Source organism: Bos javanicus, chromosome 7 (assembly GCF_032452875.1).
Source record: "Bos javanicus breed banteng chromosome 7, ARS-OSU_banteng_1.0, whole genome shotgun sequence".
NCBI classification, from domain to species: domain Eukaryota; kingdom Metazoa; phylum Chordata; class Mammalia; order Artiodactyla; family Bovidae; genus Bos; species Bos javanicus.
In genome coordinates, this window is record NC_083874.1 from 81,514,201 (window position 1) to 82,090,916 (window position 576,716).

A 576,716-nucleotide genomic window follows, 5' to 3' on the forward strand; every position below is an offset into this window, starting at 1 on the left:
AAATGCCAGGCTGGATGAAGCTCAAGCTGGAATCAAGATTGCCAGGAGAAATATCAATAACCTCAGATAGGCAGATGACATCACCCTTATGGCAGAAAGTGAAGAGGAACTAAAGAACCTCTTGATGAAAGTGAAAGAGGAGAGTGAAAAAGCTGGCTTAACACCCAACATTCAAAAAACTGAGATCATGGCATCCGGTCCCATCACTTCATAGCAAATAGATGGGGAAACAATGGGTACAGTGAGACACTATTTTCTTGGGCTCCAAATCACTGCAGATGGTGACTACAGCCATGAAATTAAAAGACATTTGCTCCTTGGAAGAGAAGCTATGACAAACCTAGACAGTAAATTAAAAAGCAGACACATCACTTTGCCTACAAAAGTCCATATAGTCAAAGCTATGGGTTTTCCAGTAGTCATATATAGATGTGAGAGTTGGACCATAAAGAAGGCTGAGCACTGAAGAATTGATGTTTTCTAACTTTTATGTTGGAGAAGACTCTTGAGAGTCCCTTGGAGAGAAGGGAGATCAAACCAGTCAATCCTAAAGGAAATCAACCCTGAATATTCAAGCTACAATACTTTGACCACCTGATGCGAAGAATTAACTCATTGTAAAAGACCCTGATGCTGGGAAAGATTGAGGGCAAGAGGAGAAGCCGGTAACAGAGGATGAGATGGTTGGATGGCATCATTGTCTTAATGGACATGAGTTTAACAAACTCTGGGAGACAGTGAAGAACAGGGAATCCTGGCATGCTGCAATTAATGGGGTTGAAAAGAGCTGGACATGACTGAGTGACTGAACAACAACAACTCTCTTATTGACCTTATGATGATCTTTAGTTTTTTGATTCCTTTCTTTTTCCAACTCTGTTGATTCCCTTTCAGTATCTGACTTCTTTACCACCCAGTTCAGATCCCAGGGATCTCACTTTTATCATTCACCTTCTGACAACCTTAATTAACCCTACCCTTTCACTTCTTTCATCACCCTGCAAGCCTGCAATCTGGGCTCATCCACTCATGTATGTTTTATACTTCACCCAAGCAGGATGGATGATACTGGGGGAAAAAAAAATCACAAAATATAGGAACTAGTACCTGCACTAATATAGGAATCTAGGGCTTTCCAGGTGGTGCTACAGGTAAAGAACCCACCTGGCAATGCAGGAGACTCAAGTTCAGCCCCTGGGTAGGGAAGATCCTCTGGAGGAGAGAATGGCAACCCACTCTGGTATTCTTGCCTAGAGAATCCCATGGACAGAGGGTCCTGGAGGGTTATAGGGTCGCAAAGAGTTGGATACGACGGAAGTGACTTACCATGCACAGTCTTAGCTATACTTTCAAATCTTATACATCGTCTCTAAGCTTCTTTTATTTCTTTTAAGGACTATTACAAACTTTTACTTGTTTTTTAAGCCCTTTTCCTTGGTTCCAAAATCCAGCTCTGCTAACTTCCCATTTCACAGAGAAAGAAGACGCTATCAGAAATAAACTTTCCTCAACTTGTCCTCCACAGCACTTTCCTCCCAAATAGAAAAACATCCGTTTCTACTCCTACCACTACATCTCTCTCTCTTTTGCCCTCCTTCCAGTTAATGCAGATTAGTTTTTGGGACTCAACCACTTCTTTTCTCCTCAGGGGCTGTGTTGCCTCAATTATCTCTTTTATTTTTAGTTCTTGGCCTATAGATTGGAACAAGTCATAGCCACTTACAACAAAAATACTTTCCCCTGGCTCTGATCCTCTGCTACCTGCCACTCTATCTTTTTCTTCTCTTCATAGAAAAGCTTGAGGTCTCCACTTCCTTGCTGCTTCCCTTTGTTGTTTTTGTTGGTTTTAAAAGACCCATCTATTTTGTAATTCATCAGAAACTTAGACCAGCACCATAACATCTAAACTGCTTTGCTAAGTGATCAGAGTCTTCTTAATTTCCAAATCTAGTGGTCACCTTTCAGTATTTATCTTCCTTGATTATTTTGCTTCATTTTTGATACAGTTAAGGACTCTCTGGGGAAGCTCTTTTGTTTCTTTTTTTTTATTATTATACTGGTCTTTCCTGTCCCCCTCCGAATTCTTGTAGAATCCTTGTGGGCCCTTCTACCTATTTTAAAAATATTAATGTTCTCTAAAGTTTCACCCTTAGATCTCTTTTCTCACTGTATATACTCTGCCTTGAATAGTGTGCCTTTTTTGACTGTAGCTCGAACTATCACCTATCAGTGCAACACCAATATACAGAGAATGTGTGTTTTTTTTTTTTTTTTTTCTTTTTTTTCTGGTGGGAATTAGGACTTAAAGTCAGCACAAAAGACAAAAATAGAGTTAAAATTACCTTTGAAAAGTCCCCTAAAATACTGTATACATGATTTTAAATGTATATACTATCAATCAAGAAATCCTACACAGCCAGTTTTCCTCTGCTTTTGGAACAGAAGGTTGTTTCTTGAGTTGAGCACCAGATGAAGTCGTTGGCTTGCATTTAAGGGGCCATGTTATAAGAAAAATATGTTTTGTTTTTTTGCCAAGCACATATAGTAGAGTTAATATGTTAAGTAAGTGTAAGAGATAAATTCACTGTATATATTTTCAGCCTGACTTCTTTCACGAGTTCCAGCCTTATATAGCAAACTACCTACTAAATATTACCTTTTTGATATGCCAATCCAGATTCTTTAGTTAGATTTCTGAAAGATGAAGAAATGAGATAACTCACATTCCACTTAGCCAGGATGTTATTATTTGCTGCACTGTGCAGCATGTGAGATCTTAGTTCCCTGACTAGGGGTTGAAACTGTGCCCCCAGCATTGGGAGTGAGGAGTCTTAACCACTGGACCACCAGGGAAGTTCCAGCAAAGGCATTTACTGAAATGATATAGTGATGTGACAAGGGTCTAGCTCACATGTGAAGTGCTTTTATGTCATCTGTGTTGATGTTCTTCTTCCAGGTAGGTGTCCTTCAGCACTGTACAGCTGCCAGAAGCCAATCTGCCTGCTGGAGCCATAGGCAGCCACAGCTTGGTGAAATCTCTAGGTCAAGCACCACACAGGCCAGTAACATCTGGCTGAACAGCTCTATTGAGACTGGTGGAATTCATAAGCATCTATGAAGCCATTTCCATTTCTTTACTGGTCCTTTCAAATGCTGTGTTTCACCCATTGACTGTCACAGCACCGTGAAGACCATCCTCATAAAGCCATCATGCACCCAAATGAAATGTCAGCATTTCCCCATTAACTGGACTGAACATCTATTACAAGCTGTACGTATTAAGAGCCAATTTTAGAGACAAGTCTATATATAGGGCAATAAGCATCACCTCCTCAAAAGAGAACACTCCTACACTGTTGGTAGGAATGTAAATTGGAGCAGCCATTATGGAGAACAGTATGGAGGCTCCTTAAAAAACTAAAAATAGAGTTACCATATGATCCAGCAACCCACTTCTGGGCATATATCCTGAGAAAACTCTAATTTGAAAAGATACATGCACCCTATGTTCATAGCAGCACTGTTTACAGCAGCAAAGACAAGCATGCAGTCATACTAAGTTGCTTCAGTCATGTGTGACTCTTGCGACCCCATGGACTGCAGCCCACAGGACTCCTCTGTCCGTGGGATTCTCCAGGCAAGAAACCTGGAGTGGGTTGCCATGCCCTCCTCCAGGGAATCTTCCCAACTCAGGGACTGAACCCATGTCTCTTATGTCTCCTGCATTGGCAGGCAAGTTCTTTACCACTACTGCCACTTGGGAGGCCCAGCCAAGACTTGGTAGCAACCTAAATGTCCATGGACAGATGAATGAATAAAGAAGATGTGGTGTATAAATACAATGGAATATTCCTCAGCCATAAAAAAAGAATGAAATATTGCCATTTGCAGTAATATGGATGAACATAGAGATTGTCATACTAAGTGAAGTAAGTCAAACGCAAACATCATATATCATTTATATGTGGAATCTAAAAAATGATACAAATGAACTTATTTACAAAACAGAAACAAACTCACAGAAAAAGACTACCACAGAGGACGTAGAAGGAGGAGGGACAATTAAGGAGTTTGGGATTAACAGATACATAGTACTATATGTAAATTAAACAAATACCAAGAATCTACTATATGGGACAAAGCTGGCTTAAAACTCAACATTCAAAAAACAAAGATCATGGCATCCTGTCCCATCACTGCATGGCATATAGATGGGGAAACAGTGGAAACAGTGCAGTAATGTCTCTGCTTTTTAATATGCAGTCTAGGTTGGTCATAGCTTTGCTTCAAAGGAGCAAGCATCTTTTAATTTCATGGCTGCAAGTCACCATCTGCAGTGATTTTGGAGCCCCCCAAAATAAAGTCTCTCACTGTTTTCATTGTTTCCCCATCTATTTGCCATGATGGGACCAGATGCCATGAGCTTAGTTTTCTGAATGTTGAGTTTTAAGCAAACTTTTTCACTCTTATCTTTCACCTTCATCAAGAGGCTCTTTAGTTCTTCTTCACTTTCTGCCATAAGGGTGGTGTAATCTGCATATCTGAGGTTATTGATATTTCTCCCAGCAATCTTGATTCTAGCTTGAGCTTCACTCAGCCTGGCATTTCGCATGATGTACTCTGCATATAAGTTAAATAACCAGGGTGACAATATATAGCCATGACATATTCTTTTGCTGATTTGGAACCAGTCTGTTGTTTCATATACAGTACTAACTGTTGCTTATTGACCTGCATACAGATTTCTCAGGAGGCAGGTCAGGTGGTCTGGTATTCCCATCTCTTGAAGAATTTTCTGCAGCTTCTTGTGATCCACACAGTCAAAGGCTTTGGCATAGTCAATAAAGCAGAAATAGATGTTTTTCTGGAACTCTCTTGCTTTTTCCATGATCCAGCGGATGTTGGCAATCTGATCTCTGGTTCCTCTGCCTTTTCTAAAACCAGCTTATACATCTGGAAGTTCTCTGGTCATGTACTGTTGCTAGCTTGAAGGATTTTGAGCGTGACCTTGCTAGCGTGTGAGATGAGTGCAATTGTGCAGTAGTTTGAAGATTCTTTGGTATTGCCTTTCTTTGTGATTGGAATGAAAACTGAACTTTTGCAGTCCTGTGGCCACTACTGAGTTTTCCAAATTTGCTGGCATATTGAGTGCAGCACTTTCACAGCCTCATCTTTTAGAATTTGAAATAGCTCAGCTGAAATTCCATCACCTCTGCTAGCTTTGTTTATAGTAATGCTTCCTAAGGCTCAGTTGACTTCACACTCTAGGATGTCTGGCTCTAGGTGAGTGATCACACCACTGTGGTTTCCAAGTCATGAAGTACTTTTTTGTACAGTTCTTCTTGTATTCTTGCCACTTGCTTTTAATATCTACTGCTTCTGTTAGGTCCATACAGTTTCTGTTCTTTATCATGCCCATCTTTGCTAGGAGGATTATACCAACTATTTTGAGGAAGGGACAGGTATTTCCAGGAATTGGGCCTTCGCCCAGTTTTTGGTCATTGATCGTCAGCCTTGGAAGTGTCATGGCACTTATGGGTGTGTTATTTAGCTTGTTGATGTGTGTGTTTGTGTGCTCAGTCATGTCTGACTCTTTGAGATCCCATGGACTATAGACCACCAGGCTCCTCTGTCCATGGAATTTTCCAGGCAAGAAATATTGAAGTGAGTTGCCATTTCCTTCTCCAGGGGATCTTTCTGACCAGGGATCACACCTGAGTGTCTTGGGCCTCCTGTATTGAGTCCAGGAAGACTCTTTACCACTTAGGAAGTGTTGATGCATTACAGTGAACATATATATATTCAGATGGTTAGATGGCATCACTGACTCAACGGAAATGAATTTGGGCAAACTCCAGGAGATAGTGGAAGACAGAAGAGCCTGGCGTGCTGCAGTCCCTGGGGTCACAAAGAGTTGGACTCAACTTAGTGATTGAAGAACAACAATATACTGAGGCTCAAGGTCTAATGGAAGTTGACTTGTCCACCATCTTGGATCCATTTGATTATATCAGTTTATGTTGTATCATTGGGCTATGTCATTATTTTAAACTTTGTGCCCTGTCCCCTTCCCTCCTACTTCCGTTTCACTGCCCAGTACTCCACATATTCATCCTGCTCATCTTTGCTTCCTTCCCACAAACTTTGGCAACCACCAATCTTTTTACCTTTCTATAGTTTTGCCAATTATACTTTTTTCCCTTTCACTCTTTTAGGTAATTTCTGTGCACACAGAGCTTCAAGATAAGTTTCTTAACTCTGCCATACAATCAGATTAGCTCCTCTATTTTGTGTAATATATCTTTTCCTAAGGACCTCCTGGAAGGTGGTAGAGGAGATCTGACTCCTACAGGCTGCACCAGAGACAGTTCTACCCCAGTATCCACTTTTCCCTTCTTTCTTTTAGTAAAATCATCTCACATTGTGAAGGTTTTACTGAGCCCTTGGGTACCTAGCTAGAGACTATACTTACTACTTTCCTGGTATCTTAGTGTGGCTCATAGGATATGAACAGAAAGAATATGCACAAAAGAATTCATAGGTTAAAAGAAAACAAATTTCATGCAAAGATGAGCTCGATAAAGGACAGAAATGGTATGGACCTAACAGAAGCAGAAGATATTAAGAAGAGATGGCAAGAATACACAGAAGAACTCTACAAAAAAGATCTTCATGACCCAGATAATCACAATGGTGTGATCACTGACCTAGAGCCAGACATCCTGGAATGTGAAGTCAAGTGGGCCTTAGAAAGCATCACTATGAACAAAGCTAGTGGAGGTGATGGAACTCCAGTTGAGCTATTCCAAATCCTGAAAGATGATGCTGTGAAACTGTTACACTCAATATGCCAGCAAATTGGGAAAACTCAGCAGTGGCCACAGGACTGGAAAAGGTCAGTTTTCATTCCAATCCCAAAGAAAGGCAATGCCAAAGAATGCTCCAACTACCGCACCATTGCACTCATCTCACACGCTAGTAAAGTAATGCTCAAAATTCTCCAAGCCAGGCTTCAGCAATATGTGAACCGTGAACTTCCTGATGTTCAAGCTGGTTTTAGAAAAGGCAGAGGAACCAGAGATCAAATTGCCAACATCCGATGGACCGTAGCAAGAGAGTTCCAGAAAAACATCTATTTCTGCTTTATTGACTATGCCAAAGCCTTTGACTGTGTGGATCACAAGAAGCTGCAGAAAATTCTTCAAGAGATGGGAATACCAGACCACCTGATCTGCCTCTTGAGAAATTTGTATGCAGGTCAGGAAGCAACAGTTAGAACTGGACATGGAACAACAGACTGATTCCAAATAGGAAAAGGAGTTCGTCAAGGCTGTATATTGTCACCCTGGTTATTTAACTTATATGCAGAGTACATTATGAGAAACGCTGGATTGGAAGAAACACAAACTGGAATCAAGATTGCCGGGAGAAATATCAATAACCTCAGATATACAGATGACACCACCCTTATGGCAGAAAGTGAAGAGGAACTCAAAAGCCTCTTGATGAAAGTGAAAGTGGAGAGTGAAAAAGTTGGCTTAAAGCTCAACATTCAGAAAACGAAGATCATGGCATCCAGTCCCACCACTTCATGGAAAATAGATGGGGAAACAGTGTCAGACTTTATTGTTCTGGGCTCCAAAATCACTCCAGATGGTGACTGCAGCCATGAAATTAAAAGACGCTTACTCCTTGGAAGGAAAGTTATGACCAACCTAGATAGCATATTCAAAAGCAGAGACATTACTTTGCCAACAAAGGTTCATCTAGTCAAGGCTATGGTTTTTCCTGTGGTCATGTATGGATGTGAGAGTTGGACTGTGAAGAAGGCTGAGCACTGAAGAATTGATGCTTTTGAACTGTGGTGTTGGAGAAGACTCTTGAGAGTCCCTTGGACTGCAAGGAGATCCAATCAGTCCATTCTGAAGGAGATCAGCCTTGGGATTTCTTTGGAGGGAATGATGCTGAAGCTGAAACTCCAGTACTTTGGCCACCTCATGTGAAGAGTTGACTCATTGGAAAAGACTCTGATGCTGGGAGGGATTGGGGGCAGGAGGAGAAGGGGACGACAGAGGATGAGATGGCTGGATGGCATCACTGACTCGATGGATGTGAGTCTGAGTGAACTCCGGGAGTTGGTGATGGACAGGGAGGCCTGGCGTGCTGCAATTCATGGGGTCGCAAAGAGTGAGACACGACTGAGCGACTGATTTGATCTGATAACCCTATTTTGGATTCTTTTTTTTTTTTTTCCATTTTATGTGTCTCAGCAAAACAAATAAACAAAACAGCAGAAGACTCAATTTCTCTGAGGCTCTATGGGGAACATGGACATTTAAAGTGTAATGAACAAACAGAAGCCTGTGAGGATGAAAAAAAGCATGGTCAGGAAGCTAGAAGGAGAATCAGGGGATTGTGGTCTTATGAAACTAAGGGAAGCAAGACTTTTTTTCCCCCCCCCCAAAGAGGTAACTTTTTAAATTTTTTTTTCACTTTACAATATTGTATTGGTTTTGCCATACATCAACATGCATCTGCCATGGGTATACATGTGTTCCCCATCCTGAAACCCCCTCCCACCTCCCTCCCCATACCATCTCTCTGGGTCATCCCAGTGTGCCAGCCCCAAGCTTCCTGTATCCTGCATCGAACCTGGACTGGAGATTCGTTTCTTATATGATATTATACATGTTTTAATGCCAATCTCCCAAATCATCCCCCCCTTCCCTCTCCCACAGAGTCCAAAAGACTATTCTATACATCTGTGTCTCTTTTGCTGTCTCGCACACAGGGTTGTCGTTACCATCAAAACTTTTTAGGAATGATCAACACATCCAAATGAAACAGACAGATCAACATGTCCAAATAAAACAGACAAATCCAATAAAATAAGGGATGAAAATGATCAATGATTCATAGGTCATTACTTTAAGTCTTGAGTTTATATCTATAAAATGGGTACCTCATGTGGTTATTAAGAGATTTAAACTAAACACAAGCTTCTTGGAACTCCCCTGGTGGTCCAGTGGCTAAGACTCTGCTCTAATGCAAGGGGCCTGGGTTTGTTCTCTGGTCAGGGAATTAGATCCCATATGACACAAATAGAAGACCCCACACACCACAAGCAAGATCGAAGATATCATGTGCCACAACTAAGACCTGGTACAGCCAAATAAATAAATAAAATAAATAAAAATAGAATATTAAAAAAAAGCTACTGGTTTGTGGTAGGTGTCAATAAATTTTATGCTTTCCTTTTGCTCCTTTTGTGATTAATTCATAGTTTTATTCAAATACTAATTACTCGTAAGGAGCCCTGCTGGAGGCTGAGGATGCAGTAATGACAGACTCTGCCCTAAAGTACTCTACAGAGTACAGACTGCCAGTACCATCCTTCGCCATGAGTGATATGAGAGGAAGTACATGGAAGTTACCTGATTTACTTTAGTTTGTTGCTTTTGGTAGGCCAACTATGCATTTTATAGCATCACTTACTCAATGGACATGAGTTTGAGCAAACTCCAAGAGACAGTGAAGGATAGGGAAGCTTGGTGTGTACTACCATTCTTGGGGTCAACAAAGAGTCAGACACCACTTAGCGACTGAACAACAACAAGGTTAATTATAAAACTTAAAACCATCTCAAATTAAAAAAAAATTGTTAATATGACGTGGTGGTGTTGATGCATGAAAAGTGTTTCTAATTAGTGAATACAATGTAAAGGAATGCATTCTCATCTTTGTATTACAGATTTATGTTTTTAAGGTTGCTCTTGACTTTTGAAATGGCACACTCTGTGGAGTATGTCTCTTTCTAAATAAATCCACTTCTTCTCTATCACTATGTTTCTCACTGATTCTTTGTGATGAGACATCAAGAACCTGAGCTTCATTAATTCCCAAAACCAGTAACTGCTTGGATCTGTTCTTTGGGACTCACGGAAGGTCTAGGAGACAAAAGCCTTTTTCTACAAACAATAACTGGGGGAAACGCTTCCTCCGGAAACTCAGGAGCAACTGATTTCCAACAGAGGGAAGGGCAGGGATATGATTCTGGGTCACCAGCCTTATCCCAATGTTACAGTAAAAGTATTCGTCTGGCAAAAAAAAAAAAAAAAAAAAGATTTATGTTTTTAAAATCACTGGGTAAAGTTGGAGACACCCACCAGCTGAAATTCTCTCACTGCCCCATGCTTTTCAAAAAACCAAATGAATAATTTTAATTGGCAGTTATCCAATTAATTTATATCTACAGTTGCTCAAACATGTTAGGACACTCATTTTTACTACTGGTATCTTCTTTAAAATTGAGTTTTAACCTATTTTACACGCAGTTTTTAAGAGTTTTGTCAAACGAAGGTAAAGTTCTATTACCCCTCAAAATTTCCTCAAGCCCCTTTTTAGTCATTCCCTTCCTCTGATTACCACTGATCAGGGTTGTCCCTTTTTGGCTCAGATGATAAGAAGCTGCCTGCAATGTGAGAGACCTGGCTTAGTCCCTGGGCCATGAAGATCTCCTGGAGAAGGGACCGGCTACCCATGCCAGTATTCTTGCCTGGAGAATTCCATGGACAGAGGGGCCTGACGGGCTATAGTCCACGGCACGCAAAGAGTCGACGCGACTGAGCGATACATACACACACACACACACACACACAGTACTTTGAAATAATTGTAAACTCACAGGAAATTGTAAAAATCGTACATAGAGTTCTGAGCATCCAACACCTAACTTTCTCCAGTGGTGACATCTTACATAACTGTGGTACAAGATCAATACCATGTTCTGTCTGTTTGCAGGCAGGTTTTCCTTTCACTTCTTTGCCTGTGTTTACTCATTTCTTTTGACACAAATTTAATTCTGTCGTGTTAAAAGGAGCAGATGCTAGTTTTCCCTCAGATGTCTGCCGTTGCATTTTCAGTATTTCAGTTGGATCACCCCTGTTACTCCCTGCATTTTCTCTAGTCTTTTTTTTATTCCACCACCCCGCGCCCCAATTTAATCCTGCAGCTAGTTTTTTTTCCCCTTGAGCTTTGTGCCAGACGGTACTATGGTCAGTTCTCCAGTCCCTAACTTCTATATCGGTCCGTAAGTTTTAAAGGTGGTCGTGCTAGTGCTTAATTGTGTTCACAGTAGTTTGGCAGTGTGTGTTTTGAGAGCCGACACGGTTCTCCAACCTCTGAGAACACTCTAGGCGCACTGAATGGTTCAGCTCCGTTCTTGCCCTACCTTTCTCCATTGGGCATCCTTTTATTTTCTAGATATTTGGTTGTTTGTAGGAGGAGAGTATGCAGAAATTCTCGAAGTCGCTGACAACCCCTCCCCTTTCTCAATGCGCCTCCTTTGTGCCGCGCTGAGATAACCCACCTCCTTGGGGTTCTCGAGGCCAGAGAGGTGCGGGGCGGAGCCTCGGCAGCGGCCTTTAGAAACCCCAGGGAGGTCACGCCCCGCGGCCCGGTCCAGACGCACGCGGCCCACTACGTCAACCGCCGGCGCGAGCCCGTCCCGGGGAGTGCGGGAGATGCAGTGCGCATGCTCCCTCTGAGTCGCCTCAGGCGACGGCAGCTGAGGGCGGGCTAGGGCTCTTTCAGTTGTGGGCGTCCCTGCTGGTTGGTTCTGCTCCTCTGCCGCAGCCCCTTTTGCCCCCGGGGGCCCAATTCTCTGGTCCTCGCGATCGCTGGCTGGGCGGTGGGGCCCTCACCCCAGCTCCCCTCCCCCAACTCCGTCGCCCCGCCCCCTCTGGGCTGGGCGGCCGGGTCTGGGGCCGAGCGGAGCGGGGTGAGTATTCCCACAGCTTTTGCCGGCAGAGTCTCTTCACCGCTCTCTTGCTCGCCCGGGCGTCACACAACTCCTGAGATAGGGGGGAAGGGAGGGCGAACGTGGGCGGGAAGCTGCCCAGCCCTGAACAAAAGGGCGGGGACGCGGGGCTCCAGCCAGTGAAATGTAGGCCGGGTCGCGGCGTGGGGACGAGCTGCCCCCGGGTCTGGACCGCGCTCCTGGGCCGCTATCGTGACCTTACCCTCTACTTATGTAGTTCCTACCCCGGTTTAAAGCCAGTCCCCATTTAGAATGTCTTTGCCTCCTAATCTTGAAACAAAGGATATTAAGGTACTGGGATTCCATTAGTCAAGTATTATTTAACCTGAAGGAATTATTATTCTTTAAGTAATAGGAATTTTTCTTCCAAGTAACCTGTCTACTCTAAAATGATGACTGGGGGATGGGCGGGATAAAGGAATGTTAGTTACCGGATTTATAGAGCCAAACTTTTACGATAAACATCCTCCAAAAGGCAAAAGGATTGCTACACTGTCTTTTCAAAGTAGAGCCTTGTCTAATAGGCCCACCTGTTAGAGACTCAGTTATCTAGGGAACTATACTTTTGGTTGACATAGTATTGTTTAGGGCCCAGGCTTTGCAGTTACTTTTTTTTTTTTTTTGTCTAATGGAGATGCAAATTACTTCTGACTGGGAGAAAAAAAATTACGCTGAAGGTTATAGTTTTATTGCCCTATTTCCAAGATTTGTAAAAATAATTTTTACCATTCAGCTTGTTACTTCATTATGAATTCAGTAAATCTTTGCCACAGGCTCACTTTGTATGAATCGTGTTTATAACGTTGCAAAAATTATACTTTGACAATGGCCTCACTCTTTAGTAGTAAAAACATACTTTATACTTTAAGGAATTGGAAAGCATAGGCCCTGAATAGTACTCCACCTATCCTTCTCACTTCTGAAGGGTCAAATATGGACAAGAGAGGATCTTTACAAAATGAGCTTTTAAGTTTCTGAGAATGATAAGCAACCCCTTATGAAAAACAAGTAGGTTAAAGTTTATATAAGAAATTTCTTTAAGACTGGGCTTGATTTAATTATTGACATCTTTGAAGCCTAGAGATGTGTTCAGTTCAGTTCAGTTGCTCAGTCGTGTCCGACTCTGCGACCCCATGAACCTCAGCAGCCAGGCCTCCCTGCCCATCACCAACTCCCAGAGTCCATACAAACCCACCTCCATTGAGTCGGTGAGGCCATCCAACCGTCTCATCTTCCGTAGTCCCCTTCTCCTCCTGCCCTCAATCTTTCCCAGCATCCGGGTCTTTTCAAATGAGTCAGCTTTAGAGATGTTTTTAGGGACCCTAGAGGGAGTGTTTGAGACATAAACATTATCTGTGGCTGCTGCTTATGCTAAGTCACTTAAGTCGTGTCCGACTCTGTGCGACCCCATAGATGGCAGCCCACCAGGCTCCCCTGTCCCTGGCATTCTCCAGGCAAGAACACTCAGGGAACCGTAATAAGAACAAAATGCCCTAGAGATTGTTTGGTGATTAACAAGTGTCTTCAGGGGTCATATTTCTGGGTATAAAACAATTGGAAAGTAGGGGATGGAGAATAAATCCTACCTAAAAACATCCAAATTAGGGAGAGGCTGCTGAAATTTATGCGGAACCCGAGGGTCCTCTAATGTAACTGGCACCCTAGGCCTTAAAGTGCTTGATTGTGTAGGTTTACAGGACCCAGAAAGAATAGTTACTAATATGAATTCAGCTTCAAAGTTAGGGTTAGTTCATATCACTGTTGTATAATAGCTTTTGGAAAAAAACTGTAATCATCTCTTTTGAGTTCAAGAATTTATAGTTTCCTTTTGTTTACTGTTTCAAATAGAATCTCTCTATAGAGTTTTAAGTAGATTTAGAAACTGTACCACCCGCCTTCCACATACACATACAAACACCCCAGTATTCCTTAATCTACATTCTCTATTTAGGCTATTTACCTGTCTACTCTGCCTCATTTCAGCCTGTTCCTAGATTCACTGCCTGCCCCCCAACCCCTCATCATCTTCATTTTTTGTAATAGCTCTGCCTTTCAGTATCCTTTTGTAATTCAAGGATTACCTGAAATGTAATTACTCTAGAGCAGAAGCTCTGATTCCACACTGACTGCCTTAGGTCAAATTGCCACATTTAACAACTGGTACCTTGGACAAATTACTTAACCTCTCTATCCCAATTTTTTCATCTATAAAATGGAGAAAATCATAGTAACTACCTCATAGGGTTGCTATGAGGATGTAACAAGCTAATATGGTTTTTAATTCATAGGGTGGCTCAATGGTAAAGAATCCGCCTACAGTGGAGGATCCTTGGGTCAGGAAGATCCCCTGAAGGAAATGGCAGCCCACTCCAGTATGCTTGCTTGGGAAATTCCATGGGCAGAGGAGCCTGGTGGGCTACAGTCTGTGAGATTGCAAAGAGTTAGACACAACTGAGTGACTAAATAACAACAACAAATTGTACATAATAAGAACATACAAAACAAATAGAAATGAGAGTTGTAAAAAAATGACACGTGAATAGAAAGATGAGGTTGGGGTATATTGGGTATGTGCGTGCTCAGTTGTATCTGAATTTTTGTGTCCATGGACTGTACCACTCTAGGCTCCTCTGTCCATAGAATTCTCCCGGCAAGAATACCAGCAGGGGTTGCCATTTCTTCCTCCAGATGGAGTGTATTATACTCAAATATATAGTGGTGGGATATAGACTAAGTTCTGAGCTTCATGATGGTCATTGAAAAGAAAGAAATGTATCACTTGCTGAGGAAAAACACAGCTTCCTTGGATGTATTTAGTGAATGAAATGTATATTGTGATAACAGATACGCATTCAAAAACATACAAAGAAGCCCTAGGGTTAAGTTCATCAGACTTTGTTAAGCCTAACCTGCTTCTCATTTTTTCTCAAAGAGCGCTCAGTTCAGTTCAGTCACTCAGTCATGTCTGATTCTTTGTGACTCCATGAACTGCAGCACGCCATGCTCCTCTGTCCATCACCAACTCCCGGAGCTTACTCAAACTCATGTCCATTGAGTCAGTGATGCCATCCAACCATCTCATCCTCTGTCATCCCCTTCTCCTGTCTTCGGTCTTTCCCAGCATCAGGGTCTCTTCCAATGAGTCTGTTTTTCACATCAGGTGGCCAAAGTATTGGAGTTTCAGCTTCAGCTTCAGTTCTTCCAATGAATATTCAGGACTGATTTCCTTTAGGATGGACTGGTTTGATCTCCTTTGCAGTCCAAGGGACTCTCAAGAGTCTTCTCCAACACCACAGTTCAAAAGCATCAATTCTTCGGTGCTCAGCTTTATGGTCCAACTCACATCCATAACATGACTACTGAAAAAACCATAGCTTTGACTAGATGGACCTTTGTTGGCTCAACCACCATTTTTATGGAACTGTTCTGTACATTGCAGAATGCTTATTATACTTGGTCTTTGAGCACTAAATGGCAATAGCAGACTGCATCTCTGCATGCCCCACCCCACCTCTTTGTTTACAATCCAGTATGATCCTACTCATTTCCAAACAACCCCTTCAAGAGTGGTTCTTCCTGATGTTGGGGGCCATTGGACCTTATTTTCTTACTTTACGCAACCTATGCTTCATCTACTGCCATTTTTTTTTTTTTTAAACTTAGCTCATTCTTTTCAGGTCCTGTCTTGCTGGAGCTATTCCATCTTTTGACATACTTTTGTTTCCACCTGGTAGGCTCTTATTCAAGTTTCAAAATTCAGTTCCAAGTTTTCCAGATTCCCTTTTTCTGGAGTCTTCTCTGATTTTCCCCCCAAAATTCTGATACTTCTTCCTCTGAGGACCTACACACATAAAATCTTGTAGAAATAAGAAGGCATGTTAATCTAGTCTTTAATTAAGACTTTGCAAGAAGAAAATGTCCAACTGCTTTTTATTTTTTTTTGAAAAAGTAATGACACTTGGTAATATATTTTAAAAACACATTGCTCTGTTGTGAATTCAGACTCTAGACCAGTGCTGAGTCTGGAACCTCTGAAACAGTGTTGATCTTTTTGTACCATCTTATTTCTTGAATATCTTTGGCCACGGTCATAAGCTTTTAGTTCCTGGTTCTGGTCTAATTAGCATATGTGCTGACGAGTTAGTGCTCCAAGTCCCACTATTCAAAGGCAGCAAAAGAATTTGAGCTGGTGGATCAGTTCAAATCATCATTGGAGGAATAATTTCTCTCAGATGTATGCAGAGAAGTCTTGTTTTATGTAAAAACGTGATAATCTTATAAAAGTAATGACACCAGTATCAGAAAGGTTAGATGTCATCAAATGTTTGAATGGGAAAAGATCCAATTTATGAATAGGCTTGAGAGTTTAGTTGAAGAAAGGTGCTATTAAGAGGTAGATATGTGAAATAAATTCATTTCAAAGTTTGAATTTTTTTAGTATTTTCACTTAGAATATACAGCATGCTTAACTCTGTTATAAGGTTATGTGTGTGTGTGTGTGTGTGTGTGTGTTAGTTGCTTAGTTGTGTCTAACTCTTTGCAACCCCATAGACTGTAGCCCTACTAGGCTCCTCTGTCAATGGGATTCTCCAGGCAAGAACACTGGAGTGGGTTGCCATTTCCTTCTCTAAAAAGAACTATAGAAAGAAAGTGAAGTCAGTCGTGTCCAACTCTTTGTGACCCCATGGACTGCAGCCTACCAAGCTCCCCCATCCATGGAATTTTCCAGGCAAGAGTACTGGAGTGGATTGCCATTTCCTTCTCCTATAAGATATGAAATTATAAGTCACAAGTCCTCAGCTGTTTAAACATTGCTCTGTCATCTCTGGTGGAAGAAATGGCTGTCGCTGCACTGATTTTTGTTCCTTTGGAGGCAAACTGTTTTTTTTTTTTCTGTCTGCATTTTTGTTTTCCTTTTTGTTCTTTAAATAAACTCCATAGACTACCTCTAGGCATAGGCTTCTTTCTAGAATTTTTCTCAAACATAGTGAATCCACTCAATTTATGGGAGTAAATCTTTTTAATCTTTTACTCAGCTCAGGGAAAAATTTTCAATTGTATGTTTGCTTATGATTTCAGTTCAGAAATGCCAGTTATTTGTAGGTTGGATCTGTGTTCTTTGTCCTTCCTAGCAATCAATGTGCATTGTTTTCTTCTTGGTCCTTTTTTTTCTGTGTTTAGAGATCATCTCATGTGTATATGTTAAAATGTTAATAAGATTTTTTCCCCCCAGCTTCTGTACTTCTTTTTTTTGTCTTTTGTATAGAACTTGTCTCCTATTATATGTTTGAATTCCCTTCCAGTTTTTTCTTCTTCAGTTTCCTTTTTAATCTTAGCTGTTGTTTTCCTTCTCATTTCTTACTTTTCAAAGACTTTTTTTTATTTGCCCTTTTCCTTTTTCAATTGGAGAATGAACTGGCAACCCAGTCTGGTACTCTTGCCTGGAGAATCTCATGGATGGAGAAGCCTGGTAGGCTATATTCCATGGGTCGCAGTGTCAGACGCGACTGAGTGATTTCACTCACTCAGTCACTCACTTTTTCAGTTGGGAAAGTAAAGGGATAATTTCTGAGTTTTCCCTTGTTTCCTAATGTAAGCCCATGATAGGAACAAGCTTTCTTCTGTATGGCGGTGCTCCTTTTTCTTATGGTGCGCAAGCTTCAGCTTGGCCCTGTGCTGTTAGTAAGGTTTTTGGTTTTCTTAGTTTTTACAAAAGAGGGACTTCTGTAGGGATGGTGTTGCTCATTCTTGTCAGACTGAGTAAGCTTCTTGCATCCCCTTCACTACAGTTAGATGCTGGAGGACTCTTCTCAGTATTAGGTTGGAAAGCACGTTGATAGGTACAACCCAATTTATGAAGGATCGATCTTTCTGTACTTAGGAGAGGCCTTTCCTATTATTTAATCTTTCAGGCCTGTGTCTCTAATGAGGGGAATATTTTGGTGTAATTTGAAATGATGTATCGTTTTTGAATGTTTGGGAGGGGAAAGAGTAAGTGGTGTGATACTGTTTTTCTGAGAATTTGTTCTGTTCCCATAACCACCTGTTGCTGACTTTACATAACTGTACGCAGTTCTCTACAGGCTTCACCTTCCATTTCTGACCATGAACATTGTATCATTGAGAGATAATGATCTTGAAAGAGAATTACCAATGGGTATTGGAAGCCAGTAGTGGCATTTGTCAGTTTCTGTGGTGTAAATATTCCTGTTGTGGTTAATTTCAAGTTGTCAACTTGATATCAACTAGCTCCCCGAACTCCTGAAAACTTAACAGCTGATTCTCTGATACAATCCAGCTCCCTCATACCACTGCATAAAATTTCTCTGAAGAAAATGCTCCCTAGGTGCTTGGAATATGAGGGAGATTTGAGGAAAGAAAGCAGTCACATGAATTCTGTCCTCAGCTCCACACTGTGGGGGCACTGCAGGCTCTTTTTTTTCTGAAGGAAATATAGAAGATATTGAAGAGAGAAATATTGAGGAGAGCTAGATGCCTTCTTGAGGTCTTCCCTGTAGCTCAAATGGTAAAGAGTTTGCCTGCAATGCAGGAGACCAGGGTTTGATCCATAGGTTGGGAAGATCCTCTGGAGAAGGGAATGGCAATCCACTCCAGTATTCTTGCCTGGAGAATCCCCTGGACAGAGGAGACTGGTGGGCTACAGTCCGTGGGGTCGCAAAGAGTCGGACACGACTGAGCAACTAACACTAGATGGCTTCTTACCCTCTTCCTAATTGGACCTCTTGATGCAGAGGCCATAGCAAGCATCAGCTACCAATAAAGCTATCCCAAGTCCCTCAATTCCAGTTTAGGTACAGTGCGTTATCCCATTTAAACTTTGATTTGGGATGTGTGTTTCAGTGGGAAGGAGAAGAGGGAGTGCTGAGTTTGCTGGTCAACTGCTGTCAAGCCTGAACTAACTTCTCTTTTTCTGCTTCCTGTGCTTTTTATTGGGCCTCCCTGGTGGCTCAGATGGTAAAGAATCCACCTGTAGTGCAGGAGACCTGGGTTCAATCCCTGGATTGGGAAGATCCCCTGGAGGAGGGCATGGCAACCCATTCCAGTATTCTTGCCTGGAGAATCCCCATAGACAGAGGAGCCTGGCAGGCTGCAGTCCATGGGGTCACGAAGAGTCAGACACAACTGAGCGACTAAGTGTACAACACAGTGCTATTTATTGGATGACTGGGATCATGCCTGCTGTGCCTCGCCCAGGTTGCCACATGCCTTGAAATCCAGGGCCATTAATATCCCTGTTAAAACAATCTGGTGTTCTAGCATGAACCCTCAAAAGTATCCCTAGTGCTAATTACAAATGCTTGTTTTGGGGCCTTCAGAATTGGGTGATGTTTCTTGTCTGGGCCTAGGATTCTACTTCTAAATTTATACCCTGGTGCTTCTTTACTCTCAAAAATTAGAGGGCTACTACCCAAGGACCCTGCTAGGTAAATGATTAACTAATTTAAATTAATTCCAGCCAAATTCATATAAAGATAATAGGTTGAGTTCACTTCCCTAATTGAATTCATTTTTAAGGAAAGAGCCTAAATCTCCAGTTAAAATGTAGAATTGCTGCAGGGAGGGACAAGGACAGAGGAAGTTGCCTACTTTTATTAGTTACAAATGATCTTTAATGTTTCAAAGTATGCATAGTATGTTCTGTGATAATCACATTTTTGTAAATGATCTGAAGTTCTGGGGAAATTTATATTTCTTAAAATGTTTTAGTCTTCTTATGACTCTGATATACACTGATTTATAGATTCATTAAAAGAAATACCTCTGACTCAAAAAACAAAACCCAAAATCCCTAAAACAGAGAATCAGTTACCCACACATTAGATTAAAAAATCTCATTAAAATATGTGGAGAGCCCCATGTGGAGAGAATTGAAAAGAATTGTTTTTAAAATTAAAAAGAGTTATTTGAACAATGATTATATACACAGTGTTAGAATTCATTGGGGTTACTTTTCTGAAAAGATAATATTTAATATCAGCTCTTTGGATGACTCATCGGAAAAGACCCTGATGCTGGGAAAGATTGAAGGCAGGAGGAGAAGGGGCCGACAGAGGATGAGATAGTTGGATGGCATCACCGACTCCATGGACATGAGTTTGAGTAAGCTCTGGGAGTTGGTGATGGACAGGGAGGCCTGGTGTGCTGCAGTCCATGGGGATGGAAAGAGTTGGACACAACTGAGCGACTGAACTGAACTGAACTAAATAGCAGCAGAATAAGCTTCTTCACACTGTCTAGTTTAGGGCTAACACATAGTTTAGAAAGACTGCTTTCACTTGGTGAGGAAAAAAAAATATTCTACCTTTCCAAACTTTAGCCTCTATTTGAACACTTAAAATAAGGTTTTGATTGTTTGAGTTCAAAACAAACAGCTGTTCAGCAAGAGTGAAACTCAAGCAAAATAGATGTACTAACAACTTACACTTTGACACAGAAGAGTTTTGACTTATTTCTAACTTTTCTTTGTAGTAAGAGATGAGAGTTTCATTATTTAGGATAGATGAGAATTGGAATTTGTCTTTTACTGATAGTTCATCTGTATTCTGTTTTTACCTCTGGTCTGAAGATAGCTTAAGTCTGGAAACATAGGCAATTCACATGTCTCGGGTTTTCCATGTGCAAAATAAGGATAATTCTTGCCATTATTGCTTAATAAGTTGCAGTTGTGGTTATTTCTATTTTTGACCATAATTCCTACCTTCTTATAGTTCTATGATTCTAATTTTTGTCCCTACTAGACTGTGAACCTAGTAAAGGACCAGTGTGTTGCAATTTGAAAAGTACATATAAAAATGTTGATTGTATTTTATTTGCGTTTTTAATGAGTTGAAATATTCTTACTTGAGCAAAGAGGTAATAATTACTCAGTGATATTTCATTATACCATATTATGATGATTTGAATTGAGATGGATATCATTTTAATATAATATAGTTCCTAATTTTATAATCAAGCCATAAGTGTTTTTTTTTATTATATGTAACATCCTTGAGCAAAGCCTAGTCCTTAGATAATTTTTAAAAGTATTCAACCAAAAATTAATTAGTGCTTTGATGTTCAGTCATCTTGCTAGTGGCACAGTGCTGTTAATTAGATAAACTATGGCTATTGAGTGAAATTTTATGTTTTGACTCACATTTTGAATAGTTTAGTAAACCTCAAGTAACTGGAGGGCTTAGGGAATGGAGGGTTTTTACTTGGTTCAATTTTGTTATTAAGTAAGGGTTTGTTTGGAATTTATAAAATGTTCCAAAATGTTTTAGTATTCTTTATGAATTAAGTTCAATTTTTCTTTGATTTAGTATCTCTTAGGAGAAGGCAATGGCACCCCACTCCAGTATTCTTGCCTGGAAAATCCCATGGACGGAGGAGCCTGGTAGGCTGCAGTCCCTGGGGTCTTTAAGAGTCGGACACGACTGAGTGACTTCACTTTCACTTTTCACTTTCATGCATTGGAAAGGGAAATGGCAACCCACTCCAGTATTCTTGCCTGGAGAATCCCGGGGACAGGGGAGCCTGGTGGGCTGCCGTCTATGGGGTCGCACAGAGTCAGACACCACTGAATCGACTTAGCAGCAGCAACAGCAGTATATGTCAAGGTCATCATACAGTTGGAAAAATTATTTCTGTAACTGCTTTGTTTTAGTCTTCCTATTCTCATTCTGTATCCTCTCCCTAAGTGATCAGATGTGTTCTGTTATCTATGAAATGTTGATTGAGAATTAATATTCCTAGCTCAGATTTCTATTTCCTCCTGAGTTCCAGACTCAAAATGCCTGCTAGATCTCTTTGCTTGGTACTGCACAGACATTTCAAAATCAACTCAAGGGTGCTACCGTCTCACTTCTCAAACCTGCTTTTCCTCCAGGGATCTGTTTCAGCCCATCAGGTATGTGTGTGCACAGTTGCTCAGTTATGTCTGACTCTGTGCAACTCCACAGACTGTAGCCCACCAGGCTTCTCTGTCCATGGAGTTTTTCAGGCAAGAATACTGGAGTGGGTTGCTATTTCATCCTCCAGGGGATCTTCCTGACCCAGGAATTGAACCTGTGTCTCCTGCATTGGCAGGCAGATTCTTTACCACTGTGCTACCTAGGCAGAGACTACCATTTAAGGCAAAGAGCTAAGACTGTTTCTTGAACCTTTTCTCCCACCAATTGCTTACATACCAAGACCAGCCAAATGTTGTAATGAGTATATTACACTATCAAAATGTCTTTTGAATCTGTCCCTCTTCCACCCTACTGCCAGTCTTTGTTTAATACTATTGTGTCTCTCCTGAATCATTTTGAAAGTGAAAGTGAAGTCCCTTAGTCCTTTCCAACTCTTTGTGACCCCATGGACTATAGCCTACCAGGCTCCTTGGTCCATGGGATTTTCCAGGCAAGAATACTGGAGTCGGTTGCTATTTCCTTCTCCAGGGGATCTTTCTGACCCAGGGATTGAACCCTGGTCTCTCGCATTGTAGGCAGACGCTTTACCATCTGAGCCACCAGGGAAGTCTTGAATCATTTTAAGAACTTTTTAACTGATCTCTGTCCAGTCAGATTAGATCTGTATTCTCCTTTGGAAGCCAAAATGCTTACCTGATCAGTTTACTCCCACTTTCAAAACCTTTTGAGCCCTCAGGCTACAAGGCCCTCTTCATCAGCTGTAGTTTTCTCAGTTCCCTTCCTCTACCTCTAATTCAGTTACACAAGAGTTTTTCAATTACCAGAACTTCTTGGGTTTTTGCACATTCTGTTTCCTTTACCTCCTCCTTTTGCTAAGTTAGCTTCTGTTCTTCCTTTTACAGATTTCTTAGATGTCACTTTCTCAATTTGTATGTGCACTGAAACAGATTGTTAACCAGAATTTTGCATGTAAACTGGAGATCTCACTTATATCCTTGAAACATTTGACTGCCTTCATTGAAGCCCCTGCAGCTTATTGACTCTACTGTACTTTATTCCTGTACTCGGTGCTTTCTCTTCCCAAACCTGTTCTCCCACTGTTCCCCTGTTCCTCTCAGATTTTCCATTGTGACCTCAGGAGCACACATCCACAGTTAAAAAACAAACCAACCAAGAATCAAAAAACCTAAACCCTTCATCCATTATTTCCTTTATTACATTCCTTGGAGTAACGTGTTAAAAAATGTTACCAAGAAAAGGAATTTTGTGGTCAAAAGAGTTGGGAAACCCTGAGTTATTAGTTTCCTCACACAGTGTGCCTTAATCTCCAGGGTGGGAGTGGCACGCGGATATAGTGTTTCTACACGTATCTTATGTGATGTTAACATCTGCGCAGGTTAGTGTTTCCACCAAGTCGTTCTCAAGGAAACTTGATTTATAAACAACAACAAAAAAACTGAAAACCCTCTTTGAATAGAGGCTGTTTTTTCTTCCACCCTGCAGGGCTCAGGATATTGAGATTGCTGGTAACCCCCACTTCTGCAGAGCCAATTTTAGGTTACTTCTTCAGCATCATGGAAATAGTCCTGCTACTTTGAGGCTCATGAAATTCAGCTCTACCAGATACGACAGGGTAGTCTTTTTTTCTCACATGCTGTCTGTAATCCCTGGTAGTGGGTGCCTTGAGCGCCGTCTTGAGAAGGAATCCAAGGCTGTGTTCTTGCTATCGTAAAAAAGGTAGTGGTTTATTAGTGATTATTCTTGATGGTCTTGGCATTGTATTCCATACTTACCACCTCTGTGCTCTACTGTCTTCTACCATTTGCCTGTTGTCATTTCTAATCTCTTAGTTGAACTTCTATATTTTTAAAAGAGCTCTCTGTTCCTGATAGCTCTCATAATAATCCTAAGTAACTTAAGTGTCTGTGTGGAAGACAGCAAACATTATGTCTTACAGTTTTTTAAACTTCCTGAGCTTCAGTGACCTTCGTTTCCAAGCTACTTTATATATTTAACTTTCATGGCCGCAGCCGAGACCTTCTCAAGTCCTAAGTCTCATAGCCTTCCCATTCTTTCATTTCCCTCCTTTCACTGCAGTTGTTCTTCACCATCTTTCATATGTAATAATTCTTGATACTGCCATATTTTCCCAGCCCCTTCTCAGCATCTTTTCTTTTTTTACATAATCTGGACCTTGGAGCTGTTGTTCTCAGTAGCATATTCTGTTCCTTCTTTTACCCTTATCCTTTCACTGACTCAGCCAGCAAAACTCAGCTTTATGTGTAACTGCTGGTTCTGACAAGGGGAACTGAGCTGAGCACTGCTGAAGGCAACCACAATACCTCATAGAATGCTGTACTACAAATTCAGGCTCCCAGCCTGTGCTGGGCCTTCCCTTGTGTCTGCTCGTCTTTAAATGCTGTCCTCTCATCTTCTTCACTAGCAATTCCTAATCTATACTTGCTTCCTCAAACACCTCACTGTCCTCTGCCCCTGTATCTGAAAATCTTGTGATCATCAGACTTTGTCTTCCTTAATATTCATCCTCAAATGCCTTTCCTCCAATTGCAAGGAGTGTCGTGTTACTCATATCCATCCTCCGGTATTGGTGACTATATCTCCTCCCAGCCCCTTTAGGATATTGTTTCATCACTCGCTTTCGCTATTTGGTATTTTCAACTTTTCCCTCTCTCCAACACCCTTTGTTCAGCTTAAACATATATTTTTATCTCCTTTCTTAGGAAAAACAATATCCTCCCTTAAGCCTATGTACTGCTTTGGTTACCATTTGTATCTACTTTCCAATCAAATTTTTTGAAAAGTAGTCTACAAATTTTGTGCTTATTTCTGCACGTGTAGTTTTCTCCTCAGCCCATCACAGCCTGCTTTCTCTACCATTGCTGAAACTGCTCACTAAGGCATCAATGACTGCTTCATTTTCAAGCTCCATACATGTTTTCAGCCCTTTTCTTAATGGTCTCTCTTTTCTTTTGACAGTGTTGGTTCTTTGTTAGTTATTGTCTACTCCCTTGAAACCTTTATTCCCTGGCTCTGTGGCATTGCTCTTCCTGGGATCTCCTAATGCCTCCTTCCTTATTCTCTAGCTCTTGTGTTTATTCTTCTGCCTCTATAGGTCCCTTAAGTGCTGCTGCTCTAAAGGTTTCTTTCTCAACCCACTGCTCTTTTCACTATGCACAGAGGTTCTTAACTTTTTGGTTAAGACTCCTCAAGCAATCTGTTGAAAATTTTAGAATCTTTCCTTTTCAAAATATAGGTAGGAGTATACATACAAAATTTAGTGTAAAATTTCATGATCCACCAGAAGCCATATTAAGAATCTGCCATATGCATTCCAGCTTGCAATATTTACTCTCATGGTTTCATTTGTCTCTTTTAAACAAATGAATTTCAGATCTTTTAAGTTCATCTTGGCCTCTGTCCATAATTGAAGATCCATATTCTTTCTGCGGGGCATCCCCCATGGTAGCTCAGTGGTAGAGAATCCGCCTGCAGTGCAGGAGATATGGAGATGCAGGTTCCATCCCTAGGTCGGGAAGATTCCCTGGAGCAGGGACTGGCAACCCACTCCAGTAATCTTGCCTGGAAAGTCCCACAGACAGAGGAGCCTGGTGGGCTGCAGTCTAATAGGGTCATAAGAGAGTCAGACACGACTCAGGAACTAAAACAACAATTCTTTCTGCTCCCTTCCATTGCCTGGGTTTAGCTTCTCATGACCTTTCATAGACCACTGTAACAGCTTCTAACTCTCCTCCCTGCCCTCAAGCTGTGCCCTTTAGATACATACTCCATGGAATGTGAAAGTGAAAGTCGCTCAGTGGTGTGGGACTTTTTGAGACCCCATGGACTATAGAGTCCATGGAATTCTCTAGGCCAGAGTACTGGAGTGGGTAGCCTTTCCCTTCTCCAGGGGATCTTCCCAACCCAGAGATCGATCCCGGGTCTCCCACATTGCTGGCGAATTCTTTACCAGCTGAGCCACAAGGAAAGCCCAACCACCGATACCGTTCTGACTTTTCAGCTCTAACTTCTGATTCTCTGTTTCCTATGGAAATGGTTCAAACTCTGGCATGGCACACAAGCCTCCTGTCAGAAAGTTCATTACTAGTCTATCTGGTATCTTTGAGGCCCTTCCCATCCATTTCTGCTCCATTAGTGGGTGCAGACAGATTTAACTTGCATAGGATTTGACTATCTGTACCTGCCCTTACTCTCTGCCTATCTCTTTAAAACAAAATATTTTTATTTGTTTATTTGGTTGTGCTGGGTCTTAGTTGTGACACCCAGGATCTTTTTTCAGTTGCAACATGTAGAATCTAGTTTCCTGACCAGGAATCAAACCCAGGCCCCTTGCATTGGGAGTGCAGAGTCTTAGCCATTGGACCACCAGGGAAGTCCCTCTTCGTATATTTACCTTATTATCATGTTGGTGGCATCAAACTTGCAGTTCTTACTTACTTACCTTGGTTCACACCATCCTCCCTGCGTGGACCACTCTTCCAATCCCTGGGATTCACTCACTGACAGTTACCCTGCAAAAACTCCTTCATGTACCTTACAGATTCAACTCCACTCCCACCCCACACTTTCCCACACCTTCCCCTCTTTGTTAGGGACTCTTCTTGTGCCTATCATAATCTGTACATTGCTCCATTGTATACTTTAACTTGAAGTCCTTTTTTCCAGTGCTATCAGAATTGAGAGGTAAGGTCTTAATTGAAAAATTTGATTAAAGCTAGAATTAGAAAAATTATACTTATGTACTTAAAACATTTTATTTTAACTTAAAACATATAAATATATTCATTTGCCAGTTTTCCCATGTATTACCAAGGCATTTTCTTTGAGTATGGGTACTTGATTGGAATTCATTGTTTATTCTTAATTATACTGAATGTGGAATGCATTCTCTAAATTTCTAGTTTGGATTTAAAAGAAAGAACATAAGCCACTTGTGCAACAGTCTGAGTGCAGAATCCTTGGTTTGTATGATTTTTTTTCCCCTGAGTCAGTCTTTTCAGTTGTATTGCCTATAACTAGTTCAGTAGTATATATTTTCATATAAAGACTTGCCTTTATCATCTTTCCAAGTCTTTATAAAGTCTACATCATAGAAATAACAGTTATCTTTTTTTACTTACATTTTACTGATTTGGTTTGTGTTGCATTAAAGTATGTATTTATGATACATGAATGTGGTTTGTGAACTTTACACTCAACTGATAGGAGCAGAGATGCTTCATAATAAGCATGCTGTAGTCAGTGTTTTATAGAGGGAGTAGACATTGTGTCATTTAATCTTGAGTGGTACTTGGTTAAGAAAGTTTCTACTGTAATTATTGTTACTGGTTATCTCCTTCATTGCAAGATAAGTTCTTACAGAGCAAGGATTATATATATTTTCATTTTTGTGTATCCAACCTTTGTCTATGCATGGTGCCTACTACTTAGTAGAAATTCGATATGTATTTATTGGATGAATGAACAAATTCTTATGTAGGTCATAGTAAATTTGAATAATCAGAAAGAACACTGTACTGGGAATCAGCTAGTATAGATTGATCTTTGGCCCTGGAGTCGAACTGGGGTTTGAAGTTTTCTTCATTTGTATCTTTGAGTTTTCCTCATTTATATTCTTGAGATTTCCTGGTGGCTCAGTGGTAAAGAATCTGCCTGCCAATGCAGGAGATGCAGGTTCGATCCCTGGTTCTGGAAGATCCCCTGGAGAAGGAAATGGCAACCCACTCCAGTATTCTTGCCTGGGAAATACCATGGACATGGTACCCTGGTGGGTGACAGTCTGTGTAGTTGCAAAAAAGTTGGATATGACTGACCGACTAAACAACAACTACATTGTTGAACAGATTACTTTCCCTTTTTCTTTTGAGGAATGAGGACAGCAACAGCCATTGGGTTGTGTGAAGATTAAGTGGGAATGTGAAGTGTCCAGCATAAGTACCTGACATAGTAAGCAGTTACCAAGTGCTAAATTGTCTGATGATGCTTATCACTAACAAAGAAAATGTGGGCATTCACTTGGTCCAACTTTTCTCATTAGGAGACTGGAACTATATAATCTGTGAGTTTCCTTTCAGATGTTCTAAAGTTTTCTTTGTATAAACAGTATTTCATGTTTTGGACAGATTTATGTAACAAATATATGGATAATCCTTGATTTGTCACATTTGCTGAATCAATAAAGTAGATAATTAATTAGGTGATCATAACCTTACACCTTGTGAAACAGTTACTTTAGGCTTTGAAACATCATTTGTTAGTGAGTTGAACTTGAATAAAGTGGGAAGAATGGCCCCGCTCCACTAATCACTGTCATGCTGTTTATATAAGAGCTAAGGTGGGAGATAGAGAAGGAAGTCTGAGGAGGTTGTTTGGAAGCATTAACTTAGAAGGGAGATAATATAAACACTTGAAACTAAATTTATGGACAAACTAGACTTTTTGAACCATAGATATGTATTTGTTACAACTCAAAAACTAGGTTTTGAGTTTTCATGTTGATCACATTTTCTTCCTGATTAAAAGATGGGGATAGGGAGAGAAAGATGGAAACAAAACACTTTTTTTTTTTTTTTTTTGGAATGGCTCTGGGGTTATTTTCCAATGTACATGCCAAATTTTGGTTTGTTTAAAGAAATAACATGAATTAGCAGAATTCCTTTCAGTATTCATTCCACAGCTGATGTTAATACTTAGTTTTTATATTTCAGTTCTCGTTTAGTATGGAAGAAAATGAGTTCTTTGGAGAAAAAACCTTCCAGCATTATTGTGCAGAATTCATTAAACATTCACAGAAGATAGGTGATGGTTGGGAATGGAGAGCTTCAAAGGTAAGAATTTTATTTTCTATTTCGATGGAGGTTTTTATTTTTCCCCACTTAAATCCTCAGTAATTGAAAGTAATGTACGAAAGCTAGTTTGATTTAGTAAAAGGCTTAAATTGAAGAATATTTTAAAACAGATGTCTGTTTTATTACTTTAGCTATATATACTCATTATAATTAGGCTAATGAAGTATTATCTAGAAAAGTCCTTAGGTGACCTGCTTTAATTTAATAGATAAGAGTGCTTAGCATATTAATTATCTAAATGTAAACAGATGCTTCTGTGGTGCTTCAAACCATTTGTTTATTCTATTAATTTTCTTAGGAAACTACTTTTGTCCAGAGAGTGAAAAGATAATCCAGACATCAAACCATGGTCAAATAATCACAAATTCTGAATTATGGAGGACTGTCCAGTTCAGTTCAGTCGTTCAGTTGTGTCCGACTCTTTGCCACCCCATGTACTGCAGCACTCCAGGCTTCCCTGTCCATCACCAACTCCCGGAGTTTACTTAAACTCATGTCCATTGAGTCAGTGATGCCATCCAACCATCTCATCCTCTGTCGTCCCCTTCTCCTCCCACTTCAATCTTTCCCAGCATCAGTGAGTCAGTTCTTTGCATCAGGTGGCCAACGTATTGGAGTTTCAGCTTCAGCATCAGTCCTTCCAATGAATATTCAGGACTGATTTCCTTTAGGATTGACTGGTTTGATCTCCTTGCAGTCCAAGAGACTCCCAAGAGTCTTCTCCAACACTACAGTTCAAAAGCATCAGTTCTTTGGCGCTCAGCTTTCTTTATAGTCCAACTCTCACATCCATCCATACATGACCACTGGAAAAACCATAGCTTTGGAGGATTTCTTAATAATATAAACACATGTATCTTTGGGAATTTCTTAATAATGTAAACACATTCCCAAACATTCTTTCTTGTGGTTCTATTTAGTAATAGTAATGTAAAAAGTCTATATACTCATTTATTTCCACACATATATTTAGTAAGATTCTCTGCCTAAAGCTCTTTAAGAGGTCTTTGAAATCCCTTTTTTAGAGAATAAGTAAGTTTTTTCTATTTGATGTTTTATCTGATTTGTGAAAAAGTGGTGAAATCTTGTGTCTCTGTTGATTAGCTCTGTTTCCTATATGAAATCTGAGAAATGTGAACATTTTTGGGCTGATTCTTATGATTCAGAACTAGAGGCCAGGGAAATGCAGGTCTTGATCAGGTTCAGATTGTCACTGGGGAGAGAAGCCATGATTTTTTCTTGGGTGGTATGTCAGCTAAGCTTTGGCAGGGGCTTCATGTCAGGGTTCAAAAGTATAGAGTCAATTTCTTGTGGTAGATTCCAGCCCTATTCTGTAAGTTAATGATGGGACAGTTCATAAACCCTTAAGGTGTCTCTCAGTCTAGGATAATGTGATCTTAATAGTACCTTTTATTATTTTTGGTGCTGAGTATTTTATAATTTTGCTTTCTGTTATGTTTGAATTTCTAATCTTATTTCTTCTATGATTATTATCAACATATAAAGAAACTACTAATTTTTATATATTACTTTTGTAACCATTCATCTTACTAAATTCTCCTAATTTTCATAATTTTTCGGTAATTTCTGTTGTGTATTCTAAGTAGAATAAGGCTATCTACAAATGAGTTTTTTCTTGCCTTCTTTGTAATATTCTCTCTATTATTTTTATGAATTGAGTAGAAAACTGTTAATAGTAATAACAGATCTCTTTGTCTTCTTTGTGATTTTGATGTTAATGCTTCTGATATATAATGGTTAAAATGTTGGTTGTTTATTCATTGGATGAGAATAGATTTCTGACCCATTTTATCCTGTAATTTGTGTGATTATACTTTGGGAAGTTTCCCTTTCACCAGGTTAAAAAAAAAAAAAAGAATTTCTTCTTTTATCTTAAGCTAGAGGCTGAATAATAGATTCCTTACCTTTTCAGGGACCTAGTAGAGTGGGGGAGGGGAAGGTTAGAGAGGAAGTTGGGTGTGTGTGTATGTGTGTGTGTGTGTGTGTGTGTGTGTGTGTGTGTGTGTGTGTTGGGGGGCTTTGGGGAAGATCTCCAGGGGGGAATTATATGTCAGAAGTTTCTTCACTGAATTTGTTGAAAGTAGTGCCATAAGAGCCAGTTTCCAGGATTTGTTTTTATTCTTGGCCTTGCCTCTACTTCAAGGATGGGGATGGCTAAGTCTAGTTTCTTGTTTGCTGCCACTTTCTGCTGAGTTAGAAAAGCTGCCTACCCTTTGGAGTGAGAATTATGCCTCTAATTAAGGACTATTCTCTTTAATGTGGGCATGAGCCTATAGATACTATCAAAAAAACCCTAAAACATTCATCAGAGAAAATCTTTACAGCCTTAGGGTAAGGATTGCAAACTCAAGAGTCTGTGAAGACCTGGTGGGGTAATGTAACTGGGTCAAGCCGCTAGGGACAAGACAATGTGGACTCTGAGTCGGGGCCTATGGCTGACCAGAGTGCTCGGCCTGAGATAGGTTAGAAACATGGGCCCAGGAGCTTACCAGATCTTCCAAGAAAAGTAAAAAAGATTTAGGGTAATATCTAAATTTTTAAATGTTGGCAACTAATTTAAAAAGATACTTTCCAAAGACAGTGAGGACTGAACCCACATGCCATGGCTCTGTGTGTCCAGTGGGTGACTTCTGGAATTGGGTGTCTGCCTGGTGTTGACTGGTTTCTCACCTTGCCTCAATGCATGCTGTTGATCTGAATTAGGATAAAGGACTCCAGGCAAAGAGATCCTTCTCTACTGTATTTTAGAATGTTCGTATTTTTGCTACTTAATTTCTGCAGTCAGTGGCACCCCACTCCAGTACCCTTGCCTGAAGAATCCCATGGACAGAGGAGCCTGGTAGGCTGCAGTCCATGGGGTCGCTAAGAGTCGGACACAGCTGAGCGACTTCACTTTCACTTTTCACTTTCATGCATTGGAGAAGGAAATGGCAACCCACTCCCGTGTTCTTGCCTGGAGAATCCCAGGGGCGGGGGAGCCTGGTGGACTGCCGTCTATGGGGTCGCACAGAGTTGGACACTACTGAAGCGACTTAGCAGCAGCAGCAGCAGCTCTGCCCCTTCTTGCCCCTCATTTTTAAAAAGAACTTTGTTTATCCCTATATAAAGAGACTTCTTTGAAGAGTATGTATACTGTCACTCATATTTTCAGGTTTGTTCATAAACCACTTTGGTACCACCCATTTTATCTTTTGGAGAGGGCGATGGCACCCCACTCCAGTACTCTTGCCTGGAAAATCCCATGAACAGAGGGGCCTGGTGGGCTGCAGTCCATGGGGTCGAGAAGAGTCGGGCACGACTGAACGACTTCACTTTCACTTTTCTCTTTCGTGTATTGGAGAAGGAAATGGCAACCCACTCCAGTGTTCTTGCCTGGAGAATCCCAGGGATAGGGGAGCCTGGTGGGCTGCCGTCTGTGGGGTTGCACAGAGTCGGACACGACTGAAGCGACTTAGCAGCAGCAGCATTTTATCTTTTAATGTTTAGACAATTGGTGTAATTCAACATTTTAGGTAAGGCAAAATATCATTATTTCTGCAGAGTTGATGAGAAAAACAGTGTGAATGAAACATATAAATAATTTAAAATTTTAAAAGAAAGAAACTTAAAATATTCAAAATGTCCTAGTTTTTTATATCTGGAGGTATGCAGATTAAGGAGAGTGCTTCTAAATCAGTATTTTTTGGTGGGGCTTAATTCTTTTGGCATTTGGTCAGGACTGTTTTTGTTTTCCTACTCCTAACATCTCCAAACCCCTCAGGAGGTTGGTACACTCTTCCTAAGAGCCATTGTTTAATGTATCAGATATTAAAGATAGTTATGGTTAAGATTATAGGCTTCAGAGTTAGACCTGAGTACAAATCCTTGCTCTACCATTATTTCCTTTACCATAGTCCTCTACTAGCTGGATTTTAGACGATTTACTTAATGTAGCCAAATTTCATTTTCTTTACCTATAAAATAGGAATAACAATAATACCTAACATGGTTGTTGTTTGGATTAAATGAGATTTGCATTCTAAAAGTTCAGCGTAGTTTCTGGTATGTGGACAGTTATTGTATGATTATCTTTTTTAGGTGGTTGATTGAAATTTTCGGTGTCTTTTGTTAGATAAATAATGCTATGAATAAAATTGTAGTTAGGTTTTCAGAAAATTTTATGAAAGTGTATTAGCACCAAGTATACTGGATTGGTCTGAATGAAATTCTAGTTAGGTTTTCAGAAAACTATATGAAAACTATAAACTGTAGTATTGAAATATTGGGGCTTCCCTGGTAGCTCAGCTGGTAAAGAATCCCCCTGCAATACAGGAGACCCTGGTTTGATTCTTGGGTCAGGAAGATCACCTGGAGAAGGAATAGGCTACCCATTCAGTATTCTTGGGCTTCCCTGGTAGCTCAGCTGGTAAAGAATCCCCCTGCAATACAGGAGACCCTGGTTTGATTCTTGGGTCAGGAAGATCACCTGGAGAAGGAATAGGCTACCCATTCAGTATTCTTGGGCTTCCCTGGTGGCTCAGATGATAAATAATCCACCTGCAGTGCAGGAAACCTGGGTTGGATCCCTGGGTTGGGAAGATTCTCCTGGAGGAGGGCATGGCAACCCACTCCAGTATTCTTGCCTGGAGAATTCCTATGGACAGAGGAGCCAGGAGGGCTATAGTTCATGGGGTTGCAAAGAGTTGGACGCAACTAAGCACAGCACAGCGGACTGATACATTATTCTGAATTTTCTACAATAAGAAAGGAGAGCAGAAGATGGTAAATAGCAATGAATGCAATTGTTTGAAACCCATTAAAGGGTTACCTTGTTTTATTGCACTTTGTAGATATTGTATGTTTTACAAATTGAAGGTTTGTGGCAACCCTGTGTCGAGCAAGTCTATCAGTGCCATTTTTTCAACAGCCTTTGCTCACTTCATGTCTCTATGTCACGTTTCAATAATCTTCACAGTATTTCACATTTTTTCATTATTATTATATTTGTTATGGTGATCTGTGATCAGTGAAGTTTGATTTAGTATTGTGATTATTTTGGAGTGTCACGAACCCTGCCCATTAACAGTGAACTTAATAAATGTGTGTGTCCTAACTGCTCCACTGACTGGCCATTACACTATCTCTGTCCCTCTCCTCAGGCCTCTCTATTCCCTGAGACATTGCAATATTGAAATTAGACCAATTAACAATGTTACAATGGCCTCTAAGTGTTCAAGTGAAAGTAAGCTTTGCCTCACTTTAAATCAGAAACTGGAAATGATTAAGCTTAGTGAAGAAGGCATATCAAAAACTGAGACAGGTCAAAATTTAGGCCTCTTGCACGAAACAGTTAGCCAAATTGTAGATGCAAAGGAGAAGTTCCTGAAGGAAATCAAATGTGCTACTCCAGTGAAGACATGAACAATAAGAAAGTGAAACTGCTTTTCTTTAAGGAGAAAGCTTTAGTGGTTGGGAAGATCAAACTAGCCACAACTTCCCATAAGCTGAAACCTAATCCAGAGCAAGGCTCTAACTCTTCAGTTCTTTGCAGGCCGAGAAAGGTGAGGAAGTTGCAGAGGAAAAGTTTGAAGCTTGACAGAGTTTCACTCATGAGGTTTCAGGAAAGAAACCATTTCCATAACATAAAAGTGCAAGGTGAAACAGCAAGTGTTGATGTAGAAGCTGCAGCAGGTTATCTAGATCTAGCTAAGGTCATTAATGAAGGTGACTACACTAAGCAACAAATTTTCAGTGTTGACAAAACAGTATTCTATTGAAAGAAGATGCCATCTAGGACTTTATAGCTAGAGAGGAGAAGTCAATGCCTGGCTTCAAAGCTTCAGAGAACAGACTGATCAAATCTTTTGTTAGTGGCTAATGCAGCTGATGGGAGAAGGCAATGGCACCCCACTCCTGTACGGTTGCCCGGAAAATCCCATGGATGGAGGAGCCGGGTAGGCTGCAGTCCATGGGGTCACTAAGAATCAGACATGACTGAGCAACTTCACTTTCACTTTCCACTTTCATGCATTAGAGAAGGAAATGGCAACCCACTCCAGTGTTCTTGCCTGGAGAATCCCATGGATGGAGAAGCCTGGTAGGCTGCAGTCCATGGGGTCGCACAGAGTCGGACACAACTGAAATGACTTAGCAGCAGCAGCAGCAGCAATGCAGCTGATGACTTTAAGTTGAAGCCAGTGTTCATTTATCATTCTGCAAATCTTAGGGTCCTTTAGGTTATGCTAAATCTACTCTACCCATTTTCTATAACTGGAGCAAAAAATCCTGGATGACAGCACATCTATTTATAGCATCTCAATATATTAAGCCCACTGTTGAGACATACCATTCAGAAAAAAAGATTCATTCAAAATAGTACTGCTCATTGACTACATACCTAGTTACCCAAGAGCTCTGAGGGAGATGTACAACAAGATTAAAATTGTTTTTATGCTTACTAATACAACATCCATTCTGTGGCCCATGGATCAAGGAGTATTTTCAACTTTCAAGTCTCATTTTGTAAGAAATACATTTCATAAGACTGTAATAGTAACTCCTCAGGTGAATCTGGTCAAAGTCAATTGAAAGCCTTCTGGAAAGGATTTACCATTCTAGATGCCATGAAGAACATTTGTAATTCATTGGGAGAAATCAAAATGTCAACATTAACAGGAATTTGGAAGAAGTTCATTCCAACTCTCATGGATGACTTTGAGGGGTTTAAGACTTCAGTAGAGGAAGTTACTGTAGATATGGTAGAAATAGCAAGAGAACTGGAGTTAGAAATAGAGCCTGAAGATGTGACTCACTTGCTGGAGTCTCATGATAAAACTTGAAAAGATGAGTTGCTTCTTATGGATGAGCAAAGAAAGTGGTTTCTTGAAATAGAATTTATTCGTGGTGAAGATTCTGTGAAGAACTGACAACAAAATATTTAGAATATTATATAAACTTAGTTGATAAAGCAGCAGCAGGGTTTGTGAAGACAGACTCCAATTTATTTATTTATTTTTATTTTTTTGGCCACACTGTGCAGCTTGTAGGATCCTACACTTGGGTCATGAACATGAAAGCATGGAGTCATATCACTGGACCCAGTGATATGACTATCAAACAGCTATCAAATGCTATCAAACAGCACTGCATGCTACTGAGAAATCATTGGTGAAAGAGTCAATTGATGTGGTAGACTTCATTGTTGTCTTATTTTAAGAAACTGCCACAGCCATCCCAACCTTCAGCAACCACCACCATCATGAGTCAGCAGCCATCAACATAAAGGCAAGACACTCCACCAGCAAAATGATTATGACTTGCTGAAGGCTTAGATGATGGTTAGCATTTTTTAGCAATAAAGTATTTTTTGTTTATATATTGTGTTTTTATACTTAATGTTATTGCTCACTTAATAGTCTACAGTATAGTATAAACATAACTTTTATATATACTGGGAGACCAAAAAAAATTTGTTTGACTCACTGTATTGTGATATTTGCTTTTTGTTAGTCTGGAACCCAGCCCTCTATATCTCGAAGGTATTTCTGTGTATATTTAAAAAACCCATGAGCTCATAATGTTAGAGAAGGAAGGGGGATAGAGAGTGGTCGAGAGAGAGAAAGAGAGGGACAAACAGGCAGACAGAGAGGAGCAGAACAGACTCCAAACCTAACTCGTTGGACACCATTGGGAGTATCTAGGGCATCAACTCCTTGGTCTGAAAATTGTTGGTTAAAGGAAAAGAAATAAGCATTTATCCTGCATGTCCTGTATGAACTATATTTCATGGTAACTAAATAGCCTAATTTGAAACGTGAAATTTTTCTGCCCCCCCGCTCCTAGAATTCCAATAAACATAAAAAGGGCAATTGTTGTTCAATCGTTATATCATGTCCAACTGTTTGTGGCCCCAGGGACTGCAGTATTACAGGCTTCCCTGTCCTTCACTATGTCATTGAGTTTGCTCAGATTCATGTCCATTCAGTCAGTGATGCTATCTAATCACCTCATCCTCTGTCACCCACTTCTTCTGCCCTCAATCTTTCCCAGCATCAGGGTCTTTTCCAATGAGTCTGCTCTTCACATCAGGTGGCCAAAGTATTAGAGCCTCAGCTTCACCATCAAGTCCTTCCAATGAATATTCAGGGTTGATTTCCTTTAGGATTGATTGGTTTTACCTCCTTGCAGTCCAAAGGACTCTCAGGAGTCTTCCCCAGCACCATGATTCCAAAGCATCAATTCTTCAGCACTCAGCCTTCTTTATTTTCCAACTCTCACATCCATACATGACTACTGGAAAAACCTTAGTTTTGACTAGATGGACCTTTGTGGGCAAAATGATGCTTCTGCTTTTTAATATGATGTCTAGCTTTTTGTCATAGCTTTCCTTCCAAGGAGCAAGCGTCTTTTAATTTAATGGCTGCAGTCACTATCCACAGTGATTTTGCAGCCCAAGAGAAGAAAATCTGTCACTGCTTCCACTTTTCTTACTTCTATTGGCCATGAAGTGATGGGGCCAGATACCATAATCTTAGTTTTTAGAATATTGAGCTTTAAGCCAGCCTTTTCACTCTCCTCTTTCACTTTCATCAAGAGGCTTTTTAGTTCTTCACTCTGCCATTAGGGTGGTATCATCTGCATATCTAAGATTGTTGATATTTCTCCCAGGAACCTTGATTCCAGCTTGTGATTCATCCAGCCTGGCATTTCACATGATGTACTCTGCATATAAGTTAAATAAGCAGGATGACAATATACAGCCTTGTCATACTTCTTCCCCAATTTTAGAGTCATGTCCAGTTCTAACTGTAACTTCTTTGACCCAAATACAGGTTTCTCAGGAGACAGGCAAGGCAATCTGGTATTCCCATCTTTTTAAGAATTTTCCACAGTTTATTGTGATCCACACAGTCAAAGGCTTTAGCATAGTCTATGAAGCAGAAGTAGTTGTTTTTTTTGAAATTTTCTTGCTTTCTGTTTGACCCAACAAATGTTGGCAACTTGATCTCTGGTTCCTCTGTCTTTTCTAAATCCAGCTTGAACATCTGGAAGTTCTTGGTTCACATACTATTGAACACTAGCTTGAAGGAGTTTGAGCATAACTTTACTAGCATGTGAAATTAGTGCAATTGTACAATAGTTTGAGCATTCTTTGGTGTTGCCCTTCTTTGGGATTGGAATGAAAACTGACTTCAATTAGAAAATCACCACTTTTCAGTCCCTAATGAAAGAAATTAGTCAATAATAATTAGTAGGTGAAAACATTAGATGAAAAGTTAATGTGGAATTTACAAAAGAGGGATTGAGCTATCATTATCTGAACCTAGTAATCGATCTTAGCTTTGCTGAAAATAGGGTGAAAGTGTTAGTTGCTCAGTCATGTCTGACTCTTTGTGACCCCATAGAGTATTGCCCAACAGACTCCTCTGTCCATGGAATTCTCCTGGCAAGAATTAAAGTGGGTTGCCCTTCCCTTCTCCAGGGGATCTTCCCCACCCAGGGATCAAATCTTGGTCTTCTGCATTGCAGGCAGATTCTTTACCATCTGAGTCAATAGGAAAGCCCCCAAATAGGGTATCCAGATATTATGTACTTTCTGAAGTTTTATAACATGTATTACAGACCACAGTCTATGAAATATTCTTGCCACCAAATATGAACCCAAATAGAACCAATCAAGGAAGTCAAGTGATAGAGGACCAAGTTAATTGACACCATGGGAAGCAAATAGAAAAATCTAGAAATCTAAAGGACAACTGACCCAGTTTCCTTATAAAGTTGATGGGAGGGTTAAGAAGTGAGGAGGGGGATTATATTTCTAATTATTTAGAATTAAGAACCAGGTGTTTTGGGGTTTTGTTTTTAAAATATCCTTGAGGCAGCAAGCAGCATGTTGTTCTAGTGAGGAAAACTAGTGTGCAGCTCAGGTCATGTGAGACTTACTATGGGAGGGTGAGGCTGGTTCAGGAAATGGGTCTGTTGACCATAAGCTAGGATGTCTTGACAGTGTCAGCTTGCTATGAAAGTTTCTCAGTCCTTACTTTCCTTTTCTGAATTTATCTTGTTGACCTGTAACAAAGAGTTTGTAGATGGAGAACAGTTTTGGGGCTGGTAAGTTACAATTAGTTCTTGAATTGCCACCCGTTTAGACCACACTTGGAGTAGCACTACTCTAAATTAGTGGAAATTCAGGAACCATGCATTAATGTACTGTGTGAACCTTGTTTTGATCCTGACTCAAACAAAGCAACTGTAAAAGGACTTTTTGGGGGGGACAGTTGGGGATATTTGATTATGACTAAGGTGTAAAATGGTACTGATGAGGTTAGCAAAGAAAAAACACACCAGGGATAGATAAAGCAAATGTGGCAAAATCATGACATGTGTTGAATATGAGTAATGTGTATATAGGTTTGATTTTGGTACTGTTCTCTCTTTTATGTATGTTACATATGTGCTTCCTTTTGATGTCATAACAATTTATTCTTCACCCTAAACTTTATTTGTAATTACAAATGTTCTTACCCTTGTCTTAGATTCAGTACCCTTTTTGGGAATTTGTGTGGTTTAAAACTTCAAAGCAACTTGCTTTCTAAAATTTTTTCTTTTGTTTCGTGTTTTTACTTGCTAGATATGAGTAATTAGTTCTGTGATTCTACTTTTCACAGGTTATTGATAAAATAATTTCCCATAGTTTTTCAACTTACTCTCTCACTTTTGTATAGCAGAAACAGGAAAAGAGACCATTCAGATACTGAAAACAAAATATTCTACTAATCTTGAGATTAGATTTTATACAATTGACACTAGATTACTTTGTATGTTATTTTTAAAGAAGAATTAAAAGCCTTCTGCTCCCTTACCCCCACCCCTGCCCCATTAATCCCTGTCTCTTCAGTTAAATGTACTAGATTTTATCTTGAAATTTCATATCAACACACTAGAAATATTTTGATCATTTCCCTAACAGCTTAGGAGCTGATTATTTAAAGGACTTATTTCCTAATTTATGTAGATGTAGAGTAAAAACTTTAAATTTTACTTTATTCTTAGAAATTTAAAATTAAAATTTTTTTGATTCCTGATTTTTTAATTTCTTTTTAATTCCTTCTTTTCAGTAGTCTTTCTGATTAATTCACATTGATTTTCTTAAAGCCCTTTACCATATCCTAATTACATCAAATTCGTATTTTTAAAATAGATTCTAAAACATTTCCATATTTTACTGTATTCCATCTTTTAACACTGTCTTACTAGAAAATTCACCCCACCCTTCCCATTTATTCTCCTACCCTGCTGAATTTCACACCTTGTTTATTTGCACAGCTACCTTTATACCTTCATTGGCGCTTCAGATGGTAAAGAATCTGCTTACAATGCAGGAGACCTGGGTTCGATCTGAAAGATCCCCTGGAGAAGGGAATGGCTACCCACTCCAGTATTCTTGCCTAGGAAATCCCATGGACAGAGGCTTCTGTAGATCTATAGTCCATGGGGTCACAAAGAGTCAGACATGACTGAGTGACTAACAGTCACCTTTAAGTGAACCTTAAAAGTGAATAAAGTGAAATACAGTGAACCTTTATTTTTAATGTCTTATTATGAAAAATTTTAAATATACAAAAGTAAAGAGGATAGTATAATGAATTCCCACGTACCTGTCACCTTACTTCTATAATGATCAACTCGTAGCCAGGAACATACTCTTAAAGCATATGTGGCATATAGGAAGTGCCATAATATATCTCAATTTAATTAAGTTGGCTTTCTTTTTTCCCTCCCCTAGTTTGTCTTAAAATTATGGATTCTTCAAGTACACTCTAAATTTATTTATCATTAATATTAAATTAATGAATGAACTCAGGAAAAGACTCTAGAGACCTAAAATATTATTTCAAGAAATATTTATTTATTTTAAAAATTATAGGAGAATACCTATACATGACATAAAATATATCATCTTAACCATTTTTAAGTGTATAGCTCAGCAGACCAATGTGCAGTTCACATTGCTGTGCAACCAAGTTACTGAACTCTTTTCATCTTACAGAATCAAAACTCTACACACATTAAACACTAACTACTCATTCCCCCCCACCCTAACCCCTGGCAACCATCCTTCTACTTTCTATGAATTTGACTACTGTAGTTATCTCACATAAGTGGAATCAAACAGTGTTTATCTTTTTGTGACTGTCATTTTGTTTAGCATGAAGTCTTCCAAATTCACCCATTATTTCTACAAATGTTGAGTTGGGATGTTAAGAAGTAGAGGACTAAACAGAGTTGGGGGTGAATTTCTGTTAAATGATGACATTTTGAATTATATGGCCTCATTCTGTTAAGAGATTTCACTTCTTTTATTTTGAAGCACAACATTATTAAGGAGGATTAAATGTATGTCTGATAAGACTAGATTTTCACCAGTCTCAAATTTGCTGATACTGTATAAATCCAACTGGATATTTCTATCAGAAACATAATCAAATTAGAAAGTAAATAGTGGAATTAATGGGGACTTCCCTATGGCTCAGTCGGTAAAGAAATCTGCCTGCAGTGCAGGAGACTACTTGAAATAAAATAAAATAAAATACAGGATACCTGGGTTTGATCCCTGTGTCAGGAAGATCCCTTGGAGAAAGAAATGGCAACCCACTGCAATATTTTTGCCCGGGAAATTCCATGGACAGAGGAGCCTGGTGGGCTGCAATCTCTGGGGTCACAAAGAGTCAGACACAGCTTAGTGACTAAACCAATAGAATTAATATCTTAAATACAGTTATTTTTCCTACCCATTAATTTTTGTGGTTTTTATACATTGAGCTGTTGGAATGAGGATTTTTATTTTAAAGGTGAAATATTAACTATCCCACTTTTTGATCTCTGTGTACGCAATATCCTTAGATTCCTTGCTAAAATTTAGTGACAGTTTTAAAGTTTATGAGAAGAATAGTCATTTGCTACAGGCTTCATAAGTATAATCTTTTTTTATGTGAAGTGAAGTGAAAGTCTCTCAGTTGTGTCTGACTCTTTGCAACCCCATGGACTATACAGTCCATGGAATTCTCTAGGCCAGAATACTGGAGTGGGTAGCCTTTCCTTTTTCCAAGGATCTTCCTAACCCAGGAAACGAACCCAGGTCTCCCACATTGCAGGTGGATTTTTTACCAGCTGAGCCACAGTTTTTTATGTGAGTAACAAATAAATGCATTTGTTGGTTTGAAATACTTAGTTTTGCTTAACTTTTATTTTTCTTCTTTCAGCTTATTAATTTTTTATATATCCCTGTATTAATCCTTTTTAGGGTGGTTGTGAGCCATTATTGCTGTTAGTTTTAGTTTAATGCTGTATTTGCTCAAGTCATCTACTGTGAATTACTGACATATTGTTTCTGGCCCCAAATGTCTCTAGATAAAGATTAGATATATTGCCTTCACATAGTCTTTTGATTAGGCTGAAGTAGAGTTTTTTTTTTTTTTTAGCTTATCTTTGGAGATTAGGAGAAAAATGCACTTGGAACAGCATGCTGTGTTTTTGTAATAAATATTGACTCATAGTCAGTTACACTAGATTTTTCATTCATAATTTATTGTGTGTTATGATATGATCTGTCACTTAAGCATATGCAAATCTTAAGCAATCATTTCAAGAAGAACAGGTTGTATCACTTGTGAATTAAATATTTTTGAACACCATTTTTAAAGCTTGTCAAGAGTATCAGAGAAAGGAAAGCTGTAATACTTTATAAATTTATCAGTTGAATTTAAACAATGATAGTAATTGTGCACATCTAACACTTAAAAGCACATTTTTGGCTAACTGTGATGTTTGGGTTCATTGGGCAGACTGGCAGGGTGTATTTCGAAAAGCCTCCTAGAGAGTTAATATTGGTAAATTTATAAAGCTCAGTATCTGACCCACAGATTCAGATAGAATGGAATGGAGCTATCTCTCAAAGAGGGATCCACTTTAAGCGATGTCAAATAATATATGTATACATACACATGTACACACACATATCCTTTGACATTTATATTCTAAGATACATGTGTGTGTGTGTGTGTGTGTGTGTGTGTGTGTGTGTGTGTATGCTAAGTCTCTCCAGTCATAGCTCACTCTTTGTGACCCTATGGACTCTAGCCCATCAGTCTCCTCCATCCATGGGATTTCCCAGGCAAGAATACTGGAGTGGGTTGTCATTTCCTTCTCCAGGGAATCTTCCCAACCCAGGGATTGAACCCGTGAGTGTCTCCTGCATTGCAGGCAGATTCTTTATTGCTGAGCTACCAGGGAAGCCCCATATATATAATACATATATATAATATAGTTAATAAACTATGCTATGCTATGCTAAGTCACTTCAGTCGTGTCCGACTCTGTGCGACCCCATAGACAGCAGCCCACCAGGCTCCCCCGTCCCTGGGATTCTCCAGGCAAGAACACTGGAGTGGGTTTCCATTTCCTTCTCCAATGCATGAAAGTGAAAAATGAAAGTGAAGTCGCTCAGTTGTGTCTGACTCTTAGCAACCCCATGGATTGCAGCCTAATAGGCTCCTCTGTCCATGGGATTTTCCAAGCAAGAGTACTGGAGTGGGGTGCCATTGCCTTCTCCAAATAAACTATATATATATATATATATATAATTAATAAATTGATATATATATATATCAGAATCTAGTTTATTAACTTATAATGAATAGAATTGTCAAATGAATCAGAATGCTTCTGTCATCACGATTCGTTTTGTTTTGTAGGTGAACAAATCACAATTGCATGAATACAGAATGAGTACAAATTCTCATGTATAGTTGTATGAAACATTTAGTGGCACAATCTAAGAGTGGCATCATACATCTTGCTCTGCAGTAGGAATAATTTTACCATTTGAGGCCAAATTGTTTAAAGTATGTAGGGTAAAAATCTCTTTCTTAAACAGTGTAGTGGGCAACGCCAGTATTTCCTCCACTGATCTTTTTTTTTTTTTTGAGTTTTCATAACTGACCAGTCTCTTTTGGTTGCTGTTTGATTATAGTTAGACTGGGGAGCTGTTCTCTCTCTTTTAGGGTAATTTGCCCATCTGCTCTGATCTCTTATGAGTTAATTTCATGCTTGAACTCAGAAATGCTTATTTCAAAAGCCTTGGACTAGGCCTCCAGTTACAGACAACATTACCCTGATCTTTAATGTTTGGAGAGAGAGAAAAAAAAATCGTAAAAGAATCACATTACTCTAATACAATTGTGGTTGCTTTGCTGAATTTCCTTCACATGTAGGCTTTCATTTTTAGGTTCTCTTAAACATGTGTTACTGTATTTCCCAATTGGGATTTTAATGGTTGCTGTTTTAAATTTAAAATATTGGAGTGAAATTACGTATCTGCAACATTGTCTTTCCTTTTAGAAACAGAATAGATGCTCACTTTAAAGATTGATTCTGCTGGATATATTTTGCAACTAGTTACCTAAATGAACTGTCTTACTACATCTAGTGCTTTTGAAAATAATGATTTGGTGCTTTCCATGTCATCTGACATAGCAAAAATATGGTTTCTTTTCCGATATTTATGGCTTCATTTTGTGACAATTTCCAGAACTAATTGTGTGCTGTAACAGCAATAACATGTATTCTTGCTTTATAGCATCACTTTGTAAGTATATAGCAGTCTTCTTTTCTTCATTTTGTGTCAGGATAACTTGAATAAATGAATAAACTTAGGCACCAAGATAACAATTGACTTGCCCAAGTTTGAGCTACAACTGAAGCAAGAACCCAGGTCTTTGAACACTACAATACCATATTTCATATATAATATTATTTTTCTAAATATTAATAATAGTCTTTATGCAAAGTTTAGTTACATAAGTGATCTCATACATTTTAGACTTCTGTATCCTCAAGCTTAATATAATCAAATTTGAGCTCATATCTTTCAACCTTTTCTCAGTTGAATTCTTTGTTTTAGTAGATGGCTCTACCATCATTCTGGCTCAGGCCATAAAACTGAAGAATTTTACATTCATTGTCTCCTCAATACCTAGACGTTTTGGATCATTATATTCACTTAAAAATCTCTCACATTGACTTACCTCTGCCTCCTCTGTCCTCCTTTTCCATTGCTACTGTTTTGGCTCAGACCGTTGTTTCTGCTTTCTGTCTCTGCTCTTGTACTCTGCCAACCTGACTTCCACCCTGCCAAAGTGATCTGTCTATAAAACACAATTCCAATCCATTACTCCCTGGTTAAAATCCTTAAGTGATGCTTTGTTATTTCAGGATATAGTTCAGGCTCCTTATCTAAGCATATGCAGCTCATGCCCCCAAAAGATATATTCTTTTGAGTCTGGCTTTGTTTGCTCAGCATTCATTTATGCATAGCTTTAGGGTCAGCAAGTGGACAGCAAGTTATGCTGGGACACCTGAGCATGATGGATGGAGTAAGACTTCCACCCTTCCTGAAGGACTGTGTGTGGGATGTGGAACACATTCAAATTTCAGACAGGTTTATACTCTGCCCTGCTTTCTAGTTTCTCCCATGTCCTCTGTTCATGTGAACAACCTCACCATCAGCCCAGGACTTGAAGACAGTGTAGTTTTCTTGAGGTATGTGGGTGGGAGGCAGCCAGGGTTGTTAGCAGAGTTCAAGACCCTCTTGGTCTCTCTTTTCCAGGATCTACCTATTTTACCTTTTGGTTTTGTTGTTGGGAGGCTGCTTGTCCCAACTGGGATGGCTCCCTCAGACTTGCTCCTGAGATTGCTACTTCTGCTGGGGATGCTGCTAGACTGCATATTTTCATCTTTGGCTCCAAAACAATTTGAGTCTTTCCAGCCTTGAAGCTGCCCTAGCTTGCAGTCTAGGGAGACCGCTCGCCCTGACCACTGACCACAGGGGAGGGATAGTAGCAGCCCCAGGCAGGAGTGTCACAGAGTCCCACTGTTCTTACCCTAATTTCAGCAGTGTTTCATGAATAAGTGCTTCTTACTGTGTTTGATTTTGGTTGATTACCAGATTCCTGAAATGGTTACTTTTTAAAAATAATTTTGAACACTTTCAAAGTTGTTTTTTGGAGATTTGGCATCCAGTCTCCTGAGGCCACCGGGTGATTTTAATTTCCATTTTTCTAAAAACTAGTTCATTTGAGCACCTTTTCATGTTTGTTAGTTTACCATACGATCCTTTGTGATTTGTTTGGTTAAGTCTTTTGCCCATAATCACTAAATATTTTTTAGAGATTAAATTTAAGCAGATAGGTAACACTGACCCTAAGTTTGGCTTAGATGCCTTCTTCTTCTCTGTATTTTCATAGAACTGATGCATGGTTTTATATGGTGGTTATCTGTATCTGATTCTCCATGGTAGTTTCAAAGCTCCTTGACTACAGGAATTTTGTTTCTATATCCTTGGTGCTTAGCATAGTAAGCACTCTGTATGCATTTTTAAAGAATTGAATTAAAATCATATAAACTGGAATTCTGCCAGATTTTTTATTCGTGTAAATACATTTCATTATATTTCATTTCACAGTGGGTCATTGACTAGTATTTAAAAACCTATTTGTTTTATAAGAAATTTCATTTAGTAAGTAATATTCCTTATTAGTAGAATGAATCATTGGGTCCAGTGTTATTATGTAATGTCATCAGTGACTTCTAAGTTTATTGCTGCTAAACTCTGGTAAATTGTTTGATCTTTCAGTAGTATTTGACAAGGATTGATCATACTTTTCTCCTTGATATATTCATTTGGTATCCTTAGTCTTTTGATTTACTGCCTAAATTATTCTTCATTCTTTTTTAGTCTCCTTTTCTGTTTTTTCTTTTTTCCACAACCTCATAATGTTAGTGCTTAGGTCCTATTCTCTTGTTTAGCTAATCTCATGACCCTGGAGGTCATCATTTAAATTGTAACAAATGGTAATTACTCCTAAATGTATACCTCTTGTCCAGACTTCTCTCTTGAATTCCAGATTCATAAGGCCAACTTCTTACTTAACGTTTCTACTTTGATGTCTCCACTTAGTCTCAACATGTCCAAAATTAAACTCTAATAAATCTCCTCCCAGACTTTCTCCTTTCAACTGATGGCAATTCCAGTTTTTCAGTTGTTTGAACTACTGGAGATATCCTTCACTTCTGTATTTCTCTCTTATTCCCCATCCTGTTGCCTCCACCTTCTAGGTATTCTGATACCTAGAATCAGACCATTTCTCATTATCTCCCTTACTTCCCAGGTGGCTCGGATGTTAAAGAATCTGCTTGCAGCGCTGGGAGACATGGATTTGATTCCTGGGTCAGGGAGATCCTCTGGAGAAGGGCATGGCTACCCACTCCAGTATTCTTGCTTGGAGAATTACATGGACAGAGGAGCCTGGAGGGCTACAGTCCCTGGGATTGCAAAGAATCAGACATGACTGAATGACTGACACACACACACACCTGCTACTGCTCTGGTGAAGCATCAACTTTTACTAGAATTACGTTCCCAACCACCTAACCATCAGCCTGCTTCCACCCTTGTATTCCTATGGTGTAACCCATTTAAAATGGGAGTCATATTGTATCAGTCACTTCTCAATTCTAAGTGAAAGCCAAAGCATTTACAGTCACCTGTAAACTTTGTGATCTGCTCCCTCTGCACTCTCTTACTTTTCTGACATCACTTCCTACTTCCCTCCTTTCATTCACAACCATCCAGGCAAACTGACTTTCTTGCTGTTCCTCAAACACACCAGACAAACACTACCTCCTGGGCAGGGTTGGGGTTGGGGAGTGGTCTCTGAATTGACTGGGCCTTCTTTTAGAACATTCTTCTTCCAGATATGACTAACTGCTCCCGTTTCTCTGTCCTCCCATCCCATGTGTTCGCTCACATGTCACCTTCTTACTGAGGCTTCCCTGACCACCTTATTCAACATTTCACACTACTTGGTCTCCTTACCTACAGTCTTACTCCTGATTTTCCTTATCCTCCTCTACTCTTTTTCTCGTAATATTAGTCACCTTCTGTAACTTACTTTTTTTTTTTTTTAATACCTTCAGTGAGTTTATTTTTTTAGACTCATTTTCTTTTTTTGAGAAGTATAGAACAAAATACAATTATTAGAGGACAGCTCAGTTCAGTTCAGTTGCTCAGTCGTGTCTGACTCTTTTCAACCCCAGGAACCACAACACGCCTGGCCTGCCTGTCCATCACAAACAGCCAGAGTCCACCCAAACCCATGTCCACTGAATCGGTGATGCCATCCAACCATCTCATCCTCTGTTGTTCCCTTCTCCTCCTTGCCCTCAATCTTTCCCAGCATCAGGGTCTTTTCAAATGAGTCAACTCTTCACATCAGGTGGCCAAAGTATTGCAGTTTCAGCTTCAACATCAGTCCTTCCAATGAACACCCAGGACTCATCTCCTTTAGGATGGACTGATTGGATCTCCTTGCAGTCCAATGGACTCTCAAGAGCCTTCTTCAACACCACAGTTCAAAAGCATCAATTCTCTGGTGCTCAGCTTTCTTTTTAGTCCAACTCTCACATCCATACATGACCACTGGAAAAACCATAGCCTTGACTAGATGGACCTTTATTGACAAAGTAATGTCTCTGCTTTTGAATATGCTATCTAGGTTGGTCATAACTTTCCTTCCAAGGAGTAAGTGTCTTTTAATTTCATGGCCGCAGTCACCATCTGCAGTGATTTTGGAGCCCCAAAAAACAAAGTCAGCCAATGTTTCCACTGTTTCCTCATCTATTCGCCATGAAGTGATGGTACTGGATGCCATGATCTTAGTTTTCTGAATGTTGAGCTTTAAGCCATCTTTTTCACTCTTCATTTTCACTTTCACTTTCATCAAGGTTCTTTAGTTCTTCTAAACTGTCTGCCATTAGAGGACAGCTGCTCTACAATACTGTGTTGGCCTCTGCCACACATCAGCACAAATCAGCTACAGGTATACATATTATGTTTATTGTTTAATGTCTCTTTTCTACTGTTTAATCTATGAGGATAGAGATCTTTGTTTGCTGATATGCCCAAAGCAGCTGGAATATCATTGGGTATAAAGTAGATACACAGACATATTTGTTAAACGAATGATTGAATATCTGACTTTCTGGGAAAAAAATATCTACACTTTGAAGAATTTTATTAGACAAAAAGTTTTATTTGAAAAAATATGAGAAATTTAAAAAAATGCCAATGTTCTTCTTTTATCCCTTAATTGATGAATTAGGATCCATGAAAACACCATAAAATTTACATAAAAAGTTAATAAGTATCATTCAAATAACCTCTTCAGGGCAGTCTTTTTAATAAAACTGGCATTTCTGTATAAATGGAATTTTCTATAATGATATGCAGTATAGTAGAATTTAATGCATACTTTAGATTTTAAAATAACCATGTAACAGTGTGTTGAGTGGGACCTTTTTATCTTGTTCCCGATTTGCAGCTAAGGCCCCAAGCTGAGGACAAAAGACTTTGAATAACTAATTTTCTATATTTGGATAGCTATGAATAATCTACTAGCCACTGGGGCCAGAAACTTGCCTGCAGAGACTGCTCAGAGGAACCATTCCTGAAGAACTGGCATTTTCCACCCTATTCCAATATGAGAATAGAATTCAGCAGAGCAGAAATGCACAGTTTGTAATGAGAAATGATTCCCTCCCTCCCAAATTTCTTTTAGTTCCCCAAAGAACCACTTGTAAAGAGTATGGGGTACTTTCAAGTTGGGAGGGGGGTCATTCATTGTTTGGTTGAACATTTGTTTCTCCATGGACTTGCTGATCTGCCATGTTTTTTTTTTTTTTTTTTTTGCTGGAGCAGGACTAAAGGGAATTGATGGTAGTAGTTGGGGGCAGAGGATACTGTTTAATCTGTTTAATATGGTCACTTCATAGAGTAGCTGTGCTGAACCTAGTTTTTCCTTGTCCTGCTCAGGCCAGGAGGGCGTAGAGGGACCTCAGCAGTGGAAAAGGACAGATAGTTACTGTCTAGATCAGGTAAATGTCCCTGTAGGATCTTCTGAAGAGCCCATTTAATCACTCATGAAGGAGCTAGCAGCTACATGCCTGCCATTTGCAGGAGCAGTGACACCCAGTCATTGTCAGCCAGAGGAGCAACAGCAGACAACAAGGAGAGGACTGTGACTGCATATAGTTGAGTAAGGGGAAGATCTTCTTTCCTACTTCCAGTTTTCAAGCCATGGGCTTCTGGAAGAAGTAGTGAGAGGCAGGTTTCTCTGAGCAGGACAATGCTTCTTTTCTCCATTCTAAGCTGCGGAGACTGTGGGTTGAACTACAGGGAAAAAAGAGCTTCAAATTCATTTTGAGCCTGAAATCTTCAAAGTAGCAAAAATAATACAAGATTGAGTCTTAATTATCTGAAGGTTCAAATTCTAATAACTGAAAGCATCTAAAAAGTATAGAATGGAACCAAATTGTTTTTAAGGATCCCTAGTATATCAGTTGTGGGCTTTCCTGGTGGCTTAGTGGTAAAGAACCCACCTGCCAATGCAGGAGATGCAGGTTCGATCCCTAGTTCTGGAAGATCCCCTGGAGAAGAAATGGCAACCCACTCCAGTATTCTTGCCTGGGAAATCCCATAGACAGGGGAGCCTGGTGGGCTACAGTCCATGGGTCACAAAGAGGTTGGACACAACTTGTTGACTAAACAACAATAGCAACAATATATCACTTAGGTATTACAGCATAATAAATCATTATAAAACTTAGTGGTTTAAAACAACCACCATTTATTATTTCTCAAATATCTACCAGTTGGCCGGACTATTCTGCTGACCTATGGTAGGCTCAGTTGATGTCCACAGGGCTTACTTAGGTATGTACGAGATTGGCCAAAATGTTCCATTGGGTTTTTCCATAACGTCTCATGGAAAAACCCAATGAACTTTTTTTGGCCAACTCAATACAATCCAGCTGAGTATTGGCTTGGAGCTGGCTTGTCTAAGAGGGCCTCACAAAGAAGGGTGATTCAGCCTGGTTCTGTGTTTCAGCAGGTTGGCCTGAACTTGTTCTCATGGCAGTGGTTAGGGTCCAAATGAAGACAGTAGAAACACTCAAGCACTCTTGCAGACCTCCACTTGAGCTTTTCTTGGGTGGAGGTGGGGTCAAGCTCAGAGTCAGTGTGGAAAGGCACTGCTGAAGGACAACGATATAGGGAGGTGTAAAAAATTGGGCTCACTAAGGGTCGCAAAGAGTCGGACATGACTGAGCAACTGAACAACAACAACAAAGACAGTTGATCAGCAGCACTTATCAAGTGAGAAAGAAGATTCCACACAGGAGTGCTAAGAGCAGTTACTGGAAAAAATAAATCCATTTCATACTTTTGCTCTGAGAAGTAGATCCCTTAATCATTGATTATAATTGATTTGAACTACATAGGCTCTTAAGACAGAGACTGTTTCTTCTGTATATTCTTTCTAATGTATGAGTTTACCCCAATCTTTAAATATTTAAAGATTGAGTTTACTCCAGCCTTTAAAGTCATTGTTTAAAGATTCTGATGTTTTAATTTGGGAGGTCACACTGAATTTGAATATATGTAATCTACACAATAGATCGGTAGGTAATATCTAAATTCATATACAGAAAATGTGTGGAATTTGGAGATGAATGGCAGAAGGTATAACAAGGAAAGTTATAAGAGGTTGCCTCTGGGTAGGCTGACCAGAGAATGGGGAGGAATAAAAAGGGGGTTACTGATTTTTGTTATAACTGCTTTTTAGTACAGCTTGACTTTTTAAATTATGTACTAAATTATTTTGATTAAAATGAGTAAAGTTTTTTTTCTAAAGAGAAAAGTCCATTTTCAAAGCACCATCATTGTGCTGTTATTTACATATAATATCTCATTTAATTTAATCCCCACAACATCTGTATGAGTTAGCAGTTATTGTATCTACTTCAGATGAGGCATGGGGGCCTAGAGAAGTTAGTGACTTGTCCAAGGTTACCTGGTCTTTATGTAAAAGGCAGTGTCAGGGTTGGAACCAACGTGTGTCTGCTTCTAAGGACTATGGACTTAACCCTCAGCTTGCAGTTTAATACTGAATTCATCTAACTCAGTTAGAAGCTAAAGTTTAATCTGCTCTATACCAGAGGCCCATGTTATTTTGTAGCTGAGAGAAGAGAACTGGGATATATATATTTTTCTTCCTACTTTGAAATTTTAGTTGCTTCTTAAAAACACCTAGGCTTGATATGGAAAAATAGCAGTTGAGCAAATTCTTCCAGTGAGAATATGATGACTATCTATCATGTCTAAATTTGCTCTGAGGAAAAAGCTTTTATTTAATAATTTCAGTATTAGATGCTTGGATTTTAGATGTTGGATTATAGTAACACCGATGTTTAGATTTTTATTAAAAGGTCTATTTGTAATAAAGAAAAGCATTTATAGTTAGGAGTTTGATTAAGATGAACTGTTTTGTTTTCATGAATTTTTCAAGTTATCAGTATCCAGCTGTATTAGCTTTAGGTGTTAAATTTGGTACAAACTTCATATACTAATTGCCCTTAACAGTTGCTGTAGATATTTACTGCAAAATGTCATTGAAAAGACAGATTTAATGTATTAGTTTAGTATACATGGTGATTTAAAGATTAAAATATGTTAAATAAACTGTGTTAGAAATTATAAATAAACTAAAATGAGTAAAATTATCCTTAAATTGTTAAACAAGTCTTCACATTTAATGTTACATTAATGAGTTTTGTACAGAGACTGTTTAGAATAAAATCTCTTTTTCATCAGATATTGCACATATGCCTTCACTGTTTGCTTTTCTTCAAAGTAAAACTTAATGAAACAGCTAATAAAACCCAATTTTGCTCCTGATTCTCAAAAGAGGCAAGCCCTTGAAGTGCACCCACTGTTTATTCTTTTGCACTGGTTTTTGCTACTTTTCAGCATGTAAATTTTCCTGTAATGGAAAACAGTCAAAGCTATTAAACCGTTTCTTCCAAGTTTTATAAACCCAGTGTTTATTTCTTATTTGTAAAGCAATTGCACAATGGAAACATGCTTTGCACACATACAGAGATGTTTTGTTTGGTCTCAGATCTTCATGTTCACCTCCTGCTGACTTCAGGAGGGTGTAGTGCATGTGCATTTAAATAGATCTTTATTATGTAAATAATCAAGAACCAGAGTATGGGTTTTAACTACCCTAAAAAAATGAGAGGTTTCAAAATGAAAGGCACATGTAAAACACCTAGACTGTGTTACTCTCATAAACCTGAAAGTATATTCGATTAGTGAATGGCTTATGAAAAAAGATCATCTTCTATGGATTAGAAATCTATAGATGGCAGATGTGTATATACCCCAAGTGGCTTTCTCAATAACCATAGCATATGGCATTCTCTATCTTCGTGCATCTTTATGGGGAGGATTGTTTGCCTCTGGTGATAGGATGGAGGTAGATATTTGGGTTGGGATAAGAGAGGCAGTGCTACTCAGTGTGGTCCTATATTGGTACCAATGCAAGAGACAAGTAAAGAAATTGAAAACAAGTACTTAGAAACTTGTGAGTAATTTGACAGAGTAATTTTATATCTGTCAAATATAATTTTAAAAAAAGATACTGATTATGGAAGAGGCTATGCATGAGTGGGGGCAGGGGATTTATAGGAAATCTCTGTACCTTCATTTCAAATTTGCTGTGAACCTAAAAGTACTCTAAAAAATAGTTCTTCTTCTTCTTCTTCTTCTTTTTTTTAGTTGGGGCTCATATTTTGTATGCTTTGGATTTTTCAATTTAATTTTTTTTTCCTGGTAATTCATTTTTAGTGTTTTTCACAAAAGTATGTCTATGACAGATTGGAAATAAAAATCCTGATCTTTCACCACAGATGGTTTGAAAAACATTTGGTCTAAGATGAGATTTTCAAATGTTGATTTATGTCCTTTTGCCCCATTATATAACATTAGATATTAAAATTTGAATAAAAAGTAATTCCCGTACCCTAACAAAACAGCTTGATGACATCAAATGGTTAATGAGCTAAGTGCTGGAAAGTGGAACCTGAAGTGGAAATATCCTTTAAATATTATTTAATTTTGGTTGTACTGGCTCTTTGTTGTTGCATGTGGGCTTTCTATAGTTGTAGTGAGCAGGGGCTGCTCTTTGTTGCGGTATGTGGGCTTCTCATTGAGGTGGCTTCTCTTGTTGAGGAGCACAGGCTCTAGGCACATGGGCTTCAGGAGTTGTGACACACGGGCTCTGTAGTTGTGGCTCGTGAGCCTTAGTTGCTCCACAGCATGTGGAATCTTCATGGGCCAGAGATTGAACCCAAGTCCTCTGCACTGGCAGGAGGATTTTTATCCACTGTACCACCAGGGAAGTCCTGAAGTGGAGCTATTCTGCTTCCTATGAAGAGCAGGTCCTTATGCTCTAGTGACCATTGAGTGAAAGTTGGTGTTGATATTCTCATAAGAAAATCTAATAAGAAAAACCTGACTAGAATCTTGTGTCCAAATGGAAGTAGGGCCTTGCCAAAATATATTTTTAAAGATTAGGGTAGATTTGGACTTCCTTCGTGGTCCAGTGGTTAACACTCTGTGTTTCCATTGTAGGGGTCACAGATTCTTTCTACCCCTGGTTGGGGAACTAAGATGTGTATGCTTTGTTCAGTTCAGTCACTCAGTCGTGTTTGACTCTTTGTGACCCCATGGACTGCAGCATGCCAGGCTTCCCTGTCCATCACCAGCTCCCGGAGCTTGCTCAAACTCATGTCCATCAAGTCGGTGATACCATCCAACCATCTCATCCTCTGTCGTCCCCTTCTCCTCCTGCCTTCAATCTTTCCCAGCATCAGGGTCCTTTCCAAAGAGTCAGTTCTTCACATCAGGTGGCCAAAGTATTGGAGTTTCAGCTTCAGCATCAGTCCTTCCTATGAATACCCAGGACTGATTTCCTTTAGGATTGACTGGTTTGATCTCCTTGCAGTCCAAGGAACTCTCAAGAGTCTTCTCCAATATAACATTTCAAAAGCATCAGTTCTTTAGTGCTCAGCTTTTCTTTATGGTACAACTCGCACATCCATACGTGACTACTGCAAAAACCATAGTTTAGACTAGACGGACCTTTGTTGGCAAAGTAATGTTTCTGCTTTTCAATATGCTGTCTATGTTGGTCATAGCTTTTCTTCTAAGGAGCAAGTGTCTTAATTTCATGGCTGCAGTCACCATTTGCAGAGATTTTGGAGCCCCCCAAAATAAAGTCTCTCACTGTTTCCACTGTTTCCCCATCTATTTGTCATGAAGTGATGGGACTGGATGCCATGATCTTACTTTTCTGAATGTTGAATTTTAAGCCTACTTTTTCACTCTGCTATTTAACTTTTATCAAGAGGCTCTTTAGTTGTTCATTTTCTGCCATAAGGATGGTATCATCTGCTTATCTGAGGTTATTGATATTTTTCTGGCAGTCTTGATTCCAGCTTGTGCTTCATTCAGCCCAGCATTTTGCATGATGTACTCTGTAAATGAGTTAAATAAGCAGGGTGACAATATACAGCCTTGACATACTCCCTTTCCTATTTGGAACCAGTCTGTTGTTCCATGTCCAGTTCTAACAGTTGCTTCTTTCCTGCATACAGATTTCTCAGGAGGCAGATAAAGTGATCTGGTATTCCCATCTCTATAAGAATTTTCCATAGTTTGTTGTGATCCACACAATCAAAGGCTTTGGCGTATTCAGGAAAGCATAAATGGATATTTTTTCTGGAACTCTCTTGCTTTTCTAATGATCCAGCGGATGTTGGCAATTTGATCTCTGGTTCCTCTGCCTATGCTCTGTAGCATGCCCCCCCCCCCCCCCCCCCGCCCCCCGCGCCAGTAATCACAGTAGGTTTTAGGGGGGAAAAAGGAAAGAACAGAGAAAGTTGAGTTATGTACTTTGTGGCAATTTTGATGGATCAGAAACTTTGGACCACCGTAATAGGATATAATGTGGGCCTGGACAACAAAGAAGAGGTAGTAATGGAAGAGCATCAGTTGACAAGTTTCATTTACTTCTCACTTTCACTTAGTGTATCTTAGTGCTACTAAAAATCATTTTGAGGCATGCCTCTTTTTATGCATTTTATTCATCGCTGATACCTGGACAAGCAATCAGAATATAAAGTTTAGATTTATGTTATATAACCTCAAGTCATAAAAATGTTCATAGGTCATAGAAATAGGGGTTTAGAAGGTCATATCATTCACCTTGTTGCAAATGCTGTTTCTGTTAAGATTGCTTATGATGCATTAGTTTTTTGGTAGCCACTCTCTGGGTCCTGGCTTTGAGAATGGGGTGTGCCATAAGGGAGATGTCCTGAGCATAGCATGCAAGAAGCGTAGGTCTCAATCCCTGATGGAGCTGGGATGAGACTTACCCAGAGGACTGTCTAAGAATATGCTGAGTTTGGTAGAGAGATAAACTGATACAGGAGAAAGCTGAAAGTTGACTTACTAGATCAGAGCTTCCTAATTGCCATGCCATGTACATTGCTGTGCCGTGCACAGGTTACGGGTTAATTCAAGATACTATGGTCCTTGTGTTTTGTACACTTGTTCGGAAATTTATAGTAATTAAAATGATATTTGAGTTCCATTTGAATAGTTCCCTATGTAAACTCTATAAATTCAATAATTATTTTGGACCGAAAAGCTTTAGTTGTGGTACTTGTGGCCTGGAAGTTCTCTATAGTATCCACATCACATTATACATACCCTTGACATTAGATCTGGAGTCATTTCAGTATGTCTGATTATAAGCTTGTGATATATTTATTAGTAAGCTTTTAAAAATTCTTAAAATTGTGATAACAAAAGTATATAAAACATAAAATATACCATTTTTAGCATTTACATTAAAATATTTTTAAATTATGGGAAAAAATATTAACCCATTTTTAAGTGGCCCAGAACTGTACAAAAAAGATAATGACCCAAATAATCACAATGGTATGATCACTCACCTAGAGCCTGACATCCTGGAATGCGAAGTCAAGTGGGCCTCAGGAAGTATCACTACAAACAAACCTAGTGGAGGTGATGGAATTCCAGTTGAGCTATTTCAAATCCTAAAAGATGATGCTGTGAAAGTGCTGCACTCAATATGCCAGCAAATTTGGAAAACTCAGCAGTGGCCATAGGACTGTAAAAGGTCAGTTTTTATTCCAATCCCAGGGAAAGGCAATGCCAAAGATGTTTAAACTACTGCACAATTGCACTCATCTCACATGCTGGCAAAGTAATGCTCAAAATTCTCCAAGCCAGGCTTCAGCAATGTGTGAACTGAGAACTTCCAGATGTTCAAGCTGGATTTAGAAAAGGCAGAGGAACCAGAGATCAAAGTGCCAACATCCACTGGATCATCAAAAAACCAAGAGAGTTCCAGAAAAACATCTATTTCTGCTTTGTTGATTATGCCAAAGCCTTTGACTGTGTGGATCACAATAAACTGTGGAAAATTCTGAAAGAGATGGGAATACCAGACCACCTGACCTGCCTCTTGAGAAATCTGTATGGAGGTCAAGAAGCAACAGTTAGAACTGGACGTGGAACAACAGACTGGTTCCAAATAGGAAAAGCAGTATGTCAAGGTTGTATACTGTCACCCTGCTTATTTAACTTATTTGCAGAGTACATCATGTGAAATGCCAGGCTGGATGAAGCACAAGCTGGAATCAAGACTGCCGGGAATAATATCAATACCCTCAGATATGCAGATGACACCACCCCTATGGCAGAAAGCGAAGAAGAACTAAAGAGCCTCTTGATGAAAGTGAAAGAGGAGAGTGTAAAATCTGGCTTAAAACTCAACATTTAAAAAATGAAGGTCATGGCATCCAATCCCATCAGTTCATGGCAAATAGATGAGGAAACAATGGAAACAGTGAGAGACTTTATTTTGGGGGGCTCCAAAATCACTGTAGATGGTGACTGCAGCCATGAAATTAAAAGACAGTTGCTCCTTGGAAGAAAAGCTATGACCAACCTAGATAGCATATTAAAAAGCAAAGACATTAATTTGCTGACAAAGGTCTGTCTAGTCAAAGCTATGGTTTTTCGGGTAGTCATGTATGGATGTGAGAGTTGGACTATAAAGAAAGCTGAGCGCCAAAGAATTGATGCCTTTGAACTGTGGTGTTGGAGAAGACTCTTGAGAGTCTCTTTGACTGCAAGGGGATCCAATCAGTCCATCCTAAAGGAAATCAATCCTGAATATTCATTGGAAGGACTGATGCTAAAGTTGAAACTCCAGTACTTTGGCCACCTGATGTGAAGAAATGACTCATTGGAAAAGGCTCTGATGCTAGGAAGGATTGAAGGCAGGAGAAGAAGGGGACGACAGAGGATGAGATGGTTGGATGGTATCACCGACTTGATGGACATGAGTTTAAGCAAGCTTAGGGAGCTAACGATGGACAGGAAAGCCTGGCGTGCTGCAGTCCATTTGGTCGCAGGGAGTTGGACACCACTGCGCAACTCAACTGAACTCAACTGGAAAGTAGTACATTTTGGTAGTATTCAGTACATTCATATTGTTGAGAGTCATTACTAGTGCCCTTCTCCAGTACTTTTTCATTTTGGTAAACTGAAACTCTTTACTCACAAAATAACTCCTTCCACCCAGGCCCAGTAACCACCATTCTACTTTCTTTTCTATGAACTTGACTGCTACCTCATTTAAGTGGAATCATGTATTTGCCCTTTTACAACTGGTTTATTTTGCTTTAGCATAATGTCCTCAGGGTTCATTCATGTTATAGTATATGTTATAATTTTCTTCCTTCTTAAGGCTGAATAATATTGTAAATATACTATGTTTTATTTATTCATTCATCTTTTGATGGATATTTGCATTGCTTCCATCTTTTAAGATTTTTTTTAATGTATGTAAATATTTTAATTTTAATTTTAATTTAGTTTGGTATTAACGTCATCACCATCATTTTATAATTTTTCTGACTTAGAGCTTATATATGATCATTTTTATTACTTTTATTATCATTTTCTCATACTGTTACTAAATAAAACATTAATTCTGTTGCTTTTTAATTTGCTTACTTACTTTACTTAGTTTTTGCTTTTGGTGTTAATAATTAGCCAAAATCACATTCTTGTTAGAATTTTATAATAATATATGTTTGTTTTTTGAAATTAAAAAAATGTTTTTAAAAATTCAGATAATAATGTAATTTAATTAAGGTGACTCATTGAAAGGCTTTCTAGTTTCAGAAAATAAATTGTCAAAATATTTTAATCATATACAAGTTTATGCATTATATTTATTTTTAAAATATTTCAAAGTTTTAATTTTTTGGAGTGAACAAAAGGCAATGATTATTCATTTGAGTTTACATGAAGTTTGTTTTTAAAACTTTTTAATTAGCATAGATTTCCTATTTCTGTAAGTAGATTTTATGTAGTTGTAAAAGCCTATTGGCCCTATTATTTCTTCTAATATTTATTCATATATTAGTTAATTGTAATATTTTAAGGACTTCTGTGGCTAAGACAGTAAAGAATCTGCCTGCAATGCCGGAGACCTGGGTTGATCTCTGGGTCAGGAAGATCCCCTGGAGAAGGGAATGTCTACACACTGTTGTATTCTTGCCTGGAGAATTCCATGGACAAAGGATCCTGGCAAGCTACAGTCCATGGGATCACGGAGTTGGACACAACTAAGTGACTAACACTCTCACTTTCATAATATTTAAAGAATATTTAAATTTTACAGCTATTATACTTACTTTTCAATGAGTTTCACAAAGAAGTACAGTATCAAAAAAACTTGAAGTCACTGCTGCTGCTAAGTTGCTTCAATTGTGTCTGACTCTGTGGGACCCTATAGACGGAAGCCAACCAGGCTCCCCTGTCCCTGGGATTCTCCAGGCAAGAACACTGGAGTGGGTTGCCATTTCCTTCTCCAATGCATGAAAGTGAAAAGTGAAAGTGAAGTTACTCAGCTGTGTCCGATTCTTAGCGACCCCATGGACTGCAGCCTACCAGGCTCCGCTGTCCATGGGATTTTCCAGGCAAGAGTACTGGAGTGGGGTGCCATTGCCTTCTCCGTGAAGTCACTAATTAGGTAATGAAATGAGAATTATCTCCACCTTTGATGTATGTGCTCTGTAACTTTTTTCCCCTTAGCCTAAATGCCTTTCTGGAAAGAAAAGTTATCAGATGAAGACAAGATATCAAGCAAACTGCACTGACACTTCACCTTTGAAACTCATCCTGTTCAGGGAAAGACGAACTTTTTAAAATTTTGCAAAAGCAATGCAAAAATCAAAGCTATTTTGAGATTGTTTCTAACAATGAACTATTTCAATGTATTTAGGTCAAGGTAAAAATTAAAACAAGACAGTTGAGTGGTCACATCATTAAAAGTTGAAGCCAAGCTGCCTTGTACTAGGATGGAAGCCCTCATTTGACCAGCCAGGCTGGAAACTTTTGCAAATAAAGCAAAAGAGGTAGAGGTAGCACTGTCAGATGATAGTATTTGTAAATGTATTGATGATATGTCATATGGCATAAAGACAAAACTAACCCAGATAATTATTAAGTCAAATGAGCTTTTATTGCAGATTAATGAATCTGCATGTTAGCAACTGCCAAATTCCAGCCCAGTTAGAATTCCTAAAGAGAAATGCTAGGGAGAATATTGGTTCTCTGTAAAGAAGTACCAAAACAAATTACTGAGGATGAAATATTGCAGGTGGTAAATTCATACTTTAAGATATGAAACAAATAAGGTATTATGGAAACATGCTTGAATTTGTATTACTGGTAGAATGACTGCAGCGACAGGAAGCTATAATGGTTGCACATCAAGAGTCATGAAAACACTGAGATTCAAAGAATATGATGTTTTATTCAAAGAGAAAGTCTTTGTGTGAAAGTTTGCCTGTATATGAGCTTCACATAGTGTGATGTATCAAAAGGGAGAATCTAATGTAGCTGAAGCTGCTTCACTCACATCTATTTTTGGCTTCATGTGAAGAAATGGGATTGGAATACGACTTTCCACTGTTTATTACTAAATAAAGGCCAGTAAATGTCCAGTGAAGAGTTTTGTCAAAGTTTATGAACTAGAAGGAAAATTGGAACTTTTTTTGGTAAGCAATTCTTACTTTGAAAATTTGTTGAAAGATAGTTATTTGACTTAGGGAATTCCCTGGTGGTTCAATGATTAGGACTCCTCACTCTCGTAAGCCATGCAGGGTGGCAAAACAAAAAAACAAAAACTTAATTAGCTGAAAGAATGAACCTAATTAGTAGAAAATTACCAGGATCTCATGATAATGTATTCACATGTACTGATAAAGTTTATGGATTCAAGAAAAAATTCGGCCTTGGAAATGAGGAATTAAGAAAGATTCACTTGTAGTATTTAGTCAGCATTGCTAAAGGGTTTCCCTGGTAGCTCAGTCGGTAAGGAATCTGCCTGCAGTGCAGGAGATCTGGGTTTGATCCCTGGGTCGGGAAGATTGCCTGCAGAAGGAAATGGCAGCCTACTCCAGTATTCTTGCCTGGAAAATCCCGTGGACAGAGAAGCTTGGCGGGCTACAGTCCGTGGGGTCGCAAGAGTCAGACACGACTTAGTGACTAAACTACCACCATTTAGTCAGTGTCACAGTTTGAATAGTAAAGAATAATTATTAAGACAAGTAGAGCAACATCTTGTGTACTTAAGGAAAAGCTACTTCATTGGTTAAGGAGTATGATTTCAGTTGTATTTACAATTTATTCGTATTATCATAAGAAATTTTCACATTTCATTTGTTGATGAAAGTAAATGAAGATCTATTTGTTTTACTGGATATTGACACTTTTGAAGTCCAGTTTAGATTTGAATCATCCAAGTTCTGGTTAATGATGAGAAAGGAGTTTCCATCATGTGGAGAAAAGTGATAAATACTCCTTTATATAGAGACAGAAAGTAGATTAGCCTGGTGCTGGGAGTAGGAATAGGAATTGACTATAATAATTATATAGTATGAAGAAAATATGTTTAAGTTTTCTTAACCAGGTTTCATGTAGACACTACTAAATATCCCTCTGTTTATTCATTATACTTTTCAAATATGAATTTTTATGTGTCATGATGTGAAATGGGTTAGGAAGAACTGGACTGAATCACATGACAGGAAGGTTGAGGCAGAAATGTCAACTATGATGGGTTCCAAAGTCAATATCTAAGAGTTATCAGAAAATGGAGTACAAAGCAAGGACTGAGAGAGGGTAAAAGTTCAGGATATATATTTACCAGCTGGGCAAGTGCAGTGTCATGTCTTCTTGATGTGAGGGACAAGGGCCCGCAGTAGTATGGCAGAATGGGTAGGTGGCAGAAGGCTGATGAACCAGACTAAGCTGGGTTAAGCCAAATTGCTATTCAGATAGTTTCTAAATTATGTAGCAGAGTAAAGGCCTGCAAGGAGAAATATGTTATCTTAGCCTCCTCTGACTCACTCATGGGGATTGATCACAGTAAGTTAACACTTTAAGGAGAAGCCTACTTTTTAGAAAAAACACTCATTGACAATTACTTTGTGTTAGATTCTAACTCAGGGTTTTGTTTTTTTTTTTCTAAACTGGTTGGTAATGGTACTCGTTATTATCCCCACTTTATAGATGAAGAAACTGAGGTCATACTTATTCAAGGTAGAACTGGGACATGAACTCAGGTAGTGTGATTTTCAAGTCTGTGTACTTAACTCCGTGCCATACTGTTTCTCAAGTCTGTAGTGATCCTGACTACCCATCTCCTTTTAAACTCCCACCCCTGGTCTCAGGCAGATTGTTCTTATGGCCTGGCCCTTTGCTGTAGAGGATGTGGCCTGAAATGGATGCTATAGTAGGGCCTCCCTGAAGACTGCAATCAGATATTGTTGGGTCCCACTTTGGTTGCTTGTTTGGGGGAAAGCTATAGAATGTAGTCTAATCTTATTATTATCAGAACATTTTACTCTGTACTAGCCCATCATTTATGTAGCTCTGGTGGCCACTAACCAAATGTGGCTATTCAAATTGAAATTCAAATTAAGTAAAGTTAAATAAAATGAAAAACGTGGTTTCCTAGTTGGACTTGCTGCATATCAAGTGGCTACTGCCTACCATTTTGGACGGCACAAAGAACATTATTATCATTGCCACTGGCTTTGTTGGACAATAGCATTCACACTGGTCCCCTCTTCGAGTCTGCTCCCTCAGAAGTGAGAGCTCAGTTCCTGTTGTTTCTAACTCCTCAGGCTGCCTTCCTTCAGTGGCTGACCCCACGAATTCTTTCTTCGTAATATGAAAGATAGTGATACCAGAAAACAATCGATTTTTGTAGTCATTAGTTGGTGGTTCATACAAGATTTACTTTCTTAAAACAGTTCTGCAGTATTATTGACCTTGTTCTTCTTACCTTATCCTGCAAGTATAAGAATTACAAACTGAGTTCTAAGAAATCCCTTCATGACAGCTTGTCACACTTTGGCTCCTATTGAACCTGAAGGCACCTATATCTCTTGTGTTTGCTGTTTAGCAAGAGCTCCTGTACTTGTGTAGCTGGATTTTTGAGCCTAGTTTTAGGATTTTGCTTTTATTCATGCCAAGTATCATCTTATTTTTACCTGACTGAGATTTTTTTTTTTTAATTTAAGTCTTGATTTGATCATCTGATAAGCTGTTATTATTATTATACCTAACTTTGATAAGCATACCTTTGTAGGCTGGCTAAAAAGAAGTCATGTCAAATTAATCTGTGTTGTTTTGAGAAGGTTACCGGATTGGCAGAATGCTATAGAAGGAGTAGAATAATTTAGAATGCTTTCAGGGGTGGGCCATTAGGTGAATAAGGACTGCAGACAACATAATGAATTTGAAAAACCTGAGAATATTTAGTCTGGAGAAAGATAAACTATTTAAGATATTCAAAGAACTGTGTCGAGTGAGCGCTGTCGATCAGAAGGAGAATTTATTGTTATCAGAGGAAGTTTTCAAGGTTAGTTATGAGACGTATAAAGTGTTGTTAGAATGTTCAGGACAACACAAATGCTCCCAAGACCTTGGAGCAGCACTGCATAAGAAGGCGTAACTGCAGGATATTTCCATTCTTGAAACCACAAAAGTGAAGTGAGCCAAAAAACACAGTGGGAATTAAACGAAGTAGGGTTAAGTTTTCATTAAAGGCTGTGCCGTGCATTCACCACTCCTGGTTGCCTTGGCAACCAGGCTCCCTTGCATTCTAATGACATTATAATGAGAAAAAAACACATGCAAATGCAGTAAATAGTAATTAGAAGCAGAGCCATACACGAAGCAGTGAGCTCTACCTTGGGAAGGTCTGAGAAGGAGCTGGTGAAGGGTTTACACTGAAGACAAAGAAGGAGGTGAAGAAAAATGAGTTATGTGCAAGAGTTAAGTTGAGTCTACATGGAATGTGCCTTAGAATTTGTCTCCTGCAAATACCTGTTGTTTCTCCAAGCAGAATTTAGTCAAAGTCAGAAGTCACGCAGTTGTACATCCACATTGTCTAAACCTTTCTACCTGTTGGCGTCATTAAATGGAAAGAGTCTTAGCTGTATTTGCTTTAGACTCGGAGCAACTGTAGCAACCTATGGTTTGGAATACTCTCCCTGCCCACGTGGGGCAGGGCTGGACTGGCCCAGACAAGACAGTAGGGCCACAATATGTAGCCAAGAGTCAGTCTTAGTGAAGAGAGAGTCTTAAGTGTGTATTGCTTCGGATGAGACAAGTAGGATAGTGAGGACTATATCTGGTTAATAGAAGGTGACACATGCTGTCTGTGTCACTGGAAATGTGTCAGGAGACACTAGGTGTCTGCCTCTCTCAGTGTGATAGGTAGGGCTTTAGGTTTGTCTAAATGGGTAGACCCAGACTCTATGAATCTGCTCAATTTCATTCTTTTCCATTTATTTCATTTTATTCAGGCTCTTCTGTCTTTTCTATTTTTATTGCCACATGTCTGTGTATCTTTCTTGGAAATGGCTAGAAAATGTTATATTGCCTGCTTCACATTATCCCAATTCTTTGATTTATCTTTTTGGTGTCAGCTGAATAAAAATGACAGTAAATAGCCTTTGAGATCCATAAATGTTTACTGTTCTTTTTCCTTCTCTAAATTAAAAAAAAGTTTAAAAATTTCACAGGAAATGCACATATACTTTTGTAAAAATCTGCACTAGTATACTATTAAAAATTTAAGTAATATACACACATAATATGTCAAAATGTTTTACGTGCCTTTCAGCTACCTCTTACCTCCCTGCCAACTTTTAGGCCTGAAGTTCTCTTTAGAGAAAACCAGTGTTAACAGTCTGGGGAATAAACTTCAAAATTACTTCCTATGCATTCATATGTATGGTTATTATATATTATAGCATATACTATCAAGACATTAGTCATATCTAACACTTACTGAGTGATTACTATTGCTGGACACTGATCTTTTTTGTATATTTATTTTATCCTTAGAACCACCATTTGAGGGATATTATAAAAGAGAGGAAGGCCAATAAAAGTTAAATTTTTCCACAGTAACAAGCCAAATTTATATCTGCTGCTGCTGCTGCTGCTAAGTCACTTCAGTCGTGTCTGACTCCATGTGACCCCATAGTCGGCAGCCCACTAGGCTTCCCCGTCCCCGGGATTCTCCAGGTAAGAACACTGGAGTGGGTTGCTGTTTCCTTCTCCAGTGCATGAAAGTGAAAAGTGAAAGTGAAGTCGCTCAGTCGTGTCCGACTCTTAGTGACCCCATGGACTGCAGCCCACCAGGCTCCTCAATCCATGGGATTTTCCAGGCAAGAGTACTGGAGTGGGGTGCCATTGCCTTCTCTGATTTATATCTGAGGAAGTCTTATTTGGAACTTAGGCTTTCTGTCATCACACTACCCTGCTTGCTCTGCAGGTAACATATATGTAATATGTTTTCTTTTTCCATATATGTGGAATCAGTCATTCCATATGATTGTTCTTAAAGTTTTTTTTTTTTTTAAACAATATCCAGAGGTCATTCCACATCAATAATTTCCATCTGCCAGGCTTTTTTTTTTTCAGTTGTTATAATTTGTTCTTTTGTTCAGATGCACCATACTTTAAGCTTCCCTCTACCTATGGACATTTAATTTTCTATGGCAAATGATACTTTAATAAATATCCATGCAAAACAATTTTTATGTGTACTTATTCTTATTTGTGTAGAACAGACTTCTTGAACTATTCTTTGGCATTTGAGACGCCGAGCTTGTGGTTTCCTTCTACCTCTCAAGGATTCCTCAGTGGCTTCCTCTGCTGCTTCCTCCTCTTCTCCTAATAGCTCAACTCTGGAGTACCCCAGGACTCAATCTTGGGACTTCTCTTCAACAGTTAGACTCTCTCTTGAGGAGATCTCACCCACCTCCTTAGCTGTAAATACTATATATGTATTGATGATTCTTGAAATTGTATTTTTAGCACCTATCATGTCCCTGAACCTCAAACGTTTATATCCAGCAAACTGACATTCCATTTGAGTGTCTATGAGGCAGCACATTTAACTCATTTTTACTTAACCTTTCCCATCTCCCTCATAACCTACTTCTTCCACATATTTCCCTATCTCAGGAAATATTAGCTTCTAGTTGCTTGGAACAAGAATCTAGAGTCCCCTTTGACATCTCTCTTTCTCTTATAATTCTATTTTTAATCCATTAATAAATCCTATTATCTTCAAAATTTATCCATAATCAACCACTTCTTACCACTTCCACTGTGCCACTGTAGCCCAGGCTGCCAAGGTTTCTCACCTGGCCTCGGTGGTGCTCCTGGTAAAGAGTCCACCTGCCAATGCAAGAGATGTGGGTTCAATCCCCAGGTTGGAAAGATCTCCTGGAGGAGAGCATGGCAACCTACTCCAGCATTCTTGCGTGGAGAATCCCATGGACAGAGGAGCCTGGCAGACTACAGTCCATGGGGCTGCAAAGAGTCAGACATACCTGAGCAACTGAGCATATACACACATTGCAATAGCTTCCTAACTAGTGCCCATTAGGAATCTGGTCTCTAAACAGCAGCTAGAGTGATCTTTTTAAAATGCGAGTAGTATCATATCACTCTGTGGCTCAGAATCTTCCAGTGACTTCCAGCTTTTGTCAGAGTAAAATCTGAGCGTTTGACCATGACTTCCATGGCCTAAATGGTTCCCACCTCTTTCCTCTCTATAGTCTTAAATGCCATCATTCTCCTTTCCATTTTCCCTTCTCCAGTCATATACTATTCCTGCTGTTTTCCACCATGGAGTCTTGGTGCATCTCATTCCCACTGTCTAGTGTGTTCACTAGACCGGGAGTTGAGAGAGAGTGTGAGGTTTCACGGAGAAGGCAATGGCACCCCACTCCAGTAACTCTTGCCTGGAAAATCCCATGGACAGAGGAGCATGGTGGGCTGCAGTCCATGGAGTCACAAAGAGTCAGACATGACTAAGCGACTTCACTTTAACTTTTCACTTTCATGCATTGGAGAAGGAAATGGCAACCCATTTCAGTATTCTTGCCTGGAGAATCCCAGGGATGGCAGAGCCTGATGGGCTGCCGTCTATGGGGTCGCACAGAGTCAGACACGACTGAAGCAACTTAGCAGCAGCAGCAGTGTGTTCATAAAGATAGCTTTATGACTATTCCCTACTTCAAGTCAGATCATCCCTCACCTTATCCGTGAGTCTTCCTATTTGTCCTCCACCCTATGTAAAATAGCATCTTCCTAACCTTGTCACTTCCAAACCCCTTTACTATTATTTATTTATTTTTCTTACATTAAAATCACCTGTTCTACATATTCAGTTGTTACCTTCTCTGACCTGCATCTTTTCCTCTAGAATGCACGCTGCCTGAGGGCAAGAACTTCTGTCTGTTTGGTTCACTGCTGTATTTCAAGGTCCTAGCCCACCACGTTATATGACCTAGGTACTAATATTTATTGAATGAATAAATGAGTAAATGAGAAAACAGACAAAATTTCTCTCCTGACTGGAGCAGTTATTCGTATCAATAAGTATATGCCCACTTTCTCATACTCTCTATGAAATTAGGTATTACTGATCTTTAAAAGTTTTTCAGTCTAAAAGATGAAAAATGATATATTGTTTCAATTTGCATTTTCCTCATTACCTTGGTATTGAACATATTTTTACATGCTTATTGGTCATAGTGCTTCTAGGAATTTCTTGTTTATGCCCTTTGTCTATTTTACTGTAGTTGTTTATCATTGTAATTGTGATTTGTAGGAGTAACTTCTGTATTATGACTATCAATCCTTCATTTCCTATATGTATTGCAAATATTTTTTCCCAGACTGTCACTTCTCTTTTAACTTTGTTAATAGTATCATTTGTCAAACAGGAGTTTTTAATATTTAATAAATCTGCCAGTCTTTTGCTTTATGTTTTCTAGGTTGGTATTTTGTTCAGGAAATCTTTTCTAACTACAAATTAAGAAAATATTCTCTTGTATTTTCCTCTGCTGCTGCTGCTAAGTCGCATCAGTCGTGTCCAACTCTGTACGACCCCATAGACGGCAGCCCACTAGGCTCCTCTGTCCCTGGGATTCTCCAGGCAGGAACGCTGGAGTGGGTTGCCATTTCCTTCTCCAATGCATGAAATTGAAAAGTGAAAGTGAAATCGCTCAGTCGTGCCCGACTTAGTGACCCCATGGACTTCAGCCTACCAGGCTCCTCCGTCCATGGGATTTTCCAGGCAAGAGTACTGGAGTGGAGTGCCATTGCCTTCTCCGATTTTCCTCTAGACCTTTATTATTTTATTTTTTATGTTTAGGGCTTAATCCATCTAGAATTCATTTGGAGACTGTGAGATGTGGTAATATAGTTTATATTATTTAATGGTGAATCAGTTGACTTCATTTCATTATTGACCAAGGCATTCTTCCATCTATGATCTAAATTCTTTTTTTATCATATTTAAATTTCAACATATAATTGTGTCTACTTCTAGACTCCATTCTCTAATCCTAATCTATTTTTCTTCTGCCATAATAACATAGATTTTAATTAGTACTAGTGCTCTTTAGTTGGTTTTGATATCTGAGAATCCTATCATTCATTTATTTAAAAAAATAATTACCCCATAAATTTTCTTTTAAAATTAATTTTAAAATTGCTTTACAGGTTTCATAAGAAAACTTTTTGGGTTTATTTTCATGTCCTCTAATACAGTTGTAGAGTTTTCTTGACATGATGATTTTTTCCTGATATTTTGGTTTGGTATTTTCCTGGATGTTTGACAGTTTGTATTCATATTAGGAATAGTATTTTATTTATCTTTATGATTTTAACTGATTATTGCTACATTTGTAAAGTTACTGATTTTTATATGTTGATTTTTTTTTTCTGGCCACTCTCTGAAACTCTCTTATTTATTTTACTACTTTTTCTGTTGATTCTTTTAGATTATTTAAGCAAACAATGAAATCATTTGCCATTTTAGTCATTTTCTTTAAATGCTTTCTTCAAGCAGCGAGTTGGGAACTTACAGAGCTCACCTTGCCTATTTCCTTTTCCTCAGAGATCACCGTCCTACACTGCCTGTGTCCAATACCTGAAAACCCCAATTTCATATTTATTTGGTTTTGTTTTCTAGTTGCTTAAGAATTCTATCATGGCCAGAAGACCAAAGAAACAGATAAATGCAAAAATTCTTGAAGGATACCAATCTGTCCCCTTATTATATGAAATGAAAACTTAATGAATACAGATTTTAGGTTAAGATTCTGTTAGATACATGATCGTCAGTTCAGCTGGCTCGTTTCTAAATCGAAGACTGGGAACACAGCAGGTAGATAACATGATTAACTCATGGAAATGAGGGAAGGCCCTCTAAGATTTGTAGCATAAGTGTGCGGTGAAGAGGTGAGCTTCTGCTCCTTCTGCTGTTTCATTGTGTCCACCGGGCTTTGACACAGGCCCTGCCTTGATGCAGAGGCAAGCTGCTAGTGTCACACTATGGGAAGCAGGAGTTCTGACGGAAGATACAGAAGGAGAGGGCATCAGTATAAGAGCTTTAAACATGCACAGGCTTGGAATGGAAATGACTGTGAGGGCAGAGGTTGTGACTCATTGTGGGAAATATGTCAGGAAACTTATGTTACATTAATAAAAAAGGATGAGTGAAGAACATCCTGCCTCTTTCCTTCCTCTTCCTTGCTCTTCTCTGCTTACAGTATGAGTTTGCCATGTGTCTAGTGTTGATCCAAGTAGTGGATACTGAATGCCCTTTTTGGCAGGGAGGATGACTCCAGTAAAGTCTTCAGTCTCACATTATCCAGGTCCCATGCGTAAAAACAGTGAGTGTAGTGCAGTGCAGCCTTTTCTAAAAGCTTTCAGTACTTTCGTCCCCATTATTGGTCAGAACCCTTTTGGTTTCCTGCAACAACTGTGAGAATCTGCCTTAGTGTCCTCAGGCTGGAGCAGCTTCTGAGGGTCTGGCCTCCTTCAGCTATTCTGGGCAGGGTGCCTCTGTGCTCGGTGCAGGACCTGTGGGACTGCCATTCTCCCATCTTTTCCTGCTTCTTCACCTGCACTGGTTGAGTAGTGTCCCCCTCCAAGTTCATGTCCACCCAGAACCTGTGAATGTGATTTTATTTGAAAATAGAGTCTTTGCAGATATAATCAAGTTAAGATGAGGCATACTGGATTAGAGTGTGTCCTAAATGTAATCTGACTGATTTCCTTCTAAGAAGAGGGAGATTTGGACACTGAGATACAGACGCATGGTAAAGAAGGCATGTGAATATAGAGGCAAGCAATGGAGTGATGTGTCTACAAGTTGACAGCTACCAATACCTAGGAGGGAGGCAAGGAAAATTTCTCCTTTAGAGCACAAAGGAAGAGCATGGCCCTGCCAAACCTTGATTTTGGATTTCTGGCTTCCAGATCTAGACCTGTAAAAGAATTAATCTTTGTTGTTTTCGGCCACCCATTTTACTATACTTTGTATGCACCCATATCAGGAAGGCCTTGCTCACCTTCCTTTCCTTTTTTCTACCCACACAGCAGAACCCTTCTCCCAGTTAAAACTGCTCAAGCTCAGGTACCCTTTATTTCATGAAAAACTAGGAAAGTTAATAAATTATTTATACAGCTTTGCAAGGACTATGTTTTGAAATGAAAGTGACAATTTGCTACCCTGATAGTTTTCTACTGTCTGACTATCAAATTTCCTTCAATTTATTTCATTAAGTACAAAATCACTTTAATACTCTTAATTTTCTTGAATAAGTCCCTTATAACAGACACTTTTATAAAAAGAAATTATTTAAGATAGAAATAAGATTCAGATTAAATTCAAATTTAGAAATCAGGTTGGAGAAGGTCAGAACTTGGGTTCATCTTTATGTTTTCTTGTCTATGATATTAGAAAAGCAATGATAAACTTTGGGAACATTTCATCTAGAGCAAACAAAATATGGTAAAATCTCTATAAACTTAAGCTGAAAGTAGAAACAAAGAGAGAAAAATGTATTTTTCCTACAGCAGGCTCCCCACATCCTCCCCTCCAGTCAGTTACAGTGTTAATTTTGTTGGCTGTTCCTCAGGCACAAATAGGAATGCTCTTGGAAACAAAACCAGATTGTTTAATATAATAAAAAATAGGAGGGTACATATGAAGGTCCCACATCCATGAACTGAAAATTGAAAACTTTCAACGGGGCAAGTTGAAAAAACCTGAAAAACATTTATTAAAAGTTGAAAGAGAGAAATGAGAATGAAATCCCAGAAAATGCTTAATAGTGAAACTTAACACTGTTAACATTTTTCTCTGTTGAAACTGTTATTAAAGAAAATGGAACGAATGTGACCTAAACTTACTTTTGATGCTTTGGCTCCAAAAAGAGAAGGGATTTAGCATTATTTACACTATAACCATTTTTTAAAAAATTTGTATGAAATAAGCAGGCTGTGTGTATCAACACATAAGCATGTGTGCTCATCTACATCTCCCTCTCCTCAATAAGGTCATCAAATTGGTCCAGTAACTTCCTTTTCTGACCTGACAAATGGATTTTCTTCTGCTCTTTATACCTTGGGATCACTGCCCTTGCTGGGGTTTAACCTGCCTTTGGGGTAGGGGAGAGCAATGTGTTCTGCTGCTGCTACTGCTGCTGCTGCCAAGTTGCTTCAGTTGTGTCCAACTCTTTGTGACCCCATAGACGGCAGCCCACCAGGCTCCTCCGTCCCTGGGACTCTCCAGGCAAGAACACTGGAGTGGGTTGCCATTTCCTTCTCCAACACATGAAAGTGAAAAGTGAAAGTGAAGTCGCTCAGTCGTGTCCGACTCTTAGTGACCCCATGGACTGCAGCCTACCAGGCTCCTCCGTCCATGGGATTTTCCAGGCAAGAGTACTGGAGTAGGGTGCCGTTGCCTTCGAGCAGTGTGTTCTCCTGCTCATCTAAGAAGTTGGTAGGGATTAGAGGTAAAAAGGAGAGTGACGTGGTAGGTCTAAGAGTCCTCCCAGGGAAAGGGAGTAGGACTGATGTGAGAAAGCTAACTTCTTACACAAACAGGCACACTGCTGGGGTTCCCAGCATGTTTTTATTGATGGAATTTAAAAGTGAAGGCCCTAAGTGGTGTAAAACAATGTCCACTTGAGAAGCATAGTGAAGGTATACTATAATTAGGTAGTGACCTAGGAAAAGCACTGGCTTTGTTCTTGTTTAGCAACTAGATGATAAGTTTAGAAAGGAGAGAAAATAAAAGTTAATATTGTATGCAAGAACATTTTATGGTTCTTAGAGTATTATTGACTGCAGAGAGTGGAAGGAAAGCATAGTATTACTTTTTTTTTCTTCATGAAGTGAATTTTTATATTTAATTTAATAACTTTTACAAGGAAAAAAATACATGATCATTATAAAAATTCTAATAATATATAGATATATAAAATACAATTGAAAATATTTCTTTCCACCTCTGACTCAATTCTGTAGTTTGTTTTCTATGTACATGTGGATGTATGCACACTTATAACATATTTACATAAATGGGATCATTGTTTTATAAATTACTTTTTCCACCTAATATTACACAATGGACATCTTTCTTAGTGAGCATATATAGAGTTATCTCATTATTTCTGATAGCTACATAGTATTCCATCATATGGATGATTTAAGTTTGTTTGAAGGATTTCCTATTGGTAAAGAATAACCCCATATTTATTCTCACAGTGATTCCTGTAACCTTTAACAATATACTTCTACTTCCTAATATCTAGTCTCTGGACAAAAATTATTGATTCCTGCTATAATAGATAAGGAATTTAGTGTACTTATACTGTATCCCACATTCCTTTCTATTCCTCCTTATTTTTTAAATTAATTATATTATTATTTTTACATCATCAAGATTTGTAATATTTAGATTCTGTTAAGCCACTATAATTACTCCTCTGTGCTTTGTTTATAGGTTGATTAGAACTTTAAACCTAATTAGAGTCTGTAAATGAGCATGCCAGTATAAACAAGAGTAACTGCTACTAAATATTGTGATAGAAGGCAGCAGTATAACCCTCAGCCACATGGCTGCTTTAGAGACAATATTTCAAGTTAAGATCCCACAGATTCTCTTTAAGTTTCATACCATGACCACACTAAGAAAGCTCTTTTAAACTGGGCAGAGCCAGAAAACTTCCAATCAAGGAACGGTGCTCACCATGTTTTGTGGTTTAATTCCCAGCTATTGAACCAAAGTGTTCAGTAGGCGTTTGCACCTTAGGTTACACAGATAAAGGCAATAATCATTATGGGTCATGTTGTGCAAATGGTGAAGCAAGGGATATTGGCCTCTATTGGATGGGACAACACATCTAGAAGATGGAGTGCTTTCCCAGACGGACAGCCTCTGCTTCCTCATGCATGCCTAGTCATTTCAGTCATGTCCGACTCTGTGTGACCCCATGGACTATAGCCCGCCAGGCTCCTATGTCCATGGGATTCTCCAGGCAAGAATACTGGAGTGGGTTGCTGTTTCCTTCTCCAGGGGATCTTCCCAGCCCAGAGATGGAACCCACGTCTCTTATGTCTCCTGCATTGGCAGGCAGGTTCTTTATCTGCAGTATATCTCTAACTCTTTCCCCAAAAGGTGTTGATGGACTGTTCAGTAATGGCTGTGCCATGTTTAATAAACTCTAAAATACCGCAAGTCCAGGGAAAAGATGTACAGAGGTCTTTTTCAAGGGTGAAATATGTTGTACACTTATTTTAGGATTTTTGTCTTCTTAAGTTTTTGGTTTTTTGAATTTTTGAATTGCTTTGACTGGATCTAGTCACTCTTGATATTGACTCAGAGGTATCAGAGTCATCCATGGTCAACTTTGACACATGTATTGAAAAGGTGTAGCAGTATGGATTAGTAAGACTGGGGCACAAGGAGACATTTTAACATATTCAAAATTGTGTTCTGGAGGATCTTGAAATCCTTATCAGTCACATTTCTTTACCATCTAAGTTTTAGGCTTTAAAAAAATGAACAGATACTAGTTTATTGTCTGAACCACCCAGTGTAAGCTTTGCTTTTCAGCAACAGTTTTCCTTCTTTTTTTTTTGCCATCAAGATTAATTAACTCTGGACAGCTACTGGTTGTATTGGTTTGATCTCTTACAGAAGGAAAGAACAACCTCTTGAGATCTGTGGCCTAGGTTTGCCTGTTCCTCAGGGTTACATTGGCCTTGAAGGTCCTGTTATTTGTTCAGTGCAGGCAGTGACCTAGAAAATTCCTCTAATTCCTCCCCAATGGCATTGCCAGCCCTTCTTGTAGCTGGTCATTCTGGGTAGTTAAATTTGACTTTATGTCCTATATACAATCCTTTATTCCAAAGCAGGGCTGAGGCCCCTAGATAACCACTAATTTTTTAGACAGCAGTTTTCTAGAGTAGATTGTTTAAAGCTTATTAAAATTCAGCTTCAAAAACCCCATAGTTATTTGGGTAGCTAGATTCTGGCAAGCATATCATAGCTCTCTGGGTGGCATAGCTTATGACAGCTTGTAAGAAAGCAGACCCAAACATGTTCTGTTAGGAAATCCTTAGATCTCCATCCAGTAGGCATTTAGTCCAACACTAGAAAACTTGCTCATCTCTCTAGAGTTCTTTAAGGCTTACAGAACATTTTTTCCCGAGAAATTCATGATTGGAATCCAATGCAGCAGTGTGATGGCCTGGAGGTATACCATTAAAAGACAATCAATAGAGTATTTGTTTAACATACAGTGTTTTCCATTTGTATACACAAAAGGGTTTATACACTAAAAATGTAAGTTTCCTTTCTAACCCTCCCACTCTCCTTATCCAGACCTCAGAGGTCACCACTCATACCAGTGTCTTGGGTGTCCTTTCAGATATTTTCAGTGTACACAAGCACATGAATTTATATGGAAACAAATTGTAGCATAATACACATATACCTGCTATTCTGCATATTTTTAACTTAATGATCTATTTTGATTATTATCGCATATGAATACTTACTAAACATACTCACTTTTTTATTACTGCATAGCATTCTATTATTTGGGTATACCATAATTTTTTTTTAATACTGTAATTTATTTAACCAATCCTTACCAATGAGCTTTTAGGTTATTTCCAATATTGTGCTATTAAAACAATATTTTAATATATATCATTGCATGAATTTTACTTCCTACATGTACAACTATTTCTGTATGATAAATTGCTAGAAGTACCATTTCTGAATGGAAAGTAGGTGCATTTTAATTTTGGATACGTATTGCCAACTTGCTCTACAGGGAGGTTATACTAATTTAAACTACCCTGTCCTTGGCAATGTATGAGAGTGCCTGGTTGTTGTATCCACAGTGTATTTCATGCTTTCTGATTTTTGCCGATCTGATAGGTAAAAGATGGTGTCACATAGTTTTACTTTGCATTTTTCTTATTGGTAACATTGAACATATTTTTATATGATTAATATCCATGTATACTTCCTCTTCTAGTGAATTATCTATTTATATTCTTTGCTTGTTTTTCTATTGGGCTATTGGGCTTTTTTTAATGGTTTGTTAGAACTATTAATATATTGAGGAAATTAAAGCTATTTATATGTTGACAAATTAGTCCTTTTCTATTTGAGCTACAAATCTTTTTTTCACATTTTGATATTTGCCTTTTGACTTTAAGAATTTTTCTATGCAGTAGAATTTATTAATATTTTAATCAGTTCAGTCTCTTAGTTATGTCTGACTCTTTGCAACCCCATGAACCGCAACATACCAGGCCTCCCTGTCCATCACCAACTCCCAGAGTTTACCCAACTCATGTCCATTGAGTTGGTGATGCCATTCAACCATCTCATCCTCTGTCGTCCCCTTTTCCTCCTGCCTTCAATCTTTCCCAACAGCAGGGTCTTTTCCAGTGAGTCAGCTCTTCGCATCAGGTGGCCAAAATACTGGAGTTTCAGATTCAACATCAGTCCTTCCAGTGAACACCCAGGACTGATTTCCTTTAGGATGGCCTGGTTGGATCTCCTTGCTGCCCAAGGGACTCTCAAGAGTCTTCTCCAACACCACAGTTCAAAAGCATCAATTCTTCTGAGCTCAGCTTTCTTGATAGTCCAACTCTCACATCCATACATGACTACTGGAAAAACCATAGACTTGACTAGATGGACCTTTGTTGACAAAGTAACTTCTCTGCTTTTTAATATGCTGTCTAGGTTGGTCATAACTTTCCTTCCAAGGAGTAAGCGTCTTTTAATTTCATGGCTGCAGTCACCATCTGCAGTGATTTTGGAGCCCCCAAAAATAAAGCCAGCCACTGTTTCCACTGTTTCTCCATCTATTTGCCATGAAGTGATAGGACCAGATGCCATGATCTTAGTTTTCTGAATGTTGAGCTTTAAGCCAACTTTTTCACTCTCCTCTTTTACTTTCATCAAGAGGCTGTTTAGTTCTTCTTCACTTTCTGCCATAAGGATGGTGTCATCTGCATATGTGAGGTTATTGATATTTCTCCTGGCAATCTTGATTCCAGCTTGTGCTTCTTCCAGTCCAGCATTTCTCATGATGTACTCTGCGTATAAGTTAAATAAGCAGGGTGACAATATACAGCCTTGACGTACTCCTTTTCCTATTTGGAAACAGTCTGTTGTTCCATGTCCTGTTCTAACTGTTGCTTCCTGACCTACATACAGGTTTCTCAAGAGGCAGGTCAGATGGTCTGGTATTCCCATCTCTTGAAGAATTTTCCACAGTTTATTGTGATCCATGCAGTCAAAGGCTTTGGCATAGTCAATAAAGCAGAAATAGATGTTTTTCTGGAAATCTCTAGCTTTTTTGATGATCCAGTGAATGTTGGCAATTTCATTTCTGGTTCTTCTGCCTTTTCTAAAACCAGCTTGACTATCTGAAAGTTCATGGTTCACATATTGCTGAAGCCTGGCATTTTTGAGCATTACTTTACCAGCATGTGAGATGAGTGCAATTGTGTGGTAGTTTGAGCATTCTTTGGCATTGCCTTTCTCTGGGATTGGAATGAAAACTGACCTTTTCCAGTCCTGTCGCCACTGCTGACTTTTCCAAATATGCTGGCTTATTGAGTGCATATTTTATGTTATATCAAAGTTTTTATTTACTTTGTAGATATCTTTTAAGAATTTTTAGGGAATTCCTTGGTGGTCCAGTGGTTAAGACTCTGCGTTTCCACTGCAGGGGGCACAGGTTGGATCCCTGGTCAGGGAAATAAAGTCCTGCAAGCTGTGCAGCCAAAAATAAAAAAATAAAATAATAAGAATAAATAGATGAATGAATAAGAGCTTTTATAGTCTTCCAGTGTTTACATTGAGCACATTTATGGTATTGTTTTTCTCATTTAGATCTTTATTCCTCATTTTGATGTTTCATGTTGATAACATGAGGACTTTCGACTGTGAGCGAGTGTTGTCTTTTTATTAGCAGTGTCTGGGTTACATACAGCACCTGCGTTTCTGGTTAGTTTCTATTCTGTAGTGACAGTGTGGAGCAACCTGCTGTGTGATGGTAGGCAGCAAGGAGTCCTGATAGCAGAAGTGTAGCTGGATATGGGATGGTTTTGAAGTTATAAGATCACCGGCTGTTACAGGTGCCCTTACTACAGGTCAAGGCTGGGCAAGTTGCTGGGTTTGAGACGGCAGTGAAGGCCACTTAAAAAGCAGTCTCAGCACAGTTGAAATGACAAGATGAGCATCCACAGCAGCAAGTTTAGCATATGGAGGGCTCTGAGTGAGCCCTGGAATTACTGAAATTTGGGAGCTGTTTGTGGCCTTTTCTCTTGAGGCAGCTGCAGAGACCATGGTTGGTTCTGTTCTCAGAGTTCATAAGGGGACTCCACTGAAATTAGTGCAGTGGTCCTCTACCCTGGCTTTTCTCTGGAGTCTACTGGGAAGATTATGACTTCACTGGTCTGAGGGGGCACCCTAGTAACAGCATTTGCAGAACTCCTCAGGTGAGTCAGATGTGCAGCTAGCATTGAGAACCACTGTTTAATACAGTTTGCTATCTCTTTGAGGCAGGGATTGCGGTCTTCCTGCCTCAGTGCTTCTGATTGTACATCCAGATCACCTGGGATCCTGTTACATACAGATTTCAATGCAGGAGGTCTGTCGTGGGCTTGGGATTCTGCATGTCTAACAAGCTCCCAGGTGATGCTGTGTTTGTGTCCCAGACTGCACTTGAGTGGCATGAACTATTCCATGTGCAGAACCTGGCTTCCCCCTGCCCATGAGCGTCAATGAGGATCTTTCTGCTCTCATCCCGCTCTCTGGCATAACTTGCTTAGTATAGTAGAAAACTCAGGCCACGAGACCTGCTTTCCACTTCCAGCTCTGCCCCTAATTGGCTGTAGGACAAATCTCTTCAAAGTACTTCAGTCCTTCACCTTCTTATTGCTAAAGCAGGAGGGTGGAACTGGGTGAGGTATAAGGTCCTTTTTGTTCCATCTCGTCCCATGAACGTCCAGGGTGTTTTCATACTCTGTGGGGATAAGGTTTTTATGTGGAAGACCATCCAGATTCTACAGTAAGGACCCCCCTTCCTCTAGCGATAGGGCTTACCTAGGCCTGAGCTTAGGATCATTGGAGAAAGTGAGACTAATCAATGTTAAAAAGTTAAAGAGGTTAATGCTAAATTGTAAGCTATAGTAAGTACAGTAAGACTACAGGGATCCTAGAGAGGAATGCCCATTGGAATTTTCAGGGGGAGGTTTGAGTTCAATTCTGTTTGCCTGGCTTGATGGACTGTAGTGCTAATTTAGAGGGCAGTTCTCATACTTTTACATTTGTTGTTTCTAAAAAAGCATCCTTCAACAGTGAGGAACAAAACATATTTTTATACCTTAAGTTAAAATGATGCGGGAGAAAGGCCTACTTCTGTGAAAGTAAATGTTTGAAATACTGTAAAACTCTCCTTTTTCTATATTTAATTTTTCAAGGCTAATCTTGACTATTAAGAGATTGATATTGAAAAGAAAATCACCATGACCAAATATAGGCTGAGGTAAAAAATAAAAACCCTTTTGCACTTCCCTGTAGACATTAATAAATAGTATCAGAAATTACTTAAAATGGAAATTTAAATTGTTTAAATTATAAGTAACATTGAAAATGACACATCTCTATCCTAACTCATTGGAAAAGATACAAGGTAATTTATTTAGATTTTATAACATAGATGCACAGGAATTTCTGACTCACCTCTTTGATGTCAAAGGAGGTGTATTTTGCATTGTAATTAGAGCTCTACTAAGTTATAGCTTCCCTTAGGAAGAGATTGTATGACCAACACTCAGGTATTAAAAATACAAAATAGAACAGTTACCCTCATTTGATGGATTATATGCAGTACACACAATTTAGATCTAACTTTTCTCTAAACATCCTAAGACTTTTTCCTTCTATTGCCAGATTATTTTAAAATTGCAGACTGTGAGCACTTTTTCTCAGGTATACATACTATTATGGTTTTATTGTATTTGGTAAATCTTATATATAATCAACTATTGATTATCTATCACAATGAATGATAATACAAATACAGTAGAAAAATCTTCTCGTTTTCAACTAATAAACACAATATATGTCATTTTATAAAAAGACTATTTTGGTTGCAAGTGACAGGAAACCCAATTCATATTGGATACAGCCAAGAAGGGACTTTTGGGGGCCTTTGAAAATGAAAATTTGAGGGCAGAGCTAGCTTCAGGTATTGTTGGTGTAAATAGTGTAATCAGAATCTTATGCATCTTGTGGTCTTGTTTCCCTCTGCGTTGGCTTTATCCTCAGGCTCCATTTAATTACATAATGGCTGCCAATACTGCCAAAGTTTTACCTTTCTGGGTCAAATATAGGAGAAAAGAGAATAGATTTCACTGGAAATACAACAATAATTCCAGCTACAAAATGTAGAACCTTAGTGAAATAATAAAAGATAATAGTATTTGATACTTGATAGCTTATTTTACAGGTTCAGTTCAGTTCAGTCGCTCAGTCGTGTCCGACTCTTTGCGACCCCATGAATCGCAGCACGCCAGGCCTCCCTGTCCATCACCAACTCCAGAGTTCACTCAGACTTACGTCCGTCGAGTCAGTGATGCCATCCAGCCATCTCATCCTCTGTCGTCCCCTTCTCCTCCTGCCCCCAATCCCTCCCAGCATCAGAGTCTTTTCCAATGAGTCAGCTCTTCGCATGAGGTGGCCAAAGTACTGGAGTTTCAGCTTTAGCATCATTCCTTCCAAAGAAATCCCAGGGCTGATCTCCTTCAGAATGGACTGGTACAGGTAGAAAGGATATTCAGGACATTTAACCATCAATGATATTGGCATCAACCAGTCTGAATGAGTTGACTGCAGTCAACCAGAACTAGTATTGATCGTGATCAAACAGCAGGTTCCCTGTGTGAATCCAGAGGGATGACAGTCCAATTGACTGAGAGGTATGGATCACAGCCTTGTTGTGGCAGAGGGGCTTGTGTAACTAAATAAAGCTATGAGCCATGCTGTTCAGGGCCACCCAAGATGGACAGGTCATAGTGGAGAGTACTGACAAAACATGGTCCACTGGAGGAAAGAAAGACAGACTCCTCCAGTATACTTGCCTTGAGAACCCCATGAATAGTATGAAAAGGGGAAAAGATATGACACCAAAAGTTGAGCCCCCCTGGTCAGAAGGTGTCCATTATGTTACTGAGGAAGAGCAGAGAAATAGCTCCAGAAAGAAGGAAGAGGCTGGGCAAAAGTGGAAACAACACTCAGTTGTGGATGTGTCTGGTGATGAAAGCAAAGTCCTAATATGTAAAGAACAATATTGGATAGGAACCTGGAATGTTAGGTCCCTAAATCAAAGTAAACTGGATGTGGTCAAGCAGGAGATGGCAAGAGTGAACATTGATGTTTTAGGAATCAGTGAATTAAAATTGATGGGAATAGGCGAATTTAATTCAGATGACCATTATATCTGCTACTGTGGGCAAGAATCCCTTAGAAGAAATTGAGTAGCCCTGATAGCTAACAAAGGTCCGTCTAGTCAAGGCTGTGGTTTTTCCAGTGGTCATGTATGGATGTGAGAGTTGGACTGTGAAGAAAGCTGAGCGCTGAAGAATTGATGCTTTTGAACTATGGTGTTGGAGAAGACTCTTAAGAGTCCCTTGGACTGCAAGGAGATCCAACCAGTCCGTTCTAAAGGAGATCAGTCCTGGGTATTCTTTGGAAGGACTGATGCTAACGCTGAAACTCCAGTACTTTGGCCACCTCATGCAAAGAGTTGATTCATTGGAAAAGACTGATGCTGGGAGGGATTGGGGGCAGGAGGAGAAGGGGATGACAGAGGATGAGATGGCTGGATGGCATCACCGACTCGATGGACATGAGTTTGGGTGAACTCTGGGAGTTGGTGATGGACAGGGAGGCCTGGCGTGCTGCGATTCATGGGTTTGCAAAGAGTCAGACACAACTGAGCGACTGAACTGAACTGAACTGATAGCCAACAAAAGAGTCGAAATTACAATACTTGGGTGCAACCTCAAAACCAAAAGAATGGTCTTGGTTCATTTGCAAAGCAAACCATTCAACATCAGATTAATCCAAGTCTATGCCCACACCACTAATGCTAAAGAAGCTGAAGCTGAATGATTCTGTGAAGACTTATAAGACCTTCTAGAGCTAATACCAAAAAAGAAAAAAAGTCCTTTTTATCATAGGGGATTGAAATGCAAAAGTAGGAAGTCAAGAGATGCCTGGAGTAACAGGCAAGTTTGGTCTTGGAGTACAAACTGAAGCAGGGCAAAGGCTAACAGAGTTTTGTTAGAGAGAGAACACTCTGGTCATAGAAAATACCCTCTTCCAACAACACAAGTGACTCCTCTACACATGGACATCACCAGATGGTCAATACCGAAGTCAGATTGATTGTATTCTTTGTGGCCGAAGATGGAGAAGCTCTGTACAGTTAGCCAAAAAAAAAAAAAAGACCTAGAGCTTACTGTGGCTCAGATCATAGAGATCTTTACCGCAGACTTCAGGCTTAAAGTGAAGAAAGCAGGGACCACTACTAGACCATTCAGGTATGACCTAAATCATACCCCTTATGATTATACAGTGGAGGTGAAGAACAGATTCAAGGGATTAGATCTGATAGACAGAGTGTCTGAATAACTATGGATGGAGGTTGTAACACTGTATAGGAGGCAGTGACCAAAACCATCCCCCAAAAAAGAGATGCAAGAAAGCAAAGTGGTTGTCTGAGGAGGCTTTAAATATAGCTGAGAAACGAAGAGAAGCAAAAAGCAAGGAAGAAAGGGAAAGATATACCAACTGAATGCAGAGTTCCAGAGAATAGCAAGGAGTAATAAGAATGCCTTTTTAAGTGAACAATGAAATGAAATAGTGGAAAACATGGGGAATGGGAAAGACTAGAGATCTCTTCAAGAAAATTGGAGATACAAAGGGAACATTATACAAGGATGGGCATGTAAAGGACAGAAACAACAAGGATCCAACAGAAGCAGAAAAGATTAAGAAGAGATAGCAAGAATACACAGAAGAACTCTACAAAAAGGTCTTAATGACCTGGATAGCCATAATGGTGTGATCACTCACCTAGAGCTAGACATCTTTGCGTGTGAAGTCAAGTGGACCTTAGGAAACATTACTACAAACAAATCTAGTGGAGGTGATCAAATTCCAGCTGAGCTGTTTCAAATTCTAAAAGATGGTGCTGTTAAAGTGCTGCACTCAATATGTCAGCAAATTTGGAAAACTCAGCAGTGGCCACAAGATTGGAAAATGTCAGTTTTCATTCAAGTCCCAAAGAAGGTCAGCACCAAAGAATGTTCAAACGACTGTACAATTGTGCTCATTTCACATACTAGCAAGGTAGTGCTCAAATTATCTTGTGAGTAGATGGTAAAGAATCTGCCTGTAATGCAGGAGAACTGGGTTTGATCCCTGGGTTGAGAAGATCCCCTGGAGAAGGAAATGGTAACCCACTCCAGTATTCTTGCCTGGAGAACTCCATGGACAGACGAGCCTCATGGGCTACAGCCCGTGGGGGCATGACTGAGTGACTTTCACTTCAGTTCAGTGCTCAAACTCCTTCAAGCTAGGCTTCAACAGTATGTGAACTCAGAAATTCCAAATGTACAAGTTGCGTTTTGAAGAGGCAGAGGAACCAGAGATCAAATTGTCAACATTTGTTGGATCATAGAGAAAGCAAGGGAATTCCAGAAAAACACCAACTTCTACTACATTGACAACACTAAAGCCTTTGACTCTGTGGATCACAACAAACTGGAAAATTTTTAAAGAGATGGGAATGCCAGACTACCTTACCTGCCTCCTGAGAAACCTGCATGCAGGTCAAGAAACAACAGTTAGAACTGGCCATGGAACAAAGGACTAGTTCACAGTTGGAAAAGGAGTACGTCAAGGCTGTATATTGTAACCCTGCTTATTAACTTCTATGCAGACTACATCATGTGAAATGTCAGGCTGGATGAATCATAAGCTGGAGTCAAGATTGCCACAAGAAGTATAAGCAACCTCAGATATGCAAATGATACCACTTTAATGGCAGAAAGTGAAGAGGAACTAAAGAGCCTCTTGATGAGGGTAAAAAAGGAGAGTGAAAAGCTGGCTTAAAACTCAACATTCAAAACATTAATATCACGGCATCTGATCCCATCACTTCATTGCAAATAGATTGGGAAAAAGTGGACACAGTGACAAATTTTCTTTTCTTGGGCTCCAGAATCATTGTGGACAGTGACTGCAGCTGTGAAATTAAAAGATGTTTGTTCCTTGGGAGGAAAGCTATGGCAAACCAAGACAACATGTTAAAGAGCAGAGACATCACTTTGCTGACAAAGATTTGTATGATGCAAGCTATGGTTTTTCCAGTAGTCATGTATGGATGTGAGAGTTGGACCATAAACCAGGCTGAACACCAAAGAATGGATGCTTTTGAGTTGTGCTGGAGAAGATTCTCGAGCATCCCTTGGACTGGAAGGAGATCAAACCAGTCAATCCTGAAGGAAATCAACTCTGAATATTCATTGGAAGGTTTGATGTTTAAGCTGGAGCTCCAATACTTTGGCCACCTGATAAGAAGAACTGATTCATTGGAAAAGATTCTGAGGCTGGGAAAGATTAAGGGCAGGAGGAGAAGAGGGTGACAGAGGGTAAGATGATTGGATAGCATCATTGACTCAATGGACTTGAGTTTGAGCAAATTCTGGGAGATAGTGAAAGACAGGGAAGCCTGGCATTTTGCAGTCCATGGGGTTGCTAAGAGTCGGACAGGACTTAGCAACACAACAACAACAACAACAATTATAAAGATGCCATCAGATTTAAGAAAATATCATTTCTGTATTAGTTTCCTAGAGCTTCCATAACAAAGTACCACAAACTTTATGGCTTAAAACACAGAAATTTATTCTGTCAAAGTTCTGAAATTGGAAGTTGAAATTCAAGGTGTCAACAGGGCCATGGTCCCTCTAAGGGCTCTAGAGAAGAACCTTTCCTTGCCTTTTTAGCTTCTGGTTAGTTGATAGAAATCTTGAAATTCTTTGGCTGATAGATGCATCACTCCAGTCTTTGCCTCTTTCTCCCCATGACCTTCTCCCATGTGTCTGTCTCCATAGCCAAATTTCCCTTTTCTCATAAGGACACAAGTTATACTGGATTTAGGGTCTAGTTTATTCTAGTATGATCTCATCTTAACTTGATTACAGCTACATAGACCCTATCTCCAAATAAGGTCACAAACAAGGTTTCTGGTGGATATAAATTTTGGAAGGATAGTGTTCAACCCCAGAGAAGATTAGCGTGGACCCTGTGCAAAGATGACACACATACAGTATTCAACCCAAGATATTACCTAATATCAAACACTCTTACATAGTTGTCATGACACAAATTTGAAAACATATTCAATTTTAAATGGCTCACAACACTATAAAATCTCCTTATTTTATAGTTAAAAACTGGATTTTTGAATCTTAGTAAAAGTATTTAAGAGAATTATGAATTTTTTAGTTTGAATGCTATTCTGTACATATATTTTTTTTACTACATCAGATTAAGTAACCATGTTTTTCTTATTTATAATTATTTTAATTCTGTTGAAATGCGAATGTTAGTGTGACATTTTGGTGGAGAATTAATAATGGTCGTTAATACATGAGTATGTGCATAAGAGTTACTAAATTTTTATGTGTGACTTCACTAAGTTCAAACTAGTTTTGCCTTAAAAAAAATGAAACTGATCACAATTAGATGAACATCAACTATTAGTGATCATAATAGTAAGTGTTATTAGAAAAGATTACTTTTCATTTCAATCCCAAAGAAAGGCAATGCCAAAGAATGTTCAAATTACTGCACAAACAACTGCACTCATCTCACACGCTAGCAAAGCAATGTTCAAAATTCTCCAAACCAGGCTTCAACAGTACGTGAACCGTGAACTTCCGGATGTTCAAGCTGGATTTACAAAAGGCAGAGGAAACAGAGATTAAATCGCCAACATCTGTTGGGTCATCGAAAAAGCAAGAGAGTCCCAGAAAAACATCTGCTTCTTTATTGACTATGCCAAAGCCTTTGATTGTGTGGATCACAACAAACTGTGGAAAATTCTTCAAGAGATGGGAATACCAGACCACCTGACCTGCCTCTTGAGAAATCTGTATGCAGGTCAAGAAGCAACAGTTAGAACCAGACATGGAACAACAGACTGGTTCCAGATTGGGAAAGGAGTATGTCAAGGCTGTATATTGTCACCCTGCTTTATTTAACTTATATGCAGTGTACATCATGAGAAATGCTTGGCTGGATGAAACACAAGCTGGAATCAAGATTGTCAGGAGAAATATCAATAACCTTACACATGCAGATGACACTATCCTCATGGCAGAAAGTGAAGAACTAAAGAGCCTCTTGATGAAAATGAAAGAGGAGAGTGAAACAGTTGGCTTAAAACTCAGTCTTCAAAAAACTAAGATCATGGCATCCAGTCCCATCACTTCATGTTAAATAGATGGGGAAATAATGGAAACAGTGAGAGACTTTATTTTTGGGGCTCCGAAATCACTGCAGATGGTGACTGCAGCCATGAAATTAAAAGAGGCTTGCTCAAGGACGTAGTAATACATCCAGCGAGGAATGTTTCCTGCCATTGCCCTTGGGTGCGGTAGCTATGCATGATATACATCCAGGTAGTTCCCTGATAGTTCAGTGGTTAGGACTCCATGCTCTCAGTGCCGAGGGCCCAGGTGAATTCCCTGGTTGGGGAATTAAGATCCCACAAAAAGCACAACATGGCCATTAAATAAATAAATGTGTATCCACGATCCCCAGGATCCATATTGACAAGGTGATTCTGGTGTCTGAAATTTACTCCAAAAAAAGAAAAAAGAATAAATAAAAGAGGCTTGCTCTTTGGAAGAAAATCTATGACCAACCTAGACAGCATATTAAAAAGCAGAGACATTACTTTGCCAACAAAGGTCCATCTAGTCAAAGCTATAGTTTTTCCAGTGGTCATGTATGGATGTGAGAGTTAGACCATAAGAAAGCTGAGTGCTGAAAAATTGATGCTTTTGAACTGTGGTGTGGGAGAAGACTCTTGAGAGTCCCTTGGACTGCAAGGAGATCAAACCAGTCCATCCTGAAGGAAATCAGTCCTGAATATTCATTGGAAGGACTGAAGCAGAAGCTGAAACTCCAATAGTTTGGCCACCTGATGCGAAGAGCTGACTCATTTGAAAAGACCCTGATGCTGGGAAATATTGAAGGCAGGAGGAGAAGGGGACGACAGAGTATGAGATGGTTGGATGGCATCACTGACTCGATGGACATGAGTTTGAGCAGGCTCCAGGAGTCTGTGATGGACAGTGAAGCCTAGTGTGCTGCAGTCCATAGGGTTTCAAAGAGTCAGACATGACTGAGCGACTGAACTGAACTGAACTGACACTAATGGTAAAGAACCTGGCTGCCAATGTAGGACACTTAAGAGACACAGGTTTGATCCCTGGGTTGGAAAGATCTCCTGGAGGAGGGCATGGCAACCCACTCCAGTATTCTTGCCTGGAGAATCCCATGGTCATAGGAGCCTGGCTGGCTACCATCCATAGGGTCACAAAGAGTTGGACACTACTGAAGTGACTTAGTATGCATTCATTACATAAGAAGCAGGAGAGAAATGCAACTGGTAAAGGGCTCGGATACCTTCCAACATTTGAGAATAGTGGAAATTATCTTCAACTCTTTGAAGAATGGCTCTGAAAACGAGTTTAGACTCCAGAAGGCATAACTAGAACTGGTGAATTAAGGTTCAATGGACACACTTCAGTGCAATATAGAACTAAGGTTTTTCAGTGAACAGTGTGTTGTATACCAGAACGCAGGTGGTAGTTGTGTAAGGGGGTGACATGTGGGTTCCTGGAAGTGCTCCGGAAGGAGGTGAAAGATTACCTCTCCAGGACCTCTTAATGGAGATCTTTCCTTGAGCAATAAATTGAAACAGTGGATCATTTCTAGCTTCAAGATGCAAGTCCTCCTAAAATTTCTATTTCTCTATATTCTATTAAATGAATATCAATATTAATTATATGACAAGACATTTCTATAAAGTTGATATATTTTTAAACAGCTGCCAACCTATGGTGCTCTATGAATTCTATGTTTTGAAGTGCTTGGGGGAAAAAGGTATTTAACCTATGAGAAGAAGAAACATCATTAATAGGTGATAAAAGTAGGGGCTTAAAACTTCTATTTATTGAATACTTACTGTGTGCAGGATGAATTGGATGAATTTATCCATATTATCTCATCTCATTTAATATGCTTAGTTTTTCATTGCTTGGTTTGGAACTTGTGAGACACTAGTTCTTAGAATGATGAATTCTCACAATAATTGGCTTTTTCTTATGTATTCTTTGGTGATGGAACACAGGACTGTTCTGATGGCTACATGTGTAAAACACATTTTCAAGTTAAAAATGGAACTGCAGTGTCACATCAAGGAACATCTGCCCATGTACAGACATTTCTTCCTGTGGAGGTGAGTGATTTAACATATCATGTTCTCCTTTTCAGTCTTTGTAAAGCATAAAGTAAAAGTTTGAATCTGATAAATATATTTAAAAAATTAACTGCCATCAGATCCTGAACCTGTTGTAAGGGGAGAAGTGAATATCATTTCTAAGAGGTATTTTCTTCTCTAATATTGAAATCAGGAACTGTGGTAAAGTTAAGATTCACTCTGGGTCTGTACAGCTTGTCACAAGGCTTCACCCTTTTGGTTTTTCTTAGATCTAAAAACTACAGATGCCTTCCGTTGCTTATTGATTTTTTCCAGTAAAATCCCCTCAGGATAATACCAGGCCTATACCTCAGCCGAGTAATGTATGATGGAGATCTCTTTACCTAGTCTACCTTTAATTCTTCTCCTTTGTCCTTTAAAATATGCTGGATCTGGGTCTCATTCCTTAGGGGACTTTAACCTTGACTTGAAAATCTTGCTAAATTAAAATTTAATAAGCTACTAATAATGGCATAATGGTTTTCTGGGATATTTTCAACTTTCTTTTTATCAAAATGAAAATAGACTTATTGTACTTTATGTTGTTAACAAAATTTTTTATACATCCATTGTAAAATTAAACAATAGAAAAATATATAAAAACTCCCATACATCCTTCAACTGAAGGTAACCACTATGAATATTTTGGTAAGTATCCTTATGCAACGCATATTTCTGTCAGACACACACATACATACTTGTGTTCTGCAATGAACAAGTATGGCATGGAGATCTTCCCATGTCAGTAGATGTAGATATCTGTAGTTAGTTATTTTTTAATGGCTCCACTGCATTTCATCCTATGGATGAACTATAATTATGTGAACCCATATTGAAGTAAAATGCTTGAATTTTAAAATTGAATCAGTGGGGATCTAATTGCTTCAACATGAAGAAAGAAATATAATGCTTAAATTCCAAATTCCAAATATCCTGGTAAAATGGGAAAGGAGACTTTTTTTGGTGACAGTTAAGCCCTAACCCCTTCTGTCTGTGTATTATGCTGGCCTGGAAGTAACTGTTGCCTATATAATTTATTTTTTATTTATTTTTAAAATTAAATTTATTTTTTTTAAAGTACTCCAAGGGATTTTTATATTTGGTTGCACCAGGTCTTAGCTGCAACATGTGGGATCTAGTTCCCTGACCAGGGTTTGAACTCAAGCCCCCTGCATTGGGAGCTCGGAGTTTTAGCCACTGGACCAGCAGGGAATCCCATTGCCTGTATAACTTACTTTGCAATTTATTCTTGAGGATATTGTGTTTGGTAATAAAGTAAGTGCCCCTGATTTATATATAGATTTAAGGTTTTTTGGGGTAATGTTTTTAGTATATTGAGTGCTTAGTCACTCAGTTGTGTCCGACTCTTTGCAGCTCTCTGGACTGTAGTCTTCCAGGCTCCTCCGTCCAAGAGATTTTTCAGGCAAGGGTACTGGAGTGGGTTGCCATTTTTCTCCTCCAGGGGATCTTGAGTAGGTGTTCAAATTTTGATTACTGTTTCATGGTTCGAATAACGAACATCATATATGAAGCCAAGCATGTTAGGAAGCTTTTCAGTTCATTATATATTAACTTCAAAAATGTACATGGAGATGATGATTTAAAAGATAAATTACTAGTTCTTCCCTAACAAGTTGGCAGACATTTGAAAAGCACTAAAAAGTGGTGTTGACAGTGTGAGGAAACTGACACTTTCTGGTTGATGTTTTAACTTCACAAAGTTTAAAGATGTGCACATACTATGAATTATCTATTCCAATTCTAGGAATTTAGCTTCATAAAATATAATTTTTTTCAACATTTCCCAACAAATTTCAAACATATGAAAAAGTAAAAAGAATTTTGCAGTGAACATCCCTGTATTCTTTGCTTGGATTCCAACATTAACATTTTGCTGTGCTTGCTGTATTATATATTTCTCCCTCTATTCATCTATCTTCCTTTTTGGTGCAGTGCTTTTACATCAAAGTATACTGCAGAAAATAATTAGAAATGTACAGAAAATTTTACATGTGTACATTTAAAACTTTTTCAAGTTTTACATGAAAGTATATTCATTCATTGGTCAGTTTTCATTCCAATCCCAAAGAAAGCCAATGCCAAAGAATGCTCAAACTACCGCACAATTATACTCATCTCACACACTAGTAAAGTAATGCTCAAAATTCTCCAAGCCAGGCTTCAGCAATATGTGAACCGTGAACTTCCAGATGTTCAAGCTGGTTTTAGAAAAGGCAGAGGAACCAGAGATCAAATTGCCAACATCTGCTGGATCATGGAAAAAGCAAGAGAGTTCCAGAAAAACATCTATTTCTGCTTTATTGACTATGCCAAAGCCTTTGACTGTGTGCATCACAATAAACTGTGGAAAATTCTGAAAGAGATGGGAATACCAGACCACCTGATCTGCCTCTTTAGAAATTTGTATGCAGGTCAGGAAGCAACAGTTAGAACTGGACATGGAACAACAGACTGGTTCCAAATAGGAAAAGGAGTACGTCAAGGCTGTATATTGTCCCCCTGTTTATTTAACTTATATGCAGAGTACATCATGAGAAATGCTGGGCTGGAAGAAACACAAGCTGGAATCAAGATGGCCAGGAGAAATATCAATAACCTCAGATATGCAGATGACACCACCCTTATGGCAGAAAGTGAAGAGGAACTCAAAAGCCTCTTGATGAAAGTAAAAGAGGAGAGTGAAAAAGTTGGCTTAAAGCTCAACATTCAGAAAACGAAGATCATGGCATCTGGTCCCATCACTTTATGAGAAATAAATGGGGAAACAGGGGAAACAGTGTCAGACTTTATTTTTCTGGGCTGCAAAATCACTGCAGATGGTGACTGCAGCCATGAAATTAAAAGACGCTTACTCCTTGGAAGGAAAGTTATGACCAACCTAGACAGCATATTCAAAAGCAGAGACATTACTTTGCCAACGAAGGTCCGTGTAGTCAAGGCTGTGGTTTTTCCTGTGGTCATGTATGGATGTGAGAGTTGGACTGTGACAAAAGCTGAGTGCCGAAGAATAGATGCTTTTGAACTGTGGTGTTGGAGAAGACTCTTGAGAGTCCCTTGGACTGCAAGGAGATCCACCCAGTCCATTCTGAAGGAGATCAGCCCTGGGTGTTCTTTGGAAGGAATGATGCTAAAGCTGAAACTCCAGTACTTTGGCTACCTCATGCGAAGAGTTGACTCATTGGAAAAGACTCTGATGCTGGGAGGGATTGGGGGCAGGAGGAGAAGGGGACGACAGAGGATGAGATGGCTGGATGGCATCCCTGACTCGATGGATGTGAGTCTGGGTGAACTCCGGGAGTTGGTGATGGACAGGGAGGCCTGGCGTGCTGCAATTCATGGGGTCACCAAGAGTCGGACACGACTGAGTGACTGAACTGAACTGAACTGATATTCATTTTACCATTATTTATAATAGGAAAAAGTAGAAACAATTAAAATATCCAACAGTAGTGGCACCCCACTCCAGTGTTCTTGCCTGGAGAGTCCCAGGGGCGGGGGAGCCTGGCAGGCTGCCGTCTACGGGATTGCACAGAGTCGGACACGACTGAAGCAACTTAGCAGCAGTAGCAGTAGTGGATTAGTTGCTTATGGCACATCTCTGTGATGGACTTTGTGATTCAGTAGGTTTGGATTGGAGCCTGAGAATTTTCAGTTCTAACAAGTTCCCAGGTTATGCTGATGCTGGTGGTACAGGGACCACCACACTCTAATAACTACTGCAGTACTTTATAATGGAACTCTTAGCATATTTTAGATGTACAGCTGAGATGGTTAGTTAATATAATATATGGTAGAGTTGATATTGTAATAATCTTGATGAAATGAAAAATGTCTTAGGTTGAGCCTGAGATGGAGATTCCTGTTGAAGTGACTTATTAAGGATATGTTCTTAGGAGAAAGGGAGTGATGGAAGCAGGAAAGAACAAGGGATAAAAGCTAAGGGAGATTGTGGTCTCACTCGAGATGAGCTTTAGTCTGATCTCCTTAGAACTCTGGAGCGTAGATACCCAAAATTAGTCTCACCTTGTTTCCTTGAGGCTGACCTTTTGTACTCTGTAACACTTATTGATCTGTCAGTCTGTCATTGCCTGATGTAGAGGAAGACATAGCTTCCAAGCAAGATGGTTCCAGTATTACTGAGAAATTCTTCAGGGAAGAGGGCTGCTGTGTGTTGTCAGCCAACAATTACAACAGCTGGGTGCTAATGGGTACGCTGCCCTTAAGGGGACCTGGGCAGGGCAGCAACAGTGTCTACTACCAAAGAGTAACCTAAAAGCAACAAAATGGCATCTGTGAGGAAGTATATGTATAAGGCCTGCATTGACATGACAGCAGTTTGTTTGAGAAAGGACTAATGATTTTAGTTAACCCCAAGCTCAAGGTAAGTGAAAAAAATGCCATGGATGCTAGAGAAACTGACTGGAAACCTAAGACATATTAATGAAAACATGATTGGATCCCAAATATTGTCTGGGGTCCCCTGGAGGGTCCCAGAGACCCTTTTAAGGGGTCCACAAGGTCAAGTATATGTAATAATGTTAAGATATTATTTACATTTTGTACTTTCATTCTCCCCTAGTTTCCCAGAGGCTACCTATGTGTGATTTTGCAACAGAGTGAGTGCAGAAACAGTTATAAAAATCCAGCTATCTTTAATTAAGTTAGACACTAAAAATATTTTCAAAATGTATACTGCTTTTCTTACTAATTTATGTTGTTTTGGAAAACATTTTTTCATAGAAACTTGCTGTTATATTATCACTCATAGAAATTTGCTATTATATTACCATGTATTTTTAAAGTGAACTAATATTTTTTAAATTTCATTTTTAATTTCTAATACAATAAATATCATGCACATAACTCTCTTAAGCAAAAAGTTCATTGGAATCTTCAATGAATTTTTTTTAAATTTTATTTTATTTTTAAACTTTACAATATTGTATTAGTTTTGCCAAATATCGAAATGAATCCACCACAGGTATACCTGTGTTCCCCATCCTGAACCCTCCTCCCTCCTCCCTCCTCATACCCTCCCTCTGGATTGTCCCAGTGCACCAGCCCCAAGCATCCAGTATCGTGCATCGAACCTGGACTGGCGACTCGTTTCATACATGATATTATACATGTTTCAATGCTATTCTCCCAAATCTCCCCACCCTCTCCCTCTCCCATAGAGTCCATAAGACTGATCTATACATCAGTGTCTCTTTTGCTGTCTCGAATTTTAAAAGTGTAAAGGGGTGTTGAGACCAGATAGTTTGAAAATCATTGCTATAGAACAAGGAAATATTACCTTATTATATGTGCAGAACAACATTGATAGAGTACATGATGAACGGATTCATAAATAATAGTTGAAAATTGATCATAAATGGGGTTTATCCATTCAAAGAAGCATGCTGGGGGCCATGGGTAGGCTTGAAAATGTATTATTATGAGGACTATTGGGAGTTCTGGGGATGTTAAATTAGAACTAAAGACCTAGGAAGGTTAATTGTCTTAAGATATCTAGAAAGCTTTCCCGTGGAAGAGAGAGTAGACTCACATTGTTTCTAAGGAGACAGAGTAACTGGAAATTATTCAAGACAGGTCTCTCTACTGTTTAGGTTGCTCACAGTGAAGTTGGTCATCTTGCAAAGCTGTGAGTTCCCTTCCCTTTCTTGGAGATGTTAGCCACAGAGTGGATAACCTTTTCTCCAAAACAGTGGTCACTGACAGAAATGTTTAGATGTTTAAAGCACCAGGATGGTGATGAATGAAGTGGGCTGATGGGATTTGGTGGGACCTGTGGAGAAGTGGAGAGGGAATGGTTCATCCAAAGGGGAGTAGAAATGCTTCTCCAGGTGGATTTTCAAGAGAAGGCAAGATTTGGATTTATGTGTTGATTTAAGTAAAAAAAAAAAAAAAAATCTGTGCAGACTAAATAGACTATGTGTATGGGCTGCAAATGGTCCTTAGGCCACCAGTTTATAACCTGGCCTCTAATATTATAGAAAGGGGTCCCACATTATATAGAAGACTGAGCCAGGGGACTTTGGAATTCTCTTTAGAATTTAGAGCACCATCCATAACTGGGCTTCCCAGGTGGTGCTAGTGGTAAAAAACCTGCCTGTGAATGCAGGAGACGAAAGAGACCTGGGTTTGATCTCTGGTTCAGGAAGATCCCCTGGAGGAGGGCATGCAACCCACTCCAGTAGTCTTGCCTGGAGAATCCCATGGACAGAGGAGGCTGGTGGGCTACCATCCATAGGGTCACAAAAGTGTTGGACATGACTGAAGTGACTTAGCACAGCATATCTGTACATCACATTTCCTATTTAAAGATATTTGAAAGAATGCCTCTACTAATAGTTACTTTTAAAAAGATCTAAAAAAAACTGGCCATGTATGAAGTGGGAAATCAGATCACTTCTTTGTTCCAATCAGAACTGGTAGTCTTGCCTATAGAGGGGTAGCTGGATTCATGATTTTTATGCTCGTGAGTTTATAGCCAATAAACAGGAATTTAAAAATCAAAGAAATATAATGGAATATGTGAGTGAAGTAATTTGTTAAAATCATAATCTATGTCTTGTTTGAATTTTTAAAATGTAATTTAAAATGATAGTTAAAAGAGTGAGATGATATTCAGAAATCTACTAAAAACATTGGGGTTTCTTAGTGTTGGTTTTGGGGACAAGAGTTCTTATATGATTATTCATTAGATAAGACATTTATTGTTGAGAGTAGTTACTGTGATTTGCTTGTGACATTTCTGAGTTTGTGAAGTAACAAACAAGATGTTCTCTTTTCATTACCAGTGACCAAGAGAGATTCATTGCTTTATTTATAAAAGTAAAATAATAGTTTGAGAATGAAAGTGGTAGCAAAGGCTCTATACTCAAGTTAGACAATTTTTTTGAGGAAAATTAGTCACTGTTAACCTTTAAACCTCATGTGAATATTATTGCAAAATAACTACTAAACTTTAAAATTATTTTGTAAGGTTCTAAATTAACTCCCAGTGCTAAAGAATCCACCTGGCTATGCAAAAGACACAAAAGATGCAGGTTCGATTCCTAGGTCCAGAAGATCCCCTGGAGTAGGAAATGGGAACCTGATCCAATATTCTTGCCTAAAAAATTCCATGGACACAGGAGCCCAACAGACTACAGTCCATTGGGCTGCCAACAGTCAGACACGACTGAGTACAGCGCAACAACAGCAAATTAACTCATTGGCCAATATAGACTACAATGGCTGCAATTCTAGAGAATTCTAGCTACAGTGCTACAATTCTAGCTACAATTATGATTCTAGAGAAACAAGGTATAAGTTTTTTTTTTTTAATCATGTTTAACATTAAACCACTCTAAAAGGAAACAATGAGATGAATATTCAACATGGATATTGATTTTTAATGACCAGTAGTAAAAATTACTAATGAATGTTTAGAAGAGGGAAGTGCCTGAAATTTCTTCCTGTAGAAATAGCTTTTGTCTAACATTGGTTTGCATTTTCTTTTTATCTCTACCATCTTCATATATGGAATTCTGAATCATTTTCATAGAATAGAGATAGCCCAGATTTTGCCCTTCAATTAATTCAATTTCAGTTCAGTTCAGTCGCTCATTCGTGTCCAATTCTTTGCCACCCCATGAATCGCAGCACGCCAGGCCTCCCTGTCCATCACCAACTCCCGGAGTTCACTCAGACTCATGTCCATCGAGTCAGTGATGCCATCCAGCCAACTCATCCTCTGTTGTCCCCTTCTTCTCCTGTCACCCATAAATATTTATTTTAGGTTGGTCAGTGATTATTTTTTTATATTATTGAAGTTTGGATTCTTCTGTGTGAAGTTTCATTTCTTCCTTTTGAAGAGGTATCAGAGATGGGTATTGAGCATATTTTATTTATTCATTTACCATCTTCATTACTTTAAAGCCTGCGGTTACACCTTTAGATTACATTTTTAAAAACTATGAAAATGATAGAGTCATAAGAATAGCAATAGTATACTACTGGAAAAGGGATTTTTTGTCCTAGGGCCTTGTAGTCCAGTAACTGGGACTTTTCCTAGTCCAGGGCAGGTAGAATATTATAGAAAATCCTGAACAAAAAAACAGCTTATCACAAATTCCCTGAAGCATAAAGCTGAGAATCAGTAACAGGAAATGATCTCAATTACCAAAAGAACATATTCAGAGAATGATGATCTTCTGATGTAACCAGGTCTTCAAATATACTCATTTGCCCTAAGGATTTTATTAAGTGGCTTCTAGGATGAGTTCTATTTTGTATGTCTGAAATAGACTCATATGTCAGAATATTATGGGTTTTTTATACATATAATGGAATAAATGACAAGCTACAGTTCTCAGTGTTAACAATTTCTCTGTAAAGCAACTGCTATTTTTAGACAGAAGTATAGACATATTAATAAATGTAAATGATGAGTAATAAGCATGTTTACCTCTAGTATCTGAAAATGTAACTATTAAACCAATGCTAACTAACACATCAGAAAATCTATTATACTTAATATGTGTAGATACAAATGAAAGTACCTGTAATAGTCAGTATTGATTTATTGATATAATGAATCTAATGTTGATAGATAAGTGGATTTTTAAAGTAAATAACTATTAATACAGCAAACCTCAATCCCGTAATACCATTTTGTGTTTTTCTTGTGGTATATTATGAAAGTGTTCAAAGGCAAAGTAAATTTTATTTAACTTAGAGTGTAAATATATGCCACGAAGTGGTGTGTTTGAGAGAAGAGTATAGGATATTCTGAAAATCAGTCAGGTCTGATTAGGATTTTCAGTTCTAATAAAACTGTGGACTATTACACTAGATATAGTATTTATTATACAAACTACATTTCTTTAACTATGCTTTGACAGAAACATGTGTTTACTTATTCTTAGAACTCATCAGAAATCACATACAGAGATGTAGCACTAAAACTATTTGAACTACCTAATAAAATATTGGTGGGGGGAGCGGTCTTAAAAGACCTTAGTGTTCAGCTATGAAACCAAGAAGTATTATATGGAAGCAGAAACATGCCCCATACTCTCTCAAATCTTTCTTCTTTAGGCTCTTGGTACCTGAGTAATATCACTTTTCAAAATTCGGAGAAAATATTAGGTTTAGTGAGAACATATAACCTGAAAGGCTTCTTAAGTTTACTCCTACCTTTGAAATTCTCTGTGCTCTATTTGCTGTGGCAGAGCAAAGAGAGAATCTGTTTTTTGAGAGAAATCAAGTTGAATCAATCCAGATAGGTAACTAATTCTCTTTCTATTTTTCAAGCCAGTAGAAAAGCCTTTGCTAAGGCTAAGGCACCTGCCATACCCACTGTATTTTAACTCAGCAGTGAGTTATATCACAAAGCTTTCTTTATGTATAGTTCTAATATTGAAGTGTTTTTTTAAAGTCAAAAGTATGATCATTTCTAGCAGCAGATGTGTACTTGAGAGAATACCGAGCTGATATTTTATGTATGAAAATCCGATTTTCAACGTGAAATGCTTCTGTCCAGTTGTAAAGGTCTAAAAGGAACCAGTTATTTCTGAGGAAGAACACTTAGTGTATTATTTTAATTGCTCTAATTATTTCTCCCATTTACAAAAAAATGAGTTTGAGTTGCTCTCCATGATACAGGTTTAAAAAAGAAACGTAATAGATTAATTGGAGGTTTCAAGCTTTATGAGGATATCTTGATTTTATAATCAAATCTAAAGTAAATGAAGGTGAAACCACTATTTAGTATTTCTTCCTCCTCCTTTTTTTCTTTGTTTTTGGAAATCTGTGGAAACTCCATGTGTGGAGAGGGATCCATTGGAATATTCTATAATGAGATTTGCTCTCACAAAATATTAAATAGAATCTAAAATATTTGAGTCTTCAAAGTTTTTTTAATCAATTATATTTAAAATTCCTTTTATTCCTTAGTTAAATTGTTTGTTTGTTTTTGTTCAATTATTTTTGACTGCACTGCAAGACATGTGAGATCTTGGTTCCCTGACCAGGGATCAAACCTGTGCATCTGCAGTGGAAGCACACAGGCTTAACCACTATGCTGCCAGGAAAGTCCTCCTCAGTTAAATTGAAAAGGTTAATTTAAAAAGTATTTTCTGGAGTGAAAGAAATACCCATCAGAATAATAGTCTATGCAGGACTCAAAAGCAGTCTAAAGAAATTGAATGTTGAAATGGAAATGTGAAATACCGTGGAAGACGGCAATCTTTGGATGTTTGAAAGACTGTTGATTTTATTTTTGTTTTTTAGCTTGAATGAAATTAGCTACTTGGCAGGATTTTTTAAACTGTTAGATAAAGACTATTATATAGAATGTGGTTTTACTACAGAATTATTGCCCAGAACTAGGGACAATTGTATATGTATATTGCTACTTATTTAATTGGACCCATGTAGGTGCCAATATTTTTTCAGCTAGGACCTGAAATGCTCAGTGTTAAAGAGGCCTTATTAAAAATGTGGATGAACTATTTTTACAGAGAGACAAAACATTTTCAAATTGGAATAGTGATTCTGAACCTTGCTACTAGACTCCAAGCATTGTCCCGGTTAGATCACTTTGATTCCACTGTGCCTAGCATATAACTGTCAGACACTAATAGAGCCTATATCTTGATTTTTCTGGATGGAATTATCCAAAATTTCCCCTCTCTCCAGTGTACTATTAAAAGTTAGCAATATTAAAATAAATATTTTGTCATTATCAATTTTTGTCTGTTTATCAAATGGTACTTAGTAAATGAAGTGGCCAGGAATATTTGTTAAAGTTTATCTCTATATGTATGTGCCTAAGGGTGAAAAATAACTTTACCTTAAAATAAGTGGAAATAACCAGGTCTGAAATCTGTTGCTTGTAGAAGCAACACGGTATATTAAGATGAAATTTCAATTGCCATTTATCCCAAAGGGCCAAGAGTGGCATATTTGACAGATCTTTTTCAAGAAAAGTTTGCCAGCCTCCACACTGGTTTTACATACAAGATGATTGGTAGTTTAGTGTTCTTTTTAAAAATAATAAACAAATGAATGTTTCAGGAAACCTCTGATAGACTGAATCAGGTGGAACTGATTTAATGTTATGGATAATTACATAATTAGTGCTGTAAAAAATAAACTATACTATCTGCTTGATGGACTGAAGCTGCTGTGAAGGAGGTATGTAATTATACAATCAGCATCCTCCTCCTATGCTGATTCTAGGTAATCCTTTTTCTTCCTTGTCTGAGAAGGGGCTTCCTGTCTGTGTTTCCTGATGTTAATTTTAAATGAATAGAGCTGAGCATTCTGTAGTTTCCCATCCCTTGATAAGTCTTCCCATGCTCCAGGTCTGTGTGAGACCATCCTCTGAGACCAGTGGCTTTCAGACTTTTGATATAGACTCACAATAAGAAATATATTTTACATCAGGACCCAGTACACACTACACACACATATCTGAAGCCAGGGTTCACAAGAAATAATTCTTATTCTTTTTGATCTACCTACTCTATTAATCTATTTTGCTCTATTTTATTTTTAAAAAAATGCTGGCTGAAGTCCACCAGTTGATTTTGGAATCTCCTAAGAGCTCATGACTCACGTTTAGAAAATATTACTTAAATCCTTGATGATTGCTAATGTCAGTGGAAGGGATTCAGAGAGTACCATAACGTTGCTGCCGTGGGCTTTGGGTAGCAGGTGGTGTGGCATGGTTGAAAGAACAACAGCTTTGGAGTTGGGCAAATTTGGTTTTAAATGCCTGATTTTACTTATTTTAACTGTGTGCTTTGAACATGTGACTAAACCTCTGTGAGCCTCAAATCCCTTATCTGTAAACATGGATTCCAAATATTTGAGAGAGTCAGGAAGTGGGGAATTGGGGTCCATCTATTAACTGATGTCATGGAAGAAGGCATCTGATCATGGCTGAAAAAGTGGTAGGCAATTCATAAAGTTTACATTACTTTCCCCACTCTTTTTCAACATCAAACACCTCACCTGGGAAAGAGCATGGTAAATCCCTGCCTCACAGGGTGCTAGTGAGGATCACGTAGGATAATGGAACCAAAGACTAACTAATGTGAATTTTTATCAGAGCATCCTTAAGGCAGTGTCACTGTTTGAGAATAAATCTATGAGAAAGTAGGATAGAAGAGAGTCCTGTGAAGGTTGAGTGACAACACTGGAAAACAAAACAAGTTCTGAAATTCTGTATTATGATTTAATAGCAAGGATTGTTTCGAGATATAGTGGTATTCAAAACTCAACATTCAAAAACCGATTATCCGGTCCCATCACTTCATGGCAAATAGATGGCGAAACAATGGAAACAGTGACAGACTTTATTTTCTTGGGCTTCAAAATCACTGATGATGGTGACTGCAGCCATGAAATTAAAAGACACTTGCTCCTTGGAAGAAAAACTATTGACAAACCCAGACACCATATTAAAAAGCAGAGACATTACTTGACTGACAAAGGTCTGTCTAGTCAAAGCTATGGTTTTTCCAGTCATGTATGGATGTGAGAGTTGGACCATAAAGAAGGCTGAGCACCAAAGAATTGATGCTTTTAAACTGTGGTGTTGAAGAAGACTCCTGAGAGACCATTGGACTGCAAGGAGATCAAGCCAGTCAATCCTAAAGAAAATCAGTCCTGAACATTCATTGGAAGGACTGATGCTGAGGCTGAAACTCCAATACTTTGGCCATCTGATGCGAAGAGCTGACTCGTTGGACAAGACCCTGATGCTAAGAAAGAGTGAAGGCAGGAGGAGAAGGGGTCGATAGCAGATGAGATGGTTGGATGACATCACTGACTTGATGGACATGATGGGAGCTGGTAATGAACAGGGAAGCCTGGCTTGCTGCTGTCCATGGGGTCGCAAAGAGTCAGACACAACTGAGTGACCAAACTGAACTGATAGTGGTATTGCATGTTGATATTGGAGAGCTGCTACCAAACTGCTAAAGAATTATTTATAGTGCCTATTATAAATTGTATATATAAATCGTTTCACTTTGCATTATATATAGGATTTAAAGAAACTTTAAAATTATTCAGCAAAGGAGTTTGCTTCAGTAAGACCTGGAAAATGAACATAAAAGATAAGTAATTACCTATTGTATAAAATTTCTGTCATGTTCTTTATCTTAACTAAAATACAGTATAATAATTTAATTGTGAGAAAATTGTAGCCTCTGTCTCATGGCTTGAACTCTTGGGAGAATTTTCATTGTACATGTGTCAGTTCAGTTGCTCAGTAGTCTCCAATTCTGCGACCCCATGGACTGCAGCATGCCAGGCTTCCTTATCTATCACCAGCTCCCGGAGCTCGCTGAAACTCATGTCCATCGAGTCAGTGATACTATCTAACCATGTCATCGTCTGTCGTCCCCTTCTCCTCCAGCCTTCAATCCATGTGTATGTTTTTATAAAGGCACCTTCTTTACTTTAAAGGTGTTTTAACTACTTCTAAGTTAGTTCATAACTTTGAAATGCTGTTTCCTCACTAGTTTTCAATGTTTTTCTTGTCTGAAAGAAAACTCCTTGGTTTTGATACTGTCTGTACTACTCTCTTATATCATCTTTTTTCTAGAATTTTACTGATGTTGTGATTATTTAGTGGTAACCTGGGCTTTGTTGGTTGTGAGGAAAGGACATAAATCAGACAAGGCAAGTATAAGGCCTTGGCAGCTACAAAGCATCTTTTCCGTATTTCTTATTCTCCAGGGTTTTCAGTCTCTGGTTGCTCTGAAATGTTTCACTCTCATTTTAGGCCTGTGCTGGTTGATTGCACTTAATTTCTGTGCCATTTCTATGTTTACAGTCCCTTACATCATGTTAGGAAATCACCTCGCACTTAAAGTTCAAATCACACTTACATTCAGGAGAAAAGTCCTGGCTCCTTTAAGACAGAAGTACTTTTTTCTCTGCCAGAAAGCTCATTGTAAAACTGAAAAGCTTAACCAAAAAGGGTTTCAATGTAAATTGAATATTGATGGAGAAGGGTGGTTAATTGGTCTTAGTAACTTGGTTGCTAAGGAAGCATTTTTCTGATTGGGAGGAAACTCTCCTGGGTATTCTACTGCTTCTTGTGGACCTAAAATGCTTTGTTTTATCTCTTACTTTCTGTTTCTGAGTTGGAAGAGGAAAAAGCAGAAAGCTATCATAGGAATGAAAAGCTGTGGGAAGCAGATGGTTGCTCTCTCTTAGCTACAGAAAGAGAGAGCTAAATACTGACTAGCAACAAGCCAATGCCAGCAAGGACTCTTTGTGTAAGGCAGACAGTTGGAAAATACCATGAGGGCAAGATATAAAGAGCTTGCATAAGAGGACATAGGTTAGATTAGGGGTTTTTTAGTGCCTGGAAACATGTAGGTGAAAAAAATTAAAGGATATTTTGAATGGACATCCAATACCCATGTTAAACAGCAGGATGTTTTTTGAATGGCTGAGTTTATTAAGAGGAATTATTTAGTTTGTACTTATTTGCGTTTTGAAGGTTTTGTACCATATCATATATTAAATTTAGTTAATTTTTAGTTATTTTAATAAACAATATTTAGTTACAAACATCTCTATTATTGTATAGTTTATTGCGTAGTAGTACTATAAGTAACCTTGGAGCAAACAAATTACAGATTTTTCATTGAAATTTTTTTTTTCAAAATAAAAATGCCTTTGAACATTGTACATATATGCTAAACTTTAAGAAATACTTTAAATAATTTTGGTTATACTCTAAGTATACTTTAAGTAATTATTTCTACATACTAAATGATGTTACACTAACCTCAGTAAATTAGTGCCTATATTTTTCTTAATTTCATTTTTTTTTTTTAACTCACCGCTTCATTCAGCAGATATTTTAGAGTATCTACTAAGTCTATAGTAGATAGACTTAGGCACTTTGTAAAAGGGTACCAAAAGGAATAAAACTTCTCAGAAGCAGTGACATATGTCTCAGGAGAATTTAGAAAAGAAAATATTTTTTCTGGTATTTTATGGTCTGTTAGCTTTTGTATGTTTTCCCCATTACTAGTATTACATATTATTATTTGTACTAAACATTTTTTATGGTACTTTTAAATTGTAAAATTCTTTTAAATAGCATTATTTGGATCATTTTTGTGGACATATGTAAAGAGAACCAGAGTTTCTTGGCTCCTTCCACAACCCTGAAGTGTTGTAAGAGGATGCATAAGTCCTCCTTGGGAACCTTTCTGGAATTTAACTTTGATTTTCTTGGCCGAGTAGTTCCTGTCCTGTGAGTGTGACTAGAAGATCTTAGAGAAAGGGCAAAATGTGATGATCCTTTTGAGGACCTCTGATTATAATAATATTATCAGAGAAACTAGTTTAACATGGATTACTTAAGTATTAATATAACCAGAGGGCTTACTAAATATGTGGGTGGTCATCAGTGATGAATTTTACACTTAAAGGGCAGACAAGATAATCAAGTAAAAAACACTGATAGACTAATAGAGCAAATTGGACTTCCTCGGTAGTACAGTAATAGAATAACATGAAGAGTAATCTGTGGTCCTCTTTCCTTTTAAATTTGGTTAATTCTGATAGTTAAAAAAATTATATGCTAAGTCTACATTTTCACATTTATCTGCTGCGTAATTTTAATATTGCTTCACAATTCATTGGTTTAGGCTTTTTATAGCCTTTATAAGCTGGATTGTCTTTCACTGATTTAAGATTTAGTAAATGAAAGGGATCATTAAGGATAAAAGAGAGCAGCAAATATGAGTTTCATTGTTAAAAGGTAAATATATATTTTGGATTTTTAAACAGAATGATGAGTAAATGAGAAAATTGGTGTTTGTAATAATAATACTAAGTGACTCTTTGGATGTCACATTTATTTTAACTCAGTATTCATTACTTTAAAATAAGTGTACTGTTTGTTTTTTTATAGCTGTGAAAGATACTGCATTGAGCTGAGATTAAAAAAAAAAATTTTTTTTTAGAACTCAATTGCTTCTATTAAGATGAAACTCAGCTAGTAAACTCATTAAGTAAGGACCTTAGGCAGTTCTCTAGCTGAGACTGAAAGCACAGTACTGCAGACATCTTTGCATCACCGCCATGAATGACCTTGAAGGAAGCTAGCACTTCATAAAGCAAACTCCTCTCTGTGCCACATCGTTCTTATTTGATTGATGCCTTAGAAAAAGCTGTAAGATTTTCTTTCCTTTATAGTGTGGGGCATATATACTCCTTATACTTCATAGATTTTGCACTTGTCTGGAGTATTTCGTTGGCAGGTTCTTATAAGTTCTGATCTTTCACTGACTGCAGTACAAGTAAGCAGTGAAATGTCTCTCTTTTGATCAATTATTACTAGGGAGGAAGGTCTTGGTGCATTGGGATCATGGTTTTTAAGAATGGAAATATACTGACTTTCTAACTTGGGTGTAATACAGCCATTTTTCTTCCATCATAATCTTTCCAAGCATCTCAGTAGGTTGAAGGGTTTAATACTGAGGTTTTATGATTTATATTATTCAAAGAATATAGATTCCTGTCTAGCTACTATTCACTGTGCTTTCTTAAATTGATAGTTCCCCTTCCTTTTAGTTTTTTACTTTAATGTACAATGAAAGTTTTAGTATACATTTTTATCCTCAAAAGAAGAAGGCACCAGAAACCTCAGAAGATTAAAAGATTATATTACTACTTTGGAATTACTTGGTCATAAGAAATTATAAGTAAGGAACATCCAGAAGAACAGTCATCGATTTGTCTGCCCTCACCTTGCTGTAGGAATACCAGGAGGAAACTTTTCAATATTTTGGTTCTGGAAAGTGTATAAAAGCTATGTTAGGGCCCTTGAGGCTGAGTATTTAAGGATTAACACGTGCATTACATTGGGTGGAGGTGGAGCTAATACCAGCTTCAGCCTAGTGTATTGCAGAGACCATTTAGAGCCTTTTCCTCTTTACCAGGGAGCCTGGTCAGCCAGTGACTCCAAACCTCAGTGCCATACTTTTTCTCTCTGAGATCTGAAGCTGGTCCTCCTGATCTACTTCTGTTAACCTGACTGAATTTTGCGCCTTGCTTAGCTTATCTTTCTGAAATACAGTTTAGGGTCACCTAAATACCTATTCTCTTATATCTTCTCATTTGTTGAACACAGAAATAGCTTAGTGAATAGGAACTTAGCCATGCTGAGTTTTTCTTCAGTTACTTGATTAACACCATGTCTCATGGTCAGCTTTATTCTGCAGACCCTCTTGAGAGTCTTTGAACATGCTTAATTTATGCTAAATCCCTTTTATAATATATTTCCTGGCTGATGAACTTATAGATTTTCTTTTAAAAGTACATATGAATGCACTGGGACTAAAATAAATTTTCAGCCTTTTATCCAACTGTTAGTACTTTTTCTTGTTTTTAAAAATTTTTTAAACCAAGCTACTAAAACAGTTAGAAAATATTCACTTTCATGAAACAGAAAACAAATCAAGAAGTTATGGAAGTCTTTAAGCCATTTTGAGTTTATTTTTGTGTATGGTGAGAAGGTGTGTTCTAACTTCATTGATTTACCTACGGCTGTCCAACTTTCCCAGCACAAAAAGATTGGGATACCATAAAACTCCTAGAAGAAATCATAAGCACAACATTCTCTGACATATATCATACCAATGTTTTCTTAGGTCATTCTCCTAAGGCAGTAGAAATAAATACAAAAATAAATAAATGAGACCTAATCAAACTTACAAACTTTTGCAGAGCAAAGAAAACCATAAACAAAATAAAAAGACAACCTGCTGCTAAGTTGCTTCAGTCATGTCCAACTCTGTGCGAGCCCATAGATGGCAGCCCAAAAGGCTCCCCCATCCCTGGGATTCTCCAGGTAAGAACACTGGAGTGGGTTGCCATTTCCTTCTCCAATGCATGAAAGACAACCTACAGAATGGGAAAAAATATTTGTAAACAGTGCAACTGACTTAATTTCCAAACTGGCTTAATTTCAAAAATACAATATGTAAAAAGCTCATACAACTGAACAACAAAAGAAAAAACAAACAACCCAATAGAAAAATGGGCAGAAGACTTAAATAGACATTTCTCCAAAGAAGAAATACAAATTGCCAATAGGCACATGAAAAGATGCTCAACATTTGTAATTATTAGAGAAATGCAGATCAAATCTACAGTGAGGTATGACCTCATACCCATCAGAATTATTGTTCATTTGCCAGGCTTCAGCAATATGTGAACCGTGTACATGTTAAGCTGGTTTTAGAAAAGGCAGAGGAACCAGAGATCAAATTGCCAACATCTGCTGGATCATGGAAAAAGCAAGAGAGTTCCAGAAAAGCATCTATTTCTGCTTTATTGACTATGCCAAAGCCTTTGACTGTGTGGATCACAATAAACTGTGGAAAATTCTGAAAGAGATGGGAATACCAGACCACCTGATCTGCCTCTTGAGAAATTTGTATGCAGGTCAGGAAGCAACAGTTAGAACTGGACGTGGAACAACAGACTGGTTCCAAATAGGAAAAGGAGTACGTCAAGGCTGTATATTGTCACCCTGTTTATTTAACTTATATGCAGAGTACATCATGAGAAATGCTGGAAGAAACACAAGCTGGAATCAAGATTGCCAGGAGAAATATCAATAACCTCAGATATGCAGATGACACCACCCTTATGGCAGAAAGTGAAGAGGAACTAAAAAGCCTCCTGATGAAAGTGAAAGAGGAGAGTGAAAAAGTTGGCTTAAAGCTCAACATTCAGAAAACAAAGATCATGGCATCCGGTCCCATCACTTCATGGGAAATAGATGGGGAAACAGTGGAAAGTGTCAGACTTTATTTTTCTGGGCTCCAAAATCACTGTAGATGGTGATTGCAGCCATGAAATTAAAAGACGCTTACTCCTTGGAAGGAAAGTTATGACCAACCTGGATAGTATATTCAAAAGCAGAGACATTACTTTGCCAACAAAGGTTCGTCTAGTCAAGGCTATGGTTTTTCCTGTGGTCATGTACGGATGTGAGAGTTGGACTGTGAAGAAGGCTGAGCGCCGAAGAATTGATGCTTTTGAACTGTGGTGTTGGAGAAGACTCTTGAGAGTCCCTTGGACTGCAAGGAGATCCAACCAGTCCATTCTGAAGGAGATCAGCCCTGGGATTTCTTTGGAAGGAATGATGCTAAAGCTGAAACTCCAGTACTTTGGCCACCTCATGCAAAGAGTTGACTCATTGGAAAAGACTGATGCTGGGAGGGATTGGGGGCAGGAGGAGAAGGGGACGACAGAGGATGAGATGGCTGGATGGTACACTGACTCGATGGACGTGAGTCTCAGTGAACTCTGGGAGTTGGTGATGGACAGGGAGGCCTGGCGTGCTGCAATTAATGGGGTCGCAAAGAGTTGGACACGACTGAGCGACTGATCTGATCTGATCTGATCTGCTCGATCATTCCAACTTTTTGTGGCCCCATGGACTGCAGCCCTCCAGGCTTTCCTGTCCTTCACCATCTCCAGAGTTTACTCAGACTCATGTCCGTTCAGTCAATGATGCCATCCAAACATCTCATCCTCTCTCATCCCCTTCTCATCCTGCCTTTAATCTTTCCCAGCATCAGGGCCTTTTCTAATGAGTTGGCTCTTTGCATCAGATGGCCAAAGTATTGGAGCTTCAGCTTCAGCTTCAGCATCAGTTCTTCCAGTGAATATTCAGGGTTGATTTTCTTTAGGATTGAAGACTCTCAAGAGTCTTCTTCAACACCACAGTTTGAAAGCATCAATTCTTTGGCACTCAGAATGACCATCATTAAAAACTCTACCAATAACAAATGCTGGAGAGGGTGTGGAGAAAAGGGAGCCCTCCTACACTGCCGGTGGGAAGTTAAGTTGGTGTAGTCACTGTGGAAAACCGTATGTTCCTCAGAAAATTGAAAATAGAATTACCATATGATCCAGCAGTCCCACTCCTGGGCTTATATTGAGATAAAACTAATTCAAAAAGATGTGCACATTTATGTTCATATCACTACTCACAATAGCCAAGACATGGAAGGAATCTAAATGTCCATTGATGAATGGATGAAGATGTGATACATATATACAATGGAATACTACTCAGCTATAAAAAGGAACCAAGTAATGCCATTTGCAGCAACATGGATGTAACTGGAGATTATCATACAAAATGAAGTAAGCCAGAAAGAGACAGACAAATACCATGAGATATCACCTATATGTGGAATCTAAAATAAGACACAAATGAACCTGTTTGTAAAACAGAAACAGGCTCATGGACATAGAGAATGGACTTGTGGGTGCCAAGGGACAGGAGGTTGAAGGAGGGATGGTGTGGTAGGTTGGGGTTAACAGATGTAAGCAGACATATGGAATGCATAAACAATAAAGTTCTACCATATAGCACAGAGAACTATTATTCTCTTCACTATCCTATGATAAAGCATAATGGAAAAGAGTATAAATAAAGGAATATATTTATGTATAACTGAATCACTTTGCTCTACAGCAGAAATGAACACAACATTGTAAATCAACTATACTTTAATTAAAAAGAAAGTTATGGAAGATTGAAGTTTTAGTAAATAGAGATACATTTATAATTTTTCCAGATAGTCACAATAAGGGTTTTTTTAAGCAATTGGTTTTGCAAACTAGGTATATAAACAATTAGGGTAGAAAGTTTAAAATTATTAATGATACATATAGAATATAAGATTGCATTAAGTACTCACTAAAGTTTTAAGAAACTGTTATTCCATTAAGCTAGCAAAAAAATAGTTGCAAAAACTCGGTAAGAAGTTTGAAAGAAGGCTTTTTAAAAAGGTTTTCCTAGTTTGCTCAAAAACTCCATTAAAGAACTATTGTATTTATTTCTAATTATTTTCTATTAGGCCCTCAAATACATTTAAAATGTACTTAAACTATTTAAATTATTTTATTTGTGATTGTTGGTTTATTAAAATATGTGTTTTAGGGTAATAATGGATTAAAATGGTACTATTGAATTGGAATAAAAGTTTAAGACAATAGATGCCAAATAATGTTTATTTAAAAAATTTTTTTTAACTGGGTCAGTGGTAGACCCAGTGCATGATGTTTATTGAGTTATTTGCCAAACAGTCATTTCCCATCAATTCATTTTTCAGTCTTTTTTGAAAAACTACTATGTAGTATTTTTGTACAGAAGAAAAAATAAGACACCTTCACTTTGAAAAATGTTTCAAAGTACATATCTTAATAGACAATTTGAATGGATTCTACAAAGAGAAAATGTTTTCTGTTGTATTATTATTATTAATGATAATTATAATTTATAATAAATGGTGAAATAAAATTAAAAGTGGTAATAGAATTAACAAAAATAAAACCATAAAAAGCAACAACAGTAGACAAAACAGTAATAGCTTTAGGGATATGACTGAAATGAAAAACATAATCTTGTTTTGCTTGTGACTGACTGACTATGTTTTAAGTATGTATTTTGGTTATATAATACTGCCTAAAAATTTACTGCAAAACGTGAGGCTAGAGTCACTTGAAGGCTCAACTGAGCTGAACATCCAAGATAGCTTTTTCACTTATGTGTTTGGCACCTCAGTTGGCATGACTGGAATAGTTAAGGCTGGCAAAGCATCTCTTTTCTTTCTGCATTTCTCTCCATGTTTGGGCTTCCACTAGCATGGCTGTTTCAGAGTAGTTGGACTTCTTAGCTGGTGACCTCCTCTCCTAGAATACATAGTCCAAGAGGCCTGGGCAGCTGAAGGGCCTGGTCTCAAAAACCATGCAGCATCACTTCTTCCACATTCTCTTGCGCAAAACTGAGTCTCAAGGCCAGTTCATAATCAAAGGTAGAAAACCACATACGGGCATATGCACGCTCAGAAGATATGGTTTACTGGGAGCATGAGGGAGGGAGGGAAGGAGGAGGGTTATCTCTAGAGATTAGCTACCACAATGTGAAATATTCATTTATTGGTAGACAATAACCATTTCATCATGTATTTGATAAAATTTGTATCAACATACTTCTGAGACTAAAATTCACATTAATTTTATATATAACACTATTTTATAACCAAAATGTACTTTCACCTAAGGAGTACTAAGAGATTTAGTTGCAATGAGAAAAATAAATCTTTCAGAAATAATTGCCTTAATGCTTTCATTTCAATTTCTGTTGAGTATGTACTGGATACAAGGTATTGCCCAAGTCATTAGGGGGAAGATATAGGAAATTATAAAATATTTTCTTATAAGACCCAGCACTCAAGCAATGTTATGAGACAAGGTTTACACATCAAGAGTCAAGTAGACCTTCATAGCACTGACTGACTTTCATGGAAGGGAAAGATAAACATGTTTTGAAATTATTTAGGAAGCCTTTATAAAAGACATTCATAGGATTTGTATGCTGAAAAATTACAAACCACTGATAAATGAACTCAAAATCTAAATAATGGACAGATATATTGTGTTCACAAATAGGGAGAGTTGACATAGCAATGATATCAGTTCTATCTAAATTGATATGTATATATAATATATATACGATTGAGCAACTGAGCAAGCCACGATTATATATACATACATAATAAGAGTCAGACACAACTTAGCGACTCAGCAACAAATATAACATAGTTCCTCTTAAAATTGCAGCAAGACTTATTGAGATATAGAAAATATTGTCCTAAAAATTGGAGAAGGCTAAGGAACTAGGATAGCTAGAAGCACTTTTAAAAAGAATAGAGACTTCCCTGGGAATCCAGTGGTTAAGATTTTGCCTTCTAATGCAGGACATGCGAGTTCAATCCCTGGTTGGGGAGCTAAGATCCCACATGCCTCACAGCCAAAAAAGACCAAAACATAAAGCAGAAGCAATATTGTAACAAACTCAATAAAGACTTTAAAAATGGTCCACATTATAAAAGTCTTCAAAAAATAGACGAATAAAGTGGGAGGAATTGGTCTACCCGATTTCAAGACTTCTTATGTAGACACAGTAGTCAAGATTATGTGGTATTTATGTGGGACAGACATATTGAACAATGAAATAGAGCAGAGAATCCAGAAATAGGCTCACACAAATGTGTCCAACTCATTTTTGACAAAAGTGCATAAACAATTCAACTGAGGAAGGATAGCCATTTAAATAAATGGTGCTGGGGCAATTTGGACATCCATAGGCATAAAATGAACCCTGACCTAAACCTCATACCTTATACAAAAAGTAACCCCAAGTGGGTCATGGACTTAAAATGTAAAACATTTAAGGCTTTTAGAAAGAAAATAAGATAGAATCTTTGGGATCTAGGATTAGGGAAAGCATTTGACTTGAGACAAAAAGCACAATGAATTAAAAAAAAAGTGATAACTTGGTCTTCCTTGAACTTGAAAACTTCTGCTCTGCAAAAGACCCAGGTAAGAGGATGGAAACAAGAGTCACAGGGTGGAAGAAGATATTTGTAAACTACATATACAACAAAAGGCTACTACTGAGAATGTATAAAGAACCCTCAAAACTTAACAAACATTCCAGTAGAAAATAGGCAAAAGAAATGAAGCGTCACTGAAGAAGATACACAAATGACAAGCACACGAACAGATATTTAAAATTATTAGCTATTACACACCTATCAAAATGGCTAAATACTAGTAATTTAATAATCATTTACAATACCAAATGCTACCGAGTATGCAGAGAAAACAGAATCACTCATATGTTGCTGGTTGGAATGTAAAATGGTATAACTGATCTGGAAAAATTTTGACAGTCTCTTGAAAAAGTTAAACATGCAACTACCATATAACATAACAATTATGCTCCTAGGCATATCCCAGAGAAATGAAAATGTATGCTCATATATAAATGTACACAAATTTTTGATAATAGTTTTATTTGTAATAACCAAAACCTAAAACAAACCAGATGTCCTTTAATGGATGAATGGTTACAATAACTGGTATGTCTATACTCTGGAATACTACTCAGCAATAAAAATCAACAAAGTACTTATACAGCAATCTGGATGAATCCCCAGAGGACTATGATGAGTGAGTAAAGCCAGTTTCAAAGGTTACATAATGTATATTTCCTTTTATAACATTCTTAAAGTGATAAAATTATAAATTGGAGAACAAAAAACATTCTGCCAGAGTTAAGGAAAGGATGGGGTAGGAAGGAGATGACTGTAGCTATAAGAGGGCAATATGAGGGATCTTTGTTATGATAGAAATGCTCTGTATCTTAACTGTATTAATGTCAATATCCTTGTTTTAATTTTGCACAGTAGTTTTGCAAGATGTAACTGTCAGGGGAAATTGGGTAGAGGATATGCCTTCTGTATTATTTCTTATAATACATGCTTATTTTACATGTGTGTTTAGAATTATCTTGAGATTAAAAGTTTAATTAAAAATGATTTTAGATTTCAAAGCCAACATCAGGGGGAATGAAGGTGCTTTTTAATATAATTAGAAAAATCCTACTCCTTCAGTACAGGTGATTGCCATAATCTATTAGAAAAATTCATTGAAAGAACAAATTACACATATATGACAAGCTCTTAAACATCTTGGAGATTTTTGTATATTTTGAAGAGATGACACTTATTGACTGAAGTGAATCTCTAATTGATGTGATTTCAAGCAATAGAAACAAATCAACTGGAGAAATATGGGACCTTTGTTGGAGAGGAGGTAAGGTGTGGGCAAGCTAACTTTTCTAGGGACTCTATTTAGAGATCAGCTTCTTTGCTATTTCTACCTTCTTAATCTTTTTTCTTTCCTCCAATTCTGTTGTTGTTGTTGTTCAGTAGCTAATTCGTGTCTCTTTGCAACCCCATGAACTGAAGCATGCCACGCTTCCCTGTCCTTCACTGTCTCCCAGAGTTTTCTCAAACTCAGGTGCATAGAGTCAGTGATGCCATCCAACTATCTCATCCTGTGTTGTCCCCTTCTCTTGCCCTCAGTCTTTCCCAGCATCTGGGTCTTTTCCAGTGAGTTGGATGTTTGTATCAGGTGGCCAAAATATTGGAGCTCCAGCTTCAGCACCAGTCCTTCCAATGAATATACAAGCTTGATTTCCTTTAGAATTGACTGATTTGATCTCCTTGCTGTTCAAAGGACTCTCAAGTCTTATCCAGCACCAGAGTTTAAAAGCATCAGTTCTTCAGTGCTCAGCTTTCTTTATGGTCCAACTCTCACATCCATACATGACAACTGGAAAAACCATAGCTTTGTTTATATGGACAGTTTTTAGCAAAGTGATGTCTCTTCTTTTTAATACACTGTCTTTTTAATACAATTGTCTTTTAAATATACTTTTTAATGCACATTGTTTAGATTTGTCATAGCTAAGGAGCAAGCATCTTTTAATTTCGTGGCTAAGTCACCATCCACAGTGATTTTGGAGCCCAAGAAAATGAAATCTGATATTGTTTCCACTTTTACCCCATGTATTTGTCATGAAGTGATGGGGCTGGATGCTATGATCTTCATTTTTGAATGCTGATTTTTAAGCCAACTTTTTCACTCTCCTCTTTCACCCTCATCAAAATGCTCTTTAATTCCTCTTCACTTTCTGCCATTAAATGGCATCATCTGCACATCTGAGGTTGTTGATATTTCTCCTGGCAGTCTTGATTCCAGCTTGTGAGTCATCCAGCCCAATATTTCGTATGATGTTCTCTGCATGTAAGTTAAATAAGCAGGGTAACAATATACAGCCTTGACATACTCCTTTCCAATTTTGAACTAGTCTGTTGTTCTATGTCTGGTTGTAACTGTTGCTTCTTGACCGGCATACAGGTTTCTCAGGAGGCAGGTAAGGTGGTCTGGTATTCCCATCTCTTGAAGAATTTTCCAGTTTTTCATGATCCATACAAGGGCTTTAGCCTAGTCAACGACACAAAAGTAGATGTTTTTTGGAATTCCTTGCTTTTTCTGTGATCCAATGGATGTTGGCAATTTGATCTTTGGTTCCTCTGCCTTTTCTAAATCCATGCAAGTTCTTAGGTCACGTACTGCTGAAGCCTGGCTTGAAGGATTTTGAGCATAATCTTGCTAGCATTTGAAATGAGTGCAATTGTATGGTTATTTGAACATTCTCTGGCATTTCTTTTCTTTGGTATTGGAATGAAAACTGACCTTTTCCAGACCTGTGACCACTGCTGAGTTTTCCAAATTTGTTGGCTTATTGATCCAATATTGATCCAATTCAGTGGCTTCCATGAAACTCCCAGGAGACCTGCATATTGACAAAGTCCTAATTGGAATTTAACAGCGTCTGTTTTTTCCCATATTTTTGTAATGTGGAAAAAATAGACTTAAATCTTATCTCATATTTGTAGATTGTAGTGAAGTCTTTTCAAGAAGTATTTTCAGCTGGATTAGAGCTGATTTAAGATCATCTGATTAACACATAGTCAGGGAGATGTAGAAACCATATTACAAGACCAGGGTTAATTAGTACCGGCAAATTCATACTACAATGAATATAATATAAAAAGCTTTCTTAATAATAAGACTATTTCCATGACAAAATGTTGGAAAACATGTTTCTGATTTTCTTGTTGAAAAGTAGAAAAATAATATTTATAATAAAGTATACATATGCATACTTACGGCAACCCACTCTAGTACTCTTGCCTGGAAAATCCCATGGACAGAGGAGCTTGGTGCAGGCTACTGTCTGTGGGGTCACAAAGAGTCGGGCACGACTGAGCAACTTCACTTTCACATACATACTTACAATGAAAATATGAAGTTTTTCTATAAACACTACTAATTTGGCTTAATAGCTTCTGAATTTGAGGGTGGGTTTGAACATTTTTCTTTGGATTTGTCTCATTATGGTGTCCTCAATATTTAATATATAGTAAAAGTAGCATTCAAATCAATGGGAAAGGGGAAATAATTAAAATGTTGTTAGGATAACCAGATATCTATTTGGAAAAGCAAGATTGGATACTATCTTTGTATCGTATGTCAAAACAAATTGAACTGCTAAGTGTACAAATTCAAGTATAAAAACACTTAAGGAAAATATAGGTTTATATTTTTTATAATATGTAGTGGCAAGGGCTTTCTAAACATGACAGTAATAACCAGAAAAGCTTGTTTCTGAAATCTATTTTTCTACAGTAAACCATCCCTAAACTTAATATTTTAAACCAAAAATGATTTATTATTTCTCAAGATTCTGTAGATTGGTTAAGTCATTCTTCCTTGGGTCTCATCTGAACACACTTACAAGGCTTCTTTTATCTGGTGGCTGTGACCACTCCTGCCTGTTTTATCTTATTCAGTTGTCCAGCCCAAGCTTCTTTACATTGTGCCTGGGTCTTGAGAAAGTGAAGTTAGAAACTATGAGGCTTGTGGAGGCCTATACTCTAGAACTCATATTCACTTTTGTCACATTTTCTTGATCAAATCAAATTACAAGGTCAGCCAGATAAAAGAGGTGAATAAATAGACTCCATCTCTTGAGCAGCAATATCACAATGCAAAAAGATGCAGACATTACGAGACTTAATTCATTGGGAACCATTATTTTATCATCTTCCTCAGGATCTCTTGCTGTCTAAACATTCTGCCTGAAAATAGGAACAAAATTGATTTGGATAAAATTTTGAATAAATCTCTTACTCTCATTCAGCTACTTGCTGTCTGAAACTTAAGATCTAAATAGATTTGGATTATGTAGTAACCTTGCTATCTGAATTTGCCAACTATATATGCACTGTCCTAATTCAGATGTGTAATAGCTTTATTACCGGCATTAAGCAGTTTGATGATGATGTGCCTTGGTGTAGTTTTCTTCGTGTTTTGTGTGCTTTGGTTTTATTAAGCTTGAATGTGTGGGTTTGTATAGCTTTATAAAAATTTATATACCACCCCCTCCACCATTCTTCTTATTTGGGGATTCCAATTACATGTATATTAGTCTCCTTGAAGTTTTGCTACAGCTCACCAATGCTCTGGTTATTTTTTTATGTAGTCTTCTTCTGCTTGTTTCATTTTGGATAGATTTGTTGCTTTGTCTTCAAGTTCACGAGTCTTCTGCAATGACTAGTCTTTCTCTAATTCTTTCTTAGATATTGTATTTTCCATCTCTGCAAGTTTGGTTTGGATTATTTTTTTATATATCTTCAGTGTTTCTAGTTAACACGTTCAGTCTTCTAGCTCAGGGGATGACAAATAAGAGCTCATAAATCAAACTTGGCCTAGCAGATTTGTTTTGTAAATAGTTTTATTGGGATACAGCCATGCCTATTTGTTAATTCATTGTTTATGGCTGCTTTTTGCAATGCAATATTTGAGCTGAGTAGTTTTTACAGACTCCATACCTGCAAAGTCTACATTTCCTACTATCAGGTTCCTGAACATATGGAATTTACATTATAATCACTGTTATACTGCATTTATCTACTAATTCTATCACTGATGTGATTTTTGAGTCAGTTTCAATTGACTGATCTTTCCTTTCACTTCAGTTTTGTATTTTTCTGCTTCTTTGCATGCCTGGTACTTTTTGATTAGATGCCAGATATTGGTGAATTGTTGAGAGCTGGATATTTTTGTATTCTTATAAATATTCTTCAACTTTGTCCTGGGATACAGTTTGATTTTCTGAAGGCAGTTTAATCCTTTTCAAGTCTGGCTGTTAAGCTTTGTTAAGTGGGACCAGAGCAGCCTTTTTTGTATAGGGCTAGTTTTACCTCATTACTGAGGCGTAGCTCTTGTGAGGACTTTATCCAGTGCCTCAAGAGTCATGACTAGCAGGAACCCAAATTATTTTGATCTCTGTGCCAGCATCAACCATTATTTCCACCAATCCTTTTGGATGGCTTTTTTCTTGACCTGTGTTGTTCCCTCCTGCACATGACTTAATTCATACTTAACTGAAGATGAGAGCGACTTCTTTTTCTGTATAGCTCTCTCCTCTCTCATTCTTTGCCCTGCAAACTTTTAATGAACTTGGCCTCCCTGTGTTCCCAGGTTTATTTTCTTAATTTGAAATCTTATGGGCTCTGCCTGGGTTATGGCTCCCTGCACTGCGGCCTGAAGATTCTCTCTGGGCAATACGCTGGGGCAGTCTTCGTGCTTGTATGTTTGCTTCATGTATTTCAGGGATCACCGTCTTTTGTTGCCTGATGCCCGGATCTTGACAAGTCATTCTTTCATATATTCTGTTCAAGATTTTAGTTGTTTCAGGTTGCAGGGTAAATCTCATCCCTGTTACTACTTCTTGGCTTAAACGGTCTTCAGAAACCTAATGACTTTAGATGACAAGGGATATTTGTGTTTTACTATTTTAAAAACAAATTGTGGGCTTAAAATATTGTAGAAGACACTGTAAAATAAGTTTAAAGACATGGTGACAAACTGGGAAAAGTATTTTCAGTTAAATTGTGCCGACTAAGGATTAATGGGCTTCCAGGTGGTGCTAGTGGTAAAGAACCCACTTGCCAATGCAGGAGACATAAGACACGTGGGTTCAATCCCTGAGTTGGGAAGATCCCCTCAAGGAGGTCATGGCAACCCGCTCCAGTATTCTTGGCTGGAGAATCCCTTGGACAGAGGAGCCTGGTGGTCTGTGATCCATGCGGTCGCAAAGAGTCGGATACATCTGTAGTAGCGTAGCACACATGCAAGGATTAATAGTACCAGTACATTAATAGATGCCAGTCTCATAAATCAGTAAGGAAAAGATGAACATTCCCAATAGGAAAGGGCTTCCCAGGTGGCTCAGTGGTAAAGAATCCACCTGCCAAAGCAAGAGACACAGGAGACGCGGATTCGAACCCTAGGTCGGAAAGATCCTCTGGAGAAGGAAATGACAACCCTCTCTAGTATTCTTGCCTGGGAATCCCATGGACGGAGGAGCCTGGAGGTCTACAGTTCACTGGATTGCAAAAGAGTTGGACACGACTTAGTGACTAAACACCACCACCACCACAACAACATTTTTGTTTGTGTACTTACTTTGTTAGTGGATAGAAATGAAAATGACCACCAGCAAATGAAAAAATTTCTGTTACAATGCTAATCAAAGAGAAAATAATTGAAATAACAAAGAGATATCATTTTTCACCTATCATATTCTTAAGGAGGAAAATCATGTAAGAAAGAACGTAAATTTTCATAGTTTTCTTGGAATGCAATCTGATAATATGTATGAAAATTTAAAATGCTTACTTGATTTAGTAATTCCAAATCTAAATGATTATCCTAAACTACAAAAAAGATCTTCACGACCAAGATAATCACGATGGTGTGATCACTGACCTAGACCCAGACATCCTGGAATGTGAAGTCAACTGGGCCTTAGAAAGCACCACTACGAACAAAGCTAGTGGAGGTGATGGAATTCCAGTGGAGCTATTTCAAATCCTGGAAGATGATGCTGTGAAAGTGCTGCACTCAATATGCCAGCAAATTTGGAAAACTCAGCAGTGGCCACAGGACTGGAAAAGGTCAATTTTCATTCCAATCCCAAAGAAAGGCAATGCCAAAGAATGCTCAAACTACCACACAATTGCACTCATCTCACATGCTAGTAAAGCAATGCTCCAAATTCTCCAAGCCAGGCTTCAGCAATACGTGAACCAGGAACTTCCAGATGTTCAAGCTGGTTTTACAAAAGGCAGAGGAACCAGAGATCAAATTGCCAACATCCGCTGGATCATGGAAAAAGCAAGAGAGTTCCAGAAAAACATCTATTTCTGCTTTATTGACTATGCCAAAGCCTTTGACTGTGTGGATCACAATAAACTGTGGAAAATTCTGAAAGAGACGGGAATACCAGACTACCTGACCTGCCTCTTGAGAAACCTATATGCAGGTCAGGAAGCAACAGTTAGAACTGGACGTGGAACAACAGACTGGTTCCAAATAGGAAAAGGAGTTCGTCAAGGCTGTATATTGTCACCCTGCTTATTTAACTTATATGCAGAGTACATCATGAGAAATGCTGGAAGAAACACAAGCTGGAATCAAGATTGCTGGGAGAAATATCAATAACCTCAGATATGCAGATGACACCACCCTTATGGCAGAAAGTGAAGAGGAACTCAAAAGCCTCTTGATGAAAGTGAAAGTGGAGAGTGAAAAAGTTGGCTTAAAGCTCAGCATTCAGAAAACTAAGATCGTGGCATCCGGTCCCATCACTTCATGGGAAATAGATGGGGAAACAGTGGAAAGAGTGTCAGACTTTATATTTTGGGCTCCAAAATCATTCCAGATGGTGATTGCAGCCATGAAATTAAAAGACGCTTACTCCTTGGAAGGAAAGTTATGACCAACGTAGATAACATATTCAAAAGCAGAGACATTACTTTGCCAACAAAGGTCCGTCTAGTCAAGGCTATGGTTTTCCCAGTGGTCGTGTATAGATGTGAGAGTTGGACTGTGAAGAAAGCTGAGTGCTGAAGAATTGATGCTTTTGAACTGTGGTGTTGGAGAAGACTCTTGAGAGTCCCTTGGACTACAAGGAAATCAACCAGTCCATCCTAAAGGAGATCAGTCCTGAGTGTTCATTGGAAGGATTGACGCTAAAGCTGAAACTCCAGTACTTTGGCCACCTCATGCGAAGAGTTGACTCACTGGAAAAGACTCTGATGCTGGGAGGGATTGGGGGCAGGAGGAGAAGGGGACAACAGAGGATGAGATGGCTGGATGGCATCACCGACTCAATGGACATGAGTTTGGGTGAACTCTGGGAGTTGGTGATGGACAGAGAGGCCTGGCATGCTGCAATTCATGGGATTGCAAAGAGTCGGACATAACTGAGTGACTGAACTGAACTGAAACAAAATATTTCCACAAGTTTGTAAAAAATAATTATTATAGGATCACTGACAAAATCTAAAAATAAGTTGAATGTCAATTATTAGTCAAATAGTTACTCTTTATAATTATTTATTACTTTTAATTCTACAATAATCATCTTTACTATTTTTTGCAATTATCTCTTAAGTTGTTAAATATATGTATATATACACATTCAGGATATCACTGTTCCTCTATTATAAACAATAATGTAAATATGTTTATTAACACGTAAATATGTCTTCATGTTAAGTGAAAAAGGGCAGTTTATAAACTCGTATTTGTAGATGATATCATGGGAAATATACCTATACAAACACATACATATATATATACACATACAATATTTCTATGGAAGATAGAATTACAGGGAGTTTTTATTTTCTAGTTTTTTGTTATATATTTTAATTTTTAAAAATAATGAGCCTGTGCAGTCAGGGGGGAAAATGCTCTTTCTGTATTTTAAAAAAGGAAGATATAAGAAAGAAAACCATCACAAAGAAGAACCTTAGAAGGTTCCAAGAAACCAGGTTGTAAAATGGAAACAACACTTGTGATTTATCAGTTGGTAGATCTGGGTAGTAGAAAAAGCAAGACCCAAGTCTGAATCCTGGCTCTTTCCTTTATAGGTGGGGTGATCGTGGACAAATTACTAAACATCTTTAATAGTTTTTAAAGTCATTATTTTCTAATGTAATAAATCATATGATTATTATATTTATGTCACAGGTAATAAAATTTATTCAGCAAAGAGTAGTTTATTTAAAAATTTTAATATAAAATAAGGGAATGAGAATAGTTCTTACTGGGCATAAAAATCTACTTGGATGATGGGATGAGTTTATTATTATCATGCTGCAATTAGCAAATACTAATTATCTCTGTATGAGAGCTGCTATCTTTAATTTCAATTAAGTTCAATTTTTGTCTAAAATATGATCTTCAATTAAGAGAATCACAGAGTATTTCATTTCAGTTCATCCTAGCCAGGAGTGGTGTCTATTCTTACAGCTGGTAGTTCCTCTTGTCCTATCTTTCCTCAATGTGCAGGCCCACCATGGCTCCTGCTTCTGGCTGGGGAGGGCTGGCTTTCAGCAGGAGGTGCAAAGACCTCCTTTACTGCTGAAGAAGTGGGCCAGAAGAGCTGGAACTCCATCTCTGAGGCTCTCTTAGCCTTCTCTCTGTCTTCTAATCGCTCCTTCACTCCCACAGATAAGCTGGCTCTGAAGAGCAAGAGGAGCCCTATGTTTCTTAAAACGAGGTGTATCACTTTAGTAGGAAAATGAAGAGACATGAATGATTATGAACTATTTAAATAAAAAACATTTCTTTACCCTTATTCACCATGATGACAGCCCAACTTTAGAGACTTTACAGAGGCAAGAGGTCTATCAACTTCTTTCCTTTCACTTATAGTTTCTTGCTACTGATGTGAAATAAGAATCAGGGTTTATTACCAAAAACATTGCTATTCTTTTAATTGAAAACAGTGGCACATCACCTTTCACATGGATGTGTTTTATAGTCAAATAAAAGCTCATGAAGCCTCAGTTCTACAGTCTGTCTGGGTTTGAAATATTTTTATGCACTGCTGTGTGAAGAGCAGGTGCACTCACACATCTGTTTCTGAGATTTTTCTATTTTATCAGGTGATTTGGGTTTAAAATTTCAACAGATGTCTATTTCAGTCATTTTTGCTCTTAGTGTTCTTCTTGTTTAATTGCTAAGTCATTTCTGACTCTTTGCAGCCCCATGGACTGCAGCACACCAGGCTCCTCTGTCTTCCACTATCTCCTGGAGTTTGTTGAAACTCATGTCCATTGAGTCAGTGATGCCATCCAACCATCTCACCCTCTCTTGCCCACTTCTTTTTCCCTCAATCTTTCCCAGCATCAGGGTCTTTTCCAGTGAGTCAGTTCTTCGCATCAAGTGGCCAAAATATTGGAGCTTCAACTCAGCATCAGTCCTTCATATGAATATTCAGAGTTGATTTCCTTTATGATTGACTTATTCAATCTCTTTGTTGTCCAAAGAACTCTCAAGAGTCTTCTCCAACACCACAGTTCGAAAGCATCAATTCTTTGGTGCTCAGCCTTCTTTACAGTCCAACTCTTACATCCGTACATGACTACTGGAAAAACCACAGCTTTGACTATTTGGACCTTTGTCGGCAAAGTGATGTGTCTGCTTTTTAATGTGGTCTAGGTTTGTCATAGTTTTCTTTCCAAGGAGCAAGTGTCTTTTAATTTCATGACTGCAATCACTATCTGTAGTCATTTTGTTGCCCAGGGAAATAAAATCTGTCACTGCTTCCACTTTTCTCCTTCTATTTATCATGAAGTAATGGGACTGGATGCCATGATCTTTGTTTTTTGAATGCTGAGTTTCAAGCTAGCTTTTTCACTCTCCTCTTTCACTTTCAGCAAGACATTCTTTAGTTCCTCTTTGCTTACTGCCATTAGAGTGGTATCACCTGCATATCTGAGGTTGTTGATATTTCTCTCTTGGCACTCTTGATTTCAGCTTGTGATTCATCCAGCCAGGCATTTCTTATAATGTACTCTGCATATAAATTAAATAAGCAGGGTAACAATATACAATCTTGATGTACTCCCGTCCCAATTTTGAACCAGTCAGTTGTTCCATGTCCAGTTCGAAGTGTTGCGTCTTTACCCTCATACAGGTTTCTCAGGAGCCAGGTAAGATGGTCTGGTACTCCCATCTCTAAGAATTTTCCACAGTTTGTTGTGATCCACACAGTCAAAGGCTTTAGCATAGTCAATGAAATAGAAGTAGATTTTTTTTTTAAATTCCCTTGCTTTCTCCATGATCCAGTGATTATTTGCAATTTGATTTCTTGTTCTTCTGCCTTTTCTAAACCTAGCTTGGAACTTCTCAGTTCATGTACTGATGAAGCCTAGGTTGAAGGATTTTGAGCATCACCTTGCTAGCATGTAAAATGAGTCCAGTTGTACAGTAATTTGAACATTCTTAGGCATTACCCCTCTTTGGGATTGGAATGAAAACTGACCTTTTCCAGTCCTGTGGCCACTGCTGAGTTTTCCAAATTTGCTGACAGATTGAGTGCAGCACTTTTACAGCACTGTCCTTTAGATTTTAAATACCTTAGCTGGAATTCCATCCAAATGCTACCTTTGCTCGTATTAATGCTTCCTAAGGCCCAGTATTAATAGAACAGCTTAAAACTTAGCTCTAACACGTCTAACTTATTTATTTTAGAACAATTTATACCTTGTAACCTATTGAATCTCGCAGATACATTTCTTATGGAGTGGCTTAAACTCAAAGTTAGCTCAAAATGAAACCTTCCTCCTATTAGAATATTGCTTCCTCCTATTAGAATATTAGAATTTTGCAGTCTTTTTCCAGTCTGTGGTATCAACATTGCTTTTCAATTTCTTTGGCTGCCCTCTAACTATTTGGCTTCACCTTCCATTATTGTATTTTCTTGATGAGTGCCTGTGTCAGGTTCTGAGCTGTTTAGGGGAGTCATTCAAAGGTTGTGGTCTAAATATGTTGGTTTATTAGTAAAGTCTTGAGTGCTATCCTAAATATTACAAAGTTTGTTTGCTAGTGTTAGCCTCCTAGTGAGAGGTGTGAGCTAGCCTGGTGACTTAACATATCATCCTAAAGTGAAAGTCTCAGAACACATTATGTAGACTACTGTCCTTTTTTAACAAGAGAAATGACCAGTTAGTAACTCCACATACTTTCTGTACTGTGCTCTGCTACAACCCATTACCCCAGTTTTCTTAATAATGTCGTCTGATCAAATAATACCAATGCCTTCTGTCTTTTAATTACTGTCTTTCATCTTCATATTATTATATATATTTTGCTTAAACTGCTGGGCTATCAAAAGTTAAGGCTAGGCAAAGGTTTGAATACTTTTAATTTAGATTAATTAATCAGTTTTGAGATATAAGAATGAACTACTGCATTAGCCAAAACAGTTTGTTCAGGTGTTTCCATAGTATCTTATTTAAGTCTTTTCTTTAATATTTTAATATCTACTTACAAAGAGATACCTATAAATTACCTACAAAGAAATATCTTCTGAATTACCTTGAGGTTAAGGTAAATTAGATGTATTTACTTAGTAATTGTGTGCTTTTTGAAGCTGTAACATAGTCTGTTTTCAAATTTAATAAAACTAAATCCTCCTCAAAATTATAGTCAGTTAAATCTAAAATATTTTAAATTTGTTATGTGTTTTGTAAAAGAATTTTCAGTCAACTTTGAATTTTTTGTTAAAGAAGGAATTTTCTTTCTTAAGGAAGAATGTTATATAAATATTCAAGTATCAACATTATTGTTATTATGGATGCTAATGACCTTTATTTCTATAAATATTAGCATTAAAATTTAAACACCTTTCTTTTTGCAAACCCAAACATTCCTGAATAAAAGATCAAAGGTCACAGAGCTATGATGATTCAGTACTAAAATATCAAAGTATTTAGAAAGTCTTTTTCACAGTTGCTTAAATTATGGGAAAAGGTTTATCTAAAGGTCTAGGACCATCTTGAATTACCGCATAATATTTGCCCAAGGAAGTCTCAGGAGAACTTACAATAGGTCCATGCCATGAAAGTTTCGAACTGAGCAACAAAATAGCCATGTTTAAACACTGAAGTCAGACTAGAAACATGAATCATTTTCTTCATTTAATTTAAAAAGAAATTTCCAGCCATTTCCAATTATATTAACTACATTTTAATAACTAAAGATGCCAGACTTATAAGGTGCAAAATAATGAGCATATTCTGCAAAAAAATGTAGCAGATTTTTAAAAAATATTATTATCTCTCACATAACCAAAGCAATCTTGTAAAATTCGGGTGTTGTTTACCATGTTCACAGTGATGTGGCTCTAGGAGAGAATTGTTATATGGAGCTGGAGAACTAGAAGAAAGAGAATGGACATCTTAAAACTGGTTTAATAATGTCAACAAAAAACAATAAAGATGCCATATGGAAAAGGATGAATTATTGCTTTAAGGAAGTTTTATTTCTCACTGTGATGTTTAGTCTGGATTTTGCTATAGTCTTGATGGTCTCATTCAACATGGTCAGGAAGGTTATCTTTCAGCCAAGGTTATCAAAAACTAAGGAGAGGCAAAGGTGTTGAATACTTTTAATTTAGATTAATTAATCACTTTTGAGACAGTTAAATATTAAATTTATTTTATATTAAATAGGATACAGTTAAATATTGAATATTAAACAGTTAAATAAGAAGTAAATATTGGGTTGGCCAAAAAAGTTCATTTAAGCTTTTCCACAGCATCACATAAGTCTTTTCTTAAGAGTAGTATTTTAGTATCAAAGGAAATAGAGTATATGGTAATAATAAACTTAATATTTTTAATTGAACTCAGCCTTTTAAAATATTTGCTCCTTAGTTTTAACTAACACTTTGGAAATAAAGGGATCATTGTTTCTTAACTTCTTTGATTTGACCAGAAGACAAAGCTCTTAGCTAATGGGACTAATGAAAAATTTTCAGGTCATTTAGAATTGAATAAGATTTATTGAAACAGTCCTTGTCACTGCAAGAACAATATGAGTTCACAAGTGCTGTATAGATAGTTCTCCTTTAAATGATCCCCAACAAGTCAGCTTGATCAAATTACAGAGACCTTTGTCCATCTTACCCACCACCCATAGACTTGTAGACAACATTGAAGTAAAATAGAAAGATGAACCGTATAAGAGCAATAAAACAGCATTACGTCTTGAATTTAATTTAATTTAGATTTAAGTAGAGACTTAAACTGACATGAACTGTGAACCCAAAAAAAAATACTAGACAAACCATACTAATTTATAGATATTCTTTCTTTCACCAAGAGAGAAAGAAAAAGCTATTAAAATGGTCAAACTGCAACTTCACTGAGATTTGTATTTTCTCACATTACTCATTGGAAAGAAATAAACAAACAAACTAGAACAACTACAAATATTTGTCAGCCAAACCTGAATATACTATTTAATTGGGAAAAAAAGTTTAGCTCCCAAAGAGAAGAATGGGTGCAGTTTGTCCTCTATTTCATGGTAGTTAAATGAATTTAAAAAGTGCATTGATCGATAAAAGTATTTAAAGTTAATTTTAATAAAGTGGCAGTTGTTTATGTATTGAATAATTTCAGTTATCAGATAACTTGTTTAAGGTATATTGGTCTAATTGTTTATTGACAAAGTATTATAATTTACTTTGCATGATTATCTTTTTATATTTAAATACTATTTTTATATATTCTCTTTTCTAAATGGAATCACATTTATATAGAAAACTATTACTTTACAGTGGCTGAACCTACGTCAGGTTAGCAAGGACAATGCAGTCAAACATACAAATGCGTTGTGTGTGTTAGCTTGTGCCTCTTGTTCAGTAAATAGGGATGTAGCTCTTTTAAAGTCAATAACAATAATAATAAACAAGATAATCCCATCAGCACAAGTCAGTCTTACTCTGCATGTAGTAATTTAGCACAGTATTGCACTTAATAAATTATCATTAATCATAAATACATTTTCACATGTGCATATTTAATTTCCTTAGCATTTGCTATCTTGGTTTTTCTGTAGGGCTAAGGTACAAGACACGCATGTCAAATCTGAAAAGCAGCATAATCAGTCTTTTGAAGCCCACTGCAATCAATATCTATGCAAATAGGGTGGTTATGGAATTTACACAGCTTTGTCAATCAATCACTAGTCAAGTCTCCACCCTACATTTAAAATACTAATAGATTTTTTTCTTTTTAAAGAGACAATGAGTTACTTTTTTCTCAGTATTTGTTATATAGGCTAGTGCTATTACTTTGACTGCCTCCTCTCCCCTACCACCTTTTCCCTGCACATTTAACCCACCTGCACATCGAGAGAGACCATGCTGCCAGTCTTGCTAGGTGGAGATGTCGAGATCAGCGGCTTCCTGAGTGCCACCTGTGGGCGTTTTATGGCCCTTTTCTTGGCCCTGAGTTCTTGAAGGAGCACATCTCAGGACTCAGAGCTGACTGGACCCGCATTCCTAGAGTGCTGGCCCTGTGTTGCCTGCCCACTGAGACAGAGGTCTTCAGTGGATCACTAAAGGGCTCTGTCTTTTGCCTTGATCATGTCACATTCTTACCAAGGACACAGAATACTTGCTAAACCAAATAATCAAAATATAGAAGTTAAGAATGAAAATTAACTAGATTGGCTACTAAATTGGGGTTCAAAGTTTATTTCCATTATATAGAATAATGTAATATCTAGATTTTTTTTTTTTGTCTACCTCTAACAACAGTATGAATCTTTAGTTCTGAGGATGACTGAAGAAGCTAATGCATGTCTGTTTTGGAATGGAAGCAAAAGGAAGATAAAAATCCCTCAGTTCTCCACTGGTTAAATCACATCTGCTAGATTGTTGAGTTCTGTTCTAAAAATGTTAAGGACTCTGAAAAGTTTGAAACTGTATAGAAAAGGATAACTCAGATGATGAGAAAGCTGGAAATGGAAGTTGAAAGTAGAGAGGATATAGGTAGAATGTGATGTAGGTAGATTCAATATTGACCTTTAAATATTGAAAATATATCTGCAGACTCTGTATGTGAGTTAGGAATTAAGTTTCTAAGTTATGGGTACCAAGAGTACACGCATAGGGTTATTTTCTTTGTAAATAAAGTCTGGGGACAAAAAGTCCAGGATTAGAGAAGCAGCTCCACAAAGTCATTGAGGACTCTTTAACTATGATATCTTCAATGAATGATTCTCTTTTTAAGATCACTTGATAATAAGTTGCTGGAGGTCCTGCAGTCGCATCCCTATTCTAGATAGCAGGAAGAAGCATAGGTATGGTGTAGGGGAAGGCACATTTTCTCCCAAAAGAAACCTTCCCAGAATTTCCACAAACACTGTCCCTTACATCTTTCTCAGTTCAGTTCAGTTCAGTTCAGTCACTCAGTCGTGTCCAACTCTTTGCTACCCCATGAACCGCAGCATGCCAGGCCTCCCTGTCCATCACCAACTGCTGGAGTCCACCCAAACCCATGTCCATTGGGTCAGTGATGCCATCCAACCATCTCATCCTCTGTCGTCCCCTCCTCCTCCTGCCCTCAATCTTTCCCAGCATCAGGGTCTTTTCAAATGAGTCAGCTCTTCGCATCAGGTGGCCAAAGTATTGGAGTTTCAGCTTCAACATCAGTCCTTCCAATGAACACCCAGGACTGATCTCCTTTAGGATGGACTGGTTGGATCTCCTCGCAGTCCAAGGGGCTCTCAAGAGTCTTCTCCAACACCACAGTTCGAAAGCATCAATTCTTTGGTGCTCAGCTTTCTTTATAGTCCAACTCTCACATCCATACATGACCACTGGAAAAACCATAGCTCTGACTAGACGGACCTTTGTTGGCAAAGTACTCTCTGCTTTTTAATATGCTGTCTTGGTTGGTCATAACTTTTCTTCCAAGGAGCAAGTGTCTTTTAATTTCATGGCTACAGTCACCATCTGCCATGATTTTGGAGCCCAGAAAAAAAATCAGCCATTGTTTCCACTGTTTCCCCATCTATTTGCCATGAAGTGTCCGACTCTGTGCGACCCCATAGACGGCAGCCCACCAGGCTCCCCTGTCCCTGGGATTCTCCAGGCAAGAACACTGGAGTGGGTTGCCATTTCCTCCTCCAGTGCATGAAAGTGAAAAGTCAAAGTGAAGTCGCTCAGTCGTGTCCGACTCCTAGCGACCCCATGGACTGCAGCCTACCAGACTCCTCTGTCCATGGGATTTTCCAGGCAAGAATACTGGAGTGGGATGCCATTGCCTTCTCCCAAGCCTTCTAAAGACCACACTTTATTTTGCTGCAAAAAGGATTAAAGTGGAGGGATTGATTACCTTTGCCTCTTTCCTTGTTTCTTCCCAACTCCTCCCCAAGAAAAAAAGGACAAATCTTCCTACACTTGCTTTTTCTAAAACCTTGCACAAAAAGCTCATCAGGCCTCAGGTTCTTTATCTGCAGATAAGGATAATAATACCTATTATGTAAAGATTATGGCAATTAAGTTCAATAAACATCTGAATTCTTTCTGGGATCTTGGTCTGGTAAAATGTAAAATTATTTCTTTGTAAAGCTTTTAGCACAGTATGTAATAATCAACAATGGTGATTCCCTTTGCATTCTGAAATGATGTCCTCGTATAACAAGGACCCCTATGAGCCTACAATCCCAGCCGTTATTCCATGGCCCTCTCAGTTTAGCTATGCTTGTGGGTTGGGATTCACTCTTAACTAAACCTGCCTGCCCCTTTCTCTTCTTTTTCTATTGCATATGGGCTTGTTACTAGGTCTATTTCTCAGCTTCCCTTCCTTGTCCTGCTTCCCACTTGTCTCCCTTCCCTGCCTTAGAAGAAGACTTATCTTTCTTTTAGAAATCCATGCTATATTACAGTATATATATGTTTACCTAGGTGGTTCAGCTGGTAAAAAGAATCTGCCTGCAATGCGGGAGACCTGGGTTTGATCCCTAGGTTGGGAAGATCCCCTGGAGAAGGGAATGGCTACCCATTCCAGTATTCTTGCCTGGAGAATTCTATGGACAGAGGAACCTGGCAGGCTAGAGTTCATGGGGTTGCAAAGAATCAGACACAGCTGAGTGACTAACATACACGGGTTTCTAGGTGGGTTTGTTTGTTTGATTTTTAAACCTCAGCTCACAAGGCAGTCGCACCTATGTAACCAACACCTGGATAAAGAAGAACAACATTACCAGAACCCCAGAACCCCTTCTAGACACTTCAGTCACTACCTGCTCTCTAATGGTTACAGTAGTCTGACTTCTGATACTTAACATTCATTTTGCCTTTTTCTCTTTCTCTTAATCTCATATAAATATATCATATACCACGTCTTCTTTTGTGTGTGTCTTCTTTTTTGGATATTTTGTTTGTAGAATTCATCCAGATTGTATGTAGTGAGTTGTTTGTTCATTCCGCTCGCTGTGTATGGTTGCACTGTGTAAATTTACCACAGTTGTTTATACATCCTTTAGAATGATGGGGATGTGGGTTCTTTCCATTTTTTGGCTATTATAAAGAGTGCTGCTGTGAATATTCTTATGCATCTCTTTTGATAAGTATCTAGACATATTTCTGTGGGATTATACTTGGGAGTGGATTGGGTGGGCCAGAGGGTATGTATATGTTCATCTTTAGCAGATTATATGAAACAGTCTTCCTAGATAATTTTAATAATTTGTACTTCCACCTGGCTCATAGTTTCAAAAGAGCCTACTCTGTCAACAAGGTGAAGTGAATTTATTCTCTATTGAAATGTTCTCATCTCCTCTCTTCAAAATTAATTATCAATTTTTAGATACTGATAAAATATTTCTATCAGTTTGGGATCAAACTTTCTCAATACAAAACATCAATATAAAAAAATTAAGTACAGGTAATCTGTTTTTCTGTATAACATTCTGTATAATATTCAATATAAATTCATTTGAATTTTCAACCAAACTGATTAGTAAGCTAACTGACTGGATTCTGTTCTAGTTTGGCGGCTATATTGGGATTGTTGTTGTTGTTTAGTCACTAAGTCGTGTCTAACTCTTTGGTGACTTCGTGGGCTGTAGCCTGCCAGTCTCCTCTGCCCATAGGATTTCCCAGGCAAGAATACTGGAGTGGGTTGCCATTTCCTCCTCTAGGGGATCTTCCCCACCCAGGGATAAAACCTCTGTCTCCTGCATTGGCAGGTGAATTGTTTACTACTGAGCCACCAGGGAATTAGCTGAAGGCAATAGAAAAGAGTTACAACAATAGTTTTTTCTAAACACCATTGTCTTATTAAATTAACTTTTAAGCTAGGGGCTGTGAACTTTATTGGAAGAGCTCACAGGATGAATAGCTGACCTTTATGAAGCACTTACTGTGCAAAACAGCTCTCATTTCATCTCATGGTAACCTTCCTAAGTAGGTGTTGTCATCATTCTTTGTTTTTAAAGTGAGGACATTAAGACTCAAACAGACTAAGCAACTTGTCCTGCAGTCCTGAGTCTCTTGGATTCTGTGGTCTTCATTCTTACCCATCACACCATCCTGCCCCAGTCCTGCCACATGGCCAACATGGCTACCAGAGTAATATTTCTAAAACTCAAAGCTGAGCGTGACATCCCCTTGCATAGCAGTTTTGACTTGCTATTAAATTAACTTCTAAGCAACTTTAGAGACCTGCTGATCTTAAAGGAGACAATTTAATCTCATCATTGAAGTTCTATGTGAGATTACATTGAATTATCATAGTTAAGGTCTTTTCGTATTATTCTTATTTTCTTGGGAAAAACATCTGGAATATAAAGTTATCTTCATCTATATGTATTCTTGTTTCAAAATATCTATTGTTTATTGGTTTTATAGATATTTTGAAATGAATGTGACATTCATTGATTTTTGTTGATTTTGTTATAAGTTCATGTTATGTCATAGAGTCTATAATGTCAATGTTTGATGTCACACACTTGCACATAATGACATCAACACAGCTGGAGACTGATAAATGGATTTTCCTGATATTTTCTCTAATGTTCAATAATTTCACTTGGAAATGAAATTTTCTTAAAGAAATGTTCAGAAATTGCTTAGTATTTTACTGCACTGGTATTGGCTAATAGGAATGCAAGAAGTGTAACTTTTATTGGTTACTACTGTTTTCATTTTGCCACAAACCACATCATAAGTTTCTTCTGTTTGTTCATCATGAGTATATATTATATTAAATTAAATGAATCACATATTCTGAATATTTTTCTCCCACACTTCAAAATGTCCTTTTAAAATATTGTCTAACTGCCAGCTAATTTAAAGCTCTAAGAGCTTGTTGTTGTGTCATTTCGGAATAGAGTATTAAATAATTTAAAGTGAAATGAATCACTAAATGCTGAAGAACTGCTGTTAAATCTTTTGTGATATAAGGGTTTCTTTGCTGGAGTCACACATGTAATTGTACATTTCTGTGAAATGCCCTCTGAACATTAGAGGAGATATTCATGAGCTGAAATTCCAAAAACAAATCTAATGATTTGACAGCCCTGCTCAAAAGACAGCCTCTCAGCATCTTAGAGGTTTCAATGTACTGAACGACAGAGTCAGAGGGGGCCTAGGAATATCCTCTGTTCTCTGACCTTCTGCCTCCTCCTGTGTGTCTGGCTGCCATTGTCCTGTGACCCTGACAGGGAGGCACCAGCCCACCAACAGCCTCTCACCTCAGTGATCTCAGTGGTGGGGGCGTGGGGGCGACACTCAGGAATCCCTGCACAAGAATGTCAGTAGAAGCTCACTGTAGTGGCTAACCCTTGTTCTTGTTCTCGTGGCGATTTTTTTTAAGGAAAAATAATTTCCAGGCTCTGCAGAATGGATTTGAAATACTATTTTGATGCTCTCACAGCTGATTTCAACAAAAATTCTTAGTGCCTACATGTTAAGAATGGAATAAATATTTTCATAAATTCTTTGAAAGTAACCATAAGCAGATCCAAACATATTGACTATTTTTCCTATTTGAGTTCTTCTGACTAGACTAGTGCTTTTAAGATTACTGTACTTCATTTTTATGGATAATCAAGAATGTGCATGAAACCTTAATTTCCAGCACAGAAGGATAATTGCTCAGTGATCATTTACTTTCTTTAAAACATAACTGAATATAAACTAAGACAGAAACTAAGAAAAAGCTATTTTTAAACATGGCATTGAAATGGTATATGAAATCAAATGGCATATGAAAAATGCACTCAATCTGGTGTGTGTTTTTTTTTAACCTTACACCTGTACATTAAAGTGGACCTAAGATCTAGTTCACCTATTTAGTCATGGCACCATAGGAAGCACCTTGTTGATCACTGGACGTCCGAACCCTTACTTGAGATGTTGGCAAAGAGCTGATCCAGTTAAGTAGGAGGGCAGGAGGAGAAGGGGTCAACAGAGTATGAGATGGTTGGATGGCAGCACCAACTCAGTGGACATGAGTTTGAGCAAACTCCAGGAGACAGTGAAGGACAGGGAAGCCTGGCGTGCTACAGTCCATGGGTTCACAAAGAGTTAGACACGGATGGGATTGAACACCACCACCTGTTAAGTAACTCAGTAACAGAGGTAGTTCCAGCATTTAAGCCACTTACTCAAATGAACCTACTGCTCTTTCCACTTGCCTGTGGTTTACAGCCCTTTGTTTCAGCAGGAAGGGTGAGATCTCATTTAATGTGTTTTTAGATTAAAGGGATACTATAGTACAGTTAAAAGCATAGAAAACATGAATTTGTTAGCAAGGACACCAGTCTTTAATAGTGACAGCTCTGCTATGCAGGATAATCTTTCTATGGTATCAGGTCATATAACCATTTTTTAAAAAATTTGACTGCCGTAAGTCATACCATAGTTTTTGTACAAATATATGCAAAAGTAACTGAGTTATAGTTTGTAGATAAACATTCCCTGACTCCTACCTGATTTCTTACCGCTCTTTCTATGAGCAAGCTGAAGACCATTTAATGTAAAAAAAAAGGGGGAGGAAAACAGAAAAGTAGTAAAGGGCAATTTGAGCAGGAAAGGCACTGTGGTGTCTGTGGGACCTTCTCCAGCTTTATATGATAGCATACAGTATAGAAAAGGTTCTTTCAGCAAGTGTTTAGGAAAATATGTTCCAAAAGATCTGCATAACATTAGTGTAACCAAGTGTTCCTCTCTGTGGCTTCCTGTTTTGGAATTAAATGCCTTCAGGGTACTCAGAATAACTCTGTTTAGAAACACAAGAAGAATTTAACCTCTTATGTTCCAAATCAGTTTCTAAAAACTACAGATTAATTAGAAAACAAAAAGATCTCATCCTTCTTTGTTTCTCAATAATTTCAGCTCAAATTTCAAGTTTTTTATACATTAATTAGGTGATATATTTAGAAAACATGTGGACTGGAGTTCTTATAGGATTTATTATCACCAAAACTATAAGTTTTGTTTCTTTATAAACAATTTTCATAGACCAAATGTTTTGGAAGATAGGATTATTTCCAAATGAACTCAGTAAAAAATTTCTGCTCTGGTTATTTGCAGGAGGTTCCAACAAGGAGCAGTAAGCTGACTCTGTTTACTTCTTTGTGATGTCAGTGTTCAGCCATTAAGTTGCTGCTGCAAAGCCAGCAGAGGGAGCACCAAACAATATTTTTGTTTAGTTTCAAGCTTAATAGTGTATTTTTAAGTTCTTTTCTCCGTTTTCATTTAAAAATATATCTGCAACTGATCATTTATTGGGTATACACTTTTTACTGTATAGGTATAACTTTCTCTATGCTTCTAATTCTTGTTTGAAATTAAAAGACTTAAAAAAGGCATTATTTATGCAATTCAGCCCTACATGTTGTTCAGTCGCCAAGTCGTGTCTGACTCTTTGCAACCCCATGGACTGCAACACACCAGGCTTCCCTGTCCTTCACTATCTCCTGGAGTTTACTCAAAATCATGTCCATTAAGTTGGTGATGCCATCCAATAATCTCATCTTCTGTCACGCTCTTCTTCTGCCTGCAATCCTTCCCAGCATCAGGTTCTTTTCCATGGAGTCGGCTGTTTGCATCAGGTGGCCAAAGTTTTGGAGCTCAATCCTACATACATCTATTAAATGTCTAATGTGTGTAAGACAAGTCATGAAGAGTCAAAGGTGAATACTCCACAGTCTCTGTCCTTCAGGTACTTATAATCTAGTTGAATAGAGAGAATTATGAAGATCTTCCTGTTTTTAAGGTAGAATATGGGCCACTTATCATGATAAAGAATCATTGGAAATATCATTGAGAGATTGATATTTGAATTGGACCTTGAAGGAGAGGTTTTCTAAAATGGAGATTCTAGATTGGAGAGAAGAGCTGCAATGCAGGATGAATTTGGGAAAAGGAAAGTATAGGGGTGTGGCTTGATAGAAATGGTGAATAGAGGGAATGTACTGGGAAATGAGATCAGAAAGCTAAGGTGGAGTCAGATATGAAGCACCTTGAAATCCATGCTTAGTGGTTTTGGTTTTATTCTTTTGGCACAGGAGAGCAAATTGCAGGCCATTAGAAGGAAACAATTGATGTTTTTCATTCAGGGTAAAAGGTTACCTGGAAAACTGAGAGAATAAAACTGGACCTTTACGTACTTTTGTTCATGAGGTGACTATTCTATAATAGTAATATCTTTTGTTTATATTTTATATATACACATCATGTATGTGTATATACACTTAGGTATATGTGTTTGTATATATATTTTTGCACACATACAATTTATACAATAATACTGTTCCTAAATCATATATGTATTTGTATTTTATATCCTTTAGAAGTATTCAAATTCAATTCAAATACTTTTAAACCTATAAACTTTGTTTACACTGGAGTGGAAGTCACTCAGTTGTGTCTGACTCTTTGTGACCCCCATGGACTGTACAGTCCATGGAATTCTCCAGGCCAGAATACTGGAATAGGTAGCCTTTCCCTTCTCCAGGGGATCTTCCCAACCCAGGGATCAAACCCAGGTCTCCCACGTTGCAGGCGGATTCTTTACCATCTGAGCAACAAGGGAAGCCTTTAGAAGTATCTTGAGATTTAAAGGTTTGTACTAAAAATATATTAGGTAATGTGCACCAGGTCTTATAGCAAATTCAGAGCGAAGCTGGTGTCCAAAAGAATGCCCAGGTTTTCAGTCTCTGTGACCAGAAAGTTGAACAAGCTGCCATTACCCCCACTGGAGATGTAAAGAGTGACAAAGGCTGGAGTGGAGGTGGAGGGTGGGGTTTATTCGGTGCTGTCATATCAGACTGGAAATGCTGGAGGGCATCCATCCTTGTAAAGATGTCTAGCGCATACTTCCAGTTTTAGGTTTGGAGCTCAGAAGAGAAGCCAGAGCTAGAGTTTGGGAGTGAATGAGATAATTCAGGGCAATTAGACTGAGAAGAGGAGAGGAGTGAGAACCAAACCTTAGGGGATGCCTACATGTAGAAGGTAAAGGAAGAAGTGTGGGAAGGAGCCTGTACAGACACTGACAGAGCTGTGAGCAGACAGGAAAATGCCCCACTTGTCACTCAACAATATGTACACTGCTGCTGAGCACAGAGCACTGAAGCCACTGTCCAGAGTGTAGAGGACCTGAGCAGAATCAGCTGCTGCAGGGCACAGTTTAGGATGGGGACTGAAGGGAGGATCATCGGGTTTGTTTATTCAGGAGATTAGACTTCCTGAATAGTTCCTTTAGCTGTGTACTAAAATACAAAGTAGACTTCCACCTCACAGCTCTGTTTATGCAAAGTTAAAAGATCTCTGAGGACTACCACCGGGCTCAAAATTTATGAGCTATAAGTTTGATGTCCAGGTGTGTTGTTTATGGGTCAAACTCTTATAGTTTTCAAAAGAGGTACAATGCCTTTGTAACCTTGATGATTTATCTTTATTTTATGACTACTTTGTATTTGTATTTGATTTTTTTGTAACATAAAAAAAATCACTATTATCGTTGTGTAAGTTCATTAAAATGAAAATACAAAGAAGAAATTTAAAAAATTGTTTCTTAAATAACAACCATAATACATTAAATAACCAGAAATAGAACTTCCTTCTCTTTCTACGTCCTCCTCTCTCCCTTCTTTCTTTTTTTTCTATTGCTTTGTTGATCAGAGTGTGCCTATTATTTTAAATAAAAAGGATTAAATTTACTTTTACTTAAATTTATGAAAAGGAAAAGAAACTTAAGGTACCTAAAACAATTGTAGAGCTTCCAAATAAGAACTTCTTGACTACAGGATGTAGAATAAGTATATATTTTGAAAGATCTGTTTACAGTTAAGAACTGAGATAATGAAAAACATAACAAGGTTAGAGTTACTGTTTTACCATACAATTTTCTCTTGAGACCATATAGATTGTTTTTGAAAGATGCACGTGCATGCTCTACCTTCTTGTCCCATCCTAATTTTTGTTTGTTATATTAGTTGTACTTATTTAAGTTTTATAACATTTACATTGTTATATAAATGTTAAACTAAGGCCTATAATGGTTTAAATCTAGTTGTATATTTAACTGGAGTTTAGTGCTCACCATGATTTTTTTTTTTTTTTTTACCATGGTGTTTGCATCCTTGAATTTTAATTTTAATTCATATTGTAGTTGTTTAGTTTCCACCAATAAGTGGAATTATTTAGATAATTCTGTAGGTGGCTATTTCCTGTTGAGAATGTCTTTTGTTGTATTTATCCTATGTAGATATCTTGGTTAGTCAGGCTGCTCTGGAACATGGTTTCTTCAGAAATCTGCAAACACTGGTCAGTTGTCCTCTGGTGTTGAAAGGTGCCGTGGAAGAATCCAGTGCTTGCTTAATTGATCTCAGTTTCGTGCGTGATTTCCTTTTTTTCTTATATTCTCTTAAAAATTTTTTTGGCATCTTCTATTTAACTTTAATGTTATAGGCATGTGGAAAATGAATTCAATTGAACCCTTATTTCACAGTATGCCCCAAAATAAAATCCCAGGTGGGCTGAATAATTAATTTTTTAAAATAGAACCCATGTAACTAGGAGAGGAAAACACTGGTGACCCTCTAATCTTTCTAAGAATGGCTTCCCAATAAAGAAACATGAAGAAATGATCAATGGGTTTTTCTGAATCAAAAAGAAAAAAAAAGCTTCAGACAACAGTAACCAACAATAATATGTGAATAAAGTTAAAGGAAAAATTGCAACAGGTAAAATATTCACAACAAATGATAGATGATAGATATTTGTTGTATTATATGTTTCACTTATGATAAAACCAGTACTACCAAAAAAAGTGGGTATAAGGCATACAGAGGCATTTCACAAGTGGAAAAATGCAAGAGAGTAGAAGATTCCTATTTACATACTGTAGTCATAAAGGTAAACTTTTAAGAAAGCACAAAGAAATTTCCCTATTTTGAATATAGTATCTCTCATATGTAGTTACTTATGTCAGATTACATATCCTTCATGCTGTGAAATTCCATGTGTCTGAGATGTGTGTTATCTCAGATCTTTGTTATCAGTTTGTTTTATCCTTGATAAATTCAACAACAATGCATAATGCATCCTGCTCTTCATGGTGCATGGCTCAGAATGTACCATTTACTTTGCATGTGAAAGTGAAAGTGTTAGTGGCTCAGTGGTGTCTGACTCTTTGTGACCCCATGGACTGTAGACCACTAGGCTCCTCCGTCCATGGGATTCTCCAGGCAAAATACTGGTGTGGGTAGCCATTCCCTTTTCCATGGGATCCTCCCATCCCAGGGATTGAACCCGGATCTCCTACATTGAAGGCAGATTCTTTACCATCTGAGCCACCAGGGAAGCCCACTTTATATGTATTGGTCCTGAAATAAATATTTAAATATTGAATAACAATTATAATAAATATTTAAAAATCAATGTTTGTTAACTTTTTTAAATAAAATATGAGGAGGTTTTGACTCTTTTGTATAGATATTTTAATATAGTTTCTTGGCAAGATTAACATTTATGGTCATTAAGTCCTATAGAATTTTGACAAATGCATTTTTGTTACTTGAATAGAGAGATTTATTGTTTTATAGGCTTCCCTGATGGCTTAGATGATAAAGCAGCTGCCTGCAATATGGGAAACCTGGGTTCGATCCCTGGGTCGGGAAGATCCTCTGGAGAAGGAAATGGCAACCCATTCCAGTACTCTTGCCTGGAAAATTCCATGGACAGAAGAGCCTGGTAGGCTATAGTCCATGGGGTTGCAAAGAGTTTGTCGGTTAGTTGTATACCTAAATCTCATTTTGCAGAATTCAATTTTTGTTAACTTTAGTGAGTGATGAAGAACAGAATTGTATTTTTGGACCTTGATTCTTATGAGCAGCAAAGAATTTTGTTTACTATATACATGGTTTTTGGACATTAATGTCACAATTATTTAAAGTCCTTTGAAAATGATTTTAATGTGAAACTGTGGCATAAAAATGTACAGTGCATATATGATTAAAGATTAGTGATTATTGATCATTTTTGTTATGTTAAAGAGGGAAACTGAAGGTCTTAAATAAAAGGGCATATTCAAAGTGATAGAATGATTTTAAAGGCTATTTAACAGCAAACTTTTTTGGAGAACCATATTGTGTAAGTGGTTAGTGATATTAAAATTGGTATCAGCTTTGGGATATAAAATGTATTTTTAACTTTTATGCAGATATAGCTATTAAAATGTACATTTCAAGTACATTTCAAGTGTCTTTAAAGTAATTTTGAATGAATTCCATTTGAGAAATGAGGAGTTAGGTTTGTTAGTTATTAATCCAAATATAGTAATAGAGCTTATTTTATTGATCTGTGATTTTAAAAATTAGGAGTGAGAAAAGTCACAGACGTAGTTTGTTGACATATTGCAATCCATATGTGTGCTTTTCTGATAAGGAAGGTATAGCATATACCATCTCTCCAGAACATTTAGCACCAGATTTATGATTTTTCTAATTTGGTTTGTAGCTTGCCAAAGAGCATGTGAGTGCATATTTGATCAGAAGCATATTTTGCCTTGAATCAGATGAAGAATACTTAATGAGTCAATGCCAAGAAGCAATGCAGAGACGATGCAGACTAGCAGACTTAAAAAGCTTTAAAATGCCTTAACATGAAATATAATAGAGATAAAGTAATGTTACATAAAAGTCCAGTTTTTCAGTTTTTCATGCCCAGCCCCTTAATACAATTCTTCACCGTAACTATTGGGAGTGCTATTTTATATTTATTTGATGCATTTGCATTTCCAGTGAGGTGTAGACTTATTTCAAGTGTATTGTTCTCATTCTTTTGAGCACTGAGAAATACAGGAATTGCACCTTTAGGTGCCAATATCTCTGCTCTCTAGCAAGCCTCCCTCTAAGAGTGAGTGCTAGAGATTACCAATTTAAATTAATATTTTTCTTTTTGCTTGTTTGATAGGAAAAAATTATCTTTGTTTTGATTTTTGATTCTTGCCTTATCAGTGAAGTTAGAAAATTTGCTTATTTATTCTGCCATTTATGTTTCTTCCCTTATAAATTGCTTACCCTTGTTCTTTGTCCATTTTTCTATTAAGTACTCAGTTCTTACTGGTTATAAAATTCTTTGTTAAAACCGTTAGCACTTTGATGTGTCTATTACAAATATTTTACCTAGATTTTTTTGGGGGGGTATTTTAACTTTGCAATGGTTTTGGCATATATAATTTAAAAAATGATTACAGTTAAATCTAGTAATCTTTTAGTCTATGATTTCTTTCTTTGTTAAGATTTGAAAGACCTGCACCAACCCTAAATTATATAAAATTTTCTTTCTTTTGAAACTGTGATGTAGGAGGGAATAATCAGACAAAGCCTTCATATTGCTTAGTTTAAATAAGTTATAAAGAGTTACCTTTGTTGGACTGTTTGATTTTTTATCTATAATGACTCATTTACAAATATTCCATATCATTGGTTTTACCTTAGGTCAGGGAGAACCCTTCTGAAGTGAAGTGTCCAGTGTTCTGTGTTCTTACTACTTCTCTACTGTGGAGGGAGTAGAGAAAAGGGAGTGAGGGATTAGACCTTTCCAGTTACACTCTCTTCTCTTCTTCTCTACCTGAAAGACCCTTGTACACACAAAAATTACAGAAATGCACAATTACTTGGTTTCCAGGCTTGTCCACAATAGCAATAATAGTGTTTTTCCTACTGTTATTTATTGTATAAAATTCCAGCCATATTTTGAGTTAATTGGAGTTTTAAGGGTAGCTTGGAACCTGAATAAAAAAATGGTTTCAAGTTCAAAACAAGTTACAAATAAACTTTGAAATCATAGCCCATTTGTCACTCGTGGCCTGCTGGTCAGTCATATCTAAGGACCCTGGACCAGGAGTGGTCTAGTAGGTCTTGGATGACTCTAAAGAGTCTTCAGTGATTCTGCACATTAGATTTATAGTAAGAGTTGTTTCATAAGTTCTGTGAAGTGAGAGGCAGTCTGACTGGTGCAAAGATATGTCTTCTTTGTAGGATCTCGAACAAGAGTACCTAATAGAATTTCCTGCAGTGATGTAAAATATATCCCATATGACGATTTACTTCCTGATCAGAGAAATATTCTGTATCTTTGCCATCCAATATGGTAGCCACTAACCACATATAGCTCTTGAGCAACAGAAGTATGGCTAGTATGACTGAGGAACTGAATTTTTTTTAGTCATTTAATTTAAAGCAATTTAAATAGCCACATGTGGATAATGACTATTATATTAAAAAGCATAGATCTAGAGGTTTATTTTGAGTGGAGTAAAGTCCTCCATTTCACCAAATCATAGAATTAACAAGTCAAGTTAGTGCCTACTAGAGGCTTTCTCTCTTATTATCTGATTTAAAAAAAAAAAAAAAAAGCCATAGAATGTGTAGCTTTTAGTTGGAGTCTGTTTAGAAGAAACCAACTATGAAAAGTTTAAAAGATGGTTTTGAGATAGTCTGGGAAATTTGAACCTGGCTCAGGCATTAGGTTATTTTTATGGAATTAGTAATAACTTTGTTAGGTGTGATAATAGCCATGGGTTATATTATTAAAACCACAAAAGTGAAGTTTCTAGTTGAAATACCATGATACTTAGGGTTTGCTTTAGAGAAAAAAGTATTTGTGGGGAAGTATTTGTGGGGATGAAACAAGATTGGCCAATGTTCATGGATCTTTAACTAGCTAAAGGGCATATGGTGTTCATTATACTGTTTGTATACTTTTGTGTGTGGTGGAATGTTTTCATGATAAACCGTTTTGAATTGGGAGAGCTCCTTGTTTATCATAAGATCAGCCCATTTTCCAAGTTCATTAACTCAGTCATTAAATGGCAAAGTTAGGATTCAGATCTGTCATTTAGCTCTAAAGCTCTGTTCATGTCCTATGATACCATACTGTATCATATTTTGGACACATAGTTCTTTATCCTGCCTGCTCCATGACCCTTGACAAGTTGTCTTGCACATTTCTCTCTCATGTGGATACAGCAAATTTGGTAGCAAAGCTGGTCATATAGGTCAGCAGAGGGTGGAGTCTTCCATGGCAAGTTGGACTGGTTGAAATATTATGAAATCCAGATTTGAGGGCTGAATATAAAAAAGTAGCTTCAGAGGGAAACCAGAAGAGCAATAGCAGTAGTAGATTTGAGAGGATAGGATGAAGCAAGGTCAAAAGAGATGTGTAATAGATAAGATGGAACCAGGTCAAAGGGCTAAGAGCATAATTTGTATAGATAGTAAGGGTAATGACCGCTAATTCTTACTGGGAAACAGCTGCGTGTTTCAAAGGCAGGTTAAGTGACTTGGCATATAGCCAGTTAGACATTGTTCATTGTGAAATGTACTAATATACCTGATAGTCTCTATTTATTTAATCTAAAATAATTAGAATAGAATTTTTACCTGGAAGGTGCTGTTGAGATCATCTAGTTTGATGTATTTATTTCTAAGTGTTACCAAATTTATATTGCATTTCCAAAGAGTAGTTCTCATGGAATTATATGCCATAAAGTTTACAGAATTTCAGTTATGTATGCTCTCAAGATTTTGAGATAAGTAGATAATAATTTTGATTGTTCAAGTAATGTAAATATTTGGTTAAATTGGTTGTTGATTAAAGTAGAGAAGAATATTTTTATTTCTAAAATAAAATTTATTTTATGAAATATAACTAATGAATTGCATTTACACTTACGTTTCTAGTCTCAGGGGTGTTGTTAAGAAAGAATTTCTCACATCAATAATGAACAGCCACATAGTATCAGATCAGATCAGATCAGTTGCTCAGTTGTGACCGACTCTTTGCGACCCCATGAATCGCAGCACGCCAGGCCTCCCTGTCCATCACCAACTCCCGGAGTTCACTGAGACCCACATAGTGAGGCCATCCAGCCATCTCATCCTCCGTCGTCCCCTTCTCCTCCTGCCCCCAATCCCTCCCAGCATCAGAGTCCTTTCCAATGAGTCAACTCTTCGCACAAGGTGGCCAAAGTACTGGAGTTTCAGCTTTAGCATCATTCCTTCCAAAGAAATCCCAGGGCTGATCTCCTTCACAATGGACTGGTTGGATCTCCTTGCAGTCCAAGGGACTCTCAAGAGTCTTCTCCAACACCACAGTTCAAAAGCATCAATTCTTCGGCGCTCAGCCTTCCTCACAGTCCAACTCTCACATCCGTACATGACCACAGGAAAAACCATAGCCTTGACTAGACGAACCTTTGTTGGCAAAGTAATGTCTCTGCTTTTGAATATACTATCTAGGTCGGTCATAACTTTCCTTCCAAGGAGTAAGCGTCTTTTAATTTCATGGCTGCAGTCACCATCTGCAGTGATTTTGCAGCCCAGAAAAATAAAGTCTGACACTGTTTCCACTGTTTCCCCATCTATTTCCCATGAAGTGGTGGGACCGGATGCCACGATCTTAGTTTTCTGAATGTTGAACTTTAAGCCAACTTTTTCACTCTCCACTTTCACTTTCATCAAGAGGCTTTTGAGTTCCTCTTCACTTTCTGCCATGAGGGTGGTGTCATCTGCTTATCTGAGGTTATTGGTATTTCTCCTGGCAATCTTGATTCCAGCTTGTGTTTCTTCCAGTCCAGCATTTCTCATGATGTACTCTGCATATAACTTAAATAAACAGGGTGGCAATATACAGCCTTAACAAACTCCTTTTCCTATTTGGAACCAGTCTGTTGTTCCATGTCCAGTTCTAACTGTTGCTTCCTGACCTGCATACAAATTTCTCAAGAGGCAGATCAGGTGGTCTGGTATTCCCATGTCTTTCAGAATTTTCCACAGTTTATTGTGATGCACACAGTCAAAGGCTTTGGCATAGTCAATAAAGCAGAAATAGATGTTTCTCTGGAACTCTCTTGCTTTTTCCATGATCCAGTGGATGTTGGCAGTTTGATCTCTGGTTCCTCTGCCTTTTCTAAAACCAGCTTGAACATCAGGAAGTTCACGGTTCACATATTGCTAAAGCCTGGCTTGGAGAATTTTGAGCATGACTTTACTAGCGTGTGAGATGAGTGCAATTGTGCGGTAGTTTGAGCATTCTTTGGCATTGCCTTTCTTTGGGATTGGAATGAAAACTGACCTTTTCCAGTCCTGTGGCCACTGCTGAGTTTTCCAAATTTGCTGGCATATTGAGTGCAGCACTTTCACAGCATCATCTTTCAGGATTTGGAATAGCTCCACTGGAATTCCATCACCTCCACTAGCTTTGTTCGTAGTGATGCTTTCTAAGGCCCAGTTGACTTCACATTCCAGGATGTCTGGCTCTAGGTCAGTGATCACACCATCGTGATTATCTGGGTCGTAAAGATCTTTTTTGTACAGTTCTTCTGTGTATTCTTGCCACTTCTTCTTAATATCTTCTGCTTCTTTTAGGTCCATACCATTTCTGTCCTTTATCGAGCTCATCTTTGCATGAAATGTTCCTTTGGTATCTCTGATTTTCTTGAAGAGATCCCTAGTCTTTCCCATTCTGTTGTTTTCCTCTATTTCTTTGCATTGATCCCTGAAGAAGGCTTTCTTATCTCTTCTTGCTATTCTTTGGAACTCTGCATTCAGATGTTTATATCTTTCCTTTTCTCCTTTGCCTTTCGCCTCTCTTCTTTTCACAGCTATTTGTAAGGCCTCCCTAGGCAGCCATTTTGCTTTTTTGCATTTCTTTTCCATGGGGATGGTCTTGATCCCTGTCTCCTGTACAATGTCATAAACCTCATTCCATAGTTCATCAGGCACTCTATCTCTCAGATCTAGGCCCTTAAATCTATTTCTCACTTCCACTGTATAATCATAAAGGATTTGATTTAGGTCATACCTGAATGGTCTCGTGGTTTTCCCTGCTTTCTTCAATTTAAGTCTGAATTTGGCAATAAGGAGTTCATGGTCTGAGCCACAGTCAGCTCCTGGTCTTGTTTTTGCTGACTGTATAGAGCTTCTCCATCTTTGGCTGCAAAGAATATAATCAGTCTGATTTCGGTGTTGACCATCTGGTGATGTCCATGTATAGAGTCTTCTCTTGTGTTGCTGGAAGAGGGTGTTTGTTATGACCAGTGCATTTTCTTGGCAAAACTCTATTAGTCTTTGCCCTGCTTCATTCCATATTCCAAGGCCAAATTTGCCTGTTACTCCAGGTGTTTCTTGACTTCCTACTTTTGCATTCCAGTCCCCTATAATGAAAAGGACATCTGTTTTGGGTGTTAGTTCTAAAAGGTCTTGTAGGTCTTCATAGAACCATTCAACTTCAGCTTCTTCAGCATTACTGGTTGGGGCATAGACTTGGGTTACTGTGATATTGAATGGTTTGCCTTGGAAATGAACAGAGATCTTTCTGTCATTTTTGAGATTGCATCCAAGTACTGCATTTCGGACTCTTTTGTTGACCATGATGGCCACTCCATTTCTTCTGAGGGATTGCTGCCCGCAGTAGTAGGTATAATGGTCATCTGAGTTAAATTCACCCATTCCAGTCCATTTCAGTTCGCTGATTCCTAGAATATTGACATTCACTCTTGCCATCTCTTGTTTGACCACTTCCAATTTGCCTTGATTCATGGACCTGACATTCCAGGTTCCTATGCAATATTGCTCTTTACAGCATCGGACCTTGCTTCTATCACCAGTCACATCCACAATTGGATATTCTTTTTGCTTTGGCTCCATCCCTTCATTCTTTCTGGAGTTATTTCTCCACTGATCTCCAGTAGCATATTGGGCACCTACTGACCTGGGTAGTTTCTCTTTCAGTATCCTATCATTTTGCCTTTTCATACTCTTCATGGGGTTCTCGAGGCAAGAATACAAGAAGTGGTTTGCCATTCCCTTCTCCAGTGGACCACATTCTGTCAGATCTCTCCACCATGACCCGCCCGTCTTGGGTTGCCCCACGGGCATGGCTTAGTTTCATTGAGTTAGACAAGGCTGTGGTCCTAGTGTGATTAGATTGACTAGTTTTCTGTGAGTATGGTTTCAGTGTGTTTGCCCTCTGATGCCCTCTTGCAACACCTACCGTCTTACTTGGGTTTCTCTTACCTTGGGTGTGGGGTATCTCTTCACGGATAGTATACATTTTATATTATTGTAATTATCCATGTTTTATATTTCATGCAGTTCAAACCAACTATTAACGCAGGAATAAATTAGTGAGTGGAATGTTTGTTATACGTTTGCTCACTAGGACATAACTATTTAAAAGCAGAGTAAAACAAGACATTATTGAATAGCATGATACTGACATTGTGATAATTTTATAATTGTATTTACTTGCACTTTTTGTGGACTACTTGAATATTTCTATTTGAGTTCCATTTCTGAATTATTTAGTTAAAGCTAAAAAAAAAAAAAGAAATTGTTTCTCCTCCTGTATCCAAACTATTCTATAGTCGAAAACAACAAGCTCACAAAATCAGTTTCTAAGTTTAATGGCAGATATTAGTATTAATAGGTACTATTAAGACTACTTTAATCATTTGTTTATTCTTTGATTATCTCATCTATTCATTAATTTAGCAAACCTAATATGTGTTCCCATTGAGAATGAAAGTATAAATAAGACACGGCCTCTACCCTTATGCTGCCCATGTTTTAGTTGAATAAATAGACATATAAGTAAATAATTGGGTGTGCTGATTGTTATAATGGAGGCAAATGCAAGGGGTCATGGGAATGTTATGGAGAAAAGGATTAGCTAGGAGATGGGATGGACTTGAGGTACAGACTGTTTTCATGGAAAAGAACCTTGAAGAATAAATTGAGGTTGATTATATTTCTTGTTACATTAATAATGGCCACTGTGAGAATCAGATTTTTAAAGATCAATAGATGTCATCTTTATCCTTTTAGCTTTGAAGATACTTCTGCTTCCATTTTCCCTACTGTTTGCTTCAGATGCTTTTTCCTACTGCAATCTTTGATCTCTGTTGTATCTGATTTTATTCTTTGGATCTTGGTTGACATCTGGTCCATTTTAGATGACTGACCTGGCTTTCAGCATCTACCCTTAGTCTGACCTGGCACGGTCAAACTACTCTGCTTCTGGGTAACTGTTCCTCTCCTTAACCTATTGCAGCTTCACACAAGAGGAGGTTTGTTCATATGATCTGACCAGGCATCTAGAGTCCTGTTCCAGCCAAGCTCCATGTCTTCCTGCCAAGTTTATTTTTCTGATATTGAGTATTAGAAAAGAAAGGTCTGAGAGAACACAAGTGTAATATGGCTCAAGACCAAAGTGCAAGAAGATTGTGAGCGGGATATAATAAGTTTGGAAAGGCAAGTGAAGACTGGACTGTAAGACCCATAAAAACATAAATTTGGGATTTTATTTTTTATGCCAAACGGTACCCATAAATGGTTTTCAGAATTGTGGCACCATCACATCTATACTGTAGAAAGACAATAGTGTCATGACTGGGCCATAAAGAAGAGAGGTTGCAATCAGGGAGACCAGTTAAAGAAAAGAGATGATGAAGCCTTGAACTGAGCAAGACAATAATGATGGAAAAGAAGAAATAAATCAGAAAAATTTCAGATTTGAGACTAATAAGATTTGAGAACTAATTGGAAATTGAGCTTGGAGGGAAAGAAAGATATTCAAGTATTTTCTGAATTTTCTAGTATGTGTGATTAACGGGTTATTTTTCCTTTTCATTATAATTGTAATTAATGTAAAAAGTTAATTGCATCTGTAGCTACTTGTTTAATGGCTGTCTTCTCCATTGCACTGATCTCCATGAGGGCAGGGACTTTGTCTTTCTTGCTTATATCTGTATTCCCTAGCACTAAGCCGTGTCTGGCTGTACTGATATATTCAATAGTGGTTGACCAACTGACTGGTTTCATTTGTTTAATACAGCCTACTGACTACCAGGGACTGTTGAAGATGAATTTTAATACCTTTAACTAAAATATGAAATACATGAGGATGAGCAGTATTAGCGAACACGTAAAAGATTATGTTTTGAACACACTGAATTGCGATGCCATGAACATCTAGTTGAAGATAAGAAACTATCTAAATTTCAAAAGAGCAGTCTTGGTAATAGGCAATTCAGATTCGGGATGGAAGTAAAACCTGAAGCCATGGAATATTTGAAATTAAAATAGAGTAAGAAAAGTGAGGCATAATAATGGCTGAAGACAATTCTGGGGAATAAAAATATTTAAGAGATAAGTAGAGAAAGAAGGGTTAATTATTTAAGGCAACTGAGAAGGATGTCGAATTATAGGAGAAAAATTAGGGAATAGTGTTGTCATCAAAGAGAAATAAGGAAAATCTTTCAAGGAGGAGTATGTCTTGGGACACAGTATTGTGAAATTTGAACCCCTAGGAGAGTTCTTGGAAGTCCGCACTTCCTGAACTAGTGTCTCCTTTTTTTTGTTTGTTTTGTTTTGTGCCTCAGAATTTGTGGCTGAACTCTTTAATTTATGGTCAAATTACTTCAAACTGTGGAAACTTTCTATTACCTTATAATTCCTTCAGTATGAGTATTGTTCAGGCAGTAAAGCCTTAAGATTGTTGCCTATGAACTGCAAGAGGAAAAGACCAAAATTTAGAAAGAAGTTTCTTTTTTTTTAAATTTTATTTTATTTTTAAACTTTACATAATTGTATTAGTTTTGCCAAATATCAAAATGAATCCTCTGCTTTAAATGAAGTGTACGTCCTATACAAATTTTCCCTTCAAAATTTCATGGTCCATTGCTCCTTTCATTTGAATACATTTTACTTTTCAGTTGTGATAATACTTTTAAAGCAATTAAAGACAAATGGATCTCTAGCCATTATAAATGATTCTTAACGCATAAGGATATAATTGTAACATTTGTGAATATACTAGTGTGTGTGGGAGAATGGGAAAGCTGTAATTCTTTAATTTGTATGGCTTTCTGAGTTACTATGAATTTTAAAAAACAATGAAGATCACAATCTTGCTTTTATTCTCCTGATTTTCTTTGGAAAAACAAATTATTTTATCCATAGCCTAGGTTCTTCAACATTCAATCAATCAGAGAGAACTAAAAGACAAGACAATATAAAAACTGTTTTTGGAAATAGAAACACTTGAAGAATTATTTGTCTTCAGAAATCCCCTGCTTATGATATATACGTGTGTGTGCCCACGAAGATCTATTTCATAGCTCTAAATTTATTAATTGTATGGGATGCTACTCATTTAGTGTGACACATTTCTTTGTAAATAGACCCATTAATATTGTACTGTGCTTCCACTAGATGACCAGTAAATTTGGGTTAAAAGATTAATTGTTGACAAGATTTAGAAACTACCTAACATTTCAAAAAATACCTGACTTGTTGCAATTACATACAAAATTGAGAGTGTTTTGGTTCTCTAACAATTGTAGTAATAGAAACTATCCTGGGCATTGGTAGTCAGGTTGGATCCACTGATGTGTTTTGGTCAGGTACTGGAAAGTTCTTTGATAATGTCATAATCTGCCCAAGTGCCATTAGTCCAGCAGGAAGTTTTCAGAGCCTGTGGGATATACATGGGGAAAAAGACACAAAATAAATGGATGGAATACATATTTAGGACTAGTCAGGCAGGCAGGCAGGCAGGGAAAAGCTGTGGAAAGAACATTTGCATTTTTGATTTAGGCAAATCTACCTGGAGTAGTATGAAAGTAACTTAATTAAGGGGAATTACTCTGATCATGTTTTTCTTGGTTTCTTGATATAGAGGTTGATTTTGGTGATTGGTAAAAGAGGTGACAAAAAAGAAAGTTTGAAAGTATTAGTCACTCAGTCATCTCTTTATGACCCCATGGTCTGATAAAAAAGAATTCTCGCATTTACTTCTTCTGTTTGTTTTGTTTTTATTAGCCACATCCATTTCCTCTAACAAATCTCACTGTCTTTGTTGATATCATACTGTTTTCCAGGCAACATTTTAATCTCTCATGACTGAGCGGAAAAGTAAGTACTGGGCCCCAAAGGAATGCTTGTAATGCAGCCAAGATTTAAGACAGGAGGCCTTAAGGTAATTTAGAGGTCAGGTGGCCTGCATCAGGCTAGAGAGTAGATGTGTTTTGTTGTTTAGTCCTTGAGTCTTGTCTGACTCTACTGACCTCATGACTGCAGCTCACTAGGCTCCTCTGGTCCATGGGACTTTCCAGGTAAAAATACTGGAGTGGGTTGCCATTTCCTTCTCCAGGGGATCTCCCTGACCCAGAGGTCAAACCTGTGTCTCTTGCTTGACGGGCAGATTCTTTAACACTGAGCCTCCAGGGAGGATGAGACGGTTCGATAGTATCAGTGACTCAATGGACACGAATTTGAGCAAACTCTGGGAGAGAGTGATGGACAGGGAAGCCTGGTGTACTGCAGTCCATGGGGTTGCAAAACTTTGGGCATGACTTACTGACTGAACAACAATAGCAACAACACTAGGGAAGCCCCCATTAAGTTTAAAGAGTTCTAATGCTTTTGGCTGCACTTAATATTCCAGCAAATTTGGAAAACTCAGCAGTGGCCACAGGACTGGAAAAGGTCAGTTTTCATTCCAATCCCAAAGAAGGGCAATGTCAAAAAGAATGTTCAAATTACTACACAATTGTACTCATTTCACATGCTAGCAATGTAACGCTTAAAATTTTTCAAGCAAGACTTCAATAGTATGTAACCTGAGGACTTCCAGATATTCAAACTGGATTTAGAAAAGACAGAGGAACCAGAGATCAAATTGCCAACATCTGTTGGATCATAGAAAAAGCAAGAGAATTCCAGAAAAATATCAACTTCTGCTTCATCGACTATGCTAAAGCATTTGATTGTGTGGATCACAACAAACTGTGGAAAATTATTAAAGAGATGGAAATACCAGACCACCTGACCTGCCTCCTGAGAAACCTGTATGCAGGTTAAGAAGCAACAATTAGAACTGGACATGGAACAATGGACTGGCTCCAAGTCAGAAAAGGAATATGTCAAGGCTGTATATTGTCATCCTGATTATTTAACTTATATGCAGAATACATCATGAGAAATGCCCGGCTGGATGAAGCACAAGCTGGAATCAAGATTGCCAGGAGAAATATCAATAACCTCAGAGAAGGAGATGATACCACCCTCGTGGCAGAAAGCAAAGAGGAACTAAAGAGCCTCCTGATGAAGGTGAAAGAGGAGAGTGAAAAAGCTGGCTTAAAACTCAGCATTCATAAAATGAAGATCATGGTGTCCAGTCCCATCACTTCATGTCAAATAGATAGGGAAACAAAGGAAACAATGACAGACTTTATTTTCTTGGGCTCCAAAATCACTGCAGATGGCGATTGCAACCATGAAATTAAAAGACTCTTGCTTCTTGAAAGAAAAGCTATGAAAAGCTATGACAAACCTAGACAGTGTATTAAAAAGCAGAGACATTGCTTTGCCAACAAAGGTCCATCTAGTCAAAACTATGGTTTTTCCAGTAATCATGTATGGATGTGAGAGTTAGACCATAAAGAAAGCTGAGTGCTGAAGAATTGATGCTTTTGATCTGTGGTGTTGGAGAAGACTCTTGAGAGTCTCTTGGACTGCAAGGAGATCAAACCAGTCCATCCTAAAGGAAATCAGTTCTGAGTATTCATTGGAAGGACTGATGCTGAGGCTGAAACTGCAATACTTTGACCACTTGATGCTAAGAGCCAACTCTTTGGAAAAGACCCTGATGCTGGGAAATATTGAAGGCAGGAAGAGAAGGGGATGACAGAGGATGAGATGGTTGGATGGCATCACTGACTTAATGGACATGAGTTTGAGCAAGCTCCAGGACTTGGTCAAGGACAGGGAAGCCTAGCTTGCTGCAGTCCATGGTTTCACAAAGAGTCAGACACGACTGAGTGACTGAACAACATTTCTGGCAGGAAGATCCATATTTATTACTGTGAATATATTTGAAATCTTATGAACTTGTACTCTTAAATCTTCAAAATATTTTTTAAATGAGTAAAATGATAAAATTACATTCAACAAGATGGGGTTCAGTAACCCTAACGTGGATCCAGGAGTAAAGGATATGCCATCTTAGAGCCTTTTTCCTTGAGAGGTCACATCACCAGATTTTTTGTTGTTGTTGTTAATTCTTCAACTTGGTGTGAAAAGAATTGTAATTTGAGGGTGTCGTGGAAACTCCTAAGATGGACATACATAGATGTCTGTCGTCCCGTGATCCTGCCACATCCTGTGATCCTGTGATCCTGTCAGCAGGAGCCACTGAGAAGCTGCCATGGGCCGTAAATGCTCTCTCTGGGCATTTCCTAATTTTCTCTTCATACTTAAGCATCAACAGTGTGTGCCTGTTGCAAGGTTGCAGATTAGACTGTATTTCTTTTGGAAGCTGTATATCTTTGCTTTCTTTATGAATATTCCTTTTTACTATTAGAAGTTGGAGGTGGAACCTGTAGAGTCTAATGTAACCCTAAATTACTTTTTAAAACAATAAACGGTTGCTTTAAAATCACAGTATCTACTTTTTGCTTTATTCCTCTTATATCTGTGGATGCTTTTCTAGTATATCCAGAAGATGAAATACTTTTGGCATGTTTGTAGAAAGTATTATCAATTAAATATTATTATTTAAAATTTGAGATTTGTTTTGGTAAGAACAAAATTTGAAGCCATCTACTGAGAATTACAATTAGAGTAGAATATAGGAATTAATAACCTATAATTTAAATATTTTTGTTATTAAAGCCGATTATGTTTTAAAGGGCTTCTTAAACTGATACATTTGAGTTGAACACAATCCTTATTAGTTAAGCTAATTAGTTCAACATCGGGGTTTTCCTTTACTTAAAATATCTGTGAACAGTACAGAAAATGCCTAACACCCTCTTTTGGTCTCAGGTTTGAAAGAATGCATATAAATGAAGAAATAATGCTGAATTATCATCTAAAAATTATCAGTTACTCTATACCCCCAAAAGACCAAACAGATGAAAAAAAATTTAAGCTAACTTGGGCAAAATTCCCAGAGATGCCAACAGATGTATCTTGCTTTACAGTTAGTGTTACAGTGTTATTTGCTCAGTCTTGTCTGATTCTTTGGGTCCCTGTGGACTGTAGCCCGCCAGGCTTCTCAGTCCATGGAATTCTCCAGGCAAGAATACTGGAGTGGGTAGCCATTCCTTTCTCCAGGGGATCTTCCTGACCCAGGGATCGAACCTAGGTCTCCTGCATTGTCAGCAGATTCTTTATTGTCTGATCCACCAGGGAAGCCCTAGCTTAGACAACAATTAAAAAAAAAAAAAAAAAGAAAGCAAATACTAATGACTATATAAATATTATACTTAAGAGAAATTTTGTTTTCTTCTTTGCTTAGGGTAATCTCTTCTGTCTTAAGGATCATATATTTTTATAACCCAGAATTCTTATTAAGAAGTGTAATCACATACACACACACACACACACACAGACATACACACAGAATAAAGCTGTTTAAAAAGTAGCCTGAAAGATCCCAGTTGCCCACTGGATAGCCTCATATTATAGTCTCAGCTCCTAGGTGGTACTGGTTCTACTTTCTTGCCCTGCCACTTCAGCCTAACTTTAAAAACTTTAAATTGCTCTTTCATTTGATAAAATGCAGAGTTTCAGCATTAAACATGATGTTACATGAAGAATTGTTTTACATGCATTTTACTGGGTTGAGAAGACCTCTCTATTTCTGTGTTGGTGAGAGTTTTAATCATCAATGGGTATTGAATTTTGCAAACACTTTTTCTGTATCTATTGAAAAACGGTATGGTTTTTCTCTTTTATTCAGTCATGTGGCAAATTAAATTGATTGATTTTTGAATGTTAAACTAGCTTTGCATTTTTGTGATAAATCCCACTTGGTCATGTCTTAACATTCTTATATATTGTGAGAATCAGTTAGCTCAAATTTTTTAAGGACTTTTGTGTTTATGTTCATGAGCGATATTACTTTATAGTTTTCATGAATTTTCTTTGTCTGGTTTTGCTATCAAGGTAATTCTGTCCTCGTAAAATGAGTAGACAAGTGTTTATATTTTTTGCCTTTTTGTAAAGATTTTGTGTGGAATTGGTATTATTTCTTCCTTAAATGTTTTATAGAGTTTATCAGTGAAGCCATCTGGGCCTGGAGTCTCTTTGTAAGAAGGCTTTACACTGTAGTCAATTTCTTTAAAGATAGAGAGCTATTTAGAGTATTTATTTTTTAGTGAGCTTTAATAACTTGTTATTTCATGGAATTTATCTACTTCTGAATTGTAAAATTTTTGGTGTGCAGTTGTTCAGAACATTTTCTTATTATACTTTTTATGTCCGTAAGATTTTTTAATGATAGTACCTTTTCATTTCTGGCTTTGATGATTTTTGTTCTTTTTTTTTTTTAATTTCACTAGAGGTTCATTAGTTTTTTAAAATCTTTTCAAATAATTGGGGTTTTTTGGCCTGTTTTCACTCTGATTTGTCTGTTTTCTCTTACATTGATTTTGCTCTTATATTTGTTATTTCCTTACTTTTATTTGCTTTGGGTCTCCTTTGCTTTTTTAAAAGTTGAAACTTAGGTCATTAATTCTGAACAGTTCTTTTTTAATATAATCATCTAAAGCTATAGTTTTCCCTCTAAACACTGATTTGGCTGAATCCCACAAATTTTACTTTGTTGTATTTTCATGAAAAATGAAGTATTTTAAAATACAAAAAAATTTGTGAATTTTTAAAATTTGACCTGTGGATTATCCAAAAGTGTGTTGGTTTAATTTCAGAAAATTTAGAGTTTTCCTAAATATCTTATTGGCAGTAGTTTCTAATTTATTCACATTGTGGTTGGAGATACTATGTATGGTTTTAGCCATTTTAAATTTATTGAGATGTGCATAGCCAAGCATATAGCCTATCATGGTAAATGTACCATCTGTTCTTACAAAATTTTGTTTAGTTTTTCTATATGTTGCTAAGAAAGAGTCTCTTTACTATTTGTCTGTTTCTTCTTTTAATTCTGTCAATTTTAGGCTTTCATTTTTAATTAACATTTTTAATCATAAATGTATATGTGCCTAATGACTCTATTTGAAAAATTGAGTCTTTTATTATTACAAAGTATCCCTTTTTATTTTCAGTGATATTCTTTATCTTATAGTTTATTTTCTCTGATAATATCAATAATATATGTACCATGTATCTACTCCAGCCTACATGTTTATTGTTTATATGATCTTTCTTTTTCTACCTGTTTTTCTCTTGTAGACAAAGACTGCTTTTTCTTTTCAAAATCCATTGTGAATATTTCTGCCTTTTAATTGAAGTGCTTAGTATATTAACATTTAATGTAATAATTAATATGATTGATTTAAGTCTGTCACTTTTCCTATTATCTGACTTTTGGCTATTGTTGTTCCTCTTTCCTCTTGTTTGATTTCTTTTGGATGAATTTTTATAGTTTAATTTTAATTTCTCTATTGACTTTTGGGATAAACCTCTTTGCATGGTTTTATGAATGATTATGTATTAAAGTATACATTCATAACTTTTTGTAATGTAGAGTTAATGTTGTGTCTACATAAAATGTAGAAATCTTGCAGATATATATTGATGCATCCATTTATCACATCCCTCACTTTATATTATATTAAGTATATGTTGTATCTAAATACATTGTAAACCTCGCATAATAAAATTATAATTTTTGCTTTAAACTGTCACAGGTATTTTGTAAATATACAGTAAAATTAGTCTTTAATATTTACCCAAATACTTACCATTTCTAGTGCTTTTTATTCATTCCTCAAGATTTGAATTCACTGTTGTATCATTAAAAAAAAACATGTTTATGTGTTTATTTGGCTGTTCTGGGTCTTTGTTGCTGCACATGGGCTCTCTCTAGTTGTGAAAAGTGGGGGCTGCTCTTCATTGCGATGCATCAGCTTCTCATTGTGGTGGCTTCTCTTGTTACATGTGGGTTCTAGGCTCACATGCTTCAGTAGTCATGGCGCACGGGCTCAGTAGTTGTGGCTCACAGATTCTAGAGCACCGGCTCAGCAACTGTGGTGCACCGACTTAGTAACTCTGCGGCATGTGGGATCTTCCTGGACCAAGTATCAAACTGGTGTCCCTTTGCATTGCAAAGTGGATTCTTAACCACTGGACCACCAGGGAAGCCCTATTGTTTCTTTTTAGCTTGAGGAAAGTCCGTCATTTCTGTCATATGATCTGGTGACAATGAATTCCCTTAGTTTTCCTTTATCAGAAAATATCTTTGTTTCACCTGTATTCTTTTTTTAAAAAAATGATGTATTTATTTTTGGCTGCGCTGGGTCTCCACTGTTGTGCACAGGCTTCCTCTAGCTGTGGCAGGCGGGGCCTACTCTTCCTCGCAGTGTGTGGGCTTCTTGTGGTGGTGGTTTCTCTTGTAGCAGAGCGCAGAGCACAGGCTCCAGGGCACATGAGCCTCGGTAGTCGCAGCTCTCAGGCCCTGGAGCTCGGTACTTGTGGCACATGGGCTTAGTTGCCCTGCAGCGTGTGGAATCTTCCTGGACCAGGGATCAAACCCGTTGTCTCCTGTATTGTCAGGCAGACTCTCAACCACTGGATCTCCAGGGAAATCCTTCACCTATATTCTTGAAGGATATTTTCACAAGATGTAGGTTTCTTTAAAGATGTTATTTTACTGCCTACATTGTTTCTGAAAAATAGATAATTCTAATGTTGTTTTCTTGTACGTAATTTGTTGTTTTTCTCTGGCTAGTTTTAATATTTTCTCTTTATTTTTGGCTTTCGTCAGTTGATTGTAATGTGCTTGGGTGTGTGTTTATTTGCATTTATTACATTGTGATTTTCTAAACTTCCTGAACCAGTAAATTTATTTCTTTTACTGAATTTGAGACATTTTCTGTGAGGTTTACTCATTTTTTTCTCTGTTATCTCCAGTTTGCTATTAATCTCATCAATTGAATTTAATCACAAATATATTTATTTATTTATTTTTAGTTCTGTTATTTCTATGTGGTATTTTTTGTTTGGTTGGATTTTTATTTGTTTTTGTTTTTTTGCATTTCCTCTTTCTCTGATGAAATATTCCATCATTTAAACTAATATGAGCATATGTTTCTTTACCTTACTGAGCATCTTATAATGATTTCTTTAAAGTCCTTATTTAATATTGCTGACGTCTAGTTCAACTTGTCTCAGCAGATTGAGTTACACATTCCTCTTCATCCTATGTTGAATAATTCTTGAGTGTATCTTGGATATTTTAACTGTTATGCTTTGAAAGCTCAAGATCTTCTTACATTCTTCCAAAGAGTGTTTTATTTTAGCATTCAATTAACTTGGATTCAAATTGTAAATTATCATGTCTATAGTGGGCAGAGACTGAGATCTTGGTTCAGTTCTTTATACCTTAGCTCCAAGCTGCTTTCAGTTTGTTCCACACATTCATGGTTCAAGAGTCAGTCAGAGACTTAAGCTGAGTTTAAACATAGAATTTCAGGTTCTTTTTCTTTATTTCTCTTCTTTTTGGGTTTCCTCCTCATTCTCCAGCACCTTTGGTTGCTCCAGGCTTTTTCTCCCTGTTTCTCCAGTTAGAAAGGTGATATAACTTTTAGCTGACTGCCCTCCCCAAGTTCCTTTGCTACCACTATTGCCACTGCAGCTGCTTCTAGAAAAAAAAAAAAAAACAGGAAAAAAGAAGTCACTTAGGGAAAGACAGCAAGAAACAAGTCACTTGCTCCAGATGTTGACTCCCCTCCAAAATCTGTCTTCCTTAGTTGGATCTCCAAAACCCTCAAATAGGTTTTCACCCTAGAATGTGTATCTGTTATTTAGAGGAGAATTGGTCTGTTAGGCACTCCTCTTTACTTTTACCACCTGGACATCTTTTATTCTATCAACAAAGTTCTATCAACACAAAAGTCTGAGTCTCTTAGAATATTCAGTTTCTCCTCAACGGACTCATTCCATTTAACTAACATGTAAATTAATAGTTCAGTTGGTAAAGAATACACCTGTAATGCAGGAGACCCCGGTTCGATTCCTGGGTCTGGAAGATGCCCTGGAGAAGGGATAGGCTACCCACTCCAGTATTCTTGGGCTCCCCTTGTGGCTTAGCTGGTAAAGACTCCACCTGCAATGTGGGAGACCTGGGTTCGATCCCTGAGTTGAGAAGATGCCCTGAAGAAGGGAAAGGCTACCCACTCCAGTATTCTGGCCTGGAGAATTCCATGGACTATACTGTCCATGGGGTTGCAAAGAGTCCGACGCGACTTTCACTTCACTAAACCCAATTTTAGATTTGCATATATATATATTTTAAAGCTCTCACTTTCACATTGGTATCCTCTCAAGCTACCTATATGTTATCTTTGTTTTTCTATGTCATTTCTTATAAGGGTTATCTATTTTTCATACTTAGAGTTCCTCACCACAAGTTTATATCTTTCTTTATGGTTTTGCATTTTCTTTTAGTGTACTTTTGATATTTCTCTCTTAAAAGACATCAGTGACAACTCATAAATTCAGAATTCCTCTTCAGTCTATCCTTCATTTTTCTGTAATATCCAAGGCTGTTGACCATAGTCTGCTGGAATCTTTTCCTTCTGTGACTTCCATGTACTTTTCAACTCTTTATTTTTCTTCCTTATCTGTGAAGTTCTCATTGCCAGCTTCTTCCTCCTCTCTCTCTCTCTCTCTGAAATATGGTATTCCTCAAGGTTTTTCCTTGGCCTTCTTTTTCCATTATAAATCTCATCTGCTACTACCGGAGTTATTCCAGTTATTCCTATTATGCTGATGACTCAAATCCAAAGTATATTCAAGCTGTAAAGTTATATACATGGGCAGAATTCTGGCTCTGCATCTTACTAACAGTGATCTTAGGCAAGATGTGTAGCCAAGATCTTTAGGACCTACTTTGTGTAAAATAATAATACCTTATATCATACTCAGTCACTTCAGTTGTGTCTCACTCTGCAATCCCATGGACTGTGGCCCTCCAGTCTCCTCTGTCCATGGGATTCTCCAGGCGAGGATACTGGAGTGGTTGCCATTCCCTCCTCCAGGGGATCTTCCCGGCCCAGGGATCAAACTTGCATCATCTGTGAGTTTCCTGCATTAAAAGCAGATTCTTTACCACTCCGCCATGGGGGAAGCCCTGTAAGTTTCCATATCACACTGGCATGCATAGTTTATAGTATACATATGATTTGGTTAATACTCAAATGTTGGTGCATGTGTGTGTGCTAAGTCTCTTCAGTCATGTCTGACTCTTTGTGACCCTATGCACTGTAGCCCACCAGGCTCCTCCTTCCATGGGATTCTCCAGGCCAAGGATACTGGAGTGGCCTCTAGGGGATCTTCCCAACTCAGGGATGGAACCCACGTCTCTTATGTCTCTTGCATTGGCAAGTGGGTTCTTTACCACCAGGGCCACCTGGGAAGCCCTCAGATGTTAATAACACTTATTAAAGCTATGCATACAATCTTCATCCCTCTTCAGACTTTTGCACTACAAATTCAGTGTATCAATGAAACCAGATATCTTAAATCAGCATCTCCAAAATATCATCTGCTACTGGTGTCCCTTTTACTATTAATGACACCATCATCTTCCCAGTTATTTCGGCACAAAACATTGGTGTCATCTATCAGATGGGCTTGGTTTTGGCCCCTTCCATTCACTAGTAATTTGCCTAGACAAATAAATATTCTCTTCATACACCTCTCTTATTTATTCCCTTTTCCCCAATACTCCTTCTAACCATTTTTTATTTAAAAAAAACCTCTTATGTCTTCAGCATAGGAAATGGCAACCCACTTGAGTATTTTTGCCTTGAAAATTTCCACAGACAGAGAAGCCTGGTGGGTTACAGTACATGGTGTCACAAAGAGTCGGACACAACTGAGAATGCACGCTTATGTCCTCTTTTGTTCATCATATTTTATTTAGGTAAGCTTTTAACTTTCTCATCCAGTCTTCTGTCTTTAATTTTTCATTTATTCTTCAGTTTGTTTCTAGATTATTCTTTTGAAAGCAGAGCTTGAATCATGTTACTCTACCACATGGATAATCATCACCATCATCATCATCCAACATTATTTTCTTATGTTCTAAGCAATATCCTAAATGTTTTATATGATATTTCATTTAGCTCTTCTAACAGCTCTGTAAACCAGATATTAAACTTTTCATCTATTTGAACAAATGAGGAAACTGAACCTTAAGAGAGCTTGATTAACTTGTGATGTCACCCAGCTAATAAATGGTGCAGTCAAGTTCCAAGCCCAGGCAGGGTAACTCCACAAAGTCTGTGCTCTTAATTTGCTAGACTACACTATTTCACAGTTATTTCCTTATGATTACCAGTGCCTATCAAATGGGCTTCCTTGGTGGCTCAGATGGTAAATAATCTGCTTGCAATGTGGGAGACCTGGGTTCGATCTCTGGATCAGAAAGATCCCCTGGAGATTTAGTTTCAGTTCTATACTTCAGTCCTCTGCAATCTGACTTTAGACTTAACAATTCTGTCCTATTTCAGATCTCTTATATAATCTTTCACAACAAACAGGGTGACTTGCTAAACTGGCCATGAACTTCATTTTCTTACGCCTTAGATCTTGCCATGTTTTCTGGCTGTAATAACCCATGCCTCATTTCTACCAGTGGGAATCATTCATTATTCATGCTAAATGACACCTTTTAAACTGAGACTTCCTGCATCCTTTTGGTGTTCAGTTAGGACTGAGGTGTTTGTCTGTAATCCCAGAAATGTTGTGTACTTCTCACACAGGCGTTGCAACAGTTTGCTGTGTGTTATAGTCCCTTGTGGAAGTGACTTGGGGGTTTATCATTCATGTTTTTATTTTTAAATTTAACTTAATTTATTGTTTTAGGTATACTCAGTGTTCAGGTAACATTTATTGAATGAATAAAATTTTGTGACTGTAGACTTCAATAATTTAGGATTATTGGCTTGGATTTCTGAAGTACATGAGCTTGAGAGGCCAAATGTGTTAATTTAATGAGATCACCTTTTTAAAAGGACTGAGACCTTCATCAATATTCATACTTTAAAATATTTGCCTTTGAGTTGGGTTTTGATTTTCATGGGGGCAGTTTTTGAAGGTTTAAAGTTCTAATATTTTAAATGGGGATTTTAAGACTAGTCGCCGTGCTGGGCCATGGAAAAGTGAGGGCTCCAAGCATCGCAGTGAATAAAAATACTCATATAGCTAATGCTAGGAACTATAGCAGCTGTTCCAAAATAAGCCCAGTTCACAGAGACTTGAGCTTATAAATATAACAATTGCAAAATTTCATTGTTAAAGAGATTTGGTCAAACATTAGACTGATGTGGTTAATCATTTAAGATGTTCCATAATAGAGGAATTTTAAGCCAAAATTTAATAAGTTAAATTTAATAATTTAATAACACCTATGTTCTGATGGTGAAAGGAGGCTATTCTTACACAGGGATGGGTTAGACAAAGATTCAGAAGTAACATACACTGATGCGTCCAATGGTGGCTCTAGGACCACCAACCAATGGTGGTTGCAGAGGGGTGGTTTATTCCTTCTGGGTGTGTGTGCTGTGATCCCCTTTTGAATACTGATAATCATCTCTTATTGGATTATTCAGGCAGATCTTAAATATTTCAGCCATGTGCATAGTCTCTGTTTTCTTTCTGCCTCTCTTTCTCTTTCTATATGAAAGTTTTGAGGACTAGATTTTGGCAAAAATATAATTGGTGAATAGATGCATAAAGCTTGTTTGTGTTGTTTTGTTTAGTCTTACTCTAGTTTTCACTTTTAAATTTTATTAGTTTTTTATCATAATTTGTCTTCTCTCTTTTCTCTCTTCATCTCTCACCTTTCCTCTTCGGATTCCTTTTCTCTCTTTTCGCCTTCACCCCATTTTCTTTTTCTCTAATTTTTTAACCTGGTTATTTCTTGGGAATTTATTTAGTGCCTTTTGTTCAAGGAGGTGAACACACATCTATCAATACTATTATTTTATGCTCAAGACAAATCTAATGTTAAACAAAAGTAGAAGGCACCAAAACCTACATTCCTAAAAACCAATATTCCTACAATTTTTGAGCTACAATGAATTTTATAATTCAGATTTGGGAGATTTTAGAAAACTAGCATAATTTTGTAAATGCAAATTCCTTATTATGTTACATTCCCAGTGGTGTCTAAATGAAGTCCATCTCCAATGGCAGATTCTCTGGCTGATCCAGGCGGAGGTGGTTGAGTGCTTTGGTCTGGAGAAGTCTTTTCTGGGCCTTCAGATTTCATCATGTTGGCTATAAGACTGAGTTTGACCCTTTGTTATTTATTGTGTAAATGATTTTCTGTTCACTTTCTTGCAAGTGAATTGCTTGAGTTAAAAGTTGAGATTCGTGACACAAATTTAAATCCATGTTTTTTTTAAAGTGAAATTCATTTATCAAGGAACTGAAATCATTAATTATGTTGTGGCTCCTTATCTTTTTTATGATGCACGTATTGCTGTGGGTGTAGTGCTCTAAAACATCTGCTGAATAGTCCATTATAGTGGCACAAAAATGCTTTTACATGAAGGCAATAAAGTAGCAGATGCTTCTCAATGAAAACTTCCCAATTCATTTAGGAAACAAGTCAGTTCTGGATTTGGATTTTCCTCCCAAGTGTGGCAACTGTGCAGGCAAATGTTTCTAAAGAGGTTAGAACTGACAAATCTAGTCCCTCTGTATAATTTTTTAGGGTGTTGCCAGTTAGTCTAAAGGCCTTATCTAATCGGACTTTAATAAAATTAGCATTTTCCTTAGTATGCAAATAATTATCTACTATTATAAGTAACCAGGAAAATACATTAATTTAGTATTACCAGCTTAAGTTTCTTTTATTTTCTTCTTTGGAAACTTCTTTTGTATCTTGATTTATCATTAACATTCAGTTCAGTCGCTCAGTCATGTCCGACTCTTTCCATGAACCGCAGCACGCCCTCCCTGTCCATCACCAACTCCCGGAGTCCACCCAAACCCATGTCCATCGAGTCAGTGATGCCATCCAACCATCTCATCCTCTGTTGTCCCCTACTCCTCCTGCCCTCAATCTTTCCCAGCATCAGGGTCTTTTCAAATGAGTCAGCTCTTAACATCAGGTGGCCAAAGTATTGGAGTTTCAGCTTCAACATCAGTCCTTCTAATGAACACCCAGGACTGATCTCCTTTAGGATGGACTGGTTGGATCTCCTTGCAGTCCAAGGGACTCTCAAGAGTCTTCTCCAACACCACAGTTTAAAAGCATCAATCTTCTTCACAGTCCAACTCTCACATCCATACATGACCACTGGAAAAACCATAGCCTTGACTAGATGAACCTTTGTTGGCAAAGTAATGTCTCTGCTTTTGAATATGCTGTCTAGGTTGGTCATAACTTTCCTTCCAAGGAGTAAGCGTCTTTTAATTTCATGGTTGCAGTCACCATCTGAGTGATTTTGGAGCCCAGAAAAATAAAGTCTGACACTGTTTCCACTGTTTCCCCATCTATTTGCCATGAAATGATGGGACTGGATGCCATAATCTCAGTTTTCTGAATGTTGAGCTTTAAGCCAACTTTTTCGCTCTCCTCTTTCACTTTCATCAAGAGGCTGTTTAGTTCCTCTTCACTTTCTGCCATAAGGGTTGTGTCATCTGCATATCTGAGGTTACTGATATTTCTCCCAGCAATCTTGATTCTAGCTTGTGCTTCTGAGTGTTGAGTTTTAAGCAAACTTTTTCACTTTCCTCTTATCTGCATATCTTAATGATATTTCTCCCAGAAATCTTGATTCTAGCTTGTGCTTCTTCCAGCCCAACCTTTCTCATGATGTACTCTACATATAACTTAAATAAGCAAGGTGACAATATACAGCCTTGACATACTCCTTTCCCAATTTGGAACCAGACTGTTGTTTCATGTCCAGTTCTAACTGTTGCTTCTTGTGTACATATTTCTCAGCAGGCAGGTCAGGTGGTCTGGTATTCCCATCTCTTTAAGAGTTTTCCACAGTTTGTTGTGATCAACACAGTCAAAGGCTTTTGCATAGTCAATAAAGCAGAAGGCAATGGCACCCCACTCCAGTACTCTTGCCTGGAAAATCCCATGGATGGAGGAGCCTGGTAGGCTGCAGTCCATGGGATCGCTAAGAGTTAGACACAATTGAGCGACTTCACTTTCACTTTTCACTTTCCTGCATTGGAGAAGGAAATGGCAACCCACTCCAGTGTTCTTGCCTGGAGAATCCCAGGGACAAAGGAGCCTAGTAGGAGGCCGTCTATGGGGTCGCACAGAGTCGGACACGACTGAAGCGACTTAGCAACAGCAAAGCAGAAGTTTTTCTGGAACTCTCTTGCTTTTTTGATGATCCAACACATGTTGGCAATTTGATCTCTGGTTCTTCTGTCTTTTCTAAATCCAGCTTTAATATCTGGAATTTCACGGTTCATGTACTACTGAAGCCTGGCTTGGAGAGTTTTGAGCATTAGGTTGCCAGCATGGGAGATGAATGCAAATGTGCAGTAGTTTGAACATTCTTTGGCATTGCCTTTCTTTGGGATTGGAAAGAAAACTGACCTTTTCCAGTCCTGTGGCCACTGCTGAGTTTTCCAAATTTGCTGGCATATTGAGTGTAGCACTTTCACAGCATCATCTTTTAGGATTTGAAATAGCTCAACTGGCATTCCATCACCTCCACTAGCTTTGTTCGTAGTGATGCTCCCTAAGTCCCACTTAACTTCACATTCCAGGATGTCGGGCTTTAGGTGAGTGATCACACCATCGTGATTATCTGGGTCATGAAGATTTTTTTTTTTTTTTATATAGTTCTTCTGTGTATTCTTGCCACTTCTTAATATCTTCAGCTTCTGTTAGGTCCATAGCATTTCTGTCCTTTATTGAGCCTATCTTTGCATGAAATATTCCCTTGGTATCTCTAATTTTCTTGAAGAGATCTCTAGTCTTTCCCATTCTATTGTTTTCCTCTATTTCTTTGCATTGATCACTGAGGAAAGCTTCTTATCTCTCCTTGCTATTCTTTGGAACTCTGCATTCAAATGGGTATATCTTTCCTTTTCTCCTTTACCTTTCACTTCTTTTCTTTTCACAGCTATTTGTAAGGCGTCCTCAGTCATTTTGCCTTTTTACATTTCTTTTTCTTGGGGGTGGTCTTGATCCCTGCTTCCTGTTCAATGTCAGGAACCTCTGTCCATAGATCTCCATCCATCGATCTTCAGGCACTGTGTCTATCAGATCTGATCCCTTGAATCTATTTGTCACTTCTGCTATGTAATCATAAGGGATTTGATTTAGGTCATAGCTGGATGGCATCACTGACTCGATGGACGTGAGTTTGAGTGAACTCCGGGAGTTGGTGACGGACAGGGAGGCCTGGGGTGCTGCAATTCATGGTGTCGCAAAGAGTCAGATATGACTGAGCAACTGAACTGAACTGAACTGAATGATCTAGTAGTTTTCCCTATTTTCTTCAATTTAAGTCTGAATTTGGCAATAAGGAGTTCATGATTGAGTCACAGTCAGCTCCCAGTCTTGTTTTTGCTGACTGTATAGAGCTTCTATTTTTGGCTGCAAAGAATATAATCAGTCTGATTTTGGTATTGACCATCTGGTGATGTCCATGTGTAGAGTCTTCTCTATGTGTAGCGTCTTCTCTATGTGTTGTTGGAGGAGGGTGTTTGCTATGACCAGTGCATTCTCTTGGCAAAACTCTGTTAGCCTTTGACCTGTTTTATTTTGTACTCCAAGCCCAAAATTGCCTGTTATCCATATTTCTCTTGACTTCCTACTTTTGCATTCCTGTCCCCTATAATGAAAAGGACACCTTTTTTGGGTGTTTGTTCTAGAAGGTCTTGTAGCTCTTCATAGAACCATTAAACTTCAGCTTCTTTGGCATTACCTGGTCAGGGCATAGACTTGGATTACTGTGATATTGAATGATTTGCCTTGGAAACAGAGATCATTCTGTCATTTCTGAGATTGCACTGAAGTATTGCCATTTTGAACTCTTTTGTTGACTATGATGGCTACTCCATTTCTTCTAAGGATTCTTGCCTACAGTAGTAGATATAATGGTCATCTGAGTTAAAGTCACCCATTCCAGTTCATTTTAGTTCACTGATTCCTACAATGTTGATGTTCACTCTTGCCATCTCCTGTTTGAGCACTTGCAATTTGCCTTGATTCATGGATCTAACATTCCAGGTTCCTATTCAATATTGCTCTTTACATCATTGGACTTTATTTTCATCATCAATCACATCCACAACTGGGTGTTGTTTTTGCTTTGGCTCCGTCTCTTCATTCTTTCTGGAGTTATTTCTCCACTGATCTCCAGTAGCATATAGGGCACTTCCTGACCTGGACAGTTCATCTTTCAGTGTCCTATCTTTTTGCCTTTTCATGCTGCTCATGGGGTTCTCAAGGCAAGAATACTGAAGTGGTTTGCCATTCCCTTCTCCAGTGGACCATGTTTTCTCAGAACTCTGCCATGACCCATCTGTCTTGGGTGGGCCTACATGCTATGGCTCATAGTTTCATTGAGTTAGACAAGGCTGTGATCCATGTGATGAGTTTTGGTTGGTTTTCTATGATTGTGGTTTTCATTCTGTCTGCCCTCTAAGAGATAAGGATAAGAGGCTTATGAAAGCTTCCTGATGGGAGAGACTGACTGAGGGTTAAACTGGGTCTTGTTCTGATGGGCGGGGCCATGCTCAGTAAATCTTTAATCCAATCTTCTGTTGATGGGTTGGGCTCTGTTCCCTCCCTGTTGTTTGACCTGAGGCCAAACTATGGTGGAGGTAGTGAAGATAATGGTGACCTCCTTTAAAGGGCAGGCACTGCTACACTCAGTGCCCCTGACCCTGCAGCATGCCACCATCCACCCATGCTTAGTAACTGGGAAATGCGTGTCCAGCAGTTGAAAGTCAAACGCAGTTCCTTCCAGGAGCAATTTCTATCACCTCAGAGCTAGACTGTGAGGCTCTGGTGGTGTCCACATGCTGCTTTGAACCATCCTTGTCCTTTGCAGGGCTGGCCTCCTTAGGACAGTAGACAGTCATCCCCTGCTTATGTTCTGAAGGGTATGAGGGAAACCATGGCAGCTGCCCCTCTCCCCCACTGTCTTTTTCTTTGTTCCATCAACTGCATGGTCACTGAGTCATTAAGATTTTTCTGTTCAGGGAAACTTCTTTTCAAAGGCAAAGACTTTTGGTAAGATTAACATGTCCCAGACTGTAACATTTACTGTAGATGAGTTTATCAAGTCCCTTTCCTCTGAAAATCAGAAGGGCTGAATTTGTAAGCCTGTACTGAAAGAGGAAAACAAAGCTATGAAAAGCTTTGTATAGGAGATGCCAAGGATAAGTTTGTCTTCTTTATAATTTTTTACTCATGGTCTGGGTCACCAGCATAGTCTTTAAAGTAGATGCATACTTGCAGGGAGCTTGCAAAATAATCTATTGAGATATGGGAAAAGATAATAGAACTGATTTTACTTTGGTTTATTTTTTTAAATGAAGGTTTACCAATATTTATACATGGACTGCTCGGGCTCTTGTCCATGGGGTCACAAAGAGTCTGACACGACTGAATACACACACACACATGGACTCATGGTAGGTCTTCATGAAGTTCATTTGCCGGAAGACCAGGAGTCCTATGTTACTCAAGGCAGCCAAAAGGGAAGAGAGAGCTGGTTACTAGGAAGAGGCTAACAGTGGTGCTTCACTCCTTCAGGCTTGTGTTATGTATCACAGTTTACTGTGCCTTGGATTTACTGGGATGATCTCATCCAGTTTTAGTTAACACAACTCCTACTTGTCAGACTGGGGGCTTTAACCATCCCTGCAAAGGAACTCTAATAAACAACAGCAAAATGGCACTATGTAAAAATAACAATATACTCAGATCTTTCAAAAAATTGACTCTCCTAATTTGAAATTAAGATTAGTTGAAAGTGAAAGTGAAAGTCACTCAGTCATGTCCAGCTCTTTGAGACCGCATGGACTGTACAGAATTCTCTAGGCCAGAATACTGGAGTGGGTAGCCTTTCCCTTCTCTAGGGGATCTTTCCAACCCAGGGACTGAACCCAGGTCTCCCTCATTGCAGGCAGATTCTTTACCAGCTGAGCCACAAGGGAAGCCCTAAGATAACTTGAGATAGGGTTTATGATTACTTGAGATAGGATTTATGTTTACTTTTATTAATGACCCTCAAGTTGTGTGTATGTTGTCCTTAATGATCATATGATGCTCTCTGTGTTGATCAACAACTCACTGAAAAGCAATCAGAACACGAAGACAAACCTGTTAGAACTAGAGAAAGGGACTGAAACGTGAGTGTCATGATTTACCAAGTGCAGTCAGTAATACACATCTTCCTTGTGGATCTGTGGATCCTTCTCAGCTATTGCAATCATTAAAATCACCTATCAAAAACATGGAGAAAACACATAAGCTGGATCTTTGAAATACCATGTTATAATTAAGGTTCAATATAGAACAAACAAAAAAATCTGTAGCATATTTAGTTAAATTGCTGTCTTCAAAATATTACTGGGAGAAAAAATGTCTGCAACATTAATAAATAAATAGGTTTTTCGGTAACACTTTATTTACTGTGTTGATTTACCCTTTTGTAACCCAGGGCTCTTTTTCTCTGTGCAGCTTAGAGCAAGGTTCTTGATGAAGAGGAAGGAAGTCACCTCTGGTTCTTCAGAGTCAGTTTTGAATTAAGGCTGTACCCCTGTGCTGGAGAGAGAGGCAGGACTACCAGGCAGGCAGCACCTAGGCATTCAGTGACCGGGAGTGTGGTCACTGAGGACTGGGATCAGGGCTGACTGCTCAGCAGCATGGGCTCTGGAGCCAGGAGCCCAGCGAAAGCCTGGCACCTCTGTGCTCATTTGCGTGTGGTTTACACGTGTGACCATTTAGGTGCTAACTTTTTCAATGAGTACTTTAAAATCAACATTTCTGCAACTTTATGCAGCCACAGCCACTGGCCCAGAAAGCTGAGGGCAAAATGGGCAAGCAAAGAGGAGATGCAGGCAGGGGGCCAGTGAAGGTCCTTTGGTGCTCAGAGCAAACAGCAGAGTGGGACACCTACCTCTCTTAGTACCCAGATCATCACCTAGCTAAAAGAATTCCTTGGAATATATTTTTCCTTCACCTTGTCTTATCCATTAAGGTTTTCAATTTTAATGTCTCTTACAAGGTATATAGTATATTACATGAAATACATGTTCATAATTGATCAGAAGGTAAATACAAACATATTAAAGATGAATGCTTAAATTTTTGATACCTGGAGTCAAAATCAAAAAGTTTATAGACCTTTAATTTATAGTACAGAAATGATAACAGATTTTATTCTCTTTGCATTTACTTATTTCATTTAACAAATATTGATTGAATGCCTATTGATTACTATTTGCCAGGTGCTGTTCAGGATGCTTGGGCATACCTGAGTAGATAAGATAGACAAAAGCCCTGTCCTCTCATGTCCTAACGGATTTATGTGTGTGCCATAGCATAGCCTTTCCCTGACCCCAGATCAGATGAGCCCCAAGATACATTCTTATATTCTTCTAGCACTTGCAACACTATAATCAAGTAATTGTTTATGGAGTGATTCAGTTTCCCCTCCCCTCCCTTTAGTAAAAGCTCTTTGAGAGCAGAGACTCTGTCTGTTCTGTTCACCAACAACCCTCCAGTGATGGTACCGTGCCTAGCACTTAGTAGATATTCAGTAAAGTTTAGTGAATGAGTATTTACTTTGTCTGCACACATTGTGTACCTATGTGCACATGTATGTGAGTTTGTTCATGGCAAATAGATGGGCAAACAGTGGAAACAGTGGCTGACTTTATTTTTCTGGGCTCCAAAATCACTGCAGATGGTGACTGCAGCCATGAAATTAAAACATGCTTACTCCTTGGAAGGAAAGTTATACCAACCTAGACAGTATATTAAAAAGCAGAGACATCACTTTGTCAACAAAGGTCTGTCTAGTCAAAGGTGTGGTTTTTCCAGTGGTCATGTATGGATGTGAGAGTTGGACTGTGAAGAAAGTGGAGTGCTGAAGAATTGATGCTTTTGAACTGTGGTATTGGAGAAGACTCTTGAGAGTCCCTTGGACTGCAAGGAGATACAACCAGTCCATCCTAAAGGAGATCAGTCCTGGGTGTTCATTAGAAGGACTGATGTTGAAGCAGAAATTACAATACTTTGGCCACCTGATATGAAGTTCTGACTCATTTAAAAAGACCCTGATGCTGGGAAAGATTGAGGGCAGGAGGAGAAGGGGATGACAAAGGATGAGATGGTTGGATGGTGTCACCGACTCAATGGACATGGGTTTGGGTGGACTCAGGGAGTTGGTGATGGACAGGGAGGCCTGGCATGCTGCAGTTCATGGGGTCGCAAAGAGTCGGACATGACTGAGTGACTGAACTGAACTGAACTGAGAAGGAAAGGATGAGGTGTTCTCAAGCAGAAACTGTCGGTGAGGGCAGGACATGTAGTGACAGAACGAAGTGTGCAAGGAAACTTTTTAGTGTCTGCAAGAAGAGTTTGTTAGGAAGAAGCCTGGGTGATTAGAGATGTTCTAAAATCTGTCTGGGTGGATGATATGGTCATTGAACTAAAAATAAACCTTGGAGAATGAGGATTAGGATGTTAAAAGGGTCAGCCCTACGTAAAACTGGTTTATACCTGAAAGAGCTGAAACAAAAAAGTTTAAAACCACACACACCAAATTTATAGATATGGTAAAATTGTATCTACTCTGCTGCTGCTACTGCTAAGTCACATCTACTCTGCTAAGTTGTGTTAGTCGTGTCTGATTCTGTGCGACCCCATAGACGGCAGCCCACCAGGCTCCCCTGTCCCTGGGATTCTCCAGGCAAGAACACTGGAGTGGGTTGCCATTTCCTTCTCCAATGCATGAAAGTGAAAAGTGAAAGTGAAGTCGCTCAGTCGTGTCCAACTCCTAGCGACCCCATGGACTGCAGCGCACCAGGCTCCTCTGTCCATGGGATTTTCCAGGCAAGAGTACTGGAGTGGGGTGCCGTTGCCTTCTCCCCACATTTACTCTAGGACTCTGCATTTTCTCTAGTAGCACTTACTGTGATGATAATTGTAGTGATTTGTGTGATTATTTGTTTATCATATCTCCTCCCTTTATGGCACAGTGTCTGCTGTTCTTTCCTCTGTTCCCAGATAGGACAGAGTCTAGAACAAGGATTGGCAAACTTGTGGCCAGTTTCCTATTTTTGTATAGCTCATGAGTTAATGGTTTTTGCATTTTTATATGGTTGAAAAAGAACAGTGTTTCATGACACACTAAAATTATATGAAATTTAAATTTTAGTGTCCATAAATAACATTTTTTTGGCACAAAGCCAAAGTCATTGATTTACATATTGTGTGGGTTGCTTTTGTGCTACAGTGGCGTAGTTGAGTGGTTTTGACAGAGACACATGGTTCACAAAGCTTAAAATATTTACTACCTGGCCCTTTAAGAAAATGTTTGCTGACCCTTGATGTAGAATTTAGAAGATACCTCATAACATTTGATGAATGAGTGAATAAGGTAAATCATCACCTACTATGTGTCAGATAGTTTTATAGTTTGTCTTGTTTAATACACTTTAAATAAGAGGAAAGTGCCTTCGTTTAACAAATAAGTAAACTTAGGCTCAGGGGGATTAAGCGGTCTGCTCATCCAGAGAGCGCAGAGTCAAGAACTGAACCCAGATCTAACTCCAAATTCCATGCCCTTTTTTACATTTGACTATACTACACTTCTCTAATATGTAGGTGTTTTTAATCTGTGATTTGAATGTACCCATCCACCCCTGTAGAAAGATGAGGACTTTCACTGTGTTCTCATTGTTGCTTAGATAGTAACTTTAAAGGCAGCCCCACCTCCCCATGTCCCATCTTTGTCCTGGCACAAGCATAGGGTATGCACTCATGGAGTTCTTTAAAGGATTCTCCTAGTAAAAGAACCAACAAAGCAAACAAATAAAGCCTATTCACAGCCATACAATTCTGAGACAGTTTTGAGGAAGGAGAAGGAGCTCAGGCTCTCCTGAAGGTCCTGCAGAGGCATTCTCTGCTCATTCCCAGACACGGTTCTTCTTGTGCACATGCCAAGGCAGCCCCTTCTGAAATTACTAGTGTTTGCCTTTTGGTCTGTTTATCAAGACCTTCTCAGTTTCACTCTTTAGCAATGAAATTACCTCATTTCTGGATTTGAGTATGGACATTTATGCATACGCTGAAGGAATTTGCAGTTTATTTATCAAGATATTTAAAAAATCTCACTTGTTTAAATTAGAGTAGTGCATTCTCTTACCTTAGAAAATGACTTCAGCCTCACTTTAGCCTATCAGATTCAATTATCATCATTCTTTGAAGGCTCGGAATTTATCATCCCCTCAGGAAACCTAATGGCAACCCACTCCAGTATTCTTGCCTGGAGAATCCCATGGACAAAGGAGCCTGGTGGGCTACAGTCCACAGGGTCGCAAAGAGTCAGACACGACTGAGCAACTTCACTCACTCAGGAAACCTAATGTAACATTTTAAGATAGAAAAAAATAGAAAAGCGGTAAGGTTCACCAAATGGATACACAGGTCCTTTAATAAGGTTCTGCTTACTACTTATAAAAATACAATAAAGGAAATTAAGGAAGGCCTTAAGATGGACTTGGTCTATGGACTGTAGCTGGTTTTTGTAAATAAAATTTCACCAGAGTATGGTCACATCTGTTTGCCTGTTGCCAATGGCTGCTTTCATGCTAAAGTGGCAAAGACTTTATGGTCCACAAAGTCTAGAACACTGACTATATGTGCCTGTAAGAAAACTGCAGAGCTCTGGAAATAGGGATATAAGAAAAATTAGAAGGGGACTTCCTTGGTGGTCCAGTGGTTAAGAATCCGCCTTCCCATGCAGGGGACATGGGTTCAATGCCTGGTTGGGAAACTAAGATCCCACATGCCCCACAGAGCAACTAAGCCTGTGTGCCACAACTAGAGAGCCCGCATGCTGCAACAACAACAAAAAGATTCCATATGCTGCAACAAAAGGGTCCATATGCCACAGCTAAGACTCAATGCAGCCAAATAAATAAATGTTACAAAAGAAAACTTAGAAGAACTAGGATCATTTAACTAGGATCAGATAAATCTGAAGACAGTAAATTGGTTCATATTTTTGAGAGGATATTACATAAAAGATGACCACTGTTTCTTTATTTTCTGAAAGGATAAACCCAGTAGAAACTGATTTATCCTGTAGCATAAGGGAGAATTTTGGAGTTCTGGAGTTAAAATCTAGCATGGCTTATATGGCAAGACTTACACATTGGTGGTTACATGTGTGGTCAGACGTTTATTTTTTTTTTTGGCACCTCAAATTTCACTATTAGGAATTCCTTTTGAGGACTTTCCTGGTGGTCCAGTGGCCGAGACTCCTCACTCCCAATGCAGGAGGTCCAGTTTCAATCCCTGGTCAGGGAACTAGATCCCATATGACACTACTAAGTTGGAATGCCACCACTAATGATTCCATATGCCAAAACTAAGACCTGGTACAGCCAAATAAATAAATTAAAAAAAAAATTCCTTTTGATTGGTGTTCAGATCAGATCAGTTGCTCAGTCATGTCCGACTCTTTGCAACCCCATGAATCGCAGGACGCCAGGCCTCCCTGTCCATCACCAACTCCCAGAGTTCACTGAGACTCACGTCCATCGAGTCAGTGATGCCATCCAGCCATCTCATCCTCTGTCGTCCCCTTCTCCTCTTGCCCCCAATCCCTCCCAGCATCAGAGTCTTTTCCAATGAGTCAACTCTTTGCATGAGGTGGCCAAAGTACTGGAGTTTCAGTTTTAGCATCATTCCTTCCAAAGAAATCCCAGGGCTGATCTCCTTTAGAATGGACTGGTTGGATCTCCTCGCAGTCCAAGGAACTCTCAAGAGTCTTCTCCAACACCACAGTTCAAAAGCATCAATTCTTCGGCGCTCAGCCTTCTTCACAGTCCAACTCTCACATCCACACATGACCACAGGAAAAACCATAGCCTTGACTAGACGAACCTTTGTTGGCAAAGTAATGTCTCTGCTTTTGAATATGCTATCTAGGTTGGTCACAACTTTCCTTCCAAGGAGTAAGTGTCTTTTAATTTCATGGCTGCAATCACCATCTGCAGTGATTTTGGAGCCCCCCAAAATAAAGTCTGACACTGTTTCCACTGTTTCCCCATCCACTTCCCATGAAGTGATGGGACCGGATGCCATGACCTTCGTTTTCTGAATGTTGAGCTTTAAGCCAACTTTTTCACTCTCCACTTTCACCTTCATCAAGAGGCTTTTTAATTCCTCTTCACTTTCTGCCATAAGGGCAGTGTTGATTGGTGTTATCAGTTACAAATCCACTGCTGAATGTAATAATTGATAAAGGAGTATCATACTAAACCATCAATGGCCATTGATACTCTAGCAAATCAATCCCATCCCAGTACTACTGAGTTAAAAAGCAGAAGTTTGGGAGTGGAGCCCAAGAGTACAAATTTTAACATCCCCTACCCTCCCACCCCCACCCCAAATCTCATCATCTTTGCAGAGTGAAGGAGCCCTGGGCTTGAAGCCTGGGGGCTTAGGTTTGTGCTCTGGCTAATTTCTTACTTGCTGAGTGACTTTGGACCTTCCTATAGAGCAGAGGAACAAGTGACATAATGTATACAAATGTTCTTAGAAAAACTGTGAACCATTGTAACTGAGGCTGGCATTTCTTAGGTAACATGCAAAGGGTAAGCCTGAATAAAAACACCTTCAGCTGACTCTGAAACTCAGAATACTAGGTAAAAAGTCTTTCTCTCTTCCTTTAACTAGTCATGATCCATAAGGAATTTTTGGTTTTCATATCCCTTAGTCTGCTAATTCTTTTGCATTTAACTGTTCAGAAATCTTAAAAAGTAGAGGAACCTGAGTTTTCCTTTAAAAAGTCCTTCTGAGTCCTTATTTTCTCCTAGGAAAATAATGCATCTTATATATTGTTCTGATGTAAGGACAAATCATCATTGACATACATTAGGTGTCACTAAACATTATTACTGTTCCCTCCTGCCATGGAACCTGTGTTCTCTGGCCAGGAATCTCAGAGACAGCTTCTTCTGCAGTCCACCTTGCACTCAGCCTATTTGCTAGCTACCCAGCTCTGAGTTCAAGCTGTCTTCCTGTCTCCTGCACAGTCTTAAAGGAAGCAGGGCCCTCGAAGCACAACATAACCAGCTGTAAACATCCAGAAAACTGCCAGATGTGCTTTGGCGGATTTCTGTGTCCCCCACCTCCTGTCTTGCCCTTGAGCGTGCCAGGCTGTGTTGGATTTAATCCCACACAGGAGACAGATTCTTTCTCTCAGTGGGAACCCACATTGGCCATGTGGATGCTAATTCGATCCCTTCTGATGGAGCTGGGAGAGCAGAGAATGGCACCTCTTTTTTTTTCCATTTTTTAAAAATCAGGAGTAGTGATAATATTACTGGCAGAGGGGACACCTCACTAAGATACTATCCTTGGGATCAGCTAGGCACCCCGCTTTTTTGTTTCAGTGTCACCCCGGATGCTGTTAGACACTTGTCTGCCTGGTGACGAACTCTCTCTTATGTACTGGATACAACATTTACAGTTGCTAAAAGAATGCCATTGCTTGCAGAGTTCTTGTGACAGTCAGCACTCAAAAGCCACAGAGATCATGAAAAAGTCATTCTAGGAGTACAAATTGTGAAAAAACCACCCCACTTTAAAATAATGAACATGTGAGACAAACAAAAAAAGTGGGGAGGGGGCTACTTGCTCAGAGTCCCGCATAGGTTATTTTTATAGTAATTCATTTAAAATGTTTTAATAATTAAAACTCTTTCTTAAGGAATTTATTTTTCAATGATTGGTCCAAAGGCTTTGCCAGTCTTTATCACTTCTAAAAATATTAAAAGGATGTTGGTTCAGGCAAATCAAGAGAAGTTTGTTACATAGTCCATCTTTCCATTGTGATTAAATGCTTCTATGTCCTCTTGTGGATGCAGCTAAAGACGGTCCTGAGCCAGTCCTGTGCCTTGGTCACTCTTTGGCTTCTTGGCTGTGATTCTGGCCCGTAACTGTTCGGTTTGAATTAAGATCCTGACTGGTGGAAGATAAACAAATAGAATCTCTTTTCCTCAAGGGACATTATGAATAAAGCTCATTACTTATGTTTGCTCAGTAATAGTAATAGAGATTTCTAGTGATAGAAAAAAAGTTTTTCTTTTTTCCTTTGCATTACTTTTCCCTGTAGGCTAAATAAAGATATGGATCTCATTTCCTAAGCCCAGTACTCTATTTGGGTTTGCTTTCAATAAAATATCTATGAAGTGTCTTCAGCATGATCACTATTTAATGAGATTTAGTTGTAAAGCTTAATTCATATCAGATTTTCTAAATGAGAGATCACTGTCAACTTATTGTTAATTGAATTCAATAAAATCAAGGTTTCTATAATTAATGTGAACCACTTAATCTTTTAGCTCCTTGAATGAATATGATTTTCTAAATACAGGTATCTTCTCATTTAATGAAATAGCAACATTGTGAGAAAAATAAATGTACATGTGACTCCTTTTTCTGTTAACTCTTAATATCAAATTAAATATACCCAAATCCTCTTTAAAACATAACAAAAGAAAAGTAAAAAATATTAGCAAACATATTCAAAATGTTAATAGTAATCCGATGGCATCACCGACTCAATGGACATGAGTTTGAGTAAACTCTGGGAGTTGGTGATAGACAGGGAGGCCTGGTGTGCTGCAGTCTATGGGGTCGCAAAGAGTCGGACACGACTGAGTGACTGAACTGAACTGAATCCAATGACATGTAGAACATCAGTCTAAATTGAATATATAACTGTTAAAAAGTGGCATTCTCCAGTACAAAGAGCAGTTATTTCAGGGTCAGTGGATATGGGTCATTGGCCTGCCTCTGCCTCTAATTATCTAGGGACATTGGGTAAACCACCAGTCTTTTGGAGCCTTCTTGTTTGGATCAGCAAGGTGAGTGTTGTGCCAGATGGAATGATTGAAGTTCCTTTCGCTATGATTCTGTACGCTATGATTCTGTGTGTTCTCCGATTCTGTACACTGTAACATAGTAGCACAAACTATTGTTACCTTAAAATGTTTTTTTTTTGAGAATTAAAAATATTCAAAAAAATAGACTAAAAGGGTATAAATAATACCTGTGGACCCATCAATCAACCCCAATAATCATCACTCCATGATCAACCATGCCCCTTCCACATCTACGTCCTCTGACACGCCTCCTGTGTAATTGTAAGGCCAGTTCCAGACATCAGCCTCTCTTTATCAACATAATCCCTCTGCCATCTGTACTGTTAGCTCTGAGGCCTTAGATATTGTATTTTGTCTTTAACGAATCTCAAACTTTCTTGCTATTTTTTTCCTTTTTAGTTTTTCATTGAAATTGTAAGATACAGATTCATAGGCAGGAGTAAGAAATAATCAGAAAGTTCCCATGTACCCTTACCTAGTTTACCCCAGTGGCAACATCTCGCAAAATTGTAGTATAATATCACAATCAGGGTATCAGCATCAATACAATCCGTTGATTTATTCAGACTGTCCCATTTTACTTATGCTGATCTGTATGTGTGGGGGTGGGTGTGTATGGAGGTGTGGTGTGTGTGTTTGGTTGTATACAACTTTATCATGCATGTAGGTTCACCTATCCGTCACCATAATCGATAGAGAACAAGTCCATCATCACAAGGTCGCCTCATGCTGCCCTTTAGTAAACATAGCCACCTCCTTCTGCCCACTCCCCTCAAGACTAATCTGTTCTTTGTTCATTTCTAAAATTTTGTCATTTCAAAAATGTTATATAAATGGAATCATACAGTCTGTAATCTTTTTGGATTGGCTTTTATCACTTCATAATTACTGAGAGATTCACTCAGGTGGTTGTGTGTATCAACAATTTTTTCTTTTCATTGCCGAGCAGTGTAGGATGATATGCCACAATTTGTTTAGCTACGACCTGCTGAGGGACATCTGAACTGTCTCAAGTTTTTGGCTATTCTGAATAGAACTACTATGAATATTCGTGTGCATGTTTTTCATTTCTCTGGGATGAATGCCCAAGAGTGTAATTGGTGGATTGTATGGTAATTAGACGTTTAGTTTTAGAAGAAACTGCCATATGGTTTTCCAGAGAGGCTGTACCATTTTATATACTCCAAGCAGCAATGTATGAATGATCTAGTTTCTCTGCGTCTTCACCAACATTTGAAGATGTCACTGCTTGTTATTTTATCTATTTTGATAGGTGTATAGTGATATCTCACTGTAGTGTTAATTTGTATTTCCCTGATGGGTAATGATATTGAGCATCTTTTTTATGCCTGTTTGCCATTTGTGTATCAGCTTTGGTGATCTTCTGCATTTTTAGTCCTCCATTTACTTCTTTTTCAACTTTAGTGTCCAGGTAAGCTTGCTGGTGAATCACCTACAATATTTGTTATATAGGAGGGAACAGAGTTGCTACAGATGAAGAATTGCTTACCAGGGTTCTCATCTCTGTCTTAGAGTCTCTAGGAATACAAAGATGAATGAGACAAGAACCTTGGTCTTAAAGTTTTAAAACCATCTGGCACTTTGCGAGAGGGAAACAGAAAATATGTAGAAGTCTGATTTCCAAATTGCATGATTTCATGAGATGATATTTGCGTGGGCATCATAAAGGTGACCACGAAGGGATGGAAAGATCCTAGCAGAAACAGGCCAAGAATTCAGTTCATTTCACATGAGTTAAGGATGGGAAAACGTCTTTGCCAATAGATGTGCCCAGAGCAAGGTGCTGGGTGACAGCAGCACTCCCAGTTGGAAGACAGGAATCCAGCCTTCAAGTCCCGCAGGCACTCAGCTGCCAGTGTGAATAGTGGCTGCAGTGAAACTTCTAATTGGCTCTTTAAGAAGCTTTTTCTACCCCCTCTCTCTTATTTCTCCAGCCTCCAAACTGTTCCAGAGAATCTGAATCTATGTCTAATTGATCACCAGCTGCAAGCACCTTGTGTCAACACCAACACATACCTGAGTGCTTAATTTGAGTTTGGATAAAGGACAGTCCTGGAGAAGGCAATGGCAGCCCACTCCAGTACTCTTGCCTGGAAAATTCCATGGATGGAGGAGCCTGGTGGGCTGCAGTCCATGGGGTCTCGAAGAGTCGGACACGACTGAGCGACTTCACTTTCACTTTTCACTTTCATGCATTGGAGAAGGAAATGGCAACCCACTCCAGTGTTCTTGCCTGGAGAATCCCAGGGACGGGGGAGCCTGGTGGGCTGCCATCTATGGGGTTGCACAGAGTCGGATGACTGAAGCGACTTAGCAGCAAAGGACAATCCAGTAAACAAGACTGGGAGCTGACTGTGGCTCAGATCATGAACTCCTTCTTGCCAAATCCAAACTTAAATTGAAGAAAGTAGGGAAAATCAATAGATCATTCAGGTATGACCTAAATCAAATCCCTTATGATTATATAGTGCAAGTGAGAAATAGTTTCAAGGCATTAGATTTGATAGACAGAGTGCTTGAAGAACTATGGATAGAGGTTCATGACATTGTATAGGAGGCAGGGATCAAAACCATCCCCAAGAAAAAGAAATGTAAGAAGGCAAAGTGACTGTCTGAGGAGGCCTTACAAATAGTTGTGAAAAGAAAAGAAGTGAAAGGTAAAGGAGAAAAGGAAAGATATACCCATTTGAATGCAGAGTTCCAAAGAATAGCAAGGAAAGATAAGAAAGCCTTCCTCAGTGATCAATGCAAAGAAATAGAGGAAAACAATAAAATGGGAAAGACTAGAGACCTCTTCAAGAAAATCAGAGGTACCAAGGGAGCATTTCATGCAAAGATGGGCACAATAAAGATCACAAATGGTATGGACCTAACAGAAGCAGAATATATTAAGAAGAGGTGGCAAGAATACACAGAAGAACTGTACAAAAAAGATCTTCACGACCCAGATAACCACGATGGTGTGATCACTCACCTAGAGCCAGACATCTTGGAATGTGAAGTCAAGGGGGCCTTAGGAAGTATCACTACAAACAAAGCTAGTGGAGTTGATGGAATTCCAGTTGAGCTATTTCAAATCCTAAAAGATGATTCTGTGAAAGTGCTGCACTCAATATGCCAGCAAATTTGGAAAACTCAGCAGTGGCCACAGGACTTGAAAAGGTCAGTTTTTATTTCAATCCCAAAGAAAGGCAATGCCAAAGAATGCTCAAACTACCACACAATTGCACTCTTCTCTCACAGCTAGCAAAGTAATGCTCAAAATTCTCCAAGCCAGACTTCAACAGTTCATGAACTGTCAAGTTCCAGATGTTCAAGCTGGATTGAGAAAAGGCAGAGGAACCAGAGATCAAATTGCCAACATTGAATCATTGATAAGGCAAGAAAGTTCCAGAAAAACACCTACTTCTGCTTTATTGACTATGCCAAAGCCTTTGACTGTGTCAATCACAACAAACTGTGGAACATTCTTAAAGAGATGGGAATACCAGAACACCTGACCTGCCTATTGAGAAACCTGTATGCAGGTCAGGAAGCAACAGTTAGAACTGGACATGGAACAACAGACTGGTTCCAAATAGGAAAAGGAGTATGTCAAGGCTGTATATTGTCACCCTGCTTATTTAACTTATATGCAGAGTACATCATGAGAAATGCTGGGCTGGAAGAAGCACAAGCTGGAATCAAGATGGCCGGGAGAATTATCAATAACCTCACATTTACAGATGACACCACCTTTATGGCAGAAACCAAAGAAGAACTAAAGAGCCTCTTGATGAAAGTGAAAGACGAAAGTGAAAAAGTTTGTTTAAAACTCAACATTCAGAAAACTAAGATCATGGCGTCTGGTCCCATCACTTCATGGCACATAGATGGGGAAGCAATGGAAACAGTGACAGACTTTATCTTTTGGGCTCCCAAATCACTGCAGATAGTGACTGCAGCCGTGAAATTAAAAGACGCTTGCTCCTTGGAAGAAAAGTTATGACCAACCTAGACAGCATATTAAAAAGCAGAGACAGTACTTTGCCAACAAATATCCATCTAGTCAAAAGTATGGTTTTTCCAGTAGTCATGTATGGATGTGAGAGTTGGACTATAAAGAAAGCTGAGTACTGAAGAATTAATGCTTTTGAACTGTGGTGTTGGAGAAGACTCTTGAGAGTCCCTTGGAGTGCAAGGAGATCTAACCAGTTCATCCTAAAGGAGATCAGTCCTGGGTGTTCATTGGAAGGACTGATATTGAAGCTGAAACTCCAATACTTTGGCTACCTGATGCAAAGAACTGATTCATTTGAAAAGACCCTGATGCTGGGAAAAATTGAGGGCAGGAGGAAAAGGGGACAACAGAGGATGAGATGGTTGGATGGCATCACCAACTCGATGGAGATGAGTTTGAGTAAACTCCAGGAATTGGTGATGGACAGGGAGGCCTAGCGTGCTGCAGTCTGTGGGGTCGCAGAGTCGGACGTGACTGAATTGAACTGAACTGAACTGAAAGGACAGTCTTTCCAGGAATTTTATCCTCCCTAGCAAGACTGAGTCTCGGTCACTCTATATCTGCAGTTTTATGCAGAAGTCATTAATGACCCAACTCAGTATTTACTTACAAACTGGACAGGGATGGTCTAAGAAGAGAAATAGCTCAATAGAGAAGAATAGAGAATAAAGACACACACACACACACAAATCTAATTTATGATAAAAGTGTGTTAAAATCAATGGGAGGAAGATGGATTATTGGAAATCATCTGGGAAAAATTCTTCACAACATACACAAAAACAAAATTTGCATGGTTTAGTGATCTAAACATGTCAATTTAAAAACACGTGTATGTGAGAGAGAAAGACATAATGAGTGTGTAGAATAAACAAGTTAACATTTGTATAATTTTAAGGATGAGATGGGACATAGCACAAGTCCGTCTAATGAAGACAGATTACTTGGAAGCTGCAAATAGAAAATGTACAGCTTTGACTACATGAAAGTAAATTATAATACATACAAGGAACAAAGTTAAAAGAAAACTGAGTGAAAACGTTTTATACATATACGTATCAGACATATATTTGCACACTTGTGTATTTCTGTAGTGCAGAGATGTATGTATTTCCAGTAATAAGTTATTTCTAATATACAAAGTTTATATAACTCAGTAAGAACAATGGAAATCAAATATCTGAAAAATAGGAAAGGAATAAGAACAGGTACATCACAGAGGAATACAAATTACTCATAAATACATGAGTAGATGTTCACTTTCATTAGTAATCACGAAACTAGAAACTAAAACAAAAAACTGATATTTAAAAATTCATCAAATAAGCAAAAGCCAAAAACAAATAATCTTCAGGATTTATAGGAAATGGGAAAGGACATTCTTTTACATTTTAACTGGGAATATAGATTGATACATCCTTTTTCTGAGGACAAATTGACAGTGTCTTTTGAAATTTAAGATGCATGTACCCTCTCATACATTAATGTTACCTTTAGGAATCTGCACCATAGAAAAATAGAGGCATATAAAAATATATGTGCTAAGAAATTCATTGCAGCATTAGTTGTAGTAGCATAAAATTATAATTGATCTAAAATTTCTAGCAGTGTGGAAATGTTTACAAAAACAAAAAACTATGGTCATATAATGCGATATAAAAGAAGCAGCAAAGTCTACAGCACTGACATGGCAGCATGTGGAGATATGTTCGTGAGTGAATAAAACAAATCAAGGAACATGTATATATATCATGATTTAATTGGGGATGCAAAGGAGGGGTATAGGTGGATGTAGTATGTGTATACGTGTTTGCACATCAAAAAATAAAAACAGTCTGGAAAAATACACAGTGACCTTTTGAAAATAATTACAAATCTGAGATACTAAAGTGCTGGGATGAGGGGAATTTCAATTTTTTGTTAATATACTTGTGCAATATTTGCAGTTATTTTTAACTACAATGATTTTATAATGTTAAGAAAGAATAAAAAAAGAAAGAAAAGAAATTATAAATGCTAAACAACTCAATCTTTGAGCAAAAAGAATGAATTTTGGCTGAAAGAATTGCTTTAAAGGAAGATGTATTTATCTTTGCCTAATGAAATTTAAATAAACAGGAACAACTTCTTTCTTGCTACTGTATTAATTTTCTGTATCTGGAATATTTCAGTGGTTTCTTTTCAGTTATTTAATTCATTGTGTTTAATTGATAGTGTTTACTAGAGTTTAGTGAAAAACTATTTTGTAAATATCTTCAGTTGTGATTTATCTAGTGTAATATCTCCCCCAGTGAATTGACTGTGAGTAGGGAATTAGTAAAGCAGATAAGAGATCTGGAGAGTAGTCTGTGGCTTTACTTATCTCCACAGGAAACCTTATTTCATGTTGATAAAGTTTGAAATCTTTCCTGTTGCTCTTTTCAATTGTTCATTGTTGTTACCATTTTAATGAAAGGTAGAAATGAGTCAAACCAACCTGCTTCTTCTGTTCAACTAAAAATTAATGTCAAAGAAAATTCTTCAGCCCATTAAATAAGTGAATGTGGATGGAATCAGTTTCTGACTCAACATGTCCAATTAATTGCTTCCAAACGTTAAGATACATTCTCAACAAACCCTACACATAATAATAAAAAAAAATCAACATGTAGAGAATGATTAGGTGAGAAGTGAACTAGCTAGAACCATCTTTGCTTACAAAACCCTGTTTATGTTGACATTGATATTTGCCATCTACTCTATTATAAATCAAGATTTATTGTAGAAATGTACCAAAGATGACACAATAATAAAGAAAACAGATTCATTTCAGGTTTTGAAATGTACCTAACAAACTCAACCTCTTGCAAAATAACTTTTTTATTCAAAATGGAACTGGGAATTGTTCAGCACACAATGAATCATCTTTTGGCAAGTACAATAGACTCTTTAGGGACGTTTCACAGTCTCTTGCTCAATTGTTAGGATGTTTTTAGCTTTCACAGGTAGGGAAGAAGGTAGCTTGTATAGCCATCATCTTGTTGCTAAAATTGTACAGTAAAGATTTTTCAGAGTTGCTGTTGCAATAGATCTTTTCACTTTTTTCCCCCCTTCCTGTTTCTTTACTCAGAGCTGCTTTGTCTCTTAAAAACAATCTGGAATTACTTAATGCTAATGTTTTCTGGTTTTACTATTTACCCAGGACTCAAATGTTAAACATTAATGTGGGAAACTCCCTTTTCCTTACCTCATAGACATATATTTATTTAACTGTTATTTTGCATGAAGAAAACCTCAGCTTTCTCTCTGTGTGTGTTAATGTGCTTCTTTTTATTGACAGCCACATTCTGTTTTTGTATTTGCTTTTTTTCAGGAGGCTTTAGATCCCCCCCTGGATGATTTGGAGGTAAACGAGACCACCACGGCAGCCGAAGTGATTAAATATGAGTATCATGTCTTATATTCCTGCAGCTACCAAGTGCCTGTGCTTTACTTTAGGGCAAGCTTTTTAGGTAAGACCATGTTGGAAGCTAAATGTAAATTCATAACATTTACATATAAGGCAGAAAGCAGATTTGGAAAATTATTCTTGAGAGGGGAAAAAAAAAAAAGAGTTAAAAATAAGAAAACTGTGGGTGAGGTAAGGTTTTACCAGTAAATTTTCTCATGCTTTAGAAAGAGTATCAAGACTTTAGAGTGAATGATATCATCCCAGCCTTAAGTCTGATCTGCAGATTCTTGGCCTCCTGCCCAGCGTTGACTAAGCCCCCTGGCCCTTTTTCTTTTCTTTACTTTAAACAAGTAGGAACAACTTAAAGCTACAATGTTTATTTACTTCTAACTTTACAGTGAAAATTTCTTTCAATCTCAAGTGATCCCATTAACTCAAAAGTCCCCATGCCTCCTTCCCCAACACTAATTATTATTTCAGGAATTGTTTATCAATCCATTTAAGCTATGTTTAAAAATAGCACTAACATTTCCTTCAGCCATCTATACATCTCAGTGCCTCAGCTTCCTGCAGTGTTACTCAACTCACACCCCTTGCCAAGAAGGTGGAACACCCTGTCTCCTCTGAGGCCTTGGCTAATAAAGCTTATTTAATCAGCGGCCACATGAAATCCTCACCCTGCAGCACAGCCAGGGCTCCCCGCTTCACGTCCTCTGACTAAACCGGGTCAGCATTTTGAGGCCTCTCCACCCTGGGCTCAGAAGCCAAGAGGAACCACCTCCCCAGCCCACCCCTACCCCATTTCTCTTTTTCTCTCTGGACTTAGCAGCAGCATTTTGCATTTTGAACAGCCTTCTAACCTTTTCTGGATAGCTAAGACATCTGAATTTAGCCAGTGATATTTTATTTTTAATTAAAAAGTAGCTTAAGCTGCTTTGAATGTGTATTTGGTAGATTTAATCACTTGCTGCCTTATATTGTTTAATGGTCTCTAATTTTGCAGTGTTGGCGGTTTAACAAGCACTTAGGATTTAAAACACAAGAACAAATTCTCATAGACTCCCTGGTGAGAAGATTTTAATCTGAGGTGCAGTTCTAAGAACTGACAATTTGGGGTAAATTTTCAACATGGGACATGGGGAATTAAGGACACTGATAGTTTACTAATTCACAAACTCTTGCTGCAGATTAATCCATATGATTATTATAGGCCTTTAAAACACTCACTTTGTTGTGATTCTACTTGATTTGGAGCCCAGAGGTAAAAGGAAGCTTCTTGTCAGTGAGCTGTGTTATACTGAAAAATAGAAGGGGTTACATTTATTTACTGGAGGGGAGAAAAATGTCCTTCTCGGTTTTGGTTTGCAAGGACTCTACCCAGTAGCTTCTGGATTCAAAGCCATGTTGAGGCTGCAGGTAAAGGAAACAGGACACTACTTCTTCAATACTGTACTTTCATGTAATTAGTATTCACCATAAGCAGTTAATCACCAGAGAAGAGCTCCCAGAGACAAAACAAGTTGTTTAGCTTGTCAGCGTTAGGGAATCGGAGGTGTTGAAACATGACTGCTTCTAGCTGGAAGTGGGTCTTGCTGAGGCTGGTGGATGAGCTCATACGTGTGCTTTGCTCTTATGTGCCAACAGCTCCCCTTACAGTACAGCACAGTAATTGTTCCTGCAAGTTCAATTATATTTTAATGAAATTTGTATACTTTCTAAGATCTTTTCTTCATGGTGGTTGTCTGTTTCTTAAAAAAAAACACACAAAATAACTAGCCTTTTTGGATTCTGTTTATATATTTTAAGATGCTCTTTGTTTATGCTTTTATAAAGGAAACCCAAACAAGTCATTTATTTTGTATAGAAGCATTTCTTATTCTCCACCCTCCCCATGCTGTGTTGTATAGCATTAGCATTAGGAATTTTTAAATTCCGGAATCCACTTAGTGGTTTTTCAGGAGCATTGAAATATCAGATTTAATATTTGCAAAGCACACTGAGTGTTTTCTTGTGCAGAAACATGAAAAATGGTTCTTTCCTTTATCAGAGTCTGATTTCTTTTCCTTTCTCTACCTAACTTAACAGGTGTTCTAAAAATGTATCGTCCTTTCCTCTGGAGTCATAATTTTTCCTTTTTTCTCTTCGGTCCATTCCCTGTTCATATGTGGTTACTCTGGCCTTTCATCTGTTAAACAAATCTCGTCAGTGTGGTGAATGAATTCCTAACGTCTTCTTCTTATTCCAGGTCCAGATTTTTCTTTGTCTCATTCTAAGAGAATTCCGACCTAGAAACAGGATGGCTATAAAATTTCTTGCTCAGGGGTCTTTTTTTGTTATTGTTGCTTCAAAAATAGTTCACTCAGCCTTTTTTGACAGGTATTTAGATTTTTTTTTTTTTTGCATTTAAGTCTTAGTAAAAATTAGTTTCTCTGCTTTGCTCTAAATTTTATTCTAGTACCTTTTTTTTTAGGTAAAGCAAGTGGTAAGTAATTCCTATTTAAATTGATATTACCTTTTCTTTTATCAACTAGCTTAGATGTAAGAGGAAATCTTTATTCTGTTTCTTAAAGTACAAATACATTGGACTGTGATCACCTCTTATTCCTTGATATGTCCGTGTCTGCCAGGCCAACTACTGCTTGAGACTCAGCTAACATGCCATTTGTTGTTATCACCCCCGTGTCATATCCTATCACATTATATCATATATCACATGTTGCATGAGATCAGAAAATTATTTGTTTACTTGTTCCCTATAAAATGATAATCTAGAAGGTAGGAGTTTAAGGTAAAAAGAGAGAGAAAGGAAATTAATAGTGAATACTCAGCCTACAGAGTGATAAGCTTTATTCATAGATGTGTGTGGGTGTGTAATACTTATATGACATATATATTCTTTGTCTCACTAATTTTAATACCCATAGTATTAACTGTGGCACAATGACAGCAACTATTTATTGAATGAACCAATGAGATGGAATTTCTAACCATTTCTGCATACAGTCCAAAGATGGAAACCTTGAAACCTTATGATGGTGTCTTATTTGAACTTTTCTGATGAGTTATATGGAAGGGAGTAATGCACTTGTCTCCAGCAAACTCAGAACCCAAGCCATCTCTATATCTTTACTCTTTAGTTTGATGCTTCCTAGAGACTGCAGGAATGGTTTGCTAAGGAAAGTGGAAAGTCCTGAGGACTCAAAGGTGAGCATTTGCACTAGCTGGGGAGCTGTTCTGCTTCTGTAAACACACATTTGCATTGTATCCCTGAAGGCATACAGCCAAGGTGGTGCAGAATTCTGTTTCTGGGCACCTCTCGTTTCTACTACTTGGGCTTATAGGAGCTCAGTTGCTGAGGGTTTAATGAATTAAATTAAGAGAGAAAATGTCCTTCCCAGTGCTCTTTTTTCCCCAGCCACTCTTGCCATTTTAGGTTTGGGAGAGGTGGTGGGGCACGCTTAATACCATTTGCTCTGCAGTAGTGGGTGAGAGGTCATTGCACTTCTCTCAGGCATTGATACTAATAAATAGCCTACCCTAAAATGGTGCTTTATTGACTATGAAGTCCATTCTCACAAAGCACTGATGTCTTCAAGTGGCTGCTTTTTTCCTCCAACTATTTTAAAGCACACTGTGTTAAAGAATTATTTGTATTGTGCAAAAGGCTTCTAAGTACTGTTCATTCCAACACCTTTTTATGTCCCAGTTTTCCCTTTGTGGGGGCTTGGCTTTGGTCAGAAGTTGATGGCAAGTGTTAGAAATGTGTTGTAAATCTTGGGCATATACGTAATAGCTTTGGGCTTCACCAGACTCCTAAGCTTACCTAGTTTTCCCTTTCATTACAACTACAGATTTCTATATTTATTTCAGCTTGAATTCTGATTAATTTCTTCCCTGTCTCTCTTCTTTTCTTTTGTTCTCAATCTCTATTGAGAAGTACACCAAGTGGTTCTTCTCATTTTCAGAATATTTATTTCTTTGGTGCTGACATATGAGTTCTTCTTGGGAACCATTGACATATTTCTTTAGTTAGTTAGAAGGGCAGCTTTGGAATAGGGAAGGAAACATTTCTTCCATTCAGCAACTGAATGTCTGTTCTTTCTCAGGATCCGTTTTATTATTGGTCTAGGGAATAAGAGTAGAGAATTAAAAATGTAACCCTGATATTTCATATAGAAAATTTACCTACTTGTTATATGCCTAAACTATGTTCAAATAGTCAAAGAATAATTCACTCTTAAAAGCAGCGTAACCAAACCAAGATAAAGGCCAGCTCAAAAGAATAAAGAAAAGATTGAAATTAGAGCAGTGTTTACATCATCAGGGAGGAGGAAAAAGAGGTTTGTCCCTGGTGCGGAGCGAGAGGGAGTCTTTGGACTGTGTAGAAGAAAATGACAGGAAAACAGGAAAGATGAGGGTTGGAGGAAGCTGGAGAATAAAAATAAAATATCCATAGCCCTGATCCAACAATTTTCAAGGAAACGCTACAGACTGGCTTTTCTGAAGAGGCTGGGAAAAGTACTAGGGAAAGGGAGGTGGGTGAGTGTCGAGCTGTAGGGCTGGAAGGCATGGCCTGTTTGGGGAATAGTGAGAAGCTGGTTTGAGGAAAATCTCTACTTCAAAGTGTTCAAGATGGTTGGAAAGATATGTTAAGTCACATTATGGAAGAGATGATGGAATGGGTTTGGAGGCTATGAGAAAGAAATGAAGTGAGAAGTGAAATGAGAAGTGAAAGAGATTGAGCAAAAGTGAATGAGATCAAGGGAGGGATTTTTCTAGAACAGAAACTATGACTGAGTAAAACAGAAAGAGAATTAATGAAGGTTGAGAAGAAATTACGAAGAATGAAATTTTGGGAAAAGGAATTTTGACTTTTTAGTGTTGTTGTTGCAAATTTTTTTAAAGAAAAATTTAAATCATCTCTTAGAGAAAATGAACTGGAAAGAACATATTTTCAGGAAAAAAAATTACCCTTCCAGTAGAGTGAGAATTAAGGCTGCTTGTTAAACAGAAAAGATAGGTAGATTAGAGAAATTAAGGCAAAAGTGATTCCAGTTAATCACCATCATGAAAATAGAAAATGACTTGGCAGATTTAGAGTCTTATTTGAATATAGAGAATTTTTAAGAATGTTCATAATTATGCAATGGAACATGACTTTTAGTGCATTAAAAAGAGATTCTAGGGGTAATGTGAAGAGCAAACAATGAAAGTTATTTTTCTTAATTACAAATAAAAATTAATTATTTAACTAATATAAATATATTCAAACTTTTTGAAAAGTTTAAATGACAGAGGGAATTTAATGAGGATTGTTTGTTGAACCAGGTGAATGTTTGAAACATTATGGGGATTTAAGGTATAAACAGGATGCTGGGGTAAAACACATGATGGGGATAGAATCCCACTGAAAAATCAGGTCTGATTTTAAACCATGTTAAAGAAAGGGGAAACAAAACTAGAGGGACACCTAATTTGCTAAAAGGTTTATTCTAACCTATGTTAGTGCAAAGCATCATGTATACAAAGTAACAGATTTTATGTGGATTCAGAGGCCAGGAAGAAGACATGAAAAGGCAGATAAATTTATTTTCTTACCTGTAAAAGGCTATACTAAAGCTTTCCTGAACAAATAAATGTGCTGTGTCCCATAATGTGTTTGTCTACTTACTCTTGATAAGACAAGCCCTGTTTGAAACATCCATTAAAATGTACATGAGTGCCTTCTGTGTGCACAGCATAAAAATTCATTAGCCTATTTTAAAAATATGCTGAGGAAAATGGCTGCCTAACTGGAAACTAGTATACTGATTTTCTCCTCCTTTAAAGTTGTCAAAGTGGAGTTCTTCAAGTGCATATATCAGGTGCTCTGCTGAGAAGGTGGAGACTGTGTTCTCCATGGCAAGGAAATCAAGCTGGATGGGTCGTCAAGGTGCTGCTACTGGTGTTAACTGGTCCATGTTCTGGGGGGTTCTGAGATTTGAGAGAGCCAGGAGTCCAAAATGCTGAGTACTGGTATGCCAGAGCAGGAGGTTAAAATCAAAACCTCAGAACACTTTGGATAGGATTGAAAGTAGAGTGTTTTCTGCTTTAGAACCAGCAGACCTAATGTAGATATGGATCTGGTGATATGGTCTTCAGAGTTCTGATGAGTAGTTATATCTCACAGTGGGTGTCTCGGGTATCTTGTAGACCCAGTGTTGCTTCCCTTGGGACATTTTCTGAAAACAGTGATTCCTCAAGAAAGTCTTGTGTGTACTTCTTCTAGGTTAAGTGTTTAACTTAATTTAAATGAGAGGTTATAACATCATCTGCATTAATGTAAATTCTTTACACAGAATGTGAACAGTTTAAGGTGACCCCAAATTACTCTTCTATTGTGCTGTTGGGCATATTCCTCATAAAAATGGATTGTAACATACATAAACTTTCTCATGTAACTGAAAGATGTCTTACATTCATTTTCCATGTGAAATTACTAGACAAATGTATGACATTTAGAACACGGGCTAAATAATGATAAATATTAAGCAATACTTATATAAATCACTTATCTAGACTATATTAGTAAAGTATACTTAGTTGCAATTAACTGACCCCGACCATGATAAGCAGAAAAAGATTTACTGGAAGGGTAGATCATAGAGTTAACTGAAGGCAAAAGTGACAAGATGAGGGAATGTCTGCCTCTCTTTGGTTTAGTGGTACAGAATGGGATTCTGCCTACTGCTTATTTCGGAATTTATCACCCAAATAGGAACTATGTTTGGATGGTGAAAAATCAAATATCCACTCTATCTTCATCTACTTAATACATAGATTTTATTGTAATAAAATACTAAATATTTTATTGTAATTTTTATTACAATAATTTTATAAGATTTTATTGTAATTTTATAAGATTTTATTATAATAAAATACTAAGTATTTTCTTGATGACTTTTTAATCATCAGTCTTTATTCTTAGTAATAATTGTGGTAAATTGCTCTAGAAATAATGTTGAACATCCATCTGTCCAAGCATTGGAAAATATTTATGCATAAGGCAAGAAAATGTTCCTGGAATGCAGAGATGAATAAAGGAATCAGGGATGATTTATGCCCTCAAGGAGCTTACAGTCTACTGAGAGAAACAAGACAAATTTGAAATTTACTGTAACAAGTAGAATATGTTAACGGCCATAAGAGAGGTAAAAAGAAAATTGTCACCAGGCGTAGAATAGGTTAGTGGTTGAAAGAAGCTAGGTGGGAGGTGGGAGAAATGAGAACATGTTGGTTAAAGGTTACATAACAGATTTTCAGATATAAGATGAATAAGTTCTGGGGATCTAAAAAGCAGAGATATTACTTTGCAAACAAAGGTCCGTCTAGTCAAGGCTATGGTTTTTCCAGTAGTCATGTATGGATGTGAGAGTTGGACTGTGAAGAAAGCTGAGCACCAAAGAATTGATGCTTTTGAACTGATGTGTTGGAGAAGACTCTTAAGAGTCCCTTGAAATTCAAGGAGATCCAACCAGTCTATTCTAAAGGAGATCAGCCCTGGGTGTTCTCTGGAAGGAATGATGCTAAAGCTGAAACTCCAGTACTTTGGCCACTTCATGCGAAGAGTTGACTCATTGGAAAAGACTCTGATGCTGGGAGGGATTGGGGGCAGGAGGAGAAGGGGATGACAGAGGATGAGATGGCTGGATGACATCACCGACTCAATGGACATGAGTTTGGGTGAACTCCGGGAGTTGGTGATGGACAGGGAGGCCTGGCGTGCTACAGTTCATGGGGTCGCAAAGAGTCGGACACGACTGAGCGACTGAATTGAACTGAACTGAATGAGGAGCATGATGACTATAGTTAACAATGCTGCTGCTGCTGCTGCTAAGTCGCTTCAGTCGTGTCTGACTCTGTGCGACCCCATGGACTGCAGCCTACCAGGCTTCTCCGTCCATGGGATTCTCCAGGCAAGAACACTGGAGTGGGTTGCCATTTCCTTCTCCAATGCATGAAAGTGGAAAGTGAAAGTGAAGTCGCTCAGTCGTGTCTGACTCTTAGCGACCCCATGGACTGCAGCCTACCAGGCTCCTCCATCCATGGGATTTTCCGGGCAACAGTACTGGAGTGGGGTGCCATTGCCTTCTCCATAGTTAACAATACTGTATTTTATACTTGAGAATTACTAAGAGTAGATTTGAAATGTTCTAACTACACACATACACACAAATTATAAATATGTGAGAAGATGGATGTGTTAACTAACTTTATTGTGGTAACCATTTTCCAAAATATACATATATCAAGTCATCACATTGCATATCTTAAACTTACACAATGCTAAGTATCCATTATATCCAATAAAGATGGAGAGAAAGTTGCCACCAGGGCTCAGAGGCCAGAGATTATCTTGAGCTGGATGATCAGATGAAGCCCTGGCTGGAGTGATGAGGGAAAGGACAAGCCTGGCATATTAAAAAATCTAGGAAAGGCAAAATTCTAGATAGTCTTAGGTTAAGCAATGCTGGTAGAGACTACTAATGACAACAAAAACAATACCACAGCTAATACGTGTGTACCACTTTATAGTTTACAAAGAGCTCCTGGTACAGGACAAAGTGGAGGGTCTGGAGCTGCTTGGTTCTGATTCCTTGCTCTGCTTCTTACTATGTGATCTTGTGGGAGTTATTGAACTTTTTGTTTCCTTTTTTTCACCATCTAGAAAAATTTGATATAATAATACCTATTTTATAGAGTTTTGAGGTTTGTGAGCTAATATATAAAGTGGGGCTTGGCATGTAGTACCTTTCAGTAATGCCAGCTGAGTTCTGTATCTTGATCTTCACAATAACAGTGTAATATAGGAGCTGCTATTACCCTGATGTGCAGACATGCAAACTGAGTGCTCAGAGAGGTTAGATGGTTTATTTATTCTAGAGTACATATAAAATTATGGAGTTAAGATTCAAACTCTTTAGCTCCCCACTCCCAATTTTACTGCACAAAGCAGCACCAAAATTTAAGTAACATTGAAGAGAAGTTGCCAAAATCTATATTTTTTAAAATTTTCATTCAGATTTCTTGAGACTAATAAAGACTCAGAATGCAAAAAGTAGATGTAGGAATAAATAAAAATTACAGAATTAGCTAGCACAGTAGCTGATAAGAATGTACATGAACAATTAGCACTCATTTCATATCACAGTATAATTTTCTCACTGAAGCAAAAATGAATTTTCTCCTTTGATGGAGCATCATCTCTGCCTTACTGTGGAGAATGACATGAATTTTTATAGCCTTCAAAGCCCTGTTGAAGACAATACATTGAATAATGACAAATTTCATTGTGAAAAATCCACCATTTCCATTTTATTTCTACTGACCACATTCAGAACATTTTTCTTAAATTTACTCTAAATAATTTATACTCTCTCTAATGTTGTTTTTGGAATTATGAAATTTTAGTGAAAGCATGCACCACAGGATAAAGGTGGCTTCAGCATGGTTGTACTGGAGTTGGGTGGTGCTAGTGAACTATCTCATGATGTTATTTGATTCATGAAAATAATAGCCCTGAGAAATGTAATTTAGAAAGCTGTAGATTTTGAGTAATATATAGATTACTTGACATGTAGGTTATTATTCAATTGAGAGATTTTATATGAAAGTATTAAATGCTACTGGCAGTTACTAAAGATTGTACTTTTTAATTATTCTATTTTTCATCCAAAGTCTCTTCCTTTTTTATCATTGACATTTTAGGTTGCTGACAGAATATTCCTTTAGCTCAAATGTGTAATATCATTCTGGATGAGAGAGGCACATAGTAGGCACCCAATAAACACTTGTTAAATAAATGACCTTAATTTACCATGCTCACTTTGTAGGTTGCTGCTGAAATTATTTTGGCTTCTACTTCAATTTTTCAAGTATGCAAGGGATTTTACTGAGCTTCTCAGCTCAGTGTGATTAATGAGATTTCTAAGCATGTTGAAATTGGTGCTATCGAATATCTTGGGTCTGAAACCAAGGAGTTGTTGATTGAGTATGCTTATGTCTCCTCTGACTAAGGCCAGACAGAAAAAATAGGCCCTCTAAACAGGGCTTAAAGTTCTTGATTGAAGATAACTTCAACTGAACATGAAGGCACATAATAATGTGTTTCATGAGTTTAACCAAGTATTTGTTTATGTCCACATTTTAATTTTAAATTAAAGTTTTGGGCCTTCAGTTTTCATAAATAGGCAGATGGATCCAAAATCACAAAGTTATTCATGTTTCTGCCATATTTAAGGTCTATTTTTATGATGTGATTTTAAAAATGTATTTGATTATCTCATTTCAATGATTTTGGTGGGATTTCTGAAGGCTCCATTTTGGTTGTGGGATAATTAGAGCCACAGTCATATTAGAATATATTATTCACATCAGTTGTATATGTCATGGCTTTGAAGATATTGCTAATCAGGTCAAATTTTTATTTTTGAGTAAAAGATCACGAAACTAATTTGTGTATGTCTTTGATCATGAAGGTGTGAGCTATGACTGGGAAAACTGATGATGAAGGCCTAGGGAAAAGAATCCACGTCACACTTGATTAAGTCATTATTGTCATATCTGTGTGTGAGAGACACAGCTATATTATCAGATCTTCTGTAGTGTAAATGGTCAGCAGAAACTGGAAAGATTGACATTCTTGTTAAAGCAGCTTGCACAAGCATTTATTTGATCATCATTGATACATGTACTTTAAAACAATTTTATAAACACATTGGAGAATGCAGTCACATTCATTCACTTAAAAAAACACTATTTCCTTCACAGCAAGCAGGTAGCATTCTTATAACCATATGTAAAGGAGTATGATGCCTCTTTTGATGTTTTGAACTTATTTTTTTATTCCTTGTAATTGTCTATTATTCTAAGTTGACCAGATCATTTTTTTCTCCCAACTCTTTTTATTTCTAATTGGAGAATAATTGCTTTACAGTGTTGTGTTGGTTTGTACTGTATAACCAAATGAATCAGCTCTAAATATACATATATCCCCTCCTGTGGGAAGGAGACGAGATCATTTTTTAATTCCTGTATTTAAGGTGTTAAATTTTCTCTCTAAATTAGGTGTTGCCTGAAAACTTAGGACACCCTCAAATTCTAGCATCAAATCTGGTGAAAATACTCTATAACATTTGTTTTGGGTCTCTCCACAATGTTGCTAGGCTGCTGATTTTTGCCTTTTGCACGAATGTTTCCAGCAGAGTATGCAAGTTTTTGACAGTGGTAATATCCAAACCATTTACCCCATCCTTAGATTGTTGGCTGAAATATTTTGAGAGATAAAATTGAGATCATTACTGATTATCAGAATTTATTTTTCAATTTTAAAATTAAAACAAATTATTATGGGCAAAAAAGAAAGAAAGAAAAACTTTGTACTAGGGTGAAACAAGAAAGGTGTAGTTAGAGGCTGAAAAGTGAGAATCTGTAATGCCTGTGATTGACTTTTTTTTCATGGTTTGCTGCTCCTTACAAGTTATGATCGCTACAGGCAGCTCACAACACATAGCTATTGGCTACTCCCTCACTGTACTCTTCTAAGACTGTCTTATATAATATAATATAGTCAGAGGAGTGACAGCCATCACCATTGTTGTATTCTATTGATTAGAAGCAAGTCACAGGTCCCACCTGCACTCAGGTGGAGTGATTAACAGATTTTAAACCCAGCATTCTTCTGTGGGTCTGCGAAGCCATTCCCTGTTTCAGTGGAAATAAAGTTAAGGAAAGTATTCTCTCATTTATCATTTATTCAGTAAATATAAAGCATTTGCAATTGTGAGTGCGACTTAGAACTGCACAGCAGCACTGTGGTGGTGAAAGGACAAAGGCAGTCTTTACCCTCAGAGACAGCACGGAATAGCAGGAAGAGCACGGAATTGTGAGTCCTGAGTTCCAGCCCCACGGGAGTTATGAACTGGCTCCATAATTTTGGTAGATGTATATTTCCTGAGACCTTATATCTAAAATTAATAATTATACCAGCTGTAACATTTTATTATTCTACAACTGATTCTTTTAACTTTGACATCTGAAAATTATTTTAAAAGTATGTCAGATTTTAATAATTTGATTATTTGGTTTTCTATTTGACACTGACATACCTAAGATGCTGTTTCCCTAGCATCAGTACACACACATACACACACACACACGTGCATATTTTGAAGACGTGTAGGGCTTAAGATGAAAGTTTGGCCCTACTCTGTAAATGTGTTCAGACAACAATATAACACAGATACAGAAGGCAGCTTGTTTTAAACTTGTAGCTAAACATGACATTCAAATGTTAATTGGATGAATAAATCTTGTTCATTTTACAGACATGGAAATGTCAATGGAATAAAACTATTTATCACAAGATAATGGTCTCCTGCCGCCAGATAAATGCCAAGATGAAGATACTTATTGAAAATGTATCAAAATATTCTATTGCTATTTATTGAAAATAAAGGTTGAGGAAAAGTTCAACTTTTCAGGTCAAACATGAGAAATGCTCTGTCTATGGTATTAGTATATTGCTGTATTAAACACAATGTGCATGGTATAGAAACATGAGGAAACTCTTAAGAAATAATGGTCTATAAATGAATCTTTTAGCTCTAAGCTATGAGAATTACTGGAATAGTGCAATGGGGGCTAGGAGGAGATACCTAATATATACTAAATTGTTATGTGCCTGACGCAGTCCTGGTGTGTTCACTGATGTAAGCCATTCACAAGGATAGAATTTGAGAAGGATTAGTATCCTCATTTTCAGGTAAAGTTAAAAGCAAAAGAGTAAATTAAGTATATTTTAATTAGAAAATAACTTGCAGTCACATAGAGAATTAAGTGCCAACACCAGGATTCAAACTCAGCATGGACTTCAGATCTCCTGCTCTTCCCCTACACTCCACATCTGTACTTATGCCTCTAAATCTGAATGCAATACCTTTTGATTCGGAGGGCTTTTGAGTAGATTATTTCTCCAAGTTGTATTGTACCTAATGACCGAATACTTCTTTGGATCTAATAGGCTGATGAGTTTTCTTTAAATGATATTGTCTACTTGCTTAAAGAAAAGAGCATACCCATAAGTCTTGAGGACTCAGTTGACTCTAAATGAGCCAAGTAGCACTAAATTCTGAGGGTTCCCTGGCAGCTCAGATGGTAACGAATTGACCTACAATGCAGGAGACCCGGGTTCAATTCCTGGGTCGGGAAGATCGCCTGGAGAAGAGATGGGTTACCCACTCCAGTATTCTTGGGCTTCCCTGGTGGCTTAGTCTGTAAAGAATCTACCCACATTGTGGGAGACCTGGGTTCGATCCCTGGGTGGGGAAGATCCCCTGGAGGAGGGCATGGCAACCCACTCCAGTGTTCTGGCCTGGAGAATCCTCATGCACAGAGGAGCCTTGTGGGCTGCAGTCCATGGGGTCACAAAGAGTCGGACACGACTGAGCGACTAAGCACAGCACGGCAATAAATTCTAATGTTGAGACCACCTTCTTTTCAGCAGTGTGTGGTTTTATCGTAATTCCTTCTTTCTGCTTTCTTTTCTGAACCTAGATATCTATTTCTCCACTTTACTTGTGTCATACTATTCTTCGTAAAATACATTATTTGGGTGATTATGAATATAGGTGAATAACTGAAGTTGCTTAAACAAAGAAAAGGAGGATTATTGTTCACTAAAGCTTTTACGGATTTCTTCACGGCAAGTCCTTCTCAAGTCCCTCCACCCCGAACAACAGACAGTGGGTGTTAATGTCTCCCTCCTCTGGACTTTCAGAGAACTGCAGTTTTCCTCTGGCTATGACCAGTCTACCAGTCAATACCAAATACTGATTTTAGTATCAATATTTACTGATATATACTTGTCCTAGTTTCCTAGTCGGGAAACACTCCTTACTAGGAGAAATTCTGTGCTTTCCTTCTATTCCTCATGGTACCCAACAGAGTGATTTGAACATTACAGATAGTCAGTCGACAGGAGGGTGAAGGAAGCACGTGGATGGTTTCTGATATAAGGATTAGAGGAAGTATGAAGACTTCAGAGGTATCCACAGTACACCCTTGTGAATATGTGAGTCTGTCTACCTGGTTCTTTACTGATGCTTCTATTTATCAGTTTTCTCTAAAACACATTTGGATCTTATTTATTTTGTCAAATTCCTAGAGGCAATAAGTGAGCAGATAATTTTACTGCTAGATAGAGAGAAGTTTGATTATTTAAATTTCCCTCTGGAAGAAAATAGTAATTCATATAGTACTCTTTTGATATATAAATAGTATGTGTACTAAGTAAAGATTTTTTTTTTTAAGTTATAATATTCTTTCAGTAGTTTTAGATAGACATTAAGCACCACCGTGTCCAATCAATTACTAACTGGCAGTCTTTACTTTCACAGATGGAAGACCTTTAGCTCTGAAGGACATCTGGGAAGGAGTTCATGAGTGCTATAAGATGCGATTGCTGCAGGGACCATGGGACACTATTACTCAACAGGTTAGAGAATGTTTTCATTTTTATATGTGATTCCTTCCCTCTGCACGTTTTTTCTTCTAGTTCTCTCTCTCTTCTTCTTCTTTTTTTTTCCCCCCTATTTCATTCCTCTACTTCCTTACAGATTTCAGTTCAAAGACACTTTCCTTTAAAACATCCTACCAGACCCAGGCTTGGTTTAGCTTCTCTGTATAAGCCCTCATAGCACCCTGTAATTTTCCTTCATAGTACATGTTCAAAATTTAAATTATGTATTTGGATTTTTTTAATTAATTTTTTCCATTATACTGTGTGCACTCTTGTGGGTAGACCTTTTTTTTTTCTCTCCATTGTAAAACCAGCACCAGCACAGTACTTATTATACAGTAGATTTTCAATAAAAATGTATTAAGTGAGAACAGAAACAAAGTTGGCATATACACCAAGAAATGGATGATTTAGTGTGTGTCACCTCTTAATGCTTCAGAGTTTTACTCATAGGTGCATTTGCAGAAAAAAAAATCACTTTTGATGAATAATAGGTTTGCAATAGTCATTTTAAAAAGTTGCAAAAATAGATCTGCAAAAGTAGATATAAAAAGTATATTTGCAAAGTAGAGAAAATTAGTTTGTTAATCATGTAAGTCATTATTACTGCCTTGCTAAAATCAGCAACTAATTATTTTAGAAATTTTCAAAAAATATTCATTACCTTGCAACCAATCATGGTCTCTTTTTTACTTATATCAAAAATCTTATTTTCTCCCAGCCTCTGTTAAGCTTAATCAAAGCTTCCTTTAAAAATGACTTTATCAGCCATTAGAATTTTTATGCCCTCTTATGTGTTTGATCATAATGACAGTTTACCTCCCAATCAACTTAAGAATCCTTAGCATCTCATATGTAGTTCTCTGACAATGATTGCAAATGACCATTTCTTAGGTTTTAATTGAGGGAAAAAACTAGCTTTAAATATATGAGTCACACACCAGCACAACCGCGCGCCCCGCCCCCGCCCCAAATTAATCCTTTTTTTCCGTTCCTACCGTCACCTTCCTGGTTCGCACCCTGTTGCCTCACCTGGAACAACTAGTAAAACCTCCTACTTTTGGTCTTCTGCTCCTTTCCTCCCTGCCCCTTCCCTTTAGTCGTGTTTTCCTAACCATGCAGCACTTATCTTACCCATGTGCAAGCCTGCAGTAGCTGTCCAAGGGGCTATGGTGTGTGGTCTAAATGCCTTGCCTGGGTTCCAGGGCTGCCAATCCCTGGGTCCCACCGGCCCTTTCCAGCTTATCTCCTCCCCCTCCACACTACACAGCCTCAGCTCCTGCCATACATGGCAGTTCACTCCCCGAACCCATCCTGTACAGTGTGTTCTTGGAATTCTTTCCACTCTAATGCTTTCTCTGTTGCCTTTGTTCTATCTCTATATTTCCCCCTCCTTCTTTCACATGTCCCTTTCTCGGAAACCACTTCAGCTTACAAAAATGGTCCCTTTTAAATCCCAGTTCTGTAGACCAGAAATCAGTGGATGCTATGAGAAGGATAATGTAATGAGATATATAAGCAAATCCATCAGAAAGGTTTTTGGCAAGAGCATTTTATTTTATGCAAAGTGTTTTAGACTAACCTTTAAGTATGTCAAGGTGAGTGCTAAGTGATTCAACTTCCACTGTCTTGTCAGTGACCACAAACTGTCCAAAAATATAAACTGTAGAGTCAGAATCCACAGGCCCTAGAAAATGCTTGGTTTTGAGAGTCAAAGAAGACAGCAAAGGATAGAGGAAGGGAGCATCCAAAAATATATATGTATTTAACTGTAGTGCCTTTTTTGTCTGCTTCTTCTCAATTACGTTTTATATTATGCACCTGAGCCCAAATCTTATTTTTTTTCCTTTTTACGTCTCTAGCAGCCCTGTCATTAATCTCAGTGCAAATCAAAGCACAGTTCTGGATGGCCTATGTCAGTTTGGGCTTTAATTTCACATGTCTCTGTTCTGACTTGTGACATAAATAAGATTTTTGAACTTACTCATATTTTCTTAGTTTCCTAATATGATGTTGCTGAGAGATTTTGTTCCACTGATAGGATTCCTAAGTTGCTAACCCAACCACATGACCCAATCTGTATATTGATAGTTTTAAATGGAATTGACTAGTATCTTTTATTAATAGTTTACAGGCATTTAAGCATGATACAGACTGCCTGTTAGCAGACCTTCTTTTTCCTACTTAGCAGACTATGGTAGTAATGATCAGATCTAATCACAATATGAATTACCATCTCAATACCAAGTATGAGGCCCACTTATTGGGAGGGATATTTGATACACCCAAATGGTAATCTAAGTATAACATTTAGGTGTTTCTTTGGAATGTGTCTTATTGGGATTGGTCTTGTGGACAGGTATCCCCACTTTTGATACCGCACTTTATTTAAGCTTTAGAATTGTTCATCACAGTGTAGCTCCAGACACTGAAGACCTAGCAAGGGAAACTCATTTGTTGCCATTGTACTAAGTTGGTATTTGAAACTCATTATGCATATTCACTTTGGAGGTCTTAGTTTTTAATCCCAGTTTAGCTAATGGGTTGCTATTTATGTGCTGCTCTTTGCCTGAGATCTTTGAGAGAGTGTGTCCTCATTTTTGTAAGGCCCCATGTGGAGAAAAAATAGGGTGTCCTCAGTGCCATGAGGGGGAGGGTGTGATACGGCACTGGGGAAGAGTGAGCTGATAGGATATTGGTGGCACCAAATAGTAGACACCATTTTGCAGAATTATACTAAAGAACCATTAGCTTGCAGACTGAACATGGTAATAATATCCTGTCCTCCAAAGTGGCTTAAAAACAAAAGCAGTGTTTGCATAATATAACATGCATTTCACTTCATTTTCAGGCTTGATTGTGCTCATATAGTTTGTTGCTCTTCATCTTCAGTAATCACACTTCTGTTCCCTCAGCATTTGTCTTGATGATAAGGACCTATTCATGTCAGTTATGAACTCTCTCTTTTGAAGACAAGCCACTCATGAATCTCATACATTTGATTATGGTGATTACTTACCTGCTTTTGTCCAACATCACGGACTACCTATTATCTCAACCCTGCAGCCTAATAAAGAATTTCTAGAAGAAAGTGAACAGGTGCCTAGCTTGGATCTGCCTAAATTGGTACAGTGACTGTTACAATAATGATCACTGGAAGATGTGGGCTCTGTGTTTTAGGTAAAGAACTCCTATAATCTTGGCAGAGGCTAAAATCAAAAGACAAGAAATCATACTTCCAGTTTTACTTGAAGATATGTATATTTATATATGTGAGCATGTAGTGATCAGATAAGTAATTTTTCTTACTGTCTTCTTTTTAAATTTTTTTTATTATGGGAAATTATAAACATAATACATATGGTAGGTAATACGTATAATATGGGGATATGTATAATATGGGAAATTATAAACATAATACAAAAATAGGGATAATAGTGTAGTGCAGTGGTCCTCAACCTTTTTGGCACCAGGGAAGACAACCACTCACTTGCTATGCAGATCAGTTCCTAACAGGCCATGTACAGGTACTGGGGGTTTGGGACCCCTGTTATAGTACACTTACAAACTAATGACCAATCTTATTATTTTGGTATCTCACCTGATCTAATTTTTTTGATAGCAAATTCTAGACATCATATTATCCTATCCATAATCATTTAAGTATGTATTTTTAGAAGATAAGGGCTCTTCACAAATGTTTATAGCAGCTTTATTCATAATAGCCCAAATGGAAACAACTCTGAAGTTCTTCAGGAGGTGCATGGTTAAACAAACAATGGTACATCCTTACCCCGGATATTACTCAGTAATTCAAAGTAACCAACAACCTGAATGAATCGCCAGAGAATTATTGAGTGCAAAAAGTCAATTCCCAAAAGTTGCCTGGTAAATGATTCCATTTAGCTAATGTTTTTGAGATGAGAAAATTATAGGTAGGAGAATAGACTGCAGTTTTCAGAGGTTATGGGTAGGAGGAAAGTGGGTGTGGTTATAAAAGGCAAGGAGGGAATCAGGTGAGAATAGGAATGTTCTGTATATGACTGTATCAATGTCAGTATCATGGTTGTGATAATGTAGGTAGGTTTTGCAACATATTCCCATCAAGCGAACTGAGTAAAGGGTATGAGCGATCTCTTTGTATCATTTCTTACAACTGCATGTGAATCCACATTTATCTCAAAAAAGTTTATTTAAAAAAGGTAAGAATTCTTAAAAAAAAAATAACCACAATTCTATTATCACAACTAAAGTTGTTAATAATTTCTTAATATCATTAAATAAGCAAATGTTTGAATGGCATTAGCCCTTCTCCAAGGAGGTTTTCTTCCCTTTCAGAGTGTTTATCTAGGTGCTATATCAGGCAGAGTGGATTTAACTTTGGGTACCACCACTTACGAGCTATATGACCTTGGGCAAATTGCAAAAACTCTTCATGTCTTATTTTTCCATTAAAATTAATGGCAGCATCTACATAGAGTTGGTGGGAAGAGTAAGAGAAAGGGTGGTATACAAAACTCAACCTGTGTCATCTCCTTTCAAATATATAGTTTCTAACACCTGAACTGTGTGCTTTAGATTTGGAAAACTGGGTATTTTGAGGTACTTTATTTTCTGATTATATATTTCTGGGGAAGGCTGTCCAGGTGCGAGTAAATGAATGAGATTGGATGGATAGAAGTGGAAAGAAACTCAATGCTTGTTTTTCCCTGTGATTTCACACAAGTACTGTGAGAGAACCAGACTAGAAGTCTTGAGTATACACATTCTGCATGCCCCAAATACCACTAATTTCACTTAGAAGATGTTAGCATGTCTGAAACATGCAAAGGTATGATAATTTTAGTGAATTTTCATTGTTTCCATGATAAATCTCTCAGGGTAAACACACACACAGCAAAAAATCTGAAACTACTTAGGTACCTTTTGGTGAATAGATTGCTTTTGACTCTCAGTGATGCAGGAAGTCACTGGTTAAGGATTCTTAAATAATGAAGCTTGATATGTTGCCTGGTGATTTATAATGATAGCTGATAAACTGTTGATTTAATTGTGCTTCCTCTAGTAATAATCTTAAGTGCTCAAGTGAAGTTCCAGTGATTGGTTTTCTTCTGAACTCAGTCTCCCTAGAGTCTTTAGGCATCTCTTTTACACAATATCCTATAACTGACTTTTAACTGTTCTATTTTAAATAATACAAATCAATTAAAACACACAGCTGTTTAACAAAACTTCTCAGTGTTGGTATAGGTCTCGGTGGGTATTTCCTGATGGCTCATAATGACATCAATTTAGTGCACCTGTTAGGATCAGCGTGAACTGGAAGTGGCTTAATTCTTAAATGACAAGAAAATTAAGAAGACTTTATGGATTGCTGCTGCTGCTGCTTCAGAATCACTGCCAGCTTCATCGCTGGCTCTTTGATGGTGGAGCTTCATTGAAATGGGACCTCAGACATCATGTGATTGTTTTCTCTGTAATTTGCTGCTAATTTGTTGATTCTGAGTTTCTAGGTATTTATTCTGGACATTAATTCATCACCTTAGTGGGTAGGTTTATAATCCCACAGTAATTACATCTATCTTGCAGACTTTTCTGTAGAAACCCTCCAGTGTTTTAATAGCACTCAGTAATTCTACCACACTCCCCTGTCTTAGGAGAATGAAATACACTTTATCGTTGTATGACCCTTTCTTTGGTATCCTAGGGTAGTGATGCTAGTGCTGTTTTTGTTTGTCTCTGTTGGTAATTATTTTTGGATTGTCAATCTGTACCTGCATTGTGTCTTTAATGTTTATTGAATGTTGATGCTGTGGAGTCCATACATCATGGGAGTACTTCATTCTCCATATTCATTTTATTTTATTTTTTATCAGTTCAGAAATACCCTTTGTCTCTCACACTCTATTGTGCTTTTCTCGTTTGGGGTAAAAAACACATTTTTGTAAGTTTTATTTGTTTCTAAGACTTTCCTTACATTTAGATGTATATGAAAGTTCTTTCTCTTTAGATATTTAGTCATTATCTTTGACTAAAGAATTAATTTTTTAAAAAATTTCTTGACTTTACACCCTGAAATGTTTTAGGAAATCTTTATACTGAATGCTGTTTAGGCATTTGTATAAGATTACTTTCTCATCCAGCTTTTGATTATTAATTTCTAAAATGTTTTGTTTTATTCCATTTCAATGAGGGTTCAAGATATATAGTTAAACAAGGAATGTATTTCTTACAAGTAGCCAACTTATTCTTTTATATTTGGGTCTTATTTCTTTAAATTGAATTTTATTTCAGTAGACAATAAAAACAAGAGACTGGTTAGGGTAATGTTCTTTGTTATATGTATATCTCATTGAGCTGAGTATTGCTTAGCTTTTTACTGTCAAAGTTGCACTTTTGACTTAGCACATGCCTTGAATTTATATGAGAGCTTACTTTAAAGAATTTTCCAGCATTTCATTGATCCTTAGAACTTTTATTCCTAAAAAAGAAGCAGCTTATAAATGTGAAAATAACATACCATTTAAAATATTTAATAATTAATTTTAATATTACTCATCTTAGCACATTTCATTTTGATAATTACCTATCATCAATTTTTAATTTTTAATAAACATCTTAGTTCCAAAACTTCAAGTTTGAGGAATATTTATATTCTCATTTCCAGTTTTTGAGTGATTAGAGGTTATTGGTGGGTGGGCAGCAAAGCAGCAGCTAGAAGCAGGTAGAGAAGCCTGGGAGGTGGGAAGGCAGGCACAGGACCCAGAGAGCATGGAAGATGGACTCTGCAGACAACTTATCCAGATCCCTGTGAGGGTATTGGGCTTCCCAGGTGGCGCTAGTGGAAAAGAACCTGCCTTCCAATGCAGGAGAGGCACAGGTTCGATTCCTGGGTTGGAAAGATCCCCTGGAGAAGGAAATGGCAATCCACTCCAGTATTCTTGCCTGGAGGATCCCCATGGACAGAGAAACCTGGTGGGCTATAGTCCATGGGGTCCCAAAGAGATGGACATGACTGAAGTGACTGAGCACAAGCACAAAAAAGATGCTGTTTGTTTTCGGTTATTTTTGGCACAATGGTCACTGCACACTCATACTCTATAATGCAATTATTCCACCTTTTAAAAACTTCTATTTCCCACCCCCTTAGCCTTTTCTTTTCACCTGTTGTGTTCCTGGTTCTTTTCCATATTAGCTGTTAAATTTCCCATATTACATTTGCAGTCTATACTTTGTAGTTCGGCTTGCTGTTCAGATTCAACCTGTAGATGTATTTTGAGTGCTTGGAAAGCTTTTTGAATTTGAAAAATTGTTCTTTTTAACATGTTACAATCTGATGTCCATCAGGCTACATATTGGAGCCATGTATCTGTCAATCAATACCAAGGTTACAGATGAATGAAATGTAGGTTTTTCTTGCGGTTGATTGGGCACATACATTTTAGACATTGAGGAAGTATAGTCAGGATTAAAGGGTCTGCTTTGCATCCTTTGTATATAATACAAAATATATAAAGCATGTTTGCAAGTCATTACAATTATTTTATTGCATGCTGATGTTATTTTTTCAGTATATCATTGCTACTTCCCTTTGTCCAGTCTGAATTTCAAAAATATTTAAAGTCATGTATATACATATACTCAAATGTAAGATTAATACATGTACTGTAAAGACTAAAGAAAGTGAACAAGAACTAAGTGGTAGAGAGGGAAAGACAGTTTTACAGAAAACCTAGGCTAAGGGACATATGGGAACTTTCTAGAACAACAAATAACAAAAATAGAGAACACCAATTAAATATGTTGCTTTCATTCTGTTATGAAATGAACATTTACCAAGAGAAGCTTTTTTCTTATATTAAATTTTAGGAAGATAATCTTACAAATATGAAAAAAATTGTCTCCTTTATAGATACTACTTAAGCCACCTTCAAGAGGTGGGGAGGGAGTACTGTTGATTTGTGTGGGAGAGTTACAGTAATGTTCTGCATGTGTATAGATTCATACTGAAAAAGGTCCTTATTAGCAGCTTGCTGTTCAGATTCAACCTGTAGATGTATTTTGAGTGCTTGGAAAGCTTTTTGAATTTGAAAGCCTTTGGACTAGGTATATGCTCTATAGTTAAACATGATCACTTTCTTTTCCCTTTGCCTGATATCCTGTTTCACTTACTTTGCCCACCTGTCTTCTAAAGGCATTTAGGTTTGCTTGTTCCAATATTGGTACAAGATACAAAGAAAGAGTTTAGAGATTCTGTATGTATGAATCTCAATACATATCTTGGACTATCTTCAAGTAAAAGTGCTATCATATGAGTGTAAGATTTTTTAATAATTTATTTTTTCTGTTTAAGAAAGTTTTATATGCTGACCATTTTAAATAAAATATGGAATAGCATAAGAAAAAAATTAAAATTGCTCAATCTCAAACATTATAAGTTACCACTGTTAACCTTCCAGTTTATAGCTTTCTAGAAATATTGTTTATTTTTTCATATAATTATATATAATGTATATTCACACATGTATATATAATATATAAATATACACAAATGCATATGAGATCACACCTGGTTTTTTAAATTTATGTCACAGGTATCTTTTCATACCAATATTTAAATACATCTAAATTTTCCTCCTAATAACTGCATAGAATTTCATTATAAGGCTATACCATAATTGTTTTAATGTTGTCAACACTGAGTTCTTTTTACAATTGTTTGTATTATAAACAGATTCTAAATGAACATACAATTATGCAGTTGTAAGATCATTTCCTTGGAATAAATTCTTAGAAGTGGAATTGGTGAGTCAATAAGCATTCACTTTTAAAGATTTTGTTAGATAATTCCCAAGTCAGTCTCATAAGAAGTGTACTAACTCCTCTTACCAGCAGAATATTAGAGAACCCTTTCCCTGAGTGCTGGCTGACATTGGACATAATTGTTCTTTTTAATGTTTTACAATCTGATATCCATCAGGCTACATATTGGAGCCATGTATCTGTCAATCAATACCAAGGTTACAGATGAATGAAATGTAGGTTTTTCTTGCAGTTGATGGGGCACATACATTTTAGACATTGAGGAAGCATAGTCAGGATTAAAGGGTCTGCTTTGCATCCTTTCCAAGCCCGAGCCATGTTTCTGCTGTGCAGAGGTGCCTGGAGGAGTACCTGCCAGCAGGGCTCAGGCTTTGCTTTGTAAAGCATTTGCACCAATGATGGAGAGAATCCATGGGAGCACTAAGTCCTGCTCCTTTAAGCCTGGAAGATAGGCTCTTGGATGGCAAGATTTTTGTGAGCTGGAATTATCAGTCATCCACCTCACCCAAATAACAAGACACAAGTGGAATATTTGATTGAATAAAATGGTATCGGAGCAGGCCTGCCAGGATGAAGTAACTATTAATACACCTCCCTCCAGACAATAAACAATAAAAGCGTTAGCATTTTGAATGCTTTCAAAATACTATCCATTTGAGTCCTGAAGAACATCTCCTAAAACTGACACATTTGGTTTTGGCACAGTCGTGCTTGAGCTGTTCCTTCTGGCAGTAATTGGCTGTGAGATCAATGTATTCTTTAAGTAGAACCAGGTCATCACCATATAAATGGGTGCTTGTCTTTCTGTTTGCTGTCACAGGAAATCAAGTACTCACTTCTAAAAGCTCTATGAAATTGAACATGAATTTAAAAGTGTGGGGGCATGATTGCAACTCTACTATATAATCTTTTAAGCTGAGAACTTATCTTGTCTACATATTTTTCAGTACAATAGGTAACACTTAGGGAACATTTCCCAAGTGCCAGGTACTCTTCTAAATACATTTATTATTTCACTTAATCTTCTGAACACCCATATTAGGTTGATTTTATTTTATACATTTTACAGAAAGGGAAATCAAGGGACAAGGACATCAGATAAGATGCTAAAGGTTAAACATCTGTTAAGTGACAGGACCAGAAATTGAACTCACTTTCATGAACTTATGACTTTGAGAGCTCTATCATTAGCCACTATGCTTTAGCCCTCCTGTAAAGTTTATCTTAGTCTCAAGATGTTATCATATAGATTTAATCCATTTTTGCATTGTGGACCTCTTTGAGAATCTGTTGAAAAATCTGGGACCTTTCCCTAGACACACAAAATTTTGCAACCATGTTAAAGAAGAACAATCTTTAGAATTTGTAGTGACTGTTTAGTTCAGTAGCTCAGTCATGTCTGACTTTTTGCAAGTCCATGGACTGCAGTATATCAGGCTTCCCTATCCACACCCATTCCTAGAGCTTGCTCAAACTCATATCCATCAAGTCAGTGGTACCATCCAACCATCTCATCCTCTGTCATCCCCTTCTCCTACTGCCTTCAGTCTTTCCCAGAATCAGGGTCTTTTCCAGTGAGTCAGTTCTTTGCATCAGGTGGCCAAAGTATTGGAGTTTCAGCTTCAGCATCAGTCCTTCCAATGAATATTCAGGACTGATTTCCTTTAGGATGGACTGGTTTGATCTCCTTGCAGTCCACGGGACTCTCAATAGTCTTCTCCAACACCAACAGTTCAAAAGCATCAATTTTTCGGCACTCAGCTTTCTTTAGAGTCCAACTCTCACATCCATACATGACTACTGGAAAAACTATAGCTTTGACCAGATGGACCTTTGTTGGCAAAGTAATGTCTCTGCTTTTTAATATGCTGTCTAGGTTGGTCATAACTTTTCTTCCAAGGAAAATTGCCTTTTAATATCATGGCTGCAGTCACCATCTGCAGTGATTTTGGAGCCCCCCAAAATAAAGTCTGTCACTGTTTCCATTGTTTCCCCATCTATTTGCCATGAATTGATGGGACTGGATCCCATGATCTTAGTTTTCTGAATGTTGAGTTTGTAGGATTATAACTCAACATCCATTCCACCCTCCTTCTCTTGTTCCCTTCATGTACTGCAGACATTGGAGAATTAAAACATAATTCTCCATCTCCCTCTTGGAGAGAGGTCTGAATTTGATTAGGTTCATCATATTGGTTGCATTTGTACAGGGATTTGGGAGGTAGAAGTGTTGGAGGCTGTACTGTGTTGGAAGCACTGTGGGTCTTGAGGGTTGTCTGTGTGACTGTAGTGTCCAATCACTAGCTTTGAATGTGTCAAGAGGCAGTGGATGTGGCAACTGTTTTGCTGCTGTGAATTGTAGCTGTTGTGGCATTACGAGGAGCTGGCATAGAAGCAAGTTCTAATCATGGGAGTTGGAGGTATGATTCTAAAATGGCAGATTCCTAATCTGAAAAGAGGCATTATATCATTTGGTCTCTAGTTCTCCAGGATGGCTTTGGGAATTGTTTCTAGAAAGTCATCTAGAATTTGTTGATTGATCTCTCCTAATGAGGGCTTCAGTCTGACAAAGGAGGCCCTGTTTTTTGCAACTAATCTTGATGGATACAATATTATATAGCTGGACCTAAAAATAGCTTTTTCAACAGGGTGGGAGTTTGGTTCTGAAGACAGAATCATTTGGGTTCTTACTCAAGTTCTACTTATATGACCAGAGGTAAATTATTTGATGTTTCACCTTTCTCTTTCACAAAATGGGAAATTATTTCTATATGGGGACTACTATAAGGAGGACCCCATTGGGTTGTTATGAGAATTATGTGGGTTAATGCCTGTGATGTGCCTAGCATGATGTTTGACACATAGTTGGTGCTAAGAATATGCACTCATATTAATCCATAAATACTGTGAAAAGGAAAAGCAGTGGGCATAATTTGTGTTTTGGATAAAATACAGCACTGCAATGGTCAATAGAATGATTGCTGAGCTTCAGGTTTCCTGCCACAGGCTCAAACTGACTGTTTATTGAAGAAGAAGCTGGTATAGAGTACTTAGGGGTCATATTCGCTTAGTTAACTAGTTTTGTAGTTGTCATTCAAATAGCATTCAAAAATCCTGGTAGTGAATTGCCTTCCTCAGGAGAGACCTTCAGCTTTAGATGGCTATTTCAACATGCTGTTTTTTTACATGATGGGGTTGGCAGAGCACAGGCGGGATGTCCCAAGGCTATAAAGAGCAGAAGTAGCCCATCTGGGCCTGTGAGAATCCATCTGCAGTGCTTCTCCCAAGCCATGCCATGAGCATCTCCCGAAGCCATGCCACGAGCATTGCACGGTACAATCTGTAGTTGTTATTGCGCTTGTGGCTAAACCTACAGCTTCCCACTGAGATACAGAAATGTCTTAGCATGTCTTACAATACATCTAGAGTTGAGTTTTTAAAGACTTTTTTACAGTAATGCTGGGAATAAATGTTTTTAAAATTTGTTACATATAAGAAAGTGAAGTGGATATTAAGGCTTCTTTTCTAGTAGCATTAAAGGGTAAGGAAACACAATTCAGGTATGATTTGTTCAATTATAGTGAATAGCCAACAAGGCTAACTAAATTTTAAAAATAAAAGAAATGTTCTTCAGTTTATGGGCAAAATATCTCCAGAAATTTAGCACTGTTTGTGCAGTAAAGTCTGGTTCATTAAATCGCTACAATATCCCCAGCATTGTACCGGTAATTGTGATAGAGCCAGAGGTAGTACAGGGTATTGTACTTGACTAGAAAAGCTTGTATTATATACTGAAGAGAAAATGGTAATATACATGGATGCTGTGAGGTAAACCACTTGCTGGTTAAAGAGGTTAAACTGAATACATGTCTAAGTAGCTTCCTCTAATCAATAAGCTCCTTTCTGCCAGACTTTTGCCCCATCCCACACCCACTCCACCCCTCTAACCTTATTCAAATAGACTTTAACAGCCAAGAATGCAGTGGCCTGTCCCTTATACACTCACATGGCAATACAGGCAAGTTTTTCAAACTTAGACTTGTTAATATACAGCCAGTGGGGAACTCCACATAAGGACAGCCAGACAATCAATGTTTTAGACCTCAGAGGGTTGCTTATATAACCTGTTTAAAGGTTTCTAAAGCCTTCCCCTTCCACCGTGACTTGAAGGCGGTCATTGCAAACAGCTGTTAAAGGAGAACATATGTGTAAGAGTCCTGTAAAATCCATCTCCTATGTAGAAATAATCAGCAAATTGCAATTATTTTCCATATTTTATTTGAATTTCTTCTCAGGCATGTTTGACATCAATGTCACCACCAGAAAAGGCTAAGTGATCAATAGTGCTGGTCTCTTGAATATGTGAATGATGTTTCCCCTTGGACTTTGATTTAGGAAATTTAAGTTATTACTGTGACACAAGTTTGGCTGTTGTTTTCCCCATTGATCAAAATGGCCACCCCTGGAGGTGTGGACCACATGGAGACAGTCTTCTCAAACAGGTCTTTCTTCTACTGATGAAGCTTTAATCAAATCATTATCATTTTGTATAGTCTAATCTCCTAAAAGTATGGTGTCAGCTAGTTTGGGTTTTCACAGTGTTCAGGAAGCCCCACGTGTGCATTGGGGTATCTTGAGGCTATTCTGTGTGTATTAGGATGTATATGAGGGTGTGAGGGGGATGAGGGGGTATTTGGGAGAATCCAAATAAGGTGAATAGGTCTTTGGAGCTCTGCACGTTACTTTAGTCAAAGCACCTCCACTTGCTTCTGTTTTGGTTTTTTTTTTTTTTTTTTCTGATTTCTTGTAAGGTTTTATTTGCAAAAAGTGTTCTGCTGCTTTAAAATGTTTGAAAACGTCTGAGCTAGAGGACATATTTCCAAGATATAATTCAAAAGACTGTCAAGTTAAAGCTATATAACTAACAGTGCTTTGTTCCCTGACAAGGGGAATTTTAGACATGTCAGGTCTATCTTTTGAGAGAGTTGAATCAGGAATATATAAGTCCATATTGTTTCCAGCAGGTTGCTCAGAAAAAGATCCTTTTGGTCTTAACTGAGATCAGTGTGGCCAGGCTTACCTTTGCATCTGCTAAAGTTATTTTGTGAAGCGGCTGAATAAAAATAGTTCTTAGAGCCCACAGCCTTGGATATGACAGTTCATCCTGTCAAACTGAGGCAACTTCTAACAACTCACCATATGGTCCAGAAGGAAGGTGATCAGGATATTTGAATTGAGCTCTCCATCTTGGCACTTCCTAGGAGACAGACTTTTGGCCCTCTGGGTATTTTATGGAGATCCTTTATAATCAGAAAATGTAGCCAGTTAACTTTGGAAACTAAGGATCTTAAGTTTCTATAGCTGCCAATAGTGTCTCCCCGGCTAACTCAACCTGTATACACACCAAAATGGTTCAGGGCAAACATCCGGGACACCGCTTCTCCCTTGCTTGCATGCAGTCTGCTTTTTCCCTTCTCTCATTCATGCCTGGCCAAACTCTTCAGCCAGAATCAGAGGTTTTCCAAACCAGTCTGAGGACAGCAATGACTTTGCAGGTGAGGGTTTGGAGATCTTGGGTGCCCTTATTTCATGTTTATCCATCTATATCTAGTGAGAACACTTTGTGTGATTTGTGTGCCCATACTAAGTTCTTGGGGCTTCCCAGGTGGTTTAGTAGTAAAGAATCCACCTGCCAGCGCAGGAGACACAAGAGACACGGGTTTGATCCCTAAGTCAGGAAGATCCCCTGGAGAAGGAAATGGCAACCCGCCCCAGTATTCCTGCCTGGAAAATCCCATGGACAGAGGAGCCTGGCAGGCTATCGTCCATGGAGTTGCAAAGAGGCAGACATCACTGAGCAGTTGAGCACATGCACACACACCAGATTCACATTTAGGGGTTCGGGGGACCGACCTCAGCTAAATCAAGTGCCCCGAGCACTCTTGCCAAGGGCAGGAAGTAAAATTCATTTCCTATTGAATGAATGTTCTCTCTAGGTCCTGGTTACTGCACAGTATTACATGCCTTGTCCATGAGAAGGAGAAACCCTTACATATTTTGGAGTGAAAATATGAGGAAAATTGGGAGACAGGGAGAGCCTGGGCCTGAGGAAGGTTGATTAAGGGGATTCAGCTGGAAATGAAGTGTATTTCCCTTGGGATTTTCATTTAATTCACCTGCCCAATTCTAGCTGCAATTTGTAGACACTCTAAGTAATAGCAGATCAATAGAACTGAGCAAAAAGAAACCAGATTTGCATTTAATAACCAATGTAGAAGCTAGGATAAAGATGCATTTTTTTCTACATGTTTTCTGTAGTTTTGACATCAACTTTGAAGTCACTCCCAAGAGCAAAGATTTCACAAGCTAAATTCCTGGTCTAAGAGGTTATTCCTCTCTCAGATTTCAACATTCTAAGGACAGGTAGCTATTGTATTTTAATTGAAAAAATTCCCAGAGGGAAACAGTACTAGAATAGTTTCTTGGGATTTGGGGACCTGCTTGAAACTTTAATTGCTGTTTTGTTTGACTTTTCACATTGACTTTTCTGAAGACCAAACACCGTAATTCCATCAGTGGAAGTATTACTTAATGGTTCTTATGATCACTGATTTTTAACATCCTGTAAGGAATATGATATACCCTAAATGTTTTCAGGTACATGGGCACATTCTGCTCACACTATGTTATGTAATTAGTTTTCCCCTAGTTTTTCCTGCACATGTTTCAGTTCAAAGCAGGCAGGTTCCTCTGATCATTCATCTTAGCTGCAGAGATTCTTCAATTCTAAATGTTAGTATTTATTTCTTCTTATAGAGAAGTCTGGTAGAAATTTTCAAGTTTTAGGTGGAATTAATAGATGACTTCTATTATTATGAAAGAAAACAAAGTAAGAAATCTCCAAGTGAAACAAAAATAGTTTCACTGATATTAAATAAACATTTTTTTCCTGAATATTTACTGACTTTTCTCAAACAATGAAAACTGCATGGGAGAATTTGTGCAAGAATGTCTCAGACTTTTCTGTTTTAATTAATAAATTTCCTACCTCTTGATAAGTAGAATGTAAGTTATTAAGAAACAACTTAAAGGTTGAATCTGCCCCTTACAAGTTATATGCCTTGAGTCAAGTTACAAAAAAATCACTTTGCCTAGTGTAATATAGCAACACCAACTTTCTTTTGGGTAGTGTTTATCTGATAAACTTTTCTCTGCCCTTCATTCATCTTTCTCTGTTGTTCTTGACATATAGAACATTTAAAAAATTATGTACATATGGAAACTTGCTGTATGATGTAAGGAGCTCACTGAAAGATGAATTCCCCAGGTCAGTAGGTGCCCAATATACTACTGGAGATCAGTGGAGAAATAACTCCAGAAAGAATGAAGAGATGGAGCCAAAGCAAAACCAACACCCAGTTGTGGACTGGTGATGGAAGTAAAGTCTGATGCTGTAAAGAGCAATATTGCATAGAAACCTGGAATGTTAGGTCCATGAATCAAGGCAAATTGGAAGTAGTCAAACAGGAGATGGCAAGAGTGAATGTAGACATTATTTGAATCAGTAAACTAAAATGGACTGGAATGGGTGAATTTAACTCAGATGACCATTATATCTACCTCTGTGGACAAGAATCCTTAGAAGAAATCCTTAGAAGAAATGGAGTAGCCATCATAGTCAACAAAAGAGTCTGAAATGCAGTACTTGAATGCAATCTGAAAAATGACAGAATGATCTCTGTTTGTTTCCAAGCCAAATCACTCAATATCACAGTAATGCAAGTCTATGCCCCGACCAGTAATGCTGAAGAAGCTGAAGTTGAACACTTTCTATGAAGACCTACAAGACCTTCTAGAACAAACACCCAAAAAAGGTGTCCTTTTCATTATATGGGACTGGAATGCAAAAGTAGGAAGTCAGAGATACCTGGAGTTACAGGCAAATTTGGCCTTGGAGTACAAAACAAAACAGGTCAAAGGCCAACAGAGTTTTGCCAAGAGAATGCACCGGTCATAGCAAACACCCTCTTCCAACAACACAAGAGAAGACTCTACACCTGGACATCACCAGATGGTCAATACCAAAATCAGATTGATTATATTCTTTGCAGCCAAAGATTGAAGCTCTATACAGTCAGCAAAAATAAGACTGGGAGCTGACTGCGGCTCAGATCATGAACTCCTTACTGCCAAATTCAGACTTAAATTGAAGAAAGTAGGGAAAATGACGAGACCATTCAGGTATGACCTAAATTAAATCCCTTAGATTATACAGTGGAAGTGACAAATAGATACAAAGGATTAGATCTGATAGAGTGCCTGAAGAACTATGGACAGAGGTTTGTGACATTGTACAGGAGGCAGGGATCAAGACCATCCCCAAGAAAAGGAAATGTAAAAAGGCAAAATGGTTGCCTGATGAGTCCTTACAAATAGCTGAGAAAAGAAGAGAAGCTAAAGGTGAAGGAGAAAAGGAACAATATACCAATTTGAATGCAGAGTTCCAAAGAATAGCAAGGAGAGATAAGAAAGCCTTCCTCAGTGATCAATGCAAAGAAATAGAGGAAAACAATGGAATGGGAAAGACTAGAGATCTCTTCAAGAAAATTAGAGATACCAAGGAAACATTTCATGCAAAGATGGGCACAATAAAGGACAGAAATATCTTCTAACAGAAGCAGAAGATATTAAGAAGAGGTGGCAAGAATACACAGAAGAACTGTACAAAAAAGATCTTCATGATTCAGATAACCATGATGGTGTGATCACTCATCTAAAGCCAACATCCTGGAATGTGAAGTCAAGTGGGCCTTAGGAAGCATTACTATAAACAAAGCTAGTGGAGGTGATGGAATTCCAGTTGAGCTATTTCAAATCCTGAAAGGTGATGCTGTGAATGAAAGTGCTGCACTCAAAATGCCAGCAAATTTGGAAAACTCAGCAGCGGCCACAGGACTCAAAAAGGTCAGTTTTCATTCCAATCCCAAAGAAAGGCAATGCCAAAGAATGCTCAAACTACCACGCAATTGCACTCATCTCACACGCTAACAAAGTAATGCTCAAAATTCTCCAAGCCAGGCTTCAACAGTACGTGAACCGTGAATTTCCAGATGTTCAAGCTGGATTTAGAAAAGGCAGAGGAACCAGAGATCAAATTGCCAACATCCGCTGGATCATCAAAAAAGCAAGAGAGTTCCAGAAAAATGACTACTTTTGCTTTATTGACTATGCCAAAGCCTTTGACTGTGTGGATCACAACAAACTGTGGAAAATTCTGAAAGAGATGGGAATATCAGACCACCTAACCTGCCTCTTGAAAAATCTGTATGCAGGTCAGGAAGCAACAGTTAGAACTGGACATGGAACAACAGACTGGTTCCAGATTGGGAAAGGAGTACGTCAAGGCTGTATATTGTTACCTTGCTTATTTAACTTCTATGCAAACTGCATCATGTGAAATGCCAGGCTGGATGAAGCACAAGCTGGAATCAAGATTACCGAGAGAAATATCAATAACCTCAGATATGCAGCTGACACCACCCTTATGGCAGAAAGTGAAGAGGAACTAAAGAGCCTCTTGATGAAAGTGAAAGAGGAGAGTGAAAGCAGAGGCTTAAAACTCAACATTCAGAAAACTAAGATCATGGCATCTGGTCCCATCATGTGATGGCAAATAGATGGGGAAACAATGGAAACAGTGACAGACTTTATTTTTTTGGTTTCCAAAATCACTGCAGATGGTGACTGCAGCCATGAAATTAAAAGAATCTTGCTCCTTGGAAGGAAACCTATGATAAACCTAGACAGCATATTAAAAAGCAGAGACATTACTTTGCCAAGTAAGGTCCGTCTAGTCAAAGCTATGGTTTTTCCAGTAATTATGTATGAATGTGAGAGTTAAACTATATAGAAAGCTGAGCACTGAAGAATTGATGCTTTTGAACTGTGGTGTTGGAGAAGGCTCTTGAGAGTCTCTTGGACTTCAAGGAGATCAAACCAGCCTGTCTTTAAGGAAATCAGTCTTGAATATTTATTGGAAGGACTGATGTTGAAGCTGAAACTCCAGTACTTTGGCCACCTGATGCGAAGAGCTGACTCATTTGAAAAGACCCTGATTCTGGGAAAGATTGAAGGCAGGAGGAGAATAGGAAGATAGGGGATGAGATGGTTGGATGGCCTCACCAACACAATAGACATGAGTTTGAGCAAGCTCCGGGAGTTGGCTATGGACAGGAAAGCCTGGTGTGCTGCAGTTTATGGGGTCGCAAAGTTGGACACAACTGAGCAGCTAAACTGAATTCAACATTTCAAAAATTATGTACAGTAAAATTCACTTTTTTTTTGCTGTACAGTTCTGTGGAACTTGAGAAATATATGGAGATGTATAACTCACTACAATCAAGATGCAGAGCAGCTCTTTTACCACTGCCCCAGATTCCCCGGTGCAGCCACTTGTACTCAATCCTTTCTCCTGCCCCAGCCCTTGTTTTTGGTGCCTGTGTTTTCCTCTTCTGGATATTGTACATGGATTTTACGATATACAGTATTTGGAGTGTGAAGTCTGGCTTCCTTCACTTACCACAATGCATTTGAATTCATCCATGTTGCTATATATCTATAGTTTACTTTTTATTGCTGAGTACCATTCCATTGTTTAAATGCACAACATTTTCTTTATTTCTTTTCCACTTGAAGGATCTTTGAATTGTTTCCACTTTTTATTGATTAGAAATAATACCCTGTTACAAAATTCTTTAGCATGGAGATAGTATAAAATTCATTGACATGTTTTTTGGGTTGATATAAGTTTTATTTCTCTTGGGTAAATACTTAGAAAAACACCAGACTGTTTTCCAAAAATGTTTGAGCCGCTTTGCGTTTCAGCAGTTTCTGAGAGTTCCAGTTGTTCCGCATCCTCACAAGCACTTGCACTGTCAGTTTGTAAATTTATTTCATCATACATATTAGTGTATCATTGTGTCCCAGTGTGGTTTTATTTTGCATTTACTTAATTACCAACTATGTTCATATCTTTTAATGTGCTTCTTTGGACTTACAATATTTTCTTTGGTTAAATGTCTTTTCAAATCTTTTGTGCCCCCCCTTTTTTTTTGGTTGGATGCTTTATATTCTTTTTGTTGGGTTTTTAAGGGTTCTTTATATATTCTAGATACAAATCCTTTACTGGGTATGTGATATACAGTATATGCTCCCAGTGTATAACTTCTCTTTTTATTCTTTTAACAGTGTTTTTCACAGAGCAAAAGTTTTAAAATTATACGAAATCCAATTTATCGAAAAACATTTTTAATATACTATACTTTTAGTATTATCAAATAACTCTGCCAAAGCCAAGGTCACAAAGACTTTTTATAGACATTTTATACTTATGTCTGTGATCCATTTTGAGTTAATTTTTATGTAAGGTGTAAGGTGTGAGGTATGAGTTCAGGTTGATTTTATATTTTACATGTGGATGTCCATTTGGTCCAGCACAGTTGGTTGAAAAGACTAATCTTTCTTGATGGAGTTGCCTCATACCTTTTTTCAAAAGTTAAATTGACCATATATGAGTGGATCTATTTTTAGACTCTCTTTTTTGTTACATATATCTATTTTCTCTTCTTTCACTAATACCACACTGTTGTGCTTATTATAGCTTTATATTAAGTCTTGAAGCTTTATATTAAGTCAAAGTCTCTCAGCCTTGCTGTTTTTTGACAAAATTGTGTCAGCTATTCCTCTGCCTCACAGTCTTTCCTAGGCCGGTTTAGATCTGTCCTGGATGTGCACCCAGTGAGCCTGGGGTTTCTATTTGTGTACAGAATGAGGGGCCCCATTTCTCCAGCTCTCTACAGTTTCTCCCACATGCTCTGGACCTCAAAGACTTCTTTTCCTGGTCTTCTGGCTAGAAAGAGAGGGTTTCTCTTGGAATTTTAACTTCTTGCTCTGCATGTAGTTTCATATTACTAGGACTACCTTTCGGACAAAACAGCAGAAGAAAAGAGAGAAGAAGGGGGAAAAAATAATCCAGATAGTCCCCCATATCTTCAGACCACAGTGTCTCTTTCCCAGTTCCTCTGGCCAGAAACATGGGTGTTTTTTTTTGTTGTTGTTGTTGTTGTTTGTTTGTTTCAAAGTTTTAGGCTGTCCATGACTGTGGACACTGCAGGTCCATGACTGGGGCCATCCATCCTTGGGGCAGGACTGTGAGAGAAGAAAGAGGGTAAGAAAAAACGTCACATAGATCTTCCCCGCCCTCTTCAACTCACAGGGACCCCTTTTCTTAGCTGTCTGGCTAGTGTTTTTGTGGCCTGCAGTCTTTGCACAACACCACACTGGGCCACCCCTGGGTCAAAGCCAGGAGATATGAGAGGAAAAGCCAGGGAGCTTACTCCCCTAGAAGTTCTTCTTCAAGTTTTGGCTTCTGTCTCCAACCTGCTACTACTGTTAACTTTTCAGAGTCCTAGAGTAGTTGCTTTTAAAAATTTTGTTTTTTTGGCTTTAGTCAAATGGAGAGATTGGCTGTAGTGGGCTTACTCCATCTTGGCTGGCACCAGAAGTATAGAGTCCTTATGTTTAAGTGCTATTTTTATATTTTTCTCATACTGCTGTACTTTAAAAATCCAGTCTATAATTTTTGTCTTTAAACCAGCAAGTTTAATCTGTTTACTTTTATTGTGATGACTGATATGGTTCATTTTTTTCCTACAGCTTATTTGTGCTTCTGTTTGTCTTTCTTTTTGTTTTCCTCCTATAGTATCCTTCTTATTTTAAAGAGTAATGTAACTTTTAGAAGATTCCTAATTTTAAACTCTAAAATGGAGATAAAGGGCTCTAACTAGAGTGTTAGAGATTAATAAGATAAAATATTTAACATATCTAACACAGGCCCAGGTACAGTAAACATAATTTAATAATATTAACCTGTTATGTGTTCAGTAACAGAGCAAATATAAATTACTGCTCTCCATGGAACTCTACTCAATGTTATGTGGCAGCCTGGCTGAGAGGGGAGTTAGGGGAGAATGGATACATATATATGTGTATGTATATGTATCCCTTCTCTGTTTACCTGAAACTGTCACAACATTGTTAATTGGCTATTCCCCAATACAAAATTAAAGCTTAAAAAAAAAAATCCTGCTCTTATGAGCTTACATCTAGTAGGGGAGACACCAAAAAACAAAATAAATAGTAAACTACATAGTCTGATAGAAAATGAAATTGCTATGGAAAAAAATAAAGCAGGGAAGGGGTTAGGGCGAACGTGTGGGGGTAGAGTTGGCAGCTAGGAACTGGCAATTTCGTTCCCTTCAGTATAAGAAATAGTACTGCTTTGTTCTTTGCACTTTTCATCTACACAGCATTTTGTATGTCATTTTGCAGGGCAAGTTAATATCTCTATTTTGTTTTTATTCTCATTCATAGATTCAACAAATGTAGGCCTGATTTGTGCTAAACTCTGGGGTACAATGAAGAGCAAAACTAGACCTGGCGTCCCTGTGAAGTCTTAGGGCTTTTTCTACATTATTTTCATATTAGGTGAAGTCAATGATGCAAATGTCTTTATCTTTCATAATATTTCTTGAATTATGCTATATAACAGGATGCTTTAGTAACTGATAGTTTAGCAAGATAGGCATGGTCCCTATTTTCATGAATCTTACAGTATTTAATGGGAAGACAAATCTTTAAACAAAGAGTTGCAGCTTACTCTGGCTATAGTGTGGAAAAGACTGGAATGGAGCAAGACTGAAGGCAGGAGACCAGTTAGGAAGAGAACACATGAGGATGGCCTGGATGGGGGTGGGGTGTGTGGAGATAAAAAATGATTCTAGAGATAAAAAGGAAGTTTTATTTTAGGAAGTGGAATTGACAGTGTTGGGGAAATTGGGTATGGATGATGCCAGTCATAGAGGAGGGATGGGGTGAATTCAGTTTTCAAGATCCTAAAAGTTTAAAGATCATGCAATATATCCAAGTGACATGTCTCTGAATCTCATGAGACCACATCAGGAATATAAATGTGGATTTGGAAGTCGTCAGCAATAAATAGTAATTGAAGCCATGGGAATAGATGAGGTCACATAGCCTAATGTAAAAATCAAAACCCAAAAATGGCCTAAGAGAGAATTCTGCGTATACCATCATTTAAGAGAACAGTAGAAGACACCTATGTAAGGCAATGAGAAAGGGTGGCCAGAAGTGTAGGAAGAAACTCAGGAAATTCTGAGGCCCTAGAGCCTAGAGGGGAATGGCTTTCAGCTTTGTGAGCTAGTCATGTTCAGAGAAACCAGGAGAGAAGAGACTGAAATGCGCCCATTGGGTTCAGCAACATGGTCATTTGTACTTGTGATGAGTAAAAAGATTATTATGAGTTGATACCTGAGTGGGGAGGTGGGGAAGTAGACAGAGTTAATAATTCTTTCATTAATTGGGAGAGAAAGATAGGATGATTATTGGAAAGGAAAATGAAAGGGAAAGAGGGGTTTATTTTTCATTGTAGTTGATTTATTTGTTTTTAAGATGGAAAGGACTTGAGTGTTTTAAAAACCCATAGGAAACAGCCAACAGAGAGACAGAATATAGAAGAGAGAGAATTTAGAGAGCAAAGTTCCAGAAAACATGGGGACGATGGAGGGACAAGAGATGGTTCTTCCTTTTAACAAAAGTAGAGAACAAGATATGGTTATGGATTCAGATGTATTTTTAGTTTGGCAAGAAAAGGATATTTTATGGTTTTTACATTTTCTATAACGTTGGAAGCACATTCATCTGCTGATTTCAGAGCTTTAGAAAGAAGGGAGATTTGACTTCCTTCCATTGTGGATGGAAAAGTAGACTAGAGAAATAGGACAAAGAGGAGGCATGGAGGGTCTACTTGAGGTATGCCAAGTTATATAATCTTCCCAGACTGTGCTTGGCAACTTGGATGAAAGTGCAAAATAGAGTCATCCACAATTGGGATTTTGCCAGATGTTAAAATAGGCAGTAGATAAGGTTGAGAATTTGGGTAAGCACGTGATTGAAGTGACATAGAATAGAGTCTAAGTTTAATAAAGAAAAGAGGAGGTGAGCTCATAGAAAATGTGGACCAGAGGTTCCTATGAGATCAAAGAAACTGAAATCTTTGGGATTTTCTAAGAGATCTGAAAAGATAGGATATTTTGGTCTGAGACTGTTTTAGAGGAAGAATGTCTCTTGGTGTTGATAAATTCCTCAGTGTGGCTGCTGGAGTGTTTAGCTGAAGTAGAAGACAAGAAAGAGAAGTCAGAGTGTTGCGTGAATCGTCCACATGGATATAAAGTCACCTTGGATGATGGCAGGACTTGAAGCAGAAGGAAAGACTGTGAATCAAATGCTAAACACTTAGGCTACATCAAGAAATGATGGCAATGAGAAGGGGGAACAAATATAGGAAAAACATTTAGGAACAGATAGAATATTCTGATGATAAAAAAATTGAGACAGTGGAGAAATTTTGAATTTTTGTGGATATTTGATGATATATAGAAATCACTGTTAATTTTTTTAGATGTCATAATGTCATCATTAATTTTTAGAGATATATGCTGAAATATTTTGGGCTTCCCTAGTGGCTCAGTGGTAAAGAATCTACCTGCCAATGCAGGAGATGTGGGTTGTATCCCTGGATTGGGAAGATCTCCTGGAGAAGGAAAGGGCAACTCACTCCAGGATTCTTGCCTGGGAAATCACATGGACAGAGGAGCCTGGTGGGCTACAATCCACTGAATCACAAAAGAGTTGGACATGACTTAGCGACTAAACAACAACTGAAATATTTATGGAAGACGTGAAAGAGGGTCTGAGATTAGCCTCAAAATATTCCTGGTGTAGGGGACAGGGAGTGTTGAGTAGGTGGAGGTATAGATGAATCAATATTGTACAGGGTTTATAACTGTTGAATCTAGGTAATGGTTATCAAAGTTTCCATTCATGATGCTCTCTGCTCTCTACATCTTTGTGTGTTAGAATTTTCCATAAAGTTTTTCTCCATAAAAATATTGAATATACAAACAAGACCAAAGCGTCCTAAAACAAAACAAACAAGCCCAAACACTTTCCATCACCCTCATAGTATTTAAAGGCACAAACTCCAAGAGATAATTCTATATAAATTGTTTATAGAGTTAAAATTACAAGAAATGTGCCTTATTTTTGTAGTCTTTATTTTGCTAGTAAAATTGGTATTCCCCTTGTTTATACACTTCAAAATTTCACAGAATTCATTTATATCCTCTTGAAACTTCCTTTTCTGGCTCATTTCTTGCTATTTTTTTCTGTACTTTTAAAAGTTCTTTTGATATGAATAACTCTGGTACTTTGGACATTTAAATGGTTTGCTTTTCCTTCATTCAATGACCCAGTATATGTTTCTTAATGAAATGTATATCAGATAATAAACATATAAGAACAAGGAAAAAAATAATAACAGCAATGGGGAAGAGGTAGAAAGTATTAGAACCCAATGACATGTATATCACAGGAGCTGATTTTCTAAAAATATTTTCTTATTGAAGTATAACACACATTCACAAACATACACAAATCAAATGTATACAGATCATTAACAATAATATATTGATTCTGCCTGTGTAGCCACCATTCAACTGAGAAATACGTTCTAAAATCTCAGCAGCACCCACCTCATACTTGCTCGGCAATCACTTTCTTTCCCTCCTCCATAAATGAAGCTGTTGTCTATGTTCTCAAAGTTTACATTAGTTTTGCCTGTTTTTTGAACTTTATATACATAGAATCATATACTATGTATTTTATTCTTTTAATTCTGGTTACTTAAGCAAAATATGTTTTTAAGATTCACTGATGTTGTTGCATATACCAGAGGTTTATTAATTTGCATTGCTATATAGTATAGTATTTCACTGTATGACTGTATTACAATTTACAGTATTTATCTTTCTACTATTGGTGGGCATATGGGTGCCCATCTCATGATCATGTCTTTTGATACATATACATATGCATTTCTCTTGGGTGTATACCAAGGATAAAATTGCTGGATCATGAGGTATGAATATGTTCAACTTTTGCAGGTTATACCAGTTTTCTAAAACTATTGAATCAGCATAGACTCCTATCAGCAGCATAGGGATCTCAATTCCTCTGTATTCTGACTGCTATTTGAAACTCAGTCTTTTAAATTTTAATCATTCTGGTGGATGTGTTTTGGTATTTCACTGTGGTTTGAATTTGATTTTCCTGATGATTAACGAGCTTAAAGCATTCTTTTATGAAGTATCAATTTAGGTCTATTGCCACTTTTTCCATTGGGTTGCCTGTCTTTTCGGAGAAGGCAATGGCACCCCACTCCAGTACTCTTGCCTGGAAAATCCCATGTGTGGAGGAACCTGGTAGGCTGCAGTCCACGGGGTCGCAAAGAGTTGGACACGACTGAGCGACTTCACTTTCACTTTTCACTTTCATGCATTGGAGAAGAAAATGGCAACCCACTCCAGTGTTCTTGCCTGGAGAATCCCAGGGACGGCAGAGCCTAGTGGGCTGCTGTCTATGGGGTCGCACAGAGTCGGACATGACTGAAGCGACTTAGCAGCAGCAGCAGCAGCCTGTCTTTTTCTTACTGATTTGTAGGAGTTTGTAATATATTTGAGGTATGACTCCCTTGGTGGACATATGTATAGCAAATAACTTCTCATACATAGTAGCCTGACTTTGGATTTCCTTACTGGTATCTTTTGATAAGCAGACATTTTTAGTTTTATAATGTAATCTAATTTATGAATCTTTTCCTCTATACTTTTTGTATGCTGTTTGAGAAAATTATCGACCCCAAGGTCATGATGATAGTCTATGTCTAGTGCTGTCCAGTAACTTTTTGCATGCGTGCTTAGTCGCTTCCGTCGTGTCCACAACTCTCTGTGACCCTATGGACCGTGGCCTGCCAGGTTCTTCTGCCCATGGGATTCTCCAGGCAAGAATACTGGAGTGGGTTGCCATTTCCTTCTCCAGATCTGACCTGAGACAAGCCAAAACGAGATGTAAGTGTTTACCTCTGTACTGTCCAGTGCAATAGTCAGTAGCCACATGTTTCTACTGAGCCCTAGAAATGTGACTGGTGTGATTCAGGAAATAGATTTTAAATTTTACTTGACTTTGATAAACTTAAATAGCTTTTTAGCATTGTTAATTGGGCTATTGGGCATCTTTTTAATCTAGATGCTTTATTATTTTAATTTTCAGATTATTTTGGTGAGCCACTGGGAATTTGGTTTTGTTTACGGTATTAGGTATGAGTCAAATTTCATTTTTTCTGTGTGAATATCCAAATGGAACTGCACTATTTGTCAAAAAATCATTCTTTCTGCACTGCTGTGTCATCTCGGTTACTTGTTAAGTTTCTGAATATGCATAGTCTGTTTCTGGATTTGTTGTTGTTGTTGTTCCATTCACTCGTCTATCTTTGTGCTAATACCATACTAACTTCATTACTGTAGATTTATGTTAAATATTGATATCCAGTAGAGAAAGTTGTCTAATTTCATTCTTTTTCTTAACTACTCTTGACTCATTTAATTTCCATTTAAACTTATAAGCAGCTTGTCAAGTTCCACAAAATCATTCTGGGATTCTGGTACTAAATGGGATCTAGAGATTAATTTGAAGAGAACAGAAAATTATAATATTGACTCTTCTTATTCATGAATATGGTTTATCTCTCCATTATTAGTTTAAATTTTTTCTTTAATATTATTTTATAGCATTCCATTTATCAATCTGGCATAGCTTTGGCTGAATTGTCTTAGCTTCTTGCTTTGTCTAAGGCCTCCTAGTACATTGTTGAATAGAAGTGGTGATATAAGTATCTCATTCCCAATTTCAGAGGAAAAACTTTCAATATTTTAAATGCAAGGTTTGCATTAGGTTTTATTGTAGATATTCTTTATCTGATTGAGGAAGTTTTCTCCTATTTCTAGTTTTTTCAGTGTTTTTGAAATGTTGATTTTTTAAATCAAATTCTTTTCTGCATCTTTTGAGGTGATCAAATGATTTTTCTCTTTTACTCTTTAGTATAATAAATTATGGGCTTCCTCGATGGCTCAGTGGGTAAAGAATCTGCCTGCAATGCAAGAGAGGTAGGTTCAATCCCTGTGTTGGGTAGATCCCCTGGAGTAGGATATGGTAACCCACTCCCGTATTCTTGTGTGAAAAATCCCATGGACAGAGGAGCCTGGCAGGCTACAGTCCATGGGGTCACAGAGTCAGACATGACTGATCAACTAAGCACACAATGTAAATTACATTGATTGATTTTCAAGTGTTAAATCAATCTTACATCCCTGGGGGGCGGAATCCAACTTGGTTTTAATACACTGTCCTTTTAATATGTTGCTGGATTTTTTTTTGTTGTTGTTAATATTTGTCCTAACATTTTCACCCATATTCATAAAAGAAATTGATATGTAGTTTTTCTTTCTTATAATATCCTTGTCAGTTTTAAATATCAAACATATGTTATCCTCATAAAATGTTTTGGAAAGGGATCTTACTTTCTGCTCTCATGAGGAGTTTTTATTATGTTGGTGTTATTTTTTTCTTTAAATGTTTGGGAGACTTAATCAGTAAAGCCATCCAGGTCTGGAGTTTTCTTCATGGTAAACTTTTTAATAATAGATTTGATTTTTTAATAACAGGATACCATCAGCTCATTGAAGGTCATCTTTCTTTTATTCTGAATCTTTCCAGGATTAACTTCTTGGTTTTTAACTACTATGTATCTATATGTTATACTGTTTATGTGTATCTTCCTTGAAATTTATGGCTCCTTTTGAATCAGTGGCTTGATGTTTTTCATTGGTCTTTGAAATTTCTTGGCCATCTCTTCTGCCCTAAGTTCTCTATTATCTTGTGACCCCAATTACAGGTGTTGAGACTTCCTCATCATGTCTCATATCTGGTAGGCTCTTTCCCTCCCCACCTTTGTTTCTCTGTGCTTCTTTCTGGATTTTTTTCCCTGTGACCTGTCTTCCAGTTTCATCTATGTAAGTCTGCTCTGAAAGCCTTTCATTGAATTCTTAATTTGAGTTATAGTATTTTCAGATCTAGCATTTTAATTTGATTCATTAAAAAAACTCAGTTCCCTACCAAAATGTTCAAGCTTGTCTTAAATGCATTAACAGAAGTCTAAAGACAATGTCTGCTAATTCCTGGTTCATGTGGGTTGTTTCTATTGTCTGTTTTTTCCCTTGGGTTTTTGTCAAGTCTTTTCATTTATGTATTTAATAGTTTCTTTTTATTAGGAGCCAGACATTGTGCATATAAAAAATTTACAGGGGTAATTTAAGTCTCTGTGAAATGTTATATTTCTCCAGAGAGGATTTATTTCTTCTTCAGGCAGGACACTAACAATTTCAGGCTCGCATTGATCCTGCTAAGGATTGAGATGTTTCAAAGCTGGGTTTTAGTTGCTATAAGGGCTGATCTGTTTTCAATATCCTTACTTTTGAAGTGCAGTCCTTCCAAATCTCTTTCAAAATCTTTATGTGCTCACCAGGGCCCCTCTCCCTTGGTAGATCCTGACCTTTCAGAATCAGCAGTTCCAAAGGAAAAGGCAACTCCAAATGCCAGGCTCTCTTCGCTGAGCTTCCTTCTTCTCCAGATTCTTTGTCCTACAATCCCATATTTTTGTAAGTCTTTGATGCCTTCAAACAGATACTGCTAAACTTCTTTCCACATTGCCTAGTTCCTAGTGGGAACCTTACTGGACACAGAACTCATCTCAATTGGGGCTTTTGAAGAAGGTTGGAGGGAGGAAGCTGTTTGGAGTTAACAGTGGGGAAGGATCACCCCTGTCTGACCTCTAGGCACTGAGTTTCTATTTGACAGGGCTGCAAGGGCAAGAGACCTCAGAGGTTGTCAGATTTTAGTCAGGGCAAAAGTTAAAGGATTTACACTGAGGGGAAGCTAAAGAAGTTGGAGAGTTTGGAGGAGGGGAGGGTTAATATAAAAGTGTTTTTTGTTGTTGTTTTTTTTACTTTAGGATAGGTTGGTTGAACTAGACATTTAAGTTTCCATGTAATTTGAAATTCTAGGATTCTATTAAATGAGTTGGGCTTCCATTTAGGTTAATTTAGAAGTTTAATTAGAACTTAAAATTTCTCCTATAGAGATAAGGAGGCTTATCATCATAAAGAAAACTTCCAAGTTTTAATTTGAGCACGGTAATTCCCAGTTGTAAACTGCTGAACTAGCCTCTTTCCATAGTGCACAATGGGATTCTAAAATCTGAAGTCCAAAGGGAACTAGTTGCAATATTATCTACTAGGAATTTACTATTCTATGGATCATTGTGTAGTATACATTTATGGAAACATCCTCATTTCTTTTTATCTTATACTGTATTATGATTTTGTTGTTTCTTGTATATAGTGTACAGGTTCTGGATGGTTCTTTGTTCAAGATGTAAGTGTGTCCACTCACCTAACCTCTCCTGGGTCCTCATACTCGTTCTTTGATCCTTTCTCTCCCCTAACTCTGTTTACCTCTGTTCCCTCCATGGCATACTTTATACTATGCTGTCTAGAATTTCTCTTCCTTGAGGGCAAAAGCTTCCAACATTCTCAGCCTTTCCACTGAACATTCCTTTCAGCTATTTTGCTTAACTAAATCTTGGCTGTCTCAAGAGGATCCTGCTTCTGCAGCCTTCTCTTTCCTACATATCTTAGACTGTCTTTTTGGCTCATGACTCCTTCATCCTTGTGTGAAATCTCCAGCTCCTTTCAGGTCAGGGCAGATGCCATCTAGCCTCTTGAATGCTCTGATATGCAACTTCCTAGGACTCCCCCTCGTTCACATACTCCTGCTCAAGCAGTCTCTCGACTTTGCTGAGTCCTTTAGTCCAGTCACCTCTCCACTTCTTACTGTCAACCACCGCTATACCTTAGAATTCTCACATCTCTCCAGATCCAGTGTAGGTTCCATGGCCCAAGTCAGTAGTCATGCTTCTTCAAGTTTTTTATTATTTTGTATCTCTCTCACGTTGTGCCCACATCTCTGTGGGCAAAATCACACAAACACATTGCCAAGGCTCACTTCAAATTGATGATCCCAAGTCTCAAAAGGAGAATGGAGAATAGCCACCCCTCTAGTAAATCCCATTCCTCAAGGGCACTGTTTTTCACCTTTTTTTCTCACAGCTCAACTCCTCTTCTCCACTCTTACCTCACGGTGAGAATATAGATCAGGAGAGAGCCCCCTCATCTTCTCAGCATCAGTGCCTGAGCCTACTGACACCTGTACCCACACCCTCTGCCTTAACTCCTGTCACCACGGGAAAAGTGGACCTGCCTCTTCCCAGCACTAACCCCTACCTGGGTCCTAAACCCTCTGCCTTCTCGAGAATGTGACTCCTGCAGTAAAGCCCTTGTCCTCTGGCATCATCATGTACCTGTGCTACAGGGTCCTTCCCATTGCTGTACCAGTATCTTTGTTTTCATCTGTCTTGAGAAACTTCCTCTTCAAAGATTATGAACAGGCAATTCAAAGATAGGCACACACAAGCATGTTAAATATTTGAAAAGATGCTCACACCCACTCACAAAGAGTAAAGTAAATTAAAACTATACTGAAAGGACATTCTTAACCTACCATATTAGCAGAGATATAAAAATTTGAAAACATAATAATAAGAGTATGGGGGAAAGGGTGTTTTCACACTGTGGAAAGTGGGAGCAAATAGGTACTACCTCAATGGAGGTTGGGGCTTCCCTGGTGGCTCAGATGGTAAAGAATCTGCCTGCAATGCGGGAGACCTGGGTTCGATCCCTGGGTTGGAAAGATACCCTGGAGAAGGGAATGGCCACACACTCCTGTATTCTTGCCTGGAGAATTCCAGGGACAGAAGAGCCTGGTGGGCTACAGTCCATGGGGTTGCAAAGATCAGACACGACTGAACAACTAACACTTTAACACTTTTCAATGGAGATCAATCTGACAATATCTAAAAAAAAAATTACCAAATGCATATGCCCTTTGACCAACAACCCCACTTCTGGAGCTCATTCTATGTTAGATCTAAAAACATTAGAGCACTTCCAGGACTTTTTGGACCTTCTGGGTCTCCATTCTCTTCCTAAGTTGGTTCTACCCAGTTCCATGTCTTTAAGTACCATTTATACACCAGTGACTCTAAAGTCAGACCTTCAACTCAGAGACTCCTGTGCACTCCAGACTAGCTCATCTCAACAACCTCTACGTGATAGTTTGATGGTATTTCACACTTGAGATGGATCAAAAAGGATTGATTTTTCCTCCTCCCTAAATCCACTCCCCATTTCACCAAACCTTTTTAACTTCAGGCAATGATTTCACTACCCTCCCTGTTTCTCAGGCTAAGACAATGCTCAGTGACATGCTCAGTCACTAGTCGTGTCTGACTCTTTGCACCCCGTGCACTGTAGCCCGCCAGGCTCCTCTGTCCACGGGATTTTCCAGGCAAGAATACCGGAGTGGGTTGCCATTTCCTTCTCCAAGAAAACCAACAACGTATTTGATTTCAGTTAACCCTGCACTTCTGGCCCCTATTTCTTGACTTTATTCCATTTTTAACTTATTTTTTGGAGAAGGGAATGGCAACCCACTCCAGTATTCTTGCCTGGAGAATCCCTTGGACAGAAGAGCCTGGCAGGCTATAGTCAATGGAGTCGCAAAAGTCGGACACGACTTAGCGACTAAATCACCAACTTCTTTTAAGTTGAAGATAATTAACTTTGCTTCTCACTCTTCCAATTTCTGTTTTAAACTTCATCCTTGGACTGGAGAGATTACCATTTTCCAGGCTGAGAGTTTGGTTTCTTCTGTCCATGGCACTGGCTTCTCATCTCTCCCTGCCTTGGCTGTGTCCACCTACCTATCCCAGTCCTACCTGGTAACCTTCTTTCCTCGGGCCACCACCTTGCTTCAGGTCTTTGGGGAAAATGAAGATACCAACCAGAGTCTTAAGTGACTGATATGGAAAACTTAGAATGCCAGTGTATTAATTTATAAATATGTGTTGTAATTGCCATGTGAATGGGAAAGCTAGTGTCAGCTAATAAGCATTGAAGAGGATTATTGGAAGCCACCTGATAATAAGAATAATATCTAATGAGCCTGGAACCTCAGCAAAGGAGAGTTAGATGATTTTAAAGGTAACATCTAGCCTCGTGTGGCCAATTGCACCATGCATATTTCTGCCAGCTATACTGGTCACTTTGTCATCTGGTCTAATAGGATGTAGGATTCATGAGAATAGAGTCTGTATCTTTCATTCTCACCATTAAATCCAATATCTAACCCATAGATGGATATGCCCAGAATTTCCTATTCTGGTTGGTGCTATATGAGCACTGCCAAACTCTGCTCTCTGTTTTCCATTTACCCCTGATCCTTGCTAATTCTGTGTCTTCTGTTGATACAGTCTTTCTGGATCATTCAGATGAGAGTTGTGCTTTCTCCACTTTGGGCTTTAGATACTGTCTTTTAAGGTATGTGTGCCTGCTCAGTCATGTCTGACTGTTTTTTACCCCATGGACTGTAGCCCTCCAGGCTCCTCTGTCCATGAGATTAACCTAGCAAGAATACTTGAGTGGGTTGCTATTTCCTTCTCCTGGGGATCTTCCCAACTCAGGAATCGAACCCATGTCTCCTGCAGCTCCTGTATTGACAGGCATATTCTTTACCACTGAGGCACCTGGGAAGCCCTGTTTTTTAAGGTAACTTTTGTACAAATTTAATTCCAAACATTTAGGATTGATTTTATGAGTTTAATTATGAGTTTCTGCCTCACTGTCACCTAAACTACACATTGGCCTAATTGTGCATCAGAAGCTGGAAGCATAAGATATCTGTTCATATCCATGGATTTCCACCTAGTAATCTTTGAACACTGCTTCATAATCCACAGATATTTAAAATATGAATGCCTTATGATATTTCTAAAAATGTAACTAATCTTCAAGAATACTGATTTACCACCAAAAAGAATGTGCCACAAAATCTGAAGGCATTGAGAATATAGTTGATTTTTTTTTTTTTTTTTTTTTAAAGAATTTTAGCAGGCGCAGCCCAGGGCAGCCTGGAAACCCACACTGAGGGCAACACAGCTCTCTGGCTTTCAGATGACCCTGGGCCTCTCTTCACAGCCCCTAATTCCCCAAGGTGGTGTCAGGAAAACTCAACACTTGCAGAAACTTCTCTGCAGACTGTTTGGTTTCTTTCACCTATAGTTGACTTTTTTGATAGGTAAAACTAGAACAACAAAAAAAGGTATGATAATGAGCTAAATGTATGATATTTTGTAAGCTTGATAAAGATAATTTTGTAGAAGCAGATGAAGACTACTAATTTACAGAAGATTTGCAGTTGCATTGTTGTTGCAACAATTATAATTGGGTTCCAATTATAATTATTATGATTAGACTAATGAGATACATTTTTTAATATGAAAAAAATTTATTCAAGAGTTGTTCTCACCCTTCATGTGTAAAGAATCTGAGTAATAAGATTCTCTTATTCTCATATTATCTACATATGCCAGTGCTGTGTTGTACCTAAGAAGATAATCAGCCCCTTGGAGCTGAGTTAATTGCTCAGACCAGGCTATAGCTTACCTAAAGCCTTCTGCAGGCAAGTGTATCTCTCGAGGTAGAGGGGCTCCCTCATCAGATGGCAGTCAGCACCGTCAAAGACCCTGCAGGGGACCAAGTGCAAACTAGCAGCCAAGGAGGTACACACAGGACCATCTTCCTCTGTTCCAGAGGACGAGGACCATGTGTGTTTCGTTCTCCACAGCATCCCAATACCTAGCCAAGTGCCTGGTGCATTAGAGGCTCTTACAGTTTTTATTTGTTGTTCATTGCAGTATAACAGATTATCCCAAAATATAGTGGCTTAAACATTTGTTACCTTCTATTTTCTGTGGGCCAGGAAAACAGCATGGTTTATCTAGGTCCTCTGGTCCTGAATCTGTCCCTGGGCTGCTGTGGTTCCAAGACTCAACTAAGAAGGATCTGCTTTGTAGCTCACTCACATGATAGTTGGCAGGACTCAGTTTCTCACAGGCTGTTGGATGGAGGCCTCCCTCTTATCCTTGCCACGTGAGTCTCTCCATAGAGCATCTTACAATATGGCAGCTTGCTCCATCAGAGCTAGGAGATGAAAGGGCAAGAGAAGGAGAACTAGTACATGGAGGTCAGAACCTTTTGTTCGGAACCATCCATGTCCTGTCATACACATGTATATGAATTCTTTCCGTGGAGATGATAGTCCCTCACTTTGGCCACAAGCTGTTTGTTAGAAACAAGTGACTATATCCAGCCCACATGCAGGGAGAGGGGACTACACAAGGGAATGGATACCAGGAGATAAGAATTATTGAGCTATTTTAGAAGGCTGCCTACCAGAGAAAAGAATATTAATTTTCATTTATCTTTTTAAAAATTGAATTAAATATGCCATATTTATTCAGAAACATTCATTTTTTTCCTGAAACAAAAAACAAAGGTTAATACCATTAAGTAGAGTACCTGTATTGACCATATTTTAAAAATATTTCCAGATTGTTACATTGTAATAAATAATGACCTTCTGAGAATTCAAAGACCCAAATACAAGGGAGTGTATTGCAGCAGGCTTAATCAATGTTTAGTGATGATGGAATGTAAAATCGAAAAGCCAAGGATAGAAATCAAATTGCCTTTCTACAGAAAGATCCTCAACAATTGAAAAACTGCTCTATAAAACTCAAGAACAGCTTGATGATTTAGAAAATAGAAACTGCAGAAATATTCTGTAGATCCTAGTTATGTCCCCACTGCTTATTAGCTTGTCTGTTTGAGAACAAAGAGGAAAGGCGACCAAAAGAGATTCAAATTAGTGAATTTTGCTCTGGCCCTGAGCCATACTGGCTTAAGACTATTAATGCTAAGTATACCCTGGACTAAAAATAAATCTTCTGCCCTTTTATTTTCAAGTAACTTTCTTCCTTCATATCCACCAGAACACAGACACATATTAGAAATCTATATTCAGACTTATTTGATGGACTCTTTAATGAATGGAATTTGATGTTCTGATATGGTAAAGAATTATTCATTATAGCCACAGTAATTTTATTGTTTTAAAATAACATAATCAAATTAGTCACCTCAGCAACTTGTACGACTTCAAGAATGCTAATTGGATATGTATAGAATAATAGATCAATGACAGACTGGCAACACTTCAGCAAAAGCCACTTCTAGATACTTAACCTATGACCAGGAAATGTCTTAGCCTACCAATAGATTATTCTAAAATGTCTAGCCAATAAAACTCATACTATTAAGAGTTTCCATTAGATTTATTTCATTATATTTATTTATTTATTTTCTTACAACTATAAAAATGAAGATGGTACCAGCAACTACATTCTCTTTTTATTTGAAATCCATCTCACAGAAGCAAAATGCTTAACCCTTCAACAAAAATGGTTACATCTGGAGTGAAATAGTAACAGTCATGGGCTTTGCAGTTAGACAGGCATCAATCTCTGCCTATTTTCCTGATAGCTGTGTGGCCTTGAGTAAGTTACCTAGCTTCCCTGGAAACTCACTGTCTTCCAATATAAAATGGGAGAAATGATCATGATGATTATGATGATGATGATGATAATGATCACAGCTAACGAGTTAAGTGCTTGTTCTGTAGCAGGCATTGTTATTTTATATGCATTAGTTCATTTACCCTCATAGTAACCTTATGGGGTGGTATAAATGCAGTTCTTATTCCATCCATGTCCTGTCATACATATAAATATGAATTCTTTCCATCTTTCCATTACATGGTGATTTTACCATTTTCAATGTTTCTGCTCTTAATCCAGAACTATAATCACAGATTTTGCATAGACTCTAACTCTCTTCTAGTGAAAGAGGGAAATTCCTTGTGGAAGTTTATAGTCCAACAGGTTATTAGGGACTGTTTTTGCTTTCTGTACCATGGTGGTTCTCTTCTGCTACAGGTTCTCAATGCTTTTTCCTCTGTTCCTGATACTGTTTATCATACTGACTTCTTTCGTGTGAATAGCTTTGAATTCATGTGTCTTATTTTCACCTTCAGAGCACATGTGCACGTGTACAGAATGACCATTGCTATTATAGCTTGCTTATATTAAAGAAGTTCAGTTGTTTTCTATATTCAGAAGGGAATAGTGGAGAAAGACCCATTAATCACAGGAATATGTCAGTTTCCTCCATCTCCTATTTACTATCCAGATCTGGGGCTTTTTTACATGAATCCAGAGTCTGTGCTTTTTCTAATATGTAGTTAACAATCTGACTGACACGTTCTTTATAGTACCACAATAATTCCGTCCATTACATCACTTAATTTATGGGAGTGCTAACACGAAAATCGATAAACATTATTTCTGAAATGTCAAGAGTGTTAATGGTGTGATTAAAAAAGAAAAAGATTCTAAAAATCTCTCTGCACAGAATCCTTTGATATACTGTTGTTGAGGCGTACCTACCCAAAGCTGTGATATGGAAGACTTAAATCATTAAGACTCTGTCAACTTTAAAAATGTGTGTGAGAAGCTATTTTTAGCCACACGAATCTCTTGTGCCATATTGTGGAATTCTGTTAGCAGAGAAAGGGAGAGACTATATGTCTCAGAGAAGATTGTCTCAGGTTGTTTTGAGACATATCAACAGTTGCTAAGGAACCGTCGCTAATGCTTCTGGGAAGTTCTGTAATATTTCACTTAGAAATTGGGAGAAATTTTTATAGAGCAAAGCTTCTTAGACAAGGAAAGCATATGAAGGGTGATATTAGGGAAGAGCTTCAAACTGGAAAAAAGTATTTTAAAGTTTCCTAGAAGATTGAGTTTAAATGGGGTTTCACAGCACCATATAATCACCTCTTACAGAATCCTGGAAGCTTTCATTTACATCTGATTTTAGAACAAGTAGCATTTTAAAATCTGGTCACATTTCAGTTTATTTTCCATGATTGATGTTTTAAAATGGAGATTAGCACTTCTTTTCACACAGAGAATTAATTAGCATGCCAGGGTGGTGGTTCCACTGATTCCTCTTTTACTAAAAGGCTATATTAATAGTAAGCATTTAATAGGCACTGACTGTTTACTAGGTTCTGCAGAGACACAGTCTTGGCATGAAATAGTTTTAAAACCCAAAGAGTCCTCTCTGATTAGCTCTGGCATTGTTGATAGTGAAGAGACTTTCAGCAGCCACTTTCACAGAGACTTATGTTGCTCGAGGAGTCAGGCTAGCAGCCTAACAATCAGCTCAGTGCACCATCCCAGTGAGAACTGTTGGGCTAGTCACTTGCCACATCTCAGCATCCTATTATCTGTGGTCTGCCTAGCCACAGAGAGACGGTTTGCTTCATATAGGAGCATTACTTTTAGACAAGCTGACTTTAACTGTACTGTTTGGTTTACATGCTTTATTACTTCTGGACTTATTAGAATCTAAGGAATTTCTGTCATGACAGAAATGAAGCAATAATTCATCTTTTTCCTTTTCTCTCATTCATTCACAAACATTAAATAAACACCTATTATAAGCAAGGAGCTATGGTGAGTGTTGGGGTTAGGACACATTTAATACACTGTCCTTGTCTTCAAAGTACTTATATTCTGGTGAGGTGAAAATTCTACAAACAAGCAATTGCAAAACAATAGGATAAGAGTCACCATAAGAGTGTAAGGAGCTGGGGAAGAAATGAGTCCAGTTTTTCTGCCTGGGCAAAGTCTCATAGATGGAGTTAAATAGGAGTATGTTCATCATACACACAGGGAACAGGGGGTGAGAGGGAGTGAGCAGTGTACACAGGGTCCCACAGGCATTAACAGGAAACAGGCTTCCATCAACCCTTGATGCTGGTGCCTGGGACCCCATGAGTGGATTAGAAACAGAGCAGGACGGTGCACAGGGCCCCTCCCCTCGAAGGCTTGTTCTTTCAACACATTAAACCCTCCTTTTTTTTGGTTAGAAGACTACTGCAGTGGGTCAATAATAAAAGGGATGGAGGAGAATGTGTTAGGTTGGGAAGGAAATAATATTAGAGAGAAATAATAGGAGAGAAGATATATGACTTGGTGAAGGGTTGTGGGTGGGAGTACAGGTTGAGGAGATAAATATATGATCCGACCTTCCCCCAGCACACAGACAACTTCCTCCTGTCATATTCTCCATCTTTATACAGCCCTCTCCGTGCTCCATGCTGCTTCATTACTCCAGGCCTCTGCTTCCATGATTCTGTCTCTGGAACACTTTCCCACCTGGCCTAGTGATCCTCTCAGAGCTAGCATGGCTTGTCCTTTTGATGCCTCTGCATTTCTCTATTTAGGCTACCACCTGGAAACTGTTCAAAGAGATAGCTCTCCTACTTAAGTACAGCCTCTTCCACAATAGGGGCTATGGTTTATTTTTATTTGTATAACATGCATAAGCAGGATATAACTTTTGTGTAAATAAGAGCTTATAAATGTTCACTGATGTACACCCGTGGCTGATTCATGTCAATGTATGGCAAAAACCACCACAATATTGTAAAGTAATTAGACTCCAATTAAAATAAATTAATTAATTTAAAAAATAAATGTTCACTGATGTGAACTGGTCTGATAGAGTTTTTCTTTAAACTACTATGTAAATTTTTTGCCTTCAGATTGCAAGTCAGATGCCAAGTGCAGTAATAATTTAGAAACACCCAGGTGTCAGATAATCACAGGGACAGGGCAACCCAGGCAACATGTCTTGGTGTTGCCACTTGTCTTATGTCTGTTCACTCTGAGGTTCTTCTAACATCTGGAGAAGGCAAAAGTCAGCAGCATCAGGCCATTTGACTGGACTCAGAATCCACAATCTAGAGCTGGTTCAAGAACTTGATGCTGGCAGTGTAAGATATAGGCATGCAAAAGTGTAGATACAAACAAATAAAATTAATGCTAGCAGCAAACAAATGCTAAGTATCAAATGAATGATTCAGACTGTTATGTGCTAGAGGACTGTTGAGGAGATGCAGAAGGCCAATAGCCCTTAAGTATACAGTCAGCAAATTCAGCATAGTGCTGAGTCCTAAGCCCTAACTTTGCATGCCTATCAGAAGATTCACCAAAGAAATGTTTTGCTAGTCTTTTAGTGCATCTGTTAGCAGAGAAGCTTATATCAGAGTTGCATTAAAGATCATGCTTGAAGTAGGCCAAAATGTGACATTGAATAGTACTTTTCTTTCTACTTTAGAAAGTGGAAGCTATCAGAGAAGACTGTTATTGTTTAACTAGTACCCTCTCTCCAGGTTTACAGAAAGTGTCACAGTATTCTTGATGATTCTGTGCTTGTTTTAGCTGAATCCATCTAGTCAGACAAATCACTGGCCATCACAAAATCCATAATACAAACAATGGCATGGAGCATGTTTTGTTGCAAAGGTAAAATTTCCTTGGTGTATGGAGGAAAACTCAGAATTATTAATAGTAGACACCTACCCTAAGGTCAACCCATTGAATACCATATACAGTTGACCCTTGAATGACACAGGGTTAATTTATGCATAACTTACAGTGGGCCTTCTGTGTCTACAGCTGCTCCACATCCATGGTTTCAGCCAACCATGAACCATGTAATAGTGTTTACTGTTGAAAAGTATCCACATGTAAATGGACCCATGCCGTTCACACCCACATTGTTCAAGAGTCAACTGCATATGGAGTCATGATAAATATCTGACACTGTTTTTCTTCTGATGTGGCAAGACAGGATATAGTTAGTAATGCCTCAATATCCCAATTTAAGACTAGAACTAAACAGAGTTCTTATCACAGGGATAAAATTATTTTGTTTTTATTTCTTTATATCTATATGAAATGATGAATGTTAACCAAATTTATTATGGCAAGCATTTCACAATATATGGAAGTCTAGTCATTACACCTTAAACGTATACAGAGCCATATGTCACTTGCTACTGCTAATCGCTTCAGTCGTGTCCGACTCTGTGTGACCCCATAGACGGCAGCCCACCAGGCTCCGCCATCCCTGGGATTCTCCAGGCAAGAACACTGGAGTGGGTTGCCATTTCCTTCTCCAATGCATGAAAGTGAAAAGTGAAAGTGAAGTCGCTCAGTCGTGCCCGGCTCTTAGCGACCCCATGAACTGCAGCCTACCAGGCTCCTCCATCCATGGGATTTTCCAGGCAAGAGTACTGGGGTGGGGTGCCATTGCCTTCTCCTACATCTCATTAAAATTGGGGGAAAAAGAATGCAAGAAAATAAATGATAAACAGTATAACATACTGATGAAGACTATTTGATTTACGGGACTTCCTTGGTACAGTAGATAAAAATCCATCTGCCAGTGCAGGGGACACAGGTTCAATCCCTAGTCCGGGAAGATTCTACATGATGAAAAGCAATGAATTCTATGCTCCACAGCTACTGACCCCTTGCTCTAAAACCCATGAGCCACAACTACTGAAACCCTTGTGCTGCAGCTACTGAAGCCCATGTGCCTTGAGCCCATGCTCCCCCACAAGAGAATCCACCGCAATGAGAAGCCTGTGCACTGCAACAAAGACTAGCTCCCCCTCGCTGCAACTAGAGAAAGCCTGCACACAGCAGTAGAGACCCAGCACAACCAAAAATTAGTTAATTAATTAAAAGAAAAGTAGTGTTTAAAAAAAATTGATTTAGTGCCAAAATGCTTAGGTTCCAGTGCTGGATTTTCAAAATTAGTTGTGAAACCTGGACCTAGGTAATGATTCTCTCTGTGCCTTCGTTTCCTCATCAGTTAAATGGTGACAATAGTAGTATATACTTCATGGATGTTACATGGATCAAATAAAGTAATAAGTATAAAATGTTTAGAATAGATTGTAGCACATAGTATGCCATCACACAATAAATGTTAGCTATTATTGGTATTAATGATTTTATCTCAAGTTGGTGCTAAGCATAATCTCTCTCAATTCATTCAACAAATTCAAAATTAACATTACTATGTGGCTAGTATGGGACATAATCTCAGATAACAAATACTGCTATACTTATATAGAAATAAATTCATATTATTTTACCATCCAACAGTAAGGGTGGGGTTGGTCATCAGGCAGTGATTATCACTTTGTGGAAATCTGTCACTGGGATAAATAGCAACCCATGTGGAGACTGCCCTAGGCTCTAGGAGGCAGGTGTTCAGAATTTTAGAGCACTTCAACTGTGGGTTGCATAGGAATGGGTGGAACTGGACATGCCAGGGTAACAATCAGGACACATTGTTCTTTCAGGCTTCTAAGAAAACACATATCATGCTTAAGAAATTTTGTTGCCTCATGTCTGATACAGTCCAAAGAATAGCATTATAATTTGTATGCCACCTACTTGATTATAACGAGGCATTTGAGTATTATAAGCATGTTGGTAGGTTAGAAAATTCTGTGAAAACAGTCTGTGTGGGGAAGTTTATAAGCCACATTTGTTTACTCTGCTAGGAAATGATGCTGAGGGTTATAGATGCAGACAGAGATAGCGAATGCATTTACAGTGACTAATAGCACCAAGGAAGGTGCTATTATATACCTCCACATATATACCATTACTGTCTGCTTTTTTTTAAAATGTGTTTTTTGTTTGTTTGTTTTAAGGTGCCCTTTGTTGCCTTCAAAGATTTTGATTCATGTATCAACATGAAGGTTAGGTCAGATAAGAATGCATCTAATCTATGCCATATGTAGATGGCAAAAGCAAACTATTATTTGGAATATAAACAACCTTATTACATACTGTCCGCATGCCAGTGAGTGCACACAGGTGTCTCACAGTCAGAATGATGAATAACAGTGGTTGGGTGGGTTTGCTAAGTTGTGTATCACTTTGGTCATGTTATCAATCCCCAAGCAGAGAAAGATACTCTGAAATTTCTCTGGATCACCCTTGAAAGTTAGAGATACTTTTCATCATCTCAGTGGCATCATCTTTTGCAATCAATCAGCAATAACCACCAAATAGAGATTTAGTGGTGGTGTGTGTAAAAGGCACAGTGATAGACAGCATTGTTTGGGAAGGAAAAATCAATAGCATGGTCTCCTTTACCAAAGACGTGGCGATAATGCACAGAATTAATCAATAATAATAAGTTATATAGGAAGATAACTCTTAAGAGGTGCTACAAGCAGTATATGAAAAAGTGCCAGATCACTGATGGAGATATAGAAGAAAGTTTGTTCATTGTGAGCTGAAATGGTTCTAAAAAGACTTCTTGAAAAGAGAGAGATAGAGATGGAGGTGGAGCTCAAGATGGGGAGAATGGGGAGAGAGAGGAGAGAGAGATGAAGGATGGTAGGGAATACCAGCACAGACACGAGGAAACATAAGGTATACTGAGTGTAGAAAGCAAACCCAACTAATGACAGTATAAACGACCTGAAGAGCCAGGTTACCAAAACTCGGAATTGCATACATTTGAGAATATGCAGTAGCAGGTCAGGGTGTAAGAAGACACGGGATAACTGTGGGTATCTAGAATATGTATAGCAGAAGAACCTTTGTTGTCTTGCTTGCTTTGCTGTTTATTTAGGGCTTAGAATATTCACTGGGGTGTGGTGGGTGCTCAATGAAGGCTTCACTCTTGTCTGTGATTAGGGTACCCTGATAGAAGATAAGCCTAGAAAAACAGTTTGATGCCAGTTTGCAGGGAAACCGAATAGAGAGAGGACCATGCATTCAAACTTATACTATATAGATTTGGATATATATATATATATATATATATTTTTTTTTTACCTAAGGGTCACAAATCCCCAGGCTTCAGGATATATCATAGGCAAAAGCCTGTGCATTATTCTAAGGTCTCTCGCTCTTATCGGATATTGAAGGACATTCATTCCCCCCTCCAAATTAAGCTTCCCTTAATAAGTAATGGGTAGTAAGGAATGATTTTGTGCAAGTGTGATATAAAATTGTTAATTGGGATGATGATTCAGGTATCTGTGCAGGGTGAGGGATAAACCAGAGAGACAGGAGCAGAAGACACCAGCAGGAAGCTGTGGCAGATTGGAGGGGAAGAGGTGTCTGTGAGCTGAAGTGTCTGTCAGGTGTCTGTCAGCCCCATGGGGGGTACTGACAGTCTTCAAGGAGGTATAGGGGAGAAGAGATGTTTTAAAGGACAGCTGTGCTTTGGGGAATACTGATGAAACATTTGCGGAGAAGCTGGGGAAATGGGAGGTAGTGAAGTTCAAATCAGTTTCCAAAGAAATCAATCAATTAACATTTATTTATTCAAGCCTCTTGAGTCTTTACCACGTTGATGTAAGGCTTTCGTGTAAGAACTCTATTCCTGTCACAATGAGAACTTAGACTTTCCTTGCAAGGCCTAATTGGAAAGATGTGAAAAATAAGGATAGTAGTGAATCGTGAACTGCCAACTCATCTGAATGCTGAAATTCAGATAGTTTCTTTCTGAATTACCTGATTTGACATTCCAGTCAAATTCATGGAAGCTGAAATGTCTTCAAATATTTTGGGTACCTCTGTTGTTGCAGGCATTTAGTTGACCAGTTGAATAACTAAGCCCTTTCGCTCTCTTAATGTCACAGACTCCAAAGTCAAGAGACTTCAACTTTTGTAGGTGTTTTAGAAATAGACAAGTCGCTCGTTGTCTCAGTTCAAATTATTTTGGGTTGATCATATTTAATGAGAGAATATTAGAATTCTGAAAAATAACACATTCCAGCTGACCATACAGTAAAACAAACAAATATTGTACCTTACCCTGAGATAATATGAAGGCCTTAGGGCAAGGTTCATATTTGATCTTGATCACCTGAGTCAGTAAGGAAAATAAACCTCCTGGGCTCTAAGTTAATTCCCACCCAGCTGTTTGTAGTTCAGCACATCTGGGAGGCAGAGGTCAAGAGGGACCTATGGAAAGGAGACACTGTCTTCAAAGATGAAAGCACTTTTGCTTTCCATGCAGATTTCGTCAATTCAGCTGCCATAAGTAGTCTCAAAACCAAAATACCTTGGTCCCCTTATCTGATATGGCTGTGGCAGAGCCACTCTTCAGGGTCTCTGCTGCCTTCTCCTATGCTGAAGCCAGTCTCAGTTGGGTGCCTTCCGTGCTGATTTTCACACAGCAAGTATGTTAAGGAGCATCTCCAAGCCTACAGGTGATTGGATGGCTCTTTGGCGGTCTCTGGTGGTAGATATTAGATATGCTTCTAGAGGGAACAGCACACTATTTGGCTTCATTTGAGCAAATGCAAACCAAACATTTGAAAGGATCCATGGGATCACTGAGAGTCAGACACGACTGAGTGACTTCATTTTCACTTTTCACTTTCATGCATTGGAGAAGGAAATGGCAACCCATTCCAGTGTTCTTGCCTGGAGAATCCCAGGGATGGCAGAGCCTGGTGGGCAGCCGCCTATGGGGTCACACAGAGTCAGACACGAAGGAAGCGACTTAGCAGCAGCAGCAGCAGCAGCAGCTAAAATTTTCTGGTGTGAACTTAAGTCTGAACTCTAACTTCTACATATAACTCAGAAGGATCACTATATTGTTGAAATTATTGATAGATCAGATCAGATCAGATCAGTCGCTCAGTCATGTCTGACTCTTTGCGACCCCATGAATCACAGCACGCCAGGCCTCCCTGTCCATCACCAACTCCCAGAGTTCACTCAGACTCATGTCCATCGAGTCAGCGATGCCATCCAGCCATCTCATCGTCTGTCGTCCCCTCTTCCTCCTGCCCCTAATCCCTTCCATCATCAGAGTCTTTTCCATTGAGTCAACTCTTCACATGAGGTGGCCAAAGTACTGGAGTTTCAGCTTTAGCATCATTCCTTCCAAAGAAATCCCAGGGCCGATCTCCGTCAGAATGGACTGGTTGGATCTCCTTGCAGTCCAAGGGACTCTCAAGAGTCTTCTCCAACACCACACTTCAAAAGCATCAATTCTTCGGCCCTCAGCCTTCTTCACAGTCCAACTCTCACATCCATACATGACCACAGGAAAAACCATAGCCTTGACTAGACGAACCTTTGTTGGCAAAGTAATGTCTCTGTTTTTGAATATGCTATCTAGGTTGGTCATAACTTTCCTTCCAAGGAGTAAGCGTCTTTTAATTTCATGGCTGCAGTCACCATCTGCAGTGATTTTGGAGCCCAGAACAATCAAGTCTGACACTGTTTCCACTGTTTCCCCATCTATTTTCCATGAAGTGGTGGGACCGGATGCCATGATCTTTGTTTTCTGAATGTTGAGCTTTAAGCCAACGTTTTCACTCTCCACTTTCACTTTCATCAAGAGGCTTTTGAGTTCCTCTTCACTTTCTGCCATAAGGGTGGTGTCATCTGCATATCTGAGGTTATTGATATTTCTCCCTGCAATCTTGATTCCAGCTTTTGCTTCTTCCAGTCCAGCGTTTCTCATGATGTACTCTGCATATAAGTTAAATAAACAGGGTGACAATATACAGCCTTGACGAACTCCTTTTCCTATTTGGAACCAGTCTGTTGTTCCATGTCCAGTTCTAATGTTGCTTCCTGACCTGCATACAAATATCTCAAGAGGCAGATCAGGTGGTCTGGTATTCCCGTCTCTTTCAGAATTTTCCACAGTTTATTGTGATGCACACAGTCAAAGGCTTTGGCATAGTCAATAAAGCAGAAATAGATATTTTTCTGGAACTCTCTTGCTTTCTCCATGATCCAGCAGATGTTGGCAATTTGATCTCTGGTTCCTCTGCCTTTTCTAAAACCAGCTTGAACATCAGGAAGTTCACAGTTCACATATTGCTGAAGCCTGACTTGGAGAATTTTGAGCATTACTTTACTAGCGTGTGAGATGAGTGCAACTGTGTGGTAGTTTGAGCATTCAGAGTTATCTAATTCAGTCAGTTCAGTCGCTCAGTCACATCCCACTCTTTGCTACCCCATGAACTGCAGCATGCCAGGCTTCCCTGTCTATCACCAACTCCCAGAGCTTGCTCAAACTCATGTCCATCGAGTCAGTGATGCCATCCAACCATCTCATCCTCTGTCATCCCCTTCTCCTCCTGCCTTCAATCTTTCCCAGCATCAGGGTCTTTTCCAATGAGTCAGTTCTTCACATTATCTAACTGGTATTTAACTCGGTCTCTGTCGCATTATCTAATTGGTATTTAACTCTGTCTCTGTCCTTCTCTTTCTGTCTCCACCAAAACCTCACATTTCTCCAGAGGTTCTTCTAACAGGCAGATCCTAAGATGTGCCTGTGTAAATGTCTGTGGGTATATGTAGTTGTGCTGCTAATTTTTTTTTTGATTACCAGATCTTCATAGATATGAGCATTAAAGTTCTTAATTATCACAGTTACAAGTATCTATTTGGTGACTTGCTGCCTTGTATCAGTAAATGAATTGGATATGCTGAGCTGTTATAGCAAAGAGAGCTAGTATGTATGCCTCAAAACATACATTTCCACACTGCATGCTACTAGGTACATGAAAGTTCTTTTCACTTTTTTTCTTTTTAATTCTTGGTAGAGCACGTATAATCAGCGACATAAACATCATCCATTAGTCAGTTGAGCCTCCCTGAAGTATTAGTATTCTAAACAATCCTATTACCAAAGCATTATTTTGATACTTTATTAAAAGTCCTACAGCTCTAGCATTGCTATACTCAAACACAGCTTTATGCAATTAGGATTATAATGGAAGCTTTATTACAATGATATATAACTTGTATCATCCTAATAAAAGTTCCTGTACATAGCAATGCTTTAATAATGTTGTTTCTGTAACAGTGATTCCTTAGTAATGGAGCTTCTCTCATGGCAACTTCATTATTAGGAAATGATTTCAGTAGTAGAAATGCAAATAAAGATTTTGAGAGGAGCATTTGATGCATGGCTCTATTACTGACCTGCTATCTTTTCATGCATTACATCTAATCATTATAAACCTATCATGTGGATTATAGTTATGCTTATTACTTTCCTATAACATTTTAGCATTTGTGTCCTTCCAAATTATGAAAATTAACTGCCATTTTAAAATAAAATTCAAGGGTTAAAATAATTTAAATTTTAATTAAATTTTGTTTCAAAGGCATTCCAAATGTTTCACAAAACCTTCTCTAATTTTTATTGTGTCAGAGATTGAGTGGACCAATAGCATTCAAACTGGAGTGTATGTACCCCTGAGTGGATGTGAAGTCATCCCAAAGTATATGTGGGTATACAGGAATTAATTTCCAGATCTTCTACTTCCATATGTACGCTCTCATAAAATTCATCTGCCTGAAAGATCCTTATGGAGATTTTCCTCCCCCACCTCCACCTTTTGCCTTTCTCCCACTGTGAATGAGAGGCATACAGCACACCCCATCCTTTACCACGAGCGTGTTGCTTCACTCTCCAGGACCCAACCCATATTTTTAAGAGTCAGGAACACTGAACTGTGGTCAAGTGCCTGGACTGTAGAACCAGGGAGCATTGTGGATACAGGCTCTGAGACCTTGAGGAGTCTAAGCTTTTTCAACCTCAGCTTCTACGTCTATAAAATGGGGATAATAATAATAAGGGTATTGTGAGAATTAAGTAAATTCGAACACATATAAAAAAAAAAAAGTATGACCTATAGTACAAACTGATGCTGTTGACCTATGATTTCAAAAAATATTTCACTTTATATGTTTATTTGTCAAATTTTATAATATTTTGCTTTGCTCAACTGAGTGCTACTAATAATTATAATGACAACTCAATCATACATTTTAGTTGATACCTAGAGCAAAATGGTCACAGGAAATCTTGGAAAATAAACTCCTTTCTCTCTATTTTTTTTCTTTCTATTTTTTGTTTACAAGAATGTGATCAATAAAAAGCTTTTAACCATAAAATATACATTAGGATAAAGTTCTTTGAGTGAAGCAGAATGGAGATGAATTCAAGGAGAAAAATATAAAATATCCATTTGTTCATATATTTTTAAAATGAATGATGATAGGAATCGTCAGTAACACTGGGGCATTTATTTTTGATTGAATGCTTTTAGGAGAGTGACAATTGTATTATTTAACATTGAATGCTTAAGTAAAATAGTATGCTTTTAAAATTGTTCATATTTAAAATATACTGGAAATTATATCCTTTGCAACTATTTAATGAAAAATTTTAGAGAACAACTTTGTGCCTTGGGGTTTGTAGATACATATTTTTAAAATGTAGGTGTGTGCAAGCAAAAACATCAGTCACTGGAATAAAACACTATAAATCAGAGTAATGGTGTAAGTGAAAGTAGAGGTATAAAATTACCTTTATAATTTATGTTTTCTGAATACTAGATATTAAGAATATAGATTTTAAAATATTACAATATCATCCTAATCAAGTATGGAAAGTAAAATTCTAGAATTTTGATACTCTTCTGGTAGAAATTCAGTTTCTGTATAGACCGGTTTGGCTGAGTATCTCTGGTGCTTCACAGTAGGTCAGTGTGGAGGTTGCACATTTGTGCTCCCAGGTTGATTAGTAATGCCTGGGAGAGAGCCCCTGCCTTGAAAGGGGAGCTGGGTTTGTCATTTGATCTACTTATGGAAGGTCCCCTGTCAGACTGGATCCTGTTGAGGCAGAAATGGGGAGGCTGTACTGTTGGATCGAGGCTCTGTGAATTTTACTTCATGCTGGAAAAGGCAACTGTTACTGCTTCTGGAGGAGTACCAGCTAGGACAGGAAAGAATGAATGGCCCCTCATGAGGAACTTGGTACACATGGGCTGTTTCCTATGTAAAAATAGTTAAGTATTGAAGAAATGGTGTATGCCCTCAGGTGTGTGTACTTTCAATTATATTTGTATCAATTTGATGTGCACAGTTTTAGTTTTCATTCTTATTTCATGCCATGCCTCAAAATGAAAGTTTTAGATGCCATTTTCTTCCTGGGTAAGTTTCATGTCATCATATTCATAGTTGTAACCATAATGAATGTACAATTTTGCGTGCTGGTTTTCTCACTTAACATTATCTTCCAGACCCTTGCCAAGGAAAGTAGAGCTCTTAGAAGAGTGATATGATAATACTGTAGCCATATTTATACCAATTGGCACAGAATCTGAGGAGAGCATAAGGTTTAGTTAATGTGATTTCTGCTGGCCTATTTTCATGACCCTCTGAGACCCAAGTACCAACTTGCTGGAGACTCAGTTCGGATAATGCAAGCCCACTCTGAGAGCTCAGGCGTTGGCACACCACTCCTCAAAAGCTGCTGACCCTCCCTCAGCCAATTTGGAAAAGCATCATCCAGGGACATGATGTGTTTACAAACCTTCAAGAGAGTTACCCAACCCCATTCTGAGCCCTAAGTCTTCTTCCATATGCTCTCCTGAATCAAGTCAGTAATTCCCAAAGGCTGCATCCTATGGCCAAGTCAGAAGTGGCATAAAGCCTAAGCTGATTGCTTCAAGTCTTTGTAGCATCTGTGATGTTTTTGTGAAATATTTCAACGGATGGTTTAATTTGTAACATTAGGACAGTGCTACTTGAAACAGTGAGGGAGTAGTGGAGCAGTGTGTATTGGTGGAAATATTAGTTTAATCATTTTGGAGGGAAATGTGATAATACAGTAAATATCCTCACTGTTTTTACTCCTTCCTGAAATTTTATTTTATGCACATACATGCACACAGTTTGTAACAATATAAACCTGGAAAATAATCTAAATGTCTCACAGTGGAATATCTATAATGATATATTAGTCAGATGGAATGTTTTATAGCTAAAAGTGAAGTTATGAGGATTATGCAAAATATAGGAATATATTTCATTATATGAAATAATGTTAAGAGATAAAGGGAAAATTGAATCATAAAATTATATATTCACTGTATACATAACTTTGAATGATAGAATGGTGGGTAGGTAGATATCAATGAAATTGAGAAGAAATCAACCTTTAAGAGGAAGGAAAAGAAGGAGTCGAAGATGACCTAGTCTGAGGTGGTCATGAGATTTATTGACTTTGCTGGTCTGAAAGACCATGGGGAGGAAATAATGGTGAGCTCAGTGCTCAGTCTTTAAATCCAGATTCACTCTTGAGTTCATGTGGAAAGTGTGTGTATTTCCTGGTACCAATTTTCTTTTTCAATTTTAGACTCTTTTTTGGAGTCCTAGACTTTATTGTCTAAAAAATACAGAGCTAGATCCAAACTATAAAAATTAGTTTTTAAGATTCTGACAAGTTACTATGGAGAAATGTTTGGTCAAGAAATCGGACTAGAGTGTAATTTTTTTTTCTCTAAACATTATTAAGTTGCTTATATTTTTAATATAAAAAATCTTTAATCTTTACTATGAAAAACTGCCATTCTTGCCCATATGTTTCATTTTCTTCTCTTTCTTACCTATGTTTGCAAAATACCAGGATATAGTTATTGCCTGAAAAAAAATCTATGATTATATTTTTATATTGAAGAGTATGATTTTGTAATACTGTAGTTTATTTGTAATACTGTAGTCTATTAGTAGCATTTTTCTGTTACCTGGTTTCAAACGGTAGTCTAAAATGGAGAAATATCTCATTGTGGCTAAATTAACATTTTTCATTATTAGATGAGTAACAGGTTTTTTAATGAGTTTATCACATCTCTTAGGAATTTTCTTTCATATATCATTTCTAAAGAGAAAAACTGATTTTAACTTAAATCACTCTCTGCTTCAGGTGTCTGCTTCTGGGAATAAAATGAGTATTTTTATTATCAAAACTGGGTAAGAATCATGAAGGAAATAACTGTTACCTATGAATGGGGGTGCTTTTGATAGAAATTTATATTGATTATATAAATAAAAGCACTGTGGAATTTTAGAAATCCATCTTAAAAATAAATCTGTATGTTTTTGTTGTTTAAAATTTTGATATCACCCTAAAAAATAATTCTGCTACTAAATTGCTATTTTTTTTGCTCTAAAAACATCTTTCTATGTAATATTTGCCAGACATTAATATCTAGTTATCAATAAATTAGGCTGTTTGTGAGTTTGTTCTTGAAAATCCTTGACTTTTCTGATTGCTGATTCACCACTTTATTATAACCTCAACATCATCTAAAGTGATGTCACTGTTTTAGTGAGTATCCCAGAAATAAACTTAGTAAGCCCCAAATGTCACTGTTATATAATGTAGGTAGGGGGGGTGGGAATTAATGCTTGGAAAGCACAGGCTCCCGATTGTTTTCCTTTAAGACAAAAACAGAACAAATGTAATGCCTGCAAGTTGTTTCATGTTCAAGTGCTGCATTTACTCTTAGCAGGCTTGGCATTGGTAGGGAAAGGCTAAGTTCTATTCTTGAGTCTGGACGTGAGTCTTGGAGCCATAATTTCTGAGTGCCTGAGGGGTCGATAAGACACCTCTATGAGCAAATTTCTACAAAATGGGAGGAGGCTGAGTGAAGGTTCTGTGTGGCCCTCCAAACACTCAGGGATTTGACTAGAGAGAGGAGAGTGAGTATGTCCTGTACTGCCAGTACCGCCCATCGAATATCTTTGAAAAATCGGTGTTTCTAACCGAACAGAACATTTTAATAAAAACATTGATATGGAACTTAACAAGGGTTTTTAACAGAGACTCAACGTCCTTTTTGTCTTCATTTAAATCTACTTTATTTTTCTTTCCATGATGCTATATAAAAATCTCATCAATATACAACATCATTCTGAGCTCAGATTTTCTCATTTTCTCTGGATGAGAGCTTTGATTAGCTTTTTTACAACTTCTTCATTAGTAATTGGCTTGTGTTTTTGTTTTTGGCTGTTGTCTCTAATAAGTTTACGTTCTATCAAAGACTTCTTTGAGGCTGGTCTGAAATATGCTACTGTGTTATGTTACAGAATATTACAATTTAATATTCTTTATAAAATGCAACCAACAAGTGCTATTAGGGTTAAATGTTCATTTCTTCCTTTTGATGCTGATGACTGGGGTGGGTTGTTCAGTCTTATCATCACGCCTGACCTAGTTGTGCAGCCGCTCCTGTTTAATTAATAGACATTTACATAAGCTCTTTTCCCCCAGCAAGCTTTATAATGGTCGTGTTGGTTATCTCCTTTTGCCCTGTGAAGTATCAGCAGTGCTATTTCCATTTCCATATCAAAATACAGAGAGTTTAAATTATGTACAACAAATTGATAACTGAATAAGTCTGAGAACTCAGAGTTCTGGCATATTAATGATGTTGCTTAAAGCAACAACTCATATAGACTCTATAAATATATTAAAACTCTACTCTGTAATCCAGGGGTTGCAGTTGGGGCTGTTAGCAGCCTAAAGAGGGAGCCCTTTGTAGATTTACGCAGGGGTAGGAGAATTCGTTTCTGGACTCCCTTTGGAGCCATGAAAGGAAAGTTTTTGTTAATAGAGGAGATGGTGTCTGAGGACTATTGCTCTGATGACTATAATTTTTAATAAAAATTCTAGGAAGCCTAGTGGCTTCTGTGTAACATACGAATTTGATGAACTGTCCTATTTTTTTTTAATCCACCTTCCCAGACACCATTAGAATTTTATTCCCAACTAACTAGTCACAAGGTATCAACAGGTGCAGCTAGAGCAAAGCATAGCTTGGGGACCTTTCTTGAGTACTTAGGCAAGACTTTCATTTCTTTCCACATTTAAAAAAAAAAAAAATTTCTCACTGTCTTTCTAACTGTATCTTCATGCACTTAATAGGGTTAGAAGTATATACTAGGATATATCTTCTTACCCCCCTTTTCCCTGTCTCTTCAAGGTATAAGAGAGGATTGAACTTCAGACCTTGCTTCTTTGTCCTGTGCCAGTGTTGATTACTTCCAGTAAATACTGCGGAATTTACAGGGATTGCCTCAGTCATTTAACAACACATCAAACAAAAGAAAACAAACAAATGAGAAACCCAAGCAGACAACAACAAAAAATAATAGGCATTTTTTTCTTCAACTTACCAAACTTGTTAGTTTTATCCAAAAGATGGTAGGTAGTCTATGTGCCCCTCACTTCGTTCCCTTCCCGTTACACTGAGAGTAGCCCCTTTCTGTCTCCAGCTCTGTGGCTGCACTCTGCCCCTGCTCCAAGTCCTCCTGGATGCTCCAAGCCCATCCTCTAGGGTCTGTACCAGGTTAAATACCACATCTTCAGGAAATCTCTGCCACTCGTTTCTCCTTCATCAGAAGTGAGCTTTTCTTTCTCTGAGTTCCCATATTCCTGGGTTTGTGCCTTTTAAATGTTGTATTATAGTGTGATTTCTGTAATCCTTGAATTAGATGTCCTAACGCAGCATGGAGAGAAATGAGGAGAAGAGATGGCCTGTTTCATTTGACTCAAGGTCCCTCTCAGTCACGAAAATGTATACATCTTGTATTCAGCTTGGTGTTTCCCACTGCAGAGCATTCAACACGGCATTATAGATGTTGCACAACTACAATAAGCATTAGATCTGGAGGGTGGAAACAGTATTAATAGTGATACTATCTCGTGATACCTGGATTCCATGAGTTTCACTCCATGTGTGGGGTCTCAGGCCTGACCACCTCTGTGTAATGGTTTTCCTTTAGTTTACTGATAAGCTCCTTTCTGGCCTTAGGCAATTACCCGCCTTTCTCAGGACACCCTCCATTCTACAATGGGGGGCATTTCATTCTATGCCAGTGCCACTGTGACTGCCTACACAGTTTTCTGTGGAGGAGGAAGCATCCCCAGGCCTCCTTTCAAAATGATGGGGGAAAATAAATCTCTCCACAAAAGGTGTCCCTCTTACCAGTTTTTCTTTTTCCGGGTCACAAGTCCTGTTATCCGTCTCCCATCATTAGACCAGATGACATTGCTGTTCTCCCTGGGGATCTGCTTTTCCATTCTCTTTAGAAATCCTAAAGGAAGGGAAGTGAGTAGTGACAAACTTGTTTTATCTTTGGAACTCTGCCCTAAATCTGGGACTTTCAGTCCTGGGTGTGTAACAGAACCTCAAGGACTGAGACAATAGAATGTTGTTTTATATCTTTCTAGTACCTCAAACTAGATATAAACTCTGTGAGAGCAGATTTTGCTTCTGTCTCAAGTATGCTTATGTTTCCAGTGCCTAGAATAGGGCCTGGTGCATAGAATAGCTCTGTAAATATTTTTGAATAAATGAGTGGCTGGATGGATAGATAGATAGACAAGTGTTTAGCATGGTGTCTTACCCACAATAGGCATTCAGTGATGTTTATTGAATGCATGGGCAAAATTGCATGAAGGAGTGAGTTAAGTAGAATGGCATGATCTTACTATATATTTTAGTAGTATTTGATCTGCTCCTTAGCCTGAGTAACAAACTTAGGGGAATAAGATGGTATGGCAGAGGGTAGGCTAATTCACAGAACTGAAATATGTATCTTGGATCAGCTTTTTTAAAATGACAATAAAGGATATTATTTTTATGTAGAACCTGGTAGATTTTAGAATATATTGAATAGTTGACAGAAGTTTTTTATGTAGAGAGTTACTCCTAACCGTGCCCTCAAACTCTTTCCTTTGTTCTTAGATATATTTTGGAGGAAATATTTCAGAAAACAGATACTGAAGTTCTTATCTGAGGACTCTTATAAGTGTACAAGAGGTGATTTCCCTGGTTTTGTGCCAAGGAGAGAGAATGTCTCGGTCTCTTTCATGTTCCCACAGAGTCATAGAGGTCATTGGTGGTTCCTGCACAAATATTCTCCTTTATGGGACAGGCTGCACATGCCAGTATCTGTTTACATGGGCGCAGGAGGATGTCTTTGTTTATGCAGTAATTCTACAAATAATTGTTGAGTGACTACCAGACGAAAGGCACTGTACTGAATGCTGAGGTTAAAATAGTAATAAGAATATTTCTTCTGCCCTCAAGAAATTAGAGGAAGATTCCTGTAAACAGTCTATTTCCTGCATAAGACAGTGTAGAATTAAGCAGTAGACTTGGGCGTGGGTGCAGTGGGAACACAGAGGGAGGGTACCTGATTCAGGGTTGGGGAAAAGAAAGCTGAGATCTATAGGGAAGCAAAGGACATTAGTAGGTAAGACATGAAGGAGGGCTGTTCGAGGCAGAGACAAGTATATGGTCAGAACCCTGGAGGTAAGAAAAAGAATTGTCTTTGCAAACGACAAGTCGTTTCATGATAAACTATACATAGATATAGGTAAGTATCTGGTTTTCTAATTCTACAAAGGATTTTTTAAGCATAAAAATGATGAAGGAAGAAGCAGGAGGAAAATTATTGATTTAATTATTTAATATTGCATTTCGTATCTAAATTATCATGAACAAAATTTAACAACAAATAGCAATCTGGAAATAAAAAATATTTTGAATATTTCAGCAACTTCTAGAAGATCAGGGGTAATCTGTTTATGTACCATTGTGTTATTAACATTTGACCCAGGGCTTACTATGATTGTTGAATGAATGGAAAGAATCAATATCCTCAAAAGATACTAAAGAAGTAATATAAATGAATAAGAAAAACCAAACAAATTATATGAAGGGCAAAGTAAAAGAGGAGAGTGAAAAAGTTGGCTTAAAGCTCAACATTCAGAAAACTAAGATCATGGCATCCAGTCCCATTACTTCATGGCAAATAGATGGGGAAACAGTGGAAACAGTGGCTGACTTTATTTTTCTGTGCTCCAAAATCACTGCAGATGGTGATTGCAGCCATGAAATTAAAAGATGCTTACTCCCTGGAAGGAAAGTTACGACCAACCTAGATAGCGTATTCAAAAGCAGAGACTATTTTGCCAACAAAGGTCCATCTAGTCAAGGCTACGGTTTTTCCAGTAGTCATGTATGGATGTGAGAGTTGGGCTATAAAGAAAGCTGAGCACCAAAGAATTGATGCTTTTGAAGTGTGGTGTTGGAGAAGACTCTTGAGAGTCCCTTGGACTGCAAGGAGATCCAACCAGTCCATCCTAAAGGAGATCAGTCCTGGGTGTTCATTGGAATGACTGATGTTGAAGCTGAAACTCCAGTAGTTTGGCCACCAGATGCGAAGAGCTGACTCATTTGAAAAGACCCTGATGCTGGGAAACATTGAGGGCAGGAGGAGAAGGGGACAACAGAGGATGAGATGGCTGGATGGCATCACCAACTCGATGGACATGGGTTTGGGTGGACTCCGGGAGTTGGTGATGGACAGGGAGGCCTGACATGCTGTGGTTCATGGGGTCACGAAGAGTCGGACACGACTGAGTGACTGAACTGAACTGAACTGAATAAAAATAAATGATGAAAGTAGTAAAACAGAAGACAAAGAAACTTAGAGAAGATCAGCAAAAGACACATATGACAGGGATTTGATTTGAAATTTTAAAAATAGATATTTGAAGAAGTGGACTGTAGAGGGCAGTCCTTGACACTAGCTCTGATCAGTGGGATGAGAGGGTGCTGGGTATGGCCATGCACTTTGGATGCTCACTTGGATGCCTGTAAGGCATAATCTCTTGGAACTAGTTCTCCACAGTGGCAATACTAAGGCCTGTCTCAAAAAAGATTCCCTGGAGAAGGAAATGGCAACCCACTCCAATATTCTTGCCTGGAGAATCCCATGGACAGAGGAGCCTGGTGGGCTACAGTCCACGGGGTCGCAAAGAGTCAGACACGACTGAGCGAATTCACTTTCACTTTCAAAGAGTTACTGGGAAAGGTGACCCTGCAAAGCTCTTAGCACAGTACCTGATAATGTAGACGTTCATTGGCCATTTTCCTAGCCTCCAGGGGAAGGAATGGGGAGATACCCTTCTTTATTTCTAAGGAACGTACCCAGAGTGGAAGGCAAATTTGATCAGTCTGGAATTTGAAACTAGATGAAAGCTTAGCACGTGAAATTATATTTGTGATGTCCTAGAGAGCCAAGAAAATTAAGAAATGAACCAAGTAACTCATCATATTTATTAGATGTAAGAATGAAGGTGCAGTATTATCATTTCCTTGTGATAGTCGTATCTAATAGTTCTGAAACCAATTCACAGTATTCATGTCAGACTTATTTTATGAGACATTTAACCATTGCTAAATTAAATTTTCTAAGAGAATGTGCCACTATAACTTCTCTGGAGTTTCAGAGATAGAAATCTGACCCATCATTTCTATTTTCATGGAAAACCATTTAGCAGAACTTTGTTCCAGTAGAAGTGTTTATTGAGTTGTAAGCCTAACACAGTTCATTGGCTGCATGCATTTCCACACTGACATTTTTCTCAGTGCAGATTTGCATCAGTTCATTAGTACTGACAGCAGATGGTAGCACTTTCACACAAATTTACCTTCTGAATTGATCTAAGAAATGTCACTAAAAAGATCCTGACAGTTTTGATGTTCTTCCATTTCTGAAAATGGTATGTTAAACAAATAAGGTGTAGGATTTTAGATTTTCTTGAACTCCAACACATAATTCCTAAACCAACTAAAGATGCTTTCCTCTCTGATTCTGGCTGTCTGAAGGAGAAAGCAGAAAATGCAGATAATCTTTCCTGATAGCATAAGCCTTAAAAAATCACTATTGCAGAAAAATGGCTTTTGAAGAATATTATCCAGATTGTCTACACTGATCAAATGCCTCAAATTATTTGTAAATTCTCTACCTTACTTTGTCTGAATTCAAAATTGCTTGGCTAGCAGGATCAGCTCATTGACTGTTACTGAAAAATAGTGTTAGCTTAAGTCACAAGGCTAACTTTAAATTCTTTCACTTCTGCCACAGTAAGATATCCAGAAGATTAACTACATTTAAAAATTATAGATTTTTTGCCTTTTAGTTAGGGTTAAATCATTATATAAATTATCAGACAAGAAGACTTAATGTTTGCTAAGTGAATGAATGAAGGAATATATAAATTCTAATCACATCGAGGAAACTATTTTCTATATTATATACCTATTATTATATTCTTAATAACTCAAAGCCTTGTAGTGTTCAGTAGTATTATGTATATAAACAAGGATTTATTTTGAGTATTTTAAAAATTATTTTCCTTCTGCATTTGAAAAGTAATTAGTGATTTGGTTAATTTACCAAAAGAGAAGCTGATTTGAGAAAGCATTTGGGTGTTAACTAAATTATTTAACCACATAATTAAATATAGTACATTTAACATGTTACTAGAAGAGTGGTCATGATTAATAATATACTTCAGTGATTTATTTATCAACAAAAAGGACCTTTTGGCTTTTGTTGTTCAGTCGCTAACTCATGTCCGACTTTTTGTGACCCCATGAAGTGCAATACACCAGGCTTCCCTGTCCTTCACTGTCTCCCCGAGTTTGCTCAAACTCATGTCCATTGAGTCAGTGATGCCATCCAACTATCTCATCCTCTGTCACCCCCTTCTCCTCTTATTCTCAATCTTTTCTAGCATCAGGGTCTTTTCAGGTGACTTGGCTCTTCAAATCCGGTGGCCAAAGTATTGGAGCTTCAGCTTCAGCACCAGTCCTTCCAATGAATATTCACAATTGATTTCCTTTATGATTGACTAGTTTGATCTCCTTGCTGTCCAAGGGACTCTCAAGAGTGGTGCTTTCTGACTGCACTACAGTTCGAAAGTATCAATTCTTTGGCTCTTAGCCTTCTTTGGGGTTCTAAATGCTCTCAAAAACAATACCCTTGCTAACATTCTAACACTAGAAATATAAGTTAATACTGACTTAATTTGGCTAAAATAATAGTGACTTCGTTCAATATAGTTCTATTCCCTCCCTTCCTTTGTGCTATAATTGTCACATATACGACATCTATGTATGTTATAAACCCAACACTGCTGCTGCTACTGCTGCTAAGTCACTTCAGTCATGTCCGACCCTGTGTGACCCCATAGACGGCAGCCCACCAGGCTTCCCCGTCCCTGGGATTCTCCAGGCAAGAACACTGGAGTGGGTTGCCATTTCCTTCTCCAATGCATGAAAGTAAAAAGTCAAAGTAAAGTTGCTCAGTCGTATCCAACTCGTAGCGACCCCATGGACTGGAGCCTACCAGGCTCCTGCATCCATGGGATTTTCCAGGCAGGAGTACTGGAGTGGGGTGCCATTGCCTTCTCCGAAACTACAGTATTATAATTTTTGCTTATATAATCCTGTCTATTAAAGTAACTAAGAGAAGAAAAAATACTTAGTTCACCTTTTATATTTACCATTTATGATGCTTTTTATTTTTTCCTGTGGATTTCAGTTACCCTCTGGTATTATTGCCTGAAGAACTTCCTTTAGTATAAGGCAAGTGAATTAGCAAGGGATTCTCTCAGCCTGTTCCTTTGGAATGTATTTATATTACCTTCATTTTTTTAAAGGACAGTTTTGCTGGATATGGAAATCTTGATTGACAGGTCTAGGGTTTTTCCCCCTAAGACTTTGAATATATCTTTCTGCTGCTGTCTGGACTGATGAGACACCAGCCATTATTGTATTTTTATATCTCTTTATATGATGAATTATTACTTTCTTGCTACTTTTAAGATTTCCTCTTATCTTTGGCTTTCAGGCATTTAACTGTAATATGTCTAGGTGTGGATTTCTGTGTTTCTACTTAGGGTTTGTTGGTCGGCTTGTATCTGTAGATTAAATGTTTTTCATCAACGTTAAGAACTTTTCAGCTAGTGTTTCTTCAAATGTCTTCCTTGCCTCTTTCTCCTTTCCTTTTCAGACTCCTACTTCAGGTTTGTTGATATGCTTGGTATTGCCTCACGGATCTCTGAAGATTTGTTCTTTCGTCTTCATTTTTTCTTCAAATTGTAGAATCTCTATTAATATATCTTCCAATTCATTAATTCCTTTTATTGCCATCTCATATCTACTGTTGAGCCATCTAGTGAGTTTTTTACTTCTGTATTATACTTTACAACTCCAAAATTTTATTTGGTTATTTTTATAGTTTGTGTTCCTTGATTGAGATTACTTATGTGTAGTCATTATCATAATTTTTTCCTTTTAACTCTGATCATGGTTTTCTTTAGTTCTTCAAACGTGTTTTAATAGCTGCTTTGAATTTTTTTTAATCCAATAATCAGGCCCACTCAGAGTCAGTTTTTATTAAAGGACTTTTCCCCCTTAGTGTGCATCTGTTTTGATTCTTTGATGTCTCGTAAATTTCTTTGAGGGCTTCCCTGATAGCTCAGCAGGACATTTTAGATAATACAGAATAGCAATTCTGGATTCCAGTATTTTTCTCTGAGGGTTGCCTTTTTGTTGTTGTTGCTATTATTTTTGTCTGTTTATTTTAGTAACTTTCATAGATTTTATCTTCTGAATTTGCCTACTCTGTAAATGTGGCCATTGATGTCTCTATTTTGTCTTTCATTCTTAATGTTCACGCTCTTGCCTGGTTTCCATGAAGTCTCCAGCTTCGTCTGCTTACCTTGGTTAGCCAGCAATCAGACAGAGGTTGTACTTATATACCTCAAGCCTACAAGGTTTCCCTCATTTATTTATGGCCATGTATGTGGGCTGGGAGCCCATCCAAATTTCGTTAATGTTCAAGTCATCATCAGCTTTTACTTTTCATCAGGCCTTCTTGTGTCTCCCTTGCACATGTGCACGTCAGCCCTGCTGGCAGCTCTGCTATTGGTTCTCCAGTCGCTGGCTCCACTCCCACAAAACCTCCCTGTTGATGGAGCCGGGTGGGGGGTGGAGTTGGTATGGGAGTATTTCTAGGCAAGAAGATTGCAGACTGTCTCTGTGTCTAACTTGACGTTCTAGCTGCTCTTCATGAATTTAAAAAGCTATCAAAATTTTTATTTGCCTTTGGTTAATTTTCACATCCCAGGAATGATTGTTTTTTAACAATTTTGTTCTGTTTTATACCTGTTTTTCAAGGAGATTTGTTGACCTCTATGTCATCCTGCTTGGAGAAGGAAATGGCAGCCCACTCCAGTCTTCTTGCCTGGAGAATCCCATGGACGGAGAAGCCTGGTGGGCTGCAGTCCATGGGGTCGCACAGAGTTGGACACGACTGAAGCGACTTGGCAGCAACTTGGCAGCATGTCATCCTGCTGTAGTTAGAAGTCCACTACTACTGTTATTTATTAATAAAACTTTTCTCAAAAGATTACAAAATATCCCTTTTTATAGTTCCTGACAAGATCAACATCTCCTTGCTTGGCTTTTTCAAACCAAAGCATCTTACCAAAACAATATAATTTTTATTTTTAAAATACTATTTAAATATTTGATTTTTAAAAACATTCATTTAAATATATTTTGTCTAATTATACAAATTATTAATTATAGTAAAAGACAAAGAATTTCTTAGGTGGTTAAACCTGCATTAACAAACTGTCCAGGCTGTTCTAAAAACTCTTCTAAGGCATGAAGTGAAAGTGTTAGTCACTTAGTCATGTCCAGCTCTTTGCTACCCCGGAGACTGTAGCCCACCAGGCTCCTCTGTCCATGGAATTCTCCAGGCAATATACTGGGGTGGGTAACCATTCTCTTCTCTGGGGTATCTTCTCCACCCAGGGATCAAACCCAGGTCTCCTACATTGCAGCCAGATTCTTTGCCATCTGTGCCATTCAGCAAAGCATGAAAGTCCCTATTATTTAAAAAGGTGTTTTGCACAAGCATTACCATGCATTTTATCAGCATATAACCTTAAATACTAATGTAACTGTTTTTATGTGAGGAAAAATGAATATTAAAATGTTGTATATTACTGAAGTGTTTTTGAAGTGCCTGAGCTATTATTTTAATTTACATTCATTTAAATTATTTTCCATTAATTTGTCCTATCAATGTATTGATAATTCTAGTGACTATATATACCGTTGGGCTTCTCTTGTGGCTCAGATTGTAAAGAATCTGCCTGCAATTCAGGAGACCTGAGTTCGATTCCTGGGTCAGGAAGATCCCCTGGAGAAGGGAATGGCAACCCACTGCAGTATTCTTGCCTGGAGAATTCCATGGATAGAGGAGACTGGCAGGCTGCAGTCCATGAGGTCGCAAAGAGTTGGACACAACTGAGCAACTAACACATCAATATATTGATAATTCTAACTGCTATATATACATAGACTTTTTACTAATTCAGACTTTTCCTATCCTTGGTTATAATTAGTTATCATGTGTTTCTAAACATTTAGACACTAGTCAGTGATGTTTTAACTATGCTGCGTAACTACATAGGAGCTTTTTATTTTTGGATATTGAAATTCGACTTTGTTGTAGGGCATTATAAAAACATACTTGAGTCATATTATGGATGTCTAGGTGTTGTTATTCTTATCTATTTAAATATCAATAAATTGAGTAGTAATAGCCAACTAAGTGCTTATTTTATGTTAGGCATTATTTTGAATGGTTTTCTGGCATTTTTTTCATTGAAGGATCACAGTCAATCTATGAGGTACATGCTGTCATTAGTCCCAGTTATCAGATAAGGAAACAGAGATATGAAATGATTAAATGGTTTGCCTTAGCTCAATTTTTAACTACAGATCCAAAGCCTGCTCTTATCTACTTGCTATATGGAATGAGCAATAGATGTGATTCAAGTGCAGGTCTTTAGTAAGCACCATCTAATGAGCAGAGCTGCAAGGTGACACAGGCCAACATCTGCTTAGAAAATGACCCTCTGAACTTTAATTGTTTCTGTATCTCTTAGAGATGTCTTATATACTGATATGGTTATTCTTTGGAGATTTTATAAAGGTTACGCCACAGACCTATTATAAGGAAGAGGCAAGGTCTTGTGTATGTGATGAAGCCATGATTCATGAGAGTTTCCAGCTCCTCAAGGAGACTGAACCATGGATGGTTAAGATTTTTGGAGGACACTCTTGCATAGTGATTGTGAGTACTTCCATCCACCATGCAGGCCAGAAAGGGAGAGCCCAGCCAAGATCTCTTCCTAGTGTCCCCCATGCTTCAAATAGGCCTGTGAAAGTGAAAGTCGCTCAGTCGTGTCTGACTCTTTGTGACCCCGTGGACTATATAGTCCATGGAATTCTCCAGGCCAGATTACTGGAGTGTGTACCTTTCCCTTCTCCAGGGGATCTTCCCAACCCAGGGATCAAACCCAGGTCTCCCACATTGCGGGCAGATTCTTTACCAGCTGAACCACAAGGGAAGCCCAAGAATACTGGAGTGGGTAGCCTATTCCTTCTCCAGCGGATCTTCCTGACCCAGGAATCTAACTGGGGTCTCCTGCATTGCAGGTGGATTCTTTACCAACTGAGCTATCAGGGAAGCCCTGATATTATAACACTCTGGATCTTTTAGAGCCCTGTTGTTCTGTGTGTTTGTTACCCTTTCAGTATTCCCAGGCTTTCAGTAGAGTCTTGTTTGACTAGTCCATTCTACCTCAGCTACATGAAGCTTGGGCTCAAGTGTTTAAGTTGGAGAGTTTCCCCATGGAGTGGCCATGATAATCAAGAGCTGCCAAGTGGGGAATGCATCCTGGAGGAGTGGAGACTGCATGATCAAGCTGATTCTCTGCTTTATGAGTGTTCCATGCAGCGCTATCCTTAGAGGTCTTGGTTTCATTTTATTAAGGAAGGTGAACATGTCTTCACAGATTTGGTTACAGGTCTTCATTTCTTCCATTGGTTACTATACAAGTAATCCAAGAAGGATTTAGACTAAATTTAGCCTTTTAAATCCCAGCTCTATAAACAGCAATTATTTTTAGTTCAGAATAATTCTAAAATTCTTTCACATTTCCTCGGCACATTTCCTGTACTCATTTCCCTTTATGGTCTCTGCATTTGTCCAGTTTCTCTGCACAGTTGGATTTTTCTTGCTGATTTCTTCCTGATTTCTGTTTAAAGATCACCTCTTCAGTAAGGCCTTCCCTTTCACCAAATCTGAATTATTACCACCAAAGTTGTATTACCTTGCTTTGTTTTATTCATAGCATTTATTATTATCTGCTGCTGCTAAGTCACTTCAGTCGTGTCCAACTCTGTGCGACCCCATAGACGGCAGCCCATCAGGCTCTGCCGTCTCTGGGATTCTCCAGGCAAGAACACTGGAGTGGGTTGCCATTTCCTTCTCCAATGCGTGAAAATGAAAATGAAGTCCCTTAGTCGTGTGCGACCTTCAGCGACCCCATGGACTGCAGCCTTCCAGGCTCCTCCGTCCATGGGATTTTCCAGGCAAGAGTACTGGAGTGGGGTGCCATTGCCTTCTCCGTATTATTATCTAGATTATCCTATTTACTTATTTGTTCTGTGTGTTTACTGGCTATCTCCTGCACTGGAACGTAAGTTCCATGGGGTCAGGGACTTGGTTTATCTTAGAGTGATCTCTGTAACTATTGATAGATCCAGAACTATCCTGGCAGGTATGTAAGTGACGATCACTAGATATGTGATGAATTAATAAATATTAGTTTAAGGCTAGTAAGGGGAGCCAGAATCAAATTGGACATGAGGACTTGGTTCTAAGCATAACATATGTGGGCTGTGGTCACAGTGTCAGGTTAGAAACAGGAATGAGAGGTAGGAGAGAGCAAGAGAGTGGAGGCTCGAGCTCTGTGTATAAATCAGGACCCTGGGCAGAGATATCTGGAAGTGGCCCCTTTAGGGAGACATACTCATACTCCAGCCTACTCGCAATGAATAACTCAGCCCTGTCCCCCACCCCCACACACACTTACACTCATCTCTTCACACCCAAGGTCACCCATACACGTGGAGCTGTACCTCCTATTTATTGTGGATAGGGTGTTCACTTGTGCACAGACATAGTGGAGGATGTAAGATGTAATTCTTCCCATCGACAGCTCTGAGTTCAACTTCTCCTCGGACTGGCTGAGGAGAGAAGAAGCCAAGGGAAGAAGCCAGGCAGCCCTCAGTCCAAATCCAGCCTACGGGCTTGTTTTATTTGACCTGCACCATATTTTTAACAAATGGTGCCAGTATTTAAATTTAGGAGGTTTTACATAAAAATCTGGTGTCTAGGTTATTTTGACAAGTGGGAAGACCTGAGAAGACCAAGCGCGCGTTCCACCTGGCACAACTGGCCGGAGCAGAGCAGCAAGCTCAAGCTTGGCGGGGCACGCTCTCCAGGTCCACGTGGCCCTTGTCACCTGCTGGTGCATTTAACTGCCTTTCCCCTTCGGGTCACCTTCCTGGTCTTCATGGGTGGTTGTCTTAGTCTGTTTGGGCTGCTATAGCAAAATATCACATCTCGGGTAGTTGATATACAACAGTTCTCGAGGCTGGAAGTCTGAGACCAGGTTGAGATCTCCAGCCCTCCATCATCAGGCCCTTTTCCAGCTTGCAGATTGCTCACTGTGTGCTCACATGGCAGAAGAGGACAGGCCAGCCCTCTGAAGCCTCTTTTATAAGGGCATTCATCTCATCTTGAGGGCTCTTGACCCTCACTTTCATGACCTAAGCACTTCCCAAAGACCCTACCTCCTCCTACCATTGCACATTAGGGTTTCAACATATGAATTTGTGGGAACCAAACATTCAGATCATAACAGTATTGGAGTTTGTGGTCTCTGGCATAATGGCTAATGCACAATGTAAACAACTGATAAATTTATCAACAAAAACTGTTTTCAAGTTGGTTGAATTTATGCATAGATCACTCACCACATAGCAACCATCTCGGGATCCCCATTGCTTACCAAATGATGTCTACATCCCTAGTCTGCTCGCAGTCTGACCTGTATCTTATATCCAATCATTCTCTTATAAAGGCAGTGGAGTTCTGTCTTATGGACTTGGAACTCATAGAAACAGCTCCATAAGCTTGGGAGAGACAAAAGGAGAGACATAGATAAGCAGAGAGACTAAGGGAAAGAGAGAGACAGACAAGAGCAGTACAATTTAAATGAAGGTGTTAGTTGCTCAGTTGTGTCCGACTCTTTGCGACCCTGTGGATCGTAGCCCATTAGGCTCCTTTGTCCATGGGGTTTCCTAGGCAAGAATACTGGAGTGGGTTGCCATTCCCTTCTCCAGAGGATCTTCCCAACCTGGAGATCGAACTTGGGTCTCCTGCATTGCAGGCAGATTCTTTACCATCTGAGCCACCAGGGAAGCCTACAATTTAAATAGTGCCAGTCATTCCCCTCTTCCACCCTCTCCTCTACTCTGTCTACTCACTGGTCATGTGCCTGGATGCAGTTAGGCCTGAAAGAATTAACATGTTGACAAAATGTATGTAAGAAAATATGTGAGGACTTCCCTAGTGGCCCCGTGGTTAAGAATATGCCTGCCAATTCAGGGGACATGGGTTTGATCTCTAGTACAGGAAGGTTCTACATGTTGTGGGGCAACTAAGCCTGTGTGCCACAGCTACTGAAGCCTGCGAGCTCTCAAGACTGCGTTCCACAAGAGAAGCCTGCAGTGACAAGCCTGTACACTGAGATGAAGAGTAGCCCCCACTTGCCGCAGCTAGAGAAAGCCTGCGTGCAGCAATGAAGACTCGGTGCAATCAAAATACTCATTTAGAAAAAGAAAGAAAATATGCGAATGATTTTGGTTCCCTTACCACTGATTGTTGCTGAAGCTGAAACTCCAATACTTTGGCCATCTGATGCGAAGAACTGACTCATTTGAAAAGACCCTGATGCTGGGAAAGATTGAAGGTGGGAGGAGAAGGGGACGACAGAGGATGAGATGGTTGGATGGCATCACTGACTCAATGGACATGAGTTTGAGTAAACTCTGTGAGTTGGTGATGGACAGGGAGGCCTGGCATGCTGCAGTCCATGGGGTCACAAAGAGTCAAACATGACTGAGCGACTGAACTGAACTGAACCATTGACAAACAGGTGAATGAAATGCATTGTTCAAATGGTCAGACTCCTGAACTTCATGGACATCCTTGAGTTAAAGCTGAAGAATAATTATAGGCCAAAGGAAACACCAGCTAAAGAACAAGATAAAATGTATCTGCAGTTTGTATTGAGTGCCGTCCTCTATCAGTAAATGATTTCTTCTCACCAACCTTTTTCTCATGTTTGCGTTATGAATTATATTTTAAAATAGGAATCAGTCTATATCTTAATTTAATAATTTAAAATTTATATTTTAATAATTTGAAATTTAAAATAAACTTTTATCTTAAAGGAGTAGACCTGAGTATGGGTTTTAACTTTTTCAAAGTAATTCACGCCAGCAATCCTGGGCCAACTCTGATTCTTCCAGGAGCATCCAATACTTGGACAACCCTTTTTTGTACTTCATCCCTGCAAGACGAGTGAATTCATGACTCCTGTGTTAAAGAATTCTCAAAAAATCAATAGGTAAGAAATACCATCAAGATACATTGGCTTCAGTCTTATTTTAAAAGTGTAAATCTTTTTATGTGATTCTAAAAGCTAAACTAAAAAAGAAATATTCTTTGTCATAATAATAATGGCTAACATTTATTGAATTTTTTTACTGTGTTCTAGGCATTGTTCTAAGTATTTCAGATATATTAACACACTGGATTTCTATAACACCCCTGTGAGCTAAGTACTATTATTTTACCTGGTTACAGAGGAGGAGGCTAACGTACAGAGGGCCTAAATAACCAAGGTCACATATCTTGTTGAGTGGTGGAACCTGGGGTGGGAACCCAGGCACTCTTGCCTCCGAGCCATACTCTTCACCACTGCACTCTGCTACCTTAGCTAAGGCTGTCAGCTGGGTCAAACTGGAATCATTGAGGAAAGTCAAGAGCATCAGTGCCTTGACCCCCCCTCCCTTAAGCTGCTTTAGTGGGGGCTCCTCAGCCTCTTTGGCCCCCAAGTCCCTGTCAAGCAACAGATTGGCATTGGGAAATGCTGAGATTCCAAGTGACCAGCACACTTCTTTGAAGAAAGCCTCATTTCTCTGATTGTTGGTAAATGATTTTCTACCACTCAAACAAGCACAATGGAAACAGAGTTTTCTGTGTTTCACTTACTTCCCAGGAATGTCAACTACATCACGTCGTGGCTGAGCATGGTAGGGCCAGCTGTTGGGCTGAATCTTCCTCTGAGTTACGCCACAGCAGCCTCTCAGGATGAAGGCAACGTCGGTGGACAAGGTAAAAAGAGAAGCCTGCGCTCCACGTTTCCTGTTGCAAAGATCCTGGAGCCTCTTTTGCATTTGGCTATGTCGCCCCTGCTGGCCCCAGCATTTATTAAGTCTGCTTTCATCTCTGACAGACTGGACGCTGACTTGTTTGTCTAGTTTTCCAACCAACCAGCGTCCACTCATTTAGGAAGCTCTTGACTTTCCTATAGTAACACTCACCCAACCACAGAGCTGAGTGGTTTTATTTTAGAATTTATATTCTTGAAACAAGTCTTTACTGCTCAGTTAACCTGCTTTCATTTTCTTGGCTTTTGTTCTTGTTCTTCAGAGTCTTCTATTGAGCGAAAAAGCTTAGAAGAACACTGAGAGTTTATGCGGCTGGCCCTGGTTTTAATGGGGCCAATATGGTGTGAGATTTCAGCTCACCGAGACTCTGACGTGGATTTTTTTCCCCTTGGAAGTAAATGTCTGCAGCAACTGATATGCTCTATGTTTAGAAGAAACACTGCAAGGACACAAATTACTAAAAATAGCCAAAAAGGGCTCTAGCTCAGTAATAGAAACAATGACATCATCAGGGCACTTCCAGGTTCTTCTCTGATGTCTCTGAGGCTCATTCTCTTCATCTTTGATTTGAGAATAACAAGATACCTCATAAGGTCACTGTGAGAAACACATGAGAGCCTTAGTGTGTGAGAAAGTATGGGAAAGTATTAAGCAACTATTCATTAAATGGTCACCTTTCTTATAATTGATTGTCATTCACTAATCTGTCAATAAGTTTAATAGTCAGTAAGGTATTAAGATGAACCCTGTAAAGTTTGGTTTGGGGTTGCTGTTTCGTTTTTCATTTTAACTTGCTAAGGTCTTAAACTAAGAGAAAAACATAATCACCTCTTTAGAGCAACTAGATTAGTGCCTGTCAGTGAGGGACACACTTTAGAGTCATTTGAGGATCTTTCTCAACTACAGGCACTGCCACCCGCTAGAACTGCCCCTCCAGGTGATTCTGAGGTACCTGCTCCTGAAGAAGTTCTGCTCTGGATGTAACTTTTGAGCCGCATTTATTTGTATTGTTTTGGTCTCCCAATAGGCCTTTTCCAGTTCTGTGCACATAACTGGACTTCAAGCTAGACTTACTTCCTAACATTGTCCAGGTCTCACCCAAGAGACTGGCTAGCAAGGAGTCTAGGAGGCACCTGGAGAGGCAGCCCACTTTCGGGGAGCAGTTAGCATGAGGGGATTATCTGCTGGCGAATCACAGAGGCCCTGCCATCCCCGCTAGTCTCTAGGTTAAGGGCTGCACTCTCAGGCAGGGAGCAGAAGTAGAGAAGGGGTTAATTCAAATTGCTGGAAAAGCTAAAAGTAAATTTTAAAACGCTGAGCTGCACATATTCATGCTGGTATGAGAACCTGCTTACATGCTTGCTGGGCATTTTGGTATTTACCACTTAACATCTTTTCAACTTCTGCAAGGGATTTTTCCTCCCCACTCTCCCTAATGTAAACACAGATTTCTTAGCAAGTCATTTCTCAAGCCATGTCATTTCTGGGGTAAAAAAAAAAAATGTAATAATGTGTCCTGTGGATGATGTACGCATCTGGAAATATTAGTTGTCCTTTGTGAACAGATTCTGAGGTGATAGTAGTCTGTCAGCTTGGGAGCAGTGTGTAGTTTCTTTTTTTTTTTTTTAATTTAAAATGTTTTTTCTCTGATAAAGATCTGAAAATTCATCACTGGCAGAAAAAAGTTCTGAAGAGCTCCTCTAAGGTTGTGGAGACCACCCTCCTCAGGTCCTTCTCCTCAAGCAGTTCTATTTCTTTTCAGAATTTTTTCACTTAAACTTTTAATTTTTGGTTGATAAAAATTACCTTTTTTAAAAGAATGCAGTAAAATAACAGACTGTTATCCCAACAGTCATAAAATTAGAAAAATGTTTTGTCAAAGTAACAGTTCTTTCTCTGTAATATGAGAATTTTTTCCCTAAGGGTTTCCTGTCCAGCTAATATGAAGGCAGAGCTCCTTCAGTCAGCAACAAGACTGGTTACAGCTGCTGCAAGCCAGTCTCCTAAACTCCACTTCTGTGTGATCTTAGCAAACCCCTTTCACCTCTCTGATCCTCACATTCTTCATATGCACCATGAGGAAGCTCAGCCATGTGACTTGTGAGGCCCACCCAACTCTTGGGTCTGTGAAATTGGGAGAATTCTAGAGAGCTGAATGGTGAGGTTGGTTTGCTACTAGCTGCATTGCTTGAGCTAATTTTCTTAATCTCTTTTAGTCTGTTACCACTTCTTTTTTAAAGTCCATAGTATCAACTCCACTCACCTAACAAGGGCACAAAGATCAAAATGGTAAGTATGTCTAATGTGCTTTGTAACCAACTCAGTGCCTTGTGGAGTCATGTGAACAGGGGATAATCAGCCTATTGAGGCATCATACCTGCTCCCTCCCACCTCAGTTCTGGCCTGACTCCTTCCCAGGCAGGTGATCAGGCACGCCTTCTCTGCCCATAGCCTGTCTGACCATTGCTTATGCTGGTTCCCACCTGGAAGTGCTTCCTTCCCCATATTTCTACCCGATTCTCAACCTGCTCCATGTGATTCACTCTTTACAAAACCATGTCTGACCCCAAAAGCCCCCACTGGGGGACTTCCTCCTTTGCTATCACTGTACTTAGTCACAGAAGCTTGTAATTGTCTCCTTTTCACTCTGATTGATGGATAGTAAGTAACTTACTGAGCCAATTTTGGGGGGTATGTTGTAAAATGGCATGCACAGAAGAGTTGCTATCTGCCCTGTAGGTGATCCAGGGCATGCTGTCAGTCTGGGGACCCAAGTAGGTGGGCTTTTTCTTTGAGTGACCATTGAAGGGCAAGAGGCTGTGCTGATCATCAGGTACTAGCCTACAAGCTACAGATTACAAAAAAAGAAAAAGAAACTACCACACTGCATCCAAAATGTGTAAGATAAAGAGGGAAAAAAAAATCAGAAGTGAGTTTTTGCATCCATTTCTCCCTGGATAGGTATCAGTTCAGTTCAGTCGCTCAGTCGTATCCGACTCTTTGCCACCCCACGAATCGCAGCACGCCAGGCCTCCCTGTCCATCACCAATTCCCGGAGTTCACTCAGACTCACATCCATTGAGTCAGTGATGCTATCCAGCCATCTCATCCTCTGTCGTCCCCTTCTCCTCCTGCCCCCAGTCCCTCCCAGCATCAGAGTCTTTTCCACTGAGTCAACTCTTCACATGAGGTGGCCAAAGTACTGGAGTTTCAGCTTCAGCATCATTCCTTCCAAAGAAATCCCAGGGCTGATCTCCTTCAGAATGGACTGGTTGGATCTCCTTGCAGTCCAAGGGACTATCAAGAGTCTTCTCCAACACCACAGTTCAAAAGCATCAGTTCTTAAGTGCTCAGCTTTCTTCACAGTCCAACTCTCACATCCATACATGACCACTGGAAAAACCATAGCCTTGACTAGACAGACCTTTGTTGGCAAAGTAATGTCTCTGCTTTTGAATATGCTATCTAGGTTGGTCTCCAAGGAGTAAGCGTCTTTTAATTTCATGGCTGCAGTCACCATCTGCAGTGATTTTGGAACCCAGAACAATCAAGTCTGACACTGTTTCCACTGTTTCCCCATCTATTTGCCATGAAGTGAAGGGACCAGATGCCATGATCTTCGTTTTCTGAATGTTGAGCTTTAAGCCAACTTTTTCACTCTCCACTTTCACTTTCATCTAGAGGCTTTTTAGTCCCTCTTCACTTTCTGCCATAAGGGTGGTGTCATCTGCATATCTGAGGTTATTGATAATTCTCCTGGCAATCTTGATTCTAGCTTGTGCTTCTTCCAGTCCAGCGTTTCTCATGATGTACTCTGCATAGAAGTTAAATAAGCAGGGTGACAATATACAGCCTTCATGTACTCCTTTTTCCTATTTGGAACCAGGCTGTTGTTCCATGTCCAGTTCTAACTGTTGCTTCCTGACCTGCATACAGGTTTCTCAAGAGGCAGGTCAGGTGCTCTGGTATTTCCATCTCTTTCAGAATTTTCCACAGTTTAAGTTTTTCTTAATACTCTCAGTGTATTAGGAAATGGAGATCTGCATTGTCAAAACTAGCTTTTACATAATTCAGAGAGCTGATACTCCAGTGAGTTGGAGTTTTGGGGGGATTGAAATTTAAGAATATGGGGATATTCGCTTGGGCAGATACTTACTGAATTCCTCTTATGTGCTGAGCCCTAGGCTAGGTGACAGGGTAGCAAATGCAGAGCCTTGACTCGGCTCAGACGAATGCCCAGTCCAGTGGAGAAGACAAACGAGGGCAACACAGGGATGGTAGGATGCAGGCTGTGGCAGAGGTGTGGAAAGCAAGCCTCTGGAAGATTCGCAGAAAAAGAATATAAGTAGAGTGTGAAAAACTTACGATTTAGCCAGGTCAAGAATGGAGGAAAGAAAGACCTTGAAGGTACATGTGGGGAAGTGGTAAAGAGAGACCTGGCAAGCAGGACTGGGGCCAGGTCTGGAGGAGCCTTTATTGACACACCGATGATTTGTATTTGGCCTGAAAACCACAAAGAGCTGCTGAGGGAATTCAAGTAGAGCAGTTAAAGTAATCACATTTGTATTTTTAAAAGTACTTGTATTTTTAAAATGACTAATCACACGTACACTTTGTCAGATTTTTCACCAGCAGGTACTGGCCCACAGACTTTAGAAGATACAAGAGTGCGGAAAGGGCTAGGAATATGTCAAGGATGATCTTTGATTTTTGCCTAACACCTTTCAAAGCAAAACCTGCCAGTATCCTGAAAAGTTTGAGTTCTGGCTTACTGTGTTACTGGGGGCAACTCACTGCACCTCTCTGAGCCTCTGCTTCCTAACATATTAAATGGAAAGAAGGGTATTAGATCAAGTAAAACCAGTTTATTGGTTTATGACCAGTATTTTTTATGAAACAGAATATGTCAAAGAAAAGCAGTCCCTGTGTTTCCTTTACTGTCACAATACTATCAGACTCACAGCACATCTGACACTAGATGTGGGTTTTCCACACATCGGACATGTCTGCAACACCAGCTACGTGTTCTCCATTTCGGTTCAGTTTTCATACCATCTACCATAAGTTAGTAACAGCTCCTCCAGGTTAAATGTTCAGTCTCACAAAACTGCCCCACTTGAGACAGTTGCAAGTCCCAGATTGTCACCTATATTTCTAACTGACCAGCTATATGTCAGGGTTCCCATGACTTCCTCCTTGGGTTTCAATAATTTGCTGTAATGACTCACAGTGCTCACGGAAACACTTATCCTTATCAGTTTGTTATATAACAAAACATAATAAAGGATACAGATGAAAATCTGCTCAGGTGAGGTCCAGCAGGATTCCAAGTGTAGGAATTCCTGTCCCCATGGAGCTGGGGTGCACCACCCTCTTGCCATATATAGATGTGTTCACCAACCTGGAAGCTCTCTGAACCATGAACCTTTGGAATTTTTGTGGAGGCTACATCACATAAGCATGATCAATCATTAACTCCACTTCTAGCCCTTTTCCCTTTCCCAGATGATGGATGGTGGGGCTGAAAGTTCCAAGCTTTTAATTAGGGCTTGGTCTTCCTGGTAATCAAGAAGCTCCCTTCCTGAAGCTATTCAACCAAGAGTCAACCATTAGCACAAAGCCATTCCTATCACCTAGGAAATTCCAAGACATTTAGGAGCCCTGTGTCAGGAACTGCGGCAGAGACCAAATATTGGGACAAAAGATGCTCTTCAAACTTTCACCACTTGGGAAATTTCAAGAATTTTAGAAGATCTGTGCCAGGATCCTGGGGGCAGAGGCTAATATATATTTTTTATTATTTCACAAATACATGGAGAAAAAGTACATTACACACAGTGAGGGTATCACTGTTTTGTGAACTTTGATTTCAACTAGATGCGTAGAAAATCTGTGCTTGTGTGTGTGTGTGTGTGCTAGTTTTGATGTAAATATAGCTGTAACTCCAGGGAGCAGACTGGAGATTTTATTTGAAAATTTGTGGACAAATAAGCTCCCTTCTAATTCTAAGACCTCTGCTTCCCTTCTTATACGGCTGATCTGTAAGTTGCTAAAAGTTGTTTTAGAAGGTATCAGTTCAGTTCAGTTCAGTCGCTCAGTCGTGTCCGACTCTTTGCGACCCCATGAATCGCAGCAGGTATAGTAAATACTTAACTATTAGCTTGCCCATGGCACTGGGGTATGATGCCATGGGCACTACTTTGATATGCACGTAGGTTCCTGAAGGGTCCCTTATAGATTTTTATAGGATTTGTCTGTAAAAGTGCTTTCACATTTTTAAATCTTAAATTTCATCAGTTCAGTTCAGTCGCTCAGTAGTGTCTGACTCTTTGTAACCCCATGAATTGCAGCACGCCAGGCACCCCACCTCAGTACTTCTGCCTGGAGAATCCCATGGATGGAGGAGCCTGGAAGGCTGCAGTCCATGGGGTCGCTGAGGGTTGGACACGACTGAGTGACTTCACTTTCACTTTTCGCTCTCATGCATTGGAGAAGGAAATGGCAACCCACTCCAGTGTTCTTGCCTGGAGAATCCCAGGGACGGGGCATCCTGGTGGGCTGCCGTCTACGGGGTCGCACAGAGTCGGACACGACTGAAGTGACTCAGCAGCAGGCCTCCCTGTCCATCACCAACTCCTGGAGTTCACTCAAACTCACATCCATCGAGTCGGTGATGCCATCCAGCCATCTCATCCTCTGTCATCCCCTTCTCCTCCTGCCCCCAGTCCCTCCTAGGATCAGAGTCTTTTCCATTGAGTCAACTCTTCGCATGAGGTGGCCAAAGTACTGGAGTTTCAGCTTTAGCATCATTCCTTCCAAAGAACACCCAGGACTGATCTCCTTCAGAATGGACTGGTTGGATCTCCTTGCAGTCCAAGGGACTCTCAAGAGTCTTCTCCAACACCACAGTTCAAAAGCATCAATTCTTCAGCGCTCAGCTTTCTTCACAGTCCAACTCTCACATCCATACATGACCACTGGAAAAACCATAGCCTTGACTAGACGGAACTTTGTTGGCAAAGTAATGTCTCTGCTTTTGAATATGCTATCTAGGTTGATTATAACTTTCCTTCCAAAGAGTAAGCGTCTTTTAATTTCATGGCTTCAATCACCATCTGCAGTGACTTTGGAGCCCCCCAGAATAAAGTCTGACACTGTTTCCACTGTTTCCCCATCTACTTCCCATGAAGTGATGGGACCAGATGCCATGATCTTCGTTTTCTGAATGTTGAGCTTTAAGCCAACTTTTTCACTCTCCTTTTTCACTTTCATCAAGAGGCTCTTTAGTTCCTCTTCACTTTCTGCCATAAGGGTGGTGTTATCTGCATATCTGAGGTTATTGATATTTCATAGTGTGTTCTTTAAAGCAGTTCTGTAAAGCTCTTGCTTTTTTTAACTTTTGTGTTGTCAATAGCGACATCTAGTGATAAAATGGCCCTATTGCAAATACCTTGTATTCTAGACAGAGCTGAAAAATGATTTTAGAGATCACCAAGTCCCATTTTGTAAATTACTAATGCAAACTAGAAACGCAATGTATTTGTACATTCATATAAACTTTACATGAAAATAAAATCTGTGGCTAGGTGGTGACTTCTGGGGTTACTTTAAAGCTTTTCAAATACCATACAATCTCATAGTTACAACTATGAGACAGAAATTAAAGCAGGCTTAACAGAAAATCATAGTTCAGTATATTGACAGTGTTTGGTGCATTGGTATTTACATGTGCATGCCAGATCTTCAGGGTTTAGTATGGTGGTGGTGGTTGTTTAGTCGCTGATGGGATTTCCCAGGCAAGAACACTGGAGTGGGTTGCCATTTCCTTCTCCAGGGAATGTGGCCAACCGAGGGATCGAACCCACAGCTTCTGCCACGTCTCCTGCATTGCCATGGGATTCCTTACCCCTGAGCCACTGGAGAAGCCCTAGTATGGTGCATGCGTGCTAAGTCACTTTATGTCTGACTCTTTGCACCCCTATGGACTGTAGCCCACCAGGCTCCTCTGTCCATGGGGATTCTCCAGGCAAGAGTACTGGAGTGGGTTGCCATTTCCTACTCCAGGGGAATCTCCCCAACCCAGGGACTGAATCCATGTCTCCTGCATTGCAGGCAGGTTCTTCACCACCTGAGCCCATCAGGAAAGCCCATGGTACTCCATAAGTATTTGTGGAATGGTTGTGTGTGTGGGTGACCACTGTGCCCGGGGGAAGCTTCGCATGGCGCCCTTCATGCAGACGCTGAGGACTGGATCTGCTTTGCTCCTGGGAACTACTACCCACTCTGTCCTTTGAGGTTTCTTTCCCTTGTTACCAGCAGCAGAGTGGGATGAGGTTTTTGCAGCCCTTTCCTTCAGCAGATTCAGATTCAGAGAGCAGATTCTACCCAAGCCCTTTCCTGAATGTTTTATCTTGTTTTTGTTTTTTTTAAACAAATTCACTCCTTTTGGGGGAGGAGGGCGAGGCATGTGGGATCTTAGCTCCCCGACCAGGGATTGAACCCGCACCCCCTGCATTGGAAGGTGAAGTCTTAACTGCTGGGCCACTCAAGAAGTCCCCTTTCCTGCATATTGATAGGGAAATGGTTAAATAAAATGTGATAGTGTACAGTGGGGCTTCTCAGGTGGCGCTAGGGGTAAAGAACCCGCCTGCCAATACAGGAGATGTAAGAGACACAGGTTCAATCCTGGATCAGGAATGTCCCCTGGAGGAGAGCATGGCAACCCACTCCAGTATCCTTGAATACTCCAGTAGCCTGGAGAATTCCATGGGCAGAAGAGCCTGGCAGGCTACAGTACGTAGAGTCCTAAAGAGGAGCCTGGCAGGCTACAATCCATAGGGTCCCAAAGAGTCGGACACGACTGAGCGACTTAGCACACACACACAGTGTACAGTAGTTAAGTAGAGTGAATGCATCTCCATATATCAAAATGGGCAATTTCCATGGATTGTTGTGTTAAAACATAAGACAAAACCCAGATGCTAACTAGGCATGCAACTTAACACTATATCAAAAATACACTAACACCACACATGTTCTGTAGTACATATATACTCTGTGTATCTAAAAACATTAAAATGGTGTAGAAGGACACTCACCAAACTTGTAAGAGGGGTACCTCAGAGGTGGAGAGTGGGAACTTGGATTGGAAATGATTGAAGAAGACCTGGGCTCTTTTTGTATTGCAGTGGACACTTACGTATCCAGAAAATGCAAAACTAAACATTCATTAAAAAAAAAAAATTTAGTTTTTATGGATAATTTGGAAGTTGCAGAAAAATTTGAAGGAGAAAATTTAAAACATACTTGTGTTTATCACCCAGGGATATTACAATTAAAATATTGATATATTTTCTTGCACTAGTTAAATATATTTAATTATGATCATTCTGTATATGGTTTTATATCCTGATTTCTCCCACTTATCATTTCATGTGCAACGTTTTCCCCATGTCATTTAATGTTCTTTGAAAAAACAACTTAAATAAGTAATATTTCTTTCATATCAAAATATGACAAATAATTTTAGGGCTTTTAGGTTGTTCCTAATTCTTCACTGTTTATTTAAATTGCATTCATTGAGCACTTATTTCCTGAATGGTCAGGACCTCTGCTAGGGTTACAGGGTTCAGTAGGGCATCCCAAGCTTCCCCTCCCCTCCAGAGCTTCCAAATGTAAGGTAAGATATGTGTGCAGAAATAGCTGCTCATATTCTGTTTCTTTGGGTTACACTGTTACTGAAGGAATGAAGGGATCAAAAAATGTGGAATGTCTTAAGGTTTTTGATTCATGTTGTTACTCTGTTTTACCAGTAAAGTGAAAGTGAAGTCGCTCAGTCGTGTCTGACTCTTTGTGACCCCATGGACTGTAGCCTACCAGGCAAGAAATTCCTCCTTGGAATTTTCCAGGCAGGAATACTGGAGTGGTTGCCATTTCTTCTCCAGGGGATCTTCCTGATCCAGGGATTGAACCCAGGTCTCCCGCATTGCAGGTGGATGCTTTACCGTCTGAGTGGTAGGGAAGCCTAATAAGGCTATACCTATACCAATTTACATTCCCCAAAGCAGTCTGTGTTTTACCATTTCCTAAAATCTTTGAAAATTATTTTAGTTTACTGTGCTTTTTATTATTGAACTGATCATTTTTCTCAACTAGTCTTGCAATGCATGGATTCTCAGCTTTGCTTCTTCCTGATGTATTCTGTGTTTCTCAGTGCTGCTAGCGTTAGTTGATCACTTCTGTACTGTCCACGTGATTGCTCCACATCTTCATTTTGCCCCTATAAGAGCTGACTGTACTGATTCTAGTACGACCAGAGAGTGCGGCAATTAAACAATTAGGACGTGTATGTCATTAAAAAAAAATTATTATGGGAAATTTCATCCATACCCCAAAGTAAAGAAGATATTACAATGAATTTTAACATACCTATCAATCAGAATCAGCAATTACCAAGATTTGCCCTATTTGCTTCATTTAACCCTTTAAAAAATTTTTATATTTGCTCAAATATTTTAAAGCAAAGACAGATGTGTCAATTTGTTTTTTTAAAAACTGCACATTTTTCATTTGATCTGTCCTGTCAAGTTTTACATCAGTCTTAGGTGCTGAAGTGCCTTTGGGTTTTTGGTCCTCTGCTTTTATTCCCGGGTATCTTTTTTTTTCTTTTGGTCACGCTGCACGGCATGTAGGATCTTAGTTTACTTGACCAGGGATCGAACCCAGGCCCCCCACATTGGCAGTGCAGAGTCTTAACCACTGGAACATCAGGGAAGTCCTAATACTCTCTGATTCTGCATTTACCAGCAACATTGGGTAGCTTTAATTTAAAATGACTCACTGCTCCATGCTTACATTAGCTGGTGCCATCAGAGCTAATATGAAATGTGCAGGTCGCAGGGTGTGCAGCCTGGATCGTGCATCCACAGATCCTCCCCATACTGGGGACATTCCATAAATCATGTCAGACCACAGGCAACCTCTCACAACTGTTCTCAGCTGTGAGTAAATTGGAAAATTATGTAACAATTGCTATAAAGCTTAAACATTAGTTGGTTTCTTGGGAATAAACCACTTCAAAAAATCTGAAAAAATGTATAGATCTCCTTTTCAGAAAAATATTTATGTGTGGGTGTATATGTGTATATGTATGCATATGCTCATGTACATATTTATATCAGAAAATTTTGCATACAGCTTCAGGAGGTTTCTAGACCCGCTGAAATCTAATCCAAGATCAAGATTCTTGGTCAATAAATCTCATTCACAATTGCTTTCTTCTGTTACACACACACACACACACCCCTATGTTATGTCACGGGCAGGAGGAAGAAGGATAATGTGACAAGGAGGAAAAAACTACCTAATTATAAACATAAGAAAATGTGTAAAATATAGAATGAACACAGTCAACTATTGTATATACTGGAACTGAAATTCTAAGGAAATACTTGAAATCTGTTGGGAAGCAAAGGAGAGGCAGTATGGTCCAATTTACCTGCAAACTCACACAAAAACAGAATACCGGAAGCTGTCAGGCTATATAGAAACAACAGGCTCAGTTGCTCATCGTGTCTGACTCTTTGCGACCCCATGGACTGTAGCCTGCCAGGCTCCTTTGTCCATGGATTTTCCAGGCAAGAATTGGGTTGCTTGGAGTAGGCTGCCATTTCCTTCTCCAGAGATGACAGATTTTCTCATAAACTGGATAAACAAATTCACAAAGCTGTTGGGTGGAGAAAGATGTGACAAAACATCTATTTCATGTCAGTTCCAAAGCAGGTGTTAATGGACAAAATGTGTTTCAACAAGAAAGACTTCCCTCAACTGTTCTCAGCTGTGATTGGCATAAAAAAAAATTACTTAGAATGTGGCTCACTCTGCCCACTATTGTACAGTTTTAAACATTTGCTGGTTGATAAAGTGTTATGGAAGCATTATATTTATCAGCAGCTAGACTCAACTTTGAAAATATGGGTATGCTCAGCATGTCCTACACTTTTAACCCAGCTAGGTAATATGACCCATTGTTCTGCTGCCAGTTAACTCCAGTGAAAGAGGTTTAGAAAGCTAAACAAATGAACTCCTACACTGTGAGTAGATCAGACAATTCATGTTGATAATTTATTACCACAAGTTAGCAGATTGCTGGTAGGAATGTGTGGAGGAAGCTGACACTTCTGACTGGAGGGTCTATCTGAAGAGTGATCTGGGGCCACAGTTTTGTCCTCTCCCTCATACAGGAGGAGCTCTCCTTAGCGTCAGAATTGCTCTTTGAAAGCTTCAGGGCCTCTGGGAAACAGGGGAGGTCAGTGACGCTCCACAAGCCTGGCTCAAGCTCTAAGGGCTGTATGGCTTCCTCATTTTGAAGAAGGCTTAAATGACAGTCTGAATGAAATGGCAACCATTCGTGTGCTTATTTGGAAATACTGGTTATCTGTCACTTCTGGAAAAAAGTGAAAGTGTTACTGGGTTCCTTCAAATGATCACTGTAAAAATGATTTTCCCCATGAGACAATGTATGCTTAAAAACATTCAACTGTTAGATGTTTTAATACTTTGCTTGAAAACTCCTGTGGTGATATTACCATGACAATACGCTTTAAAAAGTCCACTTCTTTTCCTCACATACTAATAAACATAACGTCATTTTACCAAATAATGTGGATAGAAATTGTGCTAGAAACCAAGAATGCTTAGTACAACCTGCCAAGTCTATCCCCTCAAGTGTAATATCATAAGAATTGTGAGTTAATACTTGCAAGATCCATTTAAACAGATTTTATAGGTTAGAATAAAGATTATACACGTAGCTGTTAGTGAATTTTATTATAATATGGTAATTTATGATCTTAGTCTCTTTTCTCAACTTTATGTAAAACCAATAAAGAAATGTTAGCTACTTTGACAATCTTGAAACAGAATCCAAGAATGTTATCCACAGCATGATTATTATAACGAAATGAAGACATTAACCTTGAATGAAACACAGAAAATTCATATATAGACACACATTCAAATTTTCATAGCTGTCAATTTAGAACTGTCTCTCAACTCCATCGAAAAATAAAAGCAAAAAAACTAATGTTTCAAGTATTATTTCCCTAATACAGTTTAAATTTTTTTTGAAGACCATCAGTAACTGGTGTTTTAACACAGTTTATATGGAAATATAACACAGTCTAACACAGTTTATATGGAAATAAAGACCATAAACTGTCTCTCAACTCTATCAAAAAATAAAAGGAAAAAAACATGTCTCTCAACTCTATCAAAAAATAAAAGGAAAAAAACTTATGTTTCAAGTATTATTTCCCTAATACAGTTTAAATGTTTTTTGAAGACTACCAGTTGACACTGGTGTTTCAACATTTCCTTATAAACACACATAGTATGACCCAGTTACCAATTGTGTCGTACTGTCCCCTTCCTTTCATAAGGCATACAACTAAAACTCTTATTAAATACCCAGTATACATTTATTCCACAATTTGCTAAGCAGCCACCTGTAAGGCAGTCTTTATTATTTTGCTGTGAGGTGCATCTCCAATAGGAATATCTTAAAGGATAGACTGTTTCTGGTTTCAGCTATACTGATTACTTGGAAAAAATGTTTCAAAAATACTTAACAGCTATCTTTTTTGGGCTTCTGACTTATGAGGTGGCTGAAATACAGCAGTGGTATCCCTGTAAGTGAGGAAAGCACCCTTGGCTTCATAAAGAATGCCTGACAGCTGGTCAATAAGACAAGTTTTCCTAGAAATACCGTAAAGATTGTTTCCCAGAAGACCAGGGGTATTTGTACAGTCTAACAAATGCCTTAGGGACTCTGATGTCCTGGATTTGGGGACCACAGGATTACGTGGTCTCCAGATTCTTTTTCCATTAACAGTTTCTGATTTGTTTGGAGTTTGCTAACCAAATATAAGGGGAAACAAAAGTTAAGTAATTACTTATTCACAATTTTTAAACATTTTAATTTGTAACTGAGAATCACAAGAAGTTGCAAAAAAAGAATAGTTTGTATACTTTACCCAAATTCAGCTTAATAGCATATTTGATAACCAAGGGTGTATTTTCAAAACCAGTAACATTGACATTACAATAGTATTAACTAAATTACAGAACTTACTTGCATTTCATCAATTTTTATGTATACTTTTGGGGGACTATGAAATTCCATCCCAAGTATTGATTTGTGTGAACACCTCCACAATCAGGACACAGAGCTGTTCCATTAACACACACACACATTCCCTTCTGCCACCCTTTATAGTTTGACTCTACCCCCATCATTCATCCATGGCAACCACCCATCTCTTCTTTATTGCTGTAATTTTGTCATTTCAAGAAGTTTATATAAATGAAATGATACAATATGTATGTAACCTTTTGAGACTGGCTTTTTGTACTTAGCATACCACTAGATTCAAAGACGGAGAAGGCAATGGCACCCCACTCCAGTACTCTTGCCTGGAAAATCCCATGGATGGAGGAGCCTGGTAGGCTGCAGTCCATGGGGTCGAACTCCTTATTGCCAAATTCAGAATTAAATTGAAGAAAGTAGGGAAAACCACTAGACCATTCAGGTATGACCTAAATCAAATCCCTTACGATTAACAGTGGAAATAAGAAATAGATTTAAGGGACTAGGTCTAATAGAGTGCCTGATGAACTATGGATGGAGGTTCATGACATTGTACAGGAGACAGGGATCAAGACCATCCCCAAGAAAAAGAAATGCAAAAAAGCAAAATGGCTGTCTGAGGAGGCCTTACAAATAGCTGTGAAAAGGCAAAGGAGAAAAGGAAAGATATATCCATGTGAATGCAGAGTTCCAAAGAATAGCAAGGAAAGATAAGAAAGCCTTCCTCAGTGATCAGTGCAAAGAAATAGAGGAAAACAATAGAATGGGAAAGACCAGAGATCTCTTCAAGAAAATTAGAGATACCAAGGCAATATTTCATGCAAAGATGAGCTCAATAAAGGACAGAAATTTTTTGGACCTAACAGAAGCAGGCGATGGCACCCCACTCCACTCCTCTTGCCTGGAAAATCCCATGGGCAGAGGAGCCTGGAAGGCTGCAGTCCATGGGGTCGCTCAGAGTCGAACACGACTGAGCGACTTCACTTTCACTTTTCACCTTCATGCATTGGAGAAGGAAATGGCAACCCACTCCAGTGTTCTTGCCTGGAGAATCCCAGGGACGGGGAGCCTGGTGGGCTCCTTAAGCGACTTAGTAGCAGCAGCAGCAGCAACTGTATGTTAACTTTCTAAGAAATTGCCAAAATTTGCTAGAGTACTACCATTTCAGAGTCCTACCAACAATCCAGTTGCTCGCCAGTCCTTGGTATTTTTTGTACTTTAGACATTTGGTACTTGTATTCTGAGATCTCATGTTTTTAATTTACATTTGCTAATGGCAGATGATATTAATCTTTTCATGTGCTTGTCATCTCTTCAGCGAAGTGTTTGTTCATTCACCCATTTTGCAATAGGATTGTTTTCTTACTTTGAGATTAGCAAGTTCTTCATATATTTTGGATACAAGTCTTTTATTGGGTATATGATTTGCAAATATTTTTCCCAGGCTATAGTTTCTTTCATCCTTTTAACAAGGTATTTCACAGAACAAAATATTTTAATTTTGATGAAGACCAAATTATGTTTTATTCTTCTGGAATGTGCTTTTGGTATAATGTTGTACAACTCTTCACCTAAGCCTGTCATGAAACTGTTCTGCCTTCTAAAGTTTTTATAGCTTTCTTATATTCAGATATATGATCCATTTTGAGTTAATTTTTGTGTAAGGTGGGAAATTTAGGTGTAAGTCCACTTTCTTGCTAATCAAAGTCCACCACCCATATACTGAAAATATTGTCTGTCCACCACTTAAAAGTGCTGTTGTATCTCTGTCAAAAATCAGTTGGTCATACCTGTATAAGTCTACTCAGTCTCCTAGTTTACTGATCTGTGTCTGTCCCTCCTCCAAGATCAAACTCTCTTTTGAGTTCTGTAGCTACAAACTAAGTCTTAAAACCAGTTTGTGATTCCTTCATTGTTATTCATTTTCAATGTTGTTTTAGCTAGTCCAGTGCCTTTCCATATAAATTTTAGAATTAACTTTTCTATTTCTACCAAGGGCTTCCCTGGTAGCTCAACTGGTAAGGAATCTACCTGCAATGCAGGGGACCCCGGTTTGATTCCTGGGTCGGGAAGATCTGCTGGAAAAAAAGGAAAGGCTACCCACTCCAGTACTCTGGCCTGGAGAACTGCATGGACCGTATAGTCCGTGGAGTCACCAAGAGCTGCTGGGATTGTTTAAAATATGCACCCAAGGTTAGTGCCTCATTTCTCTCCTTACAGGAGGGTCAGGTTCAAGAGGATCCAAGAATGAAGGGGCTTTGATCACAAGGTGCTGGGGGACTAAGGGGTGGGATGGTGGGACTACACAGGAGGCAAAGAGAACTCACATCAAGATCAAACATTTGGGTCCGAGGCACCTGTGTGGATTTATGGGTCAGTCAGTTGTCACAGGACAGGGCATCCTGGGGCACCCAGGAGACAAGCACGAGCCTTCATTGCAGGGTGTCTTAACTCCATCCAAGCTTGTTCATCTTGACTTCTCAGGGCTGCGTGAGCTGATGCTGGAGGAAGTGCTTGTCTGTTCCTCTAGGGCTTCATCCCCTGACTCCTCCACATTTCTGCACACCCCACTGGAGTAGAGCTTCCTGTTGGCAGAGCCACGCCCTCCTACACATTCCTAGGACTGAGTCCTGGGGTGAAACCACACGGCCCTCCACAGCCTCCTTTTAGTCCAGGTGAGTGAGGCCCAGGGGCTTCTGGTTTGGATCAGTTACACCCATCCAGAAGCATATGGTCAGCTTTTAGGAATGGTTTTTAACCAGTGACTGCAACTGGAGGCGCTACAAAGAGCTGGAATGGCAACCATGAACTGTCTGTGTTAGTCAGTCAGTCATATCCAACTCTTGGTAACCCCATGGACTGTTGCCCACCAGGTTCCTGGGTTGCAATTCCCTTCTCCAGGGGATCCTTCTGACCCAGGGATGGAACCCAGGTCTCCTGAATTGCAGGCAGACAAAATTAACATGTACATCTTATGTTAATTTCAATTAAAAAATACTGCCTCTACCGTCTTTCATTCCAATCCCAAAGAATGTTCAAACTACTGCACAATTGCACTCATCTCACATGCTAGCAAAGAAATGCTTAAAATTCTCCAAGCCAGGCTTCAGCAGTACATGAACCATGAACTTCCAGATGTTTAAGTTGGATGTAGAAAAGGCAGAGGAACCAGAGATCAAATTGCCAACATCCAGTTGGATCATCAAAAAAGCAAGAGATTTCCAGAAAAACATCTACTTCTGCTTTATTGACTATGCCAAAGCCTTTGTGTGGATCACAACAAATTGTGGAAAATTCTTCAACAGATGGGAATACCAGACCACCTTACCTGCCTCCTGAGAAATATGTATGCAGGTCAAGAAGCAAGTTAGAACTGGACATGGAACAACAGACTGGTTCCAAATTGGGAAAGGAGTATGTCAAGGCTGTATACTGTCACCCTGCTTATTAACTTATATGCAGAGTACATCATGCGAAATGCTGGGCTGAAGTACAAGCTGGAATCTAGATTGCCGGGAGAAATATCGATAACCTCAGATTCGCAGATGACACCACCCTTATGGCAGAAAGTGAAAAAGAACTAAAGAGCCTCTTGAAAGTTAAAAGAGGAGAGTGAAAAATTAGGCTTAAAACATTCAGAAAACTAAGATCATGGCATCCAGTCCCATTACTTCATGGCAAACAAACGGGGAAACAGTGTCAACAGAGACTTTTTTGGGGGGGCTCCAGAATCACGGCAGATGGTGACTGCAGCCATGAAATTAAAAGATCCTTGCTCCTTGGAAGAAAAGTTATGACCAACCTAGGCAGCATCTTAAAAAGCAGACATTACTTTGCAACAAAGGTCTGTCTAGTCAAAGCTACGGTTTTTCCAGTAGTCCTGTATGGATGTGAGAGTTGGACTATAAAGAAAGCTGAGCACCGAAGAATTGACGCTTTTGAACTGTGGTGTTTGGTTAGGGTTAGAAGACTCTTGAGAGTTCCCTGGACTCCAAGGCTATCAAATCAGTCAATCCTAAAGGAAATTGGTCCTGAATATTCATTGGAAGGACCGATGCTGGAGCTGAAACTCCAATACTTGTGGCCACCTGATAGGAAGAACTGACTCACTGGAAAAGACCGCTGATGCTGGGAAAGACAGATGGCAGAAGGGGATGAGAGAGGATGAGATGGCTGGATGGGAAGTTTGGGTAAGCTCCAAGAGTTGGTGGACAGGGAGGCCTGGCGTGCTGCATTCCATGGGGTTGCAGAGTTGGACAGGACTGAGCGACTTAACTGAACCCTCGTGGAAAGACAATCACACAGTTGTGACAAGTGTAAGCACAAATGTGAATCTGGGATCAGTGGTTTGTGTTCGGAGGAGTAGCAGGCAACCTACTAGATGCTTCCTGAAGATAGATGGGGAATGCAGGTTTGAGCAAGTAAGAGGTCAGTGATGCTAAGCAGGCAGAAAACACAACAGGGTCTCCTATGCCACAGTAAGGATTCTGTTCTTGATCTAAAGATAGAAAGCCTAAAATCTCCATTTTCCAAATATCCTGAAAGTCGCTCAGTTGTGTCCGACTCTTTGTGACCCCATGGGCTATACCAGTCCATGGAATTCTGTAGGCAAGAAAACTGGAGTGGGTAGCCTTTCTCTTCTCCAGGGGCTCTTCCCAACCCAGGGATGGAACCCAGATCTCCCATATTGCAGGTGGATTCTTTACCAGCTGAGCCACAAGGGAAGCCCAAATATCCAAAACATAACCTAACACTAGACTTTGACGAGAGAACAAATTAACTTATACCTGATGTTGCCAAAAGCAGTTCTTCAGACCACAGATTTTGTAAGGCTAGTAAGTTTTAGATATATCCTTTCTTCCTATGGAAATTTTGAAAGCAATCTGTGGGCAGGGGATCCCTATGTACCCAACTAACATCTAAGCTTCAATTATCAAAATGTAAGCCATCTAGACCATTTCTACCTAGACACTTCCATTAGTGTGCCTCAAAGTAAATCTCAAGATCAAAAATCTACTTTAGTGACAAGCTCAAGACACAAAACCTAGACCTTAACGGGTCTCCCTTACTTTCCCCCTCTGCCTTAATCTGCTTGGCATACACATTAACACCTACCTACTACATCGTGCCTAAGTTTTGCTACTGTAAACTCAATTACAACATGTTGATGGCCTTTAGGTAAAATGAAATCACTAAGAGCAGAGAGTAACCTGGGCATAGTATATACAATATTGGATCCTTAAGGAGGTAAGATCCAATGTTTCTCAAGATTTCAAAATGATTCCTACTAGCAACTCTTTTGAGTTTTCTCAACATACTGTACATTTATTTCAGCTTTAACTAATATGGTTTATTCCACAGAGAAAAAAATTTTATGAATCCCATTTACTCTAGAAATAACAGTTTTTCTTGGGTAAGGAAAATAGGACACAGAACGTATTTTTGGTATAGGAAAATTTATTACTATCGTGCTTTCATCATCAAAATTTATGATCTTGGTCTTTCCTTCTTGCCTTTGTATAAAGCCAAAAGAGAGACATTGGCTACTTTGACAACCTTAAAGCGGACTCCAGGAATGTCACCAACAGCATGACCTTTGCGACCAAATCCAGCAACCAGAACTTCATCATTTTCCTGGAATAAAACCAACAGTTTACTTCTGGCGTAAGTGGCAATCACCCAAAACACCCATCCATCCTATAAACAACTGTGGGAAACTCCCCTAAAAGTAGAAGATAACTACAACACTCACCTCAATAAAATTCAAGCAACCATCATTGGGTACAAAAGCAGTGATCTTTTTGCCATTCTTGATTAGCTGAACCCTGACACACTTCCTGATGGCAGAATTTGGCTGTTTGGCTTCAACTCCTCTGAAACATAAACAGCACAAGAGTGACTTGGCTTTCTGAAAAGGGACACATTTTACTTCATGAAGTACAAAGCTTATTAAAAACTGTAGTATTCCTACGTTTTCAACATAATCTTAAATCCCTAACTTACAGCTAAGTTTTCCTTTAGTGTTAAATTCATCAGACTAACATCAGGGCAAACTTATGGCCTCTTTACAGCGATAAAACATGAACCAAGAGCTAGAGCTAGAAATAATGGATTCAAATCCTCATTACATTTGATGGGGCCACACAAAATTATCCTTTGGTAAAGTCAAAAAACAGTTGAGTGTTGGCAAATCCATGTGGCTCAATCTTAGCTGTATAACATTAGGCAAGTAACTTCTCTCCATGTTTTGTCAAGCTCTCAGAATGTCCCTTGTTAATGGTTACTTTCCTCCGATGTCACCCCAATTCCTTCTAAAGTAGTATTAAATGCTTAAAAATCTTCCGGGCTTATCTAACGTTCCAAAAAACGTGGACACACAAAAACCTAGAAGTTACATCAATCTTTAAGTGCATTTATCCCAAGTTACCATACTAAAACCATGAAGGAGCCAACAATGGACTTTCACTTACACTTTTTCCAGCACAATTCCCTTAGCGTGAGAAGCGCCGCCAAAAGGGTTGGCCTTCAGGGCTGTGCCCAGATGGGCTTTCTTGTACTGCTTATCATGCCACTTCTGGTCTCGTCGGTGGCTACGGAGCTTCCTGGCAGTACGAAGACCGCGACACTTGCCTAAAAATCACAATCACCTTAGATTCCCCAGTAAAATCACCCACGTTTTTTTTTCCACATTATCTCAAGTACTAGCCTCACCTAGACTACCGGCTGGTAGGCTCTGACATCATACCTTGCCCCATGGGCCAAACCACAAAGTTCCCCTTGAATCAACTAAGACGTGGAAACAAGTGCTCCAACGGCTACACTTTCTCAGAGGGACGAAGCCCCGCGCCATCGCTCGGGGGAAGCTGCGGCGCTCCGGCTCCCCTCTTAACTCCGGCTCTGCGACGCCCAGGCCCCTTTCCCGCCGGGCCATGTGGCTGCAGCAGCGGCGCTCCCCCGGCGCTTCCCACCGGCCCTTCCCATGGCTCTCCCTCACCGCTCTGTTTCCTATCTTCCCGCCGGTCCCCGAAACCCCAAGCTGCACGTGCAGCCCACTCTGCCCAGCAGAGGAGACAACTCACCCATCCTACCGGCGCCACGGGCCTGAGCGAAAGAGAGAGGAAGCGCAGGAAGGAGCCACAAGCCCCCGCGAGCAAGCCCCGCCCATCCGAGGGCCCTTGAGGCTGTCTGCGCCGCGCCTGATCCCGGCTGCCGCCCCTCGGTACAAAGCGACAAGCCTGCACCACTTTCCAGAATCTGCGTCTTATCTAATTTGTGTGCGATTCGGGAATATCTAATGTTCGCTATGGTTTATTTCTTTTTATGCGAATACCGCGGACGGAGGGAACCGCGACTACCAATCCCAGAAGCCTTTGCATGAGCCCGGCGCCCGGCGCAGGCGCTCTGAGCAAACGCGCGGGGCGGGCTCTGAGGCGCTGAGTGAGAGGCCCAGGGCGACTGCGTGTGGTGGGGTGGGCACCTTGTGCTTGTAGTTCGGAAAATTAGACCTCAGAAGACCCTTAACTCCTACTCAACAAGAAGCACGGTAAATTGAAAAACATTTAGTGAAGCAAGGTGATGTAGTATTTAAAAGCTCACTCTTAGTGAGAGACCAAACCAAAGCTGCTGTTTTAGTTGTGGAACCTTGATTCTTTCGGTGAACTCAGCTTGTCCTGGAGAGTGAAATAGATATAAAAGTTTTCTGGAGCCTGTCATATTCTGAGATGCCCCACATTCTGTGGAGCGTGTTTCTCTCTAAATAAATCCATTTCTTACCATAAGAAAGAAAACAAAGCTCTCTGGGATATTGGTTCATATCACAACTGTTTATAAAAATGTCTTAGATCCTGCCTGCTGTTCCAGGCACTTGGTGATGTAACAGTTAACAAAATAATTAAGGTGTCTGCTCTTAGAAAGTTTATATTCTAGGTATGAGAGGACAAAATATGTGTACTTAAACATAAAAAGATACTTTTACATATTGATAAGTACTATGGAGAAAATGCACCTGGTTCAGTGATTGATGTGGGGAGGCAGGTGGCTGCTCTGGGTAGGGGGTGTTAGAAGTTGTCTCTGGAGATTACATTTGAGCTGAGATGCTAAAGAAAGACATACGTCTAAATAGGTATATGGGTAAAGTCTTCTAAGAAGAGGGATCCTCTAAGTATAGAATGAGGCTGGAACTTTTTAAGAGCTGAGGGATCAGGGAAGAGATAGCTGAGTGCTTGAAGAGTAGTCAACTCTTCGCATGAGGTGGCCAAAGTACTGGAGTTTCAGCTTCAGCATCATCCTTCCAAAGGAATCCCAGGACTGATCTCCTTCAGAATGGACTGGTTGGATCTCCTTGCAGTCCAAGGGACTCTCAAGAGTCTTCTCCAACACCACAGTTCAAAAGCATCAATTCTTCGGCACTCAGCTTTCTTCACAGTTCAACTCTCACATCCATACATGACTACTGGAAAAACCATAGCCTTGACTAGACGGACCTTTGTTGGCAAAGTAATGTCTCTGCTTTTGAATATGCTATCTAGGTTGGTCATAACTTTCCTTCCAAGGAGTAAGCGTCTTTTAATTTCATGGCTGCAGTCACCATCTGCAGTGATGCGAAGAGTTGACTCATTAGAAAAGACTCTGATGCTGGGAGGGATTGGGGGCAGGAGGAGAAGGGGACGACAGAGGATGAGATGGCTGGATGGTATCACTGACTCGATGGACATGAGTCTGAGTGAACTCTGGGAGTTGGTGATGGACAGGGAGGCCTGGCATGCTGCAATTCATGGGGTCGCAAAGAGTTGGACACGACTGAGCGACTAAACTGAACTGAACTGAAGAGTAGTATGGCAATAGGTGAGGTTTGAGAGTGCACAGGGACATGTGGAGCCTGTAGACCATGGTAAAGACTGTTTACTCTTCCTGTGATTGGATACCTCTGAAAAGTTTTCAGCAGGGGAGTAACAAGATAGGGTTTATATTTTTGTGGGTTCACTCTGGCTGTTGTGAGGAGAAACAAACTAAGAGATGAATCTGTGAGGCCAGTTGAGAGAGTGTTACCCTACTTCAGTTGGGAGATAATGCACATCTCAGTCCAAGGTGGTAAAAAGTGGTGAGATTAGATTTATAGTTTGATGGTGGAGCCAACAAGATTTGCTCAGGACTGTAGGCTGTGAGGTGGCACTAGTGGTAAAGAACCAGCCTCCCAATGCAGGAGACATAAGAGACCTGGGTTCAATCCCTGGGTTGGGAATATCCCTTGGAGGAGGGCACGGCAAACCACTCCAGTATTCTTGCCTGGAGAATCCCATGGACAGAGGAGCCTGACAGGATATAGTCCATAGGGTCTCAAAAAGTTGAACAAGACCTAGCATGCAAGCACACATGTAGGCTGTGAGAAAGGAGTTAATTATGATTTGCATCCTGAGCAATTGAATGATTTGTGTTATTTACTGTGTGGGAAATACTGGGAAAGGAGTAGATTTAGAAGGTGATATTAAGGGTGCTGTTAAGGATATGTTGAGTTTGAGATGCTTGTTAGACTTCCAGGTAGGGATGCGAGATGGTCAGTTAGATACATGGGTATGGTGTTCAAGAGAGTCATCAGTGAATAGATAGCACTGAAAGCCTTGGCTCTGAGTGAGATCATTTAGGGAAGGACTGTAGGTAGGACAGAGAAGGGCTTCCCTGGTGGCTCAGCAGTAAAGAATCTGCAATGCTAGAGACAAGGGTTTTATCCCTGATTGGGGAAGATCCCCTGCAGAAAGAAGTGGCAACCCACTCCAGCATTCATGCCTGAGAAGTCCCATGCACAGTGGAGCCTGGTGGGCTACAGTCCATCCATGGGGTTGCAAAAGAGTTGAACATGTCATAGTGACTAAACAACAACAAATACAGGACAGACAAAGGTTGGAGGCCCGAGCCTTGAGCACACACTTAGTGGTATGACAGAGAAGCAGATGAAGCAAAATAGACTGAGAAGTAGCTAATGCTGTACTTTAACAACAGCCAAGTGAAGAGGGTAGAAGGGAGCAAATGTGAAGGAAGGGTAAGTGAGGACTGAGAATTGTCTTTTCGATTTGGCAATGTAGAGGTTATTGGTGCCTTGTCAGGAGGGGATCCCATGAAAAGACTCCCATGAAAATGGTGAAGGTGTAAGCTTGATTGGATTGGAGTCAAGAGAATATGGGAAAGAAGGAAGTGCAGACAGCAATTATGGACAGTTTTTGTAAGGAGTTTTTCTATAATGTGCAGGGAAAGGGGACCACAGCTGAACAGGGTTTGTCAGAATGGGTTTAAGACATCACATTTTATGATATTTTTATATGCTGATAAGATTATTCCAGTCAAGAAGAAAAAAAGAAAATTCACAGAGAAGAGGGATAATTGCATGAGCATAATTCTTGAGTATACTAGAGGGGTGCCTAAGTGGAGGAATTTTTTTTTTTTCTTTCCTGCACCATGTGGATCTCAGCTCCCAACCAAGGATCAAACCTGCACCCCTTGCTGTGGAAAAGCCTTAACCACTGGACCCACCAGGGAAGTCCTCAAGTGGAAGAATTGATCTTAGGAATCATAACAATTTACCTATAGTAATAGAGAAGGCAGAGTATAGGGGTACTGCTGCTGCTGCTGCTGCTAAGTCGCTTCAGTCATGTCTGACTCTGTGTGACCCCATAGACAGCAGCCCACCAGGCACCCCCATCCCTGGGATTCTCCAGGCAAGAACACTGGAGTGGGTTGCCATTTCCTTCTCCAATGCATGAAAGTGAAAAGTGAAAGTGAAGTCACTCAGTTGTGTCCGACTCTTCACGACCCCATGGACTGCAGACTACCAGGCTCCTCTGTCCATGGGATTTTCCAGGCAAGAGTACTGGAGTGGGGTGCCATTGCCTTCTCGGGTATAGGGGTACAACTGCAAGTAAATTGGAAGATCTGTTGATAGGAAGATGTGGAACTTCTCTTTTACTACTCTTATGTCAATGAAATAAGCAGGATCATCAGTGAAGAGAAAGAGCTGGAAAAAGAGGTTTGTGTAGAGGGGTAAGATGTGAAATCATCATTAGGATAACAATTCTAGCATTAAATAGTATTTACTGTGTGCCACATATTATTTTGGGCTTCCCTTGTGGCTTGCTGGTAGAGAATCTGCCTGCAATGGGGGAGACCTGGGTTCGATCCCTGGGTTGGGAAGATTCCCTGGAGAAGGGAAAGGCTACCCACTTTAGTATTCTGGCCTGGAGAATTCCATGGACTGTATAGTCTATGGAGTGGCAAAGAGCCAGACATGACTGAGCAACTTTCACGTATTATTTTATGTGCCTTACATTTATTAACTCATTTAATTCTTATAATGCTAAAAGGTAAATACTCTTATTACCTCTGTTTATAGATGCTTTTGAGCTGTGGTGTTGGAGAAGACTCTTGAGAGTCCCTTGGACTGCAAGGAGATCCAACCAGTCCATTCTGAAGGAGATCAGCCCTGGGATTTCTTTGGAAGGAATGATGCTGAAGCTGAAACTCCAGTACTTTGGCCACCTCATGTGAAGAGTTGACTCAGTGGAAAAGACTCTGATGCTGGGAGGGACTGGGGGCAGGAGGAGAAGGGGACAACAGAGGATGAGATGGCTGAATGGCATCACTGACTGTATGGACGTGAGTCTGAGTGAACTCCAGGAGTTGGTGATGGACAGGGAGGCCTGCCATGCTGCGATTCATGGGGTTGCAAAGAGTCGGACACAACTGAGCAACTGAACTGAACTGAACTGATAGTGTCTTAGTCCTTTCAGGATGCTATAACAGAATACCATAGACTGAGTAGCTTATAAACAACAGAAATTTATTTCTTACATTTCTGAAGACTGGAAAGTCCAAGGTCAAGGTGCTGAAAGATCTAGTGTCTGCTGGGAGCCCACTTCTTGGTTCATAGACTCTTTTGCAATAGCCTCAAAGGTTGAAGGCAACTCTGGGGTCACTTTTATTTATATTTTGTTTTTTTACTTTTTTCTCAGTTTTATTGAGATATATTTGATATATTGGGGTTTCTTTATGAGAGTTCTAGTGAAAGTGGAGTGTGAAAAAGTTGGCTTAAAGCTCAACATTCAGAAAATGAAGATCATGGCATCTGGTCCCATCACTTGATGGGAAATAGATGGGGCGACAGTGGAAACAGTGTCAGACTTTATTTTTTGGGCTCCAAAATCACTGCAGCCATGAAATCAAAAGATGCTTACTCCTTGGAAGGAAAGTTATGACCAACCTAGATAGCATATTCAAAAGCAGAGACATTACTTTGCCAACAAAGGTCCATCCAGTCAAGGCTATGGTTTTTCCAGTGGTCGTGTATGGATGCGAGAGTTGGACTGTGAAGAAAGCTGAGCACCAAAGAATTGATGCTTTTGAACTGTGGTGTTGGAGAAGACTCTTGAGAGTCCCTTGGACTGCAAGGAGGTCCAACCAGTCCATTCTGAAGGAGATCAGCCCTGGGATTTCTTTGGAAGGAATGATGCTAAAGCTGAAACTCCAGTACTTTGGCCACCTCATGCAGAGTTGACTCACTGGAAAAGACTCTGATGCTGGGAGGGATTGGGGGCAGGAGGAGAAGGGGACGCCAGAGGATGAGATGGCTGGATGGCATCACTGACTCAATGGACGTGAGTCTCAGTGAACTCTGGGAGTTGGTGATGGACAGGGAGGCCTGGCGTGCTGCGATTCATGGGGTTGCAAAGAGTTGGACACGACTGAGCGATTGAACTGAACTGAACTGAACTGAATCCCATTCACGAGGGCTCCACCTTTATATCTACACCCAAAGACATGCCCCAACACACACCTACTAATGCTGCACATTGAGGATTAGGTCTTAACATGAATTTTGCCTTCCAATTTAGAAGTGTGGGAGAATGGGTTGACAAGAGAATTTTGCGGACCCATTTGAAACCATAGTAATGAAGTTATATCAGTTAGCATGGCTTTGTGTATTCTTCAGATTCCTTTGATATAGTGACTGAGTAGATAGTTGGCCTGGGGGTGGGGTCTATTTACAGTAAATGTGCCCGAGGAAGGGCAAAGGAGTTGAGAGTGATTATAAGGGAAGGATTACAATGAACCATGAGATGCTGGAGGAGTAAAGAGCCTTTTTTTTTTTTTTTTGCTGAGTCAATTCAATCGTGCCCCATTATTTGAGACCCTATGGACTGTAGCCTTCCAGGCTCCTGTGTCCATAGGATTCTGTAGGCAAGAATACTGGAATGGGTTGCCATGTCCTTCTTCAGGGCATCTTCCCAACTCAGGGAAGAACCTGTGTCTCTTAGGTCTGCTTGCTTTGACAGGAGGGATCTTTACCACCAGCACCACCTGGGAAGCCCTAGTAAAGAGCCAGGAATAGGCAAAACAGTTCTGAAGGCCTGGCCCTACCAGATATGAGAAATTTCTGTGAGGCTAATGGGCTTCTCAGGTGGCACTAGAGGTAAAAAACCTGCCTGACAATGAAGGATATGTAAGAGACAAGGGTTCCATCCTTTGGTCTGGAAGATCCCCTCATGGCAACCCATTCCAGTATTCTTGCATGGAGAATCCCATGGACAGAGGAGCCTGGCAGGCTGCAGTCTACAAGGTTTCACAGAGTCGGACACGACTGAAGCGACTTAGCATGCATGCAAGTAAGATAGAGTAGTGTTAGTACAGAAGCTGATAACTTGACTAATGAATAGAATACAGAGTCCAGCAAAAGACTCCTATAGAAGGAGTATAGAATGTTATTAAGTGACAGAATTAGATGTCAAATCAGTGTGTAAAAGAAGGATTGTCAAACAGACGGAGCCACACAAAAAGTGGTTACCCAGATTAAACTGAGTCACCATTTCAGGCTAAAAACAAATATCAGTTCCAGGCAGATTGAGACACTATATGTCAACAGTAAAATTTAAAAATTCTGAATAGAAAACAAAGGTATCTCCATGAACTTAGGAAAGGAAACTATTTCTAAATAAGAGGAATGATAAATTTGACCATATTAAGAACCTTGTTTTAAAAAAAAAATACACCTGAAAGAAAGAAAAAGAAGTTACAACCTGAGTTGATAGTCACAGGAAGTGTTCATTTAAAGTTGGGATAGATTATTCCTTAAAAGTTGAGTAAAACATCCTGTAAAATCATCTGGGCTAGGTGCTTTCTTTGTGGAAAGGTTATAAACAGCTTACATATCTTTTAAATTAAATCTGATGTAAACTAAGTGTCTAGTTACAGAATGATTCAGAGAACCATGATTTCTTCTTGAGTCAGATTTGGTAAGTCATTTTTTAGAGTTTGTCTATTTCATCTAAGTTTTCAAAATTATTTCATAAAGTTGTTATGACATTCTATTATGCATGAATGCATGTGTTATATATACTTGTTGGAAGTTGTTTTAACAATGAGTGTAAAATGCTATATATAGTACTACACAGGTTATCTCTTTTCAAGTGAGTTTTGGTAATGTGCACATTTCAAAGTATTTGGTCTATTGTTATCTAAGTTGTCAAATGTATGGGCATAAAGTTGTTTGTAGTTCCTTTATAATCTTTCTAATATTCGTAGATTTATAATGATGTCTCATCTCCCATTCCTGATATTGATAATCTGCATCTTCTTTCTCTTTTTTTTCCTTTTTTTCTAATTTTACAATAGCCACCCTCAGTTCAGTCAGTTCAGTTGCTCAATTCAGTTGCTCAATCGTGTCTGACTCTTTGTGACCCCATGGATTGTACCACGCCAGGCTTCCCTATCCATCACCAACTCCTGGAACTTGTTCAAACTCATGTCCATCAAGTTGGTGATGCCATCCAACCAACTCACCCTCTGTCGTCCCCTTCTCCTCCTGCCTTCAATCTTTCCCAGCATCAGGGTCTTTTCCAGTGAGTCAGTTAGTCACATTGGGTGGCCAAAGTATTGGAGTTTGAAGTTCAGCATCAGTCCTTCCAATGAATAGTCAGAACTGATTTCCTCTAGGTTTGACTGGTTTGATCTCCTTGCTGTCCAGGGGACTCTCAAGAGTCTTCTCCAAAACCAGAGTTCAAAAGCATCAATTCTTCAGTGCTCAGCTTTCTTTATGGTCCAACTCTCACATTCATTCATGACTACTGGAAAAATCACAGCTTTGACTAGACAGACCTTTGTCGGGAAAGTAATATTTCTGCTTATTAATATGCTCTCTAGGTTTGTCGTAACCTTTCTTCCAAGGAGCAAGCATCTTTTAATTTCATGCCTGCAGTCACCATCTGCAGTGATTTTGGAGCCCAAGAAAATAAAGCCTCTCACTGTTTACATTGTTTCCCCATCTGTCTGCCATGAAGTAATGGGACCAGGTGCCATGATCTTTGGTTTTTGAATGTTGAGCTTTAAGCCAGCTTTTTCACTCTCCTCTTTCACTTTCATCAAGAGGCTCTTTAGTTTCTCTTTGTTTTCTGCCATAAGGGTGGTATCATCTGCATATCTGAGGTTATTGATATTTCTCCCAGCAATCTTGATTCCAGCATGTGCTTCATCCAGTCCAGCATTTTGCATGATGTACTCTGCATACAATTTAAATAAGCAAGGTGACAATATGTAGCCTTGACATACTCCTTTCCCAATTGGAACCAGCCTGTTGTTCCATGTCCAGTTCTGTTGCTTCTTAACCTGCATACAGATTTCTCAAGGGGCAGGTAAGATGGTCTGGTATTCCTATTTCTTTAAGAATTTTCCAGTGTGTTGTGATCCACACAGTCAAATGCTTTGGCATAGTCAACGAAATAGAAGTAGATTTTTTTTCTGGAATTTTCTTGCTTTTTCAATGATCCACTGAATGTTGGCAATTTGAACTCTGGTTCCTCTGCCTTTTCTAAATCCAGCTTGAACATCTGGAAGTTCTCAGTTCATGTACTGTTGAAGCCTGGCTTGGAGAATTTTGAGCATCACACTGCTAGCGTGTGTATGTGTGTGTGTTAGTTGTTCAGTTGTGCCCAACTCTTTGCGACCCCGTAAACTGCAGCCTGCCAGGCTCCTCTCTCCATGGCGTTTTCCAGGCAAGGATGCTAGAGTGGGTTGCCTTTTCCTTCCCTAGCATGTGAGATGAGTGCAGTTGTGCAGTAGTCTGAATATTCTTTGGCATTGCTGTTCTTTGGGATTGGAATGAAAACTGACCTTTTCCAGTCCTGTGGCCACTGCTGAGTTTTCCAAATTCACTGGCATACTGAGTGCAGCACTTTCACAGCATCATCTTTTAGGTTTTGAAATAGCTCAACTGGAATTCCATCACCTCCACTAGGTTTGTTCATAGTGATGCTTCCTAAGGCCTACTTGACTTCGCACTCCAGGATGTCTGACTCTGGTTGAGTAATCACACCGTTTTGGTTATCTGGGTCATTAAAATCTTTTTTGTATAGATCTTCTGTGTATTCTTGCCACCTCTTCTTAATATCTTCTGCTTCTGTGAAATTCATACTATTTCTGTCTTTTATTGTGCCCATCTTTGTGTGAAATATTCCCTTGTATCTCTAATTTTCTTGAAGTTTTTACATTTTTTAAAAAGTACACTTTTCGTTTTTTTGTTTTTTTGTTTTTTTTTTTGGCCATGTGGCATGTGGGATCTTACTTCCCCAACCAGGGATTGAACCTGCACCTCCTGCATTGGAAGTGTGGAGTCTTAAGCACTGGACTGCCAGGGAAGTCCTCTCTTTTTCTCTTGGTCACTTCGAAGTTTAGTAATCTTCTTCTAATTTTTCTGTCTTCATTTTCATTGATTTCTGGTCTTATCTTTTCTTATTTCTTTTTTTCTGCTTGTTTTGTAGTTAAAGGGAAGCTTCTGTTATTGATTTGAGATCTTTATTCTTTTAAAATATATATAGCGGTATGACTGTCCCTCTAAGTATTACTTGAGTTTTGGTATGTTATATTTTAGTTTTAATTCATTTTAAAACATTTGCTAATTTCTCTTCCCTTTTCACCTATGGATTATTTAGAATTGCATTATTTAATTTCTAAATACTTGGATAACTTCTAAATATCTATGTTATTTAGTTCTAACTTAGTGTCATTATGGTCTAAGAATATCCTTTTTTGGTTGTAGTATTTTAAAAATTTGTTGAGGTTTGCCTTATGGCCCAGATTTAGTCACTCTCAGTGAATTCTCCTTGTACACTTGAAAAGAAAGTATATTTGCTAAGGAAGAATGTACTGTCAGTGTTAATTAGCCCCAGGTAGTTGATAGTGCTGTTCGGGTCTTCTGTGTCCTGTATTCAGGATGATACTGACATTGTGTGGAGAGAGTGGGGATCATAGTGGGATGTTGGGTTGTGTTTACTTTATACAGTAGGTTTAATTATTATATTATTATAGAAACAAACAAATAAATAAAGCATGAACCAATGGTTAGGATGTGCTATGAACCAAGGATTTTGATTACTATAGCCATGAATACAGTTTTTAAAGGATTTGATGTCTGTATTTGGAGGTTTGAATTTTTTAATTCCTAATAAAGAACATATTATATAATTTGGAGCCTGAAAGGAGATGGAATTTCCTTTGACCTTGGGCCCTAAATTTTCTAAAAGGGTACTCAAACAAGAATCAGCTTGAGGAAACAAAAGAAAAGAAAGCTGTCCTGGCTAAAGGGTAGTGAACCAGCCAGAAAACTGAGGAAGGTGAAGTTCAAGGGGTGTGCAGGACCAGCTCATGTCCAACCTGTAGGCCAAAATAAGGAGTCTGGGTTTTATTCTGAGTGTGATGAGAAGCCATTGGAGGCCACAGATGAAAGAGTGAAATAGTGAAAGAATATGATGTGCATAGCTAAGGTAGGGCACCACAGAGGGACAAGAGAGCCTTGGCTTTCCAAGGAGGGGACTATTGCAATAGTACAGGTGAGATATCAGAGGTCGTGGTATAATTGGGGGTTATATCATGTTGGAAAGAGCAAAATCATTGACATCATCATCATCACTACCACCACCAGCACCACGATTGTCTCCAAGGCATACTGAGTACTGTTTAGGTGCCAGGCTTAGAATTTCACATGCATAATTTCTTTTAACCCGCACAATAACTCCTATGTGGTAGGAGTTATTTATTTTACCATTTAAATTGAGACTTAAAGAAGTTAACTTTCTTAACCAGAACATGTTTGTTGGTTTCCAGGTTAGTTATAAGACACAATTTTGATTTTTAAGGAGCTAAGGAAAAAATTTGATGAATGTAAATATGGCACAGAATTGATGGGAAATAATTTTCTAGCCAGCACTAGAAAATAAGGGGTATAGTTCTTAAGGTTAAAGTATTCTTATTATAATTTGTAACTGGATGTCCATGGGTTACTAAAGGTATGTAAAAACCAGTAGACACTTTGTCACAAAAGATCCTATTTGGTAGTTCTAAAAATGTTAGGGGCATGGAGGGAGGAAGGAGAACATGTTTTTCTCTTTCCTAGTATTTCCTCCAATAGAAGGACTTAAATTAGTGTAATATCTCTGCCATTTACTCATTCCATGCCAGGTGGGGAAAAGTGACATCTCTCTTCAAGTGTAAGTTTAGAAAAAACAGTTTAGACATGTTCAGCTTTTCCTGTTTTCCTTTTTGGGACCTAACCTGCCCATGGAGCACACATTTCCTTCTGTTTCTTCTGGGGCAGTCCTCTCTTCCCTGTGAGAAACCAGTACTACCGTGATAGGCTGCTGTGTCTGTCTTCTGCAAGGAGGGGTTCAGTTACAATCTATTTTGCTCCTTCACTAAGCTTGTCCTCCAATCTGGCCTTTCATAGTAATAAAGGTGGTATTTGACCCTATACTTGTCTAACATCTTGTTTTTGTGGTTTAGTCACTAAGTGGTGTCTGACTCTTGTGACCCCGTGGACTTGGGGACATAGCCAGCCAAGCTCCTCTGTCCGTGGGATTTTCCAGGCAGGAATACTGGAGTGGGTTGCCATTTCTTTCTCCAGGGGATCTTCCCAATCCAGGAGTTGAACCCAGGTTTCCTGCATTGCAGGCAGATTGTTTACTGACTGAGCCACCAGGGAAGCCAAGCTCTTGTTTAATTTCTCAGTTATTAATAGTTTAACACTCAGGTGGGGCAGGGTTTCCCTAATGGCTCAGTGGGTAAGGAATCCACCTGCAGTGCAGGAGACACGCACAACAAGCTTGGTTCAACCCCTGGGTGGGGAAGATCCCTTGGAGAAAGAAATGGCAACCAACTCCAGTATTCTTGCCTGGAAAATTCCACTGACAGAGGAACCTAGCAGGTTACAGTCCAGGGGGTCTCAAAGAATGGGACATGACTGAGCACAAGGCACAGGTGGGGCAGAAGAGTATTATTATTTGACTTCTCTCAGAGCCTCCTACCCCAACTAGAAAGAAAAATTGGTCTTCATAAATTAGATCAGTTGATAGGGAGACTTAAGTCAAGGGTGATGCTGATTCTTTGTACTGTATGAAATAGAAGTTAACTTTTGGGGAAGAATGGCTAAGGGTTTTAATAATGTTGACAATTAATATTGGAGCTTTTAGAATGGTTAGAAGTTATTCCTAGTGCTTTAGCTATGAAAGTTGAGTCATTAGTTGCTATCAAATGTGACAAGATAAAATAACAGCTTTAAGTGGGCAAGAAGAAGCAGGAAAAGTGAGACAGATGCTTACATGCTCTGTATAACTACTAATGATGAATATTGAGTGCTTCATTTTTCCTGATTAAATTATTAAACCCAACTTTTCCTTTATCCAAAATTAATGAGATTTCTTATCCTCTCATTCTAGCTGCTTTTTGGTATAGTTGTTATTTCTTCTCATATCTATTGTGTGGAACTAAAGAAATAGTGTATTGCCATGTAGTCTTACTAATACTCAAGGTTGATCTTTAAAATCTTGTTATTTAGTTAAACCTCTGTGTAGGATCTAGGGAGGATTGACAATGCTGTTCTTTGATGCCCTTTTAAAATTCCTGGAAGGGAGTTATCATTTTAATATGCATATTAAAAGGTATTCTCCAGGTGTTCTCTAACTTGGCTGAACACCAAACAAAAGAAAATAGGCCTCTATTTCAGCAGGGACCTTTGAATTATAAGAAATGAAAGATAATTTTTCTCACCAGGAAAAGATGATTTTCTTCACTCAGTGGGATGTTAAGTTTTAGAATCTCATTCCCTGGAGAGGTTTAAGAACCTGTAGATGATTCTTAACCAGATCTGTGCTGTCTGAGTTCAGTAGGGACCAGATGATCTTTGTGATGGAGAATGGCCAGGGTCACTCTTTTGCCTTTGCATTCTGCAGTAAAATGAAGATTCACCAGGACTACTTCTAGGTGATTTAAATGTAAGAATATTATAATATAAAAATGTAAACTTTTATAAAAGTAAGTGTGTAAAATTTTGAACATTTTATATTACTAACATTTTATTGTTTAAAGGACTTTAAATAAGGTAAAGCAAGATTTTTTCCCCATAGATTGGGGAAAAAAAACACAAGAGAGAAAAAGTAATGAGGGAGTAGAAGAAGAGCAGAAGAAAAGAAGTGAGGGGTTCTGGGTTTCTATAGCTACACAAATAACAGTGATAATTTTTCCACTGATCTAAAGCATTACTTTTCAATCTTGGTTCTGGCAGTCGTTACTGACTATGAAGATAACCCAAATGAGTAAATCTATAACAAGTTCATATATAACTGGTTCATTTTTTGTACTATGTGCCAGTGAATTTTGAAATTTACTTAGGTTTTCAGTTAAAAAGTCTGGGTTTATGTTAATTATGTAGCAGACAGTATCTTGGATTTTTACCAAGTAGTTGTACATAATGCTCTGTGAAGTATTAATTTTTGTCCAAGGAATCCATTTTTCTCTTTTTATAAATGGCAGCATAAAGTATAGGGCAACGTCAAATAGCACATACTCTCAGTTTGAGTTTTAGTTTACTGAATTAAAACTCTGACTCCTGTCTCTGTTGAGGTGAGGACTTTGCAGGTGCCTGCTGAGAGCATTTTTGAGAGTAATGGAAGCCTTTTCCTCCCTAGTTGCTTCACCTCTTCGAAAGAGATAGTTATGACTCATCTCTTGTCTCTTTATCTATTTCATAGCTGTCTCTTTCCCTATCTAATTAGCCATTGTTTGGAGTGGAGGTGGGACCTTCAGAGAAGGTCATTAATTTGCTAGGTGAAATATCCCAAAAGTGTTTACCCCAGCAAATATGTGTTCACATATCACTTGTTTGGGATCTTCTTGGGGGCAAAGATTAGGTCCTTTTTACACTGTATTCATGGCATCTAGCACATGACAATCAATGTTTGCAAAATGCACAGATTTATGAAACAGCAAGCCTCCTGTTTCAGTTTAGCTTGAGAAACAAGAATGTAAACATGTGCCACTAATTTAACACTTTATCCATGTTCCATGAAGTCAAAGGGAAATCTAAAGTAAGAAACATTTAACATTTAAATCAAAAGCATTTGTATTTCATTTGCTAACCTGATTTTAATCAACTCAGAAAGTAATTTGATGAAAATTGGTAGAAATTATGACAGCAATTAGGCTCTGAACTTGCTAAGAGTCTGTACTAGTCTGGATTCTCCACAAAAAACCAATAGGAGATATATACATATATATGCACATATATACTGGAGAAGGAAATGGCAAGCCACTCCAGTGTTCTTGCCTGGAGAATCCCAGGGACGGGGGAGCCTGGTGGGCTGCCGTCTCTGGGGTCACACAGAGTCGGACAAGACTGAAGCGACTTAGCAGCAGCATGCACATATATGAATATATGGTTTATTATAGGAATTGGATCATGCACTTATAGAGGCTATGAAGTCCCTACATTTGCAGTCACCAGCAAACTAGAGACCCGGGGAGCCGATTTTATAGTTCCAGTTGTAGTCTGAGTCTGAAAGCAGAAAAGGACTGATGTCCTTGCTGTAAGACAGAATGTGCAGTCTCCCTTACTCTACCTTTTTGCTCTAGTTGAACCTTCAGTGTATTTGATGAGGACCACTCACCTTGGAAAGGGCAATTTGCTTTGCTCAGTCTACTGAATCAAATGTTCATCTCATTCAGAAACACCCTGAGAGACACAACCAAGTATATAGGCACCTCACAGCCCAGTTACGTTGACCCACCTTAACCATCACAGAGTCATACCTTTGACAAGGAGAGTACATACATACTATATGGTATTTTGCTAATAAACTGATGTAACATGGGTTTTGTCTATTTGAGTTTTCAAGCTACTAAAGTTGATGGAATACTTGAATTAGTTTATTTTCTAGGTGCAGTTACCTAAATATTCAAGCCCTGGAGTCACAACCACGTGACATGAAGTGAGAAATAATTATGTAATATTTGTGATAGGTTTATTCATTTTCCTCTACATTTTATTTAGCACCAACTTGGACCAGCAACTTCTTGATGTACATCAGTTTAATTAGACATGGTCTCTGTGCTCATGGAGCAGGCCTTCTGATAAGGAAATGAGCTGTAAACAAGTAATGAGAAAGTAAATGTCTCAGTACAAATTGTGATATATGTTATGATGAGAGTGAACAGAAGACAGGGAGAATTAGAGGAGTGTGAAGTGATTCCCACAGCCAGAAGAATATGTACAGAGTCACTGAGGTGCATAAAAGCCTGGCATGTGGAGGATGTTGAGAGGCTGAGTGCAGGCAGAGTGCTGTAAGCATGGTGGGGAGAAGGGTGAGAGAGACCAGCAAGGGCCAGGTCATGCAGGCTTTGTAGGAGGTGCTTGGATTTGGATTTTGAATGAGTTTGCAAAGACCACTGTAATCAATTTGAACATTTGACTAATGGGATTTTCAGTCTGAGAGCATTTGCATGAATAGAGACTATAGTCTGATAAATGCTAGACGCCCCTTAAGGTAAATATTAGAATTTAGATAGATCCATTTTTTTTCCCCCATGAGAACTCAATTCTGTATTGTCATATATGATTATGAAAGATAGGTTTTTTATATTCACCTTTGTAGGTAATATTTTATTTAATAATATACAGCAAATCAGAATATGAAGCAAATCCAAGTATTTTCAGTTGAAAGCAGTGTGGATGAACAGCTTCCTATTCTCTCATGGAAAATGTTGAGGGAATATTTTCCATGCTCCTCTGCATTTTCTGTTTGTCTTGTACATCACTAATTGCTCTTTGTTCTGGAATAGCTTTAGGATGTTTGTAAAACAAACAGCCTTGAAAGGTAGAAATAGTATCTTTCTCTTTAGCAAAGAGGCAGGTTGGCTTATAGCCTTGGAAATTTGAGTTTCTCTCCTGAAATGATACCCGCTGTGGGTATGGGTGTCCATCTGCACCCACCTGTATTACTTTATGGGCAAAGGGATGACACAAATAGACCGATGCTCACATTGCTTGCTCTTTGGTGAGTAAAAAGCATAAAGTCCTTTGTTTCTGACCCATGAGTCTTGTCTTTTGCTAGCATCCATGAAGCCCTAACAGGCTACCTCATTGGCTTCCAAGTTGGGGAAAACCTCAGACCTTCACAGTTTTGGACAGAGACCCCTCAGCTGTCTGAGCAGGCAGGTGCAGTGCCCCACATGTGAGACCCCAGTGCTTTGTAGCCTGCACACTATCATATTAGCATTTTTTTTTAATCACTGATTTTCTCCTCCAGAGTCACAAGACAAGCTGTTCTCAGACAATCACATCTTAAGCATGATTTCTATTTTAAAATGCGTGTGTGAAACCTACTAACTACTAATTATTCTGCTTTAAATATTCTTCAGCAAGTGGGAGAAAATTTCGACAACAGAATGCTATATTAAAATTTTAGAGGCATCATGTCGTAAAATATATCAAGATGATACTTGACTTAAAAAATGGTGCATGTGTGTGTATGTGCCTGAATATATAACTGAAGCATATTTTCAAGAAAGTTTGCTACATAATAAGCACTAAGGGACTACTACTGTGGTTTCTGAGTGTTCACAGAACCGTTATTCTCATGGTACAGGATCATCATGGCTTGGGTTCTCACCTCCTAACCAGGAGTTTGAGGAGCAGTGCAGTCAGGTACTACTTCTGCTACTGTGTGAGACTACGAGGGCTTGCTCTGGCAGCTGGAGATGTTCTGTGTTTGCACAGGCCAATACAGCGGCCACTAGCCACATGTGGTTACTGAGCACTTGAAGCTTGGTTATTCTGAACTGAGATATGCAGAAGTATAAATTATACACCAGATTTCAGGCATAGGGCAGGAAAGGACAGTAAAAGATTTTGTTAATAATTTTAAAAAATTACTTTTCTGTGTGAAATAATATTTTAAGTGTATCAGGTTAAATAAAATATATTGTTAAACTAATTTCACCTGCTTATTTTTAACTCTTTCAGTGTGGCTACTAGACAACTTTAAATTACATATGTAGCTCTTGTTTTGTTTTGATTGATCAAATAGAAATTAGATCTTTGCTACTCACAGCACAGCTAAGAGTCCTCAAGACTAGGATTGCCAGATGTAGCAAATAAAAATGGAAGATATCCAATAGAATTTAGTTTTCAGATAAACAACAAATAATTTTTAGTATATTATGTCCCAAATATTGCATGGGGCATATTCATGAATAAAGTTATTTGTTTTTTTTAATCTGAAGTTCAAAGTTAACCAAGTGTCCCAAATTCTATTTGACAGCACTATCTATGATGAAAATCCTCATGCCCAGACCTGTCTTGCTCCTTGAAATTCCATGGAATCAGGAAAAGGACAGAAAATTGAGTGCAGTGAAAGAAAAGAGAAGAAAAGAAAATATAGTGAGAAATAGAAATAAGATGGAGCATGGATAGGCCTTTTATATTTTATAATTTTTGTTAGCAATTTTCTTCCTTATTTCTGTTTTTTTTGCCACTTCTCCAAGTGTTGTGATTTTATCTCCTCATTTTCTATAGGGCTCCCTAGAGCCACATTAAAAGATGCCAATTGTGCACAGTGGGCAGCAAGGAAAGGAGTGTCTCATCAGGGTCAAATCCCCAGCTTTCCTATAATCCATCATCTCTGAAATGCCACTTAAAATGGGCCCTTTTAGCTACCAGTACTTTGTCATTAAAGAGGTCAAGTTTCTTAAGTGTCAAAAATGGTGACACTTTGATTTTAGAGGATTTTGTTTATTGTGCTCTTTTAATTGTATGTTTTCAGGTGGCTCAGATGGTAAAGAATTCTCCTGCAGTACAGGAGACCTGTACTGTTTGATCCCTGGGTTGGGAAGATCCCCTGGAGAAAGGAATGGCAACCCACTCCAGTATTTTTACCTAGAGAATTTCATGGACAGAGGAGCCTGGCAGGCTACAGTCCATGGGGTTGCAAAGAGTTGGACATGACTGAAGTGACTTAGCACATAAACAAACAACTGTTAATAATTTATTTGTGTTATACTTTTTAGGTGGGGGTGGTGGGAGTGGAGGCTGACAAAGAAGGAAAAATAATAGATATTCTAGATATTCTTTATTTTTTCTAGTTCTTGAAGTAAGAAAAGGCTTTCATCTCTTATTTATTTATTTAAAAATTTATTATATAGTGTCCTGGGTGTTCATTGGAAGGACTGATGTTGAAGCTGAAACTCCAGTATTTTGGCCACCTGATGCGAAGAGCTGACTCATTTGAAAAGACCCTGATGTTGGGAAAGATTGAAGGCAGGAGGAGAAGGGGACAACCGAGGATGAGATGCTTAGATGGCATCACTGACTCAGTGGACGTGAGTTTGGGTAAACTCTGGGAGATGGTGATGGACAGGGAGGCCTGAAGTGCTGTGGTCCATGGGGTTGCAAAGAGTTGGACACCACTGAGCAACTGAACTGACTGACTGACTGATAAAAGCACTTAAGATGAAATTCACTCTCTCAACAAATTTTTAAGTGTGTCCTACAGTAGTATTAGGCTTCTCTGATAGCTCAGTTGGTAAAGAATCCACCTGCAGTGCAGGAGACCCCAGTTTGATTCCTGGGTCAGGAAGATCTTCTGGAGAAGGGATAGGCTACCCACTCCAGTGTTCTTGGGCTTCCCTGTGGCTCAGCTGGTAAAGAATCCTCCTGCAATGCAGGAGACTGGAATTCGATCCCTGGATTAGGAAGATGCCTGGAGAATGAAAAGCTACCCACTCCAGTATTCTGGCCTGGAGAATTTCATGGACTGTATAGTCCATGGGGTTGCAAAGAGTCGGACACGAGTGAGTGACTTTCACTCACAATATTTTTAGCAGTCTAGAGTCCATGGGGTCTCGAAGAGGCAGACACGACTGAGCGACTTCACTTTCACTTTCACAGTCTTATACCGCAGATCTGTAGAATTTGTTAATCTTGCTTAACTGAAATTTTGTGCCAATTAATTAGCAAGTTCCATTTCCTCCTTCCTTAGCCCCTGGAAGCCACCATTCCACTCTTTGATTCTATGAATTTTCCTGTGTTAGATACCTCATATAAATGGAATCATGTAGTATTCCTTATTTCACTGACTTATTTCACTTAGCATAATGTCCTCAAGGTTCACCCACGTTGTCACATATTGCAGAATTTCCTCTTTTTTAAGCCTGAATAATATTTCATTGTATATATGTATCACATTTTGTTTATCCATTCATCCATAAACAGATAACTACCTCTTGGCTGTAGTGAATGGTGCTGCAGTGGACACAGGAGGGCTAATAATTCTTTGAGATCCTGATTTCAGTTCTTGTGGATAATTATCCAGAAATGCAATTGCTGGATCATATGGTAGTTTTGTTTTAAAGTTTTTGAGATTAATCTGCATATTGTTTTCCATAGCAACTGCTATTTTTCCATAGCAACTCCATTTTGTATTCCCACCAATGGTGCACTTTGGTTCCAGTTTCCTCACGTCCTTGACAAGGCTTATTTTTTGGTAAACAGCCACCCTGATAGGTGTAAGGTGATGTCTTTGTGATTTTGATTTTTATTTCCCTGATGTTTAGTGACACTGAGCACTTCTCTTATGCGTATTGGCTATTTGTCTTTTTTGGAGAAATGTGTATTCAAGTTGTTAGACCATTTGAAAACTGAGTTATTTGATTTACACTATTGAGTTGGAGGAGTTCCTTATATATTTTGGAAATTACCCTATATCAGATGTATGTTTTGCAAATATTTTCTCTCATTCTATAGTTGCCTTTTCACTCTGTTGATTGTTTCCTTTGCTGTGCAGGAACTTTTCAGTTTGATGTAGTCCTGTGTCTGTTTTTGCTTTTATTGCCTGTGCTTTGGGAGCATATCAATGAAATCACTGATGAAACCAATGAAGCTTTCCCCCTATGCTTTCTTGTAGGTTTTAAGTCTTTAACTCATTTTGAATTGATTTTTGTGTATGGTGTGAGATAAGGGTCCAATTGCATTCTTCTGCATGTGGATATCCAGTTTTCCAAGCACCATTTGTTGATGAGTCTGTCCTTTCCCCTTTGTACATTCTTGGCATACTTGTTACCAACACTAACTAACCCTGGTCAGTTGCCCTGATGTGCATGTATTTATTTCTGGGGTCTCTATTCTGTTCTATTGATCTCTATGTCTGTCTTTATACCAATACTGTACTGTTTTACTTACAGGAAAGGAATTGTGATCCCACCAGCTTTATTATTCTTTCTCAAGGTAGATTTGGCCATTCAGGGCCTTATCTAGTCTTCACAACAATTCTTTAAATACTTTGTCTCCACTCTGCAATTGAGGAGAAGTAACTTGTCTAATAATACTAGATAGCTAGTAAGAGCTAGAGCTGGGAATGCTCTTGAATGCTGTCCGATTCCATAGTCAGTACCCTTTACCATTGCATTCCATGCCTCTCCGCAAATGAAGAGTCATGAATTCAGTAGGAAACTATGTATTAGGACACATATGTAAAATTAGGTTAGCCTCAGGGAGTTTTACTTAGTCACTTGAAAAATGCATATGATATTTGTATAATTCATAGATTTTTGAGGAGAATTTAATAAATTCCTGAAAAGTATAATGAGATTCTTAAGAGTACCAAAACTATGCCAATTTCTAAAAAGAGCTTAATAATCTTTCATTGAGATGAATAATCGAAGAACCAAAACAGATCCATTAGTTTCATTCTATACTCTAAATTCAGCAGTATCAGGCTCCTCCTTCCACCCTTCTCCACACATAATACATCCTGGGAATGCTCTCTTTTTATTGGATGAATGTATTAGTCACAAGACATAAAAAGTACTGCCTCTGCTTGGTTTGCATTTATGAATTAACAGATGTGCCTGGTTTGAAGAAACAGATTCATTTCTTGATGGGAAGAAAAATCTTGTTTAGTTTTTCACTCATTTTTTTATGTATCGGATTTTCACTAACTTTGGACCAGATACTTTCCAGGAAGAATGTAAGGTGAGTAACTGCACGTCTTTAAATATAATGCATCTGTGAACTTCAGTCCAAGTGTGAAATTAGATGATTCTGTAATTTTTTATGATAGATATATAGATAAATAACTGAATCACTTTGCTGTATACCTGAAACTAATACAATGATTGTAAATAAGCTGCACTTCAATTAAGGATTTAAAAACAAACAAATAAACAACAAGGATATATTGTGTAGCACAGAGCAATATAGTTATATTGTAATAGCTTAAACTGGAGTAATAATTATTATTGATTTAATACTTCACACATCTGAAACCAATATTGTAAATCAACTAGATTTCAATAAATTAAAATAAAAACATATATTGTTATAAAAAATTTTTTTATGTTGTTGCACAGCTACATTTGTTAACAATTCAAAACAGATATACTAGATTAGATCATTTGATAGTTACTAAAATCATTGAACTAGAGTTTATAGATGAGATAAAATATAGTCTTTATTATAAGAGGGAGGATTTATTTATGTGTTAAAAGTATCCAAAAAACATTTGTATTACATATCAAAATATATGAGAAAATGACTCAAATCAGTGTTCATATTTCTTTTATACTCATAAGTACTGTTAATTTCAGTTTATCTTGCTGTTTTTATGTGAGAAGAGAGTAAGCAAAATTTAAAAACTAAGAAATATATAACCTGTCCCCCAAAGAATAGATGTTAAATCATTTTACCTAGTAGGAGATGGTAATTGTGTGGAGTACACATTGCTTAAAACTAACAAGCAAAATATTGGTTTCTATTTCCTTTGTCCTTTTGGCTTCTCTCTATACCATATAAGGGAACATATAGAGATTTCTCTATAAAGAAGAATATTCAAAATCTGAATAGCAATTAACTTATGTCATGTCTCCCAATTACTCATTATGTGCAATCACAACAAATCTGTTGGGGGTTAGTGTGAACACAAAGAAAAGTGTCAAGCAGGATCATCTGCCAAAACTTGTGTTAAGGAATTCTTAAGTCATCAGCTAATAAAAACACTAAGGACAGGCATTTTTTAACATCTGTTTTCCCACGTTCCAAATCAATTAGTTCTTTCCTTCAGGTTCACTTTCAAGTAATTTAAGTGACCCATACTCCTTAGGTGGTTAAAGCTTAGTAATATTGCCTCACCTGGTTTATATAGAAGTGACTGATTTGTGTATTACACTGATAAAATGTGCACTAGAAACTATAAAAATCCCAGTTCAGTTTTTGAAGCAGTATTAATGGTTTTAAATAATTTTAGCCTCAGAAGAGACCTTAAAAATCACACAAATCAATCATCATTTGTATCTAATAATATGGCATATTAACTCATTGTGATAGAAACAACAGTTGCTCTTTTGTGAATGTTCTTTCAAATCATAAATCTGGAATTTAAAATATTTTTCACCTCTATGGGCAATTCAAGGTCCTTAAGTCTCTAGGAAGGATAATTGTGTTTTAAGCCTGATACATGTTTCCGATGCTTAGAGAAAGAAGGGGTCATCCCTCTTCCTTTACATATTCATTCCTGAAATTGGGTTTATACTTAAAAAGAAAATCTCTTCCCTTTCACACAGCATTTCCTGTGATCTCCCATTTCCCACTTCTCTTTGGAAGTTTGTTCATTAAGTTGTTAGTTCATTTGTGTATGTAACACATAGGTTTTTAATACTTGATATTTTTATATAGGCACAATGCTAAGTGCTGGTTATGCAGTGGTGGCAAAACAGATAAAGTCTCTTCCCTCATGAACCTGTAAGTCTAGAGCAGAGGCGCTCGTTAATCAAATGCACAGTGTTATTACAGATAAACTGTGAAATGTTCTTTGAAAGAAAAGTATGGTAAACTGGAACACATATAATAGGGGGACCTGAATTAGTCTGAAAAGTTAGGGACAGCATTTCTGAGGGAGCAGTATTTGAGCTGTGATCTGGAGGAAATGTAGGATGTGATGAGGAGGTAGGGGGAAGGACAGGCTGGAGAACATTCCAGAAAGAGGGAAGAGCAGGTACTAAGACTCTTAAGAGGGAAGAAGGGAACATGAAACATTGAGGGAATTTAACTAAAGAATGCTAGTGTAGCTGTAGCCAGAGAGGAGGGGGGGAATGAGCACAACGACTAAGGCCAAGGCCTTTCAGGGCCTTGTCGGCCTTCGTAGGAACATGGTCTTCAGTCCTGAGCAGAACGTGAAGGAGCTGCGTCACCTTCACCTCCATGAAAGCGTGCTTGGGAGACTGAATGGAGCACCTGGTAAATCAAAAATATGGCACCAGCCACTGCAGGCCTAGGGAGATCCCTTTTACTGGAAAGTTTCTGAATATTTTAGTGCTAACGTAGGTTTACTTTTTTTTTAATTAAAAATCTATGTTTCTTAGTATGTTCACACAGATAATTTTAACCAGATAATCCTTTAGTTCTACTTTAGTTCAGAGATCATGTAGTGATGTGAAAATGCATGAGTAGAGTATTTTGTCTTTGGTTGAGATTATGGCTTCCCTTAAAGCCTCATTAGTTGAGTGGGCAAGGCCAATTCAAATTAGAGTTTATCTGAAAAAAGAAGTACACCAGCATTATTGTATGTCCATAGAGTCACTGAAATGAAAATAAGCCTGTGTTGTGTGGTAAAAGCTTTTCATTAATGAACACATGGATTGGTTATGACTTGACAATTACTAAAGCTGGATGATGGGAACAGGAACTTAGGGAGGGTGAGGGAGATTATATTATTCTGTTTAAATCTGTGTATGTTTGCAATATTCCATGGTAAAAAGATGTATATCTTTTAACATAGCAGTTTCACTTCTAAGAATTTATCTTAAGGGACTTCTCAGGGTTATGAACAAATAATCCAAGGTAATGTCCAATATTATTAATTGGAAACAACTTAAATACTTAATAGGGATTTAGTTAAATATATTAATGCATTCATATGATGTTATACCAGATGAAATTTAAAATTATGTCATAAAATATGTATATTTTTAAGTAAAAAATTACAGGCTTTAAGATAGTATGTTTATAAAAATCTGTTTTTAAATAATATAAAAAATAAATTACATTTGTGTATAGGGTGTATGTGCATGTATGTAGAGTAAAATGCTGGAAGGACATACTATTATAATTTATATCTTCATAATTTTCAGAAATACTTTTTTGGCAATAGAATCTGTTTTTTTTTTTTAAATAAAAAGGGTTGAATATTTCTGCTTCAATATGCTAACAGTACAACATGGTTTAAAGTTTCACTGTAAAATATTTTATTATGTTTTATAATTTAATTATTTAATGTATTCTTGGTTATTATTTATTTTGGTTAAACCTTAGTGTCTAGCATACTGCTTGTCTAACATACTATTCTTTGAGTAGACTGTTTATCAATGAATAAAGATTAAGATTGATATTTTAAAGTTTTTTTCTTCTTTAAAATTTCCAGTCTTTTCCTTATTTCCTTTGAAGAACATATATACTATTACTTTTTAATCAGAAATTCACTATTCAAAAGTGAACTGTTTTATAGGCTGTGATTCTCCTCCTCTTCTCTGAGATGTAGTAAACCAAAATGTCCTTCTTAAAATTTCATGTAAAATCTAAAATGTATATATTTACCTACCATCTTTTTTTTTTTTTTTCTAGTTTCATCTCTCGAACATCTTCAAATCAAGAAGTGGTTGTAAACAGTGGTAAGACTTGTAACTGCCCTTATGGTTCCCTCCGGAGTTGAGGAAGGGTTCTGTCTCTGATGGGCTTCCTTGAACACTAGTACTTGCACCTGGAGTCTCTGATGTGAAAAATCTCTTAAATATTGTATTCTAAATTATGAGCCAAAAGAGTCTCAAGCCTGGTACATTTTACAGTGCTTGGCATATTATTGTCACTCAATTACATTAATAAACCAGTGACATTTTGCCTTTGTACTCATGTCATTTTATTTGGCAGATCGACAGAATAGTGGAGATGTGAAGCCAGTGCAGAATTTCACAGTGATGCCAATCACACAGGTATGGACATTTTGGGAAGCTAGACTGAATCATTTAAAAAGAGTAAACACATTTCATCAAGTCAGAGCCACTGTGAAAATATAAGTAACAATTCTGTTAACAACTAACATTCTTGGTTGAACTTTGGGTCGGGAAACGTTATGGTAATCTTATAGTTGATAAAGCACTGAAGTTTTCCTTGTTTTCATATATAGTATTTTCATTACAGTATTCAGTTTTACTTTGTTGCCTTCCAGACAGGATCACTATAGTAACAATTTATCTTTGGTTACTGATAACTTGAGTTGCTGCTGCCTGTTTAATTTCTCTCATCTTTATTTACACCTGGAGTTATTGGTATGAAATAGTTGATCTAGATAAGTGAACACCTCTTTCAGATCAATATTGCTTTTGTGATTTCCAGAATGATATGCACCAAAGTGCATTGTCTTGGGCTTCATAGAAATCTGAAAAGGTTTCATAAGATGTAGAACAAGGTTAGAATATCTTGCTAGACTATGTATATTAAATGACCTGGAACTGCATTCTCCAGGACAGTAGACACTAGCCACATGCAGCTATTTAAATTTAAATTCAATTTAGGTAATATTAAGTAAAATTAAAAATTAAGCCCCTCAGTTGCACTGGCTACATTTCCAGTACATAATAGCCAATAGCACAGAATGTCCTGTTGGACATTAATGGTCTGGAGGATTACGTTGTATTTCTATAAACCTCTTGTTTTCTTTGTTTAACATATTAATTTATTTAAAGTTCTGAATTATTTGGGTTCTAATTATTTTAGAGATGATTACTGCCATTAGTGAATTTTTTTGAAATATTAGTAGACATTTTTTTGTGTGGTTTTAGGTTTATAGAAAGAAAATTGAACAAAAGTAGAGGATCAGAGAAGGCAATGGCACCCTACTCTAGTACTCTTGCCTGGAAAATCCCATGGATGAAGGAGCCTGGTGGGCTGCCATCTATGGGGTCGCACAGAGTCAGACATACCTGAAGTGACTTAGCAGCAGCAGCAGCAGAGGATATTCCCATATACTTCCTCAATCTACAACCCACACCATTTCTAATTTTCTCTATATTTAGAATCTTTAAAATAGATTTGATCTAATACGTATATAAAAGATTAAATTAAATCTAACACTAATTTAATCTTTTAAATCAGTGTTAAAACTGTTACATTTGTTAAAACTGATAATTTTACCTAAAATTGATAGGTTATATTAGCATTCATTCTTTGTATTGTATACTTTATAAGTTTTAAGATTAAAAAATTATACATTGTAATTTGTGGAACTGGGTTCATGTACCTTCAGGTATACCTATATTTTTAAGCTTGTTAGGTCTACCCATCTCCTTTTACCCACAATAGCATGGGCTGTGGAGCTAGCAGAGTAACAGGCTTTGAACTGGCTCTTTTGCTTCCAAGAAGCCTTCTGTACTATGGAAACAAATTCGTATCTTTAATTTATTGGGTTCATTAGGCTCTCAACTACAATCTGAGCAGACGTTTAGAAAAAGAACCTTGGAATGCGTTCAGCCATCATAGCCCAGTTAATGTCTCCATGGATGGAATTCCCTGCATTCTGTTTTGGGCCAAAAGAATAACAATTAAATTTAAGAATCAGACCTGGCTGGACCTTACAGATGAAGCTATTGGCCAGAAGGCAACAGTGGATGCTGGCAACTCAAACTGCAGTGAAGAAAGTGCCATGTAAGTTGACTGCTTTGCTGGAGCAAGTCCTTAGGGCGAGTGTAGCCTGTTAACTGGGTGGTCCAGTTTGCTGTCATTTCAGAAAGTAAAAGTAGGCTCTTTTGTACGTGACCATGACATACATTTCTGAGTAAATGTCTAAAATGAAAGAACAGGTTAGAAATCAGTTGTTTTAGTTTCTTATTTTTTCCCCAGTAATTTTCTTCTGAACACTCTAGCTAATTGTTATATTGTACTTTGTGGAAGATCAGAATTTTGAAAATGAAGCTTCTCAAACTCATTCTGAAAGAGTGGATGGATTCCAGGCTCTGTGTCAGCTCCAAATGTAAAGTGTCAAAGTACTTTTGTCCTAGCAGGGAGGAAATTCCATATCACTGAGCAGAGTCATACATATTTTAGTGGGTGAAGCAGACTCTATCTAGCCAGGGTAGGTATTCGATTCTAGGAAGTGTTCTGAAGTTGTAGAACGTTGCCTGTTTGCAAATGTGCAAGGGGCAAAATTTCAGAGAATTCTTTAGAACATTAAAAAATGATTAGAATAATTATTTTTCACTTGAGATAAGCATATCCCTTTTGAAGAGGAAATTAGTTTCCACTGCCTTTCTTTGCTTTTCAGTCATCCAAGCAAATGTTTTTTTGCTTGTATTTGTTTTGGTCCAGAGGGAGGAAGTCTGGCATATCTCACTTGCATTCTATACAACTCCTTGCTTTCAACATTTACTGGTATAACAGAGGCTTTTGGAAGATTTTCTGCATTTGTTCTGGCCTGGTTTAGATGGGCAGAATGCTTCGTATAAAATCATAACATGCTCTGTGTGTGTGTGTGTATGTGTGTGTGTTTCTCTGTATTCTCCTTATATACTTCATAGAAATACTTTTTTATTTCTGAACTTGTCATTTAAAAATTCTTGATGATGGGTAAAATGGATTATATTCATGTACACTTACAAGTTACATTGCAAGTTTTAATAAGTATATTGCTATTCAGAATGACTCTCTTTATCAGAGAGCTAGGGAGTTGTAAGCAAAACAAGAGTCCGCCCAGATTCGTTTATTCTGTTACAGCACAACTATTGAAGAGATTTCAACATTGCTGAGCACTCAGGACTTTTCCTCAGGCTCTAATTAATTCCTTACAGGGCTCTTTATTTGTGGTCAGCTGCAGGGAGAGAGACTGACTGCCTGAGGATCATCTTGCCTGTCCATGGCTGACTGGCCCTCCTTGATTCCATTTATCCTGACCCCAGGGGGTTTGTGGGGAAGATCAGGGCACCACAGATTTTTGCTGGACTTCAGAAACTTTAATTATCACTGGGAACCTAGAGACAGAAAGAATGAAAACTTAGCTTCTAGGTCCAGTTCTGCCAGTGAGCTCTGTGACTTTACAAATAGGGGCCACTGTAGGGTGAGAAGGCAATGCTGGCATCTGGTAATAGCAACTCACAAGGCTTGAGCCCTTGGCCTTGGTCAGGCACCTTGTGAGGACTTCACAGTCACGTCATCTGTTATCCCTTGTAATGCTCTTGTGAATACGTCTCTGAGTCACAGGTACAGTTATCACCTGTGTTTCAAGTGAGAAAATCAAAGCTCATGAGGTTAGGAAACTTGCTAAGATCATACAGCTTGTATGGTAATAGAGCTGGGGTCTAAAACATCTTTAACAACACCATTTTCCCTCCTCTCTTGGCCCTATCTAATAGGAGTGTGAAAATCAAATGAGGAAATGTACATGTGAGAACTTTGTCAAGTGCTACTCAAAGTTCTAGTATTATTTTTCCAAGATACTAATGATAACTAGAGTAAAGTAGTGTCTAGTTACCTGGTAGAGAGACCAAGGGAACCTTTGGTTTTTGCAGTACACAAATTAATGATGTTTTTTCTTTGTCACTGCCCAAGAATTCTAGTGGGTGAGTCCCAAGTGTGCATCACCCACCTTTTGGGGTCCTCGGGTGAGTGTGCAGGCAGGCTGGAGAGCCCACCAAGGGCATAAGTGGGAGGCTTCCCAGGATGTGAGGCATTCAAGGACCAGCTGCTGACCCTGTCCTTGACTCCTGTGAATTACACAGATTAGTGAGATGCTTTTGTCATGCTGGCAAGGAAATCTTATATTCAAGAATCAGAAAGGGAGTTGCAGAAAGAACAAACCCAAGCAAAGACATAACCATGTAAGGTCAAAAGCACAGATTAAAAAAAGATGACCACATTTTAGTGCCTGGAAATAACATGTTCAGGGAAAAGCAAATTGTTGGCAGACAGATTTGCTACGGAAGTCTTTTTAAATAGTGAAAGCCTTACAAATAGAGCATAATCCCAGCATCTGTGTGTATTTTGAATTTAGGCAATTATAGTCTCAAGAATTCAGAATCTGCTTTAAACATGGGGAGAAGAGGGTGCTTGGAAAAGTAAAAGAAGCTCTTTTTTGAGTGAGTCCCTAGGTTGTATTTCCTCTTTATGGTGCATTTTATGGTGCATGGCTTGACACATCAAAGAATCTCATTGAATGATTGCTGAATTTACATTGTTGAAAACAGGCCTCCTGTTGTTTACTCTGCCGCAGAGCATGTTAACAGCTTTCACTGAGACCAGGGCTACTGGAGAAAGCTCTTGGGGCATCAGAAGCATGGGGGCTGTTGAGCTGCTCCACCAGAGATCTGAGTGGACACTACATGGCTCTGCTTTGAACTTTATTTAGTTCGTTAGCTGGAGAGACGGAGAAGGCAATGGCACCCCACTCCAGTACTCTTGCCTGGAAAATCCCGTGGATGGAGGAGCCTGGTAGGCTGCAGTTCATGGGGTCACTAAGAGTTGGACACGACTGAGCGACTTCGCTTTCACTTTTCACTTTCATGCATTGGAGAAGGAAATGGCAACCCACTCCAGTATTCTTGCCTGCAGAATCCCAGGGACAGAAGAGCCTAGTGGGCTGCTGTCTATGGGGTTGCAGAGAGTCGGACACGACTGAAGTGACTTAGAGCAGCAGCAGCAGCAAGTAACCAGTCAAATTTATAAAGTACAGTCTAACAAATGCATTTCATTTCTTTAAAGTGTTTTCAGTCATTTGTAACAGATTATCAGAATACTGTTGGAGAAAAATTCTCTTGAAAACTTGCTTTAGTGAGCAAATTAGCTTATAAAGTGTAAATTAGTGCTTCTAAGGTATCTAAGCTCATGATGTTATGAAATAAAGATATTTCTTTTAGTGACCTTTTTAATATGGTTTATTTTATAAATATTCCTTCCCTTTCTCCGTAAGTAGTAGGAAGATAAACTTGAGCTCAGTCACTGACATTTCTGTTTCTTGGTGAGTGTGACTGAATTATGAGATTATATTTGTGTGAGTTTTCTGAAACTTGTAATTGGATATTTTATAAACATCGACTTTGATTTTTTAGACTGTATATTGAGGTAGTATAACTTCTCGATGTTACAACGTCACATATCAGCATCATCCTTCATATATCTAAATTTCTCACATTTTCCCATTTCAATTGTATTTAGCATTTCATCATCCTTATTTTTTAACCCAATTGAAATTTAAATGGAATACACTAAACTGCACATATTTCAGTTATACAGTTTGGTCTGTTTTGACATATGCTTGTATCTGTGAAACCATCATCACAATCAAGATAGCAGACACTTTCATCACACTCAGAAGTTTCCTTGTGCCCCTCTGTAATCCATCCCTGTGCATTCCCACCTTGCCAGATAACTGCTGTTCTGCCTCTTGTCATTGTAGATTAGTCTGCATTTTCTAGAATTTTGTATATTAATAGCTATAATAGAACAGTGTACACTCTTTTTTTTAGTCTGGCTTCCTTCACTCAGTGTAACGATTTTTATATTCTTTTATGTTGTTGCACGTGTCAAAGGTATGCTTCTTCTTATTGCTGAGTAGTAAGTACTCCTTTGTATGGATATACCACAGTTTATCTATCCATCTACTTCTTGATGGAAGTTTGTTTTTTCCTCCAGTTTTTAGATAACTTTCCAAATAAAGTTGCTCTGAACATTCATGTACAAGTCTTTGTAGGAGCATATATTTTCATTTTTCTTAGGTGAATATCTAGGAGTGGAATGGCTGGATCATATAGCATGTGTATGTTTAGCTTATTAAGAAACTGCCAAACTGTTTTTTTAACTATAGCTATAACTGTAGTTATAGCATTTGCCTTCCTACCAGCATTGTATGAGCGTTCCAGCTACTTCACATCCTTCCTAACCTTAGGTATGGTCAGTGTCAGACTATAAAGAAAATATTATTAATGTTTCTGTATGGTTAGCAATTTATGAACAAATTTTGCTGAGATTTGGGTTAAAAGATAAATCTTGGTAAGAGATGTACCTCCTCAGAGGAATGTGATTACATGTCAAGAAGTAATGAAGCTAGTGCCACTGAGATATTCCAGGATTTGTAAACCCCGAGGCTTCTTATAATCTCCTTGGAGACATTTATTTACATACATGGGTATTAGACATGCAGCCATTTGTTTCCTTTATAATGAGCTGTTTGCTTCTATTCAAAGACTAATAATATAACTCATACACTTTTATTTTCCCAAGGAAAATTTCTGACGCTAAGGAAGTAAATGTTTCTCTCCTTCTCGCAGGAGATGAAAAAGAAAGCCCTCCAATATGAGCTTCCAGATTCATAATTTTAGTATTCCTCACCTACGTTATAAATCCCTGTATGTGCAGGATGACATCTGGTTCTCGGGAGGGGGAAGAACTGGGCTAAAAGGGGAATCAATATGGTTATTGCTCTGAGTTAGTAATAATCTGTTTCTGCTCCAGGAAATCTTATGTTAACTTTCAGAAAAATGTGATTAAATATAGATAGTAAAAGCTTAAGAGTGGGCTTTTTTTAAAAAAAAGTTTTAGCCATACTGATTACTGTACCACGGCATCTTATTGTAGTTTTATTTTGTATTTTCTGGATGACTAATGATATTGACATCTTTTCATGTATTTATTGGTTGGTTGTATGTCTTCCTTTGTGAAATACATCTTTTGAACATTTTAAAGTTGAATTGTCTCCTTATTGAGTTGTTAGTGCTATTTGCTGTATTTAAGATACAAGATTTTTTGGTATATATGTTGTGAGTATTTTCTCCCATTCTATGACTTGCCTTTTTCATTTTCTTAACATTATTTTTTGAAGAGCAGAAGTTTCAAAAATTTAATATAAATTTATCAGTTTTTCATATTTTTTTCAAGGAACTTTCCAACCCCAAGATTGCAAAAATGTTTTCTTATGTTTCTTCTATGTTTTATAGTTTTAGTTGTTACATTTAGACTTGTGATCCATTTGGGGGCAATTTTTTAGTACAGTGTGGGGTAAGGGTTATTTTTATCTTGATAGACTGTATTTCTGTTTTCTTAGGTTGTCTCTGAAGTTTGGTGATGCTGAAAATCCCAGAGGTCTTGATATAAGGTAGGTATGGATACCACTTTGTAATATCATAGGCTCAAAACTCCAGATTAGCTCCATATAATTTATCCATTCCACATATATGTATCAAGGGCCTGCTGTGATAAGCACTGTAACACATGAAATGCCACATTTATCTAATTTCACTGACAAGTCAGTGGTGTTATGATGGGATCCTATAGTAATACTTTCTTTAGTTTCTATAATACCAAAGCATCTGTATTTTTTCCTTCGTCCTTTAGTGACCTAGAAAATATACAAATCTGAGACTGTAATACCTCTTTCCTCTGAGCAAAGAATAAAATATGTTTAAAGCTCCAGAGCTGAGGCTCTAGTTTCAAGTTATTTTCTACATAGCTTACAACTGAGTCACACTTACAACTTAACAGTAACTAAAAATTCTCTGTTAGCTGAATTCCCCAGCAGACAATCAACATAGGTCTATATTTTTCTGTGTTTATGTATGGAATAATACCTCTGCTAACGGTGGCTTAGCAAGCAGTTAGGAACAACTTCAGGAATGGGGAGCAATTTGAAGGTATTTACATTTTTTCTTATAAAATTATAATGTTTCCTTTCATACAGGACCAGCCTTTTAGTGGAGACAAACACCTGTGTCTTTAACATTACTTGAAAAACCAACAGGTTGTGCTAGGGCAATCTTTTGCAAAGCTGTGTTCTGTGGAGCACTTTTGCTCTGTGTAAATGTTTATAAAATTCCCAGAAAGGGGGTCCTATGGTTAAATGCATTTGAGAAACACTGCACACCATGTCCTCTTGGAGATTCACAGTAGAAATTTGTATATTGAAGTTTCTGTGAAGATATGCTCTTAATGAAAAATGCTGTACTTGGTGACTTTGATTAACCAGTCATTTCCTGGCTTTTTTTTTTTTTTTTTGTCGATGGTTTTTCTTCACTTAGATGTGACTTTGGTGTCTTTGTGAGAAGAGATGAGCTTAGGTTCTTCTATTCCACCATCTTTTCTCTAATGCTTTAAAATTACAATCTTTTTCCTGATGATAAAGCTATGTGGCTACTTTCCTCAAGGTAAAAAAAAAAGTGTTATTTGAATAAAAAATATTCCCCATTCCTATATCAAACAGATATTTATATGTGTTTGGCCACCTTGTGAGATTCTATTTTCCTTATAAGGTTTCTCTGAAAGATGATGGCATGTATGTTCTAAATTATGACCAATGAAACACTAGTATCCCATGATATGCAAGCAGATATTGAGAAAAGAGCTTTCTAAATTTAAACATAGGAAATGCTAGGTTAGAGGCAAAAAGAAAGAAAGAAAGAAAGGGGGATTGGAGACAAGATGCATGTCTTGAAGGATTTTTTGAACAGTTTCATTGGTGTGTCACTGCTTCCACCTCACTGAGGCTGTCAGAACAGTCTCAGGCCGTTATCTGAAACAGGGCTGCAGACAACGTGGCAGGCTCTACTGTAGCCCTAGCTCAAGAGAATCACTTCCGGGGATTCCAGAGGCAGCTTACCCTTTCTGGGAATGGCTCTTGCGGTCTGCTCTGGAATGTCTGACTCCAGTCCCATCTGAGATGTCCACCACCTTCTGGCCTTCAGCGTTTTTGGTGGGATTATTGCGGTGGACAGGGGTGGCCAGGCTCAATTGCATCCCTTAAGAAACCTTTTTGTATCTGAGTCAGGAGCCCAGGGTGAGCTGCAGGTGTCCTAGATAACATCGAATGTTTTACAGCACCAGGCCCACACAGGACACTCGCCAAGCATGCCTTTCAACTTAGACAAGCCCAGCCTATTTTACAGATGAGGAAAGCTAGACCCAGAGAGGTTGTTGAACAGCCCTTATCATTACCACTAATAAGAACTTTATTTGTGAGAACTCTTTTGGCTGCATAAAGCCAAAAGGTAACTGATCGATGAATAGGATTGAAAATGTTAGCTTTAGACGTTTAACTGACCTCACCAGGGCAGCGTCTTTCTCTATCTCTTGGCTCTGCTGTCCTTGTGTCAGCTTCACTCTCAGGCTGGCAAGACGGTGGCCAGCTGGCAGTTATTCACTTAAGCAATATGAAAGAGCTCTGTTGCCCGATGCTATAGCATAGCCATAGCAGAAGCACCAGGACTGCATCTTCTCGACCCTGCCTGGGGTGTATGCCCTCTCTAAACCAATCACAATGATTAAATGGCTGCAGTACACTGACTGGCAGGACCAGATAGACTTCACTGAGAGGGGAGAGGGTCAGCCCTAATACACCAAGTTGCCGTTCCCAGAGGGAGCGGGAACGTAAACTCCAGGTGGGCAAAGCCAGAATAAAGCCCACGCTTTTACCCTGAGTTATACTGATCTCAGCTGCTTTCTTTTTAAAAATTTAAATATTGTTGATTTATAATGTTGTGTTAGTTTCATGTGTATAGCAAAATGAATAGTCACATTAACATTTTGATATCTTTCTAGAATTTTTTTCTATGCAGTCACACTTTTTTTAATGAAAAGAGTGATCATGACATATGCATATTGCACCTTTTGTATTGCTAGAGACTATTCCATTCCAAAATGGCTAAGAGTAAGAGCTCTTGTCTCAGATGGGATTCTAAGCCCAGCTCCAATGCTCCAATGCTCCAGTGCTTACTTGTTAGTCATTTAACCCCTCTGTATCTTAGATTTCTCACCTGTGAAATGAGGATATTATCATTCTTGAGATTATCATGAGATATTATCTATCTCATGGTGTTGCAGTGAAGATTAAATAAAATGCACATAAGGAACTTAGAAAGATGCTTGACACATTGTAAGAACTACTACTTTTATTTTTGACCATTATTTATTTACTTAATTCTGTATTATTGTCAACTCAATTTTCAGATTTTTTTCAATAATAAAATTATTTTAATTAAAAAAAAGGAAAAAAAAAACACAAAGAGTGTTGTATTTCCCCTTTTGTAAGAATTTGTCTTCCTTACTTTTGGGGGCTGCTCTGTTAATTGGTTTCATTCCCGCCCACGAAGAGCTCTAGTTTGGAGCTAGAAAGTAAAGCCTCTTTCTGAGCCAGTTCTACTTCCTGACAAAAGAGGGCGCAATTGTACCGTTCGTAGACAATGCCCTGCGTCAGCAAATGTAAAAGTGCTTTTGGGGTAATACTGTTTTATAATCATTTTCAGATTCACCCTTACCAGTTACAAGTTGTCTATCCAGAGATGGTATAGTTTGCACCGAGTCGAGGTTATTTTTAATAACTCAATTCAAGCAACTTTTAATGCAACTGGCATTTACGCTCCGTCAAGTTACTCCTACCATTGCCAGCGCGTCAGCAGCCTGCAGGCATACGATGCCCTCTTGTTGCCCAGCGACACCAATGACATGTCAAGCCTGTGGGAGGTCACTTTTGTTGATTTCCAGGTAACAAATTAAAACCTGTGCTCAGTGGCCCTGTGTGTTTGGTGCCAAAGAAACTCAGTGTGTGTTTGAAAACATAGACGTTTAAGGAAAAGAAAGGAGTAGATATCTTTAAAATAATATTGGTATGAATTATCTTATTAATCTTCTAAGGTATGAAATAGAAAAGGATCAAGTATTTCCTCTTCTTGCACAGTGATCCCCCCATGCCCTCATCCCAAGAACTTGCTTTTACATTCTGGTTTTTCCAGTCCCTAGTAATTATCGGTGAGGAATGCCAGCAATCTAAGCCAGAGTGAAGCTGTGGCATGAAGCCTGGTGACTGACACTTCCTGGAGTGAGAGGCCCTTCTGGGGAGAGGAACTGTCGGACAATTATTTTATTTCCTTCAGGGAGAGGAGTAGTGATCTTATCAGGGCAGATAAGAAGTACATCTGCAGTGTGAATGACAGCTTTGGCATTTGGCATAGGAATGGAACTGTCAGCCAGGGAGTCAAACATATCCCAAAGATCCTCTTGAAAGTATCTGGGGAAAGTCATGGAGACACAAGAGGTTCCTTTTCACCACCAGAATCTCAGGCTGAGAGACATCTGTCAACTTCATCCTGTTTACCTGTTAAAACAGCTTAACTTGTTCTTCTAACTCACTGAAATAGGCAGGGTTTTACATGTCCCTTTTCTGAGTACTTCTTGATTTTTTCCATATGTAAATGTATATTTATTCCCCTTGCCCCTAGCTTGGAGAAGTGTGGTGTGGTTGTTTGGGGGTAGGGAAGGGCTTTCCATTTCAGGATTCGAAAGACATGGTTTTGAGTTAACTTCTCAGTAATTTGGGCTGAGCTTCTCCACCCTCTTGATTTCTGACCTATCTTTATGGATGTAAAGAATTCATGGCCTAATATATGCGGCAACACCCAGGGCCATATTAGGCATGGATTAGCATGGATTACGGAGAAGGCGATGGCACCCCACTCCAGTACTTTTGCCTGGAAAATCCCATGGACGGAGGAGCCTGGTGGGCTGCAGTCCATGGGGTCGCGAAGAGTCGGACACGACTGAGCGACTTCACTTTCACTTTTCACTTTCAAGCATTGGAGAAGGAAATGGCAACCCACTCCAGTGTTCTTGTCTGGAGAATCCCAGGGACGGGGGAGCCTGGTGGGCTGCCATCTATGGGGTCACACAGAGTCGGACATGACTGAAGCGACTTAGCAGCAGCAGCAGCAGCATGGATTAACAGTGGCAATGTTGTAATTATATTACATACTTTGTCTTAAAAACTTACCATAATGCTGCAGGATAGCTGGTATTATCCCTGTTTTACAAATGAGATGACTGAAACGCTGGTGATTACAAAACTGTTCAAAGTGGTATAATTGGTAAATGGTAGAGGCAGAATTTGAATTGTGGACTGTCTAGCTCCAAAGATACTTTGTAATACATATAATGTATATATCTATTTGTATAATACTTATAAAGTATATATTATATCTATTTCTTTCTCCTGCCCTTTCAAAAAAGAAGCAGGCAGAAAGGGCAATGAAGAGGTAATCATGAAAAAAGGACTAACTCACACATAATCTTTCCTAATTAGAACAAAATTAACTGATTTATACTTCCACCTTGGTCCAGAAATGACTTAAAATGACTATAGAATACTTCAAGAAAAGTAATTTTGAAAAAGAGTCAAGCCACTTCACATCAATTAGGATGATTATTATATTATTATATATTATATAATATTATAAATAATATTATTATATATTATATAATATTATAAATAATATTATATTATATTAGGATGTTAGGCAAAGTGTAGCTGGCATTACAATATTATTATATTATATTAGGATATTAGGATGAATATTAATAATATTATATTATTATATTTAAAAAAAATCTCCCAAACTGAAAATAACAGCTATTGGCAAGGAGGTAGAAAAATTTGAACCCTTGTACATTGCTGCTGGAAATGTGAAATGGTGCAGCCACCATGGAAAACAGTGTGCTAGGTCCTCAAAAAATTAAACATAAAATTACAATGTGATTCAGCAGTTCCACTTCTGGGTATATACCTAAAAGAATTGAAAACAGGCACTTGAACAGATATTTGTGCACTCTGCATTCATAGCAACAGTATTGACCATAGCTAAAAAATGAGAATAACCCAAATGCCTGTCAGTGGATGAATGAAAAACAAAATCTAGCATATACATACAAAAGACTATTATTTAGCCTTCCCTTTAAAAGGAAGGAAATTCAGGTACATGCAACAGCATAAATGAACCTTGAGGTTACTATACTGAGTGAGATAAACCAGACATAAAAGGACAAATGTTTGTATGATTCTGTTTATGAGGTACTAGAGTAGTCACATTTGAAGACAGAAAGTAGAATGGCAGTGACTAGGGGCTAGGGGAAGAGGGGACTGGAGAGTTAGTGTTTCGTGGGTACAGATGGGTTTTTGCAAAGATGGATGGTGGTGACGGTTGCACATGATGTGAATGTAGTTGATGCCAGTGAACTCTGTACCTAAAAATGGTTTAAAATGGTAGATTTCATGTATATTTTCCAATAAAAATATAAAACGAAAAATGGGAAGAATAATAGAATAGATTAGTTAAATCCTGTAAAGCTGGTACACAAAAGCACACAACCATCTGTCTGCCATGGCTGGAAGCGGCACAGTAATTTGGCTTGGAAGCTTTTGAGCAGCCATCATAAGAAAGACTTACCCCTCACATGTTCATGGGATCCACAAGGCTACTGAAAATGTGCAGTGACGAGCACATCCATCCTTGTGTGTGATGGGTGCCAACATCCTCAACAGCAGCCTCATAGTGGACAGAGCACTGGGCGTCGGAGGCGAACCTTGTAAAACACCTTTCGTGTGGGCAGATGCAGAACTCAAGCCCAGTCCAGGGAAGAGGCAGTGGTGATGGGGCTTCAGGTATGTATGCGAAAGGCTGCATTCCACATACGCAGCTTTGCTGCTCTGTCTTGTTCTAGGAATAGAGTGAAGTCACATTCATGCTGAACTCAGATGCCTCAGGCAGGCCAGCTAGGGACTGTGGCAAAGTGTAGCCGGCATTACAAGCAGTATATTTTATTCAACCCCAGATGATTTTTGCTTTGTAGGAATGCAAGCCCAATATTGCCAGATCTTCTGACTTTTTGATTAAAGATAGAAACCTAGCTTCCTGGGGGAGGCTTTTAGGATGTTAGGAGCAAACAGAACTTACCTGTGGACTAGATAGAGAGGATCTGCAACCTCTAGTCCAGAAAATGGATAGACAGTATATCCTTCAGGCCTCCTCCGCAGATACTGTTCTCAATAAAGTCTTAAGAATTAAGTGCCAGTCCATGTGAGGACATTCTCTTTGGCTGGAGCTGTAGCATCACCTGGAGAAGGGATAGGCTACCCACTCCAGTATTCTTGGGCTTCCTTGGTGGCTCAGACGGTACAGAATCTTCCTGCAATGCAGCAGACCTGTGTTCAATCCCTGGGTTGGGAAGATCCCCTGGAGGAGGGCACGGCAACCCACTGCAGTATTCTTGCCTGGAGAATCCCCATGGAGAGAGGAGCCTGGCAGGCTACAGAGAGTCAGACATGACTGAGTGACTAAGCACAGCATAGTAGCATCAAACGAAGCCATCTTTTATCATTGAGTAGCTTGACTCTTCAGGCTTGTGCCTGAGGAGGTCACTTTGCCTCTTCACAGAGTGGGCAGGCCAAGTATCCCAAAAGCTAGGCCCAGAGTCTCCTTCAGGAGTTGTTTTGGCTCAGTCTAAGCACAGATATTAATAGTTGGGTGAGCAATAGTTCTATGGTATGATAGGGGGGCTACAATCATTTTAACATAGAAAATGCTAAGGAGCCCCCTTAAGACATAAAAATGAATCCTCAATAAAGCATTCGTGGATAATTCAATTTTCTTTTAAACCACATAGGTGATTGAATGAGGTAATACTATTGGTGATTATATTCTAAAAGCCAGCTGAATGTGAAAGCTGCCTTCCACAAACGATTATTCTTATTTGAGTCTTACTCTGTAGACTCTGTAGCTCCTGTTTCTCTCATTGTGATGGTACTTAGATATTGGGGCCAGTTGTTGAGTTGAATCTCTCCTGTGTGTGCATGCATGCTAAGTCACCTCAGTTGTATCAGACTCTGTAAGACCCTATGGACAGTAGCCTGCCAGACTCCTTTGTCCATGGGATTCTCCAGGCAAGAATACTGGAAAGGGTTGCCATGCCCTCTTCCAGAGGATCTTTCTGACCCAGAGATTGAACCTTTGTCTCTTATGTCTCCTGCATTGGCAGGAGGGTTCTTTACCACTAGAGCCAACTGGGAAGCCCTGAACCTCTCTTAGTTCTAATTAATTAAATCACCTCATTTGTATATATGAGAAAGCTTTTCTTTGTTTTCTGGGCAGATTACAAAAGGGTATATAGCTCTTCCAAAAATAGTACCAAGATTGCATGGTACGACTGATAAAGAAGGAGAGTTAGTGATGGGAGGAAGAAGAGACACAATATACCAGGAGTTCCAGAGTTGTAAACCAAGAAGTGACTCTGAAGCCGGACTGCCTGGTTTGAATTACAGTGTCACTGAACTTAATATTGTGTGACTCCAGACAAGTTGCTTAACTTTTCTGTACCTGTTTCCTCATCCATAAATTAGGGTAAAATGGTAACTTATTCATAGGCTTTTGTAAGTATTAAATGAGGCAGTGTTTGGTAAGTAAAATAAATATCTTCAATGAGTGTTAGTTTTTGTTATCTATAGTTGACCTCACTAGGAATCATGACGTTGGCCCCTAAAAGACTCTTCCTATCTACTTACTGTCAGCAGAATCAAAGGCAGAGGAACTGAGAATTAATATTCTTTGTGAAATTTATATTAACACTTGTAAAATTTTGAGTAGACTTTTTGAATTTTAGAGACACAAGACATTTTGGTTTTAGATGAACTAAGGATCAGATTAAAAGAGAATTTATTTCAGGGCCTTGAATTTCACTGGCCTCCTAATTATGACAACCATATACCCCAGAGTTTCTGGATCAGCCTTGATTTAAAATTAAGTTTCACTAGCATTTTTTAGATAATGTGATTAGATTATTCAGCAAATATGGCCCAGTATTTAAATTTAAGTAATCAGGGTCCAGAACCCCTTCCTTGCCAAGCTCTTAAGTAGATCTTCTAAGAAAAAGAGTACGCCACTTTAGCTCTTTTCTGTCTCCTGACAGATCCAAGGCTTTCCCATCAAGGGGGGACAGTTTGCCAAGGCCCGAGACTGCACCTCTTCCTTCTCGCCAGCCATTCTGATCGGCCTGGTGATGTCTCTGCTGCTGCTGTTGGTCCTGGCCTACGCCCTGCACATGCTCATCTACCTGCGCTATCTGGACCGGCACTATGACCTCATTGCCTCCCCGGCCCACTTCCCCCAGCTGACAGCTCAAGACACGGCAGAAGAGAAGGAGCTGCTGAGGAGCCAGGGAGCTGAATGCTATGAACTGAGAAGCCAACAGATCTGCAAAATTTATGTTTAACAGCACAGCTCCCTTTCCCTCAGAAGGTCTGCAGTAGGCTTCGAAAGGAGTTGTTTGTGTTCTATGCTGTTTGCTTTGTGATACAAGGTCTTCACCAAAAGTCTTGGTTTTTATAAAAAGGAAATACATGCAAAAAATACATTTTGGAGCGTCCACTGTCTTTCTTAGATAGACTTGGAGCAATGAAAAAGGCATCTTAATCTCACAGAGATAAATATGATTGCTGCCCCAAGGTGCTTTGACAGTAGAAGAATATTTCAAATTAGGGACACCTCCCCCCAAAAAATGGAGAAGGAAATGGCAGCGCACTCCAGTATTCTTGCCTGGGAAATCCTGAGGACAGAGGAACCTGGTGGGCTATAATCCATGGGTTAGCAAGAGTTGGACACAGCTTAGTGACTAAACCACCACCCCCCCCCCCACCCCACCACCCCCCCGCCATAAAAGAGAATGATGCAATATAGAGAAGGGAAAACACACTTGGTCCTCCTTGCCTGTGCCAGTTTGGATGTGATAAATATATAAATGATAAATATAAGGTTATCTGGAAGTTCAGAATTTAACATTTTTTAACATAGTTTGCATTTTTCAGAAGTTATATCCCAATTTTGTTTTAAAAAGTAGTCCTTTTTTTTTTTTTTTCTCCCTCTTTCACAGAACTGTTTAGGGAAGACTCCTGTCAATATGGTGGAATACTTTATTCAAGGGCATCCTTGACATTTGCTCTGCTCTTCAGAGGCAGCCCAGTTCAGTCTCTGAAGGACCAATAATAATCTTGGCAGGATCTTACCTTTCTTATTTAATTCTGGTGCCAGGGCTTGCCTCATTTGTCTGATTTAGACTTCCATTAGCTCTCCTAGGTACCGCTTGAAATAAACAACTAAGCTAAGTGAAACCAATGTGCGCTATGCAAACACAGTTCCAAGCCCCCTTCCCATGAGAGAGTTTCCCCCAAACTCTTTTCTAATAGAAATTCTGGAACCACCACTAATCTTATAATCATTTTATTCCTCATGGATTTCCCCATAATGCTTTTCAGTTCTTGTTATACTGAAGAATGGCTCACTCTGCATCCTTACCGAAGCGTTTCTAATATGCTTTCTGTGTGAAAGCTACGTTGCATTTCCTTACCTAGGGTTTCACACATGAACTAGGTTCTACTAAGACACCCTGTCCAAAAATTAAAAAGCATCTGAGAACAATGTGGGGTAGGGAGTGATGCACAGAGACATTGGATCCTTTGGGCAGCTGTGGTCTGGGGTGATGGGTCTATAGTCTAGAGTCACCTTTGATGCCAAGTGTAAATGATAATGACTGTGGGATTGATAAAACGGTCTCTTGTTGGACATTTCTTTTTTTTTTTTTTCCATTTATACATTTATTAACCTCCACTTGCTCTAAATCAGAAGCCGTACTAAGAACTGGGGATCCCAAGAATAAAACAAGGTATTCCTGCTCTTGAGCAGCTCTCAGTGTTGAGTTTTATTTGCAAAAATGTAATATTTTAAGCCATCATTAATTCACAATTGAAGTAGGCACTTACTCATGCTGTTGCTGCTGCTAAGTTGCTTCAGTTGTGTCCGACTCTGTGCAACCCCATAGACGGCAGCCCACCAGGCTCCCCCGTCCCTGGGATTCTCCAGGCAAGAACACTGGAGGCCATTTCCTTCTCCTGGACATTTCTTTTGGTTGCGTTATTCTTGGTTGTGAATGTAGATTTGGTTGCAGCCCTCTCAGAACTCTGTAAGTTCCTACTAGTCTGTAGTGAATTACTAATTTTTTTTTAATTGAAGCATGGTTGATCTGCATTCTTTCTGTTTTAATAGCTGGATAGATTCTTTAGTCTGCAACAAGGAGTCTTGATTTATGTACTTACTTGTAACAAAGGTGATTGCAGGGAACACACCTTCAAGAAAACAGGAATCTACGATTGATTATCTGACTCTCTTTAGCTTTAAATCAGGGTGGGATTTGTTAGCATTAGAGGATGGGAAACTGATCGCCATACCATTCCATAAAAAATTAATTATGGTTGCCTTGAGTGTCCGTTGGTGGTAGAAACAGCTGCTGTGAGGGACTGTAGATACATGAAGGGTCAACATAATTTATTGTTCAAGCTGGGACACTTTTGAAAGTGAAAATGAATGTCATTAACCATTCTAAGATAACAGATATAAATGGGATCACTCCAGGCAAACTAGGGTGTATGTATGTATATATATATATATATATATATATATATATATATATATATATAGTTACCTTAGGCATGGTCTGGTGGCTCAGAGGTTAAAGCGTCTGCCTCCAATGCGGGAGACCTGGGTTCGATCCCTGGGTCGGGAAGATCCCCTGGAGAAGGAAATGATAAACCACTCCTGTAATCTTGCCTGGAGAATCCCATGGACTGGAGAAGCCTGGTAGGCTACAGTCCACGGGGTCGCAGAGAGTCGGACATGACTGAGTGACTTCACGTTCACCTTAGGCATGGTGATCACCGTGAAAGGTAGGCTAGCTCTTTCTGGCTGTGTTGCAGGGCTTACAGAAAGAAAATGATAGCTCAAGATTGTAAATTCACAGCTCAAGGCATGGTATAAAATCCAGGGAGTGTCTATATAACTGATCTGCAAGGATCTCTTGAAAGTGAAAGTGAAGTCGCTCAGTCGTGTCCGACTCTTAGCGACCCCATGGACCGCAGCCTACCAGGCTCCTCCGCCCATGGGATTTTCCAGGCAAGAGTACTGGAGTGGAGTGCCATTGTCTTCTCCACCCTTCCTTCCTGCTGCTGATACTGCTAAGTCACTTCAGTCATGTCTGACTTTGTGCGACACCATAGATAGCAGCCTACCAGGCTCACCCGTCCCTGGGATTCTCCAGGCAAGAACACTGGAGTGGGTTGCCATTTCCTTCTCCAATCAAAAGGCTGATGTAGTTGAAAATCAGACACAGGTCTGATCCTGCAAATTGGTAAACTTCCTTGCAAGTGGAATTCATAGCCTTGCCAGGTCTCATGAGAACATTTATTTCAAAATAGAAAATTGAAATCAAAATGGTAACTGTTGGGAGAATTTAGACAACTTAAAGAATATAAAATTCCCAAACTCCATTAAGTTTTTCTTGCCAGCAGAAACATCCTCTCTGAGATGAAACTATCCTTGCCTTGCTTGAAGGTCCTCTGATAACCTTACCAGAGACAGTTACCCTGCCCATTTTCCTCAATGCTTCTAGACAACTAGTGTTGTGTTTTAGCATATCCCAGGGGACCAATAGCAAAGTCAAATATGGGAGAGTAAAATTGCAAGATTTACTAATTTATACAGAATAAGACTTAGGGAATATATGTGCGAATGGGTTCTGGAGGCACTAGTTCAGAGTGAGGTATATAATTTTAGGCCAAGCTGAGTCTTTTGAGATAGGTTCTCTTACCAGATTTTGGATTGTGCTGACTGAGCAGCTGAGAGTATTTCTAATAGCTTTCTCAGTTGGTTGATTATAATCTGAATTCAACAGTATCAGATACAATGAAATAGGCCAGAAATTTCTTGGTATGCTATAGGGGAAAAAAAAAGTTAAACTTAGAAAATTGGGATATAGGAATGGATTTGTCATGTATAATCTGTTCTCCATGCTCATAACTGTTTTCCTCTGCAAAGGACAGGAGGAGGATACTCCTTTTGCCATAGCACTGAGAAATACAATGGGAACATAGTGTCAGAATTTTTGAAAAGTGTTCCAGCAACTGTCCTCTAGGCTATGGGTGAAGTAAGAGATGCTATCCTTGAACTGGAATCCTTAGTCTCAAAGGAGTGCTGGGATCCTGGAGTAGGAGGGGTCAAATAGCAGCACAGCAGCCTTAAGGGGCTAAGGCCAGGAGTGTTATTCAGATTATATTATGTTTATTAATGGTAAAGTGTTCTATGGCAGATGCAGCTAGACAGTCCACTGAAATACTTATTTATCTGAATAATAACAATAAACGAGCTAGTTCTGGTGTAAGAAGACCTTACTTGAGCCATCATGGTGGGTTCATGGAGCTGTCTGTTAATGACTTAAGAAGAGAACTCTTGACTGAAGAAGAGACCTCCTAAAAGATGATCTTTAGTTTTAATATCTAATGTTTGAGCACTTTTATGCTTTATCCAGTATCTGACTTTTTTGTATCACTTCTGGTATGTTCTGACTTTTAGATAAAGAACTGACACTATTCCCCTGGATACTTTTTTATTAACCCAGTAGGTATATGATTGGAGAAGGAACTGGCAACCCACTCAGTATTCTTGCCTGGAGAATCCCATGGACAGAGGAGCCTGGAGGGCTAGAGTCCATGGGGTAGCAAAGATTTGCACACAACTGAGTGACTGGCACACACAGGTATGTGATTATTGTCCTGTGATTGTTAGTGCTGCAGAAACACAGCCTAGCCTGGTTGGCAACTCACAATTGACCGGTAGATAACTTATTCTGGGTGCTGGTGGAAGGTGATCTCTGTAATCAAGGAAAAACAGGTAAGGGTAGGAGTGGGAGTGAAAAATGGGAGGTTCCTGAAAGCCATCCTGTAGTAGAGGTCCAAGTAGGTGGGTGGATGCATGAATGTGGGGCAAACTAGAAACGGAAACTTGTAAATTTAACAGATGCTGTCAGTGTCCACCTTTACACCTTACCATTTCTGTGCACCTTGTCTCATCTCTCCATTGGCAGTAAGTACCCTCAGAGTCTGCTCTGCCTGTGTTCATGGGAGGTTGGAAGTGCTGAGGATATAATGCCCCCTGGGAATAGCCTTCATGCAGTGACTCTCAGGAGTTGTGTATAGTTATCCCAGCTCATTTACCCCTTGTTTGGAAAAATTCTACAATGTATTTTGTACCATTACTTGGATCTCCTCAGTAGGACTATGCTCTTTTGTCTGTTGGAGTATCTTTGCTTGATAAAGTTCACTTTATTAACTCCCTTCTTTGCCCTGCCTTACTTCAGTTCAGTTCAGTTCAGTTCAGTCGCTCAATCATGTTTGACTCTTTGTGACCCCATAGACTACAGCATGCCAGGCCTCCCTGTCCATCACCAACTCCTGGAGTTTACCCAAACTCATGTCCATTGAGTCGGTGATGCCATCCAACCATCTCATCCTCTATCATCCCCTTCTCCTCCTGCCTTCAATTTTTCCCAGCATCAGGGTCTTTTCAAATGAATCACCTCTTTGCATCAGGAGGCCAAAGTATTGGAGTTTCAGCTTCAACATCAGTCCTTCCAATGAACACCCAGGACTGATCTCCTTTAGGATGGACTGGTTGGATCTCCTTGCAGTCCAAGGGACTCACAAGAGTCTTCTCCAACACCACAGTTCAAAAGCATCAATTCTTCAGCGCTCAGCTTTCTTTATAGTCCAACTCTCACATCCATATATGACTACTGGAAAAACCATAGCCTTGACTAGACGGACCTTTGTTGGCAAAGTAATATCTCTGCTTTTGAATATGCTGTCTAGGTTGGTCATAACTTTCCTTTCAAAAAGTAGCGTCTTTTAATTTCATGGCTGCGGTCACCATCTGCAGTGACTTTGGAGCCCCCCAAAATAAAGTCTGACACTGTTTCCATTGTTTCCCCAGCTATTTGCCATGAAGTGATGGGACCGGATGCCATGATCTTCGTTTTCTGAATGTTGAGCTTTAAGCCAACTTTTCACTCTCCTCTTTCACTTTCATCAAGAGGCTCTTTAGTTCTTCTTCACTTTCTGCCATAAGGGTGGTGTCATCTGTATATCTGAGGTTATTGATATTTTCTCCCAGAAATCTTGATTCCAGCTTGTGCTTTATCCATCATTTCTCATGATGTACTCTACATAAAAGTTAATTAAGCATGATGACAATATACAGCCTTGATGTACTCCTTTTCCTATTTGGGACCAGTCTGTTGTTCCATGTCCAGTTCTAACTGTTGCTTCCTGACCTGCATACAGATTTCTCAAGAGGCAGGTCAGGTGGTCTGGTATTCCCATCTCTTTCAGAATTTTCCACAGTTTATTGTGATCCACACAGTCAAAAGCTTTGGCATAGTCAATAAAGCAGAAATAGATGTTTTTCTGGAACTCTCTTGCCTTTTTGATTGCGGATGTGGCAATTTAATTTTTGGTTCTTCTGCCTTCTTTTCTAAAACCAGCTTGAACATCTGGAAGTTCACAGTTCATGTATTGCTGAAGCCTGGCTTGGAGAATTTTGAGCATTACTTTACTAGCATGTGAAATGAGTACAATTGTGCAGTAGTTTGAGCATTCTTTGGCATTGCCTTTCTTTGGGATTGAAATGAAAACTGACCTTTTCCCATCCTGTGGCCACTGCTGAGTTTTCCAAATTTGCTGGCATATTGAGTGCAGCACTTTCACAGCATCATCTTTTAGGTTTTGAAATAGCTCAACTGGAATTCCATCACCTCCACTAGCCTTGTTTGTAGTGATGCTTCCTAAGGCCCACTTAACGTCACATTCCGATGACTGACTCTAGGTGAGTGATCACCCCATCATGATTATCTGGGTTGTGAAGATCTTTTCTGTACAGTTCTTCTGTGTATTCTTGCCACCTCTTCTTAATATCTTCTGCTTCTGTTAGGTCCATACCATTTCTGTCCTTTATCGAGCTCATCTTTGCATGAAATATTCCCTTGGTATCTCTAATTTTCTTGAAGACACCTCTAGTCTTTCCAATTCTATTGTTTTCCTCTATTTCTTTGCAGTGATGACTGAGGAAGGCTTTCTTACTCTCCTTGCTATTCTTTGGAACTCTGCATTAAAATGGGTATGTCTTTCTTTTTCTCCTTTGCTTTTCTCTTCTCTTCTTTTCACAGCTATTTGTAAAGCCTCCTCAGACAGCCATTTTGCTTTTTTGCATTTCTTTTTCTTGGGGATGGTCTTGCTCCCTGTCTCCTGTACAATGTCATGAACCTCTGACCATAGTTCATCAGGCACTCTGTCTATCAGATCTAGTCCCTTAAATCTATTTCTCACTTCCACTGTATAATTGTTAGGAATTTGATTTAGGTCATACCTGAATGGTCTAGTGGTTTCCCCTACTTTCTTCAATTTAAGTCTGAATTTGGCAATAAGGAGTTCATGATCTGAGCCACAGTCAGCTCCCAGTCTTATTTTTGCTGACTGTAGAGTTTCTCCATCTTTGGCTGCAAAGAATATAATCAATCTGATTTCAGTGTTGACCATCTGGTGATGTCCATGTGGAGTCTTCTCTTGTGTTGTTGGAAGAGGGTGTTTGCTATGACCCGTGTATTCTCTTGGCAGAACTCTATTAACCTTTGCCCTGCTTCATTCTGTACTTCATGGCCAAATTTGCCTGTTACTCCAGATATTTCTTGACTTCCTACTTTTTCCTACTTTTGTTTCTTGACTGTCTTGCTTCTATGCTCCCCTAACGATGTTTCCTGGCATCACCTCCAAAATAAACTACTCGCATTCAAATCCTTGTCTCAGGATTTGCTTCTCAGGAAACCCAAACTAAGACAAGCAATAATGGTCACTTGTGTAAACAAGGTGGTAGTGGTGATGGAGAAATGAATGAGATCAGCCAAGGAAAAAGGATAGTTTGATAATAGATCTCTAGGGAATACCATTATTTATGGAGTAGGATGAGAAGGAGAACTCTGTTAAAGGATCTCCTAGGAGGAATCAGAAAAGGAAGAAGATAAACCAAGAAAAGAATATTGTCTTAGAAATCAAAGCAAAAAGTCTTTCAGGATGAAGGAAGTAGTCAGTTATGCCAAATTCTGGAGAAAGATGAAGAAAATAATATAAGTATTTTTTCCCTGGATTTGGTCAATAGGAGGTCATTGATGAATATCATACTTTATGGAAAAGAGGGACCAGAAATAGGTCATGGTGTTTATTGCCCCAGTTTTCTCCTGGAGGGAATAACTTGGGCTGGTTGTATCCCTTCTCTAAAGATCACTGCTTCTCTTAACCTAGCCTCCTGCACATGACTCCTGGCTTTTGCTGCTAAGCTGCTAAGTCACTTCAGTCGTGTCCACCTCTGTTCGACCCCATAGATGGCAGCCCAGTAGGCTCCTCTGTCCCTGGGATTCTCCAGGCAAGAATATTGGAGTGGGTTGCCATTTCCTTCTCCAATGCATGAAAGTGGAAAGTGAAAGTGAAGTCACTCAGTCATGTCTGACTCTTAGCGACCCCATGGACTGCAGCCTACCAGGCTCCTCCATCCATGGGATTTTCCAGGCAAGAGTACTGGAGTGGGGTGCCATTGCCTTCTCCTGGCTTTTAGTCATTTCTTATTCCCTTGTCCCTTTGGACTCCATGATGGTATCAATGCTATTGATCGTAGCTCCAGGTTACTGCACTCTGTCTTATGGATCTCCTATATGCTACTGAAAGTGAAAGTTGCTCAGTCGTGTCTGACTCTTTACAACCCCATGGACATGGAATTCTCCAGCCAGAATATTGGAGTAGGTAGCCTTTCCCTTCTCCAGGGGATCTTCCTTTTACACTACTGGGATCTGTGTAAATGGTCCCATGGTCCCTTTGTGAATAAACTCTCCTTAAATTATGCTATTTTGAGGGTGCCTGCTTCCTGTTGGGAATTAGACTTATACAGAGATTTAGAAAAATTAAAATTTATTTGTTGCAATTTTTTTTATAGCTAATAGTTTCTCAGAAAGAATTTAAAACAGATATTTTAATCAGATAGAAGAAACTTGAGTATGTTGTAGGATAAGTCAGCATTTCTGAGGTTGTGGTGGATATTTTTTGCCCACTGTGACTTTATGAACGATGATGTTCACACGTGTAACACTCTCCCGTAGACGTGCCCACATGTTGTTACTCTGTGCCCCATTTTTCAGGACCCTACAGCCTGGTGATTGTTTGAGATCCCTGCTGCATAAAGGTCCTTTGGTAGGTGAAATAGATAGTTACAGGCTACAGACAGTTCCCAGGTAACAAACTGAGGCTTTCTCATTAAAAAGGCATATTGGAGTGTGAGAGTGGTATTATTGTAGTACAGCCCTTGACTGTTCTCCAATTTATGCAAATGAACATCCATTTACAAACAACCATCACCAACGAGTTGTATGGGCATCCTGTCAAGTCGAATGCCTCTGCAGCTAGGAGTGCCTGGACTGGAAGTAAGGAGCCAGACTATAGAGAAAGGTTAAAAAGGTATACTCCAGAGAGGTGAGAAAACTGTATCAAGTTCCTCAGTGTTATAGATTTTCTTCTGGGAAACCAATTGGAGAAGCTACTTGCCCTTCCTCAGTGGAGACACAGAGAAGGAACGCAACCTTCCAGGGAGAATACTGAAGAGTTGTCCCTTCTGACTCTGTCCCTGCTCTTGCTTTTCATGCCCTCATACCTTAAGAGTCAGAAGGTAATGAAATGAACAGATCCAGTTTTTCTGTAGCTCTTTGGGACAATCTGTCTTTATTTCAAATTTCTCTTTTTATGATAGACCTTGTAATGTTTGCTATATGATGGTTTCAGTTACTGCAATGAGATCAACAGCATTTTATAAGGACCAAATGATACTCGAGTAAAACTTCAAGTTCCAAATAAATGGAACTTAAAATGCAGTTTGGACATTCTGATATTTTATGCGGGGAAAATAGGACACATGTTGGTAAGTAAAATTTAGTTGTTGTAACGGTTATTATTTTGTTACACCTATACCCTTGAGGGTGGCCACCTGCCTGTCCCCAAATCCTCTGGAGTCACCCTTTAGTTTATTCTCCTTATAATGTGGTGTGAGTCGCTTTAATGGGAGAAACGTCTGTTCCTCTATAGCTGACAGTTCCTCAGGAGGGTGGATTGGTGGCATGAGCAGTAGTGACTTATATTCTTCTTGTTCCTTCAAGTTCTGATTTCTTGCCTCTGTTGATTTTCAGACTCCTCCTTGGTGACCTCACCTTTTCCCATGGCTCTCAGTTCCTGGAGCTGCTGTCTGACACTGGCATGAATGTCACAGACTTTTACTGAAAGTTAGGGAATATGATGTGGCTCTTAAAGAGTCTTTCTCCCTCTTCAGAATTCTTTCTTTTCAACCTACCCAGGCCAAACTACAGTCAAGTTTAAAGTAACAGCTCTTCATCTACTGATGCATCTCTCTCTTTCCTTTATCCATCTAGCCTGGTACATATATAAAATGAATGTAGTTCTTTTTAAAAGATGTTTTAAAGTCTATTTAGGCTATAAAAGATGCATACTAGCTTTTCAAAATTTATCACAGAAAACCTTAGAAATATGAAACAAATTTTTTGTGTTCTTAATAAAATACTTAACTGTAAAATGAACATTGTCACAGTTTTTAAGAAGCTAAATTTTACTTCCAACCCTATTACAGTGATAAAGTGTTCATTTGTATCAAGCAATGGCATTCTGAGCAGAACTCATCTCTGGCCTTAAGAGTTTGTTGTCACATTTATGTGAGGCACTGGATTTAGAAACCTACTCTATAGTCTCAAATTCTCCTTAAACAAGGCATATTCTTGTTCCTACTTCAATGAATCATTCCAATGAGATCTGAAAGTCTCTTTTTGTGTTACGAATGTTTCTGTTCTTCGGGAGGATCCAGGGTCCAGGAGATTTGGCTTGTGGAGATTTGGATAAATGTTCTAAATTAGTCATTCTCTGGTTTCTGCCGCTCCTGTGCTCTTAATTAGTCTTTCTCCCATTTCTGGAGCTCCCAGGCTCTCAGTTCCATCCCTCTTCTTGTTGAGGATATGCATGTTCCAAGACTGAGCCTGATTTTCCAGTACAACCCTCCTTCTTACAGTGATATTTTCCTTAATGTAAGCTGAAATGAATTTACTTCATGTGTAAATGCCTTGTGGTCAGAACTCAGGACTTGCCAGGCTTCTCCATTTGTTTGCAGTTTCCATCTATTTCATCCTGCAGCTGCAAAAGGTTTTCTGATTTGTTTTCAGAGAGATTGATTCTGAACTGACCTCGAGTGCAGGGAGACCTCTGCAGGGGCTTTTGCTGATTTTGAAGCACTATTTAGAAGACCCTCTTTGGGGAAATGAATATAAAGTTATAAATTTAAATTAGGCATGAAGGTGATTATCTATCTATAAAGAGAAAACAGATAATAACATGAAAAAATTTTAAGTTGACTGAGTTTGAAACAGTTTATTTTTACAAGTTTTTCAAAAAAATACTTTCATGAGAACATAATGCTTGAGATCCTTCTAGGGCCGTGGAAAATGTGGTAGGCCCTAGATAGGGCCTGTATAAAATGTGGTATGTGTGTGGGGGGAGGGATTTTTACAGAGATCTGACATTATGTACAACTGTGGGTGTGGTTAAATAGACTCTTTGGGCCTATTGTCTTCATGTTGGATGCTAAAACTTGAAGTCTACATTGCAAACAGTTGGGAAGGGAAGATGGATGTAAAGTGGGGGAGAGCAAGAACAAGCTAGAATCCATGAAGAGGAGCCAGGATCATGAGAATGAACTGGGACCTGTGTCAGTTTTCACTGTCTCCATCCTTTATTAAATAGTGCTTTTGTTACAGAGCTAGACAAATGTCCCAGGAAGATGTGGAAGGAAGATCCCAGGAAAAGGTAGAGCAGCTGCAGGCCTGGGTGCTGCCCTGTGCCAACAAGGTAAACCAGCAGATAAATGATAATATGCTTGAGCTATAAATGCACCCAACTCTATCTTTTGAAGGTTAAATATAATATGGTGGCTGCTGCACTTCCGCTTTCTAAATCTCCTGCAAATAGTTTCCTCAGATATGGTTCACCTTAACCAGACACACAGGGAAGTGAATGCTAGGAAACACAGTTCAGCTGAGCTATACTGATGTTTACAAAGCCACCATAATCTGCCCATTGCCAGCGTGGCACCCATATACATCTCTGTGCTGCTGCTGCTGCTGCTAAGTCGCTTCAGTCGTGTCCGACTCTGTGCGACCCCATAGATGGCAGCCCACCAGGTTCCCCCGTCCCTGGGATTCTCCAGGCAAGAACACTGGAGTGGGTTGCCATTACATCTCTGTAAAACATGCTTATTTTAAAAATAAGTACTTTAGCAAAGTCTTGCTTCTGCCTGACCTGATACAACTATCCTGTGTACAACTGAAAATATGCTAACTCTTTCCTCCTAAGTGTATACTGATTCCCTTTTGTGTTTTTGATCATGTTCATTCTTCTCTTAAGTTGTTCAAACTCCTGCTTTGTTACCCTGTACCTTAATACAGAGATATAAGGTTAACAACTATCCATATATCTTATGTTAGTTGCTCAGGAAATGGGAGAAGTGAGGAACATAAAAGTTATTTAGTGTGTACACAGATGTTCATATCAAAATAAGGAAGAAATGCAGGAATATTTCTCATTTCCGCAGTTAGTTACATGGTCTAGCTGGTGTTTATAACTGCCTTTTTCTGCAATTGGAATTCCCTTCCTGGTGAGGTAACCTAAACATTTATTCCTGAAGTTTCTGGACCATTAGTAATCTTGCATGAATTGACTTGTTTTAGTTTTCCACGGATTTCAATCACATAACAGCAATGCCGATGGGCTCCCCAGAGTTCCTCTCTACCCGCATTGTGCAGTAGCAACCTAATTTCCCCTTGATAGTGAGGGTCATTCACCAGGATCATCTGAGCAATGCAGGATTCCCATATTTTTGGCATCTTGAACTAGATCATTCTTTGTCGTAGTGGCTGTGCATCATATGATGGTTAGCAACATCCTTGACCTCTAACCATGAGGTGCTAGTTCACTCTCCTCCTGTTATGACATTTATGGCAACAAAAGTGTCTCCAAATGTCCTCTGGATAAAATTGCCCCCCAGGAACCTTTTTCTTTTGGCTGTTGATTCGTAGACATAAGGACCCCAAAGTGTCTATATGATCATCTCAATTTCCAGTTCAGTGGAATCACTGTTTTGTCTCTTGCTGAAAGCATTCCTCTTTTGGGAACTATTGAGTCCAAATAAGCTGAGCCTAAAGTTTCAGGGATGAATAGCAAACACTTTGTTAGTGAATCACTAGGGGTATTAGTGAGAGCTGTTAATCCTATTTCTATTCCTTGAATCTTAGATTCATGAATTTTGCTAATGGGAGAAACAGAACTATACGTTTGTTGTCAAGTTATATACTACCTCCTGGTCCATAATGCCCCAGCTTTGAAAAGTACTGTCACCCTTCAGGCACTATAACTGAGCGTTCAAAAAGCCATTCTGTCGTTCTGTCAAGTTGGCTACTCCAAGACGGCATCATGGGAAAACCAGTGAATTCCATGGGGATGGGCCCATTGACTGCATTTCATTTGTTGTGAAATGCAGTGCTGTAAAATAACATGGTAAGACATTCCATAAGTCCACGGACAGTGGCAGAAGCATTGTGGATGAGGGATAGAAATCCATGCCTCTGGTAAGTACTGATCCAGTGAGACCACGCCTGGAGAATGGTGACATTCTGGGGACTCGTTGTCATCTTGATTTTAGGACTTGTGACCTCCAGAACTATAAGATAATGAATTTGTGTTGCTTTAAGCCACTAAGTTTGTGGTGATTTGTCACTGTGACAATAGGAAATCTTGATGTGAAACTGGACTCAAAAGGAAATTCCAAGTGTCTGGGCAGTGTCCTCTCCTTCTGTGTACTCCTCCTCTCCTTGCCAGTCTCCATCATTCTCCACAGTACTGGCTCCAGGCAAACCACCGAAGGACACAGAGTCATCACAAAACTCTTCCTTCTACTCTTTCTGTGCTCTGTGTCCCTATGTAAACCCGTGTCTACTCGAAGTTCCTACTGAGTTCTTTCTTTCCCCCATCTGCTTTTTTCATCAAGACTTCCTTTTTTATTTTCCTTTTGCTCAGGATTTCAACTCTAATAGAAACATGATAAATTGTTAATAAAGCAGTGACTTCTTTTTTAAAATATATTTGAAACATTTATATTTTTATAGTGATTTCTTGCAGACTCTTAAGTCATAGAGTTACTCTAATAGTGAAAATTTCAGGTTTTTGGTTTTTTTTTTAGTTTTCCCCACCTAATCCTGGGAAATTTGATGTCTTTTGAATTATATCAGGTAAATGCCAATCTACATGCAGGGCGTTTTCTGGCTCCTTATTGATTATCCCCAGGTGTCCATTAATATTTCCTGTTTTGTGTCTGGAAAATCATGACTTTTCAAGGGTTTTTGTTGTTCACTTACAAACTTGGGCTTGGGATTTTATTTAGGACCAACAATGCAGGAGACCCCAGTTCAATTCCTTGGTCAGGAAGTTCCCATGGAGAAAGGATAGGCTACCCACTCCAGTATTCTCAGGCTCCCCTGGTGGCTCAGACAGTAAAAAATCCTCCTGCAATGCAGGAGACCTGGGTTCGATCCCTGGGTTGGGAAGATCACCTGGAGGAGAGCATGCAACCCACTCCAGTATTCTTGCCTGGAGAATCCCCATGGACAGAGGAGCCCGGCAGGCTATAAGCCATGGGGTTGCAAAGAGTGGGACACAACTGAGTGACTAAACATAGTACACAGCTCACTAAAGTAACAAAGTTCTCTTAGCTTGTCTAGTTTGTTTTGCTCTCAGGTTCTGTTGGATGTGACAGTAAGATATTTTCCGCTGCTTTATGCTCTGTGTCACTCAGATCATTGTTACTAGTCTCCTTGATACTGGTAGCCTGGATAAGTACAACTTGTGTTAGTGGCTCTGGAAAGACTGTGAGTCCATGCAAGAGTGGGAGAGGCTCTTAAGGAAGATGCCATCTTCCATCTTTGTAGCCAAGTAGTGTCAGTTGAAATAGCACATCAAAGAGATACTTTTTTTTTGTACTTTGTTTTTCTTTTTTAATCCCAGCTTTATTGATATATAATTGACATATTTTATAAGTTTAAAGTGTACAACCTATTGATTTGATATACTTAGAGCAAAATTATTACCACCATAGTGTTAGCTAAACCTCTGTCATGTAACATAATTACCGTATCTTTTTTTTTTTTTGTGGTGAAATCTTTTAAGATGCAATCAATTAGCAACTTTGAAGTATATAATATAGTATTACTAATTATAATAAACAGGTACATTATATCCCCAGTTATTAATCTTATAACTGGAAGTTTATAGTTAAAAGAGATACTTTTAAATTGCCATGTCATAATGCACCATCTGCGCCTGACAGAGTTTGCAAATCTTTGGCTAGAATCTTCTCTTAGACTATTAAAACCAGCTGTCTCTGGCTTTCCAGATTCTAGGCTTCATGTCTTGCAACCATCCAAGTCCATAGTTTAGCTTTGTGAGCCCATGCCTCGAATTTGATCCTCCATGTCCTATGACTCTATATATGACAGGAGGAAGCCAGTAGGGAAATGGAAAATAGCCTTTATTCCAGGGTCTTCGAGCAGAGATGGACTGAGAACCATGCAAAATCTCTTTTGTTAATAGACCCTGTGGAAGGCCCCCTGTGGTGGATGTTTTGCAGAATGGCCATAATTATTGCCTTCTCTTTATCTGCATCCCTTGTGCTGTAACTGTGCAGTTGCTTACCTTAAGAAATGATGTATTTCCCCAGCATTTGAATCTGTCCTAGCTTGATGGTTGATTTTGGCCAATGGAATGCAGCAGAAGTGATGCTGGGTTGGTTCTCCACCTAAGAATCCACTAGTTCTCCCTAAACAGTGCTCAGCTGTCAAGTAAATAATCACAGAGGAAGAACCTGCTTGAGGGTGAGAGACCATCTGGAAGAGAGATAAGCCATCTGAGCAGAGGGCCACCCCAGACTAGCCAGCACCCAGCTGACCCAGCAGCTGACCACAGATGTCTATAAGCCTTGCTGAGACCTGAAGAACTGCCAAGCCAAAGTCAGCCTAATTGCCCACCTGCAGAATTGTGGCTAAAACTTGGTTGTTTTTAGCCACTATGGCTTGGAGTGGTTTGCTATGCAGCCAAAGTTTACCGATTTGTCATTAAGGTTAGAAGTATTTCCAAATTACAGGTTACATCCACTGCTGAGTTATCACGCCTGCCACATAAGAGGAAAGAAAGGGCTAAGGATGAACCATATGTGGAAGAGATAAAAGGAACAATACATAGTCAGGTTGCTACTACTCTTGGCGAGTTCTGATGGTAATCCAGTTTCTTCTCCTACTAAATAGATCACTTTACAATTCAACTGGAATCTTTTGTTTGTAAGACTCAGAAACTCCCCCACACTGGCTTAAGTAAAGTAAAATTAGTCTCATGTAACTCAAGGGGTCTGGACCCCAATATCCAGCTGTCTTGAGAGACTGGCCCTGGAACTAGAGTATAGTCTGCAGACAAGCAAGCTACTTTCTCTGCCTTGCTGTTGTTCCACTTCTTTCTTTCTCAAGATCTCTCATCATTTCTGTATGTTTGTTTCACTTCTTCTCTCTTCAGTTCTCTGCTTATACATTGTATCATTGTGCCCATTTCAAAATAGCAGGTTCAGACTTCACTCCTCAGGACCTTTTAGCTCAACTTCCATAAATTCAAATTCTCATTCAGAGAGAATCCTATTTGGTCCACTGTTTGCCAGTTAATTGTGCTAGAGTGGTGGTTGGTAAGGTCAAATAAAGGAACCCTTTTTTTTGACAGATATCTTTTGTAAGAACCAGAGGACTGCATTACTATTCTTAATCTCTACTATTGGCAGGAACCACACCTTACTTTCTGGAACTCTTTTTTTTTTTTTTAACCAAGTTACCAAATAGATTTTTTAACTTTATTTTCCAATGGAGGATCAACTTCTGCGTCCTTCCACTGGAGAAATATAAATGACAATAATCAGCAATTTCCTTTCCTGATCAGGCTGGGGCAGGGATTGGACGATCTCTCGTAGCCCAGAGTCTCATATGTCTTTATGATACTCCTTATGTCTAAGACTCAGGGATTCCAGCCCCTCCTTCCTGTGAAGCTAGCTTTCAGTGTCTGTAATATTCTATTCAACATCTGAGTTGTCTTTTTTTTTAAGCTGTCCTTTAAAAAAAAATTGTTTTCTTTTATTTTACAATAGTCAAAATCTAGAAGCCTGCTAATTGAGTGCTCTCTAATAGCAATTTATAGTTATGTGGATTTTATGGAATAGAAAAATTTCAAAAATAAATCTGGGTACTGACATATGGTTACCAGGTCTGTATTTTGCCATATAGAGCCATTACAAGCTCCTATATCCAATCGTCATCATGTAATGTTAGCTTGAAACCAAGGAAATTGCCATTTTTGTAGGTCAAAAACAGTTGAATATTGGCAATTTCCTGTGGTTCAATGTAATATATTGAAGCATATTTTAACTTGAGAACTATAGGAAGGATATACTCTTATAATAAAGAACTGACCTTTACAATGGCTTTATTTAACTTTATGAAAAATGCAATATATTTTCCTTAATTTTCTTATTTCATCATGAACCATGAACACTTTGTAAAGGTCTGGCACTAATTTTTGATGTGTCCTCTTTAAACACAGGTTTAGGGAAACACAGCTGTGTGAGCCTCTCAGGATCACTCTCATTCCTAAGAATGCTTTTCCCCTAGCCTCTGAGGCAGGGTTCTGGCCTTCCGTTGATTCACGTCATTTTCAAAGAGCAGTCATCTTCTCTCTGAGGCCCTCTCAGGCCATGGTTGAAGTGAATCCTTCACTTGCACCAAACTTGGATATTTAGGGGACATGTTTTCAGCACTCAATTCATTGTCACATTCCCCTCATAAAGAACATGGTTGTATTTACAAAAGGAGCCTCAGTAACCTCCCATGGTTCCTCAATGAAATATGCAAACCAGTTTGTCTATCAACCATGAGTTAAAGATACTTCCCTTTGGACTGCGTTTCTTGCACAACTTTTCTATCATCTCAGACAACTCCCCCATCGCCCTCTATTTCCTACCCAAGGGACCTTCATCTCTCTTACAAGCAAGATCCAGACAGATTGTATAACAAACTGGCTTTGGTTATTAAAAACATCTTTTTAGCTCTTGGCATAATAAGCAAAACCACTCCTGATGAAAAGAAAGTCTCTCTCTCCCATATGGTTCTTGAAAGAAGTACAACTTTCTGAATTTACTGTACATGTGAAAACAATAAACAATTTGCATTTCTTTCTTTTTCTAGTAATTCAAACTCTAACCTGAGGGTTTTAAAAGAATGGATTTAGTAATTTCTACATTGTTCCACTGTTCCACTTTCTGAAATATTATTGATTCTCAGAGAAGTAACTAAGCCTTAGTCAAATGTTTCAGTTTATCTCTCTCTCTCTTTCTCTCTTTTTTTTTTTTGTGAATCTGTAAATGCGTCAGAAAAACGTTTACTGTAATGTTAGAATGTGCATGTGTTGGCATTAAAACTGTGGTTTTGTCCCTACGGGGAATCAAATGGAAGCAAAATTACAGTTAATTCCTGGTATCTGTAGTAATGGGGAACAGACTGAGTTTGTACCAATAATATTTGAAAAATTTATTTTAGAGATTAGGTTGAACCTTGTCCTACACTAAACCTTTTGCCAGAGATACACAAGTAGTCGAGTCGTTCTTTTTCCTCCTATTCCTGGTTCAGCCAGACTCTGGGGTAGAGAAATAGCCAGCAGGAAAGAAGGGTAGTATCAAAAGACTTATTCACAAATCTCATGGTCATTAGATTTTTCTCAACATGTTGACTATAGCTCTTTTGTGGGAAGAGGAAACTACTCTATAGTAAAAGAGGGTGACACTCTTCCTGTTCCTTTAGTAAAGTGTCTTGTCTTTCCTTGTGACTTAAAGGAGAATCATCCACTAAACTCATGTTACCTCCTTTCTAAATTCAGTTTTCAGTTTGTAACTAAAAGAAAAAAGAGAAGTAAAAGGATTTTAGGGAATTCTGAAGCCTCTTTGAAGCTATTCTCTCAAAAAGGGAAGATTTAAAATACAGCTGAATTGGAAGGAAGCATGTCACCACCAAGGCTTCTACGTCTAGCCAGTAGCCTGCAAGAGAAAGGATTTATTTTATCTGGTTCAGTCTCTGACCATTTGAGAGAAGGAAATTGATTTATAAACTCTTTATGGCCTCATGGCTCTCACAAGGGTTTTCAATAGACCAGAGAAGCAGGGTCTCACTTATTCTGAATCTGGAATGTTTCTTGAATGCAAAACCTCACACACTTGTAGGGATAAGAGTGTACTACACTCGTGGTGTCCAGATGTAATGCTCCAATGATGTAAGCCACTAAATTGTTCTGGAACTATTACTGTTATCTGCTGAAGAAGACAGAAAATGACTTCCAGTTTTTAAACAGTCCTGGATAATTTTGTAACTCTCTGCTATTCTTAGAAGTAATCCTTACACAATTTTGCAAAAGCTTCATATATATATATATATAAAATTATGGTATGGTAGGAATAGGGGAAACCTTAACTACATTAGAAACTTGAAATACAAATGAAATGATGGTTTTAAATAAGGCTGGATATCATAATTAGTACCAGATGGTTCCTTTATAGTCAGGAGAATTCTCCCAAATAGCCACATTTCTTTGTTTGAATGTCAAAATAGAAACTGAATTAGATCCCTGCCCTGTGTCCTCACACTCACAACTTTCGGGGGGTTTTGCTGCATAGACTTTGGGAGATATCCATTTAGACAAAGATTGTATCCTCCATAATATATTCTTTAGAAGGCAGTAGATGTTCTCTGGACCACCTTTTACAATCTCAGAACCAAAGGTTTTTCTTTCCTTCAGGTTTTGTGTGTTTGCTTTTGGTAATGGAAAACATTTTCTCTTTCTATGATTCACACATTCAGTAAGCTCACCTCCCTGGGAGAACATGCCTCATAGACTGCAGGGTATCAACTGCATTTGCTGTAGGAAAGCAGACATATCATCAGATAGGGAGCTCTGATTCCCATGGAGAATAGGCAGGCAGAGCAAGGAGAGGTGTCTTTAAGCAAATTCTGTTTGCCATGGAAAACCAGGGAAAATCAAACCAAATAAAACACAACTGATGCCAAAGAGAGTGTTGTTTTTAGTTATTTCTAAGAGACATCAGTTGTTCCTTGATATCTCTAGTAGAAAACCTGTCAGAATAAGTAAATTTATTTCCAGTTTTGTCCTGCTAACAAGTTTTGCCAATTAATCGGTTGCAGTTATCAGTAAGGAAAATGTAGACACACCTAAACTTTTATTATAAATGATTCTCCCAGATCTGCATGTATTTGTTTTGGGGATTCAATGCTCCTTTTGAAAATCTTCAAAATATTTCCCTTTTAAGTAGATGGATTAACACAGGCAATCTCGTTCTTCCTCACTCAGAGAAAACTAAGCTAATGAATGATTCATTGCTTTTCTATCAGTTGGTATTTGATTCACAACAAAATGTAGTAAACCTTAACTCTTACGATGTAAATGGTGGACTTCTTTTTGACAGTCAGCAAAGAGTGGAGTAAGACATTTTGTGTTTAGTCAAATTCGTTAGTACATAGAGTCACAAAATGGTATTTAATATGTAATATTTGGGTGAATAAACAGTGGTATTTCCTCCCTCTCTCTAGATCAACATATTCATTTTATAAGCTCTTTTATTTTTAATTAGTATTAATAATATTATAAAAAGTAATACATTTTGTAATATATGTGACATATAGGTGACCCAGAGAAGGCAATGGCACCCCACTCCAGTACTCTTGCCTGGGAAATCCCATGGATGGAGGAGCCTGGAAGGCTGCAGTCCATGGGGTCGCTGAGGGTCGGACACGACTGAGCGACTTCACTTTCACTTTTCACTTTCATGCATTGGAGAAGGAAATGGCAACCCACTCCAGTGGTCTTGCCTAGAGAATCCCAAGGACGGGGGAGCCTGGTGGGCTGCCGTCTATGGGGTCACACAGAGTCGGACACAACTGAAGTGACTTAGCAATAGCAATAGGTGACCAGTGAATTGCACTAAAATTCAGTTTTCCTATGGAATAGAGATTACTCATGCATATAAATACCAGCTTTTCAAGAGAAAACTGAGACTATTTCTCCAATTAGGTGAAATAAAACCATCCCTCAGTTTTGTATGAGATATCTAATGGGATAAGTAAAATATATTTCCCTTTTTGCAATAGGTGTATAGTTGCTGAAATTCTCCACTTTTCTCTCTAGTGAGTATATTGAATTCTGCATTGAATTCACTGCTTTGAATAATTGAATATTTCACTTTTAAAATAGAGATATATGTTTCAGTTACTGATATAAAAACACCTTATTTGGTTTTAATTACCCCATTATTTATATTTTTCCTTAAGGAGATCTTGCTTTCATAGATAGTTTGAAACAAATGATCAATATGCAAACACTGGCTAACCAGCAAAATTGTCATCAGCTTAACATTCTCATATTAATATCATGATGATATCGATTATGCATTCAGAGATTATCAAGTGCTTGAACATCATGCTGCTGCTGCTGCTAAGTCCATCTAAATTTAGTGCTTATGTTAAATTAAATTATAGTACACCTTTCAGCTGGTAAAGAATCTGCCTGCAATGTGGGAGACCTTGGTTCCATCCCTGGGTTAGAAGATCCCCTGGAGAAGGGAAAGGCTACCCACTCCAGTATTCTGGCCTAGAGAATTCCATGGACTGTATAGTCCATGGGGTCGCAAAGAGTCAGACACAACTGAGCGACTTTCACTTTCACATTCACTTTTCATATATTTTGTTAATATACATACTTTTGATCATAGGTTCTATACTTATAAGCTCATATAGATTCACAGCTTTTTACTGAAGCTGCTTTTCCAACCATGTTTTTTTTTAAAATTTAGGAGCACTGAAATGTTGGTATTAGAACTGTGAGAAACTGGGCAAGTCATTTAAATTAATTTTTTATATTATTTAAGACTTCGAGTAGACTGCAGGTAAGACAGAAAACAAATATGAAGTGTCTGCTATTAGGGCTACATAGCATTTGTCATCCTTAAAATGACATTTGGAATAAGTGATCTTTCATTTATTCATTTACTCATTTATATGTTCATTAATTCAGCAAATAGATATTGAGTACCTGTTTTGTGCCAGATACTCTGCTGGGTGCTGAGACACACTGATGGGAAAATTCAGATTCAGGCCTTGCTTAGAGTTTAGTGGAGTAATGGGCAACATTTATTGAATGTCTAATCTCCAGTTACCTTTAGAGTTTGGACATTCCACAAACCTAAGAACCATTCAGTTATATTATGGAATCTTTAATCCTGGTGGAAGTCAGGGTGATGAAAGTGAGGGGCTGCCTATTTCTTGTTCACACCCTTAAGCCTAGAGAGCATAGTGCTGCGAAAGGCGACCTGGTGGGAATGTGAGTGGAAGAGTAGGTAGGTACCCTTGGGAAGTGCATGGCAGGAATGGGTTTATTTTTGTTGGAGGGTGAGGGTAAATCTGTGAGTTTGTGGCATACTATGAAAGTGATGATTGTGTTCAGAAGAAGGAAAAGCAAACTTCAAATCTCCTTATATTTTAGTGATTGGAAGGAATGTCAGCACCAGCCTGGGAAATATACACTCCAGAAAAACACCTCTGAGGTCTTGTTTTGTTTCGAGGTCTTTCCATTTCTTCTCTGGTCTAAAATTTGTGTTTCCTCTGAGATCTTTTTCTGTATGGAATGAGGAGTAGAAGAGTTGCCTTGAGGCCAGTGAGATAAAGGAAGTCACTTTTCTGAAAGGAATTTTAAGTGTTAACCCCTCTCTAGTCTTTTGAATTTCTTTGGCTTGCCACTGATGGAGTGGAGGCGATAATCTTGTCCACAGTTGTGTTTCTAAATGAACGATTCTGTGGACACGCAGAGTGCTGTTCTTGGTACAATAGATTTGTTAGTGGACTGAAGAGAGTGACAATAGATTGACTAGATTTTAGTGCAGCATTCTTTTTAGGATTTGATGAAATGTGACCTATGAAGCAAATTATGGATGTACTGGACTGTATGGGTTTTTTTGACCTCTGAGTGGAAATAGACCACGAGAATCACATAGATATCTATGTCTATATAGTCTCAGGGCTAAGATTTTATAGATATCTATCACATTTTGGAGAGAGAGAAATGTCCTAGGCATTTGAAGAGGTTGTAAAGTGTGGGCTTATTGACCATCTTTAGAAATGTTTTGCTGAAAGAAGGTAATAACACATAACTGACCCTGAGTGTCAAGAGACATATAAGGAGAGCCTCCCAATGGCAGTGAGCAGAGGGAACCAGAAAAGTCTGAAGCTTGGAAGATGATATTTGGAAAGTGCAGCTCATTTGAAAAAGAGAGCAGAGAAGCTAAAATTTGATGAACTGGACACAAAGATGATGCTCCTGTGGACGCCGATGAATGACAAACTGTATATATTGGGGAAATGACTCTTTTAATTTGAACCTTGGCTCTCAAGAAAAGTAGAAATTCAAATGGGAAAAGTGAGAATGTTTGAAAGAAACAAGTAAGTAGAGAATTGAAGGTGAAAAATGTGAGCGTAAGGAACTCATTGTCTACCTCAACCTATTTTATATATATATATATATATATATATATACATATTTGTATATATAAAGAATAAGTGCTAGAGATTTCTCTAGGTGCCTTAAAGCATCTGCCACATTGTAGCGGGAGACCCAGGTTCAATCTCTGGGTTGGTAAGATCTCCTGGAGAAGGAAATGGCAACCCACTTCAGTATTCTTGCCTGGAAAATCCCAGGGATTTTCCAGGAGAAACCTGGTGGGCTACAGTCCATGGGGTCACAAAGAGTTGGACATGACTGAGCGACTTCATGTTACTTTTACTATAGATATTCAGTTCAGTCCAGTTCAGTTCAGTCGCTCAGTCATGTCTGACTCTTTGTGACCCCCTGGACTGCAGCACGCCAGGCTTCCTTGTCCATCACCAATTCCCGGAGCCTACTCAAACTCATGTCCATCGTGTCAGTGATACCATCCAACCATCTTATCCTCTGTTGTCCCCTTCTCCTCCAACCTTCATCTTTCCCAGCATCAGGGCCTTTTCCAATGAGTCAGTTCTTCACATCAGGTGGCCAAAGTATTGGAGTTTCAGCTTCAGCATCAGTCCTTCTAATGAATATTCAGGACTCATTTCCTTCAGGATGGACTGGTTGGATCTCCTTGCAGTCCAAGGGTCTCTCAAGAGTCTTATCCAACACCACAGTTCAAAAGCATCAATTCTTCGGTGCTCAGCTTTCTTCGCAGTCCAACTCTCACATCCATACTTGACTACTGGAAAAACCATAGCTTTGACTAGACAGACCTTTGTTGATAAAGTAATATCTCTGCTTTTTAATATGCTGTCTAGGTTAGTCACAGCTTTTCTTCCAAGGAGCAAATGTCTTTTAATTTCATGGCAGCAGTCACCATCTGCAATGATATAAGTTAATATCTTATAGATATTAACTCCCATGTGTGTGTGTGCACGTGTGCATGTGCTAAGTTGCTTCAGCTGTGTCCAACTCTTTGCAACCCTATGGGCCGTAGCCCACCAGGATTCTCTAGGAAAGTATACTGGAGTGGGTTGCAGTGTCCTCCTGTAGAAGATCTTCCTGACCCAGGGATTGAACCTGAGTCTCTTACATCTTTTGCTTTGGCAGGTGGGTTCTTTACCACTAGAGCCACCTGGGAAGTCCACATAAGAGGTCTCTTTTAGACTATATAATAGATAATGCTGCCAGGGATGCAGGAATTTAGCTTGTGTAGAGTATAGAGCTTTGCCCCTGCCTATCTCAGGAGCAGTGACCCCCACCCTGGCCCCCTAGATTGTACAGTGTGACTTCTTTTGAGACTGTGTCCTGATCCTTGTATTCTGTTTCATCCTCTCAGATCGGAGGTTATGAAGGACCACATCAAGGCTGCCATTTCTACCTGGCACTGACGGTATGATGCCATGCAGTCCAGGATGAGTTAGATGCAGGGCCGAGGCCTGTCAGGTGACATGCAGAATGCATAATGAACATCTGCAAGAGTAAGGAAATAACTGTGAAGGCTTCTTTATAAGTTGTTTTAACTGAATGCTCGCATAAAACATAGGCACTGAAAATAAATTTCAGAAATGTTCAATTACTTTTGATTAACTATACAGGTATTCAATAAATATTTGAAATAAATCAGTTAGAAAGCAGTGTTTATTATATGTCTAGTATGTTTCTAGAAATCTGATGAAACTGTAGGAAAATCTTTCAAAAGCTCCAAGGAGTTTATAATTATGTTGACTTGTTTAGAAATAGATGTAATAAATTCTTAATTTTATAATTTACCAAATATTTGTATATATAAAGTATATGTGCTAGAGATTTTTCTAGGTGCCTTGTAGATATTAACTCCTATATTCATCTAGATTAAATGATCCTTTATTGAAGTGGATTTATGTAGGACTTTTATAGGTGAGTCTTTTGAACAGAGAAATACAAGATGTTAGATGTATACAATGGACTTGTGAAAGCCTAGAGATGGACTGTGATCTACTGTGTTTCATGCCCAGAATGCACTCTGTAAATTTGTCAAGTAGGCAAAATTTGCTGTGTGTTATTCTTCCTTCAGATGTCCACTGAGCCCTAAGGTTGTTTTTTCTTCATAAAGTCCCTCTGGTTTCCTGATTGTATTTATCTACCTGTGATGTCTACAACACTGGAGCAGGCTCTTCACACTGATGCCGGTGTTGGGCACCAGGAGTTATGATAAGCCGTTTAGGGAGCTATGTGAAGTGCGTTTTGGGAAGTTTCCAGTGACCTTCCTTGTGTCTAAAGTTTTTGTCTTCCATCAGTGGGCAATGTAGTGAATTTAACCAGTTCACGTGGTACTTAAGACTCACGCTGACTGGAAGTACCCCTTACCTTTCATGAAAAAGCTCAGAGCTACAGGTAAATTATGTGGAGGAATTGGGTTTCAGGAACTTGTGTTTACCCACAAGGTGATTTAAAATGTTCAAACTGAAGTTACAATCCCCATGCCCTCTTCCTCACCAGAACAGACATTCCTCTAGTGGAGGTGCCAACCTGGTCCCATCCAAATTCAGTGTCATTCCTAGAATAGCTAACAACCATTGCTAAACATTTCCCGAGTAAACCCAGCTAAAAATAGTATTTTATTTCTAGAGCTCTGACACAAAGAACTCAACACCTTGTTGGACTCAGATAAGCTGACCTTTTTTTTTTTTTTTTTTTTGAGAGCTTTGTCCAAGTGAAACTGAGAAGGATGGAGTCTGAGAAATGCTCAGGTTGACTGAGTCTAGTAAAACTCCCTCTGTCATCTGTGACATGGCATTGAGTGATGCTATATGGGGCTAAAAGTGCCTGTGGGTCTGCCTAAATGCTAAATCAACTACTTGTCCATGCCTTGGGTACCAAAGAAACATTCATTAACTCTGCCTAATGATCAAATTAAAATTTCACTCTTAAGCTTAGTTGGTACTCTCTGGCGCCTTTCCAACTTGTTCTGCTACAATCTGTTGAAAAGCTGAAGCTCTATCTTGCATTTTTAAGCGAGGAAGATGTATTTCTTTTTAAAGAGGTTTGGGGACTTATGGGCGCTACCCTGATGGCTCAGTGAATCTCTCTGAAATGCATAAAACATAGGAGACAGGGGTTTCATCCCTGGGCCAGGAATTTCCCCTGGAGAGGAAAATGACAACCCACTACAATATTCTTGCCTGGAAAATCCCATGGACAGAGGAGCCTGGTGGGCTATAGTCCATGGGGTCACAAAGAGTCAAACATGACTTAATGACAGGGTTGAGTCATGAGGGGGATTATTATTAGACCTCCAAATTGATATGTTCCTTAATCCTCCTGAGAACTTTGAGAGAGCAAGAGTTATCATTTCCTTTTTATTAATGAGGAATAGAGGCTCCGATAGGTACCTACTCATGATTCATGCTTAGCAAATGGCAGATATGAAACTAGATCCCAGGTCTTTGGACTTTTCTTGTGTGATATTCTCACTGTTGTTGTTGTTCTTCAGTTGCTAAGTCACGTCTGACTCTTTGCAACCCCATGGACTGTAGCACGCTAGGCTTCCTTGTCTTTCACTATCTCCCTCAGTTTGCTCAAACTCATGCCCCTTGAGTCGGTGATAGCGTCCAGCCACCTCATTCTCTGTCACCCCCTTATCCTCCTGCTTTCAATCTTTCCCAGCATCAGGGCCTTTTCTAATGAGTTGGCTCTTCACATCAGGTGGCCAAAGTATTGGAGCTTCAGCTTCAGCATCAGTCCTTCTAATGAATATTCGGGGTTGGTTTCCATTAGTATTGATTGATTTAATCTCCTTGCTGTCCAAAGGACTCTCAAGAGTCTTCTCCAGTCCTGAAGTTCGAAAACGTCAGTTCTTTGGCACTAAGCCTTCCTTATGGTCCAACTCTCACATCTGTAGATGACTACTGGAAAAGCCATAGCTTTGACTACATGGACCTTTGTTGGCAAAGGTGTGTCTGCTTTTTAATACACTGTCTGGGTTTATCATAGCTTTTTTCCTAAGGAGCAAGCATCTTTTAGTTTTGTGGCTGTAGTCACCATCCACAGTGATTTTGGAGCCCAAGAAAATAAAATCTGTCACTTTTCCCACTTTTTCCCCATCTATTTACCATAAAGTATGAGACCAGGTGCCATGATCTTAGTTTTTTGAATGTTGAGTTTTAAGCTGGCTTTTTCATTCTCCTCTTCTACCTTCATCAAGAGGCTCTTTAGTTCACTTTCTGCCATTAGAGTGGTATCTGCATATCTGAGGCTGTTGATATTTCTCCTGGCAATCTTGATTCCAGCTTGTACTTCATCCAGCCCGGCATTTCACATGATGTACTCTAATATAAGTTGTATAAGCAGGGTAACAATATACAGTTTGATGTACTCCTTTCCCAATTTGGAAACAGTCCATTGTTCCATGTCCAGTTCTAACTTGCTGCTTGACCTGCATACAGGTTTCTCAGGAGGCAGTAAGGTGGTCTGGTATGCCCATCTCTTTAAGACTTTTCCACAGCTTGTTGTGATCCACACAGTCAAAGGCGTTCTCATTACTTTATCCAGTCTCTGCTCACATGCCCAAGTGTCCAAGGCCTGGTCCTTCACCTGCTGCAGCTCATGTGTCTGCTTTAGTTTGGCAAAGAGAAGAGGCTTTGGGACTAGGAATGGGTCTTTGCCCATAGCACAGCGTCCTCTAATTTCCCCCAGTACAAAAGAGGATCATTTCTATATTTATTGTATGATTTTCTGTAACCCATAAGAATATCACAATATTTTCTTGTCTGAAGCACAAACTGTATTGTTTCAGCATGGCTGCATTTGTTTAACGTAGATGGTTTGCATTACAATGTCTTGTGCTTTCTTCTCTGGCCTGAATTATTTCTTCCAAGTTAGAATGCTTTTTTTCTACTTTGACATCCATTAAAAATCATTGGCAACATGACCACCCTCCAGAAACACTAATGTAATGCCAACCACAGGACTCAGTGTCTGAAAATAAGAATTGAAAATGAAATTTAAGTTAATACTCTGACAGAAATATTTCCACCCATGTCTTTACTAAAATTTGGTAAAACCTATTCTAGGGAGAAGTGGGAAACATATGAAACCTTTATTGCTACTTCCTATAAAAACTTTGAGTAATTAATGAGAACTTGTCCTTTTTAATCTGTTTTTCTCCTATTTAGCCACATTTCATTCTTTAATTTAAGATTATGTAAATTCGAGAAGACTCTCCCTCTGTCTAGAGCCCGCAGCTGATCAGGCTTCCTGGGAAAGAGCATGGCTTCTCACTAATGATTCTTAAGCTCTTAAAGTTTATATTTTCGTTTGGCCATCATTTATTGTTTCCTTCATGGAACTGATTAAACTCACCAAATGATGACATTTGAAATCAAATAGCTTGGCAATCCTGTGGGCAGTTTTAAATTTTTTAGAAATTTATTTTGGAAACTGTAAAATTTACACCCTGTCCCAAATCAAAATTAGTTGGCTGGGATTTCCCTACTTTTTCTTCCATCTAAAACTCCCTTCTAGTTTGTTCTATAAGAATGATTAAATCCTAAAGCAAATCATTCTTATTTGCTTTTATATGCTTTATTCAGATTTTCTCTACATTTTTCATCTTCCATCTGGTTTTGAAGCACACAGTCTAATAATAAAGCTTTAAATTCAGTCTAGTCACTTATAATTCCTTAAATGCTCCAGATCTGGTGTGTTACTAACCTATCCTTCCTCCTTTCTTTTCCTTCCCTTCCTTCCTTCCTTCCTTCACGCAAACTATCATAGAAGTTCTTAGGGTAGGCTGTTAGGTGTTGGTAATAGTTTTGATTCCCTTTTCTAGAAGACATAAATAAAAATCAGGCTGACTCTAAAGGTGAGACAGTAAACCCATTTAATACGTAATGATTCCTGACTTTTTTTTTCTTATTGCATCTTCATGGCTTTTATATGTGTTTGGAGAACTGTTAGGAACATTAAACCTGGAGAATAACAGGACAGTTCTGCAGCTGTTCTTGTTCCTCAATAGTCTATAAACCTCAGGGCACCACATCTCATACCTTTGCCCAGATTTTACTTTAGATTAATGTGTTTAGTCACTCATCGGGTTTATAATATGTCAGCCTTATTACTACTTTCTAAGAAAACTTAGTTTGTTGCTTTCTAAAGTTTACTGTTTTGTCTACTGTTGATTACTGTGGATTGATACAAACCTAAAACTTAATTATTTTTTTCCCAGAATAATTTTGTTCCCTATTGATCTTTGGGTATTCTTTGGAAGGAATGATGCTAAAGCTGAAACTCCAGTACTTTGGCCACCTCATGCGAAGATTTGACTCATTGGAAAAGACTCTGATGCTGGGAGGGATTGAGGGCAGGAGGAGAAGGGGACAACAGAGGATGAGATGGCTGGATGGCATCACTGACTCGATGGATGTGAGTCTGAGTGAACTCCGGGAGTTGGTGATGGACAGGGAGGCCTGGCGTGCTGCGGTCCATGGGGTTGCAAAGAGTTGGATATGACTGAAAGGTTTGTGCAGTGTATGGAGAAAGGTCCTGTGACTGACTGAATGTGTCAAAGGTGGTTTGTGGGATTTTGTGTTGAAGATTTCTCTCTGGATGATGTGCCACAATCTGGTAGACCAGTTGTTGATAGCAGTCAAATCGAAACATTAATTGAGAACAATCAACATTATACCAGGCAGGAGATAGTTGATATACTCAAAACATCCAAATCAAGCTGTTGAAAATCATTTGTACCAGCTTGGTTATGTTAATTACTTTGATGTTTGGATTCCACATAAATTAAGTGAAAAAAACCTTCTTGACTATATTTCTGCATGCAACTCTCTACTTAAACATAATGAAAACATTCCATTATTAAAATAAATTGTGACAGGAGATGAAAAGTGAATACTGTACAATAATGTGAAATGGAGGAGATCATGTGGAAAGTAAAATGAGCCACCACCAACCACACCAAAGGCTGGTCTTCATCCAAAAAGTGATGCTGTGTATATGGTGGGATTGGAATGGAGTCATCTGTTGTGAGCTTCTTCTGGAAACCAAACAGTTAGTTCCAAGTACTTCTCCCAATTAGACCAACTGAAAGCAGCACTCGACAAAGAGCATCCAGAATTAGTCAACAGAAAATGCATAATCTTCCATCAGGATAACACAAGACTGTATGTTTCTTTGATGATCAGGCAAAAAATGTTATAGCTTGGTGGGAAGTTCTGATTCATCCACCGTATTCACCAGGCATTGTGCCTTCAGACGTCCATTTATTTTGGTCTTTACAAAATTCTCTTAATGGAAAAAATTTCAATTCCCTGGAAGACTGTAGAAGGCACCTGGAACAGTTCTTTGCTCAAAAAGATTAAGTTTTAGGAAGATGAAATTATGAAGTTGCCTGAAAAATGGCAGAAGATAGTGGAACAAAATGGTGAATGTGTTGTTCAATAAAGTTCAGGTGAAAATGTGTCTTTTATTTTTACTTAAAAAATGAAGAAACTTTTTGGCCAACCCAATATATGGCAGCCCTTGGAGAAGGCAATGGCACCCCACTCCAGTACTCTTGCCTGGAGAGTCCCATGGACGGAGGAGCCTGGTGGGCTGCAGTCCATGGGGTCGTGAAAAGTTGATCACAAATGAGCGATATCCCTTTCACTTTTCACTTTCATGCATTGGAGAAGGAAATGACAACCCACTCCAGTGTTCTTGCCTGGAGAATCCCGGGGACAAGGGGAGCCTGGTGGGCTGCCGTCTATGGGGTCACACAGAGTTGGACACAACTGAAATGACTTAGCAGCAGCAGCAGCAGCAGCAGCAGCAGGGTGTATCTATATTTTTTCAATAAGACAGTCTTATCTTTTGTCCCAGGCTGAACATAAACTGATCAGCTTTCAAAATGTGCTCTTGTGTTTCTGGGGTCATACTAGGACCCACTGAATCAAAATATAAAAAGTAAATAAAAAGGACTAACAAGTTTATGGTTAATAGCCCATAGGTTGTTTTTTAATTTCATTCCAATTTTTTTCATCTCATTTTTACCTTATTAGACTCCTACTGTGGTTTTTTTTCCACTATATTGAAGTTTTATTGACAAATTGTATAGAAAGTATAGTGTGATGGTTGTATATACACATATGATTTTTACACAGTCAAGTTAACATATCCATCTCCTCATATGTGCTCAGTCACTAAGTTGTGTCCGACTCTTTGCGACACCCTGGATGGTAGCCCACCAGACTTCTCTGTCCATGGGATTCTCCAGACAAGAACACTGGAGTGAGTTGCCACTTCCTTTTCCAGGGAGTCTTCCCAACCCAGGGATCGAACTCCTGCACTGGCAGGTGGATTCTTTGGAGCCACCTGGGAAGCCTATGTCCTCATAGAGCTACCCTTTTTTTGTTGTCGGTGGTGGTGAGAATACTTAAGATCTATACTTTTAGCAAATTTCAAGTACACAATGATTATTAATATAGTCACATACTGTACATTAGGTCACCAAAGGTTTTCATTTTATAACTGAACCTTTGTACCCTTTGACAGATATCAGACATCTCCCCATTCCCCCCACACCCCTCGCCTGTGATGACTACCATTCTTCTGCTTCTGTAAAAAGTTCCGTTCAGCTGCTTTAGATTCCACTTATAAGCTGATACCGTGCTGTGGTTGTCTTTCTCTGGCTTGTTTCACTTGGCACAATGTCCTCCAGTTTATTTATGATGCTGCAAATAGCAGGATTTCTTTTTTTTAATTGAGGCCGAGTAATATTTCGTTAAATAATAGATTTTACATATTTTCTTTATCCATTCATCTGTTGATAGACACTTAGGTTGTTTTCATATCTTGACTATAACAATGCTGAACATGAGAGTTCAGTTATCTCTTTGATAATATGTCCAAAAGTGGAATTTCTAGATCGTATGGTAGTTCTATTCTTAATTTTTTTAGGAACTTCCATGATATTTTTCATATAGGCCATATGAATTTACATTCCCACCAACAGTGTAAAATTATTCCCTTTGCCTACATCTTAGCCAAAACTTATCTTTTGACTTTTTTATAATAACCATCCTAACAGGTGTGGGGTGACACCTTACTGTGGTTTTGCATTTGATGTTGAATACCTTTTCACACACCTGTTTGCATTTGTGTGTCTTCTTTGGAAAAACACCTATTCACATCCTTTGCCCATTTAAAAAATCTGGTTATTTGCTTCTCTGCAATTGTTGTTGTATGCATGCCTTATATATTTTGGATATTAACCCCTTATCAGATAGGTACTCATACATGCTGGGTTGCTTCAGTTGTGTCTGACTCTTTGCCACCCTATGAACTGTAGCCCTCCTGGCTCTCCTGTCCATGGGGCTTTCCAGGCAAGAATACTGGAGTGGATTGCCCTCCTCCAGGAGATCTTCCCTGGATCTCCTGGAGGAGATCAAACCTGGGTGTCTTGTGTCTCCTCCATTGGCAGGTGGGTTATTTACCACTAGCCCCATGTCAGATATATGATTTGTGAATATTTTCTCCTGTTGCATAGATTGTCTTTTCATTTTGTTGTTTCTTTTACTGTCCAGAAGCTTTTAGTTTGATGTAGTCCCTCATATTTATTTTTGTTTTGTTGTTTGTGCTTTTGGTGTCAAATCCCAAAAATCATCACCAAGACGTATGTCAAGGAGCTTTTCTCCTGTGCTTTCTTCTAGGAGTTTTTAGGCTTTAGGTCTTGTGTTTTAATTTTTAATCCATTTTGAGTTGATTTTTGTGTATTTGTGTATGGTGTAAGATAAAGTTCCAATTATATTCTTTTGAAAGTGGATACTAAGTTTTGCCTGAGACGGGATGTATCTGCCTGAGATGTGTCCACCTGTGGGTAGTGTGTCAGAGAAGGCAATGGCACCCCACTCCAGTACTCTTGCCTGGAAAATCCCATGGGCGGAGGAGCCTGGTGGGCTGCAGCCCATGGGGTCGCTAACAGTCGAACACAACTGAGAGACTTCACTTTCACTTTTCACTTTCACTTTTCACTTTCCTGCATTGGAGAAGGAAATGGCAACCCACTCCAGTGTTCTTGCCTGGGGAATCCCAGGGACGGTGGGCTGCCGTCTATGGGGTCGCACAGAGTCGGACATGACTGAAGTGACTTAGCAGCAGCAGCAGTGGGTAGTGTGTGTCCTGTGGGGTGTACAAACGTGGGGCTCATAGATGATCTATCACATAGTCTGCGCTCATTTGGTAAACTGGACATGTGACTTTTCAGAAACATTTTTCTTCAGTGCTTTAACATGTGCTTTGTAAGGGAAATTTAATCCATATGTGTCAAAGATTCATTTACACTTATATCATTAAAGCATTGTTCCGAGTTTTTGATGTCTAACAAGTCTTTCGACTTTTTCCAAGCAGCTCTAAATGTTTTGCCAAGGGTAAACCTAATGTCCGGCACCAGAAAATTCAGATTTTTCTCCCTGAGTCTAAATCTTTACTTCCATCTTGGGGAAAACATCCTTAGTTTTCTAAGTTAGGAAGTACATTCCTACCTGCTCCTATTTCTAAGTGTCTCAGAGCAGCGGAGCTCTGGAAGGGCAAGATGTGATATGGCTTGATTTACACATCTGGCTGTGATCTGGGGCCCATTTTCTAACTTGGCAGGAAGTACAGGATGTATTTGACTTTCATCTACCTCTGCTTCATTCAATACATAGTGCGACACAAACACCAGATGATTCTGAGTTCTCGTGGTTGATGGAAACAGAAAGGAAGAATTCCTTCTTCATTGCAAGGATTTGGGGCAAACATATTAAAGAGCATGAACGCTCAGAGAAAAAGTATTGTGTTTCCATTCTCTTCAAGACTAAAGGTATGCTGATGCTGTGGATCTGTGTTTTGCTAGCAGTCTTACAACCCTTACTTTGCTAATACCTTCAGTCATTTTGGTCAGGTTAGGGCTGATCCTGGGATGACGTGGCCATGAGGGAGGGCTGCCACCAAAAGGCACCTCTTTTAGTAATCTCTTCCTTCTTTTTGTCTTTTGGCATTTTCCTTTAACTCTTCCCCTTCCTCGTTTCTGCTTTGAGACTATCCCAGGTCCTTCTAGTCATCTAGGAAAATATAGATAAATAAAGTTCTATGAAGTTGTTTCTGGAACATGCTACTCTCCTAGGACTGGTGACAGATTGCAGCAAGGATCATGTGCCTTTCATTTCTATGTCCCTGGTGTCTAGGAAAGTGCCTGGCATACAGTTAGTACTCTAGTCATGTTTGGTGAATAAATATACTACCTTAGTACATGAGACTGGAGAAGGCGATGGCACCCCACTCCAGTACTCTTGCCTGGAAAATCCCATGGACGGAGGAGCCTGGTAGGCTGCAGTCCATGGGGTCGCTAGGAGTCGGACACGACTGAGCGACTTCACTTTCCCTTTTCCCTTTCATGCATTGGAGAAGGAAATGGCAACCCACTCCAGTGTTCTTGCCTGGAGAATCCCAGGGACAGGGGAGCCTGGTGGGCTGCCGTCTATGGGGTCGCACAGAGTCGGACACGACTGAAGCAACTTAGCAGCAAAGGAGCAGCAGCAGCAGCAGCAGTAGTTGAGACAATAAAGCTAAAGTTAAAAGACTGAACTTCTGACCATGAAATTTCAGCTGTTGACCTAACCTCAACTAACATCCTTGTCATTCTGTATTTTGCCTAGTGCTTTCACCCATTTAAATCTTAAATCCACAGTAGACAATGCACCAACTAATGGCAGTCCAAGGGGCAACGCTTTTGAGTTGAAGTCTTTCCACTACCCTCCAATCACCCCAGGAAGTGTAGAAAGTGTCTTACGCTCAGGACAGAATGAGGCTGACCCTTCTCAGCCAATTGGTTTCCCCTTGTGTGTAGTGTGTGCGGCCCTCACTTGCTTTCTGGGAGACTCTGGGCTCTTCTTTGTGGGTTGAAATTTTCACCTCTGTAGTTGGGCTCATTCAATATTTCTCTACCTTTCACTTAAAACAACTTAAAAAGTCTTTTTTTTTGTATAGTTAATATACAATGTTACACAACTCACAGGTGTATAGAATAGTGATTCACAATTTTAAAGGTTATATTCCATTCATGGGCTTCCCAAGTGGTGCTAGTGGTAAAGAACCTGTCTGCCAATGCAGGAGACATAAGAGACACTGGTTTGATCTCTCAGTCAGGAAGATCCCCTGGAGGATGGCATGGCAACCCACTCCAGTATTCTTGCCTGGAGAATACCATGGACAGAGGACGCTGGTGGGCCATAGTCCATAGGGTCACAAAGAATCAGACATGACTGAAGCAACTTAGCATGCATGCACACACTCCATTCATAGTTATCATGAAATATTGGCTATTTTCCCTGTGTTGTATAATATATACTTGTGGCTCATTTTAAACACAATAGTTCATACCTCTTAATCCCCTTAAACCCATCTCTTGTGCCTCTCTCCATCCCTCTCCCTGCTAGTAACCACTAGCTTGTTCTCTGTATCTGTGAGTTTGCTTCTTTTTTTGTTATATTCACTAGTTCTTCAATGTAGTATTTTTTAGATTTCACTATAAGTGATATTATACAGTATTTGTCTTCTACTGTCTGATTCATTTCACTTAGCATAATACCCTCCAAGTCCATTCCTGTAGTTACAAATGCAAAATTTTAATCTTTATGATTGAGTAATATTCCCATTATATGTATATACTGCATCTTCTTTATCCATTCATCTGTTGATGAACAACCAGAGGTTGGTTCCATATCTTAGCAATTTTAAGTAATGCTGCTACGAACATAGAGATGCATATATCTTTTCAAATTAGTGTTTTGTTTTTTTTTCAGATTTATACCCAGGAGTGGAATTGCTGGGTCATGTGGTAGTTATATTTTTAGTTTTTTGAGAAACCTCCATACTGTTTTCCATGATTGCTGCACCAATTTACATTCCCACCAAGAATGTACAAGTGTTTCCCTCTTCTCCTTTTTTTCAGCCCAGGTTAGAAAGTTTTATATGGTTCTTTTACCTTAACATCAAACAATATTCAAAATGATCTCAGGCATCTGTTATTTTTAATGTGCTTATTATAAATGGAAGATTGAAATAATGCTTTTTAAAATGAAATTATTTATGTAATCAGTTTATTATTCACTACACAGTCAACATAGATATTTTTTAAAGTTGAAATATTTTTGAATAAGTCAGGTTGATAGTTTTAAAAATTATATAATGTGGCACCTTTGTGAAATCATGTATTTGTACAAGGGAATGTATTTTGGTCACATCAGAGAAATTTCATCTGACTCATTCAAGCATGACTCTTACATTTATTAGAAATATGATCATCATATTCTCATAGGAAAATATTCATTTTGTCATTATATATTGTGACTTTAGATACAGAATTAATTTTTGTCAATTTTGCCAAAAAATTGGCCACATTTCCAAGCAATCCACATTATATATTCGTACTCTGAGCATTTTTTTTAATATAAAAAGGTTTCCCTTTTATAATATGCCACACATAAATCCAGACCTCAAAGTATATCTGTATATATATGTGATGGTTACACATGGATGTGGGATGTGATGCTTCATTCAGCCTATGACTTCCTCTGAGCGCCTACTATGTGCCAGGTACTGTGCTGAGCACAGGACGGGTTATCTGTGCAGCTATAAGTCCACGGCTATGTCCCCAGCCTCCTGGAGCTACGATGAACAGCAAGAATGTGTGGGACCCTGGTGGTCAAAGAGGGAATCTCCAAGAACAATTTGCTTACAATCTTTGTTGGGAGACTGGTTTAAAAGTCTCTTCCGGTGCAGAGCGATAAGACCCCGGTGGAAAGCCAGATCCCCTCTCAAACTCATGCTCTTTATTTCCTGGGGGAGAGGTCATGTCAGCTTCTGGGACTTGACTTGAAACCATTGAAACTGAATGTGCCATCCAGACAGAAGCGCTCTGTGAGAGGCTGTCGGCGTAACAAGGGTGACAGTGTGAACCCCCACGGCACTCCACGCCCGGGCCAGCCGGGGATGACAGAGGGCGATTCATGCCCATCTGCAGCCGCTCTGCTCTGTGGACTGCAGGAGGAAGCCGCAGGACTGAGGGCTTTTGTAGCTCAGGGGCTGGAGGATGAAATATGACCCATCTCTGTTTCTTCGCCTTGTTCTCATCTAAGCCCAGGAAGTGGAACGGGCTGAGGGCTGGGGAGACAGTGGCACAAGCTGTTTCTGGAAGGCTTGTGCTGGCTTCCCACAGGACCACAGGACGTTTTCTGCTGACCCCTGTCAGGCTGACCCCCAACCCCCGCCCCTCAGTGTCAGGAATGTCAGACCTCCTTTCAGAATCAGAACAACTCATCAAACATGAATGACCGCAGGCCGAATTGGCCTCTCCCCGAGGATCCAACCTTGGTTGTGTGGGGTATTGAATTTGGTGGTTTCTGAAAAGTGTTCATGCAGCTGCAGATGGTGCCGGAGGGATCTATCCCAGCTACATGCTGAGCATTCAGTCCTGTGTGCTGGCCTGGTTCCCAAGCAAATGAAGGAGTGTTATTAATAATAGGTGGTGTCTGTTTAAGTTCTGCTGAGGAGAGGGAGCTGTGCACTAGTCTTCTAGATTTTGCTTTAAGTTCCATATTTGTTCAGTTGCACAAATCTAGCCCCTCCCCAAATCTGATTAGAGGGCCCCAGAGAGCTTTTGTTTCTTCACAATTACACAACTTTTTAAACTTGAGCATAGCGATGCTACGCCCTCATTCACATAATTCCCACTCTGCGTTTGGAGGCCTGTCATAGGTAGCTATCCCCACTGTCCAACTGGCCTATAGCAGGAGGATCCCTGGTTTGAGGTTGGGTGCACTGATCATCCTGCTGTTCACCGACTTGGAAGAACACAGGCCGATAGTCCCCTCCTTGGCTTGGTGCCAGATAAGTCCTTAGGACTTGGGGATGGAGTGATGGGAGAGACTCACAACCTCACCTTTGCCCTTTTCCCCAGCATGGGACTCTGCTGTGGCTGCTACATGGTGTGCAATTCTGCAGATGTATCTTTGGCTTTCAAGATGCAGAGTGTTGGCTGGCCTGGTGCTGGGGGCTCCCAGTGGGGGCGTCATGTGCTCTGTGCTTTTCTGTGATTTTAACGTTTCCATCTGGGGTTTTCCTGCTCATTGGAATAGGACTTCTCTTCAGTGTGTGCTTAGCTCTGTTTTATCTGTCTTGGTGATGGAGAGAGATAGTTTTAAGGTAAGAAGACTAGATGTTCTCATTTTCTTGCCCACCATCCACATTCCTTCTGCCCTGTTTTTTCCTGGCAGGACCCAGCTCTGCTTTGGGTGGTCCCACCCTGAAAACTGGGCCCACCCAGGATCTACATGAGAGCTCAGTCCTGGGCCACTTGAGAAGAGCATCCCTCAGGGGAGCAATGTGACCCCCCCACCTTCAGTGGCAGACGATGGTCTCTCTGAAGGGCAAAGAATGCCTTCACCAAAAAGGGGCCTGAACCCTGCCCTTTCATGGCATCTGGAGCTAAATTCCTGAATGATGCAATGAGTGAATTACAGGGGAAAAGAGAGACATACATGAACCTGGTTTTTCTGTAGTGCCATAGGCCGTCCCTTCACTCTCCAGAAAGTATACCTAGGATGGGATGTGGAGCTGAAGGGCAGGCCCGTTCACTTTGTAGTCATGACCTGTAGCCATGCATTCTAACCACTGGTCTATGCCCTACTTCTGACATAATCTATTTGCCGAGGTTGATAGTAGCTTGTCTCATTTAAAGATAAATCTTCTAATGGGTAAAGCTGGCTAATCATTTTCTCTTAGTTTTTGGATTAAAGGGGGCCTGTAGAAATGAACTTTGGTCAGATGATCTCTTCAGGCCTAAAGAGGAAGCCGCTGATCCTCTCAGAGAGTGAAGGCTGATTCTTGAATTTCAGACACTTTGGTGTGTATGGGGAAAGTGGGGGAATGGAGGGAGTGAACCTCAAAGCACTGTATTAAATATAACGGTGGGCAGGCTTGCCAAAACCTGGAAATGATTTTCGTCTCCTAGCACTAAGACAGTCAGTCCAGTTTGCCAATTGTTGAATGATCAATTTGCTGAATTTACCGAATTTACTAATTTACCAAATTACTTTTACGCATTTATAAAGACTTGAGCAACAGGCATGGGCTGGACTGGCAGGGCCTGAAAGGGCTCTGGGGAGTCGGAAACAATGGTGTCTGCAAATCGCCCTCCAGGCAGGCGGGCACAGGGTGCTCCAGGGGGCGCCACTGACCTGCGGGCCATGTGCACTGGGTAAGTGGGTAGGGAGTTAGATGAGGATTCACTGCTGAAATACAAAGCATTTCTGACAACTACTGAGTTGTTTTTAAACCAGTTCTTAGTTTTTACCATTCTTATTTTTGAAAGTTAGACTCTTCACTGGCTACTTTGCCTTACACTTTTCTGCTGCTCCTACCATGCCATTCATTTGGCTCTGGGTGTCTCCTCTTCCCCCTCAATCTGGAGCAACACCAATCTCTCTCATTTTCTCCCGTGGAGCACTAGCAGGACAGTTTAGCTATCTCCTTTATTGTTTTTGTTCTTCTGATCCTCGTACCTTCAGAGTCCATCTTCTACCATAATAGACAGTCCAAAAGAAAAACAGCTTCTTCCCTAAAAGCAATCATTGTGCCTAAAATTGAAAACATTTTTCTACACATAAGTACAGTCTTACAATTTTGGAAAATAAAACCAAAATCTGGCATATTCTATGTGATAACGTTTATCTATTAGCACTCAATACTTATTTTAGGAATTAGCAAATGGTTGGATTTTGTAATGAAATAATATAATCACTCTCTACTCTCTTCCTTCTGAAGTTGTAGGGTTGGAAGGGTCCAGGAGTTGGACTTTCACAGCAGATGGCTTCACTTGGCTTCCACCTAGATCTTAGATAAAGAAGAGGGAACTAAGTGCAGCAGATTGGGAATCAGATTAGGGGCTTGACACAGAAGCTCTTGCTAGGAAATGAGGATTTTGTCCAGAGTCTCCCCTGGCTCCTCAGAATCCTCAAGTGTGGCAGCTAGAGTTGGGTAGTCTTGGGCTATAGGTTCTTTGGATGAAAGGTGAGAAGTCCACACTGCAGTTCTTAAATTGAACAATTAAAATGCATATGTATATAACAAAGAATTCTCTTACTGATACTCACTGACAAAATCCCATGTACAGGAAGACATTTAGGATATAATCAGTTTTTTTTTTTTTTAATATATCTTATTTGGGGGATCATCTTCCTCTTATACATTTATTTGGTCCTCTGCAGGTTGATACAGTTGTGGGTAATCATGTAAATGCTTATGAAAAAAAATTTATTGAAGTGAATCCATTAGTATTCTAATCTCTAACATGTGGAAAATGACCTTCATATTTATACTTTTTTGCTTTAACTGTCTAACTAGTAATCTAGGAAATATTTTTCTTTTTTTTACCAAAACTAATCTTTTAAAATATGAGTAATATTCATATTGTTCAATAAAAATCATATCTTAAAGTTTAATAAAATAAAATGCATATATATATGTATATATAAAGGAGATTTGAAGAAATTACTTAAGTTTTAAGAGCAAAGGCACAGTAGCCCAGGGGAGAAGGGACCTATGTGAAGAAGGGATCTAGGTCAGTGCCTCTTATCAGTAGGAATCAAGTCTTGGTGGGATTAACTTCTAGACTAGTGGTATTAATATATGCATCATGTATGAAACTGGCATTGTGTATAAAATCCTAGTCTGCTTGGGCTGCCATAACAAAATAACATAAACTGGCTTGCATCACAGAAATTCTGGAAACTGAAAGTCTGAGATCAAGGTGTCAGCATGGCCAGTTTCTGGTGAAAATTCTTTTCCTGACTTGTAGACAGTCAACTTCTTGCTGTGTCCTCACATGGATGGGGAAAGAGAGTACCAGCTCTCTGGTGTCTCTTCTTAGAGCGGCACTAATTCCATCATGAGGCCCCACCATTATGACTTCATCTTAACCTAAATTACCCCTCAAATGCCTCATCTCCAAGGCTGTCATACTGGGGGTTAGAGCTTCAACGTATGAAGTTTGGGGGATACATTTTAGTCCATAGCATTCTGCCTCTGGTCCATCAGATTTCTAACATGCAAAATGGCTTCCCTGATGGACTAGTGGTAAAGAATCTGCCTGCCAGTGCAGGAGACAGGGCTTTGATCCCTGGGTCAGGAAAATCCCCTGGAGGAGGAAATGGCAACCTACCCCAATATTCTTGCCTGGGAAATCCCATGTACAGAGAAGCCTGACAGGCTATAGCTCATGGTGTCTCAAAGGAGTTGGACATGACTTAGCAACTAAACAACAAGAAGCATGCAAAATACATTCAGTTCATCCCAGCAGCTCCAAAAGTCTTAACTCAATCCAGCATCCATTCTGAAAGCTGAAAGTCCAGTCTCATCTAAATATCTAAATCAGATATCCGTGAGACTTGAGGTATGATTCATTCCTGTGGCAAAATTCCTCTCCAGCTGTGAATCTGTGAAACCAGACAAAATACAATTCCTTCCAAAATACAGTGGTAGGGCAGGCATAGGATAGACATTCCTATTCCAAAAGGGAGAATTGGAAGGACGAAAGGAGTGATGACTCTGCTGCTGCTATCATTGGCCTGACCTACTCTCAGTGTTAAATCCAGACCTCTCAGAATTAAGTGAGAAGGGCTTCATCTGACATAGTGATTTTCAAAAATGAATTAGAGAAAACTGTTTATGATCTTGGACTAGAACTTCAAGGCAAAGCAGGAGCTCAGTAAGATTTATAGATGATGTGTTTGCAGATCATACTCCCCATTCCTTTTGATGCAGTTCATTTCTTTCCATTATAAGATATGATTAGTTCAAAGCCAGGAGGAATTACAGTCTAATTCTAGAGAAATGTCCTTCTAGTACAATATTGGTCAGTATGTATTTTAATATATGACATATATCTATATAATTTTAGTAGTTAGATGAGAAAATTTGGTAGAGTAAAATAAAATTTATTCATAAAAAGTATAGCAAATAAAGCATCAGGTTAACATAGATATTTATATTTCTTTTACCACAAATCTATGGAGATTATCTCTTCATAATCTCCATAGAAGAGATAATTGCCAACATCTGCTGGGTCATCAAAAAAGCAAAAGAGCTCCAGAAAAACATCTATTTCTGCTTTATTGATTATGCCAAAGCCTTGACTGTGTGGGTCACAATAAACTGTGGAAAATTCTGAAAGAGGTGGGAATACCAGACCACCTGACCTGCCTCTTGAGAAACCTATATGCAGGTCAGGAAGCAACAGTTAGACCTGGACATGGAACAACAGACTGGTTCCAAATAGGAAAAGGAGTTCGTCAAGGCTGTATATTGTCACCCTGCTTATTTAACTTCTATGAGAGTACATCATGAGAAACGCTGGGCTGGAAGAAGCACAAGCTGGAATCAAGATTGCTGGGAGAAATATCAATAACCTCAGATATGCAGATGACACCACCCTTATGGCAGAAGGTGAAGAGGAACTAAAAAGCCTCTTGATGAAAGTGAAAGTGGAATCATATATGAAACGAGTCGCCAGTCCAGATTTGATGCACGATACTGGATGCTTGGGGCTGGTGCACTGGGACGACCCAGAGGGATGGTATGGGGAGGGAGGAGGGAGGAGGGTTTAGGATGGGGAATACATGTATGCCTGTGGTGGATTCATTTTGATATATGGCAGAACCAATACAATATTGTAAAGTTTAAAAAAAAAAAAAAGACAGTGAAAGTGGAGAGTGAAAAAGTTGGCTTAAAGCTCAACATTCAGAAAACGAAGATCATGGCATCTGGTCCCATCACTTCATGGGAAATAGATGGGGAAACAGTGGAAACAGTGTCAGACTTTATTTTTGGGGGCTCCAAAATCACTGCACATGGTAACTGCAGCCATGAAATTAAAAGACGCTTACTCCTTGGAAGAAAAGTTATGACCAAAGTAGATAGCATATTGAAAAACAGAGACATTACTTTGCCAACAAAGGTCCATGTAGTCAAGGCTATGGTTTTTCCAGTGGTCATGTATGGATGTGAGAGTTGGACTATAAAGAAAGCTGAACGCCAAAGAATTGATGCTTTTGAAGTGTGGTGTTGGAGAAGACTCTTGAGAGTCCCTTGGACTGCAAAGAGATCCAACCAGTCCATTCTGAAGGAGATCAGCTCTGGGTGTTCTTTGGGAGGAATGATGCAAAAGCTGAAACTCCAGTACTTTGGCCACCTCATGCGAAGAGTTGACTCACTGGAAAAGAGTCTGATGCTGGGAGAGATTGGGGGCAGGAGGAGAAGGGGACGACAGAGGATGAGGTGGCTGGATGGCATCACTGACTCGATGGATGTGAGTCTGAGTGAACTCCGGGAGTTGGTGATGGACAGGGAGGCCTGGCGTCCTGCAATTCATGGAGTCACAAAGAGTCGGACACGACTGAGCGACTGAACTGAACTGAACTCATGGAGATTATTTTTATTCGTTGGGAAGGATCATCTCAGAAAGAAAACTTGGCCATTTCTGTTTCCTGAGCTTCACAATGAACTGAGGAATCTAGTTTTTTGATTCCTCAGCACTTAAAACTGAATGCGCTGGGATAGTCTGTTTGATGCCCCTGAAGAAACACTCTCCTGGCAGGAGAAGGGTGAAAAATCAAAGGCAGCAATAGCATATTCTTGTATTTATCTGAGAGTGCATGTCTGTATTTGTGAGAATCAAGTAACAGAAGACCACGTGAATGTCAGCGTGAAACAAGATGTAGGTGTCCTTTGAATATGTGAAAGAAACTCTCAGCTGGACACTTTGAGGGGCAAGTTGGTTTTTGTTTTGTGGACAAGCCAGGTAAAACAATGCAAATGGACAGCAAGGACATAGTAAGGCTAAGTGCCCTCAAAGGCGCTTCAGACAAATGGAATTATAACACAGATTTTAAAGAGAAAGGATCAGATCAGATCAAATCAGATCGGTCGCTCAGTCGTGTCCGACTCTTTGCGACCCCATGAATTGCAGCTTGCCAGGACTACCTGTCCATCAGCAACTCCCGGAGTTCACTGAGACTCACATCCATCGAGTCAGTGATGCCATCCAGCCACCTCATCCTCTGTTGTCCCCTTCTCCTCCTGCCCCCAATCCCTCCCAGCATCAGAGTCTTTTTCAATGAGTCAACTCTTTGCATGATGTGGCCAAAGTACTGGAGTTTCAGCTTTAGCATCATTCCTTCCAAAGAAATCCCAGGGCTGATCTCCTTCAGAATGGACTGGTTGGATCTCCTTGCAGTCCAAGGGACTCTCAAGAGTCTTCTCCAACACCACACTTCAAAAGCATCAATTCTTTGGCGCTCAGCCTTCTTCACAGTCCAACTCTCACATCCATACATGACCACAGGAAAAACCATAGCCTTGACTAGACGAACCTTTGTTGGCAAAGTAATGTCTCTGCTTTTGAATATGCTATCTAGGTTGGTCATAACTTTCCTTCCAAGGAGTAAGCGTCTTTTAATTTCATGGCTGCAGTCACCATCTGCAGTGATTTTGGAGCCCAGAAAAATAAAGTCTGACACTGTTTCCACTGTTTCCCCATTTATTTCCCATGAAGTGTTGGGACCGGATGCCATGATCTTCGTTTTCTGAATGTTGAGCTTTAAGCCAACTTTTTCACTCTCCACTTTCACTTTCATCAAGAGGCTTTTGAGTTCCTCTTCACTTTCTGCCATAAGGGTGGTGTCATCTGCATATATGAGGTTATTGATATTTCTCCCGGCAATCTTGATTCCAGGTTGTGTTTCTTCCAGTCCAGCGTTTCTCATGATGTACTACTCTGCATATAAGTTAAATAAACAGGGGGACAATACACAGCCTTGACATACTCCTTTTCCTATTTGGAACCAGTCTGTTGTTCCATGTCCAGTTCTAACTGTTGCTTCCTGACCTGCATACTAATTTCTCAAGAGGCAGATCAGGTGGTCTGGTATTCCCATCTCTTTCAGAATTTCCCACAGTTTATTGTGATCCACACAGTCAAAGGCTTTGGCATAGTCAATAAAGCAGAAATAGATGTTTTTCTGGAACTCTCTTGCTTTTTCCATGATCCAGCGGATGTTGGCAATTTGATCTCTGGTTCCTCTGCCTTTTCTAAAACCAGCTTGAACATCAGGAAGTTCACGGTTCACATATTGCTGAAACCTGGCTTGGAGAGTTTTGAGCATTACTTTACTAGCGTGTAGAGAAACAAAAGTAGAGGAAAAGTAAATGGCTGAAACTGTCATCACTGAAAGTTCCAAATGTTTCCTTAATTGTTGTCGTTTTTTAGTTGCTAAGTCATACCTGATTCTTTTACAAGTAACCTGCCAGGCTCCTCTGTCCATGGGATTTCCCAGGCAAGAATAGTGGAGTGGGTTGCCATTTCCTTCTCCAGGAGATCTTCCCAATGCAGGGATTGAACCTGCATCTCCTGCATTGGCAAGCGGATTCTTTATCACTAGCTACCGAGAAAGCCCTGTTCCTTCATAGAGATCACCAAATTGTAGGTCTTTATTTTGCCCCATTAATATTCCCATATCTTACTTCATTCTATTTATTATTGAATACAAAAATGAGTTCCTATTCTGACCACTTGGGGTCTCTAGAGAATCACTGATCAGTGTCTGAACCCGCTATCCTCTTGGTTTTTATCAACCATTCTTGGAGGTGAAAGTGTTTTCTAGACAAAAATAGTCATATAGTCACAGGAGATGCAGGGCCTGAATCTTAAATTTCCAAAGATTAAAAAAATGTTTCTATTGTTGATAGTCAATAGTTAATTCAGAGGGTAGCTTACCTAGTCAACTCCAAGCTGGCACAGACAAACATATTCCTTGTATATTCATGATAGAAATTCCACTATTGCATTATTATTTCCTGGAGTAACAACACTGCTTCTTATTTAAAAGGCCATGTCCATGGGGAACTAACTTGTACAATCATTAGAAGTAATTTATACCTTAGTCTGAATTTCTCTGCTGGAACTTCCTCCGTGTGATTACTAAGCACAGACAGATGAGGGTCAGTGAAGAGACAATGAGGAGGTCAGTAAAAGAGGAGGTGGAGACAAATTTCATCTACTTCACACCATTGTAGAGGTCTGACCCTGGGTCCTTTTCCAACTTCCTGCCCCTCGCTAAGTGCTAACCCTGGGGTCAAGAGAACAGACTACCCTCAGCTTCCTTAAATCCTCCTGTTTGAGACAACAACTTCCAGACTTCCCAGAGACACTGACACTGTCACCTCTGGACTCCTCAGTGTGTCTCTTTTCCAGGTCGCACAAGCTGTAGCTATTTTGGGTATGGCCAATGTTTCCAATGGTGTCAGTGATGGTAAGTGCACATTTCAACATTCCCTTATCTAGAATACTCGTGTAATTATTTGTAATGAATCACTGATGAACTCTAATGAGGTCCTCTCAATGTTTGGATGATTCGTGTGGGAAATTTTACTTTGATGATCTCTTTCATTTTTATCTCAAGAATTTTGGATATTATTTCCTGATGTACTCTGGTGCACAGGATTTCTTCATACATTCATCTATCCATTGAACACTTAGTGAGAGTCTGTTCCTTTCTACTTACCCTGAAGTCTCTATGCATAAAAAGATGAATAAGAATAGGGCAGGATTTTATGAAATCCACCAACCAATGGGAGAGACAAATGTGTAAAGGCAATTACAGAGTGCATAGTGAGTATGAAAGTACTAAGTCCTTTGAAACCAAGAGAAAAAAAAAATACTTTTTTCGCTCAGTTTTTTTGAAGTAAAGTTCTTTTTTCTCAGCTTTTTTGAAAGCAGCGATCAGTTGCTGTTGTTATTGCTATTGTTATTATCAGGGAACACTCGTCTTCCTGGTAAATCACCTTGATGCCTTTGATACATTTTTCACTACTCTCAGATGCTTTAAAAGGCACTGACCACAGGCTTGTAGGGGAGAGTGTACAAAAAGCAATCTGGCCACATTCTCCTAGTAAAACTCATTTTGTAGGAGCACCCTCTCATCTAATTTGAGGGAGACCAGGGACCAGTGGGGCTGCCCACGTTTATACAATGGCTGTCTTGCAAATCCTGGGTCAATAGTGCTGACGCTCAGACAGTTCCTTACTGAGGGGGATGTTACGAAGTGCATTCATTCTTCACTCCTATAGATTTTAAAGAAATGTGGCCATCCATTTCTCATGACCTAATCTTCTTTTGGAGACTTGCTTACAAAACAGACAAGTAGGTGAGTGTCTGAGATTTGGCAGTGTGTGTGTACAGAAGGGAGAATAAGCTCTGTCTTCTGAGCAGAGAGGTAGAGTGAAGCTCACCGCTGGCCTGGGTCCAGTATTCTCAGCAGGACTTCTCTTCTGCTGAGGATGGTTTCCTGCAGTCTGGTGTTAACACATTTTGTTTCTGACCCAAGGAGCATTTGTACTCAGTTCTGTTCATGAAGAGAAAATTTCATCTCTCTCTTGTTTTTTTTGTCTTGTGTAAAATACACACTTATTTATAATGAACGAATCCATTTGGCTTCTTACTTTTAGGTAGCATGAACTTCTGTTAATGCCAGACCATCCTTTTTCCTTGGAAAATCACTGTTTTTCCTTAAATTAAATAGATCCATCATTCTGTATTTTCTTTCCTCTGATACTCTTACTGGAAAAAAATATATATATTATTTTTCAAACTGCCAAGCCACAAAGTGAAACAGTGTTCTTACAACTGGGAAGGGGTGTGGGGGGGTGAGGGGGAGAGGTGAGCAGTGAATAATCATAACTGGTGTGTTCTGATGTCATGTAGAACAAGCTGTTGAATAACTGAACATATATGAAGATCTAAGTGGGAGGCTTACCAACAATGAATTAAGGATTTCTGAACCTAAGCCCTAACTTATTTGTAGAGTTCTAACGTGGGTCGGTTGACATTTACCACATGCACTTTGTACCAGGCCTTTGCGAACGGATTATGGAGAATGTGGAAACTTGAGATGAACAGTTGCCGAGCTAACATCTTTATGTCCCTGAACAGAGGAAGGGATGAGGTTGTCATGAGATAATTTGGGGAAGACTCGTGAATCATTCTCCCTGTCTTCCTTTCGCAACTAACATGACTTAGAAATCCCAGAGGCTTTTTCTTTGTCTTTCTGCTTCTGTGCTTCAGGGGACCTGTGTCAGGCACTCATCACATGGATGCCCAGTAAAGCCCAGAGTGTGTAATTATCTCTTCATCCCATAGATGTATATTTACATAGGTTGCTATCATCATCTTATTCCCCTTCCCCAAACCCCAGGGGCTTTGGAGCTAAGACTGCTTACCACCATCTTTGAGGAGCCAATTTTCCTCTTTGGTAACTTTGAACCAGTTTTTCCTCTTTGATATTACTGAATGCTGTGGTCTTAGAATGAATCTTTTTTCTTTTTTTTTTGCCTTTCTCACATCTTCTTTTTTTTTTTTTAATTTTATTTTATTTTTAAACTTTACAATATTGTATTAGTTTTGCCAAATATCGAAATGAATCCGCCACAGGTATACATGTGTTCCCCATCCTGAACCCTCCTCCCTCCTCCCTCCCCATACCCTCCCTCTGGGTCGTCCCAGTGTACCAGCCCCAAGCATCCAGTATCGTGCATCTAACCTGGACCGGCGACTCATTTCATACATGATATCTATCTTGTGTGAAAATGACAAAGTCTAGAGAGGGATGGGAGAAGGGAATGAGGCCATTAACAGCTTGATTACCCAAGAGCAGAGACAGTAATTCAGGATAGGTTTTCTTGCTTTGGATGTCATATGTCCCAGTTTTAGAAAAAGGAGCTTAAGGGTCGCCTGAGGCCTGGACAGCTCTCAGTGTGGTCTTTCATCCAGATGATTGTTTCCCATGCCTCTGATATCACCAGGACCAAGGGTGATGGAGCCAAGTTTACATCAGCATTGGAGAAAATGGTATCCTCACCCTGTACTCTGCTTGAATTTTCTCAGGTCTGTTACAGGGGCAGGGTAGGGAGCCACTGGGCCTTAGCCTCACATAACTGAGGAGCTTCACCCAAAATTTGACTTCTGAAGCTCCCTTCCAAAGAAGGCATATATGTGATTATTAAAACTATTCTTGGATCAAAAGCATTCATTTGCTAAGTGTAAACATATTAAATATAATTTTGTCATAGTGTTTAACCATGTATCATTTTTAAATATATTCATTAAATTTCCAAATTTGGAATTGGTTCAGACCTCTCTCAGCCTCTGAGAGACCCCTAATTTACCACCAAACAGCAGCCAATGTTGAGGTCCAATGGGCTTTTCTCCCATGCCAAGTGACCCAGTTGGTTCCTCTGCTTATAGATCCAAAGAACAGATTAGATTCGCTCCAGCTCCTACTTTTTCTTATGTGAGTACTTCAAAGTGGGTCTCAGACATTAGTTTTTAAACTTTTCATACTTATAGAGTTTTAATATTAAACTAATATTTTAACAATTGAAATAATGCCCTAATCGAGGATATTTCTATTTAAAGTGGAAAAAAAGGCTGAAATTTCCAGAGCACACCAAGGAAAAAGTGACATAGGGGCTGCCAATATCTGTCTGGTACTTCACTGGAATAACGCAGGGGAAATGAAACCCAGTATTCAGGTTGTATGTGTGAATGTGTGTGTGTGTGTGTGTGTGTGGCTGAGGTTTCATGCATACACAAATGGAACTAACTCAGGTGGTGGCCTCCAACTATAAAAAATTATTTTGTTTTTCTCTGGGCTCAAAGTACAGCTGATCCTGACTAAGCTTTATCTAGGGCCCATTTCTATGTGGATCTGGGTACTTAAGGCTCTAAAACTTTCCAAAAGAAATGTCCAGCTGGGCCAGTAGGGGAAGCCATGATGCAATCACACTGTACTTATTTATTGTTTGATTGCAGTTTCCTGAAGATACCGCGTTTATATACTATAAAGCATATTTTGCTTAAATCTATTATATTTGTATTTTTGTTTTAATTTTTCTGACCATAAAATGATGCATGCTTTTTGTAGAAAATTTGGAAATGTAAATTATAAAGATCTAAAAAATCATGCATATTCTCAGCAAGTGTTGTTTATTTTAAGCTGACAATTCTAAAAGAAGATTTATTCTTGTAACTTTTAATGCATGCAATCATTTCATTGAAAATAATGATAGCATAAACATTGGAGCTTTATGCTTGACCATCTAAACCTATTTACTGCGACCCTAAAATACTATGAGGACCTGTTGAGATGCCATCTAACATCCAAGGATTATATGTTATGTGTCCTGAACCTTCTGTTGCTGTTTTAAAATCCACAGTGGGGTTAATACCTATTACTTCCTCTGTTCCTGCCACTGGACTACATTCTTTACATAGATCAACAATTTTAAATACCTACCACAACTTTATAACAAAAGAGCTATTATTAGATTTCCATTTCACAGATGGAAAAGTTGAGGTGAGAGATATTAAGTAGCTTGATCGAGGTCTCTCACTAGTAAGTGGCAGGTGGGATTCTGACCAGCCTCTGTGTTCTGAAAGCCTCAGCATCCTCCTAAACTTGAAAGTGCTTAGTTTCTTAAAGAGATAAGGGCCCGACCACGTCAGTCAGGATGTTTTGAGCACATGAAAGGGCAGCAAAACATATCCCTTCCCTTTGATTTCAGCAGAAACACGTCCCCTGTATCAAGTGATGACATGCCCCATGGGGGCTGTGCCTAGGCGACAGGCTGGAAATGCATGTGTGTGGCAGGCAGGCTTGTGAGATCACATCCGAAGGCTGGCTGGACTCATTTCAGACCTTTGGAGTGTTGATTTAGACAAGGAGGACTAGACGCAAACCCCTCTTCTTTGGCTTAGAAGATTATGGATCTGCAACTTCAAAAGCTGTTTGCAATTTTGTATTCACATCTCACTGCCAAGGTGCTTGTCTTATCTTAAGTCAGTTGGCTGGCGCTGCTCTGAGTAAGCTGGGCGGTTTCCTTCTGCTTTTGGAAGGCAGTAGCCGGGGCAAGAAGGGTACGCGTGGCTAAGAGGATGATACTAGTGGAAGGAAGGGTACTAGCTGAAAGGAGGAGAGAAAGAGGAGCAGGAATGAGGGTAGATGAGGGGTGGTTAGGGGAGAGGAAAGGAAAGGCCCTTTGCTAGTCTGTGCCGTGTGAGAGGCTGCTATCCAGACAGAAAGAACACAGAACCCTGTCAGACAGACTGGTTAGAGGTCTGGCCCTCCAGCTTTGTGACCTTGGTCCACTTACTAAACCTCTTGAGCCCAAGTATCCTTTTCTGCACTGTTTGCTCTGTTGTCTCTGTTTCTTTCTTTAAAAAAAAAAACTTTTTATTTTGAATTGTGGTATAGCCAATAAACAATGTTGTGATAGCTTTAGTTGTGACTGTTCAATGTTGAACAGCAAAAGGACTCAGCCATATATATACATGTATCCGTTCTTCACCAAACTCTTCTCCCATCCAGGCTGCCACATAACGTTGAGCAGAGTTCCATGTGCTATACAGTAGGTCCTTGTTGGTTATCCATTTTAAATATAGCAATGTGTACATGTTGATCCCAAACTCCTTAACTATCCCTTTCCTGCATCCTTCCCCCTGGCAACCATAAGTCTCTAAGTCTGTGAGTCTCTTTCTCTTTTGTAAGTAAGTTCATTTGCATCGTTTTTAGATTCCACATACAAGGGGTGTTATAGGATATTTCTCCTTCTCTGTGTGTTGTCTCAGTTTCTTGCTAGGCTCGGGTGGTACGCTGCCCTAACACTCCATGCCCAGCTCAGTCTAGAAGGAAGAATGCTTGCCTGGGAGGCAGGGAATCAGGACAGGTATTCTGTCTTTACTCCTCACCAGCTCTCTGACTTTGGGCATAACAAAGCCGCAGCGACTTCCAGTGTCCTCACCTATCAGATCTGTAATGTATGTGCCCTTCTCCCCTCACAAAGTTTTTGAGAGGCTCATAAGAGATCAGCTATTTGAAAAGATTTTGTAAACCTGAAAGGATTTTGCAATAATCCCCCATTATCTCCGAAGGATATGTTCCAAGACTCCCAGTAGGTGCTGAATCCTATATATACTATGTTTTGTCTTATACGCATACCTATGAAAAGGTTCTTTTTTCTTCTCTGCAGACATTACTTTGCCGACAAAGGTTCATATAGTCAAAGCTATGGTCTTTCCAGTAGTCGTGTATGGATATAAGAGTTGGACCATAAAGAAAGCTGAGTGCAGAAGAATTGATGCTTTTGAACTGTGGTGTTGGAGAAGACTCTTGAGAGTCCCTTGGACTGCAAGGAGATCAAACCAGTCAATCCTAAAGGAGATCAGTCCTGAGTATTCATTGGAAGGACTGATACTGAAGCTGAAACTCCAATACTTTGGCCACCTGATGCAAAGAACTGATTACTTGGAAAAGACCTTGATGCTGGGAAAGATTGAAAGCAGGAGGAGAAGGAGACGACAGAGGATGAGATGGTTGGATGGCATCACCGACTGAATGGATGTGAGTTTGAGCAAGCTCCCGGAGTTGGTGGTGGACAGGGAAGCCTAGCATGCTGCAGTCCATGGGGTTGCAAAGAGTCAAACATGACTAAGGGACTGAACTGATGATAAGGTTTGATCTACAAATCAGGCACAGTAAGAGATTAACTACAATAACTAATAACAAAATAGAGCAATTATCACAAATACTATAGTAAAAGTTATGTGAATGTGGTCTCTCTCTCTCTCTCTCTCAAAATAGCTTACAAATTTAATGCCTTTTCCATCTTAACTAAGCACTTAACATGCCCTGTGTCCGTAACTTTTGCTTTTTGAGGTGTGACAGCAAAGCTAGTACAAATTTCTTTTCCTTCTTTACAATTTCACGGATCGAAGATTTATTCCTACTGTGGACCTTGGCATCCTCAACATATGATTTTTTTTCTTTTCTCAGTAAGTTGAGAACTTTCACCTTTTAACTTAGGAAGCACTTTATAGCTTCTCTTTGGCATATCTGAATAGCCAGCATCTTGCACTTTGGGGCTGTAATTAAATAAGGGTTAATTTAAGTAAGACAAGTGTCTGTGTGGTAACATACCATGGTGGTGGGTCTGATAACCCGGGGGGCTGCTAAGTGACTAATGGGAGGGGTACTCTAGATCAAGGGATGATTCACACCAGGGCAGGATGTAGCAGGACGCGACGAGATTTCATCACGCTACTCTCAGTGGCATACAACTTAAAGTGTATGAATTGTTTACTTCTGGAACTTTCCAATTAATATTTTTGGGCTTCCATTGGCCATGGGTAACTGAAACCGGGAAATCATAGGTAAGGGGGAAGTACTGTACAGTAGAGCTATTCTATTAACAGGTGCTGGGCTAAAAGTGCAACTGAGCACAAAGTGTGGTCGGGCTAGTTGATTCTCACTCAGGGATGGCGGATAGATTTCGGTTTATGAACCAGCTCTCACTGACTGATGGTGGCTGCCTCAAGTTCCACATGGAGAAGAATTACGAGCCTTTGGCTGGGCTCAAGGTAAAAGAGTGCTGATGTTGATTATTCATGTCTGCCACGGATAAAGGAGTAGAAGAAGTGACTCAGATGGCATATGTTTGTCCTTTTGCTCTGGGCCAGTGATTCCTAAATCTGATTGATCATTAGATTCATCTAGATACTTTCCTAAAACTGCCTCAGGCTGCAGATTTCTGATTTAGGAGGCCAAGAGTGAGACCTGGGGTGAGGGTAGAGAACCTTCATTTTTGAAAAAAGATTTTCTTTCTAGGATGTTCTGAGAGTTGTGCAGGTTTGGGCACACTGACTCATACCTAGCGTAGAGCAGGAGCAGCAGTTGAGTCTCATAGAGCTCTGAGAGTTGGAACACAGGGCACAGAAGAGTTAAGCCCTCTTTCCAGACATAGTCATAAGTTTAAAAACTGTAGATCAGGCCTGTGGTTTTTAATAGGTTGCCTAACTCCTTTCACCCTTAAATTGGTTGCATTGTCTGTTGTGATGATTCTACCGCTGGCTTCAGACCAGATACTTTCTCTTGTGGTTCAGGCACTGGCTCCAAAAGGGTCAGATCCTGAGACCCATTTCCTACCCCTGTCTCTTGCTTTGAATCTGCATAAGTTTGTGACTAGTCCTCATAAATCAGGAAAAAGAAAAAAAAAAAGAAATTAGCTTCTATGTTAACTAGATGTGCTTTGAAATGTCTGCTTTATATTTAATCGTGTTGACTTTTGGTTTTATTATGAGCCAGACCTGCGAACAGCATTGTAATTATATACATACCTCCCGAACATGCTGAGGAAGCAGCTTATATTTCATATATGAGGACAGTTTGTACCTTCAAGTGATGGACGTGCAGGAGGAGAGCAGTGAGGAAAGGGACACCCGGCTCCTACTCCTCTTCGTCTCTGCCGTCCGAGCTGACGGACTGCCAGCATGTTGGCTGAGGAAACTTTGGAGAGAACAGAAAAATTTAAACTTGAATTGAAAAAACGAATTTCTTCTCATTCAAGTCAGCCGTAACTTTGGAGGTTCTGGAGCTAGTATCAGACATTTTTTCAGAAGACCCAAATGAGCCTGTCTCAGAGCTTGCCATAGTGTGGGCCTTTGACCTAGTTTGAGCTCAGCAGAGGAGCTCTTGGGAACGGTCAGAGGTCAGAGCCTTTCTGAGCAGGAAAAGGACCTCTCTGGTTGCTTGAAGATGAACAGGGGAGAGTTACAGTTCTGGATGCTGCGATTGTTTTAGTGCTCACAGAGTGGAGGTGGGGGCAGAATTTAAAGTGTTGGCCACTGATAGTCTTGATTATCAAGGAATATGGGTACAGGAGCTCTTTTTCTTTTAACAGAAGCTGAGTCCTCTGAATCCTGCCTGTCTGAACTATGTATAAACTGAGTCTATATTCTTTTTTGTTTTTTTACTCTTTCACTTTCAATCTGAAAACAAAAATACACACATACGACCATAGGAGAGAAAGGAAGAGTTATAAAACACAGTACACATACTGTGTGTGTGTGTGTGTGTGTGTGTGTGTGCGCGCGCGCGCGCGCGTGCGCACTAGACCGGCGGTTGCAAACTGGCAGCACATGCTGTGACTCTGGCCCTCAGATGTGCTTTGTTTGGTTAGCACAGTGCTGGAAAAACTGAGTGGGGATGCACACCCCAGTTTCCATAGGTCTCGATTTTCTTACACCCAGGGTTTTTATCATTTATAATTCTGGTTGCCGAAGGTGGTGGGGTTTGGGACCTGTGGATTAAGTCTTGTCCCGTCTTGTACTTTCTGAGATTTTGTATAAGAACAAAAATAACAACAAGAACAACAAAACAGACCCCAAAACATTCTGACATGAGGCTATGGCATTCACCTTATTGAGGCAGTGTATCATTTTATAGCTTTTAATTTTCTATGTTATGGATACATTATTGGTAGCAAATGAACCTTCAAATTCCAGATACCTCAGGACATGTACTGACTCAGACTTTGAGGGATTTTAATTTTTTGCTTTATTCATTTATTTATTTTTTTTAAGGATAGGAGTGAGAGGAAATTCAGGGGCACCTAAGAAGGCAAAGGGCAGGAATGATTGATGGCCATAGAAAGTCCTGACAAATTTGTAGTCAATATTGTTTGTCTAGAACAGCTTGTAAGACAAAAGAAGTGTCAGCAGCCGCCTGAAGTCTCATTCTTCAGGACCTGGCCTCTGAGTTAAAATAGGGGGCTTGAGTGAAATGCCTGTCGTGGTTAATTGGAAAAATCACTCCAGATGAGTGAGAGAGGCTGACAGTTATGCATTACAGGGAGAATTTAGTGTGTCTTACAAGGTTGATACAGACACCAAAAGTGACTGGCTTTGGTTTTTTCCTAATTAGGAAGGCCACAGAAGGGTAAGACCCAAGAAAAGAAGCAATGTATTACTGCAGATTCATACATGCTTGTAAAAGACTTCTAGCCCCATTCCCTTCATTGTCACCCCCAATCTTTGCCCAGATTCCTTCCAGTTTTAGATTTTTGTTCTGTTCTAATGACTCCATGGAACAGGGACAAAGGACAATGTCAGTGAGCATGTGATGGAGGCGGGGAAATGATAGACTCATAGTCTTTATGCTCCCTCCCTCACATTCTCTGAATGTGAGTGTTTTTGCCTGGCTCTGTGGAACTGGTTGGAAACATTTCTAGCCATTGCTCAAGTGCGCAACAGGTGAAACTCACTTTGTCATTTTGTAACTTGTCTATCTGTCAACATTTCTCACCCTCAAATGATGTGGCTTCTGAGAGCTGTGGTTTCTCATCCAGATGAAGTGTGAGAGCTTATGATTCTATTAGGTCTGGAGAGCTTGGTGGATAACGGAGCCTGGTTCTCTGAGCTCCCAGGAGCCTGCTGTCTCAGGGCCATCTCCATGAACATTTGGATGTATGGGTACAAATTGGTCCTGGGCCTCTTCAGTTTAGTTTTCATCTTTTCATTCCATGTCCTGGCATTGTTCTTTGTAGAGCCATAGATTTCTGAGAAGTTGAGGACAGCTTTTTGGCTTGAGGCTTCTGAGTCTGTTTGGCCTTCAAGCTTTAGCTACCAAGCTATAAATTAGTGCTTCATTTGTGTTGTCCCATGGTTATGTGTAAAGGCTAGTGGCATTTTATGAGAAGGATGTGGCCCTGAAGATTTTGCGTAATTTAAAACTTGCATAATTTAGGCAATAGCCTCAACTCAGTTTTACAATTCATAGGGCCTGCCGGCTTTGAAATTATGTGATCCTTGAAAGAACTTAAATTTGGGGGATTTGTGTGTTCAGCCGTTCAGTCATGTCCAACTCTTTGCAACCCCATGGACTGCAGCATGCCAGGCTTCCCTGTCCTTCACAATCTCCCAGAGTTTGCCCAAATTCATGTCTGTTGAGTTGGTGATGCTATCTAACCATCTCATCCTCTGCCCTCCTCTTCTCCTTTGCCTTCAATCTTTCCCAGCATCAGGGTCTTTTTACTTCAAATTTTGTACATGAAAATATTTTATTAATCTTAAAATATTATACTAGTTCAAATTTGCTTGAAATGCAACCATTCTAGGGTATTCTTTGAGGATTTAGGTCTAGTAACTTACTCTCCTTTCTGAGGCCAAGTATCCAAACTCCTGCTTATCTAGAAATACAGATCTAAACCTTTTATAAGAAAGAAGATAGACTAACAGGACTTGGAAAGAATTTTAAAATCATCATTGGAACTGTTATTACTATTTTTATATATGGCAACTTGGAAATGCCTCAAAAACAAATCAATTTAATTGAATTCAATAAAGACTTATTCAATACCTACTAAAGATCAGACAGTGTAGCAGACCTGGGTCTGCCATTAGGATCAAGAGTTAAAATGAAGTCAGTGAATTGAAACTAAATATTTTAAGAATTTTAAACTAAAACCAGTCCATGCATGGCCCTGGATATTGCTTAATTTTTCTTATTGTCTACATTTCTATCTTATTTTTCTATGAAGATGAATATAACATTGCCAATTGATATGAAGAGAAATATAAAAGTATTTAGGACGTTTTGGAGAATGCCTAGAGAGGTAATAGAATGGCTATAAATTATTTTGCTTGAGTTTTATGCATAAAACTAAATTTTCAGTATGGGAGCTCCACGCCATTTCCTGGCTGTGTGTCCTCGGCCAAGTCACCCAACCTCTCTGTGCCTTCATTGTCTCTTCATTAAAAAGAAGAAATAAAAGCACTATCACAAGTGATTGCTGTGAAGGTTAATGAGATCATATTTGTGAAACTCTGAGAACAAGCCTGCTATATTCTAAGTGATAGATTACTTTTTATAATTAGTATCTTTTAAAAATGTTTTCATTCAGTTTCTAAATTTTGGCCTGTATGAAATACTTTCGCAGTGGGATCTTTGTCTATGACCTAGAAATCTTTCCATGCCAGTTCAGCTTTCATTGCCCAGAATGACAGCACTAGACGTTCTAGAAAGTAACACTTATGTGCACTGACTATAGAACTCAATCCAGGTATCAAGTTGTTTTGGTGAGATTTATTTCTCTGGTGAGAGTGTGATTCAGAAAACATTCCAATCCAAGTTAATATAATTTTAAAATTTATTTGTAGCTTGGAAGTGTAGGATTAAATGGATTTATACTTTTATCAATGCTGAACTCCATGATGACATTGATGGTCCAGAAAGTGTATTTTTGCTAAGTGCTTTTAAAAGTGAAGAAAATGTAGCTAAAATGTCAATTCTTTGTTCAAATCTTTTCAAAATTTGGTCTCTTGAAGGAATTTTCCATTTTCTGAAAAAAAATCCCATTGAGCCTGTTGGCACATATAAATATGGATTCACTAAATGTGGGTTTGCTTAAACATAAGATATGCCCAACTAACCTCATTTCCTTTTTTGATAGACTGGGGAGACTGGTGGGGAGGGGAAATGCCACAGACAAAATGTGTCTGGATTTCAGGAAGACCTTTGATAGAGTCTCTTATGATGTCCTTGTGGGAACGATGAAGATATATGAACTGGGTAATAATTAAACTAAAAGAACTCATGGCTAGTGGATGGGGATACGCAGGGGGCATTTGGGAGGGAAGCTGCAGGGCTGTATTTGTGGACACCACCTTTTGATCATCTTGACATGAGATTTGGCTGATATTAATAGAGAAGAAACATTAAGAAATGAGAATAAAGAAGAAGATAAAGTTTAAAGTAAAAACTTCTTCATTTTGGTTAAACATGTGCTGTGCGCTTATGGGCTAGAGGTGGCCTCACTTTCTTGACGAGAAAGGCTGAGAATGCTTGCTCTGTCTGAATATCAATTGGATGTGGGCTGCTGTGAGAACTAAGGTCATCCTCTGCTGCCTTTTAGTTAAAAATATGGTCTTGACAAAGGAAGTAATAGTAACGTTACATTTAGAGTGTTGTTCTGCACTAGCCGTGACGTTTTTATTTTGTGGGGAGAGGTGATAGCAAGCTGGAGTGAACCCTAATAGTGAAAAGCCTAGAAACTAATTGTACTTGAAAAAGTTGAAGGATTTGGGGATGGTGAGGTTGGAGCAAAGGAGGCTGGGAGATGGGGCTGATGACCTGATACTTGGTTTCAAATATTTAAAGGGATGTCAAGCAGAGCAGGGATTAGCTTCCTATGTAGTTCTGAAAGACAGAATAGGACCAAAGGGTACAAAACATGGGGCAACTGGATTTCTTTAAGCAATAAGAGCTGTCAGATAATAGAGGGATTTGCTCATTATTGGATACATTTAAGGAGAGGGGACAGGATAGCTGTTTAGGAGAATTGTGAAGACCATATGTCAGAATGGCAAAAAAGTGTGGCCTTGGGGCTTGGTTAATTTGTTGATGTTTGAGTTCTAGTTTCACTAGGGCTGTGTGAACCTGGATAATAACAGTTTCTTTCACCTACGGTTGTTTTGAGGACTTAAATTAATCCCTGTGAAGTGCTTAGCACGTTACCTGGCACCTAGCAAATACCTGACATGTGACAGTTATTACTATTACTGGTCCTGGTGTGAGGGAATGTTGAAATAAATGGTCTCCTATGGTAAAGCGTCTGCCTACAATGCGGGAGACCTGGGTTCAGTCCCTGGGTCGGGAAGATCTCCTGGAGAAGGAAATGGTAACCCACTCCAGTATTCTTGCTGGAAAATCCCATGGATGGAGGAGCCTGGTAAGCTACAGTCCATGGGGTTGCAAAGAGTCAGGCACAACTGAGCGACTTCACTTTCACTTTTCCAAATCTAACAGTTTATATTTTGGATCTGTATAAGGTTTAAAAGGTCATAGTCCTAGAAAAACCTTTCATTGCCTTGGAGTCTCCCTTTACCCATTGCTTCACTGAAATATTCCTTTCAACTTATTCAGGGGTGCATCCTGGAGCATAAGTATCAATGTTCTTTTTCTCAAAATGCGTCCCTAAAAATGAAGTGGCGGTGACCTTGAGAAGATGAGTTCCAATCTGAAGGCCTAGGGGTATGCTTTTGTTCATTTTCTTGGGAAATGGTGATCACATTATACAGTAAATTGGAGAAGGATATGCCTAAATTAAAATTGTGTTAGGGCATTTTATGCCTACCAGTTTGTTATTGTTTCTATGCCTTGTATTAATATTATATGAGTTCAGTAAGTATTGAAATAATTGTGTAATTAAAAAGAATTATAGTCATTGTTAGAGAACAGAAGACAAATGCTGCAGAGGGATAACCATGTATTATGTGTTTACCGTACTTCCTGGTTGGATCCTTCCACAGTTTGCTGACAGAACACCCACGCCACATTTGTTGGAGGAGAAAACCATTTCCAGGAGTCCAGCTTCTCTTTGTCCTTTTCCTCTGCAGCCACCTCTTGTCTCTAAATTGCCTGAACACGCAGCAGAAAGTCACCAGAGGGCATTCTCAGACCATCTATTATCAAGGGATTCCAGCTGAGAAGTACCAGGCAGTTCTCGCTTAGGTCTCCTTTCAGATGAACAGGCAGTTTCAAATTCTCACTTAGAGTCTAAAGGCTGCCTTGCTAAATAAACCAGCACTCCACCCTGGGGTATCTATCAGCAGGGATATTTTACTAAGTCACCACAGACTTCACATCTTTCTCTTCCTGCACTGATCCTAACTAAGGCTGTCTTCAAAATCTGGACAGTCCGCATGGGCTAGCAGAGACATGACAAATTTGGTTCCAGCTTTGACTGAATTCTTGACCTTGACCTTCAGCAAATGACTTTTATGCCTCAGTTCTTAGTTTTCTCATCTGTGAAACAGAAGACTAGAACGAATGCTTGAAGATCACTCTGAATTCTAACAGTCAACAACTAAATTCCTTCCTTTCTCCTCCCTTCCTCCTTTCCCTCCTGATTAAAGGAGAAACTGGACTTTATTGACAGTGTGTTGGGGCAAGTCTATTATGAGCTTGTAGTCCTGAAGAGACAGTTTCTAAAGGACTGGCAAAACACACTGGACATTCTAAAGTCGGAGGCTGGGCATCCAAGTTCTGCATGTAGACCCTCTCCCCATCCCTTTGTTCAGGATTCCCAGACTGGGGCATGTATGTCTTCAGGGATGAAACAGCAAAGGGACCATTACAGTCCAGGACCTTGGAGCATTGATTCTACTTAAGAACTCTGGGGAAAAAGAAGATGTGTTTTATGTTAAACACATATATTATGAAATATAAAGTAAATTCTTACATGTATTTTTATTGTGAAATAGAAGATTTCAAAAGTGTGGGGTTTGTAGTTGAATGCTTTGGGTTTTACTTCTGTATTTCCTGGAATTAAATTATTTCTTCATTTCATTAGAAGTTTTTTCAGAGGGAGAGTTTGGGAAAGCTTAACCCTTGGACTATGTTATGAAAGTACCTTAGGTTAGCTTTCCTAGAAGCAAGTAGGCATTCTGCTACATGTAATTTACCAAGATCATGGTCTTTAAAGAAAAAAGCCTGCTGATAAAGTGAGAGAAACTGGATGGGAAAGAGGAAAGAACTGAACAATGATGTGGTTTCAAGGAACATAATTTGATTTATGGAGGTGAGGAATAAATCACATCATTGAATTCACTGCCCTTGAGGCAAGGGGGCTGAGATTTTGTATCTCCATATCACTTAGTCATTGTCTGCAAACTATCCTTGCATGAAGCCTGAGAGGAGACTTTCTTCACTGGGAGTGGGAAGGACAGTTGGGGGCCATTCCTCAGAGGAAGGAACAGCTTTGTGCAGCTGTCTCAGCCAGTGGTGTGTTGGAGTCCATATAGCTCATAAGAGCTGGCTGTGTGCATTGCTTCCCAACTCCCCATTCAGTCACATCATCCTGCAAGTTTGGAATCAGCCATGATGGGAGGATTTGCATCATGAAAACCAACAGAAGCTACAAATCAAGAGCTCTTACACCCCCACCAAGAGCCCGCTGTTAAACGTCTACTGGCACACCCCTGGCCAACACTCAACAAGGAAGAGATGGTACCCTGGCTGGGGAGGGGCATCTAGGGTACATAGTGGTTACAGAAGACCTGCCCACAAGTGATTTCCCCTACTGATCTGTCAGTTAGCTAGAAATTCTTTTAGGGTTTGCTTTTCCGAGCCTCTTTTAAAATGTGTGCGATACTTGGCGGGGTGGTGCACAGAACTAATAATTCACAAAAGGCTGGTCAGAATAGCTGGTTATGTTTTTTAAATGCAAGAGAAGGGTAAAGTAGAGGTGAGGAAAGAGCATGTAAACTGAATTATGTGCAGTAAAGGACAAGGACGGACTCTGCTCTAAGGCTTAGGGACAGAATTTAGAATAACTATGGTAGTATAGTATTTTCTGGGAAATATTTTTCAGAGAAGAGCTTATTTAAAATACTTTCCTGAGATGATGGAGGGTGAAACTTATTATTATGGAAAATTTATTAGGAAAAATTTCAAGTATACAAAAGTAGACAAAATAGTGTAATAAACTCTCATATACTCAGATTCAACAATTATTAACTTATGGCCAATCTTGTTTAATCTATACCCCAATTCACTTTCCCCTGGGGGTATGGGATGTTTTGAAGACTTAGTTAATTGAATAAATGTTGAATGTGGTCTAGAAAAAAACAGATTCTCTAGGGACAGGGGAAGGTTTTGGACAGAACGAAGGCCTGGCAGCTATGACCACTTTTCCTAACATATTAGACTTTGGTAGGAATCATTAGAAGATACATGAAATGCATTAAATGGGACTTGTATTCTGATTAATCTCAAGATTTTTTGTCTTCAGTTCTTCCTAAAATGAAGAGCTGGTAATGGAGAGAAAAGAGAAAACTTACAGGGTTTCTATTAAAGGAGTTTAACACTCTTTGCTGTCTAAATATTTCTTACCCTTGGGCTTTTTCTTTCTGTTCAGATACATAGGAGCAAAATATTAGGATGATTCTGAGGACAAATTCTAAATTATTTTTCCAACCTAAGAGCAAGGCTTGTTACCACCAGAGTAAGAATCTTGACTCTTATTTGATAGGCAAACAAATTTCCATAAAAATAGAAACAGATTGGACTTTCTTATAAACTTTACTGTACTTACAGAAATGGGTTATAGCCTCTTTTCTTTTTCCTTTTTTTCCCTTTCATTGTCTTTGGAGATTTGGGATAAGAGATGGCCTCCAACCCTTTTCTAAAAATACCAGATTTCCTTCTCTCTGCTTTCTGACCATTCTACTTTCATTCTCACTGGTTGTAATTCTGAAGATAATGCAGATTTGAGCCCTTGACCAGCTGGAGTTGAAAGAGTAAGTAATGGGACCCCAGGAAGAACATGTTTGGAAAATTAATAATTAATTCAGTATGCATGAATGAGTTAGGAAAGACTCATTTCAGTCATTACATATTTATCACTAGCATCTTTTACCAAGGTTAGTTGGAAGTAGACAAATGACTTGAAAAATGAGACCTTTGGGAGCTTCAGAAAGCCAGTGCTGAGGAAGAAGTAGATATAATAAAAGCAGAGAAATGGCTCTGTCTAGATTACTGTCTTGCTATTTTTTAATAAATTGGTTGCAGTTACTTTATTGGAACTGCACATGATGACGCCTGGTCCTTTGTGCTAGCAGAGAATAAGAAAGAAGCTGCTCTGATGCTGTAGACAAGTGTGTGAGCTGTTTATCGACAGAAGTTTTTCACTTGCTGGTTGCTTGGAAGAGATTGTTGACAGGTTGTAAGCCTGGACCGGTATGGATCAAAGGCAGAAAATAAAAGAAAACATTCTTTCCTGTAGGATGGTTACAGCTGAAGATTGAAAAAGGCTGTGCAAGTGCCAATTCCTACCACTCTCTCTTCTAGCTAGTGAATCTTGAAGATACATTTGTTAAATTAAAAATTGACAATACACTGGCTGAATTTCTGTTGAGGTTTTCCCACAATTTTGGGGAATCAGACTTAATTCCTTTGGTGGATTTCTTGGTATTTTTCTTGGAACCTACTTTTTTTCATTGTTTTCTTTTTACTGAAATGTCATAATGTCAAAGTAAAAACAATTTGGAGTCAAGGTACATGAATATTTCTGACATCCCATCGAACCAAAAAAGGTTTTCTAGAACATCTACAGGTATATATGCATAGTAAGAGAAGTTGCATTTCATTTTTTAGTAGACTCTACTTATTTTACAGTAGTTTTAGATTCACAGAAAAATTGAATAGTAAAAGATCTCCTGTATAACCCCTACCTGCCTATACATACAACTTCCTCAACTGTCAACATTTTGCATCACAGTGATACATTTGTTACAATTGATGAACTTATGTTGATACATCAGTATCAGTGATATGATGATACATCATTACCACTCAAAGTTCATAGTTTACATGAAGATTGATTTTTTCAGTTCAGTTCAGTCACTCAGTCATGTCCGACTCTTTGTGACCCCATGAACCACAGCACGCCAGGCCTCCCTGTCCATCACCAACTCCTGGAGTCCACCCAAATCCATATCCATTGAGTTGGTGATGCCATCCAACCATCTCATCCTCAGTTGTCCCCTTCTCCTCCTGCCCTCAATCTTTCCCAGCATCAGAGTCTTTTCAAATGAGTCAGCTCTTCGCATCAGGTGGCCAAAGTATTGGAGTTTCAGCTTCAACATCAGTCCTTCCAATGACTGGTGTACTTTTCAGGAGTTTTGACAAATGTATGATGACATATGTTCACTACTGTAGTATTATTCAGAGCAGTTTCAGGATTAAAAAACCAACAACAAACCACAACCTAAATTCTTACATAATTTTTGTTCTTTTTGGCTGCTCCAACCTGTCCCCAGAACAAGCATTATTCATGGTGATAACATGGTACAGTATGCATAGCAGTACATGTTACAAAAAGTACAGTTAGACCACAGTTTTTGTCAGGGCATATACTTAATGAATAAGAGGGTAAGAATTTTGAACTGTAAAGTGGTTATCCCAAACAATAATTCCCTGACAGAATGAAGATGTGGATGTATATCTAGTCAGCCCAAGAAGACCTCTTAAATTCAACATCATTGTGGGGCATTGATTCTGGTAGAGGCCAACAGACAACAGGTCTTCAAAAACTCTTTTACATGAATATCCTTTGAGTTTCTTTTGAACTTCTATTACCCAAGTTCTTTCAAAATGCAGAAAACACACTCACCTGATTCATACTAGTTTATCTTTATGGTAGAATAAGCATCAGGACCTTTAATTATCTCACATGGTCTTAAGGCAACCTAAGTGACCAAGTGCTAAGTCCTCTTGACAGTAGATACATACTTCAGACACCTTAAAATTCTAAATGTGTAGTGAATTTATGACCTAAAGGCTAAGTTAAAGAAATTTAGAGTCCTTATTATACCCTTCATTTGTTGTGACAGGGATACAAGGATATAGAGGATTAAGATTAAATGTAGGATTGAAAAAAATGTAGATTAGAAAAGTAGTGGGACTTAAACGTCAAAAGTATATAGGAGGAAAAATAATTCCCACTCCCCGCCCCGACCTTCATTGTTCTTTGCTAAATGCCCCTGTAAAGAGACAGACTCGCAGGAGGGCCTCACAGGGCTTCCCAGGTGGCATTAGTAGTAAAGAACATGCCTGCCAAGGCAGGGGATGTAAGAAACATGGGTTTGATCTCTGGGTTGGGAAGATTCCCTGAGAGAGCATGGCAACCCAATCCAGTATTCTTACCTGGAGAAACCCATGGACAGAGTATAGTCCATGAGACTGGCAGGCTACAGTCCATCGGGTTGCAAAGAGTCACACATAACAGAAGCAACTTAGCATGTACACATAAATACCGAATCATTATGTGGTACGTCTGAAACTAATACAATGTATTTGTCTTTTGTATCTAATAAAAACAAAACAGTGGTTGCCCTGCTCTGTAGGTGAGTGTCTCAGGTAAAAAAGTAATCTCTGGTAATAGTTCTCTTCCTGGTATAGGTTTCCTCTCTAATGTAAATTTTCTTAGGAAAGGGTGACATCTACTGTTTTCAAAGCATCTCTTGTGTCTTCAGCTCAAAATAATCCTTATGCCAAAGAGGAATATTTAGGGGTGGCATGTTCTGCTACCCTTCAGAAAGCATGTGGTTAAAGAGAAAATGTGAACCGCTACCAAATGTACATATCAGTTCTTGTCCTTGGACATGTGTATTAGTACTCATCACCGAAGGGCAGAGTGGCAGCGAGGTGAAGGAAGAGTTTGGCTCTGTGGCTCACAAAGCTAGGCAGAAGCAGATCTACCTACTCCCTGGGGTTGCTGAGAGCATTGAAGGAGATAATACTGTGTGAGAAAAGTACTTCCTGAGCTACAAAGCTCTAGTTACAAGCATAGTTTAGCATAAGACTTGGCACTTATTGCCAAAGATCTTGGGACAAAACTAACATGAATGAAGCAAAATGACATATAATCAAATTCTAAACTGGTTTATATAGACATGGTAATTACTATAGGAGACCAGGCATGAGAAAAATAAAAATATTTTGCAGTGCTTAGTCAGTGCTCCATGGAAGAGAGCAGACTTGAGCTTGTCCTTTAACTGCAGGTGATACACCCATTTGAATGCAGAGTTCCAAAGAATAGCAAGGAGAGATAAGAAAGCCTTCCTCAGTGATCAATGCAAAGAAATAGAGGAAAATAATAGAATGGGAAAGACTAGAGATAGAAGGCAATGGCATCCCACTCCAGTACTCTTGCCTGGAAAATCCCATGGATGGAGGAGCCTGGTAGGCTGCAGTCCATGGGGTCGCGAAGAGTTGGACACGACTGAACAACTTCACTTTCACTTTTCACTTTCATGCACTGGAGAAGGAAATGGCAACCCATTCCAGTGTTCTTGCCTGGAAAATCCCAGGGATGGGGGAGCCTGGTGGGCTGCTGTCTCTGGGGTCATACAGAGTTGGACACGACTGAAGGGACTTAGCAGCAACAGCAGCAGCAGCAGCAGAAATCTCTTCAAGAAAATTAGAGATACCAAGGGAACATTTCTTGCAAAGATGGGCACAATAAAGCACAGAAATGGTGTGGACTTAACAGAAGCAGAAGATATTAAGAAGAGGTGGCAAGAATACACAGAAGAACTACACAAAAAAGATCTTCATGACTCAGATAACCAGAATGGTGTTATCACTCACCTAGAGCCAGACATCCTGGAATGCAAAGTCAAGTGGGCCTTGGGAAGCATCACTACAAGCAAAGCTAGTGGAGGTGATGGAATTCCAGTTTAGCTACTTCAAATCCTAAAAGAGGAGGCTATTAAAGTGCTGCACTCAAAATGTCAGCAAATTTGGAAAACTCAGCAGTGGCCACAGGACTGGAAAATGTCAGTTTTCATTCTGATCCAAAAGAAAGGCGATGCCAAAGAATGTTCAAACTACTGCACAATTGCACTCATCTCACATGCTAGCAAAGTAATGCTCAAAATTCTCCAAGCCAAGCTTCAACAGTACATGAACCATGAACTTCTAGTTGTTCAAGCTGGATTTAGAAAAGGCAGATAAACCAGAAATCAAATTGCCAACATCCGTTGGATCATGGAAAAAGCAAGAGAGTTCCAGAAAACCTTGGAACTTGGATCTACTTGCTTCATTGACTATGCCAAAGCTTTTGACTATGTGGATCACAACAAACTGTGGAAAATCCTGAAAGAGATGGGAATACCAGACCACCTGACCTGCCTCTTAAGAAATCTGTATGCAGATCAGGAAGCAACAGTTAGAACTGGACATGGAACAACAGATTGATTCCAAATAGGGAAAGGAGTACGTCAAGGCTGTATATTGTCACTCTGCTTATTTAACTTATTTGCAATGTACATCATGTGAAATGCCAGGCTGGATGAAGCACAAGCTGGAATCAAGATTGCCAGGAGAAATATCAGTAATCTCAGATATGCAGATGACACCACCACTATGGCAGAAAGTGAAGAAGAACTAGAGAGCCTCTTGATGAAAGTGAAAAGTGAAAAAGCTGGCTTAAAACTCAACATTCAGAAAATGAAGATCATGGCATCCGGTCCCATCACTTCATGAGAAATAGATGGGGAAACAGTGGAAACAGTGGCTGACTTTATTTTCTCAGGCTCCCAAATCATTGCAGATGGTGATTGCAGCCATGAAATTAAAAGATGCTGGCTCCTTGGAAGAAAAGCTATGACAAACCTAGACAACATGTTAATAAGCAGAGACAGTACTTTGCCAACAAGGGTCCGTCTAGTCAAAGCTATAGTTTTTCCAGTGGTCATGTAGGGATGTGAGAGTTGGACTGTAAAGAAAGCTGAGCACCGAAGAATTGTTTCTTTTGAACTTTGGTGTTGAAGAAGACTCTTTAGAGTTCCTTGGACTGCAAGGAGATCAAAGCAGGCAATCATCCTAAATGAAATCAGTCCTGAATATTCACTGGAAGGACTGATGTTGAAGCTAAAGCTCCAATAATTTGGCCACCTGATGCCAAGTAGTAACTCACTGGAAAAGACCCTGATGCTGGGAAAGATTGAAGGCAGGAGGATAAGGGGACGACAGAGGATGAGATGGTTGGATGGCATCACTGAGTCAATGGACATGAATTTGAGTGAGTTCCTGGAGTTGGTGATGGACAGGGAAGCCTGGTGTGCAGTCCATGGGGTCTCAAAGAGTTGAACACGACTGAGCGACTGAACTGAACTGAAATACACCATGAGAATTGTGGGTTTAGGAATGTTGACTGGAAAAAGATGCACAGTGTAAGAGTTGCAAGCTAGGTTTTATTTGGGGGCAAAATGATGTCTATAGCCTGGGAGATAGCAGCTCAGATAGCTCTGAGAAACTGTTCCAAAAAAGTAGTGGAGGAAGGTCAATATATGTGATTTTGGTGAAGGGGAAGTTCATGCAATCAAGCACTTATTTCACAAAAGTTTTTCTGTTAGTCAAGAGGGGCTGATGTCACCATGAAAGGATTTAGTGCTTTTCTAGATATGAGGAAATGCAAGGATTGGGATCATGAAATCAGTTCCTGAAAATATCTAACAAAAGACCTGTTCCACCAGTTTTCCTGGAGTACAAAGTGCCTTATTCTCCACCCTGAACTCCCTTCAGGGCATGTCAAAGGTCAATAGCTGCAGCAGCACAGAGTTCAATCCCTGCAGAGGCAAATGGCAAGTGCCCTTGTTGTTCAGACACTGGCAAATGCCCTTGGCATGAGCCAGTTTGTGGTTGACAGGGAGAAGCATTCCAGTCGGGAGAACTTCAGATAATGTAGGTTGGAACGGGGAAGGTGTGTGCAGAGATCTGTGAAGAAATCTAGAACAGACAGTAATCTATTCATTCATCCGATAATCACTTATGGAGCACCATTCAGTGCCAAAGACTTATTAATAAACCAAGATCTCTGGCCTCAGGGACTGAAATCTGGAGTACTTGTGTTGAAAAGTTGGACAGTTGTGGTGGAGGTGGGGCTGGAGAAATACGGGAAAACTAGTCAGTGATGAAAAGTGAACTTGAATTATGTGATTATGATCAAAGAGCATGAGAAGAAAGTTCAGAGGGAGTGTTAGCAAAATCTTGGCTCTCTGTGCACCAATGCCAAAGAAATATGGAGACAGAGTGATGGAGAAGAAGGAAAAGAAAAGAATGGCTTTATTCCTTTGCCAGGCAAAGAGGGAACATAGTAGATTAGTGCCTCAAGAACTGTGCCCCCCTCCCTGGTGAGTAGGGAGTGGTTATGTAGTCGGGCAGGGATGTGGCATAAGGATCAAGGGAGCAACACTCTTATATTCTTCTGCAAATTTTCTAAAGAGTGGGGTTGCTGACAAGATTAGAGTGTATGCAGTGTCTTAAGTGGTCTCCTAAGCTTGATGAGCCTCTCTGGTCTCTTTAATCTTGCCTCAGGTGGTTCTGTGGCTGCTTCTCCCTTGATTAGCAACTGTTGTGCCTTTTGGAACTTAGAGAAAGTCATGGAACCCAGACTCTTGCCTAAAAGAAATGGGGGACAGAAAGGCCTCCATGCCCAAGAACCCCATAGAGCCCTGCTCAGCATCAGTAGTAATAACACGAAGGTAAGAAGGAAGATTAGTTTCTAGACTGAACCTCACTCCCTACCAGCAGTGGGTCCTTGAATTTGTTCCCTAACTTCTTGCATACTCAGTTTCTTTAAGTACAGGCAGGGATCCTAGACAGTGTGGGCAGTCAGGTGTCTTTACTTGATATTATTGTATCAAGTAAATATCCTTATCCTTATCCCTCACAAGAAAGCAATTGGAATTGGAAAGTAAAGAGAGTATAAAGAAAGAAGTGTAGAGGACTGAGAAAACGGAAGTGTGAGGAAATCAGGGATAAATCGGTAAAAGCCATAAGAAGATGATTCCAAAAAGAATATAGTGGGTGGCATCTGCATCCCAGGGAAGAGTCAAGTCTAGAGCTTGAACGCCTGCTCAGCTACCTGATCATTTCATGGCTTAGAGCAAGTCACAGCCTCATTGGATTGGTGGAAAGATTCATGGGTGGCAGTAAGAAAAACCTGACCCATAGTAGGCACTCAGCAAATATTTAAATGCATTTTTTTTTTTAACCATAAATACAGGTGCTTATGAGGGTGAAACTAAATAGCATACAAGTTGAACATAAGGGACAATTAACAAAGTGGAGCAAACAGGAGACTCAGGGTGGTGTAGCTGTGAGGCTTCTAGTCCGGGATTTCAACATACCTTGGCAAAGAGTTATTTATTTCTTCATTCTCCAAGGCAGTGATATTTACTGATGAGGTAAACCTAATGAGCATCTATGAGATTTTTATGCCAGTAGCTCACTGGCATTGCCCACCTGCTGTTTCTCCTCTGAGGTCACTTCATTAAGGGCTGATTTTTATATGACACCTTATTAAGTGTCCCAAACCTCCAGGATGCCGTATGCGGGAAGCCATTCAGCAGGAACACTGACACTGGTACTTCTCGAATACACGAGGGCTGCGTGGGAGAGATGCTCCTGAGCAAACAAGATCCTGCATTCAGCAGTCCTTTGAAGGCGAGGTCTTTGTGGCCACAAGCCTGGCCCTTGGTTCAAGTAGCTGATCCTGCGGTGGCACTTTGGGTTAAGGCATGGGAATCATGAAGAGTGTGGGTTTGAGGGGTGGTAGATCATAAGGCGCTCTGGCCACAGCAATGGTTTGGTAACATATGTCTGTGACTGAGCCAGAGGGCTGACAAAGGAAGAGATATCCGAGCACTTGATCCTGGAGGGAACTGGAGGTCTATAGACGCAGCTGTTTGTGGACTCTGAGAAGCAGGCTGGGTTTTCTAAATCTGCATTTTAATTAGATTATTTCAGCTGAAACTGGAAGTCAGATACTGAATAAATATCTCCAAACTTAGTTGAAGTAATATGAGAACCTATTCAACCTCGCTGTCTGAAAGGCTTGGACTCAAATTTTTTATTTTATTAACAATTTTATTCTCTGCTATTTGCCAAGCTTTGGTTCAGGCATTTTGCTGAGTTGAAAACTGTGGAAATTTGTTGTAATTGGAGGGGAAAGAATCGCATGTGGTTTCTTCCAAACCTTTTTCCAATTTTTTTTCTGTTGTTGTTGTCCTGAATTCCATGGGAAAATTACCCAGAAGGGTTATTTTCTCTTTTAATGATGCAACAATGCTTGGTTTGCTCTGCCTGTTTTTATTTTCTAGCTACATTATAATTACGTTTTCCCACACAACTCATTTTTTTCCCTTCCATATTAGTAGATATAAAATTCGGATGGCTCTTTAGGGAGCTAATCTTCAGATATTCTCTCCTTGGGGTGTCCTTTGTGTGGAAATAGATGATGCTGGTTGCCAGGCCCGTCTCCACGCTTAGTGGTGATCCATCACCTCAAGCCTTTTAATTAGCAGTTGCAGGTGAATCACTAATTGTCTCACATTTGCATACATAAGCCAGACATTTGTAGGTTTACAGTTATAAATCTTAGTCATTTGGGCAGGGCATAAATGTTAGCATTCATTCCTCATCCCTTACAATTGCCTCATCAGCTTTGTACAAAGCGCTGTCTTATATTGGTAATTTTAAGTGAGTGAAAAATGACTTGCTGTATTAATTTGTTAGAAAAATATGGTGTTTTAAAGAAGAAAGGAGTTTAAAAAAAGAAAGCACTTACACAGGGCTTCTTGAGAAAGCGGCAGGGGCATATGGTGCTTGGAAAATGGCACTTGGTTTAATTTCATTATGGCTTTGAGTTCTTTGGTGGCATTAGCTTGGTAAACATTAGCAAAGAGAAGCCTTGCAAGGAGTTTATTTTTTCTGAGACAGATCAGTTTAAGAAACAACAGTGAAGGCTTCTTTACCTTGGGCCCACATTGACTTCAACCTGTAGGAACCTGAGAGAAATTCAGGTTTACTCACATTTTATCTGGTCAAAAGGCAGTCTTTTCTTAGAACTCATCTTGAGTGCAATCAGTGCAGATACTGTGGCCCTTCAGGTGCCTACTTGATTCTTCAAGATTTATGACCCTCTGTCGGTCTGGAGGTAGAGATGTTCAGCTCCTGGTCATTTCTAAGAACATACCAACTGATAATTCAGTTAAAGATATAATTACCAACACACTATCCCATACTAAATGTTGAGGGTTAGACTGCTCATGGGACAAAGTCAACATTAATACCCAAGTCCTTGGTCTGCCACACAGCAGGATAGCAGGATAGAAGTACAAAGGCAATTGGGATGACAAATGTATTGACTTAATTAATAAAGAATGATCTCTAAATTATGTATTTAATTTCATACAAGAGATAGTATCAGTATTTCTTCTTTTATTGTATATTTCTCTATTTATTTATTTGGATATTTAAGCTTTTTTTTATTGGAGTATAATTGCTTTACAATGTTGTGTGGGTTTAAGACCATAACAACTAGCAACTTAGGCCACTACAGACTGGATAACAATCAAGTAGATATGACAGTAGTCAAAGTATGTCTGGTTTATATTCCTACCATTGTAATTCCTTGTACTGGTTCCCATATTCCCCTTCTTCCTTGCAAGCAAGTAAGGTAAAGTGGTCTATATTTTTATTTGATATTATTATAGTCCTCCATTTTGGAAAACTCAGCAGTGGCCACAGGACTGGAAAAGGTCAGTTTTCATTCCAATCCCAAAGAAAGGCAATGCCAAAGAATGCTCAAACTACTACACAATTGCACTCATCTCACATGCTAGTAAAGTAATGCTCAAAATTCTCCAAGCCAGGCTGCAACAATACATGAACTGTGAAATTCCAGATGTTCAAGATGGTCTTAGAAAAGGCAGAGGAACCAGAGATCAAATTGCCAACATCCGCTGGGTCATCGAAAAGCAAGAGAGTTCCAGAAAAGCATATACTTCTGCTTTATTGACTATGCCATAGCCTTTGACTGAGTGGATCACAAGAAACCGTGGAAAATCCTGAAAGAGATGGGAATACCAGACTACCTGACCTGCTTCTTAAGAAATCTGTATGCAGATCAGGAAGCAAGAGTTAGAACTGGACATGGAACAACAGACTGGTTCCAAATAGGAAAAGGAGTACATCAAGGCTGTGTATTGTCACCCTGCTTATTTAACTTATATGCAGAGTACATCATGAGAAATGCTGGGCTGGAAGAAGCATAAGCCGCAATCAAGATTACTGAGAGAAATATCAATAACCTCAGATATTCAGATGACACCACCCTTATGGCAGAAAGTGAAGAGGAACTCAAAAGCCTCTTGATGAAAGTGAAAGAGGAGAGTGAAAAAGTTGGCTTAAAGCTCAACATTCAGAAAACGAAGATCATGGCATCTGATCCCATCACTTCATGGCAAATAGATGGGGAAACAGTGGAAACAGTGGCTGACTTTATTTTCTCAGGCTCCAAAATCACTGCAGATGGTGATTGCAGCCATGAAATTAAAAGACACTTACTCCTTGAAAGGAAAGTTACAACCAACCTAGGTGGCATATTAAAAAGCAGAGACATTACTTTACCAACAAAGGTCCATCTAGTCAAGGCTATGGTTTTTCCAGTAGTCATGTATGAATGTGAGAGTTGGACCATAAAGAAAGCTGAGTGCCAAAGAATTGATGCTTTTGAACTGTGGTTTTGGAGAAGACTCTTGAGAGTCCCCTGGCCTGCAAGGCACTCCAACCAGTCCATCCTAAAGGAGATCAGTCCTGAATATTCATTGGAAGGACTGATGTTGAAGCTGAAACTCCAATACTTTGGCCACCTGATGCGAAGAGCTGACTTATTTGAAAGGACCCTGATGCTGGGAAAGATTGAAGGCAGGAGGAAAAGGGGATGACAGAGGATGAGATGTTTGGATGGTATCACCTACTCAATGGACATGAGTTTCAGGAAACTCCGGGAGTTGGTGATGGACAGGAAGGCCTGGCATGCTGCAGTCCATGGGGCCACAAAGAGTCAGACATGACTGAGTGACTGATATTGGCTCTGATTCTTTCTTTGCTGACTGGAAGACTTGCTGATGACCATGTTGATTTTGTGTCTTAGACGCTGCACTCTTTGATGGTAAATGATGTCATTTTCCTAATTATTACCTTCAGTTCAGTTCAGTTCAGTCTCTCAGTCATGTCCGACTCTTTGCGACCCATGCATCACAGCATGCCAGGCCTCCCTGTCCATCACCAACTCCCGGAGTTCACCCAGACTCACATCCATCAAGCAATACCTTTTCTTTCTCTCGGTTGAATTAATCTTGTACTACTTATTCAAATTTCTCTATCCTATTCCTTCCTAAAGAGGGAGAATACTTACTTCCAGGGAAAACTGAAGCAAAGGAGAAAAGTCATATTATGTATTAGCTTTTGCTGCAATATGTTGTGTAACAAACAATACCAAAGCTCAGGGTCTTACAAAAACCAAAATGGTAATTTCTCACTCATAGGCTTGTGGTCAGCTCTGGTGACTTTGCTCCAGGCTCTGAGTCAAGTTCCTCTCTGTGCCATGTACCTCTCATGTCAGAACTATTTGGGCTTTCAGTTCTCATGGAAGAAGACCAGCAGCACTGAAGGCAAGAAACTGAGTCAAACCAAACAAGTACATTTAAAGCTTCTGCTTTGTTTTGGCATGTTGGTTACATTATGTCTGCTCTCTTTCCGATAGGCAAGTCACTTGGCTAAGGCCAAGGTGAATGGGATTGGAAGGAAGTATGCTTTTACCACGGAGGAAGAGTCAGAAAAGAGAAAGTGTATCAACAATGCAACTTAACCATTCATGGCTGAGTTCCCATAGAGAATTTTGGAAAATTTAATGATTCTTAGTCTCAGAGTAGTCCTAGGTCCTAGAGAATTGAGAAAGAGAAGAAATAAAATTTATTGTTACAGATTATAAGTAGAGTCTTCCAGAAATGAAAGTAAATTATTTGAATTACTTTTAAAATTACTGTTAGTATTTGGGCTTTATTTTCTTGAATGTAGTATTACTCCATTCTTGGACCACATAGGTCACTTGGATTTTATGGGTTATACACATACTGAATAAAATTTGGTGGAGGCCTGTGGAGGGTTTAAAGTGAACCACCACCACCACTGACTTGTTTGTGAATATTCTCAGTCATCTTCTGGTCCTGTGTTATTCACTGCTGTGCCTATTCAGTCCTTGCAAGTGGGAATATGACTTTTACTGGCATATCAATTTGGGTTTCTCTTTGGAATTAGGCATAGCAAGATTATTGTCAACATTCTGATTTCTTGCAAGCTTTATCTGTCAGTCAAGAAGTATACCTCTCTATAGGCATCTTAGATATATGTGTTATAGTTTATCAAGTACTCTTTTAATATGAAGTGTTTAGCAGTTTACCCCCAAAGATGTTGGACTTCCCTGGTGGCTCAGATGGTAAAGCATCTGCCTACAATGTGGGAGACCTGGGTTCAATCCCTGGGTCAGGAAGATCTCTTGAAGAAGGAAGTGGCAACCCACTCGAGTATTCTTGCCTCGAAAATCCTGTGGACGGAGGAGTCTAGTAGGCTACAGTCCATGGGGTAGCAAAGAGTCAGACATGACTGAGTGACTTCACTTCCCAGAGATGTTAGTCACATTGAATCAAAAAATTTCAAATTTTATTTAATTCCAAATATTCCAAAAATTTAAATAGTACTTGACTGTAAGATTTTCCATTTGGAAGTTACTTTTGTATTGCAGAAGAACTGATTAATATTGCCAATAAATTGACTTCTGTGACACTAAGTAAACAACAGCTGACTCTGGGTTGGGCTAGTTGTGAACTTAAACGAATGACTGTCTTGTCACTGTTGGGGGTTGGGAGAGAAAAATCTCTCTTTCCCTCTGTGCAAATTGTTTTTATAACAATGGTGATACTTTGGATGTGATATATATTTCCCATGAAGAAATAGAATTTCTTAATAAGCAGACTTGTTTTCTCCATCAAATGATTTCTTCAAATTAAAACTGGCTTTTTATTCTAATTGTTGAGTACAAAGGTTGAATTTTGGTGAGTTAGTTTGGTGTAGTAGTCAAAATGGTTGGATTTGGACTCAGAAACACGTGAGTTCTTCTCCATGATCTACTTTGATATATTGTACATTCTTGGTAAATTGACTTCATCTCCCTGAGCTTCAGTTTCCTCCTCTGAAGAATATGGATAATAATAGTAAGTATCTGACAGAGTTATTGTGTGAACTCAGTGAGGTTATGATCATAAATTAATCAGCACAATGCCTAGCTCATAGTAAGTGCTCAATAAATATTAGCTCCTAATATTGTTCAGTTCAGTTCAGTTCAGCTGCTCAGTCATGTCCGACTCTATGCGACCCCGTGGACACTGTGCCTCCCTGTCCATCTGGAAGTTCATGGTTCACATACTGTTGAAGCCTGGCTTGGAGAATTTTGAGCATTACTTTACTAGCGTGTGAGATGAGCACAGTTGTGTGGTAGTTTGAGCATTCTTTGGCATTGCCTTTCTTTGGGATTGGAATGAAAACTAACCTAACTAATATTGTTAGCAATAGTTTGATTAGTGCTGTGAATAATAAATGGACATGTGAAACTGAAAGACTGACATTTGAGTCATTCATTTAGGGGTGAACTTTCTTTGAACTTCCTTCCTTTTATTTTGAAAGAAAAAGATTAAGGTTTTAAAAAATCTGATGATCTGTAACATACAACATAAGTGGTAAAAGAGAAATGACCATTATAAGCTATTAACTGAACATCATGTCATATTTTTTCTTCTGGTTTTGTGAATTTTTAACAAGTATATGAAGCTGAAACTCCAATACATTGGCCACCTGATACAAAGAGCTGACTCATTTGAAAAGACCCTGATGCTGGGAAAAATTGAGGGCAGGAAGAGAAGGTGATGACAGAGGATGAGATGGTTGGATGGCATCACTGACTCAATGGACATGAGTCTGGGTAAACTCTGGGAGTTGGTTATGGACAGGGAAACCTGGCGTGCTGCAGTTGATGGAGTCGCAAAAAGTTGGACGTGACTGAGAGACTGAAATGAACTGAACTGGACAAGTGTATTTTGTATCTTTGTTGAAATTATCTGGAAACCGTATCTCATATTTTTGAAACTTATGGAAATGAATTGCAAAGGCTCTGGGTTTCTTCTTCATATCCTAGGAATTCACTCCACTCTTATTCTACTTTCACCCATTCTGTTTAGGCCAATAGTTTTCAATCTTGAATGTATTTCAGAATCACCTTGGAGAAAATATTTACAAATCATATTTCTAATGGGGGTTAATATTCCAAAATATAGAAAAAATTCATAGGATGCAATTATAATAAAACTAAGTGTTTTGTTTAAAAAATGGGCAGAAAATCTGAATAGACATTCTCCTCAAAGACATAAAGATGGTGAACATCTTTAATTATCATGTGAAAAGATTAGGCATGTGAAAAGATGCTCAACATCATTATCAGAGAAATATCAATTAAAACCACAGTGAAATTCACCCACACCTGTGAGAATGGCTATCATCAATAAGAACACAAATAACAAATGTTAGTGAGGATGTGGGAAAAAGGGAACCCTCCTACACTGTTGATGGGAACGTAAGTTGGCATGGTTACTGTGGAAAACAGTAGGGAAGTTTCTCAAAAAAGTAAAATAGAGCTTCCACCAGTTCAGTTCAGTTCAGTTGCTCAATCGTGTCCGACTCTTTGCGACCCCATGAATCGCAGCACTCCAGGCCTCCCTGTCCATCACCAACTCCTGGAGTTCACTCAGACTCACGTCCATTGAGTCAGTGATGCCATCCAGCCATCTCATCCTCTGTCGTCCCCTGCTCCTCTTGTCCCCAATCCCCCCCAGCATCAGAGTCTTTTCCAATGAGTCAACTCTTTGCATGAGGTGGCCAAAGTACTGGAGTTTCAGCTTTAGCATCATTCCCTCCAAAGAAATCCCAGGGCTGATCTCCTTCAGAATGGACTGGTTGGATCTCCTTGCAGTCCAAGGGACTCTCAAGAGTCTTCTCCAACACCACACTTCAAAAGCATCAATTCTTCGGCACTCAGCCTTCTTCACAGTCCAACTCTCACATCCATACATGACCACAGGAAAAGCCATAGCCTTGACTAGACGGACCTTTGTTGGCAAAGTAATGTCTCTGCTTTTGAATATGCTAACTAGGTTGGTCATAACTTTCCTTCCAAGGAGTAAGCGTCTTTTAATTTCATGGCTGCAGTCACCATCTGCAGTGATTTTGGAGCCCCCAAAAATAAAGTCTGATACTGTTTCCACTGTTTCCCCATCTATTTCCATATGACCCAGCAATTACACTTTTGGATATATATCTGAGAAAAACAATAAAACTAATTCAAAAGATACATGGATCCTGGTGTTCATAGCAGCATTATTTGCAACTGTCAAGATATAGAAGCAATGTAAGTATCCATCAACAGATGAATGGATAAAGAAGATGTGATATATGTATATGATGGAATACTACTCAGCCCTTAAAATAAAATGGAATTTTTGCCGTTTGCAACTACATGAATGGATTTGGAGGGTAAAGTTAGGACCAACCTAGATAATATATTCAAAAGCAGAGACATTACTTCGCCAACAAAGGTCTGTCTAGTCAAGGCTATGGTTTTCCCATTGGTCATGTATAGGTGTGAGAGTTGGACTGTGAAGAAAGCTGAGTGCTGAAGAATTGATGCTTTTGAACTGTGGTGTTGGAGAAGACTCTTGAGAGTCCCTTGGACTGCAAGGAGATCCAACCAGTCCATTCTGAAGGAGATCAGCCCTGGGATTTCTTTGGAGGGAATGATGCTAAAGCTGAAACTCCAATACATTGGCCACCTCATGCAAAGAGTTGACTCATTGGAAAAGACCCTGATGCTGGGAGGGATTGGAGTCAGGAGGAGAAGGGGACAACAGAGGATGAGATGGCTGGATGGCATCACTGACTCAGTGGACGTGAGTCTAAGTGAACTCTGGGAGTTGGTGATGGACAGGGAGGCCTGGAGTGCTGCGATTCATGGGGTCACAAAGAGTCGGACACGACTGAGTGACTGAACTGAACTGATGGTAAGCGAAACAAGTCAGATAGAAAGATAAGTGCTGTGTGATATCACTTATATATGAATTCTAAAAAACGCAACAAACAAATGAATATAACAAAAAAAAGAAACAGACTTACAGACACAGAGAACAAACTGGTGGTTACCAGTGGGGAGAGAGAAGGGGGAAGGGGAAGGGCACAATAGGGATAGGGGCTTAATAGGTATAAACTACTATATATAAAATAAATAAGCCACAAGGATATTTGTACAATACAGGGAATGTAGCCAATATTTGATTCTAACCATAAAGGAATATAACTTTAAAAAGTTGTGAATTACTATGTTGTACACCCTAAACTTACATAATATTGTAGATCAACTATACTTCAATTAAAAAATATGAAAGAACTCATATAAAATATAAAATTAAAATATATAAAGAACTCATATAACTCAAGAGTAAAAAAACAAGCAGTTCAATTAGCAAATGGGCAGGAGATCTGATTAGACATTTTCCCAAAGAAGGCCAACAGATACATAAACTCATGCTCCACATCTCTAATCATCAGGGAAAATGCAAATTAAAAACCACAATGAGATATCACCTCAGAGCCATGAGAAGGACTATTATCAAAAAGACAACAAATACCAAGCATTGGAGAAGATGTAAAGACAGGGGAACCCCCATTCACTGTTGGGAATGCAAATTGGGGCAGTCACTATGGAAAATGGTGTGTTGATTCCTCCAAAAACTAAACATGGAACTACCATATGATCCAGCAATTCCTCTCCTGGGTATTTACCTGAAGAAAATGAAGACACTAACTTGAAAAAAATATATGCACCACTATGTTCATTACATCACTATTTACAGTAGCCAAGACATGGAAACAGTGTCAATGCCCACTGATGAATGACGGGGTAAAGAAGGTGTTGGGTATATGTACTATGGGATATTAATATTATTCAGTCTTAAGAAGGAAAAGACCACAGGACTGGAAAAGTTCAGTTTTCATTCCAATCCCAAAGAATGCTCAGACCACCACACATTTGCACTCATCTCACAAGCTAGTAAAGTAATGCTCAAAATTCTCCAAGCCAGGCTTCAAACAATATGTGAACCGTGAAGTTCCAGATGTTCAAGCTGGTTTTAGAAAAGGCAGAGGAACAAGAGATCAAATTGCCAACATCTGCTGGATCATCGAAAAAGCAAGAGAATTCCAGAAAACCATCTACTTCTGCTTTATTGACTATGCCAAAGCCTTTTACTGTGTGGATCACCACAAACTGTGGAAAATTCTAAAAGAGATGGGAATACCAGACCACCTGACCTGCCTCCTGAGAAACCTGTATGCAGGTCAGGAAGCAACAGTTAGAACTGGACATGGAACAACAGACTGGTTCTAAATTGGGAAAGGAGTACATCAAGGCTGTATATTGTTGCCCTGCTTATTTAACTTATATGCAGAGTATACCATGCGAAATGTCAGGCTGGATGAATCACAAACTGGAATCAAGATTGCCAGGAGAAATATCAATAACCTCAGATATGTAGATGACACCACCCTTATGGCAGAAAATGAAGAGGAACTAAAAAGCCTCTTGATGAAAGTGAAAGAGGAGAGTGAAAAAGTTGGCTTAAAGCTCAGCATTCAGAAAACTAAGATCATGGCATCCAGTCCCATCACTTCATGGGAAATAGATTGAGAACAATGGAACACTGGCAGACTTTATTTTTCTGGGCTTCAAAATCACTGCAGATGGTGACTGCAGCCATGAAATTAAAAGACACTTGCTCCTTGGAAGGAAAGCTATGACAAACCTAGACAGCATGCTAAAAAGCAGAGACAGTACTTTGCCAGCAAAGGTCCATCTAATCAAAGCTATAGTTTTTCCAGTAGTCCTGTATGGATGTGAGAGTTGGACTATAAAGAAAGCTGAGCGCCAAAGAATTGATGCTTTTGAACTGTGGTGTTGGAGAAGACTCTTGAGAGTCCCTTGGACTGCAAGGAGATCCAACCAATCAATCCTGAAGGAAATCAGTCTGGAATAGTCACTGGAAAGACTGATGCTGAAGTTGAAACTCCAATACTTTGGCCACTTAATGCAAAGAACTGACTCATTTGAAAAGACCCTGATGCTGGGAAAGATTGAAGGCAGTAGGAGGAGGGGACGACAGAGGATAAGATGGTTGGATGGCATCACTGACTTGTTGGACATGAGTTTGAGTAAGCCCGCGAGTTGGTGATGGATAGGGAAGCCTGGTGTGCTGCAGTCCATGGGATCGCAAAGAGTCGGACACAACTGAGAGACTGAACTGAGCCATAAGAAAGAATGAAATCCTGCCATTTGTAACAATGTGGATGAAGCTTGAGGGCCTTGTTCTAAGATAAATAAGTCAGACAGAAAGAAAGATGCTGTATGATTTCAGTTATACATAGAATAGTAACAAAAAGACCAAGTATATAGCTACAGAGAATATATTGGTGGTTGCTAGAGGAGAGAGGTGTGAAATGAGTGACAGGAGTCCAGTTAAAAAAAAAATAAATAAATCAGGGGAATGTAATGTAGAGCATGGCAACTACAGTTAACGATATTGTATAGTATACATTTGAAACTGCTGAAAGTAAATTTTAAAGTTCTCATTACAAGGGAAAAAACAACAATAAGAACAACAGAAATGGCAGGAAAAGTATGACCAGTTGTTGTCAAATTGCACTCATCTATAGCACATAGCCAGAGAAGGCAATGGCAACCCACTCCAGTACTCTTGCCTAGAAAATCCCATGGATGGAGGAGCCTGGTAGGCTGCGGTCCATGGGGTTCCTAGAGTTGGACACAACTGAGTGACTTCACTTTCACTTTTCACTTGCACGCATTGGAGAAGGAAATGGCAACCCACTCCAGTGTTCTTGCCTGGAGAATCCCAGGGACGGGAGCCTGGTGGGCTGCCGTCTATGGGGTCTCACAGAGTTGGACATGACTGAAGTGACTTAGCAGCAGCAGCAGCAGCAGCAGCAGCATAGCACATAGATGCAGCTTCCCTGGTGGTTCAGTTGGTAAGGAGGCTGCCTGCAGTGCAGGAGGCCTGTGTTCGATCCCTGGGTCAGGAAGATCCCCTGGAGGAGGGATGACAACCCACTCCAGTATTCTTTCCTGGAGAGTCCCATGGACAGAGGAGCCTGGCGGACTACGGTCCACGGGGTCACAAGAGTCAGACATACATAGCACATAAAGATTTGCATGTTAATTGCATGTTACTTTGAATTTTAGATCTGGAAGAAATCATGTAGTTTAACTTCCTTGTAGACTTTGGTTTTTTAAAACTCAGGTGGATTCCAACTTGTTTATTTTTAAACCAAATGATCAGACCAACCAATGTTGTCCACTCATTTTTTCCCGACAAAGGACAAAACACTTACTGGCACGGAAAGCTGCAGGGAGGGAAAGCGTTTCTGCATCTAGCAGCTGCTGCATTCTTTTTTTAAAGGGGGCCCTATGTTCATGGCATATTTGCAGAGTGGTTACCTCTTGTTCCTTGTTGGCCTTGTGCCTACTTGCACTTTAGTGATATTAACAGTTACTAAGGAAACTTTTGGAGAAAGCTATATAATCCTGGTTGTTCCAAAGTTTTAATGAGTACATTTTTACCATGAAATAACCTCAAGAGATAGCAGACTTAATAAACCAGACATGATAATCATTTCACGTGTACTGCAGAACTGATGCTTACTCCCCAGTGAAATAAGACTTCTCAGGCCTCAGTGAAGACAAAGGAATTTATCATTCTCTAGCAGCAGGGTGGGCCCTAGCTTGGGTGGCAAGCTATGTAAATATTAATGGAGATTCCAACTCCACTGTGTCTGAGGTAATTTCGATGCTGTTTTAGCAGCTGACGGTCAAGGCAAAAAAAAAAAAAAAAAAAGGAGAAAAAATGGTATTGGTGTGACTTGGATCTTTTCTACTGTAAGGAAAATCCTTCTGTTTATTTTTTAAAGTTCTTTTTTTGTCTCTTCAGTGTCTGTGGCCATCTTAAAACCTCTGCATGATGCTAGCAGCACATTTTACCCTGGAAATCCACCGACACTTTTGCCATAAGGTTATTTGACCTGTTTTTTTCTCATTTTACAGTGTCAGTCTTTGAGCTGAATAATTTCAAACAGCTTTGCCTCCCAAGAACTCTTTTTCTTTGTGGAGCAAACCATGAAGAAATACTTGACTAGCGGGTGAAATGACGAATACTCTCAACCTCAAAACTATTAGAAATCAATTTCTCAAGCATCAGATCTAATTATTCTCCCTTCCCCATTTCAATTCAGGCATCCCAAGGTTAAGGAAAAGCAGCTGAGAAAACAGTTTTCTTGGTTGATGTTCATTACTGCTCACTTTTTATGTAAGTAAAGGATAGGATGGGGACACAACTTCCAAAATATGCCCCTTTAATTGCCAAAAAAGACACACAATATGCAGAAAAAGAGAATATCTGTGCTATAAGGCAGAGATAACAGTGCTGATAGGGAGTGTTGGAAGTCCTCTTGTCTAGTGACTCTCAAACACGCTTTTCGTTGCAGCACCAGCTATTCTCTCAGTGGGGAGGAACCTAGGAAGGAAGAGCTGGAGGTGCGGTCCAGCTCATGTGGCTGCCCAGAGGGCCAGGAGTAAAGAGGGGGTTCGCTTAGGCTGCTGTGAAAGGCAGAGAATGTGCGGCTGACGCTGAAGTGTGTTTGTATGTGTGGAGGTATGGAAGTAGCAGGAGGGCATTGAAATGAGAGGCAGGAACAGGAAGTCGCACTGCTGAAAGGGGTAGGTGGTGTTTTGATCATTACAACAGGCTCCGAATTTGTAGAAATAGTTTGAGAAATCATCTTCCAGCCGAGGCCCTGTTTCTGTGTGTTAAGTTACTCAAGGCAGTTATCCAAGATAATTTGAAGATGTATGTATACACTTTATAGAGAGTTTAGTGTTCAAGCTCCTTTGGAGTCAAATTTATCTATAAAATAATAGTTACATTCATCGCATACTTCTTGATGAAATCTAAGACCATTTCTCTTGTCAGGTGTTCTGGAGATGGAGAGCAACACACGGAGTAATTAAGACATGTTTTGACTGATTGCAAGCGACAGAAACCCAACTCTGCCTAACTTACCAAGAAGGGACTTTCTTGGCAAGTATAACCCAACTCTGGGAAAAGCAGGGGCGTGGCTGACCTCGGGCCTCTGGAAGCAGAGCCTGCAGTGCTATTAGGTCTCTGTCTTCTCTAAGCTCCTCTCAGCATGTTGACTCTATCCTCTCAGACTGGCTTTCTCTGTGAGCAGCAACAATTCCCCAAAGCTCCTGTGCTTCCCACGGAGAAGAAGCAACTCCCTTTAATTTCCATATAAAAACCACCCAAGGGCAGGACTGTGATTGACCCCCACCCCCATCCGTTTATGGTCTGGAGGGAATGAATGCTGCGATTTGGCAGCCCCAGCTTCAACTACAGCATTATGTTAGAGTCAGGCAGAAGTTCTGTCTTCAAAGGGGAATATTGCCAATGACCATTCAGCTAATGAAAATCTAAATCTGTCTTTTCAACCTGAAAACTCTCAGAGTTATCTGTAGGACTTTAGTTTCTAGAATAGTAAAAGCTTAAGAATTAAACTAGAATGGATAATCAATTAGAAACTCCTTGAAGACAGGGATTATATTTTATTATACTTCAGTATTCTCTGCTCTTGTTCAAGAGAATTTTGAAAATATGCTAAAACATCGATTTGGATCACTTGTGGTAATAAATGGATTCATAAAATTAATCACAATGATGATGTTGGGGTTACTTATGGGAAAACTTAGAATTTGTTCTTTAGCAGATTTAGTTTCATAATTTTCCCAGTATAAGAAAATATTAAAAAGGGACTGGATGAGGGTGTGAGTCGGCTGGGTAGTTAGAGAAAATTAGCAGTCTCATTTATATGGTTAGTTAGTTAGTTAGTGTTAGTCGCTCAGTCACGCCCGACTCTTTGCGACCCCATGGACTGTAGCCCACCAGGCTCCTCTGTCCGTGAGATTTCCCAGGCAAGGATACTGGCGTGGGTTGCCATTTCCTTCTCCAGGGGATCTTCCCAACTCAGGGGTCGAACCCGGGTGTCCTACACTGCAGGCAGATTCTTTACCGACTGAGCTACAAGGGAAGCCCATTTATATGGGATTGGGGAGGTTGCTTATGTTTATTTTAAAAGTTGTTTATGCTGCTTTTGAAAAAATATTTTTTCAGGATATTCCTCACTTGAGATTTTCAAAGTCATTATTGAGAGTGCCTTTCATAATTTTTCATATTGCATTGTAGGAATGGCCAGTGTCATTTTGAACACTATTAACCATGCCTGATACCTCCTCACCACCATAAATTAAGGTCGAATGTTGGTTGAAGTGAAGCTAGATCTATCAACCTGTCAAAAGCACTGATTTATAGATAGTTCTGCTCCTCACATTTCTTGGGACGACTGCCCTCCTCTTGTGGGCTCACATCGCTTTGAAGCACACAGGGAATGAACGAATATGGTAGCGCCTCTACCTAACTAATCCTGTCTGAAGTGTCTCCACTGGAAGTATTTGAGAGAAGTATTTATTTTCCCAGTATGATTTATGTAAAAATTTGTCCCACTGGAAAGTACCATATTAATGCCTAATTCTAGAAAAAAAAAAAAAAGGAGGCAGGTAAAAACCTTCTCTGCTGTCTAGACAGAGCCTTGTTAGTCTATGTCTGACCGTTCGGGGGCTCATGGTGGTGATATTAATCGGCGGGAAATGAGCCAAGGAAAGACAACCCTATCTACCAATTAAATTTACTGAGCTTACGGGGTGGTTTATAAAGTCAACATGCTGGGCAAGGTTTACATCTGACCAGGGAAATTGTTGTTTTCTGATCCCCAGTTGGCTGTCAGCCAGTCCAAACACAAGACAGATGTTGGCTTTAGTAGGGTCAGGGTTATCACAGGGTGGGATGAATAGTCATTGGCTCTGGAGTTTGCTGCTTTTCCTTGGCTGATGAATAAGAGCAAATAAAATTATTTCTGAATGCCTTGGGGGCGTGAGGTGGGTTCGTTCTGCAAAGCTGGATCGGGGCACTGAAAACCAACATCACAGCAGTGAACTTCTTGTGTCTGACATTTCTTAGTTCAGTTTGATCTGAGGACGACTGATTCTCTATCTCAAAGGCCAAAGGTTAATGCCATCTCATAAATATAATGATAAACACAAACAAGGTATTCACTTTGATATATTGGTTTCTTATCCAGGGGATCAAGGCAAAAATGTGGGAGAACTGAAAACACAAAGTTTGAAGTAGCATCAAAGTAATTTGTTAGTTTTTGAAGTAGGAACTTTTTTATTAAATGCTTTCTTCTAATAGAATTGAGGTGTATAATAGCATGAAACTCAATGAAGACTGTGAAATTGGGAGATGTTTTCTATGTTTGCTATGTGTCAGGTATGTAAAGCCTGCACATGTGAGTCCCACTCACTTGTGTTTGTCTTTTGGGATGGTTTCGTTTCCATTAGGTGCTAGGAAAACTAGCCATGCACCATAGTCCCTGCAGGATGAGAGCCAGACTTGAAAGAATCCTGTCTGTGGGAAGGCAGACTTGTGGAGCGAGCAGAGTTCGACGAGGCCCAATGCTGGGGCTTTGGGATCCATGCTGGGGGCCGCCAGAGTCGTCACCTGACCCTGGGCAGCAAGGGAGAGCAGGAGGCTGTGAGTTAGTAAAACTTTTGGTGCACTTCTGGGAGAGGAAAATATACAACAGCCTTTCATGAGCCTGGAAATATATAGCAAGGTTGACATAAGTTATTCTGGGAATTACATGTTAAATTGTATTCCAGATACCAGGTTATATTTGGTGGTTGACTAGAAAATAATGTACTGTTTGTCTATTTAAGGCTAAAGATCTCTCCAACATTGCCTTTTAAGCCTACAATTGCCCATGAAAATAAACAGATATTTCCCTCCTTGCCCGAACTGCCTTTCTCATCTGCTCATTCTGGAATGCTCTTATGAAAGTTATCAGCCTCTCTGACCACATTTATCTTTCCAATTCTTTTTCATTCAATGGCAGCCCCTCTCATCACCTCATCCACGTTATCCTCTAGACTTTGCCTCACTTTGGCTGCACCCAGGGTTTCTGGGCCAGACCTTGTTCTGCCCTCCTGACTCTGAGTGTGTGGTCACCCTCAGGCTGGCCTCCTCTCCCTGAACTCCTCCTCCTTGCTCTCCCTGATGGTTTCCTCCAAGTTCCTGTGGTCTGCCAAGCTGAGTGCTGACCCCTTTCTCTTGGAAGATTCCTTTGCTCCCACACATCCAGTGTTCTCTGAATTGAGGGCTCTTAACCTCTGGCTTTTTCCAGTTGGAGACGTTCAACCTAATTGATGCTATCCAATCACACTCCTGTGCCTGTTTGGGTGTTTTCTTATTATCGCGCCTTTTCATCAGGTATTCTGTTTGGGGGTCATCTTTGGCTATTTGTCTCAGCCTACGTTAATGTGACTCAGCGTTACATTTATGAGATGCTGTCTGCGCTGGACGTGAGGACCCAACACAGTAGCGTTCCCTGTGGGTTGTCCGCCTCTTCCCAAGGTGGGGTGGACAAGTTCACGTTGGCCAGGCTGAGGCAGACAAGGCCTTGAGAATGCTGGCTGTGTTTGGATGAAGCTTTTTGGAAAGTCATCATTTCAGGCACGTTTCGGCCCTCCATGTTCTCCTTCGTGAAGTGATTAAAACACGATCTGACAGTAAAATGATGAGTCGTTAGGTTCACAGAGACCTTAGGCAGTGGAGATGTAGTTACGGAACCCCAGGTCATAACTTTGTATCATTTTTCATTTTTTTAATTTTTTCAGTATTATTCTGTGGTATCACTGCTTTCTTGTGAAAATTTTTCTTTTAGGAAGATGTCTGGCTGTGAGTCAGTTTCTTTCCCTAAGAATGTTGTCTGAGGCAGTAAGAGAGCTGTATTTTTCCTTCTACAGCCCTCTTTTTTTTTTTTTTTTGTCCAAAGGAAAAATTTGGCCAAATTATCTAAATTATCTGTGGATTAGATTCTGGGCTTATAATTGGCTAAGGAAGCTCTGTTTGAGAGTGGAAAGGAGAATGGGAGACAATGGATAGAATTCTGGTGGAAAGGCAGTGTCCTCGACTGTCCAGAGGGACCATAGACAGTTGTTCTTCTTTCAGTATTGCTGGGACAATGTCTGGCTTGGGATGTATGGGCCCTGACTATTCTTGCTGTTTTTTCTGTGCCACTTGATGAGAACGTGGGTTTTTACCCCCATTCAGAAAAAACAGGCAAGTCTCTATTTCTGTAGCTGAATTGGGCTACATGTGTTCATTAAAAACAAACAAGCAAAAATTAGAAATTCCAACCTTAGAAATATCAGGGACCCTGTCTTCCAGATTTGGTATCTTATATTCTCCCTGAGAAGAAGGCAAGTCTGAGAGTCATATATACACCAACCCCCCCCCCCCAAAAAAATGCAGTAAAATTAAAATACTGTAAATCTCATAATGTCCAAAGGTTTCGCATACTATATGCTTCTGCTTGGCATTCATTCACACTCGACTTATCTGAAATGACCCTGCCACTGACCTTCAAAATAAAATTCTATTTCAGAGTTTTTCTTGCATGATGTCATCATTCTTCTAGGCCTCACTGAAGAGCCTAATACTTTTATGGAAAACTTCTATCACATGATGAGAACTATGCAACACAATGTTTTCCTTTCTGACCTGGCCATTGAGACCTATCTTTGGGGTTTAGTGATGACATATTCTTAGCATAGGTTTTCTAGTACATTTGTTCTCTACAAAGCTGCCTCTTTACTATGTGACCTTTTTTGTATTTGTATTAATAATCCATTTGCATATTTCTCTTTTATCATCAGATCAGATCAGTCGCTCAGTCGTGTCCAACTCTTTGCAACCCCATGAATCACAGCACGCCAGGCCTCCCTGTCCATCACCAACTCCCGAAGTTCACTGAGACTCATGTCCATCGAGTCAGTGATGCCATCCAGCCATCTCATCCTCTGTCGTCCCCTTCTCCTCCTGCCCCCAATCCCTCCCAGCATCAGACTCTTTTCCAATGAGTCAACTTTTGGCATGAGGTGGCCAAAGTACTGGAGTTTCAGCTTTAGCATCATTCCTTCCAAAGAAATCCCAGGGCTGATCTCCTTCAGAATGGACTGGTTGGACCGCCTTGCAGTCTAAGGGACTCTCAAGAGTCTTCTCCAACACCACAGTTCAAAAGCATCAATTCTTCGGCGCTCAGCCTTCTTCACAGTCCAACTCTCACATCCATACATGACCACAGGAAAAACCATAGCCTTGAGTAGACGAACCTTTGTTGGCAAAGTAATGTCTCTGCTTTTGAATATGCTATCTAGGTTGGTCATAACTTTCCTTCCAAGGAGTAAGCGTCTTTTAATTTCATGGTTGCAGTCACCATCTGTAGTGATTTTGGAGCCCAGAAAAATAAAGTCTGACACTGTTTCCACTGTTTCCCCATCTATTTCCCATGAAGTGGTGGGACTGGATGCCATGATCTTCGTTTTCTGAATGTTGAGCTTTAAGCCAACTTTTTCACTCTCCACTTTCACTTTCATCAAGAGGCTTTTGAGTTCCTCTTCACTTTCTGCCATAAGGGTGGTGTCATCTGCATATCTGAGGTTATTGATATTTCTCCAGGCAATCTTGATTCCAGCTTGTGTTTCTTCCAGTCCAGCATTTCTCATGATGTACTCTGCATAGAAGTTAAATAAACAGGGTGACAATATACAGCCTTGACGAACTCCTTTTCCTATTTGGAACCAGTCTGTTGTTCCATGTCCAGTTCTAACTGTTGCTTCCTGACCTGCATACACATTTCTCAAGAGGCAGGTCAGGTGGTCTGGTATTCCCATCTCTTTCAGAATTTTCCACAGTTGATTGTGATCTACACAGTCAAAGGCTTTGGCATAGTCAATAAAGCAGAAATAGATGTTTTTTCTGGAACTCTCTTGCTTTTTCCATGATCCAGCAGATGTTGGCAATTTGATCTCTGGTTCCTCTGCCTTTTCTAAAACCAGCTTGAACATCAGGAAGTTCACGGTTCACATATTGCTGAAGCCTGGCTTGGAGAATTTTGAGCATTACTTTACTAGCGTGTGAGATGAACATCTCAAATAATTTTGAAAGGATTTCTGACTTAGAGATCATTTAATGGCAACAAAGAGTCACAAAGAGCAGTGTTTCTCAACCTCAGAACCACTGACACTTGGGCAGAGGGTTTGGGCAGGAGGAACCACTCAGGTCACAACGCGGACATGGATGATGTCTCTGCCAGTGCATTGGGGGAATTGTGGACTGAAGTGTGCCTGCTCGAAGAGTCCTGCACTGGGCAAGACTGGCTAGGCCCTTATTCCATCCCTTTGCTTGGTCATTTGTTGGTATCTCAAAAGAAATGTGATCTTGTTTACCACCACTAATCACTGGCCAAACCCTAGGAGGTATGTGGGATCAGGGGGTACACTGAGGGCTCGCTGAGGTTGCTGATAGCTGGAGACTATCAGCTACTCACATTCTTTGAAGCTGGGAAGCAAGTTCTTCTGGGCAGGGGGATCTGCCCAGGTTGCTCTGCCCATTGTCTTTCCTAACTGCTTTATACTTCTCTGTCCATGGACCCTTTTCTCCCTGCTTTCTGATGCCATTGAGCATAACAGGACTGCTTTAAGGGGCCCTATTTTGTCAGTTGAAATATTAATAGAGTTTGAATAGACTTATTGGATACAAACTCAAAATTCTTATAGACTTCTTGGGCTAATTGGGGTTGAGTGTCCACTTGTCCAATTGACTCAGTGTCACATAGAAGAAGCATGACTGCAGGGTACCACTTTTGTAGGTAGGAGTTCTCTGGGAAGGAAAGCCGTAATCTGGATTATACATCCAAAAGTCGCTTCTTTAAAGTGTGATTATGTGCAGAGTTGGAACCTAAAGCCAGGCCCTGTGCTTTTAAATGCAGCGAAAAGTGAAAGTCACTCAGTTGGGTCCAACTCTTTGTGACCCCATGGACTGCAGCCTGCCAGGCTCCTCTGTCCATGGAATTTCCAGGCCAGAATACTGGAGGTAGCCATTCCTTTCTCCAGGGGATTGTTCGAACCCAGGAATTGTACAGGAGTCTCCTGCATTGCATGTGGATTCTTTATCAGCTGAACTACCAGGAAAGCCCCTTTAAGTATAGTATTCTTCCTAAAAACATGGTGCCTTTCTCTCTGTCCGTCGTTTCCTTGATTTTAACCCATCTTGAACATTGCTGCCCAAAGGAATCTTCATTCAAACTTAGCTCTATTTTGCAGAACCAGCCAGACCATGGCTCACCATAGTCAACACAGTTAATTCTAAAATAATTGAAAACCCTTTAAGACTTGCTCCATTGAGCATCATAGACTTAACACTAATCAGCTACTCTGCTAAAGTATAGACTATAACATTCCTTGATCATGGCAATGCATTCCTTCCCCCTGCCTCTTTGCCTCCACCTGTATTGCCCTAGCCTTTAAACTAATTTATTGAATGTTTACTCTGCCAAGTACAGTGTTCAGTTCTTTTTGCATTCTCTCTGTCCTCCCAACAACTCTGTGAGGTAAGAATCAGTACTCCTACTGGTACTTTGATTTTATTATCATCTGGGCTTCCAAGGTGGCATCAGTGGTGAAGAAACCACCTGCCAATGCAGGAGATGTAAGAGATGCAGCTTCTATCCTTGGGTCAGGAAGATCCCCCGGAGGAGGGCATGGCCTACTGAAGTGACTTAGCTTCATGGTTTAGAAAAGTAAAGTGACTGAAGAGCTATGTGATGAAACCTAGTTTTGTCCAACATCAAATTCAGAGTATTTCAACTTTTCATGCTTCCTCTTTACCTTGTTAAGTACTACATGACTAAAGGTCAAGTTCTGTTATTTCTACCTATCTCTTTCTGATAATTCCAAAGCAGAGATCTTAATTACGTTCTCTCTTTAATCATAATACTCAAATAGTATTGAATGGTATTGTGGTTTATAATATTGTAACTTAAGTGATTGTATGAATATATCTTCACATTAGACCTAAGCCACTTAAAGACCATGGATTCAGTGCCCCATTCAAAACATGGATGAGAGACCACTCAATAGGTTTAAGATTCAGACGAGGCAGAAATAAAGTTCACTAAAATACTAAATAAGCCCCAAGCAAGCTGTCAAATTACAAGTAAACAGAAAATGAAATATGATATGAACTTATGAAACAGATAATTAAGACAAGATAGAAATATATTTTTAAGATGGAAGAAAATTCTGGAAATAAATAAGAATAAGCATATTTTTGATGTGCTGACAAGACTCCTGAACACAGTAAACATATGCAACAGTGTACCTTGTTTTGTAGTGAAGTTCTGTTTGCTGTATGAAATCTTTGTTAGAATAAGTTCAGATTAGCTTTAAAATTATCTCCAGAAAAATCTACAGAATGTATGGAAAAGAGAAAAAGTGTTAGTCCCTCAGTTGTGTCCAGCTCTTTGTGACCCCATGGAGTGTAGCTTGCCAGTCTCTGTCCATGGAATTCTCCAGGCAAGAATACTAGAGTGGGTAGCCATTCCTTTCTCCAGAGGATCTTCCCAACCCAGAGAGCGAACCTAGGTCTCCTGCATTACAGGCAGATTCTTTACTGACTGAGCCACCAGGGAAGTCACACTGAAAACAGAAGGATTGTTTTCTATTACTTATTTTACAAACAAGCTTTGATTATATCAGAGCCTAGTAACTTCAAGTTGATGATAATTTAGACATACCTTGAATAAATTATGCACATATACAAAGCACATGTATAACATAAACGTGAGTGCATGCATAGTTACTCAGTTGTGTCTGACTCTTTGAAACCCCAAGGACTATAGTCCGCCAGACTCCAACATAAACATGATGATGTACAATTTCATCTATTTTAAAGAGATTTAAAATACATTAAGATAATCAATTAGCATATACATTTATTGTTTTTCATTAATATATTCATGTTAATTGTTAAAAATGCCAAATCATATTTTAAAATTATGTAATTAATATTGTTGGCCTTCTAAAGTAACATTACTGATGATTAATTTGAATGAATGATAAAATCTTCAATTAATCAAATAAGTCCAGAGTCTTATCATATGTAAAGTACTGTGGCAAATAAAAAGAAATATAATTTAGCTAGGGAAGGAATTTAATAATAATTAAATTTGCATAAGAAGAAAAATATTACAGTTGATGCAAACATTGCTAATTGAAATCAGCAGACAGAAAGAGCATTGTAAGTTGAATGGTGTCAAAATGTTATAAGGAAACACTTTGAAGTGATACATAATGAACATAAACGTGGTCAGTTAGAGGGGATAGACACGGCATACTGATCAGTCTGGTGGTCTGTAAATAGAATCTTTTAGCATGAACTAAGATTCCTGCAGTAGGAAAGTAAATTGGAGCTATAGTATGAAGAACTTTGAATGCCAGGGTAATATTTTTGAACAGTGGTAAGTTATTGAGTGTTACTATAGTCATTTTTCACCAGAAGGTTTATCTAATCCCTTATGATTATACAGTGGAAGTGAGAAATAGATTTAAGGGCCTAGATCTGATAGATAGAGTGCCTGATGAACTATGGAATGAAGTTTGTGACATTGTACAAGAGACAGGGATCAAGACCATTCCCAGAGAAAAGAAATGCAAAAAAGCAAAATGGCTGTCTGGGGAGGCCTTCCAAATAGCTGTGAAAAGAAGAGAAGTGAAAAGCAAAGGAGAAAAGGAAAGATATAAACATCTGAATTCAGAGTTCCAAAGAATAGCAAGAAGAGATAAGAAAGCCTTCTTCAGCGATCAATGCAAAGAAATAGAGGAAAACAACAGAATGGGAAAGACTAGGGATCTCTTCAAGAAAATCAGAGATGCCAAGGGAACATTTCATGCAAAGATGAGCTCGATAAAGGACAGAAATGGCATGGACCTAACAGAAGCAGAAGATATTAAGAAGAGATGGCAAGAATACACAGAAGAACTGTACAAAAAAGATCATCATGACCCAGATAATCATGATGGTGTGATCACTGACCTAGAGCCAGACATCCTGGAATGTGAAATCAAGTGGGCCTTAGAAAGCATCACTACGAACAAAGCTAGTGGAGGTGATGGAATTCCAGTTGAGCTATTCCAAATCCTGAAAGATGATGCTGTGAAAGTGCTGCACTCAGTATGCCAGCAAATTTGGAAAACTCAGCAGTGGCCACAGGACTGGAAAAGGTCAGTTTTCATTCCAATCCGAAAGAAAGGCAATGCCAAGGAATGCTCAAACTAGCGCACAATTGCACTCATCTCACACGCTAGTAAAGTAATGCTCAAAATTCTCCAAGCCAGGCTTCAGCAATATGTGAACCATGAACTTCCTGATGTTCAAGCTGGTTTTAGAAAAGGCAGAGGAACCAGAGATCAAATTGCCAACATCTGCTGGATCATGGAAAAAGCAAGAGAGTTCCAGAAAAACATCTATTTCTGCTTTATTGACTATGCCAAAGCCTTTGACTGTGTAGATCACAATCAACTGTGGAAAATTCTGAAAGAGATGGGAATACCAGACCACCTGATCTGCCTCTTGAGAAATGTGTATGCAGGTCAGGAAGCAACAGTTAGAACTGGACATGGAACAACAGACTGGTTCCAAATAGGAAAAGGAGTTTGTCAAGGCTGTATATTGTCACCCTGTTTATTTAACTTCTATGCAGAGTACATCATGAGAAACGCTGGAATGGAAGAAACACAAGCTGGAATCAAGATTGCCAGGAGAAATATCAATAACCTCAGATATGCAGATGACACCACCCTTATGGCAGAAAGTAAAGAGGAACTCAAAAGCCTCTTGATGAAAGTGAAAGAGGGTGAAAAAGTTGGCTTAAAGCTCAACATTCAGAAAAGTAAGATCATGCCATCTGGTCCTACCACTTCATGGGAAATAGATGGGGAAACAGTGGAAACAGTGTCAGACTTTATTTTTCTGGGCTCCAAAATCACTGCAGATGGTGACTGCAGCCATGAAATTAAAAGACGCTTACTCCTTGGAAGGAAAGTTATGACCAACCCAGACAGCATATTCAAAAGCAGAGACATTACTTTGCCAACAAAGGTTTGTCTAGTCAAGGCTATGGTTTTTCCAGTAGTCATGTATGGATGTGAGAGTTGGACTGTGAAGAAGGCTGAGCACTGAAGAATTGATGCTTTTGAACTGTGGTTTTGGAGAAGACGCTTGAGAGTCCCTTAGACTGCAAGGAGATCCAAGCAGTCCATTCTGAAGGAGATCAGCCCTGGGATTTCTTTGGAAGGAATGATGCTAAAGCTGAAACTCCAGTACTTTGGCCACCTCATGTGAAGAGTTGACTCATTGGAAAAGACTCTGATGCTGGGCGGGATTGGGGGCAGGAGGAGAAGGGGACGACAGAGGATGAGATGGCTGGATGGCATCACTGACTCAATGGACGTGAGTCTGGGTGAACTCCGGGAGTTGATGGACAGGGAGGCCTGGCATGCTGTGATTCATGGGATTGCAAAGAGTCGGACACGACTGAACGACTGATCTTATCTGATCTGATAGTCATTTTTCACCAGAAGGTTTATCTACCTTATTTATTGAGCATCAGCCATTTTTAAGAGTCACTGTGTTAAGTATTATAGGAAGTTAAAAAATTAGCAATATGACTTCTGCATTCAAGCAGCTGATTTTCTACTACATAGGAGAAAATAGATGTAAACAAGCAACTATTGAATAAGTCAGATTATGACAGGAGTTACAAGAGAAGAGAAGAGTAAACCAAGTGTTAAGATAGAAGAGGGGAAGAGAAATTAACTCCAGCTGGGAGGATTCAGGAATACCTGAGAAAAGAGCAGGCATTTCAATTGGTCCTTGAAAGATGGAGGAAATTTTGACAACACCTTTTCTCCATGAGGGGAGCATGCATTTTAAATAGGAAAACCAAGAGCACAGGAGTAGGAAAATGCAGAACAAATTAAAGGCCTAGAAAATGGTTTGCTTGGCTAGAATCCAAAGAGCATGAGGAGGAGGAATGAGAGGTAAAGGCAGAAGTGCAGAGTGGGACCTGGATGTGGAGGGGCTTTACAGACAAGCTTAGACACTTGTGCTTTATTCTTTCCTCTTTTGTTTCTGAGGACAGAGTGAATCTTAAAAATACCTCCCCTGAAGTTCTCATAAGCATCTCCAGGAGTTCATGTCCTGGAGATGGATACACATATGGTGAATGGTAAAATATGTACTATGGGGAAATTGCTAGGGAAGAGGAACAATGGGTGGGATGAATTAAAAAGGGAAATTATAAGCAGGAAGAAGTTTCAGGAGCTCTCATAATAGTACAGGTGGCTCTATGAGGGTTAGAAGTACCACGCTCTTTTTCTTTCTTCCTTCCCTATCTTAATGAGAGCTTCCCAGGTGGCACTAGTGGTAAAGAACTCCTGCCAATGCAGGAGATTTAAGAGACATGAGTTCGATCCCTGGGTCAGGAAGATCCCTTGAAGGAGGGCATGGCAATCCACTCCAGGATTTTTGCCTGGAGAATCCCCTGGGCAGAGGAGCCTGGCAACCTACAGTCCATGGAGTTGCAAAGCGTCAGACACGACTGAGTGACTGAGCACACACTATACCCATCTTAATGAGATATAGTTGACATATAACATGATGTAAGTTTAAGATGATTTGATATATATATGTTGCTAAATGATTACTGCAGTAAGTTTGTTAACATATCTGTCACCTGACATAGTTACTACTACTAAGTTCTGAATCTCTCACCAGTCTACACTTTCTGCATGGAAGATGGGAATGTTAAACAGGAAATAGCTTTTTAAACCTTTGCCAGGGTTCAGTGGATAGTATCCATTGACTGACTAGATGTGGGAATCAGTCAAGGAGGAATTAAGGATAGTTTCATGATTTAAGTCTTTGTTAACTAAAAGACAACATCTGTCTTAAAATTAAAGCGTGGAAAAGACAGAAGAGTTATTTTGGTTGCCTGCAATATAGTGCATTCAGGTCCAAGATTACAAGATGGCAGACCGAGCATATTTATTGACTTGCCCTCTATCTCTAGTCCAACTGATGTCACAGTAAAATAGTTAGGCTAGAAACTCATAAAATCCAGGAGAAAGGGAGGGAGAAGTTATAAGAAAATGAGAGAAAAATTAATTTCTGGAAGATAGATCACAGAGAAATATGAGGAGGGACACATTACAGAGGAAGTAGCTGCCTGGTGGGCATATGGGAAATGGAATGGAAGATGACTAGGCTCAAGCTGGCAGACGTAGAATGAAGAAAACCGAAGTGATGCTCTGAAGGTTGGTCAGTGCAACGTGATCGGTGTGTCCTTCCTTACCTCTATGCCTAGCACTGCCAGGAAGCCTCAGACGCGTGGGGCAAGAACTCCTGGTGGATCTTCTCTGGCTGGAAGTAGACCAAATGCTCTTTCTAGACCAAAATATCCATCCTGATATATTTGTTGGTGTGAAAGAGTTTGTCAAATAGTGTTCTCCTGAATTAAACTGTCCGAAGAAAATGAAACCTTCTAGAGAACTATGCTCCTCATTGTGATTATCAGTTTGCCTCTTGCCCATTGAACACTTATACCTCACAGCCATGAACACATGAAGTCATTCATTCTTCCCACTCAGGGGAAGGGTTATATGTAAAAACAGTGCAGAGGAAACCTCAATTATTTATAATGATAAACCCAGATTTTCATTCTTAAACACAAATGGAATCCAAGATACCAGACTGTTGAAAAAAATAGTAGTGCTGAAAGAAAATGGAGATAAGAAAATATACTAAAATATGTCATTAAAATATATAAAAATATATATTGACACTGGAGGAACTTGAGGTAAATTTAGGGCTTCCCTAGTGTCTCAGTGGTAAAGAGCTCACCTGCAAATGCAGGAGACATAAGACACAGGGTTTGATCCCTGGGTTGCGAAGATCCCCTGGAAGAGGGCATGGTAATCCATTCCAGTATTCTTGCCTAGAGAATCCCATGGACAGAGGAGCCTGGTGGGCTATAATTCATGAGGCTAAAAAGAGTCAAACATTACTGAAATGACTTAGCATTCACATACACTAGGGAACAGAAGATAACTTTAAAAAAAAATTCTATCCTGTTAGTATTGGCATTAAGATGTGAGACAATATTATATTCAGAAAGCAGAAGCAGGATGCTATGAAGAAAGAATGAATAAAATGAGAAATGACTTTTATAAATTACAAATGATTGCTGAAAAGTAAAACTCCAATAACATCAAGCAAAGACAGACAAAATCACCAAAATATGAAAAACAAGATACGATAAATCTGAAAGTTCAGAAATCAGACTAGCAGGAGTCCCAGAAATGAAAAGCAAAGAGAATAGAGAAGAAATGACAAAATAATGAAAGAAAATTTCCCAGAGCTGAATGTAATATTTTCATATGCTGTAAGAGATGACTAAAAATACCCCCCCAACACATTCCCATGAAATTTAAGATCATTTCAGATGTAGATAAGAAGTTTTCAGAAAGAAAAATTTCCTTAAAAGGATGGAGGATCAGGCTGGTGTCAGACGTCTCGTCAGTCACATGGGTGTTTGAATATAATAGAATTATGCTTTCAAAGCTCTGAGGAAAAGTTATTTTGACATGAAATTTCCATAACCAATCAATGAATCAATTAGGGTAGAATAAAGGCATTTTCAGGTATGCAAGGATTCAGAAAATTTGCCTACCGTGATCCTTTTTGCAGACATTTCTCAGTGATAGCAAAATGAGAAAGGGAACTGAGAAATAAGACACGGTATTTCGGCCAGATATGCAGTGTGGGAAAGCCCAGGATGAGAGCTGTGTGGGAGGTGGAGGACCTAGAACTACAGAAGAAATGTCTCTTGGAAAAAGGATACTTTATTATATGATTGAGAGTAAATTTCAGGATATAGTGAAAGCATATATTTCCTCTTTTTAAAAGAAAAAAACAAGATAATTAAACCCCTCCACCTCTCTGTCTTCCAAACCAGATCAAATTCAAAAAGTACAAGAAAGCCATGGTCCAAATATGGAGCAAACAGAAATGTGGCAGTGAAGAAGGAATTCATAGGGCCTAGACTCCATCTCAGGCCTGTTCATGCTGATCATGCACGGCCACCTTTCCAATGGATTCTGAACTCTGTGCTTAGTGCCTATGAAAACAACAACAGAAGGATAAGACCCCCTCCAGACAGGGGAATCTTGAAGATTGTATCTAGGTTACTCATCACCTAAGAGAAAACATATACTAATCACCCCTTCCTCTGTATCTATCGGAGTGTGACCTCGGGTTTATTGATTATTGGCTAATTGTTTGACTGAGCACATGAGCACATAGCACGTGAATGACGGGGTTACCGGGATTGTATTTTCTTTGGTTTATGTAAGTCTCAAGGAATTTGGAGTGGTGGGTTCAGACATGTACACATGGGGTGTAAAAGATTTTCCCAAATGCTGGTCGGGGTCCTTGGCTAAGAGGAGACTCTGCTTTGGGCCCACCGGTGTAATAGACTGCACTCCACTATCTGCATTGTCCTTCTGAGTGAGTTTGTTTCCCGGAACGCGTGGCTACAACAACAGGATTTGGCATAATTGAGGCCACACGATAAAATAATCCATTTGACTGGTATGCAGGAGTGCTGTCCCTGGGGCCAACCAGCACAGGGATGTGGTACTTGAGAAGTAAAGGTAAACAAGCATATTTCTAAATATGTGTAAAGTAAATAATATTTAAATAACTACAATGACATAGATACTGTTTACTGGTTTAAAATTTTCAGAATCTATATGCAAACCATTAAAGACAATTATTGGTCATAATACTGAATATAGATTATAAAATTAAAAGTTTAGATAACAGGACTTAGAAGAGATAAAGAAGAAGGAAAAGTGAAGTTAAGGGCAAGGGGTTAATATCTTTAACACTGTCACAGTGGGAAGTTGCTAGGTCAAGTCAAAAGTTGACAAAATAAGAATACAGATTTTAAAATATTTAAAATTCCAGATGTGGCAGGGAGAGTAATTAATAGTGATGATTTACAGCAATGACGTATAAAGAGGATGGGGAAGGATGAATTAAGTGAGCTAGTTGTCATCATTCGTAAGTTTACCTCTGAATAAAAAAAGTGAAGTAAACAATAGAGGAAGCAAAATCAAATAAGAGTGTTTACTTCTAGGAATAGATAGTGTGGACCATTTATTTCAGCTAAAAATAGTGCAGTTTAGTAAAACTGGACACCTGAAAACCTAAAGAAAGAAATTATCTGTGGCCCATGGTCCAGCAAAGTCGACACCACTTGGGAGTGAACTGGAGATAGTTTTGTATCCACCACTCCAGATCTACAGAATCAGAACATCCATTTTGATAAGATCTCCAGGTGATGTGAACTGGAGATAGTCTTGTATCCACCACTCCAGATCTACAGAATCAGAACATCCATTTTGATAAGATCTCCAGGTGATTTGAGAAACACTCAGCTGGTGATCTAATTGTTCTGGGAGCCATCTTGTGTAAAACACCACCTCGCTGCTCTTAATTAAAGCAGTCTCCTCAGAGCCAGTGGTGGTAGCTTCCTGCCGCCAAATCTTCTCCCTCCGTCTGGTCTTCTCTGGGCCATCAATCTTTTCACTGACATTCAGGAGAATGTTAACTACAACCTTTTGGGGTTTAACCTGCTGCTGCTGCTGCTGCTGCTAAGTCTTTTCAGTCGTGTCCGACTCTGTGCGACCCCATAAACGGCAGCCCACCAGGCTCCCCCGTCCCTGGGATTCTCCAGGCAAGAACACTGGAGTGGGCTGCCATTTCCTTCTCCAATGCTTGAAAATGAAAAGTGGAAGTGAAGTCTCTCAGTCGTGTCCGACTCTTCACGACCCCATGGACTGCAGCCCACCAGGCTCCTCTATCCATGGGTTTAACCTGAGTCTGCATCAAAGGAAGGAGGCCCTGAAGATTCCTGAGGACTTGCAGGATGATGGGTAAGCTTGAAATGAGGAGAGATGGACATTCACAGTGAGAGCAGCTAGCAGGGACTGAAGGGATCCCTTCTAGTAGGGTATTCCTTTGTTCCCCGGCAAGGAGTAAAGCAGGTATCAGTTAGAGTCACATATATCTGTGTGTTTTGCAAACTCTGTGGTATTCTGCGGTGCTTTTATGCATTGCACACAGCAAGGCAATTAGGTAAATTAGCACTCCTCCTTTTTAAAAAAATTTAAATCATTATTTTATTTCTGTTATGAGTTGAATTGTGTACCCTTCCCTCAAATTCATATTTTTAAAACACCCAGAATCTCAGACTGAATTAGCATTTGTTCTTAGGTCTCAACTCTAAGAGAAAACAAGCTGTAAATAATCACAATTCAAATTCACAGCTGAGGGGTTTTAGTAGCTGATCAGACGCTCAACCTCCAGAACACTGATTATTGTGGGAAAGGTTCATGCAGGCCAGAAAATATTTAATGGGACTAACATTTTTGAATCTATAAAATAGGAACCCTTTGATCTAGCTTTTCTAGGGGGTGAAAATTTAAATTTGTGTTTTCTTTACATATTTTACTTTCTTTGAAATTTGATTGAAAGCAGGCTGGGGTATGCGAGTCAAAGTTGTATTTTATTCATTGCTGGCTTGTCTCTTGCCTCTGGGCAAGAGTATGTAGGGTTCATCCTGCCCAGCAATGAGATTTCTTTTTATTCTTAAAACATTCTTCCTGGGAAGGGACTGTAGACCTTATTGTAACATGTGATGATTCAGTTGCTTAGCACACGGTTCATTCTCTGGTTGCTCGGGATATGGGTACTTTGTGCTTGTTTTGGGTTTGAGCCAAGTCTGAGCCACGTCCGTCTGCACGGGCTGGCCGGCTGCACTCTGACTCCGGTCAGCACTGGCTGTTACTCTCCTAGTCATCTTTTTATCTTTCTGGGTAATCTTCAGCTTAATTTGGTTCCTGCCTTTAATACTCCCATCTGGCTTCTTCCTTTCTTTTTTTTTTTTTAATAAAAACATCTGTCTGAAACTTATATAGGCATCCCCATGACCACTTGGTTATTTAGAGTAACGTTCTTCTTGTGTGGGACTGGGGTCCACGATAAGTCCCTATACTGAACATGGGAGAAACTTGCTGCAAGTCTGTGTAACTAGATGGCTGTGAGAATGTTGAGGCCGTTTCTTTCTTTGGTCTCTCTGATTGGCACCTTTTCAAAGGAGAATTGACTCTGGGGACAGAGAGCTCGTCTTCCATCCCCCTGAAAAATACCCATTGTCTCTGAAGATGACAATATTGCACAGGCACTTTGATCAAACTGATACAGATGAAAGTAGGACCTATTATATAAATTAACTGTTAGATTACTTTTCTGGAGAAAGTTTATCTTTTTGCTATCTATGTTTTTGTTAAATTATAGCTCTTGATTTTTCATTGTTTTTGATACATTTGCTGAGGAACTGAGAGATCTCAACTAGAGATAATGGGGTTTGCCTTTTGTTTATGTGTGTATAATATTAGTGGTTAGATTTATTAATCTTAGTGCTTCCTGTAGCCATAATTTAAAGTAAAAGGGACATGTGGAAATTTTCAATGTGATGACTTTGTACCATATATTGATGGTGTTGGTTAAGCTGCTGTATATATACATTTGTCCACACTCTTCAAATCATACACTTAAAAACTGCCAAATTATGTTGTATAAATAATATTTCAGTAAAACTGATTAAAAAGAAGTAATGCTAAGTAAAAATGATTCAAATCTTAGATTTTCCTACCACACGTTACCATTGTTTCCTCCAAAGCATCCCAAATATCTTCTTCCTTTTGTTCCTTAGGTATTGTTTTAAGTAAGCTTGGGCTGCTTACAAAGGAGTACCAAGGACTGGGTGGCTTATAAAAAAGACAGAAATTAGAACCAAGAAATTGGAGTGCTGCTATAACAAATACAAAAAATATGGAATCAGCCTTGGAACTGGACAGTGGGTGGAGGCAGGAAGCGATTTAATGTGTGTTAGAAAGAGCCTGTGGAGAAGGCAATGGCACCCCACTCCAGTACTCCTGCCTGGAAAATCCTATGGATGGAGGAGCCTGGAAGGCCGCAGTCCATGGGGTCGATGAGGGTCGGTTACGACTGAACGACTTTACTTTTACTTTTCACTTTCATGCATTGGAGAAGGAAATGGCAACCCACTCCAGTGTTCTTGCCTGGAGAATCCCAGGGATGGGGGAGACTGGTGGGCTGCTGTCTATGGGGTCACACAGAGTCGGACATGACTGAAGTGACTTAGAAGCAGCAGCAGCAGAAAGAGCCTGGGTGTGTTAGTCACTTAGTCGTGTCTGACTCTTTGCGACCCCATGGACTGTAGCCCACCAGTCCCCTCTGTCCATGGGATTCTCCAGGCAAGAATACTGGAGTGGGTCACCATTCTCTTCTCCAGGGGATCTTCCTGACTTTGGCATCAAACCTGGGTCTCCCGCACTGCAGGCAGATTGTTTACCATCTGAGCCACCAGGGAAAACCACATTGACATAAATAGATCTTTAAAGGCAGTTTTGGTGAAAGTCAAAAAGAAAGGAGGAGAGCTGTGGGGAAAACCTCAATCTTAGAAAATGCCTAAGTGGTCCTAAACAGAATGTTATCAGGAACAAGGACAGTAAAGGCCATTCTGATGAGGTTTCATTTGGAAATGAGGAACATACTATTAAACAGTGGAGGAAAGGCCATCCTTGTAAAGTGGCAAAGAGCTTGGCTGAATTGTATTCATGTTCCAGCATTTTACTGAAAGCAGGACTTGAGAGCAATGACGCTGGGTATTTAGCTGAAGAAGTGGCTAAACAATGTGTTGAAGGTGAGCCTTGGCCCGTCCTGAAGGCTTATAGTAAAATTTGAGAGAAATGATTTAAAGAAGGAATTGTTGAGCAAAGAAAGAACGTGAAGATCTGGAAAATTCTCAGCCCATTCATACTGAGAAAAGTAAGAACACTGAAGATGTGGCCAAGTGACTGTTTGACTAAATTAGTATGGGTCAGCCATCTGAACAGAAAGTAAAAGTCGCTCAGTCATGCCTGACTCTTTGCGACCACATGAACTATACAGTCCATGGAATTCTCTAGGCCAGAATACTAGAGTGGGTAGCCTTTCCCTTCTCCAGGGAATCTTCCCAACCCAGGAATTGAAACGGGGTCTCCTGCGTTGCAGGCGGATTCTTTACCAACTGAGCTATCAGGGAAGCCCATCTGAACAGAAGCCAGGAATTACTCCAAAGCAATGGAAGAAGGACCTAGAAGGTGACTGAGAGATAATCAGAGCTGCCAATCCTGCCACAGGTCCCTCGTGTAGGGAGAGGGGGACGGACGGGTAGGCAGAGTGGTTTCAAAGTGGGTGCTTCTGTGCCCGTGTGACCCCTGTGTGTGATGCTGAGCTCTCTCACATCACAGACTCTACCTGGGTGCCCCCTGCTCCCCTGTCCTCTGGTTCAGTGATCCTTGCCCATCCCAGGTACAGCTATAGGGGGCCCGGTGAAGCTTGGCCTTGAAGGCCAGAACTCCAGAAAGATTCAGGCAGCAAAATGTGGTGGCATCTATAGAGCGCTGTCTCCACTGGCATGCAGAGCATGCAGTCTCAGGGGCATGGCAGTCTCCTCGTAGGTTTGAGGTTAGGGCTGCCTGAAACCACAGGAAACCTGCCCCCAGCCCAGGAGGATGGTGGCATTGGGAGGAGAGGGGGCACCCCCCCAGCAGGGGTGATGTTGCCATGCTATGAGCCCGGAAGGCAGAGCATTGAGCCAAAGGGGATTATTCTTGAGCTTTAAGGTTTAATGCTATCTGCCTCATTAGGTTCTGGATTTATAAGAGGCTATTACTCCTTTCTTGTTTCTCCCTTTTGGAATTGCAATGTCTCTCCTATGGCTGTCCCACTATTGTCCTTTGGAAGTGCATAACATGTTTGGTTTCACAGGTTCACAGCTGGGGAGGAATTTGCTCAAGATGACTCATACCTCGAGTCTTACCCGTATATGATTTAGATGATGTTTAGATGAGAGCTTGGACTTAGACCTTAAAGTTGATACTGCAACAAGTTAAAACTTTGGGGGCTCTTGGATGGATTGAATGTATTCTGCATGCTGGAAAGATACGGATTTAGGAAGGTCAAGGGAGGAATGCAACAGACTGAATGTGTCTTCCCCCAGATTCACACATTGAAACCTACTTGCCAGCATGATGGTATTGAAGGTGAAGTATTTAGGAGGTGACTGGGTCATAAAGGCCAAGCCTTCATGAATGGGGTTAGGGCCCTTATAAAAGGGCCCCAGAGAGCTTCCTTGCTTCTCCTACCAGTGAGGACTCAATGAGCAAATAGTCTATAAACTGAGAAACACCGAACACTGAATCTCCAGAAACCTAGATTTTGGACATCCCAGACTGTGAGAAAGAAATGTTGGTTGTTTAAACCACCTATTCTATGATATTTTTGTTAGAACTGTCTGAATGGACTAAGATAGGTATTACATTCTTGGTTTCACCACTCATTGCCAATCACAGGAAATGGGTTTTCAAGGTCTTGTCATTTTCATCAGATGTGTGCTAATTTTTCTTAGATTAGGTAAATCTAGTGTGAAGCAGATCCTTGTTAACTACATTCTTGCTGCTTATAAGGAATGGTCAGAGGAGCAACCCACTCATCGGCAATCGGGTATTTGCCTGTGTTCACTCATTCAGTAAGTGCCTGTGTTAATTGTGTTCCAGGCTAAACAGCAATACCTGTGCTTAATTGCATTTCTCTGGCCCCTGCTCATGAATCTATGGCCCAGGCTAGCTTTCCAGAATCAAGCTAGTCTCCTGGTTTTGCACTTCTCCTTTGTCTTTCTGGAGTTTAAAAAAAATCAAAATCCCCTCCCTGCTTCAAAAAATACTTGTGTGTTATTGTATTTTTATCTCTTTCCATGTATTATATCTGCCAAATAAGACTGTAAGGCCCCTGAGGGCAGCCACCGGCTGTCCCTCACGCTGACCAGAAAAGACACCTTGTGCTGGGCAGGATTTAAATTCATGTTCTAGCAGCTGCGTGCTTCTGTTATAGCATTTACCACACTTAACTAAAATTGTCAACTTGTATTTGTGAAATTATAAACTCCTAGATGGCCCATGTCTTTCTGTTTGTTGTATGCTCAGTACACAGCTCTGAACTTGGTAAGACGTTCAAAAACCTTATAGAAAAAGCAGATTTATTAACAGGAGGGGTGATGGAAGACACAGCTAACCAAAATATTTACCCCTTTGTTTTGCAACGTTATTTGAAATTGCTACCTCAGATTTCATACTTTCATTCTGAAATTGTATTGTGACCTATATGGGACTGGCTGTTATCTGAGTGAAATACTACCTTAGCAAACTAATAGCCGGGTTTAGTTTGGCTAGTGTTTCTCAAATGTTTTTGGTGGTTATCCATTTTAAGAAAAACATTTACCCTGAAAGCAGGAAGGGAAAAATGTCTATTAATACATACACATATACAGATACCTATATATAGATGTAGGAGAAGACAATGGCACCCTACTCCAGTACTCTTGCCTGGCAAATCCCATGGATGGAGGAGCCTGATAGGCTGCAGTCCATGGGGTCGCTAGGAGTCGGACTGAGCAACTTCACTTTCACGCATTGGAGAAGGAAATGGCAACCCACTCCAGTGTTCTTGCCTGGAGAATCCCAGGGACGGGGAGCCTGGTGGGCTGCCGTCTATGGGGTCGCGCGGAGTCGGACACGACTGAAGCGACTTAGCAGCAGCAGATATAGATGTATACATTCAAAGACCGTAGTTGTATTACCCTTAGCTTACTTACACTATGATGCACTCTGACATTTTTTTCCCTCTATTATGCTCCAGTCTCCTTATATTTTTAAAAATACAAGTTGTTGGATGCACTTGGTTGATTTCATGCTCACTAATGCGATTTGAAAGCACTGCTTTGGTTTATTGATTAAACCACTGCCATTATCATACATATATCTGTGCTAGGTGTTGAAAAGAAAAAGATTTCTGAAATATAGATCTGGACATTGAGTGTTGCCAGGGGAGAGATGGCTAGCAAAGAAAAGACCCTGGGCCCTTAGATTGGATGAAAGGAGGTCATTCAAAGAAAGGTTGGGCGGGGGCGGGGGGGGGGTGTGAGAAGAGGCTCTAAAGATAATTTCTCCTACTTCTTATTGCATTTTTTATAGTCCAGTGTTCACCTGTCTTTCCAGCTGGACTGTGAAGCTTCCAGGACAGGAACTATACATTATTCATCTTCATACCTTCGTTGCCTAACAAGGCTCCTGGGCTCAATAAATATTTGCTAGGTTGAGGATAAGATAAAGAGCTAATATTTATCAAGCACTTAACCATGTGCCACACAAGCAAGTGAATAGATGCTGTTGGTTCTCTGCTCAAATCCTCTTACCTGAGGACTGATGGTTAATGCTTACTGCTACCTCTTCATAGAACCCTATCCAGTGGCCGGTGACCAACCCCCTGCCTCCGTAGCACACTTGTTGCTCCAGATCTTCCCATGGATCAGGCTAAAGCAATTTCCAGAGGAGACCACATCCTTGTTCAGTTTTCTTACTTTGCTCTATTCTGCTTCTCTTACTCTTTTATTAAAGAATCACATTCACAAGAAACCCTACCTCACACTCTGCTTTTAGGGAACCACCCGAAGAGAACCTGGTTCCAAGCAAATTACAGTGCTATTTATCTAGCCCTTAGAGCAAGTCGTGGAGCTAGCTATTTACTGAAAACATGTACAGGTGAAGACACGCAGAGGTGCCCTGAGACTTGTATGGAGGCCATCTGGTCCTTGCCAGGGCTCTGTCCCATCACCCACACTGCATCCAGGATTGGGTCTGTGACTGGCTCACAAGACCAGTGGGCACACTGCTCATGGATGGGCACTGGAGGAAGGGTGGCTGGTTCCCCAGTTCTGCACATTGACTCTTATTTATTAGCACTATTCAAGCTATGGATGAGATTATTTAAATTTTTGAAAAGTACAGCATAGACATATTCTTTAGTTTATTTCAAATTTTGCAAATAGAGGATATTTCAACTTGCATTCTATCAATTCAGCAACAGAGAAGTCATTGCAAAGGTAAAACTAACGTGACAGATGATATTTGTATACTCTCAGTTTTTCACTGAACTTGACTACTCCACAGACATTTGATTGAAAGCCTGCTCATGCTGGTGGTTGAAATCCAATTTGCAGTAAGTCACTTGTTCACTGTCAAGGTTAACAGTTTCTAAGCTACAGAGAGATGAGGAAAATATCTGTACTCAATGAATTGCCATTTGCCTTTTTTGCAAAATGTGATTCTGGGTTTCTATGTTTCATTTATAAGCTCTGTGGTTGCTGCTTCCCATTCTGTAGCTAGATTATCATTTGCTGCCAACACCAAATGTACTTATCACTGTATAGGAGTTGTTTTTTTTTTTTTTAAATATCAAAGTTTTGAGTATTGACCACTTGGTTATTTACTGTCCAAAGTTAAGAAAAGAGGCAAAATAGAACAGCAATTCAGCACATTTTTGGTATCAGAATAGGTTTCAATTTCCTAGCTGTGTGACACATGGTATATCATTTAACACATCTGAGCTCAGTTTGTTAATCTTTAAAATTAATAATACTTTCTACCTTGTGGGATTGTGGAAATAGTCCAATAGGATGCTTAACATAGTACCTAATACTACATACAATAAAAAATGTTAAGCACTAATTAGCGTCCAACTCGTTGTCACCCCAAGGACTGTAGCCTGCCTGGCTCCTCTGTCCATGTAATTCTCCAGGCAAGATGCTGGAGTGGATTCCCATTCCCTTCTCCAGGGGATCTTCCTGACCCAGGGATCCAAGCCAGGTCTCCTGCATTGCCAGCAGGTTCTTTGCCATCTCAGCCACCAGGAAAGCCCCAATACTACATAAGTGCTCATTAAAAGCTAGTTTCTGTTGTAATTATTATTACTATTACTGTATGTTTTATTTTGGTCACCATCTTTCAGTAATACTATTCCAATTTCCTTTTGGTGAATGGCCTCTGCTATTTGGACAATCTTGCTGAGATTATAATTGAAGGAGATTTGATTTTCCTTAGCTGAGGGGTTGATATGTGTCCTAAAATAGGCTTTTAGACTCTTCTGGGGCTTTGGGGCCTGAGAGGGAAGATGCAAGAATGGAGGCTAAACTAACAAAATAACTGGAGCAGAATCATCCACGTGGCAGCTCTGTTGATACAGGAAAACTCAGGGGTGTCTCTGGTCCCTGCCCTTCCTGATTCTGCTTCTTCAGGCCTCTGGTTCTCTGAGCCACACCGCACCTTGAAATGAATTCTCTTTTGCTGGTATTACTCAGAGTTGGATTCTGTTTCTTGCAACTAAATCAGCTTGGAATATTAATTGGAAGAACTGATGCTGAAGCTGGAACTTCAATGCTTTGGCTACCTGATGCGAAGAAACGATTCATTTGAAAAGACCCTGATGCTGGTAAAGATTGAAGACAGGAGGAGAAGAGGGCAACAGAGGATTAGATGGTTGGATAGTATCACTGACTCAATGAACATGAGTTTGAGTAAACTCAGAGAGTTAGTGATGGACAGGGAGGCCTGGCGTGCTGCAGTCCATGGGGTCACAAAGAATCAGACATGACTGAGCGATTAACTGAAAGCATATAAAAAGATGTTAATTATATAAATATAATTAAGGCCAGTTTTTCCAGGCAAGACAGATGACATGAATTTGAAACACATTATTTCTTAGACCTGCTATTATACTCTTCTCTTTTCTATAGGGATCCATGAGCTACAGGTATTTTGAAGACTTCATTGTAGTAAAATCCTTAATCTTGTTCACTGTTCTACCCCTAGTAGAGGAACCAGCACTCAGTACTCTTTGCTGAATGAAAAGAGGAATATTTTCAGCCTGCCTTCTCAGTTTACATAGGGTTAGAATAGCGTTCTGGTTCTTTTGTGAGATATAGATCTTTTATATAATCCCTGGATCGAGAAGATCCCCTGGAGAAGGAAATGGAAACCCACTCCTGTTTTCTTGCCTGGAGAATCCCATGGACTTGTGTATCCTCTGTAGTGTTGCAAAAAGCCAGACACGACTGAAGCTACTTAGCATGCACACATGTAGTCCTTTTATATACAGCTTCTTCTGAGTATAGAGTTAGGCATTATTTTTGTGTGCATGCTCAGTCATGTCCAACTCTGCAACCCTATGGACTATAGCCTGCCAGGCTCCTATGTCCATGGGATTTTCCAAGCAAGAATATTGGAGTGGGTTGCCATTTCCTTCTCCAGTGGATCTTCCCGACCCAGGGATTAAACCCGTCTCCTGAGTCTTTTGCATTGGCAGGCATTCTTTTTACCACTGAGCCACCTGGCATGCTAGTACTTAAATGTATTACTCTAATCATCACAGTGATTTCAGGAGGTAGGTATTTTTTATTTCCATTTTACATTAGTAAACTCTCTCTCAGATAATTTAAGAAAATCGCCTGATGTTGCATGCTTAGTAAGAGACAGTGTCAGGATTTGAACCCAGCTCTACCTGATTTCCAAAGTCTAAGCATTTTTCAGTATATTGTAGAAACCTATAATTATTTCATATCCTTTTGTTTTCTATCTTTTTTGTTCATAGAATTGTCTGGTGTCCTATTTTTTGTGCATTTCCTTAGGGTAAATGCAAGGAATGGTGTTATGACTATCAAGTAATTAAACTGACGTGCAAGCAAGTGTGTTAAAACTTGCATGTTCACATAAGTGTTGTCCCTTTCAAAATGCTCATCGTGGAAAGTTTTGCTTTCTATTCTCAAAATATTCTCTCAACATGCCTGTGTCTCATTCTCTTGAGCGCTCTTAATATAGCAACTCTTTGCCCTTTGAGAAGACATTTGATCTTTAAAACAGCCAGAGGCATTTGGAGAGCAATCTAGTGAAGAAGATGGACAATCACATTGGGAAGGACCATTTTAGTGAAAAATGACGTATGAGTGTTAAAGTGTTGAAGCTGGTCCATTGTGACGGCTCCTGAAGGTTCTGGCTCCCCAGGCTCCTGCCACCTGCCCTGAGGATCAGCTCCCACCTGTAATTCATTTGCTTCCCACCACTCCCAGGCTGTTCATTGCTGCTGGGGTCCAGCCCCGGCTGATCCAGGGTATTCGAAGGGGAGACGGCTTCGGCGACTATTTAAATATTCATCAAAGATATAAAGAGTAATAGAATGAGGATAGCTCAGTAGGAAAATTCAGTGGAGAAAAGAGGCTGAGTAGCTTGGTTTACACGGGAGACCAATAAAACTTCAAGACAAGAAGCTTGCACCACTTACGTAGGCCACAGGCGTCCTTCCGTTCTCCCGAAGGAGAGGAGACACTGAGGCCTCCCGGGTCGGATCTTAGAAGCCCAGGCAAAATTAGTAAGCTTGGTGGGTTCCGCGCTCCAGATGGAGACTCAACCAGAGTGAAAGAGAGAGAAAGTGACATGGGGAGACCAGTATTTCGAGGAACTGATCCCAATTCTTTATTTTCCAGAGTCTGTTTTTATACACTGAGATGTTATACAAAAGTTACGCGGGGACAGCAGTCCTGACTTTTATTAAAGTCAGGTGCTTCACACAAATGTATACAGAGGTCTTAGGGGTGTTACATCATCTTCTGGCCAGGGGGGCCTGCTGACAATTTATGACCCTCTCCTTGTGACAGTGGTCAGTCAACCAGAACACTTTTTTCTCCAAGGGTGATTATTCTTAAAACAGACGCCACCCAAATAAAGTTACATTCCTATAGGGTGAGGGTGTAGTGGGTTTTAGGAAAGAATTTACTTAGCCTAAGGTCTAACATGATTAATATCAAAGGTTAATACTTATTTCTTCTATATATTCATTAATGTGTGTAAGGGCAGGGGATGTGAAGACTTAGCAGTAAACATTGGCTCAACAAATGAAAAACCCTTCACCAATACAATTTCTAATCAGCCCATTATACTTATACTAATAGTTTTCTAACTTCTCTAAAGAACCTGCTTTTTAGAAGGTTTAAAGCATCTCGTGCCTCTCATGGTTGGGAGGCTGTGAGCAATCACATGTGGCTGGACAAGCCTGTCAGGCAGGCTAGAGAAACTTCAGAGGAGTTTGTAGGTTTAAACACTCCTTATCACACCCAGGAATTATTATTAACTGGAGCTCTAAGTTAACTCCTTCTCCAAAAGAGGTGGTGGGGGGCAGCCCCCCGTAAAGTCAGAGGTGTAGGTGAGAGCACAAAGTAGTAAAGTAGGCAGGCTCTGGTTATGGGGGTAGATGCTTGAGGATTTCCAGGGGACTCCTGAGGCTCGATCCCGCCTTTGCGTATGTCGAGCCTACTTCCTCATAACCTTTGCCACGGGCGGAGTACCTCACTCTGGCCCCCAACACATTGCCTTGGGTTTCTTTTACTACTATAGCCAGAGTCTTGCAAAGGTGGATGTTCTTCCCATTCAACAACAGCAAGATGTTTCATTTGAGTCAAAATCTGTAGACACCCTAGAACATTGGCATTTAGTGGGTAGAGGGCAAAGATGCTGCTAAATATCCTGCAGTATACAGGAGAGCCCTCTGCTTCTTTCTTATTATTGAAGTGTAGTTGATTTGCAATGTTGTGTTTCCTTGTTAAAGGGATTTTACCAGCTTCTTACTATGCTTCGGTTTTGATTGTAATTAACTCAAGTCATATGAGACGATCACAATCAGCTGAAGAGGAGATTGTTACAGAGAACTAGACCTAAACATGCAGTGTATGAGTTCAGAATGACCTGGCATTAGGTTGCTGACTTAGTCAGTTCAGTTCAGTTCGGTCGCTCAGTCGTGTCCGACTCTTTGCGACCCCATGAATCGCAGCACGCCAGGCCTCCCTGTCCATCACCAACTCCCGGAGTTCACTCAAACTCACATCCATCGAGTCATTGATGCCATCTAGCCATCTCATCCTCAGTCGTCCCCTTCTCCTCCTGCCCCCAATCCCTCCCAGCATCAGAGTCTTTTCCAATGAGTCAACTCTTTGCATGAGGTGGCCAAAGTCCTGGAGTTTCAGCTTTAGCATCAGTCCTTCCAAAGAACACCCAGGACTGATCTTTAGAATGGACTGGTTGGATCTTAGTAGCTTCTATAAAACCTGGGGCAAGGGGGAGTGGAGAAGGAATATAGGAATAAGAGAAGGACAGTGAAGGCAGGGACTTAGCATGAGGTTTGCGTTTCAGTACCATAATCAGCAGCTCCTCTCAGGTAGGGTTATCTGTATTTAAAGTGGATATGTGTGTGTGTACGGGCTTTCCAGGTGGTACAGTGGTAAAGAGTCAGCCGCCCAGTGTAGGAGACACAAGAGACGTGGGTTCAGTCCCTGGGTCAGGAACATCCCCTGGAGTAGGAAATGGCAACCCACTCCACTATTCTTGCCTGGAAAATTCCATCGACAGAGGAACTGGGTGGGATACAGTCCATGGGGTCACAAAGAGCCAGACATAACAGAGCATGCACATATATATGCATGCACATATATGTATAATGATTTACTTTGCTGAAAACCTGAAACTAACACAACACTGTAAATCAGCTATACTCCAGTGAAAAATTTAAAATATCATCCACATTGATGACAATTATTTGCTTGTGTTGTTGTCAGAGCAGTGTGTTTGGTACACTGCCTTTGATGTGTCTCATTGCTGTTTGTTATTGGAAACCACTTTGACATTCTCAAGTGAATGCAATCATTCCTTTTAGTGGGAAAATCATTCCACCAAGGAGATCCAACCAGTCCATCCTTCAGTCCTGGGTGTTCATTGGAAGGACTGATGTTGAAGCTGAAACTCCAATACTTTGGCCACCTGATGTGAAGAGCTGACTCTTTGGAAAAGACCCTGATGCTGGGAAAGATTGAAGGCAGGAGGAGAAGGGGATGACAGAGGATGAGATGGTTGAATGGCATCATGGACTCAATGGGCATGAGTTTGAGTGAACTCCGGGAGTTGGTGATGGACAAGGAGGCCTGGCATGCTGCAGTTCATGGGGTTGCAAAGAGTCAGACATGACTGAGTGACTGAACTGAACTGAACATTCCACCATAGCTTGCTTTTCCTATGAGGATGGATTTTAAGCCTCTGGGTGTAAATGTCCTTGTTTGAAGCCTGTTGTTGTCACCAGACAGGAAGGTAGGAACAGTTGCATCTGTTTTGTTTACACAGCATCCCCACTGCCCAACAGACATATAATGGACTCCTTGTAACGTTTATTGAATTATGATGGTGTAGTTGTCCCTTAAATGTACATGGGTCCAGGACTGCCCCCCTACCACCACTGCATAGATACCAAAATCCAAGGATGCTCAAGTTTCTTATATAAAATAACTAACTACAGTACAGTTAGCCCTACCAACCCACAGATAGGAGGACTGTAACTGACTATGGGAAGGGGAGGAACCCAAGGGAAGTAGACTAAAAAAAGTAGGAAGGTGAGAGGAATTAGACTTTTTTTTTTTTATTGGATATAGAATGGACTCTTGGGCACTTTTTACTTACTCCCTTAAAGATTTGGTTGACTTCAGGTCATATCTGACTTATAGACAAAGATTAGATATGATGAGAATTTGGTTATAGTTTATGAATATTAAAAAATACATTTCAGTTCAGTTTAGTCACTCAGTCATGTCTGACTCTTTGCGACTCCATGGACTGCAGCATGCCAGGCCTCCCTGTCCGTCACCATCTCCTGGAGTTTACCCAAACTCATGTCCATTGAGTCGGTGATACCGTCCAACCATCTCATCCTCTGTCGTCCCTGTCTCCTCCTGCCTTCAATCTTTCCCAGCATCAGGGTCTTTTCAAATGAGTCATTTCTTTGCATCAGGTGGCCAAAGTGTTAGAGTTTCAGCTTCAGCATCCAATGAACACCAATGAACACCCAGGACTGATCTCCTTTAGGATGTACTGGTTGGATCTTCTTGCAGTCCGAGGGACTCTCAAGAGTCTCCTCCAACACCACAGTTCAAAAGCATCAATTCTTCGGTGCTCAGCTTTCTTTATAGTCCAACTCTCACATCCATACAGGACTACTGGAAAAACCATAACCTTGACTAGACAGATCTTTGTTGGCAAAGTAATGTCTCTGCTTTTGAATATGCTATCTAGGTTGGTCATAACTTTCCTTCCAAGGAGTAAGCATCTTTTAATTTCATGGCTGCAGTCACCATCTGCAGTGATTTTGGAGCCCCCAAAAATAAAGTCTGACACTGATTCCACTGTTTCCCCATCTATTTGCCATGAAGTGATGGGGCTGGATGCCATGATCTTAGTTTTCTGAATGTTGAGCTTTAAGCCAACTTTTTCACTCTCCACTTTCACTTTCATCAAGAGGCTCTTTAGTTCTTCACTTTCTGCTATAAAGGCAGTGTCGTCTGCATATCTGAGGTTATTGATATTTCTCCCAGCAAGCTTGATTCCAGCTTGTGCTTCATCCAGCCCAGTGTTCTTTATGATGTACTCTGCATATAAGTTAAATAAGCATGGTGACAATATACAGCCTTGACGTACTCCTTTTCCTATTTGGAACCAGTCTGTTGTTCCATGTCCAGTTCTAACTGTTGCTTCCTGACCTGTATATAGGTTTCTTAAGAGGCAGGTCAGGTGGTCTGGTATTCCCATCTCTTTCAGGATTTTCCACAGTTTCTTGTGATCCACACAGTCAAAGTTTTGGCATTTAAATTGTGCATTTGTGCTGAATAGGCGCTCTACCATATTGTAAGAACTTGTGGTTCATGGTCTGACATTTCGGATCAGTGTATTTGTATCTAACTGGCTTTGCATGAGAAACAGTGGGCTTCCCTGATGACTCAGCGGGTAAAGAATCTGCCTGCAGTGCAGGAGACACAGGAGACTTGGGTTTAACCCTGGGTCAGGAAAAAACCCTGGAGAAGGAAATGGTAACCCACTCCAGTATTCTTGCCTGAAAAATCCCACGGACAGAGGAGCCTAGAGGGCTACAGTGCATGGGGTCTCACAGAGTGGGGCATGGTGGAGCGACTAAGCACACACAGGGTAAACAGTGAAGTAGGGCTGGTCACTTCAAGGAAGGATAAGGAACTTTCTTTACTTCAGTCATCCTGAACTGCAGGAACCTGACCTCCTTCAAACGGAAGTTGTCCTCCTGGCACAAGGTAGGGCTGGAAATGGAGGGCTGGCAGCTTCCTCCTCCTCAGCTCAACTCACGTTTACTTTCTCATCCAGTTTTGTTGTTGCTGTTCAGTTGCTGTCATGTCTGACTCTTTGTGACTCCATGGACTTTAATACACCCAGGCTTCCCTGTCCTTCCCTATCTCCTGGAGTTTGCTCAAACTCATGTCCATTGAGTCCGTGATGCTATCTAACAATCTCATCCTCTGCCGCCCTCTTTTCCATTTGCCTTCAATCTTTCCCAGCATCAGAGTCTTTTCCAGTGGGTTGGCTCTTTGTATCAGGTGGCCAAAGTATTGGAGCTTCAGCTTCAGTCCTTCCAATGAATTTTCAGGGTTGATTTTCTTTAGGATTCACAGGTTTGATCTCCTTGAAGTCTGAGGGACTCTCAAGAGTCTTCTCCAGCACCACAATTCAAAAGCATCTATTCTTTGGTGCTCAGCTTTATGGTTTTACTCTCCTATCTGTACCTGACTACTGGAAAAACCATAGCTTGGACTAAATGTACCTTTGTCAGCAAAGTGAAGTCTCTGCTTTTTAATTCACCATCTAGGTTTGTCATGGGATTCCTTCCAAGGAGCAAGCGTCTTTTAATTTTGTGGCTGCAGTACTCAGCTTAACTTTATGTTTCACTGCCTTTCTTCCCTTTACTGTAAAACATGTATAAGACAACAGAGAATTTTGGATGGAATTATATTTAGAGCCAGGTCAGTATTAAAAAACAAGTTACCTTAAACAGTAGCATATTAGCATTTTGTGGACAGCAAAGGTTTATTTAGGAAGTTATGCCTTGCAGTTAAAAGCTTTCCTACAGGAATGAATGTAGGTTGGGCTGAGGAGAATGTTTCTCTAAACCCAAAAGCATAGTCACTGGTGGTTAGTGAATCATTCTCAGATTCATGAACAAAATCTTCTAGGTTTGGTATAATTGAGCAGGATTTCAATTTACTTCAACAACTACTCACTGAGTGAGACCTGTGCTTCTACTTGCTCTGCCCTATATATATGAAGTTGGAGACGGCAATGGCACCCCACTCCAGTACTCTTGCCTGGAAAATCCCATGGACGGAGGAGCCTGGTAGGCTGCAGTCCATGGGGTCGTGAAGAGTTGGACACGACTGAGCGACTTCACTTTCACTTTTCACTTTCATGCACTGGAGAAGGAAATGGCAACCCACTCCAATGTTCTTGCCTGGAGAATCCCAGGGACGGGGGAGCCTGGTGGGCTGCCGTCTCTGGGGTCACACAGAGTCGGACACGACTGACTCGACTTAGCAGCAGCAGCAGCGTATATGTAAAGTAGGCTTCCCAGGTGGAGCTAGTGGTAGAGAACCTGCCTGCCAATGCAGGAAACTTAAGAGACTCAAGTTCGATCCCTGGGTTAGGAAGATCCTCTGGAGGAGGGCAACCCACACCAGTATTCCTACCTGGAGAATCCCATGGACAAGGAGGCTGGCGGGCTAAGTCTATAAGGTTGCAAAGAGTCAGACACGACTGAAGCGACTTAGCATGCACACTAAGCATCCATGCATATATATAGATTACTACTGATTATGTGTCGGGTAGTTTGGAAACACTTGACCTAAGTAGGTTCAGGTATTTTCTGAGAGTTCAGTCAGTTGGAATAAAGGTTGTAACTTGAATTGTGTATCAAACAGAGAAAGAGAAATAGAAAATCTCAAGACATTTTGCCAGCTCTTGCATTTGTATGTATTTTCTGTTTCTGATGTGATTACATTTTTAAATTCCCCCCAATTAAGATGTTAAATTAGTTGTGGGGAGGAAACTGGGTTTAACTAGTGTTCCTAAGCACAGATTGTATTTTAAGTACTTTATAGACACTTGGTAAATACTGATTGACTGAGGGCAAGTGTGTACTCCCAAGGGAGCATCCTCTGTGCTTGGTATTTTCCATGAGAAGCAAACCCAGCATTGAAGCATCATTCTTCCAGATTGGGATCATTTCCTGAAAGCTTTCAGTACAATGACAGTGATTAGCTGCCAGACTAATTGCTCCACCACCAACCTTGTTGCATAAGCAAATGGTGCCCAAGGGTAAAATAACAAGCACACTGAGGCAAACTTTCCAGCGTGTGCCCCTAAACCTTCCCCCTCAATGGAGAAAGTGACCTTTTGGTGAACAAATGTTCTTTCACCTTCACTGGTTAGAAGTTGTTAACATTGGGCCAGCTATGTGATTGATGCATGAGTTTGCCTCTTTTCTGTGCAGTAGGTTCTCCTCTTTCCACCTCAGAGCTGTGAGCTTTTTATATTGTTTTCATTTGATAAGGTGGCTGGACTACCCATAAATTTGAATGTATTTTTTTAATGACCTGGTGGTGCTGAAAGAGTGTTATTCTGCTTTTGTAGGCTGCTGGCTTTTCTTTTGTCACTCACACTGCTAGTTAAACCTTTTGTGAATGTGCTCTTCTATTAGTAATCTGTTTGAAATTAAAAAAAAATAATGAAAAAAAATGAGTTTCTTGCTTGTGGTTGTTTGTCTCAGGCAGATAATATCTTTTTTGAGTCTGTTAAAGAGGGTAGATCTTTTAAAGTCACTCTTTACAGCAAGCTTTAGAGTTTTCCAAGTGGCAGAAGCATTAAAAGGGTAGGAAACCCAGGGCCTGAACCAATTTTATTTAATAGTTTTAAATTTGGAGGTATGAGGTTGCATGCCCTGACAAAAGGGAAGATTGAAGCAGGATAGATGCATGACTAAGAATACAGATTCCGGGGTGAAGTGTTTGACCCTGGGCGAGTACTTATCCTGTCTGTGCCTCAGTTTCCTTGCCTTTAAAATGAAAACAGTGGTAAAAATAGTACCTACTTCATAAGGGTTGTCGTGAAGAGTTAATGGGGGTCTGGTTGCAAGGGGAAAGTACGGTGGGAAGGAGAGATAGTTAGGAAGTTTGGGATCAACATGTACACACGGCTGTATTTAAAATGGATAACCAACAAGGCGCTACTGGCTAGCAGTTATTATGCTCGATATTATGTGGCAGCTTCTGTGGGGGGGAGGGTTTGGGGGAGAATCGATATGGTGTATGTATGACTGAGACCCTTTTTATGTCCATCTGAAACTCTCACAACATTTTTAATCAACTATACCCCAATACAAAATAAAAAGTTTTAGAAAGTTAATGTATACAGAATGTTTAGGCCAGAATGCCTGGTGCACTGTAAGTGCTTCCTGAATGTTAGCCATTACAGGGTCTCCATCAACTCTGCAATCCTAATAGCTCTATTATTGTTATTTTAAAAATAATTTCTTTGGTGGCCAAAATGAACATGAAACTATATAAGACTATTTTTATCTTTATTCCATTTTATGTGAATATTTAAAAGTTTTGCTGTGGAAATGTTAATATGTTTGATCTGGAGTGTTGTCCAATCTACTAGATGAGTTACATATGTATGGTGTACGCATGATATTATGTTCCCTAAATCAGACAAGTTCTGAGTTCTGAAATAATCTGACCCAAGAAACAGGAGGTATGTGAGATGGGACAATATATTGGCAAATATACTTCCTGTTTGATCACCCATCCTGCTGCTTCTTGGGTACATCCCTTGTTATTTACTTATAGGAATTAGAGAAAATAGAAAGTTCTCAGACTATTCACTCCTTTGGGCTTCCCTGGTGGCTCAGACAGTAAAGAATCTGCCTGCAATGAAGGAGACCCAGAGTCGATCCCTGGGTTGGGAGGATCCCTTGGAGAGAAGGGAATGGCAACCCACTCCTGTATTCTTGCCTGGAGAATTCCACGGACAGAGGAGCCTGGCAAGCTACAGTCCATGGGGTTGCAAAGAGTCAGACAGAACTGAGCGACTAACACATACACATTCACTCATTTATTAAATATTTATTGAACCTGACTATGTGCCAGACTCCCCTGCCTACTTTCAGGAAGCTGATTGGCCAGTGGTAGCTTTACTTCACTGAGGACCTACTATGTGCAAGGCTTAATCTAGATCTATTATTAACGTGGTCTCTGATCGTATAGAATAATCGGTTCTACAAGAGAAGAAACAGGTTCAGAAATGCTTGGTGACCTGCTCACAGTTGGTGAATGCCTGCACTGGACTTGACTCTGGTCTGATTGGCTCCACAGATCCCATTCTTTCCTCTTCACCGTGTTATGTTTGGCTGAGAGCACTTGGAGCGAATGACTCTTAAAGAGGGTCTTGTAGATTTTTATCTCTCTGACATGTCACATTCTGTAAGGCCTTGCAAAACAGAAAGGCCCAGCGTGGGGGTGGGCTCACTAGTGTTTTTACTGCTTGACCTTCCTGGAAGGGTGTCACAACCTGTAGGGGGCATGTGAACAGCCAGTCAGCTAGGCAGCCAAGTCGCAGACGAAAAGTGTGCAAGGGGGTATGCATGAAATATTGGAAAACTGCAAAGTCAGTTTTGTTTCACAACTCTTGCTAACATCTTTATGGAAGTGAAATAGATATACCACGAAAGTCACAGTTCTTAAGTTTCCAGTGAATTTTAATAAAAATTATACATCTGCATAACTACCACCCTAGAAAGTATATTGCCCTCTATCAGTCAAATTTTACCCTGTAGACACCACCATTCTGATGTCTCCCTCCACGGCTTGGTTTAGCTTGTTCTTGAGCTTCATATAAATGGAATCAAACAAGATGCAATGCTGGTATCTGCACTATTCTTTTGACTAGGGCACGGTTTCTGAGATACATCCAATGTTGTGTTATTAGTAGTCATTCTTTGTTATTCTGTGTAGTATTGTATTGTCTGAATATACTCTGCAATTTATTTTTCCTTTCTCCTGTTGGACATTTGGGTGCTTCCAGTTTGGAGCTATTGAGTAAAGCTACTATAAACATTGTGCAAGTCTTTTACAGATAGGACTTTTCATCTTTCCTGGGTAAATACCTAGAATTAGAAGTGCTTAAGATAGGCATATATTTAAAAAGAAATTGCCAGTTTCAGTTTCACCCATGGGCTTCCCCGGTGGCCCTAGTGGTAAGGAACCCGCTTGCCAATGCAGGAGATGAGACACAGACAGAGGTTCCATCCTTGGATGGAAGATCCTCTGGAGAAGGGCAGGGCAACCCACTGCAGTGATCGTGCCTGGAGAATCCCAAAGGACAGAGGAGCCTGGCAAGCTACAGTCTATAGTGTGACAAAGAGCTGGACACGACTGAAGCGACTTAGCAGCATGCACAACAGTTTCAAAGTGCTTGCACACATTTCATACCACCAATGGTTCCAGAGTTCTAGTTGTTCTCATCCTGGCCATTCAGGTATACTCATTCTTTTTAACTTTAGCTTTTCTGGTGTGTGTGAAATGGTAAATCATTGTGATTTTAATTTGCACTTATTTGATAATTAATGATGTTAATTAACTCTATTATTATGTGCTTATTGGCCATTCGTATATTTCCTTTTGTAAACTTTGCAAGGCTTTGTTCATTTTTTTATTGGGTTGTCTCTTTTTTATTGATTTGACTTTAAAAGTTTTTCGTATATTAAGATACAGATCTTCCTCAAATAAATGCATGTAACAAAGTTTTCCCCATTGTGTGGAAAACTGCAAAGTCAGTTTTTTAAAAGTAAAATTTTCCTATGAGATAGCTGTAAGGTTTTAGTGACTGCCTCATGCTAATCACAGTACTTGATGGACTGCTTTCGTCTTTCAAGGTTTCTTTTCAATTGGCCAGAAGAGAGATGTTGCAGGAAGAGTTTTCATTGCTTATGTCCTCCCAATGTTTCCCCTTATAGACACTCCTCTGAAGTTAAAATGGGAACATGTGATTCATCCTGCAAAAATTTATTTTATTCTGTTTAAGGATCAGATTTATTTAATTAGAGGAAGTAAAAATGGGCAAATTAAAACAACAAATCTAAAAACTGTTTTTTCCCCAAAAGGAACATTTAGAAAGATGTGCTAATTGTTTAAAAGTTTTCTTTTTAATTATAAAAGTAAATATTCTTCATGTAGCATAAGTTGACAAATATTTTTAAAGACATGAAAACTGAGTACTGAAAGTTAAAATAACCAGTTCATTTAAGAATTAAATAAAACAATCCACAGATTTCTGAATTTTAGGATTAATCTCTATTTTGCTTTTTTTTAGACAAACCATGCTATATTTCTTTCTGAAAACAAATATGTTAACAATTTGGGAGCTATCACTAGAATTGGCTCTTGACCACATAATCAAGTGACATCCTGTAAAAGGCTGAGAGAAGGACTTGGGCTTGTTAATTTCCAACATCAAATCTATTACATATATCTTCCTGTTTGAACTCTCACATAATTGAAGAGGACCAAATAATGATCTAAGGCTACATTAGGGGAAGGAAGCATGGATTTCAGCCAAATTTTATCCTCTTAAGTATGTATGAGCTATAGCTATGAAGCATTTTTCCCATTTGGACAGTAGTGACTGGGTGACTATTCAGATCTTCTTCTTAACTTTTGGACCTAATCCCTTCAGGGACAAGACACATCCAAGGGTGGGTTTCTAACCAGTTTGCTTATCTAGCTCTTTTGGTGTGTTCCTGTCCATTTGAGGAATCTAGTTTCCTCTTGATTCCTGGGTCACTTTTTCTATTATGGGCTGAGTTGTGTCCCTTCAAAATTCCTGTGTTGAAATCCTAACTCCCCAGTACCTCAGAGTTGACTGTATTTGGAAATAGAGTCTTTAAAAAGGTAATTAAGTTAAAATAAGGTCACTCAGGTGGGTCCTAATGCAATATGACTCATGTCCTTAGAAGAAGAGGAAATTTGATCACAGACATATACAGAGAGAAGACCACATGAAGACACAGGGGCAAGATGGTCATGTACAAGCCAAAGGGAGGGGCCACAGGAGAGACCAACATGGCCAACACTCTGATCTTGAACTTCTAGCCTCCAGACTGTGAGACAATACATTTTTGCTGTTTAAGGCATCCAGTCTGTCATGGTTTGTTATGAAAGTCCTAGCCAATCAATATAGCCTCTAATGGAACATCAGGGCTTCCCTAGTGGCTCATCAGAAAAAATCCGCCTGTAATACAGGAGACCCAGGTTTGATCCCTGGGTCAGGAAGATTGCCCAGAGAAGGGAATGGCAACCCATTCCAGTATTCTTGCTTGGAAAATTCCATGGACAGAGGAGCCTGATGGGCTACAGTCCATGGGGTCACAAAAAGTCAGACACAACCGAGCAGCTAACATGCAATGGACCGTCACTCCACCGTTGTGAATATTGAGTCACAGGTCAGGACAGACCCTGCGCTAAACGGCAGCGCACGTATTACTCAAAGGCTCAGAACATTCACATCAATCATTTCTCATTTTCATTCTTTTAGTATTTAATAAAAATCAAAGTTGTAGTTTACTTGATGGTTTCAAAATATTACATAAATTTGATTTACTATGTATTGCCTAAATTCTATGTGATTTTCTACAAAATGGGCATTCATGTAAAAGATAGCAAACAAATATGTTTTTGGACTTTCAGAGAAAGAGAAAATAATCTTTAGATGTTTAATCATAAACCTTTTTTTCTTGGGGGAAGTTACTGAACATTTCTATACCACAATTTCCTCTCTAAAATGCAGGAATAATAGTACCTACCTTTTGGAATTTCTGAGACTCAAATAAGATTTTTACTTAGAATAGCATAGGCACATGATGTGTATTAGGAACAATGCTTTGGAATCTTACTTATTCTTAAAAGATTAAGCAGTTCAGGAGTAAATCTGCACAAACATACATGCATATACCAGTGTTTTTTTCTTAATGTGCTTGTATTGATTTGGGGGGGGTGAGGCTGCACACAGCTTGTGGGTTCTTAGTTCCCCAACCAGGTATTGAACCTGGGCCCTTGGCAGTGAAGGTGTGGAGTTCTAACACTGGACTGCCATGGAATTACCTCTTGTACTGATTTAATACCAGGACAAAAGGAAAAAGTTTGAAGATGTGAGTACCTATTCTGAGAAGTACTGTTATCTTTCCTGTTCTTTTTAGCACTTCCAGTCACTTGCCTTCAGGAGAGCATTGAAGGGTCTTCGTAAAGACCGACAGGTCTTTCCTCTGCGCTCCTTCTGGACTCCATCACTTCAGGACAAAGCTGGGACCACTTCTCAGGACTAACTTTTGGATCCTCTGACTCTGCCTCCTGCCCAGTGTTTCCTAAATTCTCCCTTTCAATAAATGGAATTGAGAGAAGTCGTCTTCCCAAAGGTTAGTAAAAAAAAATTTTTGATAGATTAAGAAGTAGATTCTTTAATATGGAATGCTTTTGAAAGATACAAGGGGGCAGGCAAGAGAGCTCTGCCCTGGGGTGAGAGAGGATGGTTATGTCTCAGATCTCAGGTGACTTCCCGTGGTGGGCCGCCAACTGAGGACCCTTCGCCTCGTGCAGGAAAGGATTTAAGATTGAGCCATAGTAAGGTGAAAACAGGTTCACCGAGAGAGATACGCAGTCTATAGGCACAATGTGGTCCATCTTGGAAGGTGAGGGGCCCTGAGAAAAACACCCTCTACAGACAGAGTGTGGGCCATCTCAGAAGGTAAGAGTCCTGAAGGTCAGTAAAGACCTGGTTAGCTATTGACACCTTAGAGTTTATTACTTAAATCAGGTAATCACATTTCTCCTCCTGATGCTGAAGCTGAAACTGGAGGTGAACTGGTATTTGAATGTTAGCAATGAGGCAGGAAGGGCAGGCCAGAGCGGCAGGAGGATGCTCAGGAGTGTGAGGCTGAAGGAAGCAGACACAGATCACGCTGGGAGGGGAGCGCGTCTGGGGGCAGCAGGATAAACGTATGCTGTTTGCAGTATTGTTCAGGGCCCTGGGAGCCTGCTGTTGCCTAAAGAGGACTGAGTTTCTCCACTCGCCTCCTCCCACCCTCGTGTCTTTCCCTTCTCCCTCCCACCACCCACGTTATTTACTTCTGGGTACAGGGCCACCTGAGGCACAGCACTGCTGTAGATGAAAGTCATCCCCTCAAGCCTCATGTTTTATTACCTAGCTCCCCCACCTCTCTCTCAGCTTCCCTTCCTGCTGTGCCCAGGCCTAATCTCCTCAGTCCAGAGCTTACTGTTCATGCCCGCATGGCCTGGGTCAGGGCTCCACTGGGGCCCCACGTTCAGACTTGTGTTTCCTCCTCTAGAGGCACTCAGTACAGTGTCACTTCCTTGGGGAGGCCTTGTCTGAGCCCCTGAGTGAAATCAGGCTTCTCTAAGACATATTCCTGGTGGCGTAACCTGTCCTTCCCTGAATCTGCCTCTGTTGGCAATGACACATTTATCTGCATGATTGGTGATTCACATTTATATCCTGTGTTAGGTTGTAACCCCTAGAGGAAAGTCACGTTTGCTTTTCTTACCACTGTGTCCCGAGGCCAAGTACAATGTCTGGCATGGACTAAATTCCTGATGAATGCTTGTTCTGATGAATAATGAAAGCCCCTTGGAGCATGCTTATGATTCCTCTGCTTGATATCCAAGGAATGAAGCCGTCCTCATCATCTAAGGAGGCCAGTGTGTGGACATGAACTAGGGTGTTCAGAGAGTAGCCCAGGTGTTTTCAGCATCTCCTAAGGCTCTGGCCCAGTTGACTCCTGTGCCTGTGGATCTTGGGATCATTCAATGTGCGTGGATGTAGCAGGAGGGTACAGTGGGCCTGCTTTTTTGTGAGACGTGCTCCCTAGTGTTTATGGAGATTTATGGGTTTGTAAGTACCTCTAGACGGAGAAGGCAATGGCACCCCACTCCAGTACTCTTGCCTGGAAAATCCCATGGACGGAGGAGCCTGGAAGGCTGCAGTCTGTGGGGTCGCTGAGGGTCAGACACGACTGAGTGACTTCACTTTCACTTTTCACTTTCATGCATTGGAGAAGGAAAGGGCAACCCACTCCAGTGTTGTTGCCTGGAGAATCCCAGGGACGGGGAGCCTGATGAGCTGCCGTCTATGGGGACACGACTGAAGTGACTTAACAGTAGCAGTAGCAAGTACCTCTAGAAGAACAGAAATTGGTGACAGATTCTCTTCTCTGTGGAACTCAACTGTTGCTTTCTTCCATGAGGAGGACTGTAATTACATAAAACCTTTTTTGGGCTGATTTTGCAATTGTTGACAAGTGGTGAAAATTTGCATTTTCTCTGGATTTTTCATGGTGCTGGTGTATTTATTACTTTATATGGTTATAGCTCAAAGGCTTTAATAGAATGACTTATTTCTCATTTTTGTGGTTAGTAAAAATAGAAAAGCCAAGCCTCACTTACTTTTGTAGTCTGTTGTGGAATTTTGATTATTTGTTTGAAATGAAGCTGGTTCTTTTCATAATCGTGAAGCAACTGCCAAACCTTGCTCCAGTGTATCATATGCCTGAGTTATGATGAGGGCTGCTTTCAGCTCTGTTACCTACAATGTGTATGTCTGCAAGTGTTAAAAACTACCAGTGTGAAATGTGCGTTGTAGAAATACTTGCAGTTATTTGAGGTGTTCTTTTTATTTGCTGAGACTGGAAGCTGGGGACTGTTCAGTGCTGAGTGAGAGTTTCTAGTGCTCTGTACTCCATGGTGGGGTTGTGGGCAGAGGAGATGGATGTAAAGGTGTGAACTGAATGATTCATAGTCTGCTTATTTAATGTTCGGGCAGCAAAAATACAATTACATAACTGAGAACAAGAGACCATGCCTTCTGGTTGAAATGTATTTCATTACACTGAAGATTTGAGCTTCAGAATTGACCTTAATAATTCATATTTGGCAGAGACCCTTTGGGTCAATGGGAGTGAACTGGGGAAGGGACTAGAGGACCAGTTCCAACTCTGTTACTTTCTATCTATGTGATGTTAGCCAAGGTATTTAACCCCTGACATCGGACTTCCATCTGTAAAATGGAAATTGTAATAGCTGCCCTAACCACCCTTATGGCAGAAAGTGAAGAGGAACTAAAAAGCCTCTTGATGAAAGTGAAAGTGGAGAGTGAAAAAGTTGGCTTAAAGCTCAACATTCAGAAAACTAAGATCATGGCATCCGGTCCCATCACTTCATGGGAAATAGTTGGGGAAACAGTGGAAACAGTGTCAGACTTAATTTTTCTGGGCTCCAAAATCACTACAGATGGTGACTGCAGCCATGAAATTAAAAGACGCTTACTCCTTGGAAGGAAAGTTATGACCAACCTGGATAGCATATTGAAAAGCAGAGACATTACTTTGCCAACAAAGGTCCGTCTAGTCAAGGCTATGGTTTTTCCTGTGGTCATGTATGGATGTGAGAGTTGGACTGTGAAGAAGGCTGAGCGCTGAAGAATTGATGCTTTTGAACTGTGGTATTGGAGAAGACTCTTGAGAGTCCCTTGGACTGCAAGGAGATCCAAGCAGTCCATTCTGAAGGAGATCAGCCCTGGGATTTCTTTGGAAGGAATGATGCAAAAGCTGAAACTCCAGTACTTTGGCCACCTCATGCGAAGAGTTGACTCATTGGAAAAGACTCTGATGCTGGGGGGGATTGGGGACAAGAGGAGCAGGGGATGACAGAGGATGAGATGGCTGGATGGCATCGCTGACTTGATGGACGTGAGTCTGGGTGAACTCCGGGGGTTGGTGATGGACAGGGAGGCCTGGCGTGCTGCAATTCATGGGGTCACAAAGAGTCGGACATGACTGAGCGACTGATCTGATCTGAACCTACATTATGGGGCTTGTGGTGATGCCCAAATAAGACAGGGTAAGTCAACTGCAAAAAAGATTGTATGAATGCATGATATTATTTCACTATGTCATATTCCCTTGTTTTTATTTTTATATATTATGTAATCCTATTTCCTCAACCTATTCTAAAGTTTTTTAAAAAATTAGCCATACTTACTAGTTATAGTTCAGTTACAGAGGCAGAGTGCTAGATGTAATATAGGAGATTTATTGTTGTAGTCACTAAACTTTACACAATTATGGGTGCTGACTAAGCAATAGTCCTGGTGTCTGATGCTGGAGCCCAAGTCCATTGGATAGGCAGTTTAGAAGGGAAGATGGTTGTAAAGCGGAGGAGAACAAGGACAAACTGGAAGCCATAAACAGACAGTGGAACTCATGTCAGTTCTTGTCATCCCTGGCTATGATGTGTATGCCATGTAGGAGAAGCTGGTGCCTCTCGTCATGGAGTTACATCCACAGCATGCCCAGAAACTGAAAAAGCTGAAAGAAGACCTAGGGGAAGGTAGGGAAACTGCGGGACCGGCTGCTGCCCTGAGCCATTGTGTTGAATCAGCAGATCGGTGGTAACGTGCCTGAGCTACTAATATAGCTGCCTCTACATTTCTAATGAAAAGCAATATGACTGCTGCTTCACTTCTGTACTCATACACATATGTACCCATGGCACACGCGGATGTGAAACGTACAGTCAGGGCTGGCAATATCATTTGTGGGGCCAGTGTTAAGTGAAAATGTGGAGCCTCTTTTTCAGAATACAAGAGAACTGTTTTACCTTTCTTCTACAGTTTCATTCTGGGCATGTGATGGTGTTTATTATTTGCTACTTACTGCTATGCACCCTACCTTATGGGATAATTGTATGGTAAAGGCACACCTCACAGGGGCCTTGGGCTCTATACCATGACTCACCATCCAGGGACCCTATCTCCAGCCCTCCCTGCCATATGCCCAGGATCCCATCGGGGTGGAGAGTGACAACAGCCAGTATGATGGGGAAGGAGAATCCTAGGGAGATGGTAAGAGGTGGGATGTTGTGTGAGCCAAGTTTCCCAGCTTCCAGGACATTCACCAGCAGCCCAGTGGGCTTCACTTATAAAACACAAATTCAAAGATAAAATTAGTAAGAATTTCAACAGAGAACATTGAACTCCAGTGTGGGGCCCCTTTTGAGAACAGATCCCTGTGCAATTGTAGTGTTTGTATATCCATCAAGCCTGCCCTACATATAGGGAAGAGAATTCTGGGAAATGTGGTTCAGCCTAGACAAGTTGACACATTACAAAGCCTTGCACACTAACTACTTCCTGCACTTTTTTCAAAACCAAATACCATAATGTACTGAAGCAAAAAAAAAAAAAAAATTACCCACATAGCCTTGTTATTTTTCTAACAGTCTGGTAGATATAAGCGCGATCCTTACCATAGCATTGACACTAGTGTTTCTCAAGTGCTACTTCCGCTCAGACCAACTTTTGATGTAACATTGCTGAAGACATACTGTTACTCACCTGTGCCAGTCCTTTATAATTGAAAACTCTAAATATTACAGTTGGGTTCTACTGGATGATGGGGATTTTTGTATAGTTGAATTTTCCACCTTAACTATGTCTTTGAGATTTCTCAGACAAGATGTTGCAAGATGCTCACTGACCGTCTTATTGGGAGAGACAGTCCTCCATGTGCCTCTGTCTCTTTACCTGTCTAGTGCAAGGCCCTGAGTACTCTCTACCTGGGCCGTTTCTCACAGTTATGTTTGCAGAGAAAGACCTTAAGAGATGAGGTAATGTCTCCAGGACAAAAAACAGGCACTGGATTCCCCAGACTTAGTGTTTGTGTTCATTTTCTAGGGCTGCCGAAGACTGTATAGTTTAAATAGCAGAATTGTATTTACTAATAGTCCTGGAGGCTAGAATTTCAAGATCAAGTTATTGGCAGGGTTGGACTCTTCTGAAGTCTCTCTCCTTGGCTTGTAGACAGCCGTCTTCTCTGTGTGTCTTCACATGGCCTTCCGTCTGCACCTATCTCTATTCAAATTTCCTCTTCTTATAAGAACACCAGTTGTATTGGATTGGGGCCAGCCCCAGTGACCTCATTTTAATTTAATTGTCTCTTTAGAGACCTTATCTCTAAATACAGTCAGAATGAAATGCTGAGGGGTTAGAATTTCAACATATTCACTGGGGGGAACATAATTCAGCAGTGTTCCTTCCTATAACACAACCCACACCCTCCGCACCGTCGCTGTAGGACTTTGGGGTCAAGAACACAGCACAAGTCATGCTGCTTGCTGTAATATGAGTAATAAAGCCTTTTGTCTTTGACCCAGGGATCTTTTATCTTCTACCAGCATCCAGGAAACAGTAACAGGCTAACTGTGAGACTGTAAGTGGGGTAAAATAAACCTCCATGCTTGATAAACCTTGCTTATGATATTGAAGACAAACATCCTCAATAGTTTCTCACGATGGATCCAAATGCAATGATGGTGGTTTTAATACCGGCCTGCTTATTGAGAAATTACCAATTGATTCTCTTATTTTCTTTCTTCTTGGGGTAATTTGTCCTTCAACCCTCCATTCCTTCACAAGGTATTTAAATCTTTCCTTTCTCTTCATGGAGCATGCATGTGTCAAGGACTCCTGTGCAGGTGATGGGGCTCACTGGGACCAGCTTCAATTCCACTTCATTCCCTGCTCTTGTGGCTGAAGAATCCCTTATCTTACTGCTAACTTCAGTGAGAAAAGGACACCTGTGCCCTCCTGTTTACCTACCTGTTTTGTGACTGTATGTCCACGGACATGTATGGGTGCTGCAGGATGGCATCTGGGCTGTGAGCTACAGGGATGAAGCTAGGCTTCACCAAGAAGTGCCCACCCTTCAGAGTTTAGGGGATGATGTAAAATTTCTTGCCAGGAAGGCTGGTAGAGAAGACATTCTAAGTTCACAGTTTAATCTTTTCTCATGGCCCTGTTATGGGCTGGATTCTTCCCTCCCTCTTAAGTCAACACCCAGTACTTCAGAATATGACTGTATTTGAAAATATGGGGTCTTTAAAAAGGTAGAATATTAAGAAAAATGAGGTTACTAATGAGCTGGGCCCTGATAACCTTCACTGGAAAGAGACAGAAGAATATGCACATGAGAAAGAGGGTGAGGCTTTTACCAACGATGAGTCTGCAAAGCAAAATTCCAAAGCATGTCAAGAAAACTAACAGCTTCCGCATTAAAGAATTGAAACAGAGACTCACTTAAGTGCTTTTGCTGCCTCAGGTGGAGTTTTTGCATAATAGTCTTCCAGTCACAATTTTAAACTTTATAGTCTGATGGCAAGGTGATACTTCAGGGAGATTGCTTCTAGAAGGTCTCTATTAGCCATCAGCTGCCCACCCTTCCTGCAGAGGAAAGCATCTTGTAACAGAAAACCTTACTTACAACTTATAAATAGCTTGCCCTTCAGGATGTTACTGTAGACATATTTCCATGAATGTAGACTTGACAGGAGAAATCTTTTGACATTGATTCTTTGGTTTTACCCCCTGAACACTAATAAGATATACTAGATAATAGAAATAGACTTCACTAATCGGTAGAAATGCTGTATTGGTGTCAACTGCTTTGTCTGAACCAACCAATATACACAAACAAACACAGCTTCCCATGGCTACCCGACTTGTGCAGCTAAGGTGGGGGTGGTAACAGTGCTGTATATGCTGCTGGATTTTAAATGATTGTGAGGCCTCTGAGTTCTTTCAGTGTACATAAAACTTATTTAAAGTGGGATGCAGTTTCCACCTCAGTAAAAAGCTGGTTGTTGAATGTCTATATCCGTGTGCCTATTTTAATGCTACCCATCTGTTTGTTGAGTCTCTGTTTGTTGAAGGAAGACATTTGGCCTGTATCCCAAATTGTCAATCCATTGCCATCATTATTTCATATTCCTAGGAGGTACATACACCAAATACTTTCTAGATGCATTTTCTATATAGTAAGTTAAAAGTTTGTCCCAGGACAACATTATGATCTGCTGTGCTTGTGTCCTAGGCAGGACCGCATGTAGACTGAGAGAATTCCTTTTGCCTCCCTATACTAAGGTTTTGCCTTGGTCCATCTCTTCTAGGTTCACTCTCTCTCTTAGCTCTCTGGACACTACCATTCTCACTAAAAAGAGCTGTTTCTAGAAAGTGAGTTCAAATTGAGAATTTTCCCAAAAGGTCTTGAATGAAGCTGGAGTAAGTGGCCTCAGTTCAGTTCAGTCACTCAGTTGTGTCCAACTCTTTGTGACTCCATGGACTGCAGCACACCAGGCTTCCAAGTCCATCCATTCCTGGAGCTTGCTCAAACTCATGTCCATAGAGTCAGTGATGCCATTCAACCATCTCATTGTCTGTCATCCCCTTCTCCTCCTGCCTTCCATCTTGCCCAGCATCAGGGTCTTTTCAAATGAGTCAGCTCTTCACATCAGGTGGCCAAAGTATTGGAGCTTCAGCATCAGTCCTTCCAAAGAATATTTAGGACTGATTTCCTTTTGGATTTACTAGTTTGATCACCTTGCAGTCCAAGGGACTCTCAAGAGTCTTCTCCAACACCACAGTTAAAGAGCATCAATTCTTTGGTGCTCAGATTTCTTTATGGTCCAGCTTTCACATCCATACATGACCACTGGAAAAATCATAGCTTTGACTATACAGACCTTTGTTGGCAAAGTAATGTCTCTGCTTTTTAATATGTTGTCTAAGTTTGTCATTGCTTTTCTTCCAAGGAATAAGTGACCCACTCTACAATAATAAAGTTTCCAATGGAAAATTGACATCAAGATTTTTTCCCTTGGGATATAGAAAAGAATCATCTAAAAATTTACAAACATGTATGCCTTTTACAGTAGGGATTATAAGAGGCTGACCTTTTGCTTTGAGCAAAACAACTTGAGTTAGCCCTTTTACTCTGGCAAATGTAAGGCAATTTTTTTTTTTTTTCTGATTTTGGAGAAAAAACTTGAATGCTGCAACCATTAAATGTTTTGTTTGGTAACTGACAAAATTTTTCCTCTGTAATATGTTTCCCCCCTATATTTAGAATTAGACTTCACTATGATTAAAATTATAATTTGTTATAATTTGTATTTTGGGGAGAGGTGTGTGTGTGTGTGTGTGTGTGTGTGTGACTTACTGTTTCATCGCATGTGTATGTTTTTCAACCCCTTGCTTGTAGGAAATCAAAAGTAGAAACCTGATTATGACAAAGGTGGTGTGCATGCTTTATCTTCTTACCACTTATTGGAGGCAAGATCAAGAGCTTGACTAGGCTAAATTGCTGGTGTCCCACTCATGATCTTATCTCATTTTGATTAAGCCATACTTTGAAAAACGCATTCTCTAACTTAGAGATTCTTTTTGAGTTGGATGGTATACAATCTCAAGGGAATGGTTACTCCCAAAGTGAAACATCCTAGAAAAAGGATATTTCTGAAATAAAAATTAGACATCTTTGAATTGAGGAGCAAAGGATGCTATTTTTTTTCGAGGGCCAGTGGTTTGTTGGGTCCTAACCTTGAAGTGTGAACGTTGATATGTGTGGAGACATGGCAGGAGCCAAACTGGAAGCTGGCGGGATAAGAGCCTCTGAGGTCAATTTGGGGCTATTGTTTCTTGGAGTAGCTAATTTTAGCAAGACTTATAAGTTATTCTCTGTTACATTTCTGTTATCTTCTAACCATCAGTAAAGACCTTGAAAGTTACAAACTGATTTCTGAGGACCAAGGAGTTCTGGTCCGTGTTTCAGAGGACTAACACACAGAAGAGGCTTGTCCCCTCCTTGAGACTAGAATGGGACTTCTGGCCGCAGGCACCACTGAAAGAGTGCTAAATCCAACAGAGGAGCCTTCCTTGAGGGTGTAGTTAGGAAAGGCAGTGCATGGCAGGGCAACAAAGCAGTTCTAGTGCAGAAATCTGGGGACTTTTGCTGGGGTGGAAACTGGTGAGCATTTTTGGAAATTGCTAAGTAGGTCTAGGCCTAGATTCCAGGAACTGGGATCATGGGACCTATGTCATAGTGATTTGGGAATAAAAAAGAAGTGTAATCTCATTTCCTAGTCATGAATTGGTGACTGAGTGTGAGGTTACATCTCCCCTCAATTTGGACTCTCTTTCTGAACTTCTTGGGTCTTTTGAGGTATGAGGGACTCTCCAATGGGGGAAGACCTAGCCCTTCTGCTTGCTCCATCTACAGAGAAAGAAGGAAAGAGATCTCGAAAGGGAAGGGATGCACAACAGTGAAGAGGAGAAGAGAAGCTTATTTTCCTTCCACCTTCGTCCTCTAGCTCTGCTGAGCTGCCATATACTGAGGGTTCCAGTGAATCCCAGACCAACTTCTGAGCTCTTTTTCTATGGGTGTCATAAGTTGGCTACTGTCAGACTTCATGTTACTGCCATCCTAATCTCTGCCCTCTGCCTCTTCAGTCCCTCACCCACTTCTGCCTTCACACACGACCTTCTCCCAGCCAGGGCTGTGCACCCATCAGGCTAGGTGGGCACAGTGCCAAAGATGTGGGGATTTTCACAGGCTTCTAAGGAAGATTAAGTTCCCCCTAAATCTTGCTGCCTACAAAATACAAACACTTTCAAAATAAAAATTAGTAGATCTTGAATTAAAAGTTTGAGACCTCATAGTTACAGACTAACTACTTTTCATGTGAAGCATGGCCATATTCTAAAACATTTGTGTCATGTGGGTTGGGTGCAGCTTCCAAAGCTGAGAATTCCTGGGTCCCATCGGGGTCTTCAAATAGAAACTTGTTCTCACTGCCTCTTCCACACTAGCCCCTGCCTCAAATCTTTTTCAAATTATCCTGTTACCCACCCAGATGTCCTCAGCTAGAGTTAATATCTAGGATACCATCCAACAGAAAAAAAGTACAATAAAAGCCCAATGAAGAAAGAAATGCATTTCCTTCCCAAGGCCAAAGTCCCTGGTACTTAGACTACTATACTACCGGATGCTGATTTGGAGAACTTGCCATGTGGCTTAGGGCGATGCACGTGTTCTGTTGAAAGGGAAGTAACTCAGGCTTGAGAGAGAAGTGAGATGCTGCTGGCTGATTTCTTTTCATCCAATCCCCAGTAAGCAGGCTGCTTTTTTCAACCTGCACTACCTATCCATCCAGAGTTGGGGTCACCTGGGATTTGGAGCAATTGGTTGCCCTTTTGTTTGGTCCTTGCCTGATGCCAAGAAGGCACTTTTCTCTTTCATTTTTTGATCACGGAAAGACTTTTAAATATGTCATTGGAGGAGTTTCCCAATTAGAAACAATAAACATTTATCACTAGTTCTTTAGACTTATGGTCACTGTTTTGATGTATGTAGTATACGAAACAGATCGAGCCTGGAAATCTGTACTTCATAATCAGTATGTCATTCTACCCAGCTCCCTGGTTCAAGAAGCAGAAGGCCTCCTCTTTCTATCACCATAGCTTTCATGTACTTTAAGGAGTTGAGTCTGTAAGCTGGAGGATGCAAGGTGTGAAATAGGAACCACATGCCAGGCTTGGCAGGGTGGCAGCTTTCAGCAGGGGAGTGTTAAGGCCAATAAGCTATTCTGAAGCACAAGAACTATTGGAAATTGAAAAATACATCCGGCACTGTGTCAACACCATCGCTTCAAGTCTAGTGTGCTGATGGAAAGATACCATCATGGTCTTTCTGGATGGCCTGGCTCCAGCCATGGCCTAGTTTTATTGCTCATCTCTGTTAGTGGATCATAGTTTGATAGGTGTTGTCATAATGCCCAAGGAACATTGGATTGGGACCTCAGGAGACCTGGATCATGGCCATTAATTAGTTGAAGGATTTTGGCCAAATCCCTTAATTTTTCTGTGTATAAATTTCTCATCTATAAAAATGAGCGTAGTAAAAGTGCATATCTTACAGAGTTGTGTGAGGGTAAAATGGGGTGAAATGTGTGAGGAACTTTGAAAATAGATGTAACGACTTCCCAGGTGAGAGAGCTGAGGTCAAGTAGAAAAATAGCAAGTTAAGAGCTCAGACCGGGATTCTAGTTTGAGCTTTGCTGTTTACTGACTGTAGTCTAGCTGAGGCTCTGGTATCTCAAGAGTGCATAATAATCATAATATTTCATAAATATGAGTGAGATATTCTTTGAGGTTATCAACCACACAGTGCTGTACAAATATGAATCAAAATAGTGATTGATTTGGTGCCTTGCTACTCTCAAGCTGAGTAGATGGCTAATTTTTATTTAATTAGCAATTTTGGTTATTATAGTCCTGAATAGTATTAGATTGATTGGACATTGGATTCTCAAGGCTTGACTCTAGCATTCCTCATCCACACTGAGCAGAGGTGAGGGCCCGAGAAGTGCTCCAGGAAGCCCTTTTGCTCCTTGGCTCTCTGGACCACTTTTTGGTGGGCAGCACATTCTAACACTGCCCCTGTCAACAGCTTGCACAACTGGAGGTTTGAAGGTGGGTTCTGAGAACACTGCCTAGTTGACACAGAAGGGGTATAATGCTTGGCATCAGCTCTTGAGTTGAGGACCTTCTGCCAGAGCTCTTGGCCAAAGCCCCCCCTGGACCTTGCTTGCCCTCTGGCTGGACACTGAGTAGAGAATCAGATTCAAAATACCTGGACAAACCTCAGAGCAGTGCAGACTTGTGGCTGCCAGGCAGGAAGGAGCCATATATTTTGATGAACTTTGTGGAACGCTTGTCTTGGGAATTCTGTCTGTGCCTTGGGAGGCTGTGCTGCGTAAGGAGAGAAGCTTCAGGCAGGCTCTTCCTGTTGCTTTGCTTTTTGCTCTTTCTCCTCTGCTTCATCAGAGGTTTCACAACTGATATCAACAGCATACAGGGCAGAAACCTCAAGATTGCTGCTCCTGCTGTTTTTCCTTTCACCTGGCTGTGGTGCTTTGGGATTTGAAGCATGCTGAATTTCAGTTCTGGCTTGTTAGGGCTGCAAACAGTTAACCTTGCTTTCTGATCTGAGAGGCAAACTGCCTGCTCCATTTTTCATGTTTACCTTTACAGTGTCCCCACAGAGGGGAGCTGTAGCCAGTTGGGCGAAAAAATCCAACCATTGCTTCTCTGCATGTTAAAGTCTGAGAAGCCCCTGCAGTTTCAGGCAAGATGTCCTCATTGCAGGTTCTCAGAACAACTGTTAATAAACTAGTGGTCATGTGAACTGATTCATGGGCCATGCCCAAGTTAGAGAAAGTCAGAAACACATGAACAGAAAGACACTTCCCAAAGATAGATGGGGATAGAATATATTTATGTGACTTTGGGCAGCAAAGGAATGCGTGCAAGTGCTCTTGTTCCCATATCTAACCGAAGGCTGGAATAAAAAATACCGGAATGATTAAGAGTGCGTTGACTTTTGTGCTTACACACTGTACTACAAGTGCGGCCAAAATGAGTACTGTTTATATGAAACCAATCAGTTGCCTGTAGCTGATTTTGTTTCTGGTATGACTTGCTTTCCAATCAACCCAGTAAATATTTTGAATAATAAATGAAGAAGCAAGACAAAGAAACAAAAAATAAGGGGTAGAAAGACCAGAACCAGGAGCTGAAAAATTCATGTTTTTATTGCAAATCCACAAAGGGACTCCAGGCTGTTACACCAGGATAGATTTTCCTTCCTCCTCACATCATGCGTGTTCCTTTCCGATACATTTAGATGTGATTCTATAAAAGACATTTATTCATTCTTTTCTCATAAATGGGAAAGTTGGTCCTTGTTCTTTTCGCTTTCCTGAACTAGAGCCACTGCTGCGTGCTTAGTCACTCAGCCATGTCTGACTCTTTGCAGCCCCACGTGTAGCCTGCCAGGCTCCTCTGTCCTTGGGATTCTCCAGGCAAGAATAATGGAGTGGGTTGCCATGCCATCCTCCAGGGGATCTTCCCAACCCAGGGATTGAACTCAGGTCTCCCACATTGCAGGCAGATTCTTTACTATCTGAGCCACCAGGGAAGCTCCAGAGCCACTGCAGAAGGAACTTAAGTTAGAGGCTACTTGACATATTGCCTCAGTCAGTAGATTTCGTGTGCCGTGGGGAGCTGCAGTCATAGGCCCTGAGGTATTGTAGGGGAAAAAGGATTCCCTCCATTCCTGCGGCTGCTACTGCTGCTAAGTCGCTTCAGTCGTGTCCGACTCTGTGTGATCCCAGAGATGGCAGCCCACCAGGCTCCCCCATCCCTGGGATTCTCCAGGCAAGAACACTGGAGTGGGTTGCCATTTCCTTCTCCAATGCATGAAAGTGAAAAGTGAAAGTGAAGTCGCTCAGTCATGTCTGACTCCAGCGACCCCATGGACTGCAGCCTACCAGGCTCCTCCGTCCATGGGATTTTCCAGGCAAGAGTACTGGAGTGGGGTGCCATTGCCTTCTCTGCTCCATTCCTATAGGAAGGCTGTTTTGTTCTTGGACTAGGGGTTGATAGTGGCAAGGGGTTTAGATATTGAAAGTGAAAGTGTTAGTTGCTCAGGCAGATTCTTTACCATCTGAGCCACCAGGGACGCCCTTAGATATTGAAGGGTGTCTGCAAACGTTATGGTATGTCCCTGTCTTCTGGATGGGCTATGTTCTTTCTTGGCAGGCTGTAAATCAGAATGAGAGTTGGAACCCATGGAGCTGTGACTCAGAGAGCCCCTTAGTGTTCTGCCGACAAGAAATAGAAGCACAGAAAGTAGACCAGAACCAGGACCAAGTCCCCAGTTCTTCCTGTAAAAGAGAGAAAAATGAAAGAGCCGTTTCTTCTCATTGGATGACTCAAATGTGGTGATGAAGGCAGGGCAGTTCCAGGCACTGCTGTTGGCAATGCAGCACTTTGTTGATTTCTGCAGGGCAGAGCTGTTATCCAGCAAAGGGACACAGTGGTCACTTCCTCCTCTTCAGTCGGTTGCAGAGGGCAGTGCCAAGAAATGGTACATAGTGACCACGAAGAGCAGGAGAAGGAGATGCCTTGGTATACAACACTCACCCTAATTTTGTGTAAAAGAACAATGGTGTGATAGGAGGTTCAGTCCTCAGCTTTCAAAGGACTATAGAATTCCATTCATTCCCGAGTAACTGGAGTGAGTATCTTAGTGGGGGGTGAGACCATCAAACTATCATCGTCATCAAATCACAGCCAATCCGTGCTTAAGTAGCTCTCCATGGGACTTCCCTGGTGGTCTAGTGGTTGAGAATCTGCCTTCCAATGCAGGGGATGTGGGTTCGATCTCTTGTTGGGGAGCTAAGACCCGCACAGGGCATGGAGCAACTGAGCCCGTGCACCACAACTTCAGAGCCTACATGCTCTGGAACCCGTGCGCCTAGCATTGAAGAGCCAGCATGCTGCAACTAACATGTGACACAGCCAAAAATAAATAACTTAATTTTTTAAAAAAAGTAGCTCTCAATGATTGTTGTGTGACAAACACTGTCCTGTTTTTTGTATACTATTTACATATACTATTTCACTTTTGATAAATGTAGAAACTGAGGTATATAGAGTTTAAGGCCCAAGTTATTGTACAGCTCATTTGCTGCAGGTAAAATGTGATCCCATGACCACCTGATGGCCAGGCTGTGCTTTTAGTCACCATGATGTCCTACCTCTGAAGTCGGGTTGTGTAATCTTAATTGAAGGGAGGAACCCAGAAGCTTCCTTTGTAATAGACCTGGGCCTGCCTCAAACTGCTATCATTACGTTTTCTATTAAGAACTACTGAAGCAGTCTCTCTGGGTGGAGGCCACCTTCCATAAATGACTTATGTGTCTCATGGGACCATCTTGAGATGTTGCTGAAGGAAGGTGGGACCCACCTTCGTGTCTCGCTTGCTGCCAGGGAGGAAGTGAGAGACTGGGGAGATGGGAGATCTTTGTGTCCCTAGTTTCTAACTCCTGCCTCCAAACTCTATAAAAAGAAAAATTCGTTTTTCCTCACAGTCAGTGGCCTCTTGCCTTGTGGTGACTCTTGGGCCAACATAGGTGGAGCTGCGTGGTTTCCATCGTAAACTTTTTGGTTCTAAAGACGTCCATATTCATTCTTTCTGTGACCGGACTAATCGCTTTCCCTGAAGAATCTCAAAGCTAGCATGTTGCAAGCCCTATTACTAGCTGTGTGCCAACATGGCATCTAAATGAATCTTACTGCTTTATATAGTCTGAGACTGTTTCATCATGCATGCACACTGAGAATTGTTATGTCTCCCTAGTGTGCTGTTTCTTTCCTCATAATGTAATAACCATCTTTATCCTTAATGATTTTTTTTTGCCTTAAGCTACATTTAGTTTGATAGTAACATAGTTTACTACTTTTTCGATTTGTATTTTTCTAATATATATTTTTTTCATCGTCTTTCTGTTCAGATGTTTTAAATGTGTTCTAGAGTATAGTGTTCACTTTTGCTCTTTTTATTCAATCAAGCAATCCTTTTTCATGGGCCAAATTTAGCCCAGTTATTACCGGTAGATTTTTATTTATTTCCATCCATTTTGCTTTCTCTTTTTCCTGCCTTTTCTGTGGTTTTTTCCTTCCTGCTGTCCTTTATATTGATGGATTTTTCTCGATTACCTCTATTTGTTTAAAGTAATATATTCTAGTCCTAATCTTTGTAATGTTTACTTTAAAAAAACCTAACATGCATTCATATCAGAAAATCAAAAGTTGCTCACTGTATCGATATGTCTCGTGAATATTGCGTCAACTGTCTAACAATTTACCTTCAATCAAGACCCTGTTTATTATAAGCTATTGTTGTCCGGTAGTTTAGTGCCACTTAGTGTTAATATTTGGAGAAGGCAATGGCACCCCACTCCAGCACTCTTGCCTGGAAAATCCCATGGACGGAGGAGCCTGGTGGGCTGCAGTCCATGGGGTCGCTAAGAGTCGGACACGACTGAGCAACTTCCCTTTCACTTTTCACTTTCATGCACTGGAGAAGGAAATGGCAACCCACTCCAATGTTCTTGCCTGGAGAATCCCAGGGATGGTGGAGCCTGGTGGGCTGCTGTCCCTGGGGTCGCACAGAGTCAGACACGACTGAAGCGACTTAGCAGCAGCAGCAGCAGAGAAACAAAACAAAGCGGATGTTTGTGTGTGTGTGTGTGTGTGTGTCTATCCTGTGAAATAACAGAAAAGAAAATATATTGATCTCGGCCCCCAGATCCTGGTACAGAACTCCTAAAACTCTTGGAAATTCTAAAGTGATAAGAGTAACAGGGACACCTTCTGTTCTAAGATTTGTTCTTTGACTCTGGTTTCTGACACTGAAACTCCAAACCCTTTGGAATTTCTGGGAGTTAGAAATGTCCTTTGTTCTAATGAGGTGACTCTTGATGGCTCCTGGGTTGGGGCTGATCATTGTACATACCAATCCATGCTTAGATGCTTAGAATTTTCTGCCACACACCTCCATTCTCCAGAGAGGTGAGAGGGGCTGGAAATGGAGTTAATGATCAATCATGCCTACATGATGATGCTTCCATAACAATCCCAACATGTGGGGTTCAGAGAGCTTCTGGGTCACTGAACATGTGGAGGTGCTGGGAGAGTGGCATGCTCAGAGAGGGCATGAGTGCTCTGCGGTGCTTCCCACATACCTTGCCCAGTGCATCTTCTCCATCTGGATGTTCATCTTTATCCTTTATCATATCCTTATATAATAAACTGATAAACAGTAAGTAGACTGTTTTCCTGAGTTGTGTGAGCACTCTAGCAAATTACTTGAACCTAAGGAGGGGGACTTAGAAACCTCTGATTTATAGCTGATTGGTCAGAAGCACAGGTAACAACCTTGACTCGTGACTGGCACACACACTTATACCCTATTGGTTCTGTTTCTCTTGAGAACCCTGACTAATACAATAAAAAGTAATATAAAACTTTAATACACGGAGGAGGAAGATAGGTGGGGAGAGAGGAAATATTTATCTTAAAAAATTGACTCACGTGATTGTGTAGCCGACAGGTATGAAGTCTGCAGGGTAGGCTGGCAGGCTGGAGATTGGCAGAAGGATTACATTTCAAATCCAAAGGTGATCTGTTGGCAGAATTCCCACTTCTTCAGGGAAGGTCAGTTTTTTTTTTTAAGGCCTTCAACTGTTGGGATGAGGCTTACCCACCTTGTGGAGGACAATTTGCTTTACTCAAAGTCTACTGACTCGTGTTAACCCATTCAAAAAATATTTTCACAGAAATATCTGTAAAGTTTCACTAAGTACCTGGGGACCATATCCCAGCCAAACTGATGTATAAACTTAACCATCACAATTACCTACATTAGTTCTTAGTTAGTATCATTATTTTATATAGCCAGGGATTTATTTAGATTTACCTATATGTTTACCTTTTTTTTTTTTTTTTAACCTGTATCTAATTCGCTGTTTTTCTATTCAAAGGACTGAGAGAAAGTAACTGTCAGTTTCACAGTTTTATGTCCAGATAATTGAAAGTTAGAGACAATACCCTCATAGGGACATTTTATTTAACAATGGTTTGAAATCATGTTTACTATATCCAAGGATTGCATTTCTGATCAATTTGGAAAGATTCTAAAACATTTTCAAACATTTCAGATGTTATTTCCAATATTGTCTCTCCATGAATTCTCTTTCTGAGGTGACTACTGATTATGTTGATTATTCTCATTCTTTCTTTCATTATTTTTAATCTCTCTTTTGTATTCTCTGTCTCTTTCTCTCTCTGTGTTGCATTTGGGATTGACTCCTTACTTAATTTTAAGTTCTTAATTGACTCCTTGCTTAATTGTAGTTCACGAGTTCTTTCTTTAGATGTAATTAATTTGCAGTTTGAACCAACAATTGGACTTTTAATTTCAGAGCCTTTCTTTTTAATTTCTAGAAGTTCTATATTTTTCCTTCAAATCTACCCATTCTTTTTAGATATTGTTTTGCACATTTTTCTTGTTTTTAATTTTCTTTTATGTCATTATTCTTGAATACTAATTCTACGAAAGTGAAGTTACTCAGTTATGTCCGACTCTTTGCAACCCCATGGACTGTAGCCTACCAGGCTCCTCCATCCATGGAATTTTCCAGGCAAGAGTACTGGAGTGGGTTGCCATTTCCTTCTCCAGGGGATCTTCCCAACCCAGGGATCGAACCCAGGTCTTCTGCATTGCAGGCAGACGCTTTACCATCTGAGACACCAGGGAAGCCTAACTAATTCTATAGGTTCTTTCTAATAGTTCTAAGATCTAGAGTGCTTAGAGTTTAATACTACTGTTGTATCTGCTTCTCTTGTTCATTTGAACTGTTTCTTGGATGTTTTGTAATTTTTAGTTGTAAGAAGTCTTAAGCAGGACTTTGCCTGAAGGCTTTTGTCTGGCATGTGTTGGACATATATCCTTCAGGAGTGGTTCTGCCTATGCCAGTCACCCCAGGTATCATTCACTTTAGGTCTGTTTCTTTCTTTCTTATATATATAATAGTTTGCATCTGCAAATCGGGAGTGTGGGACTAGCATATGCAAACTTTGGGTCTGATCCTATGTTACTTCTCAGTGGATTCTGGACCAAGTAGGAAGTATAAATTTGAACCAGAAACCCAAATGTGGCATACCTACTGTTACATATTTTCAGGGAAGACTGTGTCTCAGCCACCCAGGTCCCAGGCCCAAATAGGCAAACTTACTTGTTATTTCCCTAGACTAGCGGAGGAATTTTTTCTAAAATACCCTTGCAATGTAGGTGTAGATCTTTAAAGATCCCAACTGTATGTGAAGATCTTCGTTCCATCTCCTGCCTCTCCCACGTATGTGTTAGAACTTAAGCACTTTAGGTTCCTGAGGTTGGCAAACCTTCCAAGGATTCCTACTGTGCTTTTCACTTTTTCTCCTTCACTTTTGGCCCTTAAAATTTTCCCTTACATTTGTATGAAATTTTTATGCATTTAAAAGGTGTGTGTGTGTGCATGTGTGTTTGAAAGCAGAAGGAATCTGTGGGTATTTAGTTTAATGATATGGCTAGAAACAAAATTATAAATTATTTTGTAAAGCTACTATTAAAACTACTTTCTATTGGCCAATAGAGCAAAACTATGCCCCTGCTATTGAAATTTACCTGTCTTTTTGTATTCTTTCCACAAAGCTGGATATCTGTGTGTCTGTTTCTCTTCCTCTCTCTTTCTCCTGTTCTTTTCAGTGAGTTGTTTTCTCCAACAACTGGCTGACTTTCCTTCTTATCTTGTCAAGTCCATTTATTATTTTTCCATCTCTGGAAGCTAACATAAGGCTCACAAACAAGGGATCAAAATCTTCTAGTAGATCTTGAAGTTGATTTGTGCCACAGCAGCTTTTCTCCTAATTGTTCTCTTTTCTGTGATTCCTGAAGGCAAGACAAGCACAGTTTTTACTGATGATTGGCCTCGAGTTTCTAGAGAACAGCTGCTGCTGCTGCTAAGTCGCTTCAGTCGTGTCTGACTCTGGGCGACCCCATAGATGGCAGCCCACCAGGCTCCCCTTTCCCTGGGAGAACAGCAACTGTGCCCAATTCAGAGCCACATCAGTGAACAGCACAGAGTACAAAGGGTTAGCTTTTTGACATGACTCTGATGTTCAACAGCAAAGGAAAAACCAAGGGCCCAGGTACTTTAGAAACCAAAGTTTAGGTCAGTTGTTGTAAAATATATGTTTATATGATACTCAAGGTTTATTTTTAAGTAATAAGTTGCTCCTTTCAGGATCATGTTGTTCAGAAATTGAGCAAGTACAGAAGCCATTGGGGAAATTAGTGAATTCCTTAAGTTTTGGCAGAGGGTGCAGTTTTGTCGCAATCTCTACTTCTACTATGTTAAACCTCAGGAAACTACTTTGTATAGGCTGGGCTCTTCTTCTGTCTGCCAAGAGAAAACTTTCACAAGCGGAGTTGATGCATATCTACTAATTTATAGCCCAGAGGTTAAAAAGCTCAGGGACTGTTATGTCTAAAGCTCATGTTTTAAATTTGAGAGATAAGTTATCGGTTCCTATAAAATAGGAGTATATTCAACATAGTCAAGCTCTGATTCTATTCTCTTCCTCCATTTCTCCATGAATTCTCCAGTCACTTTTTTCTGTATTAGGTGATGGGAAACTTTATTCAAAATATTTTTGTAATTCTATTTTTGTAAACTTCTGTATTTGCTATGTCATTAGAAACATACTATTTAAGAATTAATAAACTTTGCATTTAAGTTACTCATTCCTAGATGTCCTCCAGTATCTATTCTTTCCTCCTGTTCCTTCTCATCCTTCTCCTTTTTTTCTTTTGTAAGTATGAGAACCCCTAAGTTTAGCTTGGCATGTGTAATCCCTAAGGTATATAACTTGGCCATATAACTGGAGATTACATTTCTCCTCTCTTTTGCATCTACGTATGGCCAATAGAATGTGAGCAAAGGTAATACGAATACCTTCTGGTTCATGATCATAGAGGGAGGTCTTAGACAGCCATGTTGCTCTCTGTTTGGTGAATATAATCAACTAAATAGTACCCAAAGGTCTTGCAAGAGACCACAGGGGGAAAAAAGAAAGAAAAATTCACGGGCCAAATGGCTTCACAGTCTTTTTGTTTTATATTTACCTATGTTTTAATATTTATAACATATTTTTACATAGCATTTCCTCATATATAATTCTGTATGAGAGATGTCCTAAGTAATTTCTCTTTCTGTAGGTAGATGGTTACATCATCTGTAGTGTGATAAGATCTATAATACAGTTATGACCCAATGCTGCAGAAACAGAGAGGAGGAAGCCTAGATCACATTGGTAAACCTAAGGAAGGCTTTCCAGGGAAGACTGTGTAAGCTTGGTCTTAAGAACTGAATATATTTATCCAGGAGATTAATCCCAGCAATCAGTGGTGGGAATAAAATTCCAGGAAGAAGGAACATTATGAACAAAGCCATGGCAGCATGAGAGAACATGGGGCATTCTGGGAACTGCAGGTGATTCATTATGATTGGAGCATAGGGTAAGAGTTGGGAAGTGGAAAGAGGTGTTGTAAGGAAGGCCATCTTTGTATGCCATGCTAAGGTGTTTAAGTTTTATATAACATCAATGAAGCTGAAAGGATTTTAAACGAGGAAGTAAGATGACTGGGTTTACAGTTTAAGACGACCACTCTGGCAGCGTTGTGGAGGCTGGATTGAAGGAGCTCCAAAATTACAGATGTGAGACACCTTTGTGGAAAAAAAGGCTTGGTTGGTTAGATTCACAAAACAGAAATAAAGATGGCTGTACTGATACATCAGCCTGCAATGTTTTCCCGGAGACAAGAGAGGGGCTTGATTTCTTTCTGCTATAGAATCAGAATCTACAAGTTTCTTCCACTTCTTTGAGGATATTTTCTCAAAGGGCATTTTTTTTTTTTTCATTCAGTGTTCTGAACTTCTTGATAAACTGGAACAAAACTTCTCAATGCATTCATTCTTTAACATGTAAGGGCTTCATTGTGACCTTGCATGCCTCTCTCAAGGGTATTTGGAGGGCAATTGGAAAGGTTGGCTGTTCAACACAATTGATGCTAGTTTATCAGCCTATACCCCAAAGTGATAGTCAAGCATTTAATTTCAAGATTACCTTCTATTCCTTCAAGAATGAGTCAACCAAGTGTAAATGAGGAGGTCACAGTTCTGCACATAATGTGGTAATTTGCTAAATATGTTTCCTTTAACAGGAAAGATTTTGAGAGTATGAAGGTGAACACTTTTGGGAATATTACTTGGTGTTTTTTGAGCAGTGATTTTACTCTTATTTATTGAATGCAGAATTCTGTAAGGGAGCAAAGATATGTTGCTCTTTGGCCAACTCTGTTGGCAGATGTGAAGTGAAGTGTTAGTTACTCAGTTGTGTCCAACTCTTTGTGACCCCATGGACTATAGCCCACCAGGCCCCTCTGTCTGTGGAATTCTCCAGGCAAGAATACTGGGTGGATATCCATTCCCTTCTCCAAGGTATCTTCCCCACCAAGGGATCAAACTATTTCAGGCAAATTCTTTACCAACTGAGCCACCAAGGAAGCCCAGTCAGATATAACCTGAACCTGTTGTCAAATAGCTGTCTGTGGTTAATGTCAAAAGCAATGAGCAGGGGTATAGGATGCCAGCATAAGCAATAGAAATGTTTTGATTTTGGTCACTGGTCATGTAGCTCTGTACTGTATATTCAAGGACAATTCTGCCAGTGGTAGGTCCATGGTAGAAGGTCAAGGTGAGTCAACCAGATTTTTGGTCCATGTTGGCTGGCATTAAGTAAGAAAAAAACCACTAAATTTTTCTGTAGGAAAACAGAAGTCCTTACATTTCAAATTTTGAACATAGCTTTGGTTGTTTTCAGAACATCTGCACTCAGTAGAAAGTTAGGTTGTGATCATCCCTCTGTTCTTCACATATCTAATCATAAGCTGTTTGTACATGTGGACAACCCAAGAACGCTTCCCTACCCCAAAACTGTTTTAAGGTTAGCGGACAAGGAGGGACCTTGTGACATATAGGTAGGGCAAACTTATGACATTTAACAGGGGTGTGTAGGCTTGAAGTCACAAGCTGGCAAACTTTAAAAGTCATTTGAAAGGGGAAAGTGATACTATATATTTGGAAAAGGTCATAGTTTATCTTGTAAAACAAAAGGAACCTAGTCGTTATCCAGCAAACAGAAGCAGGGAGTACCACTCATAATATTGCAGAAGGGTCACGACAGTGGTTTAAGGGAGTAAAACCTTTGGGGTCTTTGTTTTTTTTTTTTTTTACCAGTTGAGGTTTTAACTGAATACGTGCTATGCAGTTCTGTTGATTGATTGTGGTAGATGTTTTCCTCTTTGAGCCTTCCAAGTTCTCAAAGTTTCCTGGAAGAACTTGATGCCAGTCCCTAGGGTGAGTGCTGCAACCCGAGAAGTCCCATTTAACCCTGTGGTGACTCTCTTTAACTGCTAGGAACCAGTAGGCATGTCCCCCGATGTCTGAGGGGGCAGCTCTCAGGTGTGGATCATTCCTATTAGTAGTTTTCATGGTAAGTGGGGTAAATTTGGGAAGCAGGGGGAGTAGAGGAAAGAAGACAACCTCTCCTCAACCTTATGTTCTTTTCAGCTCTTCTCTGTGCCCATCTTGAGTGAGAAGGTTTCTCATTTGGTTCAGGAGAGCCTTAACTGTCCTTGTACTGGGCATAGAGGAAGGGAAATCATCTTTATACAGCCTAGATTCTTTTTTTGAATTCATGGCTTCCTGTCTCCTACCCTACCCCAAGCAACATTTTTGGGCAAAATGAGATTAGCTGAGTTTTTTTTTTTTTTGCATGGAATTGATGATCATGTAGGATTTGATAGGCTACCACCTCTTCTTCCCCCCATCATGATAGTAATGGTCTGGACATCCTGAGGGCTTCATTTTGCAGTGTAACTTCGTGGAGAGAGGATAGAGACAGACCGACACATAATACGCATATGTATATGGATATTTTTATTGAGAAATGAATACATGTAAATGTGCCAGTTGTTGGACTGGTGAATGGTTATGTGCTGGGAAGCGGGTGACTTCTGACAAGTTTGAAATTTGGAACAGTTTGAGGCTGAAAACAGTGTCCCCTTCATCCAAGAAAAGCAGGCCACTGGCCCAACTGTGTACCTCTGGGGTCCCAGGCTTTGGACTGACTTTCTCCAGCTTTTTAAAGTGCTCTCTGGGGCCTGGGGCAACTGGAAATGTCAGTGCACCATGGATGGGGTCATCCCAGGGGGATCGCTCCACTGTTCAGCAGGGTCTTTCCAAGATTGAGTGAAATTGGGCCACCAGAATGGTGCTGACAGGCAGATTATGGGTGACTCAAATTGTTTATAGAGACAGAGATTGGCAAAAAAAAAAAAAAAATTTGCCCAGGTCTCAAATGCTCAAGGGGTGGCCCTGGCTGGAGATACAAATTTGGAAATAATTTGTCATGAAAAGTCATGGAACTAGATGAGATCATCTGGGAGTGAGTGTAGACAGAAAAGATAGAAAAGCTCACACCAAAAGTCCCTGGGGTTGTGGCATTGGCATGTTGGCATTCTGACTCTATCTGTGTGTTTTTGATAGAGATCCACTCCAGTGGAGATGGGATGTTCCCCCTCGTCTGACATGGGTTTTCCTACACAAATGGGTTACAGTACAAAAATACAGGCAGGCATAGAATACCGCCTTATGTGACTGGATCACCAGATGGCTTGTAGTTTGTTTTTCTTCCCCATTTAGTGTATGTGCCTGCATGCTCAGTTGCTCAGTTGTGTCTCTCTGTGTCTCCATGGACTGTAGCCCACCAGGCTCCTTTCCATGGGATTTTCCAGGCAAGAACGCTGAAGTGGGTTGTCATTTCCTCCACCAAGAGATCTTCCTGACCCAGGGATCGAACCCTCATCTCCCGTGTCTCTTGTATTGTCAGGCGAGTTCTCTACCATTGAGCTACCTGGGAAGCCCTTAGTGTGTGTAGACAAAGCCAATGTAAAATGACTTCTAGCAGTAATTATTTAGAAAAATCAAGAAGACGTTTATATTGGGAAGAAGGAGGAAGGTTTTCTAGGGGAAAAATAGCCTGATGAGTGTGTATGCGTCAGGGAGGTAGGGTGCGGATAGGGTGGGGCTGCTTTTTTCAGCTTTTCCATTTATTTCTACTTATTTTGGTCCATTCTTCTCGTATGGTTTCCTGGAGCCTGGATTTATTATCTGCATGAGCCAAAACAATTGAATAACTAACACTTTACTTTTGGCTTTGTAGATACCGAGCTGGCATTTTTATCTAATTTTTTTTCTTTTTAACATTAAGCAGTTCTCTACTCTTCCTTCAATTGTCTGGAAGTTTTAGTGTTGAATCAGAATTATCAGCACTTGCCTGAATTCTTTCCTTGATTACTAACATTAGGTAAAGACTTTCCCATCTTCCTGGTCCCGAGCAGAGAGAATTGCACCCAGAAAGTCCTCATTCAGATTTACTGATGTTTCTTAAGGCTATGGTTTGGTATAGATTAAATACAAAGCAGCAGTTGGAGAATGATGATTTTTTTTTTTTAATTTATGTCCATAAAAGCCCAAAGCATTAAAATAATCATCCTCCCCCACAAAGGCAGAGCCCTTGAATTAAATAGGTCAAAAATATCTTCTTTGTAGCCAGTGGTTTTGTACAAGACGGAGCTAATTAGAGCAGTTGTGGCTTTAAACTCGGTGAATTTGGTGCTCTGGAATAATGCTTGAGGAGTTTCCATGTCAAATAAAGAGTTTGCTTCTCATGAACTTACCCTTGGCTTCATATGTCTGTGATACTCTAAGCTTTCCAAGATGACATCTTAGCACTCTTGGGACAAGGTGATTTACTGTATGTGAATGAATCCATGCAGAATTGTCCGGGAAACATGAATCACTCCAGGACTTCCCTCACTGCCCACTGACAGGGTCATACACACAAGGGATCTAATGGGCTGCTCTGAAAGGGGAGACCGGCAGTAGAAGAGCGCAATTCAGGGCTCTTTTCCAAGACAGGACAGAGGTTACTGCTGACAGTGTTTGGGGCACAGTCACAGACAAAAGGGAGAGCATGTTGCTCACTCATCGTTAGAGTCCAGACAACTGGACAAAGCTTGCTTGAGAACATGAGAGCATGGATGGGCGTGGACATGGAAGAAGAAAAAACTTTTGAGAGGATGGGATGGGGGTGGACTGGATGGCCAGTAACTGTCAAATTCCCTGTGTGTTTAAACTATAGATTTGCTGCTGCTTCTATATTGAAGTTGAACCCACCACTCTAGGTGACTAGAGGTTGGGCCAGTCATTGGCCTCTTGTGAGCTGTGGCCAATGCAGGACTGGTCTTGTGTAAGTGAGTGTCTAGGTGATAGGCGTCTGTCACCTAGGCAGTGTACTGTGTGACCTCATGTAATCCGAGAGTATTCCCCACTGACCTGTGTTAGAGCTGCTTTGTTGGCGTATGTGTCTGTACATAGGGACATCCGAGTTATCAGTCTGAATAGAGTTTGCTAGAGCTCCAAAGTACAAGGATACTCGATATCAGAGGATACTGGATGGAGGCAGTGTGTATACTGGGGTGGTGGCTGGGGGAGGGGAGGTTACGGCAGTTTAGGAAGAGTTTTCCTAATTTTTCCTAGTTTTGTCTCAACTGGCCCTGGCCATGACAGGTCAGGGCTTCTTGGATAAGAAAGTAAAGCTCAGGGGCAAATAAGCCTATATTTTTAATGACATTTTTCCCCAAAAATGCTTTATTCATTTTCAGATTTTACTCTTGTTATTCCTCAACTAAGTTCTTCTGAGTTGAGATGTAAAGAAAGATGAAGTAGGAAACATCCAAGAGTGAGCCTGGGGAACAGTAGTTTTGCAACTTATTAAAAAGGGGATTTCTGAGAATGTGGTTCTATTGAAATAAATCCAACCCTGTTTGCCTTTACAGAAAGCAGAAACTGTTCTCAAACAGATTTTTCCCTAGCTCAGCTGCTTAGGAGAATGTTAGTTTCTTCTTCCTTAGCCCTTTTAATTGGGTGAAGGCTTTTAGTTTGTCTTTGATTGCTGATTACTCCTGGGAATCCTAATGGATATTCCAAGTGGAAAAATGTGTAATTTCTGAGTGGGGACTTGGGAATGTGAACACCTTCCTGAGCCAAAGCATCACATCAAACCTGGCTCTGAGAATTCTGAGACATAAAAACATAGAAACGATCCCATTTCCTTTATGGGATCTATAGTTCTGGAAAGGATACTTCTTTCCTGGGCAGGTTATGTGTTGAGGGCAACTTTATAGGCTGTGGATTACGATAGGCCTGGTCTGAATCCTGGCCCCACCTTTTATGTCTGACACTGAGCGGGTACTTACTAACCTTTCAGTCTCCGCTTTCTCACAGTGCCTTCTTGGCTGTGTCACAGCATGGATTACATGAGCGTCTGCATGCATAGTGGATGGCTAGGAATGTGACTTTGGAGTGGAATTGCCCAGGTTCCGGTCCTGACCCTGTTACTTGCAAGTTGTTGAACTTCAGGCAAATCGCCTAATTCTCTCCTGGCTCCCTTTCTGCCTTGCAGAGTTGTCACCAGAAGTCATTCAGATAATCAATGTAGAGTACTTAACCCTGGAGGAGGGCAGGCAACCCACTCCAGTATTCTTGACTGGAGAATCCCATGGACAGAAGAGCCTGGTGGGTTGCAGTCCATAGGGTCGCAAAGAGTCAGACGTGACTGAAGTGACTTAGCACGCACAGAGTACTTAAAAACCTGGCTGATAATAAGAGTTTGTTGTTAGTGAAATGGTTTTCACAAAGTTGTGTTCAATACAGAATAGCTAGTAGTTACTACTAAGCAGATACGTTTGGCATCTCTTTTGGTCATTTGGGTGGCAACAGACATTCTTCTAAAAACCTCCATTTGCTCAGAATTTCCACCAGCTCTGTCATGGATTTTCTCCATCCTTTGCTCCAAATCACTGCATCTTGTGTTTGAATGACATCGTGTCTTCTGCAGGTGATTGGCAGTGGCCTCTGCCTTCCTTTCCACAATCTAGAGCAACTGTCCTTCAGTGTCCCACCTCTAAGCTGGTAGGCCATACACTCCATTTGCATTGTTGAGATGTTATTTCTCCCCATCCTTACCTTCTTCCCTTCATCCTTCACTCCCTCTCTTTGTCCCCTATTGTCTTTAAAATGCCTCTGCCTATATAAAGGGGCTTGAAAGGCAGCCCCATCTGTATAGCTCATCCTCGTATCTGTGGGTTCTACATCTGAGGGTTCTGTATACATGGAGTCAACCAACCATGGATTGAAAATATTTTTTTAAAATTCCAGAAATCTCCCCAAAGCAGAACTTGAATTTGCCGCACACAAGCAACAATTTATATAGCATTTACAACTATTAACATAGCATATACATTGTAAGTAAAAGTAATCTAGAGATAATTTAAAATATACTAGATGATATCTGTAGGTTACATATTCTAAACCATTTTATATAAGAGACCTAAGCATCAGTAGATTTTGGTGTCTGCAAGGGTCCTGGAATCCATTCCCTGTAGATACAAAGGGATGACTATATTTCCCCAGGTCTATTTTGCAGGTGAGAGATAAAGATTACTTCCTACAGCTAGGTTGGTAAAAATGTTTCACTTACTGATTGTGACTGATTTGTGGTTCTTTAAGTGCCAAATGTGTATTCCAGCACTTTCAACTGTCACTTCTTCAAATGCTCAATTCCTTCTGCCGTATGATCTTCAGTTTATTAAGAACTATGTAGGAGATTGGTGAGAGGCAGTGGAGCCTTTCTTCCAGGAATCAGGAGCACTCAGAAGTGAAAAGGGCCATTTTGCTAAGGCAGGACAATGGCCCACACCTTTCTCTCTCTCAGACAGATTCTAGAAACTCCAGGCTTCCAGTAAGAAAAACTCTGATGCAGGGGGATTCACGTAGAAGATCATGCTGCATAAATGTACTTTGTAAATTGTGATGGAGGGGTCTTCTCATTTCCTCAATTTGCTTTGGAAAACAATGAGGTGGAAAGGTGGAAAGGAAAATATTTTCACATGCAGAAAATGGAAACACTTCACATTTGTGAAGCGCGGAATGTTACTCACTGGTAGCTTACTCACTTAATTCTTTTGAACTTTATTTTCCATTTGACAAAATGAGGGTAATAATATATGCTTAGTTCACTTTTTGAGAACTACAGTTTTATATATGTGTGTGTGTGTGGGTGTATAGTAAACTATAAAGTCCCATTTAAATGTAAAAAAATTACATTTCTCAAAGTACCCTTCCATATTTAACATGTTTTGCCTTCTGTCTTTAATTTTATAACAAATATCTATTAAGACCCTGATATCTGGTACACTAAGAGACGTTGACGTGGCCTTCCAAGAGCTCATGGCGTGTGTGTGTGTAGGGATCGGGGGTGGGCAGGGGGAGATATTCAAGAAGGGCATTCTAGAATTGTGGAAGGTGCAGAGGGCATCTTTCAAATAATAAGGGATGGAGTAGATTAGCTGAACAATAGAGACAGGGTCATAATATTTTTTGCATATTGTGAGGGGCTTTCTAGTTTAAAAAGTCTTTTGGTATTGGTACTTCAACCCCTCCACATTGTCCCTATGAAGTATAGGTCATATTAGGTCTATCTGACAGATAAGAAAACTGAGGCTTCCAATCCTGAAGTGATTGAACAAGAGTCTATAGTGAGTAATCTAGGTCTTTTCTTCAAATTCGCTCTCTTTTACTATAACAGTTGATGACAATAGGGAATCAGTCTAGGTAAATTGAGTATGAATGGATTTATAAAAATTTTGGAATAATTGAATAAAGGGAGAGGTAACTTTAGGATAAATATTAGGAAGTTTTATTTCCTGCTTACCTATAAAAGTGGAAGATGTTAAATTTATAAATAAATTAGCCAAAAGATAAATTCATGAGAAAATCTCATAAGTGACATCGCTTCACATCAAAACACTTCAAGGGCAAAATTAGTTCCCTTTAAATCTTTTATGTAGCAGTCATAAATGAGGTCAGATTCACTGTTTTTTCTTACAGCAAATGTTGGTGCTCCCAACTCTTACACAGGTGTGAAGGATCATTTTTTATGAGGGTAGAATGTATGGAGAGAGTAACATGTTTTATACTAAATTATACACAGACCAAAGAGCTCTATTTTTAAAATTTATTTATTTTTTAATTGAAGGATAATTGCTTTACAGAATTCCGTTGGTTTCTGTGAAACATCAACATGAATCAGCCATAGGTATACATATATCGCTCCCTTTTGAACCTCCCTCCCCATCCCACCCCTCTAGGTTGTCACAGAGCCCCAGTTTGAGTTCCCTGAGTCACACAGCACATTCCCATTGGCTGTCTATTTTGCATATGGTATTGTAAGTTTCCATGTTACTCTCTCCATACGTTCCACCCTCTCCTTCCTATCCCTGCACCGTGTCTATAGTCTGTTCTCTATGTCTGCATCTCCTCTACTCCTGCTGCTGCTAAGTCACTTCAGTCGAGTCCGACTCTGTGTGACCCCATAGGCGTCAGCCCACCAGGTTCTCCTGCCCCTGGAATTCTCCAGGCAAGAACACTGGAGTGGGTCCAGCAAATAATTTCATCAGTACTATCTTTTTAGACTCCATATATATGTGTTAGTATGTGATATTTGTTTTTCTCTAGACCAAAAAGCTCTTATTAATTACTAAAACTCTGAAACTATGCTTCTTTATGCTTTTTTTGGGGAGAATCAAGCAAGAAGGAAAGACATAATAATAATTCAGTTTGTTAATTTGTTCCAGCAACATTCATGGAGCACTTTCTGGAGAGCGAGGCACAGACCCTCTGTCTCATAAAGGTGCTTCATGATGAGATTTCCTGGGCAGTGAACCAGCGCCTCTCTCCAGATTATGAAGAGCAGAGCCTGTGGTGGGTAACAGAGCAGCGGTGGTGCGCCTGGCTGTGTCTTTATGGAGGAACCTAAAAAACTGGGTTTGAGGGGTAAACACAAAGTTTTCATTTGTTTTCATTTTACTGAAACCAACTTAATTCTGGTGTGACCTTTCCAGTGCTGAAAAGCTGGTCCCCTGCACGGCCTCAGAGTGGCACACTGTCCATCTGTGTTGTATTAGAAGGAAAGACCAACATGTTTTGGCTTCATGTTCATGGTGGCTTAATTTTCAACAGAAAGGGAAGATTTAAACAAAAGATTTCTTGTAAGGAGAGCCCTTTTCTCCTTTATTGTTAGAAATTATAAAAATATAAGCTTTTCCTCAAGTTGGTATCATTGTACTACCACCCTTAATAAAAAGAAAACAGAATAGAAAATCTAAATAGCCTTTTATCTATTAAAGAAATTGAATTTGTAATGAAAAACCTTCCCATAAAGAAAAGGAAACCGGACATGACTTGACGAATTAACATTTTGCTTTCAGAAACCGGTTTGTGTATTTTGGCAGTGAAATTTTGCTCAACTTTGGAACAAAGTAAATGTCCATGCAGTGGGGGCTAAATGGAGGAGTGGACACTTAACTGAATAGGAGACTCTGCCTGTGACACTTTCACAGAGACATTCTTCTACTCTTAGTTTTCATATGACTAAAATGGTCAACTGAAGGCTTCTTTGTCTTTTTTTTTTTTTTAAACTAAATTGAGTAGTCCCTTTCATGTGTGAAAATGAAGTGTCCTTAGGAAAAAAATGTTTAATACAAAGAAAAACAGTGAACACAAAATTAACATCTTGAACTGTGACTGAGCTTGTGAAGTCTGACCCTCAACACACATGAAGAGCTGGGTTCATATGTACTGGCTGACTGAATTCAGAAAAGCCTTTGCTATACCTGTCACCTCAGCTTCAGCCTTTATAATGAAGACGTCCAAGTTTATAGTTTGTTTTTTAGTCTTTTTCTAAAGATTCATCTTCCTATTTCATATCTTTTATCTAGCTGTCACAGCAGACCTTGAAATTAAGATGTCTAAAATTTCATTAAGATGAAATTCTCATTTCCTCCTACAAATTTCTCTCTTCAAGGTAACAGCATCTTTATTCTTCTAACTGTCCATTTAGGTATTGGTCTGACTCTCTCTTTGCTAGCCAACTTTCAGCTAGTTTTTAGGAGAGAAGGATGTACTTGAATCCATAGATCCTTCAAGTTTGTTAGATTCCTAAGACTTCCAAAACCTGTAGGTCTTCAATAATATAAATATTTTTGTCCCATAACATGTGGCAAAATTTAAGTTTATACTACTAAAGACAAATAATGGAAATAAAAAGCTGCACTAAGGGGAAAAGATTGAGTAATCAGCTGGTCTCACTCACTCACTAAGTGACTCCTCCCAACATAATGCGCCTGAGTTGTTACCAATTTAGCAAAATGGTACATTGCAAGGAATGCTTACTGATTGAACTTTTGGGGCTTGGCTATGTACTATGGCCCTGAAGGTCTGTGAGGTTTATTAATTTTGCTAGGCTAACAAGACAAAAGCATTTCATAAAACAACTCCAGCCAGTGTTCCAGCCAGCAGAAAAATTGTTCAACAAAGACGGGATTAAAATTAAGTGAAAGTGGAAAGGCAGTTAACTTGTGGTGTGAGGATATGGGCAAGAAACATACATCTCTTAATGGAAATGGAATGTGGGAAAAGCTAGGCGCACATATAAACATTTCTATGAAGGGCCTAACAGAGTCACTTCAATTTTTTCATTTATATCATAGTGCTTTTAAGGAAGAAATTATATGCAAGAGGTGCATTTGTGAATATGGGATTCTTGAATGTCTAGGGATATATTATGAATGGTAAGGGTCCACAGAACTATGTTGTGAATCTTTGCTCACAAATATTAAGATCTATGATATATCAAAAGAAAAGTGTATATATTTACACATACATATATGTGTATACATTTATTTGTATGTATATATACACACAGCTGTAGATGTACACATATACAAAAGTAGATGCGTGTGAATTTCCTTGATTTTTTTCATCAACAATATGTATTTTTATCAACAATATGCAGCTCAGTCAGTCCTGCAATGTAGTATTTCTGATGTGTATCAGTCCTGACATGAAACAACTAAATGAATCCCTGGCCCCACATCTAGGCTCCCAGCAATTGTAGCTGTTTATTTTCCTTGTTAGAAATTGAATTTAGCCCACCAGTACATTTCATAAAGATCAGCAGATGGGTAACTGCTTTCCCACTGAGTTGGGTTGGGTTTGAACCAATGACCTATGTGGTAAAAGCTCTTTTTTCAGTCTCTTGATCCATCCATCTGCCTGGTTAAAATCTCAAAAGTTGAAAACATATCTTAAAAGTACTTCTGTGGGTTGTCTTGATCATCGAATTGTGTCTAAATATAAAATTAATTTATAGGACAACTTTGCTAAAAGAGTCTTTTTACTCCTGATGTTTTAGGACTTTTTTTTTCAAAAGCAAGTTTTAGGGTTGAAGTCAAGAAGTTGGCAAATATTACTTTCCAAATGTTATGTGGAGTGCCTTTTACTTGGTAGGAGGGATAGATTATTTTAGTCTAGATATTTTATCCAAGTGTTATTTGTTCTCCATAAACAATTAAAAGTTTATGGTGCAGGGAACTAAGATTCCCAAATGAAGCATGGAATAGCTCTAAACAATGAAATTTACTGAGAATTTCAGGCCACTGTGAAATCTCAATGTCCTTCTAAAAATGGAAATAAGAGAAAACCAGTGTGATGGTGGTCTTTAAATATTTTCCCTTTGGTCTGAGCATTTCTCTTGGGACTAAAACAAAAACAAACACAAGAAGACTTATTTTTTCATGGCTTGTCAATATGGATATCAGAAGCTTGATTGATTTTTGTGGGGATCAATGAGGTCACGCGTAAAAGGTTGATGGATTCCTAGACCTTGTTGCTTTAACCATTATGTAAACCAGGCCATATCTTTCCCCAGAAGCTGTAGGCTTGTTACAATTCAAGGTCTCTGTAATTAACTCATGACCCAACAGTCTTTCTGGTAGAACGTTGTGCTCTTCCTTTTCTCAGTGAGAAGGCACTTTGGAATGACTCACTTGGGCAGATACACTGAGCAATAATTTGTCCCCAATCTGGTCTGTTCTTTACTTGTTGCTACCAATGCTTGCTCACAGCATCAATTCTGGCAGTATTTCCTTTAAGGCAGCTTTCCATCCAATTAGAGTCACCCTGAGTCTTCTTTTTCCTCTTCTCTTTGTCTTCAGGATGCATCTCCTTCCAGTGACCCTGCTCGCCAATGTATCAGAAGTTCTATAGACTGTATCTCCAGTACAGATTCTGACCGATTAATTTATGTCTTTCTACCATCCTCATCCTTGTTCTGCTGCTGCTGCTGCTGTGTCGCTCCAGTCGTGTCCGACTCTGTGCGACCCCATAGACGGCAGCCCACCAGGCTCCCCCGTCCCTAGGATTCTCCAGGCAAGAATACTGGAGTGGGTTGCCATTTCCTTCTCCAGTGCATGAAAGTGGAAAGTGAAAGTGAAGTCGCTCAGTCGTGCCCAACTCTTAGCGACCCCATGGACTGGAGCCCACCAGGCTCCTCCATCCATGGGATTTTCCAGGCAAGAGTACTGGAGTGGGGTTCTATTGCCTTGTTCAGGCTACCATTTTTTTTTCTCCCTTAGGTCACTGCTGTAGCTTCCAGATATAATTCTCTGCTTTCATTCTTATCTCCTGAAGTCTATTCTTCATGGGGTACTAGTCATCTTTTTTAAAAATTGTATGTCATATTATGGATCTCTTCTGCCTCCCATTGTACTTTTCTTATTATTCAAATTCCCTAATGTTACATGATTTATATCTTACCTCAACACGCACACCTTTCCTCCTGGGCCATTGTGTCAAGCTACTGTTGTCCTTTTTTTTTTTTTTTTTTTGATTCCTCAAAAATACTAGTCTTAAATCTAGACCTGTGTACTTGATTTTCTGTCTACCAGGGAATATCCCTGGGCTTCCACTCCTTCCTCCTCAGATAGTGCATAGCTAACCCCTTCTTGCCATTCAGATATCGTCAAATATCAAATATTTGATGCATCCTCTAAAGTCTTCCCCTCATCACCCACTGTAAAATAACTTACCTTGACAAATTAGTGTATTTTAATCCTTTTCATAGCAGTTAATACCACATAATATTTTTGTCTGTCTTTCTTTTTCTGTCATAAGTCTATTTGTTTTTCTTCCTCCAGTGGAATGGATTGTAATCTCCATGAGATCGTGAACCTGTTTTTAAGCCTCAGTGCCTAGAACTATGAGTTTGACACATAGTAGGTGACTGATAAATGTTTGTTGAATAAATGATTAAACTTGTAGCATCTAGTCTAGTTATTATGCATCAAGACTAGAAAAGATAGGTTCACCATTCTGAGAATATAAAGAAATATTATGCTGTTAAAAAAAAATAAGAAATTAATATGTGATACAGTATTATTAACTAAACTACAGACTTTGTTCACAAAATTTCACAAAATTTTATGCTAGTTTCCATTATTTGTTTTCATACCTTATTCAAGGCCCCTTGTTGTATTTAACTACATTGAGCAGCTTCAACTGCATGGAACAAATTCCGGTAAATTCACTTTTCATTTTTATTCTATTACAAATATTTTCTATTTCCTTGTTATGACTTGTTAGATACACCCATTAATGAAAAGTGGACATTTAATTTCCAAATCCATGGGATTTTTAAAGTATCTTTGATATTAATTTCTCACTTATAGGTTCACTCAATTTTCTGCCAAACAAACAACTCTGTTGTTGCTTTTTAAAAAAATGACATGATCAAGTTTTACTTTCTTTTTTTTTTTTAATTTTATTTTATTTTTAAACTTTACAATATTGTATTGGTTTTGCCAAATATCGAAATGAATCTGCCACACATACATAAGTTCCCCATCCTGAACCCTCCTCCCTCCTCCCTCCCCATACCATCCCTCTGGGTCGTCCCAGTGCACCAGCCCCAAGCATCCAGTATCGTGCATCGAACCTGGACTGGCGACTCGTTTCATACATGATATTATACATGTTTCAATGCCATTCTCCCAAATCTTCCCACCCTCTCCCTCTCCCACAGAGTCCATAAGACTGTTCTATACATCAGTGTCTCTTTTGCTGTCTTGTATACAGGGTTATTGTCACCATCTTTCTAAATTCCATATATATGCATTAGTATACTGTATTGGCGTTTTTCTTTCTGGCTTACTTCACTCTGTATAATAGGCTCCAGTTTCATCCACCTCATTAGAACTGATTTGAATGTATTCTTTTTAATGGCTGAGTAATACTCCATTGTATATATGTACCACAGCTTTCTTATCCATTCATCTGCTGATGGACATCTAGGTTGCTTCCATGTCCTGGCTATTATAAACAGTGCTGCGATGAACATTGGGATACCAGAATATTGGAAATAAAAGCAAAAATAAACAAATGGGATCTAATTAAACTTAAAAGCTTCTGCACAACTAAGTTTTACTTTCTATTTTCATTCTGTACTCTGATCAAACCGCTTATCAATCTAGAGTGTGTATATCACAGTCTCTTACTTGGACTGTATGACTTAGGCTCTTAATCCTTCAGTCAATCCTGATTTCATCATATATATTCCCTATGTAAAAAACTTTATTATCCCCCAGAGTTCCTTAACAAAAATGGATTTATTAAAACTTAATTTAAAATGTTAAAAACAATATTAAAAAAAAAAACAAGGAAAAGAAAGTATACTTTTAACCAACATCCTAATAGGATTGTGAAAATCCCATGGACGGAGGAGCCTGGTAGGCTACAGTCCATGGGGTCACAAAGAGTCGGACACGACTGAGCGACGTCACTTTCACTTTTCCTTTCTCAGTATTCGTGTTCCAATCTATCCACACATGGGATATTTTTACATGGCCATAGTGTGTGTGTTGGGCTTCCCTGATAGCTCAGTCAGTAAAGAATCTACCTGCAGTGCAGGAGACCCAGGTTCAATCCCTGGGTCAGGAGGATCCCCTGGAGAGGAAAATGGCAACCAACTCCAGTATTCTTGCCTGGAAAATTCCATGGACAGAGGAACGTAGTGGGGTCACAAGAGTTGGACACGACTGTGACTAAAGCTCCACAATGTGTGTGTACAAGTCTGTGTCCTACGTTTTTACTTAATGTTTCATGAACAGTTGCATGTTATTCCATAGTTTTCCTATTTTCTTTATAATGATCACATAAAATTGCATTGATTCTGTGCCATATTTAAATGTCTAATGACAGAAGAATGGTTGGACTATTTCCAGCTTTTTGCTAATGGTTAAAATCCTGTTGTACAAATGACTTTTTTCCTTTTCAATTATTTCTTCTGGAGAAATTCCAAGTCATAGAATTAATGGGCCAAAGGTTATAATAAATTTATGTATATGTGTGTATGTATATATGTGAGTCATTCAGTCGTGTCTGACTCTTTGCGACCCCATGGACTGTAGCCTGCCAGGCTCCTCTGTCCATGGAATTCTCCAGGCAAGAATACTGGAGTGGGTAGCCATTCTCTTTTCCAGGAGATCTTCTGGACCCAAGAATTGAACCCAGGTCGCCTGCATTGCAGGTGGATTCTGTACCATTTAAGCTACCAGGGAAGCCCACATATGTATATAGATGTGTGTCCACACACACACACACACACATATAGTGTGTGTGTATTACTAAATCTCCCTCCAAAAGGCTCATACAAATTTTCAGTGCTATAAACCATGTATAAATACTGTTATTTCTCCTGAAATTTGCATGGATTAGGTTTCTTCTTTTGTAAAATTTTGGTCAATTTAACTGTTCTATTATATTTAATGGCATGTTGTAAGACTGAATGTGTTTCCCATATGTTCAATTCTTATTTGTATTCCCTTGTGTGAATTCACTGTTCACATCCTTGGCCTTTTTACTAATAGAGACCTTGGTCTTTTATATTTATCTTTACTCTTCCCTGAACTCCACTTTTGCTGTACTTGTCTGCTTCTGTCTTTTTCCTAATATGGCTTCATCTCACCTCTCAGCACCATCACAACTACCCTAGAACAGCTGACCACATCAGCTTTGTTGACTAGCCTCCACTGGGTGAGGCACAGCTTGATGTTTACTGTTACTTCTCTGCCTTTTGCAGTCTTGTCCATTTGATTTAAGTGGAATAAATTTTTTGCTGTCTTAGTTCTAAGTCCTTTTATACCCACAAAGTTGCAGTAAAGTAAGACTTCTCTGACTTCATTCTCTTGACTTCCTCTCTTCCCTGATAATCATCTAGAGCAAAAGTGTTCACAGTGATAAAAATGTTAAGTTTGGGACTTGGAGAGAAGACCTCTAAAAAGATGCATAACCTTAATTGATAACAGTTCTACTTTCTTCTTTAACCCTCCTGTAATGGTTGTTTATCTGCAACTTTTCTTCCAGAGCCTTAGGGTAACTAAAATTGCATAAGTGTGTGTAGTCAGGGTGATGTGTAAAATGTGATTTATGCAGTGGTGCACCTAGAATTTTGTTTATTTATTATATATTTTTATTTTAAATTAATTTTTATTGGAATATAGTTGATTTACAACATTACTGCTGTATAGCAAAGTGAGTCAGCTACACACAGATCCATTATTTTTTAGATTTTATTCCCATATAGGTCATTACAGAGTATTGAGAGGAATTGACTGTGTTATATAGTAAATACTTATTAGTTATCCATTTTATATATAGTAGTGTGTTTTTGTCAATCCCAATCCCCCAATTTATCCCACCCACCATTCCCCCTTGGTGAAAACAAGCCGTAAATTTTCCACATGTGTGACTCTATTTCTACTTTGTAAATAGGCTCATTTATACCTTTTTTTTTTTAGATTCTTTATATAAGTGATATCATATATTTGTCTTTCTTTGTCTGACTTAACTTCACTCATTATAATAATCTCTAGATAGATTTCTGTTGTTTTAAATTGTTATGTTTGTGATGTTATTTACCCATGGCTACTGCTGCTGCTAAGTCACTTCAGTCATGTCCGACTCTGTGCGACTCCATAGACAGCAGCCCACCAGGCTCCCCCGTCCCTGGGATTCTCCAGGCAAGAACATTGGAGTGGGTTGCCATTTCCTTCTCCAGTGCGTGAAAGTGAAGTCGCTCAGTCGTGTCCGACCCTCAGTGACCCCATGGACTGCAGCCTACCAGGCTCCTCTGTCCATGGGATTTTCCAGGCAAGAGTATTGGAATGGGGTGCCATTTCCTTCTCTGATTTGCCCACTACCACAGAACAAATAGATTTGTGATCTATGTTTCACAATTTGAACAACGCGTTTAACATGGTGATGTAATTTCCAGTAGGTATAGCAAAATGTTTCTCTTCTGGCAAATGATATACAGATGAGCCTTAAACAGATCCACTTACATGTGGGTATTTTTGAATACTAAATACTGTAATACAGCTTATACATGGATTGGTTGAATCCACAGATTTGTAGAAACCCTAAATATAGAAGACCGACTATAAGTTATACGTGGATTAACCCCTGCCTTGTTCAAAAATCAACTGTATTTCACTGGGCTATTGTGAGGAACCAGTATTAATAACTTGGAATTATACTGTTCTGCCTCTCTTATCTGATACTGCCTTAATTTTCTGTTTTAGCATATCATTCAACCCTTCAAATATTTGAGTACGGTTATCAGTGTTCTATTTCCAAGACCCTTTTGTAGGTTCAACAACTCCAGTTTCTTTCACTAATCTTTCTTCCGCTCTTCTTTAGTACTGAAAGCTGTTTCTATTTTTTTTTTTTTCTGAAGTGTACTTGATTTACAATATTAGTTTCAAGTATAAAACATAGTGATTCAGCACCCTTAAAGATTATCTTTATCTTAATCTTTGTAGATCACGATTTCCAGAATCTTCACCACCCCTACCTTCTTCCTTCAGATGTCCTCCTGCTTGCTTAAATGACAACCTTGAGACAGGTACCCCAAACTGAGGAAAGTATTCTCATCATGGTTGGTGCCTAACAGACCACAGTGAACTGTTCCTCCTAAAAAATGTGGAGTTCATGATAGCCTGACAGACATCGGTTGTACACTTTCACTGCTGGATGTTGTGCTGGACACTGTCCTCTACTTGGGTTTCATATGTCATGTCACATATCTCTGATGTTAGATTGCAGGCACTTTGATGATACTGAAACAGTGACCTTGCTTTTCACATCCTTCTTTGTATTGTTCACAGCTCTGAGCACATATAAAGTGATCAAATGGTTTCTGATTACTTGTTGACTCCTCTGTCCATGAGATTCTCCAGGCAAGAATACTGGGGTGGACTGCCATTTCCTACTCCTGATTGTTTACAGTATATCCTGTCATTCATAGTTTTCCTAAAAAGAGCAGAGACGAAAACAACTACAAAGACCTCACCTGGAGCATTTTAGCAAAGGGAAAAAGTCAAATTCAGTTTAGTTCAGTTCAATTCAGTCACTCAGTCATGTCCGACTCTTTGCGACCCAATGAACCAAAAACTCCAGGCCTCCCTGTCCATCACCAACTCCCAGAGTCCACCCAAACCCATGTCCATCAAGTCGATGATGCCATCCAACCATCTCATCCTCTGTCATCCCCTTCTCCTCCTGCCCTCAATCTTTCCCAGTGTCAGAGTCTTTTCAAATGAGTCAGCTCTTCTCATCAGGTGGCCAAAGTATTGGAGTTTCAGCTTCAACATCAGTCCTTCCAATGAACACCCAGGACTGATCTCCTTTAGGATGGACTGGTTAGATCTCCTTGCAGTCCAAGGGACTCTCAAGAGTCTTCTCCAACACCACAGTTCAAAAGCATCAATTCTTCAGCGCTCAGCTTTCTTTATAGTCCAACTCTCACATCCATACATGACCACTGGAAAAACCATAGCCTTGACTATGTAATTTCTTTGTTGACAAAGTAATTTCTCTGCTTTTCATATGCTGTCTCAGATCAGATCAGATCAGTTGCTCAGTCATGTCCAACTCTTTGCGACCCCATGAATTGCAGCACGCCAGGCCTCCCTGTCCATCACCAACTCCCGGAGTTCACTCAGACTCACGTCCATCGAGTCAGTGATGCCATCCAGCCATCTCATCCTCTGTCGTCCCCTTCTCCTCCTGACCCCAATCCCTCCCAGCATCAGAGTCTTTTCCAATGAGTCAACTCTTCGCATGAGGTGGCCAAAGTACTGGAGTTTCAGCTTTAGCATCATTCCTTCCAAAGAATGCTGTCTAGGTTGGTCATAACTTTCCTTCCAAGGAGTAAGCATCTTTTAATTTCATGGCTGCAATCACCATCTGCAGTGATTTTGGAGCCCAGAAAAATAAAGTCAGCCCCTGTTTCCACTGTTTCCCCATCTATTTGCCATGAAGTGATGGGACTGGATGCGATGATCTTAGTTTTCTGAATGTTGAGCTTTGAGCCAACTTTTTCACTCTCCTCTTTCACTTTCATCCAGAGGCTCTTTAGTTCTTTTTCACTTTCTGCCATAAGGGTGGTGTCATCTGCATATCTGAGGTTATTGATATTTCTCCCGGCAATCTTGATTCCAGCTGTGCTTCTTTCAGCCCAGCATTTTTCATGATGTACTCTGCATAGAAGTTAAATAAGCAGGGTGACAATATACAGCCTTGACATACTCCTTTTCCTATTTGGAACCAGTCTGTTGTTCCATGTCCAGTTCTAACTGTTGCTTCCTGACCTGCATATAGGTTTCTCAAGAGGCAGGTCAGGTGGTCTGGTATTCCCATCTCTTTCAGAATTTTCCACAGTTTATTGTGATCCACACAGTCAAGGCTTTGGCATAGTCAATAAAGCAGAAATAGATGTTTTTCTGGAGCTCTCTTGCTTTTTCGATGATCCAGTGGATGCTGGCAATTTGATCTCTGGTTCCTCTGTCTGGAAGTTCACAGTCAAGTTATGAGAAGCAAATGGAAGATTTCTAAGTTGTGAAGCCTTATCTCACTTGCTCTGGCCCTCTGATTGCACAGTTGAGGTGGCTAAAACCCAGTGAAGTAAAGTTACTTGACACAGATCATACAACTAGTGAGAAGGACAGAAATAATGCAGGGTATAAGCTGCTAATCTTCCATGTAAATATTTTTCTTTTTAACACATTATATTGTTTTCCATTTTTTGAACAATTTCTTATTTCATGATAATGTATAGTCAAAGGGGAACAACTTAAAATCCATTAATATTTCTTTGTTTAAAAATGTTCCAGCTGCTAGGTCTCCAGGAAGACCTCGAGGTCATTTATCAGGCCAGGTTATTAATGTGTTTTGAAGATCCCTAGGGTCACTTGACCTTCATCATTGTACCTCATGAGGCAGATAAAGCTGCTACTAATGGGCTTATAAAACACAAATGGTCGTGCACTATTGCTTAATAATTTATAACCTTAACTCGAAAGTAAGTCTTCAATAAACTTTAATTATGATTACTAATTTGCAAAGTTTTTACAAGTTGGAGAGCACCCAGATACAAATGGCTGAGCATCTAGAGGGTAGTTTTTTATTCCACAGAGTAATAGAAGTTTGGAGCAAATGATTGTCACTTAGAGAGCCTGAGCTGCTGGTCTTTCTTTTTAAAAACTGAATGACTAAACTTTTAATCTTTCTATGAAACTGGCTTCCTCTGAGCTGTCAAATAAAAGTATAGAATAATCGGGAGATTATGAATCAACCAGGTAGAAGAACCCAAAATATGAGTGTGTTTGGCTTTTTGAGAGAGTTTTCAGTCAAAAACTGACTTGTATATATTATTTTCTCTATTCATTTCCAATAAGAATTCTGGAGATTATCCTTTTTGATATCAAAATTCATGAACAGAAGAACTAGTTTTTAATAGCTTTACTGATGCCTTTCAGCCTCTCTTTCTGGACATAAGTTAATGTTTGAGGTGCACTGAGGTACTCTGCTTCCTGTTTAAGCATGTAAGAGTTCCTCATCAGTTAAATGATGCACTGATGGGAGAAGGCAATGGCACCCCACTCCAGTCCTCTTGCCTGGAAAATCCCATGGACAGAGGAGCCTGGAAGGCTGCAGTCCATGGGGTCACTAAGAGTCAGACACGACTGAGCGATTTCAGTTTCACTTTTCACTTTCATGCACTGGAGAGGGAAATGGCAACCCACTCCAGTGTTCTTGCCTGGAGAATCCCAGGGACAGGGGAGCCTGGTGGGCTGCCGTCTATGGGGTCGCACAGAGTCGGACACGACTGAAGTGACTTAGCAGCAGAGCACTGATATTGCGGGTCTCTCTGACCCATTGGAAAACCCTTATCCCAGGAAGGCTGGTGCTTAGGCCTGGACCCCAAGCATCTGAATCTTTTATGGCATATTATTGGCAACTAATTAGAGCAGATTTTGTTTTTAGTCTAGGAAGGCATTAGAAAGCTATTCTCTACCTTTCATTTGAGATTATATATGTAGAAACTGCAGCTTTGTTCTAAAGCAGATGTTCCTGGAAAAATAAAGCTTCATGCAGTGACTGAATATATATATATTCTGTCTTTTAGGTTTCATTTCCAGGACTGCATTATAAGGGGTCTCCATTTAAGCTACTTGTGCCTTCCTGCCTGCAGCTGTCATACACCCCAGTAATGGCAATCCTGACAAAGTCAGTGTGCCTTGGGTGTAAGGCATGATAAGGGACCAGCAGGAGAGAAATATGGGAAGGTGATGGGGTAAATGTTGGAGTCCCTGAACCAGAGTTCATCAGGAGGACTGTATTGGTCTTTTAGAGCTGTCAAAAGAAAAGTATCACAGACTGGGTGGCTTAAGCAACAGAGAATTTGTTTTCTCACAATCTGGAGACTGGAAATCAAAGAGCAAGGTACTGTCATCATTGGTTTCTGGCAAATTCTCTCTTCCTGGCTATCAGACACTTGCTCTGTGCATGCACATCCTTGGGTGTCTCTCTGTCTCTTCTTTTAAGGACACCAATCCTGTTGGATTAGGCCCACCTCTATGATGTCATTTAACCTTAGTTACCTATTTAAAGTGTCTACCTCCAAATATAATCATATTAGTACTTCAACATACAGATTTTGAGGGAAGACACAATTTGGGCCATAAAGTGGGCCAACATTCCCTCATGTTTTACCTATAGTTGCCATGTCTTTGTCAAACAATTGTCATTTAGTTCATAGGTAACAATTAGACTTGCATGTTGTGTTGAAAAGATAAGCCTGAAGGATACTTTTTTTTAAAAAGTTTATTTTGTTATAAGGGTATAGCTGATTAACAATGTTGTGATAATTTCAGGTGAACACCAAAGGGACTCAGCCATATATATATACAGGTATCCATTTTCCCCCAAATTCCCCTCCCATTCAAGCTGCCACATAACACTGAGCATAGTTCCATGTGCTATACCATAGGTCCTTGTTGGTTTTCTATTTTAAAGATGAGGGATAATCTTAATGGAGAACTAAGGCCAGGCAGCCTCAGGGAAATTCAGGGAAATCTTTAGGGATGGAGAAATTATGTTTAAATCAGAAATCCTACCAGTCAGGAAGAAGACAGTGAATATTATTACCAAGTGACCCAGTTGGGGGCGGTAAGCATTCCAGAGTAACTACTCAGAATGTGATCCATTATTCATTTAGTTCATCATGATGCTTCTCTCCTATTTGCCCCAAGCCAAGATATATGTCAATATCAAATGAGGCCTTTTCATTGACATCAAGCTTTGTGGGTGACTGATAACCTCATTGAGGGTGAATTTAGGACTTAGCGCTTTATCTTAGAAATAGGTGGTGGGAAATTAATGTCTCCCTTACAATATGTGGCAGCTAATTTATATGAATCATTATAGCACACTGAGCATGGTCTCTGTAGTCAAGATGTTAGATGCTACTAATCAGTCTCTTGACATTTGAGAGATGAAGGCAGTCAATCCGTATTTGATGATGGTGACTTCAGATATACATAAGGCAAGGCATTTGTGTTTTCATTTGGATTTTAAAAATATTCCTGAAATTAGGCTATAGAAATATCTCCTTTTGAAATAATAAAGGCCTATGTGTGTGACACATAAGGCACATTCCTTCAAAGATCTTTCAAAGCAAACCTGTTTCTGGAGGTTCAGCATTTTCTTAGGAAAACACTCAGAAATAAAACTTTGGTCAAGCATTTGTTCTTTGATTTAACAAATAATTTAACAAATAAGTGCCTGCTGTTTATCATGCACTGTGTCTGGTGCTGAAGAGATCAGGTAGACACGTTGATTATTCTTGGAGCTTACATTCTCATGTGGGAATAAATATAGACCAAACAAATAAATACACAAAAGAAAGACCCTTGCAGATATTTAAAACAGGATGCTTTGAAAGGTGGTCAAGGGATATATATTGAGGAGGAATTGCTTATAGCATCAGCCATGCACTGATCAGGGCAAAAGCTTGGTAGACCCAGAGACCCACAGATGAGAAGTTTCTATGGCTGAAATGAGTTTGGTTTGTCTAAAATACCGGAAGAAGGCCACTGTTGCTGGAGCATAGAGGATAACAAGAGAGAGTGGTATAAAAGAGTTTATTGATGTGGCTGGAACCAACTCTGTAGAACTTTGGAGAAGTGGGGAGGTCAGATTTTGATTTGAGCACTTCAGGAAACCACAAGATATTTTTGAAGTACTATGCTTTAAGGAGATCCAAGTGAAAGCTGCAAGACATGTGGAAGGTTTTTTCAAGAGTCCAAGATTAGAGATGAGAATGGTTTAGTCCAGGGTGGCAGTACTGAAAATTGTAAAATGGTAGATTTGGGTTCCATCTGGATTATGTTTGGGTTCATGGTGGTATCTTTAAAACTGGAGAAGTCAGAGAGAAGCAGGTATAGAGAGAGTAGAGGGAAGGAGTGGAAACCAGGATTTAGAAGCTATTTCTCTATATCAGTTCAGTTCAGTCACTCAGTCATGTCCGACTCTTTGCGACCCCATGAATTGCAGCACGCCAGGCCTCCCTGTCCATCACCAATTGCCGGAGTTCACTCAGACTCACGTCCATTGAGTCAGTGATGCCATCCAGCCATCTCATCCTCTGTTGTCCCCTTTTCCTCCTGCACCCAATCCCTCCCAGCATCAGAGTCTTTTCCAATGAGTCAACTCTTCGCATGAGGTGGCCAAAGTACTGGAGTTTCAGCTTCAGCATCATTCCTTCCAAAGAAATCCCAGGGCTGATCTCCTTCAGAATGGACCGGTTGGATCTCCTTGCAGTCCAAGGGACTCTCAAGAGTCTTCTCCAACACCACAGTTCAAAAGCATCAATTCTTCAGCTCTCAGCCTTCTTCACAGTCCAACTCTCACATCCATACATGACCAAAGGAAAAGCCATAGCCTTGACTAGACAGACCTTTGTTGGTAAAGTAATGTCTCTGCTTTTGAATATGCTATCTAGATTGGTCATAACTTTCCTTCCAAGGAGTAAGCATCTTTTAATTTCATGGCTGCAGTCACCATCTGCAGTGACATTTTAAAAAATCGTGAGCTTTTAAAACTGATTGAATGGATGTTAGTCACTCAGTTGTGTCCAACTCTTTGCGACCCCATGGACAGTAGCCCACCAGGTTCTCTGTCCATGGAATTCTGTAAGCAAGAATACTGGAGTGGGTTTCCATTCCCATCTCCAAGGGATCTTCCTGACCCAGGGATCAAACCTGGGTCTCCTGCATTGCAGGCAGATTCTTTACCATCTGAGTCACAATTCGTTAGTATGAATCCATACTCTTGTTTTTATAGACAATTTAAATTTATTAGCTTTCATCAGATGTTTTACCTTTCTGTAAACTTTAAGATCATTTTATGAAAATGTCCACTGCCACCCCAGTCATCTCCCAACATAAAGGGATAAACAATTTCCATTGAAAGTCCAATTAGAATGGCATTAAGATTATTTATTAATTTGGGGAAATTTAATCTTTTTCATATGTTTTCTTCCCATCTGTGAACATAGTGTATTATTCCATAAGTTCATGAAGTTTAGTCATTTTCTTCATATAGGATTTGTGCTTTTCTTGTTAAATTTATTCCCACATATTTCTACTATTTATTGCTATTTTGAATTTTTTTACTGAATGCCTTTTTTTTTTGGTAATTTCAAAATTTGGTAAATTTCATTCCACGGGGCTTCCCAGATGGCTCAGTGGTAAAGAATCCACCTGCCCGTGCTAGAGGCAGAAGAGATGCTGGTCTGATCCCTGGGTTGGGAAGATCCTTTGGAGGAGGGCACGGCAACCTACTACAGTATTCTTGCCAGGAGAATTCCTTGGACAGAGGAGACTGGTAGGCCACAGTCCATGGGGTCACAAAGAATCAGACATGAATGAGCGAATAACGCTTTCACATTACAAGTTCTAGAAGAACTCAGGAAGACCACAATTCTCTATCCTTAGGTTTTCTAGCCTGATTCTTTGGCTGCCAGCTACTTTGGTGAGTTCAAATTTTCATGAAGAGACGATCTCTTTTGGAGATAAATCCCTTTTCACATATTCTCTTCACAGAAAAAAAGAGAAAAGTATCCAGGTTATAAGTCATCAAAAAATCATCATACTATTTGTCTTACTCGATAGCTTCCTTCATTTGAAAGGAAATATCAGTGGGCTGCTACTACACTTATCACAAAGTATAATGGATTTAAAAGAATTGAATATGAAAATTTTATAAAGTTTCAATTAAGTGATTTATGAAAACTTCCACAAACCATGTCAGAATCTTGCTTGAAAGATTTTCTGATAGGTGAAAAATTGTACTTGATATTTTATTTTAAGTGGTTAATTTTTCAGGCTTGGGTACAAATGTGAATGTATTTATCACTTATTTTCCCCCCAAATTATTTGTGCTATTTGGTATTAAGAAAATACCATTTTCTACTCTCAGGTCAAAAAGCTATTGTTTTCTTCCACACATTTTCGCTTTTTCACATTTAGATCTTTTATCACTTGAAATTTATTTTTGTATTTTTCTTGTAGAATGAAGTAGCAGTCTAATTTTATTTCCCCCCCGACAGGACTTATTGTAGGATATGTCTCTTTTCCTAATGATTCAGATATATATCAACCATATCATCCATTCCTCTGGATAAAAGGGTCCATTCTCTGGGCTCTGTATTCTGTTCCATTGGCTCATTTCCTATTTCTATGCCAATACCACATCATCCAAATTACTGTAGCTTTATACTGTCTTGGTATTCAGGATAAGACTCTCACTTTTTTTTCTTCATTATAAGGCTCTCGGGTTTTTTGCCTTCAAAATTGTCTGTTTTATTTATAAACTATTAGCATACCTTCTACTTTTCTTTGCCCCCTCTGGGAATATTTTCTATGTCTGTGAGTCTATTTCTGTTTTGTATGTACATTAACTTTTGTTATTTTTTTAGATTCCACATATAAGTGATATGATATAGTATTTGTCTTCCTCTGACTTATTTCACTAAGTAGAATATTCTCTAGGTCCGTCCATGTTGCTGCAAATGGCAGTGTTTCAGTCTTTTTCTGTCATTGTTGAAGCAAGCTGACCTAAGTTGCTTGAAACCACCACTCATCACTTTTTGAAACTCTTTAAGATTTTTTTTGTCTGTAAATGGGAAAAATAAAAGTACCATTTTCGTGGTGATGGATGGTAATGCCTCTGAAGTTTCTCAACATTTGAAACATCAATTCCCTAATCTGTAATAATACATTATTTATTAGGATTAAATGGGCTAATATATCAGTGTAACACAGTACCAGCACATAAACAGGCACTACTTTTTTAAAAGTCACAAACCAGAGCACGGGGTTGGGAAAACTAAAGACATGTGTAAGGGTTATATGTGGGGCTTCCCAAGTGGCTCAGTGGTAAAGAGTCTGCCTGCGATACAGGAAATGTAGAGATGTGGGTTCGATTCCTGGTCCAGGAAGCTCCCCTGGAGGAGGAAATGGCAACCTGCTCCAGTATTCTCGTCTGGAGAATGCCATAGACAGAGGAGCCCGGAAGGCTACAGTCCACAGGGTTGCAAAGAGTTAAACATGACTGAGAACATGCACACACTGGTTGTATGTGGGCTACATAATATGGCAAAGAGTGTTGATGCAGAAAAGTGGAAAGACATGAATTAGAAAGAAATACAGGGTCAGAAAACAAATTATCCAAAGCCAGGGAAATTAAAGAATAGAAAAAAAATTTTAGTAAATATTTGGCATTTGCTTTACATATACCATTCATTTATTCCTCTGCTCGCCCTGGAGAGGTAATGATGATTATACTCATATTTATGATGTTGAGCAACTTAAGTCATTCAGATAATAAGCGTGAGACAGCTGGAATCCTTAATCTGAGACATACTCCCACTTGCCTCCTGCAGCCAGCTCAGAGCCGTCCAAGCTGCAAGCTCAGGTGACTCCAGCCAATCAGCAGCTCTCACAGGCCTTGCTTTTTTAATGTGGGAGAGAAATGATGGTCTGGCTTTGAAAGTCCTGTCTACCACTTCCTGTCCTCCTTTCAGGGACGCAGTTTTGACCGGGGTGCCTCTGACTCCCTGTTCAGCAGAACTTCCTCTCAGAGCCTGACTTTGGTCTCTCATCTTTATTATTTTTCTTTAACAATAATATTCTTTAAAAGGATGTGAAATACAGTTTTCCCCCACCTCTTCATTCCTATATCCTGTCTTCTTTATGCTCAGTTGTTTCAGTCATGTCTGACTCTTTGCGACCCCATGGACTATAGCTCTCCAGGCTCCTCTGTCCATGGGGTTTCTCCAGGCAAGAATACTGGAGCAGGTTGACATGTCCTCCTCCAGGGGATTTGCCTGACCTAGGAATAAAATCCTTGTCTCTTACGTCTCCTGCATTGGCAGGCAGGTTCTTTACCACTAGCACCACAGGGAAGCCCTATATCCTGTATTCTTTAAAACTGTTTCTTTTTTTTTTTCCAACTGATATAAAAATCACTCATATTTAAACATTACAAAAATTCTGTTTCAGAAAGTGACTCAATAACAAAATGGTGTAAAATCTACTAAACAAGTCTTTGAAGGCTTACATGCTTTTATTCACATCCAGACTTAAAGGAAAAGCATTACTAGAGTTATGGAGCCCTTACATATTGGTAAAAGTTTTAAATCGCAAGGAAGAGGATTATGATTTGCAATCCACAGCTCTCTTTAGGAGTAAAGGATTTATCAGCTCAGCTGCTGGGAGTATCTGCATATAGTGCCACCCTCAGCTGTCAGTCCTCCTCAGCCAAGTTTACACCCTGTTTCTAGGGCAACTCAAAGCAATGACTTATAGACCAATATGGGGTACTCAGAAGGGTCAGTCCAGCTTCAGAATTCCTCACGTGGTCAGCCGAGGCATTCCACTGAGACCACATTAAATCTTCACTTCTGTCTCTGACCACTCCTGCTTTCATCTCTTCCCCTTCTCAGTGTTGAATGCAAGGGTTGTTGTTTAGTTGCTAAGTCATGTCCAACTCTTTTTTGACCTCATGGATTGTAGCCTACCAGACTCCTCTGTCCATGGGATCCTCCAGGCAAGAATACTGGAGTGGGTTGCCATTTCCTTCTCCAGGGGATCTTCCTGAGCCAGGGATCAAACCCATGTCTCCTGCATTGACAAGTGGATTCTTTACCACTGAGCCACCAGGGAAGCCCATTGCATGCAAGAGTACTCCCTAATGAACCACCCAAGTTCTAATCTCTGCCTCAGAATTGGCTTCTGGGAAAACCTACCTGTGGCAGATGGTACCAGAGTGGTCCAAGAGAGCAAATGTAAGAATGGGATATTGAGGTTATTTCCTTCACCCTCAGTTGGTCCTGGCAACTCCAAAACTGATGACAGCTGAAGCGCAAATAGTCCATGGAATGTGATGGAAAACAGTGCAATTGTTAGAATTTTCCCTAGAGGTAAATTGGAGTGGTATAGCACTGGAGGAAAATGCATTAGTTCAAGAGATGTTTCCAGTATTTGAGAAATGTGGGAAAATAGTAACCATAAGGAAAATGGAATTGGATGGCCATTGTTAGCTTCAACTGATGCTCTGAAAGGAAATAACAGAAAGCTGAGAACATTTAATAGGCAGTTAAAAGTGTGAAACAGATGGTCTCCTTGGTAGCCTGTAAAGCAATGCTCCAAGCGGAAGAGCAGAGAAAGCCCTACCCAGCCGTGACCGTAGTAGAGCTCTGAAGTGGGTTAGGTGCCCAGCCAAAGTGATCTGCTATGGTAGGATCTCAAAACAAGAGGCAGAGTGGTGATAAAAACTTTGTGGACCCAAGTGTTGTAATGAGTGTCAGGGTTAGAGGAGTGGCTACAGGACGCTGACCTGTGGAGAGTTTTGGAGGTAGTTAACGGAAGATGGTGACCCTAAAGGCTAAATGGTGACTCACTGGTAAAGAATCCGTCTGCCTAGCACGAGACCCTGGTTTGATCCCTGGGTTGGGAAGATCCCCTGGAGAAGGAAATGGCTACCCACTCCAGTATTCTTGCCTGGGAAATTCCATGGACAGGAGCCTGGTGCGCTACAGTCCGTGGGGTTGCAAAGAGTCAGACATGACTTAGTGACTAAACAGTAGAAGATGGTGACCCTAAAGGCTAAATCAGAGGGCATCAAAAAAGGAATCTGAATCTGTATTATCAAAAACCAATTTTAAAGAATTAAAAGGTTTTTTGCTTGTTTTTGTTGCTTGTTTTTGAGCAAAGAAATGTTTATTGCAAGGGCCAAGCAAGGAGAATGGGATGGTGGTAGTAAGGTGAAATGGAAGGATGGTGGTACAAGCTCAAAAGTCCTAAACTCCAAGGAACGGCATCTTCTCGAAGACAAACTACTAGTAAGATACCATACCTTTCATTATAATCAGAGCAGAAAAACTATTCTCCATGATTCTTCAGTAATGCTGTCAGTACATACGGCAACACTGTTTTCCCCTTTGGCAGCCCTAAAAGAATGTTTCTTTAGAAAACTCTTTCTGAGGTGCAGCCTGGAGGTTTATTTTAGATGTGACCATCTGTGTGAGGTGCAAGGGTTATTTTAAAAGGAGCTCTTTCATTTGTCTTTGTGGGAGAGAGGTTGCCCCAATGAAAATGACATCATGTTACTGGGGCACCTGTGAAACGATGCAGGCGTTGGCTCAAGTACAAAAGACTTTGTTTTCCTTTTTCTTTCCTATGGTAGTTAACTTGATTTCTTCTCTCCATAAATTCTTTAATTGGTTTAATAAAGTACATAGCAAACTGAGTGCCCTTGTCTATTAGTTCCATTGTGGACACTTATGTAGTGAAGTTTAAGTAACTGAAACATTGCATTTTGTGTAAAAAGGAAAATGTAAAGGTTTCAAAATAGCTAAAAAATACTTAAAAGAAGCATTTTAAAGCAGTAGGGTTTTCTTTGATAATAATTCTCACATTCACATTAGTTGCTCTTAAATAAAATCTGCCCCCGCCGCCCCGGCATTCTGTAGGCAATAAAAAAGGCATAAACCCTCTTATTTTTATTTATGTAGCATGTGAAGTTTTACTAGTGGGAGTGTTAAGCTAATTTTTCTTTTTTTTTAAGACAGAAACAAGAGATTTAATACTGACTGTTGCTGTGCCCTATTGCTAACCCGACAGCTGGGGATTGCCCCAAATTGATGTAAGTTTGTAGCATTTTCCAGGAAAGGTTTAATTTTTCTTTTGAAAGAAGACCTGATGTTATGAGAGAAGTAGGGCAGGAGTTCAGAATTTCACATAACCTATAGATTCATCACTGACCATTCAAATGACTTCAGAGGTTTCAGTTATCGTTAAGAGGTAAAATTTACCAGGTGAAGGGGCACAGAGAGGAAATAGTGTAACCAGAGCCTGGTTGATTTTACTGTGGATGAGAGCTGCCTATAGGAACTGTGGTCTAGGGGGCAGAACTACTGCAAGGACCATGACATTGAAGCAGAAAGAGTTGGGGAAGAAACAGGCTCACTATCCTGATACCTCTCTCCACTTACTGCCTGAAATTCCAGAAGCCAGAGGCAAGGGAGCCTGGGTGATGCTGTTATGCTGGTCACGTTTGTCGCTGTTGTTCAGTAGCTTAGTCATGTCCAACTCTTTGCAACCCCATGGACTGCAGCATGCCAGGCTTCCCTGTCCTTCATCATCTCCATGAGCTTGCTCAAACTCATGTCCATTGAGTCAGTGGTGCATCCAACCATCTCATCCTCCGTCGTCCCCTTCTCCTCCTGCCTTCAATCTTTCCCAGCATCAGGGTCTTTTCCAACGAGTCGGCTCTTCACATCAGGTGGCCAAAGTATTGGAGCTTCAGCTTCAGCATCAGCCCTTGCAATGAATAATCAGGATTGATTTCCTTTAGGATTGACTGTTTGATCTCCTTGCAGCCCAAGGGACTACTGTATGGTGTCCACATACAGTGCAGAAAATGGCTATTGGGAGTGGGTGGTCATGGTTCCTTATTTTTGCCCTATGTATTAGTTTTTCTATTGCTGATAAAACAAGTTACCAGAAACCTAGTAGCTAGCTTAGAACCATATAAATGCATTACCTAATAGTTTATGAGGTCAGAAGTCTGTAATAGGTCTCACAAGGCCAGAAGCACAGTGAGTCTGTGCTCTTTAAGGAGGTTCTAGGGGAGAATTCATTTCTAAGTCCAGCTTCTAGAGCCTGTCTGCAATCCTTGGTTCATGACTGTTTCCTCCATCTTCAAAGCCAGCAATATCAGGCTGAATTCTTATGTTCCATATGTCTTACTCTCCCCTTTTCTGCCTCTCTCGTTTACTTACAGCAACTCTTGAAATTGCATTGAGTCCGCCTCGATAGTTCAGGAGGTTTTCCCCTCTGCAAGGTCACTGGATCAACAACCTTAATTTTCCTTGGCCTTGTAACATGTTCACAGGTTCTGGGAATTAGGTCATGGACATTTTTGGAGGAGTCATTATTTACCTATCATACATTCATAGTTCAAAGGGGTTGCTTAGGGAATTCTCTGGCAGTCCAGTGGTTAGGATTCCATGCTTCCACTGTTGGGGGCCCAGGATCAATCCCTGGTCAGGGAACTAAGATCCCACAAGCTGCAGTTGTTGTTCAGTCTCTCAGTCATATCCAACTCCTTGTGACCCCATGGACTGCAGCACGCCAGGCTTCCCTGTCCTTCACTATCTCCTGGAGTTTGCTCAAACTCTTGTACATTGAGTCAGTGATGCCATCTAACCATCTCATCCTTTGTCATCCTCTTCTCCTCCTGTCCTCAATCTTTCCCAGCATCAGGGTCTTTTCCAATGAGTTGACTCTTTGCATCAAGTGGCCAAAATATTGAAACTTCAACTTTAGTACCAACCCTTTTAATGAATATTCAGGGTTGATTTCCTTTAGGATTGACTGGTTTATCTCCTTGCTGTCCAAGGGACTCTCAAGAGTCTTCTCCAGCACCACAGTTCAAAAGCTCCAGTTCTTTGGCACTCAAGAACTTCCCTGGTGGCTCAGAGGATAGTGTCTGCCTACAAGGTGGGAGACCTGGGTTCGATCCCTGGGTCAGGAAGATCCCTTGGAGAAGGAAGTGGCACCCACTCCAGTATTCTTGCCTGGAAAATCTCATGGACAGAAAAGCCTGGTAGGCTACAGTCCATAGGGTCGCAAAGAGTCAGACATGACTGAGTGACTTCACTTTCTTTCTTTGGTGCTCAGCCTTCTTTATGGTCCAACTGTCACATCTATACATGACTACTGGAAAAACCGTAGCTTTGACTATATGGACCTTTGTCAGCAAAGTGATGTTTCTGCTTTTTAATATGTTGTCTAGGTTTGTCATAGCTTTTCTTCCAAGGAGCAAGCAAGTTTAATTTCGTATACAGTCACTATCCACAGTGATTTTTGAGCCCAAGAAAATGAAATCTGACACTGTTTCAACTTTTTCCCCATCTATTTGCCATGAAATAATGGGACTGGTGCCATGATCTTCATTTTTTGAATATTGGATTTTAAGCCAGCTTTTTCACTCTCCTCTTTTACCTTCATCAAGAGGCTCTTTAATTCCTCCTCGCTTTCTGCCTTAAGGGTGGTGTCATCTGCACATCTGAGGTTATTGATATTTCTCCCAGCAATCTTGATTCCAGCTTGTGCTTCATCCAGCCCAGCATTTTACATGATATACTCTGCATAGAAGTTAAATAAGCAGGGTGTCAATATACAGCCTTGATGTGCTCCTTTCCCAATTTTGAGCCAGTTTGTTGTTGCATGTTCAGTTCAGTTCAGTCACTCAGTTGTGTCCAACTCTTTGCCACCCCATGGACTGCAGCACAGCAGTCTCCCCTGTCCACCACCAACTCTCAGAGCTTGCTCAAACTCATGTCCATTGAATTGGTAGCACCATCCAACCATCTTATCCTCTCTCATCCCCTTCTCCTCCTGCCTTCAGTCTTTCCCAGAATCAGGGTCAGGCTGTTCCTGACCATCAGGTTGTTCCATGTTAGTTCTGTTAATTCTTGATTTGCATACAGGTTTCTCAGGAGGCAGGTAGTCTGAACATTCTTTGGCTTTGCCCTTCTGTGGAATTGGAATGAAAACTGACATTTTTCAAGTCCTGTGGCCACTGCTGAGTTTTCCAAATTTGCTGGCGTATTGAGTGTAGCACTTTAATAGCACTGTCTTTTAGAATTTGAAATATCTCAGCTGGAGTTCCATCACCTCCACTAGCTTTGTTAGTAGTCATGCTTCCCAAGGCCCACTTGACTTCACACTTCAGGATGTCTGGCTCTAGGTGAATGACCACACCATCGTGGTTATGTGGGTCATTAAGACCTTTTATGTACAGTTCTTCTGTGTATTCTTGCCTCCTTTTGTTAATATCTTCTGCTTTTGTTAGCTCCATACCTTTCCTGTCCTTTATTGTGTCCATCTTTGCATGAATGTTCCCTTGGTATCTCTAATTTTCTTGAAGAGGTCTCTAGTTTTTCTCATTCTACTGTTTTTCTCTATTTCTTTGCATTGTCACTTAAGAAGACTTTCTTATCTCTCCTTGCTATTCTTTGGAACTCTGCATTCATATGGGTATATCAAGCTGCAGGGTATGGCCTTAAATTAAAAAAAGAACAGTTGTTTAGAAATATTAGGACTGTGCTTTTGCCTCAGAGTGTAGCAAATAAATGAATGACTGAAGGTCCATCTAACTGTACTTTCAGAATTCTCATTCTCATACTTGTTACTGAATGAAGCATGAAGATGTCACTAGTAGAATATATATTGTTACAGATCTAAAAAGATTCCATTTGAACACAGCTTTGAATTAGAGCATTTATCAACTCTTCCCTTATTGGAACTCATCATGATATTTCAGGATATTTAGGTTCTGGCCTTGGCAAAAGGTCACATTTTGGGACTATTATCTTCAAGAGGTGTTCAGTAATTTCTGAACAAAGGCAAGCCTATAGGGTGGGTCATGCATCTTTCTCAGGTGAGGGAGAGAAATCTACCATAACCATTTTATATTAGTTTTGGTGCTTTCAGGGATTTACAGCTACTTTACAAATTAGATTCATTTGAGGACCAAAGAAAATGCCTGTTTTCTTCCATTACCTGTATTAAAGCTGACCTTACTTTATTTATGTACAATTCTTAAGTTGTTTTTGGTAGATGATGGTAGCCAGAAATGGGTGCAGGTTAACTATGTCTTTAAAATTTTGCTACCAGGAGGCCTGGTGTGCTGCAGTTCATGGGGTCACAAAGAGTCAGACACGACTGAGCAACTGAACTGAACCAGGTTATAACCAGAGCAAGACTCCAGCTAGATTTTGTCACATATAACAGATATTTATTAAGTCAATGTTCATTAATAAGCTGACACGAACCATTTTATAAACCTTTTCTAAAGGTGTGATAAATTTCCAGGTTCATGTTCTTTTAAGTGCTTTGACCAAAACCACACAGCGCAGTGACTACAACAGCATTCCAGAGGCGACATTCTTTGCACTGCTATCAGTCAGCCAGAAACCCTCCTAAGAAAATGTTTGGGTGTAAGACCGTTTAGAGATCAAGCTCCAGGGTCCATCACTAAGGATAGAGGCCATAGGCTGGTGCCAGACTCCTATTCTGTTTTAAACTATTTTAGTCAGTTGATGGGCTTTCCTGGTAGCTCAGATGGTAAAGAATCTGCCTGCAATGCAGCAGACCTGTGTTCAATCCCTGGGTCGGGAAGATGCCCTGGAGAAGGGAATGGCAACCAACTCCAGTGTTCTTGCCTGGAGAATACCAAGGAGAGAGGAGCCTGAAAGGCTACAGTCCATGGAATTGCAAAGACTTGAATAACTTCGCTTTCACCAAGGAAAGCCTATTTCTTATATTCATTATTCTAGAAAATAGACCACTCCACCAATTGAATTTTTTTTTTTACACTTGCTATGTTAATTATCAAATCCTGAGGTGTCAAGGGAGCTCAGATTAGCTGATGAAGCACTTGTGGTAGCTGCCTCTGAAGTTAGCACTTTCATATTTTCCTAACTGACCACTTCTGGACTCTTCCATTAGAGCAACTGATTGTTTCAGCATGAAGCTCAGCTAACTAGTATATGTATAATATCTCACTGTATATGCTGGAGTAGTTGAAACTTTATGATAGGCATCATAGAAATCAACAGTGAAACTTTGAAGTCCCACTAAAGACAGCTGCAGAGTTGACTTATTTGTTGACCAAAAGAAAAGAATTTATAGCCTTTGAAGTTGAGTTTTCTGGGCTGATGTAGGTTTGCGTGTATGCTAAGTCACTTCAGTCTTTTCCAACTCTTTGTGACCCCATGGAGTGTAGCCCACCAGGCTCCTTTGTCCATGGAATTCTCCAGGCAATAATACTGGAGTGGGAAGCCATGCTGTCCTCCAGGGGATCTTCCTGACCCAGGGATCAAACCTGGGTCTCCTGCATTGCAGGCAGATTCTTTGCCAACTGACCTGTAGTATAAGTATGTTCTACATTAAGTTGACACTGACCAGTATTCACTGAACTTCAATGCTAGACATAGCTCTTTAGGTATAGCTTCAATGGAGAAATCATCTAAAACCTGTGATTAAATCAGTTTTGAGAGTTTTAAGGGGACACTATATACAATATCCTTTGAGCAAACTGAGAACTAAGACAAAAGAGAAAGGCAGATAAGAGCAAAAGATTATGGCCAATGTATCTCCCTTAGTACAAGTGATGCAAGGATAGTGGTTAGATCATGGACTTCAAATCACATACACGGCATCTGAGTCTCAGGTCTGCCACTTCCTGAAAGTGTCATCTAAAGAAAGCTGCCTACACCATCTATGCCTCATATTCTTAAATATAAAATGGAGATAATAAGAGTATCCTTGCCATAAAAATTTGCTGTGAAGATCAAGTACTTAAGTGCTGAGGGAAGGAAAAAGTGCCTGGAAATGGAGTGGCCATCATGGTCAACAAAAGAGTCCGAAATGCAGTACTTGGATGCAATCTCAAAAACGACAGAATGATCTCTGTTCGTTTCCAAGGCAAACCGTTCAATATCACAGTAATCCAAGTCTGTGCCCCAACCAGGAACACTGAAGAAGCTGAAGTTGAACGGTTCTATGAAGACCTACAAGACCTTTTAGAACTAACACCCAAAAAGATGTCCTTTTCATTATAGGGGACTGGAATGCAAAAGTAGGAAGTCAAGAAACACGTGCAGTAACAGGCAAATTTGGCCTTGGAATACGGAATGAAGCAGGGCAAAGACTGATAGAGCTTTGCCAAGAAAATGCACTGGTCATAACAAACACCCTCTTCCAACAACACAAGAGAAGACTCTATACATGGACATCACCAGATGGTCAACACCGAAATCAGATTGATTATATTCTTTGCAGCCAAAGATGGAGAAGCTCTATACAGTCAGCAAAAACAAGACCAGGAGCTGACTGTGGCTCAGACCATGAACTCCTTATTGCCAAATTCAGACTGAAATTGAAGAAAGTAGGGAAAACCAGTAGACCATTCAGGTATGACCTAAATCAAATCCCTTATGATTATACAGTGGAAGTGAGAAATAGATTTAAGGGCCTAGATCTGATAGATAGAGTGCCTGATGAACTATGGAATGAGGTTCGTGACATTGTACAGGAGAGAGGGATCAAGACCATTCCCATAGGAAAGAAATACAAAAAAGCAAAATGGCTGTCTGGGGAGGCCTTACAAATAGCTGTGAAAAGAAGAGGAGCAAAAAGCAAAGGAGAAAAGGAAAGATATAAACATCTGAATTCAGAGTTCCAAAGAATAGCAAGAAGAGATAAGAAAGCCTTCTTCAGCAATCAATGCAAAGAAATAGAGGAAAACAACAGAATGGGAAAGACTAGGGATCTCTTCAAGAAAATCAGAGATACCAAAGGAACATTTCATGCAAAGATGGGCTTGATAAGGACAGAAATGGTATGGACCTAACAGAAGCAGAAGATATTAAGAAGAGGTGGCAAGAATACACAGAAGAACTGTACAAAAAAGATCTTCATGACCCAGATAATCACGATGGTGTGATCACTGACCTAGAGCCAGACATCCTGGAATGTGAAGTCAAGTGGGCCTTAGAAAGCATCACTACGAACAAAGCTAGTGGAGGTGATGGAATTCCAGTTGAGCTATTCCAAATCCTGAAAGATGATGCTGTGAAAGTGCTGCACTCAATATGCCAGCAAATTTGGAAAACTCAGCAGTGGCCACAAGACTGGAAAAGGTCAGTTTTCATTCCAATCCCAAAGAAAGGCAATGCCAAAGAATGCTCAAACTACCGCACAATTGCACTCATCTCACACACTAGTAAAATCATGCTCAAAATTCTCCAAGCCAGGCTTCAGCAATATGTGAACCGTGAACTTCCTGATGCCTTAGAAAAGGCAGAGGAACCAGAGATCAAATTGCAAACATCCGTTGGATCGTGGAAAAAGCAAGAGAATTCCAGAAAAACATCTATTTCTGCTTTATTGACTATGCCAAAGCCTTTGACTGTGTGGATCACAGTCAACTGTGGAAAATTCTGAAAGAGATGGGAATACCAGACCACCTGATCTGCCTCTTGAGAAATTTGTATGCAGGTCAGGAAGCAACAGTTAGAACTGGACATGGAACAACAGACTGGTTCCAAATAGGAAAAGGAGTTCATCAAGGCTGTATATTGTCCCCCTGTTTATTTAACTTATATGCAGAATACATCATGAGAAACGCTGGACTGGAAGAAACACAAGCTGGAATCAAGATTGCCGGGAGAAATATCAATAACCTCAGATATGCAGATGACACCACCCTCATGGCAGAAAGTGAAGAGGAACTCAAAAGCCTCTTGATGAAAGTGAAAGTGGAGAGTGAAAAAGTTGGCTTAAAGCTCAACATTCAGAAAACGAAGATCATGGCATCCGGTCCCACCACTTCATGGGAAATAGATGGGGAAACAGTGGAAACAGTGTCAGACTTTATCTTTCTGGACTCCAAAATCACTACAGATGGTGACTGCAGCCATGAAATTAAAAGACGCTTACTCCTTGGAAGGAAAGTTATGACCAACCTACATAACATATTCAAAAGCAGAGACATTACTTTGCCAACAAAGGATCGTCTAGTCAAGGCTATGGTTTTTCCAGTGGTCATGTATGAATGTGAGAGTTGGACTGTGAAGAAGGCTGAGCGCCAAAGAATTGATGCTTTTGAACTGTGGTTTTGGAGAAGACTCTTGAGAGTCCCTTGGACTGCAAGGAGATCCAAGCAGTCCATTCTGAAGGAGATCAGCCCTGGGATTTCTTTGGAAGGAATGATGCTGAAGCTGAAACTCCAGTACTTTGGCCACCTCATGCGAAGAGTTGACTCATTGGAAAAGACTCTGATGCTGGGAGGGATTGGGGTCAGGAGGAGAAGGGGACGACAGAGGATGAGATGGCTGGATGGCATCACTGACTCGATGGACCTGAGTCTCAGTGAACTCTGGGAGTTGGTGATGGACAGGGTGGCCTGGCGTGCTGTGATTCATGGGGTGGCAAAGAGTCGGACACGACTGAGCGACTGATCTGATCTGATCTGATCTGACGTGGTGAGCAGTATGTGAGTGTTAGCTGTTATCGTTGTTGTTATTTCCAGGAGTAGATGAAAGGATATGGTTCTCTTGGTTGGAAAGTGGAGCTACTGTTAGGTCGCTAGAACTGAGAATATCTTACCCCTGTGTCCCACAAGTCATGGCAGGCCTGGATCAGGCAAGTCTCACCCTCAGAGGATCTACTCAGGTAAAGGAGAATTCCCCTCACAGCAGGCCGCCTACCTCCAAGAAGACAGAAGAAAGTAGCTGAGCTGAGCATGACCTGTTTACTCTTCTCAAATTGACAAATCAGATGAGTTGATCTACCTCCTCTGAGACGAAGTAAATAAAGGCACAGAGAGAGTCCAGGGGCATTTAGGAAAAACACTGCCTCACAGAAAACAAGAGTAAAGATGCTTCTCACAATTGGTTTTTCTCATAGGACACTGCAAAGATCTTTTCAACTGACAGTGACAAAAAGCCAATTTTAGTGTAAGTATAAATTGAAATTTTAAATCAACATAAGTCAGAACTTCAGGAGGTTCTCAATAATTATGATTGTAAGAGGTTAATAAAACTAAAAACTTTGAGAACCACTAAAAAATAAATAAATAAATAAACTCATCACTGAAATGAATTGAGTAGAATAGGCCTCAGGCGTGAGAGGTGCAGACAGGTAAAAATGACAACTCTCTGCCTCTGTCCATCTCTCATCCCTGCTTGACTCTGAGGTTCATGTGGTCTCACTGCATACGAATTTTTCCCCTGTGGTGAGGAGAAGGCCACTAACAATCCCCCCTCACCCTCTACCAACTCTGCTACACAAAGGCCAAGACCTCCTTTCCTTGACTTTCAGACTGCAAACCCTGAGGTGATGGTCACCTGGTCTCATGCCCACATCCGAACTAGTTGCCTTGAGGAATGGCCCGGCTGGGTCACTCACTACTGCCCTTTGTGGTTAGTCAACTGAGTTTTTGTTGCTGTTGTTATTGTTGTTTTGTTGTGCTGGTCTTTGTTGCTGCTTGGGCTACTCTCTAGTTAGCATGCGGGGGTCTCTCATTGCAGTGGCTTCTGTTGTTGCCGAGCATGGCTCTAGGGCGTGTGGGCTTTGATGGTTGTAGTGCTAGGGATCAGTAGTTGTGGTTCCCAGGCTCTAGAGCACAGGCTCAGTAGCTGTGCTGCATGGGTTTAATTGCTCTGCTACATGTGGGATCTTTGCTGACTAGGAATCAAACCTGTGTCTCCACTGGCAGGCAGATTCTTTACCACCGAGCCACCAGGGAAGCCCAGTCAATTGGGTCTCATGCTTGGCAGTTCAAGAACAATCTCACTGGAAGGGAATCCTGGGTTTCTGAGAGGATCCTAGGTCCTGGTCTATTGGCTGACATAGTGGCTGGCAAGATATTGAATGAATGAATTTCACAACCTCTCAGATTGTGAGATTGAGAATCTCACTAGTTTTGCTATTTTAGATTATTCTTTCTCTTCCTAGCCTTTAAAATGTGTTTTAAAATTTATTTTTTATGAGTCCTCAATAAATAATCATAGTCATATCTTTTAGGGGATTTGTAGAAATAAAAAATAAAGTGTTGTTGATTTGGTTTACAGCAACAAATTAGTTAGGAGCATCATAGGGTTGCTAGAAATCTCTTATATCAATGGAGATATTTGGCCAGATAAAAAGCCAGAAAAGCCAATATTGTTTAGAAATACTGGAAAGCATGTGGCGGTATAAACATTAGAAATTAAGTAGAGACTATTAAATCAGCTATTTATGCTAGGAGAACTGAGAGACTTATAAAATGAAATTATCCATTTTTCATGGACTTTTGAACTTGTTCATATTCTACTTCCACCATACTCTTCATGTACTCCTTGTTCAGTTGTGGTTTTTGGTGTGACATAGGATAAAAACCTTCAACCTAGTATTTGGTAATCAATAGACTACAGTGCTTATTTTAAATCCTTCCTTACAAATTCAAATAAAAGATTTTCACCTTTTGATTTAGCTATATGAACAGAGCCTGAGATTAAGAATTGCAGGGCAGGAGGTTTACTTGGGAATGCCATCCTAGGGAGCCAGCATGCAGGGAAGGGTGAGTGAAATAATGAAGAAGGAAATTGTTAACCAAGTTGCCACTGCCACAATTGGCTTAGCCTTATGAAACATGTCTAGGAGCCCATTCTCCGCTGACCAAGGCTGGCCCTGGGGCATTCCTTTTCTCTCATATTTGATGGGCACATGAGCATGTGTTCAATCAGGTTTTCTTGGGTAGCTCATTTTGGAATGTCATAGATCCCAAGCAGGAAGGAGAGGTACGCTATGCAGGCTCAAGAAGAGTCTCTGTCTGGTTGTCCCTGTCAAAGCTGGTCCAAGTCTGTGCTGCCCCGGTCACCATAGCAGCAGCTCGAAAAAGAGGTAGGCAGGGTCAGGAGGACTTGAAGTGGTGCTCAAGGGGTGTGTGATGCCCTCGCTGTTTGCTGTCGCATGCTTTTCTATTAATAACAGCCTGCCTCCTGACATTAGCCGTCTGTCACTCTCTTACCTACAGTCATGTGTTTTCCAGGAAGCACCATCCTGGGGAGGGCACTATGTCTGGATCTGGTTCTCAGAACATCTTTGCAGGCACCTCTTGGGGATTTCCAGAATCTATTTAGGGCTATCAACTTGGTCTTGTCTCTTCCAGCCTATAGTAGCTGTCTGTGATAGCTAATTTTATGTGTCGATTTCCCTGGGTCATGGTGCCAAGATACTCGATCAGACCTTGTTCTAAATGTTTATGTGAGGATATCTTCAGATGAGATTTACATTTAAATCAGTGGGATTTGAGGGAAGCATGCTGCCCTCCACAATGTGGGTGGGCCTCATCCACCCAGCTAAACAAAAGACTGATTGACCTCTCCCCAGAGCAAAGAGAGTTCTCCAGCAGTTTGTCTGCAGATTTCATCTGCTCGTTTGCTGTTTCTTGGTCTACAGCAGACTACTTTTAGACTCAAACTGCAACGCTAAGTAGCGAGCCTGCCAGACTTCTCCACCAGACTTTAGACATGCTGAAAGTGAAAGTCATTCAGTTGTGTCCAACTTTTTGCTATCCCATGGACTATACAGTCCATGGAATTCTCTGGGCCAGAATACTGGAGTGGGTAGCCTTTCCCTTCTCCAGGGGATCTCCCCAATCCAGGGATCGAACCCAGGTCCCTCACATTACAGGCAGATTCTTTACCAGCTGAGCCACAAGGGAAGCCCAAGAATACTGGAGTGGGGTAGCCTATCCCTTCTCCAGCGGATCTTCCCAACCCAAGAATTAAACTGGGGTCTCCTGCATTACAGGCAGATTCTTTACCAACTGAGTAATCAGGGAAGCCCCTGACTTGCTAAACCTCCACAATTGCATGAGTCAGTTCTTTAAAAATAAATACACACTGAGGAAACCAGAATTGAAAGAGACACGTGTACCCCAATGTTCATCGCAGCACTGTTTATAATAGCCAGGACATGGAAGCAACCTAGATGTCCACCAGCAGATGAATGGATAAGAAAGCTGTGGTACATATACACAATGGAGTATTACTCAGCCATTAAAAAGAATATGTTTGAATCAGTTCTAATGAGGTGGATGAAACTGGAGCCTATTACACAGAGTGAAGTAAGCCAGAAAGAAAAACACCAATACAGTATCAGATCAGATCAGATCAGTCGCTCAGTCGTGTCCGACTCTCTGCGACCCCATGAATCTCAGCACTCCAGGCCTCCCTGTCCATCACCAACTCCTGGAGTTCACTGAGACTCACATCCGTCGAGTCAGTGATGCCATCCAGCCATCTCATCCTCTGTCGTCCCCTTCTCCTCCTGACCCCAATCCCTCCCAGCATCAGGGTCTTTTCCAATGAATCAACTCTTCGCATGAGGTGGCCAAAGTACTGGAGTTTCAGCTTCAGCATTATTCCTTCCAAAGAAATCCCAGGGCTGATCTCCTTCAGAATAGACTGCTTGGATCTCCGTGCAGTCCAAGGGACTCTCAAGAGTATTCTCCAACAACACAGTTCAAAAGCATCAGTTCTTTGGTGCTCAGCCTTCTTCACAGTCCAACTCTCACATCCATACATGACCACAGGAAAAACCATAGCCTTGACTAGACGAACCTTTGTTGGCAAAGTAATGTCTCTGCTTTTGAATATGTTATGTAGGTTGGTCATAACTTTCCTTCCAAGGAGTAAGCGTCTTTTAATTTCATGGCTGCAGTCACCATCTGTAGTGATTTTGGAGTCCAGAAAGATAAAGTCTGACACTGTTTCCACTGTTTCCCCATTTATTTCCCATGAAGTGGTGGGACCGGATGCCATGATCTTCGTTTTCTGAATGTTGAGCTTTAAGCCAACTTTTTCACTCTCCACTTTCACTTTCATCAAGAGGCTTTTGAGTTCCTCTTCACTTTCTGCCATGAGGGTGGTGTCATCTGCATATCTGAGGTTATTGATATTTCTCCCGGCAATCTTGATTCCAGCTTGTGTTTCTTCCAGTCCAGCATTTCTCATGATGTATTCTGCATATAAGTTAAATAAACAGGGAGACAATATACAGCCTTGACGAACTCCTTTTCCTATTTGGAACCAGTCTGTTGTTCCATGTCCAGTTCTAACTGTTGCTTCCTGACCTGCATACAAATTTCTCAAGAGGCAGATCAGGTGGTCTGGTATTCCCATCTCTTTCAGAATTTTCCACAGTTGATTGTGATCCACACAGTCAAAAGCTTTGGCATAGTCAATAAAGCAGAAATAGATGTTTTTCTGGAACTCTCTTGCTTTTTCCATGATCCAGCGGATGTTGGCAATTTGATCTCTGGTTCCTCTGCCTTTTCTAAAACCAGCTTGAACATCAGGAAGTTCACGGTTCACATATTGCTGAAGCCTGGCTTGGAGAATTTTGAGCATTACTTTACTAGCGTGTGAGATGAGTGCAATTGTGCGGTAGTTTGACCATTCTTTGGCACTGCCTTTCTTTGGGATTGGAATGAAAACTCACCTTTTCCAGTCCTGTGGCCACTGCTGAGTTTTCCAATACAGGATACTAACGCATATATATGGAATTTAGAAAGATGGTAACAATAACCCTGTATACGAGACAGCAAAAGAGACACTGATGTATAGAACAGTCTTTTGGACTCTGTGGGAGAGGGAGAGGGTGGGATGATTTGGGAGAATGGCATTGAAATATGTATAATATCATGTATGAAACGAGTTGCTAGTCCAGGTTTGATGCACGATACTGGATGCTTGGGGCTGGTGCAATGGGACAACCCAGAGGGATGATATGGGGAGGGAGGAGGGTTCAGGATGGGGAACACGTGTATACCTGTGGTGGATTCATTTCGATATATGGCAAAACCAATACAATATTGTAAAGTTAAAAAATAAAATAAAATTTAATAAATAAATAAATCTTTCTCTGTATATATGCATCCTATTGGTTCTGTTTCTCTGGAGAGCCCTACTTATAGAGAAGTCATTACACCTTCAGGGAGAAAAAGGAATGGTTTTTATAGGATTTAGTGGGTGGTGTTCTCAAAGTAATTGGATGGCCTGTTACCTAACTCGTGCTGTGGTGAACTGTGCCCAAGTCTTTGCGACCCTGTGGACTGTAGTCTGCCAGGCCCTTCTGTCCCTGGGATTCTCCAGGCAAGAATACAGGAGTGGGTTGCCATTTCCTCCTCCAGTGGATCTTCCCAAGCCAGGATTTGAACCCATGTCTCCTGCATTAGCAGGCATATTCTTTACTGCTGAGTCACCAGGGATGCCCTGTTACCTAGAGGTCCTTTAAATATCTAAATATTAGTGGTGGGAAAATGCCAGTTAACATACCATTTCATACAGAACCATAATTTTGTAGGAAAATTTAAAAAGGAAAAATGTTTGATTGGGATTAACTTTATATAAAACTCATCTAAAATTATAACAGTCAGTCAGTTTTAATTATGTCAAATGAAATTTAGGTGTAATTTCAACTATGTACTATTAGGACAAAAGATATATTGTATTGATTGTTTGCATAATATATGATTAAATTTGTGAGAAAAATCTGACACACTTTATGTTGACTCTGGCTGCACAAAGACTGGTTCAGACATTTTGGCAAAAACAAAACTTTGACACTTTTCATCAATTTTCTCAGGAGCCTGTAGATGTTCAAATAGATAGTCAAATCATTCTTTTTAAAGCTTGTCTTACCTTAACTCTTGTTGAATTTTTTTCTTTGATTGCTAACCAGGTTAGCAGATCCTCATTTGTCAATGTCTTATGTAATATGTGAACGTTTCTCTAAAATCACCTTCAATGGCTTCATCCAGTTTGGGGTCTTTCAATAGCTTTGTAGTTTCACTTGGAGAATGATCTGTCATACTTGCATTGTACTTATGTTTTTTGCACACGTTGGCAGTTAAAGACTGTCTAAGAAGGACTTAAGAAAAGAATTACCACCAAGTCGTGTCCAGCTCTTGCAATCCCGTGAACTGTAGCCTGCCAGGTTCCTCTGTCCATGGGATTCTCCAGGCAAGAATACTGGAGTGGGTTGCCATTTCCTTCTCCAGGGGAACTTCCCAACCCAGGAATTGAACCCAGGTCTCCCACATTGCAGGCAGATGCTTCACTGTCTGAGCTGTGCAGGAAGCAAGAAGGAATTGGGCATGATGAATTGAGATAGAAGCTGGAAGTTAAGTAGGGATGACAATGGTAGAAATAAATGGGATGATACTGGTTCATCAACGGTCAGCTCCTTAGTTTTATGATGAATTTTGTTCCCTCCTAGAGCAAGTTACAATCAGCAATTGCAGGGACTTAAACAGGGAGAATAACAAGGAGCCCTTTTTATCTCAAGACCACTAGAGTACCTTGAAGCTAGGTCTGTCTTTCCAGGGCTCCTCAAGATTGGCAGAAGCCCAGTTCCAAATCACATAGCCCAGGTTATTGACCCCTGCTGTAGCAGTTAGACCATAGATCCCACGCTGCATTAGCTTGCAGTAGCTTGACTGTATTTCAGGTCTTAAAGACATGTCAAAACCGGATGAGTCATGTTTCTTTTGGAATAGCTTACCAACTTCTGCTATTTTATCTGGAATTTCCACAGAGACTCCTTCAGACGGGGGCCTATGCACTTGGTAATGTTTATTGGGCAAGTTGATAGAGTTGATGAACTCAAGCTGCCACTTTAGACAGTTTCTGATTTTCTTTGTCTGCTTGGATGTAAGGTGACTTTCATCTAGAGAGCGCACACACACAGTTTGCAGAAGCTTGGAAGATTGTGATTTCAACAAATAACTTTGAGAACCTGAGCTGGTATGTCCTGTGATAAGATGTGAGGAAAACATACACTAGTTGCTCTTGGTTGGGGGTTAGGTTCAGTTCTATGAGGAACTAGCCAGCTTTGCCCAAAGGTCTGGCTGGGCAAAACTGCTACCAGATTTGGCCTTAGCTGTGGTATAATGATTAAGTGTGGTGGCTTCAAAGTCACAAGGCTGGGTTTGGACCCTGGATCCCCTGGTTAAGACATTCCATGATCTCAGTCTAGTCCTGTTATTGCTCAAAGCCTCAGTTTCCGTGTATGCAAATCAAAAACATTGATGGCACTTGACTCCTTAGGTTACCATAAGGATTATAAAACATAATACATGAAAAGGGATTACAGCAGCTATTCCCAAACTTTCTCAGTTCATGGAGCCCCCAGGGTCTCAGTCATTTTTCATGGGGCTCTCAAGACAAAAGGAATATCCAATGGTACAGTGAGGATCCACAGGTGTATCTCATGTATGACTCATGGAAGTATGCGAGCTGAATCTTGCATTTATTAAGTAGTTAGGACACATAGTTTAATACATATTTATGTTCTAACAAATTTAGTGGCTGTTTGAAAGGATAATATACATACAGTGAAAGAGAAAACATATTTTTTCATTCTTAACCACATTTTTTTTTTTAACCAATGTGATTACGTGTTTGTTGGGCACTGTTAAATTCCTCAAATTTTGAAATCAGATTAGATATTGCTACTCTCATTTCCTGTTCTACACTGATTTTCCTGCAATACTTTTTATCACAATGCCTAAGAATAGCCATTGTATCCAAGATTTAATGTCCTTGAAAGGAATGTAGTGTGATTTGATGTTGAGAGTGAACTATGTCAGGTTAGTAGGTCATGCAATATTCTGTAGGTAGAGAGGATCATGGTTTTCCTAATAATACAAAATAGCTCCCAGAGCTCCTCTGGGTTCACTGTGCTGCCCTGAGGCAGGACACCATTTGACAAGCTTGGGATGACACGATCTAGCACTTTGGTATTCCTTATTAACTGATATCCTGAAGACTAGCTTTCCTACCCAGGTTGTACATGTCCTTAAAAGCTCTTCCAGGTGATTTATACCTGTAACCTAATTTGTTGGGGAGGGATGGCACTTGAGCAAATGCTATGGTAGAGTATGTTATCTGATGAAATCATCATCACTCAGTGTCATCTGAGTGATGACATCAGTGATAACCTCACTCAGTGTCATCTAAGTGAAAGCTACTTTGCGTGATGCCATTTTGGATTTCCATTCTATCAATATATATAGGGTGCTCCTGAGAACACAGTGTGAATGCTGTTCCTTAGAGCTTTGGAAAGTGGAACTCCTAGAGAATAGTGTGTCAGAGTGATGAATATTTCCTAGAATTGTCTCATTTAATCCTTTAGGAAACCTTTAGGAAGCTTAGGAGATGCAGTGTGGCTTAATAATAAAGTTGTTTCTGGAGATAAAAAGTTTATGTCAATATCTTGGTTCTGTTCTTACCCATAGTATAAGAGTTGCTTAAGCTCTCAGTGCCTCAGTTTCTTCATCTACAAAATGAGGCTAAAAACAGTCACCCACCTCTTTGAATTTATTATGAGAACAAATTAAATTTGTATAAATTCCTTGGAATAGTGCCTGACAGGTGATAAATATTAGCTTTCACTGTAAGTACTATTATTATCTCTATTTTACATATTACTACTTATCATAGAAAATTGAGGCTTTAGAGATCTTAAAAAGCTTGCCTAAGTTTATATAGTTAGTAAGTAGTGATGAGAGGTTTTGTTTTTCTCCAGTTAGAGTGCTCTGGGGGAAAAAAAATCTATTTCATTTGAGAGGGCCAAATGCCACCTAATCTAGAAGAAAACTTAAAAATCTCAGGACACGATATCCCCCTATAGTTTAAACTCTTATAATTTATAAAATGTATGACCCATGTCCAAGTTTATCTGCTGGTGTACACAGAGCTCTCTTTTACCAGTCTATGGCTCAACAATAAATCAGTGCGACAGATTATGTTGTAATATTTTTGCCGTTATCATCCTGTTTTATTACTTAAAAAAAGCCCAGTGACCCATCTTGCACTTTCATCTCACACCATAAGACTGCATTTTCTGAAAGCCAAATAAAATAAAATAATCAAAAACTATGGTGTGTGTATTGCCACACATGCCTTCATGCCTTAGTGAATGACAAGGAATGATCTTACCCTAAACCCGATTTCTCCTGAACCTGCTCCTTCAGGTTTAGCCCCTGCTTATTTGGCTTTTCTTATCCACCTTTTTTTTTTTAATTAATTAATTTTTTATTGAAGGATAATTGCTTTACAGAATTTTGCTGTTTTCTGTCAAACCTCAACATGAATTAGCCATAGGTATACATATATCCCCTCCCTTTTGAACCTCTCTCCCATCTCCCTCCCCATCCCATCTCTCCAGGTTGATACAGAGCCTCTGTTTGAGTTTCCTGAGCCTTGCAGCAAATTCCCGTTGGCTATCTATTTTACATATGGTAATGTAAGTTTCCATGTTACTCTTTCCGTATGTCTTACCCTCTCCTCCCCTCTCCCATGTCCATAAGTCTATTCTCTATGTCTGTTTCTCCACTGTTGCCCTGTAAGTAAATTCTTCAGTACCATTTTTCTAGATTCTGTATATATGTGTTAGAATATGGTATTGATCATTCTCTTTCTGACTCACTTCACTCTGTATAATAGGTTCTAGATTCATCCATCTCATTAGAACTCACTCAAATGCATCCATTTTTATGGCTGAGTGATATTCCATTGTGTACATATACCACAACTTCTTTATCCATTCATCTGTCGATGGACATCTAGGTTGCTTCCATGTTCTAGCTATTGTAAATAGTGCTGCAGTGAACAATAGGATACATGTGTCTCTTTCTTATCCACCTTTGATATCTGTAAACCACTATTCTACTCCAGTAGTTTATTTGTCCTACCTAATCACCTCAGTTAGAACTGAACATGGAACAACAGACTGGTTCCAAACTGAGAAAGGAGTACGTCAAGTCTGTATATTGTCACCCTGCTTATTTAACTTATATGCAGAGTACATCATGGGAAATGCTGGGCTGGATGAAATACAAGCTAGAATCAAGATAGCTGGGAGAAATATCAGTAACCTCAGATATGAAGATGACATCACCCTAATGACAGAAAGCAAAGAGGAACTAAAGAGCCTCTTGATGAAAGTGAAAGAGGAGAGTGGAAAAAGATGGATTAAAACTCAGTATTCAAAAAGCTAAGACCATGGCATCTGGTCCCATCACTTCATGGAAAATAGATGGGGAAATAATGGAAATAGTGAGAGACTTTATTTTCTTAGGTTCCAAAATCACTGCAGATGGTGATTGCAGCCATGAAATTAAAAGATGCTTGCTCCTTGGAAGAAAAACTATGACAAACCTAGGCAACATATTAAAAAGCAGAGGCATCACTTTGCTAACAAAGGTCCGTCTAGTCAAAGCTATGGTTTTTCCTGTAGTCATGTATGGCTGTGAGTGTTGGATCATAAAGAAGGCTGAGTGCTGAAGAATTGATGCTTTTGAACTGCGGTGTTGGAGAAGACTCTTCAGAGTCCCTTGGACTGCAAGAAGATCAAACCTGTAAATCCTGAAGGGAATCAGTTCTGAATATTCATTGGAAGGACTGATGCTGAAGCTGAAGCTCCAATATTTTGATCACCTGATGTGAAGAACTGACTCACTGGAAAAGATCCTGATGCTGGGCAAGATCAAAGGCAGGAGAAGAAGGGGATAACAGAGGGTGAGATGGTTGGATGGCATCACCGATTTGATGGACATGAGTTTGAGCAAGCTCCGGGAGTCGTTGATGGACAGGGAAGACTGGCATGCTGCTGTCCGTGGGGTCGCAAAGAGTTGAACATGACTGAGGGCCTGAACTGAACTAAATCACCTTAAGGGCATTGCCTTACTATTTATTTCCCACAGTAGCTAGCATGGTGATTAGCAGATTCTCAAATATTTTTCAAGAAATATTTAATAAGCACAGGGCAGTAAATGTGCCAAGTGAGTGGTGTCGCTGGGAGCAAAAAGGCTACTGATTTTCGTCTTAGAGATGAGTGATCATAGAATGTTAGAGTTGTGTGGGGTCTTATCTAACCCCAAGGTCCATTTATAACTTTAATTAAATGTTCAGAGTGACCAAGTTGTGAGGTATTTGTTCTTTATGTGGACTACATAGGGACTTATGGGACTGTGACAGTCAGTCATTGTTCTCTTTGCTTTCATATTTATTCCTTGGTCTAAGCAAACTTCCTTATTACATTCCGTTTGTCTGGAATACATAACATAAGAACAATCACAGAAATAAAGATATAAGTGGGATGGTGCTTGAAGAAGAGATGAAAAAGAGAAAAAAATATTTTCTCTAGGAAAGAAATCCAGGAATGGGTTACTAAAAACAACACATGCAAAAACTAGGGAAACAAATGTGAGGCTTCACCAGAGTTACTAGCAGCAAAAAGATTTTATCACTGGAGTAATTTGAGAATCGATTTCTCCGACTGAACTCAGTGAAGCCAGAAAGGAGACAAAGGCGAGCTTGTGATCTGATGGAGATGAGCTGGGAAAATTGATTTTGGCACTTTGAACTGTGGAAGGAAGTGAACCATACACAAGTACATAAGTAGTAAAAAGGGAGTAAGCTGCTACTTGGATGAGTTTTGATTTTAACATGGTGCTACTGATGACTTTGACATCGTGGGACAGTTTCTGCTTATAGCAGATTGGCAATGCAGTGGAGAAAATAGCTGAACAATTACTGGTATCAGAATAGTTTCTAGATTAGCATCCCTTTGCCTTGTGTATAAATCACCAATAGATTCATGTACTGCCTAGAAAACCTCACACATTCAAAGATGGTCTTTAAGGCTCTGTAATTTCCCTGCTGTGGCCAATCTGAGTGCCAGTATTTTTTTTTTTTTTAATGCATTATGAGTTCATACTTGAATAGATGATAGTATCCCAAGTCCCTGCAGACCATACTCCTACAGGAAAGAGAAAAATATTCTCATAAAAAAATTCCTAATTTATCTTTTTCTTTGTAATCAAGCCTAAGGCTATAGACAGTTAAAACAAATCCCTGGCCTGGAGAGGGATATACATACATGGCCATTCTGAAAATGTAGCCAAGGAGATAAAGTCTGAGAACAGGCTGATTTTTAAGGGATTGAAAGCATTTAATCTTTGTAGCTTTTCCAGGAAATGCTGCCTAAACAGTGGTGTTTTTGAATGCTTTTGTTTTCTAGCTTTCCTGGGGTTTGGAGTAGTTTCCTTGTTGGATTGGGATTAGGTCGTGGGCTTTTGTAATGTAAATGAAATGTTAATATTCTGCCAGATGCAGCCTTTGCATTATTTGGTGACATTTCCTCAGGATTCTCCAAAGGAAGCCTGAGACCTGAAGACTTCCTCATTGTGTCAGAATGCGCCTATTTGTTCAAATTTTGAGGAAAATAAAAATCTTTGTCCATTAAACCAGTGCTGTAATCAAGACTTCCTAGAAATGCAATCTTACTCTGGTATTCTACTCCTATCTCTTATTTTTTAAAGAGCACTCTTCAAATACTTGACAATCCTTTCTTTTGGACTTTCTTTTATATTTATATATTCTGGCATGTGGGTCTACTTCCCTGCTGCTGCTGCTAAATAAATCACTTCAGTCGTGTCCGACTCTGTGCGACCCCATGGACTGCAGCCTACCAGGCTCCTCCGCCCATGGGATCTTCCAGGCAAGAGTACTGGAGTGGGTTGCCATTGCCTTCTCTGCTACTTCCTTGAACAGGGATCAAACCCACACCCGCTGCATTGGGAGCCACTGGATCACCAGGGAAGTCCCTCTTTTGGACTCTTTTAACTTCATTTTTATAGGGAAGATTTATATAGCTATAGCATTTTTCTATATGTCTTATATAAATCCATTTCTAATTATTTTTTAACCTACAATATGATTTTAAATACCAAAACAAGGCTCAACACCTTAGTAATAACAGGCCTCTAATTTATCAATCACTTGGCTTTTCCTTTTATAATGTGTCAATAAGATTTCAGGGGAGAAAAATCCTAAAGGACTAAGGGCCCAAGGTTGTGTGTACATCAATAAAAGTGGAAGCGCTAAGGATAGCTGTGGTTTTATTCTTTATTCTCTGAGTAGCTACTCCTGGATGGAGGGGATGTGCCAAGCCCTGGGATTCTGAGCTTAGGGTCTTGGATCTCAAGTTCATAATAGACACAGAATCTAAGAACTAAAATTCCAATTATTTGCTTTCTTCATGCATCAGTTTCCTCACTGATCAAATAGGTTCTTGTGAAATCGTAACAATGGTTATAGCTATATGTACTGCATATTCTTCTGTGTGGTGTTTTAAGAACACTCCACTTTGGGGGCTTCCCAGGTGGTACTAGTGGTAAAGAACGTGCCTGCCAATGCAGGCCACATAAAGAGACACTGGTTCCATCCCTGGGTCGGGAAGATCCCCTGGAGGAAGGTATGGCAACTTACTCCAGTATTCTTGCCTGGAGAATTGCTTGGACAGAGGAGCCTGGCGGGCTGCAGTCCATGGGGTTGCAAAGACTCAGACACAACTGAAGCGACTTAGCATGCAAACATGTGTTGGTTTAGTAAATCTTCCAAATAATCCTATGATTACTCCCTCCCTCCCAAATCTCTGGAGTGCTTACTGCCTCTCTTTAGAGTAACTCCAGATTATCTCAGTTCTTGTGAAGTAACTGCAAGTCATTTTTCATTATGGACAACGGCTTCTCCAATCCATATAACTTACTGAAACTGGCCACTAAGCTTAGGAAGAACCTCTTTGTTCTGGCAGAAAGCCCTCAAGCATTCTCTTTGAGGGGTTTTATGTCCAAAAGAGGTAATGAAAATACTCTTGGGTTTGGTTATCTATGGAGGGATTTACTTATCCGTTGGAAGGGTTGAGTACTACATATGACAATCCATGAAGATCAGTTTCCAGCCATATGTCTTATAAGTCTGTATAGATTTAATTTCTTTTCATATAGTTCAGGAGGAGTATGCTTTGAAAAGTTAGCACTCCATCCATGACTAGCACTCCATCCATGACTCCATCCATCGCCACAAGAGTCATCTAGCCTCCAGACTGGGGTCTCTGATGAATAGAAGGCTGACCATAAGCTGACCCAGCACAAAGCCCTGCTTTCTACCCTGACAGTGACTATTAGCCAGGCTCTCAATTACAGTATCAACTTTCTGGAGGAAAACTAGAAAGAATCACACTCCCCTTATTCCAAGATATATGTGAAACAAGGCACAGTGGTAGTTATTAACAATAAAGTTGAGGTTAATGTGCTTTCCCTCTAAATCTGAATGCTAGTATAACCATTTAAATAGTGCCAACAATGAAAATAAACAGAAGACTGAGTTAAACCACAAATGTACAGGCCCACACCACTTGGCAAAACATAAGAGCCAGCAGTATTGAAACAACAGCAATTAACGCTTTATATGTAAAATGAATCATAAGACAGTAGGGGGCCAGGGGAGCAGTTTATCAAACTGAACCAATGTGACCCTAGAGATAGAGTGGGTCCTTTCTGAAATGAAGGAATGTGTTTCCATAATATTTCTTAGAAAACATGTGAGTTCTTAAAACTCATAGTCCTTTCTTGTTCTCCACATTCTGCTGGTCCTTGGAGTACTGAGTGGTTGTGAAGAACTCTCCCACCGCCACCCCAAGTGACCAGAAGCTGCCAAGGTCGGGGAGGAGAGGAGGGTGATACAGTGAGAAGCCCTGTCTGTCCTGTGCTCCTGATGAGGAATAACTGCATCTTTTTTTTTTTGCCTGGCACAGTTTCTCCTCCTGTTGGCTCAGCAGTAAAGAATACCCCTGTAATACAGGAGGTGCAGATTCAGTCCCTGAGTCGGGAAGGTCTCCTGGAGGAGGGCATGGCAACCCACTGCAGTATCCTTGCCTGGGAAATCCTATGGACAGAGGAGCCAAGCAAGTTACAGTCCACAGGGTCACAAAGACTCAGACACAAATTAATGACTAAACAACAACAACAACATATGCTACTTCTCTGGTTTCTAGAGCATCTCTCTGCATATAAATGAACTTTGAGTAAAACACAGCATCCTGCATTAATCTTCATAAGTCTCAGAGTAAGCAGGCCCAGTTCTTACATTTTACTCAAGCATTTTTACAACTCACTATGTGTTTAGTTCTTAGCACTGACTGGTGGTAAGTGTAGCTCATGGGAGCTCTGGTGAAGACATTTGGGGCCAGTTGCTTGCAGATTCTATAACCTCATCAAATGATTTAATTTCTCTGTGCTTCAATGTCATCATTTGTAAAATGAATGTGATGATCCTTACCTCATAGGAATATTGTGAGAATTAAATAAGACTGTGTATGTTTATATTTTACCTTACAGTATATTTAATATAATTACTACTCAAAAAATAATGGTCACATTATTATTACTGTGGCCCAGTACTGCCCCACAGATCTAGAGTCTGGCTGGAAACATAGGATATTTATTTATGAAACAATGAGTAAGCAGGTCTTTGTTAATTTTAAGTTGCAGCTCCTGAGACAGCACTTTCTCAAGCTGCCAGTTGCTCCTCTCCTCTCCATGTCCCCATATCAGTCTGTTGTCATCAGAGTGGTTTTCTTGGATCTCCATTTCCTTGTGTATAAAATGGGAATAATACCATACTTCCCTCTCAAGATATTTGTGAGGATCAAGGAGATCATGAAACGCTAGAGTATTGAGATTTATTATAAAACACAAAGCATTGTCAATATTGTGTTGTGGTTATTTATGAATATGTCTCAAAGCATCTGCCTGCAATGTGGGAGACCAGGGTTCGATCCCTGGATCGGGAAGATTCCCTGAAGAAGGAAATGGCAACCCACTCCAGTATTCTTGCCTGGAGAATACCATGGATGGAGGAGCCTGTTGGGCTACAGTCCATGGGGTCGCAAAGAGTCAGACATGACTGAGCAACTTCACTTTCACTTTCACTCATGCCTCAAACTAGACAGAAAGATTCCCAGCATAATGACTTGAACAATCAGTTTTCAAAGGCTGTAGGCTAAGGAGAGAGAATCACTGTAAGAAACATGGTAGAGCAGCACTTAGATATGTTATTCCTAGTTCATCACTTTATCCACTGAGGGTTGTTTCCTTTTTCTATAGAAATTATTTTTATTTTTTCCAAGGAGGATCCAATGAAGGGGTAAATAGACAGTTGGGCTTGTCAGGGGAAATTTCTGAGAACCAGCCAGGAAGGGCAGGCAACAAGTAGGCAATACTAATGAAAGACTTAAAGCACCTTCTTGTTGGGGTGAGTTTTGAGCTATAACAGTATATGCAATGCATTCTTTATTCTCAGAACAAAGGCCCACACCAAAATAAGTAGCAACAACCATTCACCAGGAACCAACCCAAGCATCAAGAACTCCCCTACTCAACATCATGATAGCCAAAACAAATCACAAGTAGTTTTACTTTGTGGCTCCTCAGATGGCACAGAATTAAAAAGATTTCTCTGCTGCTTAGGTCAAAAGCCTTCAATTATGGACAACCACAATCTGAAACTGACTGCATGTATGTCTGGAGCCCTTACACTGGGCACCGAAGAGAAACCAGCAAAACTTACTGAGTAACTGTTGCACGTTCCTTCGAAGACTAGGAGGGTGGATCACTCTTACTTATAATCACCTCTATGATTTTAATGGGGCCCTGATTTGGGGTAACCTCAATCCCAAAATGCAGAACCTGCAGATCTAGAGGGCCAACTGTGTTTTGCCATTTTATATAAGGGACTGGAGCATCCTTGGATTTTAGTGTCTGGGGGTCCTGTAAATAATCCCCTGCAGATACTGAGGGACAACTGTACTTCATCTTACCACAGTCCTGTGAAAGACATGTTATTTTTATTTTATTGATAAGAAATAAGAGAATTAAAGAAGCTAAATAATTGTTTCAGTGCTACATAGCTTGTTAATTGATGAAGCTGAGTTATTAAATCTGATTGTGAATTCTCTGTTTCCAGAGAGAGATTTTTTTTGCTTTTATGTTGATTTTCCATAAGCATCTCAGATTCCACCCTGGCCTTTAGCAAGACTGAAAGAACTTGAGTAATGGCAAAACACTGTGTCTAGTGAGAGGGATATGCAAAAGTGTCTACACTACAACATATTTTTTCCCCAGTGTAACAACCACTTTGGTACTTTTAATCTGCATTTTAGGGAACTATACTCTTTTTTATATAATTTTTAATGATTACTTTCCATTTACAGTTATTACAAAATATTGGCTAGATTCCTCATGTTATACACTGTGTCCTTCAGCCTACTGTATACTCAATAGTGTGTACCCCCCACTCCTCTACCCCATACTGCATGCTCTCCAATTGGTAACCACTAGTTTATTCTCTATATCCATGAGTCTGCTGCTTTCATGTTATATTCACTAGTTTGTTGGCTTTAGATTCTACATATATGTGATATCATACTTGTTTATCTTTCTCAGTTTCATTTATTTCACTTAGCATAATGCCCTTCAAATCCATCCATGTTGCTGCAAATGGCAAAATTCCATTCTTTTTTATGGCTGAGTAGTATTCCATTGTATGTATATGCCACAGCTGCTTTGTCCATTCATCTGTTGATGGACGCTTAGGTTGTTTCCATGTCTTGGCTGTTGTAAATAATGCTGCTATGAACATCGGGGTACATGCATCTACTCAAATTAGTATTTCTGGTTTTTTTTTTTTTTTGGATATACCCAGGAGTAGAATTTTAGTCTTTTGAGAAATTGCCATACTGTTTTAGGGAAATGTTCTTTTTATTTGCCCTCTACAGATTCCTATATAATTCTGCAGTGGGGCAGATTCTTATAATAAATACAATCATAAATTAGTTTTTGAACTAATCAGTTGAAAAGATTTCACCTCCAGTACAAAAGGCTATCATGATTTGATTGTAGGTAAAATCTAGTATGCCTAAATATAGGCAACGTGAAGCTTTGTAAATATTTTATTTTTTATTACATCTGGTGGATTCCCCAGGTGGTAAAGATACCACTTGCCAGGCAGGAGACACAGGTTCAACCCCTGGGTTGTGAAGATTCCCTGGAGAAGGAAATGACAACCCACTCCAGTCTTCTTGCATTCGAAATCCCATGGACAGAGGAGCCTGGTGGGCTCCGCCCACATGGAGTTGGATACAACTGAGCTAATAAACAGCAGCATTACATGTGGCAGCTGTTTTGGCTAAATGATTTTTCTGGAGCAAGTGTATTATCATACCATGAAAGTTTACTTCAAAAATGAGATTATTTTCTTCAATTCTCTATGTAATGCTTAGCAAAAGTGGTGTCATAGAACAGGATATTTTAAAGAATTTTTAGGAGGCTCTGGAAATATTTCCTGGAATACTTTATAAAATTTTGATTTGAAAACTAAGCCAATACACTGTTTAGTTAGGAGCGTTGCCCTGTGTTTTCACAATTTAAGACACTGTAAGAAAAATAGGATCTTTAAGTCTGGGAAATAAATTCTTTTCTCTTGAGCCAGCCTTATTTTGGTGTTTAAAGTGCCTTCCTCATTTTCTTGGCAACTGACATTAAGAGGTGTATCCTGGAGTCAACGCACTCTGTGGGATTTCAGAAGTCAGATGTATACAAATACAGAGCCAGAAGCCTTTGTAAATGTCTTAGTGAACTTCATGGTCATTCTGTAGTTTAATTTATCATCATTTCTACCAGTTGTCACCAAATGCATGATGAATGGGGACAAAAATCAGACTGTAGTGTAGACTGATCTTCCCCAAATTGTGAATTTGGCCACATTTGTCCTGAGTTCCTTTCCTCTCCTTTCTCTTTTCCTCAGTCCGTTCACATAGTAACCAGTTCCTAACCAGTAACCTAATCACCCAATGTGTCCTCATGTTCCTCCATTTCAAGCTCATGCTGATTTAAAAGGGTTAAACTTTTTCCTGTCTCCTTCTGTCCAAGAGTAATCTGAAAGAGAATTTATTAATATATCTACTGAGTGCCTTTTCTGAGCCAGAAGCTAGACGTGATTTTCTCCTCACAATAACCTCCGAGCAATATTCAAAGCTATTATTCCCATTTTACACATGAGGCTCATATACATTAGCAAATTACCCAACTCACATTACTAGTAATTAGTGTAACTAGTGATATAAGCTCTGGTCTGTTTGACTGACAGCTTATAACCATGACATGTTACTGCCCAATCTAACATACTAACTTCATTTTTTCCTGCTTCAGAGGCCAGCAAGGTGCTTGATAAAATCAACTCATGAATCAGCTCCAGATAAGTTGTTAATGGCTTGATATCAAGCCAGTGGGAGTGTGGAGAAAGGTCACCATTCATCTGCAAGTTTTCTTTCTCCTGAGCTCAGCTGCCCTGGGATGATCAAGGCTGGTAACCATAGCATGAGCCTTGATCTCAGGAGGCAAGCCTGTGGCCCTTGGCCCAGGGAGAAACTTGATACCTCATTTGTCCCTTTAAGAGTCCTTACTTGGTAAACACTCAAGCTCAAAGTGGGTTCCTTTTAGATAATATTTGTTGTTTGTTTTTTTGTTTTTTTTAGTTTTTCTTTTTTTTTCACTTTTTATTAAATTTATTTATTTTTAGTTGGAGGATGATTTCTTTACAAAATTGTGTTGGTTTCTGCCATACATCAACATGAATCAGCCATAGGTATACCCCCTCCCTCTTGAGCCTCCTTCTAATATTTGTATTTTAAAAGCAGCCTTGAGTGATGTTATCAAGATGGCAGAGTAGGAGGTCCCAGCCCTTGTTCCATAACACAAATACTGATTTAACAACCTGGACAAAAATGCCCTTATGAGAGCTGAAGAATCTGTGGGGGAGGGGGAACACCAGACAGCACTGGTGGGGCACAGAAACAAGGAAAGATACATTGAAAGGGTTGTGTAGGGTTGTACACGCTACATGTTGATAGCTTTTTGTATGTCAGTCATATTTCAATAAAGTGGTTTTAAAAAATTAAAGTCAAAGCAGCCTTAAATATCTGAACTCAAGTGATACAATAGCGTAGAAATTGTAGGCATAGGGAGAGGAAGTGAGCACTCTTTTTCCCTTCCTGTCTCATCCCACAGATATGCCCTCCTGTGCCACCATAGAGAGCGAGCCCTGTATTACCCTTGAGGCTCCGTCAAGCCTAATCTCACTCGTTCTCTGATGGATTGTTGTTGTTGTTGTTGTCCAGTTCTTTGCAACCCCATGAACTGCTGCACACCAGGCTTTCCTGTCCTTCACTGTCTCTCTGAGTTTGCTCAAACTCATGTCCACTGAGTCAGTGATGCCATACAACCATCTCATCCTCTGTTGCCCCTTCTTCTCTTGCCCTCAATATTTCCTAGCGTATCAGGGTCTTTTCCAATGAGTCAGATAACTATTAATGTGTGAATGTGAATACAGTAGACACTTAGTACAAACTAAATATTTTCTATGCTTCTCTAAATCTCCTTTCCTCCCTGCAGTTAAGGCTGTGTAACCAGTTTAGACCGATGGACTGTGAGTACAAGTTGAAAGTCAATGTTCCTCCTCCATCTCTTGTTCCCTGCTTAAGGAAAGGTAGAAGAAACTTGGATCTTTGAATTACCACACAGAGGACAACTGCCCTGGAAAATTTGCCCTATCCACATGAGGATTTACCAGAGAGAGAAAGCAGTATTGTATTAAGCCACTGAGATTTTAGGGTTTATTTTTTACCGTAGCATAGCCTATCACGTTCTGAAGAATGAAGGGAGATTTTGTGTAAAATGCCCTTTTCGTTCTCAGGATAGATGCTCCATGAACTGACCTTGCAGAAACAGACTTGTTATTTGAAGAAAAGTCTTGCCTGCAAACTGGAAATTTCTTTCAGTTCTGTAATGACAGTCTTGGAGAATCTTCAAGATTGAAGATTCTCCAAGAAGCAGTCAAATTTATATGGGGATTCAGATAGTTGAATCTTGAGAGTACTGAGTATTGAGGAATAAAAGTAATTGTAGTTGTAGGTTAGGGAGAAGGCAATGGTACCCCAACTTCAGTACTCCTGCCTGGAAAATACCATGGATGGAGGAGCCTGGTAGGCTGAAGTCCATGAGGTCGCTGAGTCGGACACGACTGAGAGACTTCACTTTGACTTTTCACTTTCATGCATTGGAGAAGGAAACGGCAACCCACTCAAGTATTCTTGCCTAGAGAATCCCAGGGATGGGGGAGCCTGGTGGGCTGCCGTCTCTGGGGTCGCATAGAGTTGGGCACGACTGAAAGGACTTAGCAGCAGCAGTAGTTGTAGGTTATAGGTAATAACCGTGGTTCTGTTACAGATGCTCTGATTCTTCCCATTCCTGCCATGAAGATTGAGGTTTTATGTGTGATACTGTACTGCAAACATCTCTTTCCCAGGTCAAAATGACTTGGATGTTAGAACCACTAAAAAGAAATGCCTCAGTGGTTCATTATGGGTAGTTCTGGCTTTGCATTGGCTTCTCTCTCCTTCTCAGTGAATTCTGGAGTTAAAATACATGCTCTTCCCTATATGATCCTTCCAAAGGAAGGATTGAAAAATTAGATCACTATAATGGAAGCTTACAATGTTGCTCCCAACACTCCCTGAGCCACTTGGCCGGAGCATTCCTGTGTGTTTGACAGAAGGCCGTCTGTCTCTCTCCGCCTCCAAACTCTGTGTCATGCTCCAAGGAATATGCAGATGGCAGGAATGCCAGATGCACCAACCACATTTTTCTGGGTTGAAGATGTTGGGAAAATTACAAACAACTTATATTTTTTTTCTTTCTTTTCATGAAGGTCTCCTTAATTATTTCTTTTGGTTAAAGCGCTCTCCTCCTCTCAAGTTGGAGCTTTTTGCTTCTGGAATCTTTCCCCCTAGGCCTTTTGGGCTCTTTCCTATAATAGTTTTACCCTCATCTCTCAAGGGATGTCTTGTCTGCCCTGACAGAGGCCTATGCAGTCTCAGCAGGCTCAGCTTTTGAATTCACTGCCTTGTTTGAATTGAGGTTTATTACAACAAAATCTGCTGTCTCTTCTTTTCTCTTTAAATCTCTTGACATCTTATTTATCTCCACCAGAATCCAAATAGAGCTCCCTCACATGTGGCTGTTCTGGCGTCAGGACAGGCTCCATCGTGTCCACACCCTATTGAACTGAGCGAACTCTCAGATTCTGTCTTGTGTTTTTGGAAGGAGACAAAAAAAGATGGTAGGGTCCCTTCCGTATCCAAGTTCAATAGAGTAACTGGGGAGTAATATGACTGTTTTTTGGAGATGTCCAACCTTGCCTCTTTTGAGAACTGCTCAGAAATGGCACTGATTAGTGTTCTTTGGGTGTGTGTGTGTGCGCGCGCAGTCGTATCTGACTCTTTACAACCCCATGAGCTGTAGCCCACCAGGTTCCTCTGTCTGTGGGATTTTCCAGGCAAGAATACTGGAGTAGGTTGCCATTTCCTTCTCCAGGGATCTTCCCGACCCAGGGATCAAACCCGCATCTCTTTCATCTCCTGCATTGGCAGGCCGATTCTTTGCCACTAGCACTAACTGGGAAGTTAGTGTTTTTAAAAGCAGAGAGTTTACAGTTCTTATGAAATGTTATAAAGCTTTGCAGGGGGCTGAGATGACTTGATGCATTTCTTTTATTGAGGAGAGATTAACACTTACTGAGCTTAACCCACATTTCTGAACTTCTATTAGGGTGGCTCAGATTCCTCTTTTAGGGTGGCTCTATTAGGGTTTTCTCAGAATCTGAGAAAAGAAGAATGGCCTTTTGATTTGATCATCTTTATTTATTGCTTCGTGACAATAAAGGATCATGAATGTCATGACAGGTCATGAACCACAATGATTTATCAAACTCCAGTCAAGAATGAACCACAGTGAAGTCACATATTAGAAAAAAGATTAAATTCCATAGGCAGTAAGTAAGTGAAAATCACAGAGACAGAAGAATTCTTGGAAGGCTTTAAGGAAGATGCTCTGTTGGAAGCCAAGATAGAGCCAGTTTTCCTTCTGATTTTCAAGCAGATGATCACCAGATGAAGAGGCTGGCTTGCTTCTAGGGGCCATGCTGTTTCAAAAAATATGTGTTTTTAAATACTCAAATCACACTTAAGGGAAAAGTAGGTTCACCTCTCCCATCTCTGGGGCATTTTCTCATTGACAGGAAGTCAGGCAGAGTGCCGTCTATTACAAACCTCATCTCCAGGTTTGTATGCCTGCACTTACGTCTTTTAGATTCACATATGGTGCAGAAGGGACAGAACTACAGAGGCAGTTCCTAGGAGAAAGTTTGCCAGTCCCCAGTTTTGAGAGATAGGAAAGAGATCTGGAGTCTGTCCGGTTGGATGTCAGTATCAAGGATGGCATATGTGTTGTAAAGAGAGTATTATTAAATGCGTACTCAGTGAGGAGAGAGAAACACCATCTTCTGAATGAGCCTTTGTTTGTACAGAGACTACAGAGATGTAGAGAGGGAATGAGGTCTCTGTGGAGAGAACCTCAAGGTACCTATATTGGAGCTGAAGGTATAAGTGGATGAGTACTAATAGTTGCTAAATTAGTTGTAAAATCTGGAGAGCTCAGGTAGGGCTCTGGGTACCCAGAAGGGCTGGAAGAGCCCTGATGGCCATGATGATGATGTCAAGAGTTCTGAGGCAGACTACTGTGTAGAAAGCAGCAGTGGCAGGAAGAAATACCTGCGTTACAGTCCCTGCCTTGAAAAACTCTTCCTTGGAATTTTAAAAGTTGGTTGGCAAAGTTTCACTGAAAAAGTGTGTTGTTAGTAACTTCGATTTGCATTGTACCTAGTAGAAGCTCTCTTTAATACTTTTTCTCTGGCCCATGTATTTTTTAGTAGCAGCCCTGAGCTGCTGAAGAAAGACATTTCTACAAGTTTCTGGATAAGACTTGAATGAAAGAAGTCTTGTTCAGGGGCATCTCTGCCATAAAGTGGGCAGAGGAAACAGGATGACTTCTGACTTGCATCCTCCAGACTTAACCCCTTAGAGGGTGTTCCTGAGAGACTGTCTCACTCACCACATTGGGCTTCAAACCCTGACCAGGAGTCAGTGATATTTTCCTAATTAAAGTAACCTGAGACAACATAATAGCAAGCTTTGAATGTTTGACCTATCTATGGCATGGTTGCCACGTGGCCTCTGGCTACTAACCAAATTTTTTGTAAGAATCCATATTTTCATTTATATTAAAGCAAATATCAATTTAAATAATACAAGTCAAAAAAATTTATTCATGCATTGAAAGACTCCAGATTTGATTCTCAGTTGCTTCTAGACTTAGACGAATGGAAGAAAGGGAACCATGGCAATTACCTGGAGTTTTTCCCTGTATAAAGTAAAGTGATAGAGGGTGGGAGAGTGCGTTGTGAGTGCTGACTAGCCTAAGGGCTGGCATTCTTTGGGTCTGAGATGAACAGCTCTCTTTGAATAGAATACAAATGAATTGTGCTCTGTTTTTTACCAAACAGCTCTTCCTAGAGAGCTTCTCTGTTAAATATAGTTCTGTATTTTGGACTTCAGTAAGTGAAAAGATCCATGTGCTTTTAAATAATCCCTATGGTAATAGGTTTCTGATTAGCAGCATGGCCCCAGAGTTGGGGTTCATGAATGATTCAGGGCAAACAGGTAAGTTAGCCAGCTGATGTCAAGTTGCCAAAGAGAGTGGGTATAATAATAACTGAGTACTGACAGGCACTCCATTAATTGCTCTACCTGCCTTGTTTTATTAATGTTCAAAATAGCCCTGTGAGTTTAGGATTGTTTTGATCTCATTTAGTAGATGGTTGTAGTGAGGCATAGCAAGTGACTTGCTCACGCTCACCGAGCTAGAAGGTGGCAGAGGGAAGAATTGAACGCAGGTTGCCTGTTGTCGGGAAGGCTCTTTTAAACAAAGTGTGATGGTCTGTTGACTTTTTATGTTTATTGCATTAACCTCTTTTTCAGTGCTTTGGGAAAACTGAAAATGTCTTAAAAAACTGCATGTGATAAGTGTTTTTAAATTGCCATCTAAAAACAGGCATGTAACTTAACCAACCAGTAAAAAATTTATATAAACTTACGGTACGATAAAATGTTGTTCCAATTTTAAATTGAACAGATTAAAATAAATATCCAGTTTAATTCCCAGAACTGTCAGCTACTCACTATCTATTCAGTCAATTAGACATTATCAGCTCTTTGTGTGCTCAAGAGTTTTATTGAGTTAACCGCCAGTCTTCTGGTGTTTTGATTGTTACTATGGATGCTGCTGCTTTGCTCTGCTTTGAGAACTGCTGTCAGAAAGAGACAAGCACACATAACTGAACTGAACTGGTGGTTTTTCCACTGAAAAGACTTTTAAACGGAAGCCTGGCTTAGTGCTAATTACTTTTGATGAAGACTATGCACACAGTGAAACTCCCTCTACATTCTCACAAGTAACGTTTCCTAGCATGTGTATTTAAAGCCCCCAAACAAAAGCCAGTGTCAACAGCAATATTCCCATGGAGCCTCTTTCTTTCAAGAACTGTCCAAAAACCTCTCAAATAGTTCAAGGTTTTTCACAACTGAGTTCACCCATTTTCTAAGGATTCTGAGAAGCATTTGAGGGGGCGAATCTAGAAAAATTTCTTAAATCTAAAAAAAAAAAAAAAAAAGAATGAGGCTGGTGGGGAGAATGACTATTTCTTACATACTAATTTGATTTTCCTCCCAAGCAGATTTTTTTTCATGAAGACTTCTTCATTGGACAATTGTGGCATTTTCTTGTTATTCATAATATAGCAACATCTTTAACTTTTCGTATTGGAGAGAATTGTCGTAAAACACAGGAAGGGCACTTATGTTTTGTAGCTGCACTCGTTTAATGTCCCCTCTTCCACATACCATAAAACTGGCCCCACCCCACTGTGGATTTCAGACTATCGTTGCTGTCTGTTTATGATCAGGAATGTGTGAGATAAAGGAGAGGCAGTTCTCACCATGAACCACATTTCCGTATGGACCCACAACAGGGTGGGCTTCTAAGAAGACAAGCTTCATGTTTTCAAACTTCATAAATATTTTCCCCAGTCCTCCTCTGTCTTTCTCATTGTTTCTGCTGGCTTCAGGCTTCTCCTGCCTTTCCCTGGCTGCTCTTACATCGATTTTTCTCACTGCACTGGACGGTTAGCATTTTAAATATCGTGAGAATAAGCTGCTCCCTGTCCTGGCATTGCTTTTTGAAGGAAACATCTCCTTCCCTTGTGCGAGCCAAGGAGTTACTTCCGTGGGGAGAAAGCTGGAGTGCTGATTGGAAACATGCATGATTGCTGGTTTAAATTTGGCTTATTTGCAACAGACAGAGGTTGGGAGAGATAGGAGAGAGGGGTTCTCCTGATTCCGAGGTGGTTCCCACATCTGCTTTTTATTAGGAGCACTGTGGAGAAAAGATTTTGAAATTAACTTAGTTGTGGAATAATAAAGTAGGCCTCTTAATATGAGGGATTATAAATGATGACCATAGAAAATGAAGGCACAGCTTTCATCCCCCAGGTCTCCTACTTTTTCTGGGGTCATTTGGCACCACGTAGAACTTGGAGAGGTATCCTGTACCTTCTGTATCCCTAGCAGATGAAGATGCTGTTTTATTCTATCTTTGTAAAGAGCCTAGGTTCAAGCTTTCTGGTCCCAGGGTATACAGGTGGCCAGCAACAACCAGGGTGTTCTTAGTGACATAAACAGGGGCAGGCCTGCTCATCCCAGCTGTCCTGGAGCTCTCAGGTAATATTCTAGAAATAGGCACTGGGGCACAGGACTTCAAAAAAATTCATGGTATCTCAAACCTGTCTTTCTCATCATTCCAGCTCCTGAACGCTTTAAGAGGTCAGCATCATAATCTGAAGAAGACACCTAGCCCTCCTAAGAGCTAGTCTCTGTGTATTCTCAATTATTCATTTGTTTGTTTTTCTCTTTTTTCCCCCAAATTGAATGTAAAAGCTTTAATAGCAGAGCTCTTGTAACTATTTTATAATTCCTGGGCCCAAGGGCAATGTTTGGACTATTATAATCCCTTCACAATTGACTGTTGACTGAGTGAACCAAGGAGGAGAGGAAGGAAACCCTGCACATAAAGGGCAATTCTGGATGCCAACTCAGACCCAGGAATAAAAGAAATGGCTCTGCCTTGGGACTGAAGGCCCAGAGTTGCGATAGATCGGTTGAATACCCCTGAGGTCAGCCTACATTTTGGAATTAGGCAGGAGGAAGCCTAATCTGTGGATGTGAGACCACTTTCTAGACCACTTTCAATTACCATGATTTGGGGAGCTTTTACATTCCTTTGAAACATCCTCATCAGAGAGCTCTCAAAATAGGAACAACAGTTGTCCATTTTATATGGCGTTAAGTTACAGGCAAAGGGCTCAGTTAGTTCTTTAATAACTGTCTAACTCCATGATTCTCTGATTTTCTCTCATTAAAGTACCCCTAGATTGTTGATTTTAAAGTTATTTTAAGTAGTCTCTTTTGGTTTTAAGAGTCTGATCAGAAAATCACCGATAACCTCAGAAAATGGAGGTTTATGTTAAAGACAGATTTTACATCTTGTCGTGAGAATTTTTTTTTCTTGTAATTTCTTTGTTAGAGAGTGAAGGAAGGTCATCTCTTCACACCTCAACTGCGAGAGAAGAGGTTGTAATTGGTCATTACATGTAATTGGTTCTGTTGGTCATTTGGGGTGTAAAAGAGGAAGGCAGGTCATTTCAAATAAGAGAACCCATGACAATTATGTCTGAGTTTGGCCCTCCTAAGACGAGGATGTCTCTTGTCTTTACTCAAAATTCTGAAATGGTCATTGGAGGGAAATCTCATCACAGAGGCCTGTGACTACTCACAACCCTTGTGAGTAATAACTCACTATTTTTTAATGTTATCTTGAATAGAAACCAAGGGGACTTTCTGAAATAATCTGTTAAATGATGCCTGTCTCAAAGAAGTCCAAACTTTTTTATTTATTAGCTAATAACAAAAAATCTAATTAATGTGGTACAAGTAAGGAGGAGCAAGCCTCCCTAATCTTTGCATAAAATTGTTCTAAATTTCTTGAGTTCTAATAGTCTACCATGGCCTCTCCAGATTTCTTGCTTGTCATGACTGTATATATCCAGATTCTATGAGGAATTGAGTTATTTTCTCATCCTCATTCCAAATTTCCAGGCATTCAGAGAATCTTATCGGTCATACTTGATTAAGTGTTCCAGGACATGGCCAGAATCTGGATTCCTCCTGTGAGCCAAGTACCATTCTGGGTTCTGGGTTCAGCACTGGCTTCCATGAGGCTGCCTCTGGAGAGCTCTAAACAGAGAATTTTCCCCAGAAGATGCTATGCAGACAGCAGTGACTGAGAACCCTGGCACATTTAAGACAGAATAGCATCCGAAACCGGCTTATTAGTACCTGCAGTTCTTTGAATGTCAACTCCAAGCTGAAAGCAACCTCAGATAATGCTTAGAGGAACCCCTAAATTTTTTTTCTTTGATTTTATTTTTTATTAACAATGTTGCAATGGTTCCAGGTGGACAATGAAGGGACCCAGCCATACATATATATGTATCCTTTCTCCCCTAAAACCCTCTCCCATCCAGGCTGGCACAAAACATTGAGCAGAGTTGCCTGTGCCATATAATAGGTCTTTTGTTGGTTATCCATTTAGAGTATAGCCGTGTGTACACAGCCCTCCCAAAGTCCCTAACTGTTCCTCCTCCCCCGCAACCATGAATTTGTTTTCTAGGTCTGTGAGTCTCTTTCTGTTTTGTAAGTAAGCTCATTTGTATCATTTCTTTTTCAATTCCACATGTAAGGGATGTCATATGCTATTTCTCCTTCTCTGACTTACTTCGCTCAGTATGACACTCTCTATCTCCATTCATGTTGCTGCATATGGCCTTATTTCACTGTTTTTAACGGCTGAGTAATGTTCTATTGTGTATATATATGTACCACATCTTCTTTATCCATTCCTCGGTCAGTGGACATTTAGGTTGCTTCCATGTCTTGGCTATCGTAAGCAGTGTTGCAATGAGCATCAGGGTGCATGTATCTTTGGGGCCTTGTTTTCCTCTGGGTATACGCCCAGGAGTGGGATTGCAGGGTCATACGGTAGCTCTATTTTTAGTTTCTTAAGGACCCTCCTTACTGTTCCCCATAGTGCGGTACCAATTTGCATTCTCACCAACAGTGCAGGAGGATTCCCTTCTCTCCACACCCTCTTCAGCACTTGTTGTTTGTGGACTGTTTGAGGATAGCCATTATGACCAGTGTGAAGTGATATCCCATTGTAGTTTTGGTTTGCATTTCTCTAATAACTAGTGATGTTGAACATCTTTTCAAGTGCCTATTGGCCATCTGTATGTTCTCTTTAGAGAAATGTCTCTTTAGTCAGGTCTTCTGCCCATTTTTTGAGTGGAATCATCACATTTTATAGATCAGCATCTAATGAACACATGCTGTGACCAAGATAACAAAGATGGTAAATTAGGCAGAGGTGGGAGAACTCAGGGAGACTCACTTGAGGAGTGAAGCCATGTCTCTAGCAAATTATCTCTAAAACTTTTGCTTTCTAACATTCTCCCCCTCTAGATTTTCTTTAATAAAGAGCAGAGTTTAATTTCCAAATGAATATGTTAAAGTTATACTTAGAAAATCAAGTAAAAAGACAACAAATAGCCCAATGTTCTGGTAGGTTTTAAAGTGTTTAACCTCATCTAGCTTGAAGGCAATGGCACCCCACTCCAGTACTCTTGGCTGGAAAATCCCATGGATGGAGGAGCCTGATAGGCTGCAGTCCATGGGGTCACTGGGAGTCAGACACGCCTGAGTGACTTTACTTTCACTTTTCACTTTCATGCATTGGAGAAGGAAATGGCAACCCACTCCAGTGTTGTTGCCTGGAGAATCCCAGGGACGGGGGAGCCTGGTGGGCTGCCGTCTCGGGGGTTGCACAGAGTCGGACACGACTGAAGCGACTTAGCAGCAGCAGCAGCAGCTTGTGAAATGGAAATAACTTTACCCAAATTTTGGTAATATTGTTAACATTGTTTAGGCTGCTTAACTTCTCTGTGTAGAAAGGTCTATTATATACCTCTGATTCCATCAGTAGATTGGTCGGTATGTAGAGAAGATTAATATTAAATCATTAAATCAAAAACTCTCATTTATTAGAGAGCTCCAAGGGGGTAAAAAGAAACAATTTATAGAACAAAGGACATTCATCAATTTCAAGCACATGAATATATTCTTGGTCTGGCTGTATTTATTTTATCTAATGGAATTCCTAAGGAGACCTACTATGATGACTACTTAGTGTATTAACATTTTGTATTCATAAGTTGTGCTTCTAGAGTATATATAAATTATCCCAAAATAGAGGTTTCGCAACCTAAACTTTATTCTAGACTTTGCTCTAAGGAGTACCAATTCTTATTTAGTATACTTGAACTTAAAATTTTGTATAGTTTTGAATATTTTGGTTTCAAAATCATGTATTTCTCTGAGATCTCAAAATGCTTTCTTTACCCACAACTAGGTGAGCACACTTTATAGATGATATTTTGCGGAAGGGAATACGAATCTCAGAACTAAAGGGGAGACGCAAACATGGCCTACAGGGATAAAGGGGAAAAGCAAAAAAAAAAAAAAAAAAAATCACCAAAAATGGATTCTTAGATAAATGACTGCTTTGGGCAAGAGACCATACCCTGCTGTTCCCATTCCTTCTGCATTTCATTATTTAAGAATTTGGTATAGAGAGTTAAAAATGAATTATAATAAGAGCTACTTACATTAGCATTTAGGTACTTTGAAGGAGAAATAGCCCTTTATATTCTTGGCCATAGGACCTGTGTTATACAGCAAGAAGTGTCCTGTAGGCTGGTATTTAGGACCTGTTTGGCTCCTCTCCTCTCCAGCTCAGGATCAGTTTAGTCTCTGATGGGTAAGGCAAAGCTCTGGAAAACAACCCAGTCACTTTCATCCTGCTTGGGGATTGCTGACTTTTATCCTGGGTCAGTCTTTTAGGAAAATTTAACTGTTGGATTTGCTTTGGCAGGTTAGCTGGATGTAAGTGCATTAAAAAAAAAAAGCCATTTAATTACAAAAAAGGGAAGATAATTCCTTAAAGGCTGCTCCTGTAACAGAGATAGTCATAACAGCTCTTCATATTTTCCATTTTTTCACCATTTTAGACAATCCAAAGGAGAAGGAATCAGAGGGCCTGCTGAGTGTACCTTCAGAGAGCTAGACACTGAGACAAAGAATATCAGTGGCATAGCAGTTCCTCAGGAAACTCAGGCTGTTTTTAAAAAAAACACATGAACTTGAGAAATTTTGGTGAAACCCTTGAAGAAAAAAAACTTATCAATATTAACAGACATTCTGAAAGGTGTTGGAGATATTTATTTCACTCTTTTCCAAAAGCCTTCATTGGCTTGATTATATTTATGTATAGAATCACTAGGACCTCTCTTATCTTCCCCTCTCCTGTTTCCTCCCCCAAACCCTTCAGGATTGACTCCACGTCAGATCACTACAGAATATAGTTACATATTCAAAGGGAATACAAATGCTAAGTTGAACCATGCTCCTGATATATCACACTCTTCACTCCTGCTAACACATGCTCTTAACAAAGCATACAGGAACCTTTTTCATACCATCTTTGAGTCAAGGGGAAATAACAACAGGGGACACGCCAGTAGCAGCTGTGGTGGCTAGAGAATTATTGCTTCCTTCACTTTGTGGCTCTGTTGAGTCTTCAGAAAGTACAAGTGAAAAATAAAAGCCAGATGACTTTGTTCTATAGGAAATGCTTCTTAAGATTCTGATATGATTAGTATGATGAAGACCTTGGTAGATAATCAAACTTTGTCTACTTACTTGTTTATTAATTAAATATTATTGAGTACTGGTTTGTGCTAACCAATATGTTAAGTGTTATTTTATGTGAGTGCCAAGTAGTTTTAGTCGTATCCAACTCTTTGCGACCCTATGGACTGTAGTCCATCAGGCCTCTCTCTCCATGGATTCTCCAGGCAAGAATACTGGATGGGTTGCTGTGTCTTCCTCCACAGGATCTTCCCAACCCAAAGATCAAACCTGTGTGTCTTACATCTACTGCATTGGCAGGTGAGTTCTTTACCACTAGCTCCACCTAGGAAGACTCCAAGTGTTATGTTCAGTGGTTAGTAAAGCAATAATAGACACCCTCCTTCCCCTCCTTCTATTCTTTATGTACATAAATTGTAAGTCTAAGTCCCATGCTGGCTGCCCTATCTATAATTATTCCCTCACACACACATACTTATCACCCTTCCTTGCTGTTACTATCTTTAACCCTTATCACTGTCTAGTATATATTTTAATTATTTATTATCTGTTTCCACCACTATAAGGTAAGCTTCATAAAGCCAGCCATTTCTCCTTTAATGTGTCATGTGGGTGCTGTGTGCTCAGTCATGTCTGATGCTTTGTGACCCAATGGACTGCAGCCTGCCAGGATCCTCTGTCCACGTGATTTCTCAGACAAGAATACTGGAATGGGTAGCCATTTCCTTCTCCAGGGGATCTTCTGGAACCAGGGATCAAATCTATGTCTCCTGCACTGACAGGCAGTTTCTTTACCATTGTACCACTGCATAGCTATGTTTATATACACAGAACCAAAACCAGTACCTGGAAATAGGCACTCAACAAATATTTGTTTAAGCAATTAATGAATGAATGAAGCAATTGGAGGCAAGGATATAACTACAAAGTGGCACCTCAGGCCCTTCTGTTCGTCATCTGGATCTATCGTTCGTGTTCATTGCATTTTGCAAATTCTAAACATTTTATTGTTTCTTCTCCAAAGAAGTCAGGAATGTCAGTGTCTGAAGACTTGGTGAAAATGCAGTTATGTCTATGGTATTCCTCTAATCTACACATCAAACACTCTGAGCAGTAAAGGAGATCAGATTGCCTGGAAAACTTGTTCTAGATAACCATATGCTTGCTAAAGGGCTCCAAAATCACCTGCTAAAATTTATTAATTAGGTTGATAACACCTACTTATGAAAAGTACATGAAATAAAGTAGTGAAAAACTATGAAATCTGTGTAGTGTCTGTAGCTAGTGGAAGTAATACTATTAATCTGTTTTATAATTTGATTAAGAAGCAATACCAAAGTCTCTGGCTTAAAATGTCAGGGAGATGTAGAAGAACCAGCAAAGATGACCAGACAGGAACAGCTGGAAAGGCAGAGAAAACCAGGCTCTTGATATCCAAGGCCATTGTGCTTAGTCGCTCAGTTGTGTTCGACTCTTTGTGACCCCATGGACCATAGCCCACCAGGCTCCTCTGCCCATGGGGGAGTCTCCAGGCAAGAATCCGAGAGTGGGTTGCCATGCCCTCCTCCAGGGGATCGTCCCACCTAAGGGATGGAACCCAGGTCCCCTGCATTGCAGGCAGATTCCATCTGAGCCACCAGGGAAGCACCCAAGACCAAGAGATAAACTTTAATTAGTAGATCAATGGAAATAAAGCATTAGCAAGATGCAACTTATTGATGACTTTTAAAAAGCAATTTCAATGGAGTGGAGAGGGAAAAACTATTTAAAACGCTTTAAGAAATTTGGGGATTCCAGGTATGAACAACATTCTCACAAACTTTTGCTATATTCAAAAAGAGAAAAATGAGATCCTTAATGAAAAACATAAGAGTTTTCTCTTTTAATGGTGTCACCAATAATAGCCAGTCTATATATTCTGGAAATAATACAATAGAAGAGAAGGAAGTTACTGATATGATTTATGTAAAGGATAATTTGTATGTCTAATGGACAAGGTACTTATATTGGCGTTAACTAGAATAGAAATGTTAACATTTTTGCCCATACCCTAGAGGAAGACATTAACGAATATTGCAAATTTGGTACAGATAACTGATACACTAGATAATGTTAATGCAATTGAAATTTAAAATGTCTTTTATAGTTCAAAAACAAAATAGGCTATACCCTCAGTAAAGGAATGAGGTTGAAATTCTATTTTACTAAAGGGAGATGCCAAGACAACCTGGGCGGTAATGAAAATATTATCTCTGATGATCCATAGCTAATGGCTTACCTCACCTGAGTTTAAGGTTTGAAGCCAGATAATCTGTGATCAGAAAAAAACTGCCACCTGAGGAATTGTTATACCATAACCACAAACTGGTAACACTTCCAGGAACCAGTCAGAGGGACATGAATGTTTTTTCTGGAGGAACCTACTTTCTACTCAATGTTTATAGAAATTCCTTAGATAAATTCTCAATGAATAAGTAATCACAATCAGCAGTTGCAAATGAGGCACTGTGAGGGAAAATAAGCGGAAATAACAACCAGCAAAACCAGACCCGTAAAATATCAGTGGTAGAGTTGGTGTTTGAACCCTGACAGTCCAACTTCACAGCCAGCTCCTAGCCACTATGTTATACTGTATGCTTTTTGGTGTTCTGGAAACACATTTAAAGAAATGAAGGATAGAATTTAAAATGCAAACAAAGAATCAGAAGGAAATGGAACATTTAAAAGCTAAAAAAAGAATTGAAGTTAAAAACTCACTTGGAGGCATAAACAGATTAGGCATAATTGGAGAAATTAGCAAACTGCAAGATAAAGCTAAAGAAAGTTCCCAGAAAGTAACAGGAAGGTAAAGTGATAGAAGATATGAAAGAAAAAGAGGAAAATCAAAGTGTTTAACATACATCTACAAGGCTGTATATTGTCACCCTGTTTATTTAACTTATATGCAGAGTACATCATGAGAAACACTGGGCTGGATGAAGCACAAACTGGAATCAAGGTTGACAGGAGAAATATCAATAACCTCAGATATGCAGATGGCACCACCCTTATGGCAGAAAGTGAAGAGAAACTAGAGAGCCTGTTGATGAAAGTGAAAGAGGAGAGTGAAAATGTTGGCTTAAATTTCAACATTCAGAAAACTAAGATCATGGCATCTGGTCCCATCACTTCATGGCAAATAGATGAGGAAGCAATGTAAACAGTGACAGACTTCATTTTTTTTTGGGCTCCAAAATCACTGCAGATGGTGATTGCAGCCATGAAATTAAAAGACGCTTACTCCTTGGAAGAAACGTTATGAGCAACCTAGACAGCATATTAAAAAGCAGAGACATTACTTTGCCAACAAAGGTCCATCTAGTTAAAGCTATGGCTTTTCCAGTAGTCACGTTTGGATGTGAGAGTTGAACTATAAAGAAAGCTGAGTGCCAAAGAATGATGCTTTTTCACTGTGGTGTTGGAGAAGACTCTTGTGAGTCCCTTGGACTGTAAGGAGACCCAACCAGTCCATCCTACAAGAAATCAGTCCTGAATATTCATTGGAAGGACTGATGCTGAAGCTGAAACTCCAATACTTTGGCCACCTGATGTGAAGGACTGACTAATTGGAAAAGACCCTGATGCTGGGAAAGATTGAAGGTGGGAGGAGAAGGGAACGACAGAGGATGAGATGGTTGGATTGCATCACCGACTCAATGGGCAAGAGTTTGAGTAAACTCTGGGAGTTGGTGATGGACAGGGAGGCCTGGCATGCTGCTGTCCATGGGGTTGCAAAGAGTCGGACACGACTGAGCGACTGAACTGTACTGAACTGAACTTGGAGTAATAGACCTATTAGATAAAATCTCTCAGATTAAATATGTGAACATATAAATGGCTAAGAATTTTCCAGAATTGATAAAAGACATCAGTCATGAGCATAGAAATTTCAAAAAATCACAAACAGGATATCTAAAGAGAAATTCAAAACCACACAGACTAAAAGCAAAGTACCAGATACAACAGAAGATTTTAACAAGTGGTCTGAGTAGACTGACAGCAGTCATTTTAAGTGCAGCATAGAAGTCAGGAGGTAGAATACAATCTTCAAAATACAGAGAAAATGCTTGTTAACTCAATTATTTATCTATGAAAAATTATCTTTTAAGAACATATTCAGAAAAACAAAAAGAGAAACATTTTCAATAGGACCTCAGTAAAGGCATTTCTAAAGGGTGTACTTAAGCAGAAATTTCATAGGAGTGTTTGACATGTAAAGTGAATGGTGAAGAATAGACAACACTATTAGACATTAACTGTCTAGAGCAATAAAAATAATAATGCTTTCTATGTAGACTTAAAATAGAAAACTAAAAATAAATAAAAGCTGGTAACTTGAGAGGGAGATAATTAGAGTTAAAATTTATATGTGGTTTTTCAAGGTGGGTAATACAAGATTCTGTTTAATTATTAAGATTAAAATTTTCAATACAATCACCTAAACAAAGAAATAAAGTATTTCTATCAGTTACTTTGTTACATATAAAATAATGAAATTACTAAAATAGTACAGTTCTATCACCTGGAATATATCTAAAGAATTATAATATCTAAAGATCTTGAAATGTGGAAATATTTAGCTTGGTAAGACAATACATTTTTGGAGAGGAGGAGTATATGCTCTAATAATTACTTGAATTTGATAGTCTTTGAATTTATGATTTGTCATAAAAGAGAGGGGTTAAATGCACTATTTAATGCTAGAAGATTGAACTATGGAGAAGGCACTGGCGACCCACTCCAGTACTCTTGCCTGGAAAATCCCATGGACGGAGGAGCCTGGTAGACAGCAGTCCATGGGGTTGCTAAGAGTTGGACACGATTGAGCGACTTCACTTTCACTTTTCATTTTCATGCATTGGAGAAGGAAATGGCAACCCACTCCAGTGTTCTTGCCTGGAGAATCCCAGGGACGGGGGAGCCTGGTGGGCTGCCGTCTGTGGGGTCACACAGAGTCGGACACAACTGACGTGACTTAGCAGTATCAATGCTATAAGATTGAACTAAGTCTATAAATATGAGTTCCAGGGAGGTAATTTTTGGGTTTATTACAAGGGAAATATTTATGTAAATAGAATGGGTACATTTGAGACACAGCTCTTCTTCACTTAAGGTTGTAGGATTGTCTGTCGGTAAATTTTTGTGTGGTTATATCCTGCATTGGGTCGAAGTTGGACTAAAAGAACTAGATGAACTCTCTGCCAACTCCAAGATTCTAAATAATAATAGAATTTGTTTAAATTATGTTAACTACCATAAAGGTGGGCTTCCCAGGTGGCGCTAGTGGTAAAGAATCGGCCTGCCAATGCAGGAGGCATAAGAGATGCAGGTTTGATCCCCGTGTTGGGAAGATCCCCTGGAGGAGGGCATGGCAACCCAATCCAGTATCCTTGCTTGGAGAATCCCATGGACAGAGGAGCCTGGTGAGCTACAGACCCCAGGGTCACAAAGAGTTGGACACAACTGAAGCAACAACACACACACACCATGAAGTCAGTGATTTATTCAGTCTTTGCAACAACAACATAAGTTAACGTTGTCTGTGTTTTGCAGGTGAAAATGCTAACATTCAGAGAGTTTAAATAACTTGCTGAGGATCTGTAGGTTGTGTAGGGTGTAACTGAGATTTCAGTCCAGAACTGCCTTACTCCAAGTGGGAATCTTTCCATCATGCCTCACTGAATCCCAAAATTAGGAGCACAACTCAATTCTAATCTTGCCAAATTCTTGCAGAAAAAGTACCCTCTGTTTCACAATATTTGTGTGGAATATCTGAAGCCAAAATTGACAAAAGCAGACACACACACAGGCTAAATTCCTCATTCAGACATCTCCCTCCTTTCTGGAAACCTATGTATTCTAAGTACTTAAGATAAGCCTTCTTCCTTCATTTAAAAAATACATTTGTCAAAGTGAATTTTGAGGGTAATTTTTGTGTTCAGAACTAATTCCCCCAACATATAAAATAAACCTTTAATAGTTTTTATATAACTGCTTTTCATTTGCATTGATCAATATAGAATTTCTTTTTCTTTCTTGTGCTTGATCCATTCAAGAGGCTTTAATGAAATCTGGTAGTCTTAGATATTCTTGCACCAGCTCTGCTAATACCTTTTAATATTAGCTGTTCTATTAATAAGAGAGCCCCAAGACAGCTATACTACTAAGTGAGAAGAAACCTAATTTGGAAGATTTCTTTCAATAATCAGTTGGTGTGTAGTGACATCTAAGAGGGAGTTAGGTAGAAGATAAATGGATAAAAATTATTTTAGACAAAATAGAATAGAAATTAAATGTATCATAAAGCTGAATTTGCACTAACTTAAACCATTAACTGTTGAACATACCAGTTTGCAAGTCCTGAACTGGGACACACAGGAGGAAGATATTCTGTTACCATGATCTGAGATTGAGGTGCACAAATTCTACAGACTTGAGCTAGATGGAAATTTGCTTGGATTTGATGGCATTTGATTGGATTAGATACGCTCAAAGTAAACAGTCCATATCTAAATCCTTTTCTCACCTGGCTGGTAAACTTGGGCTTTTAGGTCAGTAGTGAAAAATGACTTATTTGAGTGAATAGGCTTTGTCAAAACTTCCAGTAGTTATCTCTGGGATAAGAAAAGGCGTGGAAAAATTTGATCCCAAAGGAAAGGGAAAATGTACGGCACACCGCTGGGACCTTGCCATCAACTAAAATTCTTGCTGACCTGTAGGGTGAGTGTGCCCTTCAGTTTTGTGACAGTTGAATTCCAGTTTCTACAGCTGCCTTCTACATATGTCATTTTTACTCTTCTTTTTAATTACAATAGGCAACAATCACTATTGCTGTTGAACTTTGAAACTCTACTTTTTCCTGAAAACACAGATGGGATTGTGGGAGAAGGAGAGATGGTGGCAGATTTGTTCACGCGCTCTCCCTTATCACTGAAGACTGGAGGGAGAGTAGGAGGGAAGGGGAATCTGACCAATAGTTCCAATCCATTCTGGCTTGTTCAACATAGAAGGTTTCCCAATCATGCATGCAGAGGTGTGTGTGTTGGGGCAATGCTTTGATGCTGTCTTCTGAAGAAATATTGACATAATCACACTGAGCCTGTGCTTGATGTTAATTCTCTGAAGGAGTGTCCTGAGGGAAGAGGTACCCTAGCTTCCAACATAGGCTCATTAGACTTATTCTAGAAGACCTAATGTTTTCATTACAACACTCCTTTCTTGGGAGAGGTATGTCTTTCTTACTTTATACAGTTGCTAAATTAAGGGAGGTTAAAGCTAAGATTTGATTTAGGTCATACCTGAATGGTCTAGTGGTTTTCCCTACTTTCTTCAATTTCAGTCTGAATTTAGTAATAAGGAGTTCATGATCTGAGCCACAGTCAGCTCCTGGTCTTGTTTTTGTTGACTGTATAGAACTTCTCCATCTTTGGCTACAAAGAATATAATCAATCTGATTTCGGTGTTGACCATCTGGTGATGTCCATGCGTAGAGTCTTCTCTGTTGTTGGAAGAGGGTGTTTGCTATGACCAATGGATTTTCTTGGCAAAACTCTTATTAGTTTTGTCCTGCTTCATTCCGTATTCCAAGGCCAAATTTGCCTATTACTCCAGGTGTTTCTTGACTTCCTACTTTTGCATTCCAGTCCCCTATAATGAAAAGGACATCTTTTTTGGGTGTTAGTTCTAAAAGGTCTTGTAGGCCTTCATAGAACCATTCAACTTCAGCTTCTTCAGCGTTACGGGTTGGGGCATAGACTTGGATTACTGTGATATTGAATGGTTTGCCTTGGAAACTAACAGAGATCATTCTGTTGTTTTTGAGATTGCATCCAGGTACTGCATTTCAGACTCTTTTGTTGACCATGATGGCTACTCCATTTCTTCTGAGGGATTCTTGCCTGCAGTAGTAGATATAATGGTCATCTGAGTTAAATTCACCCATTCCAGTCCATTTTAGTTTGCTGATTCCTAGAATGTCAACATTCACTCTTGCCATCTCTTGTTTGACCACTTCCAATTTGCCTTGATTCATGGACCTGACATTCCAGGTTCCTATGCAATATTGCTCTTTACAGCATCGGACCTTGCTTCTATCACCAGTCACATCCACAGCTGGGTATTGTTTTTGCTTTGGCTCTATTCCTTCATTCTTTCTGGAGTTATTTCTCCACTGATCTCCAGTAGCATATTGGGCCCCTACTAACCTGGGAAGTTCCTCTTTGAGTATCCTATCATTTTGCCTTTTCATACTGTTCACGGGGTTCTCAAGGCAAGAATACTGAAGTGGTTTGCCATTCCCTTCTCCAGTGGACTACATTCTGTCAGATCTCTCTACTATGATCCGCCCGTCTTGGGTTGCCCCACAGGCATGGCTTAGTTTCATTGAGTTAGACAGGGCTGAGGTCCTAGTGTGATTAGATTGACTAGTTTTCTGTTATGATTATACAGTAGAAGTGAGAAATAGATTTAAGGGCCTAGATCTGATAGATAGAGTGCCTGATGAACTATGGAATGAGGTTCGTGACATTGTACAGGAGACAGGGATCAAGACCATCTCCATGGAAAAGAAATGCAAAAAAGCAAAATGGCTATCTGGGGAGGCCTTACAAATAGCTGTGAAAAGAAGAGAAGCAAAAAGCAAAGGAGAAAAGGAAAGATATAAGTATCTGAATGCAGAGTTCCAAAGAATAGTAAGAAGAGATAAGAAAGCCTTCCTCAGCAATCAATGCAAAGAAATAGAGGAAAACAACAGAATGGGAAAGACTAGAGATCTCTTCAAGAAAATTAGAGATACCAAGGGGACATTTCATGCAAAGATGGGCTTGATAAAGGACAGAAATGGTATGGACCTAACAGAAGCAGAAGATATTAAGAAGAGGTGGCAAGAATACACAGAAGAACTGTACAAAAAAGATCTTCACGACCCAGATAATCACGATGGTGTGATCACTGACCTAGAGCCAGACATCCTGGAATGTGAAGTCAAGTGGGCCTTAGAAAGCATCACTATGAACAAAGCTAGTGGAGGTGATGGAATTCCAGTTGAGCTATTTCAAATCCTGAAACATGATGCTGTGAAAGTGCTGTACTCAATATGCCAGCAAATTTGGAAATCTCAGCGGTGGCCACAGGACTGGAAAAGGTCAGTTTTCATTCCAATCCGAAAGAAAGGCAATGCCAAAGAATGCTCAAACTGCTGCACAATTGCACTCATCTCACACGCTAGTAAAGTAATGCTCAAAATTCTCCAAGCCAGGCTTCACCAATACGTGAGCCATGAATTTCCTGATGTGCAAGCTGGTTTTAGAAAAGGAAGAGGAACCAGAGATCAAATTGCCAACATTCGCTGGATCATGGAAAAAGCAAGAGAGTTCCAGAAAAACATGTATTTCTGCTTTATTGACTATGCCAAAGCTTTTGACTGTGTGGATCACAATAAACTGTGGAAAATTTTGAAAGAGATGGAAATACCAGACCAGCTGACCTGCCTCTTGAGAAATCTGTATGCAGGTCAGGAAGCAACAGTTAGAACTGTACATGGAACAACAAACTGGTTCCAAATAGGAAAAGGAGTACGTCAAGGCTGTATATTATCACCCTGCTTATTTAACTTATATGCAGAGTACATCATGAGAAACGCTGGACTGGAAGAAACACAAGCTGGAATCAAGATTGCTGGGAGAAATATCAATAACCTCAGATATGCAGATGATACCACCCTCATGGCAGAAAGTGAAGAGGAACTAAAAAGCCTCTTGATGAAAGTGAAAGTGGAGAGTGAAAAAGTTGGCTTAAAGCTCCAAGATCATGGCATCCGGTCCCATTACTTCATGGGAAATAGATGGGGAAACAGTGGAAACAGTGTCAGACTTTATTTTTCTGGGCTCCAAAATCACTGCAGATGGTGACTGCAGCCATGAAATTAAAAGACGCCTACTCCTTGGAAGGAAAGTTATGACCAACCTAGATAGCATATTGAAAAGTAGAGACATTACTTTACCAACAAAGGTCCGTCTAGTCAAGGCTATGGTTTTTCCTGTGGTCATGTATGGATGTGAGAATTGGACTATGAAGAAGGCTGAGCGCTGAAGAATTGATGCTTTTGAACTGTGGTGTTGGAGAAGACTCTTGAGAGTCCCTTGGACTGCAAGGAGATCCAACCAGTCCATTCTGACGGAGATCAGCCCTGGGATTTCTTTGAAGGAATGATGCTGAAGCTGAAACTCCAGTACTTTGGCCACCTGATGCGAAGAGTTGACTCATTGGAAAAGACCCTGATGCTGGGAAATATTGAAGGCAGGAGGAGAAGGGGACGACAGAGGATGAGATGGTTGGATGGCATCACTGACTCGAAGGACGTGAGTCTGAGTGAATTCCAGGAATTGGTGATGGACAGGGAGGCCTGGCATTGCTGCGATTCATGGGGTTGCAAAGAGTCGGACACGACTGAGCGACTGAACTGAACTGAAAGCTAAGATATGTCTCTCTCATGTATATAGGTGGGTATGTTTAGCTAAGGTCAAACTAGAAAAATTTGAGACTGTGTCTATCAGTAGTCATCTTGCCTTCTAGGAGGAGAAAACCCACATGTAGAACAAAGTCAATCTAAAAGAATTGGAGTTGAGATACTGAGAGATCTCTACAAACGGTTTGTCCTAAACCCAGTTCTATCCCTCCAGATCCCAGTTATATGAGCTGATAAACTTAATTACTTTTATTAAGCTTTGATTTACTTGCATTTTATCACTGGCAATTAAACTGTGCAAACATACCCACAGCCTCCATGATTCAGGATAGACACTGAGAGATCTATTTTATTTGAATGATTGTGATGGCCAGACATTATGTTTATCCAGAGTTCTGTAAGTGGCATCCCCAAACGATCATGTAGGATTTCCAAGTGGTCTCATCTCTGCACTGCTTACAGTAGATGGTGGCTGACTCATCAGTGTGACCTGAAACCCTGGAGACCCAGATATCTTTAGAGGTGCTGCCCTTGATAGCCCCTCAAAGTGAATATATCATAAACTAATAAGGGGCTTTGAGGGTTTCTGTTAGCCTTTGGCTATTTTCCCAGTCATTTTATTTGAATGAGGCATTTGTTTCTTCTTCACATGCTGTTTCATGGCTCCCAGGCATAATCAGATACTATATTTTAGGTATTGATATATCCTTCCTGAATGCATTCTGTTTTTCTGTAAAACTCTCTACCAGTTTTTTTCTTCCACTCACCAGTTAGGATTCTGGGGGGAAAGATGCTCTTTATATTGTCTGCATTATTAGAATATTATAAACATCAAATACTTAGTTAAGCCTGACATTCTTCCTGTTAGCTCACTGAACTATGCCCTTTTTATTACAAGCACATAAGTATGCACTGTTAGCTTTAATTGGATTTCCTGAATTGTATTTATGATTTAACCCTATTCCACAACTGGAATTTAAAAAGATGAGTACCATAGTTACCTTTACTAGATACGTATTTATGTTCCTGTTCACTCTCACCAATTCCTCTGCCAACATGGCAGGTTTTCATTTTGAGTACCATAAAAATGAATTTGTTTTAGTGGAGGGAATTACAGAATTACTGTATTCTAATGATATTGTTTTCTTTGTTCGGTGTCCAGGCCATTGCTCTAATTTTCCAGTGCAGTCATGGCTAGGCAAACTAAAATGTTTTAGGCAGTATTTAGGATGGCTTTCCTCCACCATCCAAAAACATGCTGGTAATATCATAAATCCTTAGAAACTTGGAGATTTTTCTCAATCTGTAAATACAGAAGTGTGGGATGGATTTTGCTTTGGGTGGTTTTGGAGGGGTGGCCATGCAAGAAATTGTTTTCAAAACAATCACTACCACCATCTGTGCACCAGAAAACAGATTCAAGGGGCTGATAGCTACCCTTGGACAGAGTCAGCAGAAAAGAGCTCAGGAAACCATTGAGATCACCTACCTTTTATGAGAATATAATTGGGGGGAAAATGGCTTTATGGACCTGACTTTGCCTGGTGGAGAGAATCTTAGGATTTCTAGGATAATACTTATTTTTGTGTTGCTGTTTACATCACTTGACTTATTGCTACCTTATTAGCAAAAAGTACTGTCTTCCCTTCTCTTAGTAATGAAAATTTCATCTCTGTATTATTACAAGGTTCTATGAAAGGTCTAACTTTTAAAAAGAATACAGAAAAACATGAGTGAGTAACGAGCATGGAAATATTGAATTTGCAAAGATGGACTGTTTTCCTTAGGTAAAAAATATCTCCCTAATTTCAAACTCTCTCCAGGGGGCTAAGGAAAGCTTTAAATATCCATTCAAAATTCTTCACAGCCAGACATCTCTTTTAAAGGAATTAGGTTACATCAGTTGATGTAATTAACTCAGATTGTTTGGGTGATTCAAATCCCAAAGGTAGCAATACATCTGTACAACATACACATTTCCCCTCTGTGTGAAGGCGCCAGTGGTTTCAATTTTGGGTGTGTTTTGAGGAGGTTGAGGGAGTGAGGGGCAAGAGAACGAGCTGTTGAAAGGTAATAGAAGGGAGAATCATGTGCTAAAAATGTTTTTTGATGCTATCTGATTTCCTCTTAAATCATTCTTTGAAAAAGAAATATCAGTTTGGAATCTGTTAGTGGTCAAATGTATTAAAATAAAACATCTTTTGTTTCATTAGCCCAGTTATCCTTTACTCCCCTTTGAGTATCTGGCAAGCCATATAGGACTGGAAGAAGATGAATCTTTTAGTCACTCAGTGAACTGGAAGATGTGCCATTTATTCATCTCTGACTTGCAGGAAGGGGGCCCAGAATCTGTGCTTTCTGAGAAACTCTAGTTGCTTTATTTTGTATTTGAATTTCATCTCACATAGAATCTTTAAGCTACAAAGATATGATTGTTGTTGTTTACTCACTAAGTCAATATTTATGCTTAACTGTTTCCATCTCCCGGTGGTGTTGCACCTGATCCATTTCACAGCTTTCTAATTCTTAAAGATAATCAGAGCATCAGATAATGCCTTCTTTCATGATAATTACTAAAATGGTTCATTTCCAGAACAAACCCACTCTATTTCTTGACCAGATTCTGTAAAGCTTCACCAATCTCTATATACTCCTAGTGTCATATCAACAATTGTGGAAAACAGTTGTTGCTATCTTTTTAGGTTAATTTTGAATTTAGATTAAAAGCTTCAAAACTGAAGACTTTCTCCTATAGTGAGAAGATTTGTGAGATGGCTATAATGTGCTCAATTAATTAAGAACATGGTATATGTTTATAAAGTTTTATTGACTGTGACTAGATCTCCAAAGTTAAAAATACACAATTTTTTTTCAGAAGAAAGCTTTCTGCTCATATTTTATGTAGCTTAGCTCAGCATTGTGTATATTCATTTGTGGGAGGAAGGTATTATTTTAAGCAAGCGAAACTACTAAGCACACATTTTTGTCTTTAAAATCACGGCTTTGGTTTGGGAGCGCTCCTCTGGGGTAAAAGGGTTTGAAAATCACACTTTATCCGTGTTCTTAGAAATGTCTGGTAAAAAGATATCTGAGCCTTAGTGAAAGAATATAAAATGTAAAAATTTCAATTACACTTGAAAGAACAGTGAAAGAAAAGTCTCCAACCTGAGACTGACCACAGTATTGGAGGAGCTTAGGTGTTTTTAAAGAAATGTCTTCGTTTTGGCCCATTTGTCTAAACATCACAAGCAAGACTGCTTTTTCCATCAACTCTAGGGCCAACCTGTACAATTCTTGTCAACTTTTTTCTACATCTCTTGTCCATTATATATTTTTCCAAGGAACTTTCCTGATTTGTAATGGTACAACAAATTTACTCTAACTCCTGGAATTGTTCAATATGGAGTTTCAAGAGTCCTGGAATTGTTCAATATTACAGTTTCAAGAGCCCTTAGTCCTTAGGGGATTATTGCCCCACTCTTCCTTATACCCTACTGGAGAAGGAAATGGCAACCCACTCTAGTATCCTTGCCTGGAAAATCTCATGGACAGAGGAGCCTGGTGGGCTGCAGTCCATGGGGTCGCAAAGAGTCGAGCATGACTGCATGACAAACACTTACTTACTTCGTACACCCTTATGGGTGAGGATTCTGAGGTCCAAAGAGGTGAAGCAAGTTTCCCAATGTGATACCATGAATCTTTGTCAGACTGGACTTAAGAGTCACTGCCTATGAGATTCTATATTCAGTCTCTGGAATCCATCAGTTTCCATAGACTGGTGGATTTCCAATCCACGTTTGGGCCTTTTGAAAGATAGAGATCCACCACTCTGTATGATGGTGGCATGATAGACAAATCTGACTCTAAACTGAGACACTGCTCAAATGTCACGGAGTGTTACAGCTTGGCAGCCACTGAAACTTTCTGGAAACGATTGCTACAATCTACCAGTTGGATGAATTCAGTTCTTTCAGTTGCCAGGAAGGAAATAATAATTTCTACACAATTTCTTTTTCTGTACAATGATTGTTTTACATTGTTAATAAATGGATCAGATCTTTTGTCAGCAAAGTCTTTAGTCAGAGTGTTTCATACAGTCTATAAAAGCAGATCTATCAGTGTGTTGACTTTTGTAGACTGATACTCAAGAGGGAAGCTAGAACCATAGGGAACACAGTGGGGAAAATTCTCAGGAGTTATACTCATCCTGTGTCTTGGTGTCAGGAGTGTGGTGTGGGTTGAAGAACTGATTTTTTCATGATTTGAAATAGTTTTTCACAGAAGAAGCAAGATTTTCTTTAAATGTATACAAAGGGAATCATAATAAGCAAAATACAGATGTTTTTCTGGATACACAGCATGCTAATTTTTTTTTTTTTAATAAAATGTTGTTCAGTTTGAACTATATAATGGAACTCTAAAAATTATGTCTGCATGTTGAGTGAGGTTCACACCAGGGAACTGCTCTCTAGAGCTCCCTGCTACTCTGAGTTGGGAGAAAAAGCATGCTTGCCCATCTGAGAATTGATACACAGACAGTCCTGGTACCAGATCACAGATGTCCTAATCAAGTATGACCTCTGCATTTCATCTGCCCTCAGAAAGTCCTGGAGGGGCCAAAGGAGTCTGCTACCAAATCAGGACCTTTGGTAGAAGCACTGTGGAGAAGTAGTGAAGAAGCTCATCAAGATTATTTCCCTCCCCATGCTGGCTTCTGAGCTGAGAAAGGGAGAAGTTTTAAATTGGATAAGAGATCAATGTTCTGAAATCAGCTGGATGGGTCTTCTTCACAATATAGTGGTATCTTTGAAATGTTTTTTCCAGGGGAGGAAATTAATAGTTGATAAAACAGGTCAAGCAATGGGGGAGACCCGGGTTAAATCCCGGGGTCAGGAAGATCCCCTGGAGAAGGGAATGGCAACCCACTCCAGGATTCTTGCCTGGTGAATTCCATGGGCAGAGGAGCCTGGTGGGTTACAGTCATGGGGTCACAGAGAGTCGGACACAACTGAGTGACTAACACTTTCCCTTTTATTTGCTGCCATATGCAAGAAAGAAGGTAGCTACCTATCTGAGAATAAATGTGAAAATCAGACTGTAATGGTCTGGAAGCCTAGCCCAGGCAGAGATGAGACAAGTGGAAGGAATGTGCTCACAACAGAGTAGCTAACGCTTTCACTTTTTCAAAGCAGGTCAGTAAAGAATAAAATTATTTCCTATTTGTACCCTATTAAAATTACTCATAACGAGTAATCCTGAAAAAGTTTTCTCTAATAGGTAATTTGCTAATCATGAAGGTGTTTCAATTTTATAAAATTCTGACTTTTAAGTCATTTTTTAAATGACAATCTGAACTAGTCCTCCAATAGGCTTTATAGCTTAAGTGTAAATTCACCTCTTTGGGTCCATCTAGAAGGAAACTAATATCTATAACAACTTTTTTCCCCTTCCCACCTGAACTGTAAGATAACTCTTATTTTAGATAAGTGAAAGTGAAGTCTCTCAGTCGTGTCTGACTCTTTGCGACCCCATGGATGGTAGCCTACCAGGCTCTGTGATCATGGGATTTTCCAGGCAAGAATACTGGAGTGGGCTGCCATTTCTTTCTCCAGAGGATCTCCCCAACCCAGGGATCGAACCCGCATCTCCTGCATTTCAGACAGACGCTTTACCATCTGAGCCACCTGGTCTCAGCTCTGAATAAGTGCCATTAATATATTAAACGGTAATGCCAGAGTTCAATGCAATTGCACCGGGAAGCAATTCTTAGTTGAACTTGAAAAAGTAAAGAGCTTGAATCAGGTGAAGATTTAACCTTTGCAGTGGTGGTCTCTTTGAGTCTATGATTTAGGAAGTAGCTCTTATCTCATACATCAAAAAATGAATCCTGCACATTATGGTGACTGAATTCTTACAGAACCCCTTCCCCTATTTTTCTTTTTTTGGAATTTCAGACATAGTTTATTGAAGTAGTGACACAGTCAGTGCCATGCTCACTCTTGCTTTCATAGCCACTGCCATCTTGTTGACTCTCCACTACTCAGTAGTTCTGAAGGATGAACCTATTATGAATTGGGCAGGCTAGTGAGAAAAGCGAAAACTTCAATCCAGACAGATGTGTATCTTGCTTTGAGTCTTTTGATTATTTCTCCAGGTTGTAATTTTCCCTCTGGCTTTCATTGAGTACTTAACTCCAGCAGATGAACAGTATTTTGGCAGTGTTGCGTATTGAATGAAAGTAGAGCAAGGATTAATTTTGGAGGTGCTTCCAAACCATAGATTTGGTGGCAGAATGCCAACCCTTCGGAATGCCTCTCCCTCCCAAAGGCTCAAATCAGAAAACCCTTGGCTGTTACAGCCAAATGAATGTTGCAGTTTTTGGTGGTACCTGTTACATTAGATTATGTATCGATGGGGAAAGAAAGCAGAAACATCATGCCACTGTGTTGAAACAAAAAAAAAAGAAAGAAATCCAGAAGCTTTTCTGCCAATAGTAGGCTTTTTAATAAGTGAGAAACAGTTTTGGGGGTTTTATGGTCTCCTATTTATTTGGATGGAAACCAACAGAATTTTTCACATGTTAGTGTGAGTTTCTGTGTTAGTTCTGAGGTTGTTTCGTCTCTGGCACGAGACAACCTTGGAGACCGTGCTTTCTACACTCCCTAGGTGTAGAAAGCAAATAGATGCATTAAGTAATTCTAGTTAATAATTCACTGATTTGGCAGATGGATTATTAATAATAATGTTGCTGCTGCTGCTAAGTCACTTCAGTTGTGTCCGACTCTGTGCGACCCCATAGATGGCAGCCCACCAGGCTCCCCCGTCCCTGGGATTCTCCAGGCAAGAACACTGGAGTGGGTTGCCATTTCCTTCTCCAATGCATGAGAGTGAAAAGTGAAAGTAAAGTAACTCAGGCGTGTCTGACTCCCAGTGACTCCATGGACTGCAGCCTTCCAGGCTCCTCCGTCCATGGGATTTTCCAGGCAAGAGTACTGGAGTGGGTTGCCATTGCCTTCTCCAATCAGTAAATTATCAGCACACTTCAAGATTCATGAAGTATAATGACACAGCCCAGAGTTAACTTACGCGGGGCAGTGTGGATTGAATTTGTGGTATTCAAAGACATTCACACACCATCCTTGTAACTCATCTCTGAAGTAGTCAGTGTTCTAACCTGCCCCATTTTTCATGGCACAACTCACGCACTGGTCTTATGGTTTATTCCAAAGCTTAGCTAGTGCTGTTCCTGGGACTTGGAAAACCCTAGCCCTTTTCTCCATTTCTCTTCAGTTTTCCTGGAACAGTTGTCTTCACTTCACCATTTCCTCACCTCCCACTCATTACCCAGTCAACTGGATAGAGCTTCTATTCCCACCACTTATCACAGCTACTCTTGCCGTGGATTCCAAGGTCTAAGTGGCTCTTTCCAAGGGATGATAGTCTCCCCTCAGATGACTATTCTTAGTCTCCTTTCTCAGTATCACCTTCTCTATGTGGACCTAAAATTGACTTCCTCGGGGCTTTTCAAGGATCCTCTTCTTTTTCATTTTACATACACACACTAGTCAATCTCCTCTGCTCCCATGGCCTCATTTGCTATTTATATTCTTTCAGCTGCCAGATCTGTATTCTTTCTGATTTCTTCTGATTCTCAGCTGCATGGTAGACATCTCTATTTGATCTCGTGGTAGTGATGTCACAAGAGTACAATTATACTCATGGACTTCCTCTCCCAGACTTAATTCTCCTGCAGCAATTCTTATGGCAGGGAGCGATACAAGTATCAATCCACTTGCTCAGTCTGAAATCTTGGAACCATCCAATCTCTCCTAATGCCCCCTTTCTGTCTTTTCAATCTCCATCTTAAAAGAGCAACCAAGCCTGGTCAATTGTACTGTATAAAATCTCTTGAATGTATCTACTTCTCTTCATAGAACTACATCCACTTTAATCTAGTCCACTGTCATATCTTAGTAGGTGTATTAGTTTCCAATTGCTGTTACAGCAAGTCACTGAATTTGGTGGCTTAAAACAAAATAAATTTACTGTCTTACAGTTCTGAAGGTCAGATCAAAAATGGGTTTCAAAGGGGCTAAAATCAAAGTCCATTCTAAAAACTGATAAACCAAGAAATAGTGAAATTCAATAATCCAGATTGGTAGTAGAATAATGTATGAGTTTCCTGTTGCTGCTGTAAACAGATTACTACAAACAGTGGTTCAAAGCAACACAAATGTTCTACCTCACAGTTCTGTAAATCAGAAGTCCAAAATGAAGCTGTAGGCTGTGTTCCTTCTGGATGCTATAGGAGACAATATTTTATCTTGCCCTTTTTTTCTTCTAGAGATTGCTCACATTACTTGGCTCAATTACCCTCATCCTCACCTTCAAAGCCAGTAGTGGCAGTCAAGCTTTGCTCATGGTGCCTCCCTCAGTCTAACATTGACTCTCTTCTGCTTCCCTCTTTCGCTTTTAAGAACTCTTATGATTGCATCAAACCCACCCAGATAATTCAGGATTGTGTTGTTGTTTTTCAGTCACTAAGTCGTGTCCAACACTTTGGGACCCCACGGACTACAACACGCAAGGCTTCTCTGTCCTTCACTATCTCTGAGAGTTTGCTCAAATTCATGTCCATTGAGTCAGTGATTCTATCTAACCATCTCTTCCTCTGCCACTTTCTTATCCTCTTGCCGTTAATCTTTCCCAGCATCAGAGTCTTTTCCAGTGAGTTGTCTCCTTGCAACAGGTAGTCAAAGTATTGGAGCTTCAGCATCAGTCCTTCCAGTGAATATTCAGGGTTGATTTCCTTTAGGATTAACTGGTTTGATCTCCTCGCAGTCGAAGGGACTGTCAAGAGTCTTCTCCAGCACTGCAATTCAAAAGCATCAATTTTTTAGTGCTTAGCCATCTTTATGGTCAAACTCTCACATCTGTACACGACTACTGGAAAAAAACCATAGCTGTGACTGTACAGACCTTTGTTGGCAAAGTGATGTCTCTGCTTTTTGAAATACGCTGTCTAGGTTTGCCATAGCTTTTCTTCCAAGGAGCAAGTGTCTTTTAATTTCATGGCTGTAGTCACCATTCATGATGATTTTGGAGCCAAAGAAAATAAAATTTATCACTGTTTCCATGTTTTCCCCTTCTATTTGCCATGAAGTGACGGAACCAGATGCCATGATCCTAGTTTTTTGAATGTTGAGTTTTTTGACTCTTCTCTTTCACCCTAATCAAGAGGCTCTTTAGTTCCTTATTAATTTCTGCCTTTAGAATGGTATCATCTGAATATCTGATGTTATTGACATTTCTCCTGGCAATCTTAATTCCAGCTTCTGATTCATCCAGCCTGGCATTGTGCACAATGTATTCTGTATGTAAGCTAAATAAGCAGGGTAACAATATACAGCCTTGATGTACTCCTTCCCAATTTTGAACCAGTCAGTTGTTCCATGTAAGGTTCTAACTGCTACTTCTTAACCTGCATACAGGTTTCTCAGAAGACAGGTAGGGTGGTCTGGTCTTCCCATCTCTAAGAATTTTTTGCAGTTTGTTGTGATCTACACAGTCAAAGGCTTTGGTGTAGTCAATAAAGCAGAAGTAGATGTTTTTCTGGAACTCTCTTGCTTATTTGATGATCCAATGGATGTTGACAGTTTGATCTCTGGTTTCTCTGCCTTTTCTGAATACAGCTTGTACATCTGGAAGTTCTTGGGTCATGTACTGCTGAGGCCTAGCTTGAAGGATTTTGAACATTATCTTGGTAATGTGTAAAATTAGCACAATTGTACGGTAATTTGAATATTCTTTGGCACTGCCCTTCTTTGGAATTGGAATGAAAACTAATCTTTTCCAGTCCTATGGCCACTGCTGAGTTTTCTAGATTTGTTGACATATTGAATGCAGCTCTTTAACAGCATCATCTTTTAGGACTTTAAGTAGCTTAATTGGAATTCCATCACCTCCACTAGCTTTGTTTGTCATAATGCATCCTAAGTCCCACTTGACTTTGGACTCCAGGATGTCTGGCTCTAGGTGAGTGATCATGCCATCGTGGTTATCTGAGTCATTAAGAGCTTTTTGGTATAGTTCTTCTGTGTATTCTTATCACTTCTCAATGTCTTCTGCCTCTGTTGGGTCCTTATTGCTTCTGTCCTTTATCGTGCATGAAAATACTTGCATGAAATGCTCCATTGATAGCTCCAATTTTCTTGAAGAGATCTCTTCTTTCCCATTCTATTGTTTTCCTCTACTTCTTTGCATTGTTCATTTAAGAAAGCCTTCCTATCTATCTTTGCTATGCTCTGAAACTCTGCATTCAGTTGGTTATATATTTCCCTTTCTCCCTATTTTGAAATCAACTGGTTAGCAAACTTAATTCTGTTTGCAACTTTAATCCCCCTTTCCTATGTAAGATAACATATTTATAGGTTCTATGGATGGACAGGGAGCCTGGCATGCTGTAATTCATGGGGTCGCAAAGAGTTGGACACGACTGAGCAACTGAACTGAACTGAACCGGATTAGAATGTGGACATCTTTGCAGAGGAGGAAGAGGTACTCTTCTGTCTGCCTACCACACTAGGCTATACAAGAGCCTCCCAAATTGTCCTTCTGGCCACCATCTGGCTCCTGCCTATGCTACCATGCATATATAATTTTAAGGGTAAAATATGCATAATATAAAAATTACCATTTTAATAATTTAAATATATATATTGTACAATCATCACTATATCACTATGATCTAGTTTTGGAACATTTTCATTTCCCAGAAGGAAACACTATACCTATTAAGCAATCACTCCCCATTCTCCCATCCCTATAGTTCTTGGCAACCATTAAAAAAGCAAAGACATTCCTTTGCCAACAAAGGTCCATCTAGTCAAAGCTATGGTTTTTCCAGTAGTCATGTATGGTTGTGAGAGTTGGACTATAAAGAAAACTGGGTGCTTTAGAATTGATGCCTTTGAACTGTGGTTGGAGAAGACTCTTGAGAGTCCCTTGAACTGCAAGGACGTCAAATCAGCCAATCCTAAAGGAAATCAGTCCTGAATATTCATTGAAAGGACTGATGCTGAAACTCCAATACTTTGGAGACCTGATATGAAGAACTGACTCATTGGAAAAGACCTGATGCTGGGAAAGATTGAAGGCAGGAGGAGAGGGGGATGACAGAGGATGAGATGGTTGGATGGCATCACCGACTTGATGGACATGAGTTTGAGCAAGCTCTAAAAGTTGGTGATGGACAGAGAGGCCTGGCATGCTGCCATCCATGGGGTCGCAAAGAGTCAGAGACGACTGAGCGACTGAACTGAACCATTAATAAACTTTCTGTCTTTAGATATTCACCTATTCTGGATATTTCACATAAATAGAATCATACAACACATGGTCTTTTGTTTTTGTCTTCTTTCACTTAGCATGTTTTCAAGGTTCATCCATGTGGTAGCAGGTAACATTACTTCACTCCCATTTCATGGCTAATACTCCATTAATTGGCTAGACCATTTTGTTTATCAGTTGATGATTGCTTGACTTGTTTCCAGCTTTTGCCTTTTGTGACTAGTTCTAGAAATTGCCAACCACATCTGATCTCTCCCATGCTCCTTACATCTTGTTGTTGTCCTTCAGTCACTAAGTTGTATCCAACTCTTTGCAATCCATGGATGGCAGCACACCAGGCTTCCTTGTCCTTCACTATCTCCTGGAGTTTATTCAAGCTCATGTCCATTGAGTAAATGATGCCATCCAATCATTTCATCCTCTGTCATCCCCTTTTCCTCCTGCCCTCAATCTTTCCCAGCATGAGGGTCTTTTCCAATGCGTTGGCTTTTTGCTCATCTCTATTATTTTGGTGTTATTTCCTATTGTTTCTTTGTTTCAATATTTTTTTCAAGTCTTTAATAATTAAAACTCAAGATGAAAAAACTAAAGATTTATTTTCACAGATGTCCAAATCAGGACTCTGTGATGCATTAGTTTCTTTCCAACATATTTTTTATTCCACTGTCCTATGACAATGTAGTGTATTACTTAGGTGAAGAGTTTGCACATGGGGAAACTGAGTGTAATAAACATCTGAGATCACACATTTTGTCAGTGGTGTCACTGACAGAAGAGATTACACTGCTCAGGTTATTCTCTATTTTCATCTTTCCAAGGACTGACTGCCGGTGCATTAAACAATGTCACTGTCTACAAATTTTTAAATTGCAATGCCAATTTTCATTCTATGTGGTTAATCCAATTTACATTACCACTAGCAGTATATGAGGGTTCCCTTTTCTCCATACCCTCCCCAGTATTTATTGTTTGTAGATTATTTTGATGATGGACATTCTAACCTGTGTGAAGTGCTACCTTATTGTAGTTTTAATTTGCATTTCTCTATTAATTAGTGATATTGAACATCTTTTAGTGCACCTCTTGGCCATCTGTATTTCTTCTGTGGAGAATGTCTACAGTACAGTCCCTACATATGAGAAAATATTTGTAAGTCCAATTTGTTTGTTAAGTCCAACCAAGTTAGCCTAAGTACCCAACAAACACAATAGGCTATTTAGTACTGTGTGGTAATAGGTTTGCAATGTCTTTCACACAAATAAATTCATAACAAATAAAAAAAAAGAAAATATTTTTAATCTTATAGTACAGTATCTTGAAAAGTACAGTAGTACAGTACAACAGCTGCACACAGGGGCTGGCCTCAAGTGAGCAGAAAGGAAGAGTTACTGACTAGAGAAGGAAAAGGAGGTGGGAGATGGTAGAGCTGAAGGATCATCAGCAATAGAGATGGAGGACAAGCTTCAATTTTACCCATGTCCAACATTGATAGAACACATATTTGCATCTTTGAAAGTTCGCAGCTTGAAGATTCATATATAGGGGACTTACTGTATTTAGATCTTCTGTCCAGTTTTTGATTGGGCTGTTTGGTTTTCTGATATTGGGCAGCATGAGCTGTTTATTTATTTTGGACATTAATCCCTTGTCGGTCTCTTCATTTGCAAATATTTTTCTCCCACTCTGTGGCTTTTCTTTTCATTTTGTTGATGGTTTCCTTTGCTATACAAAATCTTTTAAGTTTGATTAAGTCCAATTTGTTTATTTGTGTTGTTATTTTTATTATTATATGAGGTGGATCAAAAGACCTTGCTGCTATTTATGTCAGAGCAAGTTCTGCCTATGTTTTCCTCTAAGAGTTTTATAGTATCTGATCTTACATTTAGGTCTTTAATCCATTTTGAGTTTATTTTTGTGTATGGTGTTAGAGAATTCCTAATTTCATTCTTTTCATGTATTTGTCCAGTTTTCTCAGAACCACATTGAAGAGACTGTCTTTCTTCCATCAGATGTTACTGTCTCCTTTGTCATAGATTAGTGACAATAGGTGCAAGGTATATCTCTCAGTTTTCTGTCCTGTTCCATTGATCTGTATTTCTGTTTTTGTGCCAGTACCATACTGTTTTGATTACTATAGCTTTGTATTATAATCTGAAGTCAGGGAGCCTGATTCCTCCAGCTCCATTTTTCTTTCTTAAGATTTCTTTGGACTATTTAGGGTCTTTTGTGTTTCCATACAGTAAGGCAGATGCAAAGCAAGTATCATATGATATCACTTATGTGTGGAATCTAAAAAAAAAAGAAAAAGGTTACAAATGAACTTATTTACAAAACAGAAATTGAGTCACAGATGTAGAAAACAAACTTATGGTTACCAAGGGAACAGGGTTGTAGAGGGATATTTAGGAGACTGGGATTGACATATACACACTACTATACATAAAGTAGATAACTAGTAAGAACCTACTATGTAGCACACAGAACTCTATTTAATATGCTGTAATGACCTGCATGGGAATGGAATCTAAAAAGAGCTGAGTATATGTGTATGCATGACTGGTTCACTTTGCTGTATATCAGACATTATCGTAACATTTTAAGTCAACTATACTCCAATAAAAAGTCAATAAAATAGAGACTTTTAACTATTAAGTCACCTACTGACATTTGGGGTAAACTTCAATAGAAATGATAGAGAGAGAAAGTATTCTTGAAATTCTTAGCATTTTTGCTGAGGAACTCTGTCAGCACACAACTCACCTTGTTGAAGCAATAACTGACCCATAGCAAGTTCTCAAGAAAAGATCAATGAATAGATAAATACTACAGAGGCCCTGTCTCCCAATCCCAAGTATATTTTCAGTTATACCCAAACACACACACACTCACATACACAGAGGGACTTACCACTTCCAGAAGAACTCACTCTCCTTTTGTAGTGTTGTAAGAATTTTTTTTGAAGACCAACTCTATCTCTTTATAACACTTGCCAATTAACCTTTGTTTAAGCCCCTAGGATCAAGGATAGAAAAATCTAATCTTTCTTGCCCAACCAAATACAAGAGGACAAATATTGTGGCTTCTTAAACATTTTGGTTCCTTTAACTATTACTATATGATAATGGTAGTTCTGATAGGCTTAAATTCTTAACACAAAAGGATATCTTAACTGTAGTGGAATAAAATGGATTTTTTTCTCCTTCCTGAAAAGGAGAAGGCAACCATATAGATTGAAGGCACTTAACTAAATTTCATGGAAGCCCATTTTTCCTTATTTGCCATAGGAACTATGAACACCACCATCACAGTTGAATGGATTTTGAGGCTGTGGGAAATTATATCTTTCTAACAGGAGTTCTATGTCCCTTCATAGGGTCACATAATATTTTAACTGAAGAATGCAGAACTGGCTTGTCTGAAGGTCGGATGCCTCTACTTAGTATTGTATTATTGCGGAATCACTTTGAGGCTTTCAGTATGAAGAGATTATGTTTACATTGAAGAATGTTGTCAGACTTTAGAAAGGATTTATAAATATTTTGAACACTTGAAAGGACCCTGGGTAAATTGCCACTGAATTTGTTAAGGTCACTATAAAAGGTCAGTGACTAAAAGGAGGTCTGAACTTCAGTTAAAGTACCTCATTAAGCTAAGAAATCATGTTATTCTGTTCAGTTGCTCAGTCGTGTCCAAATCTTTGCAACCCCATGGACTTCAGTACCCCAGGCCTCCCTGTCCAGCACCAACTCCCGGAGTTTACTCAAACTCATGTCCATCGAATTGGTGATGCCATCCAACCATCTCATCCTCTGTCATCCCCTTCTCCTCCTGCCTTCAATCTTTCTCAGCATCAGGGTCTTTTCAAATGAGTCAGTTCTTCCCAACAGGTAACCAAAATATTGGAGTTTCAGCTTCAGCATCAGTCCTTACGATGAATATTCAGGACTGATTTCCTGTAGGATGGACTGGTTGGATCTCCTTGCAGTCCAAGGGACTCTCAAGAGTCTTCTCCAACACCACAGTTCAAAAGCATCAATTCTTCAGCACTCAGCTTTCTTCACAGTCCAACTCTAACATCCATGCATGACTACTGGAAAAACCATAGCTTTGACTAGATGAACCTTTGTTGGCAAAGTAATGTCTCTGCTTTTTAATATGCTGTCTAGCTTTGTCACAGTTTTTCTTCCAAGAAGCAAGCATCTTTTAATTTCATGGCTGCAGTCACCATCTGCAGTGATTTTGGAGCCCCCAAAAATAAAGTCTGTAACTGTTAACATTGTTGCCCCATCTATTTCCCATGAAGTGATGGGACCAGATGCCATGATCTTAGCTTTTTGAATATTGAGCTTTAAGCCAACTTTTCACTCTCCTCTTTCACTTTCATCAAGAGGCTCTTTAGTTCTTCTTTGCTTTCTGCCATAAGGGTGGTGTCATCTGCATATCCGAGGTTATTGATATTTCTCCCAGCAATCTTGATTCTAGCTTGTGCTTCATCCAGCCCAGCATTTCTCATGATGTACTCTGTATAGAAGTTAAATAAGCAGGTGACAATATACAGCCTTGATATATTCTTTTTCCTATTTGGAACCAGTCTGTTGTTCCATGTCCAGTTCTAACTGTTGCTTCTTGACCTGCATACAGATTTCTCAGTGACAGGTAAGGTGGTCTGGTATTCTCATCTCTTTCAGAATTTTCCAGTTTGTTGTGATCCACACAGTCAAAGGCTTTGGTGTAGTCAATGAAGCAGAAGTAGATATTTTTCTGGAATTCTTTTGCTTTTTTGATGATCCAGTGGATGTCGGCAATTTGATTTCTGGTTCCTCTGCCTTTTCTAAATCCAGCTTGACCATCTAGAAGTTCACGGTTCACATACTGTTGAAGCTTGGCTTGGAGAACTTTGAGCATTACTTTGCTAGCGTGAGATGAGTGCAATTGTGAGGTAGTTTGGACACTCTTTGGCATTGCCTTTATTTGGGGTTGTAATGAAAACTCACCTTTTTTAGTCCTGTGGCCACTGCTGAGTTTTCCAAATTTGCTGGTGTATTGAGTGTATCACTTTAACAACATCATCTTTTAGAATTTGTACCTCATTAAGTACCTCTTGAAGGTCAGGAAGCAACAGTTAGAACTGGACATGGAACAACAGACTGGTTCCAAATAGGAAAAGGAGTACATCAAGGCTGTATATTGTCACTTTGCTTATTTAACTTATATGCAGAGTACATAATGAGAAACGCTGGGCTGGATGAAGCACAAGCTAGAATCAAGATTGCTGGGAGAAATATCAATAACCTCGGATATGCAGATGACACCACCCTTATGGCAGAAAGTGAAGAGGAACTAAAAAGCCCCTTGATAAAAGTGAAACAGGAGAGTGAAAAAGTTGGCTTAAAGCTCAACATTCAGAAAACGAAGATCATGGCATATGGTCCCATCACTTCATGGG

At 39.5% G+C, this 576,716-nt stretch overlaps 3 protein-coding genes across 7 annotated transcripts; 2 read left to right on the top strand and 1 right to left on the bottom strand.

The window, feature by feature from the left end:
- The first annotated feature begins 11,557 nt into the window (after positions 1 to 11,557).
- Positions 11,558 to 268,914, top strand: ATG10 (autophagy related 10). Of its 2 annotated transcripts, XM_061424322.1 has the most exons (9): positions 11,558 to 11,779; positions 17,222 to 17,288; positions 28,479 to 28,598; positions 88,128 to 88,235; positions 184,688 to 184,826; positions 199,201 to 199,298; positions 267,306 to 267,403; positions 268,058 to 268,173; positions 268,492 to 268,914. In XM_061424322.1, exons 2-9 carry the CDS (start codon positions 17,229 to 17,231, stop codon positions 268,527 to 268,529), a joined length of 777 nt encoding a protein of 258 aa, XP_061280306.1. In that variant the 5' UTR covers positions 11,558 to 11,779; positions 17,222 to 17,228; the 3' UTR covers positions 268,530 to 268,914. The 2 variants fall into 2 exon arrangements, with proteins under 2 accessions (XP_061280306.1, XP_061280307.1); XM_061424323.1 differs by lacking the exon at positions 17,222 to 17,288 and having other exon boundaries at positions 11,559 to 11,779.
- Positions 268,915 to 287,812: 18,898 nt separating this feature from the next.
- Positions 287,813 to 289,752, bottom strand: RPS23 (ribosomal protein S23). The gene is made up of 4 exons (XM_061424325.1): positions 289,455 to 289,752; positions 288,846 to 289,005; positions 288,128 to 288,248; positions 287,813 to 288,009 (listed from the first exon to the last, which is right to left on the bottom strand). The coding sequence occupies exons 1-4, from the start codon at positions 289,456 to 289,458 to the stop codon at positions 287,863 to 287,865; spliced, it is 432 nt and encodes a 143-aa protein (XP_061280309.1). The 5' UTR covers positions 289,459 to 289,752; the 3' UTR covers positions 287,813 to 287,862.
- Positions 289,753 to 289,805: 53 nt separating this feature from the next.
- On the top strand, positions 289,806 to 330,925 carry LOC133251634 (V-type proton ATPase subunit S1-like protein). 4 transcript variants are annotated; one of them, XM_061424320.1, is made up of 9 exons: positions 289,806 to 289,918; positions 307,879 to 308,055; positions 312,404 to 312,469; positions 314,348 to 314,394; positions 314,651 to 314,712; positions 316,194 to 316,423; positions 321,807 to 321,857; positions 324,997 to 325,234; positions 330,482 to 330,925. In XM_061424320.1, exons 2-9 carry the CDS (start codon positions 308,033 to 308,035, stop codon positions 330,782 to 330,784), a joined length of 1,020 nt encoding a protein of 339 aa, XP_061280304.1. In that variant the 5' UTR covers positions 289,806 to 289,918; positions 307,879 to 308,032; the 3' UTR covers positions 330,785 to 330,925. The 4 variants fall into 4 exon arrangements, with proteins under 4 accessions (XP_061280304.1, XP_061280305.1, XP_061280302.1 ...); XM_061424321.1 differs by lacking the exon at positions 289,806 to 289,918 and adding an exon at positions 293,770 to 296,651; XM_061424318.1 differs by lacking the exons at positions 289,806 to 289,918; positions 307,879 to 308,055 and adding an exon at positions 308,063 to 310,705.
- Positions 330,926 to 576,716: the final 245,791 nt, after the last annotated feature.

What these genes read in the sequence shown, in the direction of transcription:
- LOC133251634 (XM_061424318.1), top strand. Translation starts at nt 310,491, where the DNA reads ATGCTCTCTTTTTATTGGATGAATGTATTAGTCACAAGACATAAAAAG. An exon ending in AGAAGTGGTTGTAAACAGTG is followed by an intron (nt 314,395 to 314,650) that starts GTAAGACTTGTA and finishes TTTATTTGGCAG; the next exon opens with ATCGACAGAATAGTGGAGAT. An exon ending in CAGTGATGCCAATCACACAG is followed by an intron (nt 314,713 to 316,193) that starts GTATGGACATTT and finishes TGGGTTCATTAG; the next exon opens with GCTCTCAACTACAATCTGAG.
- RPS23 (XM_061424325.1), bottom strand. An exon ending in GGAATTGTGCTGGAAAAAGT is followed by an intron (nt 288,249 to 288,845) that starts GTAAGTGAAAGT and finishes TTTATGTTTCAG; the next exon opens with AGGAGTTGAAGCCAAACAGC. An exon ending in GTTGCTTGAATTTTATTGAG is followed by an intron (nt 288,010 to 288,127) that starts GTGAGTGTTGTA and finishes GTTTTATTCCAG; the next exon opens with GAAAATGATGAAGTTCTGGT.
- ATG10 (XM_061424322.1), top strand. Translation starts at nt 17,229, where the DNA reads ATGAACTGGCAACCCAGTCTGGTACTCTTGCCTGGAGAATCTCATGGA. An exon ending in AATTCTCAAAAAATCAATAG is followed by an intron (nt 267,404 to 268,057) that starts GTAAGAAATACC and finishes CTTACTTCCCAG; the next exon opens with GAATGTCAACTACATCACGT. An exon ending in AGGCAACGTCGGTGGACAAG is followed by an intron (nt 268,174 to 268,491) that starts GTAAAAAGAGAA and finishes CTTGTTCTTCAG; the next exon opens with AGTCTTCTATTGAGCGAAAA.